Source organism: Oryctolagus cuniculus, chromosome 1 (assembly GCF_964237555.1).
Source record: "Oryctolagus cuniculus chromosome 1, mOryCun1.1, whole genome shotgun sequence".
NCBI classification, from domain to species: Eukaryota; Metazoa; Chordata; class Mammalia; order Lagomorpha; family Leporidae; genus Oryctolagus; species Oryctolagus cuniculus.
In genome coordinates, this window is record NC_091432.1 from 122,513,616 (window position 1) to 123,085,415 (window position 571,800).

The window sequence follows — 571,800 nt, forward strand, 5'->3', positions numbered from 1 at the left end:
CTTCTCTCTCTCTCTCTCTCTCTCTCTCTCTCTCTCTCTCTCTCTCTCTCATCTCTCTCTCTCCCCCTCTCTCTCCTCTCTCCCCCTCTCTCTCCTCTCTCCCTCTCTCTCTCTCCTCCCCCTTCTCTCTCTCTCTCTCTCTCCTCCTCCTCCTCCTCCTCCTCCTCCTCCTTCTTCTTCTTCTTTCTCTCTCCCTCTCTCTCTCTCTCTCTCTCTCTCTCTCTCTCTCTGCCTTCCTCCTCCCTCCGGTAGCGTCCCCGGAACCCAGGGAGCCCCCGCCCCATCCCCACCCCGCCCCATAGCCTTTGCCCGGGGCCCTTTAAATCGCAATGTTACCCAGAGATTTCATTTGTCCTGGGAGGGAGAAAGGAGGTGGAGAGGGAGAGAGAGGGAGGGAGAGAGAGAGCGCGCGCGAGCCCGCCTCTGGCTGCTCTAAGAAAAGGGAGTGACTGAGGGGCTGGCGGTGAAGGGACAGGATGGCCGGGCCGCCTCTGGCCGCAGGACCCCAGGCGCAGGGGAAACCTTAGGCTGCGGCCACTGCGCCGGGTCATGGCGGTGGCCCCAGAGTTCCCTCGCAAGCCCTGAGCGCTGGCGCCCCTCGCCGAAGTTTCGCACCGGCGGGACGCGGAGCTCCCATCGCGGCCGGTAAGATGCACCCCCCAGTTGCATCCCCGGGTTTTCTGCCGGGTTCCCGGGCTGTGCGAGACACTGACCCTCGCTTCTGGCCCCTGGTCCACCTAGGGGGCCGCGGGGATATGCAAAGGCTTGGGGCGGGTCCAAAGTTGCGCAGGGAAATCCGCGGTGCCCGCAGCCAGCGGTGGCCTGGGGCGCTTGGGAGGCTGCTAGCATCTGGCCGCTGGTGGGAGACCCCAGGACCTGGCTGCGGGAGAGGCCGGGGCGGTGGCGGCTGGGGGATGAGGGGGCGTCATTGCCCTGGGCGGCGGCGGCTCTACCTGCGATCAGACAGAGGGACAGGATGGGGGCGGCGGCTCCCCGCGCCTGCTGTCTTCAGCGTCTTCTTGCTTTCTCTTTTAAGTGGGGCCAAGCTGGAAGCACGGCCTTGTTATTTCTGCCCGGGTCACTTCCTGCGTGCCTCCCTAGCTATTCTTCAACATCTATCAAAGTGCTGGGAGAGGCGAGGCGGGCGTGCGGGCACGGGAACAGAGAGGGGCGACCTCCTCTTTATCCCCCCTCTCCTCGGCGCAGTGCCTCTCCCCCGGACAGCTGTGGACCCTGGTTCTGCCCCCACCTCCCTTCCAACAGGGCTCTCCTGCACCAGGGGCTGTGCAGCCGCCCTGGGTCCGGGAGGAGGGGGGTGCTCTCGGACCTGGTCTGAATCTCAGAGTTCCAGCGCATCCCCCAAACACGTCGAGGCAGACAAGGCCAGCTCAGCACCTGCTCCGAGAGCCCTGGTCAACAGCAGCGGCAGGAGCAGATGGCCGGGGGCATGCACGCTTGCCAACCGCTTTTCACTCTCTTGTCATCCTTTCAAGGAAGCAGATCTTGCCATCCTCACTCCACAGGTGAGACCTGGCAGCCCAGAGAAGCCATGTCACTGGCCTGCAGCACACAGCTCGTAAGCAGAGGCTGTCAGCTGGGTGTCACTCCCAGACGTACCTGGTCTTCGTGAACAGCCACACAGTGAGAGGGCTGTGTGGTTCACCAAGTGCTTTCCATGGGAGAGAGAGAGAGGGGTAAGGGGAAAAGCTCATACTCAGGGAGCCATGTGCAGGCTGCACTTTTGTATGTGAGTGAGTCCAGTCCTGCAAGGCAGCGCTCTCTTCTCTGGTGTGTGGATGAGACGAAAGCTCACGAGTTCTTCCGTGCTAAGTGGCAGCACTGTCAACTTCTATATCCTGCCCTCTGGGGCAGGGGGGGTCTTCTCACTGTCAATCACTAGCCCTGAAAGTGTTCCCCACTTCCCCGATCCATGCCTCTTCCTCACATCTAGGTGCAAATCCCGGCAGTGGGCTGAATGGGGGCCCAGGCTTCCTAGAATCTGATCACAGCGGAAGAAGTGGCTTAGGGGTTGGAGAGAGGAGGCCCTGGAGTGACTCTGACTTGCAGAGCTGGGCCAGCCAGCTGCGACTGCGGACGGTGGAGCCGACTTGAGACCCATATCTTGCTCCAAGGCAAAACACAAAGTCTCGATGGGAGTCCAGGGGTGCAGGAGTGAGCTGCTTGGAAGGACAGCATCAGGGCCACCACTGAAAGGGACTAAGAGCACACAGGGAACTCACCTGCCCACACTGCAACCCACTGGGATCGCACAACCTGGCCTCCAACAGAATGGGCCCAACCACTGGGGCTGGGCATTTCCTGGCCTCCGCGAGAGCCATTGTAAACAGCTGGCGTTACTCCCTTACACGGTTTCTTGCTCAGGCAGCAGGTCTGCAGGAGACAGATGGCAGTGGGCTCCAGCCGGCGAGCAGTGCCCCTGAGGAGGAGGCGGGACAAAGGGCAAGCAGAGAGACGCACCTGCCGCTCGCTCTGCCCAGAGTGGTTCCCAAAGCCGAGCTCCGTCCCTGGGCTGGAGACAGCTCTCGGTGGGATTCCCCACCATGGATTTCCCTAAGGCTGCACGCACATCCTGGGCCCTGCGGCTCGCTTCCCTCTGCCTCCCTGCCCCTGGCGCAAGTTGCCAGGCAAGATGGCTCTGGGCTTTCTGCACGGGCCTGGGTGGATTTCTTGCCCAGGAATCGGGGAGACTCTTACGGCCGCTGTAGTCACCTGTGATGACGCCAACCCCAAGCAGGGGCCAAACAACTGCAGTATTGTACTCCAGGCCCTTTCTCTCTTAACACAGCCCGTCCTCCATGCCTTAGGCGGCTGAAGTCATGAGCATGGGTGCTGTGTGTTCAGATACGTGGGAACTGCTTCTGCTTCTGTATGTTTTTTTTTTTTTTATTCTGTTTTAAATCTGTTCAGGCAACTGATCACCTGGCGTGTGCCAGGGCAAATTCAGTGTTGAAAACCTTGGAATGTAACTGTGTGGGCAAGGTTATGTTTCCTATTTAGGAGAATGCTAACAAAAGCTTGCATTTTCTACGCCAATTACTGGGGTGGGAGGTGGAAGGACAAGGGAGAGGAAGCAGGGGGCCCAGGATCCCACCAGGTCATTCAAGGGAGCCAGGTTTAGATGAAATGTTCGCTGTGCATCTGAGCTCCAGCGGCCATTGGGAGCTGGCAGGGTTTGTAGAAGAGAAACTATCATGAGATGGCTCTTTAGATGGTTGGTTGCCAGCCAGGGAGGCATTTTTTCATTTTTTTTCTAAAAGCAGGAAGATGAGGCATTCAAACACACAGGACTGTAGTGCGGCATTTGAGTCAAAAGGCCTGAGTGCATTTTACAGAGACTTGTAGAGTGGCTTTCTCTGAAGTTGTTTTATAAAGAAGCTGAGAGCGCCCCACTGCCTAAAGCCAGGGCTGGCTGGGCTGGACTCCCTGCCATCCACTCCCTCCCACCTTGACATTCAGATAAGGGAGCTATTCTGGTCTACAGAGCCGGGGATGACAGTAACCGTCGCCAAGAGCAGTGTTAAGCTAAATGTCAAAGCCAGACCTTCCGCACATGACCCTGGAGATGCTGGCCGGGCCTTAAATGTTAAGTTCCATTATCTTTCCAGACCAGAGCGGGCTGGGGGCAAAGGTCAGGGATCACCTGACCAGGTGGCAGGTGGCAACAGCACTTTCTGGACATCAGGGGTCAACCCCTATTGGTGGGCAGAGGGTCCGGGGACAGGGTAGCCGGGAAGGGGATGGAGGTGGGTGCAGGAAGAGTGAGATGAAGCTGCAGACTCCTTGCCCTCTCCTGACCTGGCTGTATGGGGCCGGGTGGGCTGCCCACTCCCACACCTTCTCTCCCATTTCGGGCTCCTGATCTTGCAACACGGTGGCCCCAGTGCCAGCATTCTCCACTATCTCCTCCTGCTCAGAAAAGGAAAGTATGGGGGGGAGGGGGGCAAGAGGACCACAGATGATGCCTGGCGCTATGCCTGTGTCTCCCCCAGCTGGACACCAGGGCACGGAGACCTCCCTCACCCAAGTCAGATGAGCTCAAAATCTCACGGTACCCTTTCAGATGCACGCATGGAGGTTCTCTGGTGCAGGCCCCTGAGACAGAAGATGGGCGTCATTCACGCAGAGGGGCTGTACCGGCCCAGGAATCAGTGCCTGCTTCAGCGGCAGACGCCATGAGGGAGATGTGCCGAGGCCACAGCAGGCAGAGGCAGAGGAACCAGGGAGGCTTTGTGTGGGGCTTGCAAAACACCCAGAGGGGCTGGAGAGGGGTGGAGGAGGCCCCGGGCATGGCTTCTGGAGCGGGGAGCCCAGGTGAGCAGCAAGGGAACGGGAAGAGCAGGGCCCGTGGGGTGACGACCCCGGAAGCTGCCCCGTGTGGCCGTGTGGCCGTTTCCTTTGCATGTCGCCTGCTCCTTCTCCCCAGCACCCACCCTGTCGCCTTTATCTCCTTTCCTGGCCTCTCTCCCGCCAGCTTGCTTCCTCCACTTGTGTCCTTTTCTCACTCATTCTCTTTAGTCAGTGCCCCGCTGTGCCTCCTGGGCTCAGTCCCTCCCACTTTTTTTACAGCATCGTTCTCCGCTGTCTATTAAATAGCTTTCGATCATGAGACCACTGTAAACTCACGTGCATATAAGAAATAATACAGAGAGATTGACCATGCTCTTTACCCAGCCTCTCTCTCAGCCTAGCGTTGTGCAGAACTACAGCACAGCATCGCAAGGGGTTGCGTTCACTGTCACGTGCATCTCCACCAGTATTTCTGGGGGTGTCGTTCTGCAGCCAACACCTGCTCTCCGCCACTGCCTCCACCCCGAGCCCCTGACACCACTCATCACCTCTGTTTCTGTAGCTTTTTGTCCTTTCAAGAATGCTATACAAATAGAATCACATTGTTGTAGTCTTTGGAGATTGGTGTTTTCATTCACCGTAATTCTCAGGACATTCCCCCAGGGATGGGGCGGGGAGGTCTTGGATTTATCACAAAGTAGTGGTCCACAGTGGAGTGCATCACCATTTGTCTGAACGCTCGCTCACTGACAGGCATGCGTAGTCCAGGGCTGCTACAAGTCTTTGGGTGCTGAGCTTTGTGTGAACCTAAGTTCTCATTCCTCTGGGGTGCCTGCCCAGAGGGCGACCACTGAGTACCAGGGTAGTTTGCTTGAAAGTTTTGTCTTTTTTAAAAAGGATTTTTTTTTTTTGAAAGGCAGAGTTACAGAGAGGTGGAGGCAGAGAGAGAGAGAGAGAAAGAGAGAGAGAGGTCTTCTATCTGCTGATTCACTCTCCAGATGGTCGCAATGGCTGGAGTTGCACCAATCCGAAGTCAGGAGCTAGGAGCTTCTTTTGGGTCTCCCATGCAGGTGTATGGGCCTAAGCACTTGGGCCATCTTCCACTGCTTTCCCAGGCCATAGCAGAGAGCTGGATCAGAAGAGGAGCAGCAGGGACTCGAACCGGCATCCATATGGGATGCTGGCGCTGTAGGCCGGGGCTTTAACTCACTGTGCCACAGCTCTGGCCCCTTTCTAAAAGTTTTTAGCTTGCTCTTTTACATTGAAAGCCATGATCCATTTTTAGTTCCTTTTTGTATAAGAACTGAGTCGGGTCAGGATTCATTTGTTTTCCCTATGGGTGTCCCTGGGACCCAGCACCATTTGTTGAAAAGGTTGTCTTTCCTCGATGGAGTTGTTTGTGCACTTTGGTCATAAATCTTGTGCACATCTTTGTGAAGGCCAGTTGTGGGGTTCTCCCTTCTGTTCCACTCATCTCTCTTCCCGTCTTCCATCCAGCAACACTGAATAGTCGTGACTGCTGGAGCTGCGATTAGCCGTGTAGTAAGTCTTAAAATTAAGTAGACCGTGTTGAAATCCTTACTTAAGGTATACTAAGCTGATCTTCTGTATACTAAGATAATCGAAAATGAATCTTGATGTGAATGGAAGGGGAGAGGGAGTGGGAAAGGGGAGGGTGGTGGGTGGGAGGGACGGTATGGGGGGGAAAGCCATTGTAACCCATGAGACGTACTTTGGAAATTTATATTCATTAAATAAAAGATAAAAAAAAAAAAAAAAAAACAAAGTAGGTAAAAAAAAAAAAAAAATTAAGTAGACCGGCCCCTTTAAAAATTGTTTTGCCTAGCTAGCTTCTTTGCCTTTCCATGTACATGTGAAAATAATCATGTCAGTATCTACAAAAACTATTGTGGGATGCCTGCTGGGAGTCGTGGTGAGCTGGAATCAGTGCATCATTGCCGGGTTTTCCAGCCCTCTGACACGGGCGTGCTCCCTCCGTCCAGCCCACTGACACGGGCTTGCTCCCTCCATCCAGCCCACTGACACGGGCGTGCTCCCCCCATCCAGTCTGCTAACACGGGCTTGCTCCCCCCATCCAGCCCACTGACACGGGCGTGCTCCCCCCGTCCAGCCCACTGACACGGGCTTGCTCCCTCCATCCAGCCCACTGACATGGGCGTGCTCCCCCCATCCAGTCTGCTAACACGGGCTTGCTCCCTCCATCCAGCCCATTGACACGGGCGTGCCCCCTCCATCCAGCCCACTGACACGGGCGTGCTCCCTCCATCCAGCCCACTGACACGGGCGTGCCCCCTCCGTCCAGCCCACTGACACGGGCGTGCTCCCTCCATCCAGCCCACTGACACGGGCGTGCCCCCTCCATCCAGCCCACTGACACGGGCGTGCCCCCCCCATCCAGTCTGCTGACACGGGCTTGCTCCCTCCATCCAGCCCACTGACACGGGCGTGCTCCCCTCATCCAGCCCACTGACACGGGCGTGCCCCCCCCATCCAGCCCACTGACACGGGCGTGCCCCCTCCATCCAGCCCACTGACACGGGCGTGCCCCCTCCATCCAGCCCACTGACACGGGCGTGCTCCCTCCATCCAGCCCACTGACACGGGCGTGCTCCCTCCATCCAGCCCACTGACACGGGCGTGCCCCCTCCATCCAGCCCGCTGACACAGGCGTGCCCCCCCCATCCAGCCCGCTGACACGGGCGTGCTCCCCCCATCCAGCCCGCTGACACGGGCGTGCCCCCCCCGTCCAGCCCACTGACACGGGCGTGCCCCCCCCCATCCAGCCCGCTGACACGGGCGTGCTCCCCTCATCCAGCCCACTGACACGGGCGTGCTCCCTCCATCCAGCCCGCTGACACGGGCGTGCTCCCCCCGTCCAGCCCGCTGACACGGGCATGCTACCCCCGTCCAGCCCATTGACACGGGCGTGCCCCCTCCATCCAGCCCGCTGACACAGGCGTGCTCCCTCCGTCCAGCCTGCTGACACAGGTGTGCTCCCTCCACTCCTTTAGCTGCTCTGTGACTCCTCCCTTCTGCACTCAGGAGCTGCCAGCAGGTCTTTCTGCTCTCCTATTCGTAACCTCACTTCCTTTCTCAGACTTTCAGTTCCCTTTCTATGAAATGGGGCTAATCACACCAACTGGAAGTGGCGAGGAAAAGCTCAAGTAAGCTGGGAACTGGGAAGTGCCCACGGGCCAGTGTCCCATGAGGTGTTGCCCTTGCACTGGTCCTCTCTTCTCTTCCCCTCCCCGCCCCGTGCTCACCTTCTGCACCTGCACTCACTTCCTTTCACTTTGTCGCTTCTTCCATCACCCATGTTTTTACTTTCCTGTCCCATTCATTCTCCTGTTTCTGTGGTTCCTCTTCCTCTAGTTGTTAGCAGCATTTTCTTTGCCTTGTTTTCCTTAACTGTGAGTGTGACTCCAGGGCAGTCAGCCTGGGTTCAAATCCAAATCAGCAACTCACCTTCCTGTGCCCAAAATGGAAAACAATACCCACCTCAAATCTTTTCTGAAATGAGATAATCCGTATAAGGCACTTGGTAAAAATCAGTGCATGGTGCGTTCTGCTAGGGTTCAGCCCCGTTGTTGGGGCTTTGCCTAGTGGGCTCTGTGTCTCTGCTTCTTTCTCACTGGTCTATTTACCTCTCTCACCCTCCCATCCTTTCGTACTTGTACATAAATATAATCATATCCACAGCATCCTGCTCTCTCACTGTTGTTTTCCCTGCATTTGCCCTATCTCATATTCTGTAATCATCACTGATAAATTGACGCTAGCCCAGGAAGTCTGTCCCTTGGGCTGTAGAGAGGAAACAAGTGGTTTTTCATCTTGATTTAATTATTAATCCCCGTTATTATTGAATGCAGAATACATGCAGTGTGGGGTTACAATGAAGAAAATGTAGTATCAGGGGGCTACCTGCTTTCAAAAGGATGGCAGACGGAGAGGGGGTAAGACTGGACAGACAGGTGCAAATGTGGGGAAAATGTAAAATGAATTAATTTGATTTCCAAGGCCTTCAGTCATGATTCTGCAGAGGCTTTCTGCATGTCTGCAGAAGGCGGGAGGTGGGTGAGCACGCGCATTGTGTGGTTGAGCCTTAGCCAAGGTCTAGCGTGTACAGATGGAAGGGGCCAGGCGTGGCCCCCAGCAGCTCGCCAGGGAGGACGGCGAACCGGACTGTTCCATCCTAAGGGACCCTTGGCCACACGCTCACAAGCCTGCTCCAAGGTGCCCTGCTCAATAATTGGGTCCAAACATAGTGTTAAATGCCTTGAAAGATACTCAAACGTGATTAAGCCTTTCAAATCTGTGTTCCACACTTCAAATTAGTTCTAATATATGCCCTTTTAAAATCACTGCATATATGTGGACTCGCTTTGATATGCTCAAATGGATCTTTTAAATACCAGCTTTTTGTCTCTGTTTTCTCCAAAGAATCGAACTCCCCAAGCAAAATATCAGATCTCTCTGCTCTCATTTCAGGCCAGAGCCCTGTCTTCCTCCATAAACCCTTCAGCGAAAACCATTCAACCCGCCCCTCTCTGTCTTGTTGTCTTGACCATAAACTCTGAGCATTTCTGCTTCCTTATTGACAGAGTAACCACAGGATTTGTGCACAGCACTTCTAATAGGGCGCATGGGCCTCTCCAGACACCAGAAGATGATGCCTGGGGCTTTATTACTTCCTTAGACCGGGGCCGGCAATCCGGCAAGGACACAATCGCAGTTGGGATCAGAAGCCCCAGGTCAGGGCCGCCCGAGCTGCAAAGCCCACTTTCTGGTGCCCCTTTGGGCACTGACCACACCCAGCCCTTGCTTTGCAGCGGGATATCAGGGCCACCTGTTGGACCTGTCCTAAACCTTTGTAAGCTCACACTGTTTGTCTTACATGAGACTAAACAGTCAGTGTTGCTGGGTCTACGATGCCCTTATCCTGGGTTTCAGTTAACTTCATTTGCGTGCCCTTAGTCAAGTCAAGAGTTGTGAAGGGGTCCAACGGAGAGGCAAATTGCCTTGTTCTTCTTCCATAATAATAATTCTCTGTAATAGTAATGCTGGCATTATTTCCCGCTCCATAGTTGTTCTTAAGCTGTACCAGTTCAGGTGAAGGCCAAGTACATTACATATTTGGTAGGGCAGAATTTTCCTGAGAAGAAGTTAATGTTTCATTAACATTGTGATGCCTGTTGGTATTTACATTTCTATTTTTGAGATTTATTTGTTTATTTAAAAGTCAGAAGAAGAGAAGAGCAGAAGAAGAGGGAGAAACAGAGACAGAGAGATTGATCTTCCATCTGGTGGTTCAATTACCAAAAAGCCACAACAGCCAGGTCTAGATCAGGCAGAAGCCAGGAGCCAGGAACTCCATCCGGGCCTCCCATATGGGTGGCAGGGGCCCAGGTGGTTTTTCATCTTGATTTAATTATTAATCCCTGTTATTATTGAATGCACCTTCCACTACCTTCCCAGGTGCATTAGCAGGAAGCTGGATTGGAAACAGCATAGCCAGGACTCAAACAGACACTCCTGTGCGAGATGCTGGTATTGCAAGTGCTGCCCCTCCATTTCTTATGTAGAAAAGAGACCCAGGGTAGGCAGCTGTGGAGAAATGTGCTGCTCAAGATATAAGATGTGGCCAGGAGAGTCAGGACTATAATCCAGAGCCGTCGCTGCACCCTGATGGATGAGAAGTAGGAGGGAAGAGGAACAGGCGCTTGGAGTCAGGCCAGGGATAGTTCAAAGCTGTGCTCTTCCAAGCCATGTGGCCTTTGGCAAGTTCTCTCTCCCTGCTCTGAATCTCAGTGTCCTTATCTGTACAATGGATGTATTGTACTTACTCATCAGCATTGCTGAGATGAGCAAGGGAGTTAACATATGTGAGGCACTTTGTTCACACACACGTGTGCGTGCACACACACACACACTTCACTTCCAGGGTTATTTTGCAAAGAAAAACAAGTCAGTGCACCCTGCTGCAGGAGGTGAGTTGAGCACAAGACTAATACAAAATTCAAGAGTGCAAAGAGCATGGGGAACACAGCACTGGTGGGACATGTGCTCCCTACGGAGGCTGCCCTGGACAGAGTGCCTCCAGGGGCCAGCCCTGCGTCCTTGTCCCCACTTGGACTTCGTTCTCAATGGTAATCCCACTCGGGATGTCCTGAGTAGGGGTGGCCCGTGAGCTTGTGATCCAGGGGTGGGTAGGTCCGGGCAAGGCCAGAGCCTGTAGCTCAGCAGTTCTAGCTGAGGAGTGTCGCACCTGACACAGCCTGTACCTAGGTCCGCATTGCCCCTGGCCCTGGGTTCCAGCCCCTTGCCCTGCTCCTGGCACACAGCCCCTGTTGCCCGCTGTGGCTGTGGGACAACACAAGAAGGCTCCTTTTCTTGGGCATTCTGCCCCAAGGCAGAGCGCTGCATTCCCCAAATCCTCATGGAAGCAAGGCGCATCCCAGCCATAAACAGCCACGCCTGTGGGCAGCTCCACACAGCTGTCCTATTGGTCCATGGTCCTCTAATCCTTGGTAATCAGCAGCCGTTGCCCCTGGGCCAGGAACCAGCTGTGAGAGGGGGCACCTGTTCCGCCCTCCTCTCTGGCAAGGGCAGAGTGAATCCCGTTGACTGCCACTGGTGGAATGGGAACAACAGGATGCCACCAAACGCTGCCCTCAGGTGTGTTTGCAAGCAGTGCAGGCCGCTGCGGGGTAGAAGGTGTAATTTTAGCCACGGAGCATGTCCTAACAGCCACCTGCATGGGAGGGCAAAGCCATGGCCAGGAGATGGGGCCTGCTAGTACCATGGAAACCAGCTGGTAGCAATGGTAGCAATGGAGGCAGCCCATGGCCCGTCTCTTTGCTGTGGCGCGCATGTGTCCGTGTTGACGCGTCATCTTCCCCCAGCCCAGGCCTCCTGCCATTCTCTCTCCTGAGGACTGACAGGCTGTGTGCAATGCAGACCCATTATTGCAAACAAGACAGCTGTGAGGAGAATTCGTTGGCGTTATCACAGCCCTTAACACCAGGCTCAGCATCACTCCTGGTACAAGCCCGTGTGTCCAGGGCAGGAGCAAGCCTCTCTGTGACTCGGAGCGCAGAATGTAAACTGGCAGCTCACAGGATGGATCTGACTCATACATATGCTTGCGTTGGCTAGCTCAGTGTTTTCCACATTCACCAAAATCGTTGTCAATATAGAAGAAAAGAAATTTCTTTTCACGAGTTTTAATTTCTAGTTTCCCTAGGAAGCGAACGTGGAACTTTGCAGTACCAGCTCCACATTCTGCCCTGGCGATAATTAGCTAAAGCCGAGTCACTGTGCCCCTCTAGACCTGCGCATGTGCTCAGTGCACTGCAGTCCCCACCATGCCCAACTGTTCCCCAAAACCCACAGCAAGTCTTGCTTTCATTTGCCTTATATTTGTATGGTTACTTTTCCTAGAATACAGATAATAAGATAATTAAATATTCAACATTTCTTTCTCTGTGAAAAAATAAAAAAATTAAGTTCTTTTTTTTAAAAAAAAGCATTTAACTGAAAGGCAGAGTAACAGAGAGAAAAGGGAAGAGAAAGAGAGAGAGAGAGAGAGAGAGAGAGAGAGAGAGAGAGAGAGAGATCCTCCATCTGCTGGTTCACTCCCCAAATGGCCACAATGGCTGAGACTGATCCAGGCTGAAGACAGGAGCCTGGAACTCCATCCAGGTCTCCCATGTGGATGGCAGGGGCCAAAGCACTTGGTTCACTTCTGCTGCCTCCTCAGGCACATTAGTAGGGAGCTGGATCAGAAGCAGAGTAGCTGGGACTAAGATCAGCATTCCAATATGCTATGTCACAGGTGGTGGCTTACCCTCCTGCCACAGCAGCGACCCCAAAATGAAGTTCTGAGAAAACCCTCCGTTTAAACACAAATGGAAGAAAGCGTGTGTCTGTCTATGACCAAGAAGGATAGGCAGCGAGTCTGTGTGGCAAGAACACTCGGTGAGCCCAGGCATCTGCCCCTGCAGGCAGCAGAGTGCCACAGGGACCCCCAGCTCAGAGATGCGGGAGTAACGAGGCCCCGGCAGAGGCAGCTGAAGGAAGATCCAGCCGTGAAATGTTGAGGGTGAAACTGGTGGCTGCCAGTTAGTGGTCTTTCCCTGCTGGGGGACCTGCTGTCCAAGCAGAAGCCCTTTGAACAGTGAAAGTGTCACACCTAGAAACTGCTGGAACACCAGGTGTGACCTTGGACGCGTGGAACCTGTTTCCTGAGCGCAGTCGGGAGCTTCTGGGGGCAAGGACTGTGGGAGTGCAGAAAAGCCGGGAGCAACTGGAAGACGAGTAGGAGCCGCTGGAGGAACCCGGGACGGTGGCGGAGGACTCAGCCCCCACAGGCAGGGCAGGTGGACAGGGCACTGCAGGGCAGGGTAAGCGGCTTCCTGACCCAGATTGGCTGTGCGTCGCTCCAGCTGCATCCTGGGCCAGGTTTCTCAGTGCCTGACCCCCACTGAGGCTCGGAGCATCTGGCCAGCCCCTGAGGGCTGGGGAGGAGCAGCTTCCGGGGCATGCTGGCTGTGCTTAGAGCTCCTGGACTCCCCAGCTCTGCCCCTTTGTGGGGAGCAACTCGGACTAGACTAAGTTACTGGAATTAAGACTTATTCTATGCATCTGCTCTCCCACAATATGGCGCTGGGAGAGGAGGCAACAGCTTCTACCCAGCTGCCTCTCACCAACTTGACAAGCTGCAGGAGCTGCTCCTGATTGGAGGAGAGCAGCGTACTCGGCGTGTGGGTAGCAGAGTTGGGATTGGTGGAAGAGGACTATAAAGGAGGAGAGAGACAACATGCACCAGGAACATCTAAGAGGAACATCTGAGGGAACACCTGTGCAGCCCCCGAGAGAGCCGGCCGGCGGTGTGCCGCTCCCCCGCGGAAGTGGGGAATGTGGCAGGGGGAACCGCCCTTCCACGGAGGTGGAAGGGACAGTAGCCAACCCGGGAAGAACCAGCAGCAAACCCGGGGAGGGCCGAGCAGACAAAAGAACAGCGCAGGGTCCTGTGTCGTTCCTCCACGAAGAGGGGGAGCGACACCCTTCATCATCGTGTGCCCCAAGCAAACGACTAAGACTTGTGCTCTTTATATATATTTGTATATATATATTTATATTATTTAATTTATTTGACAGGTAGAGTTATAGACAGAGAGAGAGAGAGAGAGAGGTCTTCCTTCTATTGATTCACTCCCCAAATGGCTGCCATGGCAAGTGCTGCGCCGATCCAAAGTCAGAAGCCAGGTGCTTCCTCCCGGTCTCCCATGTGGGTGCAGGGACCAAGCACTTGGGCCATCCTCCACTGCCCTCCCGGGCCACAGCAGAGAGCTGGCCTGGAAGAGGAGCAGCTGGGACTAGAACCGGCACCCATATGGAATGCCGGAGCCGCAGGCAGAGGATGAACCAAGTGAGCCACAGCACCAGCCCCGACTTCCACACTCTTATGATCTGGAAAATGAGGCTACTAAGAAGGACTCCATGGAACTGCGTGTGGATTAAATGACACGATGCAGGGGCCAGCGCTATGGCATAGCGGGTAAAGCCGCCATCTGCAGTGCTGGCATCCCATATGGGTGCCGGTTCCAGTCCCGGCTGCTCCACTTCTGCTCCAGCTCTCTGCTGTGGCCTGGGAAAGCAGTAGAAGATGGCCCAAGTCCTTGGGCTCCTGCACCCACATGGGAGACCCGGAAGAAGCTCCTGGCTTCGGATTGGCGCAGCTCTGGCTGTTGTGGCCAACTGGGGAGTGAACCAGCAAATGGAAGACCTCTCTCTCTCTCTCTCTCTCTCTCTCTGCCTCTCCTTCTCTCTGTGTGAAACTCTGACTTTCAAATAAATAAATAAATCTTAAAAAAAAAATGACACGGTACATAGAACCACACAAGAGACAGGTGTCCTCTCCCAGAGCTGTTGTTCCTGTCTGCCCCCACCTTTCAGCCTCATGCCAGGAAGCGTCCACCAGCCCTGCCCCTCCACTCCCAGGGCACCCCCGGCTCCTCTGCACCCACCCCAGCCATTCTGCATTCACAGCTCATCTAGGTGTCTCCCAGCATGCATAACTGGGCTGTGCGCTCTTTGCCTGGTGGCCAGGGAACAGGCCAGGGGCCCTCGGGCTCATCACCTACCACAGTCACTCTGTGGGATGGGACCAAGGCAGCACCTCCTGCGGAGCTTGTAGCACTCTGGGAGGACCGGCCTCTTACTAAAGGGGGGGCTGAGGAGGAGGCGTGACTTAGGGAACAAATGCGGATTTGGGGGACCCCAGATTGAGTGTCTGAGAACCTCATTTTCACAGCATGCCCAGCAGGGAAAGCACAATGCCTTTCTACCCCTCCCCCCCGGCCAGGACCCAACACCCAAAAACACTGGGACATGCTCAGTGGAGGTTCACTGACTGACCGGTTGAATGAATGAATGAATGAATGAATGAGTCAGTGGGCTGCACATCTGCACCTCATGTGCCGTGACTCAGGTGAATGCGGCTCCTATAAGGAAAGCTGGAATACGTCCAGGAATTCAAGTCTCCGGCCCCGCCGCACAGGCGAGGGCAGCAGGTGCAGAGCGACCGGGCTTCACATGAAACACCTGATGGAGGTGCTGAAAGATTTACCGCTGCCCCGGCTCCCAGCCCTAGCCCAGCCTCACCGTGCTACAGTTTTTCTCCCTTTGTTTTAGGATTGGTAAATTTAAAGGCTGAGAAAGCAGGGCTGGCCCCGTGGGAGGCGCCAGCCCTTCCTTTTTGTTTGGGAACCCAGCTCTGGTGGTGGGGCTACTGGATGACACTGCCCTCCCCCACCCCCCAGGAAAGGGGGCCTGGGTCTGCCCTTGCTCCCCCAAGCCCCCATGCTCCTTCCCTGGGGACTAGGCTCAGCCTCCTGTGCGCTGCAGGCTCCCCCTGGACAATCCCAGCTGCTCTTTCTGCCTTGGGGCTGGACTCTGGCCACGCACCCCAGGCTGCCCTCTCCCAGCCTCAGAGCAGGTGGCTGTCGGGGGACCAGAGCAACAGTGCTCCCCTGGAGGCACTGTCCCAGGGGGCCCACGCCCCCCACTCTGGCTCCCCCCTCTCTCTGGCTCCCACGAAATGCGCAGGGGACCCAGGGGTCAGGAAGAGGCCCCCGCAGGGATGAAGGTGGCAGGTGACCTGCAAGAGAGACGCGGCCCCCAGCCCCGGCCTCAGCATGGGATTGGGGTGGTCTCTGCTCAAGGTGAACAGGCAGACAGGGAAAGTTCTTAGAAAGTCCTCCTGGCACAGCTTCCTGGGAAGTGGGGGTTGGGTGGGGGCTCCCAATGCTAGAATCCAGAGAGCAGGGTCTGGATCTCTGCTCTGGACACAAACTCTCAAAGCTCCTGGCTCCCCTTTTGTAAAGTGGAGGTAGCACCCTCTGTAGGAGCCAATGAGACCAAGCGAACCAGCAAGCACTGTGTGCACACGACGCACTCGGGACCCCTGGGTCCTCCCTTCTTATCCTCGAATTATTGTCTGCAGCGCCCCCACCCCTGCTTCCTGTCCCAATCCTATCCCAGAACCACACCTCCACCACTACCAAAATCCCAGGCACACCTTCCTGTATCTTTAAGTCATCCTAGACTACTTAGAATACCGAGTCCAGCACAAATGCATGTGAATTGCTATACTGCATCATCTACAGAATGAGGAGAAAAAAAAATCTGTGTGTGCAGTACAGATGCATTTTCTCCCGATACTTTCCATGCCTGTTTGGTTGAATCCACAGATGCGGACCCCACAGACCTGGAGGGCCAGACACCTTTCATTTAGTCATCAGAGCACCCTCAGATCCGCACCATCATCATCCCATTTTGCAGGCACAGTCGCTGAGGCTTAGAGAAGTCACTTTTCCCAGAGTCGTTTAGCTCAAGGTAGAATAGGAACCTAGGCACTCTGACGTCACACTCAGCTTTCCTCATTGTCCATACCCAGCTTCATTTTCTGTCCAGGCGTCACGGAGTGTGTTCTCGGCCCTGTTCACACAAGGCCTGTGGTTGTGGCAGAACTCAGATCACAGTGGTTCGTAGGCCTGAAGCTTTCACTACCTGGTTGGCCATTAGCTGAGGCTATTTCAGCCCCTGGACCCTACCGTCCTGGAAGTCAGAGAGGAGAGTCTCCCTTTCATCCAGTTCCTCTACTGCTCTGACTCGTCTCATTCCGGAAAAGCCCAGTCCCTTCTGAGGGCTGCTATGACTAGGTCAGGTGCACCTGCCACGCCCTCTTTTCCTTGAAGTCCCCTGTGCCACACAACAGCTTCTAATGATGGGAATGAGGGTCCCATGGCCACATCCCCAGAATCATAACTGGAGGGGGCATCCGAGGAAGTCTGCCTACATACATGTGCCTTCTCTCTACCCTGGATATATGAGGGCGTCTTCATAAAGTTCATGAAAAATGCAAGTTACAAAAACACTGTGCATCAATTTCAAAAACACTTTGCACCAAAATCAGCACCTTTTGATTAACTTTTGCATGAGCTTTTTGAAATCTCCGTATTCTATTTATAACACCCTTGTCCTTGGGGGGGGGGGGCGATTGGAGCAACCCACTCACCAACCTGCCTGGATTTTAACAACCTGCCGTATGTTAACAGTGAGTGCATTCCTACAGATTCACGGTTTGTGTTAATACACAGGTGTCTCCCTGGGATCCATGAGTTGGTCCTCCTCCACTGCTCTCCCGCTAACCTCATTCCATGTCTCCAATCCTGGGGAATGCAGATTTTGACCTAGCATGAAGGACATGGATAAAAGATGTTGGCGAATCTTGTTTCCATGGATGGGGAAACCGAGTTGGAGGCAAGGCTCCAGCCCAGTGCTCTCTGCTGACCCCAGGGCAGCTCCCACCATGCTGTGTAGCCACAGTTCCCCTCCTCTGGACCACCCCCATGGCGGTCTTCCCTGCTGGGCGTGGGTGATTTCTGGAATCCTTCATACAGAGCCCCATTGAGATGGATGTCAGCTCCAGTAATGCATCCTCTAAAATACAACTTCCTTTGATGTTGCCTCTTTTGAGTCTTTCTCCTCCTGCGTTTTGCTATCAAAGGGATTAAGCCACTGTGCTGGACTTCAGGCTCCGTCTTTCCCAAGAGCTTTCATCACGTCTTGGGTCTTGGACGGTGTCCCATTCAGGGGCACAGGAGGAGGTGGAAGATGAAGAGCTGCGAAGGGCTTGTTGAGATGTAACGGGATTTGTTCAAGCCCGTGCCTCATCCCCGTCCTGCGGAGAGCCCGTCTCCTTGCTTTGTTCTCTGCAGAAGCTTCTACACAAATCCTAGGTTCAAAGAGGCACTGCTAGAATATAAACTATGGGAGGGCTGGGTCTGCATTAACCTGCTTCTCCCACATGGGCTGGACTTCAGTAGCTCCTCAATTAATGCTCACAGAATATCTGCATAAATTATAAGCCTGATTAAAGAAACTCATCTCTGTCGTCCCTGAAAATCCTTTTGAACTTACAGGCATGTGGCCCTGGAGGCCAGGGTTTCTAGGGTGCACATTTTGTTTATCCCTGGAAGAAATCTGGGTAATAGAGCTCCATGCCAGTCAGCTCAGTGCCTACCTTGCAAGTCGTCTATGCTGGGGTCTTGGATGGTTGACTTATGTGCCCTGTGCCTCGTCTTCTTCATCTGAAAAATGGGTTTTAGGAAGGCAGGCATTTGGCTCAGCAGTTAAGACTTCACTTGGAGTTTCTGGGATCAAGTCCTGGCTCTACTTCCAAACCAGCTTCCTGCTAATGCACCCTGGAAGGCAGTGGGTGATGGCTCAAGTAGTTAGGTCTCTCCCACCCACATGGAGACCTGGGTTGAGTTCCAGCCTTCTGGCTTCAGCTTAGCCCAGCTCCAGCTGTTGTGGGCAATTGAAGAGTGAACCATAGGGTGGAAGATATCCCTTTCTCTTTCCTTCTCTCTCTCTCTCTCTCTCTCTCTCTCTCTCTCTCTCTCTCTGCCTTTCAACTAAAATGAAAATAAGTATTTTCTTCAAAAAACATTCCATGGAGATAATGAAAGTTGGATATTACATTTCAATTCAAGGAGAGTCTATTAGCATACATGTACATTGATACTGATCATATATTCTTCCTGTGGATCCCTTGCATGATGCCCAGGGCTGAGATTTATATGAGGATCCTCCAAAATGTTGATAGAAAAGAGAATACAAAGATAAATTACTTTGGTGCCAAAAAAAATAAATTCATGTTTGCTTTTTTATACTATGTGTAGTTTTTTCATTTTCTTTTTAAAAAAGATTTATTTATTTATTTGAAAGGCAGAGATATAGAGAGGAGGAGGAGGAGGAGGAGGAGGAGGAGAGAGAGAGAGAGAGAGAGAGAGAGAGAGAGAGATCTTCCATCTACTGGCTCATTCCCCAGATGGTCACAATGGTTGGAGCTGGGCCAGGCAGGAGCCAGGAGTTTCTTCCGGGTTTCCCATGTGGGTGCAGGGGTCCCAGCACTTGGGCCATCTTCTACTGCTTTCACAGGCCAAAGCAGAGAGCTGGATCAGAAGAGGAGCAGCCGGGACTTGAACCAGCGCCAGTATGGGATGTTGGCTCTACAGGCAGAGGTTTAACCTTCTACACCACAGTGCCAGCTCCAATTTTTTCATTTTCAGTGTCCTTTTGAAGACCCCTCACAGCAGAGCAAGCTAAGGCAAATAAAGTTCAGATCAGCTCGGTTTTTGGTTGTTTTCGTACTGTAGGGCACGTTTGCTGGATGCTGAGCCCCAGAGGAAACCTTACCCTGGCGTGAATGAGGAACAGTCGGTGTGCACATGGAGAAGGAATCACGGCATCAGTCAGAAGCGACTGCCTTTACTTCCTGGTCCTGTCAAACAGGCGACGGTTCCAGGGCTGCACTGAGCTGTCCTAAGAAACAGTTCCCTGGGGGCCGGCACTGTAGCTTAGCAGGTAAAGCCGCCGCCTGCAGTGCCGGCATCCCAAATGGGCACTGGTTCAAGTCCCAGCTGCTCCAAATTCCAATCCAGCTCTCTGCTATGGCCTGGGAAAGCAGCAGAAGATGGCCCAAGTCCTTGGGCCCCTGTACCCATGTGGGAGACCTGGAAGAAGCTCCTGGCTTTTGAATGGCGCAGCTCTGGCCATTGTAGCCATCTGGGGAGTGAACCAACGAATGGAAGACTTTTCTCTCTCTCTGTCTCTCTGTCTCTCCTTTCTCTGTGTAACTCTGACTTTCAAATAAATAAATAAATCTTTAAAAATGGAAATTATAACAAATATTAAAAAAATAAAGAAAGAAAACACTTTCCTGTTTCTGGTACAGCACAAGGCTTTCTGTGACAAGAACATAGGAGAGTATGTTTAAAAATAAAGAAGGAAACAGTGCGGAAAATCAGCAGAAAGCTGTTCTCCCCAAAGAGCTGAAGGCGGGAGAATGTGCTTGCCCAGGTGCCCGGGCCGCTGACTCATTCTTGCGGGCACTGTGCCTGCCCCACCCAACACCAGCAGCTCGGACAGTCCCCCTCTGCTGATGGATCCCTGTGTGGGTCCCGCGAGCTCAGGACCTGGAGATCTGCAGCGTTTCTCAGGCCTGCATGCATGTCCATTGGGTTTTCAGGGAAACATCTGCACAGAGCCACATCTTGCTTGGGATTCCACAAGCAGCCCCATGCATGTCCCTCTTTGTTGCATTTATCATTATGAGCGCCCTGTGACAGAGCAGGGAGCAGGTGGCTCTGCAGAATGGAATGTGGCCAGTGGACGTCTGAGACAAATCATCCTTTGCATGACCCTTTGATAAGTTTTAAAGGTTACCTTCAAATGGCCGCAGTCACTCAGGTAGCAAAGGAAAACAAGTCCCAGGGCCATCTGCCATCCCAGGTTGGGGGAGCTCTGCCTTGGTTAACCAATGAGCCGGTTTCTTCATTGACTTATAGAACACTCACCCCGTTATTCTATCCGGGACACAGTTTCCTGGTGTGCTGTCCGGCTACACCCACAACTGGGGTTACCCCAAAAGTGATGGCTGGGCAGTTCCCACAAAGGAATACCTCAAACCACCCCCAAAATAGGGCTGATGTGTATTCCAAAGAAGGAAGCGCTAAAGGCCAAGGTGATCCCGAAGTGGCCAGCTGTCCTTGCGAGGGACACTGAGAAAAAGCCATCCTGCCCAGGTGTGTCTGCATCTAGGGGTCAGGCATGGCATTTACACAGGCCTTAAGGAATTGGTTTAGAGCCCGGGCTGACTTCTTTTTTTGTTTGTTTGTTTTGTTTTGTTTTGTTTTTGACAGGCAGAGTGGACAGTGAGAGAGAGAGACAGAGAAAGGTCTTCCTTTGCCATTGGTTCACCCTCCAATGGCCGCCGCGGCCGGCGTGCTGCGGCCGGCGTACCGCGCTGATCCGATGGCAGGAGCCAGGTGCTTTTCCTGGTCTCCCATGGAGTGCAGGGCCCAAGCACTTGGGCCATCCTTCTCTGCACTCCTTGGCCACAGCAGAGAGCTGGCCTGGAAGAGGGGCAACCGGGACAGAATCCGGCGCCCCGAGTGGGACTAGAACCCAGTGTACCGGCGCCGCAAGGCGGAAGATTAGCCTAGTGAGCTGCGGCGCCAGCCAACCGGGCTGACTTCTAAGAGCTTAACAACGTGTGCAGTCCTTCAGTGTTTCAGGCAATGGCCTAAACAAGTTTATCAGTGCCTGGAAATGCTCAAAGCTTCCGCTTGGGCTCAAGCATACAGCAGAGAACAGGCAGCTGGCTGGGTGACAGAACAGCCAAGACACCCCCATGTTTCTCAGCCAGGACAGAGAAAGAGAGAGAGGTCTTCCATCTGCTGGTTCACTCCACAATTGGGGAGCAATTGGCTGCAAAGGCCGGAGCTGTGCCAATCTGAAGTCAGGAGCCAGGAGCTTCCTCTACTTCTTATACATGGGTGCAGGAGCCCAAGGACTTGGGCCATCTTCTACTGCTTTCCCAGGCCACAGCAGAGAGCTGGATCAGAAGGGGAGCAGCCGGGACTCAAACCGGCGCCTACATGGGATGCCGGCCCTGCCGGTGGCTTTCCCTGCTAAGCCACAGCACTGGCCCCCACATATTTCTAGAGCGTCATTCTCCTCACCTGCAAGAGGCAGTGCTGTCAGCCAGCTTTGCTGTGAGTGACAAACGGGGCAGTGCGTTTAAATTTCTTGGCCGGCTCCGCGGCTCACTAGGCTAATCCTCTGCCTAGCGGCGCCGGCACACCAGGTTCTAGTCCCGGTTGGGGCGCCGGATTCTGTCCCGGTTGCCCCTCTTCCAGGCCAGCTCTCTGCTGTGGCCTGGGAGTGCAGTGGAGGATGGCCCAGGTGCTTGGGCCCTGCACCCCATGGGAGACCAGGAGAAGCACCTGGCTCCTGCCATCAGATCAGCGCGGTGCACCGGCCGCAGCGCACCGGCCGTGGCAGCCATTGGAGGGTGAACCAACGGCAAAGGAAGACCTTTCTCTCTGTCTCTCTCTCTCACTGTCCACTCTGCCTGTCAAAAAATAAAAATAAATAAATAAATAAATAAATTTCTTGCACAGTTGCCTGGTTCATGAATACTCAGAGGCTTAAGCTATTGTTATTCAGTGCAGAGATTCCCATGGTCTTTCCTCAGATCCTCAAAGTATTCTAAGTGGGTTGGAGCAGCAGAGCAGGGAAACAACACATTGGGTATCGCAGGTGTCTCGCTGTCTCCTTAGGGCATGGACTGGAAAAATGCTTCCCCGTCCCTTTGAAAACCTTGGGATGTGAACATCTTGCCCATTTCAATTTCTTAGAGGCCAGGGTATAACTGTATCAGATTTTTCCATGGTGGTTCTGCACGGCAATTTGTGATTTTGGTGAGTGCTCAGCCAGCCACAGGCGCCCTGTTCAGACAAGAGGAGTGACCACGTGGTGAATCAGACACGCTGCCTTTTCCTTTCTGTCTGCTGCTAAAAGATCCCAGATAAAAAGAAGGGAGACAGCAAGGCATAAAGGCAAGAGCACAGGCTTTGAGCCCGGCGAGCAGGTTTCAGATATCAGCTCTGCCACTTTCTGGTTTTGTGGCCTGGATCTCACTTACTCTTTTAACACTATGTTTTCCTGTATTCTCATCCATGTACTCATGAAGTACCTTTAGCGTACAGAGGATGAGGGGACCACAAAGACTTCAAGGAGGGGCCAGTGTTGTGGTGCAGCGGACTAATCCGCGACCTGCGTGTGATGCCAGCATCCCATATGGGTTTGACTCCTGGCTTCTCCTCTTCCAATCCAGCTCCCTGCTGATGCACCTGGGAAAGCAGCAGAAGATGGATCAAGGGCTTGGGCCCCTGCACTCTTGTGGGAGACTCAGAATTTCTAGCTCCTGGCTTTGGCTTAGCTCACCCCCAACCATTGAGGCCATTTGGGGAGTGAACTAGGGTGTGGAAGATCTCTGTCTCTCTCTGTCTCTGTCTCTGTCTCTCTAACTCTGCCTTTAAAATAAATAAATAAATAAATCTTTTTTTGAAAAAAAAAAAGATCATGAAAATGGAATTTAAAAATTTTTATCTTGGTACAAAAAATTGGAAATCTATGCAGAGTTTTTTTTTCACAATATACATTTTCCATGAACTTTTTGAAGACCCCCTTGTGTTGCCTAAATATGCTGTAGGTGCTTGGCATGTATCCGGGAAGAAAGCATACAGAAATATGGCCTTGAGGAATTTACATCTCAGTGAAGGAGAGAGGCCTACAAGAAAACACAGTGCATAAGCACACATCATGAATTGGGTATTCCAATATCTAACTCCAACGGGTTATGTGGTGAGCAAAGGCAATAACCCAAGAATATTACAAAGACCATAGTAGACTTTTATTAAATTGTTGTGATTATGATGTTTTCAATTGCCCCCAGAGTTCTTTAAATCCTTTAAGCACTTTATGTGTAGTTTGCATTCAGGGACTGTTCATGTATTCATTCAGCAAACAACTCTTTTTTAAAAAAAGACTGTATTTATTTATTTGAAAGGCAGAGTTACAAAGAAAGAGAGAGGCAGAGAGAAATCTTCCACCTGATGGTTCACCCCCCAAAATGGCTGCAACAGCATGAGCCAGGAGTTTCTTCCTGGTCTCCCACACAGGTGCAGGGGCCCAAGGGCTTGGGCCATCTTCTGCTGCTTTCCCAGGCCATCAGCAGAGAGCTGGATCGGAAAAGGAGCAGCCGGGACACGCACTGGAGCCCATATGGGATGCCGGCAAAGGATTAACCCACCAAGCCACAGGGCCGGCTGGTCCCCCGCAAAATCAACTCTTGAGCAACTGTTATGTGCTAGGATCCGTCCCTGGAATACGAACGAGCTGCCCTTGAGAATTCAGTCGGATGCCCTGCATGGCAGAGGGTCGGGGTGTGTGTGCGTGCGGGGTACAGGGAGGAGGGGAGAAACACTCCGGTGTTTCTGTGGCTGAGAACAGTCTACTCCACTCATGGTATCTTTTTTTAACTCAGTGTATCCCAGCTATGGCTGGCGACTCTAGGAACGCTATGAACCAGGACATGGAGATTGGAGTCACTCCCCGGGACCCCAAGAAGATCCCCAAACAGGCCCGCGATGACGTCCCCATCGCCACCGACCGCACGCGCCTGCTGACGGAAGGCAAGAAACCGCGGCAGCGCTACATGGAGAAGAGCGGCAAGTGCAACGTGCACCATGGCAACGTGCGGGAGACCTACCGCTACCTGAGCGACCTCTTCACCACCCTGGTGGACCTCAAGTGGCGCTTCAACCTGCTGGTCTTCACCATGGTCTACACCGTCACCTGGCTGTTCTTCGGTTTCATCTGGTGGCTCATTGCTTACATCCGGGGGGATCTGGACCACGTGGGCGACCAGGAGTGGATTCCGTGCGTGGAAAACCTCAGCGGCTTCGTGTCGGCTTTCCTGTTCTCCATCGAGACGGAGACGACCATCGGGTATGGCTTCCGGGTCATCACTGAGAAGTGCCCCGAGGGCATCGTGCTGCTCCTGGTGCAGGCCATCCTGGGTTCCATCGTCAACGCCTTCATGGTGGGCTGCATGTTTGTCAAGATCAGCCAGCCGAAGAAGCGAGCCGAGACCCTCATGTTCTCCAACAACGCCGTCATCTCCATGCGGGATGAGAAGCTGTGCCTCATGTTCCGCGTGGGCGACCTGCGCAACTCGCACATCGTGGAGGCCTCCATCCGCGCCAAGCTCATCAAGTCCCGGCAGACCAAAGAAGGGGAGTTCATCCCCCTCAACCAGACGGACATCAATGTGGGCTTCGACACCGGCGACGACCGCCTGTTCCTGGTGTCCCCGCTCATCATTTCCCACGAGATCAACGAGAAGAGCCCCTTCTGGGAGATGTCTCGGGCTCAGCTGGATCAGGAGGAGTTCGAAGTCGTGGTCATTCTAGAAGGGATGGTGGAAGCAACAGGTAAGGTGCTCTGTCCGCCGTGGCCACCGAGGCCCCTGCCCACACCGGGACCTTGGGCCACTGCGACCCCAAGAAGATGCAGGTTTGTGTCTGCGGGTCTAGAGACAGCACAGGGCACCCAGTCCCAAAACTGTGGTCCGAAGGGCACTGTTGCTCAAGCTGACAGTAACGCTGAGACTTCTCCAGGCGAGGTTCTAGACTTGAAACATATTTTAACTGCTTGTCTCCCCCCCCCCCAATAAAATAGTTTTCAGTTAAAGTACAGATGAAAGAAACACGGGCGGAGACAAGTTAAATTGTTTCCCCAAGAACAAGCACTAATGCCTAAATTGCAGAGCAAGGTACTGAACCTCAAAGTGCCGCACTGCCTTCCCCACCACAGCCTGGCACAGGTGCAACCCCCAAAAAGAGTTGTCTGATCAAATGACTTTGGTAAGCATGGGGTGACACAGAAGACCGATGCTTTCCAGTAGGGTGGCTTTGTATACTGTGAAGCTCATCAGAGAGGAGTGTGCCGCCTCTCCGGCACTCAGGACATCCACAGAGAATCCTGGTTCTGGAGAGAGCTATGGCCCAGCCCTGGGGGAGGGGCTCTTCTGGCCACGCCCACTCCCGAGCAGTCTGCCGGGCGCCTCCCTGCTCAGTGAACCCAGAGCAGGCTGGCTTGTTCCTGCAGTGCACAGTCACTCATGCTGGGCCGTCGGCTCTCACATACGCCCTAGAACGTGACCTCTACGTTCAGCCTGCTCCTCCCTGCTCAGGAGCTGACCCTCACAGGCCAGCCAGGAGCCTCCAATGTTCCTTGGTCATGTGGCCCTGGGAGCCTAAGGCCTGAGGGAGCCCAAGCCCGGGCTGAGAACCACCGTCCCCCTACCCACATTCAGGGCCAGTTCTCCCAGCTGGGAGCCCACCAGCAAAACCCTGCACCTGCCTTTCACTTCCTTCCCTCCTCTCACCTTCTTTCTCTTTCTATCACGGAGTAGACAGAGCAGCCAGAGAAGGCGACTTATAGAAAACTCACCCATGTTCAGAATGGCACATTTTTTAGAAGATGTATTTATTTATTTGAGAGGCAGAGTTACAGACAGAGAGAGGGACAGGCAGAGAGAGGGGCCTTCAATCCACTGGTTCACTCCCCAAATGGCCTCAATGGCTGGACCTGGGCCAGTCCAAAGCCAGGAGCCAGGAGTTTCTTCCAGGTCTCCCACATGAGTGCAGGAGCCCAAGCACTTGGGTCATCTTCTGCTGCTTTCCCAGGCCATAGCACAGAGCTAGGTTGGAAGAGGAGAAGCCAGGACCCGAACTGGTGCCCACAGGGGATGCTGGCACCACAGGTGGAGACTTAACCTACTACACCACAGCACACACCCCCCCTTTTAAATTATTTTGTTCTAATTATTGCACATAACAGTGAAGGGCTGGCTTCAGCCCCATTTTATACATGTGGATGCTGACTCTCCAAAAGATGGCACAGGTTGTCAGTGTTCACAATAAGGTTTTTCACTAAAATAATGGGGGCCTGTCTCCCAGGTGGCCAGCACATCTTTGTAGCCTTTGGGAAGCTGTTTCCTGGATGGGAGACTCAAAGGGGCATCCACAGACATTCCCGTTGTTCTGGAAGCAGTGGCATAGGATGGGGCTGCTAACGGACTTCAGGGACTGGTGCCAGAGGGGGCTGCTTGGCCATCTGCTGGGAGCCGGAGCCTGGCCAAGCAACATATGGTGACAGCCGCAGTATCCCCTGGGGCCAAGGACAGCCAGGATGCAGGAACCTTCCTCCTGCAGAGCTGGGGCCTCCCAGGTCACCCTGCCCTTGATCAGAGCATCAGCTGAGTTTGCATAGAAACCACAAAGGGGGACCCGGGTCAGAGACATGAGGATAAATGCTAAAGCCATGCTTGACCCTCTCCTCCTGTGGTCACCCTGGCTGATGCCGGCTGTGCAGCAGGGAGCGCCTGTGGTCCACACGCAGCAGCAGGAGCAGGCCCTGACCCGGCCCAGCTGGCTCCGTCTACGACATCTCCCTCAAAGTCAGTGGCCCAGAGTTGCCTTGTCCTAACTGCTTGACTTCCTCCCTTCCTGGGGAGGCCCACGAGGAGGGAGGGAGGCCTTCTGGCCACACATGTCTGACCTCAGTGCCTCGAAGGGTGTGGCCAGCAGGCTCACCTAGGCAAGCAGACGCTGCGCTGTCAGATCTAGGTTAGAACAGCAGCACTCTGCCATCGCCTACCTGCATTTGTGCAAGTTGATTAACTTGTCAGCACAATGAGGAGGGTCAGTCTCGGGTGCTGGGAGGACTCAGTGCCGAAATGAACACCAGATGTAACGGTGGCTGGAGACTCCTCCCAAACACGTTGAAGGGGGACAGGGGTTGTCGGTGGCCAGGGACACATGCAGGATCGCTTCTGCTGGGCAACCCGGGCCCCATCCCCCTGAGGGGGGACAGGAAGAAGAGCAGGAAAAGCCCAACAGGGACTCCTGTGGGAGGCCTGGCTCACTGAGCCCTGGGGGGCCTGCAGGCATCTGGCCTGGACCTGTAGACCTTGGGTGTCTACACCTCTGCTGAGGCTGGGGGCCAGTGAGCACTGAGAGGGGAGGCCTGCCTGGGGCGGGTGTCTCCTAAGAGCAGACAGGAGCTGTGAGCCCACCGTGTGTGGGGGTGCCAAGGCCCTGGAGCACACGTGGGTGGGAAGCCACCTTTGACCTGGGTCCGGGTTCCATGAGACTCCTCCCAGGCAAGGCTCCCAGTGGGCAGCTGCGGAAAGCGTCTCTCTCTGCTTCCAAAGAGCACGAGCCAGCACCTGGCAGGGCCAGAAGATTAAATACCAGGAGGCTGCTTTCCTGGGACTCTTAAGAACAGAGGCTTCCTCATCCATAAACAAAGCTTCCCTCCCTCTCTGGAGAGAAAACAGCACCTAAAAATAACACAGGCATGGCGAGGGCTGAGTGGACAGGGAACGGATGCATTGGAGCATCCTCAAATCGGGAAGCCAGGCTGTGTGTGTGTGTGTGTGTGTGTGTGTGTGTGTCTGCGGCTGCTATCCATATGTGTCTACTCACACAGTCCCCATACAGTCTCAACTCCCGGCAGCCTCACCTCTGAATTTCTCCTGCCTTCTCCTACCTCGGTCTTCTGGACCTAAATGCTTTATCAGTAGCCACGCCCTAGCCTCAAGCTATTTCAAAAGTGAATTCATCCTAGTCAGGGCAGTACTCCAGGATCATGTGAGGTGAGCTCTGATTTTCTGCCCCTATCATACCTTGAGCTCCTCCAGGACAAGTACTGTGTCTTGCCCAGCTTTCTATTTCCAGTGTGATTAGCATGAAGTGAACCTTCTGCAAATGCTTGATTGGGCGAACAGGAGGGACAGACGGATGGATGGATGGGTGGAAGGAAGGAAGGAAGGAAGGAGACAAGGATGGGTGGATGGATCGATCACTGGATGAATGGGTGGAAGGAGGGACAGACGGATGGGTGACTGTACCTTCATTTATTTGGCTTCTCTCTCTCCAGGCATGACTTGCCAAGCACGAAGCTCCTACATGGATACAGAGGTGCTGTGGGGCCACCGATTCACACCAGTCCTTACCTTAGAAAAGGGCTTCTATGAGGTGGACTACAATACCTTCCACGACACCTACGAGACCAACACACCCAGCTGCTGTGCCAAGGAACTGGCGGAAATGAAGCGGGAAGGCCGCCTCCTGCCGTACCTCCCCAGTCCGCTCCTGCTGGGGGGCTGTGCTGAGACGGGGCCGGATGCCGAGGCTGAGAAGGACGGAGAGGACGAGCCCGAGAGGCTCTGTGTCTCCCGGGAGACCAGGGGCTCCGTGTGAGGGGGCCACGTCCCCGAAGCCTCCCCTCCCCGGTTTCTGTGCACAAAGGCACTGCGGAGTCGGGGCGGGGGAGAGAGGAGATTGCTGAGTGAGCTTTGGTAGGGGGCCCAGGGGCTGTCAAGGCTCAGTGGGGGAGAAATAACTCATGCATCCCCCAGCTCAGGGCCTCCCGGAGCAGGTGGCCTCCTGCAGGGCACATCCTGGGCCCTTTGTGTCGCAGCCTCTGTCTGCACTGGCTAGAGGCCAAGCCAACCGGGCTTCCCCCACGATAGCAGGTGCAGGGTGGCCTCTGTCCTCTCTCTGTCGACTGATGCCCAGTCACTTCTCTTCCTGAGACTCCTCAGAGACCTCCCCAAGGACTGACAGCTGCAAGGGGCTCCCCCTGCCCTCTTGCTATGACCTGAGGCTTGTGGGTTCAGAGAGGAGGGGGATCTGCCTGGTAAGATGGCAGCTCCAACCTCTGGCCTGGGGTGAGCTCATGGAGCCTTTGTGGCTCAGGTCCATCCAAGTCCTGTAGGCAACCCCTTTGAAATCTGAAGCCAATGGCATCCTGTTGAGAGCCACAGAGCACAGGGTCCTTGGTTGTCTCTGCCACCTGCCCAGTGAGCGTGTTTCCCCACTGCTGTGTCTGCGTGCCTACTGTCACCCTCCAGACGCTGGATCTCCCTAGAGTGAGTCTTAGAAGGGGGCCTGGGCCCTTCGCACCATGGCCTGCACCTCCCACCCAAGGGAGAGCCTCAGCAGTTGGCTTTCGTCCTGTCCTTCATGGCCCAAGATCCACAGCACACCTCTAACCGGCTCTGTCCTGTTCTCTCACAGTCTCAGAGCCTGTGGTGTGAGGGGGGAGAAAGCCGAGTTACAGAGGGCAGGGTGGGCGGGGGGAGGGGGGGACACACAGAAAGAAAAGCCACAGCGGTCTGAAAATAAGCATATGCCCCGACACAGCCTGAGCTCAGGGTGCTCACCTGTGCTGTCAAGGTGAGCAACAGGACATGAGGCAGTGGTGACAGGTGACAGACAGGTGTCAGGGAAGGACTCCAGGGGATGAGCACACACAATGCAAGATGGGACAGGAGCTAGCTTAAACCCTGGCCTCACTGCCAGGCCCAGGTTGAACCACGCTCCTGGGCTGGGTGAGAAGCCCCTGGGTTTCCCTTCTACCCGGCAGGAGGCCTGGGCCAGGCAGGACAGGGGCAAGGCCCAGGGAAGGAGGGGCAGGCTGCGTCCTCCCACCCTGGAAATGGGGTCCGGGAGGCACATGTTAAGAGAAACAGATTAGAGAAGAGCCTTGACATGGATGTCATGGGCTTTGGTTTTCCAGTCTGGAAGTCCAGGGAGCAGTCTGGAGACAGGCGGTGTAGACCGCAGGGACTGAGACGGCCTCCTGCTGGGCTGCCTTGGACTGGCAATAAGCATTCCCGCGTTCCCAGCCACACGGCCTCACACAGCCATGGCTCCCCTGGCCTCTGAAGACAGAAGCCTCATCCTGTCCAGGTCCTGGAGCACTTTCCCAGGGGGCAGAGGCAGAGCCACAGTAAGACAGGGCAAGGGGACAGCGTGTGGAGCCCAGGCCCCACACCCTCAGGCTAGGTCTTCTAGGTCCTGGGGTTGGTGAGAAGAGGAGGGCGGCGGCCTGGGATGAGACCTGCCCGCCTCTCAGGAGAGGGTCTCTGTGCTTAGCACATGGCTGTGACCTTGAGAGCAGTGGGCATGTGGGGCCTTCCCGCCAGGGGCAGGGCTTGGAGGGAAGGGGTAAGGGACTGGCACCCCACCCTCAGGGGAAAGGGAGGCAGGCAGCAGACCTGCACCCACTGGGGGAGCCAATGCCATCAGGAGTCTAAGGTGGGCGCCCACCAGCAAGCTTGGATGCCTTGGTTGCAATGTAGAGGAACCACAGCCCAGCTCCTGGGTGAGGGCCAGCACCCTCGCCTCCACCCAGGCTCCCCAGATCCAGGCCTACCCAGCAGGCCTATTTCTACACCCCGTTGTTGCCAGACCTAGAACTGGTCGGAGTCAGACGCAGTCAGTGCCCACCGGTGACAACCCCAGGGAGGTGGCCAGGTGAGGATGGGATGCCATGGCGACAGCCACCCTGGCAGCTGGACATTGGCCAGGTTCCTGATTCACACTGGCCTCTGTGTACCATTCTGCAACATCCCCTACCTGGCCAAGGAAGGCACCCTTCACCTCTCTAACGCTGCTGGGGCCTCCAGGAGTCAGGGCCAAAGCACACCCGTCAGCACACTCTAGGAACTCCAGAGGCTGCAGAAGCGGAACAGATCAACACAGCGCTGTCCCGAAACTCCCCAGGCCAGAGCCCGCCAACACAGGGATTAGTAAACTATTAATCTCCATGTGCCAATTCTGCTTCCTGGCGTGGAAAGAAGTGACAGTACAAGAAGGCAGCCCCTGGTATCCCAAGCACACCCTGTGCTGGACGACCAGTTGCTCCAATCAGAGTTTGGAACGTTCTCCTATCCTAGAAGTCCTGGACTAAACATGGACTTACCAGATGCTAAGTCTGAGGGCCGCCAGCCTTTCGGTGGGTCACGTCCCAACACTGCCCCTCCGTGCAGACCCCCTGTGGGGTGTGGCCCTCCGCAAGGGATTGGCTCTGCGCTTGTCACTTTGCATGGACCAATGCGAGTGGAGCCAGGCTTGGAGACCGGGTTGCTGGTGATCCCCACAGACCTCAGCATCTCCAGCATTTCCCAAAGTTCATCTGTGAGACCCCGCAAGTGCCGACTTCCTGCCTTAACATCCCCGCCTCTCCTGTCTGGAAAGGCCCACTACCAGGGAGAAGCCTCCAGGACCCCAGAAGAAAAGCTTGCCCCATGGCCGGTGCCGTGGCTCACTTGGCTAATCCTCTGCCTGCAGCGCCGGCACCCTGGGTTCTAGTCCCGGTTGGGGCGCTGGGTTCTAGTCCCGGTTGCTCCTCTTCCAGTCCATCTCTCTGCTGTGGTCCGGGAAGGCAGTGGAGGATGGCCCAAGTGCTTGGGCCCTGCACCTGCGTGGGAGACCAGGAAGAAGCACCTGGCTCCTGGCTTCGGATCGGCGCAGCACCGGCTGTGGCGACCATTAGGGGAGTGAACCAACGGAAGGAAGACCTTTCTCTCTCTCTCTCTCTCTCTCTCTCTCTCTCTCTCACTGTCTAACTGCCTGTCCAAAAAAAGAAATGAAAAGAAAAAAAAGCAGTTCTCCCCTTCTCCACCCATCAGCACCCCTGCAGGCCAAGGTGGGTATTGCCCATGACTCTCCCAGCAGATGCTACCCACCAGCCTCCTGCACAGCCAGGGAGCCCACTGGTCTTCATTCCTACTGCTTTGGGTCATTGCCTAGGACAGCTGCTCTTGACGGAGGAGAGGAGCCCCTGTGTGTTCGGGGAGTCCCTTCTCTATTGGTGATCTGGAGCAAATGGTCCCCATTTTTCGTAGCCCTTACTCCATGGCCTCCTTCCTGCCGGCCTCAGTGGCGTGTCTCAGGGAAGGGGAGCATCACAGAAACCTAAACTGCTTGCACTGAAGTTGCCAAAAAGACAAGAGTTGCTGTTGCTGTCTAAGCCTGAGTCCGGACTCATCTCTGCAGTGTCCCTTGGCCTGAGCACCTGTTGTGTGCCTGGCGGCAGGCTGGCGTCACCGTGGTGCGTGACCTTGATTCTCAAAACACTGCAGAGAAGCACACAGTAGCCCCTCGGTACTAACAAGACAGCCGCAGTTCAGAGAGGTCCATGCTTTTGCTCACGGCCACAGATAATGAGACAAAGCTTTGGTGCCAAGCTCCTCCCAAGCACACACAAGGGGCCACCAGGTTGCATAAACATCGCTGTCTGCAGCAAGTCACGGGCTCCGCAGCAGGACCAGGGACAGCCCCTCCTCTCCCCGCGGCACCACGCTGTGGCAGGATAATTGGGAAGCACCTTTTTCTGGTTCCCAGAGAACTAATGAGCTGTGAAAAGAGATCCGATGGGGAGGAATCACTTTGCTCGGCTTCGTGCTTGCTAATGACATCTCCTTAAATTGCTGTGTCAAATCTCTTTCTCTCCGTGTAGGATTTGTCAATCTTATGAAAAAGAACACCACCGCACTGCTACAGATTCACCCAATAAAATGGATTTGGCCTTACAGGATTCTTTCTCATTTTAAATACATGGCCACTGCTTTCCCAAGAAACAAACTCACTGCCGGTTTCAGTAAATGTGCCCTTTTGTTTTCATCAGACTGAAAAATGCGATCTTAACATCCGGACTGATGCTGAGAGGGTCAAACGGGCAGAGGTGGGGAGGAGAGGGGTGGGCGGGGACAGGTCCACCAGGTGTCAGGGCTCAGCCTCTGCAGAGCAGGACAGCAGCAGGTGCAGAGGATGCGAGAAGGGAGGGTTCTCACACTCACACCTTCGTTCCACCCCCCGATCACACTCATGCACTTCAGTGTCCAATATTCACAGTCCACACTACCTAACCCTATCCGCGGCCATTGGTTCTTCATTATTGTGACAAAAATCTCGAGGCTGGGTACTTACAAAGATGGAGGTTGGGGGAGGCATTTGTCCCGGCATTGAATACGACAGTTAACACGCCCATCTCCCATAGCAAAGTGCCTGGGCTCCAATCCCAGGTCCACTCCTGATTCCAGCTTTCTGCTAATGCACATCCTGGGAGGTGGTGGTGATGCTTCAAGTAGCTGGTCCCTGCCACTCGTGTGGCTGATTGAGTTCCTGGCTTCTGGCTTTGGCCCGGCCCAGCCCTAGCCCCAGCTATTGCAGCTGTTTGGGCAGTGACCCGGTGGAGGGGAGCTCCACCTCTACCTCTCTATGTCTCTTTCTTTCCTGCCTCTCAAATATGTACAAATAAACAACAAAATGAATAGCAGTTCATTTGGCTACAATTTTGGAAGCTGAAAATCTAATCCTTAGGTACCAGTTTTTGCAAGAGCCCCACAGTGGCCAGAACCTGCTAACTTGCTATGGGGAGAGATCACAAGGCCAGACAGGAAGCCAGAATGGGGGTGGGTGGGACCAATCTCACCACTCCCCACAAGGCCACACCTCTTAAAGGTCCCACCACCTCTCAACACAATCACACTGAGGACTGAGCTCCCAATGTATGAATGCTCGGGGAATGCAATGAAACCATGTCCAATTCCTATCACTAAGTCATGAGTAACTTTGAAAATGCCCATTTTGGGAGTCTCTGGACTGGTGATCTACATTCGTGCTACAAGTGCCCCAAATGTTACAGGATGGGGTAGAGCAGAGGGTGAGGACAAGGAGACCATGACAGTTGACACTGGCAGAGCTGTGGAGCCTTCGGGGCAGACCATGGATGGCCACTGGAAATGGCGCGAGCAGCAGAGGATGGGGGGCTGGCTTCTCTTCTTCCTTAGTTGCCCACTGATGGCCCTGGAGCATCCAGACTGACAAGCAGGCTCACTGAAGAGCTCTCACTCCAACCTCTGTGGAAGGTCTGGCAGCTCACCCACGCTAGGACACGAAAGGAGATGCAATACCATGAGGTGGGAAGGGCTGTGCCGCCCTGTGGTTTGTGGGGCTGTTTCCTGCACCTGACCCAGCAGCCCACCAGAGCTTCCAGATAGATAGGAGGTGCCCAGTCTTTCCTGGCAGCACTGACAGTGAAACCGCCTCCATGCGGGGCTGAAAAAGAACTGACTCCTGCATGCCAGGGAGCCTGGGGAATGGCTGGAGGTTGCTCTGCAGGGAAGCCTCTCACCCTGGGACTGTGCTACAAATGCTGTCCCAGGTCCGAATGGAGGCACCAGCACAGGGGGAGAAAAGTGTCTAAAATGGGCACATTTGCCAGTGAGGTCTGGATTGTAATTTAGGGAAGGAGACCTAAATACACACACCTAATAAAAAGCAAAACCCTAAATGTTTCTCTTAGAAAAACTCAGCCCACGGGCTGGCGTGGTGGTGCAGTAGGTTAATCCTCTACCTGCGGCACCAGCATCCCATATGAGCACCGGTTCTAGTCCTGGCTGTTCCTCTTCCAATCCAGCTCTGTGCTATGGCCTGGGAGAGCAGTGGATAATAGCCCAAGTCCTTGAGCTCCTGCACCTACATGGGAGACCTGGAAGAAGCTCCTAGCTCTTGGCTTCAATCAGCCCAGCTCTAGCCATTGCAGCTATTTGGGGAGTGAACCAGCAGATGGAAGACCTTTCTCTCTGTCTCTCCCTCTCACTGTAGCTCTACTTCTCGAATAAATAAATATTTAAAAAAATAAGAAAAGAAAAACCCAGCCCAGCCCAGGAGATCCACTCTGCTAGTGCCCCCAGAAGACCAGCACCCCCACTCTCACGCCAGATGCCTCTTCCCACCCCATTCAATCCAGCTGGGAGGCCTGTTGACAACTTTGTAGAAATCAATGTCTGGAAGGCGTTTTGCATGCAGAAGCATTGCTGACTTATCCTCTAAGGCACCCTTCACTTATATCCAGAAGCTGCTACTCAAATAAGTGGTTGGCTCCCACAGGGGAAGCCAAGATCCCAAATCTCAGGAGAGAAATTACTGAGCCTTTAGACGCCTTTGCATATGCTTTGAACTTCATCCCTCTACCCAGTGGCAAAATCATTAAGGGGAGAGACGCAAAGCTGAGAGGGGTACGGCTGCTGCTGGTGGAAGGGCTGATAGAGACGTGCATTGAGTGTGCACCCAGTCAATGCCACTGTCACCTTCCAAATTGCCTCCTGGACAACCCTGCTCGCAGGAGAGACTGCAGCCTGCCTGTGTGACGTGAGTCTTCCAGGCAGCAAGTGTTTCCTCTCCTAACCGTGTGGAGAAGCGTGCAGCCTTGGCCATCCAGGAATTTACCCCACATAGAGGACAGCCCCCTGGCTCTGATCCGCAATGACAGCTGGGAAGGAGGGGAGAACAATGACTAAACCCGGACTGCTCCCTGACGGACGGAGACTGGCTGTGTCAGCCCCCGCGCCAGCCCCATTCCATAACGCGTTGGGAGAGCCTGCCCCCCACTTTCCAGCTGAAGCATCAGGCTCAGATTCTCCCCCACCCACACAGCCTGCCTGTGGGTCCTCACAGGCTTTTTGACCCGAGGGCAGAATCCTGCAAGGCAGTGTCCTCCTGCGCTTGTCTCCCAGAATCCCACGCTGGCAGGAGGACCTGGGCCTTTGTCCAGCAGCGGCCCATCCTGACCATTTCCTCCAGGTTTGGGAGTTGCTGGGCATCCCAGTGACCTTCTCACTGTGGCAGAGAGTAGGGATGCTGCATCAGCGATCACGTGGTCCAGAGGGGTCTCTGAGTCCTCGTGACTTTATTTTCCTTTATTTTCCTTCAGCAAATACGTTTTGAGCTCCAAATCTGTGTCAGAAACAAGAAGAGACACTGTAGATTCAGTAACAGTCAAGACTGTCTTAGTCAGTCCCAGCTGCTATAACAAAAGATCTTAGGCCAGGTAACACAAACAACAGAAATTTGCCAGAGGCAGTTCTGCAGGCTGAGGTCCAAGGTCAAGGCACCAACACACTGAGTGTTTGATGAGGGCCCACTGCTCGTGGGTGGCTCCTTCATGCTTCATCATATGGTGGAAGTGGGGATGCCTCCCTGGCTGGTAGGGAGCAGAGAGCAGGAGAGATGGAGAAAGTATGAACACAAGGATGACTGTTTGCAAGAAGGGCTAGGAGGGAAACAAACAGACCACGCTCTAGAGCAGCAGGTGGCAGGGCTGACGCCCTGAAGGGTGCCTGCTCTGGGAGCTGGGACTGACCAGGAGACTTGGGCAGGGCTGCTGAATCTGGGCAGAGGAAGCGAACGTATGAAAGTCCTGACGTGGAAGACGCAAGGTGTGTCAGCAGAACTGAAAAAAGACCACGGCACTTGCAGCCCTGGAGGGCAGGGAAGTGGAGTCCACCCATGCCCGATGGGGAGGCAAAGCACACAGTGGGGTTTCATTCCAAGGCATCGGGCAGCCATGGGAGGGTTTTATCGTAGGCTGACCCATGTGACCGGCCTCAGATGCAGGGTCACAGGTTATCAGCCACATGGAGGCATTTTCCGAGCTGCTTAGTCTGGCTGTTCTTGATCCTGTCATCTAAGGCCTAAAGGCACAGATAATTTCAAATACTTCTTCCCAGGACGAGGGAACCTCAGAACCATGAAAAGTAGAACACAGCAATGTTTATCTTGGTGCAAAAAATCTGAAATCCACGGTTTTTCACAGTATGCTTTTTGCAGGAACTTTGGGGAGACCACTCATAGTACCAAGTTGCAAACTCAGGTGTATTGTTGCCCATTCCAAACAAATTCATCCTAAAGATTATCTCACATCCCTTATATAATCACCAGATCGCACGAGGATCTTTCCATGTGCCACAGAACACAGCCCACGGCCACAGTCACTTGCCCCATTTTCCACCTGTGCCTTGGGAACAGGCTCTCCGAGCTGGTCACACTGGGTACTCGTCTGCCTCGGGCTACTTAAGAAGTGGAGAAAGTCGTCCAGAGGGAGAGTCAGGGATCTTCCATCCACTGGTTCACTCCCCAGATGGCTGCAATGCTCCCAGGATGGGTCAAACCAAAGCCAGGAGCCAGGAGCTTCTTCCGAGTCTCCCACATGGGGCAGCAGCCCAAGCACTTGGGCCATCCTCTTCTGCTTCCTCAGGCACATTAGCAGGGAGCTGAATTGGAAATGGTACTTCAACTTGACTCAGCGCCCATATGGGATGCTGGCATTGCAGAGAGAGGCTTAACCTGCTCCCCTTACAGCACCAGCCTCCATCTCCCCCTTTTCAATCTCTGCTCCCTCCGCCTTCCTGTCTCACCCATGCAGCCCACTGCTCCCTCAGTTCTCCCTCTCAGGGATCCTGGGGCAGGTTTCCATCCCCTAGCCAGCTTAAACTTTCTCCTCCGCAGATGAAAATGAGACTGGTTCTATAAAACAACAGCAGCAGCAAATAGGCAAACCAACGCTTTTTCAGAGTGGAAGGCTTTGTAAGACGGCTCTTTGCCTCCCTCCTCTGAGTCGCTTGGTTCACTAATTGTGTTGCTTTGTTTGCACTCTGTTTACAAAGATCATTGTGGTGTGCAGACCAAGACAAATGCCGTGTTGTTGGTCACTACAGGAAAGAATCGGATGAAAACATATGGATTCAGACATAAAAAAAAAAGACTGAAGGAAAAGACACAAAATGCAGGTCTTAACTAAAAAAGCAATCAATGACTCGCCATCAACTGATGTTAGTGATCTACACAATGACGCAGCACCCGGTGCCCGTCCCAGGCACGGCTTTCCTGCCCCGCACAGGGCCACGCCATGCTCTCCACCTTCATCTCTGCAGACCTGCTTTGGACCTGCAGCAGCCAATCCCATCAGCCCTGAGCCCGTCCTCACCTGTGTTGTGCCCGGAGGAAGTAGTGTGGGTTCGGGATTTCCTGAGGGCAATCCACGGGTGTGGGTTGCATCAGGGAGTCCCCAGTTCTCAGAATGTTTCCATGCCCCAAGCAAGAAAAGAAAAATATCACATCCTAGCTGTTTGTCCACAGACCTGGAGGGGGACAGCACCCTGCCCACAGACAGCCCACTGCCCCGAGACCTCTCTCTGCCCAACTTAGACGCAATACTGCAGGTGGCCAGGAGGAGGCAGCATTTCCCACCTGGCCTGCAGAGGGGATTTCTGCAGTTCTCACACTCACACACAACCTCCCTGAGCAGCCCTCACTGGAGCACCCCAGGCCAGGGCTGAGGACTCCCAGACCAGGCATGGTGCCCGAGTCTCGAGTCCCACCCAGCTGTGAGCAAGAGAGGCCTGAAAGCCCAACAGGGAGACAGATGCGAAGGCTACACAACCACCCCAGTGTCAGCTTAACCTGTAATGAAATACCCAAGGCAGGTGACGTTATAAAGGAAAGAACCTTATTTGGGCTCATGGTTCTGGAGGTTCACAGTTCAAGATCAGGCTGGCCCCATGGATTCAGGCTCAGGGATGGCGTTCTTGCTGGCAGAGTCCAGAGGCAGCTCAGAGTATCACACGGTGAGAGACAGGGCGTGTGCACATCTGTGATCTTCTCCTTAGAAAACCCCCAAGAAGGGGCCAGTGCTGTGGCATAGCGGGTACAGCCACTACTTGCTGTGCTGTGCTGACATCCCATGTGGCCACGAGTTCAAGTCGCAGCTGCTCCATTTCCAATCCAGCTCTCTACTATGGCTTGGGAAAGCAGTAGAAGATGGCCCAAGTCCTTGGGCCCCTGCACTCATGTGGGAGACTTGGAAGAAGCTCCTGGCTTCTGGCTTCGGATCGGCCCAGCTTCAAGCACTGTGGCCATTTGGGGAGTAAGCCAGTAGATGGAAGACCTCTCTCTCTCTCTCTCTCTCTCTCCCACTGTCTCTCTGTAATTCTGCCTTTCAAATAAATAAAATAAATCTTTGGGAAAAAAAAAACCCACCAGGATTCAATCAGGGGGCTCCACCCTAACTACTTTATCTAATGCTAATCATTCCCCAAGGGCCCCACCTCTAATTTAATTAAATCCATAAGGGGATTAACCTTCCATACTCTTACTATCACTAACCCTTAGTATCAAGACATTGGGGATCAAACTTCGGGGGTTTAGCAGAGAAGCAATCCATACTCCACCCATAGCCCAGGCCAGCACCCTGGCAGCAACAGTTCACTCTCTAGCCTAAGCAGGCCGCAGCCTTGGAAGTTCCCACTGCACTTGTCTGCTCCCTCCCAAGCTCACGAGGTCGGCCCCAGGATGGCCAAGCATGAGAACCCATGTCGCGTGCCCAGCTTTGCTGCGACACTGGCTCCCCTCCCCCCGAACCCGACCTCCTCCGTTTCTCTCTTTCCAGCCTGTCACATGATTTGGGCTGCTCTGACTTTCTCTCCTAATTACTTCTTTTTACTTGGGGAGCTTTGCGATTTCTTGGATTTCCACTGCCCATTTAAATGCGTTATTGTCATTTCTGAAGCATTTCTTTAAATTTCCTGTCACCTCCTGGGTTTCTATTGTAATGTCTGACATGTAACTAGTTTAAAGGAGTGAATTTCCATATTCTCTTTACAGATTTGCATTCTCGTTTCAGCTGGAGAAGTAGCTGGCGGGCAGAGAGGTGTATCGGATGAAATGCTGGGCTCCTGCTGCAAGTGGGATCTCAGGGGGAAAAATGTAAGAGATGAACAGTGGGTACAGAACTTTGAGGGTTAGTGCCAAATTCGACTGCTGAATGACTGCCCCGCATCCCACCCCACCTCTCCTAATTTGTACTTACTGTGTCTCGGATAGCCTGTTTGGGAAGAGAACGCAGCAATAGCCAGGTCATAGTTTCAATGCAATGTCCCACGTACTTCCACCTCTTTTGTCTTATGAACTCAAGGATGGTCTCTGTGACTCGTGAGTCAGCACCCTTCCCTTCCAGGGTGCCCAGCACTCTCTCTCCTGCCCTTCTCATGATAGCTTGCTTCACATTTCTGTAGCACAACCTTGTGGCCAGGCTTCACGGACATACATCCAACAGGTGGCAACACGTCCACCAACACAGTGACAAGGCAGACACAAAGACACGGCCCCCCGCTCTGAGACTCACAGCAGTCTCCACTGCGTCATTCCGGCGTTCACTCTGCTTCCTGCCCGTAGACCCCACAGCCCTCCTCCCCAGTTAACAACCAGAGTCATAAATACAACAGCGTGGACGAAACAGCAGGCTCCTGCCCTGGCGTTAACGTCTCACCACTGCTGTCTGCTAACAATTCCCTGTGCAGAGCAGGAGGCATCCCCCGTCTGCACTTTGAAGGTCCACACCATCATGGAAGGAGGAAAACTATTCTGTGAGACACACCTGGGTTCAACCTCTGAGGGTCACTCTCAGCCGTGGAATCAATGAGACGGCCCAGAAGGGCCCTGTGCACAGAGGGCAGCTCCATTCAGCAGGTGCACTCGGCTCTTAAGCCAGCAAGGAGCCAGCCCTGCTTTTCCCTCATGTCCTCTCCCCCCTCTACATCACCTTTTCTTTTCCACGCAAGCACAGGCCTCCTGAGAACCTCTTAGGCCAGGCTACTGGGGCATCCTGTCCTGTTGCTCAGAGCAGGACACTGTTGTGTGGGGCCCAGATCCCCTTGCCCTCCCAGTAGGCAGCCCTCCTCCCTGTTTTCCCTGCACCCCAGCCTTGCACGCCTCCACTTGGTCTGCAGAGATCATCTGCTGTGTGTGTGCTCCACAGCTGGCTTCCCCTGCACCTGGTGCTGCGCCAGCTCCTGCCCAGGGTTTCCTGGTGGTCACTGGAGACACAAGCCAGTCAGGCTTCATGCACGCTGGGCAGGGTGCTGGGGCCAAGGGCACGTCTCGGCTAATGAGCTTCAGCTCCCAGTTACTCCTGTGCGTGGGAGGGCTGATGGGACTGCATTCTAGAAAAGCAAGCAGGCTCTCTTTCCCTGGCCTTGTGAAGTCTTGAGCAGGGATAGGAATCGGCTTTCACGCAGGGTAGGACCCAAAAGAGACCTCTGGAAGCCGGATTCTCTGTCTACCTACGTGGGCAGTCGATGGAACCGTTGGCTCATGAATCAGCCCCTTTGCCGTTGCGAATACTCTCTTCAGAGATGTGGGCAACACGCGGAAATGAGTCACAACAGAAAGCTGTAATAAATTCATCTCCAGCAGAGCAGTCCCCCGAAAATCACTTGCCAGGTCACAGAGCCAAACAATGACCTCAGTCAGCCCCGGCTTGCTGTGACCCAGCAGACAGAGCAGACTGGTCAGCTGGGGGTCAGCAGTCCCACTTGCTGGAAACCCTGCCCAGAGAGGGGGAGCTGGAGGGAGCATCTGAGTGTGGTTTGCACTTGGCTGTGTAAGTAACACCTCCCTGTCTGCTCAATCGCTTCTCCTCCAGCACTCTACCCATGGTGTAGTGGACAAGGTGGTGACCAAGGCTGTAATGCCTGTGTTCCCACTCCCTTCCCAGCCCCTCCACCGCCTCCACCCTGGCATTACTTTCCCTATAACGTCTGCTTACTCTTCTCTTCCCCTCCTTCTCCATGTATGTGTTTCGCTGGTTGGTTTGCTCTCTGCTATAGTTCTTGCTCCCCCAGATTCACATGTTGAAGCCCCGACGTGGTGTTAGGAGGTGAGGCCTTTGGGAGGGACTATGAGCTGGAGCCCTCATGGATGGTATCTGGTGCCTTATAGAAGAGGTCAGAGCGAGACCCCTTGCAGCGAGAAGGTGCCCACCTTGAACCAGAAAGGGGGCCCTCACCAGAGCCCAGTGCTGGGGGAAACATGTTGCTGCTGTTACAAGCTGCCCAGTCTTTGGCAGAGCCAGCCCCAAGGGAGCAGTCCACTGATGGCCTCGTCTGCCTTCAGACTGAAGTCACCTGCCCCACAGCCAGGCCTGGACATTCTGGGCTCCTCTATGCAGGCCCAGGCCTGAGCTCCCACGGGCTCTCTGAGCCTTGCTCCGGGCTGCCCTGCCCTCTAAGGATCTTCATCTCCTTCTGTAGGTGGCAGACTCGCCCTGGGCTCCCTCTGCCCACTTCTGCTTAGTTCCAAGCTGACAAATCATCCCGGCCTTCACCTGAGCCTGTAGAATTTGCTGGGGCTGTGCTTTAGGTCTCTGATAGCTCAGTTGATCCTTATGACCAACTCCGGACCTCACTTTCAGCACAGCCTGTACTCGTGCCAGAGGAGATGAGCATGCCTTTCCATGGCCACAGGGACCTGCTGGCTTCCAGGCACGTTCCGAGGTGACCGATTGCTGGTGGACTTGAGCCCTTCATTCTGTGTTGTCATGGGGCAGAGACAAAACCAGCCAACTCCACAGTCATTATCCACCCCCTGCTCCATGCCTTTCATTTGCTGGAGCTGCGGCATGAGCCGGAGAGAGAACACAGGCTGGATTGTTGAATGTGGCTGAGGGCCGTCGAAGGGGGTGATGGCCGTCTAATGGGGTGATGGCCGTTGGATGGGGGTGATGGCCGTCGGATGGGGGTGATGGCCGTCGAATGTGGAAAACCAGGTCTTCTTACACCAACTCTTCCCTTCATGGGTTGAGGCTTGCCCTGGGGCTCTAGACTCTCAGCCAGGCAGCCTAGTACTCTGGCCAAGCAAGCTCTTGCTGCACAGAGAAGCAGGGTGTGGGGCAGGGAGGGAGACAGTCCAGGACAATACCCGGAGGTGGGCCTGGCGCCCTGGGAGCTGGGCATCAGCAGCATCTGCCTCAGGGGACAGCCGACCTGCACTGCTCAACTCTCTCCACTATCGATGGGATGGAGCGGTAGGTATGGCGGAGGCCAGGGCCCCGGTGGTGGCTGGTAGGCAATGCTTGCGTCATCAATTCTTAGAGCTTTGTGTGGGAATCGCGATTTTTTTTTTTTTCAGCAAGTGGACTTTTATAAACTGGAATGTAAACTTCATATGAATTTGTCAAAGGAAATGTGAAACTTCAAAAAAAAAAAAAAAATAACCTCACGGCTGCTCCGTGTGGCCTCCTAGGGCCCCCTTCATCCACGCAGAGCACGTTGACAAGAGGAGCTGTGCATCACTGCCAGTCACCCAGGATCTTCCAGCAAGGAAAGATCAAGACCGGATCTGTGGTACAAAGGGAGAGCGGGCAGGAGAGAGGGATCAGGCCGCCAGCAGATTCCAAGCGCCCAGGGTCAGGACACACAGTCTCGGGTGCAGCCATGACAGCGGCGGACAGAAGTTCTCATGCGGGTGGGGACAAGGAGGCACCCCCAAAGTCGTGCTGCAGGTAACCCCGAGTCCCCACTGGGAAAGCCACTCTGCTGAGCGCCCTGGGAACGATGCCACAGAACGCAGAGCTAACCCAGGCCAAGGCAGTCCCCAGCCAGTTCCTCCAGGCAACAGTGCCGGATTTGAACATGGCAGAATGAGCAGGAGTGAATTCAGTAAAGACATGGAAGAAAAACACCCTGCACTTCGGAAGCAGCATGTGGACGCGAGGAGCCTGCAACGCTGGAGGGACAGCGTGGGCGGAGTCCTGGGCACAGGGGCTAGGGCAGCCCGGGTGGGCCTGGCAGCATCTCCAGAGCCAGCCCAGTCAAGCCTCCAGGCCATGTGGAGGATGGCCTGACCCTGGCTGATTCACGCGGGGGAGCTTGGAGATGAGATTGGGAACTCGGAACAGATCAAGCGGGCTGCAGTGTGCAGAGTGACCTGGGGAGAGCCCGGAGTGGATGCAGGAGGTCAGTTAGGGAGCAAATGTGTCAGTCCAGGAGGCAACCTGGTAGCTTGGTCTCGGGGAGCAGCAGCTACCCTGTAGCTATGGAAGGAAACACACAGCTCCAGGAGCTAAGAGTCGGCTTGACAGGGGCAGGTGAGGAATGGGAGAGGTGGATAGAGTAGGGCGAGAGAGGTCAAGATTGCTTCCCTCATTTGGAGCCTGAGCAATTGGGCGGATGGGAAGAACACGTATGAAGAGCATTCTGGAGCAGGGGTAGCTGGAGACGGAGCTAAGTGCCCCCTTTCCTCTGTTAGCTACAGAGACGCTGTGTACATCCCAGGAAGACTCTGAGTCGGGAAGGAAGCCGGGGCAGGACAGCCACGAAGGCAGACCTGAGCCAGCTGGTCCCTGGGGGAGCAGCCCCTGGTGTTCCGAGGGGGTCATGCATAGACGGTGGGGATGTTAGCTACAGGCAATGTGAGCGGGAGGCCAGCTCCGGGGCAGGCAGAGGGGCGCGGGAGGTGAGACATTGAGAAGCAGGACTCCAGCGTGGCCTGCTGCTGTGTTAGGACACCAGCGACTGGAGCAGGTTCAAATACTCACAAGACGGGGGTCAGAGCCGTGGCTCACTTGGTTAATCCTCCGCCTGTGGCGCTGGCATCCCATATGGGCGCCGGGTTCTAGTCCCAGCTGCTCCTCTTCCAGTCCAGCTCTCTGCTGTAGTCCGGGAGGGCAATGGAGGATGGCCCAAGCACTTGGGCCCTGCACCCGCATGGGAGACCAAGAGGAAGCACCTGGCTCCTGGTTTCAGATCGGTGCAGTGCGCCAGCTGTAGCAGCCATTTGGGGGGTGAACCAATGGAAGGAAGACCTTTCTCTCTGTCTCTCTCTCACACTGTCTGTAACTCTACCTGTCAAATAAATTAAAAAAAAAATACTCACAGGAAGACTCTGCTAAGCAGGAGGAAGTGGGAGAGGCCTGCTACAAAGGCACAGTGGAGAGTGAGGGCCCAGGGCAGGTGGGAAGGCTGGACATGGAGCTCCCGGCAGGCCTGCAGGGCCTGCTCCCTTCCCTCTGCCTCCCTAAGATTCCACTTACCCTCCCTCTCCCAGAAGTCTCCCAGAAGACTCTACTCTCCAACTCAGCCCACGCTGCTCCCCTTACCCATGGAGTGCATGTGGTCTCCGTCTCACCGTCCACACTGAATAAGGACCAGTATCGCCCAGAAGTGCCAAAGGCCTTGCCTGCCCACTGGCCCAGCCAGTGAGGAAGCGTCTCCCCGTTGTTGGTGACCCCTCCTCAACACCCGCACTGACCTGAGCGGAAAGGGAGGTGACTGGCTGTTCCTGCAAAAGGCTCTCTCTAGGGGTGAGGCAAACGAGGAAGCCCCACGACTCCGCTGCGCACAGTAGGACTCTGCCCCTTGAGTGAGCGCTCAGAAACGGACAGGCAGCCTGCGAAAGAGGCCACAGCCCTGGGAGCTCGAGTGCAAGAGCTGGGCCTGGGAGGGGAGGGCGGGTGCTGACAGCATCCCTGGTGCCCTGCAGTTCCTCTCCTCATCACAAGTGTCAAATGCAGGCAGGCGCTGATCTCAGAAGCGCTGGGAGGTGTTAAGAGCAGATGAGGTGTGAATACGGTGGAGGAGATAACCAGCCCCAGGCAGCTCAGAGCCCTCCAGGCTCCCACCCCCCAAGTCTCGTCACCCCCCAACTCCCCACCCTCCACCCCACCCCCCACCCCACCCCCAAGGCTCCCTGCAGGGCCATGTTGACCACAGGCTTCTCACACCTCCAGGGGCTTGAAGTGGTGGGTAGGCGGTGGTAAAGTGTTTAGAGCAGCACCCACGCCCGAGACAGAGTGTGAGTGCTAAATACAAAGCCACCAGCACCACAGAAGTTCTTATGACCGTGCAAAGTAAGGGTGAGAGCCAGGTAAACCTGTAAACCTGGCTGTGAGCAGTGCCTCGGCTGTCCACTGCTAAGTCACTGATCTCACTCGTGCTTCTCCATCAGGGAAACGCAGGTCCTCCCACCTACGGGGCAGCGGTTGTGGTGGGGACAGAGGAGCCAGCCCAGAGGGGCGTCACAGGGCTGGGGCCCGGTTTTCCCAGGGAAGGGTGCTCTTCAACAGACGCCCACCGTCACTCCAGGAAGGCTTCCCCCAAAAGACACTGTGATGGCTGGCTTTCTGTGTCGGTTCAGCTGGCCCACGGAGACCAGACACCTGGTCAAGCATCACTCTGGATGTCTCTGTGAAGACAACACCTTTTAAAGCTGTGGATTTCAGGCAACACAGACCGGATGCCTCCATCATGGTGGTCGACTACCTGCAGCCAGTGGAGGGGCTGACAGAAGACTGACATCCACGGGGCCCAAAGACGACTTCCGACCTGTCTCCAACATCGGCTCCTTCCAGGGTCTCCAGACTACAAGCACATGAGCCAGTTCCTAACATGAGTCTCTCTAGCCATGTCCATCCTATTAGTTGTATTTCTTTGGGGAATTCTGACTAACACATACACGAAACTCCCTCTGATGGTCAGAATGATGCAAGATCAGGCCACGCCCCTACCCATCTGACCACCCAATGGGCGTCAGGGCTCTTTGCTCGGTTGGGGCTTCTGCTGAGCCCCCGTGCCTATCAGAATGGCTGCCTGCCTGCACAGGGAATCCAGGAATGCAAGGCCTGGGGGGCCCTGGCACCAGGTCTCACCTGGGATGGACGGAACGTATTTATTCCACAACGTATGGAGTCGGTGTTCTTCACCAGACATGGTGCTGGGGACTGACAATAACAACCACAACCAGAATGAGTTTCAACAAATTGGAAACTTAATCCACGGTGAAGTATGGCATTATTATGTAAGCCAAGAAGACAAGAGAAAAAAGTCCTGTAGATTTCAGAGATGTCAAAATGGGGGAAAACGGCCGGCGCCGTGGCTCAATAGGCTAATCCTCCACCTAGCAGCGCCGATACACGGGTTCTAGTCCCGGTCGGGGCACCAGATTCTGTCCCGGTTGCCCCTCTTCCAGGCCAGCTCTCTGCTGTGGCCTGGGAGGGCAGTGGAGGATGGCCCAAGTGCTTGGGCCCTGCTCCCGATGGGAGACCAGGAGAAGTACCTGGCTCCTGCCTTCGGATCAGCGCGGTGCGCCGGCTGCAGCGCGCCGGCCGCGGCGGCCATTGGAGGGTGAACCAACGGCAAAAGGTTTCTCTCTGTCTCTCTCTCTCTCACTATCCACTCTGCCTGTCAAAAAAAAAAAAAAAAAAAAGAGTAAAAATTCCAACAAATGAAATACAAAAAAAGTGGGAAGGATTGACCGATCTCACTTATACAGATAAATGATTTAAAAAAAAATGGGGAAAATGTATCTTGGAATGAACACGATGTGATTATGGTAACAATGAACTGTCCAGGACTTGCTGTGTCCTGGTCCTTTTCCTACCACTTTACGTAAATTGATTCCCGTGGTCCGTGGATCTACGAGATAGAATCTATTACCAGCCATTTTATGGATGAAGACACTGAGACACAGCCAGGCGGGGTGCCCTGCCCAGGGCCACACTGCCTCTATGTGGCAGAACCAGGTTTTGAACCCAGACCCTGAAGCATGGCCCCGCAACCTCAACAGCTCTACAGGGATTAAAGTTAGGAGACTGTACCTTCCAAATTTGCCCCATTTCGCAGCATCCGGCTGAGCAGCCTACAGCCCATTCTGGAAAACCCAGCAGCTGTCAATCAGCTCGGCCGTAAGTAACCACCCTTAAATGTACCATTACCTTTCCTCGGGCAGCAAAGCACATCCACAGCAGATGCCAACTTGCCAGGATGTCGCTTTGCCAGATGGCACTTCTGGGGAGAGGCCAGAACGCAGACAGCACCATGTCGCCGCCCGGATTTATCCAGAGGACAGGGAGTCCCTTAATTGTATCACCAAGTTAATTATCATGCACCTACCAGGCATAAGACAGCTGGGAAGGACCAAAGATTCAGAGGAAATGTGAGAGAACGCTCGGGCCCTTGACAGCCCCAACGAACCTGGGGCAGACGTCTAAAATGTAACAGGAAACGGAAGCGAACTGAGGCTTCGCCCCACGGCGTGGTTCCTCAGACGGTTTGTTCTCCTCTGGCATTTGTCCTCTGGGTTTCCACGGCATCCTGGGGCATGGCACCGCGACAAAGGGATGACGCTGCCGCTCCAGTTCCCATGGAAACTAGACTGGGACACAGTAGCAAAAGGCTCCTCAAGGCCATCAGCTCCAAGGACTGGAGACAGAGCGGCTGCTTCCTCAACACGGCACGTGACTTTACTGCTTGGGCGCCCAGGAGCCCCAGATTTCTCCAGCTCGGCTCTGGGGTTCCTCCCCACCTCCCCAGCCTGCCACCCGGCCCTGTGTCCGAGTCTGGAGATGCCGCCCACTGTCGGTGGACAAGAGCCCCCGAGCCCTTCCCCCTCTTGAGAGCCTCGGAGTGCGTCATCTTCAGTATCAGTCACAGAAATGACTTCCCAGAGGCAGGGCTGGCTGCCTGCAGGCCCAGTGTCCTTGTCCCCATGTCTCTCTCCTCCCACTGCTTGCCCTGGCCTCCCCTACGTAGCTCCTCCATTTAGCCCTTCCTTGCGGGTGCCCCGCCTGCCTCCCCCAGCCCAGGCTGTTCCTGCCTCCCAGAGACTTGAGGTCAGAGGCGGAGGGCACACATCAGCAGAGGTGGCAGCACGGTCAGGCCTACTGTGAGGGTCAGTGTTGGTATTTCAGCTTGACTGGGGAGAGGCCTGTAGGGCTGCACTACGAGCACACCCCTCAGGAGATGCTTTTGAAGCCATCCGACTATTTAGGGCCTGGGGCAGGGCTCGGAGCGCTGTCACTAACCAGCCAGGAGCCACAGGAAGGCGATGAACCTCTGTGTCCGTAGTCGTCATGGGTGGGCTAGTGGTTGACACTCCTTCCTTCAGCTGGGCCCAGGCTGGCTGAACGCTGCCTGCCCTTGGCCTCTCCTGCTGGTGGAACTCGGGGTGAGGGGAGGGGCAGGAGGAGAACAGTAGCTGGGGTCAATGCCCTGAGCCAGGTCTCTGCCGGTGTTCAGTGTCTGCTCCTCCTTTAACCGTCCTAACAAACAGTGCTGTAGGAGCTGTGGATTATTCCCATTTTATGGGCAAAGAAAGTGAGGCCTAGAGATGTGATGGGGGAGGGGTGCGCAGAGTCACAGCTGGGAAGGCCAAGGACATGACTGTGATCAGCCTGACTTCAAAAACCACAAAGCCCACCCCCACCCCCACAGAAGGACTTGCCCCAGACATCCCAAGGGCTGCGCTGCGGGGCCAGAGAAGGGGCAGTAGGGGTGAGGCAGGGGGGTGGGGGGTGGGGTGGGGGTAGAAAGTTTAATGAAAGGGCTACTTGCAAAGGTGTGGCCTGGGTCTAGGGAAAGCCACAGGGGTGATGCAGTTTGCAGAACAGAAGGTTAAAGTGAGGGAAAGGTTTCCAGAGCCCAGTGTGCAGACCTGAGAGTAGCCCATGGCAAGAGCCATGGTTTCTGCAGGGTGACACAGCCCACAAGGACCCTGCAGGGGTCCCCCGTCTCCTGCAGCTCCCCTACCGATGCTATGGAGAAGGTCAGGGTCTAGGGCAGCACCTGCCAGGAAAGTTAGAGCTGGCAGGTGAGCCGTTGGTGGTGCTTCAAACTGTTGAAAAGGGTTCCCCCGAGGAAGGCTGTGTCCTACTCCTGTCCCCGACACAGGACCCGACGTCCTAGCACAGAGAGCACTCCCAGACTCCTCCGGGTCCTGCTGTTTGTTTCCAAGCTCTCAGATACAGAGAAGCAGCAGGGGCTCAGAGAGCCGCACATCGGTCCAGGGCCAGATGGTCAGAGCAAGACAGCAGCCATGCTTCCAGCGTCTCCCTCCATTCCCTCTGCCCAGGAGGTCCCTGCACTTCTGAGGGTCGTGGCCCTCAGCTCAGGAAAGCTGGTCCCCCAGCCCCTGGCCTTCCATGGCCGTTTGTACTTCAGGTTCCCTTGGCCCCTTTCTGTCTCGGAGACCCCCCCCCCATCACCCATACCCCTCGTCTCCCTCCCATGCGAGTCCCCAGGGGCCCAGGCCTCCAGGAAGAGCCTCAGTCCACGCCAGTGCCCACACCCCCACTGCAGTAGTGGGGTGGAAGCTGGCCACACTGCAGGCCTCACTCCTGACAGCTGTCACTCCATGTCCATGACCAGGGTGGTGAGAGGGGACCGCTCTCCACATAAAAGCAGTCGGAGGGAAGTTCTCCCTGGAAGCCATGCCAGGCCTCAGCAGGCAGCAAAGGCAGCAAGAATACACCTGCTGGCCAGACTCCTTGGGCAGAGCCACACACTGCAGGCCAAAGAGAACGGTGAGGTTACCGTCGCCAGCCCTGCCCATCACTGGTCTGACAGGTGTGTCATTATCTCCAGCCAGCTGTGTGCTGTGACTGCGCCAGCCACTGCACCTGCACCATTTCTTACCGCCCTCCTGCAATGACATGGAGTTCTGGGTCCCTTTAAGAAAGGAATTTACCCAATGCCACACATCAGGAGAAAGGGAGAGAAGAGAAGCAGGTGCCAGCATTGAGCTCGGAGGTCGTGCTCCTTCCTCTCCCACTTGCTTCTGGGGAGGAACGCAGGCAGCCCCAGCTGTGCAGAACCCTTGGGGCTTGGTCAGCCCTGCTGGGGTGCAAATGCACCAGTGGAGGCCACATAGAAAGCCTCGATGTGGTTCAACATGGTGGCAGGAGAGAAAGGGGGGAGGGTGAGAGTTTGAGCTGGTGCCTCCATCTACTCCTCCAGCCACTGACCATTCTCCAGTACTCATAGCCACATGTCTGGGTCTCCACCTGGCAACGTGTTGGGCATCATATATTGCTACGTGTTTTCAGCATCTGAACTGGACTTCGGGGATTTGCTGTCCAGCCCTAACCCACATGGTTCTCTCGGAGGGTGTAACAGCCCGTTTACACCATAGATGGGATAAGTTGTAGGACAATAGGTTTATTTTGGTTCATGGTTCATCTGGGGAAGGCTTTCCTGTCCTGAAGTAGCACAGAGGGCAACGATTTATCCCTATAGTGAAATGCCTGAAACAGGTTCATTTTCTAAGAAAAGAGGTTATTTTGGCCTACAGTTTTGGAGGTTCATAGTCCAAGATTGGCAGATCCCATTGGTTTGGCTTCCAGTGATGGTGTTCTTGCTGGCCATCTCACGTGGTGCGGAATGTGACACAGCAAGAGACAGACAAGCAGCACAGGTGTCTATGTCTGTATGATCTCTTGAAAAGCCACCAGGGCTCTCTCATGGGACTGCACCTAACAAATACAATATAATCACTCCCCAAAGGTTCCACCCTGAACTCAAAATGGAATAAAATTTCCACCCACTTAGCACCATTGACATAAGAGTTCAGGCATTGGGGCCAGTGTTGTGGCATAGTGGGTAAAGCTGCCTCATGCAATGTAGGCATCCCATTTACGTACAGGTTCAAATCCCGGCTGCTCCACTTCTGATCCAACTTCCTACTAATATGCCTGGGAAAGCAGCAGAGAATGACCCAAGTGCTTGGGCCCCTCTACCATCTGGGAGACCCAGAAGAGGCTCCAGGCTTCTGGCTTCAGTTTGGCCCAGCCTCAGACGTTTTGGGCCATCTGGGGAGTGAACCAGTGGATGGACGATATCCCCCACTAACTGTGCTTTCAAATAAAAAAAAAGCCTTTAAAAAAAAAAAACCAGACTTTGGACTGGCATTGTAGCTTGGCAGGTGAAACCATAGCCCGCAACACTGGTATCCCATATGGGCACTGGTATGAGACCCTGCTGCTCTGCTTCTAATCCAGCTCCGTGACAATGGCCTTGGAAAAGCAGTGGAAGGTGGCCCAAGTGCCTGGGCCCCTGCCACCCACATGGGAGACTGGGGTGAAGCTCCCGGCTCCCGGCTTTAGCCAGGCCCAGCCGTGGCCATTGTGGCCATTTGGGGAGTGAAACAATGGAACGAAGGATCTTTCTCTCTCTCACTCTGTGTGTGTGTGTGTGTGTGTTTGTGTGTAACTCTGCCTTTCAAATAAATTAATTAATTTTTAAAAAAAGATATTCTGGGGACTAAACTCCAGAGTCTGGGGGAACAATTATTCAGACCATAGCACGTGCATGGCCTCTGGTCTCTCTTTCTGACCACATGACAACCTTATCTAATCCTGCTCGCCTCCCAAAGGCCCCACCTCTGGACACTGCCGTCAGAATGCTTCCACCTGCAGAGGTCCCGTTAGGGCAGTCCTAACTCAGCAGCCCTGGGTGGCCCGTTCAGGAGTATGAAGCCTCCATGCAGTGCAGAGAGCCGCTTCCTTTGAAGAGTGGGGCTGTTGCCACAGAGCACTGCCTGCAATGGGGGTGCTTCTTTGCTTGTTTTAAATGTTTATTTATTTTCTTCTACTTAAAAGAGCAAGGTGTGGGGAGGGAGAGAGAGAGAAGGATCCTCCATGTGATGTGGGCTGGGTGTATTAATTTTTACTCCAGGCTCTTGCCCTGCACAAAAACAAGCATTGTGAGTGCAGACACATATAAGATGTGCACAGTGGTAGCAAAATTTATTCAAAAGCTAAGTGAACACATATACACACGAGAGCATGGGTTGCCTCACACATAAAAACACCCACCATGAGTGGGCAGTGGGCCAGAAGAATGCCCAAAGACAGGAGGGGGTGGCGGAGGAGAGAGAGAAAAGGTACCTGTGCAGCACCTCCAGCCATGGTATCCAGGGAAAGAGAGAGAGAGAGAGAGAGAGAGAGAGAGAGGCCCTCCACTTGTTGGCCTCTTTTATGAGGTAGGGGTGGTGCCTCTGCAGGCATGATGCCATCTGGGAATTATATGGCCCCTCCACAAGTTCTACATGGAGCTCAACATCCGTGTTTTCATGGTGTCCTCCCTCAGTTCCCACGTGAAGCAGGTGCATCCCAGGAGAGGGGGCATTTTGATTGACAAGTAGTAGGAGGATAGTTACACAGGGGGCTTGCAGCAACTTCTAGTTCAGCAGACCTTAACTAACTATCCGTCTACTTATCTCATGTCTCATCTGCTGGTTCATTCCCCAAATATCTGCAAGAGCCAGGACTGGGCCAGGCTGAAGTCAGGAGCCAGTAACTTCATCCAGGTCTCCCACATGGGGGGCAGGGACTCAAACACTTGGGCTCTCCTCTGCTGCCTTCCCAGACACGTTATCAGGAAGCTGGATGTGAAGTGGAATAGCTGGGACTCAAACCAGCGCTCTAGTTATGGGATGCTGGCATCACAGGTGGCAGCCTAATGTGATGTGCCCCAATGCCACCCCCGTGGGTGTTTCTGATTCACACTCTGCCTTGAAGTTTGCATTCATGTACAAACTTCCTCTTCTGTTCTATTCTGTTCTCCTTCTATTCTCTGTTTGAAAGGTGAAATATCTGCATGTAGGGGCCCTGACTGAATTCTTGCTGCAAGGCAGGGTCGGCTAAAGTCGGAGCCAGACAGGGTCCAGCCGGCCTCTCAGACCTGACTTCAAGGTGTTTCATTTTCAAGTTGGTTTTCCCAACTCTCTCTGCTCCACTCCAAATCCTCTGTCCTGCCTCAGAAGCCAGCACTAACGTCACCCCCCCCCCCCCCAGGGCTGGGTAACGGATGTACTCAGATCCCAGCTGAACAGAGAAAGACAGCACCAGGCACGGGTGAGAAGTCAGCTATCTCTGCTACCAGGGTCCCTTGGATGCTAATTTTGGATCAGCTCAAATGTAGTTTGTGGTTATCCCGTGAGACTACAGCTCCTACCCAGATGCGAGTCCTGTCTGCCCTCTAATGAAGCTTGCCCATTCAAGTGGTGGCACAGGGCCCGGCGTTATGGCACAGCGCCCACTAGCGATGAGAGCCTCTGGGATTGGAGCGCCAGCTGGAGTCCTGGCTCCTCTGCCTCCTGCTACTGCACCTAGGAAGACAGTGGAGGATGGCCACAGTGGTCAGGCCCCTACTATCCACGTGGGAGACTTGGATGGAGTCCTTGGCTTCTGGCTTTGGCCCAGCCCCGGCTGTTATAGGTTATCTGAGACACAAACAAGAGGATGGGAGATTCCTGTCTCTGTGTGTCTCCTCCTCCTCCGTCAGCCTGCCTTTTTTAAATGAATGAATGAATGACTCTTGTTTGAAAAGGTGGCATCACAGCACAGCATTGGTGCCTATGCCTTCTACACAGTTCCAACTGGCAGGCAGACAACGCCTCTTTATTCCTCCACATCCCTTGAGAGATGCTTGTGTTTGGGAGCTTTTTGATTCCAGCCCTGGATCGTCTCCACAGCAGTGCTTGTATCACAGTGTATGGGAAGCTGATGTGGTGAACTTCACTGGACAGAAGGCCTGGGCTCTTCACTAAACCAGAGAAGACACCTTGCTGCGAGACACAGTCCCATCGCTTTCCAAAAATTGATTCGCATTCTCTGAGAGACGTAACTCATATGTCCTTGTCTTGTTCCTGAATCAAAAGTTACAGTTTTGGAGCTGGCGCTGTGGTGCAGCGGGTAAAGCCACCGCCTGCAGTGCCGGCATCTTATGTGGGTGCTGGTTTGAGTCCTGGCTGCTCCACTTCCTATCCAGCTCTCTGCTATGGCCTGGGAAAGCAGTAGAAGATGGCCCAAGTCCTTGGCTCCCTGCACCTGTGTGGGAGACCTGGAGGAAGCTCCTGGCTCCTGGCTTCAGATTGACACAGCTCTGGCTGTTGCAGCCAATTGGGGCGTGAACCAGCAGACAGAAGATCTCTCTCTCTCTCTCTCTCTCTCTGCCTCTCCTCCTCTCTCTGACTTACAAATAAATATAAATAACTCTTAAAAAAAAGAAGTTGTAGTTTTGCAATGAAATGTTTTTGTGCAGATATTTTTTGTTTGTGTGTTGTGGTTGGCCTGGAGTGTGGAGCCCTGTCCAGGAGTGGCTCTGATCCCTTCACCCAGCACCCAGGGGCAGCGAACACTGGTGAAGGAACCTGCACCCTCTCTGGCTTTGGGCCTTCTCGCAGCACTTCCTTCTAAGCCCTTTCCCTAAAGCGAGGGAGGGGAATCTACGCAGCCACGTTCTGCTCATGAACAACGACTGGGACTTAAAGGTCGCTATTCATCTGCACTATTCCCCTTGAACTTGTGCTTCTGTGGGGCCTGTCTGCCGAGACTCGTTTGGCCTCCACTGTTCTCCTACCTCCTAGGGCAGGCAAGGGCCAGGCGGAGCTCTCCTCTGGGTCTAGGCCAGCCTCACCAGTCTGGCAACTGAATCCAGGATTGGCTTTGTAGACCTGGCCTGTCCCTCCTGCCAACCCGGCTAAGGCCTCTAGCTTCCTGCCCATGTTCCTCTACTAAGCCACGCTCAGCGTTTGCTTTCATAATAGAAACATGAACTTCAGGGTCCTGGGCATGGTCTGGGCTATTAGTAATGGGCACTTCTCTTACTTTGGCCTGTGGAGTTCCTTTGTTAGATCCTCAAAGTGAGAATGAACGAGTAGCGGCTCAATCTCCAGGAATGCTTGGGCTTCTGGCCTAGTACCACCCTAGTCTTTGAGCCTGCAAGTTGGACTTAAGGACATGAAGGGGAGGAGAGACAGAGATGAGGGTAGAGAGGTAGGTAATGCCCAAAATGACTTCCCATGCCGCCCCCAGAAGACTGATTCATTCAAAGGTGGGCCTTAGGCCACCTGCATCAAACAATCTGAGGCATGAGTTAAAAATGCTGACTCCTGAGTCCCATCCCAGATCTACTGCATCAGAATTTTGTGGGTGGGGCCCAGGAATCCACATATTTAAATTCTAGGAGATTCTTAAGCATAAATCAGTTGAAGACACAGGCACCATTGAGTGAGATTTGGTAACTGAAGAACCCAAGCAGATGGCTGACATAATCAGATGAGTCACTTTGGGCTGTACTTTATGGAATGAAATTTTACAACTGAGGTCAGACAAGCTGTTATTATAATACCCCAGGTAAGAAATGATGACGCTCTGAATTAAGCTGCTAGTAGTGGGGATCAAGCAATATGATGTCAACAGTGACTGTGTAAATAAAGGACAGTTAGGGAATTCAGAAGGGGGCATAATTTGGGAAGTGAAGTCATTAGTTGCTCAAGACATGTTGAGTGGAGGAGATGTCCAAAGAAGCTGTCCAGGAGAAAGTCGGATGAGCAGATCTGGAGCTTTAGAGACAGTTCTGAGCAAAGGATACAAAGAGAGGACAAAGGAAATCTTTGGTATGGATGCAATTGCCAGGAATATTGTGAGGGCCAGGAAAAAGGGCAGAGGACAAAACCTTCAGGAGCACCCAAACTAAAGGCCTAGGTGGAAGAAAGCACCCCATGCAGTAATGACCGGAGTTAAATGTCCTGTTAGGGACAGGGGATCAGAGGACTGACTGGCGGAAGAGCAGCTATACTATCAGGGGTGGGCCAGTGATGCAGACATACCTCTACGTTCTCCACTGAGGCTCAATGTCGTAGTCACGTTTTCACCACAAGTCAATAGCTGACACAGGCCACTTGTGAAAGAACTGGGTTTATTTTAGCTCGCTGTTTTGGAGGCTCACAGTCCAAGATCGAGAAACTCCACTGGTGCAGCATCTGGTGATGGTGTTCTTGCTGGCACAGCATGAGGTGGCACAGACCATCATGTGTGTGACTGGAGGGAGCAAACCTGCCTGCCTGTGCCTCTCCTATAAAACCAAAATGATTCAATCACGGGCTCCACCCTAACAGCCCAATCCCACCTAACCATTTTCCAAGGGCCTCATCTCTAAACATAATGCGGTTAAGTTTCCACATGCCTAGTACCTTTTTTAAAAAAATTTATTTGACAGATAGAGTTAGACAGTGAGAGGGAGAGACAGAGAGAAAGGTCTTCCTTCCGTTGGTTCACTCAGCAAATGACCACTAGGGCCGGAGCTACGCCAATCCGAAGCCAGGAGCCAGGTGCTTCTCCTGGTCTCCCATGCGGGTGCAGGGGCCCAAGCACTTGGGCCATCCTCCACTGCCCTCCCGGACCACAGCAGAGAGCTGGACTGGAAGAGGAGCAACTGGGACTAGAATCCGGTGCCCATATGGGATGCCAGCGCCGTAGGCGGAGGATTAACCAAGTGAGCCACGGTGCCGGCCCTCCTAGTACCTTTTACATGAGACTTTGGGGACCACATCCTTAATTTATGGGTCTTTGGGGGACACTCAAACTTATATCCAAACCATAGCACTCAAGTCTCTGCACATTGAGAAAGCAAAAATTCTTTCAGCAAAAATGTCTTCAGTAGGAAATGCCACTAGTTGACTTTTTCAGGTGTGAGTATAAGAAAAATCAGAAATTTATTTTTGGAAGGACAGAGTGGAAAACTGCTTTTCTACACTTCACGTTTGAGTGGGGTCAGAACAGGCATTTGCTTTAAATGTCTCTTGACTGGGAATAAATTGGATTTTCCTGTTTCCCTCTTTCCATGTGTGTTGTTGGTAATAATTCACAGAGTACTTTCCTATCTGTTTTTCCATTCCCCCAAGTAAATGTTTGACCACGGTTGCACTCTGAGAAGAATTTACATGGAGAGCTTCACCGGCGCAGACCTTATTCTAAGTGCGTGATGGGCATGGACCCATTTGCTTTGTACAACCCTGGTACGGCACAGAGACTGCTCTCTTTGCTTTATGGAGGAGTAAACAGGGATGGGGAGCCAACTGACTTCACCAAGGTCACCCGAGCAGTACGTGGCCAGCTGGGGATTCTCACCCAGCCAGTCTGGCTCCCGGACCTGCTCTCCTGCCCTTTAGTTTATACCTCTTTAAAGTTCATGGGTCCTGAGTGGTGATTAATAATGGAACCATTTAGATTATACGGTGCTTTTGAATTTCTCAGAAGCAGCCAAACGTAGTCAACAACTGTGAACTAACATGAAAGTTTATGATAAACAAACACACAGGGAAGCAGCAGAATAATTCATAAATGTTCTTTCTTGCCTTCAGATGACTTGGGCTTTATAATATATGTACATTTCATTACACAATGTCATGCATATTTATCACTTCTATTCAGTTTCACCTGCCTGCTTTCAGCTAGATTATAAATTCGAATGTATAATGAGGTTAAGAAGTGCACACCCCCGATATTTGGAGCCGGGGCACAGGAAGCCAGTGAAAGCCCATGATGCACTCCTAATGAATGAGTCAGGCAATGAAGGGGCGCTCTGAAGGCCTCATTTTACTTCACACACACACACACACAAATCCATTGTTTTCTCAGTCACCTGATTTGGGAAATGCAAATCAAAAATATGTTTTTAAGGCTTGGTATTCTTTTTAGAAGATATTTAAATATATTTTTATAACTTCAAGAGAGATGCATCCAGATAGACTGAATTCCTTTTCAAAGGACCCTATAGGACCCACAGAATTAAGTGCTTCTTTTTAAAAATGAAGAAAATAAGAAGTTTCTTGCCTGAGTTCATCTCTGTACAGAAGACTGTGACTGAAGGTTGGCTGTGGTGCAGTTATCACAAACTCTGCCGCCAGCACCCTGAATACTCCTCTCCCTCTTCTTCTCCATCATCACAGGCAGTCTCAGGTGCAGTTCCCGGCCACTGGGCCACATCTGACACTAGTTCTAAAGAGTGAATGTTTGGGGCTGACGCTGTGGTGTAGCGGGTAAAGCCACTGTCTGCAGTGTAGGCATCTCATATGGACACCAGTTCGAGTCCCGGCTGCTCTACTTCTGATCCAGCTGTCTGCTATGGCCTGGGAAAGCAGAGGGTGATGGCCTAAGTCCTTGGGCCCCTGCACCCATGTGGGAGACCTGGAAGAAGTCCCTGGCTCCTGGCTTCGGATCAGCGCAGCTCTGGCCACTGTGGCCAGTTGGGGAGTGAACCAGGGGATAGAAGACCTCTCTCTCTCTCTGCCTCTCCTTCTCTCTCTGTGTAACTGTGACTTATAAATAAATAAATAGAATGAATGCTTGAGGCTGGTGCTGTGGCACAATGGGTTAAATGGGCACTGGTTCGAGTCCCAGCTGTTCCACTTCCAATCCAGTTCCCTGCTAAGGCGCCTGGGAAAGCAATGGAGGAAGGCCCAAGTGCTTGGGCCCCTGCACCCATGTGGGAGACCCAGAAGAAGCTCCTGGATTTGGATTGGTCCAGCTATGGCCATTGCGGCCATCTGGGCAGTGAATCAGCCAATGGAAGGCCTCTCTCTGTCTCTGTCTCACTCTGTAACTCCGTCTTTCAGATAAATAAAGTAAATCTTTAACAAAGAAAAAAGAAGCCGGTGCCATGGCTCAATAGACTAATCCTCCACCTGTGGCGCCAGCACACGAGGTTCTAGTTCCGATCGGGGCGCCGGATTCTGTCCCGGTTGCCCCTCTTCTAGGCCAGCTCTCTGCTGTGGCCAGGGAGTGCAGTGGAGGATGGCCCAAATGCCTGGGTCCTGCACCCCATGGGAGACCAGGAAAATCACCTGGCTCCTGCCTTCGGATCAGCGAGGTGTGCCAGTTGCAGCGGCCATTGGAGGGTGAACCAACGGCAAAGGAAGACCTTTCTCTCTGTCTCTCTCTCTCACTGTCCACTCTGCCTGTCAAAAAAAAAAAAAAAAAGAAAAGAAAAGAAAAAAAGAAAGAAAGAAAAAAGAATGAATGCTGGTGCCCAGGGCCCTTCCGCTCTGCTTCTGGTCCTGGAGAACTCAGCAATGTACTGCACCCCTCCAGCTGAGAACAAGAAAACAGATAAAAACTTTAAACAAAACAAAGCAAAAAAATCCACGTTTCCTGAAGGCACTGTTAGCTCCTGTTAGTGAGCTAAGAAACTCTTGATGACTTACTGGGGAAAGATCTAGAAGTCAGAGGCTCAGAGACCCAGCAGCTCAGCCACTCTGGGAGCACGTGTGGTTCTAGAAGAGTCGGCTGAGCGCCTGGGCAGCCTGTCACGGGACTGGAGTCCAGCACTCGCCGGGGAAGGGGTGAGCCGGTGCATGCTGGGCGGCCCGATGAACCCACTTCCTTTTGGGTCAGGATCACAGCAAGGCTGCACCTGGGAGGAGCCGAGCTCTGGACTGTGTCAAGTAGGCTGCAGTTCAGCTTCAAGCTCTCCCAGTCTCTGGGATGGGAGTAAGAATAACTCTGTGTTGGCATCCCTCGAATGATTATAGCAAACAATCCCTCAGGAATAATTTTAAGCACACAATGAGCAATAACAGGCATACAAGGAAAAAAGAAAAGAAATAAATAGGCAACAGAAACAGACTTATAGGGACTCAAGAAATAGGAGTTGTTGGATGTGGACTTTTTTAAAAAAATATTTGAGACAGAGAGCTCCAAGCCTCTGGCACACTCCCCAGACACCCACAGTGACCCCCGTTGGGGCAGGCCAGGTCAAAACTGGGAGCCAGGAGCCAGGAGCCTAGCTTCTTGAGCCACCCCTGCTGTCTCCCAGGGTGCACGTTAGCAGGAAGCTGGAGTCAGAGTGAAGCCAGGTACTCTGACATGGGACACAAGTATCTTTTTTTTTCTTTTCTTTTTTTTCTTTCTTTTTTTTTTTTTTTTTTTTTTTTTTTTGACAGGCAGAGTGGACAGTGAGAGAGAGAGACAGAGAGAAAGGTCTTCCTTTGCCGTTGGTTCACCTTCCAATGGCTGCCATGGCTGGCACGCTGCGGCCGGTGTACCGCACTGATCCGAAGCCAGGAGCCAGGTGCTTCTCCTGGTCTCCCATGGGGTGCAGAGCCCAAGCACTTGGGCCATCCTCCACTGCACTCCCTGGCCACAGCAGAGAGCTGGCCTGGAAGAGGGGCAACCGGGACAGAATCCGGCGCCCCGACCGGGACTAGAACCCGGTGTGCCGGCACCGCAAGGCAGAGGATTAGCCTAGTGAGCCGTGGCGCTGGCCACAAGTATCTTAACTGATGCATTAAATGCCCACCCCCCGATGTGGACTTTGAAATAGATGACAAAAGACAATGTTAAGCTTTGTGGCAGAGCTGCAAATTACACACAGACACACAGACACACACACACACACAAGGATACTTCAAAAAATTCTTAAAAATAAGTTTATTTTGGTGCAAAACTCAAAAAGTTCTGGAAAATGTCTATTATGAAAAATATATGCATGATTTCAATTTGTTTCGCACCAAAACAAACTTATTTTCAGATTCTATTTTCCATGAGCCTTTTGAAGTGCCCTCAGATATAATACTTCAGAAATGCAAATTACCAAAGTCCATTTTTAAAATTTAACAGATGTGTTCTGTAAGGAATCTGGAAAGATAATTACTGAACTTATGGACTGTCAAAAAAAAAAAAGTGCTCAAAATGAAGCATGGAGAGACGAAACAAAAATTACAGAACAGAGACTATTAAACTCAATCTGCCCTGAGGCTGCCTCCTATCTTGGGTCCCTCTTCAGGGAACTGCAACCTTAGTATGTAGACAAAGTTGCAAACCTCATGTAGGAGAATATGGTTAGGTATGAACCAATCGCAGCAGCTAAGCATGCGCCAATCCCAGACCGCAAACTGACCTGCAGGTGTCCAGGTAAGGCAAGCGTCAGACTAGGAGCAGTCAAGCTGTTTGTGTGCCTCACTCCTGTTTCTCATGTTTTGTGTCTTTTTTTTTTTTAAGATTTATTTATTTTTTTATTTGGAAGTCAGAGTTACACACACACACACACACACACACACACAGAGGTCTTCCATCTGCTGGTTCACTCCCCAGTTGGCTGCAGTAGCCAGGAGCCAGGAGCTTCTTCCAATTCACAAATCATTCTTCACTCAATTAAACTTGTTAAATTTAGCTTGCCAGAAATCAATCTTTCTTTCTTTCTCCTTTTTATCCATCCTTCTTTCCTTTCTTTCTTTCTTTTTTAAATATTTCTTTTATTTATTTGAAAGAGTTACAGAAAGAGGCAGAGCCAGAGAGGTCCTCCGTCCGCTGGTTCACTCTTCAGATGGCCACAACGGCCCGAGCTTCACTGAACCAAAGCCAGGAGCCAGGAGCTTCCTCCGGGTCTCCCATGTGCGTGCAGAGCCCCAAGGCCTTGGGCCATCTTCTACTGCTTTCCCAGGCCACAGCAGAGAGCTGGCTTGGAAGAGGAGCAGCCGGGACTAGAACCGGTGCCCATATGGGATGCTGGCGCTTCAGGCCAGGGCGTTAACCCGCTGCGCCACAGCACCAGCCCCTTTTTTTCTTTCAACAAGAGTAAGAGGCAGAGGCAATAAAGCAAGAGACTAACACACAGACACTTGGAATCTCAGGAGAGGAGATGAAAATACAGACAATATTTAGAGAGACAATGACTGAGAACGTCACAAAAATGCCAAAAGGTATTAAGCCACATATTTGAGGAGTATTGCAACTCTAAGCCAAAGACAAAAGAAAAGAATTTATCTATACCTATATCATTATACATCATCTCCACTTTAAAGCACATTTTAATAAAAATGTTAAAAATAACAAAGAGAAAATCTTAAATGCAGCTTGAGGGAGTAAAAAACCAATTCTCTTCAAAGGAGAAATGATTGAACTTCGAGATGATTTCTCAACAGAAACAAGAGAAGTCATAGACAATGTAGAGAAAATCGTGGGTAATCCAATGGAAATGACCTTCAAGGATGAACCTGAAATAGAAACTCTCCCGCACAGAAGTCAAGAGAGGTGTTCATTAGCAGGCCGCACTAAAGGAAATACTGAGGGATGTTATTCAGACAGAAGGAAATAAGCCCACAAGGAAGTTCAAGGGTGGGTGGCCCATTAAGGGGATAATGGATGAACCTGGCTACATCACATGTCACATATTGTTCCTTAAAATGTACCACTGAGGGAGTGGCAAGATGAGGCAAGGAGTGGGGGAAGACATTTGCAACACAAAATGAATCAAGGGTTTCTATCCTTTACATATTCTTATGCAAAGCACTTATTGAAATAAAAAAAAAATACTCAAAAAATGGGTAATGGAGGAGCCAGTGCTGTGGTATACAGCTGCTACCTGTAGTGCCGGCATCCCATATGGGTGCCAGATCCAGTCCCGGCTGCTCCACTTCCAATCCAGCTCCCTGCTGTGGCCTGGGAAAGCAACAGAAGATGGCCCAAGTCCCTGGGCCCTTGCATCCACATGGGAGACCTGGTTGAAGCTCCTGGTTCCTGGCTTCAGCCTAGTGAACAGAAGATCTCTCTCTGCCTCTGTCTGCATGGAACTCTTTCAAATAAATAAATCTTAACAAAAAAGCTTTTAGCCAAAAATTAAGCTCCTTCCTGCCTAAGTAGCTTGTCTTAGGGATTTAGTTGTAGTAATAAAAGCCTGGCTGATACAGGCAGTTCACAGAAGAGAGACTGAGGATTGAAAGGGACTTCTTTCACCTGGCAATGGCCACATGGGTATTCACTTTGGAATAAACCTGCATGGCACTTTTCAATGTACTGTATTTCATGATATAACAGGTTTTATACAAGAGTGAAATTTGGGACAAAAGGGGAAAATTAGTAAGATGGGCTCTTGGAACGTACATGGAGATTTCGATTGTTATGATTGGTATTGCGAATGTTGTTATAAACTGTAATGAGTTCATAGTATTCAGTTACTTGCTCTGCCATGTATATATATATATATACACATATATATTAATTTATTTGACAGGTAGAGTTAGTGAGAGAGAGAGAGACACAGAGAAAGGCTTCCTTCTGATGGTTCACCCCCAAAATGGCCGCTACGGCCAGAGCTACACCAGTCCAAAGCTGGGAGCCAGGTGCTTCTCCTGGTCTCCCATGGGGTGCAGGGCCCAAGCACTTGGGCCATCCTCCACTGCACTCCTGGGCCACAGCAGAGAGCTGGCCTGGAAGAGGGGCAACCAGGACAGAATCCGGCGCCCCGACCGGGACTAGAACCCGGTGTGCCGGCACCGCAGGTGGAGGATTAGCCTAGTGAGCCGCGGCTCCGACCCTCTGCCTTATATTTTTAACAAGTATGCACACTCCTTGTAGTTATTTGACTTTTCAAATTTAAAAATTAATTTAGAAAAGAAAAATCTTACAAATACACATGTTTGTACATATCCATCCACAAGCAGCATTGAAGATGGAAAAGCGGGAAACTCTGCTCCATGGTCCAAGCCTTTAAGAAGCCCAGGGGAACCTGGCGACATTTGATTAGTGCTTCAGATAGTTGACTTGGTCTCCATGCAAAGCAATGGGAAGAGGAAAGGAGACCTCACCCATGTGGGTTCTAACGATTCCTTGCATTTCCCTGCAGAGCCAGGCTCAGAAGTGAGCCAGGGGAAATTAGAGCAGAGAGCAGCCCGGTGGGCTCAGGGTTAGAATCAGAGCCCCCAGGTTTCCTTATAAGAGAATGCCCTGGGCAGCAGAGAAGGCCACAGAATGCTCTAGATGGAAAGGGCAGGCACCGTCGATCCAGCCACAGATCCAGCTAAGTCCAGACACTTCTTGCTCCTCTCTCTAGCTAGGGTCTCAAGAATATTGTCCTGGGAGGCCAGTGCTGTGGTGAGATAGGCTAAGCCTCCACCTGCGGTGCCGGCATCCCATAAGCAGCTCTCTCAGAAGCTGCTCCACTTCTGATCCAGTTCTCTGCTGATGCACCTGGGAAAGCAGCAGAGGATGGCCCAGCTGCTTGGGCCCCTGCACCCACGGAGGAGACCTGGACGAATCTCCTGGTTTCTGGCTTTGGCTTAGGCAAGCCGCAGTTGTTTTGGCCATTTGGGGAACAAGCCAGTGGATGGAAGATATTCTCTCTCTTTATCTCTCTCCCTTCCTCTCTCTCCCTCTTTTTTTCCCTCCCTCTCTCTCTAACAGCATTTCAAATAAATACATAAATCTTTAAAAAATGCAGAAGTAAAAAAATTAAATATTAGTATTAGTTTTAAAATAAATTTTTTAGAAAGTAGAGAATATATCAGAAATGAACAATGGGAAAAAAAAGAGAAATTGAAGAACCATGTTGAAGCTTCAATATCCAAGTAACAGAGATTAATAAAAATCACTGAGTGGCTGGTGCTGTGGTGAAGTGGGCTAAGACTCCATCTCGGGGGCTGGCCTCCCATGTGGGTGCCAGTTCAAATCCTGGCTGCTCCACTTCTGATTCAGCTCTCTGCTGTGGCCTGGGAAAGCAGTAGAAGATGGCCCAAGTCCTTGGGCCCCTACACCCACATGGGAGACCTGGAAGAAGCTCCTGGCTCCTGGCTTCAGATCAGCCCAGCTCTGGCCGTTGTGGCCATCTGGGGAGTGAACCAGCAGAGGGAGGACCTTTCTCTCTGTCTCTACCTCTCTCTGACTGTAACTCTACCTCTCAAATAAATAAATAAAAAATCTTCAAAGAAAGATCATTGAAAGTATCAGAGAAAGGACACTTTGAACTCTCCAGAACTGGAGACTGGACATGAGCATTTGCAGACTGAAAAGGCCATGAAAACCTGGCACAGTTAGTGCGAAATGACCCATATCCAGGTACATCAACATTAAAACTCAGAACACCAGTGGGAAAAAAAAGCCATGAAAGTTTCCAAAGAGAAAACTAATTCACAAATTAGAGATCTTCAAAAAGTTCATGGAAAATGCGTATTACACAAGTCTATGCATGAATTTCCATATTTTTTTTTTGCTTCAAATTTTCATTCCATCTTCCACACATGTTCTGACATACCCCCAAGTAAAGATCCAGGAACAGAATGCGATCAGATTTATCAACCACAGGAGACCAGAAGTCCCACCATCAAAATGACAGGACAAGGTTTTCATCTGGAGTTGCATATTCAACCAAAACATCAAGCGAAGTAGAATGGAACACACAGATGTGTTCAGGCACAGAAGGTTACAAAAATTACTTGCATTTTTTTCCATTAAGAGGCAGGAATGAAACCGTGCACAGGCAGCCAGGGTGCAGGACACAAATGGTGGCCCCCAGAGAGAGGGAACGGGTGCCTCCACAGTGCTCCTGCTACCCAGCAGGCTTCCGGGACTGTCCAGCCCAGAGCAGGAGGGAGCGGCAGGCCGAGCTCTCTATGACCTGCCTGCAAAAGGAAATGCACAAAGAAGGAGAACAGCTGATACGGAGAGGCGATGCACAGTCCCACGGCGGAGGCCACAGGCGGGAATAATGAATATTGCTAGTGGGGCTCTGTGCTGTGACGCAGGGAGGAAAATAGAGACAAAATTGCAGACAAGTTTTTATAATAGATGGAAGCGGTTATATATTACATGGCATTATTAGATCAATTCTCACTTTCTATTGGATCCAGTGCTACCAATCTTTTCGTCATGTGAGGAAACAGTGACTATTTTACCCTTTTCAGGGCATTCAGAGTGATGGAGGCTTTAGGAGATGGAGAGAGTACCTTACCAAACCACATGCTCGAGGTGCTCACATTTTGTGTGGGATGTGTCAGTCACGTAGTTAACTGACAGAGGCCCTGACCAAAGCCACACTTGCCTTACACCTAGTTCAGACCACGTCCAGCTAGACAAAGTTTCCGGAAACCTGTTCCAGGCAAACGTTCTATAGATAACGTGTCCTGTGAGCTGCTGCTGTGTCTCCTTAGGACTCTGACCATGACTCGTGCCATGGCATGGCGTGGATCTGTTAAGCAATTCTGCAGTTAGAAACAATCCAACCCACGAGCTTCATGGCATCATAGGGGATGGGGACTGGGACCAGAACGGAGGGCAGGGCTGGCAGGTGCAAGAAGTGAGGCCGGAAGGATCTGCTCCAGGAACCGGGCTGTGAAGCATGAGGGGCTTGGTCGCCTGGGAAGCTCTGCTCACAGCAGAGTGTCTGTGCCCACAGCCGCCTAGTGGGACAGGCAGAGGAATCTATCCTTGTAGAAAGCTTTGCGGGTGCGCATCCAGGTTTGGAAACTGTTGGGGCTCAGTAGCCCTGCCTGGACCTGAGCGTATAGAATGGGAGACGCTGGAATGCAGCTGTTTCATGCCATTCTCCAAAAAGTGACAGTAAATAATAGTTCAGAATTTTAAAACATGAATCTTCCTGGAAACGTGAAACCTCTTTAATAAAATCAAAGCTTTGCTTGGTGTTTGGAGTTTTACCCAATCTATTCCATTTCCCTTCTTTATTCAGGGCTTTTTCCAAAAATACGCATATCAGCTCTCGGTATTAGCTGTCAGGTCACTGCCCTTTAAACGGCTCCAGGAGGTCAGCGCTGTGGTATAGTAGGCTAAGCCTCTGCCAGCAGTGCCACCATCTCATATGGGCACTGGTTCGAGTCCCAGCTGCTCCACTTCCGATCCAGCTCTCTGAAGATGGCCCAAGTGCTTGGGCCCCTGCACCCACGTGGGAGACCCAGAAGAGGCTCCTGGCTCCTGGCTTTGGGCTGGACCAGCCCTGGTTGTTTCGGCCAATTGGGGCGTGAACCAGCAGATGGAAGACCTCTCTGTCTCTCCCTCTTTCTGTCTAACTATGCCTCATAAATAAATAAATAAATCTTAGAAACACTGCTCAAGTAAAAGTAGGGTACAAAGAGATGACGAAGAATGACCCTGACTCACCTATTCAATCTGGGAACCTTTTCAGTAAACGGGACTGTTTGTGAAGAAAGAGTGTGTCAATAGCACCCTCTTGTGGCTGCTTAGAGATGCCAATTCCTACACAGCATTGGAAGCGACTCCTGGTGGTTACAGGGAATGCCCTTCGCTGTGGGGCTGATAAAGCTGTCGTTTTCAGCGTTCCCTTGCCTTCTGAAACTGTGTATTTAACAAACCTACCTGATCTGTCCCGCATGCCAAGTGCTACGGAGCTCACAAACTAGTGAAGAGGAAGAGATGACTGGTAGACTAGTCAGTCATTAAAAATGACTCTGGAGTGAGGGTGCTGCTGAGAGAATTAGGAGGGTGGCATGACCAAGAGGCTTCCCCAGACTGGGTCATGACAAAAGGTCTGGGTGATAAAGTAAGATCTCAGCGGCTGATGAGGCCTCCCCTGGGCAGGGGTCTTCCAGGCCAAGGGCACGCCTCTCTCCAAGGAAGCTGGGAGAGCAGATGGAGGCAGAGGGGCAGGCCCTGCAGGCCAGGCTGAGCAGTCTGCATTGAACTGAAGTCCGTCTTTGGAGGGGCAGGGGGAGCACTGCAGGTTGGAGAGCTGTGCGCTCACTGGCAGCAGGCAGATACTCCCAGGTGGCATCCAGGTGGCGTGGGGGACTTCACAAGTATCACAAAACCCCAGCATTGGCAGGGACTTGCCATATTTGCTCCAGCTGCCTGTCCAGAGTCTCCATCCTGTGATACCCTGGCCCGATGACCGCCCGGCACCGACTATCTCCACTATCTAGGATAAATCGATCTGAGTAAGTCCAAGCCCTTCCCTTCCCAGAGCTTCCGCTGGCTCCCGTGCTGTCAGCTGGCTCCCAAGTCTCCCGGCTTTCACTGCCGTGTGGGTTACAGGTTAGCTGGATGCACTGCCAAGGAACCCATACATGTGGCATCTTCCTGGTTAATAAGGAGGGCTTTGGACCGGCAGTGAGGCACACTCTCTAACCCAGGAGAAAAGAGGGGCCCGTTTTTGTAAGAGGGAATCAGTCCCAAAAGCCAAGCAGTGTTAACTTAGAGGAGGAGAATGACAGCCTTAGTCGCTCATGGAACGCTCACTCGTGATTGGTGCAGCACAGTATTTTTGAGTCCAACATTGGCTCTGTCTGTCTAGCCTCAAGGAAGCATCTTCCACATTCTGGCCTTTAAAGAGAAGACTGAAAACCATCAAAGAGACAACACGGCCACCAGTACCCTGACAATGACAGACACTGGTAGGAAGAAACACCCGCCAGGGTCACAGTCAAGTGGTGTGGAGATGAACACCCAGGAGGGGCCAGGCAACAATGAGAACTCCCAGAGAGTTCTGGCTCCGAGGACCCAAGGGCATTTGGGGTTCTTGGAGTCCTAGGAACTGTTAGGGCCTAGGTAGCATCAATGCTATGTTATCTCCTCTGAAACACATGCAGTTTAGAAAGTCACATCACACAGGAACTCAGTCATTTCATTCATAAATTCTCCCGTCTCTCGGTACACAGGCTCTGTATCTTTGCTGAAAAATACTTAAGCCTTCATGTTGCCTTCTCTTTCGAAGTTGCTAAAGGCCTAGAAGAAAAGCATTCCTGGGGCTGTGCTGTGGCATGGCGGGTAAAGCCACCGCCTGCAGTGCTGGCATCCCATATGGGTGCCGGTTCGAGTCCTGGCTGCTCCTCTTCCGATCCAGCTCTCTGCTGTGGCCTGGGAAAGCAGTGGAAGATGGCCCAAGTCCTCGGGTCCCTGTACCTGCATGGAAGACCCCGAAGAAGATCCTGGCTCCTGACTTTGGATTGGTGCAGCTCTGGCTGTTGTGGCCAACTGGGGAGTGAACCAGCAGATGGAAGACCTCTCTGTCTCTCTCTGCCTCTCTGTAACTCTGCCTTTCAAATAAATAAATAAATCCTTTTTTTAAAAAAAGAAAGCATTCCTGTTACATCTTCTCAGTTCCATGCCCTCAGACACTTTGCAAGGTGGATGGAAGTGTGGGAAGAGAAAGTCCCTCCAGAGATTCATAACATCACCCTTCCTCTACTCCAAACAAACCCCTGCCCCTACTGGCCAGACACATCTCAAAGCTGATCCCCCTTCGAAAGATGTCCCAACACATCCCCTCAGCAGTTTAGTCACTTCGGCAGTTGAATTTTAGATCATTTAAGCCTGCTTGTCTTTCCCTCCAGGATCACCAACCAACACCAGCAGTCCACATGTGGCTGTCACATATAAAGCTGAACCAAATGATGGGATAGATTCATCCTCTGTACAGAAGCAAGACAAGCTGTTGGATCCCAGCACCCAGTACAAAGGGTCCCTGAGCACACAGCTCCACTGCATTACCATGCCAATTGGTTTCCTCCACATATAGCCATGCACACGCTATGCTGTAGCACTGTTTAAGGCACTAGGATATAATGGCAAAGACGACAAATCTCTTGTCCTTTTTGATTTCAAATCCTGGAGGAAATATAAATGAAAAATCCATAACGTAAGAAATAGAGTGAGGTAAGGGCTCTGGGAGTGATGAGGTGCTATTTTAGACAGGGTGGTCCTGGGGTGTCATCTCTAAGGGGTGACAGTTGGAACAGACTTGGGGAGGGAGCCACATCTGGAGCCTGAGCATTCCAGGGGCAGGCATGTCGTGCAGTGCAAAGGCAAGGACAGAAGTGAACCTGACAGGTTTACGTGAGAACAGGCAGCCGGTGAGGCCGTGGAGGCCAGGCAGAGGGAGGGTGGTTGGCCCAGACTCTCAGACAGCACTCAGGGAGCGCCCCGCCCCTTTGCAAGCCATCCTCCCTCTCTCCAGGGATAGAGGAAGACGTTCCCTCTCCTTACTCCAAGAAGCTTCTCTAGTTCCCTAATCTTCGATCAGTAACCTGTGGGTGAAGGGCCACCCTCTTGCCACTGCTATGGGGTCCCTAAGAACCCCTCCCTGGGCAACCTGCCAATCTCCTCTGCCCCTCCAGGTGGTCCTGAGCTTATCCACAGGAGGCCATAAGCGTGGCTTTCAGTGGCAGGAAGCTAAAGCACAAAGCTGGTGCTGCTGTGGTCAGTGACTGATGTCGGGGGAGGGTCTGAGTGACAGTGGAGCCTCATAGCGGAGGGCAGTGGCTCTCAGCTCGCCTCCCCTCCCAGCATGGCCCACCACACTGCAGGCATCCTTCCTGGGGTCAGGCAGGGTCTGAGGCTAGGGCTTGCCGAGTTGGGTGCAGCAATGATTTGTCTTTTTCACTTAACCACACCAGCCCCTAGTATGCTCCTCCCTGATGGCAGTAGGGATGCAAGTGGCCCTATGAAACACCCACAGCAGGTTAGGCTTGAACTTCTGGGATTTTGGTGATTACTACAGCATACTCCTAGCCTCTTCTAACCAATGCGGAGGGATTTCACCCCCCTGAACATCAGCAGCGCAGGGTCTCTGTCTTGTGTGCACTGTGTTTGGGGCACCCGAACTCTGGAGACCCACCGTGGGTAGAAACGTGGCAGAGACGCAAACTGCAGGCTCTGGAGTGAGGAGATGGGGCTCGGGTTCCGCTTAACCTCTGCAGTATGGACCCAAGCCCATTACGCAAACCATCTGGGCCTGTTTATTGCAGGTGGCAATAAACATAAGGATTCTACTTCACGTAACTGTTCGGAAGACTAATGAGTTAACAAATGCAAAACACTTAGGATCAATTACCTGCCAACTCATCAAAAAATTATTAAAATCACTTCTCTGGAAAAGTGTTTTGCTTTAAAGACCTTAAGTCTTAAGAAAAAGTCAGGAGAAATGTGTTTAACAGAAAAGGGGCTGGCACTGCGGCACAGTGAGTGAACCTCCCTGCCACTGTGTATTCTGGGAGGCAGCAGGTGATGGCTCACGTTGTTACGTCCCTGCCACCATATGGAAGATGTGGATTGAGTTCCTGGCTCCTGGCTTCCTCCTGGCCCCGTCCCAGCTGTTGTGAATATTTGGGGGAGTGACCAGTGGATAATCTCTTGCTTTCAACTAAAAATACCTAATTCTATAAAAGTTCACGGAAAAAGTTAAAGATAAGCATATTTTCTTACGTAAACCATGTGAACACTGTTTTTCAAAGGTTGCTCCTTAATAAATTCTTTTTTTTTTTTTTTTTTTGGACAGGCAGAGTGGACAGTGAGAGAGAGACAGAGAGAAAGGTCTTCCTTTGCCGTTGGTTCACCCTCCAATGGCCGCCACGGCCGGCGCACCGCGCTGATCCGATGGCAGGAGCCAGGAGCCAGGTGCTTTTCCTGGTCTCCCATGGGGTGCAGGGCCCAAGCACCTGGGCCATCCTCCACTGCACTCCCTGGCCACAGCAGAGGGCTGGCCTGGAAGAGGGGCAACCGGGACAGAATCCGGCGCCCCGACCGGGACTAGAACCCGGTGTGCCGGCGCCGCTAGGCGGAGGATTAGCCTAGTGAGCCGCGGCGCCGGCCTCCTTAATAAATTCTTAATGATACAAGAAAATTGATTCAGCTCTTTTTAAAAATATTTATGTATATATTTGAAAGGCAGAGTGACAGAGAGGGAGATCCACATACATAGAGACAAGAGATCCACCATGCATTGGTTCACTCTCCAAATGGCTCCAACAGCCAAGCTTGGGCCAGGCTGAAGCCAGGAGCCAGGAGCCAGGAGCCAGGAACCCCATCCTGGTCTCACAGTGTGGCAAGGGTCCAAGCACTTGGGCCATCTGTTGTTGCCTTCCCAGGTGCATTAGCTGACAACTCAGGCAGCTGCTTAACCCACTGTGCCACCATACAAGGCCCAATTAAATTCTCAATGATACAGTTATCTAAGAATAATATAATCCTCTTCCATGCATGGCTGCCTGGTCTCATACTATTTCACAGTAAGAAATCGAGGTAACTTTAACTCAGTGCTTGCTCCCCTGCTAAGCCTTTTGGAACAGCCTATTATCTAATTTAGTCCTCACAGCAAGTCCAAGGTACTATTATTACTCCTATTTTAGAGATGGGAAAGCCCTGGCTTAGAATTTTAGAAACCACTATAGAGGGTCCCGGTAGTTCAGTGGGGAGCTTAGAATCAGTTAAGAAGCAGCCAGATTCAACTACCCAACCCTGATGTCTGCTTTTATCAGCGTGTAAGCCTGCCAGGTGCCTGGGCCTAAATCTCAGCTCCACACAACTCTAGCCTCTGGCTGCAGGTCAAGTGCCTCACTTTCATGTGCTTTATTTCAGCTGAAAGCTGATGGGCTACAGGCAACCTATAAGGCAACAGAGACAAAATGCCTTCAACAGCGACTGGCACTACAGTACCACTATAGTAAGCATGTTAGTTACTGTTAGCTGTTGAAAACCTTGCTGTATTGTTTTCCACAAATGATAGAAGTACTTAAAACTAAGAGTCAAAAAAGCTGATTATGTGAAAGTAGTTCTTGTGGGAGTTTTGGTGAGGGTAGCTACATTATGATTCGAAGAGCTGTATCTGTTTTCCATGAATACAGTATTGAAACAATTGGCCAAACAGCAGACACCTACCAGCGACACTTCCTAACCAGCCTAAATGTCACAACCCCTTCACTGTACTATGTAGGCATGTAACGGGAGACAATTCCATACACCGTAATGCTTTCTCTTGACCACCTGTAGAGAATGAATTATTTTCCACATTATTCAGCTCAGTTCTAGTTTTTACATATCATTGTTGTGCATGAAACTAGTTAGTATTTAAACACAAGGAGGTGGGGCAGGCATTTGCTGCCTGGGATGTCTGTGTCCTATATTAGGGGTGCCTTGGTTCCAGTCCCTGCTGCACTGCTGCCTCCAGCTCCTGCTCATGGGTACCCTGGGAGGCAGCAGGTGACGGTTCAAGTGTTTCGGTTCCTGCCACCCACCTGGAACACCTGGATTGATTTCTGGGCTCCTGACCGGCCAGGCCCAGCTCTGGATCTCGCAGTCACTTAGGAAACAGACCAACAGATGGAAGATCTGTGTCCTTTGCCTTTCAGCTGACTTATTTTAAAAGGACAGAGAAATCAAATTTCTGTTCCAGTGTCACCAACATGATGTTAAACCAATGTGCAAATTGGAAAAAAGTGGTAAAGCTAAACAAACTATAGACAGGTTCCCTTTGAGAGAAGGAACTTCAAAACACACTATCAACAGTTTGGCCAGCTACACTCTAATCTCACAACACGGTTGCAAAAATGCAGAATCCTCAGGCCGATCCCAGGCCGACCTGATCAGACTGCCCGGTGGGTGCTCACGCCATCTTGTTTGCCAGCTCTCCAGGTGTTCTATGGATTCTGAGGTCTGAGTACTACTTGCTGAGTTTAAAACATGAACTAGCAGCCAAGAAATCCTAGGATGCTTTTCAAAAAAAAAAAAAAGTTTAAGGCATTAAAAAAAAAAAAACACCAATTGAAAGGTTTTGATGCTTCTACGTGTCTGCATGACATTGTTTCTTTGCTGTGTTAAACATCTTCCATGGGAGATTCCCTGCAGTTATTAACAGGGAAGCACTATTGCGTCTCACCAAGCAGCTTTATCAAATTCAGGGTAAACTTGCTTTCTCACCACCTTATACAGTAACATCTTTCTTAAGTCTAGCTACTCAAGTGCTCAAGATCAAACCTAGATACTCAAGATCACGAAGCCCTGGGTAGTAAGAAATAGATGAGAGGCTGAAGTTGAGGCAAAGTGAGGCTGCTGTTTGTGATGCTGGTGTCCCATTGCAGCGGGCTGGTTTGAATCCTGACTGCTCCACTTCCGATCCAGCTCCCTGCTAATGTGCCTATGAAGGCAGCAGAAGATGGCCTAAGTACTTGAGCCCCTGCCATCCATATGGGAGACCAGGAGGGAGTTCTTGGCTTCTGGCTTCGGCCTGGCCCAGCCCTGGCTGTTGTGGCCATTTGGGGAGTGAACCAGTGGATGGAAGATCTCTTTCACTCTGCCTTTCAAATAACTGAAGGGAGGGAGGGAAAAGAGGACACAAATTCCATACAATCCAGGGTGATCTTTCAGGCCCCAGTTCCAAACTCCTTTTACTCACCATTTTGACAATCTTCTGTCCTTTCCAAGAGTCCCAAAGCGAGGATGAAGAGGAAGGAACATTTACAGGTACTTTGTTACCAGTACCAAGAAGTAACAGCAGAAAGCAAAGGATATAGAAAACTTTTAAAAGGCACAAAAACACAAAGGGCACTGGTGTTGGACTATCTGGCAAGCAAGCACTTTCATCTCCGTGTGTCTGCGGGTAGCACCATTGCGCAGTAATCCATACATATGATGTCTTTCAGTAACCCTGCAGCAGTATGAGTATACCCCGTAAACACTTACATCTCACACTTTTCAGAGGAACACTCTTAACTATGCGGAAAACGTGGCCACCTGCATGTTTTGTTTCTGCTGGCTTCAGGAGCCGATTTTCCTGTAGGGGAGAGCATTACTTTAAAACACGCCTTTCCCTAAAATCTTCAACATTACTAATGTATTTATCAGTGATTCATCAATTATATGTACACCTGTGAAGAGGTACGTGCTGTATTTTCTTCAGTATGAAGGAAACTTGGTGACGAAACAGCTGGCATGGAAAGCAGAGCCCAGGAAATTGAGAGAGAAGACTCAGCAGAGACATGTCTTTCTCCTCATCTGAGCACAGGCACACAGGCACACACTCAGGCCCGGGAGTGTTCACTGAAGCCACTGTTCTGCCTGTGAGTCTGGGGGGTGGTATACAGGCATATGAAAGGTAGCCAGCTCACCAGGGTCACCTGAAACAAGGACACCCTCCCTACTGCTGGCCAAAATGGACAGGCCTCTCCTACATTTAAGTGAAGAATGATCTGCAGTTTCTAACTTGCAGTAGGAAGAGTCAATACTCAACAGTCAAATACTTGGGGTCCCCTCCTGAAGTCCTGATATATGTTGAAACGGAGTTCGACGCGCTACCGTTGCGCAGAGAGGTCGGCCAGATAGATGTTGAAATGGTTGAGAATTCTGCAAAAGGCAGCTGGGCCACTTGCAGCACACGGCTCCACCTACAGCACCTTGTCTTACTGCACGGGGGACTCCCCAGGAGCTCATGGAAAACTGAAATTCAGACACGTTTCCGTGCAAAACCAAACTGAAATCCATGCAGAGTTTTTTAATACCACACATTTTCCATGAACTTTTGGAAGTTTGTCACAAGCCAGCTTACTACAGGTGGTGGCCTCGTTTAGGAGGTGATTCTGTTCTGGTCATTTCATTCTGAGAAGAAAATGGGACATTCAAGATGCTGTGTGAGAATCTTTTTAAAATGTGTTTTTTATTCACAATCCCGTTCTGGAGGATGCTGAGAGGAGAGGCCGATTCGGCTTCCTGGAAACTGCTACCGCGGGAGCCAGGCGGCAGCAGCGCGTATCCCTGAGGACAGCCCTCCGGCTGTAGGTCACCTGCACTTCCCAGTGCAGAGCGAGAGGCCTGTGCAGCCTGAAGGAGGTTAGAGTTGACCTGGGGCACATCTGGCCAGGCAGTGCACTGAGAAAAATAGATAAAAACCAAACCAAACAAAAACACAGGGGGCGGTTCTACCCCTTTCCTCAGATAATATCCCTGTGGGTGTAACAGGCCGTGTCACACACAACCCACTTCTTTTGGTCCAAATTACTCCCCATCTGTTTACTACAGTTCATATTAGGTAAAAAAGGAAACACAATACACACAGAAGTCTGTTTTAACCTGAAATAATTCTGTTGATATTTGAATTGCTTTCAGTGGGACATTTGCTTTAAACCACAAGGTATCTCCAAGTACAAAACCCCTTCTCCCCCACCCCCCAACCAACCAACCAACCAACCAAAACCCAAAACCCACAACTCAGCTTCAAATAAGTTTGGAAGAAATGAGGCTCTAAATATTTACATACAGGGCAAGAAATAAATCACAAAACTATTTACAAAAATACATAAGCTTATATGCATTAACAATTTACACCAGTTCACAAAAAATATTAAAACGTAAAAAAAAAAACCCACTATATAAATTAACGTTAAGAACTCAAAAGTATGACCTAAGACTTCCTAGGATGCTTCTCTCATGCAGGTCATGGTTGAAAAATCAGGTTTTGCTATCTCAGAATCTAAACTGTAAAACAACCATTTTTATTCTTTGAACATTAACAGTACTTATCAGGTAAGGAATAAAGACCCTCTGCGCACACTGACACCGTCTTGCACACGTTACGACACACCATGCCTGACACCTCCGGGACACACAGCACTGAGATTCACATGCCTCTCACCATTTGGAAGTCACCTTCTGACACACCTTCTCTCTCTCAACTGATCTCCCTGCACACTCTGCCCAGGCGAGACTCTGCTAACGTTACCACATGGGTGACGGACAGGGCTGGACAGAAACTGGACTTGGCAGACTCCTGCTTTAACTAAAGGGGCAAATTTCAAGTTTACAATAGATATGTTATTACTGCTTAAAGCATGACAACCCACTGTACCCCTCTCATGTTAAAGGCCCCTCTTTACATAGTTAGCCCTAAAAATGTTCAACCTGACCCTAAATTTTAAAAAATGCTTTGCTAGTATAAGAAACGTGCAGGCCCTACCCTTGGGACCAACCCAGGAACTTTCATGTTTAAAAGGAAAGTGAATATATTAAGAAATAAGGCTCAGATAAAATCTGTTAAGAAGAAAATGGCATCTCTGGGGCTGGTAGGAAAGTTTCCAGCCAGAGCGCCAGGGCCTACATAGTAAATACTTCAAACTACACTAAGGAATCAGACCTGAATCTGAAGACATGGCTCCGAGAACATCGAAAGGATGATGGGTATCATGCATAAGGCAGCTCCAGTCCCTTGATGGCAATGCTCCATGGCAGCACTTGAAGGCAGTAGCATTCACCGGCCCTACCTGTGAAGTCACACCGCAGGGGAACGACGCTGAGGTAAGCGGCTCAGTGATTTGCCATCCGATGTCTACCCCACAGGATCAGACAGGGAAAACGTGGGCAGGGTCTTTTAGACCACCGAATCCAAAGTTAAGGCTCTTGCTACATACACTGTGCGAAACACCTCTAGACTGCATCTAAAGTGTGTGTTTCAACACTTCTGTAATTGGAGTCACCATTCTCGATTCAAAATATTTACCTGATACTTCAAAACCCACAGTACTATTAATAAAGGAGTGTTTCTGAGGAATTAACCTTCACATTTATAAAAGAGACTTTAGCTTCAGGAGTGAACAATGTGTGTGACAACAAACCCACAGATATGAAAGCTGCACTGGCCTTCCTGTGCCACTTCATTTTGGACCCTCAGTTACTACAGCCATGTGCACACCAGCTCCTCTTCCCAACCGCCACTGTTGGTGAGAAGCTGCAGGGCTGGTGTGCTCTCCAAGGGACAGAGTTGCCTACTTGACAAAAAGATGATCATGGTTAAAAGATAAAATTGCTACATAATCACCGAAGAGCCAAGTCCAGTATGTAGCAGTGGACGTGCCCGTGTGCCAAGGGGAACTTTCCTACCAGACCTTCCAACATTCTGACTCTACGCGAGCTGGGCTTCCACCTCCCATGTGAAGGCCTAACCTCCCACAGACCTTGTCCCTTATCACCGTCTCAAGAGTGCTACCATGGTCTTTATTTCAGCCCTCCAATTAACTCTGGGAAACAAAAGAAGACCTTATAGAGTACTTCCAGATACAAATTGTGTTGTTCTTAAAACTTTTTCTTTTACTAAATATAAATTCTTATAATGTAATGACTTTTTCGCAACAATAGCAGCATGATTTTAGCCTCTTAAAAATTTTCTTCCTTTGCCCTAAATAAAAGTTAATTCCAAGTTCTAAAAAGCCAGAGCAGCAACCATCCATTAAATGGAATGAAATCTCCTAGTGTCTTCTATAAAGTGAGTATTTAAAATGTATGAATGTATAAAACTCAAGTATTATTAAGAGTTATGGAATGAAATGATAACCTAACCTTAGATTGTAAATTCAGGACTGCCTTGCTGGTCTAGCCTGGTGTATCTGTGGCAAGGTGGACTCAGGAAACAGAATGGAGTTGAGCTAGAGAGGTGTCCTTTTCTTACTATAATAAGGAATGAAGCTTTCAAAACAGAGTCACATGTCCACGAAGTTATAAAGAGCTGTACCTGAAATGCTGGTGTAATGACAGTTATGTTAAGACTGATCTCAGAAGCCCAGAGGAAGTGAAGTCTATGTACCTGCTCGGGACATAAATGGCAGTTGCCTGGGAAAGCCAACCACTGAAGAGGGGCTGTGTAGAAGTGGTTATTGCGGGAACTAGCAGTTTCCTAACAGACAACACAGCTACATTCCCAGGGATCCTGTATCCTGGCTCAGAAACAAAATTTAACATGTAAATTTACGGCCAAGATAAATAATGCAGGTTTATCCAAACCATGTTGATTTTTTTTAATTAAAGAAAAAAAAAAAACAAGCTGCTAATTTAGGAGAACAAATGGGGTTTGAAATATTTGCATTGAGATTCTCATTTACCAAACATTGTTGAGCATGAAACCCCTGAAGACAGGCAAGGCATTCAAAGCACTGACAACAGCTTTCTGGTGCTAACACAGTGCAATGACAATGCGAGCTTCACTTTCTCCCACCTAAGAAGTTTCCTTAAATTCTAACTTAAACAAACAAACAAACAAAATAACCTTTCTGCAGTGGCACGAGCCTGTTCTTGAACTGTGAGGAACAAGCATGAAAAGAAAGACTGGGAAGAACATACAGTTCAGCCTGAGTCGAACGGTCCCACGTTTTATGATGACTCTTGAGTATGTTTAATTTAAAGATGGCCTTCCTTTTTACCGTAATGCTTCTAATAGTCTGACTGATTGATCTGAAGGACCAAAGAGCTTCCTCCCACTCTCATCTAACACACAAGCCCCTTCTCAGCCAGGGCTAATGAAGGAGAAGAGTGGAGCATCCCACTGGGCAAGCTGTGTAGCTGCAGAAGGGGGAACACAACAGTAAGTGCCCGAGCCCACCAGGAAACAGATGCAAACTGCTCTGGACTTGCTAGCAAAGACTAAGAAGCCAAGAGAGAGTTAGGTTCAAATTCAGCTATAGGCAGCCCTCAGGCTCTTACAAATTAGCCCTATGTGGCAAGTGTGGTCTCTGACAAAGTTTTCACTCAGTTTCCAACACAATGCTTTACAATCATTCAGCTCGCTTTTAAAAGACAAAAATGATACAGTCTATAGATGGAAGAGGTGGTAATGAGGCAGGGAAGTGGGGGGGGGGGAGATGCTGATTTGTTTACTTTTATTATGTTTTTTAAATGTGACCAGGGGGTTGTAGCATTTTTTTTTGTTTTTTGTTTTTTTTTGTTTTGTTTTTTAATCTTTTTGGTTATTGAAAAAAATAGACCAGTCCACTGTCCAGCAGAGACTGCTTCAACTCTATTGCTCCCAGGGCTCATTCTGCGTGGACCTGTGTTTCAGGATGCTGCAAGGCCAGCTCTGTGGGCAGGAAGGCCCCCTGGCCCAAAGCTGTCGCATATGTCCTGCTCTGTGGATGGGGAAAGCCAGGGGGCACGTACGTCCCCAGACCTCCCCCTCCAAAGCCCCCCCTCTGGTGCTGAGGCAGGGAGTGGTAATCCTCCAGGTTGTCATACTGGGACATGACAGTCATATTGCTCTGGCGCTTGCCATGTGTTTGGTATGGGTACAGCACACTGGGGTCCCTCTCCACGTTCTGGGTGTGATGGAGTTTGAGGCTGTGACTCCTCTCGGGTTTAGGAGGTGGGACCGTGGACTGCGTGAAGTGCTCTTCCTCCTTGTAGCAGTCTCTGGGGTGTTTCTCTGAGGCCGGAGGCTGCCTGGCTCGAGGCCGCTCCAGCTCTTTGGGAAGCCTCACCTCCTTGTGGTTCAGTCTCAGAGACTCCGGACCGGGTGGGCCATGTTTCCCTGCAGAGTTATGGTAGCTCCCTGGCTCCGACGTGTCTGGAATTCCTTTGGGCCCGTAATCTAACTGTCCAGCTCCCTGCAGGAAAGGAGCCCCATTTTTCGACTCACATAACTGCCTGTGGCTTGCTTCCTGATGTGCCCTGTGCTCAGGGAGGCTGCAACCCATGTCGTGAAGCTTCCTGCTCCTCAGGCTGCTCTGCTTCTGTGGGAGAGAGGGTTTCTCTCCCTGCGCGCTGCCATAGCCTGCGTGGCTGTGGGTTCTGTCTAACTCTGGCTCTGTGTGCTTCCTGTAGAAGCGGTCATCTCCCTCGGGACTGATGACCTTGGCTGGGCGCCGCCCCTCCTTGCCCTCTGCCACCGAAAGAAGTCCAGTTTTCCCAGGATCTGACTTGCTGCGCAGATGGATGACGTAGATCCCACCCAGGTCATCTTGCACAGCTGGAGTCATGTTATCATACTGCGACATGACAGGCCCTTTCACCTTCTGCCGAGCACGGCTCTCTCTCCGGATGGACTGCATGCGGTACTTTTCCATGTCTTCAAGATCCCAAGAGGCATAGGTGTGCTTTACATCAGCAGCTGGCGGCATGTTGACTACATGATGGTCATTGCTGGAGAAATAGCCGGTCATGTTGGCCCGTGGACGAGGAGGCAACCCAGCATAACCGTACAGGCTCTTCCCTTGCAGCCTAGGATTGTAGAAAGCAAAATCGCGAGTGGGTAGGCGGTGGAGGGGTCTCAGCTGCACTGTGCTGTAGGCATCCACATCACACAGGGCCCCGTCTGGACTGTAGTAGGAGCCAGCAGCAGAACTGGAATAGGGGCTATACCGGTAGTGGACCCGTCCGTTCTCAAAGTAAGGCTGAAGCTGAGTTACGTGATAATCTGAGCGGGCCTGGGAAGACTGGTATGGCTTATACTGGTACAGGGGTCTGGGGCAGTAGGCTGGCTCATCATCTGGGGGAACCTCTGTCCGTGAAATGGGAACAGAGCGAATCATGGAAGATGGGGGTGCGTGGAGAGACTGGACCCTCCGGATGGTAGGGTATGGTGGAATATCTTCAGGGTAACAAGTACTCCTAACAGAAGAGCTCGACACATACTCGACCCGGCTGCATGGCTTGGAGTGGTGTACAGATGCGTTTCTTCCTGGGGCCACATAGGTGTTGTAACGAGGCCCCACAGAGGCTGGTGGCTCTGATCTGGCACCATACACTTGGTGTTGCTCCACTTTATTGTGATGTGGAGGTACACTCTGGGGACGGTACTGGCAGTTTGGAGTCATACTGAAATGCAAACAGTTTTCCGGACCAAAGGGTTCGGTGGTGACATCAGGCCTAGCGAAGGAGGAGGAGTACACTATTTTCTGAGCAGCATGCTTAGGCTGTAGCACAGGAGGTGGCAAAGGCATCCCGTCATCTACAGAGGCCGATGAAGAAGTGACAAAGGAGTGGTAATTTGGACTGCTGGTGGCATCAGCACTGTTGGAGTGCATGACAGCAGCGAGCTTACTCTCTGCCGTCCTGGCAGGGGGTACGGGTGCAGCAAAGCCACAGGAGTGCACGGGGACAGACTCGGCTCGCAGGTGCAGCAGTGGGGCCCTGGCGCTGTCCCGCACTTTCTCAGGCAGGCCTGGCTGGAGAGCAGCGGTAGCCATGGGACACTGGGCAGCAGTACTACCATCACTGACAAAGACAGGTGTAGGCTCATCCAGAGCTCGGGGTTCAGGTGGCCTCTCTGGAGCTGGAACTATACCTTGAACCTAATGAAAGATGACAATATTATGAGTGTTATGCCTCCCATGGAGCCAAATACTACTATATCTGTAACTCACAAGTAGAGGCTATTTTAGCCATTTGGAACTTTTCTCAAGCTACACGGTTGCATTGGACCTGTCCCCACTAGCAGGAAAAGAAGGCCTATACTACCATTTGGCACAAAAGCCATCGCCACTTTTGGAGGACAGTCCAAAGTTTTCTCGTTTATGATAGATTTTAAATGTGACTTAACATTGACTATGACATCATCTTCACTTAAGACAAAAACAGATTTAAAATAGTACTGCTGAACTTAAAAATATTTGTATATACCCAGGCTATTGGCCTAGCTTAGTCTCAATACCAGGAATATCTTGTCAAGAGTTGATTCTGTCAAATGGAGAGATTTCTGAAGTGACTCACAGCAGCACGGTCAGCAGCTTTAAGAGCCCAAATACAGGGAAGAGTGATACAGTGACCCTTCGAAGGAGGCATTCAAGGCAAAGGTTACTATTCCTCCTCCACCTCCTACTCTACCTCATCTACAGACTCCTGGGCCTAGTTTGATCCTCACAGCAATGCTTCAAATCTGCTATTCCTGACAAGTAGCTGCTAAAAGTAGCATCCTTCACTAGGACTAGAAACTAAGTCCTTCCTGTTTAAGGTGACCACCAGGCACCAAGGGCACTTTTTTTAAGAATTAGAAAATGGGGAAGAAACTTCAGCATTCTGCATAACACATTCTCTCATCCAAGACTGCTTGACTGTGGAGCAATCATCTGGTTACTGTTGAGAAAATAACAAAGAATCCCAAGGCACTATCATCTCCAATACTTCCAAAGAAGTCTGCAAGGCAGAGAAACTTAGAAGCATCTTGAGAATTAAGTATCTGCATTGTGCAGATGTGAGTAATTGGCAGACAGTGTTAAATAACTTGCCCAAAGTCACAGTAAGTCAGTGATGGAGCTGGGAAATAAAACAAACAAAACAGCAACAGCAACAAAAACAGGTGCTATCCTGACATCTAGAGCCCTTGGGTCTCCTTTACTCAGGATCTCTCAGTGTCCTGTGAACAGTCTTGATGCTTTAGGAAGGAAAGGAAGCAGGCACAGTTAAGCAAGAGTTCCACCTGGTAACTGCTTCTTTCTCCAAGAGAAAATCAGCAACAAAGTTAAGGCAGATTCCAAGAACACAGGGAAACTATTTCATGGAAACCCGCCAGAGGACTTAAAAGTCAGTGTCGGATCTGACTCAAAGATAACAACGCTCCCTGCTGGAAGATGACATACCTTTGGGAAAAGAGTATTTCATCTCCCTGACTTCCTCCCCTTCTTACCTTGTGAGAGTTACTTAATCCTATACCGGCTGCTGCTTGTACTTGCCCCGCGACAGGTAGCTGCTCTGTTGACCTCTGGGAGGGAGGTGGGGGAAGGGGCCGGTTAGTTCTCTGTGTGCGCTGGAGGGTTGCAGCAGTAAAGCCAGTGGCAGCAAAGCCAGCAGCAGTGGACTGTTCAACCACATCCCAGTTGGCTTCTCTGGGGCTTATTTCAGCTGCTGCTGGAGTGGTTGTCATGTAAGCCACGGGGGCTATGCTGGTATTATCTTCGGGGGTCCTGGAAGGAGGGTAGGTTATGTCCCTAGGCAAATCAGAAGGTGTGGGAGCTTTGTCTGCAGGTTCTAAAGGGTGATGGGTCTTATCCACGCTTGCACCGAGAAAAGGAGGAGGCTGATCCCCGCTGTAGAAACAGGCTGGAGGCTGTTGCTGATCTGCGAAGGAGACAGTCGGCACACTGGTCTTCCCTGACTGTTCTTCAGGGAAACTCGTGTGATCGTCACACCGCTCTGAGTCTGGTACAACCAAAGTGACTCTGGCCTTTTCTGGGGCCCCAGACACATGGGATCGCTGTGGCTGCTCCCCTGCTATGTGTACCTGGTGGAGCTGCTCCCCAGGCTCAGCTGTGCTGGAAGGAGGCTCCTCACCAGCTGCAGACTCCTGGGGAGGCACGTCGCAGTCCCCTGGCACATGGCCCTGCAGCTGGGACTGATCTGCTGATCGATCCGCTTGGAAATAGGCTTTATCTAGAGCAACGCTGGAGTAGGAACTGGGAAAGGCGTCTTCAGCTGCAGCCACTGCAATGTCTCCGTAATTTGTGTAGCCAGTCTGGGAAATCCCGGGTCTCTTCAGTGACTGCGTTGAAGCTTGCTGTGCAGACTCAGCTAATGCTAGCGCCAACATTCGGGCGACATTTTTCGGAGGTGGTGGTGGTGGGATAAGAGAGACTGAACTGACAGGAACGGAATCCTGAGGGGGGTCATGGGTAACTGCTCCTAGTGGGAAATTGGGAAAAAAAATGAGAGTGAAAAGGTAACTTATGTTAGCCTATATGGAAAGCCAAACACTCCCCATTTGATCATTAAAAAACAGATGCCTTCCATATTTCACAATGGCAATCCATGATCTTCCATCCCACATGCAAATGCTGTAGAAAACACATCTGCTTCCGAAGAAAACCTAAAGCAGTGTTTAGAAAGACTGCAATCTCCTCTTGAGTTGCTATAGAGATGGGGGTGGAAAAAAGCAAACCCTCACCTGGCTCAGAGAGGACTGCTTAGAAAACAGGCTTCAAGTGCTTGCAGATTAAGAACAGTTTCTAACATCCGAGGCTGTAGGCTGGCTTGCTAACTTGTAAGGCTACCATAAAGGTATTTTATTACAAGGGAAAATATACTCAAGAGCTATGAATGTGTGCAAAAATCATCCTTGAATTCTGACTGTCCAAAGAGATAAGGGGACTTTTGTGAAGGTCTGAGGCAGGACTACTGTCTCTGTGGGGAGTTTTGTTCCACTGGCTTTTAATGTAGGGCTTTGAGCCATTAGCACCTCCCAGAAAAGCATCCTCTTTGATTACAGACTAGCTGTGGAGCAAATTTCTCCCTTACAAGGCACAGGTGGTACACAGGATCAAAGATCCCTCTTAACTTAAAGAAAGAACGGAGGAAAACAAACGATACCTGTCTGAGTCTGTCCAGCAGCCACAGCCTTGCTCTGACTGCTGGAGACAGACTGCTCCTCCTTCCCTGGCAACTCTATTTCTTCAGCAGCCGCCTGGCCCAGGGGCTGGACGTCAGATTCGCATCCTTCTTGGGCCTCCCTCTCACTTGTTTTCATCTTTACTATCTGGGTGGGGGATCTATTTGTGACATCACTTTCTTCAACACTTCTGTCCCAGGTCGGAGACGATGTGTTCTGAGCTGCAGGATTTGAGACTGCACCAATGACTTCTGACACCAGAGGTGGAAGGGTCACTGCAACTGGCTCAGATATGTTCATAGAAGGTGATTTGCTTAATTTCCTTCCCAGCTTTGGAGAGAAAGCGTAGACAACCTTTTCTGTAAACGAGGATGGCTTGGAGGGCTTCTCTTCAGTTGGGCTCAAGTCCAGAGTAAAGAACGGACTCAGCTTCTCCTGAAGAGGAGAGACAGGTTCAGAGCTTGCAGTGCTTCCGGGCGTCTGAGACTGGCTACCACCTGCTTCTCCATCCTTTTTACTGGCACAGGACTTATCCTTGGAGTATCCTAGTGAATCTAAAAAGGAAATACTGCTCTCCAGACATTCTGATTCAGGCTTGGGAGGACTACACTGGAAGGACATTGGGTCAAAATCCAAGCTGGCTACTCCGATGTCCGGGGGGCTCAAGTCAACATCCTCGGCTGAATGAGGAGACACCAGGGCTGGAATGTGGAGCAGCCCGACCTCCTCCTCCTCACTCTCATTGTCGTGCGGCAGATTGTCATAGGAATTGCAGCGGTTCCCCAGCATCTCTCCGTTAAAAGAGGCAGACAGAGCGTCACTGCTGGATCTGGGTCTTCTGGGTCGGAAGAGCTTGGAGTCACCTGGTGAAAACAGACAACAGCGTCAAAGCACGAACGTCACGGCACACACAATGCCAGGAGACGCCACCTACACAGAACAGCAGTAACTTACTCCATGGGGCAAGAAATGCCACGTATAATTTTCTGCCTAGAAATCGTCTCTCAGTGTGCACAGGTCATTTCAACTTAGAACCACCCAACTCCCAAGCCCAGTGCTAACTAATAAACACATCTGATATAATCAGAGGAAGAATGCAGCATTGTGTGCGCTGGATGAAACAGAGACTCGGAACTCTTAAGACTCTATTACTAGTCCAACACTGACTCTCGGTGTGACTTTGGGCAAGTTTTTCATTTCTTTGTCTAATTTTATTCCCAAACTTACACATGACTTGTGAGGTAGAATTATAACTTGAAGTAGCACTTTAGATATGTAACAGTAAGAAGGTTGTTTTTTTTGGTGGGGAAATGTCTTTATAATATCCACATTTTTCAAAAAAATTCTCTTCTAAGAAAATCTTCACAAACACATAGAATATTTACATGTGTTTTAGGACTCCTTTCAGATATTTAAAAATAATCTCATTTTTCTCTCTAAAAGAACAGGCTTTATGTTCCTCAAGTGTAGAAGAACATATGTGATCCTGATAAAGTACAACTGGTGAAAAGGGAACCTCCATTCCATTAGAAAAATGACAGCTGGCATAATGAACATGTACTGTATCAAGGCAGAAACTAACACAAATACATTCACTAATATACTGAGCATTATAAAACTAATCCCCACCCCAAAATTATTTTCTGCTGAACATTAGCATCTACCCAAACCGCCACACAGATTTTGTAGATTCTGGACTGGAGTTTCACTGAGAATCTTGGAAAACTGGCCAGCAAGATGTAAGCCCCTGAAAGTGATGTGGGAGAACCCCTTGAATCACAAGCAAAGCTGGTAGTCTATGAAGAGCTAGCAGTTAATGCTTTTAAATGAAGACAAGAAATCTGAACAGGATGATGAGAGCCCAGGATACTTCCAAAGAGCATGATTTGAAGATCATGACTTGAGACATCAAAGTATCTATCACCAGTTTTGCAAAAATGACCTGCTTTCTAGTCCCAACGCACAGGCCAAACATCAAGTAAAGGGTGTTCTGTTGCACTTTGCATGTTTTTTTTTTTTTATAAATAAATAACTTATTCCAAATTAACACTGTGAAGTAATTTCTTATTCTACAAATTAATAGAACTGCAGCTATAATCAAACTTATCCTAAACAGAAAATTCAGCATAAAGTTCGTTTTATAATTCTTTTTCAAGTTCTGTTGCAATCAACCCTTTTTCACTATTTACCATGAAATTTGGGTCCCCATATAAATGGATTCAGTTCAAGTTGCCTTCTTCAGGTGGTAATTATCCTCAGAAAAATTAATGACATTTCTGTTTTCAACCTGATCTATGAAATTTAACACCATGTTAAGCCATTTGCATGACAAAATACTGGTCCAAATAACAAAATGGCTTAATGTTGTACTTTTTTTTTTTTTATTTGACAGATAGAGTTAGACAGTGAGAGAGAGAGACAGAGAGAAAGGTCTTCCTTCCATTGGTTCATCCCCCAAATGGCCGCCATGGCCAGAGCTATGCTGATCCGAAGCCAGGAGCCAGGTGCTTCTTCCTGGTCTCCCACCTGGGTGCAGACACACAAGCACTTGGGCCATCCTCCACTGCCTTCCCGGGCCACAGCAGAGAGCTGGACTGGAAGAGGAGCAACCGGAACTAGAACCCGGCGCCCATATGGGATGCCGGCACTGCAGGTGGAGGATTAACCAAGTGAGCCACCGCGGTGGCCCCTAATGTTGTACTTTTTTTTTTTTTTGACAGGCAGAGTGGACAGTGAGAGAGACAGAGAGAAAGGTCTTCCTTTTGCCGTTGGTTCACCCTCCAATGGCCACCACGGCCAGTGCGCTGCGGCCGGCACACAGCGCTGATCCGATGGCAGGAGCCAGGTACTTATCCTGGTCTCCCATGGGGTGCAGGGCCCAAGCACTTGGGCCATCCTCCACTGCACTCCCTGGCCACAGCAGAGAGCTGACCTGGAAGAGGGGCAACTGGGACAGAATCCGGTGCCCCGACCGGGACTAGAACACTGTGTGCCGGCACCGCTTGGTGGAGGATTAGCCTAGTGAGCCGCGGCGCCGGCCAATGTTGTACTTTTAACATGGTGCTCCCGTAGTGAAACGTAAAGAAGAAAAGCGCAATAACACCAATTTTCAATAGGTTATAATAAATATGAATGGTTAACTTAAACATCTCAGCTATTTTTATATAAACTCAACAGCAATTATGCCAGAAGTGAAAACAGTAAGACTACATCCATATTAAAACATCAATAAATTTCAGTCTGAACAATACTAAATTGATATTAAAATATACTCAAATGGCTGTGTTCTTTTATGCAACATAGCACACAATAAAACGATGGATTCCTTCCATCTTACCATCAACTGCATGGAGAGAAGTAAGAGATTCCTCACTTTTAGCTGAACGGAGGGCTCCCTCTGCCCTGCCACCTGAAGAATCAAAACCAGACAGTGTGAAGTTGTGACATCTGTTGCACGTGTAGCAAATAAAGGATCAGCATTTTTCCCTGACTCATGCTGACACTTCCAAGAATTAGTAGCTGTGCCTTTGGTGGTCATATTCAATTTGCTGTTGTACTGTTTTCACTACGGAAAGTTTTTTTAGAGTTTTTATTTAATGAATACAAGTTTCATAGGTACAGCTTTTAGGAATATAGTGGTTCTTCCCCCCATTCCCACACTCCCACCCTTTCTCCCATTCCACCTCCTACTTCCGCTCCCATTCTATTCTTCATTAAGATTCATTTTTAATTGACTTTATATACAGAAGATAAACTCTATACTAAGTAGAGATTTCAACAGCTTACAGCACACAAAGTATAAAGTACAGTTTGAAGAGGACAAGTTTTACCATTAATTCTCATAGTATACCTCATTAAGTACAGAGGTCCAACATGGGGAGTAAATGAACAGTGACTCCTGTTGTTGATTTAACAGCTGCCAAGGCTATGGAAGCCTTTTGAGTCCACAAACTCTGATGGTATTTAGACAGGACCATATGCAAATTTTGGAAAGGATTCTGAACTTGATTCTAAAGGATTATGAACCTGAGCACAGAGATGAACTAAAAGACTTTTCTTTCTTGTTTATTTCCTGAAGACAAATATCATATCTTAAGAAGGCATTGTACTGAATTAGAAAGACCTTAAACTCAATGACTGGTGTTCCTCTTTTGTTACATGTATTTGCAAGGTGGAGTTACAGTGAGAGAGAGGGGAGACTAAGAGAAAGAGATCTTTCATCCACTGGTTTTCTCCTCAAATGGTTGCTGGGCCAGTCTGAAGCCAGGAGCCAGGAGCTTCATCTGGGTCTCCCATGTGGGTGCAGGGGCCCAAAAACTTGGGCCATCTTCCACTGCTTTCCCAGGCCATAGCAGAGAGCAGGATTGAAGTGGAGGAGCCAGGACTTGAACCAGCACCCATATGGGATGCTGGCACAGCAGGCAGCAGCTTTATCCCTACACCATAGTGCCAGGCCCGATCAGTGTCCGTTTAAGAGTAGGTAAGGGGCTGGTGCTGTGGTGTGGCGGGTAAGGCCGCCTCCTGAAGTGCCACTATCCTAGATGGGCATCGGTTCAGGTCCTGGCTGCTCCATTTCCAACCAGCTCTCTGCTGATGGCTTGGGAAAGCAGTAGAAGATGGCCCAAGTCCTTGGGCCCCTGCACCCGTGTGGGAGACCTGGGGGAAGCTCCAGGCTCCTGGCTTTGGAAGAGCCCAGCTCTGGAAACTGGGATCAGGATCCTGGAGTTTAAAAAAGAAAGACCAGCTGAGGACACAGAGACACACAGGAAAAGGCTGCACGGAGGAGGCAGAGTCTGGCGTGATCCTGCCACAAGCCAAGGAATGTCAGGAGCCACTGGGGAGAGGTAAGAAAGGACTCTTCCTGGAGCAGACAGAGAACTGCTGGAAGCCACTCAATTAGTGGTAATTTTCACGACAGCCCTTGGATATTAACGCAGGCACTTTAATTATGTATGCTGAATTTCGTTTGCTAAATGTCTCCATCCTCTCTCATCCTTTGGTGGCCTTTGACACCGCCGACACTTCTGTTAAGACCTTCCTCCCCTGAAGGATTAGTGCAGTCTCTGTCCTTTGTCTACCCTTGTAATCACTTCCTTTCGCTCTCCTCCCAGGACAGCTCTTCTCTTCCAGTTCTTCATACACTGCTTTTCTCCAGAATTCAGCCCCCAATCTACTTCTCTTCTCACTCTCCTCCATCTCAGAAATACCTCTTAGTCCCATGTGATTAGGCCAATCCCTAAAGCCCACGTCAAGGCTATCTTATCTGACCACTATTCCCTCCCCAACAAGAATGGACACTTCCTAATACAAACACCTTATACAAACCTCTATTCCAGTAACTATGTTCAGTACTGAAATCTATTTTCTTACACATAGGGTTACATGCTGAGGGCAAAGGCACCACCTTACTTTGCTTTCTACCTGCAGAGCTTGCTATCCAAGTATCTAGCACAGACTTAGTGAGTGCATGATTACAAGCTGAATGAGTAATGTAGGAAATGAACTGTGATACTTCTAACATTACCTGGAAAGGAAGTATTACTAGCCCTCCTAGATTCAGAAGATGTTACTATCAGTAGAATATGAGTTTTAAACTAATTTTAAAAAAGCTTTATTCAACAATAAAAGATTTATTTTTCCAACAACATACTCTCATTACTGAGTCACCTACTAAAAATAAAGTGTCTTTAGTCATAAGCATTACAAACTCAAAAGGCCTATTTAATCAGTTTGTCATTTTAAAAATCTATGAAAATATATACCGATAAATTTAAATACCAGAGCAGTACTTACTACAAACTATAGACAAGCTATGATACAAAAGTGTTGTGAATTTTTAATCCATATGTAATTTATAGAGCTTCCTTAACAAATTGGTTATTTTTACATATTCACATATGCAGGTACTTCAAAAAGTTCATGGGGAACAATTAAAAGGTAAGCCTACAGTGGTGCAAAAAAAATTGAAATCCATGCCTAGGAGTATAATTTATGTCATCTTTCAAGTTAGGAATAAAGAATTGGTAAAAGAAGACCATCTATGTGGCCATATGATACTGAAGCCTATTACAACAATACTACGTGGCATCCGTGCCTACCGGGGCAGCAGGAGCGGCCCCTTCAGGGCAAAGTGCTCTGTGAGCAGCAGGATGCGGGACAGCTGTGAAGCCCTTACCTTTCAGGGCCATAGCTTTCATCTCTGAAGGCTCGCTCTCATTGCGCTGCAACTTCCGCTTAGAAACGGAAGACGACTTCCCCAGGTTGAAAAAGGAGCGCCAACTGCCAACGGGAGACTTCTTCATCTTGGTTTGAGGCCTCTTTCTGTGAGAGAGAAGACAATTAATCCTCAGCATTCAGAGAGCCAACGATCCATCTCCTGCTCTAGAAAAAGAAAGAGCAAACGATACCAAGAACCAGCCACAGAAACACAGCTGAACAGGGGGCAGACACCCTCCTTCCACACAGCACACTCAGCACAGTGCAGTGAAAGCGTGGAAGACACTGCATGTGCAGACTTTAATGCCAGTAACTGGTCCACAATGCTCATTCTTATACATAACTTCAGATTCAGCCTCCTAATCTGCAAAACAAGTGGGGACAAGAGATATCTGCAGGTAGAAAATATTAAGCCTCCACAAATAAAACAGAGTTGACAATATTTTAGGGGTGAGCAGAGAGAATAAGAGCAGAAAAGAAAAGAATAGCAAGTATCACACACTAATGCCAGACACGGTGCTAACTGCCTTACACATGTAAACCCTTGAATCAGAAAGAACCACATGAGGCAGGTACAATTATCCTCATTTTACAGCTTACTGCTGCAAATACTTTTGTAAAACTTTGTTTTCTACCTTCGTGAAACCAATGGTTAAGAATGTTATACTACTACAGTTTTAATCATCTGTGATTGCTTTCAGATTTACTGTATATGGTCAAATGGTCATTTTTTCCATTCAATTATTGTTTATAGCCATTTTCTATATCCCCACTAAACTAGGTCTTTTGGTTTTTTACTTGTTAAACTTCTTATTTGGTGAAGTATTAAGCCTTTTTACTGTAATGTAAATTTAAAAGATGTTATCTCAAAAACTAAAAAAAAAAGAAAGGGAGAAGGAGGGAGGCTGGAAGGGAGAGAGGCCGAGAATATCATTATGTTCTCAGAATTGTATCTAACAAAGTACACTAAACCTGCCAAAAACTTAAAATCAAAAAATTAATAAAACAGTAAGAAATTGAAATAACTACTCTAACATTATGAACTACTAAATGCCAGGTCTGTTTACATTCCAACACCAACTCTCTTTAACTACTACTTTATGAAGAGAATTGACGGCAGCAAGTGTTTGGCCTGGCTGTTATGACTTCAGTAAGGATATCTACATTACCTGTATCACATACTGGAGTGCCTGGGTTCAAGTCCCAGCTCCACTTCTAATTCTAGCTTCTTACTAGTGTACATCCTGGGAGGCAGCAAGTAACAGCCCAAGTAGTTGGGTCTTCCCCACCCAGATGGGAGATCTGGATTGAGTTCCCAGTTCCCAGCTATGGCCTAGCCTAGGAGCAGCCATTGTGGGCATCTGGGGAGTGAACCAGCACGTGGGAATTCTGTGCATCTCTTTCTGCTTTTTAAAGTAAAGAAATAAAGTTGAAAGAGAGAGAGAGAGAGAGAGAGGTATCTAAGCACAAAATAAAACTTAAAAACAGTCTATGAGTAAATTATGGAGATAAAATATAAAACCAAAATGTGAAGACAAAGCTGGAATGACAAATAAGTAGAAGACTATGCTCCACGTTTTTGCTGTCAGAACATTTTTAGTCATGGGAAGTTGACTGGAAGTTAGAGGAGTATACTAAAATATGCAAAGAAGAAATTCAAAGGTTTTATTAGTATGACCCAGTCCAGGAAAGTAGAATACTTCATTGATTTCTAATAGCCAAGGGAGTAGCAGAGACATCAAACTAATTCTTACATCCGAGTCTTCCCACAATAACCTTGTAAAGAAGACAGAGAAACTATGGTATCATCATTTCTTCAGAGAAATGGAGAATTTCAGAGCCGGAAGGGACACTGAGAGAGTGCCTACCCCTGCAGTGGTTTTCAAAGGTTAGCACACACCAGAATGGCCTGGAGAAGCTGGAGGAAAGACTGACTGGCTGGGCCCCACTCCCAGAGTTTTTGATTCAGTGGGTCTGGGGTAGACGAGGATTTGCCTTCACAGAATCACCAGGTGCTGCTTCTGCTGCTGCTGGGAGTCTTAATGTGGAATCAATGGCCCACGAGTCACTGTCCGTTCATTACCTTCTGAATAATCTGTTCCAATACAACTAATTTCGGAATAAACCTCAAAGCATGTCTCACAGAGAAAAATCAAGCACACATAGTGGAAGTTCTTAATTTTTCCTAGCTATTTTCCCTGTATAATTGACTTTTTTCTTTTCAAAAATCACACAATGTTATAATGCTTTGCTAAAAATCCTAGTGTCACTCCTGAGGAAGGGTTAAGTATTATGTATATTCAAATGAACAGGTTTTCTTGGGAATGGCCCAGAATTTAATATAGTAATACCAGGGGCCGGAGCCATGGTGCAGTAGGTTAATCCTCTGCCTGTGGTGCCAGCATCCCATATGGGCGCTGGTTTGAGTCCCGGCTGCTTCTCTTCCGATCCAGCTCTCTGCTGTGGCCTGGGAAAGCAGTGGAAGATGGCCCAAGTCCTTGGGCCGCTGTATCCACATGGGAGACAGGGAAGAAGCACCCGGCTCCTGGCTTTGGACCAGTGTAGCTCCAGCCTTTGTGGCCATTTGGGGAGTGAACCAACGGACGGAAGACCTTTCTCTCTGTTTTTCCCTCACTGTCTATAACTCTACCTCTGAAATAAATAAATTTAAAAAATTATATAGTAATACCAAAACACAGGAGCTAGCATTATAACATAGTAGAATAAGCCAGTTTGAGTCCTGGATGCTCTACTGCTGGTCCAGTTCCTTGCTGATGTGCCTGGGAAAGTGGTGGATGATGGCCAGAGTGCTTGAACCCCTGTCAACCACCTGGGAGTCCAGAATGGAGTTCCTGCCTGCTGGCCATCTGGGGACTGAACCAGCAGGTAGAAGATCTTTCCTTTTCTCCTCCCTCCTCCCGCTGCCCCTGCTGCTGTCATTCTGCCTTTCAAATAAATAAATAAATCTTTAAAGAAAATACTAATACACAAAATAGGAAAACAAAAATATTACACAGCGAAGAAAACCAGATCTTAAATAGGATTTAATGAAATTTACCTTTCCAGTGGGAACTCAATTATGGTATGAAATTTTCCCTGAAGTGCTGCAGGTCCTTCTCCAACTTCAATGTATTTATTTTCAGTCACAATTGGAGAATTGACCTGAGCTTGTGTCCGCGCCTGGGCTTCCTCCAATGTCAACAGCTTAGTGGACGGGGAGGACACCAGCAGGGACTTGGGCCTTGATAGAGAAGCTTCAAAAGAGAAGGCAAGCGGTGAAGACTCAGCTTTGTGTGAACACCTGTCTTTCTGCCTGTCTCCCCATCCATCTAGCTCTTGGTGTTGTCTCTAATTTTCTTCAAGTTTTTTAAATAGCACAGCTATAATGCTTTATACTGAGTGAGAAATAGAAGGTGACATACCAAGTCGTGTTAACAGTGAGGCATAACCATATATGTAATTTTTAATAATTTAACTATTTCCCATTCTTAAAAATTACCAGGAAAGGATAGCACTCAAATATTTTTAGTTTTGGAAGGAATTTTTCTTCTTCTGCTCCATATTATACTTCTATATACATCAATAATAGGTGACAGGGTGTTTTTTTTAATGTGTCATGAACTTTGCCCACAGTGGGTCTAGTACGTAGTACTTACTATAAACACACAAAATTAACTGTCAAATGTTCATTCTGGAAGACAGATATAAACTGGCTGCCTTCTAACAAAAAAAGTATCTTTTTTAATCAAGTTAAGAAATACCTAGTCTTCCATTCCTAAAAGCTCAGCTCTGTGTCCCCGCCAGTGGACCAAGTCCCTCGGGCCTTACCTGCCCCTTCCTGCATGACTGCACTGATTTTGCCACTGAAGAGCACATCCACGTGATTGAGGATGAACTCAACAACCACAGACTGAATCCTCACTTCCATGAAGGCCGCTGTTCCGCTGAAGCAGGCAGATTCTATCTGCTTCGACCTGGGAGGTAAACAACATTCCCATCAGAGGCCAAGACAGCAGTCTTGAAGAACAGTCTGTCTCCATGATCACATCAAAGCCAGGCCAGAGGAAGAGATCGTACTTTTACAATTCCTTAACTAAACCCCAGTCGCCTATTTTAGGGAGATACCAATAAAAAATATTTGTTCTACTTTTAAAATTTTTCCTTAAGGAATACTGATGAACTAAGACTTTTATTTAATATAATCGGTTTTTCTAAAGGTCATTAAGTCAAATATAAATTACCTTAGCAAGTTTGGAGCCCAAACAATTGCTAGGTTTTTGGCATGCATATTTGTGATGGAGCAGTAGTCAGCCAGAAGAGACAAATGTCTCATCAGGAACTCCAGTGTTCTGGAAGATGAAAGAAACATCATGTAGCAACACAGACCATGAGAGCCCACCTATTTATAAGTTTTCAAGAGCAAAATGAAAAATGAGCCTATTCAAATCCTACTAATTGTTTTTTACGGCCTACTGTGAGATGCGAATCCTCCACAAAAGCTAGTTTTATAACCAAATGATATTTTGAAGTTATACTTTCCTACTTGCAGCAGCAGAATAGGAAAGGATTTGAACAGTTCTTCTATTCAAGAAAACAGTAGTATTTTACAAGCCTAAAAACCTTTAAAATAATATTTGAATTAAAAATACATTTTTGGAATAAAGACCCTACCTGAAATCCTGATACTCTAGTTTATCTTGTCCATTCATTATTTGCTTTATTTAAACAATTCCAAATATATTGAGATTAAGCAACAGAGTATTTTTGAAAAAAGAACATCAGCTTAAATATAAATTAAACCAGATGAAAACCACACACACACACACACACACACACATATTACCTATTAGTAACCTTGTCTCAAAGTGTCCCTACCTAACTATAAAGGAATTAAAATTACTAAAGACAACAAATGAGAAGGAAATAAAAGATTCATGATTTCAAACAGTATTGCAAGTTAAATTATGGTCTCTATATGAGCCACAATGATTCAGATGGGCCCAACAGGAACAGGAGAAGATAACAGTTATACTAGGCTTTTTTTTACAGGGGTCTAATTTAATTCTCACGATAACCTTAGGAAGAACAGAATCACCTCCCTCCTGTAAAGGAGGAAGTAACAGCTTACTGAAGGTCACACAGACGAGTAGTGCCAGTGTTGGGATTCAGATCAACATCAGCATGGCTGCGAAGTCCCTGCCCATTCAAGAGCGACTACTCTGTCTGCCCTACAGTGCTTCTCTGTCCCTCCTGGACACAGTTCAATAAGGAAAGGGAGGCAGAGAGACAAGTGCCATTGACCTGGGACCATGTAGAGGTAGAAAGCTTGAGAAATGTGTTTAGAAAACAACATAAAGGGGCCGGTGCTGTGGCATATCAGGTAAAGCCACTGCCTGCGGCACCGGCATCCCATATGGGCACTGGATCGAGCCCCAGCTGCTCCACTTCCAATCCAGCTCCCTGCTATGGCCTAGGAAAGCATAGGAAAATGGCCAAGTCCTTGGGCCCCTGTGCCCACATGAGAGACCCAGAAGAAGCTCCTGGCTTCAGACTGGCCCAGCTCCAGCTACTGAGGACATTTGGGATGGGAGTGGATGGAAGATCTGTCTCTCCTTCCTATCCCTGCCTCTGTGACTCTGCCTTTCAAATAAGTAACTAAATACTTTTTTTGAAGAAAGGAAAAAAAAAAAACATAAAACTTATTATTGGAGTGACAGATAAAGGAAAAGAGAGATCAAAGGTCTTTAGAAAGGTATTTTGTAGGGAATGCAAATTAGGGGCCAGGCACTGTGGTGCAGCAGGTTAAACTGCTGCTTCTGACCCCTGCATTCCATACCCCAGTGTGCCATTTGGAGTCCCACTGTTGCCATCTGGGCAGTGAACCAGTGGATGGAAGTTCTCTGTCACTCTGCCCTTCAAATAAAAAATTAATAAATCTTAAAAGAAGAAATGCAAATGAAAACAATCAAATATAGCTGTTTCATTCACCCATCTAATTATAAATAATTTTAAAAATGTTTCAAGATTTTATTTATTTATTTAAGAGGCAGAGTTACAGACAGTGGGAGAGAGAGATAGAGAGAAAGGTCTTCTGTCCACTGGTTCACTCGTCAATAGTTGCAACAGCCGGAGCTGCACCGATCTGAAGCCAGGAGCCAGGAGCTTCTTCCGGGTCTCCTATGTGGGTGCAGGGGCCCAAGAGCTTGGGCCATCTTCTACTGCTATCCTAGGCCATAACAGAGAGCTGGATGGGAAGATGAACAGCCGAGACTAGAACCAGCACCCACATGGGATGCTGGCACTGCAGGCAGAGGATTAACCAACCTACTGAGCCACAGCACTGGCCCCTAATTTTTAAATTTTTTAAAGATTTATTTATTCATTTGAAAGGCAGAGTTATAGACAGAGAGGGAGAAACAGAGAGAGAGGTGTTTCATCTGCTGGATTATTCCTCATACGACTACAACAGTCGGGGCTAAGCCAGGCCAAAGCCAGGAGCCAGGAGCTTCATCCAGCTCTCCCACGTGGGTGCAGAGGATCAAGCATTTAGGCCATCCCTCCACTGCCTTCCCAGGTGCATTAGCAGAGACCTGGATTGAACGTGGAGCATCCAGGACTCATATGGGAATATTGGTGCTACAAGTGGTGGCCCCACACACATTGCCACAGTGTTGGCTCCATAAATAAATGTTTAAAAAAAAAAAAAAAAAAAACAGAAGAACTGGAGAAAAATCCATAGGTAGAAACTGACAAAGGGAAGGTGAGGAAATAAAAGGGTTGGTTCAAGAGTTAAAACAATGCCAGAAAGAGAATAAAAGATCGGGATTAAATTGTAATGAGCACCATCAACAAAATAATACAAGAAAATCTCCCAGAGCTGAAAAACTTGAGTGTCCACCTAGAAAAGACCCACGAACTGTCCAAAGCAAAGAATTAAAAATAATCTCTATGTAAGATATGTCAAGGTGAGCACTGACCAAGCAGGTTATGTTCTGAATCTGCAAGCCTCTAGAAAGCACAGAAACAAAAGAAGACAGGTCATCCCAAAAAGTGACACACATTAGGACCAGACTTCGCTGTAGCAGTTTTTGGTAGATGCTTTCAAAATTATGAGGCAAAAAATTACTTATACACTAAATTGATATAGCTAACTTTCAATTACACGCAATAGAATAAGTATTTTCAGGTATCAAGATCTTTAAAAATTTACCTCTTAAAGCTTTTCTCAGGATTTAAACTACAAAAACTGGGAGTAAAAACAAGGAAGGTGACAGGAGACACAGAAAAGAAAGGTTCTGTCTCATGAAGGAGGTGAAGGGAGTGGTCAGCCAAAGGGCAGGGTGGGGCTTGACAGGGTCACTGCAGATCTAGAGAACTTTGAGTCTCACTGACGCAGGGGACAAAAGGTGCTGGAATGATGTTTACCACATGTTCTCCCTGATAGGTGACAACTAACTGAGCACCAAAAAGGAAACCTGTTGAAGTGAAATGAACACTATGAGAAACGGTATCTTGATCAGCCCTCACCCTGACTGTTGATGAACAACTTAGTATGTTATCCCTCTTAGTATTTTTTTTTTGTTTGTTCTACTTAATACTTTTGGTTGAATACTGTAATCAATACACAATTATTCTCAAGTGTTGAAACTTAACTGAAAAGTGATCGCTGTTAAATATAAGAGTGGGAATGAGAGGGAAGAGATGTGTAATTCGGGACATGTTCAAGCTGACTTACCTCAAACGGTAGAGTTAGAAACATACCAGGGGATTCCAATTCAATCCCATCAAGGTGGCATGTACCAATGCCATCTCACTAGTCCAAGTGATCAATTTCTGTTCACAATTGATCATAATGATATGACTAAGAACCAAAGGGATCACATAAACAAGACTAGTGTCTGCAAATACTAGCTGATAGAATAAAAAAGGGAGAGAACGATCTGATAGAATAAAAAAGGGAGAGAACGATCCAACATGGAAAGTGAGATACACAGCAGACCCATAGAATGGCAGATGTCCTAAACAGCACTCTGGCCTCAGAATTAGCCCTTAAGGCATGTGGATCCAGCTGAAAAGCCCATGAGAGTATTTCAGGCATGGAAAGCCAAGACATTCGGGGGGTGGGGGACCTAAATGAAAGATCTCCACGAGTGAGATCCCAGTGGAAAGAACAGGTCATCAAAGAAGGAGGTACCTTTCTCTGAAGGGAGGAGAGAACTTCCACTTTGACCATGGCCTTGTCTAAATATGATCAGAGTCGGTGAACTCAGGGGGCTTCCATAGCCTTGGAAACTCATGACAAGAGCCTAGGGTGATTACTGAGGCCATAAACAAGAGTGTCAATTTGTTAAGTCAACAACAGGAGTCACTGTGCACTTACTCCTCATGTAGGATCTCTGTCCTTAGTGTGCTGTACATTGAGATTTAATGCTATAACTAGTACTCAAACAGTATTTTTCACTTTATGTTTCTGTGTGGGAGCAAACTGTTGAAATCTTTACTTAATGTATGCTAAACTGATCTTCTGTATATAAAGAGAATCGAAAATGAATCTTGATGTGAATGGAACGGGAGAGAGAGTGGGAAGGGGGAGGGTTGCGGGTGGGAGGGACGTTATTGGGGGGAAGCCATTGTAATCCATAAGCTGTACTTGGAAATTTATATTCATTAAATAAAAGTTAAAAAAAAAGGAAGAAGAAAAATAAGAGGTGAAAAGCTGCTTGCCATGGCTGCACACACCGACAGAACGTCAGTAGTTCTGCCAGCGTCTGGTGGGTAAGCTAGCGACGAACAGACACCCAGCAAGCCACAAAGCTCTCCAGCAGACACAACAAGTTGTACCAGAAAGGAAATACAATCCTAGTACATTATTAGCAGGGGCTGTGAATTTAAGCCCAAATGGCGATAACTAGACTAGATAAATAACTAGACTCTGAAGATGATACCGGGGAGAAGAGGCTATCAGAGAGTTAAATCTTGATTTACCATAAAAGGAAAGCAAAAATAGTATAAAAAAGTAAAAACTGAAGAGCTGCAAACATAAACATGCTATTTAAAAACAGGGCATCAACTCCAGAACTAAGAATTGGCAGAGAAGTTGGGTATGAAGAAGTGTGGAGCTTTGCATGCGGCTTGACTTCCAAAACCCTGTACGTTCGTCATATTGCTAGTTTCCTCTCAGTGTGCAGGAAATAGGTATTTATATCATCCTTCATACACAATTTTCAAGTCAAGGGGCCAGCACTATAGCATAGCGGTTAAAGCCACCACCTGCAATGCCAGCAACCCATATGGGTGTTGGTTCGAGTCCCAGCTGCTCTACTTCCGACCCAGCTCCCTGCTAATGGTCTAGGAAAGCAGTGGAGGATGGCCCAAGTATCTGGGCCTGTCACCCATATGGGAGACCTGGCTGAAGCTCCTGGCTCTGGGCTTCAGGCTGGCCCCAGCCCTGACCATTGTAGCCATTTGGGGAGTGAACCAGCAGATGGAAGACCTTTCTCTTTCTTCTCTCTCTCTCTCTCAAATAAATAAATAAACCTTTAAAAAATATTTTTTTCCAAGTCAAGAGGCATTGGCTTAACTTGAATCATCTGTGTTGCTATGCTTTATTTATTTTTTTAAAAGTAAAGGCCAGGCTCACTCACAGATTTTATCACTTAAAAACATCCTAAGAAGGCATTACTTGTATCCTGCTGACAGATAGGAAGACTGATGCGTTGATAAGTCACACAGTTTGTTTGGCAATTCAAACTCAGGTCCATCAATCAAATTTAATGTTCTTTATATTGAACTCAGTTGTTCTGATCAGTTAGTAATCTTGGCCCTTAAAGGTATTGTTCCAATAACTGTCTTTGATCAGATTTGCCTCCTGAGCCTTCCTTTTCAGGCCTAAATATCTCAATTTCTTTGTGTTTACATCACAAAAACTCTTAATTTCCTTTGAGTTTTTCTTTTTCATTCTCTCATGAGTCCTTCGATTACATCACACTCCTCTTAAGACAGGCTCCATTAGTAAGTAGTACAATGTGATTATGCTGTTACCCTCAAACTATCATGCATTTATATCAACAAAGCTGACTGAATAGTATGCTAATTTTTAGTACTGGTTAAAAAATGTTAGTGTTGGCACTGGCATTGTGGTGTAAGGGGTAAAGCCACTGCCTGTGATACTGGTATCCCATATGGGTGCCGGTTCTAGTCCCAGCTGCTCCACTTCCAATCCAGCTCCCTGCTCATGACCTGTGAAAAGCAGCGGAAGATGGTCCAAGATGTGGGAGAATTGCATGAAGCTCCTGGATCCTGGCTTTGCCTGGCTCAGCCCTGGCCATTGCAGCCAACTGGGAAGTGAATCAGCAGTTGGAGGACCTCTCCCACTTTCTCTCCCTCTCTCTCTCTATAACTCTGCCTTTCAATTAAATAAATGAATCTTCTAAAATAATTACTGTTGATTTAGTGCTGAGATTTAAAATATATATAATCAAAGTCATCTTGAAAAACAATACCAAATTACTTTTTATTACCAAAATATTTTGCTAAATTTAGCTTTTTTTGCCAATAACTGAATTTTTAAAATGTATATTTTGCTTCTTTATACTTCAAAGTTTCTACTGTTTTCTTTCTCTCACTAGCAAAATAGCTTCAGTTTTATTCTGGTCTTCTCAGACACAAACAAAAATATTTCTGAGAGTCCAAAGATAAAAATTAAACTGGGTTTTAAAAAGTAAATAAGTAAAAATTTCTGAAAAGTAGTAACAACTATAAAACTAATACAAAATCTAAAATAGAAATTCCAGACTTAGCATTCATTCGTTCCTTTTTTCCTGTATTCAGTCATTTACACAACATTTCCTAAGTACCTACTGGATGCTAAGCACAATGTCAGGCCCTGGAGATACAAAGCAAACAAACAGATATGAATGGACCTATTTATGAATACAACTCATTCCAGAAAAATGGAGCTTTAATGAGTCAGAACCACAAACTCAAAGGAAAAACCACTTTTACATATGAGCTGACTTTGACCTCTAACTTTTTTACCTTTTTACTTTTACCTTTTTACCTCTAACTCCAACACACAGTTTACCTGTAGTGTGGCGGGGGGAGCTGCTGGATGACATCATGAATTTTTATCAGCCTTTCTTCATCTGTTGCTGCAGAAACGGCATCCTGTAACAGTCACAATGCAAGATAAACTAGTAGGTTTTGTGGGTAAAAACAAAAGTTCTTCACTTTCAATTCAGTTTTCACTCAGCTTAACTCTTTACTCTCTGATGATAAATAGCAAGGAAGCACAACACAGGATCAGGGAAATAAATCACCTTTATGTGATGGAAACAACAACATCTTTTCAAATACAGTTTTTTAAAAAGCTTGTAGGTAAGATAAGGGTGATAAGATTAATGGCTCAAAGTCAGAAACTAAAAGGATGACAATGTGAAAACAGCAAAAACTAGTCTAGTTAACCATAATGTTTTTTTTCACGGAGTCATTTTAGTCACAGAACTACTTCTTACATATAACCAAAATAATTTTTACATGTTTTGAACAAAATTGCAGCAAAACTTCACAAAGAACCTGGTTCAGAATGACTTGTACTCACAGAAAATTTCTCATACAGCTGGTAGGTGAGCAGAGGGTTTGGGAGCTCTCGGAAGTACAGCTTGCAGAGAGAGCCCACAGAGTGGATGTCTTGGACATATGGCTCTTTTGTCAGGTCGGGGACATGCTCAGAGTCAAATTCATGACTAACACAGACAGAAGAAGACAAAAATAACATGATTTTTACTGAAAGAAACTAAGTACATGACTTAAAAACAGAAAGTCCCAAAGTGTTCACCTCTACCTCAGTAAGTTGCTGTTTTTTTCCCCAAGTTATTATATTTCATACACATTATATCTGTGCTTTAGCAGTCACTGGATGTTTTTTCATAAGACAGGTATCTTTCTATACAGAAATTAAGGGCATGACTTTAATATTAAATGGAAAATAACTCATAAAACCCATATGAATAAGCAGCTCTTATAACACACTGATTTAAATCAGGATTCCTAATTTCCAATAGTTTGCATATCTAATATTTTGGCAATTCCAGAAACTATGGTTGAGTGGCAACTGGGTCCATATGGATGTATAGAAATTCTACAGACACAAGCTGTATAGCACAGGTATGCTTTACTAAAGCAGGATAAGGAAGTCAGAAGCGATAAGAAGCAATTCCCAGCTAACATCAAATTTTAATAGTACTAGAGTAAAAGGACAGTTGTGCTTGAACTACAAAGGCAGATGAAGTGAAATTCTCTCTCAAGGAGGCTAGTTAATAGTAGCCCACGTGTATGAGAGCCCTTAACCCTCTACACAGATAACTAACATGTGTCTGAACATAAGGCTTCCTGCGTCTGAAACTAGATAGAAACTGTCTTTAGGACAAGAACCAATTTAAGTGTTTCCAAACACGTATTCTTGAGAACAGAGATGAACTCTCAGGTCAATGAAATTATTAAAATTCCTAGAGAATGGCAGTCACCATGCACCATCATGGGAAAAAAAAAGAAAGTATAACAGCGTATTAGGAATGGACTAGAATCCAAGAGGATGACTAAGGAAAGATTTCTATTGCTAGTGGCTCAGAGAAGATCCTGGGGAGGATACAGAATAGGTAGCCATGCACACTTGAGAGACACTGAAGACTTCGAGTTAAAGGAGATTAGAAAAGCTTTGGCTCCTAACAATTTCAATAAAAACTAAAGGAAAATTCATTATAATGTAAATTTCACCTCTCATGGTTGTCATGGGTTCAGATTCAACTTGCTAAAATCTTCATACATCGTGAAAAACAAAAAACAGGTTCTGCAGAGGTTACAGTCTGGTTCTGATACTATAGATGAAGTCATGCCACTTAGAAAAACATGCACAGAGAATAATATGGCTAGTACTTCCTATTTCATCTAAACTATTTTACTGCAAATTATAGTTATCAGAATAAATGACTAAATTCTGAAATAACTTCATTTTAGTAAGTGAAACAGGAATGCAAATGAAAACGTCTGTACCGTAGTCTCTGGATATTGGAGGCAACGCCAGAGAGACGATATATTCCATCCACGATGCCATATCTCTCAATGAATGCTGTGCAGCTTTGAAGAACCTGGGGCACTGGAAGAAGTTTCAAAGACAAATTAAATTGGTAGTGTCTGGTGGAACCAAAGTTACTAAAAAATGGGAATGTCCTAGTTTTGCAAGTTAAAGGCAAAGGGGGGAGGGGAGCAGGTGTTTGGCTTGATGGTTAAGGTGCTGTTTAGGTACCCACATTCCATAGTGGGACCCGGGTTGGACTGTCAGCTCTAGTTCCCAATTCCAGCTTCCTGCTAATGCAGACCCTGGAAGGTAGCAGGTCAGATGGCTCCAGCACCCACATGGGAGACCCAGATTGAGTTCCTGGTTCAGCCTGGCCCATCCCTAACACTGCAGGCATCTGGGGGAATGGACCAGTGGATGAGAGCTGTCTGTCTCTTTCTGTGTCTCTCAAATTAAAAATTTTAAAAAGGTAAAGGGGAGAGGGATTAATTCACTACAAAAATTAGTGAGGGAAGAAATGTGCACTTAGCATAACGGTTGAGACATCTGCCTCCCATATCAGAGTATGAGTTTGACTTCCGGCTCCATCTGAACTCTAGCTTTTGTGGGGAGCAACTCGGACTAGACTGTTACTCGAATTAAGACTTATTCTATGCATCTGCTTTCCCACAATATGGCGCTGAGAAGGGAGTAACAGCTTCTACACAGCTGCCTCCAGTTCAACCAACAAGCTGCAGGACCTGCTCCTGATTGGAGGAGAGCAGCGTACTTGGCGTGTGGGTAGCAGAGTTGGGATTGGTGGAAGAGGACTATAAAGGAGGAGAGAGACAACATGCACCGGGAACATCTATCTGAAGGAACACCTGTGCAGCCCCCGAGAGAGCCGGCCGGCGGTGTGCCGCTCCCCTGCGGAAGTGGGGAAAGTGGCAGGGGGAACCGCCCTTCCACGGAGGTGGAAGGACGGCAGCCAACCAGGGAAGAACCAGCAGCAAACCCGGGGAGGGCCGAGCAGACAAAAGAACAGCGCAGGGTCCTGTGTCGTTCCTCCGCAAAGAGGGGGAGCGACAGCTTTTAGGCAATGCAGACCCTGGGAAGCAGCAGAAGTCTCAAGTAATTGGGTCCCTGACACCCATGTTGAGTTACCAGTTCCTGGTTTTGGTCCTGGGCCAACCCCAGCCACTGCAGGTATTTGGGGAGTGAAAGGGCAGATAAGAGTTCTGTCTCTCTCTTTCTCTCAAATAATTAAATAAAAAGAATTTTTTTCTTTAAATGGGAGAGGTATATTTACTTAAATTCACATTTAAAGACGGCAATTGGTCCCTGAACAATCAAGCCTGGCTCTGCATCCTGACTTTCAGGTGAGAGTTCAGGCATCACTAGGACAGACCTCCAGGATCTTCTGCAATAGACTCACCCAGACCAGGTGACAACAGTAGGCACTAACTGCTTGCTCCCACATCACACCAGATTAAAAACTACACAGCTGGGGCCTGTGCAGTGGCATAGCAGGTAAAGCTGCCACCTGGGGTGCCAGCATCCCGTGTGGGTGCTTTTTTGTGTCCCAGTTGCTCCACTTCTGATCCAGCTCTCTGCTATTGTGCCTGGGGAGGTAGTGGAGGACAGCCCAAATCCTTGTGCCCCTGCACCCATGTGGGAGACCCGGATGAAGCTCCTGGCTCCTGGCTTCGTCCCGGTTCAGCCCTGGCCATCGTGGCCAGTGGGAAGTTAACCAGTAGATGGAAGACCTCTCTTTCTCTCTGTCTTTCCCTCTCTCTCTGTAACTCTGCCTTTCAAGTAAATCTTTAAAAAAATAGTCAGCTGTTCAGCTGAACTTCACAAATAGCAGAGGGATAAAGTTAAATGTTTATCCCCATAACATAACTGCTCATAATGCTGTAATTTTCCCTTCTAAAAAAGTTTCTTTTCTTTTCATATGCCAACTCTAATTTTATTCAGTGAGCTAAACATCAACACCATGCAAAGTTCTAAGTAATTTCAAATACATGGAACCTTTTCATTTCCTGCCCACTTTGCATTAAATTTACTGGGTTCTGACTCAGTATTATCAGCTCCCACGGATACTCCAAGAATAAGCAGAAAGGAAAGAAGTGTAGCCGGTTAGCTTCATGAATACACACAAAGGGACAGATATTCTGGGGTTTACAGCCTACAGCGGAACTTTCATACAAGCATTCAAGAATTTAGAACATCTGAGATTTAAATATTGTTTATGCTGCAGCACGGACTGTTGAGTCCACAAGACTTTAGTAGCTGGTCATATGATAGCTTTAGTTATAAGCCCTGAAAATAAATGTTTGGAAGAACATGATTTGGTTTATAAAGAGGTATTATACTAGAGATGAAACATTCACAGGGACACATGAAAGAAATAAATATTTTAATAAGAATTTTAGATTATGTATTTCACTTACAGTGTACTACTGTAGCATTTTTTATTCTCTAACAGACTTTTCCTTGGTTTTTCTGCCATTGCTCTAAACTTCCTGCAGTCCATCTCTTAAATCAGATCCTGTAACTCACATTTAAAACATAGTCTCCTTATTTTTTATTAAAAAAAAAATCAGAAATTGATAGTATTGAGCACATTGAGCACTTAACTTAATATATGCCAGGTCTGGTGCTTACTTCCAACTGACTTTGTAATTCTCAGAGAAATCCTAAGCAGAATGTACTATCATTAAGCAGTGACAGAAATAAGATTGTAACACAAACAGGCTAAGCACACAGCCAATACTTCTAACTACTCACCAGAACTGCCTGGCATATAAGGCCCTTCACAATTTACCCTGAGTTATTATCATATTTCCATATTTCACAGTTCTAGGCACTGAAGACTCACCTTTTGCCATACAGAACAGTCTTCTATGACTCCCTCACAAAAAGATTTCCTCTCCCCAGACTCTCCATCATCCCCACCCTTTTCACATAGAAAATTCTTGGCTATTGTTAAAAAGGAGCTCAACCACCCTCTTACGGAAGTCTTCACTGCATACCCACACGTGGAAGTAGCTGCAGTACTATGGTTCACAGAACTGCATCATTCTGAATAATCATTGACTTGTTTACATAACCATTACCTCTTCCTTGACTGAGTATTCTAGGGAAAAATCATGCTCTGTTCATCTTTGTATTTTCAAAACTCAGGAGTACTGTCCTGGAACAATGTATAATATTAGTTAAGTGAATACTTTACAGGCGTGCTGAAAGCTTGAAAAAGTTTATATAAAATATCTATTAAGAGCTTGGGTCCTATTTATTATTATTATTATTATTTGAAGAGGAGAGGGAATGAGAGAGTGATTGATTAATTTCCCATTTGTCAATTTGCTCCCCAAACTCACACAAGAGGAGAAGTTGGGCTGGGCCAAAGCCAGGACCTAGGAACTCAATCCAGGTCTTCCATGTGCGTCACAAGGACCCAACTCAATCACCACTTCCTCACAGGGAGCTAGAACTGAAAGTGGAGCAAGGACTTACACCTAGGCACTCATGCTGTGTTCCAAGCAGCACTTATCTGCTACACCAAACACCTTCTCTTGGGCCCTATTTCTGATAGAAGGGCACTTCAAAAGTTCATGGAAGATTCTGATGAAAAAAAAAATTCATACACAGTTTTTCATAGGATCCATTTTCTCATGAACTATTTGAAGTACCTAGTATTGCTCCATCAATGACAAACTCCATGCCTTAGGTTTCTCTTCTATAAACTACAAGTAGAACAATAAAATCTTGGTCTAAGAAAATTTCTGTCATCCACTTCAAAGGAAGCTGATTTAGAGATCACCGGGAAAATAACAATTACTTAAAGAAAAAAGGAAAACAGGACTTTGGTTCTTTTTCTTAAGACATTTTTCATTATGTATGCTTAAAATCAGCATGGTAACACCCAAGTACACAAATGCCTGCCTTCAGAGTCCACAGCTTTATTTTTATACAATCAGACTCTTTATTAAAAAACTCGCATTGGCTGGCACTGCGGCTCACTAGGCTAATCCTCTGCCTGCGGCGCCAGCACCCCGGGTTCTAGTCTCGGTCGGGGCGCCGGATTCTGTCCCAGTTGCTCCTCTTCCAGTCCAGCTCTCTGCTGTGGCCCGGGAGTGCAGTGGAGGATGGCCCAAGTCCTTGGGCCCTGCACCCACATGGGAGACCAGGAGGAAGCACCTGGCTCCTGGCTTCAGATTGGCGTAGGTCCGGTCCGGCCATAGCGGCCACTTGGGGGGTGAACCAACAGAAGGAAGACCTGTCTCTCTGTCTTTCTCTCTCTGTGTCTAACTCTGCCTGTCCAAAAAAAAAAAAAAAAAAAAAAACTCACATAAAAATAAACTGCCATTATACAAAGGTATAGATAAATTTAGCTGGACTCCTAATATTCCTGTTATATAAATTCTTATCTGCTAGAGAAACATCAAAAACACAGAGAATTAGAGGCTTTTCTCTGAAAAAAGACCACACCTCTATAGACATTGAAAACACCTGAATGGTTCCTTTACATTTTATGTTTCCTGAGCAAGAAGACTGAATTCTACAAAACAATCATAGGGAGAGGCTTAATGGATAATATTTTAAGTATTATTTATAATCTTAAGACAAATGAGACATTTAATAAAAATAGGTTGTAAACCTAGAAGAAATGGCTAGATTCCTGGACACATACAACCTACTTAAGTTGAGCCATGAAGACACAGGAAACCTAAACAGACCCACTACCAAGATGGAAACTGAATCAGTAATAAAGATCCTCCCAACAAAGAAAAGCATCTCAAAAGACGCAGAGGATGCATTTGATAAAATACAACAGCCTTCCATGATGAAAAGTCTAAGCAAATTGGGTACAGAAAGCACATTCCTCAACACAGTCAAGGCAATTTGTGACAAACCCACGGCCAGCATCCTATTGAATGGGGCAAAACTGGAAGCATTCCTGTTAAGATCTGGAATCAGACAGGGATGTCCACTCTCACCATTGCTATTCAATATCGTGGAAATTTTAGCCAGATCCATTAGACAAGAAAAAGAAATCGAAAACATTCAAATTGGGAAGGAGAAAGTCAAGCTACCCCTATTTGCAGAGACATGATTCTATATAGAGAGGATCCAACAGAATCCACCAAGAGACTCTTGGAACTCATAGAAGAGTTTGGTAAAGTAGGAGGATATAAAATCAATAGCCTTTGTATACACAGACAATGCTGTGGCTGAAAAAGAACTTCTAAGATTGATTCCATTCATAATAGCTACAAGAAAAAAAGTACTTTGGAATACATTTAACCAGGGATGTCAAAGATCTCTATGATGAGAATTATAAAACATTAAAGAAAGAAATAGAAGAAGATACAAAAAAAAAAAAAAAAAAAAAAGGAAAAATCTTCCATGTCCATGGATTGGGACAACCAAAATCATCAAAATGTCCATTCTTCCAAAAGCAATTTACAGGTTTAATGTGATATTAATGAAAATACCAAAGACATTCTTCTCAGATCTAGAAAAAATGATGTTGAAATTCATAAGGAAACAGGAGACCTCAAATAGCTAAAGGAATCTTATACAACAAAAACAAAGCCGGAGGCATCACAATACCAGGTTTCAAAACATATTACAAGGCAGTTATAATTAAAACAGCTTGGAACTGGTACAAAAACAGATGGACAGATCAATGGAACAGAATAGAAATGCCAGAAATCAATCCAACCATTTACAACCAACTTATATTTGACCAAGGAGATAAAACCAATCCCTGGAGCAAGGACAGTCTGGATTTCCACATGCAGGAGTATATGGAACCCTATTTTTTTTTTTTATTTGACAGGTAGTTATAGAGAGTGAGAGAGAGAGACAGAGAGAAGGGTCTTCCTTCCATTGGTTCGCTCCCCAAATAGCCACTTTGGCTGGCACTGTGCTGATCCGATGGCAGGAGCCAGGTGTTTCTCCTGGTCTCCCACGCGGGTGCAGGGGCCCAAGCACCTGGGCCATTCTCCACTGCCCTCCCAGGCCACAGCAGAGAGCTGGACTGGAAGAGGAGCAACCAGGACTAGAACCTGGCACCCATATGGGATGCTGGCACTGCAGGTGGAGGATTAACCAAGTGAGCCATGGCGCCGGCCCCGACCCCTATCTTACACCTTACACAAAAATCCATTCAAAATGGTTTAAAGACCTAAATCTATGACTTGATACCATCAAATTACTAGAGAACACTGGGGAAACCCTGCAAGACATTGGCATAGGCAAAGAGTTCTTGGAAAAGACCCCAAAGGCACAAGCAATCAAAGCCAAAATCAACAAATAGGATTACATCAAATTGAGAAGCTTCAGTACTGCAAAAGAAACACTCAGGAAAAGTGAAGAGGCAACCTACAGAATGGGAGAAATAATTTGCAAACAATGTAATTGATAAAGGATTAATAACCAGAATATATAAAGAGATGAAGAACGCCACAACAACAAAACAAACAACCTAGTGAAGAAATGGGCAAAGGACTTAAACAGACATTTTTCAAAAGAAGAAATCCAAATGGCCAAAAGACACATGAAAAAAATGCTCAGGATCAATAGCCATCAGGGAAATGCAAATCAAAGCCACAATGAGGTTTCCCCTCACCCCACTTAGAATGGCTCGCATACAGAAATCCACACACAACAAATGCTGGTGAGGATGTGGGGGAAAAGGTATCCTAATGCACTGTTGGTAGAAATGTAAACTGGTAAAACCACTATGGGAATCAGTTTGGAGATATCTCAGAAATCTGAATATAGACCTACTATATGACCCAGCCATCCCACTCCTGGGAATTTACCCAAGGGAAAGAAATCAGAAAATATAATAGTTATCTGCACACCCATGTTTACTGCAGCTCAATTCACAATAGCTAAGACATGAAATTCACCTAAATGCCTGTCAACTGAAGACTGGATAAAGAAATTATGGAATATGTGCTCTATGGAATACTGCACAGCAGAAAAAAATGAAATTAAGGCATTTGCAACACAAAGGAATGAATCTGAAAAACATTATACTTAGTGAAGTAAGTCAGTCCCAAGGGGACAAATACCATATATTCTCCCTGATCTGTGATAACTAATAGAGCACCTAAAATGAAATCTGTAGAAGTGAAATTGACACTAAGAAACAACACTTGAACAGCCCTTGTCTTGACTGTTGAGGAACAGTTTTTTTCCCCCCTTAATAGAGAATGGGACTGGGAATGGGAGAGGGGAGGAGGAGGTGGGGTGGGGGTGTGGGTGGGAAGGCAGGTATGATGGGAAGAATCACTATATTCCCTGTGATATGGCCTTGACTAAACAACTTCAGAGTTGGTGAACTCAAGGGGCTTCATAGCCTAGACAGCTCATGGCAAGAGCCTCGGGTGATTGCTGACGCCATAAATAAGAGTGCAATAGTTAAATCAACAACGGGAGTCAGTGGGCACATGCTCCCCATGTAGGATCTCTGTCCTTAATGTGCATTACTATGAAACTTAAAAACAACACTACTAGTCGAACAATACCCTATACCTTGTGCAGTTGTGTGAGGGCAGCCAGTTGAAATCCTTGCTTAGTACATACTAAGTTGATCTTCTGTATATGAAGGTAATTGAAAATGAAACTCGATGAAGGGCGGGATGGGAGAGGGGAGGGCCGCAGGAGGGAGGGAGGTTGTGGGGGGAAGCCACAACAATACAAAAGTTACACTTTGTAAATTCACATTTATTAAATAATAAAAAGAAAAAAAAAGAATCACTATATTCCACAAGTTTTACTTATAAAATTTTCACTAAATAGAAGGTTTCTTTGGGAAAAAAATTGGTAGCAAAATGAAAGAGAAAGGCAGAAACTTTAATTTTGAAGAAAAGAGAAAAAAAAAAAGCATTGTGTCAGAATATGAAAAGAGTTTCCTTTCGATCTAGTTCCTTATTTCACTAACATGTAGAAAAGTAATGAGAATCCAAAATAGTAAGTCTCGGAAAAAAAATCTGAGTTTAAAAAAAAGGATACCTTCAGGTGGGTACTATGGCACAGTAGGTTAAGTTGCCTCTTATGATGCCCACATTCCATACAGCAGCACCTGATTTGAGTCACAGCTACTCTACCTTCCTAATCCAGCTTCCTGCTACTAGGTTTGGGAAACAGCACATAATGGCCCAAGTGCTTAGGTCCCTGCTACCCATGTGGGAGACCCAAATAGAGTTCCTGGCTTCTGACCCAAGTAGTTGTGGGCATTTGGGGAGTGAAGCAGCTGGTGGAAGGTCACTCTCTGTCACACCACCTTGCAAATAAATAAACCTCTAAATATATGCACAGACACACACATATGTATTAAAATATTTTTAAAAGGCATCTTATTAGCCAACATTCCCCAACCACCTAACTACCCAGGCAAATGCATTGGAAATAATGATTGTCAAAATATAACTGAAATGTTTTCTTCTAAAGATTATATATCATATGATTTTCTTTTATATTCACAGTTTCCAAGTAATATACTTCAAATCCACTTTGGTTTAACATTCTTAGTTTTAAAAATATCATCATATGATAACAGAATAAAAAATAAAAATTTGCATTAAAAGCTGATGATCCTTGGGCCAGCACTGTAGTCCAGTGGGTTAAACCGCTATCTGCCCTGCCAGCATCTCATATGGGCACCTGTTTGAGTTTTGGCTACTCCACTTCCAATGCAGCTCCCCACCAATGAGCCCAGGGAAAGCAGAGAAGGATGACCCAAGTGCTTGGGTCCCTGCCAACCACGCAGGAGATACAGATGAAACTCCTGGCTCCTGGTTTTAGCTTGGCCCAACCCTGGCTGTCATGGCAAATTGGGGAGTCAACCAGAAGATGGAGATCTTTGTCTATTTATTTATTTATTTATTTTGGCAGGCAGAGTGGACAGTGAGAGAGAGAGACAGAGAGAAAGGTCTTCCTTTGCTGTTGGTTCACCCTCCAATGGCCGCCATGGCCGGCGCGCTGTGGCCGGCGCACCGCACTGTGGCCGGCGCACCGCGCTGATCTGAAGCCAGGAGCCAGGTACTTATCCTGGTCTCCCATGGGGTGCAGGGCCCAAGCACTTGGGCCATCCTCCACTGCACTCCCTGGCCACAGCAGAGAGCTGGCCTGGAAGAGGGGCAACCGGGACAGAATCCGGCGCCCCGACCGGGACTAGAACCCGGTGTGCCGGCGCCGCAAGGCGGAGGATTAGCCTAGTGAGCCGTGGTGCCGGCGATTTTGTCTCTTTAACTCTTTCAAATAAATAAATAAATCTTTCAAAAATAATAAAAAAATATTTTTAAAACCCTGATGATCCTTAAGATTAGCATCAAGGCTAAAATAAGTAAGAAGATTATAATTAAGCATGAAAGAATAGATAGCTTGACTTTTCTTGACAGGTTTTGTTTCACTTGTTCTTGTCAATTATTCTTCCACTCACCCATTCACTCATCAATCACATACCTATCAAGTCCTTTCTATTGGGCAGGCATCATGCAAGCATAACAGTGACAGATGAAAAGGCTGAGTTCCATTATAGAGAACTGGCTTCCAGTCTAGGTGTACAGATCTTTCATTAGGGAAGTGTGATTACCTGAAATCAGTGTCAGTGGTTATTTGGGCCTTGTTTCCTTGTGTTGAGCTCTGATCACAAAGTCCATGTACACACATAGGCCTCCTGATGAATGGGCCAAACATCTCAAACTCAGAGGCATGTTCAGGCAACAGAGCTTTGTCTTTTTTATATTACATAGTCAATATAATTTTATCTATTTCTACAAAATTTTCCCCTCTTCTTCTTTAGCAATCTCACTTCAGCTTCTCAAGGAAATCTGATTTTACGTAAGTGCAGCACATAGGGTAACTCTTATAAAAAAGTACCAATACTACAAGAAAATTCTCTCCTATTCAAAGTGATTTTTATCACAATTATGGAAAATGCAAACAGTGTAGCAAAACTGGCTATTTTCATGAGATATTATATATTATCATCTATCATCTGCTATCATTAAAAGGAATGGAAACATACCTGAAATTTCTGCATATAACTAAAACTTAATGAATTGATGTTTGAAAGCTAACTGAGCATTGTAGAACAAAATGGAAAACGGTCACTCACATTAGTGATCACATCTAAGCAAAGTTGAAAAATGGTAAGAGATACAAAAAGAAAAACTAATATAAGAAATGTTAACTCTAAAATTAAGAACGTCTATGTCAGCCATGTTTGTTTATGTACAAAAAAGTACTATGTGGGCACATTTTAAAAGAATTACTTCTACAGATAATTGTGATGTAATCTTTAATGAATGATTAAACACCATGGTTTGCTCATAGCTGAAAACGCTATAAGATTATCTCAAGTGAACCCTGACACTAGGAACCAAAAATAAAAGCATGAAAAGAAAACTGCCTCGTCAGGCTGCTACATGATTTCTTACAACATTCTGCATGAAAGAAATAGGTCAGTGGAGACACTTGCTCCAGCAGGGAGGTGCTCAAGTCTAGAAGTACAACAGGATAATCTCTGTAAAGTTGATTATTCACTATGATTAACAGCATGAGTCACTCAGCAAAGCACTATTCTGATATGTGCTTCCTTCTCAGAAAACTCTAGTAAAAAATCTACTTTACTTAGGGTAAACACAGGATTTTAAACCTTAAACTAAAATAGTAGTTGGGAGCAAGAATGATTATATACATTATATCTACCTACAGAGGTATCTAGATTTTATATAACATATCCACATTAATATATTTTATTAATACATATTTTATCTCTTCACAATTTTGTTACAGTATATATAATTCTTAGTTATGATTATTCTAATATGTTAATTTAAAGTTTAAATGATATATGTTTAATTTTAATTGTTTTAATTTAGATTTTAAAGTGTATTTGTGTGTAAATGACATACACATATGATGCAATTGTAGTTGAATATGCACTATATATACATATAGTCTCAAAACCTTAAAAATAATTCCTCATACCATTACTAAATCAGACTAATAAATCATTTTGATATTAAATTCATTTTTTCTACTTAAATGAATTTTAGTTTAAAGACATAGTTTTGCTCTTCCTGATTGTCTTCATTTGACTATTCAAATGAATATTCTGCATATGTTTATGGTTCAATTTCCATCATGTGCAATAAAACAAAAATTATTTTGATATGCCAACTAGAATATATCTGACCTCAGTCTTCAGAGTTTCTACGACCATGAAATCCTTCTAATTTCAACCATACTGTAATGTCACAAGTATTTTTAGTTTCTGCTTCTTGTAGTCTGTGTACAGCCGTTCTCTGCGGCACAGGCCATCAGCTAGAAGACCTTTATATTCTAAGATTATTTAATTCATTCCTAATATTAATTCAGAATCCCCTAAGTCATCTATTTCTGGTTCTCGCCAACTGTACAGGCAGACGCTTCCTGAATATTCTAGCAGCCCCAAAGGAGAGGACAGAGGAAAGTGCTATTTAACAATATCAAGGAAAACTCCCCTTTCTCTCCCTCCAGTGCACTCACTCCATGCACCTCACTATATTCCTGACTCAGAATTCAAATGATGGAGGAAGGACCATGATGCTACGTATAAAAGTTGGAAGACTGATTTTCGCATTTTATCATGGACGTCTCTGAAGTCCCCTCTCCATCCTCGTTCCACCCAGAGCCCACATGAGCCCTGAGAAGGCACAACCCCTTCCACACCTGCTGCTGCCCAGAGATGAATCAGGCAGCAATGCCTGCCTAACCTGCCCCACGATGGGGCAGACAAAATCAATATGTAGAGCTTGGAAATGGAACCTGTGAGTTTATGAACTTTATTTTTACCTTCAAAACCAGAATTCAGAAGGTGCTCCCCCAGGTCACAGCCAAATACCCTCTCTTTCAAGATTCCCCGTTGCTTCAGCTTCTGTTTTGTTGGACGAGACTTCATGAATGTTCGTAGGAAAGTAATGAGCTTGCCGTGCTTTTTAGACACTAAAAAATAGTAACAAAGAGAAAATATCCTAGTTTTGTGGCAAGAGGTTACATTTACTTGGCATGAAAACAAACAAGCATCATAGAGGCAGACTAGAAAAAAAAATCTATTACACATTCACCTTACAATCTGTAGGAAATTTCCAGCAGAAGTGCAGCTAACGACTGTGTTATAAATAACATTTTTCTACACTTTCTTCTCACCAGTCTATGATTTTACTTGATGGTATTAATAACAAGTTTAAGTGTTGTAACTTCTGTCCCTTAAATTAAGGTCGGTATACCAGCCATCTTCCCAGTGCACAGTAAGGGCTGCTACACAACTCCAAAAGGGACCTGAATCTTACTTTTGCTTTGGAAATCTTCAAAATAAGAAACACTTAAAATGTTGCAAATGGGCTTGCATTTCTAGCCAATTTGTAAGATATTTACCTGATGTTTAGAAATTATCAAAGCATTTGTAACTGGGTGAGTACAGATAAGAAAAGAAAACTCCCTCTTTTCTCATTTTACAAACAGGACAATCCCATGATAACAGAGAACACACTTGTTGACCTATTGGTTATATAAATCTCTCTCTCTCTCTCTCTCTCTCTCTGTCACACACACACACACACACACACACACAGAGGCATCAGGTCTTCTAGTAATGTTCACCTTGCATCTAAATCTACACATACTAAATACATAACCTTAAGTCAGACCAGGACAGAGGATAAGTGGATTAGCACTCCTGGAAACTACTTCCACTGACTGATACATTACAAAGACAATAATGGAAGTACCGAAAACAAACAACTCCCCTCAGAAATGACTTCTGCTGAGAAGTGCAGGTACAGGAAAAATCGTGCAAAAGTCAACACGTGCCTAGTATGAAGAGCTCATGGGTGAGCCGCAGGAAAGGACACAAAGCCATTATGCCTCAGTCCTCCTACAAATGATGACTCGGAGTGCTACTGGGTCCTACTGAGGTTTCTAAGTGAATCTCCATCTTAGACATCCTGAGCTCCCGAGGGGACCTGTGGCCTAGATGTACACTGCAGGCATTGCTCTGGACTGGATCAAACCTTTTCTATCCATTTCTTTTTGTTTTTACTAAAAACACTGCTTGCAGATGTAGCCATCTTTTGTGCAGACTGTAGCACGAGGGTGACAAAGCACTGAGGCATGCTGATGACTGACAGGTTTGCTGGGGCATCTAACTTTCCATGCAAAAACCAGGAAAAATCCCGGGCAAGCCATGACCAAGCAGTCAGCCTAAGCTGCACAGACTAAAATGGAAAAGGCACTCTCTTCAATACTAACTATTTGAAATATTATTAACATCAAAGTTACAAGTGGATTCTATCTCTGATATACTCTGAAGACTAGTAAATTATAACACCTGTTGTATCTGAGATTCCTTGCTGTAAAATTAAATATGTGCTGTTTTATTCGTGAATGAAATACAATTATAGCACATGTGATTAACTTCTGAAGTCCGCTACACACATACTAATGTTGCTATAGCAGAAGTTATAAGTGCTCACTTCGGCAGCACATATACTAAAATTGGACCGATACAGAGAAGTTATGAGCTGGCATGTTTCATTTTCCCCATGTTGCAATCATATTGTGTGTTATGAATCTTTGGTAAAGAGTGGCCACCAGATCATTTCTGTTCATTTTCAAATATTTTTTATATGAACTTTAAAATAATTTTCACTAAGTTCCACACAAAATACAATTAAGTTTGGTTAGCAACAATTTAACCTTACACAGTAATTTGGAATAATTTTAATTTCCACAGTATTCAATATTTCCACCTAGAAACAGGGTATGCCATCGTTCTTCTAAATATTTTCTCTCTCTCATTTACATACTCCACATTTTTCTGGATAGGGACATTGTGGACATTGTGATTTTTGCTGCTTTTCTAGATCGATCACTTTCTTCTAGATCTGCTTTTCTAGATCGATCACTTTCTTCTATTATGGTCTTCTCTGGTAATCACTGGTATGTTAGAAAACAAGTTCTTTAAGGATTGCTCACATGTGGTCACTTATTAAACTACTTATTAAACTCACAATAATTTTAGGATTTTAGTTGATCCTTTGGTAAACGTGGTAATTCAAGTCTTTTTCTGGCAGAAGTAACTCCTGATTGCTGTTCAGATGTTACTAACCAGCTAGAACCTCCGAGACACATGTGAACAGGAGGCATTCACATTTTGTGCTGAATTTGATGAGAACTCCTGCTGAATGATGTATATGAGAAGACATTCTTTTAGTCACATATTTCAAAGAATGTCTCAAAGCGGGAATTGAATCTCAGCTATTTTTCAATCAGAAACAAATATGTAATAGGCACTGTATCTCAGGAGCTGTTCTAAGTCCTGAGACTAAGTGAGAGATGAGAAAGACAAGGCACACGCCACCACAGGGTTTACTGGGAGGAGACAGACAATAGGGATAGGAACACAGTCAGTACTTAGGATACATTTTATATGTGCAAGTGACTGAATGTTTCCACATGGGTAAGATTCATTTCTCACAGCACTGTTTAAGGGTACTAATATTATCCAAATTTTAGATGAAGAAACTGAGGCACAGAAGAGGAAGCTAAAGGGCTCAGGTTTAAAAATCAGGATTCAAATCAGGCCATTTGCTTCAAAGCTCAGACTTCTAGCCAGCAAAAGGTACTGCCTCCACGAAGACAACAGGTAATATCAGACTGTTATTGGGGGCTAAAGGGAAATCAACTGGGGGAAGAAACCACTGCAGACAGGGGCTGACTTCTCTGAAGAAGTCTTAGCTGAGCTGGAAGCCAAGAGACGGTGGTGAGCCAGGGAGACAGTGGCACAGGATGAGGCCGAAGAGCAAGCCAAGGCAGGATTCCAGGCCAAATGGCGTCAGGGTTGATGCTCTAAGAACACGCTGAGTGCCTGAACATTTTCAAACAGTTTCTGTAAAAATAACCCAACATGTGTATCAGAAACCTGAAATTGAAAGCACATCCAGGGGAATTGGCTGAATAAACTGTGAGATATCCCCAGAGAGGATGGCCATCAGTTTTTGCTGTTTCTATCTTTAAGGAGGATCTCTATTCACCAACATGGGGCATCTTCAGGACACAGTAAGTCAAACACACAAGGCAGAGAACAGTGCATTTACCACGTGAAAGCATGAGGAATGCACACGATGCACACACGCACACACACAGAGTATCACACAGAGACTGCTTGCACACAGGAGCTTATTTTTGCAAAAAGAAACACTGGAAGGATAAACCAGAAACTAACAAAAATGGGGCAAGTAAGATGGATTGGGAGAGTGGAGGATGGGGACAGTGAGACTTCCCTGAGCAAAATTTTGCTATATAATTTGGGTTTTGAATCACATTAATGTTCTTTCTGCATGTTCAAAAATAAACATAAAACACTTTGAAAAGCAAATTCTAATACTGAAAATAACCTGAAAACATGCATCCAATAATATACAAAATTCATAACATGGGGCTGGCATTGTGGCCTAGTGAGTTAAGCTGCCATCTGGGATGCCAGTATTCCATACGGGTGCTGGTTTGAGTCCCAGCTCCAGCTTTCCTGATACAGGCTTGGAAAAAGCAGCAGAAGATGGCAAAAGTGCTTGTGCCTCTGCCACCCTCATGGGAGATCCAGATGAAGTTCATGGCTCCTGGCCTTGGCCTGGCCCAGCCCTGGCCATTGCAGCCAACTGGTGAGTGAACCAGCAGAGGGAATATCTCTGTGTATATGTACATACATACATATATAACTCTGTATATATACATAACTTTGACTTTCAAATAAATAAATAAACCTTAAAAATAAGTAATGTCTGCTCATTTAAAAAACTGATAACATGGTCAAGAGACAGAAGATAAATGACTCATTAGTAGTAACTGACCACATGCTGAGTAGGGACATACTCTAAGAACAAAAAGATTGCCAAGTAATATGTAGCTTCATTCACATGTTTCACTTGTGGCAGTATTGGTAGTGTAGTTCTGAAACAATCTGATACACACTGTGGGACAAAACAAATTATCAGAAACCAAGATTTCAAAAAAGACAGAATGATAAAATTAAAGAACTCAAGAAAAGAAATCTGCAGTGTTAACCGTTATTGGAAATGTCGACATGAACACATGAGTAACAAGCACCTACATACTTTCCCTAAGCCCTGACAACTGAAGACACTCAGCTGACAATGGTGCATCAGCAGAAATGGAGGCCTGAGGTCTCAAATCTGGGTTTCTAAATATCATCCCTTAGTAAAATGAACCTGAAACCCTTGAAGAAATGCCTGATTGCAAGTCGACAGCAGGCAAGGCACAAGGTGAGAGCAGGAAACCTTGCTGTGACAGAAAGCAAGGGACCCAGACTGGTGGAGCTGTGCCAAGGGGTCAAGGCCAAGGGACCTCCCTGTTCTCTGCTCTAGGACTATCTGACCATCACAAAGGATGAACAACCATAACTAACTGTAAAACATCCCATAAATAAAAATTCACAAGTCCACAGTAACACTTTCCAAAAGGAAGGAAATAATGATTTTGGGGACAAATGAAACTGGAAGATGTTTAAAACTGCAGCAGCAGTCTGCCAGATTAAACTGGGCTGTTCAACAGGACAAAACAGAACAATTCACTTCTTTCAAATGACTTAGTAAAATCCTACTTGGAATTATAAACTAGAACAAATTATACATGTTAATTAACTGTTCCTGCACAACTCACCGATAACTGCATGGAACCAGATTTGTAACTAGGAACTTCCAATCAAACTCTCACCACCACAAAATCCCCTTTATCAGAAGGCAGTTCTGTGCAACTGCACTCTTGGACACTGGGTAGATCTGTGCCTCCTTCTTGGTTTGGTAAGTTTGGCTCAAGAACAAGGAAATTTGTCTTTCTGTTCCTGTTAGCTAAAGACTTCACGTTCACTTTTCCTAAATAGTGACGCAAGGCCCAATTAAGAGCTGCAATAAAGCTCAAAGCTAAGGCACTGCACAGTGTCCCCAGCAATGCTGTGCTCACTTGGCACTGGAAGGCCCTGGGAACCTGGGCTAAAATGTGTGCAGCTCGGCTTCTGCTCTGTGAGGCCACCTTGCTCCTGTTGGAACTTGACACTTCAAGTTGGAGTGACAGGAAGAATCATCACACAGGCTCTCCTTGCCAGCGTATATCCCAATCTGAGGCCCCGAATCATAGGTATTCATGTTAGTAACTACACATAAACCCTTCAGTGAGTTCTAAGCCTTCAATGGAAGATTAAACCATCTTGTGCAGAATTTGGGTGCTGCTGTTACTCATGCTATAATTGGCATTCTCACACATTACAGTAGAGATAGTTGTGGGGGAATGAGAAGCCCTGACATCTATAACTACATAATCAATTATCTGGCAAGATAGACTCATTTCATTGCACTGGACATTTAAACTAATAAAAATATTCCATTTGATTATACTCAGATCTGAGGATCTAATACTTCCAAATACAAACGTCTCCTTGTACTAATTTTATTCATTTCAAGCTTCCTTCTCATTTCTTAGACACTAAAATGTCCAAAAGGGACTTATTTTGGGGCACAGCACTGTCCCCCACCACTGCCTTCCTGTTCAGTCTTACCACCTGCTATCTGGGGAGGAGCATAAGTGCTGGCCCCTGTCAATCCTATCAGAGACTCCCACTGAGGAAGGGGCAGTCGCGGGCTGGTTTGAGACAGGTCAGTGCGTATAGACCGGCTCTATTGAGGAACATGGGAATGCAGTGGGCAGGTCAGCATCAGGGTTCACCAAATACACTAGAGACGCAAAAATGGTAACAGATAAATGTCCACAGATAAAATACTTCCAAAATAAAACACAAAACAATACTCAGACAAGATGAAATCATACCACTTTATATCCAATTCCCTACTCTAGAGTTAAAATGCAACATGTGCCGCAATGCTGAATTCTTCCACACTAGACATGACAGATTTTATATCTGCAATCTTCTTTTAAACCCGAGACAGACCCTACCAAACCAGTCTTTCTGGTAGTTAATAGCTTTAGCAGTAAGACACACAACTGAGTTATCTCCAAGGCAAATCTTTATGATACCAATAACCAGTAAATAGGGAGATACTAGAAATATGCAGCTCAGTAAGCCACAGTGAACCTTGAAACGTAGGGACAGGCCACTGGAATTGCGCAAGCACGGTATTTCTCAGACAGTCCCAAAGCAGTCTCCTAGTATTTCACCTAAACTAGATTTGTCTAAATTGGTCCTCAGAAATCTCTAAGACCAATTTAAGGCAGGTCTTGACTTGGATTCACCTCTGAGAGCATAAAGGAAGATGGTCTTTGTTTAGATAATGGCCTCAGCATTGTTGACTTGATGATATGCATTGAGTTCTATGATCTATAATAAACTCAGAGCCAAGCAGACAGAATTAGACAGTAGTGGTGGGGCTATATAATACCTGTGGAAATTGCCCTGATTAAACCCAAGGTGTAGTAAAGTATAAAATTAATGTTTCATGTGTCCAGTGGCATTTCCTCACATCTGGTTTACATCATCCTGTCTTTTACTCAGAGGTTTCAGCTCAGATTATCTGGTCATTTTGAAGGAAATACAGGAGAGGAGAAAACACATACAGGCAACTCCTAGGCACACTGACATATAAGGCCAAGAAACACTCGAAAGGTACATAGTTTTCTATTTCCATTCTTTCTAGTTCTGGGAGATTACTTTTGTCAATCTGGTGAGTATAAAATTGTGCTTCTCTATAATATGCATGTCTGTGGTTGCTAATGACAGTAGGTGTTTTTCCATGTTCATTGGTCATTCAGTTTTCCTCTGCTGTGAAATGAAAGGTCCTCTCTTGTGCCGATCTTTCTACCTGTCTTTCTCTTATCCATGTACATGACTTCTTTACATACTCTAGCAATGACTCCTTTGTCAGTTACAATTGTTGCAAAAATCTTCTCTAAGTATGTGGTTTATCTCTTGGAAAAATTTTAAAATATCTTCAGATATATTTTTAGCACTTTACGACATCTTTCCTGATCCCAAGTCATAAACACCCAGCCCTATTTCTTCTAAAACTTCTGCTTTTTCATGTTTTTTAGCTGACTTTGTGCTTTTTGTGTTTTGTGTTTAGGAAGGGACAATTTTATTGCTTTTCCTCTTATGTATAATCTATTATTACATCATCTTTAATTGGAAGTTCTTGCTATATTGATTTATAAGACTGACTCTGTCTTAAGTGAAATGCATATCCAAAGCTTATAGAAAATGCGTATCAATGGGGCAAGGACAAAAGCCTTAGTGTGTGACAGGTCTCCTAGTGAGTTCTCTTGATTCTATCAGTTCTGTCTCTCCATCAAAACTTCCCTTTCTTAACTCCTAGCACTTTATCTGAACATATGAGCCCCTCCACTGATTCTTCAAAACTGCCTTGCATTTTAATTTTTACCTCTGTTATGGTTCGCACTGGATTAGTCTATCCAAAACCCATGCAGATGTTTAAATCCCAGATTCGTATATTAATGACTAATGGATGAAAATGGAGACTTGATCTCACTACAGTAATCATGGCGGTGAGCCGAGCGGAAGGTGTTTAGATCACTGGGAGCCAGCAGAGGAGGGATGAACACATAGGCTAAATGGTTTCCTGTGTGTCCCTCTGTTCCCCGGTTCACCACGTGATCATTTCTCCACACCTACTCTGCCATTGCCAACTTCCACCAGATGCTAGACTAATTAATGGGGCTGCCTGATCTTCAACTGTGAACTCCCAAACTGTGAACTAAATAAATCTTCCTTTTTAAGAAACTGTCATCAGGTATTCTGGTTACAGTAATGAAAATAAGACTAACAATACTATTTCATATAACTTTAGAATGAGCTTGCCAAATTGTGGGCACCTCACTGAAGAGGAAATGGTTATACAGATTATTGTGGAGAATGCATTTGTTTATAATAGTGAGCCTTCTTATCAATGAATATAGTATCTCTCTTTACTTATTTAAGTTTCTTTTATATCTTCCAATAAAATTTTCTAATTTTCTTCCAGAAAGGTCATATAAGTTCTGTGGCTAATTTTAGGAATTTAGTGATTTTGCTGCTAATGTAAATAGTACCTATTTACTATATCCTGCTTTCTTTATCATTTATTATTAGTATTTACAAATAAAATTAGCAACATGGTGAATGAAGCACACACCACTTCCAAGATTACAACCTTGTCTCTGACGCCTCTAGCCGTGTGGCTACAAAGAGCCTAACCTCTGGGCCTTAGCCTTTCCTTATCTATGAAGAAGTCAAAAATAAAACTGCTCCAGGATAGTTGCAAAGATTAAATTAGTTAAAAGTCTACAGCACTGGGGCCGGTGCTGTGGCACAGCAGGTTAACACCCTAGCCTGAAGCGCTGGCATCCCCTATGGGCGCCGGTTCTAGTCCCAGCTGCTCCTCTTCTGATCCAGTTCTATGCTACGGCCTGGGAAAGCAGCAGAAGATGGCCCAAGTCTTTGGGCCCCTGAACCCACGTGGGAGACCCAGAAGAAGCTCCTGGCTCCTGGCTTCGGATAGGTGCAGCTCCGGCCATTGTGGCCAACTGGGGAGTGAACCATCGAATGGAAGACCTCTCTCTCTGCTTCTCTTCTCTCTGTGTATAACTCTCTGACTTTTGAATAAATAAATAAAATCTTTAAAAAAAAAAGAAAAAGAAAAAGTCTACAGCACTGAGTGATGAACAGAAAGCCTCAGTAAATATTCACAGCTATTAATGTATTTTTCATCTTTTACTCTCCAAGTTGGCTGAACTCTGTTATTATTTCTTATAACTTGATCATAGCTTTTTTTCTGGATTTACAGATCTGACATGAATACAGATCTAATTCTCTCCAAACCTTTTTTTTAAAATTACTACTTATTTTCATTTTGTTTGAAAGAGAGAGACCATCAATCTTCTGGATGACTTCCCAAATGCCCACAAGTGCCTCAATGCCTCCAAAAACTGCTTATCTTAGTCTTGACTTTAAATAGATTGTTTCATAGGTTTCACCACTAAGAACATAATTTGATTGGGATTTCTGGGTAGAAGCCTTAAATATAAAGAAATTCCCTATTCCTAACTGCTAAAATATATAAAACGAACAGTGTGCTGGCCTTTATCAAGTGATTTCTCTGCATCTTTTATGAAGATCTTTTGATCTGTCTTGTCTGAGTTTTGAGCTTAGTAAGCTAAATTTTACACACTTTGCATTCTTGTTTTTATATTTATGGGATGAATCCCGCTTCTCCTACTTTCCCTAAATCCTCTTCAAGTAATGAAAATGGGTGCAAGAGACTTGAGAAGGCATATGGCAATTTAAATAACAAAAGCCTTAAGTCACAGTTAAGTTCCCTTCTGAAAATTGCAATAATCTTAAAAGTACTGTAAACATAGTAGAAATGGCCTTCAATACACGAAGAGGAACTCAATAGGGTGCAAGCACAGAAAAAAAAAATTATAGAAAATGGGAAACTGTAATAGGCTGTAGATGCCTTAAAAACTAGCAAAGCAGAATGACAGATTGACAGGGATAGTCTTAAATAAATAACTGAGGTGAATTCTGTCACTTAGTACTTCCAAATTTATTGAAAGAGATGCTGATGTAAAAACCACTTCTGGCGTGCACTGTCATATGAAAGACCTTTGAGTCACTGAGAAATAAAGCTTCTGAACACGTTAAGTGAGCGCTCATGCTGGGGAAAATGTGATGTGATTCTTATTTTATCTATATAGCTTTAAGTACAGCAACTAGTTTAAACTTAACCAATAAAGGTTTTATTTGCAAGTAAATTATCTAGAATAACTCCAAAATCTTTTAAAGAAAAATTTCTAGGTAGTTGAGCAAGATTCTAATATGTGACTCAAATATTGGCTAAATGAAATAATTCCGTTTTTTAGTAACTGAAACAGAACTTCTTGTAACTTTATCTCCTTTATAATATAAAAACACTTTAATGTAAATAAGACTTTTAGGACAAATAATAATATAAAAGAAATTCCTTAAGGCAATAACTAAAAAATAAGGATGAATAATTCTGATGATGTGCTTTTCAGTTTTACAAAAAAAGAAAAACCCTTCCATATCACAGTGAAGTCATTATTGTAAACTGAACTCAGTTTTGATTTACTGAAATAAGGACATGATGAAGAACTTTTGTCACTGGCTTTATTGTTACTTCTGTAAATCCTCTGGTCCATTTTGTGACAGATCTGCCCTCTCTCTGGCTCTACCCATTGACCTGTTCCCATTCCTACAAAGGAAAAAAAAAAGATAAATCCTACACCAGATATCCAACAATAACTGAACAAAAATCTAGACACTATAGTAATATCACAACAGAAATTACAGTACAGCTAACATCTACAGAGTGTTACTATGTGCCAGTGCTTTCCAGACTCCAGCTTTCACATCAGTGCAGACCTTAAGAGGTAGTGGTGAGGACTCAAGTTATCTGGATTCCTGTGTCGGAGATGGGGATCCTTAGATTGTTCTTGCCTCTTGGCTTTGATTTTAGTCCAACCTTGGCTATCCTGAACATCTGAGGAGTAAACTAGAAGGTGGAAGTTGTCTGTCTCTCCCCCACTTTTTTTTTTCCCTGTCTCTCAATTTTTTTTTTAAACTCGCATCTTGGGACAGGGGTTATGTTGCAGTGGGTTAAGCTGCCACTTGGGACGCCCACATCCTATATCGTAGAGCAAGTCCAGGTCCCAGCTACTGTTTTAAATATAAATTCTTTCTAATGTATCCTGGAAGTCAGCAGATATTGGCTCAAGGGCTTGGGCTCCATTCACCTGTGCAGGAGACTTTGATGGAGCTCCAGGCTCCTGGCTTTGGCTAAACAGGCTGTTGGGGACATATGGTGAGTGAGCCAGTAGATAAAAGACCATTCATTCATTCACTCATTCATTCATTCATTCACTCTGTCACTCTGCCTTTGAAGCAGAATAAACAATGAAAACAAAAAATCATCCTGTCTTAAAGTCACACTCTAAATCATTTAAAATCAAATACAAGCACTTCTCTCTGCACACTAAAATCACTGCCTTAAAAGTTTTTCAGAGGAGCTGGCACTGTGGCACAGTGAGTTAAGCCACAGCCTAGAGTGCCAACATTCCATGTGGGCACCTGTTTGAGTCCCAGCTGCTCCACTTCCAATCCAGCCCCCTGCTAATGCACCTGGGAAAGCACTGGAAGATGGCCCATGTCCCTGGGTCCCTGCAGCTATGTGGGAGACCTGAAAGAAACTCTTGGCTCCTGGCATCAGCCTAGCACAGCCCTGGCTGTTGCAGAAATTTGGGAGAGTGAGCCAGCGATGGACAATCTTTCTTCCTGTCTCTCCCTCTCTCTACAACTCTTTCAAGTAAATAAACAAATGTTTTTTTAAAAAAAAGTTTTTCAGAGGAATGAGTATGTTGAGTAAACTCTATCTCCAGTACATTCTATGTAATGATTTAAACATCATTATGGGGATTATTAGAATAATGATACTTTATTTCTCTCCTCTCTTCTGTGTCCAGCTTAAATGATCAAGATAAACTAATAATTATATTTCAATTCCTTCTCTTTAGTGTATTTCTTTTCACAGAAAGCAGAATATATTTGGATACTATAACCTGATTAGAGGTTAATGTGCAAAACATAGTAGGAGCTTATGAAACTATATAACAAAGAAATAAATAATTACAAAACTTCAAAATAACGGAATAGACATATGTCAGGAGAAATGTATCAATTGCAAATAGGAATATGGAAATGCAATGTTCCGCAGCATTAATCATCAGAGAAATATAAATTAAAAGCATACACAATATAACTTTTCCCCAGTTAAGATGGGTATTATCAAAAATACAAAAAACAGTGCTAGCAAGAATTTTGAGATAATGGAACTTAGATGAAATTGGTGTGAAAACAAATTGGTATACTATTGTGAAAAGCAGTAGAGAGGCTCCTTCGATCAAAAATGGAACTGTGTATGAGTGAAATGGTCATCTTTTCATTTGATTATTGTTTATCCCTTATTCACATTCCCACCGAATCAGGCAGGGTCTTTCTACTTTCCACCTAGTTTAACTCTTCATACAGAACAGCAAGCCCTTGACTATAATGTAAATTAAAAATGTTATCTCAAAATCTTAGAAAGAAAAAAGAATCATTACAAAACTGTGTTTATGAACTACATTTAATCTGCTCTCTTTATATTAAAAATAAAAAAAATTAAAATATGTAAAATATTCAATTCTAAGAGGTGAAAATGATAAATTATATTTCCTCTGATATTTCTTCTGTTTATATACGTAATCTCAACTGATCCCTTTATCTTTGTACAGGATCTTTAAAAAAACCATACTGAAATACCAAGGAAGGGATGTATTTTAAATAGATTCATCTTTTCAAATATCCTAATACTTAATCTTTAGCTTGCATTTGAACATCTCAGATGCATTTTTTTCTACTGAATCTGACATCTCCATTTAAATTTTTGAAATACATAGATTATGATAAGTTTCATACAATACATCACTCAGGCCAATGGCACTTCTAAGTCTTAACACTTTTGGAAAAAAATGAGTAAGAATAGTTTGTATGAAAATTTATTCTTTTTTATATAATGAGAACAAATTTCATCTACTTCACATATACAGTTTTAACAGCATAATTATACTTCCCACTCTTCACTCCCTCCCTCATTCTCACCCTTCTTCCTCCTGTTCTTATTTTTTACATTAAGTTTTTTTTAAAGATTTTATTTATTTATTTATTTGAGAAGTACAAACAGAGAGAGTACAGAGAAGTACAGACAGAGAGAGGGAGAGACAAAAAGCAAAGTCTTCCATCTGTTGGTTCACTCCCCAAATGGCCTCAAATGGTACTGTGTGTGTGTGTATATATTTATATATATATATACACTACACACACACACTCCATATACTACACACACACACTCCATAATTTCTTCATCTAGTCATCAGTTCCTGAATATCCAGGTTAATTCCATTTCTTAGCTACTGTGAACTGAGCTGCAATAAACCTGGGGGCACGGACACTCTTTCATATGCCGATTTCATTTCCTTTGGGTAAATCCCCAGGAGTGGAATGGTTGGGTCATATGGTATATCTATTTTCAGATTTCTGAGGAATCGCCTACTGACTTCCATAACAGTTGTACAAGTTTACATTCCCACCAATAGTGTTCTTTACTATATTTGGTAGTACCTTATAATACCTAAATGTATAGCTGGTTTGTGGTAAAATATTACCTAACCACAAAACATTAATAACTGAAGATTTAAAAATATGCACTTGAGCCAATGCCCTAGTATTGAAAGCTTTCATGGTTTTCTAATAATAAGGCAGAACGTCTGATGAAGGCTGTCCAGGCAGTCATGCCCATTATGCAGGAATGTGCTAGTGAGAGAGCTCCGGACCAGGAATGTACAGATGTGGTTTTAGTCCTGATTCTGCCAATAACTAATTATAACATTTTATTTTATTTATCTTTTCTGTGTTTCATGGTCTCTCTTGATCTGTCAGTATTTTTTCAAAATATTTTAAAATAAATTTACATATTTTTTCTAATTTGAAAGGCAGAGAGACAGAGAAAGATATCTCTCCCAATTATTGGTTCATTCCCCAAATGCCTACAATGGCCAGGACTATTAATTGGTTTAGCCCTTAATCAGTTTAGACTTCAATGAAAATTCTAGATTTCAATGAAAACAGCCAAGAAATTGTGAAGTACTCTGAGCAAAGTGTGGAGTGTGAATAGCACAGAAAGTTTATAGTCTATGAAAATTATCTTTTCTTGGGAAGATTTATCAGGAGGAAAAAGCAGACATTTAAAAGTTCCTTGGAGAGTTTTATCCAAAAAAATTCAGGCCTCTGAAATTACCTGGAAAAGGCTACATAAACTTGTCAGGTGCAGGTGTTTGGCCTAGAGTTAAGTCAGCACACCTTCATCCCGCACTGCAGTGCCTGCACTCACTTCCTGGTTCTGGCTCTTGATTGGAGCTTCCTACTAATGCAGACGCTGGGAGGCAGTGGTGGTTGAGTTCCTGGCTCCCAGCTTTGATCTGACCCAGCACCGCTGTTGAGGGTATCAGGAGTAGATCGGCAGATGAGAGACCTCTCTCTCTGCCTCTCAAAAAACTTCTTAAAAAAATTTTTAATAAAACAAGGTTTCAAGAAAAAATATCACTGTTAAAGTGTATTGTTTTATGCACTCATATAGTACATTAGGTTTAGCACTTTTTAAATGAAATTTAATTTAATTTTTTTTTTTTTTGGTTTCACAAACGCTCAGAATAGTTAAAAGGAGTCTTAATATAAGTAACTTATATAACATGCTTATAACTGTTGCCAGGACTTCATGCATAACTGTACTATCTCCAACTGCTGAAGATATTCACAGTTGTTGATCATACCACATGGTATACTGTTGCTTACATTTCTTTATTTGTTTGCATGTCCTTTTTCAACAATACAATACAATGGCCACTTATAGTTTTTATTAGTAAATACCATATACTTTATAAAGATTAATTTTTTATGTGACTTTCAAAAACTGAAGTAGGAGAAAAACAAGGCAAATATTATCTAAGGTCCTCAACTTCTGAAAATTTATATTCTACCAGATTTTGGTGCTCAAAAAGCAAAATCCTCAGTCCCTCCAAGAATCCCTGAGCTTAGCTTCTAATTTTTAAGTCAGAAATACAAGTCATTCAGCCTTAGATTTCATTCCCTCCTCAAGTATAAGTCCAAGATTTTCTTGAGGTAAATTGAATCTTAAATTATAACAGACTATTGAGGTTACTGTGGAACCATAAGGCACAGAATCACTTTTGATCAATGCATCATAAACAATTTTTCAAGTATGAGAAAACAGTTCTCTGCCTGATGCAGGTAACAGCTGCAAGGGGCTGCCACAGAGAAAACGTCTGCGAGCAGCCCAGGAATGAGGCTCTGGAATGTGGACGCCTGTATCAGTTTGATGTCTGAACATTCCAACCTCAAAGGGAGGAAACAGGTATCCAAGAAATGTCATGTATACTCCATGCTAAGTTAAAAATAGCACTGACAGTAATGGCTCTTGATTGAAAAATGGGAAGCTACCAAGTTACATAAGTCAGACAAGCTTCCATTTACTGAAGAGAAAGAAGAGGAATGCAAATGAATGATACTAAGGCTTCTGGAAAACAAATCTATAGTGAATTTTAGAAAAAAAAATACTTTACTGGGAAAAAGAGAAGCAGACAACACGCCACAAACTGCCATTTCAGAATAAGCCAGAGGCTAAATAAAATTCACTTTGGATGATGGAATGCTGAAGTTAAACTGTATCTCGTCTGCAGGGCTGAGAATGAAATCAAAGCTGGACAGTTACAACATGGAAGACAGGAGGCAGACAGTTACAACACCAAACCAGCCTGGCATGTTAGAGAGAGCTTTCCTACTCATAGCTCCCTGGGGAAATGGTCAGAAGGTTAAGGGAGAACTCTGTCATTATCTACCTTACACATTTATGTTTCCAGAAGCTAGAAGGCTCAGATTTAGATTTTTAGATTGATAAAAAAGAGTTTTATCCTTTTGCTGTTAAAAGTAATAATCACTCATTTTTATTTAAAAATTAAATAAAAATTAAATTAAAAATTGTAACAATAAATGCCGTTGGGTTTGTTCTTCATATAGAAAACAGAAACGATGTAAGGTTGTTTTTTTAACTTGGTGACTTTACCACTTTGGTTATTATATAAAAGGCTATGACTAATTTCATTTCTAAAAACAGAACAAAGGGAAGATTTGCATTTTACCAGAAGGAAGTAGGAGGAAACATGAGGTGGATATAAATTCCTGACACTGAAAGTATTTTAACACCAGAACGGGATAGAAGATACAGGTTACAGATTTTTTAACTTGCTAATAAGACTTTTTACACTGATGGGGCTCGTACTGTTCCCACAATGAACCTGACTCCGTTTTCCAGATCTAGTTTAATTTAACGTAGCTCTGCATCCTAACTCCAGGACTGAAGCCATGTTGGGAGGGAGCACTCCACGAGGCTCCTGCTCTCACTCTCACTCCTCCTCCTGTAGTTTTCTTAAAGGTAAACTTAACCCAAGAGAGTTCAGATTTCTGCATTCTGCCAAGTACCAGTCTTACATAAGACTTTTAAAAAAAAAAGACGTGACAGCTTCAAATCAATATCACAGGAGCAACAGGTGCTTTAAAAAAATGGCTAGGAAAAAGAGCCCTGAATTCTGAAATTCCTCCACTTATGGTCGTGAAAACTAAAATAATGATGTCATCCTAGCAACAGTGTAACAAACATGAAAAGAAAATATTCAATTTCTTGACAGGGCTGATTTGTGGTTCACAGAAAATTCTGTTCTCCCTGTTATTTAATGGAAAGTAATTATTACCCAGGTCTAAAGGAAGCAGCATACAAACATGGGATACTTACTACCTCAGGGGCAAAAATCCCTGAGAGGTAATGCAAAATATTTCGTGGATGGAGATGGCCATCCTCACCAATGCCCGTGAGGAGTAAAACACCGTATCTGAAGTAAGAAGAGCAGAAGGGCTGCATTCCTTGTGGTAATCTAGGAAGACACTTTATACAGCTTACCAAATACTTGCAAATAAGTCAGCATTGTCTATTTTGCTGTAATCAGTAATTGAAACATTACTAAACCATCAGTAGAAAGTGTAAACATATGATATACACTGAGTGCTTAAGATGTAAAGAAAGATATGTTCTTTTAACATGAACATTCCTGTTATATTAACCTCAGGTCTATTAAATAGTAAGAAATAAGCTGATGGGAAATAGTACACAAACAGGTATTTCCTGAAACTGCATAGGAAAACACCTATTGTGGTACAATCAACAGAACCCTACTTCAAAAAATGGTCATCTCTCTACAAACATGACAAATATTAATGCTCAATTACACAATTCTAGATAATTAGGTAATTAACCTAAATTTAGCTTAGAGCAACCAACCTAACCCACCCGAATATAATCTAAAAATAGTGTCAGTTGAGACAAATATTTGAACAACTGACTGAGCTCTCCTTACCTCTTGCTGTGGTACAAGTTTTAGGATGAATACTTAAATTATTCCAAATGACTGTATTTAGCAGTAGACTCAACAGCTCTGCCTTCCGCGCAAAAGCGTAAAGAATGAGTCATAATCACGTGGGCTCAGACCTCCTCCAACACAGGGCAACTCCAAGTCAGGTCTCCAAGGCACAGGCAGGGTCGGCTCTGTTCGCAGGGCCCCTTTCCAGCAGCACTTCTTGTGGCCGGGTTCTCTGTTCTTGATGGAACCCAGGGAGCTGGCTGGCTGGTGGGGGAGCTCTGTCTTCAGGAGCTTAATCCTCCTCTGTCAGCAGGGACTGCCTCACAACCCACAGGAACGCCCCAGCCTAACTCACACTTGCAGAACAGGCTTCACCAGAATAGCTCCGCCCACCTGCCTCGCACAGGTGACTGTTTCCTGTGCAGAAAACGCCTGGGTGACATTGATATTTTATTATGTCTTTTATCTTTTAAAAAGTTATGTGCTATTTAGTTGTTTATATCGGCCAAGTGTGTGGGAGACAGTGTATACAATAAAAATGATAGCACACCAGGCCCAGATAAAATAAAAACAGTAATTGATCAAGTAGGAAGTATTGCCAGTGGAAGCCTGAATCGTTTAACAGCATCAGGCTAAGAAAACAAACACTTTTAGTATCTCTGCTGATACTGAGGTGTGATCGCTATTCTACTAACACATTTTTTTAAAAGCACCCATTTACACAGCCTCTGTGAAAAGTTCTGAGAAAGACAATAATCACACACACACACACACGCACACGCACACACACACATATTAGGAAGAAAAAAGGCGATTTCTTCAGCTTTGAAAATCCAAAATTAATCGAATTTCCCCAAGTGTGGCCTCTTCCTCTGCACACTCCTGGTGTTCAGCTAGCTGAGCCTTCCTCGGGCAGCACTAATCTCTTCTGCTCTACCAGAAACATGCATCAGCAAAAGTGAAAATCTGTGGCAACTGCTAGCAAACTAGATTCAAAAACCTCACATCTGTGACTTTTTAAGAACACTCCTATTAGTGATTTGCATAAGTGCAATATGTTGAAGAGACTCAATATTTATACCAAACAACTGAATTGACAGTGTTAATTAGAACTATTTGAAGAAACAAATGAACTGGGAAAGACTGACATACTTTGTTTCAAATGACTTCTTACTGATATTAACATAAATTCCACCTTCATGTATGTTTTAGCTAACAAAAGGACATCAATATTACACTACTTAGTATGTGCCAGACACAATCCCAAGTATTTACAGAATTCTTCACCATAACTCTGTGTAGTTGATTCTATTAGTCATCCCACCTTACAGGTGAGGAAACCAAGGCAGGGAGATTAAGCAAACTGCCAAGGCTGCACAAGTGATCTGCAGAGACAAGATCCTCACTTATCATGCACCAAGCCAGGATCTGCTGCTGCTACTGCTGCTGCTAGCAGAATTTATTCTTTCCTTCCTCTCTGAGCATAGTTCTAAATACAATTGTTGATAATGGTAGGCCACAATTTAAAAGCAAGGAATTAGTATGATTTTATAACATGAAAGACCATGGAGAAGTCCAGTATGTGGCAGGAACAAAACAGGCTAGCTTTTACCAATGGAACAGGTGTTGTTTTTTGAAGTTCTTAAAATTCATTCACAGAAGAGAAAGCAAAGACACTGTTCTTTTCATCAATTTTAAACTAACGTACCCCACCTTCACATCCCCTTCCCTTGGTCAATATTGAAAACAATAAGGGGAATAAAAAGCAGGAAGAAGAGAGGGAGATAGAGCAGGGAGAGAGAGGAGGAGAGAGAACATGAAAAGAAAAAAGTACATACTGTGGAAAAGCCACTCAGGGAATATTTAGTACAATTCATAAGTCCCCCATATTACCTAATATCTAAGAACAGACAAGAATAAAACTACATTTCACAACAGTCTGCCTGAGTGTGGGAGAATTATACAATTAATGACAGTAACTGTCACCTGAAATCCAAAAGGCTGCTCTCTAGGTCATATAAAATGCATGTTAGGAAAACGATTCCATGCAAAACTGGCACATCTGGAGTGAAGTCTGTACTGTATTTAAGTGTATTGTGACAACGTCAACTTCCTCATCTTGATGAGGTATTATATAGTAATGTAAAATGGTACATCTGGGAGAAGTTGAGTGATAAGTACCTAAGAATTCTCTACTATTTTAGCAACTTCTTCTGAAATGAATTATCTCAAAATACAACGTTAATAAAAGTCTGTCAGAAAAGCTTTAGGTGTGTGGTCTAGTGACTGCTTGCGGATAAGCGAGGGCATCTGCATCTCTGCTTGGTAACAAAATGTTCATGGGCTCTCTACTAATGGGACTGGGATGGTGGGCATGGGCAATAAAGAGAACTCACTGGAAAGGCGGCAGCTACATTCTAATCATTCTATCATAAAAATTAGCTGAATGACTCCAACTCTTCACAGTGTGTCTGGAAAAGTTACCAGCTCCATGGCCAAAATACACCCAGAATCTGATCAGATCTGCTTCTCACAGCTGCTATACCAGTCTAAGCCCAAGCATCTCTTGCCTGGCTCATTTTAATGCCTCAGTTTCTCTTTTTCCACTTAGGTCAGCAACCAAGGCAGTCCCTTTAAAATGCAAATTTGATCAAACAACTCTTCTCAAAACCTTCCAGCACCTTCCCAACTCCACATAAACACAAAAAGCCTCACAGAAATACAAAGGCCCCAGAGAGGAGCTGATCTCTCCCCTCTTGACCTCACTGTCACCTTTTCACTCTGTTGGAGCACACTTGTCCACCCTGCTGATCCTTCAACAAGCCGGAAACACATTCAGCTCAGCAGCATCCCACTTGCCGCCCTCTCTCTGGAAAGCTCTTCCCCCAGGTATGTGCATGTCTCCCTCTCTCGTCCTCTAGAGGTCTTTGCTCAAAAATAACTTTCTAATGAGCACTTGCCTGGCCACCCTACCCTCTTCTGAAATTATGACCACACATGCATCACATCCAAGCACGTCCTAGTCTCTGTACCCTTTCTTGGCTGTGCTTTTCTCTATACCACTTATTTATCACACTGTATATTTTACTTCTTTGTTTACCCCTCTCCCTTTCATCACACTTGAATGTAAACACGGAAATGGCAGAATTTCTGTCTACTGTGTTCACTGCTTTAGTGATAGCACTTAGCATGCGGCCTGTCCAAAAAAAAAAAAAAAAAGGCTGGTTAAGGCCTACTTTAAGCATTGGCCAAATGACACAGAGATTAAGGAAACATTTTTGACAACTGCAGGGAAGTTGTTCATTTTTATAATTATCAATCAAGAGCTATTCTGGCTTTGGAAATGCAGGTGGAAATGTAATTAGGACCCGTAGCACTGGGATCACCTGGCAGCTTATCAGAAATGCAGAACTCCAGTCCCTTCCTAGATCTACAGAATCAGGATCTACGCTTAACAACGTCCCCCAGGTGAGCTGGGTGAATGCCTTGAGAGCCTTCACACAGGGCAAGGTAAGTTTTCACAGGCAGAAGAAAAGATTAGAGGCACGGGAAGGAGGCCCAAAGTACGCTGGGAGAAGAGTAAGGAGAAGTGCTACTGAAGCTGAATTACATAAAATGGGAGAAAAGGGTCCAGCGCTGTGGCACAGCAGGGTAAGCCACTGTCTGAAGTGCCAGCATTCCATATGGATGCTGGTTTGAGTCCCAGCTCCTCCACTTCCAATCCAGCTTCCTGCTAATGCGCCTAAGATACCAGTGAAAGATGGCCCAAGTGCTTGGGCCCCTGCATCCACATGGGAGACCTGGAAGAAACTCCTGGCTCCTGGCTTCAGCCTGGCCCAACCCTGGCCAAAACAGTCATTTGGGGAGTAAATCAGTAGATGAAAGAAATCTGTCTCTCCCTCTCTCTCTGTAACTCAAATAAATAAATTAATCTTTAAAAATAAGAAAAAATATGGAGAAAAATAGGTCACCAAGGTAAGTTGGTTCTGATTTTTGTGAAGCACTTTAAATTCTAAAGATTTTATATGTAATTCTGGTACAGGAGGAAATCGTTAACGTTTTCTGAAGACAAGGGTTACATGATAAAAGTTACAAGTTACATTCTAAAATTTGAACCTGTAAATATTAGGATGGGTTAATTCAACAGGCAATAACTGCATACACATCTTATGGAAGAGACAGAGATGAAAGAGACTTATTTGTCACTTGTGAGAAAAGCACAATTCTATGAACAAATGAAATGACTATTACATTAGATCATAAGTAGTAATGGGAAGGCATTAGGGAGGGATGGGTCAGTAAAGCTTTCAAGGAACAAACAGATTATAGTCTGAGTCTTGAAACCGGAGAACACCACCAACTGGCCAAACTGGGGAGACAGGGCATTTCAGGTGGAGGAAGAGCAGGACCAAAGGGAAGGCTGTGAAGCCACGTGGCATGTTCAGAGAGCAGAGAAGTAGATCCCAGCTGAGTACACGGGAAGCAAAGATTAAAACACAAAGGGGGGGGGGGGGTGGCAGCTGAAAAAGTCACAATAAAATAGAGTTTAGAGCCATGAAGTAAATACGTTTTTACATTAAAGAGGCTGGCACTTGGCAATTATGTTCTGATGCCCACGTAACATGTCAGAGTCCCTACTTTGAGCCCCAGCTCCACTCCCATATCCAGCTTCTGGCTAATGTGCATCTTGGGAGGTAGCAGATGATGGCTCAAGTACTTGAATCTGGATTGAGTTCCGGCTCCTGGCTTTGGTCTGGCCCAGATCTGGCTAGTGCAGGCATTTCGGGAGTGAGCCAACAGATGGGAGAGCTCTCTCAATCTCTCTCTCTCTCTCTCTCCCATCCAAATAAAAATAATTAAAAGAGGCATCAGAAAGGATGATGGTTAAAAACAAAACTCACAGCTTTCAGCAATTCAATCCCTGCTCAGTTTAACTCATCTTTTGCCCCCATTTCTGTTCCGTTCATATAAGACTTGTGGAAATTCAAATACATTTTATTGGCTCCTATTATAACAAAGGCACAAGATGTTAAATAAATACTTGTTCTGAGACAGAGAACAACAATGTTTGTCTCTGGTCAATAGTCTAAAGTGGGAAGAATTCTGGGTTTTGACTTAATGAATCACACATGAGTTAATCTAGTCATGTACCCAGGACAGTGCCTATCGCTCCCCCACTCGCGGAGGAACGACACCAGACCCTACGCTGTTCTCTTTCCCCGGCCCTTCCCGAATTTGCTCCCCGCCTCCGCGGAGGAGCGGCACCAGTGAGCTCTCCGACCTACTCTCTCAGGGGGGTGCGACCGCGCATGTTGGCTCTCTCCCCCTTTTAAGGGGTTGGGCCAGGAATCAGCCAATTAACGACACAGCTGTGTAAGATTTGTTTACTCTCTCTCAGCGCCATATGATGGGAGATCAGATGCATAGAGTTAGTCTTAATAGTCTCAGTGGTCTAGTCTAGTCTCGGTAGTCTCAATACTTATTTCGCCATGCTGCGGGAGACAGGCTCTGCTCCCCACAGTGCCCACTGTGCAGTGAGAACCACCAGTTAGTGTTAGCTGTGATTACTGTGCTGTGTCCCGCAGCACCCGATTTCTGCAAGCTCCGTTTGTGAAGCCTCAGGCAAGTCTTTGAAGCCTTCTGAGTTGGGGTAGAGAGAGTGGGAAAGAAGTACTGAGATTAAAGTCCAATTTAAACACAAGTACTCATAACTCTAAAGTGCTTTACAAATACACAGTAGGCTGTTTTCCAACTGTTTTTTGCTGATGCAGACTGAGGAAATAGCTCATTCCTTTGCAATGTATTTGGGGAGAAATTTCCTGCAGCGCTCCAGCATTTTAGGATTTCTTTGATTCTTTTACCAGTGCCTCCTTGGGCACTGATTTTAGTATGTGTTTTTTTTTTTTTTTTTTTAAATAAAGATCCCTTTATTTGAAAGGCAGAATGACAGAAAAAGAGGAAGAGACAGAAAGAAAAGGATCTTCCTTCTGCTGTTTACTTCTGAAACAGCTGCAAGGGTCACACCTAGATCAGATTAAAGCCAGGAGCAAGGAACTACATCTGGGTCTCCCACAGTAGTGGCAGGGACCCAAGAACTTGGACCACCGTCCAGTGCTTTCCTAGTCACATTAGCAGTGAACTAGATCCAAAGTAGAGCAGCTGGGACTTAAACCAACACTCTGACGTGGAATGCAGGCAACGCAAGCACCAGTTTAATCCCCTGCACCACAAATGGGGCCCTCCACACCTGATTTTAAACCAGCCTTCAGCACTCAAGTATCTGTCCAATGGGAATATACTGAATCCAACACTCCCAGTGGGGTAAGAAGCAACCAGGACTTTTTCAGGTGACACGTAAATATGTGGTCACTTCACACTGAAGTGACATGTAAGGAAACGTGGCTACAAGCGAGCAAAGTGCTGAAAAGTGAAAAAAAAAAGAAAAAGAAAACAGAAACAACCCAGGAGCAAGCAAGTGAAAAATAAAGAAAAAAACATTAATTGGGTAAAACTGCAAGCATAACAACAACAACAATAAAAAAGCAAGATACTGGAAAACTGCTTTTCTAAAGAACATTGAAAGGATATTTTTAAATTTTAAAATCAGTTACAAATTCGGGCTGATTAGTTAGCTTATAATTTATTTCTTTAATATAAAGATTTCATCAGCATTATACCTAATTACTAAATCTTCCTCCAAAATTAAATTCCTAGGTAATTTTATGCCTATAAACAATAAAAATCAGCTATCATCAAAAAAAGACCACAAAAATTTATTAAGTAAACTCTATTTATTCAAAGACAGTCATCATCCTCTCTATAGTTAATTTGTTTCAGTGATACACCGGCACACAGATTTTATCAATACATAGTATTTTAACTATCTAAACTAAATAGACCAAGTTCTGACACTCATGAATTTAAGTAAGATGGTAGACAAAAATAAATGTAAGAAAATAATAGCTGACATTCATCAGGTATCCAGCAATCTTAAATGCCTAATGTTCAAAAGAATCTTGCCTCAGTTTTTAATATAAGGAAACTGAAAATCAGAGAAGCCACATGATGTACACACAGACAGTGAAAAAGGCCACCAGGATTAAGATCCCAGGTTGGCTGAGCTGCAACCCTTCAACCAACTACTTTTTGCACAGGCGTGCAAGTTCAACACCTGCATTAGATCTACTGTCATAAAAGTGTCCATTGTACAGGATGGTTGTATTAAGAGAAGGACCCTTAGGGAACACAAAAAACTCAACGACAAACAATCCAACTTACAAATACATAAACAATCTGAATAGATATTTCTCAAAAGACAAACAAATGGCCAATAAGTACATGAAAACACACTCAACATCACTAATTATCAGAAAAACACAATTCAAAACCACAAAGACATGTCATCTCATCCCCAGTCAGAATGGCTAGAAACGAAAAAGACAAAAATTCCCATCACAAAGAAATGATACATGTTTAAGAAAATGGAAAACATTAATAATCTTAACTTGATCATTACACATCGTATATACATAAACAGTTATCACACTGTGCCCTATAAATACATATAATGTCAATTTAAAAAATAAGACTCATAGAAATTACCTACTAGGACAAGGTAGAGTTAAAGGGGGAATACAAACCATTTTTAAAAAATATTGTATAAAGTAATACATGCTCAGTAAAAGATTAAACAATGCAAAAGCAAATAAAAATATGAAATGTCTCTTAATATATAATCCCACTCCAATTTTTAAAGCATATCTACTTCTAGATCCTCGTCTCTGAACTTACAATGGGATCATATTATTCTGTGATTTGCTTTTTCTTTAACAATACATGGGAGACAAACACCCCTTGGTTAGTATAGAGGCCTCTACTTTCTTTTTGATGGTTGCAAAGTATTTTACAGTATGGTAGTATCAAATGTATTTTAAAATCTGATTTCCAACATTTGTGTATTAAAGAGTTACTTTCTCAATGAAGATAAACACATGGGCAACCAGCACATGGAAAGATCCTCAACATGGTTACATTCTGTACAATCGCTACTTATCAACAGTACTCCAGACACCTCTCTTGCTCATCCCAATCATCTACTACTCCCTTCTTTTCTCCAGAGGAGTTGCTGCCCCAACTTCAAACACAACAGAACACTATTGAACTCTAAAGGTTTTGAACTCTTTAAATGTAGGTATCTGGAGTATACAATAGGCTTTTCTCTCAGCATTTATTTTTGAGAGATTTATCCACGTTGTTTCATGTAGATGTTAATTCCTTCATTTTTCATTGTGCAGAGAAATCAACTGAATATATACACATTTATTTATCTATTCCACCATGGATACTGCCTTAATTTTTTTTTCAGTTTTTGAGAACTGCTACTATTAAAGTTGCTCCGAATGTTTCTGTACATTTCTCTTGGTCCATGCACATGAATTTCCATTTATAGCTAGGACTGCAAGGTATGTGTGTGTCAACTTCAGTCTATAATGCTGAACACTGATCATCCCAAACTACACACCCATTAGCAGGGTATGAGAATTCCCATTGATCTCCATCCCTGACAACTTTGTTACTGTTGAATTTTAACCATTCTGGTACAACACAATGGAGAGTCAAAAAGGCTTTGATTTGCATTTATCTAAAGGCATTATTAGCTGAACATCTCATCATGTACTTTTGCATTTGGCTATTTATTGTGAAGTACCTGAGTGTTCATAAACTGTAAAGAAAATATTAGTCCACTCATTCTTTTCTTAATCATCTTTCTTTTCTTAGCATTTCTGTTTTTTCTCTTAGGCTGAGACACAATTATACCTGTTTATGTGGTACAATGTGATGTTTCAATACATGGATACATTGTGTAGTGATCAAATTACAATAATTACCATACTCATCACCTCAAATATTTATAATTTTTATGATTAGAACATTAAAATTCCTTCTAGCTATTTTGAAATACACATTATTGTTATAGTCAACCTACTATCCAACAGAACTCTAGAACTTGCTCCTCTTATCTAATTGGGACACTGTACCCACTGACCAAACTCTCTCCCCCTTCTCCTATCCATGACCCTTCTTGGCCTCTGGTGACTACTATTCTACTCTCAAGTTCAATGAGATCAACTTTTTTAGATTGCACATAAAAGTGAGATCATATAATATCTGTCTTTCTGTGCCTGACTTATCTCACTTAACATGATATTCTCCAGGTTCATCCATACCGTCACAAATGACAGGATTTCATCCTTTATTTACGATTTCCATTATATTTACATACTACATAATCTTTATTGAGTGATCTGCTGAGGGACACTTAGGTTGATTCCTATCTTGGCTACTGTAGATAGTACTACAATAAACATGGGAGTGCTGACGCCTGTTTCACATATTAATCTTATTTCCTTTGAGTATATATACCCAGTACTAGGTTTTCTGGATCACAGAGTAGCTCTATCTTTAATTTTTAAGGGATGTTAAACAAGTTGATGCTAGCTATTTTGGAAACTTTTGGGAAATGCACCTATTTCCTAAAAACAAATTCATAAAACCTAGAAAAACTTTTTTTAACAGTCCCACATATATTTTTTAAATTATTTATTTATTTATTTATTTATTTATATATTTTGCATGTATCTCATAAATACAACATTAGGAACTCTACCCTCCATACCTACCCTCCCACACACTCTCCCAGCCCTCTTCCTCTTCCCTCTCCTGTTCCCCTGTTCCCTGTCCTGTTTTTCTTTTCTTTTCTTTTTTTTCTTTTCTTTTTTTTTGATAGGCAGAGTTAGACAGTGAGAGAGAGAGACAGAGAGAACAGTCTTCCTTCCTTTGGTTCACCCCCCAGATGGCTGCTATGGCCGGTGCACTGCACCAATCCAAACCCAGGAGCCAGGTGCTTCTCCTGGTCTCCCATGGGGTGCAGGGCCCAAGCACTTGGGCCATCCTCCACTGCACTCCCGGGCCACAGCATAGAGCTGGACTGGAAGAGGAGTAACTGGGACAGAATCCGATGCCCCGACCTGGACTAGAACCCCGAGTGCCGGCGCCACAGGTGGAGGATTAGCCTAATGAGCCACAGTGCCAGCCCCTTGTCCTGTTTTTCACTAAGATCTATTTTCATTTAACTTTATATACAGAGGATTAACTCTATTCTAGGTAAACAGTTCAACACTTAGTCTGAAAAAGAAAAAGAAACAAGAAACAACAACAACAACAACAACAAGCTGTTCAACAGTCCAGACAAGGGCTCTTCAAAGTTATTGCATCTTAAAGGTGATTTCGAGCCTTTTTTTTTTTCTTTCTTCCCTTCCCCTTCCCCCTCCCTCTTTTTCATTTTAGAAGCTTAATTATCTTTTAAAAAGAACTCAAGAATGATCTATCTTTTGTGAGCTCTTAGACATAACTGTAACTTACGCGACACAAGAGTATCTTCCACTTAATACACCAAAAGGAAGTGATACTTGAGAACAAGTTTTACTATTAAGTTTTGTGATACAGCTCCTTGGGGACAGAGGTCCTGCATGGGAAGTTAGTGCACAGTGACTCTTGCTGTTTATTTAACAACAGTTCCATATATATTTAAGAAATTAAATATATTCATAAAATCTCCATCAGAGGTAATTGAAGGTCTGAATAGTTTCACTGGTAAATTCCACCCAATATTTACAGAAGAAATAATAGCACAATAATTCATTCTTTTGGAAGACAGAAAAGGAACAAATCTTCTCCAACTCAACAGATTAACATAACTTGATATCAAAGCCTAATGACGTTGGCCAGCGCCACAGCTCACTAGGCTAATCCTCTGCCTGCAGCGCCGGCACCCTGGGTTCTAGTCCCGGTTGGGGCACTGGATTCTGTCCCGGCTGCCCCTCTTCCAGTCCAGCTCTCTGCTGTGGCCCAGGAGTGCAGTGGAGGATGGCCCAAGTGCTTGGGCCCTGCACCCGCAAGGGAGACCAGGAGGAAGCATCTGGCTCCTGGCTTCGGATGTGCACAGTGTGCCGGCTGTAGCAGCCATTTTGGGGGTGAACCAACAGAAGGAAGACCTTTCTCCTTTTTGTCTCCCTCTCTCAATGTCTAACTCTGCCTGTCAAAAACAAAAAACAAAAACAAAAAACACCTAATGACTACAAAAAAAAAATCACTGAATTGTAGTCCTGATTAACAGGTCAAAAAATCCTTAACTAAATACATAGCAAAACAAATTTAAAAAAAGGAAAACTCAAATATGAGTTACTGTATTTGTCTTCTTTCACTTCTGTGTGTCTGTTCCACTGCTGAGATTCATACTTTGTTTATTTTCATGACAGTCATCATCCTCTCCCAACGTAGGACTCATTTACGCACTTCCTGTAGGGCCAGCCTGGTGGTGTGAATTCCTTCAGTTCCCACTCATCATGGAAAGTCTTTGTTTTTCTTTCATTTTTTAAAAAAAGATTTATTTATTTATTTGAAAATCAGAGTTACACAGCGGAGAGGCAGAGAGAGAGAGAGGTCTTCCATCCGTTGGTTCACTCCCCAGATGGCCGCAATGGCCAGAGCTGCACTGATCTGAAGCCAGGAGCCAGGAGCTTCTTCCAGGTCTCCCACGTGGGTGCAGGGGCCCAAGGACTTGGGCCATCGTCTACTGCTTTCCCAGGCTATAGCAGAGAGCTGGATTGGAAGTGGAGCAGCTGGGACTCGAACTGGTGCCCATATGGGATACCAGCGCTTCAGGCCAGGGCATTAACACGCTGTGCCACAGCACTGGCCTCTCCATTTGTGAAGGGCAGTTTCTTTCTTTTTTTGAGTATAATATTCTTGGCTGGCACTTGTTTTTCCTTCAAGACTTAAAGACATTTCATTCCATTCTCTCCTAGCCTGTAAAGTTTAAGCTGAGAATTTGCCATTAATCTAATGAGGACTCCCTTCTATGTGACTCAACACTTTTCTCTTGCTGTTTCTAAAATTCTCCTTTTGTCTTGTATTTTCAAAGTTTAACTTTAAGATGGCTCAGAGAAGGTCTTTTTTGGTCAAGTATGTTATGGATCTTTTAGGTTTCTCAGAACTGGATATCCCTATTCTTTCTCAAGGTTCATAAAGTTTTCACCAATTACTTCACTGAATGGGTTTTCTATGCCCTTCCCTTTCTGCTGTTTTTCCAGGTATATTAGCAGGGAGCTGGACTGCAGTTGGAGCAGCCAGGAACCAGCACCCATATGGGATGCCAGCACTGCAGGTGACAGCTTCAAACATTATGCCACAACACCAGCCCCTGATCTGAGGTTTATGAGCTGCTAAATACCCCAGCCTTTCAGCTGGGATTTTTGTGGAAACTGATAAGTGATTCTCAATTCAAAATTCATATGGAAACACACAGAAAAGAATATACAAGCAATCTTCAAAAACAAATAAGTGGGAAACTTATTATAATATATCTCAGGATTTATACTCAAGGATGGACAAATACATCAATGAAACAGAATAGAGTCCAGAATCAAACCTGTGTATGTGTGGATACTTGATTTATGACAAAGATAGCATTGCAGAGCACTGTCAAAAGGACAGTCATTTCTACAAAGAGTGCCAAGTCATCTTGCTGGATATTTGAATATAAATTCTTTTAAAAAAAATCATTGTTTTTGAATTCTGTCAGCCAATTTGTTGATTTCTACCTGTTTGTGCTGTGTTGCTAGAATTATTATATTTCCTTTAGGGGTGTCGTGTTGCCTTGCTTTTTCAGGTTTCTTGAACCTCTACATTGGTTTTTATCCATCTGGTGGGTGAGTTCCATCTACCCGTTTTTAAGGCAGCATTTTTGTAGCAGAGCACCTTCTGCTTGGTGATGTATCCCAGAGCCCTGACTGGATGTGCTGCACTGCTCTGGTTCCAGGTGGGTGCTTAGATGCAGCATCTGAGCAGCTTCTTCAGCTGTAACCAACGATGGTGGCATCTGTGAGGATCTGTGACTTAGGTGTAGGGTAGTGGGTGGGAAGCAACCCTCTTAGGAGGGAAGGGTTCACTGGCAGCTCTAGATGTGGTACACCCAGCTGTGGGTGTGGGGCACCTATCAGTTTCCACAGGTTCTGTGAGAGCAACACCACTCCTATAGGATCAAGTGAGTGAAGGGCTGTGAGCCCAGTTGCAGAGTGGGGTGTCTACCAGTGTATGAAAACAGCACAGGGACCAGGCCACCACACTGTACTCAGATTAGACAGCGGTCAGTATCTAAGGGCTGCCTGGTTAGTATCACAGGGCCTCAGGGGCTGACCTGCACAGGGAGGTCTGCCCAGCTACCTCCCAGGGCTGAATCAGGTGGGTGGGGCCAAACTTTGGCTTCTCAGGGCCTCACAGAACCAAGCATCTGAGAACAGGCTGCTCAGTTGGCCTCAGCACCAGGTTCTCACACAAGGGATGACTGCTTCCCATTGTCCTTGGTGGGCCAAGCCACTGACAAGGGGTTGCTTGACTGCTTGTTAGGGCCATGGGTGGGCAGGCAAGGCCACTTGGCTGCTTCTCTGGGCAGACCTGCTCAGGCTTATTGAATGCTGATTCCTGGGACTGACAGCATGGCAGTGCGGCCTCCCAGCAGTTTCTAGGACAGCATGAGGGTGGGAGGGGCATGCTGGCAGACTCCTGAAATCAACCATGGGTAATTAGGAGCCACCTGGAATTTCCCTGGACATCAGAGGGAAGCAAAGGCTGCCAGAATGTTTTCCAGCCAAACTAGGCTCAGAGCCTTTGAGGGCCAAAGGATTGTCTAGCCAAAAAATTTTCACGTGTGTGTATCATGAATAGAGACTGCCAGTCTCTTGCTTAACCCTTCCCCAACTGATTTAATTCCCTCTTGGCGTTGGGTTGGTTTTGAGTGATGGAATGATAAATGCTGTGTGTTTATAAGGTTCTTCATAAAGTCATTAGTATCTCCTTGCTCTGCAACATCTGGACCTGCACTCACTTGCTATCTCACTTCCCAGTGGGTGGAATCTTCCTTGGCACTGTGTTGGCCATGGCTCGAGGAGGAGTCGTGGATGCAGTCTATTGGCCACCAGGCTAAGGCAGTTACAGAGGCTCAGTTTGCAGGACAGGGCCCGTGGGGCTCTGCCCAGCAGAGGTTCACCATGGCAGACCTAAGGCTGGACCTGGTGCTGAGGCCAGTTAATAAATTTCCTCTCCTTTCCTCAAGAAGACGGTGTTTCTCCCCACATTGTGCTGCTTAGAGCTGGAGGAGGGCTGACACAGGCAACCCTTTCCTTCATGCCCTCTTCACAGCGTGTAATTACTACACTAAAATCAAGCACTACAGACTCTCGTTCACCTTCCCCAGCTTTCGTAAAGGTAGACTGGCACATGAATAGCTGTGCAAATTGGTGTTTCTGTGGGAAACTGACTAGTGGAGGATCTCACTGAGCTGCCCTTACTGATTCTTTACATCCTTGGGTTATGAGACCTTTGACAGGCAGCTGTTCTACAAATAACTTTTCCACTTTGTGATTAGCCCTTTAATAAAGCTCTTAATTTTAATTGAGCTTAATCATTAAGCTTTTCAGTCATGATTAATGCTTACATCTAACCCAAGGTCACGGAGACATTCTAATGTACTATCTTCTAACAGTTTTATTCCCCTTTCATATACAGATCTGATTCTCCTGGAACAGATTTGTTGTGTATGGGGATAAGGGTCAGTTGTTTTTTTTTTTTAATGTTCAGATGTCCAGTTGACCCAGATCTTTGTTGAAATGACTGTTAATTGTCACTGCCCTGTAATGCCACCTTTGCCAAAAATCGAGTATTACATACACAAAGATTTGTTTCTTGACCCTATTCTGTTCCATTGATCTATTCATCTATCCTTGCACATGCATCTCAATAGCTATTACAGTAAGTTTCTGAGCTTTTTGTTCTTTAAAATTACCTTGCATATTTTTTGTCTGCATTTCCACATAAATTTTAGAATCAGTTATCAGTTTCCACAAAATTCACAACTGAAAGGTTGGGGCATTTGTCAGCAACTCTGCTCCCACTGGCTCTGACCTCTAATTTTCATTCCCCTAGCGGTGTGACCGCTTCTGCTCCATCAGCAGATACCCAATAAAGTGCCACGTGCTGTGTTACCTCCTGAACTCACTTCTTCTGCTTCACCTTAGCTCAGTAACTGTCTACCGCCATTAGCCCTCCAGGGCTTCTCTCTCTCTCTCTCTCTCTCTATATATATATATATATATATATTTTGTTTTTTTGAATGTATCTGTCCAACTTTTCTAACTGTTCCCAGAGGGATCTTCCCACTTCTCCTTTTCTTCCCCTCACCCCCCTCCTCTCTTTTTCTTTCTTTATGGTGAAAAAGTTAAGTAAGATGGAAAGATGGAGAACTCTAGCATGGATATCATAAAAAAGTAATGTTGAAACTAGCAATGAAAATTATATAAAGAGAGTTGAAGAACTGACTAGATGGCCTAAAAAGAAGAAGGCCCATAGCAGACGGAAGACTCCCTGAACTTGAAGATAGCTCGAAGTGTCTAAACTGAAAAGACAAAGAAAGAATAAAGAGAAATCAAAATGAAAGGTCTTGAGACTGTAACTGATGTATAAAGGATAAGACAGAGAACAGCACAAAAATAAATATTTGAAGATAATAGCTGAGAACACCTTGCATTTGAGCAAGATATCAATTAACTGATAACAAATAAACTCCAAGCATAGTAAATATAAAGGAAACATGTGCTTTCCCTCCTACTTTCCACACCGCTATCTAACAGTCTTCCACCAATCACACCCCGTGGTGAATGAACAAAATGCCCATTTCTTTTTTCGAATTTTTTTGGAATTTATTTTTTAAGAAATACAAATGTCATTAAATACAACATTAGGAATATAGTTATTTTTCCCACCATACCAGTCCTCCCATCCACACTCCTACCTCTCTCCTCCCTCTCCCCTTGCTAGTCCCATTCTCCATTAGGATTCATTTTCAATTAAATTTGTACACAGAAGACCAACTCTATATTAAGTAAATATCTCAACAGTTTTACACACACACATACACACACAACTGTTTGAGAACTAGTTTTACAGTTAACTCTCAATACAACTCATTAAGGACAGAAGTCCTGCATGTGGAGTTAAGTGCACAGTGACTCCTGTTGTTAATTTAATAATTAACACTCTGATGTATGATGTCAGTGACCACCTGAGGCTCTTGACATGAACTGCCTAGGCCATGGAAGCCTTTGGAGTCTGTCAGTATTTGGACAAGGCCAAGTACAAAGTGGAAGTTCTCTCTTCCCTTTAGAGAAAAGCACATCCTTCTTTGATGGCCATTTCTTTCCCCTGGGGTCTCACTCACAGAGATCCTTCATGTCAAACATCTTGTGCCACAGTGTCTTGGCTTTGGGACAAGCTTCCCCTGTCTTCCTCTTCTCTTCTCCAACTCTCATTGTCTTTTCCTTAAGGCTCCATGGATATTTGCTATCTTGGTCAGGACATGGTGACTCACTTATTTTTGTATACACAAATAATTGAACATATTGAGAATATAAAAAACAGTTTCAAAAGAAAAAATTTTCCTATTACCCTTGTTGTATAATGATATAGAGAACTTTAAATTTTGCTTCAAACTATAGCTGCATCTTTTAGATTTGGCATCTAACACTGACAGATGGCAATGTTAAAAATAAATAGAACACTGAAGTTGTTTATACTGTAGGCAAAGACAGTTTTAAAGTGTGAAACAAGTCCAAGTATGACAGAATTCATATCATCCTTTTTAAAATGTATCAAAAATGCACATTTCCCTATTCCAACTCTGTGATGCTACCCATAAATGATAAAATATTAGCTTTTGAAAGTATGCTTGTTTTTTATATGTCATTAGTATCTAAGAATTACTAATGCCACACAGGTCAAGGAATACAAACCTGTTTTCCAGAGTTACCAGTAAGTGATCAAACTTATCACTGAAGGAAGCATCAGTTTTCCATTCAAAACATGAGAAAAATTTGATTGATATAGTTTATTTTAATGCCAATATTAAGCTAATTTTTAAAAACTCAGCTCACAGTACATCTCTGAGTCAAAATTATCAAGGATGTTTTAATGACTAATAAAAGGCAAGTTTCCACAACAGAAGGATGGGTAAAAATAATGCACAAAAAATCACAATACATTTTTAATGCCAAATTTTAGTAACTTCAAAACAGTGACTATAAAAACAACTCAATGATTTCAGTAAAGAAATAAAAAGCCTTTGAAAGAAATCTAATACTCTTTTCATGACAACAGTCAACAAATGACAGAAACAGAAAGGCACTTCCTGAACCTGATAGAGAGCATCTATGAAACCCCCACTGCTAACATCTTAATCATGGTGAGAGACTGCGTGTTTTCCACTAGGTTCAGGAACAAGACAAGGATGCCTGCACTTGAGACTTCCATTCATTAATCTATTAGGTGTTTGCACCTGGGCAAAACTGGGTAAGGAAAAAGAGCAAAAGGTATCAACACAGGAAAGGAAGAATTAAAAGGATCTCTATTTGCAGATGACATGATCTTATATATAGAGAATCCCTAGGAATCCATTAAAATCGACTAGAACTAATAAACAGTTTAGCAGAGTTTCAGGATACAAGATCGATACACAAAAATTGTATTTCTACACTCTTGGAATGAAGAAAATGAAATGAAGAAAATAACATCTATAATAACAACAAAAAACTGATTGCTTAAAGATAAATCTAACAAAATACACACAAAAGTAATACTATGAAAACTATGAAACAAGAAAAGAAAATTAAAGAATATCTAAATAAATGGGAAAAGATCCCATGTTCAAGGATTGGAAAGCTTAATACTGTTGAGATAATGCTTCCCAAATTGAGCTACAGATTCAATATAATCCCTACCAGAACCCCAGCTGACTTTTTTGTAGAAACTGACAAACTGTTTCTAAAATTCCTAAGGAACAATAAAGGACCCACAAAAGCCAAATCAACCATTAAAAAAATTTAAAGTAGGAATAAACACACATCCTAACTACGAAACTTACTACAAAGCAAGAACCGTCAACAAGGGGTAGTACTGGCATAGGACATACAAATCAAAGGAATAGAACTGAGAGTTCAGAAAGAATCTCATGTGTCAAAGGCAAGCCAGGAGGCAGGCACTCTCCCACAAGGGTGGCAGGAGCCCAGTTCCTGAGTCATCACCTCTGCCTCCCAGAGGCTGCCTCGCTGGGAAGCTGGAGCTGGAGCCAGAGCTGGGAACTGAACCCACACATGACGCTGCAGGATGTGGGCATCTTCACTGCAAGGTCCCCCAAAGTCATGCAAACATTTAAAGTCCAAAGTCTTATGTTAATGGTCAGTAGATAACTTATTATGTTAATCGGTAGATTAAAAGTGGAGGCTTGGACCAATCATGGTATCTGGGAGCTGTGCCCTGTGTGAGGTCCTTAGGTCACTGCCCTCAGAAGGGCTGGTTGTAAAAGCTGAGTGTGCTCCCTTCCTCCCGCTCTGCTCCCGGCTCACCATGTGATCAGCCCTCTGCACATGCCCTGCTATTGCCAACCTCAACAACCATTGGACACCAGGCTAACAGGGACTGCTCAATCTGCAACCACATGAACACTAGAATCATAACAATCACTAATGAACATTTACTGAGCAAGGACCTACTAAGACGTTTTTTTGAAAAGTTTACCTAAAGAAGGATAAAACTGCCTGGAAAAACACTGAGAAGCCCAGCTGAAGTGGAACTGCAGAGAACATTGTTTTGAAGTATTTTCTCTACTAAGCAATAAAGTTAGTTTGTCTAAAGTAAACAAATTCCTATGACAACAACTACAGCAATGCTCCCCTAATGGCAATGAAGAAATAAGCTTTAAAAGGGGTTACTACTTTCACCTTTACATAAATGCTATATGCAAAGACTGTTTGATGTGTGCTTTGGGAGTAGATGTAGAAATACACTAAATAATGAAAGAATAAACGTTTTCCTTCATAACTCTTACAAACAACTCCTAAACATAGAAGATACTTTGAAGAAACAGCTCAAATAAATCCTGAGGCCCAGAAAATATTTTTCTTTTATTGGTAGGAGGCAAAGGGCATAAGAAACATAACTAGGAAATGTAAATTTCATTCCTTCCTCTTAATCTTTGCTTTTATTTTATTGTTTAAAAATTTGTATCAGATCAAAAAGTTCCAAAGTAGGTATTCAATGGACTCCTAACCAGATTAACTTACCTCCAATAAGTACAGAAATTCCAATTTTCTTTAGTTTTATCCCCTCTAAACTGCTTTACTTATTTGTAAAACATGCAATACTATGTACTATATGTACGCATGTGAAATGCTGCTTAAGACAGTTTGGATATTCACAGGCACTGATAAAATACATATTCCCTTCATCTATTAATTTCTATTTTATCATACCATCACTATGTTAGTTCTTTAGACCTATTATATTTTTAATCATTTATTCATCAATAAGCTACATTCCTACTTAGTAATTAGGAAAGCAAACAACAAAGCTTATTGTAGAGCACACAGTTTTAAAATTTTTCTAAAACCATAAATGCATGTGAACCCTCATGAAATGAACAACACAGACATAAGAATACATTTTAAAATTAAAATGATATAAAATTAACAATGCTCATTTTATGTCAATAAACGCAAGGAATAATAACAACAAGTTACCTACTTGAAGGGAAATCTTGGAGCAGTTGGTAAAGTAACCACACTAATAAAAAAAGTGTACTCACCTGGTTTTGGCACTGAGTTGGTCACTGACTGGGGAACTTTCTGGTTAATTAACTCAACACAGTGTCCAGGGAAGAGTCCCACCTAAAGAAAAACACAGAGAGAGGATTCTAAACCAGCAGACGAACCAGTATGTGAACACTGCCAGTTCAATTCCAGTAATGTACTCCACAGTCCCTCCCAAATGGTTGTCTTATTCCAAGACTCTAAATAACAGATGATGCCAATTACAAAAACAAGTAATAAAACAATCTGTTGCTATGAGTATATAGAGTCATGCGAGTATTCCGTCCAAATAGCTGTCAGCTTGTTTTAGTTTTAAATTTTCCAAACTTCTTTTAACAGCAGATAAAAGGCTGACTACAATCTATGCAATCAATAGGTAATATTTGTATCGCTTAATAATTCACTTTGCTGAAACCTCCATCAACTGTCACCAATTTACTATATTTATTGTCTTCTTTGCGATTTTTAAAAATATTTATTTATTTATTTGAAGGGCAGAGTTACATTAAGAGGGATAGAGAGAGAGAGAGAGAGGTCTTCCATCTACTGGTTCACTCCCCAAATGGCCATAATGCTCAGAGCTGCGCCGATCCAAAGTCAGTAGCCAGGAGCTTTTTCCGGGTCTCCCATGCAGGTGCAGGGAGCCAAGGACTTGGGCCATCTTCCACTGCTTTGCCAGGCCATTAGCAGGGAGCTGGATTGGAAGTAGAGCAGCTGGGACTCTACTCAGCACCCATATGGGGCGCCACAGGTGGACAGCTTTACCCACTATGCCAGGGCACCCTGCCCCCTTTATGATTTTTTAAAACCTCAACTTGAAATTTTTGTGTGAAATTTTTCTTCCTTCTCTCACAGGTTTCATTAAAAAAATAACGACTAGTATAAATTTCTGAGACAATCCATAATTCAAAATTCTGCTATTCACTGCTGTTAGAGAGCCAGGGAAAGCAAAGGGGAAGAAAACAGCCTGCCTCAGCAGTGGAGAGACTCTGGCGTTGAAGAGAACACCTCACTGACCTTGTGGCAGAACTGTGACAAGTGGTATTTAGAAACACACTGAGCCCAGATCACCGAGAGAGACTATATACGTACACAGAGCGGAAATCATACAGAGATAAACATTCTGGAAACAAAAGTAAAAAGGAAATCTTTACCAATATTTATAGATGTTTCCTGAGATAGGAATATGAATGGGCTGCCACACAGCAGATGTTAGAACTGAAACATGCAAACTCCATCACTCTGTGTAGCCCTGTGCTGACAGACTCCGGGGAAGAGCGGAGCAGTCTTCCAAGAGTATGACTCATCATGAAGTTGGGAGATGTAAAATTTCCATCTGTGTGGAACTGCTTTCATAAACTCATTTGCTGTATTCTTACTTCAAATTCTGGATCAATATGCTATGATAGTTCTTAAAACTATGAAGACATAACCAGTTATTTTGAGCTGAAAAGACATTAACAAATTACCAGCTTGGTTAGAAAGATCTGAATTTGGTATTCTTAAAAGCCAGTATGCATTTTCTTCCAAAATGTGGTTTAAGTATTTGTTTTATGGGTAAAATTCCATAAACAAATTCCACCCACCATCCAATTTCACTAAACAAATGGAAATTCTTCCAAGATTGCTGGAACCAGGTAAAAATCGACTTGAAGAATCCTTCTCATCCTCTCTTACAAAAGTTGGTGGTCACAGAGAGTATGTGGGGCACCAGCTAACATTGCAGCCTCAGGAATAAGGCATTTGAGTTCAATCCTGAGTCTGTCACTCACTAGATCAGGTGTGCAACACACCCTCGGCGTTTCACATTCTTTACCTATATCACACAGCTGCTATGAGAATTACATGGACAGCCTAAGTAAAATGTATACAGTAAGTGCTCATAAAATGTTATGTAGGCCGGCGCCGCGGCTCACTAGGCTAATCCTCCGCCTAGCGGCGCCGGCACACCGGGTTCTAGTCCCGGTCGGGGCGCCAGATTCTGTCCCGGCTGCCCCTCTTCCAGGCCAGCTCTCTGCTGTGGCCAGGGAGTGCAGTGGAGGATGGCCCAGGTGCTTGGGCCCTGCACCCCATGGGAGACCAGGAAAAGCACCTGGCTCCTCGCTCCTGCCATCGGATCAGCACGGTGCACTGGCCGCAGCGCGCCGGCCGCGGCGGCCATTGGAGGGTGAACCAACGGCAAAGGAAGACCTTTCTCTCTGTCTCTCTCTCTCACTGTTCACTCTGCCTGTCAAAAAAATAAATAAATAAAAATAAAAATAAAATGTTATGTAGTATTATCCCAGTATGTTGGCTACCAGAAAACCTAGAGGGCTCTCACCCCTTCATCACATGACATATATTGACACATAACATGTATGACATGTAACACTCAAATCTCTTCCTTCTCAAATATCATTCTTTCCATAAAATAATTCATTTCAATATACAAACATATGCAAATTGTCAGAGGAAAAAATAGGTTCTAAACTTGGCTCACCCATTTACTAGGCTCCGTATCTACAGCAAACTGCTTAATATCTCATCTAATCTCCGTTTCCTAATTTGCAATGTTAGGGGTAACACGACCTATACCACAAGAGTTTACATGAGAGCATTCAGCCTAGATTCTACTCAAATTATCTCTCATCAACTAAAAACTAGTTTTCCACCCCTTCTTTACAAAGAACAAAACCTAATGAGCTTTCAGGGAGCCACACTATATATATATTAGTTACATATTCTCTTAACTTCATCTCAATGCATTAAATTTAGGTATACATGGGAATTGTTGTTGTATAATATGTAGACATCTGTAGTAGGCTCACCTAACACCTAATTCTAATCCTTTCATTGTAACATGCAATATTATTAAATACTAGTCAAACCAAATAGCCAGTTTCCCAGACCCCTTCCCCTCAGGTGAAACCAAGGCAAATATAAACACAGCTCTGCTGCTAGCATTGTGTCTCCCTCTTTCAGCTGCAAGTTCAAGTGCCTTGACTGAATCTGTAGTAGCCATCATTTGATCTTAAATGGAAGGTCAGGAGAGTCTTAAATATTTTTGCCCAGCATCATTAAACTACTAACTCAACACCAACAATCAGGTACCCTTTTTGTTCACTTTCTTGAAGTTAAAAGAATTCTTAACAGTCAAGGGGTCTTTTACTTAAAAGAGTCAGTACAGGGAAAACATTTTGTCTAGAAGTTGGTTAAGCTGTCCACAGTGGAATACCTAGGATTGAGTCCTGGCTCAGCTCCCAATTCCAGCTTCTGGCAAATATACACCCCTATGAGATAACAGATGACAGTTCAAGCAGTTGGATCCCAGCCATGCATGTTGAAGACCTGAATTCAGTTTCTAGCTCCTGGCTTCAACATGGCCTTGCTCTAGTCATTGTGGGCATCGGAGGGGTGAACCAACAGATTGAAGTTATCTATCTATCTGTCTCTCTTCTGTGCCTCTCAAATAAATACATATTAAACCTGTGAAATGTAAACAGACTCTATATTCTTATCAGCAAGTCTGCATCATGAAAAAACCCCCATGTTCTGCTGAAGAATGTAACTGATCCTAAAAATAGTTAAAGAACACTTAAATTTTTCTGATAAATATTCAACCTAGTATTTCACCAGATTAAAACAATTGTAACAAAATGGCAATGGTAAAATTAAGAATTTTGGCAAAATAATCTATTAACTGTGTCACTCTGTTTCATTTTTTTTTTTTCTGCAGCAGTGACAACTGCTAAAACTTTTATGTTATATGGCTTGAAAGGGAGATGGGAACTAAGAACACCACAGGGGTCAAGATGAGATTCAACTCCAGGAAAAATATGGAAGAGCAAGAAGAGACCAGCTTCTAGGACATGGTAGTAGAGAAGTGGGTAGTAAGAATACAGTAATTTAATGAAAAGAACAACGTAGAGAAAAGGCTGGAGCAGGTTAGGATGGGCTTAGTGGAACAGGAGAGGAGCCATGCTTTGGTAGTTTTTCCCTCAAGCCTCTGAGATAAAGCGAGGAGAAGCCAAAAATGCTATGTGCTTGTCCATGTGGAAAAGGCCTTGCTTGAAGTACTCCGCAGTGTTCATGGGATAATTGCTCCCACCATGGCTGGTTTCAAGGTACCAACACTGACACCACTGAACACAGAATTGCAAAAAGATGCTGAGTAGCATTCTGCTAAGAAGTATTTACACCATACAGATACACTACATGGAAAGAACTTCGAGAGCACAGATAATATACAAATGTAGTAAAATAATCACAAGAAAGGTTTATTACCTTTGATTTTAATACAATTCATTTAAGTATAAATTTATATATTTCAATCTTATAATAATGGTTGTGTTTAACACTGTCCTGGAGCAGGCGTTTGGTATAGTGGTGAAAATGCCCCTTGAATATCTGCACCCCAAACCAGAGTGCCCAGGTTCAAGTCCTGCCTGGTTCCACCTCCAATTTCAGCTTCCTGCTAACGAACACAACAGGAGGCAACGGTGATGGCTCAAGTAGTCTGATCTCTACCATCCACTTGGAACACTGGTTCACAGCTCCCAGCTTTGACCTGGCAAAACTCCAGCTCTGGCAAGTTTTGGGAGTGAGCCAGATCTGTCTGTCTCTGTCTATCCCTCTCTATCTGCCTTTCAAATAACTATTTTTTTTTTAATAAAACCCCTGTCTTATGAAATTCACAAGGATTTCACAAGGGGCTCCAGCTCACACTCTTCTCTCTGTTGACACTTGCTTCTGTGCCTATCCACCTTGAGTAGCTCTTGGGAATTGATTTCCCACAGCAAGGCAAGAGCATGGCTCACCCTCTAACCCTAATAGAGTAACAAGTGACTTATAGGGAACAGATTGCAAATCTGTTTCTTCTGAGCTTCTACCCTGAGGATACTCAAAAGAAAAAGAAAATCGAGTTTAGCCTACACAAGGAGTTACTAAAAAATATTCTGGTGCAACTCAGAGGGAACATTAGAGAGGAAACTACTAAGTGTGGAACTTTGGTAACAGCAAGAATGGAATGGAACTACTGGCTAACAATGGGGTCTAATCCCAATTATAGTCTCTGTGTGCCAACCAACCAAATTCTAAAAAGGAATTTCAATAAGTATATGCTTATTAATGACTTTTTCAAACTTCCTATTCTAATACTTTACTTATTTAATTTATAGCTGGTGAAACTTTAGGTAGGTCAGTGTAACAAAACATACTTCTAGGGGCCAGTGCTGTGGCATAGCAGGTAAAGCCACAGCCTTCCATGCTGACATCCCATATGGACACCAGTTCGAGTCCCAGCTGCTCCACTTCTGATCCAGCTCTCTGCTATGGCCTGGGAAAGCAGTAGAAGGCGGCCCAAGTCCTTGGGCCCCTGCACCCACGTAGGAGACCCGTAAGAAGCTCCTGGCTCCTGGCTTCAGATTGGCGCAGCTCCAGCCGTTGCCGCCAACTGGGGAGCGAACCAGCAGATACAAGACCTCTTTCTCTCTGCCTCTCTTTCTCTCTGTGTGTAACTCTGACTTTCAAATAAATAAATATTTTTTTTTAAAAAAATAATTCTATTATACTACTGAAATTAAAATACAGTAGTTAGGGGCCAGCATTATGGTACAGAGGGTTAAGCCGCTGGCTGTGACACCAGCATCCCATATGAAGGCCAGTTCAAGCCCCAGCTTCTCTACTTCTAATCCAGCACCCTGCGAATGCACCTGAGAAAGCAGAGGATAATGGCTTGAGGACTTAGGACCCTGCTAGCAATGTGAAAGACCCATATGGAGTTTCAGCTTCCTGACTTAGGCTTAGCCCAGCCCCAGCCATTGCAGCCATCTGGGGAATCAACCAGCAGATGGAAGACCTCCCTCTCCCTCCCTCTCCTCCTTTCTCTCAAATAAATATATCTTTTTAAAATTCCATATTTAATTGTCATAAAGAAAGGGTATAAGGCTTTAGAATATGAAGAATGATTTCCCTAAATCATTTTGTAAATTATTTCCATGAAACTAAAGTTTAAGCATCACTTGAAAGGACATATCTGCTTTCATAACCTACGAGAAGACAGATAGCAAGTTATCAATTAACATCTGTTTATGAAACTAAAATAACACCAAAAAATGAAGAAAATAAGTTAAGAAAGTTCACGTTTCTGTGATCCAAAGAGAAAAAAACTACAAAATTGTGTTCTGCTCCTGGCTATACCATGTATTTACTGTCTGCAAAGCAGAACAATTTACGTAAATTCCTTCATCTTTATATTTGTATAATTTTTAAAAGATAGTTTAAAACCAGATGATCCACTATCATCTTTTCTACTACAGAAATCCAAGATTCATATAAGTGGACAAGTAGAAGCCACTACTATTCGTAAATCTCTGCTATGGTCTGTTCTTTTCCCAGAGTGCCTAGGTTTCCATCTAAGCTCTGCATTCAACAACAGAATAACAATGAGCTGGTTGTTTAACCCATTAGCCTTAGTTTCCTCATCTGTAAAATGAGATAAAAACCGTATCTTTATAAAGTTGCCTGAATTAAAGGTAAATGCATACCTAAGAACACAAAGGGAGTATCAGCAACTATTATTTGTAGTACCCCATACTCCTTCTTCTCTTGAAATTGTGTAACATTACAAATGAAAATTTACAGTATATTATTTCTCATTGTTTAACTGCAGAGAAAAATTCTGTGGTATGAAAAAGTACAGCTTTGGCTTCCTGGATATTAGATGAAAGTGACAATCTTTATGTAAATGGGCAGGTAAATTGCCTGAAATTGTAAGGGAGAAGGTTTCTAAATATCAGGCCCTTTTTTTTTTTTTTTTTTTTTTTTGACAGACAGAGTTAGACAGTGAGAGAGAGAGACAGAGAAAAAGGTCTTCCTTTTCCATTGGTTCACCTTCCAAGTGGCCGCTATGGCCGGCGTGCCGTGCTGATCCGAAGCTAGGAGCCGGGTGCTTCCTCCTGGTCTCCCATGCGGGTGCAGGGCCAAAGCACTTGGGCCATCCTTCACTGCCTTCCCGGGTCTCAGCAGAGAGCTGGAGTGGAAGAGGAGCAACCGGGACAGAACTGGCGCTCCAACCGGGTCTAGAACCCGGGGTGCTGGCGCCGCAGGTGAGCCTAGTGAGCCTAGTGAGCCGTGGCACAGGCCAATATCAGCCCTTTAAAACAAAGATGACTTTTCTGAAAGTAAGTTACGCGGAACTACATTAAACTCTTGAAATTAGGGAGGTTTTATTGTCTCAAAATCACTTCTCTAATATTTATGCACAAAAAACATTCCCAGTTAACTCTAAAAATAGTGGATCCTGTTGATCATCCTGTGAAGAGTTAAGAGAATAAGAGCTGAATAAAATCCTGTAAATCTCTAAAGGAGATTTTTTTTTCATTTGACAGGTAGGGCTACAGACAGTGAGAGAGAGAGAGAGACAGAGAAAAAGGTCTTCCTTCCATTGGTTCACCCCCCAAATGGCCGCCATGGCCAGTGTGCAGCGCCGAGCCTAAGCCAGGAGTCAGGTGCTTCCTCTAAAGGAGGTGTTATCCATTAGATTAACTATATCCTATGTGTTTTAAGGAGTATTTTCAGGAAGAGGGAGTAGGAACATTTAATAAACTATGTTTAACTGGTCCTTTACCTGTGCATAGTAATCATGAAGAACAGTAAAATGCCAACTCCTGCTCCATCCCCTGAGCTTCTAACTATATCCAGTTTTAACAAGTTTCTCAGGACACCATGTTGTAACAACCCCCAGATGAAACTCTAAGAAACAATGCATTATACAAATAACCCTCAGAGATATTAGCATGTCATATGGTGTTGTACCTTTTACCTTAGGAAAAAGGGCACTAGGAGGCCTCACCCCACATTTCCAAAAACAGTCTACAGACAGGAAGACAAATTTGACAAGTGAGACTGCTTAGTTTCAAAATGAAGACAAAAAGAGTTGTTTTTTTTCATTTGTTTGCTTTTTCTGAGGTCCCCATTATGATGAAATACCTCAGAAAACAAAAGATTCAATGATTCCTTAGGAGACAGACAAAAAATATAGACTTCAGCAGTAGCTAATATAGCTTCACACTTCCTACTCCCAGAAGTTTTAGAAAAGAAAGACCGTCACTGTATAATTTAAACACAGGGGTGAACTGGTTCTGTTCCCATGGCAGCAGTGTGGGCAGGACTAGCACAAAACATTGACTAAAACTTGGCAAAGGCTGGTCATCACCAACAACTAGCTGACTAGTAGAGTTTACCAACAGCACACACACAAAACAACACAGTCAGTTTCACATCTCCCCACACGCACTGAAATGGAACTTGGGAGCTTAAGCCCTAGGACTGATTATTTCTAGCATACTCTATTTTTTTTTGACAGGCAGAGTGGACAGTGAGAGAGAGACAGAGAGAAAGGTCTTCCTTTGCCTTTGGTTCACTCTCCAATGGCCACCGCGGCCGGCGCGCTGCGGCCGGCGCACCGCACTGATCCGATGGCAGGAGCCAGGAGCCAGGTGCTTCTCCTGGTCTCCCATGGGGTGCAGGGCCCAAGGACTTGGGCCATCCTCCACTGCACTCCCGGGCCACAGCAGAGAGCTGGCCTGGAAGAGGGGCAACCAGGACAGAATCCGGCGCCCCAACCAGGACTAGAACCCGGTGTGCCGGCGCCGCTAGGCAGAGGATTAGCCTAGTGAGCCGCGGCGCCGGCCTAGCATACTCTATTGATTATTCTTTATAGACACTAAAATATAAGAATCAATGACAGGGCCAGCGCCGCGGCTCACTAGGCTAATCCTCTGCCTGCGGCGCCGGCACACCGGATTCTAGTCCTGGTTGGGGCGCCGGATTCTGTCCCTGTTGCCCCTCTTCCAGTCCAGCTCTCTGCTGTGGCCCGGGAGTGCAGTGGAGGATGGCCCAAGTGCTTGGGCCCTGCACTCCATAGGAGACCAGGAGAAGCACCTGGCTCCTGGCTTCGGATCAGCTCGATGCGTCGGCCGCAACACGCAGGCCACAGCGGCCATTGGAGGGTGAACCAACGGCAAAGGAAGACCTTTCTCTCTGTCTCTCTCTCTCTCACTGTCCACTCTGCCTGTCCAAAAAAAAAAAAAAAAAAAGAATCAATAACAAAGGGCGGTAGAGAGAATTATTAGTAACAGAAACTGATGGAGGCAGTAGACCCTTCTAAGTGTATTCAGTAAATGCTATTCCTTGGACCAATGTCATTTATACGTTGAGACAAAAATGCAATGCCACTAAAAATCTACTAGACTGGCTAATATTTTAAAAAACTGTCAATTATCAAATGCTGACAAGGAAATGCCATAGCCTCCTGGAAGACAGTTTGATGGTTTTTTTACAAACCAAACATACTCTTGACAGTATGATTCAGGTAGCATGCTCCTTCATATTTACCCAAAGGAGCTGCAAACTCGTGTCCACACGAAAACCTGCATCCGGGCGTTCACAGAGGCTCCACGCGTGAGGCTTTATTCCAGAGGCCAAAAATCATGGAAGCAATCGAGACTTCCTTCAGAAGGTGAATGGACAAATAAACCCTGGTGCGTCCATCCTGAATATCAGATAATGACTTTTTAAAAAAGGAGCTATGGAGCTTTGAGAACACATCACAGAACCTTGAATGTATCTTACTACGTAAAAGAAGCCAATGCGAAAAGCCTACATGCTTTTGATTGCAACTACATGATGTTTTGGAAAAGGCAAAAGTATGGAGACAGTAGTAGGCTAGTGGTTGTCAGGGGCCAGGAGAGGAGAAAATGAATTGGTAAAGCATAGGTGATTTTTTTAGGGTGCTGAAAATTATTTTATTAATATGGGTACTACATGTCATGATGCATTTGACAACACCCACAGAATGCACATCACCAAAAGTAAACCCCAATCTAAATAACAGACTATAGTTAATAACAGTATATCAATACTGATTCATTCATCACAACAAAAAGGCCAAAACCGGTTTCAATGGCCGTGAGGTAGAATTTGCGGCTGTATTTCTGTCTGTGGGATTCGGCCAAGGTGTTCCTCACACTACTCTTCTAGCCACAGTGCTTGCTGTGTGCTCCAGGCAGACTCAGCAAACAGCATTTCTGCAGCCTCTATGACAAAGCAAGATGTCAGGAAGAGGGAAAATTGTCTATGTTTCGCATAGCTGTATGATATGAAACTGTGAACTCTGCTCAACTATTCTTTCCATCTGAAACTGTAGTAAAAACCATGGCTTTTAAAAAATAATAATAAAACAAAGTCACAACACAACATCTGCATGGTACCAGTTCACAGCAACAGAAACAAAGGGTCTCCACGCTGAAGCCTATACCCTGCTGTGTCCTGACAGCTTGCCAAAAGGAGTCAGCAACACACCTGGGACCCTGAGCAAGAAAGAAAACACAGTCCACGTGCATCTCATAAGCATGCCAAGCTGAGCAGGGCTCCTGTGGCGCTGGCTACCACACGCACTCCAGAAAGCTTCCCAGCAGTTCTGGGCACGGGAGGGCTCCACAGACTTTGCTCCCAGCCCAGGCAGCAGCAGCCCGCATCCATGCTGCCCTTCACCCCCTCCTGACAGCGCTCGCCATGAAATCGTCTTGTTCCGCAGGAAGTCGGCTGTCTGGCGCCCCTTCACCGAAGCAAGCCCCAGGTCTCCTCTGTACTGCCAGGGAGGACAGGCTGCCACCTCTGCATTCCTCCTTCGGGGTCTGCTGACAAAGCCCTATCTGTAGAGCCCATGTGTGACTAGACCCAGTCAAGAGGCTGGGGCAAACACTGTTCCAGGACTGGCGAGGCGACCTGGTTCCACTGACAGGAGCACTAACAGGTCATGTGGACAACCTGCTACAGAAGACACCTTGAAGACTTCACTCAAGGTCATCTCCAGGAATCCCTCCAGGCCTCCCCTGGTGTCCTCCTGAGTCCTGAACCTCGCCACTCATGAGATAAACCCAGAGGTCACTGACACCTGCCTGTCTTCTGTGTCCTAAACCAGCGCCCTGTGTTCAGTGTGAGAGAGCGTGCCACCAAAAATGAAACGGGCCCTGGGCTGCCACCTGCAACACCAGCATTCCATCCACCTTCCCCGGCAGACAACCTCTGGTGCTCTTTACAAAGGAACTAGCGTGCAGGAAGAGCAAGCAACAGTGAACTGACAGATGCTTTACTTAAAGCACTTGATTCCTTCTATAAAAAAGTTGTTTTTTTTTTTTTAACAGTGACATTTAAAATTTGTTCCTGATTCTATGGGCACCCTCACATCACTCCTCTTCTCAAAGGCACACTCCCACACCACCCATATAGACACACTGCCTTTCTATGCCCAGACTACTGAAAAATAGCATTCCTGTAGAAATAATTTTTCATTTTCAATTACAAATCAACCTTTAAGTTGAAAAATAAAATTGGGGCCGACACTGTGCCATAGTGGGTAAAGCCACAACCTTCAGTGCCAGCATCCCACATGACTGCCGGTTCAAGACCTGGCTGCTCCACTTCCAATCCAGCTGTCTGCTATGGCCTGGGAAAGCAGTAGAAGATGGCCCAAGTCCTTGGGCCTCTGCACCTGCGTGGGAGATCCAGAGGAAGCTCCTGGCTTTGGATCAGCGCAGCTCCCGTTGTTGCGGCCAGTCAGAGAGTGACCCAGTGGATGGAAGACTTTCTCTCTGCCTCTCCTCCTCTCTCTATGTAACTCTGACTTTCAAATAAATAAATAAATCTTTTAAAAAAAGAAAAAGAAATTTGTTTTTATTTTAAGTAATCTCTTTGGTTAATAATTTTTAACCAGCTTTTAACTTATTAATTTATACAAATTTTTAAAAGTAGTAGTTCGTTTAGGCAATAAATCGGGTGTATAAATAAAGTAGGAATGAAATTAAAATGTTGAAAAGGAATATAGATTATAAGTGGGACATTCTCATTTTAAGAAGAAACTGGAGAGGCTGGCTTAAGATGCTAACATCCTATATTCAAGTGTTGGTTCCAGTCCTGGCTGCTCTACTTTGAATCCAGCCCCCGACTAATGCACCTAGGAAGGCAGCAGAGATCCCCAGGTGTTTGGGCCCCAGCCATCCATGTGAGAGACTGAGCTGGAGTTCCTGACTCATGGCTCCAGCCTGATCCAGACCTGGCTGTTGTGGCCATTTGGGGAGTAAATCAACGGATGAAGATCCTCCTCCGTCTCTGTCACTCTGCCCTTCAATCAATATTTTTTAAATATAGTTCATAGAAAAATGGATTGAGAAGGGAAGGAGAGGGGAAGAGAGGCCAGGAGAGAGGGAAAGAAACTGCAGTCCAAAGAAAGAAACTGACTTATCTAAGGTTATATTTAAGAACGTTAGAAGCAGGGCCAGCGCTGTGGCACAGTGAGTTAAGCTGCCAACTGCAATGCTGTCATCCCATACTGAAGTGTCCACTTGCGTCCTGGCTGCTCCATTTCTGGTCCAGCTTCCACCTAATGCACCTGGGAAAGCAGTGGAAGATGGCCCAAGTGCTGGGCCCCTGCTACTCATGTGGCAGAAGCAGCAGAGCTCCAGTTCCTGGTTTCAGCCAGACCAGCCTCAGCCATTTCAGGCATCTGGGGGAGGGAACCAGCAGATGGATGAGCTCCCTCTCTCCCTCTTCCTATCACTCTGCCTTTCAAATAAGAGATAGAGCATACATATACATATTTATATATACATATACACACACATATATAGATATACACATAAAAGAAAGTTAGAAGCAATTTCAAAAGCAAAACCAAAGCATCGTTCTCATTTTAAAGCCAAATTTAACTTTTGGTCATCTTTGAAACCCTAATGTCTATACCTCATTCCTACTCTGTTTCATATTTAATCAATAACACCTAGAGGCCAGCACTGTGGCACAGTAGATTAATCCTCTGCCTGCAGCACCAGCATCCCATATGGGTGCCATTTCTAGTCCTGGCTGCTCCTCTTCTGATCTAGCTCTCTGCTGATGGCCTGGGAGATCAGAGGAGGATGGCCCAGGTGCTTGGGCCCCTCTGACCCAGAGGAAGCTCCTGGCTCCTGGCTTCGGAGTGGCCCAGTCCCAGCCACTGTGGCTGTGTGGGGATTGGACCAGTAGATGGAGAACCTCTCTCTCTCTGTCTCTCCCTCTCATTGTCTGTAACTTTACCTGTCAAATAAATAAACAAATATTTAAAATAAATACCTACTATTCACAGCAGCTCTGAAATTAGAGGACAAATGAGGTGGAACCCCAACTGTATAAAAAGGGAAGTTGGGGAGTGACATGAATACAAGTTTTCTGGTCTTCATTCCCAGTTAAATTGCTATACATGCTCTTATAATGGAGAAAGTGACACACCAAATTTATAAAGTAAAAAAGTAAAATTATTTAAGTTTAAATGTCAGCATTTACTGAGGAAAAAATATACAGCAGGCCTGGCCTAAGTACTTTACATTTTCATCCTAACAAATTTAATCTTCACAACATTCAAGAAAAAAAACAGTACTGCAATCTCCTTTTTCAAAATCGGAAAACTAAGGCGCAGAGAGTTAACATATAATTTGCCCAAAATAACACGGGGTTAAAGCCCAGGAAACCTGGTATCAGAGCCTACACTATGAACCACCATGGTATACTCTTTCAGATTGTATTATTATTTTTAATAAAGTACATTTCACAAAAAAGCTAATAATTGGTCTTTTTTAAATATGAGGTAGTTTCACAAAATTGGTGGGGAAATGGAATTAAGAGATAATCCATATTTTCCTCGAACTTTTTGAAGTCCCTTCCTCTGTAAAGCTCAAAATATTTATATAATAGTAAACAAATTTCTAACAAGTATAAGCATTTTACTTACAATGCATTTAGAAATTCTTTCATAAAGAAACCACAGAAAAATTTAAGCTCTACACTAAGGCGGCAACTCTAAGGCATTGTCAGAGGCTCCTCCATAGATAGTTCCACAGATGAGAGAAAGTCCACTTACTGCAGGGAAGTCAGGGCTCAGTCAATACAAAAGATGCCACTATTTGGTCTTTTTTGGACACATACGTTAAAAAGACCTGAAACTACTTTAGATTTTGTTGTTGTACAATTAATATACAGTTTACACTAAGCTATAATGCATTTGTTTAGAAAAATATTGACCAACTGCCATAATTCTAGAGAGAAAATATATGTGAACCATAATTTAAAACCAAAATTGAAGCAAGGGAGCAAGCATGTGGTCTAGTGGTCGAGGTGCCTACATCTCACATTGGAGTCCCTGGGTTCAGCTTACAGCTCTAGCTCCTGACTCCAGCTTCCCTCCAATGCACACCCTGGAAGACAGTGGCAGTGGCTCAAGTAATTGGGATCCTGCCACCCCTGTGGGAAACCTGGATTGCATTCCTGGCTTGCCACTTTGGCTGGCACCAGCAGTGGTAGGCATTTGGGGAGTGAGCCAAGAAATGGAAAGTTAATCTTTCTTTTTCCCCCCACCTCACATCAATAAATAAAATTTTAAAAAGCAAAGTAGATTGATAGGTCTGATCATCTAACAATGGCCATCAGGTCTGAGACTGATTTCACATGGTTGACACCATCATGACGACGTGAAGCAGGAGACAACAACTGTAAAAGTAGCAAAAAAGGAATTCCAAGTCTAATGGCATTATTATCTAAATTTCTCTGTCATTACAGATAAAGTTTGCGATGACAACACCCATTGCCAGTACATCTCATAAACAGAAACACTTCTGAAGCATGAAGAAAGCTGCCCTTGGACCTTCCCCACACAGAGGTTTTCATCGCCTACCTGGAATCCGTGCTTGCCTCGCCACCAAGTGCTTAGCACTTTGGGGGGCATGTCAATAACAGAAACGATGTCTCCCACCTGTAGAAACAAAATTTAGTTGAATTTTAAACCCATTTTTGTGTCTAGAACTTAAATCTACAATGTATAAAAGGGTAAACTACTACTTTATGCTCCTTTAATCTCTGAGAAAACATCCATCTTTTAAAAATAACTTATTAATATTACCATTTTGCATCTACAAAAAAATTAGGCAGCACAAAGAGTGGGATCCAAGTAACACATTCTGTGCTGGCGTCAGGAAGCCAGATCTATAGCATAAGATTTTTTAATGCAAGGCAGCATAGCATCATCATTACTTCTGTTAAATACTCTTTTACTGTTGTCATTCCAAGTCATCAGATTCACTTACGATAGTTTGAAATACTCATATGTAGGACCATAACCATTTCTGTTAACACTATATTCAGTGATTGCTCACTATGAGCAAGGCATGGACTAAGCACCTGACATATTATTTAATCATACAGAAAAAAAGGTCCAAGGTGCACTGTTCTTAAGAGTAAAATCTGATGACAACTTGCATTCTTTCAACAGATGGTGCAATATAATTTTTCCATTAAGGAGCGGATGTTCTCAACCATAAAAAACTAGTGAGTTTATATAAACTTGTAAAAAATCATAAATGGTAAACATAACAATATTAGTTTTCATATCTACCATAAAGCAGTTAACCTCTTCAGAGCAATGTTTCTAAAATATCTGTAGGAATCTATGTTCACAACTGAATTTTCAAATCATGAATAAGCATCCTTACAAAGTCATACTTGCTAGGAGCCATGGCATCTTTCAGGACCTACGCTTCCTTCTGTACAGAACCTGGAAGTCTAGTTTTAACACTTCAAATTCTCTCTAGTCAAAATTCATACTGTTCTTTCTTACACTGAGCAACTGTCGGCTTTTGCTCTCTCATTAGCAAATATGTATTTTAGTGAAAGAAAGTTAATTTTCCTTCTTTTGTGTCTGATGGCAAGAAACTGTCATTTCACCTTTTGTCTGCCCTTTAGTTTGATCTTTCAACAACACTAAGAGAAGTATCATTAGTTGCCATTATTTTCTGGTACTAAAAACACGAAGATAAACCTTGCATTCCAGAAGCTCAGCAAGACAAACAGAAGCATAACTAGGACTAAAAGCATTAAGGGATTTGGCAGGGATGAGCCATGAGAACAGTGCAGAATGACACTCAGTCCAGGACGGGAGGGTACATATTGTATGGAGTGAGGGAAGGAAGATCCAGGATGACTTCCTGGAAGAAGCAGGAAACCTTTAAGCTGACAACCATTTAAATGAAAACAGAGGACATTCCAAGCTGAAAGATAAAGGACTATGGAAGAAATTCAGTGTTTTTAATTTTTTCACTACTTATGGAAATGATGGAAACACTTCAAGATGAGGCTGCAAAAGCAGCAGGGGCCAGGTAACAAACAGCACTCTACCACTTACCTCTAAGGTCAGTTCATCGGGAGCCCGAGCAGTGTACCTCTTTATGACGTGAGCAGCACCGACTGCAGGAGTGTTGATGGATGATTCCTCGTGAACTAGAAGGTGATTACCCTTATTATCGATCTGGAACCGAAAAAACGTACTATGACACAGGACATAAAGCCATGCGACTTTCAAATGTTTCACTGCCTAGCCATAAAAGAGAATTCAGTTTAGAAAAAATAATCCAAAGTCTTAAATTTAAAAAAAAAAATCTATTTAATGCCAGTCATTGTGCTGTGCATAATTGATTTAATTCTTATAATTCTAAAAATACTTATCATTATTATTATCAACTAAAGGCAAAGAGGCTAACATTGAAATAAGTTCGGTAACGCATGAGATTACATAATTTTTCCAATATCACAAAGGCAGTGATAGAAAAATCCTTTCAGTGCAAGCTGGCCTAGCTTGTATTTTACATTCCTTCCACTTTCCACTGGGAAGAGAGAGTAACCATAGCTCTACGTAGGCAAATTACGACAAAATACCTAATACAACATCAGCACCATCTATTAAATGGGACCCTTTAAAAGGCTCTGCTTTTAAATACTACTTCAACTGAAACATACACACACACACACACACACACACACAATCACACTTTGTGCTATAGTTTGTTTGAATGTGGTTTACCCCCACCAAACTCATGTGAAGGCTTAATTCTCCAATGCAATGCGGTAGCACTAGGAGGTAAGCGAAGTATCTGGGCATTGGGGATGGAACCCTCAAGAAGGGACTGACGCTTTTCTCATGTGAATGAGCTCTTTCTTGCTCTTCCAGCACTGGATCAGCTGCCTTAGCACTGGCTGTTATAAAGCAAGGCCACCCTTCATGTTCTCCGCCTTCCACACACACCCACTTCCCCATACACTTTCCACCATGAGCTGAAACAGCATAAGGCCCTTGGCAGAAGCTGAAAAGATGCCAATAACATCATCCTGGATTTCTCAGCCTCTAGAACCATTGCCAAAATCAACCTATTATTTTTTTCTTTATAAATGACCTGGCCTCAGGCACTCTATTACAGCAACATAACTTGACACTTTGCAAAAATTAAAAATTCATTAAATATCAAAATGACAGCAATTATTGAGACTCATAAAATATATTAAAATTATTTTGCCAGATTATCAACAGATTTGAGGTAAAAATATTTCATATACCACATATTTATCCTCCCAGAAGGTGAGAAAAAACTGCATTTTCTTTGATTCCTGAAATTCAACAGGTATTACACTTAAGTTAATATTAAATTTGTTAGGTAGACAATCTGAAAACAAGCTTTCATAAAAGATGAATGTGGTGGTACCTCCATCCAGGTGAGAGCAGGCCCACAGTTGATCTTGTTGCCCGCAATAGCTGAAAGGCGTGATAGGTAAGCCATAAGCATCTGAGAGACAGACTAAAGAGAAAGAAAGATTTAGTATAACCCAGAGGAAAAATATGACACTTTCTGGCACAGGAACTCTCTGTTGTAAATTTTTGTTTCCAGATAACAATCTAACACCATTTTTGAAACTTCACTGGCTTGTCACTGAAAACAATGGTATGTACACAGTCATTCTCATGTAGAGCTGAAACATTTAACCCCTTTTCATCAGGGGTCATACTAGTCCATAGCTTCTGTTTTTATTGCTTGACCTATTTTTGTATTGAAAAATCTAAGTAGCAGCTGGTGTTGTGGCACAAGTTAAGCTGCCACCTGCAACACCATGAAGCTCCTGGCTCCTGACTTCAGCCTGGTCTAGTCTCAGCCATTGCAGTACAACCGCCTCTCTCTCTCTCTCTCTCTCTCTCTCTCTCTCTCTCAGTGCAGCTTATCTACATGTGGCTGTTCCACCCAGCTTTCTCCTGCTTCCCTGAAAGCCTTGTCTCTAAGACCTGTCGCATTTTCCATGCATACAGCTGTGGCCGTGGCAGCCATGGTAATACATGACCCTACACCATGATAATAAAGTTGATCAATCCAGGAATGTGATATGATATTAGCTGGACTAGTCCAGGTCAATCCAGAAATTAGGAATTATGATATAAGTCCCAGTGCCACCTGGCTATAAAAATCTGGAACTTAGTAGTAGTAGCCAAAACTCTGGAACTTAGTAGTAGTAGCCATGTTCTTAGACAATCTGAGTGAGAAGAAACAAACAGGCAGAGGAGGGAAACAAATAGACTTGCATGTTTTCTGCAGTACAGAGGAATCTGTATTTTTTAAATCTGCAGAAGTTATTTTTTGTTAATATTTATTTATTTCATTGAAAGCCAGGATTACTGAGAGACAGGGAAAGACAGAAAGAGATCTTTCATCTGCTGGTTCACTCCCCAAATAGTCACTTCAACCAGGCTGAAGCCAGAAGCTTCCTCTGGGTCTCCCACATGGCTGCAAGGCCCAATTAGCTGGGCCATCTTCCACTGCTTTCCCAGGCACATTAGCAGGGAGCTGGATCAGAAGTAGAATAGCGAGATATTGAACCAGTGCCCAAATGGGATGGTGGCCCTGAAGGCGTCAACTTAACCTGCTATGCCACAAAGCAGAGTCCTGAGAAATCTGCTTTGAAGACATCTCCTGAGACCTCCTACAATGTCAGTTATTACATGACAGGTCTTATCTCCACACTACCTACTTAACTGTCTTGGAATTAATTTAGAGTTTAAATGACTTACCCTCAGGACCTGTTCAAGCCTCCACTGTGGCTGAAGTCTCATGTCAATGTAATTTTTACTCTTTTGAGAATATCCATTTTGCTCTATCAACAATATTGGTATTTGTTTCCTCTATGTTGCTATCTTCAAATTTCACTACAATGTTTCTAGGAGTCTCTTCACTCATTATACAGTAGTCCTTAATGGACCACTGAATCAGGAGACATTGCTTTCTTTAGTTCTAGGGAAATTTTTATATTAATTTTCAATTATTCCTTCCATCTACTGCCACCTATAATTTCCATGAGTAGTAACTTCTCTATTTTCCACAATTCCAAACTATTATCTCACAATCATTTCACAGTTTATCCCTTTCAGGGGCTGTATTATTATTTTGTTTGTTTTGTTTTTAAGATATTTATTTGAAAGGCAGAATTAGAGCGAAGTGGGGAGAGACAGGGAGTGAGATCATCCATTCACTAGCTGACTCCCCAAATGGCTGCAAGAGGGCTGGGCCAGCTGAAGACAGGAAACTGGAACTCCATCTGGGTCTCCCATGTGGGTGGAAGGGGCCCAAGCACCACAGCCAACTTCCACTGCTTTCCTAGGCACATTAGCAGGAAGCAGAGACAGAAGCAGAGCAGCCTGATTTGAGCCAGTGCCCATGAGGAATGCTGGCATCACAGACAGTGGCTTAACACACTGTACCACAATGCTGGCCCCAGGGGCTACATTCTTACAAATAACTTGGCTCAGTCTTCCAGGTCACTAACTCCCTCCTCAGCTATGTTCATTTTGTATATAGTGCATCCAGTTATTCAGGTTTACTATTATGAGAATTAATTTGAATAATATTTTCATTTGCAACATCCCTGCTTGATTTTATAAGAATCTACTCCCACCTGGCAGCTGTGATGGCCTCACTTTCCCTGCAGGACATTAACCACATTTCCTCAGGTCTGTTATTTATTCTTCTTAATTTTTTTGTTAGGTTTTTGTCTGTAACATTTCTAGTTTTCCTGACTTCTGCTTTCTCTTGTACGTTCATTTTAGGCTGTTATTTTTCTCTCCTGCATAAATAACATAAAATCTTAACCCATTTACTTTCAAGGATTCCTCACAATTTCTGAATCCCTGATATTTTTCTTACGATAATAAAAATATTTTTTATCTTTTTAAGTTTTTTAAATCTTATGTTATTACTAAAATTTTTGGCATGGCTGGAGGTAGGTGCAAAGACATGTCCTGCCATCATAAATTAATCAAACAGCATTGCTTTAATATGTATTTTCTTGGTCATCAGTGATGTCAACAGATTTTTAATACTTTTGTTTTCATATTTTATATCATCTTCAGAGAATGTCTGCTCAAATATACCATCTGTTCATATATTACAGCATGAGGTTTGTTTCCTTATGTAATTATGTATTAAACCTACTTTACTTCTAAGTATCTTACACAGCATTACTAATTTTACAATTATGGGACAGTTAAGTAATCCCAGAAATCATCTTGAATATTCAATATAAGCTTTTATTTACCATACACACAAAAATTTCTGCTGATTCACATACAGTAATGACTTCTGTAATATAAACAGTGCTTACCTCTGGGCTGTCCTTCAAGGTGTCAGAACGGGGAAGCTCTGAGAGCTGGGAGAATCTTCGGTCATAAATACAAAGATGAAGATGTTTATCAAGTACCCGAAAATCTTCATAACTTCTTTTAACAATCCAACTTTTGCCCTGTGGTTAGGGAAGAAAATACTCCTATAATTCACCTCCATTGGGAAATCCTTATGAATCAGGACTTATTCTATACTGGTATTTTATTCATGGGATCTTACATTTTCTACTGAGAAGTTTCTACTAACTTGACAGTAGATAGTTAAACTCCAAAACACCTTAGTGAGTTATATTGCATTAAAAAATCAATAATAGAAAATAAGATAGAACTCCCATTAATGTTCTTCCCCCTGCTGCTTACAGTGTTAGGATCATAACTGCTAACTGCTAACTGCTAGGTGGTAAGATAGTATATGACCTTAAACCCACAGGAGGAAATATGAAATAATTTTGGGTAGGAGAATATTACCTAAAACTAAAGAAAGATGAAATCAGGTATTAGCATCATTGCTTTTGGTGACCAATACTGGAAATACATTCAAAACCACAAGTACCGAAGATACCCTCTATACGCAACTGATATACATATGTTATTTAGAACCTATTAGCTCTCCCTTCTTCTTAGGCCTTCTTTGCCTCTTTGTCCAATCCCACAAATTCATTTTGAAAACACACACATACACACACACACACTCTGATAGAGCATATTTAGTAAACAATGTCTTCTAAGCTTCTCTTAAGTCTATCACTTCCTTATTCATTCCTATAGCCACACTTCAGTAAGGACCATGGTTACTTCTTATTTGGAACACCAGCTCCTTACTTTTTCCTCTCTCTCCATCCCTAGTCCTGCTCCACTCCAACCCTCAATCAAAGAAGAAAAACAAACAAACAACAACAAAACCCACAAAGTTATCAGATTACACTGCAAAAATTATCCTTCAAAAGCCTCCTGTGGTCAAAAATGATGAACAGATCTCGAGAACATATCCTACAGCTTTGTAATTCAATCTGATTTTATATAGAGGCTTTCAGCTCATAGAAAACTGCAGGGCCTAGGGGAAAAAGTATTCACAGCAATCTCTGAATTGAAGGGTGCATATGACTGGGTATTTTTTCCACCTGCTCCAGCCGGCTGGGCCAGAAATGATACAGGGTATCTCTTCACAGAAGAGGCAACTATTTCTAACCTCTGATGTGTCAAAAATGAACACCATTAACTCATGATTAATCTCACTTTGGAATGTAATTCTTTCTTACCTAGTGGAAAGCCACACCAACTCCCTTTTTCAGAGACTGTGAGAATGAAATAAGAGAACAGATGTGGCACAGCGCTTTAAAGAACAGTGACATGGTCCCTTTTCCAAGAGATGTTAATTCAGTAAGTCTAGATTATGATCCAGTAAATTCTGATGATCATCCGGAATTGAGAATCACTGGTCCACAGAATCAAGTCAAAACTCATATGCTAATCTCATAGCTTTCATCATCTGGGCCCTAAAAATTTCCTGACTTCTCTCCTTATTCCTTCACTCATGCCTTTCCTTCTACTTATGCTGAATTATTTCCATTTGTCCAAAACATGAGCTGTATGATACATTTTTGCCTCCACAATTTTGTTAAGTTGTGTCCCTTCTGCCATAGGTCTTTTCTTTTCCTCTTAGCTCAAGCAAAGTCCTTTGTTTTCTCAGTTGCACTACTCTCTACTCAAAGCTTTCCTGAATGACTACAGGAAATTAAATTGTTATTTGGGGCTGGATATGGATCTATATCTATATCTATATCTATATCTATATCTATATCTATATCTACATCTACAGCTATGAGTCAAACCAAAAAGCAAACATTACCTCTTATCACATATTTGCAATTTTTTCAATCTTACATACATTTTATTAAGTACATAACACTTCAACTATTAGAAAAGTACAAAAAACAATTTAAAACATACTTAAGTATAGACCAGAGAAATTAAATAGATGTTAATTTTTGTATGTTTTGAAGTTTTGAATTTCTTTTAAAAGAACCAATCGTTGCGGTTATAAAACCTCATTCCCTCTCCTGTTCTTCTTTGAAAAGTAAGAACTGGAGTTGATCATTATAATGCATGAATGCCCATTTTTATACATTTACTTTATATGCATTATCCATAAACAATCTGTATTATTGTTTTAAATTTTCTATAAATTATAAGCTTCCATTTTTGGAAGTTACAATTTTGTAACTTACAGTTTCCACTTCACATCATGTTGGGCTTTATCCATATCCAATGAAATAGCTGAAGTTTTCATCTGACCAAGAAGGCCTTATTGCCATCACCTGTAGTATTTCAAACTTAGCCATTCTATCTTCTGATCTGGGTTTGGCCTATGGTGTTGTCTACACTTGCATTTGAACACCTTTAGGTATAGCACAGCAAGCTCTAATTTGCCAGCCATTAATGTACCCAGACGCTTTCCTTAATTTATATTACTAACTACAGATTCTGAAAATACTTAAATCTCACAATTTCATAAATAAAGAAAAAGTTAAAAGTGTGGCTCTAGAATCAGAATATATCAATTGTGAATTCTGTTTAATAATCAAATCAAATAACTCAATGTAAATTGCTTTCATACAATGCCAGGCAAACAGAAAGAGCTCAATACATGCTTAACACATGCTAGCTATTTCTGTTCTTTAAATAAATTTTACTGTTATTTATTAATTTGTTGTGAAGTGAACCTACCCGAAGTAGTAAACAAAGTTTCCAAACAAATTCCCAGTCTATTTAACAGAGTAAACAACCACGCACCTAAGGCACAACAAATCAAAGACAAAATAACATTCCTATCAACTGCTTTTCAGTGATCAGTGTTTCAACCAGGTAAGGGGTAACATATCTTTGGAGGTTAAGGGTTGCATTCCACAGTGACTACATTATCAGCTTCAGGTTGGGAAAATAAAATCTCGGATTTGATAGTATAATTTTAGAGTAATTCAAATTCCTTGGTGATCTTTTATTTTGGTTTTGTTTTTCATGCTCCTTTTCAAAAGAAATTTAACACTAAGATTTTAAGTAAAAAATAAAAGGCAGAACAACCAATCAGGGTCAACTCTTAAGCAGTCATTCTGAAGTATCAAAGGTAAGGAGAGAGACTTGCCACCCAGACAAGCTCAAATCTCAAAGTCTTTCAGTTCATGACTGAGTGTTATGTTCAAGTTCAATAAAACAGTCCTGCGTTTGCTGCCACCTAGCGCTTTGAAAATACAAACTGGCTCTGCTTTTAACCCTTTTTCAGCTAGTATTCCTCAAAAGCCAGAATGTTCTGACATAATTGGAAATTAATATTTGCTACCTAGAATATTATTATCTTCTTGGCTTATATAATTTTTTTGTCTTTTAAGTTGTTGAGCATTTGGCTCCTGGCTCTGGCATGGTCCACCCTGGCCACTGAAGCCATTTGGGGAGTGAACTAGCAGATTCAGCTAGTATTCCTCAAAAGCCAGAATGTTCTGACATAATTGGAAATTAATATTTGCTACCTAGAATATTATTATCTTCTTGGCTTATATAATTTTTTTTGTCTTTTAAGTTGTTGAGCATTTGGCTCCTGGCTCTGGCATGGTCCACCCTGGCCACTGAAGCCATTTGGGGAGTAAACTAGCAGATGGAAGATCTCTCTCTATCTTATCCTCTCTCTGTGTAACTCTGCCTTTCGAATAAATAAAATCAATCTTCAAAAAAAAAAAAAAAAAAAAAAGAAAGAAAGGAAAGAAATAAGCCAAGCACAGAAAGGCAAATACCATATGCATATGAAATACCCTATGTTCTCACTTACATGTGAAATCTAAAACAATCAACTTCATAGAAGCAGAGAGTAAAACACTAGTAATCGATCAGAGAATGGGAGTGGAAGAAATTAGGAGATGTTTATTGGTCAAAGCACACAAAGTTGTACTTAGGAGAAATGAGTATTTAAGTTGAAAAATAAACTTAGAATGGAGTCCAAAATATTAGTTGGTCTTGCTTGATTGGGACATTCTTCCTATAGGGTATGTATTTATGTATGTATGTATGTACTTGAAACACAAACTGATAGAGAAGGAAAGACAGGGTAGAGATCATTTCCTTCTGCTAGTTCATGCCCCAAATGACCACAAAAGTCAGGGCCTGGCCAGGTCACAGTCAGGAGCCTGGCAGTCCATCCAGGTCTGCCATGTGAGTGACAGGGACCCAAGCACTTGAGCCATCATCCACTGCCTTCCACTGTTAAATATTTTTTTTTTGACAGGCAGAGTGGACAGTGAGAGAGAGAGACAGAGAGAAAGGTCTTCCTTTGCCGTTGGTTCACCCTCCAATGGCCACCATGGCCAGCGCGCTGTGGCCAGCGCACCGCGCTGATCCGAAGCCAGGAGCCAGGTGCTTCTCCTGGTCTCCCATGCAGGTGCAGGGCCCAAGCACTTGGGCCATCCTCCACTGCACTCCCGGGCCACAGCAGAGAGCTGGACTGGCAGAGGGGCAACAGGAACAGAATCCGGCACCCCGACCGGGACTAGAACCCCATGTGCCGGTGCCGCAGGCGGATGATTAGCCTATTGAGCTGCGGTGCTGGCCTCCACTGTTAAATATTAACAGGAAGCTGGATAAGAAGCAGAAGAGCCAGAACTGAAACCCACACTCCAATACAGGATGCAGGCATCTTAAGTGGTGTTTAACCTAGGGCACCAGAACACTTGGCCTTATAGCATTTAAAATACATTTCACGTGTGGGCATTTTGCCTGTGGTTAGGACACCATTTGGGACCACTGCATCTCAGGTCAGAGTGCCTGCATCTGAGTCCCAGATGTAATCTCAATTCCAGCTTCCTGCTAATGCAGAGCCAGGAAGGCAGCAGGTGACGGCTCACGCAGGTGGTTTCCTGCCACCCATGTGGAAGAGCTGGATGGAGTTCACAGCTCACAGCTCTGGCCTGGCTCAGCCTCAGCTATTGCAGGCATTTACAAAACAAACGAGCTGATGGCAGAGCTTCCTCTCTGTCTCTCTCGCTTTTCCTCCCCTCTGCCTCATTCTCAAATAAAATGAAATAAAAATATTTTTAAAGTGGTAGCAAAATATATCTTTCTCTGTTTGTATTTGTTATGCCAGTTCAAATTTAGCTCATTTTGGCTTTCTTTTTCCAAGTAACACATGAAATGAGAAATCTTACAAAAATACATTGTTGATTCAGTTACATTTCAGAAGTGACAGCATTTGTCAGGTTACAAACTAATCAATGGATTTCTGGTTTCTGGTCTGGAAATATGGAATGCAGAAGTCACCAATCCACCATTGTTCAGCAAAGCTGAACAACTGGAAAACTTAAAAACCTATTTAGATAACATCACAGAAATGAGGTCACAGGGCAGACCACAATCCTAAAACTGGAGACAGGCAAGTAAATATACAGAATCACAACTTAACCAGGGAAGAAATCCACAAGTAAAAACGTCTGTGGGAACTAGTGCTGGGGTAGGGAAAGGTAAACTGCAGCTGATAAACTGCTGGAGGCAGAGGGATGCCATATTTGAGAGTAAAAATTAGGGGGGGGGGGCAGCGCCTTGGCTCACTGGTTAATCCTCTACCTGCGGTGCTGGCATCCCATATGGGCACCGATTCTAGTCCCAGTTGCTCCACTTCCAGTTCAGGTCTCTGCTGTGGCCCGGGAGTGCAGTGGAGGATGGCCCAAGTGTTTGGGCCCTGCACCCACATGGGAGACCAGGAGGAAGCTCCTGGCTTCTAGCTTCTGGCTTCGGCTCAGCGCAGCGCCGGCCATAGCGACCATTTGGGGAGTGAACCAACGGAAAGAAGACCTTTCTCTCTGTCTCTCTCACTGTCTATAACTCTACCTGTCAAATAAAAAACAAAATTCCAGGGAGGCCCAGGAACAGGGAAGCAACAGCACACACACACGTACACACACTTGTGAGTTTTACCTCCAGGAGCTCTACAAGGTCCTCACAGTGAATATCAGAGAAATCCACTCATGCTTCCAATAGTGGGAGGAGCAGAGGAAAATTTGAAATACACCGGAACATTATGTTCTCAACAAGGCCTGCCCTCGGGAGGAACTATCTTAAACAGCCTGACCTGAGATTTTCTCAGTCTAAACTACACGGAGAAGGGAATAACCCAACTTCACAGTTCCTTCAGGTCTTCCATAAAGGAGAAAAGAAATACCACACTCTAGCCCAGCCTAGTGACTCTATCCCACCTAGGTGGACTGAGCCGCACTTGGGAAGTTCACAGGCTCACTGTAAGACTGAGACTTAACCAGGGGCTACAGAACACTTCCCCTCCCTCAACACCTTACCACCACATTACTAAAGGCCTGTCATCTAGTACATTATGTTCATCTTTCAGCAAAAATTTACAAGACAGACTGAAAGGCAAAAACACAGTTAGAAAGTCAGATGTTGTAGGAATGCTGGAATTATCAGACCAGGAATTTAAAAGAACTATGATTAATAAGTTAAGGGTTGTAATGGAGAAAGTAGACAGTATGCAAAGAGATGGGTAATGCACCCACAGTACTGGAAATTCTAACAAAGAGAAATGCCAGAAATCAAAAACACTGTAACAGAACTGAGGAATGGCATTGATGGGCTCATGTGTAAACTAAACAGGCTAGGGAAACAATCTCTAAGCTCGGGGATATCTTTCCCAAAATTGAAAAGCAAGGAGAAAAAAGACTGAAAAAAAATCAGAACATCCAGAGGATGTGAAAACTAAAAAAAGATATAACATGTATTCTGGGAACACCAGAAGGACAAAAGGAGAGGAGAAAAACCCGTATGTGAAGCAGTACTGATAATTTCATCCAACTAACTGCAGTCATTTGACCACATTTCCAAGGTCAGCACTGTGGTATAGTGGGCTAAGCCTCCACCTGCAGTGCTGGCACCCCATGTGGGCACCAGTTCGTGTCCCCACTGCTCCTCTTCTGATCTATCTCTCTGCTATGTCCTGGGAAAGCAGTAGAGGATGGCCCAAGTGCTTGGGCCCTGCACCTGCGTGGTTGCCCCAGAAGAAGCTCCTGGCTTCAGATCAGCTCAGCTCTGGCTGTTGCGGCCATTTGGGAAGTGAACCAGAGGATGAAGACCTTTCCCTCTGTCTCTCCCTCTGTTTGTCTGTGACTCTACCTCTCAAATAAATAAATAAATAAAACTTAAAAATTTTAAAGACCACATTTCCTATAAGCTTAGAGAATTAATGTGGTATAGTAGGTTAAGCCACCATTTGTGATACCAGTATTCCCTAGCAGAGTACTGGTTCAAGTACTGGCTGCTCCGCTTTCAACCCAGCTCCTTGCTAATATGCCTATGAGGCAGCAGAAAATGGCCCAAGTGCTTGGGCCTCTGCCACTCACTTGGGAGATCTGGATGGAGTTCTTGGCTCCTAGGTTTGCTCTGGCCCAAATCTGGCTGTTGCAGCCATTTGGGGAGTGAATCAGTAGATGGGAGATCTCTCTTGTTCTTTCTGTCTGTCTCTTTCTCTGTTGCTATGCCTTACAAATAAATAAATATGGGGTCAGCGACTCTGCTATCCCATGTACATAGTGCTGGTCCAAGTCCCAGCTGCCCCGCTTCCAACCCAGCTCCTTGGTAATGGCATGGGAAGCAGTGGAAGATGGCTCAAGTACTTGGGCCCCTGTCATTCAACGTGTGAGACCTGGTTTCAGCCTGGCCCAGCCCCAGCCATTGCGGCCATTTGCGGAGTGAACCAGAGGATGGAAGATCTCTCTCTGTCTCTCCTTCTCTAATACTGTGCCTTTCAAATAAATAAAATAAACCTTCAGAAAAGTATATAAATCTGTTTACATGCCAAAAAATTCAAACCATCATATTCAGATCATAAAAATCCAAAATAAAGGAAAAAAATCTTGAAAAATTGGGGGAAGGGATACTTTATCCATATTAAAAAAAAAAGCAGGCAGTAATTCCAACCAACTTATCCTCAGAAACCATGAAAGTAGAAAGAGAGTGGAACAAAATGTTAAAAGTTTTGAATCAAAAAAAAAATTCAGCCTAGACTTCTATACACTTCAAGATTGAAAGAGAAATAGACTTCTGTCAAACAAATCTAGAAATTTGAGGCCAGTGGACTTTTCCTTCAAGAAATGATAAAGGGGCTGGTGCGGTGGCGCAATGCGTAAAGCTGCTGCCTGCAGTGCTGGCATCCCATATGGCTGCCAGTTTGACCCTGGCTGCTCCACTTGCGATCCAGCTCTCTGTTGTGGCCTGGGAAAGCAGTAGAAGATGGCCCAGGTCCTTGGGCCCCTCCACCCACGTGGAGACCTGGAAGAAGCTCCTGGCTTTTGGCTTTGGGTCGGCGCAGCTCCAGCTGCTGCAGCCATCTGGGGAGGAATCATCGGATGGAAAAACTCTCTCTCTCTCTTCCTCTCCTTCTCTCTCTATGTAACTCAGACTTTCAAATAAATAAATAAATCTTGAAAAAAAAAAAAAGAAATGTTAAAAGAGGAAGGAGAAAATAATACAGCTCAGAAACCCATATCTACATAAAGAAATGAGGGGTATCAGGAAAGTAATAAAAATATAATATTAAAATTTAATTTTTCTTATTCTCAATCAATCTAAGAATAATACTTTAAAATAATAGCAAGGTAATCCATTGTGTGTGTGCACACCCATGTGCATGTGCGCCTTATCTAAACTTTGTGCAAGCAAAATGAGTGGCACCAATAGTACAAGAAATGGGAGAAAAGAATTCAGAATATTTATAATAAGGAATTTGCACAACCTGTGGAGCAGTAGTTATTTCAAAGTGGACCTAGATTATACACTTGTTTAGCTGTAAACGTATATAACTAAGTTGTATGTAAACTGAAGGGAAAGCACTAAAACAAATATATGTAACAGATACACTTTAAAAAGGGAGAGAAAACAGAATCATATAAAATACACAAAAGAAACAGTAGTTCTGAACAGCGTTCAGTAGGGGATGGCATCGTGGTACAGTACATTAAACCACCTCTTGGGATGCCTGGCATCCCATAAGGCACTGCCTATTCAAGACCCAGCAGCTCTGCTTCTGATCCGGCTCCCTATTAATATGCTCGGGAAAGCAGCAGATGACGGCCCAAGTACTTGGCCCCTGACATCTGCCAGGGAGACCTGAATGGAGTTCCAGGCTCCTGGCTTCAGCCTGGCCCAACCCTGGCCATTGTAGCCACTTAGCCATTAGTGAACCAGCAGACGGAAGATGTGTCTCTGTCTCTTCTCTCTTTCACTCTGCCTTTCAAATGAATAAATAAATCTTTAAAATAAAGTATTTACTCCACGTAATAAAAAGGGTAACAATCTGCTTGACTGCAGTAATCATGTCATGATGTACACGTGTATCAAAATATCACATTCTAACCTTACACATACACAATTTTGTTTTGTCAACTTTACCAAAAAAATTAGAAAAAAAAAAAGCACATACAAAGCAGGAAAAAGTATGAGACAAACACAAAGGACAAGGACAACAAGTAGAAAACAGATAGATATGTCAAATATTTATCCAACTATATCAACAATCACTCTAAACAACAAAAAGAAAACAGAAATAGATATGTCAGATATTAGTCCAACTATATCAATAATCACTCTAAACAACAATGGCCTAAAACACCAATTAACATACTGTCTGTTAAAAAAAAGAAACTATATGGCAAATCTAAGAATAAATATAAGACACATCAGGGGCAAGTGTTGAGCCTAGCAATTAAGTTGCCAGCTAAGACACCCTGATGCCTAATTTTTTTTAAAGACTTATTCATTTATTTGAAAATCAGAGTTACAGAGAAACAGCAGGAGGGAGAAACAGAGGGAGAGAAAGAGAAAAAGAGATCTTCCACCTGCTGGGTTCACTCCCCAGATGGCTGCAGGTCAGGAGCTGGATCAGAAGTGGAGCAGCTGGGACAGGAGCCCACATGGAAGGCCGGCATGGCAGGTGGTGGCTTTACCTGAAAGGCCACAATACCACCACCGCCCTACTCTCCATGCTTTATCAGAGTGCTTGAATTCAAGCTCTGGCTCCATTCCTTTTTTCCAGCTTCCTGCTATTGTGAACCCTGGGAGCCAGCAGGTGGTGGCTCATAGAGCCAGGCCCCTGCCACCTACATGGAAGACCTGAATCAAGTGTTTTTTCTGGGTTTGGCCTGGTCCAGTCACTGCCCTTGCAGGCATTTGAGAAGTGAGCTAGCAGACAGGAAATGTTCTTTCTCTCTCTAATGTAACTGGGAAACCAGCGGAGGATGGCCCAAGTGCCTTGGTCCCTGCACTCACATGGAAGACCTGGAGGAAGCTCCTGGCTCCTGGCTTCAGCCTGGCCCAGCCCCAGCTGTTGAGGCCATTTGGGTAGTGAATCAGCAAGTGGAAGAGGTATCTCTCTCTCTTTCTCTCTCTTTCCCTCCCTCTCCCTCTTTCTTTCCCTCCCTCCCTCCCTCCCTCCCTCCCTCTCTCTCTGTAATTCTAACTTATAAATAAATAAATCGTTACCAAATAGTAATCAAAACAAAGCAGGAATAGCTCTATTTCAAAAAGAGCGGATTCCAAAGCAAAGACAACAATAAAGGATAAACAGGGATATTAAAAAATGATAACAGGGTCATTGTTCCTAAAAAGAGTGTGAAAACACTATGAGGCAAAAACTAATAGAATTCCTGGAGAAACAGAACGCACTAGCATAGCTGGATACTTTAACCCTCTGAGAGAAATGGACAGATCCAGCAACTGTAAAATCACTAAGGATACAGTCGATGCAACAACACCATCAAGCAACTGGATATAACTGACACCTGCAGACTATTTAAGTAGCAGCATTACGCATGCTTATCATTCTCACATGGAACACTCTCTAAGACCACATTCAAATATATAAAACACATTGTAGCAGGTTTAAAAGAACAGAAATTATGCAATGTCCACTCTCAGACCACGATGAGTTAAACTAGAAATCAAAACCAAAGACAGCTGTAAGAGAAATCTTGAGATTGCACAGGCCTGAGGACCAGGCCTGGCTGCCATCTTGTGTGCTCTTCCCACAGCAGGTGCATGCTCACCAGTCTCCCAACCCAGACCTGCATAGCAACCCTGAGCCAAGTTCAAGTGCACGAAGTGGATGAAGCCAGTAAAATAACAGCATGTCTTTCTGGAAGTGTGGAACTATGGTAGTTGCCGTCCCAGTCTTCCCGCACCTCTCCCAGTCCTGCATCTGGAATGACCCACCAGGAGGCACAGGCTACACCCTCCCACTTCTCTGCAGTACTGTTAATTTGCCTGCGTGATCACCATGCCTACCACGTTGTCCTCTGACATCTTGAAGTATTCTGCAGTTCCCATTACGTACTTGCCCTCAGTCATGAAGTCTGAGGAGAACAAAGCAAACAAGAGTGTTCCCTGAGTGCATCTTCTTCATTTATCAAGATCCTCTAAACACAAAAATCTTGGCAACCAGGAGAGAGTTTAGAATGCTTCCCGGGGCTGGCGCTGTGGCACAGCGGGTAAAAAGCCCTGGCCTGCAAGCGCCGGCATCCCATATGGGTACCGGTTTTGGTCCCAGCTGCTCCTCTTCCGATCCAGCTCTCTGCTGTGGCCTGGGAAAACAGTAGCAGATGGCCCAAGTTCTTGGGGCCCTGCACCCATGTGGGAGACCCAAAAGAGCCTCCTGACTCCTGGCTTCAGATTGACACGGCTCTGGCCGTTGTGGCCATCTGGGGAGTGAACCAGTGGAAGGAAGACCTCTCTCTCTCCCTCTACTTCTCTCTGTAACTCTGTCTTTCAAATAAATAAAATAAATCTTAAAACAAACAAACAAACCTTTCCCCTGTGATGGAGACCAGCCCAGCCATCCCACTCCTGGGAATTTACCAAAAGGAAATGAAATCAGTATGAGTGATCTGTACCCCCATGCTTATTGCCGCTCAATTCACAAGAGCTAAGATATGGAATCAACCCAGATGTCCATCAACTGAAGACTGGAAAAGAAATTATGGTATATGTATACCATGGAATATTACACAATGGTAAAAACAATAAATGCAATCCTGTCGTTTGCAACAAAATGGAAGCAACTGGAAACCATTATACTTAGTGAAATAAGTGAGTCCCATAAAGACAAATATCATATGTTCTCCCTGGTCTGTGGTATTTAATAGAGTACCTAAAAGATAATCTATGGAAGTGAAATTGACACTTTGAGACGTGATGATTTTGAACAGCAGCCCTTGTCTTGACTGTTGAGCAACAGTTTATATATATATATATACACACACTATATATGTAAGTATATATAAATATATATACACACACTATTTGTTGAGCTCTTTACTTAGTGTAGGTTAATATTATGTGTACCAAGTTAATTGAAAATAATCTTTGTAAAAAAATAAGAATGGGAATAGGAGAGGGAGAAGAAAGAAGGGTGGCAGTGTGGGCAGGAGGAAGTGTAGGGTGGGAAGAATCGCTATGTTCTTAAATTTGTATATATGAAATGCAGGAAGTTTGTATACGTTAAATGAAAGGCTTCTAGGTGAAAAAAAAAATGAATGAAAACTTTGCGGGATGCAGTGTAATCATGCAGTCAGATAAGCCTTATGGATCTGCCCCTAGAAAAGTGCTGGGTTTCCACAGAGAAAGAATATCCTGCCATTGATTTAAAAAAAAAAAAAAAAAAAAAAAAAAAAAAAAAAAAAAAACCACAACAGTACATAGTTGCTAGTTGCTGCTGCAGTTTTCCTCTCATTACCTACAGGAGCAGGTTTTGACCTGCTTCATAAGCATCATGAGCAAGAATGGAAATCATCTCATTTTAGCTAAAATGAGATCTGCTTGTGTTGATCTCATGTTTGGTAGAAAATTGAGTAATTATGCAGCAGACAAATTAGCACAGTTTCAAGTTATTTTATTCTTTATTTCTAGTTTCAAAAATCACAATGTTTATGAATAAGTGTGTAAAGGTGATGACAACAAGCCAACATATTGATAATGCTGAGCTTTATATGAGCCTGATCATATTGTTCAGGAAGAAAATGAGTTTTTTCAAATGTTTCCATAGAGATATACTTTCTTTTTTTTCTTTAAAGATTTTTTTTTTGAAAGGCAGAGTGGACAGTGAGAGTGAGACAGAGAGAAAGGTCTTGCTTTTGCCATTGGTTCACCCTCTAATGGCCGCCGCGGCCGGCGCACTGCGCTGATCCGATGGCAGGAGCCAGGTACTTATCCTGGTCTCCCATGGGGTGCAGGGCCCAAGGACTTGGGCCATCCTCCACTGCACTCCCTGGCCACAGCAGAGAGCTGGCCTGGAAGAGGGGCAACCGGGACAGAATCCAGAACCCCGACCAGGACTAGAACCCGGTGTGCCGGTGCCGCAAGGCGGAGGATTAGCCTAGTGAGCCGCGGCGCCGGCCTTCCATAGAGATATACTTTCATTCATTTTCTTTTAACTTATGTTGTTCTTACTACTAGCTGTAACCAATTACACAGTCAATAATTCTCATTATAAATAACATTAACTAAATTAATTTGTAACTTTCATCCACATTAAATTACCAAATCTATCTTTAGAAATAAATCACAGGGGCTGGCGTTATGGCATCCTGGGTAAAACCACTGCCAGCAGTGCTGGCACCCCATATGGGTACCAGTTTGAGACCCGGCTGCTTCACTTCCGATCCAGCTCTCTGCTGTGGCCTGGAAGGCAGTGGAGGATGGACCAAGTCCTTGGGCTGCACCTGCATGGGAGAACAAGAGGAGGCTCCTGGCTCCTGGCTTCAGATTGGCGCAGCTCTGGCCATTGTGGCCAACTGGGGAGGGAACCAGCGCATGGAAGACCTCTGTGTGTGTGTGTGTGTGTGTGTGTGTGTATAACTCTGACTTCAAATAAATGAATGAATCTTTAAAGAAGAAAAAGAAGTCACAATTTATTAACCTTAAAAAAAAAAGGAAAAGAAAGAAAGCTGGAAGAATCAGCAGTAAAATCTGACAGTATAAACAGAGATGCCAGTAACTGGTAACATCCAGTTTTGAAAGGCTATAGGGCTGACCTCATGCAAGAAGCCAGGACATAAGTCCTTCTTGGGACTTGCCTGAGAAGATGCAGGAGGCTCTGTTGTTCCATCCATCTCTTGGGTCCTCTGGCCCCTCCTCCATCTACCCTGGGGCTTCCTACTGAGGCTGCTGGGTCTCATCCCTGGACTTATGGACTCTGCCTCTGCAGGTTTAAAGAGTTTGCAGAGTCTCCACAGAAAACTGAATAGGGATAGACAAGCTCTGTGGTTCTTAGAACCTAAAAACTTGGCATTCAGAGCCCTGTGTGTGGCATTCCCTCCCCCTCACATATCCCTGCTGTGAAAAAGCAAGAGCCAACCAACCAGGAACAAGCCACTTCCTTCATTCAAAGATGCATCTCCAAGGAAGAGAAGGACTTTGACTGTTCCTGATATTGAACTACAAAGTTAGCTGCTGATGGGGGGCAGAGGGCTTTTTCCCTTGGGGTCACATCCTCAGTGGACTGAGGCACTATTGAAAACTCCCTTTTCTTTGAGGTAACATGTTTAGTCTTTGGTGAGACAAACTCATCAGGGCTACCTGTGACGTCCCTGTTACACCCAGCTTTCCACAAAGAGGGAGGCACAGAGGCTGTGTTGCCTTGCTGGCTAGTGCACACCCTTTCACGGTGGGGCTTATGCAACTATGAAAAGTGTAGCAGAGGCTACTGACTGCCAGACGCGCTCTTTATTAGGTAGAGGACTTTGCTTTTATTCAGACTTCAATGCTTACAACTTAAATGGACTACATTTTCCAGACCCCTTGGCAGCTAATCAGACCGTATGACTAAGTTATTGCAAGTAGAATGTTTGCAGAAGAGTATAGGACAACTGGAATTCTCTTGTAGGGAAACTAACTCTTCTGGGAAGAGATTTCCTCCTGCCATTGACCTGGAACATGTCCAAGGTGGCTGGCGCTCTCAACAGTTAGCTTGGGCCATGAGGTTACCTTGAGGATGAAAGCTACTGTGCAAGGGTGCTAGAACAGAAAGGTACAAAGAGCCCAGCTCCCTAACCACCACAGAGGGCTAACGTGCTAGCCCTGGACTGCTTGCCTCTACACCGCTTTGAAGGATGAGATAAATAAGTTCCACCACTGGTGTTCCCCATGTTCTGGCACAGGCAACTGAGTGTGATTCTAACAAATATATTGAGAACTCTAAGAATGGCACCGCTTAATTTCCTGACTAGATAGAGGCGTATTCTCTCATTCTCCGGGGATTCAGCAAGCTAAGGTGAACAGCACTAACTTCAGGGCTACCATAATAGGTTTGATCCCCTGATCTGATATTAGCTGTGTGCTACAAACAGTATTTCTGCATCTCTGTAACCATTTAGTTGTCTTCTCTCCTCATCCCCATATTGAGCATTTTATTTTAAGTAATCAGAAGAAACTCTAGGTAAATGCGTATTTGTGCTTATTTCTGCATAAACAACCCTGCTGTCATAATCTCATGAATATACTGGTGGGGTTAAGTTAGATAAAAACACCCATAGTTAAGGCAGTTCAGAGCATTGGACAGAGGGAGGCCATCAATAGAAGAAATAGCAAATGGATTCTCTAGATCAAACTCCCATTAACAACAAGAAAAACTGGGCTTTCTAAGTTCAAACTGAACCACAAGTCTACTAGACCCATGAGGGATGGTACCCAGTTTTCCATGGCATTGTTCCCAAACCCTTGAGCCTGTGCCTAGCATGCTGACCATACAGAGTGTGGGGAGCAAGTCGGACTAGACTAAGTTACTGGAATTAAGACTTATTCTATGCATCTGCTCTCCCACAATATGGCGCTAAGAAGGGAGTAAACAACTTCTACGCAGCTGCCTCTCGCCAACTTGAGTGATGACCTGCAGGAGCTGATCCTGCTCCTGATTGGAGGAGAGCAGCATACTCGGCATGTGGGTAGCAGAGTTGGGATTGGTGGAAGAGGACTATAAAGGAGGAGAGAGACAAGATGCACCAGGAACATCTATCTGAAGGAACACCTGAGCAGCCCCCGAGAGAGCCAGCCGGCGGTGTGCCGCTCCCCAGCGGAAGTGGGGAAAGTGGCGGGGGAACCGCCCTTCCACGGAGGTGGAAGGACGGCAGCCAACCCGGGAAGGACCAGCAGCAAACCCGGGAAGGACCAGCAGCAAACCCGGGAAGGGCCGAGCAGACGAAAGAACAGTGCAGGGTCTAGTGTTGTTCTTCCACGGAAGAGGGGGAGCAACACAGAGAAAGATTTCTATGTGGGGCAGAAGCAGAAAGGCCAAGCTGGCTGGGAATACACAAACACCTCTCAACCTAGGTGCTTTTAAAAGACCCCAAATAGCTGAATTGTGAGAGAAGCTGTCTACATGTGCCTCTGACTGACTTTGACTGACTGCCAAAGCCCATAATGACCCCAATGCTCTGTCCTGACATAAGAAAAACACGTTGGTAAAATTCAACATTGTCAGTCCCTTGGTTGGTTCACAGCTGTGGCCAGGGGAGAGAAGTATGGTAAACTATGTGAAGGGGGAAGTGGACCACTCTGGTTAAAGAAATAATGGCAGGACTTCCACCCTGGCGGTGACCCAGTCTTCAGTAACACAAAGCTGTAGTTTTCAAACTGTCTTACTTTTGGACTCTCCTGGCAAGGCAAAAGACCCTGTCAACCTCCAAAACTATTGCCAAAAAATAGTTAACAATCTTAGAATTGGAAGAGATCAGCTAATTTAATTCAGTCTCTTTCTCAACTTATAAAGTGTTGTGGAGTGGGCAGCCAAGGTCACAGCCAGCTAATGGCAGAAACAGGCCTAGGACTAGGTTCCCAATTCCCAGGTTGTGTTTCACCATGAAACATTAATTTGGCCAAATGACTTCTTTATCAGTTATATTTATTTTACTCAGTTCAGAGGCAGAGAGACAGAGATGGAAGGTTAGAGTTCCTATCCATTGGTTCACTCTCTAAATGACTGCATCAGCTGGGCCCAAAACTGGAAGCCTGGAATATAATCTGGGTTTCCTATATAGGTGAAAGGACCCAACTACTTGAGCCATCACTGCTTTTTCCCCAGTCTAGAATAAAGCTGGAGTCAGGAGCCAGAGTCAGGAGCCAAACCCAGGTACTCCAATATGGGATGTGAGTATCCTATCCACTAGGCTACACACTTGCTCCCTTGGTTATAGTTTAACATGTAATTCAATTATCAACTAACTGAGTACAGTCTCACTTTAAAACCTTCATCTTAATATGATCTGAAATTCAAACTACCTAGAGGACCCTGGAACACCCAAATTTTGAGCCCCAAACAACTTGAACCAAGAAAGAAACCATGAAAATAGCCTACAGAAACTAAAGATATTTGGAAAAGAAGGTCCACATTTTGAAGTAAGTTCAGAAGCTTACTGGTCTGACTGCTAGGAAAAAACCAACTGGGAGCATGACTGTGCACTGATGCCCCATCCATTTCCAGAACTGCTGTGCTTGACATAAAGGGAGTCCCTAAAAGACCAAGGCCTGGAGAGTAAAAACCTACAAGCCGCCAGGCACATGTTTTCCTCATAAGCCACAAGTCTAGATCCATTCTCCATGCACTGACCACCCACAAGGTGCCAGAAGCTTTTCTATATATTTGATTCTTATATTCAAGGATAGGCATCAGAGAAGTGACATATGCAAGGCCACAAAGTTAGGAATGGAGCCAGAATTCACACACAGTCCCTGATCTGACTCTAGGCCTCTTTCCGGACTCTTTTTTTTTTTTTTTTTTTTTTTTGACAGGCAGAGTGGACAGTGAGAGAGAGAGAGACAGAGAGAAAGGTCTTCCTTTGCCGTTGGTTCACCCTCCAATGGCCGCCGCGGCCCGCGCGCTGCGGCCGATGGCAGGAGCCAGGTGCTTCTCCTGGTCTCCCATGGGGTGCAGGGCCCAAGCACTTGGGCCATCCTCCACTGCACTCCCTGGCCACAGCAGAGAGCTGGCCTGGAAGAGGGGCAACCGGGACAGAATCTGGCGCCCCGACCGGGACTAGAACCCGGTGTGCCGGCGCTGCAAGGCGGAGAATTAGCCTAGTGAGCCGCAGTGCCGGCTAGGCCTCTTTCCAACATGTCAATAAGTCTTTGGGGAAGGAGGCTCAAATAAGGAGTTTTAACTCCCAGGAAATAAAAGGTGGAGGCCAAAGGTGCTGCAATTCCATGTGCCATCTGTCCCTGTGCTGCTCACACCATCTGAGCTTCCCTGGCAGAACCAGTCTTGAGGATTCACTGCAAGGATTCACTTGCAACCGCAGCCAAAGACAATGGCTACAGGAATTTGCATGCATTCCTGCATTTTTATCGTGGCAGAGAAATAAAGCTAACTCCTTTAAGGCATTCATCTGTGTTTCCCTGGTATTTCATTCTGCTACTTTGCCCTGCATCTCCTTCCTGGTGCCTGGTGCACATTATTCTTCCCCTTCACCTCTCATCACCTAGGTGACAGCTAGAGCTGGCAGTAAGCCATGACCAACTGCGTCTTCCTGGGACACTTATTCCCTGCCTTAGGTATTCACGTGCCCATGAGCACATACATGTTGTGGGGTCGCAGGGCCTTGTCCTGACGAAGTCTTTCAGCCTGGTGTTTTTTGCTTTTGAAATGCTTCTGCTCAGCCCCATGGCAGGCCTGAGTGTGAGAGCACACGCTGCAGCTGAGCCAGGTGGGGGCTCCTGTACTGATTTTATAATCTCTAGGTTCCTATTCTCCCCTGGCTGGGACATATGGTTCTCATTTCTAATCTCTGTCACGTGTTTCTCAATGTGAAATCACCTTTGTCTCCTCTTGCCCTGTGACAGTGAAAATCGCACACAATGGCTGTGCTGCAGGGCAGGAGTGAAGGAAGGTAAAGTGCTGCTCCTTTGGGTTAGCGCCAAGCCTCAGCAGGTCCTGGGTTCCATATGGGAAAGGTTTCCTCCTCTCTCCCAGGCAAGGCATTGGGATGAACAGCCAGACAATCTGGGCTTGTTCTTCCATTTAAGTTTCAGTTGGTACCCAGGCCACAACGCAAGACCCTCCCTGACATTTGCCATATTAGTAAACACAGTGTGACTACTTACAAAGCGATGTAATCACATCAAACCAATGGTGACTCCTTTCCAAAACCACTGCAATGGTCTGCACAATGCTATTCACATTGTAGCACAGAACCCTCAGCCACTGGAAACTCCTTTTGTTTAAACTTCCAGAGCTCAAAAAGCAACACCTGAAGGAAACCAATTACATTTGCTATGATAAAAATAATAAATCATATGTATGCATTTCGGCAAAAGACAATACCAAGGCAAATCACTAAATGAATATGAAAATACAACTTTTCCAAGCTTGTGGGATACACAGTGAAAGCAGTGGTTAGAAGGAAATTTATAGTATTAAAAGCTTAAGTTAGAAAAGAAAGATCTGAAATCAGTCAGCTATGTTTTACCTTAGGAAACTAGAATGAGAAGAGGAAATTAATCTAAAGTAATCAGGCACACAATAAAAATGGAGCAGAAATCAATGAACATGAACTTAGGGAATCAATAGAGAAAATTAATAAAACCAAAGTTTATTCTTTGATAAAATTAATAAAATTAATTTCTAGACAAGTTGAGAAAAAGATGAAAGAAATAAAAGAGGAGCATCATGGCAGATAATATGGACAATAAAAGGATACAGAACAACTCTATGCCTACAAATCTGGAAATCCGAAAGAAACAACCTGCCAAAACTCCCCCACTCACCAACCCACACACACAGACAATTTACACAGGTCTTCATCTATTTAAGAAATTAAATTAATAATGAATATCTTTCCTAAAATAAAAAAGCAACAAACCTAGATGGATTCACTGATAAAGTCTACCAAACATTTAAGGAACAAATTATACCAACTCTAAAATCTCTTCCAGAAGACATAAACAGAAGGAATACTTTTCATCTCACCCAATAGCAAAAGTACACAGAAAAATATGGAAGAAAACTAAAAACCAGTGTCTTTCAGAACAGACATTCAAAAATCCTCAACAATATAATTTGAATCCAACAATGTATAAAAACTATTGTACTCCATAATTAGGTGAGGTTTATCTTAGGTATGCAAGGTTGGCTTAACACTCAAAAATCAACTACTGCAGTCCATCACATCAACAGGTTAAAGAAAAGTCACACTATCATATCCATGAAATACAAAACCATTTAACAAAATCCTATACCTATTCAGTAACCTTTACATAAATGGGAATTTCCCTAACTTGAAAAAGAATATCTACAAAAAAACATTTACTTAACCTCATATTTGATGATAAGCTTGTTTTTCCATTGAGATCAGAAATAAGGCCAAGATGTCCCATGTTATAATTGCTTTTTAATACAGTACTGGAATTCCTAGCTAACATTTTCAGAAAAGAAAGTACAGTCATGTGTCATTTATCATGTGGGAATTTTCTGAGAAATGCAGTTAAACAATTTCATTCTTACATGAACAAAATGTACTTATACAAACCTCACAGTATAAGTCAATCATTCAATGTGGCCTCTTGATGCTATCAAGAGTTGTAACACACATGAGATGTATGAGGCTGGTGCCAGTGTAATACGGCACACTGTCCTACAGTAAACTCTTTTTATATATAAGTAGAATACATTCTAAGATACAACACAAAGTATAACATAGTGGCAGGTGTCTAGTGGATAATATGCCCACATCCTACAACTTCCATATCCAGCCTGTGACTCAGCTCCCAGTTAATACCGACCCTAGGAGGCAGCAGTGATGGCTATAGTTCCTTGCCATCCATGTGGGAAACCTGAATTGAGTTTCTGATTCCTTGCTTCTGCCTGGCCCAACCCAGGCTGTTGCAGGCACTTGGGTAACGAACCAGATAGATATTTTTCTCTGTCTATGTTTCTCAAATTTAAGAAATTTCTAAAACTACAACATAATATATAAACCAGTAGTACAGTTGTTTATTATCATTATCAGTAGTATGTACTGTGCATAATTGTATGTGCTATATATTTATATAACAGGCACCACAGTAGGTTTGTTCATATCAGCTTCAACACAAATACATGAGTAATGTGTTGTGCTAAGATGTTATGACAACTATAGTATCAACAGGTGAAAGAAATTTTTCAGCTCCACTATAATCTTATATATGTAATTTATGGAACCACCATCATATACATACTCCACTATTGACTGCAACTTGGTTATGTGGTGTAAAAGGCGTTTAGATTAGAAAGAAATATAACTGTCCTTATTTGCAGATGATAGAAATATCTATGTAAAAAAATTCAAAGGAATTAACCAAAAAACTTCTAAAACTAATTAGCAATTATACCAAAGTTCCAGGATATAAGAATGACATACAAAAGTCACTTTCCTGTATAATAGCAACAAACAAATGGAATTTGAAACTGAAAAATATTGGTATTTGTTCTAGCATACCAAAAATGACATACATCATAAAAAATGTACAAGATCTACATAAGGAAAATTACAAAACTCAGGTGAAAGGTGTCAAAGACCTGAATAAATGGACAGATAGTCCATGTTCATGGATAAGGACACTGTATATATCAGGATATCAGTTTTTCTCAATGATATTTAGATTCAATTAACTCCCAAGGAAAATCTTAACAACTTTTCTGTTATCAAAAAAGTGTTTCTAAAGTTTAAACAGAGAAGTGAAAGATCCAGAATAGCAACACAATATTGAAAGAGAAACCAATTCAAAGAACTGATACCACCCAAATTCAAGACTTAACTATAAAACTATAGTAATCAAGACACCATGGAATTGGCAAAAGAATAGAGAACCATATCAACAGAAGAGAAAAGAGATCCACATAAAGTCAATTAATCTTTGACAAAGAAAAAAATGGCAATACACTGGAGAACAGAGTCTTTAAAATGGTTTGGAACAACTAGAAATCAACTTGCAGAGAACTAAATCTAGACACAGAACTTACATCCTTCACAAAAATTAAATTAGAATGAATCACACCCCTAATACAAAACAAAAACAGCAAAACTCCTAAAAGGTAACAAAGGAGAAAATTTGGGTGACTTTGGTTATGGCAATGATTTTTAAACACAACACGAAATGCACAATTTACTGAATAAGTGACTGATAAGCTGTGCTTCTTTAAAATCTAAAATTTCTGTTCCGTAAATGATAATGTCAAAAAAATGAGAAAATAAGCCATAGATTAGAAGGAAATATTTACAAGATACATCTAATTACAAGTTACCCATAATATACAAAGACCTCTTAAAACTTAATAGCAACAAACAACTCAATTTAAAAATGGGCAGGGGCTGGCACTGTGGTGTAGTGGGTAAAGCCACCGCCTGCAGTGCCAGAATCCCATATGGGCACCAGTTCAAGTCCTGGCTGCTGCACTTCCGATCCAGCTCTCTGCTGCAGCCTGGGAAAGCAGTAGAAGATGGCCCAAGTCCTTGGGTCCCTGCACCCGAGTGGGAGACCCAGAAGAAGCTCCTGGCTTTGGATCAGCACTGCTCCAGCCATTGTGGCCAATTGGGGAGTGAACCAGAAGAAAAAAGACCTCTCTCTCTCTCTCTCTCTCTGCCTCTCCTTCTCTCTCTTACTTTGACTTTCAAATAAATACATAAATCTTTTAAAAAATGGGCAAAATATTTGGATAGACATCTCACTAAAAAAGATATACAGGCCAGAGCCGTTGCTCACTAGGTTAATTCTCCGCCTGTGGCACCGGCATCCCGGGTTCTAGTCCTGGTTGGGGCACGGGATTCTGTCCCGGTTGCTCCTCTTCCAGGCCAGCTCTCTGCTGCGGCCTGGGAAGGCAGTGGAGGATGGCCCAAGTCCTTGGGCCCTGCACTTGCATGGGAGACCAAGAGGAAGCACCTGGCTCCTGGCTTTGGATCAGTGCAACGTGCCAACTGTAGCAGCCATTTGGGGGGTGAACCAACAGAAGGAAGACCTTTCTCTGTCTCTCACTGTCTAACTCTGCCTGTCAAAAAAAAATGATATACAGATGTGAATAAGCATATGAAAATATGCACAACATTTATGTCATTAGAAGGAGAATTACACATTGAAACAACAAACCTGCTGGAATGGCTAACACTAACAATAATAAATGTTGACAAGGCATTTCTGCTGGGAGAAATGCAAAATGGCTCAGTAACTTTGGAAGCCGTGGGGCAGGTTTTTTTTTTTTTTAAAGATATATTTATTTACTTAAAAAGCAATTAGAGAAAGTGAGACAGACAGACACACACACACATGGTGGGAGTGGGGAGAGATCTTCCATTTGCTGGTTCACTCCCCAAATGGTTGGAATGGCTGGGGATGTGGCAGGCCAAAGCAAGAAGCCTGGAGTTCCATGCAGGTCCCCCATGTATGTGGCTGGAGCCCATGCACTTAAGCAGTCTTCTACTGCTTTCCCAGGTGCATTAGCAGGAAACTGAATCAGAAGTGGAACAGCTCGGACTTGAAACTCAAATCAGCACTTATATGGGTTGCTAGCATTGCAGGCCGGAGCTTAACCCACAGTGCCAAAATCCCAGCCGCCAGGTTGACGCTTTCTACAAAACTAAGCATATGCTTAATGCAATCAAGCAAGTGCATTCCTTGATATTTACCAAAATGAACTGAAAATGAAATGAACAAAATCCTACTTACAGAAAAGTTTACAACAGCCTCATTGAAAATTACCAAAAGCTGGAAGTGACCAAGGCGTCCTAGAGCAGGTGAATGGATGAATAAAATGTGATACACCATACCATGGAATATTGATCACTGTAGAAAGAAATGAGCTGCTGCTGCCAGTGTGGTGGTGTAGTGGTTAAAGCCACTTCCTGTGATGACGAGATCCCAAACAGGCACCAGTTTGTATCTCGGCTGCTCCACTTCTGATCCAGCTCCCTGCTAATGGCCAACAGGCTTCAGCATGGCTTAGTGCTGGCCATTGCAGCCACCTGGGGAGTGAACCAGCAGATGGAAGCTCTCTTGTTCTCTATTCCTCTCTGCCTCTCCTCTCCCTCTCTGTCTCTCAAATAAATAAATAAATATATCAGGAAAGGATAAGGAAAAGGAAAGAAAAAACAACAGCTACTGAGGATGAAAAGACATGGAAGAAATTAAATGCATATTACTGAGAAAAAAAAATCTGAAAAGACTACATACTATATGATTCCAATGATGTAACATTCTAGAAAAAGCAAAACCATGAATATATAAAAATGTTAGTGTTCTGGAAGGGGTTAACGGCAGGGTGGGGGATAAAGGCAAAGCACAGAGGATTTTTAAAGCAGTAATACGACTCTGTATATCATCACAACATTGGACATGTCACATTCATTTGTCCAAACTCATGGCATATATAATCCCAAGGGTACATCGTAATGTAAACTATGGACTTCGGGTTATAATGATGAGTTACTGTGGGTTCCACAATTCTACATGTCCTTATAAGTTCCTTTATCATAGGGAGGTTATCTGAAAAAGAATTGATGAACAATTACCTCTTTAAATAAAAGAGTACTAAAAAATTCATGGAAAATAAAATGCTTATTTCTCTGCTACAAGAACTCTTTGAAGTCCTCTCATGTACATGGATTTCAATATTTTTCTGTAACAAAATAAATGTATTGTTTAAGATTTTTATTCATTTGAAAGATGGAGACAGAGAGCTCTCATCGGCTGGTTCACTCTCCAAATGTCTACAAAAGCTGGGGCTAGGCCACGCCAAAGTCAGGAGCTGGGAACTTAGTCCAGGTCTACAACATGGGTGGCAGGAACACAAGCACTTGAGACATCATCTGCTGTCTCCCAGGAAGCACTTTAGCAGAAAGTTGGAATTGGAAACGGATCCGGGACTAAACCTAGGCATCACAGGAGATGTGGGTGTCCCAAGCAGCATGCTACCCAACAGGGCAAACACCTGCCTCGAAACCTACCTTTCTTTTGTTTTCACATTTTTTTAAGATTCATTTTATTTGAAATGCAGAGGGAGAAAGGGGGAGAGAGAGAGAAAGAGAGAGAGAGAGAAAGAGAGAGAGAGAAAAAGCATCCACACACTGGCTCAACTCCCCAAATAGCCACAATGGCCAAGGCTGGGCAAGGCCAAAGCCAAGAGCCAGGAACTTGACCCAGATCTCCCACATGGGTAACAGCGGGCCCAAGTAGTTCAGCCATCTTCCGCTTGCCCAGGGACATTAGAAGGGAGCTGGATCAGAAGTGAAGCTGTGGAGACTCAAACCCAGTGCCCATTTAGGATGCCACTGTCGCAGGCAGTGACTTAACCCACTGTACCACAACACTGGCCCCTAAACTTATCTCTTAATGGCATTTTTTCTATGAACTTTTTGAAGTACACTTATATGTGAACAAAAGAGAACAAAAAAGAGACCTGATTTGAATCTTGGCTTCACCCTTTCTTAAATGCAGAACCTTACACGTTACTCCCAATCTTACACAGCAGCGACAGTGAAAGGGGAATGACAATGCTGCTGATTCACAGAAGCATCCAGAGAGTTAAACCGAACGCTGGCGCTCTGCCTAGATACTCTGTCGGTGCACAGATGCTCCACCAGCATTAGCATTCACCCCCACTCCCATAGCAACCGCATTTTCTAAAGGGACTGAGCAGAGGAGGAGATACTGAACACCATGGAGTGTGTTTCTGGTGGAATTTCAAGCATGGGAACATAAGAGAACAGGAGATGCTTTGAGGCAGGGAAGCATAACCCTGAAACCAACTGTTCTCCCCACCTCCCATAACCTGAATGTGACTTCAGATGACTATAAATATATATACAATTCTTGATCTTTAGAAAAAATAAATGATTAAATGATTCTGTATCAAAAAGTAGTTAACATGACTTCATACTCTCCAACTTCAGTAGGAATCATCAATATCAACTACTCTAGAGCTGACAATGAGATGATAAAATATTAATTGTTTTACTAAGCAATAGTTACACCACAAAACTGTACTTATGGAAGGAAAAGATCAAACAGGATTTTCATTAGGATACATGTTAAAATCAATTCCCATAGCAGTTGGGTTTAAATTAGTCATTTTAAAATTAATACTTAGGAGTGGGCATTCAGCACAGCAGTTAAGATGCTGCTTGCATCACCCAACAACACAGCTCTGGGCTCCTGGGTTTGGCTCAGCTCGTCACTAGCTGTTTTGGGCATTTGAAGGAAGGTACCAGTAGATGGAAGATCTCCTCCTCTCTCTTTTTCTCTCTATCCAACTCCTTTCAAATAAGATGGAAGTTTGAAAAACAATGTTTTTAAAGAGTAGCTGATGCTTACTTATCTGCCAAAGAATAAAGCAACACACAACCTGGTTAAAGGATTCGACGCCCTGGACATTATACTCACAAATGTTTATTCTATGCAGTTGTGCTCCATAATCAATCAGGGTTTATCTAATTTTCTTCACTTTTAGATCATTAAATATTCAGCATCTGGAAACAGTAAAGTTTTCTTTCTATATCTATCATGACATTCCTGAATTTCCTAGGATCTTTGTCAATTTTCAATAATTTTACATTAAGATTTTTGAGAAGTATGTGATTTGCAGAGGAAAAAGCAGTAGGCTGAGGGACTGATCAACTTCAGAAACAAATTGGAGACAGCATTTCTTCATCCACAGAAGCTGATGTTTGATATTTTGTTTGTTTCTTTACTTGGAGAACAGAACAAAAAGATAAGGGAAGGAATATTAGTTAAGATAACATACTCTAAGCACAAATAGTGTGCAAGAAAGAGAACTGAGGGTTCCAACAGGGCGTCACGGATCTATTCTTCAAGGTATCTGAGAGAGTGCTGTTATCCATGGACACTATTCAGCTGAAACACACGAACAAGGCAACATGAAATCTGTATGATTGGCATCTGTTCTCACTGTTTTGAGCCCATGCTATGTCAGCTGTGAAGTATTTCACTACTACTAAGACTACATCTATTACCCTGGGATTGCACTCAGTTGGCCTTGACTATCCTTCCTCAGGGCCTCCAAATTATAAGGTTTAATTTTAATTTTTATTTATTTTCTTTTCATTTGAGAGAGAGAGAAAGAATGAGAATATGAATTTCCTCCATCCACCGGTTCACTTCCCAAATGCACACAACAGCTGGGGTGTGCCAGGCTGGTGTTAGGAACCAGGAACTCAATCCACGTCTCCCATGTGGGTGGCAGAGACCTAAGACCTGCTGCCACTCAGGGTGCACATTAGCAGGAAGCTGGAATCTGAAGCAGAGCTAGGCCTGAAATCCAGGCACTCCTACACGGGATGCAGGCATCCCAAGCAGTATCTTAACTATTACCTCAAATGTTCTCCCTGTAAAGTTCATTTAAATGTATATACGTAGATTAATTTATTAGGTTACATAGATATAGATATAGATATGAATGCTATATAAGGCCCTTGTCCACTGTAATTACACAAATAAACTAGATGGTCAGTTTCAGTGTACTTATATAATTCTTAACACTTGGAATATATGTGCAATTTTAGGGTAGCCAACCAAATCATATTAGAAAATGGTACCATAGTAGGATGGGTTAAACTCCTGGTCCTTTAATTTTATGACATTGGAAAGTTATGTACTATCTTGAGTCTTTGCTTTACTATCTCTAAGATGAAAACAAGGCTACTGGTCTCACAAAGCTGTCGTCGGAATTAAATTACATACTATTTGTCACAATATCTGTGTACCATACATATACATGATCAAGAAACACCTGCCAGATTTGTATCTATTCATGGAACACAATGGTTTACATGTTTGGGTTATCTAAAAAGGAATAAAATATTTAAAAAGCAGGCACAGCCACAATGAAAAGGGTCAAAATAAGACCTGAAGAAATTAGTACCATTTGCCACAAAGGAAAAAGATGATAGCCATTTGCCAGTTCTAAGTTAAGAGAATAAGAGAAGGTTAAAAAGGAAGAACCTAAATTTTTTTATTAAATAAACAACTTCAGGTGCAACCTATTTAAAAAATAGAAATCAGAGCCAGCACCGTAGCTCACTTGGTTAATCCTCTGCCTGCGACACCGCCATCCCACATGGGTGCCAGGTTCTAGTCCTGGTTGCCCCTCTTCCAGTCCAGCTCTCTGCTGGGGCCCGGGAAGGCAGTGGAGTGTGGGGAGCAACTGGGAGCAACCCGGACTAGACTAAGTTACTGGAATTAAGACTTATTCTATGCATCTGCTCTCCCACAATATGGCGCTGAGAAGGGAGAAGCAACTTCTACACAGCTGCCTCCAGTTCAACTAATAAACTGTAGGACCTGCTCCTGATTGGAGGAGAACAGCGTACTCGGCGTGTGGGTAGCAGAGTTGGGATTGGTGGAAGAGGACTATAAAGGAGGAGAGAGACAACATGCACCGGGAACATCTAAGGGGAACATCTGAGGGAACACCTGTGCAGCCCCCGAGAGAGCCGGCCGGCGGTGTGCCGCTCCCCCGCGGAAGTGGGGAATGTGGCAGGGGGAACCGCCCTTCCACGGAGGTGGAAGGGTCGGTAGCCAACCCGGGAAGAACCAGCAGCAAACCCGGGGAGGGCCGAGCAGACGAAAGAACAGCGCAGGGTCCTGTGTCGTTCCTCCACGAAGAGGGGGAGCGACAGTGGAGGATGGCCAAAGTGCTTGGGCCCTGCACCCACATGGGAGACCAGGAGGAAGCACCTGGTTCCTGGCTTCGGACCAGTGTAGCTCCGGCCGTAACAGCCATTTTGGGGGTGAACCAGTGGAAGGAAGACCTTTCTATCTGTCTCTTTCTCTCACTGTCTAACTCTGTCAAATAAAAAGAAAAAGAAAATAAATAAAAATAAATAAAAAACAGAAATCATTGAATAGCTTCTGGAACAGATTACATCAGTGTGAAGTATACAATGATGACCTTATCTGAAGACTAAGCAATTTCTTAAATCTGTTCGAAACTGAAAATTCCAAGGAGATGTAGAAAAAGCTGGGAGCTAGGAAGCTAATGTCCTTAGTAGATCCTGCTACTTAGATTCCATGTAGTTTAGGACAGCCACCTCACTAAGGTGAGCCTCAGTTTCCTCGTTTACATAATTAGAGGGTTTGATTATGAGTCTTAGTTATAAAAATTATTCCAGTTTAATATGACTTCTGGTGACATATGGTTAGCCGTGGGAATCCATCAAACATTACTTACAGTGTAACAGAGAAGAGGTTCAAGGGCATTATTACAATACAGTAAATTACTACTTTGATGTAGTAAGTAGTATGTTGAGTAGTCTGAATTTTTTAATTAGCTTAACAAGATATTTACAAGTAGATAATAACCTATCTAGGTCACTAATACATGAGGTACAAACAAATAACTAACATTCCAATATTGGTATCCAAACACCATGCTTATCTTTTGAAGCTCATTTTGAAAAAAAAGCATAGATACTTTAATATTTTGTTCGCAGGAATAAAAATATTATCATTCTTGGATGCTATACAGAATATAGATTAATTAACGGTTTTTTCCAAGCCAAACTGTATATAGCTTTATCAAGGATTCTTTTCATAAACAATCATGGTATTTCAGATAGGATATGGGCAGACAATCATGACAGTACATAACAACTTTCAACTTTGCTTTTCAGTGGACTACCAGAATCAGAAAACCACCATGAAACCCAATAAAGTCTTCATCTGGTGCTCTGAAAAGGGGAAGTTTAGAGTGAGGGCTGACATTTCGCATTTAGCATGCTGTTTAACAACATTTCACAAGCTGACCCTGGCTTTCACAAATGAAACGAAAATCGCAGAATGATCAATCTGAAGATCCACAATCTAGAAAAAGAACCTTTTTGGAACCACTGCTCTCTTGAAGGACACCCTACCAGTGTTGTCTCTGTGAAGTCTAGACTGCCTGTCTTACTGGTAACAAGTTTTGGGGGTGCAGATCCCAACAGGTCTCTGGGCTTAAGGGAGTTAAGTCTGTGCTGAAGGTAGGCAGGGAGGAGCACGGCAGAACAAGTTAGGTTGTACAGGGATTGGTGAATTCACTCCTGACAACCCAAGCCTGTACTCCAGATAAGTAAGATACACTTGTATTCATTATTAGTAACAGTTGATCAAAAAAAGTTCTTGATAGTACCGCCAAAAATAAACTCACCTAACAGAAGCATTTTTACAAAATATTACATGAAACTTAGTGATTTAAAGCAGCCTGCTTCCTCAAAGAAATTGTGACAGAATAAAACATATAAATAATATGTGTTAAAAGACACGAATGCTATGTGACTTAGGCCATCTTATTTAATACAAGTAAAATTTGATTTCCAATCCCATATACTGACACCTAAAAGTAAAAGCACTTAATCTGGGAACAGTTCCCTCAGCATCAACAAACCTGAAAACTTAAGTAGTTCCTTTATGATATAAGCACTAAAATGTTTAGATTATTTAATTTTAACTTCATGTACATGATTAATATTTTTTGAGACAAATCATGAATGTTGTGAATCTTACTTTCTCTCAAAGAAAACAAAAAAACTTACTTTGTAATTCACTAACAGGAAGAAGGCTCAATGAATGTAAAATAAATAAAGAAGTATACAAAGTGCTTATATGATAGAGGATGTAATACTACAACTGATATATTTAAAAATCTCATTAGGAGCAAGTCATAAAATTACCCTCAAAAAGTTCTAATCAAGAAACAGCAAACTTCAAACACACACATCTTATTGGTTAGAAAATATGAGTGGCATCTGAGGCAGAAAAAACTTAAGTCACTGTTTTTTTAACAGTACATGATCAACTGCTGTTTCATGTTACCTAATGACCAATAAATTATACCTTTCTTTTACTCTTAAAAGAAGTATTTTCACTTAAGGGTGTAAATCAGTAACTGCAAAACCAGTGTTACTAAATTGATCATGTCATCTCTGAGTGCATGTAGAAATGTTAACACGACCAGGAGTAAGATATCCATTAGTATAGTCACTGTTGCTTATTCCTAAGTGCTCAAAGCCTTAGGGAAAATGCAGAGTAGCTGCGATGCTAAACCACACATTCCACCAAGTGTGTACAAACAGATTATGAGGATACTTCAAAAAGTCTGTGGAAAAGGGAATTAAAAGCTATTCGTTCTAGCCCTAACCTAACTGTAGCCCTAACTTAAATTTTTTGAAACTGTAAAATTTTTGAAGTTGTGTATGAGAAGTCTTCATAAAGTTAATGTAAAATGTATATTGTGCAAAAATAGATATAAAATTTTTTATCAAAATACACATCTTTTAATTCCATTTTCACAAACTTTCTGAAATAGCTTATTTCCTTTTAAAATGATACCATTCATTTTCTTAAAAATTTTAAAATTTACTTATTTTTATTTTATTTGAAAGGCAGAGAGACAGAAGGAAAGAAACAGACGGAGAGAGATCTTGCATCTGCTAGTGCTTATCCCAAAAACCTGCAACAGCTAGAGCTGGGCCAGGCTGAAATCAAGAGCCGAAACTCAATCCAGGTTCACTCACATGGTGGCAAGAATCCAGGTACTTGAGTCGACATCTGTAGCCTCTGCGGGTATGTAACCACAGGAAGCTGCATCAGAAGCTGAGTAGTCAGGACTCAAACCAGGCAATGAGATGCAGGTGTCCCAAACAGCAATTTAACTGCTGTTTCAAGTGCACCCCCTTTGTTTGCTTTTTTATTTTTAAGGATTTGTTTATTTGAAAGGTAGAGTGACACAGAAAGAGGGAGAGACTGAAAGAAAGGTATTTTCAATCCACTGGTCATTTCCAAATGGCTTTTACAGCCTACGGTGGTCTAGGCTAAGGCCAGGAGTCATTAGAACTCCATCTGGGTCTCCCATGGGTGGCAGTTACCAAAGTACTAAGGGCATCATGTACTGCCCTCCCGGACGCATTAGCAGGGAGCTGGATAGGAAGCAGAGCAGCTAGGACTCAAACTAGTGCTCCAATATGGCAGGTGGGCATCCCAAGCAGCATCCTAACCTGCTACACCACAATGCCTGCTCAATTTCACATCAATATTATGTAAGTTTCCATGGGTTATAATTCTTTGGCAATTTGAGAAAGATACTGTATAAAGGAAATTAAAAACTCAAAATAACTCTCATTAACTTTATGTGAAATGGAGAACACAAAATTACCTGACAAGCAATCTGCACGAGGTAGACCAGCTCTTTAGATTCACAGCCATTTTTCATTACTTCATTCTGTTCTTCTGAAAGTGAAAGCTGTAATACAGAAGAATGGGAGAGGGAAAGTCATGCTTAATGAACTAGCATTTAAGAATACCTTGTCCCGTACATCAATATAATGTCAGACATGGCCCTGTTACTTATAAATGCGGATAAAATAAAACTCCATTTCTAGGAACCTTTTGGTACACTGCATCTAAAATGGAAAAACTCATAAAAGCAGTGAATAAAGCACATCCATTCTGGTGCAGTCTTCATTTGCTTCTTTAAGTGGTGCACACATGAAAGGAAGGCATTAACCTGGGTACTGAGAGACAGAAAGGCTTAATAACTTCAAAGAACCCAGACTATTTTTTTTTTTTGACAGGCAGAGTGGACTGTGAGAGAGAGAGAGACAGAGAGAAAGGTCTTCCTTTGCTGTTGGTTCACCCTCCAATTGTCGCCACGGCTGGCGCACTGCGGCCAGCACACTGCGCTGATCCGAAGGAAGGAGCCAGGTGCTTCTCCTGGTCTCCCATGGGGTGCAGGGCCCAAGCACTTGGGCCATCCTCCACTGCCTTCCCTGGCCACAGCAGAGAGCTGGCCTGGCAGAGGGGCAACCGGGAAAGAATCCGGCACCCCTACCGGGACTAGAACCCGGTGTTCCGGCGCCGCTAGGTGGAGGATTAGCCTAGTGAGCCGCGGCGGCGGCCCAAGAACCCAGACTATTACAGATTGCAACTGGCAGCCCAGAGAACAGCTGGTGCCTATAGACCTGTTTCATTTCAGACTTAGCATGTGGATCTGCACACTGGATTTTATTTTGTTTTTATTTAAAATAGCAACCAACATGTGCAAGCTAAGTTTCCAAATGAAAAATACTTATTTCTGGCTTCTACTGAAAACTCAGAAAATTAGGATTATTAGGGCCTATAAGACTCTCCAAAAGAGTTTGCCACAGAGCTAGTAGTATTTTTTTGTCGGCATCTAGGCTAAGTGTTAACTGTCATTCATCAGACTTGTGTTGTTATTTTTCTCATACCCCATATGCTTTGATTCATTTATGTAATACATCTGCCCCATCTTTGTGAACTTGCCATTCTGTTCCAAAGTTGGACAACCCTGAGTTAAATGTGTCAGTAAATGGCTATGTAATATCAACCTCCCTACTTACTCTCTTCTCTGAAAATCAAGATGATATAAAGCTATTGAAATTTGTAGGCAATAAATAAGAAGATACGTACCTATGAAATACATGAATCTCTTATCTTTATATTAATTAAGATTAAAAGTAGAAGATATGTAGACAGTTCATGGTAGTCAATAAGTACTTCACAAATGTAGCATATCAATAACAAATATAATAAATACAAAGTTGATGAAGGTATATTCTCTATTTAGGAAAGCAGTGTCTGACACTGAGTATTTAAAAAAAAAAACATATTTTAAGTAGAAGAATTTCCCAAGAAAAAACCATCAGTACACTATCCAAAATATGCCAGATCACCTGCGTATTTTTATTAAAAAAAAATCCAAGAACTAAGGGTAAAAAGAAACAGGAATGAAACAAGTTTCAGAAAGTAACAAGACTTACACCAGGTCTGGTAGAGAAGCAAGAGGATAAAGAACCTACCTTAGACAAATGAGAAAGTAGTCAAACCTGGAGTGACTGCAGGTAGAGTTAAGGACAAACTAAAATTACAGGGAGCACTCTGTAGCAGAATGTGAACGCCCACTCATCCACTGATTCCCACAGGTAATCAAGGGCACACCAAGGCTGGGGCAAAGCAGCCTTGCAAAGCAGAGACACACAAACCTGTGAGTTTGGCAGCCAATCTCTGTCGACACGCAGTGAGGGGCAGTAAAACAGATCACAGAGAAACTGAAGGATGTCCCTCTGAGTACACTCAGCAACAGAGGACGGCACAGCAAAGCTGAGGGAAATCCACTGAGACACCATATGATGTAGCTGCCTTGGTGGTCCAGGGAAGGGCAGAGGAACGGGAGCCCTCCAGAGCCACAGGAAGCTGGGAGAGGAGTGCGCAACCAGGTTGTAAAGAGCGGAAAACGTGCTCCTTCTCAGGGCTGAAGACTGTGGCTCTGGGAGAAAGCACAGAGGCATCTTCAGCTTTCTCTGTGAAAGACACCTCCAGAACCCACCCTCAGGATATTTAAAGGCTGTGAAAAACTCAGTCACATAAGACCTGCCAAAGGTCAGATCCACATCAAATGTAGAGCAATCTGACTTGGTCCCCAAATCTGAAACCCTGGAAGAAGAGATAAGCTCTCTCCTGGAGATAAATATTACTTACTTCCATCTTAGTCTTTTATATAATGTTATTTCACATTAAAAAAAATTACAAAACACACAGAGAAGGAAGATAATGTGACCCCTGGTCACAAGAAGAGACAATAAAATAAAGCAGACACAGAAATGAACCAGATATACAATTAATAAGTAAAAGAGTATAAAACAACGTTGAAAAGTAAAACAATGTAAAAAGACATCTAGAAAGGAGGGATTCTGAAAAGATGGCACAACAGGAAGCTCCAGGCGTCTGTCTCACCACCTAGACAGTCTGATATACTATTTTGGAACTCTGGTACCTACTGAAAACTTGCAACTTTCAAGGAAAGGTTTGGATGGGAAATTGTACTTCATTTTGCCAGTATCGGCTTTAAACACACTGGCAGTTGCTCATCCCTCACTCCCAGTACTGGGACAGGCAGCTGTGTGCATATTCCTGAACAGTGTCTACAGACCTCACAGCAGCCAAGGTGGGCAAAGGGATCCTGACTTCGAATATCGGGGGTCTATGCTGTGATTGCTGATTACCGCTCCTGATCACAGAGGTACAAAGGGGTATGTGGCCATTGTAGTGCAACTTCCAATGCTGTGGCAAGCCCCTTCCCCTCTGACTGAAGTGAATTATGGAAGACGTAAAGGGCCAATGCCTTTTCCCTTCTCCCCATCCTTGTATTTTTCTTTTCCCCTTTTGGGAGACAGACATCAAGGACTAGGGCATTCAACAGCAACTGTGTATATGGGAAAATTAGGAAGTGACTGCATATACATAGGGAAAGGTGCAGGCTCAGAAAAGACCAAGAAGACATTAAGTTTATCCCCAAGGCTCATCCTCAGCGCAGGCCAAAAGAAAAACAAACAAACAACATCCGAAACAAACAGAAACAGGAATAAAAAACCAGCAAGCTCAGAGGAAGAGGGAAAATCTGATTTTCAGAAATTCTACATTATTAGATTCAAATGTGCATTTTTTTTTTTTAAAAAAAGGCATGTAAAGAAACAAGAGTGGTCAATTCATAGGGAAAAAAGAATCAACATATATTGTCCCTGAAAAAGCCTGATGCTTGATCTACTATCAACTGCTGTAAAGAAGTTAAAGAACAAAAGGAAGAAGTATAAAGGGGTAAAAACCTAAAAATAAACCATAAAGAAATCTATAGCCAAAAAGTGTAACAACTAGAGTGGAAAGTTTACTTGAGGGATTTAAAAGAAAGTTTTAGTATACAGAAGAAAAAAAATCAGTGGCCTTGCAGACAGGACAATAGAAATGATGGGGTCTGATGAACAGAAAGAGAAAGGGCTGAAGGAAAGCGAGCAGAGCCTAGCAGAGCACAAGATACCGTCAGGAAGACCAACCAATGTGAGAATGCTAGAAAAATCAGAGAGGTGAACAGTGCAAAGATATGAAAATAAGTATCCCACAAGGGAGACCTGGATCAGGTTCCTGGCTCACAGCTGCAGCCAGGCCTGGTCTCAGCTATTGCAGACTTCTGGGGAGTGACATGAATTCTCTCTGCCTTCTCTCTCTCTCTCTCAAATAAATAAATAAATAAATAAGGGAGGGATGGAGAGAGAGAAGAGGGAAGAAAAAGTGAAGAGATTTTATCTTTTATCAAAAATTTTCCAATAAACAAATTCCCTGAACCTGACAGCTTCACAATGAATCCCCAATGAATTCTAAAAAATACTTAAAGAAATTTTTTCAAACATTTCCAAAGAACTAAAAAAGAGGAAACACTCTTTACTTCAATTTATGACACCAGCATTAACCTGATACTAAAGACAAAGGTACTACTTGAAAACTTCAGACTAATATCCCTTTATGAACAATGATGCAAAAATCCTCAACAAAATACTAGCAAACCAAACTCAGCATCATACTAAAAATCTTACACATGAGAATTATTTCTGGAATGCAAGGATGGTTCAACACACAAAAATCAATCAATATAATACACCACAAAGTTAACAAAATAAAGAAAAAAAACACAAGGTCATTTTATCTGGCATAGGAAAATGATGTGGCTAAATTCAACACCCTTTTATGATAAAATAAAATAATTTGGAAGAGAAGGTAATTTTCTCAACAAAATAAAGTCCACATATGAAACACAACTAAATCATGCTCAATGATGAAAATCTGTTAAATATTTCCTGTAATATCAAATCAAGCCAAGAATGCTGATTTTCATCACCATTCAACACAGTACTAGAATTCTAGTCAGAGCAAGAAAAACAAATAAAAGTGTCCAAATTGAAGCGGAAGAAATACAGTTATCTCTGTTCTCATAGGATATGATCTTATATGGAGAGGACCTTAAAGACTGCGCACAACAAAAAGTAATACATGAACCCAGCAAAGTTAAAGGATACAAAATCAACCATCAAAAATTAGTTGTATTCCTATACATTACAATCCAAACCAAAACCCCATTGATTTTTTTTAACAAAAACAGAATACCCATCCTGAAATTCGTATGAATTCTGAAGAAACCCTAAGTAGCCAAAACAATCTTGAAAAAAGAAAAAAAGAACAAAATTGGAGGAGGCACAGTTACTTCCTGCTTTTAAAACTTATTACTTAGCTGCCGACCACAGCGGCCATTGGAGGGTGAACCAACGGCAAAGGAAGACCTTTCTCTCTGTCTCTCTCTCACTGTCCACTCTGCCTGTCAAAAAATAAAATAAAATAAAAACTTATTACTTAGCTATAATAATCAAAACAGTGAGGTATACACATAAAATAGAGTCTAATGAAAAAGAACAGGGCCCTGAAATAAACTCTCACATTTATGCCCAAAAGATTTTTGCAAGGGTATCAAGACTATTCAACAAGGAAAGGACAGTCTTCAACAAATGACAATAGAAAACTAGATATCCACATGCAGGATACATGTGGATATCTAGTGATTAGGTTAAAAATTATGTTAAAATTTGGTTAAAAAAATAGTAGAACCCTAAACAGTACATACAGAAATTACCTCAAAATAGGTGAAAGACCGGAAGGTGAGAACTAATACTACAAAAATCTTAGAAGAAAACACAGGAAAAAAACATCAACACAGTGGATTTGGCAATAATTTCTTAGGAATGACACAGATGGCACCAGCACTAGCACTGGACTTCACAAAATTTGCATCAACACATACTATCTAGAGAGCAAAAAGACAACCCAAAGAATGAGGGAAATTTGCAAATCATGCATCTGATAAGAGATTAGTACCTAGATATACAGAGAACAAGACCAAAAAGAAAAACAACTCAATTCAGAAAGAGGCAAAGGACTTGAATAGATAGATGTTTACCCAAAGAAGAATATAAATAGCCAATGTGAATTATTAGGAAAATGAAAACCTAAACTACAGTAAGATACCACCTCACACCCATTAGGACAGCTATCACCCAAAATCAGAAAATAAGGGCTATCATAACTGTAATCATAATATGTGAGGGACAATTAACAACAAAAAGAAATGTGTGTGCCTACCCCAGCACCTTGAGAGGTATCTGGTATCTCAGTGGGGATGACTATGCGTTTGATGAATAACTGAATAAACAAACCGTGTCTCACTGGAATATGGTACTCCTTTTCCAAACTGAATTCCTCATCTTTCTTCACATATTCTCTTCTTTCTTGAATTCCCAAACTAAATAAACTACACAGCCTTTCATTGGTTGACCAACCTAATCACTCCAGGTTCCTCTTTTCTTCCCCCAACGAACTTTCTACATTCCCAGACTCAAGATCTACCCTTAACCTTTGAGTCCTTTATCTCTGCTGTTTTTCACACCTGTCCCTTTTCCCCATGTCCTACTGTTGCTTCTCGGACCTGACTGTAGGCCTCCTTGCATTGCATCTGGATGACTGCAGAGCAGATGATGACAAGTCTTCCAACTAGTCTCTCTCTGCCTCCCATTACACACTGATCATGGGATTCTCGTCTCAAAACCTCACAGTCCTTTCCCATTTCCTGCTAAACAGGTACTGAAAAGTCCAAATACCTTAGATGACTGTTGAATCTCTAGGCATTTCCATTCTTCCCCAATTCATTCTCATCCCTTCCAGGTGCTTTTACCTGCATTATTTGCCTTGCCCAAGTGTTCTTCACCTGTATCTCTATATATCCAACTTCTATACAATTTCAAATAAAGATGAGGACTTTTGAATGACACAGGAAATAACTTCTCTTGTTAAAAATTGTTAACATTTATTACATTCTTCTTACCTTACATTTATTGCTATATTGCTTGTTTCTTTGAGGAAAGACTCTACTAACTTCATCAGTGGTGCACTCATAGGTGGCTCTAGCATACAAGGTATTCAATAAAAAGCATCCAGAATAATAAAATTATTATTTGAAAGGCAGAGAAGCAGACAGACACAGTTTGCTCTACCACATGCTGGTCCACTCCCTAAATGCCTATAAGAGCCAGCGGCAGGCCAGACCAAAGCCAAGAGCTGGGACCTCAATCTACGCCTCCCACACTGATGGCCAGGACTCAAATACTTGAGCCATGACCTGCTGTCTCCCAGGGTGTGCATTAGCAGGAAGCCAGAATCAGGAACCACTGCTGGGACTCAAAACCAGGCACTCTGATAAGTAATGCTGCCATCCCAAGCAGCAGCTGAGGTTTGAAAACAAGTCTGAATATTAATGTGTTTGATACAGTACTCCTGACATTAACAGAATATACTGTAAAGACTGAGGTACATTTGCCAATGGAAATTTATAATAACTCAATAATTTATGTAATTTTTACTACCGTCAAAATAACAGTATCTGAATCATTTGTTTATTAGGAATAGTAAGCAGGATTTCCAAATCTCATTATTTCCAAATTCCTTCTAAATCTATCTTTGGAATTATTTTTTCTGTATTCTTTTCACTTTTCCATCACTGTGGAAATTAAGCACATTAGTGTTGTTAGAATCTTTTTTTAAAAAAAAAGATTTATTTATTTATTTGAAAGTCAGAGTTAAACAGAGAGAGAAGGTGAGGCAGAGAGAGAGGTCTTCCATCCGCTGGTTCACTCCCCAGATGACCACAATGGCCGGAGCTGTGCTGATCTGAATCCAGGAGCCAGGAGCTTTTTCCCGGGGCCTCCCATGTGGGGTGCAGGGGCCCAAGGACTTAGCCCATCTTCCACTGCTTTCCCAGACCTTAGCAGAGAGCTGGATCAGAAGTGGAGCAGCCAGTACTTGAACCGGCGCCCATATGGGATGCCGGCATTGCAGGCAGTGCTCTACCCGCTACACCACAGTGCCGGCCCCTGGAATCTTTTAAAAATATAACTCCCTTCAGCAACTTTCAGATGTTCAGAAGAATCCTTTTTGTACATGAAGAATGTAAATCAGTAGCGCATAGCAGGGTAGAAGTTTATCCCTGCCCACACAGGAAGGCATACATCAAAGTCTAATTAACAGATTGCAAACTGGGCACAAAACTTTTATTCATCTTTTATAGTTCTACAGTGATTGCAGTTTCACTGTGTCACAGCTATGGAGTCTGTAAACAAGTTTCTTTTCATCTCAGTAGCTTGTAGATGTGGAAATATGAAAAATCGTTCCCAATAAACAATATAACCTGGTCCACCCACCCTACTTTTACCTCCCACTATTCAACTCAGAGAATAATGCTTTGAAATTACTGAGTTCTGGGTGCTAAGTGGAAGAATAACCCTACAGAGAAGTTGCGTCTTACGGGGTCAATAAATGAAAAGAGTTGTAATTCCAGCACTTAAAGCACAATCAATAACAGACAAAATCATCCTTCAAATTTATTAGGAAAACACACAACAGTTTTTCCTTCCAGAACTGAAATAGAGCACTACTTCCTCAATTGAATACCATAATAAATAACTGATTTGCTCATATTTAAAAATACCAAGCACCCTCAACTCTGTGTAATGCCCACAGTAAGAAGAAAATAAGACACAAAAGTGGAATCACTTCTCTTACCTACTTCTCTCTCACACTTGTTAGGAAACAATGCTTTGTGGATTCTTCCCATTTCTGCATGGTCAGGGCTTTCTGAGCACAGAGCACTGGCATCTGTGTTAAAGGATGACTGAACAGCAGCCCTAAACCCAGATCTTCCAGAGACAGAAAGTTTTATCTCTCTACTCGAGTTGCATGTTTACATTCCAGGGTGTTTCTAAAATAAAGATCTTTTAATTATTTTCCCCAGAGAAGGCTTATTCACATTCCAAAGTTCTCTCTTCCCATCTCAAGAAAGGAGAATGGGCAGAAATGTCAGCTACCCTACTTAAGCTCCAAGTCCCAAAATTGCAGAATTCCTCTTATGATACAAAAGCCCAGGGTAAACACAGGGTGTATCTGGTTACCATAACATCACTCCATCGAGAACCAGGGCCCAAGGAGCCAACACAAGTTATTCTTGAAGTAAATAAAAGGCCTGACCTCTGACCCAGAGACCTTCTATCTTGGTTAGAGTGTGAGTGTGAGTGTGAGAGTGTGTGCCTAATTGTTAGTTTATAAGCAGGGTAACTTCTGGGACCCTTCACAGCCTCGGGCTTAACTTTTTTAGTCAGTTATAGTTACTTGAGAAGCAAGAGACAGGGAGAGATCCCATCTTGCTGGTTCATTCCCTAAATGCCTGCGACCAGCAAGGTTGAAACAGGCGAAAGGCAGGTCTGGGAACTCAATCCCACATGGAAGACAGGGCCCAACTACTTGAGCCATCATCTGTTGTCTTGCAGGGTGCACATTAGGAGGAAACAGAATCCTGAGTAGAGCCAAGATTCAAATCCAGGAATTCCGATACGGGATACTGTCGCTCCCCCTCTTCGTGGAGGAGCAACACAGGACCCTGCGCTGTTCTTTCGTCTGCTCGGCCCTCCCCGGGTTTGCTGCTGGTTCTTCCCGGGTTGGCTACTATCCCTTCCACCTCCGTGGAAGGGCAGTTCCCCCTGGCCGCATTCCCCACTTCCGCAGGGGAGCGGCACACCGCCGGCCGGCTCTACTCGGGGGCTGCACAGGTGTTCCTTCAGCTAGATGTTCCCCATAGATGTTCCCCAGTGCATGCCGTCTCTCTCCTCCTTTATAGTCCTCCTCCGCCAATCCCAACTCGGCTGCCCACACGCCGAGTACGCTGCTCTCCAATCAGGAGCAAGTCCTACAGTTAATTGGTTGAACTGGAGGCAGCTGTGCGGAAGCTATTTACTTCTCTCCCAGCGCCATATTGTGGGAGAGCAGATGCATAGAATAAGTCTTAATTCGAGTAACTTAGTCTAGTCCGGATTGCTCCCCACAGGATACAAGCTTCCCATCAACCCTAAAGCGCTAGGCCAAATGCTCACCCCAACAATACTGCTTCTCGAGCATACTCAGCTGAATTCCTGTAAGTGAGCTGCAAGTGTAACTGTGACTCCACTGGAGATGGATTTTTTCATAATCCAGCTGCCTTCACACACCAAACTCTTCAGCTGCATAATCTCAAATGAGATACAGTTAAATGCCGGTATCTGGATGACCACATCATTGATAACTCACTACCTGAACTATTCATTCCAAATCCTCCCCACAAGTAATAGTGATTTCCTAGGGTAAAAGGAGTATTAGTACACAATGTTCAGAAAATTAGGGCTGAAATTATTGTTTCTTTTGGTTCAAGCAAAACTAAACATTTTGGTCAGCTGTCAATAGTATACTAGGTTGGACTGTTTCAAATGTTTACAGGTATAATAATACGTACTTTTATAAAATAAGATCTTTTTAATTGAAAATATCCACAAGTTAATCTGCAAACTGCAAGCATCTTAAAATGAAGGGAAGTCATTTTCCTTGGTTTATTCATTGTTATTAATGATGCAGTGGCTCACTTGCATAGGAAGTACTCTGGTAATGCACCTCCCTTATCTCAAAATTGCATTACATTCAAGCCATCTGGACAACCACAGCTTTCCACATCTTACAGGTGGTCATTTGATTTCATCTTGAGCTTCCTCACAACTTCTGCCTTTCTCCGAAGGACTTTAACAATTACTGAGCAGGGGCTGGCGTTGTGGTGTTCTGTGTAAAGCTGCTGGTATCCCTACCATAAGGGCACTGGTTCATATCCTGGCTGCTCCACTTCTGATTCAGATCCCCAACAATAGCCTTGGAAAGCAGTGGAATAAGGCCCAAGTGCTTTGGCCCCTACCACCCACGTGGAAGGCTGCAGGGAAGTTCTTGGCTCCTGGCTTCAGCCTGGCCCAGTCCTGGCTGTCGCAGCCATCTGGGGAGTGAACCAATGCTAGAAGATATTTCTCTCTCTCTCTCTCTCTCTCTCGCTCGCTCTGACTTTCACATAAATAAATCTTTAAAAACTTAAAGAATTAAATAAAAATAAAACTTCTTGATCAATCTGGTTTGTTTTTAAATTTTCTCAATTTTCAGTTATCTATAACATAATAAGAATAGATACATTTATATATCTCTTTATACATAAGAAAACTGAGGACCAGGATCATTGGGAATTTATTTAAGATGGCATGAGTTACACGGCAAGATTATGCATCATACTTCAAGTACATTAAAGATATAGGATAATTCAGAACATGGTTTATTCCTTCTTGGTAAAATAAGAGTTCTGTCACTTTATTCTGTTCCAGCATTACAAAAGAACATGTAGAATGGCTTCAGAATCAGACTGCCTTGATTCGAATACAAGCTTCATCACTTAACAGCTATGATCTTAAGTAAGTTTTTAAAATTCTTTTTACCTTAATATACTGATCTGAAACTACTGAGAGGAGTTAACAGGGCAGTGTACAAACATAATTCAGCATAATGCCTGGCTCTTGAAAGCATTCAAGAAATACTGGCCTGTGTATTTTTTTTTTTTTTTTTTTTTGACAGGCAGAGTGGACAGTGAGAGAGAGAGAGACAGAGAAAAAGGTCTTCCTTTGCCGTTGGTTCACCCTCCAATGGCCGCCGCGGCCCGCGCGCTGTGGCCGATTGCAGCGGCCAGGTGCTTCTCCTGGTCTCCCATGGGGTGCAGGGCCCAAGCACTTGGGCCATCCTCCACTGCACTCTCTGGCCACAGCAGAGAGCTGGCCTGGAAGAGGGGCAACTGGGACAGAATCCGGCACCCCGACCGGGACTAGAACCCGGTGTGCTGGCACCGCAAGGCAGAGGATTAGCCTAGTGAGCCACAGCGCCGACCTGGCTTGTGTATTTTTAACTATAATTCTGATTACTTCATTGTAAATGACACTTGGATTTTAAAAATTTTTATATTATTTCTCCTCAATATTTTTAGACTAGGGTCAAACTTCACTTTCTTCCTTCCATATTTCCCAGGGTCAAAGCAAGAATGGGTAATGACAGTCATATCTGCATTTCTGAGCCACCTGCATATAAGTTTTCTACAGAAAATTTAAGACATGGATATTACATTCATCCTTTTCATATGCTTATTTCTGTCTAAATCTGAGCTCTTCCATTCAGGTTAATTTAATGCTTTCTATGGAACTGGGTAAAAAGAAACACATTCATTCAACCAGACAATAAAGTCAATGTAAATCAAACACACCCAATTTGCCATCCTACACACTAGATGGCAGTACAACACAAAGCACAGAAGGAAGGGACCAAGGCTTCAAACTCAAGGAGCACAATCAGTTTTTGTGGGTTTTTTTTTTTTTTTTTTTGCATAGTACAAGGTCTTTTTTTTTTCCTTCTTACAGAAGAATATTTCATGAAATGTGTATAAAACTATGTTTTTGGACAACAGAAATATTACAACATGGAAAAGAAATGCAGTAAGGATAAGTTTACAGAGCTCAAAAATATATGTCTTTAGTTAAAAGAAGCAGCTTCTTAATTATTGATCTCTATTTATCTCTTTTTTTTTCTTTTGAGATTTTAATTCCTGTAAACAAAACACATGCCATTTCTATATCAAAACATTTATACATTGTTTTTCAAAAAGAAACTACACAATTTGGCCAAAATACTATTCAGCAGAAGATATGCAAACATGTATGTACTTACTAAAAATCGATAGCTAAAAGCAAATAAACTATTAACAATATCTACAGCATTTAATTTTTCTAAAGGTAAGAGCCATAAATAGTACAATACTGATATTTAAGAAGGGCACCTAACAGTTGTTAACATGCATGTTCTAGTAAGTATATACATATGTATTATTCTTAACCATTTTCCAGGCAAAAAACAACTAAACTTTCAATTCTAAAAACAACAATAAAAATGTAAAATAGGAAAAAATATGCTTAGGAATCAAGGTATTAAAAATGAGTAAGAAAAAAAGCTTTATCAATAAAACCATAAGTTCTTCACTAAGATCAAAGGTTGTGTGTTTTGTTTTGTTTTGTTTTGTTTTGTTTTGTTTTGTTTTGTTTTGTTTTTGACAGGCAGGGTGGACAGTGAGAGAGACAGAGAGAAAGGTCTTCCTTTTGTTGGTTCACCCCACAATGGCCGCTGCGCCCTGGCACACTGCGGCCTGCGCAACGCACACTGATCCAAAGCCAGGAGCTAGGGCTCAAGGACTGGGGCCATCCTCCACTGCACTCCCAGGCCACAGCAGAGAGCTAAACTGGAAGAGGAGCAACCAGGACAGACTCCGGAGCCCCGACCAGGACAGACTCCGGAGCCCCGACCAGGACTAGAACCCGGGGTGCTGGCGCCGCAGGCGGAGGATTAGCCTACTGAGCTGTGGCACCGGCCCACTAAGATCAAATTTTAATAATGTCTTATAACCCAGAAATTTGAAAAACTGCAGTAAATGGACAGTTTTCTAAGAGAATATAAGTGATTAAAATGGGCCAAAGGAGACAGAAAGAACTTAATAGCCCAATAATGAAATCCTAAATTGAAACAGTAAAGATTAAGTCCCTAATGGGTAACCCAGCTCAAAAGATTCTGAAAGAAAATATCTACTAAATCTTCAAAGAACAGGTAATTCCCACTTACACAAACTATTTCACAGCATTTAGTTAAAAAAAGAGCAAAGGCCAATGGAAATTCTCCAAACTCAGGCTAGTGGACTGCTATATAGGTCAACATCACTAATTGACATGCTTGCAAAATTATAAAAGTAGAGCGAAGAAAGCAATTTCTTTTTAAGATAATCTAGTAGAATGTATCCCAGGAATGTAAGATATTTCAACAACCTTCCTCTATGACTAGAGAAATTCTTAATACTGATTTTTAAAGATAGCTTATTTGTGCTCTAGGCAAGTGGACGAAAATAAGAATGTGACATGGTACAATCTATCCTGCCCTAAGGTATTATAAGTATTTTTTCACTGGAAGAATTGGAGTGATATATACAGATATACAGGGTTCCAACAGTCCATCTTTAATGAGACCCTCTATTACAAGTGTATTTCCTTTCTTCCTTATCAGAAATGGGATAATTACCTCACTATGTTCCTAAATCTATACATATGAAATACATGAAATTTTTTCAGCTTATAGGAATAAAAAAAAAAAAAAAAACAAGAAACAGGATACTGTCTTTTATGAACTACCTCCTCTAGCTTTTTAATTTTAATTTTTAGCCCCCCTCTGTATCTTTTGTATGTACTGAGGGATCAATTTTTCTTCTTATTATTTGTTTCAATGGAACTTTCTTAGGATTTCTAATTGTCCACCATCTACTCTGAGTCCCAATCCTAATTTAATAATTATATCTCTACCTAGAAGGTTGGTTTTTGCCTCTGGAACACATAGGAAAAATCCTGACCCTAATTTTGGGACCTGAAATCCTTCCCTTTTTTACGCCAGACACTGGCTTTTATTTTTTAAGATAACTTTTGTGCCATTTGGTTGACAAGCAAGGGAGGACTGGGCAGCCCAGAGTCCATCAGGAATATTAACTCCTCCCCTTCAAGGCTTCCTGGTAGGATCTGTTGAAGAGGAACCCTGACCCTGCTGAAGTCCATGAGGTGAATTATCTTCTATTTTTAATGCCAGGCAATTTTTTTAAATGGCCCAGCTTTCCACAGTTAGAACATTCAGCAGCTCTAGGTGTATGTTAGCCAGTTTTAGGAGCTACTCTTTCCCCCTTTATGATCTTTTGGCCCATTTCCCTACAAAGGGACCTTTCTCTTAACCTCCTGTCCATTACTTCTACTGTGGATATCATAATCTTTGCCTTTTGCTTTTGTTTCTCTTCATCTCTCCTTAGAAAAACTTTCTGAGCTTCTTTTCGTAATTCCTCAATTGATCTTTCATTTAAACCATCCAGTTTTGTAATTTCTTAGTGCTATCAGGCCAGCTCTTAGTGACAAAGTTGACTTTTAACAAACCTTGCCCAGCTGACTCGGGGTCAAGCCCAGCATATTTTCTCCCATGATCTCTAAGCCATTCTGAGAAAGCAGAGGGGGTTTCTTCTTTCTGTGTTCGGCTGTTACTGTGGTTGCTGAACTTCAAATGCCTCTGAGACACGTTGTGACGTAGGGGCTGATTTTCTAATTCCCTTGATCACTGATTCCCTAGATCTTGCATTTTTGCTCTGCTATGTGGGGAGTTATTATTCCACTGGGGACCTCTGGGAACTTGTCCTAAGCTGAAGAGACTCACGGTCCAGGGGGATGTTCTCTTTCCCAAATGACCAGAGCTGCCCTCCTGATCATCCCCCATTCCTCTCCTGTGAATAATATATTCATTATGGACATCATTTCCACCCATGCATGTATAGTAGCTGGGACTCAAGAATTAGTTTAATTGATATGCCTGACCAACTGAGTCTTCCAAAAAGTGGCCTCATTTCTTTCTCAAAATTTCTAACTTACGTACTAGGAGCAGTGCTGGGGCCAGCACTGTAGCACAGTGGGTAAAGCCGCTGCCTGCAGTGCCCACATATGGCGCCCATATGGGCGCTGGTTTGGGTCTCAGCTGCTCCACTTATGATCCAGCTCTCTGCTATGTCCTGTGAAAGCAGCAGAAGATGGTCCAAATCCTTAGGCCCCTGCACCAGTGTGGGAGATTCAAAAGAAGCTTCTGGCTTCTGCTTCAGATCAGCCCAGCTCCAGCCAGTGCTGTCAATGGGGGAGTGAACCAGTGGATGGAAGACTTTCTCTCTCTCTCTCTTTCTCTGCATCTCTGTTAACTCTGCCTTTCAAATAAATAAATAAATCTTTAAAAATTTTTAAAAAAAGGAGCAGTGACAAAATCAATTTCTCCCTGCCTCACCGGGACTTCCTAAGTGGGTACATATTAGCTCGCTCACCTTGTCACACCTCAGTTCTCTAAATCAGAGCTCACAATTCATGTACAATATCTTAGCTAGAAAGAACATTAGCTATCACATAGTACTTACTATATCCAGGAACCACACTCCCTCTCAGTGAGAAGATAGGGAAAAAACAAGACCAAGATTAACATATGACTCCCTACCCCATGCAGGGGGTCAAGAGAGCATGGCTCAGTGAGAACTCGCCCACTGTCCACCACACCAGCAACACTTCTTGCATGTCAACACCATGTTACAGCACACTTTACAGCTGAGCTGAGAGTGAATCAGGATGGGCAGACCATTTGTCTAAGAGCACTGCTAGAAAGGTGCCGAAATGAGACTGGAACACATTTGTGCATTCTAAAGCTTATTTTACACCAGAAAAAAACATAGACAGGCTTGACACTCACTGTACGAGAAACAAACTGGGTTAAAACAAAGGAATGACTTAAAAACAGACCACCTTTTTTCAAATTCTGGATCTCCTATTTACTATCCATACAATCCCTGGCAAACCTCTTCATCACTCACAAATCCTACGTCTATCTCTCTAAACTGGCGATTTGAGAACCTAATTCACAGGATCCGTGTAAGGCACCAACCAAGCTTTATTCTTCCGAATACACAGCTCACTTGCCAACTCCCACATGGATCCGGAAATGCTCCCTCCTGTCACCCATTAACTGTGTACATGCAGGTGTACCCACTTCCAGACCACTGACTGTGGTTTGTCTAGGCCTGGCCAGAGCAGTTAAGAAGACAGACAAGCCTCAAAGAATACTGATTTTTTAAAAACAGAAAAATGAACAGCAAAGGATATAACAAAGTTCACAGAATGAGAAATAGAAATGATTTAGAAGTATAAAATAAAGTACAATTTTACTCATAACTAAAGAAACACAAATTACAATAACAAATGATGCCATGCTTCACCTACTGTATAGGTAAAAACATAAGATCATAAGATGTTTCACTGCCACTGCTAAGAATGTGAGAAAAAATACTCATATTTGCTATAAAACAAATAGGCACTTTTTAAAAAAATTAACAAATTCCAACATTTTAAACTGAATATATCCTTTGACCTAGTGAATCACCTTAGAACATTTTATTTAATGAATATAGTCATATCAATAAGCCCAAACTGTCCACCCACAGAACACTGATTAAATCAAATAGTATGTAATTTTTAAAATGAAATACCATGTAGCTATGAAAAACAAAAAGATAATTCCAAATTACTGAATTGACTGATAAATAAGCCCAAGATAATACTTCCAAGTAAAAAATTAAGTTTCAAGGCACTGTATAGTAGAATTCTATTTGCGTTTTTAAAAGATTATGGCTAGCTAGCTAGTTATTGCTAGAATTCTATCTGCGGATACTGGTGTATATTTCACAAATATATAGAAAAGTTATAAACAGTTATATTATCAATATTTAACAGAAAGGACAGAATATGAAGAGATTTTTAACTAGCACTTGTATTTTTTTAAAGATTTATTTATTTATTTGAAAGTTAGTGTTACACAGAGAGAGAAGGAGAGGCAGAAAGAGAAGATGGAGAGAGATGTCTTCCGTCTGCTGGTTTCACACCCTAGATGGCCGCAATGGCCGGAGCTGCACTGATCCAAAGCCAGGAGCCAGGAACTTCTTCCAGGTCTCCCACGTGGGCACAAAGGTCCAAGGACTTGGGCTATCTTCTAATACTTTCCCAGGCTAAAGCAGAGAGCTGGATTGAAAGTGGAGCAGCCGGGACTCGAACTGATACCTATGTGGGATGCCTACATTGTAGGGTGGGACTTTAACCTGCTACACCATAGTGCTGGCCCTAGCATTTGTATTTTTAATTATCTATTCCATTTGATGTTTTATAATAAGCTCTTAATAAAAGGACTATATATTCCTATCTCATAAGAGCAAAATTTAAATGAATAAAAATAAGAAAACAATATTTTTAAAGTCAACTGTATCTCTTCAAATTTAAACTCATTTACCTATTCACCTCATTCATCCATTCATTCAACAAATATTTATTAGGCACCATCTGGAAGCTGGCAGGGGATCAAATTGAGAGGGAGAAGATAAATAATAAAAAAAAACGGACTTGCCAAATGGTGGCAGGTGCTCTGGAGAGGAAACAAGCACAGGAGGACAAGAAGGAATAGTGGTGACTCGGGTCACATTCTTTAGTAGGAAAGGTGTTCTGAGAAGACAACATTGGTGCAAGTGTGCTAAGAGGGGAGGCACCGGGGCGCTGTGGCATAGTAGGCTAACTTACACTTGTGGCGCCAGCATCCCTGCTGATGGCCTGGGATAGCAGTAGAGAATGGCCCGAGTACCTGGGCCCCTGCACCCGCGTGAGAGACCCGGAAGAAGCTCCTGGATCCTGGCTTCGGATCAGCCCAACTCTGGCCACTGCGGCCATCTGGGGAGTGAACCAGCAGACAGAAGACCTTTCTCTCTGTTTCTAGCTCTATCTCTTGAATAAATAAATAAAATTAAAAAGAGGGGAGTCACCAAGGTACATGGACATCCCGGGGGGCTTACAAGTGGAGAGAACAGGAATCACAAGCTCCCTGAGGAGGGAAGATGTGTTGGAGAGGAGGAAATGGGCCGCAGTGACTTTTTTTTTTTTTTTTTTTTTTGGACAGGCAGAGTAGACAGTGAGAGAGAGAGACAGAGAGAAAGGTCTTCCCTTTTGCCATTGGTTCACCCTCCAATGGCCGCCGCAGCCGGCGCGCTGCGGCCAGCACATCCCACTGATCCAAAGGCAGGAGCCAGGTGCTTCTCCTGGTCTCCCATGGGGTGCAGGGCCCAAGCACTTGGGCCATCCTCCACTGCACTCCCTGGCCACAGCAGAGAGTTGGCCTGGAAGAGGGGCAACAGGGACAGAATCCAGCACCCTGACCGGGACTAGAATCCGGTGTGCCAGTACCACAGGTGGAGGATTAGCCTAGTGAGCCGTGGCACCGGCCACAGCAGTGTCTTAAACGCTCTGTCTAAGGGGGAGAAGAGACAAGGTTCACAAAGGAGCTCCCATAAATCCTTGCAGGAAATGCTAAGGAATAAAATAAGAACTAACTGAAGGTTTTGAAAAAGGGGCACAACATGATCTACATCAGCAAAGAATCATTCTTGAGGCCAGTGCTGTGACAGGGAGTTAAGCCACTCCCTGGGTGATGTTGGCATCCCATCTGGGGGCCAGTAACAATCCCAGCTGCTTCGCTTCCTATCCAGCTCCCTGCTAAAGCACCTGGGAAGGCAGAGGAAGATGGCCCAAGTGCTTGGGTCCCTGCCACACAAATGGGAGACCCAGAAGGAGTTTCAGGCTCTTGGCATTGGCTTGGCCCAGCCCTGGCTATTGTGGTCATTTGGGGAGTGAACTAGCAGATGGAAGAAGAAAACTCTGTGTCTCTCCCTCTCCTTCTCTTTCAGTAACTCTGCCTTTCAAATAAATAAAATCTTTAAATGAAAAAAAGTCATTCTTGCTGCTGTTTCAACACTACAAGGCTATTTAGATAATCCTCCCTTGGTGATAACAGTTCAACTTATGGTGATGATAGAGAAACTGGTGTATGAAATCATATTCTAGAAGTATTTTAAGGGCCAAGCCAAGAAATTCACTGATGGACAGAATGTGAGAACTGATAAGGAGAAATCCAGCAGGCCTCCAGTTATCAGCTGGCCCCGGGACAGAGCTGCAGCAACTATTTACAAAATCGGGAGGACAACAGGAAGAGCAGTTTGAGAGGAGACTGTTCTAGGCAAGCTAAGCTGCAGATGCACATTAGGTATCCAAACAAAGATGCAGTCAGCTGCAAAGATAAGGTGGGAATTCATGAAAATGCCCTTTGCACCTTGTATATGGCATTGGTAATACTGACGCAAATTACTTACATCTGAATTGTTTTATAAGCAAATGGTCTTTTATCTAAATAAAACTGATAACTGGAGGGCCAGCACTGTGGCACTGCACTTACAGCTGCCACCTGCAATGCCAGCATGCTGTATGAGTGACAGTTCCTGTCCCCGCTACTCCACTTCCAGATCCAGCTCCCTGCTAGTGGCATGAGAACAACAGCGGCAGATGGCACAAGAGTTTGAGGCCCTGCCATCCATGTGGGAGACATGGATGAAGCTCCTGGCTCCTGGTTTTGGCCTGGCCCAGTCCCAGACGTTGCAGCCATCTTGGGGGATGAACCAGTGGAAACAAGATCTCTCTCTCTCTGTAATTCTGATTTTCCAATAAATAAATAGTTCTTTTTTTAAAAGCAATCATTGGAATTTATAACACACAGAATTAATAATAATTATTCTCATTTTATAAGTAAAACCTCTATGTTTTGGATATGGTTTAAGTGTCTTTCGAAAGGAAGGTTCTTCTGCCAGAAACTTGGCCCCAGAAGTGGTGGAATCATTAAAAGGCGAGGCTTATTGGGAGGTAATAATTAGGTCAACGAGGCACCACCCTTGAGAAGGATTAATGCTGGTTTCACAGAGTGACTTAGTCCTCGAAAGAGCAGGTTGTTCCTAAGTGAGGCCACTCCAACACACTTTGTGCCTTCCACACAAAGCAGGTTCCTTTTCTGCTTCTCTGCCATGCTGCAAAGCAGCCAGGGGAGACCTCACAGGATGCCAACGCCAATGCCATGTTTTTGGCCCTCTAGGACTATGAGCTAAAGAAACCTGAAAGTATGTCATAATAAAAATCAAAAGAGGGGGTGGTGCTGTGGTACAGCAGGCTAAGCTGCCACCTGTGATGCCAGCATCCTATATGGGTACTGGTTAGAGCCCCAGCTGCTCCATATTTGATCCAGCTCCCTGTTAATATGCATAGCAAAGCAACAGAAGATGGCCCAGGTACTTGGGCCCCTATACCCACGTGAGAGACCCAGAAGAAGCTTCTGGCTTCAGCCTGGCCCAGACGGGCCACTGCAGCCATTTGGGGAGTGACCAGCAGATGGAAGAACTCACTATCTCTCCCTCTCTGTCTCTGTTAACTCTATCTTTCAAATAAATAAAATAAGTATTTTTGAAAACATTAAAAGAGTAATCCATAAGCTGTACTTTGGAAATTTATATTCATTAAATAAATGTTAAAAAAAAAACATTAAAAGAAAAAAATAAGAAAGGAAGAGGGGTGGGAACATGGGCAGCACAGAGGACAGGGTGGGAAGTATCACTCTGCCCCCATATCTGTATATATAAAATATATGAAATTTGTTCACTTCGTATAAATTTTTTTAAAAATTTTTAAAGGAACCTCTTTTCTTTATAACATACCCAGTCTCTCAGGTATTTTGATATAGAAACACAAAACAGACTAATACAAAGCCCTAATGCAATGGAGTAAGCCAACTGACAATTCCATGCCTACTAGTATACAATGGAGCTGCCCAGAATGGGACTGATAACCTACGACAGACATATGTTACTCAGTTTTCTTATTTTTGTCCTCAGAACGTGTTTCTACTCTTATATTAAAAATAAGTGATATGGGATTCATTTTCTATAAACATGCTTGGAATCAATGTGCTAGAGTGGGGGCTGGCATTGTGGCACAACGGATTAAGTTGTCACTTGCAATGCCAGTGTCCCTTACATGAGTACCAGTTCATCTTCTGGCTGCCCTGCTCCCAATATGGGTCCCGGCTAATCCACCTGGAAAGCAGCAAAGGCTGGTACAAGTACTTGGGCCCTGTCACCCATGTGGAAGACACAGATGGAGTTCTGGGCTCCTGGATTCAGCCTGGACCAGCCCCAGCCATCTGGAGAGTAAACCACTAGATAGATCGATTAGATATCTCTCACTTTCTCTCTAACACATGCACACACATGTGCTCTGGCTCTGGTTCTACCTTCCAAAAAAAAAAAAAAACTACCATAAACAGGGCTGGCATTTTGGTGCAGCAGGTTAAGCTGCAGCTTACAAAGCCAGCCTCCTATATCAGAGTGCCAGCTCAAGTCCCAGCTATTCTGCTCCAATCCAGCTCCCCGCTGATGTGCTTTGGGAAGGAAGCTAATGATGGTCCAAGTAACTGAGCCCCTGCTACCCATGTGGGAGACCCAAATAGCACTCGATACTTCTGGCTTTGGCCTGGCTCCAGTCCCAGCCATTGTGGCCATTTGGGGAGTGAACCAGTGAATTGAAGATTCTCTAGCTCTCTCTCCATCTCTCTTTGCAACTTTTCAAATAAACAGATAAATCTTTAAAAGTAAATAAATCTTTTTAATGTGCTAGAACTTATTTTATACAAAGCAAGGTAGTGGTAAAGTAACAAGAATCTAATATTAACTGCTTGTAGTAACAAAATGTAGGATTGTTTGGAGGTTTATGTTGTTTTTGGTCTTCTTTAAATGGCAATCAGTCCATAAAAATGTAAAAAGAGAGAACAACCAAGTCAAAAAAAAAAAAAAAAACATAAACATGTAAGTCAAGTAAGGTTGCTATTAGAGTTCCTTTACCATTCAACTTAGTTAACAAAAACTAGAGCTTTTCTCCTGATTGTATATGACGTCGGCTGATCCCAATAGGAAACAGAAGGCAAACAACCTTGGAAGATATAGTAGGTAGGGATCTGTCTCCAAAGACATTACACAGAGGGGCAAGACTGGCTGGAGAATGGATTTCACATGGGAGGTGTGTCAGAGAGCGAGCCTGCGCAGAGGGAAGAGTCTGGAGAGGACACAGGGGAGGTATCTTGGCTGATTTCCTTTGAACTACCTCAGCCCCAATGCTCCAAGAGCCTCGTGGTCAATAACCACAATCACGAAAACTCTCAGTCATTTGCCTCACAAATGAAGGGTCACAAACTGAGTTAATACCACATCTTCTTTTCCTGTTCTGCCTGAATAGCGGAAACATATATATAGGATAAAATTATGAGTGGTGGGGGAAAGACAAAAATGGTACAGCTCTTTAACAGGACGATTACAAGACTGTGCAGTGGTAGGAAACCATCAAACACATTCCTGCCCACCCCCAACAATTAACACAGTCCTCCAATTAACAGGACAGAATCCTAACATTACTTTCATTCAACAAACTCTCAGGAGAGTCAAACCCAGTTGAATAACTATTGTCTGTGCCCTACCCACATCCTCAATGACCCTATAATAAACTCTTTAATGATAAAGTTAAAAACTACAATGTTGTTTAGGACAACCTCATTCACCGCAGAGATAAAGGAAACAAAACCCAACAAGGCTGAGCTACTTGTGCAGGTCACAAGCTGCTTAAAAAACATAAAGGAAATTAGAATCTGTATTTGCTAAGGTGAGTAGTTTCTCTATTCCATTGCATCCCACTTACCAATGAAAGTTTTATTTTTATTTCAAATCAGAAAATTACTGATCTACTATACAATATCAACATTTTAAATACCTCACATGGTTTTAGATCTCTATAGTTCTAATTCTTTTCTTGATGCTCACTAAAACTCCTTTATAATACTTATTGCCTACAAAAGAGCCCATTTTTAAACTTGTAAAGACCAAAAAATAAATTAACTAGAAAATAATTTCATTAAGTTGTAAGTTGTGTAGATTAGATTTATTAAAATGCATTAACAGTCAGAAAATAAAAATATATTCATGAATGTCTTCTTAATCAGTTCTTCCTGACCTAACAAATTCATCACTGTTAATGGGAATCTCAAGGATATGCAGATTAAAGAAACAAAATATCCTTTGTTTGATTTCAGAGTAGTCAAGTATTAAAAACCTCTAATTTCAGATAAATTGTCAGTTTATCTGAAAGAGAAATGTCCTTCATCTTCATAAATCTTACAGATCAAATTCATCTAATTTTATATTAAATAAAATCATAAACAGTAGCATACTGCAGTATCAATCATGTCTTGTAAGTTTTCTTTGGTAGAGAGATTAAAATTAGGGGGACTGGCAAAAGGGAGAGAACCTATCTTTACTGTATGCAGAAATTAAGATATTTTTTCCTCTGTTTAAACCTATTTTAGAAAAACAAATGCATAAAGAATGATTTTTGTTCTCCTAAGAAAAAGAAATTTTTAAATGGTTGTTTCATAATTTTTTTAACATTAAGCTGTCAATGATTTACAGTAACAGCAAAGTATTTACCTCTACGCCAACAAGTTAGATTCTGTAATTATATGTAAATGGAAATGCTAATAACATCAAGACATTTCTGAAAAAAAAAAAAACTCAGGTGAAACCATTTTAATCTGCCAAGTATCAAAATCCAAAATAATTAAGACAAGGTAGATTAGGAAACTTACAAAGCTGCTCCACACACCCTTGGACATATGAATACAATACATGATCCAGGGCACAAAATCGGACAAACGAAGAGGAAGGACTGATTTTTCCTTAATTGATATATGTTAATGTGATGGTTAATTTTATGTATGAATTATGAGATGAATTCATACATGAAAAGTGTTAGTCAACAGAAAAGAATTTTTAAAAATTTCCTCAACCAGTAAGACATCAGTAGAAGAAACTATTGAAAAGTGTCACCTATCAGAGATATATATTGTATACACATATAATTAGTTCAGAGCTTCAGAAATGCCTTGAATATACCTGTATGCTGCCAAACTCAACGTTCTCATAATGGAAATGCGCACATTCAGCCATCCTTGGAAAGTGACCTTTAGTGAAGGGTAACCTGAAATACATCAAAATAAGTAAGAAATAAGATAAAGGAAGTCAAAATTGCCTAGTCTAAAGTGAAAACACAATGAGTGTGAGAGCTCATGCAAGCAAAAATACTTAATAAGCACATGCGCATGAGGCACATATAGCCACACAAACTCTTTCAGAAATACAGAATCAAATAAATGAAATAAATATTCGCATTTAGTGCACACATCAAAAATAAAACATTTTATATATACACATACACATATACATATATATGTATTTATATATATATATATACACTCTTCTAATTATGACAATCCAAGTCAACATCCATAGAAATATGTACTTAAGCAAATTTTAAAGAAACGGATTCTGAACAGCCAGCTTCCAACCAGAAGCAACACAAACAAAACCATATTTTACCTGTGAATGTTGTCATAGCCCATCAGTCCTGGAGCAGTGGACCTGGATGCACAATGAATATCTTTATCCTATCTTCCCTCTACTTACACATGAAGTACAGCTATCTAACATTTTATAAGTGAAAAGACAGTTTTGTGTTCAAAACAGAACAGGATAAGTTCAGATATCTGTCATCTATTTCAGGTTTTTCAAAGGCAAAACTGAAATCAAGCAACCTTTATAAGCAACGGAGTCTATTTTGCTAAATGTGTAAGAGCAGACATTAAAGGTACTAAGAAGAACACACTTGGTTTGTTCCTGTTAAAAAATGTAACCTTTAAGACAGTGACATTCATCATTTTAAGATAAAAAATAAACAGTAATTTCAGACAAGCAAATAATCTGCAGCCCTACTACATTGTTAAGCCACAGTTTCAGGATGTACAGTATAATTTAATGTATGAACAGCAACAGCATATTTAGTAAGGAATTTAAAGAAAAGTTTTAAGAGAACTGAAGAAATGATTTTCCTTTATAGAAATTCATTTAGAACCCACTTCAAAGTAAAACTTACTTTTTCACATGTTTAACCTTCATACTGGCTGTACTGCCACATGTCTTAAGAGTAAGATCTCCAGGAATCTCTGGCACATCTGCTCCTCTTGCCTTTAAAAACAAAAATGAAGACAAAAAAATGTGTGACTATCCCTTTGGTATCAGTATTTCTTAAAAAGCATATTGTAGTTAATTTTCTTGGTTCTTCTGACTTTGTACCAAAAGGAGTACATTTCAATTTACTAAAGTTTTTAAAGTTATTATTTATTGAATTTTAATCATTAACTAGTAAGTAATGTTTTACATTCATCAAATTTAAATATTTAGCTTTATAGCAGAAGAGAAAACTTCCTGTGAAAATAAGAATTATCATGCTCTTGTAATCAAATTTTAAAATCAAATCATGAGTCCCACTGGACACTAAATCTCCTCAGGAGCAGTTAAAATAAAATAACCTTGATTACAAATATTAATAAAAGCTAAAGCAGTAATGTAAACATAATGAGATCATACATGCATTTCTCAGTGTAAAACCTGAAAATGGCAATTAAATATACTTTTTTTTTTTTTGACAGGCAGAGTGGATAGTTAGAGAAAGAGACAGAGAGACAGAGAGAAAGGTCTTCCTTTTGCCGTTGGTTTACCCTCCAATGGCCACCATGGCTGGTGCACTGCGGCCTGTGCACTACGCTGATCCGAAGGCAGGAGCCAGGTGCTTCTGGTCTCCCGTGGGGTGCAGGGCCCAAGCACTTGGGCCATCCTCCACTGCATTCCCGGGCCACAGCAGAGAGCTGGCCTGGAAGAGGGGCAACTGGGACAGAACCCGGTGTGCCAGCACCACAGGTGGAGGATTAGCCTATTGAGCCGCGGCGCCGGCCTAAATATACTTCTAATACTTCTTATTCCTTAGACTGTCATAGTATTCATACAAGTAAATTCCTTTTACTTGGGGATACACTTAGCTGTTTCATTTTTAAAAGTAACTGAAAACTCAAAAATTTCTTAACGGAACAAATGAAATAAAATCAAGTGCAAATATCTGTCTTCAAAAACAAATTTATGATATAACACTTGTATTTGTAAAAGAAAAAATAAAACTGAAATATTATATTCCATGACAACAGCCACATGATTTAACAGGGAAAAATATGAGATGAACACTTAAAATGAAATTTGAGAGGCTAATCATAACCTTCATATGGACTGATTTTGTTTTCTCATTAAAAAAAAAGTCAAGATAATTAGATACATGTTTTCTAAAAAATACCAAGTTTTCAAAGATATGAAGTAGCATGGATGCATAAGAATTAACCCTTGGTATATTATCATAGCTCACTGGACACAATCTTTGCTTGACAAGTTTCTTTTCTTATCAAATTTAACCATTAATTAAGGTTAATATTTCATGATCAATCATTCTTAGATGTCTTTTAACTCCTTTGTAGAGGTCTTTCAAAAAATAACAGTATTTCCTATTTGCTTTAGTAATGCAACAGAACTCATTTCAACTTGCAATTACCACATGGAGTCACTGAAAATTAAATAAATATAAGATTGAATCTTACCTATTTTTCCTCTACCTTAAAACAGAATTATTTCATAATCCTATTATTATTTAACACTCATCATCATTTACCATTGATTTACAATGAACCAAAACAATTTTTAAAAGATTAAAATAAAAGTTTTAAAAGAAAAAAAAATGAAGGAATCACCTAAAAAGAGTGATTGGTAAATTTTTTCTTCAAGGGCCAGCAGTTTCAAACTACTCAAACCTGCTACAGTAGTACAGAAGCATCCACATACAAATGACCAAACATGACCATGTTCCAATATAATTGTATCTGCAAAAACAGGTGGCCAGGAAGTTAAAGGTACCCAACACCTGACCTAAATGTTTGATGCCATAGTGAAATAAACTCTCATCCAACTTAAACATTGTGTTGCCCAATTACTGCACTTTTAAGAAAATATTTAAAAAGCTCAGAGACACCATCTTCAAGGTCTACATTTTTATTTCATTGAAAATACTTGCTAACTCACCAGTTTTCATTTTTTATTCATAACAGAAAAGAGAAGAAAAGCAACAAAGATGGCTTACAAAGATGAGAAACTCAATTGTGTTGAGGAATGTTCCTTATATACTGAATTTGCTTAAATCTTTCATCATAAAAGGATTTTGTATTTTATCAAATGCATTCTCCACACCTATTGAGATAAGCATATGATTTTTGTTCTTCAGTTTGTTAATGTGAGGTATCACATTCATTGATTTGCAAATGTTAAACCATTCTTGCATACCAGAGATAAATTCTACTTGGTCTGGGTGAATGATCTTTCTGATATGTTGTTGGATTGGATTAGTCAGTATTTTGTTGATGATTTTTGTATCTGTGTTCATCAGGGATATTGGTCTGTAGTTGTTCTCTGTTTTATCTTTTTCTGCTCTAGGAATTGAGGTGATGCTGGCTTCATAGAAGGAGTTTGGGAGGATCCCCTCTAATTGTTTTGAATAGCATAACAAGAACTAAAATTAATTCTTCTTTAAACATCTGTTAAAATCTGGCAGGGAAGCCATCTAGTTTAGGCTTTTCTTTGCTGGGAGAGTGTTCATTACTGATTCAATCTCTATCTTGATTATAAGTCTGTTTAGGTTTTCTATGTCTTCATGACTCAATTTTGATAGATTTTGTCCAGGAATCTATCCAATTCTTCTAGATTTTCCAATTTTTTGGCATATAGTTCTTTGTAGCAATTTCTGATGATTCTTTTTATTTTGGTGATATCTGTTGTTATATTTCCATTTTTATCTCAGATTTTATTGATTTGGGTCTTCTTTTTGTTTTTTTTCTTAGTTGGGCCACTGGTGTATCAATTTTGTTTATTTTTTCAAAAAAAAAACGGCTCTTCATTTCACTAATCTTTTGCATTTTTTGTTTAAATTTTGTTTGCTCTCTAATTTTAATTATTTCTTTTCCTCCTACTAATTTTGGGTTTGGTTAGTTTTTTTTTTTTAATTTCTAGGTCCTTGAGACACATTTATAGCTTATTTATTAGGGGCCTTTACAATTTCTTGATGTATGCACCAACTGCCATAAACTTCCCTCTTAACACTGCTTTTGCTGTACCCTGTAAGTTTCAATATGCTGTACTGTCACCTTCATTCATTTCCAGAAATTTTTTTATTTCCCTTTTGATTTCTTCTATGACTCATCATTCATTCAGGAGAATGTTGTTCAGTCTCCATGTGTTTGCATGTGTTCTAGAGATTCTTGAGTTGTTAATTTCGAGCTTCATTCCATTGTGGTCAGAAAAGATGCATGATATCATTTCAGTTTTATTGAATTTGCTGAGACTTGCTTTATGGCCTAGCATATGCTCTATCCTAGAGAAAGTATCATGCACTAATGAAAAGAATGTGTATTCTGAAACTGTGGGATGAAAAGTTTTGTAGATATCCGTTAGGTCCATTTAGCACAGTGTAGATTAGCTCTGTTGTTTCTTTGTTGACTTTCTGTCTAGTTGATCTGTCCTTTGATGAAAGTGTGGTGCTGAAGTCCCCTATTAATATTGTACTGAAATCTATGTCTCCCTTTAGATCCATTAACACCTGTTTTAAATAGCCAGGCATTATGGCTTTGGGTGTACATATATTTATTATAGTCACATCTTCTTGTTGAGTTGATCCCTTAATTATTACCTATTGCCATTCTTTGTCTCTTTTAACAGTTTTTGTGTTAAAGTCTATTTTGTCTAATATTAGTATGGCTACACCTGCTTCTTTTTGCTTTCCAAAAGCATGGAATATCTTTTTCCATCCTTTCACCTTCAGTCTGCGTGTACTTTTGTTGGTGACTTGTGTTTCTTGTATAGGCAGCAAATACATGAGTCTTGTTGTTTAGTCCATTCATCTAGTCTGTATCTTCTAATTGGAGAATTTAGGCCATCTACATTCAAGGTTACTATTGATAAGTAACAACTTGGCCCTGTCATTTCTCTGCAAATATTCCCATTGTTTACTTTGGATTTCCTTCGTACTTTTACTGGGACATTTTCTGCCTTCACATTCTTTCATAATTATGACTATCTTTCTGTGTTTCTGTGTGCAGCACAGCCTTAATCATCTTTTGTAAGACTGGATTAGTGGTAACAAATTCTTTCAATTTCTGTTTGTTATGGAAGGTCTTTATTTCAATTTTATTCACAAACAAGAGATTTTCCTGGTATAGTTTTCTTTTTTCATTTAATACTTGATGGTTTTTTTTAAAGACTTAGACTATGTTTCTCCATTTTTTCCTAGCCTACAGGTTTCCGAGAAGAAGTCAGGGGCCAGCATCGTGGCGCACTAGGTTAATCCTCCACCTGTAGTGCTGGCATCCCATATGATCGCTGGGTTCTAGTCCTGGTTGCTCCTCTTCCATTCCAGCTCTCTGCTGTGGCCTGGGAAGGCAGTGGAGGATGGCCCAAGTGCTTGGGCCCCTGCACTCGCATTGGAGACCAGGAGGAGGCACCTGGCTCCTGGCTTGGAGCGGCATAGTTCCCACAGTTGTGGCCATTTGGGAAGTGAACTAACCAAAGGAAGACCTTTCTCTCTGTCTCTCTCTCTCACTGCCTGTAACTCTTCTGTCAAATAAATAAATAAAAAGATAAGAGGTCAGCTGTGAGTCTAATTGGAAATCTTCTGAAAGTAATCTGGTATTTCTCTTGTACACATTTTAGAATCTTTTATGTTTTACTGCTCCAAGTTTGACTACAATGTGTTGTGGTGATGATCTTTTCTGGTCATGTCTATTAGGACTTCTATGTGCCTCGTATTTGGACATCCCTTTCTCCAAATTAGGGTAGTTTTCTGCAATTATTTCTCTGAATAGGCCTTCTAATACATTCTCTTTTTCTATATCTTCAGAAACTCCTAAGACCTGTATGTTTGACAGTTTTCCAAAAGTCTCCAACACTGTTTTTAAGTTTTCTAATTTCTCCCCTTTTTTTCACCTTTTGGTCTGAGAAATTTCCAAAGATTTGTCTTCTAGTTCGGATATTCTCTCTTCTCCCTCACCAAGTCTATTCTTAAGGCTTTCCATTGTATTTTTTACTTGACATATTAAATTATTCATTTCTAATATTTTAGTTTGATTTCTCTTCAAAATATCAATCTCATGGGAGAATTTTTCTCCCATGTCATGTATGGATTTCTTTAACTTGTGAAATCTGCTTCTCATTTCTTCTGAGTAATCATATGATCAATCTTTCCAGGCATTTCATCAACCTCATCATCTTCACATTCAAATACTGAAGTGTTGATGTGTTCCTTTGTGAGGGTTATGTTGTCTTCCTTATTCTTGTTTCGTGAATTTCTGTGTTTATTTTTAGGCATTTGTGGAAATATTTGTCGGTTTTTTCCTCTGATGGATTTTATCTTTGAAGTATGTCTCTGCGGTTTGGTGGAATCTCTGCTCTTTCCCCATTTATTCACGATATGATCACCATTTAATTATGCTTCTAAAATGGAATTATAATACCGCTGCATAGAAATAGCACTATTCAACAGAAAATTAAACAGACCATAGAAGGCAAGGAAGCACATGTTCATAAAAGCACACACTATTGGCATCTAAAGTCTCCATGTTTCAAAACAACAGTGAAACCTAGTCATGAAGACACCCAAATCTCAGGGTCCCTGAATCCGATTCCAGACTTCAGTTCTTGACTCTAGTTTCCACCAGTGCCGATCCTAGGAGGCAACCGTGATGACTCAAGTAATTCGACTTTTATCACCTTAATGGGAGGCCTGGATTGCATTCCTGGCTCCCAGTTCCAGCTCCAGGCTAATCCCGGCTTTTTTGGGTATTTGAAAGAGTAAATCCATGGCAGAAAGGTTGTTTGTTCTGTATCTCTCTCTGTTTCTCTGTCTCTCTCTTTGTCTCTCTCCTTTCCTTCCAACCTTCCTCCTTCCCTCCCTCTCCAATAAATAAGAAATATTAAGGCTTTTATTTTTATGTTTTATATATCTATCTCTAGTGATAAATAGATATTCTTAAAAGGTAAATCTGTTTCAATTATGTTTGAATTATAAACAATAGACACAAAGGAAGAATTCCAAACACTTTAAGGGAATTAATACAGCAAACAATGACTTTATCTCCTCACTGTCCCCTACATTCACTTTCATATCTTTTGTTCTCACTACGTGATTCAACTAACAATGTGCTCCTTGCCCTTATCTAAGCAGCCCTCATTGTTGGGCAGACCTGGAAGCAGTACAGTGCTCCACTCTAGCTGCCATGCAGACACGTAGTAGCTAGAGTGAAAACCCACTCTTCTGGAATGGGAAACAATGGAGGAGAAACTGTTGTATACAGACTGCAGGGGTCGCTGCGGCTCACTAGGCTAATCCTCCGCTTTGCGGTGCCAGCACACGGGGTTCTAGTCCTGGTCGGGGCGCCGGATTCTGTCCCGGTTGCTCCTCTTCCAGTCCAGCTCTCTGCTGTGGCCAGGGAGTGCAATGGAGGATGGCTGGAGTACTTGGGCCCTGCACACCATGGGAGACCAGGATAAGTATCTGGCTCCTGCTGTCGGATCAGCGCGGTGCGCCGGCCACAGCGCGCCGGCCGCGGAGGCCATTGGAGGGTGAACCAACGGCAATGGAAGACCTTTCTCTCTGTCTCTCTCACTGTCCACTCTGCCTGTCAAAAAAAAAAAAAAAAAAAAAAAAGACTGCAGGGGTAATCCTTGGTATCTTCTCCTCTCTCTTTTCGTTACCTGGATGTGACAACAGCCCCAGTCTGAAAAAACTTTGTGTAGTACCTGCAGCCAAAACACTTAGAAAATTCAATATTTCAAGCCAGAGAAAACAGGAAAACAGCCTTGGAGAACCAGAGTGTGTGTGCAAAATCCTCACCAAGAAAGAGTTGAATAAAAGTACAGAAATCACTGTAAAACTGATTTTTTAAAAACTGAGTGGAAATGTCAGTCTGTACCCAGCCAAGCTGATGCCCAATAAAACAAAGTTAACATCATCCAGATGATTTTTATACGAGTCAGTCTCACAACATAAAGTTCAGAAAATCCATGTCACAACCCAAAATTACTAGCACTACCCAAAATCACTCAAATATGAGCAACTGCCCAAGGCAAAGACAATCAAGAAATGCCAAATCTAAGATGAAAAATGAGGAGTTTCCAAAGAGTTGATGGAAAATGCATACTATGAAAAAAATTATGCAAGGATTTCCAAATTAATGCACCAAAATATATCCATCTTTTAATTCATTTTTCCAATAACTTTTGGAAGTACCTTTGTAGAGGTTGGACAAATCAGACAAAAACCTTAAAACAGATACTGCATTAGATATCAAAACCAATAAAAAAGACTGGAATTCTTTCAGGAAAAATGGGAATTTTTTAGGTCTAAATGAAAAGTTAGAACTAAAAAATATAGTGTCTGAAGTGGCTTGGCTCAATAGCGTAATGGAGAGGAGAGATGGAAGAGTAAGTGACTCTGACAATATACAGAAAGAAATTAACCAATCTAAAAAAACTGAAATATTTAAAAAGGTTGAAAAACCTGAAAAGATCCATAGATATCTATGGGACAATAACAGAAAATGTAACACAACTTTAAATTCCAAAGGTGAGGAAAAAAACACATCAGAATGGGGAGGGGGGTGATTCCTGAAAACTTTACAAATGTGTTCAAGTAAATACAGTTACAGATCAGCAAAATCCAAACAATAAAAAAAAAAAAAGAAAACTACAAACCAAAATACCAGAAATACCTTGAGAGCATTCAGAAGGAGAGATTCACTACACATAAGGGACAGGGCAGCAGGGGTAAGATTTTCAATTATGGATTTCTCAGCAGAAAGCACAGAACCAGAAGACAGTGGGACAACATACATAAAATGATGACAGGAGAAACATTAACCCAGAAAACTTCATCAAATGAAAATATCCTTCAGAAATTAAGTAAAAACAAAGACATGCTCAAATCAAGGAAAATTAAAAAAGAATCTGTCACCAATGGATAGGCTCTAAAAGAAATGCCAAAAGGATCTTTGGTTAAAAGGAAAATGATACTTTAGATGAAGTGAAACGTGTACTTTCTAGTACTTTCTGGTGCCAAGGAATGGTAACAAAAATGGTATTGGATACATATAACAGATTACTAATGTCTTCTTAAGTTCCTTTTATGTGTCACTGAAAGCAGACATTATAACAAAAGGAAGAAGTTAAAGGGACTTTAGATGGGGGTAAGTATAAATTTTTACTTGAAGTGTAAAGTAATCTTGAGTAGAATATGAGAAGCTAGCAATCAAAACCAACAATATAAAAAAAAAGAAAGAAAATAACATGACCAAATGGATAATCTTAGGAATGCAAAGTTGGTTTAATATCTAAAAACAATCAATGTATCTCAGTACACAAATAAAAAATAAGAAAAAAATTATATGGTATTCAATAAGGCAGTAAAAGCAACTGAAAACATTCCAAATCCTATTCATGAAAAAAAAAAATCAACAAATGAACCATTAAAAAATAAAAATAAAAAAATGAACAAAACCCAAAGAGAACATCCTTCATGTGACAAGAAGTATCCAGAAAGAAACTAAAGGTCTTTTCAGCTTGATGAAATATCTATCATATCAACAAATTTGATCAAATCTCTATCATGTCAGCAACAAGACAAAAATACATGAAATTACCAAATCTATTCAACATTATTCTGGAGGGCTTAGGGAGCACAATCAGAAAAGTAAAAGAAACAAAAGACTGCGCACATATAAAATCCAAAATACACCAACTCACAGAATTAATCAAAGAATTCCTCAAAGTATCTATAGCACTAAGATATCTATATGAAAATTTAATTACACTTTACATATTTATATATTAGCAACAAATAAGTAGAAAACAAAATTTTAAAGCAACACCAATTACACTGAAGAAAACATCAATTATTAAGGCTCATATCTAAAGAAAAATCTGAATGTTCTTGCTATGATCTGAATGTTCATGTCCTCCCCAAATTCACATTGAAATCTAAGCCTCAAAGTAATGGTATTCAGAAATGGGACTTGGGGAGTGATTAGATCATGAGTACTCTACCTCCAGGAATGAGATTACTTTTAAGAGAGGCTTGAAGGCAGGCTGTTTGCCTCATCCACTGACTAGGCAACAAAGACAGCACCATCTACGAGAAGCAGGCCCCTCTGCACACTGAATCTGCCAGCACCTTCATCTGGGACATCGCTGACTCCAGAACGACGAGCAGTAAGTTTCAATTGCTTATAAACCACCCAATGTAAGGTATGTTCTTATAGCAAACTGAACAGACTACGACAAAGTTCTGCAGTAAGAATCACAAATGGTGCCAAAAACTTAAAGAAAACCTAAACGCACATAGTATACATAGACCTCATTTGCACACCCTGAAAGATGCCATACTATTAGGATATTAATTCTCTCCCAAAATTATCTACAGGTTTATCTGTGGATACTAGCATGCTAATTCTTAAAGCTTAATGTGGTTTTGCAAAATCTGAGACTATCAAGCCAAGAAGCACAAAGCTGGCAGACTTTCTCTACCAGCTATCAAAATTTATTGTGAAATTATAGTAACTAAGACAACTGCAGTACTGGTCCAAATCTCGAATAATGGACAAATAAAGCACACTTGAGAATTCAGATGGCAGCCAGCCATATAATTATCTGATTTATGACAAAGGCACCACAGCAACCTAAGTTGGGGGAAAAATCATTTAGATAAGTGCATTACTTAATCACATTTCTATAGATAAAAATAATGTGGACCCCAACCTCATATCACACACAAAAATCACTCTTAGACGGTTCAGAGACCCAAACATCAAAAGTAACCGTGTTCTTCTAGAAAATACCTTGATAACATTGGGATGGGCAGAATGTTTTTAAAGGTATACACACACACAGAAGAAATTTAATAAATTAGGTATCACAAAGCTAAGAATTTCTATTTAACAAATGATAGTATTAAGCATATGAAAAAGTAAATCAGAGTCTGGGGGAAAGAAAACTTGAAACCCATAAATCAGATAAAGGACTAATACCCATAATTCGGCCGGCGCCGCAGCTCACTTGGCTAATCTTCCACCTACAGCACCAGCATCCTGAGTTCTAGTCCCGGTTGGGGCGCCGGATTCGGTCCCGGTTGCTCCTCTTCCAGGCCAGCTCTCTGCTGTGGCCTGGGAAGGCAGTGGAGGATGGCCCAAGAGCTTGGGCCCTGCACCCGCATCGGAGACCAGGAGAAGCACCTGGCTCCTGGCTTCAGATTGGCGCAGTGCCAGCAGTGGCAGCCATTTGGGGAGTGAACCAACGGAAGGAAGACCTTTCTCTCTGTCTCTTTCTCTCTCACTAACTCTGCCTGTCAAAAAAAAATTTAATTAATTAAATTTAATTTAAAAAAAGGACTAATACCCATAATTTATAAGGAATTTCTAAAAGTCAACTTTAAAAAAGACAGGCATTGTGATCCAGTGGGTTAAGCTGTCACTTGCAAACCAAGTTCCAGTTCAAGTCCCATCTGCTAGGCTTCCCACACCACTTCCTGTCAATATGCCTGGGAAGGTGGCAGAGGATGACATCCAAAGTCCTTGTGCTCCTAACACCCATGTAGGAGACCAGGACTGAATCCTGGTTCCTGGCGTGGGCCTACTCCAGCCCTGGATGTTGTGGCCATTTGGGGGCTGAATCAGCAGATGAAGACTGTTCTCTCTCTCTCTCTCTACTCCCCACCTCTCTGTTACTCTGCCTTTCAAATAAATCAATAAAAAAAAAAAAAAGACAACCCAACAGAAGAAAAAGGCAAACCTTGTATGAATACATCACAAAAGAGGATTATCAACAGTCAACGAGACTATTAAACAAAAATCATCACTTTAGGATCACAAGTAAAGACCACAGTAAGAATCTATTAGAATCTAGACACAGAGAATATATTGTAGGATTTTGTGCATAGGAACAATGGTTACCTTTGATGGGAAAGACACCGACTAGTAGACACTCAAGAGAAAGTTCTGAATTTCATGAAAATTTCTGTGTTTAACCTTGGTCATCATAACACAGGAAGAAAATATAGGCAAAAAATGCATCAAGTTCTACAATAAAGATCTGTGGCTCCTTTGTATACAAGTTATACCTCAATGAAAAATAAATGAGAAAACTAAATGGAAAAACTACCTAACAGCATGACGTTGTGGGACTGTCCCCTTTGTGGGCTTCCTCCTGGTATCCTCAAATGCAAAAGCCTTTTTTCGTATGTTGACGCTCCTTTCCTGAAGTCTCCCTACCTTATGTTTAACAATAGGTATGATCATATTTTTTAAGTTCTTGCTTTCTTAGAACAGCTACTTAGTACTTAATCACAAAGGTACAAAGAGAACACAAAGTCAAAAATGCAAGTCAAAAGTCAAAAGCGTTAAGCCAGGGCAGGCATTTGGTACAGAAGTTAAGTTGCTGTGTGTGGTTCCTGCCTTCCAATTCAGAGTTCCTGGGTTCAAATCTCATCCTCACTTCTGATTCCGGCTTCCTGCTAATGCACACTCCAGAGGTAACAGATGACAGCTCCAATACTTGTTCTCTGCCTTCCATATGGAGAGCCAGACTGAGTTCTACGTACCTGGCTTCTGTTGAGGGCATTTGGGGAGTGAACCAACAAACAGGACATCTTTCAGTCTCTCTCTCTCTCTCTCAATTCCTTTCAAATAAATTAGGTGGACTTTTTTTTTTTTTTTCAAATGCAAGTCAAGCAACCTGAGCACACTCAAGAGAAGCAAAGGCCTAACTTGTGGAACCAGAGAGACTATGCACAGTAACATCGTTTCCATCAGGACTCTCGGAGTGAGGGTTTCGCTGGCCAGAAGTTCCAGTGCTGGAGTGAATCTCAGTCCCGTACACAGCCTGCTCCAAGCACCCCCGAAAGAGCGTAACCTTGTCAGTGCTTCCTAGCACTAGCTGTTTGTTTGTTTGTTTTTTAACCTAACTCATAAAAATTTTCCCCAGATCCCTGACTAGGGACACAGATTTGAACCATGCCTCCTGTTTCATTTGCTAGTGGCCACACTAAACATAAAGCTTTTCTTTTCCCAAAAAAATGGTGTCACAGATTGGTCTTTGTGTGCATCAGGCAGTGACCTACCTCATTTAGAAATGACAGAGGAAAACTACAGTCCAATCTCATTTGTTAACAGAGACACACAGAAATAGCCTAGAGCCTTTAGCCCAGAGGTTAATATGCCTGGATCCCTCAGGGGAGTTCCTGGGTCTGATTCCCAGCTCTAGCTCCTCACTCCAGCTTCCTGCTAACACAGATGGTGGGAGCCAGCACTGATAGCTCCTGCCACACATAGGGGAGACACACAGCATTCCCAGCTCCTGGCTTCAGCTCCAGCTGTTGTGGGCATTTGGAAAGCAAACCAACAGACTGGAGCACCACTCACTCACACTCTCTCTGTCTCCCTCCCTCCCTCCCTCTCAAATAAAACTTGAAAATGATGTTTTAATACCCTTAATAAAATAACGAAGCAAATCCATTACTGAATTAATAAAAGAAGAATCACAACCAAACTCATTTTGTTCTAAGAATACAGGACAACTTAAAAATCTGAAAAATCTATTATTACTCAATCTTAATGATAATAAAATTGAGGAAAATAAAAAGCTTTCTATAAAAAACTCAGCACTCATTCATGATAAGAACATCTAGCAAGACTTCAGGTTAAGATTGTAGATTAAAGATATATTTATTTTGGCTCTCTTTTAAATCTTACCAAAATAACACTGATTTTCTTCTTCATCATTTTCTTATATTTGGCAACAGTCAAAAATGTCATATGTTTATCATTACTCTCTGCAAGACTATTTCTAGTTATTAAAGGATAGAAATAAGGATGGATACATTATGTTGCATATACACAACAGAACAGACATAGCTATAAAAATTAAGTGGAAGATACCAATCTATACTATGGAGTAGTCTTAGCATATATTAAGTGGGAAAAAATTTGTGTAAGAACGGGATACTCTTTCAAAAAAAAAAAGAGAGGAAATATAAAATTAGATATGCATTTTCTTACACTGAAAAACCAGGAAGATAAATAAAACTAATTTTAATGCTCACTTGTGTATGAAACAAAAAGAGAGGGATGGAGGATACAGTGCTTTGTGTTTAGTAGTTCAGATATTGGGGCCATATAAACATTCCAAGAGTTTTAAAATTAATTTAAATGGAAATGGAAAAAGGACAATCCTTAAAAATAAAAAAAACTAAATAAAATAAATAAACCTAATTTTAAGTTGATGGATTAAACACACAGAGAGAGGAATTACTGCAAATGACGGTAAAGCAAGGCAACAGATTCCTAGTAGGATATATACTACAGATGAAAAGAAGCAAACTATTTCTTGTAATACTGACATTATCATTTTGAAACTGTTAAAGTTGAAGACTAAAACAAACAAGTAATTGTTAATGTCTCCAAAAACTTAGTTTTCAGCACAAGAGATATCAATACAAAAATCAAAGAAATTAAGTAGAAACTCTTATTCATTTCTTCTGCAATTTTCTGAATTGTGTGCTTGCCTATGCGTGCATATACATTTGAATAAGGCAGCTGTAATGACAGAGCAAATGCAGGAGCTATAATGAATCTTGATTATACCAAGTTATAGAGCTGTGTCTTGTGGCATACCAGTGTGTGTGATTTTAAAATGAGAGTTTAATAGTAATACAGTTACATAGATTTGGAGGTGACTAAATGCTGAAGAATGTTAAATAATGTGCCACAGGAAGGACTTTTATTTCTAACTTTCTCAGCACATTTTTTTAAAAGACAAATCTGCCTGTGTGAGAGAACGGCATATCATACTCACAGACAGAAGAAAACTGAAAAGGATGCTATCAATGTAAATGACATATTCAAAGGGAATTTTTAAAGGTCTAACACAGGGGTAAGTGTTGTGCCACAGCAGGTTAAGTGCCACTTGGGACACTCACATCCCATTTCGGAGTGTTCAAGATCCAGTCCCACCCCCACTTCCAATCCAGGTTACTGTGAATGTGCACCCTGGGAAAGGACAGGTAATAAAAGCTTAAGTACTTGGGCCCCTGCTACTCACATGGGAGACCCAGATGGAGTTCCTGCCCCAGCCCTAGCTGTTGTGAGCATTTAGGGAATGAACCAAATGGGTGGATGAATGATTTCTGTCTCTCTGTCTCTGTCTTGGCCTTTCAAATAAGTAAAAATAAATAAAACTTTTTTAAAAGGCTACAAAGATAAATCAAAATGGATGTGAAGCTTACCAAGAATAAAATTTACAGCGCTGAGTTTTTACTGAAAGCTCATTTACATAAGTATAGGTGTGTAGAATTCACTTTGTTTAACAAGAATTCATGGAACAAGATCTAAGGCTTACAGTTTACCACAGCTTAAAGTAATACCAAAGTATAACCTTACTAGGAAAAAGCTAATACAGTTTTTTTAAAAATACAGCATGTATAACAAGGGAGGTATTTGTTTCCCCGTAATCTGAACCAGTAACCACATAGGGAAACTTCATCCGTTTCAGGAAAATATAATTTGATATGGAAAACTTGTAAATCAGAATTTATCCTGTCTGTTTCACTAGTCCCTAACCCAAAAAATATTCCACCAATCATACACCAGTACAGATTTTAAAGACTGTTTCGGATAGCCTATTCTCCTGATCCCACATCCAAATAAAGCACTAACACTGACTAGGTAACCATAAAGTGATTTAACAGTGGTGAAAGACAGCGCTCTAATGTACAACCATAAACAATCCCCCACTCCCCACTCCCCATATGTGACTCTCCTCCAAATACTATAAACACCATCTAGACAGATAACTGTAGAATGCTAATGAATATTACAGGTTTTTAAAAGAAAAGAAAGAGGTGGGGTAATGTTGTTTAATAATGTTTAATTCAGAGCTGAGAGAAATTTCATTCAGCCATTCCACCATAAAGAGAGAAATGCAACCAAGAGCAAAAAGGCAATTTACATAGTATATTAGTGAGAGCATTTGAATTGAATTTTTATGACAAAATCTATAATATCTAACATAGACATTTAAAAAGGGTTAGCGGGAGGGAGAGAAGGAAGGAAGAGAATATCACTATGTTCTTAAAATTATATCTACAAACCACACTGAATCTGTTGAAAATTAATTAAATTAAAAAAAAAATGGCTGGGGCCAGCATTGTGATGCAGTGGGTGAAGTTGCTGCCTGTAACCCTAGCGTCCCATATGTGCACTGGTTTGAGTTCCAATTGCTCCACTTCCAATCCAGCTCCCTGATAAAGTGCCTAGCAGAAGATGGCCAAATGCTTGGGCCCCTGCACCCACGTAGGAAACCTGTTAGAAGTTCCAGCCTCCTGACTTCGGCCTGGCCCAGCCTGGCTGTCTCTCGCTCTCTTTCTGGAAGGCAGCTATGCTCACCACTATACCACCAACGCCTCCTTCTCTCTCTCTCTCTGTAACTCTGTCTTTCAAATAAATAAATCTTTAAAAATTAATAAATTAATAACAATGGAATTCAAAAAAGTGAAAAATTGGGACAATGAAAATGTTTTTCCCATATCAAAATATGAAAGAAATATTTATTTTGTAAGACTAACAAAGGGCCGGCGCTGTGGCTCAACAGGCTGATCCTCCACCTGCAGCACCGGCACACCGGGTTCTAGTCCCGGTTGGGGCACCGGATTCTGTCCCAGTTGTCCCTCTTCCAGGCCAGCTCTCTGCTGTGGCCCTGGAGTGCAGTGGAGGATGGCCCAAGTGCCATCTGTACCCCATGGGAGACCAGGAGAAGCTCCTGGCTCCTGCCTTCAGATCAGCGCAGTGCGCTGGCCGCAGTGGCCATTGGAGGGTGAACCAATGGCAAAGGAAGACCTTTCTCTCTGTCTCTCTCTTTCACTGTCCACTCTTCCTGTCAAAAAACAAAAAAATAAAAAAAAAGACTAACAAAGATACGGCACAAAGGACACTAAATATTACCAATTAAAACACAAATCCAGGGCAAGCTTTTAGTCTGGTGATTAAGACAACTGCATCTAAATCAGACTGCCTGGGTACAACCCTCAGCCCTAGCTCCTGACTCCAGCTTCCTGCTCATGCAGATTCTGTGAGGTAGCAAGTGATGCTCAAATAACTGCATTCCTGCCACACATGTGAGAGACCTGGGTTGCATTCTCAACTCCTGGCTCCAGCCCCAGCCTAGCCCCAACCCAGTCCCAGCACTGCAGGCATTTAGGAAGTGAACCAGTGGATAGGATCTCTCTCTGTCTCTCAAATTAATAAAGAACAATTTTAAAGAAAAAAAATACAAGTTTATAAACCCTTTTGGTAAGTAATTTGGGAATCTCTATACTTTGGGGGTAATTTCCTATAAGATAATTATAAAATGAGAAATCAAAACTTGACATAGAGATATCATCATTATGAAAGACATAAAACAAACTGTGGTATTATGAAATAGGTATTTGGTCTTCGTCCAGTTTCCTGGCATACAATTCCTAAAATCCTTAGAATCTCCAAAGCAATAAATGTGTTCTGTAGGCTGACAGTCCTCAGTAGCTTCAGGATGACGGCTGGTCAACTGAAATATCTGATAGCATTAGAGTACTGGGACTTCCAGCCTCACACACCAACCTCCAGCAAGGGGAGAAAGGCTAAACATTAACTTGATCACCAATGGCTGATGTTTAATCAGTCATGTCTACCTAATGAAGCTTCCATAGAAACTCAAGATGAGTTGGTTCAAGGAGCTTGTAGAGAGCAGAACACATGGGTTTCAAGGAAGAACACATTCACACACTGGGAAGGTAGCACACCCCAACTCCACAGGGACAAAGATCCTACGTGCCAACCCTTCCACACCTTACCCTATGTATCTCCTCATCTCTTGTTGATTTGTATCCCTTACAATAAGTATCAAAACTAAAAATTTACCTGAGCCCAGGGAGTCCTCTAGCAAATTAAGTAAACTTAAGGAGGGGGGTTGTAGTAACCCCAATTAATAGCAAGTGGGTAAGAAACACAGTAAGATAACCTGGGGCCTGTAACTTGCGTGTGAAGTTGGGGAGCGAGGTAGTCATGGAGACTGAGTCCTCACCCTGTGGGATTTGATGCTCTCTACAAGCAGTGTCAGCACAAAGCTGGATTAGAGGACACCCAACTAATGGCCCTGCAGAGCTCACTGCTTGCTTGCAGGTGGGGAAAAATCTGCATCTTTTGAGCTCACAGAAGTGATCCGAGTTGAAGAAATTGGGTTTAATTTCTTTTTTCTACAGAAGCCCCAGCTAATTGAAGAACAGCAATAATATGTCCTTTTATATAGGGTACTAGGTAGTTGTTAAATGTGTTTATTAGCATTTTCATCTAATACTACTAACAACACACTGCATACACTAATTTCCCCCAAGCAATCAGTTTTATGGAATCTTAGATTTAAAATTTGTGAAATATCTGTAATCTCCACCATTTTAAATATATTATGAAGGATAAATAACAGAGAAAACATTTAACAGTGTGCTTGGGGCTGGCGCTGTGGCGAAGCAGGTTAACGCCCTGGCCTGAAGCGCCGGCATCCCACATGGGCACCGGTTCTAGTCCCAGCTGTTCCTCTTCCCATCCAGCTCTCTGCTATGACCTGGGATAGCAGTGGAAGATGGCCCAAGTCCTTGGGCCCCTGCACCCGCATGGGAGACCTGGAAGAAGCTCCTGGCTCATGGCTTCGGATTGGCACAGCTCCAGCCGTTGTGGCCATTTGGGGAGTGAACCAGCAGATGGAAGACCTCTCTCTCTCTCTGCAACTCTGTCTTTCAAATAAATAAAAATAAATCTTAAAAAAAAAAAAAAAAAAAAAAACCTGTGCTAGGCAAAGTTCTAAAAGGCCCCATCCAACCCCATTATCCAATCAGTTTAGGTACTACTGAGGTGACATGATTTTGCAGAAAGAATTAATAGGTCAGTGGATCTTAAAACAAAAATTTTCAGGTTGAGTAAGGCCGGCGCGGGGGGTGGGGGTGGGGGGTGGAGTTCTAATCACATGAGCACTTCAAAAGCAGGATTTTTCTCAGCTGGTAGCAGAATGGAAAGTGAAAGAAGACTGGAATAAAGAGGAGCCGCTGCTGACTTGGAAGACTGGGCCACATGACAAAGAATTCAGGTGGAGTCTGGGAACAGAGAACAGCCCCACTGACAGCCGGGAAGTGAATAGTGACCTCAGACACATGCCACAAGGAACCGCATTCTGCCCGCAGCCTGAATGAGTCAGGGAGCAGATTCTTCCAGAGAACATCCAATGAGAACGCAAAGCAGCCCACACTTGATCTCTGCCTTCAGAGGAGCTGAGCAGAGAGCCCAGTTCTGCCTGCTCTGACTTCTGACCTACATGACTGGGGGATAAAGAATGGGCAATGTTTTCAGCATGGGATGATTTCTTCAGCAGTAACAGGAAATGCATACTAACTGTGGGCTCAGGAATCCCGAGTGCTTTCAGGCTCCTGTACCTGTCAGTAATTTCAGCGCTCTCTCCCAAGACTGTGATGAAGCCTCAGAGGCCTCTTCCTGCTAGCATTTCAGGACTCCACTGGCGTCCCTCTTCTCCCAAACTCCCTGCTAAAGCCTCTCTTCCTGGCAGTAAGGGGCTCACTTGGAGGAAAACTCTGGAAATGCAAACTCTGCAAGTGGAACAGAAAACTGGTGGGAACTACCCTGACCTGACTGAATGTTACCATCTCTTCCATTCTCCGACTTTCCAGCTGGACATCGGAATTCCTCCCCCTCTCCACGGCTGTGTGTTTTTTTCCGACCCCTTCTAAGGTGTCCCGAACTACTTCTAACAGCAGGCTTTCCCAGAGATTTCTTCCTTCTCAGTGACCCCAACTCCTTTACCTGTGACACCTCCCATAACATACAATGGAGAATACTCAGTTTTTCTCTGTACTATGGCATCTTAATGACAAGGTAGAATGCTTATGTTAAATGGACAAGAAGATATAAAATTGTACATTGCTTACAATTATTAAAAAATCATTCCCAGACATGATGGGAAAAGGGGAATTATCAACACAGCAATATTCTTTTAAATTAACAATCTCGAGAAATTTGCCTAAGAAAATAAGTACTTATATTGATATTTATTAAAAACTCTTTATACTGTAAAAAGTCTTAAAAGATAGGCCTGGTGCTGTGGCATAGTGGGTAAGGCACTGCAGTACCAGCCTCCCATATGAAGGCCAGTTCAAGTCCAATTCCGATCCAGCTCTCTGCTATGGCCTGGGAAAGCAGTAGAAGATGGCCCAAGTCCTTGGGCCCCTGCACCAGTGTGGGAGACCCAGAGGAGACTCCTGGCTCCGGATTGGCTCAGCTCCAGCCACTGCAGCCAGTTGGGGAGTGAACCAGAAGATGGAAGACTTTCTCTCTCTCTCTCTCTCTCTCTCTGCCTCTCCTTCTCTCTCTCTGTAACTCTGACCTTAAAATAATAAATAAATCTTAAAAAAAAAAAGTCGTAAAGTAAATATACCAATATAATCTCAACCCCTATAAAAATCAAGACATGGGTTGAGTTTATTTTTTCTTTCTACTTTCCTGCATTTTCTATATAAGCAAGTTTTGTTTTATGAAACACATTCAAAGAGAAATAGGAAGAAGAGAGAAAGAAAAAAGAAAGAAACAAACAACAAAGAGTAAAACAGAAAGAAAGCAAACTAACTGGCTTCTTCCACCTGTGCATATTACTTTACACTGACCATGTGCAAATGCATCACCAACTGTCATAAATAAATGCGACTAGATTAGTGTATGATTCTAATGTGCAATATTGAATATTCATGTTACAGTCAATTTAGGAAACAACAAGAATAAAAACACTGCTATGATGAAATGCACCCATGTTGCAAGAGTAAAAAAGATTTTTTGGTTAATCATGGAGCCAAATTATGCATTATCTGGTGGATGCTAGAATCACTGTAGAGTTGCCTCCCAAAGCAGACAAAAAGAGGAAGGAATATAAGTTTTCCTTCCCTCCTCCCACCTCCAATATCCCACCAGTGCCTCCAATTCACCAAATCTACTGGAATAGTTTGCAGGGATCTGCCTCCTGCAGTAGAGAACAGAGCAGAGGAAGGGTGGGAATTCCCAAGCTCAAATCCACAACATTCATTACTCAACAAGGAAGATATGATTGCATATTTAATACAGTAGAGTTTATATAAGATTCTCTCATACTTTGATAAGGCACAGTAGCCAAATAACATATATGCATATGTGCATATTTTTACATAAACATATATCTGAGATCAACTGAGTAAATGATACCTTAATGCTAAATTTGAATGTCAAGAAAAGTAAGCTATTTATCAAAATGAATAATTAACACTATAGATAATCAAAAGTAGTATCACCAAACAAGATTCACAAAGGACATAAAAACACAGTATGTATTAAGTGCATATTACTACCAAAGTGGTCCAGGAATATTCTTTTCATCAAGGAACAACAACAACAACAAAATAACAATACACAAAGGGGAAAGAAGTCTTAATCAACGTCATCTTTATGTTTGAAGCTAGCAAAAAGATTCTGAAAAATGAAAGGGGAAAATTGTAAGTTTTTTCTTTTTTTTGCCATTTCTCATTTTCTTCAACAGGTTCAAATTCTATTTTTTGTATTGCCTTTGTTATTTGTACTCAGAATTTGAGGGTGGCCACAGGACCTTAAGATTAATGTTATAAGTAATATTTCTTGACAATGATTATGAAAAATAACATTTCTGCTTAAAATACAGATAATGGGAAATATCTGTGGACATAAATAGGGAAAACATTACAGGAGTTGTTTTGTTGCTAGTAGAGCTACAGGCTCACACATGGATCAACTGAATAAATGATACTTTAATACAAAATTTGTACTGTCAAGAATGGCAACTGCCACTTTCAATAACCAACCACAATTGAACCACAGAAAATACATATAATGAAATCTCAGAAATGATATGTTTATAGAAACATTTACATTATAACTGGTCTAAGTATTATCACCTTTCCCACAAAGAAACACGAAACAATGTGAGAAAAAATAAGTATCTCAACACTATAGAAGAAATAAATTCATAAAAATAAATTTTCTAAACAAAATAAATATTTAGTTGAACAACAGTATGTATGTCACAAAGAAATTCAACTGAGTTCTCTCCCAGAATCTTTTTTTTTTTTTTTTGAGAGACAGAGACAGACAGACAGACAGAGGGCACTCTAACTGGCTCACTCCTCAAATGCCAGCAATGACCAGGGCTGTGCCAGGCATAAACCAGGAGATAAGAACTTAATCCTTAATCCAAGTCTTCCACATGGTAGCAGGAACCGAATCACTTGAGCCATCACCTGCTGCCCCCCGGGGTCTTCATTAGCAGGAAGCTGGAATTGGAAGCCAAGTCAGGACTCAAACTGTGGCACTCCAACATGGGATGCAAGTTGTCTCAAGCAGCTTCCTGACCGTAAGCCCAATACCTGCCACTTTTGGGATATTTTCAAAAGAATTTTGATACAAAAAAGAAATCCTTAATGCTAAAAATAGACTACTTAACACTATTCTTCACTGATTCAAAGGGTACTTCATAATTTTATAATTCCCTAGAGATGGCATCACTATAAAGTAATGAGGAAGAAAAATTATTCCATTTTTTATAAACCTGTAATCACAAGTTCAGATGAATCTCCACAAAATACCAACAATCCCTTAAAACACACATGTACTTTCTAAATCAAATCTGTGACTGTTTCCTGGTGTTCCCTCTTAAAATTCTTTTCAGCATTATGTGTACTTCCATCCTACTTGACAAGGTTAGCTATTGTACTAATACATGCTTCACATATGCAAAAACTCAAGACTTCTGAATGCAAAGTAATAGTAAAGGGGATATTTTCATTTCCTAATGTCATAATGCCTGGACACCACAGACTATACACACAGCCATGAACTAAGGCCCAGGAGTAAACAATACAGTTATTCCCATTCAATTTTCTAGTTTAGGAACTCTGAGGGGGATGAAAGAAAAAAAAATCTAAAAATGATCATAAAATTAGTGTTCTGACAGCAAAGGAATTGCCGTAAAGCTCACTTTTACCGAAAATATTTCCCCAGAGAGAATCAATTAACCGCAAGGAAATTTATTCAGAGGCAGTGTTTAAGACAATTTGGGAAGAATTATTAGCAAGCACCATTAGGATAATTAGCACAACCCCTCCACTAGGCAACAGCTGGTTAATCAACCTAAAACGAACACATTTACACATTAAGCAAAACTTTTAAAGGTTCTGAAATTTATATTCTTCTATAATTAAGATTTGTCATTTTCCTCATCTCATCCCATCTGCCCAGATCATTAAAAATAATTCTATTTATTCAGTTTTTTATTTGTTACAGATACAGGGTTCCAATAATGTATAATTTTATATAGAGGTTCCTAGGAAAATCTAATAGTATCCTGTTGCCTTTAAAGATACTTCACTGAGGTAAATTAGTCTTTAGTGCTGCTAGAAAATAATACTCTATTTCTACATTTGAATTTTGTACACATTGTTATCTAGTAATAAGAATTCACATGTTACATATATTATTCAAATATAAATATTAGAATAAAACCGTATGAAGAGAAGGGAAGAAAGAATCACAAATGAGATGCCTGGCAGGCAAGATTTTTATTAAAGGAAGAAACAGTAAGATTTTAAGACTACTCCCACCCTCCAGTTGAGACCCCGAGGAATCATTATTCCTCTGAGTACACATGTTTTGTGTAGTGTTTTCCTTGAATATTTTGTAAACTTACAGGTATTTTGAAAAGCTATACCACAAATTTTATGGGTAAAAGTAACATTCAAATCACCTACAGCTTAAATAGTGTAATATTTGGAATGTGGTTTTCAGTTTAATTATTAACAATGAAATGACAGGCTTAAGCACTATTTCAAGAGTTCAATGCTTTCAGGCTTAACTTCATGAAACTGCAAATTTTCAACCTTTTTTAACCTATAATATTAGCAATTTCATACAATCCAACTCAGTGCATGCTGGAGAAATCCCACAATTCCAGCCAAAACAGCACACCACGGAAGGGGATGAAGCAGAGGAAGGCTTGCAGTTGTTACTGGAGAGCTGTACTGGCAGAAACTCAAAACCTGGACTTTGCATATTAATCGATGGTTGCATTTGTGATTGCTCACAAAGCATCATTACATAAAACATTCAGCTTTTACAGACCATGAGATGATAAACATCATCCTTTTCTCTGATTTAAAATTCATCCATCAATCAAAAATAGAAGTTAAATATCACACAGCAATAACAGAGCTAAGATCTTCATTTAGTGAGTATTTGCAAAGACTTTTTTTTTAATTCAAGCCACAAATGTTTTTACAAGTTGATGGGTAAAAAGAACAAGCGTAAGTACTTAAAGAAAGTGGACAACTATCTCTTCAAGGAGCAATCAGCAAAATGCACACTAACTCTTAAATTATCTCTTGTTCAAGATTATTCAGGAGAAACAATCCAGCTGGGGTATCAACTTCTTTCTCTTTCAACAAGTGGGCAATACAGGGGAAATGGCCCAAGCGCCACTTGTGATAACCAAGAAAACTGTACCAACAGCCTCACTTTTGTTTTAAAATATGGGAGCAGAGAGGGGAGAGAAAAGAGAAAACATATGAGAAGAAACTCATATTAATGAACAAAAAATGAGTTCAAAAGCTAGAAAAACTGAAGGTACTTTCAAGAAAAAAAAACAAGCAGTTAAATGTGCCCCTCCACGTCCCATCCAAAAAAAAAAAAAAAAAAAAAAAAGAGAGAGAGAGAAATAAAAATGGGGCCAGCCAGCATTATAGCATAGTGGGTAAAACCAATGCCTCAAACTCCCGCATCCTGTATGAGCAATGGTTCAAGTCCTAGCTGCTAATCTCCAATCCAGCTCCTGGCTAATGTGACTGGGAAAGTAGGGGAAGGTGGCCCCTACACCCACATGGGAAACCCAAAAGAAGCTCCTGGCACCTGGCTTCCATCCCGCCCAGCCTGGGCCCTTGTGGCCATTTGGGGAGAGAAACAACAGACGGAAGATCTCTCTTTCTCTCTGTTTATCCCTCTCTCAGTAACTCTGCCTTTCATGTGTGAGTCTAATCTCATTTATACCCTTTCATCATTTATTGTACACTTTTTTCAACCTAGCAATGCACTATACCTCTTGTTAAATTCCCGAAAGATTATAGCACCTGTCCTCAGGGTACTTTATATGAAGAAATTAGAGTACAAAATACACACTAAAATGCACAATATAAATAGTATTTTCTGTAAGTACTTAAATATATCAATGTAGATGCCAGAAAATTCAGTTATTTCACATGTATATAACATGACAGAATATAGAGTAAAGGGAGCACCACATACACACAAGTGTCACCTTTCTTTTCACTCAACAAATTAAATGTAGATTAACTGAAGGTTGTAAAAATTGCCATAAAATTGTGAAAGATTCATAAATGGGCAAAACTATTACTACTACCCTTTCATTTTTTAATATTTATTTATTTTTATTTGAAAGACAGAGTCACAGAGAGGCAAAAAGAAAGAGAGAGAGAGAGGTCATCCATCCACTGGTTCACCCCCCAAATGGCTACAACATCCAGAACTGGGCCAATCAGAAGCCAGGAGCCAGGAGCGTCTTCCAGGTCTTCCCATGCAGGTGCAGGGGCCCAAGGACTTGGGTCTTCTTCTACTGCTTTCCCAGGCCATAACCAGAGAGCTGCATCAGAAGTGGAGCAGCCAGGACTCGAACAGGCGCCCGTATAAGATACCAGCACTGCACACAGCAGCCTTACCAGCTATTCCACAGTGCCGGCCCCACTACTATCCTTTTCAATGGAATGCAGGCATCTCCTGAATTACCTGATTCAACAGGAGTATGGGACTTTGCTTTTGACTAGACTATTTTATAATTTTGTAAAGACGCAAGTTAACTTAAAAAAAAACTGATAGTAATATAAATCATTCCACTGAAATAAAAACTGTGTTCAGTGGAGGTGAACAGTATTCCATCCATTTTGTTATATATTTAATCATGGTTTGACGAATATGAAAGGAAGGTATTTTGACCAGTTTTTTTTTTAATACTTATTTATTTATTTATTTGAAAAGCAGAGTGACAGGGAGAAGCAACAGAGATCTTTCATCTACTGGTTCACTCCATAAATAGTAACAACAGCTGGGACTGAGCCAGGCCAAAGCCAGGAACTGAACTCTACCAGATCTGTCATGTGTGTGGCAGGGTCCCAAGTACTTGAGCCACCATCTGCCGCCTTCCCAGGCACATTAGCAGAAGGCCACATCAGCCAGGACCTGAACCTGCACTCCAATATGGGATGCCAGAGTCACAAACTGTGACTTAACCCACTGTTCTACAACATGGACCCCTGAATCAGTTTTAACGTCCAACTAGTGCCTTCATTAAATAATGAGTTAAATCTTTAACATTTGTTCATTCTGTCTTTGCAGGAAATTCATTAGTAGTGCCTCTTTTAAACCTTTAAACCTTATTCTTCAATAAAAACAAACACAAGGTGATTCCTACCCTCTCTCAAAGAACTAAGCAACCTACTAGGGAGGCAGATAAACTCATATGAATTAGATTACAATGAAATAAGTATGATATAGATATGGAAAGCACATAATGAGAATTAAAATAACACCATTTTCTTTCTGGAAAGTTTAGGAAAACTTTACCTCTTAGACTTACATCTTCAGTTACAGTATATATTAAAGTAGGGGTCAAAAAACTGGGACTAATCTAGCCCACCACCGATTATTATATAGCCACCTTTCAAACTGAAAGAAGTTTTTAAATGTTGGCAGCAAAAAAAGTCAAAAGAATTATTCTTGAATGACACAGGAAAATTACATGGAATTCAAATATCAGTGTCCATAAATAAAGTTTTATTGGAAGACAGTCACATTCATTTGTGTAAGAATTTCTTATGACTGCTTTCACACTGCAATGACAGAGCTGAGTAGGTGCAAATAAAGAGCATATGTGACATTGTCATCAGTTCACACTGCTGCTTGGCACAATATAAATTGTAAAATTTAATTATAAATCAACAGCATTTCAATTGCAGCATGTGTTACCAAACTACATTTTAAAAAACTACCAATGCATTTATATCATGTAAAAATAAAAGAGGATATGAATGCACTTAGGATGTCATATTTCTTTATCAATTATTTTTTTCATCAAAATAGATGGCAAAACATTGTTTCTTATACAATGACATTTCTCCTGTGCTCACAGAATTAAATATACATCAACCATACAAATCTATGCAGTCAACATAACATTCTAAATTCAAGGAAATCAACACTAAAAATTTAAAATAGAGTATATCACCATGCAAAATTTCTTCATAAAAATCTTAAAAAAAAAAACAAGATTGCTATCTAAATAAATTTCCAAGTTGCCCATTTTATCCAAGGACAGAAAGTATTTTACTAATGGTGAGTTAATTAAATCATGTTTGAGTGCAACAAGTCAAAGAAGTATGCTTAGAAAAAACAAACTGTTTTAAGTTTATCAGCCTTCTGGGGAGAGCAGTTGCTTGAAGAATTAAGGACCTTTTGAGGAAAATCAACATTTGCTCTGTGGTTTAATGAGTGGCTTTCCTTGACTCGCTAAGTCAGCAAAATGGATGAGTAACCAATATTGCTCAGTTATTGAGAAACCAATGTTGAGTGTGAAGTGGCTGAAGAATTAGGCCGTAGGAACAGTCAACACGGGACAACTAGTGGTGAAAATACTCTCAAATATATTGAGCAAATATTAATTCAGTACAACCTGAAATGTAATATACTAAGAATATTATAACCAATTTTGGTTTAAAAAAATGTGAAAGAAAAAGGATTTGTAGTTGGATACATTATCACTGAACACTAAGTAACTTTGCTAATTAGTTTTCACTGCAGACTTGCTACTTCTTATTGAATGTATTCTAAAATTAAAAGACAAAACATAGCTTATATAAGAAATACAATAAGAAAGTCATTTTGATGACAGCTAATATTCTTAGAGCCGCAAGAAAGTGCTCGCTACTGTACATGTTTCCCAAGACAGCAAACAATAGAACAAGAAGAGAAATTCTAAGGGTATATGTTTTCCATGTTCAAATTAAAGTTACAGCAAACTACAATAAAAATTGCAAAGTAAATTTCCAAACAGCAAACTCCATATAACTATGCGATACAGGAACTTCCACGTTGCCTTAGACTGGAGGTGATAATCTGCAACATCATGGACATTAAAAGCAAATATCAAAAGCAGAACTGTTATGGTTTGAACATCTGAACCTCAAAGTCTTATGTTAAAGTTTATGGATTAATGGTTGATGGAGTATGGGTGGAGGCTTAATCCAATTACAGTCTCACATACACACATACACAAAGGCATCTTTTTTTTTTTTAAAAGATTTTATTTATTTATTTTTTGACAGGTAGAGTTACAGGCAGAGAGACAGAGAGAAAGGTCTTCCTTCTGTTGGTTCACTCCCCAAATGGCCACAACGACCGGAGCTACGCCGATCTGAAGCCAGGAGCTACGTGCCTCCTCCTGGTCTCCCATGCACGTGCAGGGGCCCAAGCACTTGGGCCATCCTCCACCACCTTCCCAGGCCACAGCAGAGAGCTGGACTGGAAGAGGAGTAGCCAGGACCAGAACTTGGTGTCCATATGGGATGCTGGCACCGCAGGCGGAGGATTAACCTAGTGCGCCACGGGTGCCGGCCCCACACAAGGTACCTCTGAAAAGTGACTGGACTTCATCACTTGCTTGGATGGAGTCCCATGATGGAATCACGACGGCATTGTAATGACAGGCCAGAGAGGGTCAAGGAACAGTACGCTGCCTATCTCTCTCTTCTTCCTGTCAATATGTGATCATCCCTAGGCTATCGTCAGCCTCCACAGAGTCCTGACCAATGGGGCTGCTCAGTCTTGGATTGTGAATTGACAAACTGTATGCGAAAAGAAACTTTCTTCCTTCCTAAGTTACTTTCCTCCAGTATTTTAGTTAAAGTGATGAAAAGCTGGCTAACTCAAGACCCTAACAGAATTTTGTATTTCTTGAGTAATGAAGAAGCTGAATTAAAATCATATAGCTATGAGCTGATGTCAGTATTTACAGTAACTGAGTGAAAAGACATTTTTAAAAGTAGTCTTATTACAGATGAACGTCTACACTCAATTTTGACAATAGGGAATACTAATGTTGAGCCATAATTAAATAAAATGTCACACACAGACACAAATTTCATTGTTCTTTTTAACAGACCTAACTACAGAAAGTTGTAATAAACTAAACATGGATCTCAGGACTGATGCTGTGGCACAGCGGGTTAAGCCAATGCCTCCAGCACCAGCATTCCATATGGGTGTCGGTTCAAGTCCCAGCTGTTCCACTTCCTTGATCCAGCTTCCTGCTAACACGCCTGGTAAAGCAGCAGAAGGTGATCCAAGTCCTTGAGCCCCTGCAGCCATGTGGGGGACCCAGATGAAGCTCCTGACTTCTGGCTTTAGCCTGGCACAGCAATTTAGGAAGTGAATCAGCAGATGGAAGACCTCTCTCTCTCTGTCTCTCCTTCTCCCTCTCTGTAATTCTTTTAAATAAATAAATAAAATCTTAAAAAAAAAAAAAAAAACATGGATCTCAAACTTACGTAGAAAACTAAAAGCTGATTTTTCTACCTACCCCTCAACAAAAATGTCTAACATCTCAATAAATGTATGTTCCATTCTTCAGCTTGATCAGGCCAAAAATTTTGAGTTCATCCTTGATATCATTTTATCCTTCTGATCATCAGAAATGGTTGGCTTTTTCTACAAATCTATATCCACAATCTAACCAATTCTCACACATCTCCTACCACCCTTTTTCAAACCACCATCATTGAACACCTTCTAATTGATCTCTTTACTATCTTTTTTGTCTCCCCCTACTTACAGCAGCCTGAAAGTTCCTTTACAATCTAAGCCAGATTATGTCAAAAGTCCTGCAATGGTTTCCCATCTCACTCAGCATTAGAAGTGAAAGCCCTTACTAACGGACTACAAGAACCCAGGAAGCCGCTCTGCAGCCACCCAAACCACTCCTTTGACTTCATCCCCTCTCTTCTTCCCCTGGCTCGTTCAATTTCAGGCACTTTGCCCTATTTGTGTTTCTTCCAACTTGCCTTTTAATTCTATACCATAATATTTAACTTGTTTTTTTCTGTTTCCTAAAATAATCAGTTCCCAGAAAAACATACTGCTTGCTCTTCACATTCTTCTGGTCCCTGCTCCAATCTCACCTTCACACAGAGGCCATCTGTGACCACCCCTGTAATCAGCAACTATACCTACACATAGCGCAATATACTACACTGTGACCCCACAGAATCTATCTAGAACAACATCTGGAACACAGCAATGCTCAATAAAGACTTCTTGAATAAATGAACAATGTAACAAAAAATCCGTATTTCGGTGAGGAATAATTCCTCATCCCTTTCCCTCTGGTAAATACGATAATACACATATGCATGTGCATAAAACTGACATTACCATTGCACTAAGTGTTTCTTCCCAATCAGGCCGCTCTCGGGGATGCACATTCCTGTGCAGTTCTGGAACAAAATCATCCTCTTCAGAATGTACTGAGGACTTCATCTTCCTAGAAACAAAAACATAAGAGATTCTAAATAGAATTTCCATTTCTATGAGAGCTACCAATGATTACAATACAAAGAGCAGAAAAACTGTATGTCAGGTTTGAAGTTTTAGTTAAAAGAACACCCTGGCTTTCAGAGATCTTTTGTGATACACCAAATGCCTGCTTTTATTCAAGGAGATGCAAGTAAGGTGCACACCTGGTTAACTTTATGGTCTATGGTAATTACTATCTCAGGACTGATTTTATCTGTTCAACACAGCATGATACTTCAAAAGATTTGCAGCAGTAACTCTTTGCATCAATACTTATAGATGTATGCTGAGCATTAGTAAAATTCCAGGATAAAGTTAGATACGGCATTTCTGGTTCAAATCTATGCCACAAAGCACATCAAACTAGCACCGGATGAGAACTATGAATACTGGGCAAAAAAGAAAACTATTTGTCTGAAGGTACCAGAAAATGACCAACACTGGCAGAACTTCCAGGGCTACGATCTTTGACACAAGGAATACCCGATTTAATCATTCCTTGTTGTATGTGAGGTTTCTCCAAATCACAATGTTGTAAATCAACTAAGTGAGTCAAGGAGGCAAGGGGAAAGCTGGATTTACCAAAGCAAACGGGGCTTCAGAGAATAAAAGCCTTTCCCAAAGACCAGTAGAGAAACAGCCCAAAAGCATTTACGATACTCTCTTCAAATCATCAACTCATTCTTAAGCTTACAACAAGTAATACAAGATGCCAAGAAAGCCACTGAAAAAGAAAAACTAAAGAGCTGAGTAGACATTTATGCAGCCAACAGTGCTGAGGAGACAGAGGCCAACAAACTCTACAAAGATGCAGGAGCACTGCACAAACTCTGAGCTCTCAACTGACACTGCAGAAAGGCCCTGCCTTGGGAACAGGCCACAGTAGGAGGGGCTTCAGAAAGTTCAGGGCAAGTGTGTATCATGAAAAACTATGCGTGGATTCCAAATTTTCTTCACACCAAAATACATTGATCTTCTAATTCCATTTTCCATAGAATCTGGGAAGCACCCTTACAACAACAGGCTCTAACAAGCCTAAAACCAAGACATGACAAAGTAACATGTACCAAAATAAAAATTAGGTCACTGTAGAGGAGAAAACATTCTCCAAACTCTCTAAGAATTTCTTCCACATTCCCTGGGAGCCAATAAACATTATGAAATTTAATTTTTTAAAGGGAAAAGGGTATTTTACAAAACTAGAAAACAGTCAACATAGAGATTCACATTTCATTTAAATTTTTTTATTTACAATTTTTAAAATTTATGTAAGTTGAACAAATTCCATGTATTTCATATATACAGATTCAGAAGCAGAGTGATACTTCTCACCCTACTCTCCCTTCTACCTCCCTCCTCCTTCCTTTCTTATACTTTCTTTAAATTTTACAATGGCATAATTCAGTTTACTTTATAATCATAAGATTAACCCTCCACTTTGTAAAGAATTCAACAATAGTAAGAAGGAAAAACACTGCTCCTCAACAGTAGAGATACAGCTACAAGCAATCATCAATTCTCAGAATGTCCATTTCCCTCATATACATTATAATTTTTTGTTTTAGAATGAACAGAAAGTAACTTAAAATGGCTAGGATGTCTTTGTGATTTCTACTTATGCTGAATAAAGCTAAATAACATTACTCCAAGACTACAAAAAAAAAAAAAAAGGCAATCTACAAAAATGGAACTTTTCTAGAACACACCAGAAAACTCAAAATCCCTGAGCAACCAACCAGCCTAAACTCTCAGGAAAGACAGGTCTCTTGAGGTAAGATGAATGATAAGAGATTACCTGACAGGGTCAAAGCATCAGGAGAAGGGAAGTAACAAGCTAGCAAAAAAGAATTCAATTAAATAACAACTTGCTAAAAAATTTATAATTATATGTTCAATGAAATTAATGAGAAAATAGATGAAAGATGAATGCATTCAACAAGAACTGAAATCTATATAAAAATCAGTATTCATTCTACATTTAAAAATACAGTCTCCAAAATAAGAATTCACTTGTGAGGCTGGCACTGTGGCGTATCAGGTAAAGCTGCCACCTGCAGTGCTGGCGTCCCATATAGGTGCTGGTTCAAGTCCCAGCTGCTCCACTTCCAATACAGCTCTCAGCTATGGTCTGGGAAAGCAATAGAAGATGACTCAAGTCCTTGGGCCCCTGCACCTATGTGGGTGACCCCAAAGGAAGCAGCAGGTGATGGTTCAAGTACTTAGGTCCCTGTCACTCACATGAGAGACCTGCACTGGGTTCCCAGCTCCTGGGTTTAGCCTGGCTCAGTTCTGGCTGTTGCACACACATATGTAAGAAGTTGGCTAAGATCAAATACACAAGTCAACCAAGGGATGCAAGATTTTTCTTTCTCTCTCAAATAAATTTAAAAAACAAAGAATATACATTCTTTTCAAATACATTTGGAACATTTAGTAGAAGACTAAATGATCAATCATGAAACAAGTCCCAACAAATACAAAGAATTCAAGTTATGAAATACGTGTTTTGTGACCACCACAGAATTACATTAACATTTAACTACTGATAAAATATCTAGAAATTTCACTCAGTATTTGAAATTAAGAAATACTACTATTGGGGGTTGGTGCTGTGGTACAGAGGGTTAAGCTGTTGCCTGCAGTGCCAGCATCCCATATGGGCTCTCGTTCAGCTGCTCAAGTTCTGATCCAGGTCCCTGCCAATGCACCTGAGAAACCAGTGGACGATGGCCTAAGTCCTTGGCCCCTGTTACCCACCTGGGAAACCCTGAAGAACCTACTGGCTCCAGCCTAGGCCAGTCCCAGCCTGGTGGCCATTTGGGGAGGTAATCATTAGATAGCAGATTTCTGTCTTTCTCTCCTCCTCTCTCCATAACTACTCTGTTTTTTAAATAAGTAAATAAATCTCAAAAAATAGGAACATATATCAATGAATTGGCAAAGAAAAATAGTAAAATTATCCAAGGAAAGTATAAAGAAAAAAAGTTTAAATAATAAATTAATAAAATGGAAAGCAGGTATATAATGGAGAAAACTAACAAAGCCAAAACTTGACTACTTATAAGAGTAATAAAATGGACAAGCTCTAGCTAGATCAAATCAATAATACAAAGAATGAAAAGGCAGCCATAACTAGAAAGCCTATAGACATTATGAATAATTTCATTCCAATGTAGTTGAAAATTCAGTTGAAACGAACAAATTTGTTTAAGAATACAATTCACTAAAACCCCCCAAAACAAGAAACAACAAAATCTATATAGTCTGGCCGGCGCCGCGGCTCAGTAGGCTAATCCTCCGCCTTGCAGCGCCGGCACACCGGGTTCTAGTCCTGGTCGGGGTGCTGGATTGTGTCCCGGTTGCCCCTCTTCCAGGCCAGTTCTCTGATGTGGCCAGGAAGTACAGTGGAGGATGGCCCAAGTGCTTGGGCCCTGCACCCCATAGGAGACCAGGATAAGTACCTGGCTCCTGCCATCGGATCAGCGCGGCGCACCGGCCGCAGCGCGCCGGCCGCAGCGGCCATTGGAGGGTGAACCAACGGCAAAGGAAGACCTTTCTCTCTGTCTTTCTCACTGTCCACTCTGCCTGTCAAAAAAAAAAAAAGGTATAAATATTGAAAAGGGAAAAATAAATTCTCATGTGAAGATGACATGGTGTATACCTAGACGATTGATTATACAATTTGAGTAAGATCACTTAGCAAAATCACTGGTTGTATGGTTGATATGCAAAAAAACAAGCATAATTATATATTTCAGTACATATAATTATACATTAAGGCAAAATAAATGTCAAATAATACATAATTTTTTTTCATTTTTCATACAGTAAGACTACTACGCAGAAGTGGCCGGCGCCGCGGCTCACTAGGCTAATCCTCTGCCTGCGGTGCCGGCACACCAGGTTCTAGTCCCGGTCAGGGCACCGGATTCTGTCCTGGTTGCCCCTCTTCCAGGCCAGCTCTCTGCTGTGGCCAGGGAGTGCAGTGGAGGATCAGGATAAGCACCTGGCTCCTGCCTTCGGGTCAGTGCGGTGTGCCGGCCGCAGTGGCCATTGGAGGGTGAACCAACGGCAAAGGAAGACCTTTCTCTCTGTCTCTCTCTCTCACTGTCCACTCTGCCTGTCAAAAAAAAAAAAAAAAAAAAAGACTGCAACACAGAAGTGAAAAAGATTACTGCTGCAAGGAGCAGACCCTTAACCTAGTAATTAAGATGCCCATGTTCCACACTGGAGTACCTGAGTTGGATTACTAGCTGCAGTTTCCCACCAATGCAGCAGACTCTGGGAGGCAGCAGTGCAACTCAAGTAAACATGGGAGGCCTGGATTGAGTTCCCAGCTCCCAGCTTCAGCTTCAGCCTCAGCCCAGCTAAAGGGCATTTGGGATCTCCCTCTTATTCCCTGCTTCTCAAATAAGTAAAAAAAAAAATTTAATGTTTTAAAGAATTATTGCTGTAATCTGCAACATATAGATGAATCTCACAAATGAACAAGACATGCATTAGTATGTCTTGCATTAGTACCTGTCATATGTTTCTACTTATGTGAAGTTCAAGAACAGGCAAAGTTAATCTATGGTGACAAAAAAGAGAGTAACAGATTACCTCTGGGAGAGACTGAGGGGCAAGGGTCTTGTATGCAACAAATACTTTGTATCCTGACTGGGCTGTGATTACTTTAGTGTATAAATAAATGTACATTTTTCAAAGTGTGCACTATGAACTGTGGACTCCCCCCCCCTTTTGGGGGGGGGCAGGCAGAGTTAGTAAGAGAGAGAGAGAGAGAGAGAGAGAGAGAGAGAAAGGTCTTCCTTCCGTTGGTTCCCTCCCCTAATGGCCACCACAGCCGGTGCTGTGCCGATCTGAAGCCAGGAGCCAGGTGCTTCCTCCTGGTCTCCCATGCGGGTGCAGGGCCCAAGCACTTGGGGCATCCTCCACTGCACTCCCGGGCCACAGCAGAGAGCTGGCCTGGAAGAGGAGCAACCAGGACAGAATCTGGCGCCCCAACCAGGAATAGAACCTGGGGTACCAGCGCCGCAGGAGGAGGATTAGCCAAGGGAGCCACGGCGCGGGCATGAACTGTGGACTTTTGTTATATGAATATTGTACCTTAATAAGATTATAAAATAAATTTAATGGTAAAGGTTACACATTAGTTTAATGCACATAAAAATCACGTTTATGTATTTTTCTGCCATGCCACAATGAATCAACTCTATAAAAATTTAATGTCTAGTGGCCTGCGTTGTGGCGCAGTGGGTTAAAGTCCTGGCCTGAAGTGCCAGCATCCTGTATGGGCGCTGGTTCTAGTCCTGGCTGTTCCTCTTCTGATCCAGCTCTCTGCTATGGCCTGGGATAGCTGTAGAAGATGGCCCAAGTTCTTGGGCCCCTGCACCCACGTTGGAGACCCAGAAGAAGCTCCTGGCTCCTGGCTTTGGATCGGCACAGCTCTGGCCGTTGCGACCATTTGGGGAGTGAACCATTGGATGGAAGACCTCTCTCTCTCTCTGCCTCTCCTTCTCTCTCTGTGTAACTCTTTCAAATAAATAAATAAATCTTTAAAAAAATTAATGGCTATTTATTTGATTCTTTTGTTTGATGTCTTTAAAATTATGGGCAACTTTGATCCTTAAAATATTTGACTATAATTTCATAGCTATCAGAAAAGCTGCATTGTTGAGGAGTGCCAGTCAAAACACCTGAAAAAAATCTAATGCTAAATTTTTACAAGAATTTTCTCTTTTTTTCTCCAAAGAAACCTTTTATTAAGGAATACAAATTTCATAATTACAACTTTCAGAATATAGCAATTTTTCCCACCATACCCGCTCTCCCACCCACACTCCCACCCCTCGTCCTGTCCTCCTCTTTCTCCCATTCCCATTCTCCATTATGATTCATTTTCAATTAACTTTACATACAGAAGACCAACTCTATACTAAGTAGATTCCAACAATTTTACAAGAGTTTTCTCCAAAACATTTTCAGACTTCATTGGACATATTCAATCAAGAAAAATGGAGCAAAACACACTCTTTAAATTGAAATATTATGAGAGCCAGCCTCTCTGTCTTACTACTTCCTCCATTAAAAATTATTCGAATCTTTGATTCTCACTCACTTTATCCGTATGAGATTCTTGCTCATAACTTAAGGAAAATCATGTGATATTGAAGCTCCAAAGAAAAGCCCAAGTGGATTCTCTATTTTAAAAACTATCTGTTTATGTGTTTATTTATTTGAAAGGCATAATGGTAGAGAGACAGACAGACAGTGAAATCCTCCAACCACTGGTTTACTGGCCAAATGGCCACCATGGCCAGGGCCGGTCCAGACTGAAGCCAGGAGCCAGACCTCTATCCAGGTCTCCCACACTGAAGTCACCTACGAGAGTAGTTCAAAAAATTCATGGAAAAATGGAATCAAACGTTTATGGCTGTGCAACATTCATGCTTTCACAATACGCCTCTTTCATGCACTTTTTGAAGAGCACACATATACAATATTGTCCAAGAAATGTACCTCAGAGACTGTTCAACCCCAGGCATATCTTTTTCTTGGTCCCTGGAATAAACTCCAAGCAGTCATAGAACAACGCCTTCCTCTTCTGAGTCTGAAACTCACTGTCTTTGTTTATTTCTGGTTCTTCGCCACGTCTGATTTGGGATCTTCAAGAGTTGTGGCCAGTAAGTTATTCCCCACTGGTGGCACCAATGACAGGAAATCTGTTTTATGGTGTGACTATTTGGTGATTTTGGTCAGATAGAAACAAGCATCTATTTTCTGTCAGAGAAAACAGACAATTTGCTTTATTAGTCAAATTTTGTCTGTATAAAAATACATCTCAATTCCACTGGACAGGATAGTTTTCATAACATTCTAAGTGATGAATTTGGTGCTCTCTGTTCATCTTACCATGGCTGAAGCCATAAGTAAACTACAAGGTTGCGGTGCATCTATGTGACTGTAACTGATCAAAGCCATTATCTGTCATTACAGAATATAATTTATTTTCCTACGTTCAAATGATAGTAATTAAGACTGTAAATTTTCCTAAAATATAAGAGCTCTATTCTGCTTAGTTATAAACATTAACAAGTACTGACATCAGTCTAAAATTCCAGAATTTGCAGAAAATAAAGAAACTGAATTTCCAATGCTAATGGGGACATTTGTGTTGGTGATGAAAACTTAGTAGTGGTTCACTGAAACCAGATCGGACTGTGTTGGTCACTTCCAACTTAAAATATCTGGTATGCTATAAATTCTTAAGTACTACAACTCCATCATATAAACATCAAAAAGGAATAAAAAGTATATTATGAAAAAAATCTTCTAATTCCTGTCTCCAATCTCTCCAATCCTCACCACTAAATTTTCCGGCTCTCAAAGTAATCAATTTCCATTATTCCAGACATTTTAATTAATTTATACATATTCATAAGTATAAAGTTACTTATATATATGAGAGGATATATCCACACAACAGTAAGCACTGAACAATACTGCTTCTTAGCATGTTTATACATTGTTGTGTACTTTATTTTTAATACCAGGATACTATAAAAAGTTTGTGGAAAGTGGAGTTAAGATACAAGTTTGTTTTGGTGCAAAAATCTTTGCTTTTTGTGTGTGTATGACATTCATATTGCTTTTTAAAAATTTACTTAGGGGGGCCTGGCGCTGTGGCGCAGCGAGTTAAAGCCCCAGCCTACACCACCACCAACCCCATATGGGTGCCAGTTCAAGTCCAGGCTGCTTCTCTTCTGATAAAGCTCTCTGCTATGGCCTGGGAAAGCAGAAGTCCTTTGGATCCTGCGTCCATGTGGGAGACCTGGAAGAAGCTCCTGGCTCCTGGCTTCAGATCAGCTCAGCTCTGGCTTCTGCGGCCTTTTGGGGAGTGAACCAGCAGAATGGAAAACCTCTCTTTCTCTCTGGCTCTACTTCTCTCTGTAACTCTTCCAAATAAATAGAATAATTTCTTTAAAAAAAATTTACCTAAGAATTTTCATTTTATTGAAAGGCAATGAGATGGAGACAGAGATCTTGCATTCAAAGATATATTCCCTAAATATTCACAAAGGTGTATTCCCTAAATATTCACAATATTCTGCTGCCTCCCAGAGAATGAATTAGCAAGAAGTTAGACAAAAGAAGCTGGAATCAAAAATGGAGCTAGGACTCAAACCCAAATGTTCCAATATGAGATGCACACATACCAAGTGGCATCTTAACTACTGCACCAAAGACCTTGTCCCAGTGCAAAAAGTTTTGAGATCCTCTCATACCTGTATGTCCTGGCAAAATCTCCATAGCAATTTATACAGCCTTGCTGTTTTTACAACTGCATAATATCCACTGTATAGATGTTCCATAATTTATTTAACCAGTCCCCTACTGATAGATACATGATCTCCAATCTCTTGACATTATGGCCAATTGTTGTGGGGAGCAACCCGGGCTAGACTGAGTTACTGGAATTAAGACTTATTCTATGCATCTGCTCTCCCACAATATGGCGCTGGGAGAGAAGAAAACAGCTTCTACACAGGTGCCTCCAGTTCAGCCAATAAACTGTAGGACTTGCTCCTGATTGGAGGAGAGCAGCGTACTCGGCGTGTGGGCAGCCGGGTTGGGATTGGCAGAGGAGGACTATAAAGGAGGAGAGAGACGGCATGCACCGGGAACATCTAAGGGGAACATCTACGGGGAACATCTAAGGGGAACACCTGTGCAGCCCCCGAGAGAGCCGGCCGGCCGGCGGTGTGCCGCTCCCCTGCGGAAGTGGGGAATGTGGCCAGGGGGAACTGCCCTTCCACGGAGGTGGAAGGGACAGTAGCCAACCCGGGAAGAACCAGCAGCAAACCCGGGGAGGGCCGAGCAGACGAAAGAACAGCGCAGGGTCCTGTGTCGTTCCTCCACGAAGACGGGGAGCGACATAATGGTGCCGTGACTCGGATATGAAGCCTAGGCAGGGCTTAGTGTCGTTCCCCCACGAAGACGGGGAGCGACAATTGTACATTTCTACATACATACAAGTATATCTGAAAGATAAATTTTTAACAATGAAAAATTCTTTTCATGCCTATTAGCCTATTTTTCTATTGGACTGCTAAGTTTTATCTACATTTAGTAGTTTTTATATATGGAAAAGATTAATCCATCTGTAATACAATTTTCATGTATTTATAATTTATAAATTATATATATGTGTATTTATGTATTTATAATTTGTTCATTATGTTTCTTATAATGCAGAAGTTTTCTTTTTTATGTAGTCTAATTGCTCAATCCTTTTTTGACATTTTAAATCGTAAGTTCTTGTTCCCCTTAACAAAAAATTTTAATACTCATGTTTTCTGTCAAAATATTTGTGATTTCATTAATCTTCTATCACTTGTAATTTAACCTTGGTATGAGTTAGGATTTCACTGTTCTTTATTTTGCACAGATGAGTATCCAGTTTTCCCACAAACTACATATTGAATAGTGCACACTGCCTCCACTAGTTTTTGAGAAGCTACTTTTACCATATACAAATCATCCTATGGCTATGGGTTATTTCTAGGCTACCACCTCCACTCATTACACAATCTCCCCACCTCCAGCACCATAAGGCTCCAATTACTAAGGCCTCATATTGTATTATCTGGTGCACATGTCCTCTATCCATTACCCATGCTCTTTTTCCCTATCCCTAAAAATTTTCTTGGCTGATTATTTAGCCAAGATCAATTTATTTCAAGATGGGGTTGTCTGGGGGCCAGCACTGTGGTGAAGCAGGTAAAGCCACTGCATGAAGCACCAGCACTCCATATGGGTGCCAGTTCAAGTTCCAGCTGCTCCACTTCCAATGCAGTTCCCTGCTGATTGGCCTGGAAAAGCAGCTTAAGATGTCCCAAGTGCCTGGGCTCCTGCACTCACATGGGAGACTTGGATGAAGTCGCTGGCTCCTGGCTATGGCCTGGCCCAGCCCTGGCAACTGCAGCCATTTTGGGAGTGAACCAGCAGATACAGGACCTGTCTCTCTCTTTTTCTCTGTGCCTCGGCCTTTCCCTCTCTGTAAATCTGACTTTCAAATAAACAAATAAATATTTGTTTAAAAATCAGGTTATCTAATATTTGAAAAAGCATTTTCATCATCACATTAAATTTCCTAAATTAATTTAAAATAAACTGACAACTGTATGGTGTTATATATGTAGGCATGAACATTGTTCCAAATGTCTTTCATGTCCTTCAGTAATGTTTTACATTTTTTCATATAAATCTTTGAGTTCCTTTTAAGTATATATATATAAACTTATATATATATATATATATACACATATATACATATATATATATATATATATATATATATGGTGGAGCTGGGCACTGTAGGCTAAGCCTCCAGTGGCACCAGCATCCCATATGGGTGCCAGTTCATGTCCTGGCTGCTCCTCTTCTAATCCAGCTCTCTGCTTCTGGCCTGGGAAAACAGTGGGAGATAAAGTGCTTGGACCCCAGCACCCATGTGGGAGACCCAAAGAAGCTCCTGGCTCCTGGCTTTGGACTGGCACAACTCTGGCCCTTGCAGCCATTTGGGGAATAAAACCCAGATGAAAGACCTTTCTCTCTGTTTCTCCCTCTTACTGTCTGTAACTATACATCTCAAATAAATAACTAAATCTTTTAAAAAAAAAGTATATGTAAGTTTAATTCTGGTACTTTGCCTTTTAATCACTCTTCAGAATGGCATTTATCTTCTGTTTATTGCTTGACACACTATGGTTACCTGCTTTGCACACAGAGAAACTGAAAAGCGCTCGCACACAGCAGTCCCTCCTCATGTGACAGACCGTTTCTTGGAAGAGCCTACTTTCCAGCCTGGAGAGGACACTGAGGCCGCTGTCACATCCCTAAAGAAACCCACCCTGGGAGACAGACGGGAAGCTGCTGCCCTGCTTCTCTTCAGAATCCATGAAAAACATTCCAACGAAAGACTGTGTATATATGAAGAAACAGATCTCTCCTTCTCCAAAACGTGGTACATATACACAGTGGGATACCGCTCAGCCTCTAAGAAGGATGAAATCTTGTCCTTTACAATAACAATGATGGAACAGGTACTGTGCTAAAGCAAAATATACCACGCACAAAAAGACAAGTACAGCATGATCTCCCTTACATGTGAAATCTGAAAAAGGTCAGAGTAGAATACTCGTGACCAGAGCTGCAGAGAGTGGTGTGGAGGGGGAGATGAAGAAAAGTCCTCTGATGGATACTAGGCTACAGCATGGTAGTATAAGAAGTTCTGGTGTTCTATTACATAGTAGGGTAACCATAAGCAATGACATTATACTGCATATTTTTCTTTTAAAAAATTGAAGAAATAATATTAAATATTTTCATCATACAGAAATGATTAATGTTTGAGGAGATACATATGTTTACTCTGAATATTACACAGTATCTCAAAACATCACATAGTATTCCACAAGTTTATATAATTTTATGTCAGTTAAAATTTTAATTATGTATATAATTACAAACACGCATACACACATAATGTAACTAAGGATAAAAGGAAAGTCTTATAAGCATCCACGTAGAAAGAACAAGTTACCTACATAAGAAAAGAAAAGGCAGATGGACATTTGAGCAAATACAAGAAATCAGAGTATAATACTCATAGAATTTAACCTGAAGAAAATACTCAAGAAAACATCAACCAAATAATTTAGAAAAGTCACATTAAGATGAGAAGTGATATAGAGGAGAGGAAACAACAGTAAGTACTGAATGACATATAATTAAATCTGCGTGGATGACAAAGCATATGACATTATCTCAGAAAAAAAAAAAGGGTTTGGGGTGGGATAGATTGTGGATATATGAAAAGGTCCTAAAAGTCTCATCAAGGGGGATGAGACTGAAATAAAAGTACTCCACACATCTTATGAGAGAGGGAAGTAGAACAGAAAAATCCTGTTGGGGAAAAAAAATAACAATGAGGTAGATGAAACTGATTTCCAAACCTTAACAGAGAAAATACGCATTTGAATATAACAAGATGAAAATGGAAACTAATCATTAATGACAAGTAGAAATATAGCAGAACTTCAGAAATTAAATATCTGAGAATATTCTGATTATAATCTTGCTAAGCCAAGTCACTTGACGTATTTTAATTTTACATACTGGCTACACTACGTTTATAAAGAGACCTTTAAATTTTTCAGGGATTTTAATTTTTTTTTTACATTTTAAAGTGCAAATAACTGTTTGGGGGGTATAGTATTTGAATGACATATAAAGATTAAGGGAAAATGTTTTAAAATTTTAACTCAAAATAAATTAATAACCAATAAGTTTTATACAGCTTTTTATACAGTTTCTATGCTCCTAGGCCCTTCTGAACATCAAAAAACTCATAGAGACATAAGAAAGGCCCAATTTGGACTCTATCCCAAAGGGCTTAATTACAGAAATACCAAGAAAGTCTTGTAGCAGCATGTCTCCTGGTTAAGACAGAATCAGTACACAGATTATAAAGGCAGCCTAATGGCTCCACTCCAGTGCTATACAAAATTCTCTGAGATTACAGATGTTCACATCAGAATCTGTTGATTAGAAATAAATTCATTATTTTTGCAACGTTGGTAAGAATGTGTTGAATGAGTTCTATTTTTAAATGTTGAACGAATATTTAGGGACTAAACTAAACCCAAGATTTCATCTTAAAGGTGAGAGAACAATAATGAAAAAAAATTTTTCTTGGCAAAATATGCATCTTTTCTTCAAAATCAGAATATTATGGGTGTGATACTGGTAAAATCACCAATGTTTAATTGTTAAAACTACTCTATCCATGCAGGCTCAGATTGAGAATCTCTAACTCAAGAATTTCTGCAGAAAATAGAAGAGCAATCAGTTACAAAGGCATGGAATCATCAAATAGCTTTACTGGCTCTCAGGGGTATCAGTCATTAAAGCATCTTAAGATATTTGTGCTAGAAATAGGACACCACAGATACAGTTCTTCACTATCTGCACTGCTGCAGCAACTTCATACTTGTGGCACTGATGCAAATAAGGCAGAAGACAGATGCAACAATCCAGTCAAGCGAATCAAAATACACTTCTATTATACATAGTATATATAACGTAGAACAATTATACTTTTAAAATGTCATAAATCAATAGTGACATTCCCCCCAAAACACTAAAACATGTTTATTTATAGCAAATCATCCAGTCAAATGGAACGGCAGAAGTTTTCTTTTACATTTAATTATTTTACAATATTCACTTATACAAGTGAAGATGTGACTGGGAGATCAAAACATCCATAGGTCCTTATTGTAAAGGTACACAAGTTCTAATACTGTAGTCCAGTTATGTATTTTACATCACTTTCAATGTCAGTTACACCTGGATTAAAATTTTTGCTCCATCATGTACAAAATTTCGCTATATCATGACCATGTGTGCCAAGTAGTTCTCTCAGCCATTGATTCATCATCTAGAAAATGGAAAAAAAATAATACCCACTTTATAGGATTAATATAAAGTAAGCCAATATATAACAAATAACAACTTAGAGCAATTTTTTGTGTGTTGGAATTCAAAAATTTATTTTTCCTTTTCTACCTTATATTTCTCCTTGTTAATCACAAGATTCTGTTAATGATCACTAAGGACCATTCAAAACACTCTGAAGGTCTCTAAATATTGAAGTGTAACAGCAATTTTACCATGGTGATAAGGTAGATAACCACCCAGATTATTACCTTCATACTACAAATGAGAAATCTTCATATGAGAGATTTGTGAGTCAAGGGTGCACAAGTTTGAACTACTTCCCTGAAACAGATTGTGCAACATCCTATAGTGCTAGAATCTAAGAAAGAGTATCCTTTCTACCAACCAAATCCAAAAACGAAGGATACTCCAATTGCTACTAGACAGATACTAGCTCCTATCCGAGAGCACTTCTCCCTAACTCAGGTGCTTGTTGGAACCACCAGAAACTGCATTCTAGATAAAATAGGACCTCACTCAGCCATGGTGCCAAGTGAGACGATGCTATTCTTTTGAGAGTAAACGTAAAATCTAACATAGAAACTATTCAGAGAAAAAGGTCACTGTATAATCTTCTGTCCTCATTTTATTGTCTGTTGTGCACTTGCGGAAACATAACCATAACAACATTTTTGGTTTCATATGTAATAGCATGGATTTTTTAAAAAACTAGATAGGATGAAGATTTATTTGTACATTTTTTAAAAATTATTATTTTCACAAGATCAAGTCTCCTATAACACTGAATCTACTGTTTGGTTCTCCCAAGGTCACAGCCGCAACTCCTCCTATCCAACCCTTCACCTTCCACGCCCACACACACATTTTTTCTGCTAGGCATTTCACAGGAATGAGCCGGGATGTTGTGAAAGCACTCTGCTGCCATGTTTCCTCATGCCGCACTGCTGAATAGGTGAGAAACACTACATGATATTGGCCCTTATCCACATCTCTTTGTTGCATTTGTGAATACTTAAGATCAAATCTCAAAATCTTATTTAGTTTGGGAGGGCCATAGTGATATTCAGATAGGAAATGTAATTGTAAACAGAGAAAGAACAAACGTCCAATAGTCTCATGATCTCCTAAAACAATGTATACACTAAGACAGTTCTCAGAATAAAAACTGCTGTCACATATTCCTCAGAAAAGAACATTTGTTTTTAACTGTCCAAAGAGGGTCCCAGAGACATCTATCACCTAACAAATAGATCTAAGTTTTTTAGATACCAAACCTATTACAACAGCAACAACAAAGTAAATTGTTTCTTCCATGGACAAAAACCCCCAAATAACTTACACAAGTTTAATACCAAAACAAACCAATTCAACACAAACAAAACAAATATTGTATTCCCACTCACTGTTCCTGTGACACTGACCATGCTGAAAACTAAGCGTACATGTAACATTAGCATACCCTGGGAGAAATGAAATTTATTCAAACCAGCAAGGCTAAATAAAAAATGAGAGAACAAGAAAGTTGTGGGGGAAAAAACCAATCATATCCAAATAAAGTATTTCACTTTCATACTTGAACATTAAATTATTCTTTTAAATTTTTAGATATACTTCTCATTTAGTTTAAACCCCAGTTAACAAATTCAGTATAAGTTATCAAGTGTTCCTAATATGGAATCCTTCCTGTCACTGAACCTATAAAAAATGAAAAATAAAATCTATGCATGAAGAATATGTATATATTCTTTTTGAACATTCAGCATGAAGACAATATCTGATAAAAATGGTATGCTCAAGCAGCATACCCAAGCAGTCAAAGGTGAAATTATCAGATGTTTAATTGCACATGTGGGTGGCAATGATAAAATATAATACAAACTTTAAACTTCACAAAGATATTTTTAATGCCTCCGAAAATGTTAAATTGTTAACACTGCATGAAAAAGAAACGTCAAAATAAAGTTTCCTGAAATCCCTAAGAGTACAGCAGACTTAGTACACCACTGATCCTCTCTCCACAAGTTGGGTGAGTTACCGTCCTTCCCCAGTCACTCAGCCACTCGGCAGGTACCCTCTATAAACTTCAGTTATGAAGCTACTGTTACAGATGCAATAACCAAGAGAGATTGGAGGCGGGTGGGGTGAGCTGTTAAAGACACAGACAAGAGTAAAGATCACAAAGTAAAAGCCACAAAATAACCAATTTGTTCTTAATTAAAATTTTTCAAACACCTGCATAAGGCAACCAAAACAGGCAGACAGACAAATACACCACATACCCTAGAACCCATTCCAAGAAAAAGAGGAAGAAAAATCTATTACATCCAAATTCAGATCAAATCTATCAGATAGAAATCAGATACAGGAAGGGTAGCAGTTCATTGTGAGTCGCCACTTGAAATTCCTGAAATGCTACTGCAGAACCTGCCTAACACCTTCTCTTCCTGGTGTTCTAACAAGTCAGTTAAAACATATTTTACAAGCTCAGGGCAAGTTGTGGAATGAAGAGTGCCACATCCAACTCGAAACCTGTCTGCTTCAGCTGAAACCTCCCCACCCCCGACCACCCCCTCAGAAAGACGCAAAGCAAAAGAGTTGGAAACACAGAAGGGGGGGAGGGGGGCAGGGAACATGGAGGGACAAAGGCTGAGATTCGGGGAATCTCAAATTCCATAATTACCTGAAATTCTCTTCCTTTTCTCCCTCCTCACTGTCAGTCACCTGGGTCCTGACTGCTGAATCCAAACAAAATACACTGTCATCCCCCGAAATGCTACTCTCACTTTCAGTGTCCATCTTGTATCTTAAAAAGTGGAATCCTCAAGGCATGGGAGAAACAGCACCAGTGTCCAGGCTGTTCAGCGATGTACGCACACTCAGGTGTGTGGCAGGTACTCTGCTGGCAAGAGATGGTACTGGTTTAATGACAGCTGGGGCACAGACAGGAAACCACAGGCAACACATTCACTGCGTCTGACTGCCCCACCTGTGATACCTTGGGCCCTCCCACTGCCCTAGGCTCCCTGACCTACATAATCAAAAGCAGAGTCCATATGAAGGTGATTTTGCACTAATTACTTCTTTTAAAAATTATTTATTTATTTTGAAAGAATTACAGAGAGGGATAAAGAGAGAGGGAGAGAGAGTCTTCCATCTACTGGTTTGCCTCCCAGATGGCTGCAAAGGCCAGCACTGACCCAGGCCAAAGCCAGATCTCCCACATGGGTGGCAGAGGCCCAACCACTTGAGCCATCTTCCATTGCTTTTCCCAGGCCATTAGCAGGGAGCTGGATTAGAAGTAGAGCAGCTGGGACACGAACCAGTGCCTATCTGGAACGCCAGTGTCTCAGGAGGCAGCTTTACCTACTGTATCACACCACCAGCCCCTAATTACTTTTGGAATACTATCTTTCCTTTTTCAAAATTTCCATTTAAATTCATAATAGGTATTTTCCAAAAAGTAGACTTTTCTCTATTTGTAGCTTTTTGTGATCTCAAACTTGGGAAAAGTAAAGAGAAAACCAGAAACATAACACTACTGATAAAGGTTTCCAGGGCTAAGCACAATGACAGGCATGTTACAGGTAGCGTAAGAGGATCACAATTAACAGAAAAAACAGGAATGGCCTAGGGACTTGCCCAGCTCCATGCCCTGGAATGCTGACACCTTCTCTTCTGCTGTTCAGTACTGCAGCCACGCAGACCTTGGCTCAGGGAGCCGCAGCAAAATGGAAAAGCCAGGCTTGCCTATGACCAGTACTGTGGTGCGGCTGGTTAAGCCACAGCTTGCTGAACTACTCCATTTCAGTCTAATTTCCTGCCAATGTGCCTGCGAAAGCAGTGGAAGATGGCCCCCAGTACTTGGGTCCCTGTCACCCATGTGGAAGACAGGCCGGAGTTCCTGGCTCCTGGCTTCAGCCTGGCCCACACCTGGTTGTTGCAGCCATTTGAGAGATGAACAAATATATATAAGATTTCTCTCTCTTTCTCACTCTCTCAATTTTTATTATTCTGCACTTAAATAATAAATATTTTTAAAAAGAAAAATTAAATTGTCACAAGATGGAAAATGCTGACAGTTACAGAATTCAACTGTATACATCCACGGTGTCAATAAAATATCTTCTGGGAAATGAATGAAAAGTATAGCATCTGGGGCTGGTACTGTGGCATAGCAGGTAAAGCCGCTGCCTGCAGTGCCAGCATCCCATATGGGCACTGGTTTGAGTCCCAGCTGCTCCACTTCTGATACAGCTCTCTGCTATGGCCTGAGAAAGCAATGGAAGATGCCCCAAGTCCTTGGGCCCCTGCACCCCTGTGGGAGACCTGGAGGAAAGCTCCTGGCTCCTGGTTTCAGATCAGGGCAGCTCCGGCCATTGAGGCCATCTGGGGAGTGAACCAGGATATGGAAGACCTCTCTCTCTCTCTCTCTCTCTGTAATTCTGTCTTTCAAATACATAAATAAATCTTTAAAAAAAATTATAGCATCTATGACCCTGTCAACAACATAACTGGTACTTAAAAAATGGCCATGTTGGCAGCTATCAGAGACACATCATTGTGTTCATGTTTACTGGCCCTTTACAGAGCAGTAACAAACTAGTGCTACTAGACTAATACAAAAAAAATTCTTAAAGAAATCTTCTGGTTCACCCTTGAATTTTCACACTTGAAAATAAGGAAAATTAATTTTTAGCTGATTTTGCTTATATAGCATATTTTCCCTTTCCTCTTGTCTTCTTTTGTTTTGTTCTGAGAACGAGAGAAATCCCATGCACCATCTTACTTCCCAAATGCCCAGGGGCCAGGAACTCAGTCCAGATTTCCTGCACCAGCACTTGAGAGGCACCTGTAAGCACCTCAAGCACATCTTAAATGCTACGTCAAATGCCCTCCCCAATACGTTGAAGTTCTAACAGCTAATCTACCTCAAAAATCCCTTACCATCTTCCAAAGATCATGAAGAGAAGTTCCTTCCTCACTATTAAAATACAAGCTCATGCAAGAAAATCCTAAGAGAAAATGAGAAAGTCCTTTTTAAGCGTAATGTAAAAAAAAAAAAAAAGTCCTGCAATCAGAAAAGACTGCTATCTTATTACTTAAAACTTTTTAAATCTTCCATTAACAAAAAAATTAATGAATAAAGTCTAAATACAACCAAATTGAGGAAACACTATTTGGAGCATATCATGAAGGGCTAATTGTTTAACATATAAAGGTTTCCATCAAATCTTCAATACTCAACAACCCAAAAGATAGGCAAAGAGCGTAAAAAGAATAATCAGAAAAATACAAAAGAATTGTAAGACACAGAACGGTACTTAATTTCACCCAAAATAAAAATGTAAAAGAGAGAGATGAATTTAATCTATTAAACAGAAAAAAATTAAGAAGGCTTTAATAAACTGTTTGGAAGAACATATGGGAAAATAAATATTTTATATGTATAAGATGTTATAGTATTGGTGGGAATTTAAACTGGTACAGCCTCACACAGGGCATCTGGCAAAACATACCAGGATCCAAAATGTACACCTTTTTAGCTGAGCAATTTCTTTTCCAGGAAAAATTCTTATTGTCACAGGTAGAAATAAGTAGCAACATTCATTGTTGCTTTAAAATAGAGTAAGATATCACAAACAGCCTAACTTGTTCACTAAGAAAAACTAGATGATGAAGTTATGGGGGGCATCTGTGGAATGGAATGCTATCCAGAAGAGTGAAGGGAGAAAACAAGGCAGACAAGGCAGCCCTATTGGTCACCATATGGTAAAAACCATGGAGCATATGATTAAAGCAAAAAAGGAACAAAGGTGTAGAGCGGCGTATGACTCTAAGTGCTCCAAATTCCTCTTTGAAGAGAGTGCAGCTGTCTATAAAGGAGGAAAGTAGATGGAGAAGAGGAATAAAAAGGAAGATAGTTTCTCACTATATCATTTACAGAAACTCCTTGCCAAACAGTTCATTAATATTTCATGTCCCCCAGTGAATAATCTGATTTGTAAATACTATTTTACAGGAATATAGATCCTCTTCTAAACCATACTAACATTGACCCTATTCATTCTCCTCTCATCACTGATCTGGGCTTTCAGTTACCATCACTGATTTTCTGAACTTCTTCAAACCCTTTCACGGATTAAAAAAAAAAAAAAAAAAAGTGAACCATGCAGTCCTTTCACACAGAACACAGATGAACAGTTTGGCTTATCTAGGACCATTCCGGAACTCGCCCTTTCTGGTCCAGCTCCACTCCAGAGCTTCAACTCCGCAGAAAGGTCTGCCGCATCCTTCATCAGACGCTCCAAAAAGACCTTGTGAGACTTGTTCTCATGGCTTTGCCTCTGATATCTGGCTTTCAAAAAGCATTCTAAACTTCAAAATCAACCTGTGTTTCTGTTTCCTGTTCCCTTCTTCAGCGGCCAATGAAAATGCAGCAGAAACAGAAGGTGATGAATTGGAGAAGGTGGCAGGGAGGGGCGTGGAACAAAGCAGAGCCCCTCCTCAGGGACCAGTATGCTGGTCTGCAGAGGGTCTTGGTATTCCTAAGCTCCAGAGCATGCCACCAACTCCTTTTTCCTGATCAGGCAGGCTTCCCTTCCCAGCCACTTTCTGACAAGTGAACTCTAGCCTTTGAACTCAACCATATGTTTAACTAGCTATTGCTTAGAACTCAATGATTCTTATCGTCTACCATCCAACAAGTTAGGAAGCTGAGGGAAAGGGAAATATCTAATCCCACAGCAGCAAGGGGAAAAACACTCCTAGAAACAGTTGAAGAATTCCATGGTAAGGGCCTGCATCTGGTTAAGCCCCTACCTGCAAGACCAGCATCCCATACGGGCACCTATTTTAAATCCCAGCTGATCCTTCCAACCCAACTCCCTGCTAACGTGCCTGGGAAAGCAGTGGAGAACAGCCAAGTGCGTGGGCCCCTGCACCCACATGAGAGACCCAGATGAAGCTCGTGGCCCAGTCCCAGCTGCTGCAGCCATTTGGGGAGTCAGCCGGCAGATGGCAGATGGAAGATTCTCTCTCTCTGTCTCTCTCCCTTCTCTCTGTAATTCTGCCTTCCAAATAAAATAATGAATCTTTAATAAAAAAAATTCCAAGTTAGAGTACTTTTTTTATTTTTTACCAGAAATCATGTTTAAAAGTAGCCTGTTTTTCTAGGAGTAAAGGTAAAGTAGTAATACTAACAGTAAGTGCATACAGAGAACTTATGCTATGTGCCAAGCACAGTGTTAATGACCTTACACAATCAATTACAAAATTCACAAACCACCTTTTAAGACTCATGTTGATACATTACAGGTTAAAAAAAAAAAACCTAAGGCTCAGCATAATAATTTGGAGCTCATATATCTGCATTAAAATCAGCCCAAGTCCTAACCACCATATAGAATGTCATTTCTGTGGGAAGAATATGTGGTTTTCATGTGCTCCACATTCAGCTCATTAGCCTGACTCTGGTCTCCCAGTTTTGTTTCTGTTTTTGTTTTTGTTTTGGTGGGGAAGAAGCAGTGATACTACTGACTTAGATTCTGCTCCATATCCTGTCCCCACACAAGGCTGAACACTGTATGCATAAATTCAGGTTTACTACCAGAGAGGGACACAGACAGATCACACAGCAAAACAACAGCAGAGCAGGGGTAGAACCAAGGTCTCAACACTCTCATTTTCTCTCATCATAATATTAGAGCAGTCTTATTAAACTGACAAACAGGAACAGGACTTTTTAGCCTAGCAGCTAAGCTGCTCATATGTCACAGGAGAGTGACTGAATTCAACTCCCAGCTCCTGAGTCCAGCTTCCCGCTAATGCAGACACTGGGAGGCAGCAACTGGATTCCTGCCTGTGAGACCTGGATTGGCTCTGGGCACAGCCTAACCCCTCTACGGCCATCATGGGCATGTAGAGAGTGATCCAGGATGGGAACTCTCTCAGTGTCTCTCTCTTTTTGCCTCTCAAATAAATGAAAAAAATTTTAAAAGAACTGTTCAACACAGTGCATAGTTAACAGGACAATAAACATCTCCTCAATTATGTACCAAGATCTGTCTACAGACTACTTCACAAGAAGGGATCTTCAAAAGGCTCATGGAAAAGGTATATTATAAAAAAACTATGCATGAATTTCAAAAATTTTTGCACCAAAATAAACTTATCTTTTAATTTCATTTTCCACTAGCTTTCTGAAATAACCTAGTATGACTCTAAATATAGATATACCAAATCTATTTCTCAGAAAAGTTTGCATTCTGAATATGAATAATATGTGCTCTGTATAACATTCTCATACGTATGGATAAAATAAATGTATTAGAAAGAAGAATTAAGCATGAGTCCTTCTAAAAATTGTTCCAATGATGACAAGGTTTCCCTGAAAATGTACAGAGTATAATATGTAATGTAAATAATTCACCCTTAAAACATTTCTATAATAACTAGGCATTAATTCTAAATTTTAGATTTTATTAATCCATGTTTATATAACAATCACATTGGCAGGGACTTTCTACAAAGAAATAATTAACTTTTCTAAAATATTTATTTATTTATTTGAAAGAGTTACACAGAGAGAAGAGAGAGAGAGAGAGAGAAAGAGAGAAAGAGAGAAAGAGAGAAAGAGAGAGATCTTCCATCCGATGGCTCACTCCCCAATTGGCCACAACAGCCGGGGCTGCGCTGATCCGAAGCCAGGAGCCAAGAGCTTATTCCAGGTCTCCCACATGGGTGCAGGGGCCCAAGGACTTGGGCCATCTTCTCTGCTTTCCCAGGCCATAGCAGAGAGCTGGGTCAGAAGTGGAGCAGCTGGGTCTCGAGCCAGCACCCATATGGGATGCCAGCACTTCAGGCCAGGGCGTTAGCTCGATGCACCACAGCACCAGCCCCAGAAATAATTTGCTTTTAAAGAACAACTATTTCTTTATTATGGAATACTCATGTTTTCTTAATAATTATGCATGGATACTTGCTTATATTTATATTTTAAGGGTAAATTATATTTTTATATTTTTATAATTACATTTATAAATATATAACTATATTTATATTTATATATAATTATTTTTAAATGGTAAATGATTCTTATATATACAATGGCAAATTTATTTCATTAAAACATCAAAAATAGAGTTCAATTCATTTAATATAAACCTCTACCAATCTTTTTAAACAGAAAAGAGTTCTACTTGATTGGCAAATGGAATACTTTACATTAGAGTAGATTTTGCTTCACTAAACACAAAGATTCAAAGAAAGATTTAATTTTGAATTGTTCAAAAAAACTAAATGAAATTTCAAATTTCATTCTCACTGCAAAGATATATGCATATTCAATAAAAACCAAACAATGGCTTTTCATAGAAAATGAAGTATTCTGCAGTCAAACAGACTGCCTCAAAATGCAACTGTGCCATTTACAAAATGTTAGTCTTAGATAAGCAATTTGAATTGTGTCACAGGTTGGTAATCTATACAATAAAAAAATACACATAATGAAACTGCCTTATTGCACAGCATAAAGTCCTCCATGAACAACAGCTATCATCATCATCATCAGCATCATCACCAAAACCATAAAGTGTTTTCATCACTGTGACTACATAAAATCTGTGGACCTTTGGCTCTTTTTCATCTTATCATTCTGTAATTTTTACCATTATTTAAAAGAGAGTAGTGGGGCCAACACAGTGACACAGCAGGTAAAGCCGCCACCTGCAGCACTGACATCCTATATGGGCACTGGTTTGCGTGCTGGCTGCTCCACTTCTGATCCAGCTCTCTGCTATGGCCTGGGAAAGCAGTAGAGGATGGCCCAAGTCCTTGGGCCCCTGCACCTGCATGGGAGACCCAAAAGAAGCTCCTGGCTCCTGGCTTCAGATGGGCGCAGCTCCGGACCTTGCAGCCATCTGGAGAGTGAACCAGGGGATGGAAGACCTCTCTCTCTCTCTGTCTCTGCCTCTTTGTAACTCTGACTTTCAAATCAATAAATAAATCTTTAAAAAAGAGAGAGAGAGAGTAGTAGTAGTAGTAGTAGTAGTAATCTAATAAATAACAGGAAACAAGTCCCAGCTTAGCTAATACACTGTTTTCTAATTATCTGAATTCCTTTACGGAATTGTGAAGGATGGTAAGTCAGCAATTACAACAGGGGAGGGCGTTGTGGCACAGCAGGTTGCCTTACCCTTTGGGACACACCCCAAGTCAAGAGCAGCACTTCCCATCCAGTTCCTCACTAATGTGACTAGGAGGCAGGCAGGGCTGATGGCTCAAGTGCTGGGACCTGTCACCTTGTAGGAGGAGTTCCTGGGCCTTGGCTTCACCCTGGCCTAATCCCAGAAGTTGCTGGCATTTAGCGAGTGAATTAGCAGACAGAAAATCTGTGCCTCTTCCTCTCTGCCTTTCAAACAGAATAAATGAATCTTAAAAAAAATTACAAGAGAAAGCGTATACTCTTCCCTCATTGCATTAATATAAGGGTTACAAAGAACACACAAAATCAGATTATGAAACATGAAATATGACATTTCCAGTCTTCTTAAAGAAGTAAATATGAAATGAAAATTTTGCAACTTTAGGAACAAGCTCCCTCATAATTCAGCTGAAATGATCTACTGTTTTTCAGTCCAATGTCTTTCAGTATAATAAGCAAAGATTAAAAGGGATACTTTCTGAAATATTCAATTTTGAAAAGTGTGTAATATTAATTATAGACATAGAAAACTGATTTCAACAAATACATAATTTCAGGTTACACTTTCACTGGATCACTGACCAACTACCTTCCACCATCACACATTCGAGAATCATCATCTCACATAAACATAAGATAAAAATACTCTTAACAGTCCACCTAACCAGACTCCCTGGACACAGTTTTTCACCACTAATCTCAGTATGCAAAAACACTACAGAGTGTGAGTTTATTATTGTAAAAAAAAATAGAATTCTTAATAAACACATATGTAGAAAAGTTTGAAAAATTAAATAAAATACTCAATACTTTTACTTCCTATTTTATCTATAATATTTTAATTGTTTAACATAAAATGTGTTAGTTGTTTAATTTCAACAGGAGCTAAAAGGTCCACTCCATACTTTCTTCTCTTGAATAGCTGCCACTGAATAATACATATTGACTAAATGACGACAAAAATTCAAGAGAATGGAATATAAATTCAAACACAAAGGCAATGTGAATATAAAGGAGGCAATATTTTGGCCGGCGCCGCGGCTCACTAGGCTAATCCTCCGCCTAGCGGCGCCAGCACACCGGGTTCTAGTCCCGGTCGGGGCGCTGGATTCTGTCCCGGCTGCCCCTCTTCCAGGCCAGCTCTCTGCTGTGGCCAGGGAGTGCAGTGGAGGATGGCCCAGGTGCTTGGGCCCTGCACCCCATGGGAGACCAGGAAAAGCACCTGGCTCCTGGCTCCTGCCATCGGATCAGCGCGGTGCGCCGGCCGCAGCGCGCCGGCCGCAGCGCGCCGGCCGCGGCGGCCATTGGAGGGTGAACCAACGGCAAAGGAAGACCTTTCTCTCTGTCTCTCTCTCTCACTGTCCACTCTGCCTGTCAAAAAATAAAAAAAAATAAAAAAAAATAAAAAAAAGGAGGCAATATTTTATACAGATCAAGGCAAATCACAATAGAGAAGGAGAACACCAAAAAACAGCAAAGTTTACAAACAAGTACCTGGTCTAACTAGCTAAGCAAACGCAGAGATTCTTTCGATGACCGGATCCCAGATTCATGAAACCAATTTATGTATCACGACTTCATAAGAATTCTTATATTTCCTGTCCTAACCTGTAAAGAACCAAAATCAAGGGTGTTTACACAACAATGAATAAATTCAACACCCTTAGGATTACTGGGGTGCACAAATCACAGCTATTTACCAACAAATGTTAAAAGTTCCCACGATCCAATCCAGAAATACTTTGTTCTAGTACTCCAAGTTCAAGGTGCTCTTATGCACAGGGAAACATAGCCTACTAGATGAAATTAATCAGAAGCTACAAGGAACAACTCATACATCCACCAAGTTATGGGCACAGAGAACAACCAAGTTGTATTAACTTTAGAATTCCACTGGCAGATTCAATAAGTAACAAAAACACTTGCTGTATCAGATAACAGCAAAATTTAGAGGTCTCAGGAAATCCTTCTCACTGGCTAAGCAACAATCTCATAAGTCTGACAGACCACTCATTTTTGCCTACAATCTACAGATGGAGTAAGTCAAATGATATAATTAATAAAGTCTGAAACAAGTTATAATTTTTCTAGCAATGGGTTAAATAACACTAAATGTAGCAGCAAAATAAAAACAAAAAATAAAAACACTGATAAAGGTAACAAATAAAACTTAACATAATCATTCATGCCTTTAAATGACCACAGAATAAATAATATTTCTTTGTAAAAGGTACTCTACACAACTAAAGGAAGGAACGGGAGCATAATCAGTGTAAAAATACAGTTTTGAAAGTTAGAGACCAGTGCCAGTGCTGTGGCACAGTAGGTTAATCCTCCACCTGTGGTGCCAGCAACATTCCATATGGGCACCAGTTCTGGTCCAGGCTGCTCCTCTTCCGATCCAGCTCTCTGCTATGGCCTGGGAAAGCAGTGGAAGATGGCCCAAGTGCTTGGGCACCTGCACCCACATGGGAGACCCAGAAGAAGCTCCTGGCTCCTGGCTTCGGATTGGCCCATCTCCGACTGTTGTGGCCATTTGGGGAGTGAACCAGCAGATGGAAGACCTTTCTCTCTGTCTCTCTCTCACACTCTCTGTAACTCTACCTCTTAAATAAACAAATAATCTTAAAAAAAAAAAAAAGAAAATTAGAGGCCAATTTTATCACAACTGAGTTGGTAAATGATCTTGAGAAGACAATGAAAGTTGAATATTCTTTCCTATAATTTTTAATTAAAAGAGATAGTATTTTTGTGAAAATTTTTTTATTAAAGATGCTATAGTCAGTGTTATACAGGGAAGAATACACCATTATTTTCGCAAAGTTAGGGCCCTAGAATTGCCAGTTGTGGTCTTGGAATAAACAGAATTGCAGTCCTCCTAGTTTCCACCTCTTCCTAACGTTAATAAAGTCACACACACACACAAAAAAAACTCTCAGGGGCCAGTGTTGTAGCATGACAGGTAAAGCTGCCACCTGCAATGCCTGCATCCCATTTGGGCTCCAGTTCCTGTCCCAGCTGCTCCAATTCCAATCCAGCTCCCTGCTAATGATTTGGGAAAAGCAGCCAAAAATGACCCAAGGGCTTGGGGCCCTGCTACCCATGTGGGGAGACCAGGGTTTGGCCTGGCCCAGCATGGCCATTGCAACCATCTGGGGAGTGAATCAACGGATGATGGTATATCTCTCTCCTTCTCTGTAACTCTTTCAAATAAATAAAAATAAAATCTTTTAAAAAGAAAAGAAACCCTCAATGTAAATTTAGCGAATAATATCAGGGATGAAAGCAGACTTCACCTGAGTGAAAGGTCAAAGGGAAGGACCAAGATGTAACCACTAGGGGAAAAGATTAGGGCTGTGCCAAATGTACTAATAAACCCATGTGCTTGAAAAGATTAGGGTGCTGCATCAACTTGGGAATTTCTCCCACCAAAGAAGTTGAAGAAATACCAACATATCACATAATTTGAATCTACTATTTTACCTACTGACATTCTTACCTAATTTAGCTTTATAATAAATATTCAGCTTGCTAATGCCTTCCCCTAATTGTTCCTCTGCCATCCCCATGGAGAGCAGAGAGAGGGTGGGGCAAGGGTAAAGGCCTCTGCAGGTGGCAGGTGTCAACAATCACTTTAAATTAAAGTGCTATAGAACATACAGCTACTTTAAAAGTATAATCATTCTATCCACAAGTAACAGAAGCTAAAATTCACACTTCTCAACATTAACTTGAGGCATACTGTTCCAATCTAAAATATGTATATTACCACTCCTGGTATCAGTTAATCTTCAATTTTGCTTTCTTTGAAAAGAGAATTAAGTTCCTATCTGCTCATTTTACTTATATCTTGAAAGAGAACAGCTTTTTTCCTATTATCTTTTGTTATGGGAATTTTTGCTGGGAAGTTTTTATGGATTACAAAAATAATAAAGAAAAATTTTTAAAGAATGAGAAGTAACGAAAAAGAAAAGTTAATACAGACATACCCTTAATAGACTTATATTTAATGATACATAAATGAGGCATTGATTAACTGCCTATTTCTTCTGTTTTTGCTAGAACCAGACCATCAATACTATTATCTGTGGCACTTCCCATCTTACATGTTTCAAAATAAACAATGAATCAAAACTACATTGTCTGGTGTCTCAAACAGTACTTACAAACTAACACGGCTATTTTTAAGCTTTAATTCACGATCTTCAGGTTGCACGACTATTCTCTCTTGGGAAGAGAAGCCTGTTTAGACATGGTAATGATGGGGGGCCGGTGCTATGGCACAGTGGGTTAACGCCCTGGCCTGAAGTACCAGCATCCCATATGGGCGCTGGTTCGAGACCTGACTGCTCCATTTCTGATCCAACTCTCTGCTATGGCCGGGGAAAGCAGTTAGAAGATGGTCCTAGTCCTTGGGCCCCTGCACCCGCATGGGAGACCCAGAAGAAGCTCCTGGCTCCTGGCTTCAGATTGGCGCAGCTCCAGCGGTTGCGGCCATCTGGGAGTGAACCATCAGACAGAAGACCTCTCTCGCTCGTTCTCTGCCTCTAAACTCTCTGTGTAACTCTGACTTTCAAATAAATAAATAAATCTTAAAAAAAAAAAAAAGAGAGAGAGAGAGAGAGAGAAATGGTAATAATGGTGTAGGGGGTAAAGTCACTGCCTGTGACTCCAACATCTCATCTGGGTGCTGGTTTGAGTCCCAGCTATTGCACTTCCAATCCAGCTCTCTGCTGATGGCCTGGGAAAAGCAGTGGAAGACGGCCCAAGTGCTCTGGTCCCTGACACCCACCCCACATGTAGGAGACCCCACTGTCTATGACCGTAAAGAAGACTTTGGGAGTGAACCAACGGATGGAAGATCTCACTCTCTGTCTTTCCTTCTCTCTTTGTATATCCCACCTTTCAAATAAATAAGTCTTAAAACAATATTCACTGCAATTTTGTAGATTCAGAGATTATCAAAGTTAGAAGAATCCTTGAAGACTATTCTGAAGTCAACTAGAAAACCAAAACTCTTAAAATTTGTTTCCTTCTCCTACCTTACGATTGTAAATTTTCAAAGTACTTCATTGTTTAATTCAGATACCCACAAAAACCTTATCATGTGAAAAGGGAAAACACATTGCCCACATAGTACACATAAGCAAACTGAGGCCTGAGTAAGTTCACACGATTTACCTTTTAAGTGACCTATGAAGGGACAGTCAAAATGTCTCCTTCATTGAGAAATTTCCAAATTATTTCCCAATCTAAAGCATTCTCCTTTCTGCTTTCCTGCAGTATTTTCAAAAATACTGCTCTCAATAATTTGAAAAATGCTTTCAAAATATTTTTAAAATCCAAGAAAAACAGGCATTGAGAGACTGAGAATAACTGATTTGCCCAAGAACTTACAAGTAGAGACACTGACCCCAGAAATTACACAGCTAGGCAATTATGCTCACTACCCAAGTATGATCTCTTCTGCTAGAACACCTTTTCTGTGCCCCGAATTACTTCATATGAGGTTGGCAAAAGGAGAGATGATGTCAATATACCTTAAATTATACATAACAATTTTAACTAGGCATGAGTGCTTTCAGCCAAGCATGTCCAGGTTAACACCAAGCTCACTAACGAACTGAATGCAATACGCTGCAGAGGATTGTTAATTTCTACAGGACACTCATTCCTGTCACTTTGCTGCTGCTTCATTTTGGTCACCTACCATGTCTCTGTGGGACTCCTTACATGGGATTTCCTCCTCTTTTCATTCTCTGTCCTCTCTGTAATCCAGAGTCTCAGCCCTTGATTACACTCTTCCACTTAAAGAGAAAATGCTATATTTATAGTAAAATTTATTTATTTTTAGGGTTCTCATATGTCTTTTTAAGATTCATTTATTTACCTGAAAGCCAAATTTATACAGAGAGAGAGGAGACACAGAGAGAGTTCTTCCACCTGCTGGTTCACTCTGGGCCAACCTGAAACCAGGAGCCAGAAACTTCTTCCAGATCTCCTACATAGGTTCAGGGTCCAAGGACTTGGTCCATTCTCAGCTGCTTTCCAGGTGCATTAGCAAGGAGTTGGATTAGAAGTGGAGCAGCTGAGACTTGAAATGGCGCCCATATGAGATGCGGGTGCTGCAGACACTGGCTTAACCTGCTGTGCCACAGTGCCGGCCCCTGGCATGTCTTTTAAACTATCATTTTTATTAGGATTGTTACTGCTTTTACTAGTTCTCAGGATACAATGGAATAAAGATTTTGAGTGATCTGTGCAACTCTATTTTTCCCAGACCTTTTTATAGCCACAAGATTTTTCAAAACCATAAATATCACTTTATAGCAAAAACCACCATCTAAAACATACTGTATGAACATTTGTTCCACATTCCTTTATAGCCAGTTTGATCTTTCAAATCTTTCTACAAAATAAAATTGCTACCTCAAAAATACTGGGCATCTAACACAATAGAACATTCATTCATTCACTTCAGTGCCAAAAGTAAGGAGTTCCAAAGAATGTACATAAGAGAACTGTACAGACATGCCATAACTGGCTCTTAAACTTGACTGGGCATCAGACTCACCTGAGTAGCTTTAAAAAATACAGGTTCCCCCATAGAGACCAACTGGATCTCTAGAGACCAGACTCTAGACCCTGCATTTGAAGAAGCTCCTCAGTTAGTCCAGTTCAATCCCTAAACATTTACTTAAGAAAGAGAAAAGGCCAAAACTTAGGCCCAACAAAGGATATATGTTTACTTTCTGCAATCATTCCTACATGGAGGGTACTAAAATTGTACTTAGACTGTTTTTAAATCGTGTATCTCAGAATTAACCAATTCAAATACAGAAAGGGTGTTCATTAGCCATAAATGACTAGCAAGAGGCTTGAGTAAGTGAAAATAGCTACACCCTCCAATCACCTGACATGCAAATAAGCTTCTCACTGTGGGAAAAGAGAGCAAAAATCTTGTAGTATGTAATATATGCGTACACAGTAAGTTTTGTTTTCTGGCACAATGCTCCAGCAATCTGAAAGAATGAAAGTCATCATTTCCTTTGGTATTTTATTTTATTTTATTTTATTTTGGAATCCTTGGGTCTGTTGGAATAAATTATTCTCATCAAAGCTGTACCAATATCATTTACAGTACTACTAACAGTATAGTTTACTTTACCTAAACATAATCTAGACTCATTATCTCCATTAGTATTTCTCACTTAAACACTTCTATGACTCTACCACAATTGGTAGCACTTTATTGCTACTATGCTTCTAGTGTATGGCATAACACAATTATAACTTTCTAGATGGCAAGTTATGCTCATATAAACAAAATGCTCTAGGCCCCTTAATAGCATCACTTGTGACTCCAACATTTGCGATTGAGAATATTTATAAGAAGACAACAGAACTTTAACTTGGGGTCAAAAATACTGCACAATTTACATATAAAGAAACAAATCTAGGGTGGGCACTGTGACACGGCAGGTTAAGCTGCCACTGAGGATGCAGGTATCCCATACTGGAGCGCCTGGGATCAAGCCCCACCTCTGCTTCTGATCCAGCTTTCTTCCTATGTGCACCATGGGATGCTCTGCTTGTTTGGGGAAAATTTTCTTGAAAAACAGCTATGTCCGTTCATTTACTATTGTTTTTGTCTGCTTTCTTTCTCCAAAGGTAGAGCTGAACAGCTGTGACAGAGATCATATGGTCCATGAGGCTTAAAATATTTATTATCTGATCCTTTACAGAAAACATTTGCTGACCCGAGCTGGTGTTTTCATCATATGAAATCATGGACAAACAAATGCAAAATTCTTCTATGTTTAAATTGTTCCCTAATAATCACATTGAAACAAATTTATATCTTCAAAACAAAAGCTGTAGATGAACCCTAGGACTGTAGTCAACATCTGGAAAGCACAGTGAAGGCAAGACAAGTGGAGTGACACCTGACTGAAGCTGTTTATATCCTCATAATCTCTCTGTACTTGAAGTAAGACCAACTCTTAGGCATGTTCAGTTGAATGAGCCAGGTAATTTATCTAATAGTTAGTTCAGTTTATGTTTTCTATCACATAAAATAGCAATTTATGGGGTTGACACTGTGGCATTGCAGGTAAAACTGCCACTTGCAATGCTGGCATCCCATATGAGTGCCAGTTCATACTCAGCTGCTCCACTTCCCATCCAGCTCCCTGCTAACAGCCTGGGAAAAGCAAGGATGGATGAGCCAAGTGCTTGGGTATCTGCCACGCATGTGGGAGACCTAGATGAGGCTCCTGGCTCTGGCCTGGCTCAGCCCTGGCCTTTGCTGCCACCTGGGAAGTGAGTCAGAGGATGGAGACTTCTCTCTGTCTCTCTCTATATATTACTCTTTCAAATAAATAAATAAACATTTTAAAAATTCATCTCTTACAGAAAAGTTGCATATAGTACAGAGATTTCTCATTTATCTTGAATCCAATTATATCCATTGCATTAACTTCTTTTGTAAGTAGAAAGGATCTTCAAACTTAGAAAAATACATAGCATGAAAGTTTTTCAGTGAAATACACATTACGAAATGTATATTATGAAAAAACTATGCATGGCTTTCAAAAAACTGTTGCACCAAATGAAACTGCTTTTTTTTCCTTTATGAAAGGAGGCAGAGTTACGGGGTTGGGGAGGAGAGAGACATCTTCTACCCACTGGTTAATTCCCCAAAGGGCAGCAACACTTGGGACTGGGTCAGGCCAAAGTCAGGAGCCTGGAAGTACAACCAGTCTCCCGTACAGGTGTGGGGGCCCAAAGATCTGAGCCATCTTCTGCTTTCCCAGGCACATGAGGAGGAAACTGGATTTTAAGTGGAGCACCTGATACTTGAACTGGTGCCCACATGGAATGCCAACAGGTAGAAGCTTAAGCCACTGAGTCACAATGCCGGCCCCACCAAATTAAACATCTTTAAGTTCCATTTTGTCATGACCTTTTGGAAGAACCCTCAGACAGTATATTTGTCAAATCTAATGAACCAGTATTCACATATTACCATTAACTACAGTCTATACTTTATTTGAATTTCTTTAGTTCCTCTCTTATGTTCCTTTTCTGTTTCAAGGTCCCATCCAGGGTATCATTGCTTTTAGTAACATATCACCTTAGGTTCTTCTTGGTTGTGACAGTTTCTCAGACTTTCCTTGAATTCAGTGACCTTGAGTCTCTTTAAAAATGTGTCTCTTTAAAAATGTGACAATGCATACAGTAGATCCAGCATAGTACCTACTACACAGCAAGTGCTTAGTAACTGTTGTTACTTTGCAGATGTTCAGGCAAATTATCAAAATCAACTGTGACATCTGCTTTTAAAATCTTCCAGTGCTTAGGGCCGGCATGGTGGTGTAGAAGGTTAAGCCTCTATCTGCAGTGCTGGCATTCCATTTGAGTGTTGATTCCAATCCAATTCTCTGATAATGTGCCTGGGAAAGCAGTGGATAAGAGCCCAAGTGCTTGGGCCCCTGAACCCACATGGGAGACCTGGAAGAAGCTCCTGGTTCCTGGCATCAGCCTGATCCAGCCCCCAGCCACTGCAGAATGAACCAGTGGATGGTAGATTCTCTCTCTCTCTATCTCTCGTTCTTTCTCAGTATCTCTGCCTTTCAAATAAATAAATAAATCTTTTTTCAGTGCTTTATGTAGATTCAAAATTTGAATGATTCATTACATAACCTTAATTACATTGTGCAGTATTAAGTATGTTACATAACATCTACTTATAAAACTGGTACAAGAACAGAAACTTATGGATAGCACCCCAATGCTGAAGAATGAAGCACAAACTTGTCAGTATGGTGTACATAACTGCACCCTTTACACCTGCCTGGCATTACATCAGCTGTCATTCAGTCAGAGCAACTGTGTGTAGTCCTCCACCTGCATCACGCTGTGTCAGGTTCTTTATGAAAGTGGTTCCCTATACTTTGAATGCACTCCAGTCTCCATCACAACTAACCACCAATACACACATCCTACACAAAACGCTATTAGTCTTGCTAAATTAGCACAAGTGTCATCTGTTTTGAAAAGCCTTATCTCAAGTCTTCAGATAAAACCTATATAAATTTAATGGTAATGTCAGAATTATAAATGGAGATATAAGAGAGGAAAGGAAAAGACAGATTGGGGCAGAAGGGGACTGAGGAAAATATTTTTGAATGCATATAGCTGAAACACAGCAGAATTCTCAACTGTCATTGTGCCAAATTTAAATATATATATATATATATATATATATATATATATATATATATATATTCAGGACTACAATTCCCAGCCAATGAACAATAAGACTTAGGTGGGTGTTTGGCCCAGTGGTGAAGCTACCTGTTGCCATTCCCACACCCCACACTGGAATGCCTAGGTTGAGCCCCAGCTCCAGCTCCTGATTCCAGCTTCCCACTAATTCAGACCCTGAGGGACAGCAGGTGATGGCTCAAGTGGTTGGCTCCCTGCCTCCTACATGGAAGGCTCCCAGCTTCAGTCTGGTCCAGTCCTGACAACTGCAGGCATTTGGGGAGTAGACTAGCAAATGAGAGCTCACTCTCACTCTCTCGCCCTCTCTCCCTCTGTTTCTCTTTCAAATAAATAAACAGATATTTAAGAAAACAAAAGTAAGGCAAGACCCGATAATTACTGCAGGATGGATTCTCTGAGAAGCAGACTCAAGACACATTTGGCACGCAGAATGTTTATTAGGGAGTGCCAATAAGAAGAAAGGAACATCTGTAGGTGTCAGCATTGTGGCAAGCGGGTTATGCCACTGCAAAGTTGGCATCCCACATGTGTGCAGGTTCAAGTCCCTGCTGCTCCACTTCTGATCCAGCATCCTGCTGGTGCATGTGGGAAAAGCAGCAGAGATTTGGGCCCCTGCCCCACACACAGGAGACCCAGATGGAGTTCCTGGCTCCTGGCTTTGGCCTAGCCCACCCCTGGCTGTTGAAGCCCTTTGGGGACAACCTCTTATCTCTTCCTCTCTCTTTCTGTAACTCTGCCTTTCAAAGAAGTAAAATAAATCCTTATTTTTTTAAGATTTATTTTTTTATTTGAAAGGCAGAGAGAGGAGAGACAGAGAGAAGTCTTCCATCTCCTGGTACACTCAGCAAGATTTTTCCATTTTATTTGGATATTATTTCAAATATAAACAGCTTTACTTTGGAAGCTGTCCTTTGTTCCTTCTAGAAATAAATACAAATTTCAATTGTATGAACATAGGGAGAGATGTAAAAAAATTATTTTCTTATACTTTATCTTTTATGTTTAGGTAGTTGTGATTATTAATTATGAAAATAGTTAAGAATTTACAAAGCATATCCTTTTCTTCTGTTCTTATTATTTCATTGAGTTCAGGCTGCAGCATCTTTCCTGCAAACTTCCTAGTATTCCTATCTTTACACATGATGAACAAGAACATGTAAACTGTTCTAGCAGGCTATTTCCAAGATCCGTTTTGCAGTAATTGCTTTTCATGTTTCTTTGTTTCTTACACTTTCCTTTTATCTAGGGAAACAATGACTAAAAACTGAAGCACAAGGAAGGACACCATGAGCAGCCAAATATTCAGATACAAGAAAACAAGAGGCTAGGGGCAGGGTAATGGCGGGAGTGAAAGTGGGGGGAAAAAGCAATCATATTTTTAAGATGCAATCTTGGCACTCTGTAGAAGCAAATATTGGAAAAGATTATTTGTTTACTTTTATAAATACAGACCTTTTGTGAACCTTTCTAAAAATCTAAAGATTTGATTTAAATACTAAACATTCATTTTATAAAATACCAACAAAATAAAAGACATCTGATCCACATAAAAGTAAACTCAACTCTCCTGTCAAAAACAGACAGACAGGTTTCTCTATGCCAGGATTCCTCAAAGAACATTAAGTAATTAAGTTGGATGAGGTCTATCATGCAACCAGAACCAAAGTTTCACGGAAGAAAAGAATCAGTTGGGCATTTGCCCATATACGCCACTTAACCCAAATCATACTTTAGCATTATCTTGAAAAAGTACAGTCATGCAGGGCTACTTTCTGAGAAAAGCATTATTAGGTGAGTTCCTAGTTGGGGAGCTTCACAGTATATATACACACACAAACCTAGATGGAACATACTATGTCCCTAGCTATATGATATTGCCACCGTCATATATATGGTCCATCACTGACCGAACCGTCACTATGTAGCACGTGACCACATCAAGGACTAGTACCAGATAATTCAGCATAGAAATTAAAAGATACCAATTCCAGTCAGTTACAGCCTTTCATTTATTGAGGACTAATAAAGAGCTGATAGGCTCTATGACAACAGTAAAGTAGCAAAATAAAAATAAGAAAACCGGGCCCGACACTATAGCTAGTGAGTAAAGCTGCCACCTGCAGTGCCGGCATCCCATATGGGCGCCAGTTCGAGTCCCAGCTGCTCCATTTCCGATCCAGCTCTCTGCTACAGCCTGGGAAAGTAGTAGAAGGTGGCTCAAGTCTTTGGGCCCCTGCACCCACGTGGGAGACCCGAAGGAAGCTCTTGGTTCCTGGCTTTGGATCAGCACAACTCCAGCTGTTGCAACCATCTGGTGAGTGAACCAGTGGATGCAAGACCTCTCTCTCTCTCTCTGCCACTTCTCTCTCTGTAACTCGGACTTCCAAATAAATAAATAAATCTTAAAAAAAAATAAGAAAACCACTGATTCAATTCAACTGCCATACACTAACTCAGGTTGTACAATCAGACAAAGGTGGTAAAGACAACAGGGATCAGCGCTAATTATACTACAAGAGACACCATCCACACTGTCATTACTGAAGAATTCACAGAATGAGACAAGCAGAAATTTTAGAAGGTTCTAGGCCCCAAATTCATACTGCAAAAATTGCTTAATAGAATAATTATAAATTAAAATCTTAGTGCCTCAAACCAGTAACAGTAAAGGAAAGGGACTCACATTTATTGAGGCTTAACAACCAGGCAAAAGATTTATATTACCAAAAACAATAGAGTAAGGACCTCTGAAATGTCTTAACTTTCTTAAAATTCTGGAAATCAACCAAAAGCTTGCAATAATCCAGAGAATTTTGTTTGCTTTTTTTTTTTTTTTTTTTTAAGAAAACTGACTGAATCACAATGCAAACACTAAGCTCAGTAGTATTTTCACTTGCGCTATTCCCTCTCTCTTCTTTGCAGTCTCACAGTGGCCTTGAAAATGAATGACCCAGGGCCGGCGCTGTGGCATAGTGGGTAAAGCGCTGACTATAGTCCCAGCAATCCATACAGGCGCTGGTTAAAGTCCTGGCTGCTCCACTTCCTATCAAGCTCCCTGCTATGGCCTGGGAAAGCAGTAAAAGATGGCCCAAGCCCTTGGGCCCCTGCACCCATATGGGAGACCCAGAAGAAGCTCCTGGCTCCTGGCTTCGGACAGCCGTCAGACAAAGAATAGATTATACAAAATCATAAAAAGAAAGAACCAAGGAATAAGATGCCTACAGGGGCTTTGAAATTAAAATCTATTATTGGAAATCTAAAAGGCTACTCACATGTACAAGGTTGTGTGCACACTCAGGGCTGTTTGTGCACACAACAAAGTCTATTTGGAAAGACTTGAGAAAACTGACTTGGAGGCTATAAGCAAAAAGGAAGGGAAGGTTACAGAAGAGTTGTCAACTAGATGAGTACTGTAAGGGCATAAGTCACCCAAAGGGCCTCTTGGCACAAACTGGGATACCGATTGGTTTCACGAGTTTAAGGGAATCTGTAGACAATCATTAGCTGACCTCTAAGTTCTTTGAGCAGAGACATCTGTGGGCACACATAAAGAATACAGACTTAGGGGCCAGCACTGTGGCACCGTAGCTTTCTACCACCTGCAAGACTGACATCCCATATCAGAATGCTGGTTCAAGTCTCATTGAGCTTCTTACTAACCGACCCGGTAAGGCTCCAGATGATGGCCCAAGTGCTTGGCCCCCTGCATCAAATGCTGGAGACCCAGATGGAGTTCCTGGCCCCTGGCCTCAGGCTGGCCCTGCCCTGGCTGTCCTAGCCACTTGGAAAGTGAACCAGCAGTTAGAATGTCTGTCTGTCCCTCTCAACAAAGTGTACTTTTGTCACAAGATGAGAAAATCACAAACAAAAGGAGACACCTATCAAAAAAGTCCTAAAATACACAAGGCAAAACTAACAGAATTGAAAGGAAAATTAGTCTAACCAAGTAGTTTAAAACTACTAGGGAGCTGGTGCTGTAGGGCAGCAGGTTACAGCCCTGGCCTGCAGTGCCAGCAACATACACGGGTGCTGGTTTGTGTCCCAGCTGCTCCATTTCCAACCCAGCTCCCTGCTAATGTTCTGGGAAAGTGGCACGGAATGCCTCCAGTCCTTAGGCCTCTGCACCCACATGGCAGACTGAGAAGAAGCTCTTGGCTTGGGATCAGCTCAGCTCTGACCATTGAGCCATTTAGGGAGTGAATCAGCAGATGGAAGACCTCTCTCCCTCATTCTCTCTCTAAGTAACTCTGTCTTTCAAACAAATTAAGTAAATCTTCAGAAAAAAGAGACTTCAATACTATATTTTTAAAAAAAAAAAGATTTATTTATTTATTTGAAAGGCAGTGTTTAAAAGCTGGAGGGAGAAACAGAGAGAAAGGGAAAGATTATCCATCCGCTGGTTCATTCCCCAATGGTCTCAATGTCTAGGGCTAGGCTAGGCCAAAGCCAGAAGCCTGGAACTATAAGCACGTGGCCATCTTTACTGCTTTCCCAGGTGCATTAGGAGGAAGCTGGATCACAAGTGAAGCAGCTGGGACTTGAACTGGCGCTAATATAACATGACTACATAACAGGCAGAGGCTTAACCAGCTGCGCCATGACAATGGCCCCAACTACTACACTTCCAATAACGGATAAACAACTAGAAGATGAACAAGGATCAGAAGACCTGAACAGTATTACAAATCAGCTGGACCTAACAGACTCCATAGGCTACGTTATCCAAGAAAAACATAACACATTCTTCTCAAGTGCACATGCACCACTCTCCATGTTAGACCACATGTTTAGCCATAAAATAAGTCTTAACAAATTTAAAAAGATTGAAATCCCACAAAGTATGTGCTCCACACACAGCAAAATGAAGTTCAAAACTAGGAACACAAGGTGATGTCAGAAAGGCAGAAGTGTGCAAAAATTAGACAGCACACTCCTAAATAAAGATCAAAGAATTATCAAGGGAAATTACAAAGTATTCGACATGAGTAAAACTCAAGCACCAAAATTAATGGGATATAATGAAAACCATGTTTATTAGAAATTTATAGCTATAAACATCTGTAATTTTTTAAAAGATAATGCAGGTTTTCCATGAATGTTTTTCCTAAATGCTTATTTTTCTCACTGAAAAGAAGAGCAACAGAGAGACAAAGAGAAAGATCTTCCATCCACTGGTTCACTCCCCAGATGTGCACAACAGCCAGGGCTAGGATAGACCAAAGCCAAAAGTCCAGACCTCATCTGAGTCTCCCATGTAGGTGGCAGGAAACCAATTCTTGAGGCATCATCCACTGCTCCTCAGGGTACTTAAGTGGAAGCAAAGCAGCCGGAACTCGCACTGACACTCTGATATGGGATGTGGGAAGCCAAAGCAGCAGCTTAACCTGCTGTGCCGTAATGCCCCAATTCAACTCCTGTATTTTTAAAAGCAGAATATCTCAAATCAATAACCTAAGTCTCCACCTTAAAAAATTAGCAAAAAAAAAAAAAAAAAGCCAAAGTGAACCCAAAGCAAGCGAAGACAAATAGTAAATACACCAGTGCAGAAAGAAATTTAATGCACAACAGGGAAAAAAAATCAGAAGAGAAAATCAAGTTATTTCCTTAAAAGGATTTTACAAATTGATAAATCTTTACCTAATACTGGCATAAACTCTGTTAAGCAATACATGTAATTTTATTTAATAGTCACAACAGTGGAGGAAAGTACATTTGACTATGCCTCATTTACACAATGGTGAATGAAGTAAGGTGGTTGTGAGTTATTACATTATTTACACTAGAACCCAAAAATAGAGAAGTCAAAATTTAAGTCCTGTGTTCTTTATATAATGTTGTACTACCTGGACCACTTTTGGGTTTTATGAAAATCTAGGCTTTAAAGTATATTTTAAAGAAAATAATTACATTTGCTTAGCTTACTTTTGTCAAATATGAGTTTTAAATTATACTTTCTTGGCTTAAATTGGGCACTGAAAAACTTTACTTTCCATTAGCCTATTAACTTCCCATACTTAAAAAAAGGATATACTGACAGAAGACCTGAGGGAATCAGCATAAATGAACAGATGCAGATTATTTTTACCAGGCACCAGTCATATGGAAATGAATACTTGAAAAAGTCACAAAGTGTTATTTTTACTTTAAATAATTTTTGTGAAGTCATGTCTATAGTAATTTAATTAGTGAACCTTTAAATAAAACTTTTTCTCTAATTAAACTTTATACTATTGGCTCAATTATCAAACATTCAGGGTGGGCATTTAGCACAGTAGTTAAACAGCCATTCCGGATGCCTGCATCCCATAATGGATTATCTGAGATAGAATCTGGCTCTGTTCCTGATTTCAGCTTCCTCCTACATGTACATCCTGGAAGGTAGTGGGTAATGGCTCAAGTGATTGGGTCATCAATACCCACATGGGAGACCCAGATGGAATTCTCAGCTCCCACCTTCTGCCTCAGCCAGGGGCCACTGGAAACATTTGGGAAATGAACCAGGAAATGGCAGCTCTCACTCCCATATGCACTCTCTCTCTCTTTCTTTCTCTCTCTCTAATAAATAAAATAAACCTTTTACACTATTTTTAAAAACTCTTGGGGGCGGCCACTGTGGTGCAATGGGTTAATGCCCTGGCCTGAAGCGCTGGCATCCCATATGGGTGCCGGTTCGAGTCCCAGGTGCTCTACTTCTGATCCAGCCCTCTGCTATGGCCTGGGAAAGCAGTGGAGGATGGCCCAAGTCCTTGGTCCCCTGTGCCCATGTGGGAGACCCAAAAGAAGCTTCTGGCTCCCGGCTCCTGGCTTCCGATCAATGCAGCTCTGGCCGTTGCGGCCAACTAGGGAGTGAACCAGTGGATGGAAGACCTCTCTCTCTGCCTCTCCTCTCTCTGCGTAACTCTGACTTTCAAATAAATAAATAAATCTTTAAAAGAAAAAAAGTTCTTATCAAAAACCCAATTAATATTGTTTTAAAATAAAATCTACACCACTACCACCTTTATAAAGCAAACACAATGCTGCATTAACTGAAAATTTAGCATCAGCAGTCGATAGACGTAAGAACACAAAAAGTGTAATGGACAGGCTGTTAGCAAGACAGGGGTCCCAGGAAAACCATAACACCTGAATCCCTTAAAATGACTCAATTTCTTAACATACTTGGTTACTGAAGATTCGAATTATCACCTTTGCTAGAACAGTCTGAATATTAGGAAATACATATATGTAAAACTGTGGCCATACACCAAACAACAAAAATATTCCTAAGTTGCTACATAAAATATCCAATTAGCTGCTACTAAAGAATTAAAAAATCAGGTGTCACTCTGGCAAAGGAAATAATTACTGTAACACAGATGAGAAAATGAATCTAAAATTCATTTAATCTAAAACCTCTTAATACTCCTCAACCTATAATGAGGTTATACCCTAGTAAACCCATCGTAAGTCAAAACTGCATTTGATATACCTAACCTACCCAACATCATAGCTTAACCCAGCTCACCTTAAACATGCTCAGAACACTTACATAATGCCTACATAATTATCTAACACAAAGCCTATTTTATAATAAAATGAATAGCTCATATATACACATAATATGGATATTTTGTAGACATGATGGAACACAAAATACGATACCCCAAAGCTGCTGGCAATACAGTATAATGTAGCTAGGATCCCATGATTATTTGCAAGTTGTGGCTCTATCAACCATGGAAAAAATATATAAAATAACTACATGCAGAGACTGGTGGGTATTAAAGAAACAGACCATCTAAGGGACATAATATCTGGCCCTGTCACACCAACTAAAGACAACTTTAAAGGACCATCCTATTTCAGAATTCTGAAAGCTCAGAGTCAGCTAAGGCCTTTCTTAAAACTACATCATACCCAACTTCTCCCTCTACCCATTTATTCCTTCCCTTTTTTCCGTGCCATTCCCCAAGATATTGACACCAATATTATCTTAATAAACTTCATTGACATTATTCTCCAAACCTCAGAACCCAATATGCAAGAGCAACCAAAAGCCACCACAACTAGCAAGGGGGCCAGTGTTGTGGCACAGCAACTAAAGCCATCACCTACGACACCAGCATCCCATGTGGGCTCCACGTAGGGTCCTGGCTGCTCCACTTCTGATCCAGTTCCCTTTAAAAGTGCCTGGGAAATCAACGGAAGATGGACCAAGTGCTTGGGACCCTGTACCCACATGGGAGACCTGAGGAGCTTGTGGCTCCTGGCTTCAGCCTGGTCCAGCTCTGGCTGTTGCAGCCTTTTGGGAAGTTACCAGTTGATGGAAGATACCTCTCTCTTTGTCTCTCCCTCTCTGGTGGTAACTCTTTCAAATAATAATAATAATAATAATAATAATAATAAAAAGAACCAAACTTATGGGTGAGATCCATTTAGTTCTTTTACCTAGAACACACTCTAGTTCTCATGTTCTCAGTGGCTGGAACTGAAAGGCGGTTTTATTCATTGAGGGTGTCAAATGTCAGAGTTCAGGATCACTGAAGGGATGGAAATTAAGAATGAAAATCCCAGAAAGGAGGGGGCTACAAAACAGACCTATCATCTGCAAATAAGCTCACCCCATAAAGCCCAGGAGAAAGCAGGAAGGCTCAAAGAGGCTGAGCAGGTATCTCAGCTGCTGCCCATCACAGAGGAAAAAGACTTTTTATAAGGCAATCAAAGTTAAATTGCTGGTCAAAAACCTAAATTACCTGACACACTTTAGGAGTGAAGACCATGTTCCAGGAATAACGGAGTCAGTCCCCTTAGACTAAGTGCAAAACCCTGGCCTAGTAGAAAATCAACACTCCGTATATTTCAACTATTCACTAGAATACTCAGAAGGATAATAAAAGATAGAGTCTCTATAAGGCATAATCCACAATGATTAGTATACAAAAGGAAAAAAAAAAAGTAGGCCACAGTAAAGAGGAAAAAAACTATCCACAGAAACCATGCAAAGCCCTAAATTAGCAAACAGTTTAACTATTAATAGACCAAACACTCTAATGAAAATACAGGGACTGTCAGACCATATTAGAAAACCAAGACCAACTACATGTTGTTGACAAGCAATACATCTTAAAAAAAAAAAAAAAAAGATTTTATTTATTTGAAAGACAGAGTCACAGGGAGAAGTAGAGACAGAAAGAGGCCTTCCATCCACTGGTTCACTCCCCAAATGGCTGCAATGGCCAGAACTGAGCCAATCCGAAGCCAGGAGCCAGGAGCTTCTTCAGGGTCTCCCATATGGGTGTAAGGGCCCAAGGACTTGGGCCATCCTCCACTGCTCTCCCAGGCACAATAGCAGAGCTAGATTGGAGCCAGGACTCGAACCCGGGCTCGCTATGCCATAGTGCCAGCCCCAACAAATCATCTTAACAATAAGGGCATAGTTAGATTGAGGGGAAAAATATGAATAATATAACTAATCATAGAAAAGCTGTTTGACTATACTAATAAAGACAGCTTAAAACAAAGTAGATAAGATTTCAAAAAAAAAAGATTTCAAGAAATATAGTATTAACAGAAAGGGGCCATTTAGAAATAAGAAGTCAATTCATCAAGAAAACAGAACAAAATGAGGCCGGCACTGTGGTACAGTGGGTTAACGCCCTGCCCTAAAGCGCCAGCATCCCATATGGGCACCAGTTTGAGACCCAGCTGCTCCGCTTCCAATCCAGTTCTCTGCTATGGCCTGGGAAAGCAGTAGAAAAGATGGTCCAAGTCCTTAGGCCCCTGTACCCACGTAGGAGACCCAGAAGAAACACCTGGCTCCTGGCTTCAAATCGGTGTAGCTCAGGCCATTGAAGCCATCTGGGGAGTGAACCAGCAGATGGAAGACCTCTGCCTCTCCTCTCTCTGTGTAGCTCTGACTTTCAAATAAATAAATCAATCTTTATAAAAAAAAAAAAAAAAAAACTTAGTAAGATCCCAATTTACTGAGAAACTTAAAAAAAATAGAATAATCATAAAACTGTATGCTCTAGAAAGTTTAACTTCAAAATACGCTAAGAAAATACTGAAGGAAAGGAAAATGGAAACAACCATCATACTAGAGTTAGAAAATTTAATTAGGGTCCGGCGCCGTGGCTCATTTGGTTAATCCTCTGCCTCTGGCGCCGCCATCCCATATGGGCGCCAGGTTCTAGTCCCAGTTGCTCCTCTTCCAGGCCAGCTCTCTGCTGTGGCCCAGGAAGGCAGTGGAGGATGGCCCAGGTGCTTGGGTGCCTGCACCCGCGTTCGAGAGCAGGAAGAAGCACCTGGCTCCTGGCTTCGGATAGGCATAGCTCTGGCCTTTTCGGCCATTTGGGGAGTGAACCAATGGAAGGAAAACCTTTCTCTCTGTCTCTCTCTCTCTCTCTCTCTCTCACTATCTATATCTCTACCTGTCAAAAAAGAAAGAAGAAGAAGAAAGAAAATTTTATTATTTTATTTCCTCTAGAAAATTCTGGACAGAAAAATATTAAAAATAAATAAGAGCTGAGCCAGTGCCGTGGCTCACTTGGCTAATCCTCCACCTTCGGCACCGGAATCCCATATGGGCGCCAGATTCTAGTCCCAGTTGCTCCTCTTCCAGGCCAGCTCTCTGCTGTGGCCCAGGAAGGCAGTGGAGGATGGCCCAGGTGCTTGGGTGCCTGCACCCGCGTTCGAGAGCAGGAAGAAGCACCTGGCTCCTGGCTTCGGATAGGCATAGCTCCGGCCGTAGCAGCCATTTGGGGGGTAAGCCAACGGAAGGAAGACCTTTCTCTCTGTCTCTCCCTCTCATTGTCTGTAACTCTACCTTTCAAATAAATAAATAAATAATCTTTTCAAAAAAATAAAGAAAAGCTGAATAATATTAAGTCAACTAACTACAATAAGCAATAAAACTCATCTAACTATAGAACATACATTCTTTTCAATGTATATGGAACGTATGTGGAAAGTTCACCATAAAGAGCAGGCATTGTTCTGTAAACAAAATTTCAAATTCCTAAAAAAGTAAAATAACTGATAACATAATTAAACTAGAAATTAAAATATCTAGGGGAGAGCTAAATAGCTTGGAATTAAACAACATATTATTATTATTATTATTTTTGACAGGTAGAGTTAGACAGTGAGAGAGAGAGACAGGAGAAAGGTCTTCCTTCTGTTGGTTCACTCCCCAAATGGCCGCTAAGGCCGGCGCACTACACCGATCCAAAGCCAGGAGCCAGGTGCTTCTCCTGGTCTCCCATGGGGTGTAGGGCCCAAGGACTTGGGCCATCCTCCACTGCACTCCCGGGCCACAGCAGAGAGCTGGACTGGAAGAGGAGCAACCGGGACAGAGTCCGGCACCCCAACCCGGACTAGAACCTGGGGTGCTGGCACCACAGGTGGAGGATTAGCCTAGTGAGCCGCAGCGCTGGCAACATATTATATTTTAAAAGGGTGAAAGAAGAAATCAGAAAATACTTTATAATAAGCAATAATGAAAACATGCTACACCAAAGTTTGTAGAACACAGTTAAAGTAATACTTGGATAGAAATTTATAGCTTTAAATTCTTAGAGAATTTTTTGCCCATACTTTTTACCCATACTTTAGGAGAAAAGAGAAAATTAAATTCATAATAAGTGGAAAAATAGAAATAATGAAATAGAAAGTAGGAAACCAATTAATTAAAGATCAAATGACTAATAAAGTGAAAAGCAAAATACATGTGAAAAACACCTGAATGGAATGGCATTATACTTCAATCAAGATTTTTAAAAACATAATTACAAGCTAACAGACACAGAAAATCACAATTTTTTCTTTATTTACTCAGAGATACCCACAAAATCTTTAGCTTACTTACTACATCTCTTCAACAGAGATGGGGGACATCCAGACTATGGGCTGCATAAGGCCCATGAAATCATTTGGTCTAGACGTGCCAAGGGAATCGAAGGCTGAACTTGAAATCCAGTCATCTATGCAGGATAACTTCTAAGTTAATAACTTTGTATGGCTCACAAATGATGTTATAAATCTACAAAGGGTCCTTGAAAGAAAAAGGTTCCCCACCTCTGGGCCACAAGAAGGCCTTCTAAGGCTGCTGTCTCCTGTCACAGGGTCCAGAAGAAGCACTTAAAAAACAGGCCCTTTGGTGGGCACATCCCATATCAGAGTACCTCTGGCTCCTGACGCCAGCTTCCGATTGCAGACCTTGGGAGGCAGCAACTACATCTCGAGTTAAGTGGATTCCTACGACCTGCACTGAGTTCTCAGCTCCCAGCTTTGGCCAGACTGAGTCCCAGCTGTTGTGGGCATCAGTGGAGCGAACCAGCGGATAAGAGCACATGTCCTCTCTCTTAACCACATACCCACCCCCGCAGTTGATCAGTCCCTCTAACTCTCAAATAAAGAAAACATTTAAAAAAAAAATAAAAAAAGCCCTTACAAAGAGGAGATCCAAATGGTCAAGATAAATGCCATAAAAAGATACTCAATCCTCATTAATCATTAAGAAAATAAAAATTAAAATCTCAATGAAGGGTGATCATTTGGCACAGCAGTTAAAATGCTTTGGGGGACACTGGCATTCCATATCAGAGTGCCGGGATTCGATCCAGCTTTCTGCTAACATACACACTTTGAGAGGTGGCAGCAGATGATGGCTCAAATACTTGGCTTCCTGCCCCCATGTAGGAGACCAAGATGGAGCTCCTGGCTCCTGGCTGCAGCCCGGCCCAGCCCTAGCTGCTGCAGGTGATTGAGAAGTGAACCAACAATGGAAGGTATCTCTGTCTTTGTCTCTGTCTTCTCTATCTCATTCACTCCACCTCCCAAATAACTAAAAATACATAAATTAGATGAATTATTTAAAGTAAATCACAATGAGATACAGCTCTACACCTGATAGAAAGGTTAAACTAAAGAACTGATATCAACATTGGAAAAGGAGCCGGTGTCGTGGTGCTGCAGGTAAAGTTGACATCTGCAGTGCTGGCATCCCATATGAGCGCTGTTTCATGTCCTGGCTGCTCCACTTCAATCCAGCTCCCTAATGATGGCCTGGGAAAAGCAGAGAGGATGGCCCAAGTATTTGCAGTCCTGTTACCCATGTGTGGATGAAGTTCTTGGCTCCTGGCTTCAGCCTGGCTCAACCCTGGCTGTTGCAGCCATCTGAGGGGTGAACCAACAGATGGAAGATCTCTCTCTCCATAATTCTGACTTTCAAATAAAAATAAATCTTTAATAAATAAATGTTGGTAAAGACAGAAGGCAGCAGTTCTTAAAATATGGTTGAGGATCCCTGAGGCCCTTTCCGAGGTCTGCCAAGGTTTGGAATAACTTACTACCTTTTTCATCGTGCTGCTATTTGTATTGATGGGGCGAAGGCAAAAGGATAAAAAATGCTGGTGCAAACATGAATACAAAAAGTGTACTCAGGCCAGCATTGTGGCATAGTGGATTAAGCCACTGCCTACAAGCCGGCATCCCACATGGGCTCCAGTTCAAGTCCCAGATGGGCCACTTCCAATCCAGCTCCCTGCTAATATGCCTGGGAAAGTAGCAGAGGATGGCCCAGGTGCTCATGAACCTGTATCCATGTGGAAGACCCGGATAAAGCTCCTGGCCCTGGTTTCGGCCTGGCCCAGCCCTGATCATTGTGGCCATTTGGGAACTCAACCTGTGGATTAGAGATCTGTCTTTCTTTATCTCTCCCTCTCTCTGCATTTGTAACTCTACATTACAAACAAAATAAAATGCATTTTTTTTAAAAAAGGTGTATTTAACTATACCAGAAAGTCACTGTATTCTTTGACATGCACTTATATTTTCAATAAACAAAATGTTTTATCTACTATCCTTAAGAAAGCAGTAACAATTATTAGTTTTATACCCCTGGTGACCCCTGAATACCACGGATGTTTTGATACCCTATGTGACTACATGGGATGTACACATAAAGCACTTCACACTTCAGCATCCAATGAAGGGCTACCTCAGAGAAAAGGAACTCAATGACTCAGGTACAAGAGGAGCCAGCTCCATTTTTATTCAAAGGAATGGCAGGCAAATTCAAATGCTGATATTTGGCAGATATTTTCTCGAAAATGAACAAAGCAAGCTGTCACTTCAAGGAAAACAATTGTCAGCATTTGTTACAAATGATAAAATTTGAACTTCTGAATAAAAGTTGTATTTTTAGCAAATATGTATCTGACAACATAAGCTTGACAGCTTGATGATTTCAGTAATGACGTATGTGAATGATCTCAGAAGGCCAAAAGCAAGGTGTTTGCCAGCCTTGGCTCTCATCTGAAGGCTCTGAGGCAAGCTCTGCTTCCAAGGTCACTCAAGCTACTAGCCAAATTCAGCCTTTGCAGTTGTGGGACACAGTTCCTTTACCGGCTGTCAGCCAGGTACCACTCCCAGCTGTCAAAAGACACTGGCATTCCTTATCACATGCCCCTTTCCCATCCTAGAGCCAGCAATGCATGTCTAATCCTTCTCACGTTTCCAAACTCTGACTCCCCTTCTGCAACCAGCCTGAGAAAGTTCCTTTGCTTTTTTGTTTTGTTTTGAAAGGTAGAGTTAGAGTTAGAGAGAGAGAGAGACAGAGGTCTCTCTGGTTCACTCCCTCCAAATGGCCACAGCAGCACAGGCTGGACCAGGCTGAAGCCAGGAACCAAGAGCTTCATCCGGGTCTCCCATGTGGGTGCGGGGCCCAGGTCCTTGGGACTTCTTCCGCTGCTTTTCCCATTAGCAGGGAGTTGTATCGGAAAGGGAGCAGCAGGGACTCAAAGCAGCTCCCATATGGGATAACCCATAACCCACTGTACCACTTTCCGAGAGTTTCCTCACTCAACCTTCTTCTCTTGTCTACATGACCAGATCTCCTTAGATCGCCTGAAATCTCTTCCAGCAGAAGGTAGAATTGTTCTGTATCTTGCCTGAGCTATGGATTATCTAACACACAATATCTGTCAAAACTTGTCAAACTGTACACCTAAGACATGTATTCTAAGTAAATTATACTCCAATAAAAATAAATAGCTATGCTAAGTAAATATCAATGTATCTTTTAAAAAAAAGAACCCTTGTCTTTTACAGATATGAACTGAAAAAGTTACAAGTGAAATGATGTCAGAGATTTGCTTCAAAATAACACTTGGTGATGAGAATGGTTTTAGATAAAGCAAAATTGGTCCCATATTTAAAGACAGTTGAGGAGGTGGGTGTGAGGAAACAGTGGGTCAAGCCAACACTTGAAACACCATCATCCCATATTAGAGCACTTGATTCAAGTCTCAGCTCTTCTGCTTCTAATCTGTAGCTTCCTGCTAATGCACGTAACAGGCAGCAGATGGAGGCTCAAGTACTTGGGCCCCTGCCATCCACAAGAAGACCCAGATGGAGTTCCGGGCTCCTGGCTTTGGCCTGACCCAACCTCAGCCATTGAGGGCATTTGGGGAGTGAACCAGCAGATGGAAGATCAAGGTCTTGATCTCAGCCCTCAGCCCCACCCCACAGCCTGCTCTGGTTCCCTATCCTCTTTTTTTCTGTCACTCTTTCAAATAAAATACAAAAACTTTTTAAAATCTTATGATTATAAAATAAACAAAAGTATGTCATCATAAAAATAAATAGTGATGATATACTTTCCATTATAATTTATAAAAAAAGAAAGACGTATATTAAAAAGAAAGGAAAAAAAAGACTGTTGAAACTAGATGAGAAGTACATGGAATTCATTATATATCGTACATATTTTTTTAAATTTCCAGAATAAAAAGATGCCTGGCATCACCAACTCGTGGCACTGAATATATTATGACAAGAATTCTAATATACACAACTAGTTGGTTTGAGTACAAAATGGTACAACCACTTTAGAGATGACTTTGCCTAATTACTAAGACTGAAACAGCACATGCCCTTCAACTTGACAACTCATTTTTTGAATGCCCTAGAGAAATCGTACACATGAATACAAGGAAACACACACAAGACAATTCAATGAAACACTGTAACTTCAAAATGTTTCTAACAATCTAAATGTCTTTGTGATAATGTATAAAATAACTGTGAAATAGTCATATAATTAAATATTTGCAATAGTTAAAATAAAATATACCTTCATGTATTAACATGAAATAACAAAAGATGAGAAAACCAGTTGCAGAGTGATAAATATGATACAAAATTCTAAAAGTACAATATATAGTTTCAAGACTACACAAAAATTATTATAGCCTAATCCTATATAATATAAAGTTTTAATATACATTGTATTAAGCCATGTGTTATTTATGGATAGACCTATGTACTGAATACAGTACTATAAGTGAGTATGATACTGTGCCAAATTCTGAGTAATGGCTATTTATAGAAAAGAAGAAAAGAAAATTATATCAGGAATTCAACTCCATATGTAATTTTTTAAATAAAAATATCTAAAGTACTGTGGCAAAATATAAGGAATCAATGGAACTAGTATACTGGTTTATGTTCCCTTCTGTAGCTTCCTGTTTATTTTAAATACTTCAACAATGTTTAAGAACAAAAAAAAGGCTATTGCAATAGTTTCAGAAAAGTTCCTGACAATTTATTCTTTTTAAAATAAATTCCAAACAGTACCTCATTGATTCATCCTACATCAGAACCATAAACTATCCCATTTCAGTTAAAATACTGATTTGAAAAATCCACAAACACCAATAATATATACTATAAAAATATGAATGACTGGGGCCAGTGTTGCAGCACACCAGGTTAAACCATACCTGCAACACCAGCACCCTAGATGAGTTATGGCTCTTCTGCCTCTGATCCAGCTCCCTCATAATGCACCTGGGAAGGCAAGAGAAGACCGCCCAAGTACACGGGCTCCTGCCACCCACATGGGAGACCAAGATGGAGTTTCTGGTTCCAGGGTTCAACCTGGTCCAGACCTGGCTGTAGCAGCCATTTAGAGTGTGAAGCAGCAGATGGAAGATCTCGCGCTTTCTCTTTTTCTCTCCACAGTTCTGCTTTCAAATAATAAATAAATCTTGTTTAAAAATGAATGACTAAACCCAAATATGGCCTAAGCATTGTGCCAAATAATTTTTAGATTATATAAAATATGTAAAATGAATAGCACACACTATCTGTTATTTTCTTTAAAATATTTTTCCTAAGTAAACATGAGACTACTTCAAAATTTTTCTAGAAAAATGGAATTAAAAGATAAGCCTAAGTCAAAAAACTATGAGTAATTTTTTCATAACACATTTTTCACGAGCATTTTGAAGACCCTCACATATACAGATTTCAGCAATGTTTGCACCAAAATAAACTCTTTTGAATTCCACTTTCTGAAGGACTCTCATATGACAAAATGTGCATTTTACTATTTGGGTGATAAAATGCACATATGAATGCTATAATCCTCTTCTCTGTACTTTTTCTGTATATTCTGAAACTTTTTATAAAGTTTTTTAAAAATAAACATAATGTAAATACCTACAGAAAGGAAGGAAGGGAGGGAGAGAGAGAGGGAGGCCGGAAGGGCAAGCTGCTTTCTAGGAAATTTTTCCAGAAGATATCCTCTTTAGTTATTCAAAAACTAAAAGTGCTACTGCTACTTGAATGAGTGTGGAAACCATCACACTTAGGTGAGGTAGGAAGAACTGCTCAGTGTATGAGCTACTGACTTAAAGGGAAGTCTGCCAGATAACTGGTTTCTAGGAACAACAATAAACACAGGTATCCTATCACTGAATCCTCACTTCATCATTCCCCTAGTTTTCCACGGTTTTAAGAAGGACTTTACAGACTGATCACTATAATGGGTTGAACAATGACCCCCAAAAAGCCATGTCCACATCCTAATATCCAGACACTGTGAATGATACATTATTTGGAAAAAGGATTCTTACAAGTGTAAATTGAGGATCTTCAAAGAAAATCATCAATCAGGTGGGCTCTAAATCTAATACAAGTGTCTTTAAAGAGACAGAGAGAAGACATGGACACAAATGAGAAGGCCACATAGAGACAGAAAACATCAATAAGAGTTAATGCAGCCACAAACCAAAGAATACCTGGAGCCACCAGGAGCTGGAAGAAGCAAAGACCCTTGAGCCTTCAGAGGGGGTGTGGCCCTGCTGACATCTTGATTTCAGACTTCTGCCCTCCAGAACTGTAAGAGAATACACTTCTGTAGTTTTAAGCCACCAAGCTTGTGGTCATTTGTTATCTTACCTTCCCAAACACTCCCCTACTAATTCAACTGGCCACAGACTTACCTGCTCTGGAATTTCATCCAACATTCACTGTGCCCCCACACACTCTCACCTGAGCCTCTGCCCTTAGATGCTGTATGTGCAAATATTTACATCTGAACTATTCTAAAACTATCATCAGTCACAGCAAAAGTGAGATTTTATCATTTTTGCTGTTATCTGCTAGCATTCAGGGACTGGTAAAATGACAGGGCACCAGTGCCAGCATAAAAGGTGTAACAAATAAAGCCAACAATGGCACTGAAGTTCAAGTCCTGGCTGCTCCACTTCCAATCTAGCTCCCTGCTAATGTGCCTGAGAAAGCAGTGGAAATGTTTAGGCCCCTGCGCCAGGTGGGAGACCTGGAAGAAGCTCCTGACTCCTGGCTTTAGCCTGGCCTGGCCCTGACCATTGCAGCCATTTGCAGAGTGAACCAGCAGATGGAAGACCGATCTCTCTTTCCCTTTTTCTCTGTACCTCTGCCTCTCATATAATTAGAATAAATGTTTAAAAGTAAAAAATGACAGGGAACCAAGGACACAACTACAGTGTGTTCTAAGCTTGGTTTTCAAATAAAAGAAAATTAAATTCTGTCACTGGGCAGTGATAATACTGAAAAAAATATATAAAAACAGAAATAAGTGATACAATTGGAGTACAGAGTCTTTGGTTAAAGGGAAATTATATAGACTTTTGAGCCTAAGTACAACACAATCTAATTTATTAACAACTAACCTGGTTCAAATGTGACGGTTCCATTAAAAGATGTTTTTATATCTAACCAATTAACAAAGCAGTCTATCTTGCCTAATTTCATAGCAACAGAAGTAACTAGATTACCCAGAAATTCTCACAGGTATGCCTCAACTGTTTTCCTCAGCCCAAATCTCCAAGGCCTCATGCACTTCTGAGCCAAGCTGCCCTCCAGGATTTGGGTTGGACAGCACAGTCTCCTGTCACTGATGCAGCACTATCACACGTCCCCCTGCAAAGGGAAGTGCAACAGCAAGAATGCAGAACCAGGAATGAGAAACGGCTGGCAGAAGGAGGACAGATGCCCCACTCCCCACCCCCTTGCAGACCAGGAAAGGGAGTGCAAAATCAAAGACAACAGGAGAACTATGGCTTCTGGAACAATAAAGGAGCAGCTATACAAAGTGCACAGGAAAGGACTGGAGACCCAGGAACCAGCTTCCACCTTCACTGCAACAAGCCAGAAAACAGATGCAATGGACGAATGGATGAGTAACAATCAGTAAACACTACTAAAATCACTGAGCGAATTATCTAAACCACAAAGCATCTAAATTAATAGTATTCTACTTTCTAACATTACAAAGTATACTTTAAACATTAAAGTTCATCTCGCTGTCAAAATTCAAAACTAATTTACCAGCAAATCGTGTCACTGAACCTACAAAACAAATTCTCAATGTATTTCTCTATTCTCCACTACCAACACAGTTCAACTCATCATCATCTTTCACATGGAGTAGCAGCAGCTTCTATTTGATCTCCTTATTTCTATTAACTTTAAGTAAAATCATATCACTCTCCCATTTAAATTTCTCCATGGTATCTCCATGCTGTGGCCCCTGCCTACCTCTCTCACTTCCCTCCTGGCACACAGCATTGGAATCCCAAAGCTCTCTTGTCCCTGCAACAACAAACTCGGTTCATTCCTTCCCCAGGCCTAATGAACTCCCTGTTCCCTCAAGTTAGGGCCCAGATGTTGACCCAGGTGGGTTTTCATCAAGGTCAGCTCACATATTTCTCTCTAGCTAAGGCCTTGCAGGACCACAATAACCAAAACCCAACCAACCTCCCTGCATAGTCTTTACCTCTAACAGAAACAATGTTTTATGCAGTCAAGACTATAATGCAAAAGCTTGAAGGTCTAACAGTAAGCACAAGTTTAAAAAAACAGAATACTAGATGGTCCTGGAAAAAATAAGTATTGAAGGAAGCACTTTCCATACTGATAAGGTATTATATATAATTAAAAATTTTCCCAAGGTACAGAACAAAAATTAGAACTTGAAAGCTTGAGGCTGGCGCTGTGGTGTAGCAGGTAAAGCCACTGCCTACAATGCTAGCATCCCATATGGATGCCAGTTCGAGACCTGGCTGCTCCACTTCTTGATATAGCTCTTTGCTATGGCCTGAAAAAGCAATGGAAGATGACCCAAGTCCTTGGGCCCCTGCACCTACGTGGGAGACCTGGAAGAAGCTCCTGGCTCCTGGCATTGCAGCTTTTTGGGGAGTGAATCAGTGGGAGGAAGACCTTTCTCTCTCTCTCTCTCTCTCTCTCTCTCTCTCTCTCTCTCACTCTTTCTCTCTCTCTCAGTAGCTCTGCCTTAAGTAAATCTTCAGACAAAAGAAAGAAAGAAAATGTGAATCTCATCTCTTCCTCAAACTCTATTTAACATGCTACCATTTCTGTTGAAAGGAGGGAAAAGAAAAAACACTCACACATATATGCATAATTTTGTATATATACACATGTGTATACAAATAGTAACTGCATATACATACTTGAAAAGCCCTAAAATATCTCTTGATACACAGGCAGTGAATACTTTAAACTCTTCCATTTCTTATGCATTTAAAACCATCTGAATGTATTAACTATTCAAATATAACTTGAAATTTTAAGAGACTATAATTTAGAAATATTCTTAAGAGCACTGATGATTTTAATGGGTTCTTTTTTCAAACAGACACTATTAAAAGTTGGCTATTCTTACCATCTCAATTCTGCACACTCACAACCCAGATGACAAAAATACTGTCAGCAGAAAAAGAATGCATTGTTCAACTGGTCTTATTTTAAACTTTCAAAAATGTTAAATTAGGTTTCACCAAGTGAGATCTATTTTCACATTTGGGACACTACATTTCTTATCTGTGTGTAAATATGAGTTATTCCAGCTTGGAAAACATACACTGTTAGCAAAACCATACAATTATCCAGCATCATCTCATGCCCACCTTTTGAATCACTAGTATTTGTGTGTGTGTGTGGTTTCTTAAATTTTACTTAATTTTATTTGAGAGGCAGAAACAGAAAGAAAGTGAGCACCAATCCACTGGTACACTCCCTAAAACGTCCCTTAAGGCCAGTGCTGGACCAGGCTGAAGCTAGGAGCAGAAGACATAATCTAGGTCTCTGTCTCCCATGCTGGTGGCAGCAACACAATCACTTGAGTCTTCACCACTGTATCCCAGAGTCTACATTAGCAGGAGGCTGCAGTCGGGAGCCTGGGCCTGGAATTGAACCCAGGTATGCTAATGTGGAACACGAGCATCTTAACTGATAGGCTAAACCCACACCAACAGTTTCTATTTTTAAATGGAAAAACATTGGCCTTACTTGCTTTTTTATAACAATTTGGGGGTTTGGTGGCCAGCATCATTGCATAGCAAGCTGAGTCGTTGCCTATGATTACCAGCATCCCATCTGAGTGCCATTTCACATCCCAGCTACACTACTTCCAATCCACATTCCTGCTAATGAGCCTGGGAAAGCAGTGGAAGATGAACCAAGTGCTTTGGCCTCTGCCACTCAGGTGGGAGACCTGGATGGAATTCTGGCTTCAGACTAGCTCAGTCCTGACAATTATGGCCACTTGGGGAGTGAGCCAGCACACAGAACAGCAGATAGAAGATCTCTCTCTCTCTCTCTCTCTCCCTTTCAAATAAATACAAATAAATAAATCTTTTTTTAAAAAAATAGTAGGATGGTTTTATTTCTTAGTGCCAGGTAACTTAGTACTTATCTGTGAAATTACCTGTAGTTTCCTTTGTATACCCAACTACATACTATAAAAAGGTATGTGTTCTAAAATGAAATGGTGAGGGTTGGAGTCTGGCACTGTGGTTAATTTTCTGCCTGGCACACCTGCATCCCATATCACCATATCAGAGCGCCTGGATCCACAGGCTCAGTTCCCTTTTTTACTCCAGCATTCTGCTAATGTGTACCCTGGAAGGCAGCAGGTGATGGCTCAAGTAATTAGGTCCCTAACACCCACTTGGGAGAATTGGATTGCTTCTGGCTACTGGCTTCCACCTGGCCCAGTCTCAGGAATTTGGGGAATGAATCAGCAGATGGAAGATCTGAATCTCTTCATCTTTCAAATAAATAAAAACAAATAGTCTTAAAAGTAAATTGCTGGCCATGGTTCTGGATATAGGGCATTTCAAGCTACTGAATTTCAAACTGAATAGTTAAATAAAAAGCTAGCCATCTTCATGCTACTTCTCAATATGGAAGTCCTTGGCAGGTGTGCCAAAAAAATACAAAATTTAAAATGAAACATCTTCCTGGTGGATCAATATCAAATGTTGCTATATTTACACAAAATTCACTATGTTACACTATACATACTGCAAACATTATGTGGATTTTTTTTTTTAAAGATTTATTTGAGAGGTAGAGTTACAGAGGGTGAGAGGGAGAGACAGAGAGAAAGGTCTTCCTTCTGTTGGTTCACTCCCCAAATGGCCACAATGACCGGAGCTGAGCCAATCCAAAGCCAGGAGCCAGGTGCTTCTTCCTGGTCTCCGATGCAGGTGCAGGGGCCCAAGCACTTGGGCCATCTTCTACTACTTTCCCAAGCCACCACAGAGAGCTAAATTGGAAGAGGAGCAGGCGGGACTAGAACCGGCACCCATATGGGATGCCGGCGCCACAGGCGGAGGATTAACCTATTGCACCATGGCGCCAGCCTCCATTACGTAGATTTTTAAAAAATATGAAGGGGCCATCACTGCAGCGTAGTAGGTTAAGCCTCTGCCTGCAGCACCAGCATTCCATATGGGCACCAGTTCCAAGTCCCAGCTACTCCACTTACAATCCAGCTCTCTGCTAATGTGCCGGGGAAAGCAGCGGAAGATGGCCCACACGCTTGGGCCTCTGCACCCACATGGGAGACCCAGAAGAAACTGCAGGCTTCGGATCAGCCCAGCTCCGACCACTGCAACCATCTGGAGAGTGAGCCAGTAAACAGAACACCTCTCTGTCTCTCTCTTTGTCTGTAATTCTGCCTCTCAAATAAATAAATCTTTTAAAAAACTGAAATATCTGGGTGCAAACTGATGAAATCTTTACTTAATATATACTAAATCGATCTTCTGTATATAAAGATAATTGAAAATGAATCTTGATGTGAATGGAATGGGAGAGAGAGCAGGAGATGGGAGGGTTGCAGGTGGGAGGGAAATTATGGGGGGGGGGGCATTGTAATCCATAAACTGTACTTTGGAAATTTATATTTACTAAATAAAAGTTAAAAAATAAAATGAAAAAAAAAAACTATGAAATATCAATAAAAGCATACGTACTTATTTCACACATCTGACATTATGTGTAGCCACACAGAAAATTTGTAACTTTTACATCTATTTTGGCAAATATATATACAAGTAAAAAATGGGATTCTTGGCCAGTGCTGTGGCACAGTGGGTTAAAGCCCTAGCCTTAAGTGCCAGCATCCCATATGGGTGCTGGTTCGAGTCCTGGCTGCTCCTCTTCTGATCCAGCTCTCTGCTATGGCCTGGGAAAGCAGTAGAAGATGGCCCAAGTCCTTGGGCCCCTGCACCCACATGGAAGATCAGGAAGAAGCTCCCAGCTCATGGCTTTGGATAAGCACAGCTTCAGCTGTTGCGACCATTTGGGGAGTGAACTGCGGATGGAAGACCTCTCTCTCTCTCTCTGTAACTCTGTCTTTCAAATAAATAAAATAAATCTTTTTTTTAAAAAAAAAGAAAAAAAGAAAGAAAATGGGATTCTGCTTACAAGGTCTCTGTTCTCAGTGCCTTAAAAACAACACTGGTGGCCAGCGCCGCGGCTCACTAGGCTAATCCTCTGCCTTGTGGCGCCGGCACACCGGGTTCTAGTCCCAGTCGGGGTGCTGGATTCTGTCCCAGTTGCCCCTCTTCCAGGCCAGCTCTCTGCTGTGGCCAGGGAAGGCAGTGGAGGATGGCCCAAGTGCTTGGGCCCTGCACCCCATGGGAGACCAGGAGAAGTACCTGGCTCCTGCCATTGGATCAGCGCTGTGTGCCGGCCGCAGTGTGCCGGCCGCAGAGGCCATTGGAGGGTGAACCAACGGCAAAGGAAGACCTTTCTCTCTGTCTCTCTCTCTTACTGTCCACTCTGCCTGTCAAAAAAAAAAAAAAATTGGTGATCATCCAATTTCATAATTATACCTCTATATTTATACCTGCAATAAAACAATGATAACTTCACACAAATAATACACACACATAAAACCTACATCCTGCAAAAAGCCTGCATTGCCACTTTTATTTCTTTCAATTTTTATCAAATGCCTTTTTCTAAGAAAACACTGGTTTCTACTTGCTAGACTGCTTTCCTTGCTACCATTTTCTAGGACTCTGTCATTTTCCACCATACAGAAACCCAAATGTACTTCAGGACCAATGGCTTCTGTTAGAATATTCCTGTGTGCAGTACTTGAAAGGGCAAAAGATTAGAAGGATCAAGCACAAGAGGACTTAAAAAAATTTGTGGAATTCAGAATTAAAAAGTAAGTTTATTTTGTTGTAAATAATTTTTAAATCCATGCATAATTTTTTTCAAAATGCACATTTTCCAAAAGAACACTTCTCATGTATGGGGTTCAAAATTTTTTGCCCCAAATATACTTGTCTTTGTTCAATTTTTATTAATGTTCATTTTATTTGAATGACAAAGATACTGAGAAAGATCTTCCACTCAATGATTCACTTCCCAATGTCCACAAGAGCCAGATCTTGGCCAGGCCAAACCCAGAAGCCAAAAACTCAATCAGGATCTCCCACCCGAGTGGCAGGAACCTAAGCACTTGAGCCATCATGCTGCCTCCCAGGATATGACTTAGCGGGAAGAAGAGCTGCATGGACTTGAACCAGACACTCCAATACGGGGTGTAGGTGCCCCAAGCAGCAACTTAACCTCAGTGCCAAATGCCTGTCCCTATTTTTATTTAATCTCATTTGCCACCAACTTTTTGAAATACCCTATACTTACATTTAAATTTTCACAAAACTGTAATGGCAATTTGCAAAGTTCTAAAAAGGACATTTCTGTTTATTATAAAGACTTTCAGATTAGCTACCCCATCAGGTATTTTCTAAATGTCCATTCTGTTTCTTTACCTACCAACTCTCAGTACCCACATCTCTTTTCCTTTCTCTTCACAGCTAGAGTGGAGAGGTGTGTACCTCAAGAAAGAGCCAAAGGAAATTTCTGAGGAAGGGCGTTTGTCCTAGCAGTTAAGATATCTGCATCCCAGATGGGAATACCTGGGTTTGAGTTCTGGCTGTAGCAAGATTAAGTTTCCGGGCTCCCAGCTTTAGTTATGTCCAGTCCAGCAGCTGCAGGCATTTAGAAAGTGAACTAGCAAATGGAATATCTCAATCTTTCTCTGTCTCTGTATCTCTCTACTTACCAAGTAATAATCTTTTTTAAAAGTTTGAGTGTTTTCTGTAGGTAATGACAATAATACTGCTAATTTCTATATCAAATAAGTTGTAAACAACTGTATTTTTAAATTTATCATTATTGCAGCATGGTTTTTATTAGGCCACTATGTACATCTTATTGCACTCTTAATTCATATTCAGAGCAACTGGGAGAAATAATCTTTCTCTTATTGTTGCTTCTTGGTTCATTAAAATCTGTATTTCATAGCATTTACCTCAGTTGAGAAATGTAAAATGATAAAGGCATCTGAGGAGTAAAACTACACCATAAAATGTTAACAATAAATGGCTTCAAGATCGCCTAATAAAGCTAATATTTGCAACTCAAAAGAAGCGATTTGATTCTACTGAATCTCACAGTGCACATGGCTCACACTAATTTCAATGAAATGACCAATCACAAACCACAGTGTAATTTTAAAAAGCAGTTATAGGGCTGGCATTCTGGTGCAGCAGGTCAAAGCCCTGGCCTGAGGCGCTGGCATCCCATATGGGCGCTGGTTTGAGACCCTGCTGCTCCACTTCCAATCCAGCTCTCTGCTGTGGCCTGGGAAAGCAGCAGAAGATGGCCCAAGTCCTTGGGCCCCTGCACCCGCGTAGGAAACCTAGAAGAAGCTCCTGGCTCCTGGCTTCAGAATGGCACAGTTCCGTCCATTGCAGCCAATTGGGTACTGAATCATTGGATGGAAGACCTCTCTCTCTCTCTCTCTCTCTCTGCATCTCCTCTCTGTGTAACTCTGACTTTCAAATAAATAAATAAATCTTTAAAAAAAAAAAAAAAAAAGCTTGGTGTTGCACAGAGGGTTAAAGCCCTGGACTGAAGCGCCGACATCCTATAAGGGCACCGGTTCTAGTCCCAGCTGCTCCTCTTCTGATCCAGCTCTCTGCTATGGTCTGGGAAAGCAGTAGAAGATGGCTCAAGTCCTTGGGCCCCTGCACCCATGTGGGAAACTCGGAAGACGCTCCTGGCTCCTGGCTTCGGACTGGCACAGCTCCGGCCGTTGCGGCCAACTGGGGAGTGAACCAGAGGATGGAAGACCTCTCTGTCTCTACCTCTCTCTGCAACTCTGTCTTTCAAATAAATAAAATAAATCTTTAAGGAAAAAAAAAAGCAGTTGTAGAATTTCAAAAGTAACAAAACAAAATTTTTATAACCTTTAAAAGCATTAACTGTTAGCTATTCTAAACCCAATATAAATAATGTCATTTTTTCATATTAGTAAGTTCTAACCATTTTAAATAATTTATTAATTGAAAATGTATGTTTTAAAATAAAATTATAAAAATATGCATTTTGTATGGTTCCATTTCCATAATAAAACTAGAAGATCACTGAATTCCTATTCTTCAGGAATTATTTATTAAGAAATAACCTAATCTCATGACAACTGTATGGGTTTATATTTGTAATCTAATATTCTAAATCCCTTTAAAAAGTTGGAAATAAAACTATCAAAATACAAAAACACATGCAATTAGCAGTCCATAAAGTATACAATATATAAATGTATGATAAAATTTATAGTTACATAGAATGTAAATATAATATAGATGTTTATATAAAATAGGGATAAAAATAAGATACAACATAATAAAATAGGCAATATAAAATACATATTATCGACCATTTATTATATGCCAACTTTATGATACATTTTCATATTTAACTAATATACCAACTCTGTATCATAAATAGATAATACTATTCTCATTTTACTCACTAGAAAAACACAATCAAGAAAGGTTAAGAAGGAGCCAGAATTCAAACATAAGGATGACCAAATCCAAGACCTCTGTTTAATTCAGAAAGTCATACTAAGTTTCCAAATGACCTCAAATACCATCCTGCTGCCCATGTTTGGTTTTTTACTTAGTTTTTAAGTTTAATATACTTCTCTGATATTTAGGGTTTTTTTTTAGTTATTTTTATTAGTTTTAGTTTTTTTTATTATTTAGTTTAGTTTTTTTATTTAGTTATTTTTTTTACTGGGAAAGCAGAGAGAGAACTTCCATCTGTTGGCTCACACCCCAGTTGCCTGCCAATAGCTAGGGCCAGACCAAGTAGAAGCAAATAGCCAAGAACTCAATCCAGGGGCCTGCGCTATGGCATAGCAGTTAAGTCTGATAGAGACTCCAGGGGCTTCACTTCCGATCCAGCTCTCTGCTGCAGCCTAACAAAGCAGTGGAGGATGGCCCAAGTCCTTGTGCCCCTGCACCTGTGAAGGAGACCCAGATGAAGCTCCTAGTTCCTGATTTCGGACTGGCCCAGCTCCAGCAAATGTGGCCATCTGAGGAGTGAACCAGCAGATGGAAGACCTCTCTCTCTCTGATACTGCCTCTGCCTCTCTGAAACTCTACCTTTCAAATAAATGAATAAATCTTTAAGAAAAATTCTTTAAACCAATCCAAGTCTCCCACATGAGTGTCAAGGACCTAAATACTTCGGTCATCATCTGCTACCTCCCAGGCCCCATATTAGCAAGAAGCTAGAATTGGAGGCTGGTGTTGTGATCTAGCGGGTAAAGCTGTCCCCTGCAATGCGAGAATCCCATATGGGTGCAAGTGTTTGAGCCCCTGGCACACATGCAGGAAACCAGTGGAAGCTCCTGGCTTCAGTGTGGTCCAGTGTTGGCCACTGAGGCCATCTGGGAAGTGAACCAGCAGATGGAAGATCTCTCTCTCTGTCTTCTCTGTGCACGCTCGCTCACTCGCTCGCTCTCCCTCTCTAACTCTGTCTTCCAAATAAGTAATTAAAAAAAAAAAGGATTCAAAACTTCAACATAAATACTATAAAGCCTACAAACTGTAATTTTAAAAATAAACATACAAAATTAAGACCACACTATTGAGGCTGGTGTTGCGGCACAGCAGTTAAGCCACCACCTTCAATGCCGGCATCACATATGAACATCACTTCCAGACCAGGCTGCTCAACTTGTAATCCAGCTCCCTGGGACTACAGCCTATGATACACCTGGGAAAGTAGCCTAGGATGGCCCAAGTACTTGAGCCCTGCCATCCATCCATGTGGGAGGCCCACATGGAATTCTGGGTCCTTGAGCTCAACCTAGACCAGTCCCAGCCACTGCAAACATCTGAGGAGTAAACAAGAGGATGGAAGAGCTGTCTCTGTGTGTCTCTCTCTCTGTCTCTCTCAGTGTCTGTCTCTCTTATAATTATGCCTTGCAAATAAGTAAATAAATCTTTTTTTTTTTTTTTTAGAAAAAGAGCTAAAGGCTGGGGGTGTGCAGGGAAGTGGGAGGGATGGACCATACTATTAACCAAAGGACCACAAAATCAGTCAACTGATTAATAAATAAATTCACCAGAATCAACTTTTGCCAACCCTAAAGTTTATTATAATGTCATAAGCAAGAATATACAGCAAAAATTAAAGTTCTGAAGAGTATATTTTCTGTAACACAAAATACTAACTTATGATTGAAATCAAACTACAATCCTGTAGTTCCCTAGTTCTTCCTTTTTTTAAAGATTTTATGAGGCCAGCGCCGCGACTCACTTGGCTAATCCTCCGCCTGCAGCACAGGCACCCTGGGTTCTAGTCCCAGTCAGGGCGCCGGATTCTGTCCCGGTTGTTCCTCTTCCAGTCCAGCTCCCTGCTGTGGCCCAGGAAGGCAGTGGAGGATGGCCCACGTGCTTGGGCCCTGCACCCACATGGGAGACCAGGAGGAGGCACCTGGCTCCTGGGTTTAGATTGGCACAGCGCACCGGCCGTGGTGGCCATTTGGGGGGTGAACCAACGGAAGGAAGACCTTTCTCTCTGTTTCTCTGTCTAGCTCTGCCTGTCAAAAAAAAAAAAAAAAAAAAAAAAAAAAAAAAAAAAGATTTTATGAGGCACTGACATTATGGCGTAGCAGCTAAAGCTGCCACCAACGATGCTGACATCCCATATGGGCACCGGTTCGAGTCCCAGTTGCTCTACTTCCAATCTAGCTCCCTACTAATGACCCAGGAACAGCACTGGAAGATGGCCTAAGTCCTTGAGCCCCTGCTCCCATGTGGGAGACCGGAAGAAGCCCCTGGCTCCTCCCTGGCCATTGTGATCATCTGGGGAGCAAACCAGCAGATCGAAGATCTCTCTCTGTCTCTGTCACTCTCTATAACTCTGCTATCTTAAGAGCTTACATTGTTGGCCAGCACTGTGGCATAGTAGGCTGGCCCTCCGCTTTTAGCGCCAGTATCCCATAAGGGCACTAGTTTATGTCCTGGCTGATCCTCTTCTGATTTGCCTCTCTGCTTATGGCCTGGGAAAGCAGTGAAGGATGGCCCAAGCGCTTGGGCCCCTGAATCCGCATGAGAGACCCAGAAGAAGCTCCTGGAGCCTGGTTTTGGATCGGCCCAGTTCTGGCCATTGCAGCTATTTGGGGAGCAAACCAGCAGATGGAAGACCTTTCTCTCTCTCTCTCTCTCTCTCTCTCTCTCTCTGTCTCTTCCCCTCAAATAAATAAATCAAATCTTAATTTTTTAAAAAAGAGCTTACACTGTAGAGAGAAAGACAACTGTTTTTATAGAATTACTTATTGGGGACTGTTAAGGGCTTTAAACATGTCAGAGAGTGGAGAATGCCCAGGTCTACTGCTCTAGACAGGACCATCAGAGAAAGCCTCTCTGATGACATGACTTGCAAACAGAAGTCTGAAAAAACTGCTGAGTAGCATATATCTAGGCATATGGACACACATGTGCAAATGCTGTGATGCAGGAGCACTCTTCTGGCCATGTGATGCAACAGAGCAGTGAGGATGAGTGGAGCAGTAGGTCAAAGGATTCCAAAAATAGGGCGGAATCATGTAGGTCTTTCCAATCAGTGCTGAAAAATCCCTGAAATGGGGAGCTACTGAGAGGTTTTTAGAAAAGAACGTGACCTCATTTATACATATTAGGAAGGATTAATCTGGCTGTTGTGAGACCAGGGCAAAAATCAAACAAGGAGACCAGTTGAGAGCTGTTGCATTAGTCAACAGATAATGGTAATTAACAACGGGATGGTAGCAATGGAGGTAGTAAGAAGTAGTCAACTTCTTAGACAATGGAGTTGGACAATTCAGTGGATGCAGGACAGAGGGGGAAAGAAAATAAAATCAATGTAGACCCCAGGGGTTTTGATAACCCAAGGTAATTTTCAATCTTCTCAACAACAGCTCTGAGTAACCCTGACTTCTCCTCTAGCTTGAATAAAATTAACTCACCCAAAAGCTCCCATTGTAGAGGCCAAAACATCAAAGGTTTATTTGCAGTTCCTGAAAACTTTGAGGACATAAAGCATGCCTTTGTTAAAGGATTCTTCCAATTTCTATATGCCCTCTCAGGAAAAATTCCCAACAACTAATCCAAGGAAAGGGGTACTTTTCACCTTTCTTGCCCATCCTCTTAGTTCTCATAATCCAGTAAGAAAAGAAAGTTGCACAATAAGAACACACTGAGTGAAAATCCACTGATAGTCATTTCTCCAATCAGTGACTTCAGAGGCAGTTGTAATCCAGAATGTAGGATCTAGGCAAAAGTGGGGGCCACAAGAGCAGACCAGGAACAATCGACTGTCTTGAGTCTGTAATCCCAAGGATGTTCCAGGACAGATTATCCCCCAACATTTACTCAGAGGGGGCCACATCACCACTGAGAAGGAAAGCCCAAGAGAAGAGCGAGCAGAGTTCTGAACATTCAGTGTGGGACCATGTGTTCTGCTTAGGCAGGAAGGGCCCTCCTGCTCCCCCTTTCTATATCCAGGCACTCACCTACTCCTGGCAAAGCACTTTGTGGGAAGCAGTTTCTTTAAGGAGCTACAGCTTCCTTTTGCCTCCTTCACTTGTCACAAGAAAGCTCTCCTTTGAGCATCTCCCATGGGTTAACAGTTTACTGGTCACTGTGCTCCACCACTACCACCACCACCTAGTTATAAGTATCAATAACAAGTGCCCTCATAGAAAAAAGGTTGATGCACAGACCGATGAGATTTAAAGTAAACAACTGCACTTGTAAGAATGTACTTTAGATGCATAAACATGTCCTTAATCAAAATTTAGATTCTTTTGAGAATCTAAAAAATGTTATCTTTACAGTAATGTTTTAAAATTTTATCTGAGAGGTACAGAAAGTTCCCATCCCTGTTTACTCCCCAAAGTACCACAATAGCTGCATCTAGAAGCCAGCAGATGGGAACACCACTCAGATCTCCCATGTGAATGCAGGAACCCAATACATAGGGCACCACCTGCTGCCTTCCAGAGTTTGCCTTAGTAGGAAGCTGGAGTTGGGAACTGATGCTCAGTAGCAAGCCCAGGTACACTGTGAGACATAAGCTAAACACCAGATCTATATTACACCGTTTACATAACGATACAAAATTATTCTGTGACCTTTTTACCTCTAGCCTATGCCCCATTCCAGATAATGAACACATTTCTGTGAGTACACACTCAATGTTAAGGCACATGCTAAGTAGTCTACTGCATAATCTCATTTACTCCCCACAGAAACTCTGGAAGGCAGATACTACGTTACCCCCATTTTGCAGATGACTCATTTCAGGATCGGTCAGATCACTCATATTACCTGAATGACAGAGCTAGGAGAGATTCCAAGACTAAACACAACTCATTCTCCTAACTACAATTACACTAACCACCTCTTAGTCCACCTAGAACAATCTTCCTAACATACAAATTGGATGATGTCAGTTCTGTCTAAAAAATAATACGTTAAAGTGCTTTCAACCGCAAACAAAATAAAGTCCAAACTCCATAGCACCTTAGGTTTTAGCATCATCTCCAATTAACCTCCTACTCCTACATTATTGACAACACAAACTGATAGAGACTCCAGGGACCCCTGGAATGGAAAGGAAGAAACATATGACATAATCCTCCAGGACCCCTGGGTAAGGAGAGGAGAGAAACATATAAAATATAACCTGTAGATGTTGCTGCATCCACACAACATCCTGCCCACCAAGCTTTTTGAGCATGCTCCTAATGTCTAACCATGTTAGGCCACTATTGATTGGCTCCTGGTCAAACCAATCACATTTAGGCTCTGCTAAGTCCCTAAATGATTCATGGCTCAATAGCATATACCTCAACCAATCAGGTTACCTTCCTCTTTTAGAAATGCCCAAAAAAACCCACAACAACAACAACAAAAATCAGAGCCAGTCTTTGGAAGCACCTGGGGGCAAGCAGGCCTCCAGGACAGGCAGCCTCCGGTAGGGCAGACCCTCCCCGCTGCCAGAGAGCTCCCTTCTGCTTCTTTCAATTAAAGTCCTTCCCTTTGCTCACTCCTTCCCTGTCTATGTGCCTCATTCTTCATGTTTAGGAGACAAAGGCAAGTAGAGAAGGAACATTGTTAACAAAGAAGACTGCAACACTCCTCCAAGAATCCAGCAAAGACAGACTATGACCCAACAGGGGAGAAGGCTGTAACACAGGAGAGTTGTAACACACATAGCTGCAACACACACAGCTGAAACACACACAGCTGTAGCACAAAGAGCTATCACAAGGGAGCTGGGTTGTTTCTAAAGAATCTGATGAAACAAAAAACTCTCCCACATTTCTTGGGGACAAGACACAGACATGAGCATCTGAAGCCACAGACTCCTCCTCCACTACTGCTGCAACACTGACACCAGAATTCCTGCGACAAAACTACTGGGCATTTTCCAAATGTGTTCTACACTATGCCACACCTGTCTACTCTCACATTAATCAAATCAAAACTGTTTATCCTGTGATAACAGAATCATCTTTCTAAAATCAAAATCAAAATTCTACTCTTCATCACAAGACTTTTTGTCAAAGCTTATAACACATACACAATTTTTTTTAAAAATATGCTCTTCCAGGGCAGGCATTTAGCATAGCAGTTAAGATGCCGCTTGGGACACAAGAATCCTGTTATCAGAGTGCCTGGACTTGAGTCACAGCTCCGCTTCCAAATCCAGTTTCCTTGTTATTGTGCATCCCACAATAGCAGTTGATGGTTCAAGTATTTGGGTCCATGCCACTCACGTGGGAGACATGAATTGATTTCCAGGCACCTGGCTTTAGCCAGGCCCATTCCCAATTGTTGTGGGCATTTGGGGAATGAACTAGTGGACAGGAGATCTCTGTCTGTCTCTGTCTCACAAATATATAAAATATTTTAAATGTTTAAAAATAAAATTAAAAGTTTTTTCTCACTTTGGAGAGCCTTTAACACTTTCTAACTTCTCAATTATCATTCTATCTTCTTTGTACAAACTTCTTCTCTCAACTCCAGACTACAAATTCCAAGGCCAGGACCACAGTTTGTAATCTTCACTTCCTACATATTAACTCCACATCAAATACCTGCAGCATTAAATTTGAGTAACACTGTAAGTTTAAAGATTGGATCCCACCTTCTCAATTATATCAAGTAATGGTTTTTATCTTAAAATTTGACTTTCAAGTAACCAAAACCTATCAAATAATTTAAACCAACATTTCTATACTGCAAGTGCCTTTCCCCATTTACAGTTGGTAACAGAAAGTCTTCATAATCAAACTCTCCCTTACTCAGAAAGGCACAAACACCAGCACTATATAAGTGCAAAAAAACAGACACAATTAAGTTCATGAAATATTTCTTCATAGATCTTTATTTTCTATGTGACCAAGAGTGTAGAATTTAGGGGCCAGCATGTGGTGCAGCATGGTAAGCAGCAACTTATGAAGCCGGCATCCTATATGGGAGTGCAGGTTCAAGTCCAGGCTGCTCTGCTACCAATTCAGTTCCCTACGAACGCACCTGGGAAATCAACAGAAGATCCAAGTACTTGGGTCCCTGTCACCCACATGGAATACCTTGATGTAGTTCCAGTCTCTTGGCTTCACCCTTTACCAGGCCCAGCCACTGTGGCCATTTGAGAAGTGAACCAGTGGACATAAGATCTTTCTCAGTCTCTCTCCCTCTCTTACTCTGTCACTCTGCCTGTAAAATATATAAATTTTTTTTCCAAAAATGTAGAATTTAGACAAAAGGAAGCCACTGGACTGGGACAGAGAAAATCAAGCAGTTCACTCTGGAGAGCTTATTGTTCAGTGAATGGTCTAGGAAAGTTTATTATCTTGTATTTAGCGGGAGCCAGACCACCACAGACTAGGAAGGCTACAAGAAACCAGTCTGAGTCAGAGTCTATTTTTCAGAGAATTTTCTAGGAAACCTTATCATCTTGCAACATTGTGTGCACACAGGGCCAGACCACCAGAGACAAGAAAAGCTGCCAAATTTCAAGTCTTAGATTTTTGAACACACCATAGTATGAAGATGTATACTGCAAACAGGAGGGACCTTCCGCTTCTCCTCTTTTCTTTATCCTGGACACTCCCCTAAACCCTGCTATAAAAGCCCTAGCAAATGGCTTTTTCAAAGAGGTAGTTTTTTTCTGGAAATGATACCTTCCCATTATCTCTTTTAACACAAGTCAAGAAAGCCTTTCTGAAGCAATTCCCATTTAAGGCTGATTATGTGGCAACACCCCAAGCAAAAGAACTCCTTGTGTCCACCAACTTAGCTCTCTTCACATGAGTAATACATTCTTGAAAACGCAGCTATATTAAAGAGTTAAAATAACAGCAACCCAGCTTTTCATAATAGTAAATAATTTTTTATCATATTAAAAACACAAAACTAAACTTGAAGCCACTAGGATTCATTAAGTACTATCAGAACTAACATCTTGAAATAGTACGACAGGGGCTGGCATTGTGGCGTAGTGGGTTATACCACTGCCTATGACACCAGCATCCCAAATGGGTGCCGGTTCAAGCCCAGGCTGCTCCACTTCCCATCCAGCTCCCTGCTAGTATGCCCGGGAAAGCAGCAGAGGACAGCCCAAGTGCTTAGGCCCCGGCAATGTGGGAGACCCACACTAGCCTCAGTGGTGATTACACAAATGTCTTGGTAAGGACGCAGCAGTCTACCATGATAAAGACTTTGGAGTCTGACTGCCTGAGATTCCAATTCCAATTCTAACCCATTTACTACCTATGTGAATATGAGGGGAAATTTCTGTGAAACTAAACTTCTTGGTATTCCACAAATGCAGCCCCATAATTTGCTGTCTCTGTAAATTCCTACTGATAATACCCTTCCATAACAGCAGGAACATCTCCAATCATTTCCTTTTCAATAGTTTTGCTCATGTATTCAATAAATTCCCATTCTACCTAATTTACCCTTCTCAAAGGACATTTATATTGCCTTATGGTAAAGCTATTTATGTTTGAATTATTCTTGAGGGCAAGGCTATCTTACTTATCTCTAAGACACACAACACAGGACCTAAGCAAGCATAAAATATTTTTAAATCAAGTAAGATGTAAGTAAGCTGATTATTTAATTCCTCCTCTTCCTTCTCCCAAGCTCCAAATGTTTGAGTGGGAAATTTATGCTTTCTTTTACATCTTTATGACTATACTCATTATATCATAAGAAATCACCGCATAAATCTTTTCTATCTTGTAATATGAACTGAAAAGGTTTGAGTCTGCAGAAGTCAATTTTGTATAAATTTTAAAGACATTTAAAAACAACATTTCAACAACAGAAGTACAAAGGGAAGGTCTTGGAGAAATCTCAGGAGCCAAGAGAGGACCATGTGCAGCTTAATTTAGCAGATAAAAAAATGGATAGAGGAGTGAGACATTCCTGAGTTTGAATTCTTTTTCTACTATTTACCAGCATTGCAGTTTGGGGCAAGTTATATAACTTCTTTCTTTATTTCCTCTCCATAAAATGGAAATCCTGGTACCTAAGAGTTGTAAGAAATAAATGAGATCATGTAAACAAAAAGCATGTATCAAATCTTGATACATATCTTACGTTCAACAAATGAACTTTAGGGGTATATCTGAATGTTGTGGCACAGAGGGTTAAGCCATTGCTTGGGATGCCCACACCCCATATTCGAGTGCTACTTTAAGTACCAGCTACTCCACTTCTGATACAGCTCCATATTAATGCACCTGGGAAAATCAGCAAAGATGACCCCAGTGCATGGGTTCCTGCCACGCACTAAACCCAAGGTACTGCCTCTCTAGAAAAGATAAAACAAAACAGTATTCAACAATGTCCAAATGAATTTAAATAATGTCAAGGGGCCGGCACTGTGATGCAGAGGGTTAGCCTCCTGGCCTGAAATGCCGGCATCCCATATGGGCGCTGGTTCCAGTCCCGGCTGCTCCTCTTCTGATCCAGCTCTCTGCTATGGCCTGGGAAAGCGTTAGAAGATGGCCCAAGTGCTTGGGCCCCTGCACCCGCGTGGGAGACCCAGAAAAGGCTTCCAGCTTCAGCCTGGCCCAGCCCCAGCTGTTGCATTCACTTAGGGAGTGAACCAGTAAACTGAGACCTCTCTGTCTCTCAGCTTTTCAAATAAATAAAATAAATCTTTTAAAAAAATAAATAATGTTCACAACTCACACCCAGTAACAGCACACACACACACACACACACACACTCACAGTCTTCCACTCACAACTTCATTCATTTCAATGACTTCATCTATACCTCCACATGCAAGACTTACAAATAAATTCTATAGCAACCTAATTCCTCAACTTCCAACTCCACAATGTCAACTGTGCCCTATATGGACCAGTTGGATGTTACACTGCCAATTCAAACAAGTCGAATATAAAGCATCATTTGCCATATACACTAACTCATCTTCTTTATTTCCCGAATGCACATTAAGAACAGAAAGCATATTATATCCCCAAGTCACTCAGGTTCAAAACCCAAAAGTTGGGACTGGCATTGTGGCATACTGGGTAAAGCTACCACATGCAACTCTAGCACCCCATATGGGAGCCAGTTCAAGACCCATCAGCTCCATTTCCAATCCAGCTCCTTGCTAATGTGCCTGGGAAAGCAGCAGAAGATGGCCCAAGTACTTGGGCCCCTGCACCCACATGGGAGACCCAGAAGATGATCCTGACTCCTGTCTTCAGCCTGGCCAAGCCCTAGCCATTGCAGGATATGGGGAGTGAACCATCGGATAGAAGATTTCTCTCTGTCTGTCTCTTCCTCTCTCTGTGTAACTCTTTCAAATAAATAAATAAATAAATATTCAAAAAAAAGATGCAAAAGTTATCTTTAACCTCTCTCTCCCTTACTCCATATATAAAGCTAACAAGTCTTTATCCCATCTGTGTAATGCATCTCAAAATCTACTCTACCTTCCTGTCCCACAAATACCACAATCCTTTCAGTCTTCATTATATATGTCCTGAAATACCACTAGTGATCATACATCAAGTGAATGTGAGTATGACACAGTGCTGTCCTAAGTACAAAGCATAAAACATGTAAAGGAAGGGGTCAACAAACGTTTCTAAATGGACAGGGGGAAAGAACATCTCATCTCTCCCACCTCCAACAAATCATTTTGCAGAGTTCCCCAATCTTCCTAACACACAGTTCTTTTCTATCACAAGAGCCTTCTCTAGCCTGGCATCCAAATCATTCAAATGCGAGGACACTACGCTCAGCCTTCTCTCTCTCAATTCTACTCAATTAGATCTACCCTTCATTTTCCCACTGCTGTCTGTCTCAGGTGCCCATGAAAAGCTATCCTCCATAGTTCTATCTCTCAGAATTCAATTTATCCTTCCAAGTTCAACAAACACATCAACTTCTCAACCCCATCCACCTCTGCTGTCCTGAGGCGGGGTTCTCCCAGCTCTTTGTAACTTCCTGTGTCACCACTTTGTTATCATGTTTCACAATATATTGTTTTTATCACCAAATGAATTTTGAGTTATTTAAAAAATTATTTATTGGCCAGTGCCACAGCTCACTTGGCTAATCCTCCGCCTGCGGCGCCGGGGAGCCGGATTCTGTCCCAGTTGCTTCTCTTCCAGGCCAGCTCTCTGCTGTGGCCCGGGAAGGCAGTGGAGGATGGCCCAAGTGCTTGGGCCCTGCACCCGCATGGGAGACCAGGAAGAAGCACCTGGCTCCTGGCTTTGGATCGGTGCAGCGCGCCGGCCATAGCAGCCATTTGGGGGGTGAACCAACAGAAAGGGAAGACCTTTCTCGCTGTCTCTCTCTCACTGTCTAACTCTGGCTGTCAAAAAAATTATTTATTTATTTGAAAGGCAGAATTAAAGAGAAAGGGAGAAACAGAGAGAAACCTTCCATATGCTGGATCACTCCCCAAATGGCCAAAATAGCCAGAGCTAAGCAGGCCCAAAGGCAGGAGCCAGGAGCTTCTTCCAAGTCTGCCAAATGGATAGCATTTACCCAGGGACTTGGGCCATTTTCTACTGCTCTCCCAGGCACATTAGCAGAGAGCTGGATCAGAAGCAGAGCAGCAGGGACTCAAATCGGTGCCCATATAATGGGATCCTGGCATCCCAGGCGGCAGCTTTACCTGCCACGCCACAATGGCAGCCCCAAGTTTAAAGTTCTTTATGAACAAGAACAACAATTTTTTTATCTCCCATTGCCCCTAATTATAACATCTCACATAATAACAAGGAATTTCCTTGTAGCGCCTCACATTTCCTCAGGAAATAAGACCTTAGCATCAATAATTTTAAAAAAAATGAACAGCAGTAGCCTCCAATTTGAGTGTTTTATAGATGACAGACACTATTCTAAGAATTAGACACAGTCAATTTTATTTATTCTTCACAGCAACTCTTTGGCAAAAGTAATGCAGGGGGCATATCCCTAATCAGTCAGGGGTAAGGAACCTCTTCTCTGTCAAGAGCCATTTGAGGGCCATACAAAACTATGAACTTAAAAATTAAGCTGCTATAAATTTATTGAATTTCAAGTCCTGGCTGCAGATGCCTTGGCAGGGCCAGACCAAATGATTTTGCAGGCCTTATTAAGCCCATGGGTGTGGAGTTCCCCACTCGTGCTTTATCTGAAATGTTTGGGACCAGAAGTCTTTCAGATTGTTCATGTTCTGGGATATTTGCATATACTTAATGATATATCTTAGGATGGAACCCAATCTAACTATGAAATTTATTTGTCTCATATTACACAAAGACTGAAGATAATTTCAGACAGTATTTTTAGTGCATCTGTGTTTTGACTGAAACCCACCAGTTCAGGTCAGGTGTGGAATTTTCCACTTGTGGCATCATGCTATCATTCAAAAAGTTTCAGATTTTGGAGCATTGGATTTCAGATTTTTAGATTAGGTAAAGTCAACCTATATTATCATCTACATTTTACAGATAAGAAAGTGGAGGCAAGGATAATTACTTTACTGGAGGTTTAACACTATTTTTCAATTGTATAAATAATTCTGCAATTGGCATCTTTGTATACAAAGTTAGGTTAGTCCCTTAGTTCATTGGATTAGTTCATTAGACAAAAATTATAACATTGTATAGATGGTTATTCATATCTAATTTTTAAATGTTTTCTAAAGGGTCCAGCGCTATGGTACAGCAGGTTAAAGCCCTGGTCTGCAGTGCCAGCATCCCATACGGGCACCAGTTCAAGTTCCGGCTGCTCCACTTCCGATTCAGCTCTCTGCTATGGCCTGGGAAAGCACTAGAAGTTGGTCCAAGTGCTTGGGCCCCTGCACCCACTTGGGATACCCAGAAGAAGCTTCAGGATTCTGGCTTAGGATCCTGGCTTCTCTTTTTTTTTTTTTTTTAAACAGGCAGAGTGGACAGTGAGAGCGAGACACAGAGAGAAAAGTCTTCCTTTACCATTGGTTCACCCTTCACTGGCCGCTGCGGCCGGTGCGCTGATCTGAAGCCAGGAGCCAGGTGCTTCTCCTGGTCTCCCATGGGGTGCAGAGCCCAAGCACTTGGGCCATCCTCCACTGCCTTCCCGGGACACAGCAGGGAGCTGGACTGGAAGAGGAGCAACCGGGACAGAATCTGGCAACCCGACCGGGACTAGAACCTGGGGTCCGGCGCCACAGGCAGAGGATTAGCTTAGTGAGCTGCGGCACTGGCCAGGATCCTGGCTTCTGATCAGCCCAGCTCCAGCTGTTGTGGCCATTTGGAGAATGAGCAGATGGAAGACCTTCTCTCTCTCTCTGTTTCTCTCTGTCTCTGTCTCTCTCTCTGCCTCTTTGTAACTCTGCCTTTCAAATAAGTAAATCTTAAAAAAAAAAAGTTTCCTAAAAAGATTAACTATTTGATAAAGCCACCAACATGAGGTTGACAATTTTTACTGCCTTCTCATTAGCTATATGCATCACCATTATTTTCTCATTCCAGTACAAGTAGACAAAAGATGAAATGCAAAGTTTCTAGATCTTAAGTAACTGTGTTCTACTGGTAAGGCTTATTGCCAGTGTTTTGGGTAATCACTGCCTTTGTTATAAACAATGTTTTAAGAAATATCATGCAAATAATAATTTATTAGAAATTATTTCATTATATTTAGACAGTTCATGGGAAATTAAGTACTTAATCTATTCAGATATTCATGAACCTCTGACAATATTCCAGTCTTCTTACAATACACCAGGATTATGTGTGCTTCTAGTCCTTGGGTAAAAATCAGTAAATACAATTCCTGCCTTCAAGTGGATCATGTTTTTAGAACATCAGCATCATCTTGAGCCCTGAAAAGCTGATTAATGGATCAGAAACCAATTAAAGAGGGAGTCCTTTCCAAGTTCACTGTAACACTGATTCTTACCAAAACTGTTCCAACTTTCATACAAAGAAAAAACCCACTTGTAACAGAACTAATGAGGGGTCAAAAAAGTTCAACAAAGCATTATCAAATAAGAGACTCCAAAAATAAACATCTGCAACTAGAAAAGACAACAGGAGCTGGTGCTGTGACATTCAGGGTAAAAGCCGCTGCCTGCGATGCTGGCATCCCATACGTGCACCAGTTCAAGCCCTGGCTGTCCCACTTCCAATCTAGCCCTCTGCTAAATGCTTGGGGAAAGTAGCATAAGATGACTCAAGTGTTTGGGCCCCTTTACCCACATGAAAGATCTAGATAAAGCCCCTGGCTCTGGGCTTTGGCCTGGCCCAGCCCTGTTCATTGTAGCCATTTGGGTAGTGAACCAGTAGGTGGAAGACCTTTCTCTCTGTCTCTCCCTCTTTCTCTCTGTAACTCTGCCTTTCAAATAAATAAATCAATCTTTAAGAAAGGGAGAGAAACAAAAGGCTACAGCTGGAGCAAAACAATCTATAAAAAAGTCTGTGTGCCATGTGCACACAGACTTAGACCATTAAAGCTGAAGCCATTAAAATAACAGGATCCATCAATGATGTACAAAGTAAGGAAGAAAGAGGGGGCAGACACTGAGGTACATGGGTTAGGCTGCTGCTTGCAACATTTACATCCCTATCAGAGTGCCAGTTCCACTGCTGCCTACTCTGCTTTCATTCCAGCTTCCTGCTAATGCAGCCAGGGAGGCAGCAGATGATGACCCAAGTGCTTAGGCCAGATATCAACCTCTCCTCCTCTCCCTCTGTCTCTCTCTGTGGCCCTGCCTTTCAAGTACATGAAAAATAAACATTTAACAAAAAAGAAGATACAATTTTAAGATTTATTTTTTTATTTGAAAGGCACAGCCATGGAGAGGGAGAGACAGAGACAGAGAGAGATATTGCAAACACTGATTCACTCCCTAAATGGCCACAATGGTCAGGGCTGGCCAGGCCAAAGCCAGAAGCCAGAAACTCTATCCAGGTCTTCCACACAAGCGGCAGGGGCCCAAGAACTTGGGTTATCTTCTGCTGCTTTCTCTAACGCATCAGTAAGCAGCTGAATCAGAAATGGAGCAACTGAACCTTGAACCACGGGAAGCTTATCCCGTTGTGCCACAACACTGGACCCAAAATTATTTTTAAAGAAAGAACAGCAACATTATATTTCCCACAGGATGAATCACTGCCTCAAAATACAACAGATATAAAAAAATGAACCATGGGCCGGCGCTGCAGCTCAATAGGCTAATTCTCCACCTACTGGCGCCGGCACACCGGGTTCTAGTCCTGGTCGGGGCGCCGGATTCTGTCCCGGTTGCCCCTCTTCCAAGCCAGCTCTCTGCTGTGGCCAGGGAGTGCAGTGGAGGATGGCCCAAGTCCTTGGGCCCTGCACCCCATGGGACACCAGGAGAAGCACCTGGCTCCTGTCTTCGAATCAGCACGGTGTGCCAGCCGCAGTGCGCCAGCCGTGGCGGCCATTGGAGGGTGAACCAACGGCAAAAGGAAGACCTTTCTCTCTGTCTCTCTCTCTCTCTCACTGTCCACTCTGCCTGTTTAAAAAAAAAAAAATGAACCAAAAAGATTCTTGAAAAAATGAGACAAAGATAATTCACTCCTCAAAGCAACAAGGCAGTACTTAAACTTTAAGAAACAGAGATGAAAACCATCCTCTCTCAATACAGTGAGACTATATTATACTATAGATCACTAGTGGCAATTGAGTACTGAGATTAAACCTCTGGTCCAATTCATTTTAGGAATTTCTAATTCAACTCTCTAGCTTTGTAGGCATTTCAAACCAGTTTTCCAGGGTGCTCAGTCATAGCACTGGCATAAGATTTTAAAGGGATCTGTCCTTTCTCCTCCTCTCAAACTCATCTCTACCATGAATCACGCTATTTTCACTTAAGTCTTTAAAGTGATAATGAACACCATAACATCAGCTTTTGATGGTCATGGACTTCACATCCAACTCAAATGCAGCATTACCCACACTGGAACCCTTTTTTACCTCACCTAAGAGACCCATCCACACTACTGTAAATGCACCAAACTGCTAGGGTTGACTCTTAGTCATTAGCCCCCATAGGTTCAGCTTTCATCTAACAAATGGTTACTCAAAATTACATTCAATGATTTAAAACAGCAATAAAACGCTTATTCCATAATTCTCACAATTGAGTAGAAAATTAACATGCTCCCAGGTAAACAATTCTTGGTTAAAGACCAAAGATATCTGTACATTAAAACATAATGCTATGTAGATTCACTTCTATTCATCACTCAAGGCAAGCTGCCAGTAGTCATAAGATTTTCAACTGATTAAGGTCATTCATAGGTTTATCTTCTCATGTATTCACACATCCTGTTTCATAAGTTCAAAGTAAACTATGATACTTTTTATTAAAAGATTTTAAAAAGACCTCACAAACAGTGTACATCAAAGGAGAAGAAATCACAATACTTCCTCCAGATAAAAATATACCAAATTTTACCAATCTGCCTTCAAAGAAACTTTATTTCATCCCCTACATTAAAGGAAAAAAAAAAACTTTCTTTTGCAATACAAAAAGGGTATAAAGGGGACTGCACTGTGGTGTAGTAGGCTAAGCCTCCTTCTGAGGCACCAGCATCCCAGGGCGCCAGATCATGTCCCAGCTGCTCCTCTCCAGATCCAGCTCTCTGCTATGGCCTGGGAAAGCAATGGAAGACAGTCTAAGTTCTTTGGCCCCTGCACCCATGTGGGAGACCCAGAAGAAGCTCCTGAATCCTGGCTTTGGATCAGTCCAGCTCCGGCCATTGAGGCCATTTGGGGAGTGAAACCAGCGGATGGAAGATCTTTCTCTACATCTCTCCCTCACTCTGTGACTGTGCCTCGCAAATAAATAAATAAAATCTTTCAAAAAAAAAAAAAAAGGAGTATTACAGGGGCCAGCACTGTGGTGTAGCAGGTAAAGCCACTGCCTGCAGTGCCAACATTCTGTATGGGCGCTGGTTCACATCCCAGCTGCTCCATTTCTAATCCAGCTGTCTGCTAATGCACCTGGGAAAGCAGTAGAATATGGACCAAGTGCTTGGGCCCCTGCGCCCACATGGGAGACCCAGAAGAAGCTCTTGGCTCCTGGCTTTGGACGGACCCAGCTCCAGCCATTGCGGCCATTTAAGAAGTGAATCAGCGGATGGAAGACCTCTCTCTCTCTCTCTCTCTCTCTCTCCCTGCCGCTCTATAACTCTGCCATTCAAATAAATAAATAAATCTTTTAAAAAGAAAAGGGCATTAAAGAGCAATTCACTCATCTTCTGAAGGCCATTTTTAACACATAAAAACACTATGAAGTTTATAAGCACAATCTTTAAGTTCCAGTGAAAAATGACTTCCAAAAGAAAAACTCTTGTCACAAAGTATTAACTACAAATAGAATATTAAGTATTGGAGGAAGAGGTAGATTCTAAATTGAAACTGAGTCAGTGGGAATTTTCCTTTTATTCCTAAATTTATTTAATAAAAGGGAAATGGGCAAATGCGTTTGGCCCAGTAGTTAATGCCGCTGGTTGGAAAACACACATCTCATAGGCAAGAGCCTCGCTCCAGTCCTGGCTCCACTCCAGATTACAACTTCCTGCTAATGAGCACCTGGAAGACAGCTTGGGTCCTTGCCTACCTTATGAGGAACCTGGACTGAGTTCCTGGCTCCTAACTTTGGCCCAGCCACAGCTGTTTTGGCATTTAGAGAGTGAACCAGGAAATGGGAGATTCTCTCTGTCTCTCTCGCTCTCTCTCTCTTTCTCTCTTCTTGCCCTCTTCTCTTTTTCTACTTCTCAAATAAAATTATTTAAAAAGTCAAATTGAAAAAGAAATCAACATCCAAACATCTGCCCCCAAAATTATTTACATGCAATCTGACTGAAAAGAAACTGGGGCCGGCACTGTGGCGTAGCGGGTGAGGCTGCTGCCTGTAGTGCCGGCTTCCTATATGGACACCGGTTTGAGGCCCGGCTGCTCTACTTCTGGTCCAGCTCTCTGCTGTGGCCTCGGAAAGCAGTGGAGGATGGCCCGGGTCCTTGGGCCCCTACACTCAAGTGGGAGACCCACAAAAGCTACTGGCTCCTGGCTTTGGATCAGCACAGCTCCAGCTGTTGCAGCCATGTGGCGAGTGAACCAGAGGATGGAAGACCTCTCTCTCTCTCTCTCTCTCTCTCTCTCTCTCTGCCTCTCTCTCTCTCTGCCTCTCTAACTCTGCCTTCAAATAAATAAATAAATCTTTAAAAATAAATATATAAATAAGATAAAGAAAATTTATCTGTTCAAGCCTATTTAGCCTTCTACATCTTTTCTCCTAGAGTCTGAGTAAACTTAACATCCCATAATATCCACCCCCACAGAATTTTACAAGAATCACTTCTCAATGATGAGATCTAAGGAAATTTTTCTATTTATGTCTTGGCTCTCATATTTTTGATACTATTATTTGAATTTTTAAAGATTACTTCTAATTAAAGTTTAAGTGAAAAATCATTCTTTTTTCCAATACCTCAACAACTCTTATACAAAACAACTTTTAAGTAGCTTTCTACAACTAAATCACCACAGCCTCCCCTTACCTAGAGTAACTAGAACACTCTCCTGACATGTTGTGTTGCTTGTATTCTCTACAGATTAAACTATATATATACTTATATATATGTATATATATATGAAGCTTAGAATATAGGTTCTCAAAAATATTGTTATCATTAGTATTGGTTTCTTACATACTTTAAAATACTTAGCTGAATCTTCTATCTCTTCCTTCCAGGTCCCCAGCGCTCACCAATACTGCTGATGACTCAGGCTATAGCTGACTATGACCCCGTGGCTTGAATCTGCTTTATCTGTGCCATATAAACCCTTACATAATGAACTTGGTGCCTATTGCGTACCTGGTACTGTCTGTGCAAGACACAGTACAAAGTAAATAAAGCAGATTTTTTATCTCATGGAGCTTAGAGTCTACTTCTTTCCTGGCAAACCAAGAGAAAGCACAACACAATGCCAAACAGATTAACTTTTAAAATAAATGATGTGGTGGAAGAATGACGATAATACACTGATTTAGGTAAGAAGAGTAATAGGTTTCTATAAGAAATACGTGCAAAAGAGAATGATTCCAGAATTGGTTAAAAAGAGCACAAAATTTCCCAGAAAAATCTATCACGTGTCAAGCATCTATAAATACTCCTAAATTTATGATTAGGTTATGTCCAATAGAAAAGTGTTGAAAATGTCGAAAAGCTGAAACACATTTAATACACCTAGCCCACCAAACACCAGACACAACACAGCATTAGCAGCACACTGCACAGTCTGAGTTGTTTCACCTCATGATTGACTAGGAGCTGTGGCTGCCACCAAACAACATCACAACAGTATTTTTCCACCTATTGCTAGCCTGGGAAAAGATCCAAATTCAAAATTCCAAGTAGTTTCTACTGACTATGTATTACAGACAGTTGTATACCGAACCAAGGTCAGCCAGGGGCTGTCTGCATCTGGCCAGTTAAATATAACAGCAATATGCAGACAGAATTTAGTCCACTGACCATCAGTCTACAAAGTGAAAAGTATTTGATTTCATTGATAGGACAGTATATTCATGGGAGATTTTTTACTTTGTAGGAAAACAATCATACAAAACACACACACACCCACACACAAACACACACACACACCAGAAATAAACTCAGAGGGATGGATTCCAAGGAATTTCATATACTAGGATGCTTCAAAGAATTCATGGAAAATGGAATTAAAAGACAAGCTCATGCCAACCAAGCAAGAATACTATACTCAACAAAGCCATCCTTCAAAAATGAAAGAAAAGTAAAGATTTTTCATAACAAGCAAAAACAAGGAATCTGGGGGTCAGCATGTGGCACAGTGAGGTTAAACCACAGACGCAATGCCAGAATCCCATATGGGCAGTGGTTCAGGCCCCAGCTGCTCACTTCTGACCTAGCTCCCTGGTGGAGCACCTGGGAAAGCAGTAGAAGACGCCCCAAGTACTTGGGCTCCTGCCACCCATTTGGGAGACCGAGATGAAACTCCTGGCTCCTGGCTCCTGGCTTCTGGCTTTGGCCCAGCCCCAGCTGTTACAGGCATTCAGGGAGTGAAGTAGCAGATGGAACATCTCTATGTATATGTCTCCCTCTTCTCTGTAATTCTTTCTCCATAAATAAATAAATCTTTTTTTTAAAAAAAAAAAAAGGCTTTAAATAAAAAGGCCATTTCTACAAGAAATGCTTAAGGGAAAGCAAATAAACAAATCTGTAATGATAGTAGTACTGAGTTTTCCTGGTGCTGATGCCAGGGCACACCTGTAGACCCTAAGCTGAGACAGCGCTGCTGACACATGTAAGAAAAGTGGTTTCCCAGTGCAGTGCCATTTCCAGCGCATGAAAATCCATCCCAAACACTGCCTTTCCACATGTGGACTTCCTGAAGAGCTGCAGGAGAGAAACACTCAGGTAAGAAAGACAGCCGTAAGCAAGATCAACTTTACTCATCTGAGAAACACGACTAAAGAAGGAAGCAAACAGAATGATAGGCACTTTCTATCCACCAAAGCTCTGAGCCCTTTCAACTACATCTTTGTGAAAACAGCTAGAGGCAGCAGTACCAGAGACATACTTGCTGGTGCTCTGATTCCAAGATATCCAGGATTAGATCCTTACTTTGCCACATAACTGACTGCTTAATATCAACTAATGTTCCTCCATAAGCCTATGCAAAACAGGGGGAAAACACGTTTCTGTATTTTCTACTTTACTTCTAATAAACATATGCAAAAATTAAATCACTGCAAGGAGAATTTTATGTTGGTGCCTATTTTCCCTAATTATCTTATGCCACTGAAATATAACCTCTGAAATCAATGAAGATACCTCATTTTACATATCAAATTACTACTATCTACATATCAAATTACTACTACCATTACTTACTATCCTGGAACCCTGAATGTTTTTATTTCTTAATATAGATACCCATAATAAATAATGATAGTAATTTATTTACAACATAGCTTTTAAAAAAGTAATTATATGGAACCTGTGGGGAATTTTTTTTTAAACTCTATTTAGAAAATCACACTATTGCTGACTGTTTCCTTCACCTCTGCCTCCTCTCACCATCAGAAGTTAAATCCATGGTGGGTATTTAGCACAGCAGTTAAGATCTCATTTGAGGGGTCAGCACTGTGGCACAGGGAGTTAGAGGCCTGGCCTGAGTTGCTGACATCCCATTTGGGTGCCGGTTTGGGTCCCAGCTGCTCCACTTCTGGTCCAGCTTTCTGTTATGGCCTGGGAGGCCATTGGAGGATGGCCCGAGTCCTTGGGCCCCTGCATCCGTGTGGGAGACCAGGAGGAAGCTCCTAGCTCCTGGCTTTGGATCAGCTCAACTCTGGCCGTTGTGGCCATTTGGGGAGTAAAATAGTGGATGGAGGAACTCACTCTCTCTCTCTCTATCTCTCTCTCTCTCTCTGGCTCTACATGTCTCTGTAACTCTGTCTCTCAAATGAATAAAGTAAATCTTTAAAAAAAAAAAAAAAAAGAAGATATCACTTGGGACATCCACCACCCATAATGGAGTGCTGAATTCTAGTCCCAACTCCTCCACTTTCAATCCAGCTTCCACTAATGCCTACCCTGGGAGGCAGCAGAAGGCCGAGTGCTTGGATCCCTGCCACCCATGTGGGAGATCCAGATGGACTTCTAGGCTCCTGGCTTCAGCCTGAACCACTCCCAGCTCTTGTGGGCACTTGGGGAATGAACCAGAAGATAGAAGATGCTTTCTGTGTCTGGAGCTCTCTCTTGTTCTATCTCTCCACCTTTCAAATACAATGGAAATAATTTTTTTATTCAAAAAGAAAGCCCATATTGCTTTTGTTTGCTCCAATGAAAATTCTCATTTTCCATTCAGTAGAAGAATTATTTCTGAAGCTGTTATATCATAAGCTTTTCTACTATCTACTTTTAGTACATTTGTGTTTTCAATAGTTTCATACTTTTCATCCATTTTGATGAGCTTTAACCACTGTGGCATTAAAAAGTAAGAAAGAAGGAAATTAACTACCTCATATGTTGTATCTCATTTAATCTTTCAAAAACTCTTATGAGAGAGGTAACACAACCTCCCCAGTCACAAGGCTACTTAATGTAGAACCAGAGACCTGAATTAAGGTGATCTTGACTCCAAACTATGCTATTATCTGTGATTTTGGCTTTTAAAAAATCTTACTGCCTTTTCTATACAAAAATGTCTTTTTGTTGTCAAAAGTCTGAAAAATACAAAAAAAGCAAAATTTTAAAAAAGTAAAACTATTTAACTTCTACCCTCTAGAGATAACCCCTGCTTACAGTTCAGTGAATTTTTTTCTTCACAGAATGGCATCCTAAGTTTCACAAAGGCTGTTATTCTTTACTTTCAATTACAAGTAATATACATATTCTCACTGTGCAAAGTTCAAAAACTCCAATTCCCTCTCTAATTCCACACATTGCTATTTATAGTTTCACTAAACAGATTTTTTTTCTGTGCACAAATATACCCATATATAAATACAGATACAGTTCATTGAACGTTTTTATAAATACCTTACTTTTGTTTCTATGTATGTAAGTGTGTGCATGTGTACATAGTCATGTATTATTAATGATGGGGACATTCAGAGAAATGTGTCATCAGGTGACTTTGTCACTGTGCAGCATCATGGAGTATACTTACACCAGCCTGCATGCTAAAGACTACTGCAACCCAAGATGCAGGTATACTCGCTACTGTTGACCAGGTCTAGCATTTAGAGAAACATTGTTATGCAGCACATGACTGTACATGCATGCTTATGTGTGGTGTGTGTGAATGTGTGCGTAATTTATGACAATCAAATATATATATATATATATTATCCCACACTTCAGATTTCTTTTTGCATTTAATATCTCTTGATGATGTCTCCAAGCCTATAAATACATGTTTTATTCTTTAATTTTTTAAGTTTTTCTTGTAATTTTTATGTATTTAAAAGACAGAGAAAAATCTCCCAGTTGCTGGTTTACTCCCCAAATATTCACACTATCCAAGGCTGGGCCAGGTCAAAGCTGAGAGTCAGGACACAATTTAGATTTCCTACATGGATGACTCAAGTACTAGAGCCATCTCCTGATGTGCACACTAACAGGATTCTAACCCAGGCACTCCAATTTGGGATGCAGGTACCCCAAGCAGCATCTGAACCACTATGCCAAATGCCTACTCACACTTGTGTTTTTAACAGCTACTGATTTTTCAATAGGGCTCATGGCTTATAGAATTCTTCATATTTATTTTACTTTGAAATAAGCTTTATAATGGCTATGTAACATTCTTCTATTTGGATATACCATAATTAATTATTTTTATGGAAGATTTTGACACCAAAGTTTCATAAATAAACTATACTAAGTATATTTCATTAAATATTCTTATACATTTTATATTACTTTTTTTTTTTTTTTGACAGGCAGAGTGGACAGTGAGAGAGAGAGAAAGGTCTTCCTTTGCCGTTGGTTCACCCTCCAATGGCCGCCGCGGCCGGCGTGCTGCGGCCGGCGCACCATGCTGATCCGAAGGCAGGAGCCAGGTGCTTTTCCTGGTCTCCCATGGGGTGCAGGGCCCAAGCACCTGGGCCATCCTCCACTGCACTCCCTGACCACAGCAGAGAGCCGGCCTGGAAGAGGAGCAACTGGGACAGAATCCGGCGCCCCAACCGGGACTAGAACCTGGTGTGCCAGTGCCACTAGGCGGAGGATTAGCCTGTTGAGCCGCGGCGCCAGCCACATTTTATATTACTTTTTAAAGACAAGTTCTTAAAAGTAGAATTACTATGTCAAAGCAACATTCCAAGAGTCTTTTTTTTTAAAGGAAGATTTTTTTTTCAGAGATTTATTTATTTATTTGAAAGTCAGAGTTACACAGAGAAAGAAGGAGGCAGAGAGAGAGAGAGAGAGGTCTTCCATCCACTGGTTCACTCTCCAACTGACTGCAATAGTTGGAGCTGCACTGATCCGAAGCCAGGAACCAGGAGCTTTCTCCAGGTCTCCCACATGAGTGCAGGGGCCCAAGGTCTTCGACCATCTTCCACTGGTTTCCCAGGCCATAGCAGAGAGCTAGATCAGAAGCAGAGCAGACGGGACTCTAACCAACACCCATATGGGACACTGGCACTGCACGTGGTGGCTTTACCCGCTACGCCACAGCCCCGACCCCAAAGAGTCTTGATATATAGTCCTTCGCTGCCCTTCAGGGAAAAAATCAGGCTGGTGTTGTGGCTCAGGGGGATAAGCTGCCACATCCAGTATCAAAGAGCTAGTTCAAGTCCTGGTTGCTCTGCTTCTGATCTAGCTTCCCTCTAAATGCATCCTGGGAGGCAGCAGATGCTAATAGGAAAGAAAGAAAAAATACCATAGCAGATGTGGCCTCCCAAGATGGTTCAAGTGTGGGCATTTGCTGCCCATGTGGGAGACCAGGATGGAGTTCCACATTCCTGGCTTCTGCCAGGCCCAGCCCTGGCTGTTATGGGAATTTGGAGAGTGAACCAGCAGATAAAAGACCTGTTTCTCTCTCTATTTCTCTCTCTCTTTCTCCCTCCCTCTGCCTTTCAAATAGAAGAAAACAAATTTTTAAGTATTTAAATAAAAAAGAAAACACAAGGGTTGGCATTGTGGCACAGTGGATTAAGCTGTGGCTTGCAACCAACATCCCATAGAGCACCAGTTTGGTTCATGTCCCAGCTGCTCCACTTCTGATCCAGCTCCCTGCCACTGTGCCAGGGAAGACAAGAGAAGATGGCCCAAGTGCTTGGGTGCCTGTCACCCATGTGGATGACGCGCAAGAAGCTCTTAGTTCAGCATGGCTTAGTCCCGGCTATTCGGGACACTTGGAGAATGAACCAGAGAATTTAGTCTCTCTCTCTCTCTCTCTCTCTCTCTTTCTCTCTGTGTGTGTGGGTGTGTGGGTGTGTCTCCCTCTCTCTAACTCTGCCTTTCAAATAAATCAGTCTTTCAAAAAAATGAAAGAAAGAAAGAAAAAAATTTTACATTACTTAACAGATTCCGGAGCAGTGTACAAATTTCACTTCACTATTTTTACTTTTAAAAGACTTACTTATCCACCAAGTAACAGATGCTAAAAAGTTACAATAAATGCTAAAACTCAACTTCAAATTTGGCTCAGACACATAAAATATCAAATAATTTAAAATTAGCAAGTTCTGACTTCTTAATATAATAATTAAGAGAATTTCAAAACAGCAGACAAAAAAGTAAACAGATCCTATCAATCAACTATATTTTAAAATGAAATCTAATTATCATAAATATTATCAAAGAAATACAGCAGAGAGACCAAGATGGCAGAATACGGAAGGAGCTATACTACTCTAGTCCAGGGGAAGATGGCGAAAAAACATGGGGAGGGTGGACTCTCAGGGAAACGTTAAGGAGAAAACGGCAGAGGAAACTCCACGCAAATTAGAGGGACACTGTGGATCTACGTGGAGGGTGTGGACATGCACAACTCGGGACCTCAGCAGTCCAGAGCCTCAGCACAAGCTTTGGAAAGTGAGATGAGACCAGACTGCAAAAGCCCAAGCCACTGGCAATAAGGCTGCAGGAAGAGCCTGGTGTGGGTCTGGCTTGGAGCTCTGTGGGGAATGGTATACCTGCCAACCTAGAGGGAAAAAAAATGGGGCAGCATGTTTCTCTCTCCCAGACCACAGGGCACCAGCGTCCTATAACCAACCAAGAGGGGACAGGTGCCATTTTGGACATATGTAACAACTGCACCAACTCATGTCTGTGCACCCAGAAACCAGCTAAGAGGAGATGCCTGAGTCTGGCTGGGAGAGCTGACAGGGGCTAGATGCTCGTGACGGGGGGAGCCTTGAGTGCTAGGACTGTGGAGACACTGTGGCTGCGTGTGAGGATGCAGGGTGAAGCTGGATCTTTGGGCAGTCACTGTGAGTGGCTCCACATGCTCAGGGCTCCCTGACTCCCTGGTGAGAGTCACTGCTGTGGGATCCATGCTTACACAGAGGGTTGCATGGATTCTTCATGTGGTTCTTATGGCAGCCCCACTAGGGCTAACGACTAGGCATTGGTCTCCTTGGCAGAGAGGAGATATGGAACTATACCAACAGAGCAGATTAAACCTCCCCTCTGATAAAAAAAAAAAATAAAAAGGAAATTAACAGGCCCAATGTAGGTGTCACCTTGCTCACTCCCCTTACCCTGGAGCACTGAACAAAGTCATAGTCCGAAGATAAAAGCCATCACAGGGAAAATTAAAACACACACACACACACCACACACAAGTATCTCCACAAATGCTTAAAAATAAACACAGCAATTCAAGAAACAAGAATAAGAAAGACAACATGATATCTCCAAAGGAACACAACACCACCTCAATACTAGAATGTGAAAATGAAGAGACTGAAGAAATGCCAGGAACAGAATTCAAAAAATTGATCATAGGATTACTTAGAAGTAATAGAAGCAAATCCAATAATTAAAGAAATCCATATATGACATAAATGAAGATTTTTTTCCCCATGAAATTGATATTTTAAAGAGAAATCAAAATGAAATACTGGAAATGAAGAATTCAACATCAAAATAAAATGTGGTGGAAAGCCTTAATAACAGATTCAGTGAGGCAGAACAAAGAATATCTGAGTTAGAAGACAAATCTATGGAAATTTTAAAGTTAAACCAAAAAAAAAAAAAAAGAAGAAGAAGAAGAAATCTGAAAACTCAAAAACAGTGTTGGAGATTTATGGGATACTATCAACCAACCCAACATAGGGGTCATAGGAATGCCTGAACGTGTGGAAAGAGAGGATGGATTACAAGGCCTTTTTAGTGAAATAATTACAGAACACTTCGCTAATGTGGAGAAAGAAAGGGACATCCAAGTACAGGAATCACACAGAACTCCTAAAAGACATGACCAGAAAAGATCCTCACCACAACACACTGTGGTCAAACTCTCCACAGTAAAACATAAAGAAAAGATTCTAAAACATGCACAAGAGAAATGCCAGATTACTTTCAGAGAATCTCCAATTAGACTCACAGCTGACTTCTCATCAGAAACCCTAAGGGCCAGGAAAGAATGGCAAGATATACTCCAAGTCTTAAGAGAAAAAAATGTCAACCCAGAATACTGCACCACGCAAAGCTCTCATTTATGAACGAACGTGAAATAAAGACCTTCCATAACAAACAGAAATTGAAAGAATTTGTCAACACTCGTCAAGCCTTACAAAAGATGCTTAAGGATGTGCTACACAGAGAAACATGGTCAGCATATGAAATAAAGTGAAGGCAGAAAATCTCCAGATAAAAGTGCAAAGGAAATCCAAAGTAAACAATAGGAATAATCATGGGAAAATGGCAGGGCAAAGTTGTTACTTATCAATAGTCACCTTGAATGTAAATGGCCTCAACTCTCCAGTTCAAAGATACAGACTGGATAAATTGATAAAAAAAAAAAATCCATCTATTTGCTGCCTACAAGAAACACATCTCACCAACAAACATACACGCAGACTGAAATGAAAGGATGGAAAAAGATATTCCATGCTAACAGAAACCAAAACAGGGCTGATATAGCCATTCTACTACCAGAAAAATATAGACTTTAACATAAAAACTGTTAAAACAGATAAAGAAGGGCACTTTAAGAGATCAATTCAACAGGAAGATGTGACTACAAGAAATGTACATGCACCTAATTACAGGGTACCCAGTTATTTAAAAGAAATGTTAATGGATCTAAAGAGAGACATAGACTCCAATACAATAATAATGGGAGACTTCAATACCCCACGTTCAGCAATGGACAGATCAACCAGACAGAAAATCAGCAAGGAAACAGCAGTTAATTGACACTATAGACCAAATGGACCTAACACATATCTACAGAACTTTTCACCCTGCAGTTGCAGAATACACATTCTTCTTACCAATGCATGGAAGTTTCTCTAGGATAGACCACAGGCTAGGCCATAAAGTAAGTCTCAGCAAATTCAAAAAAACTGAAATCCTATCATGCATTTTCTCTGACCACAATGGAATGAAGCTGGAATTCAACAACTCAAGAATCTCTAGAACATATGCAAACACATGAGGACTGAACAACATGCTCCTGGATGAACAGTGGGTCACAGAAGAAATCAAAAGAGAAATCAAAAAACTGTTGAGGATTTTTTTTTCATACTATTCGTTGAACTCTTTGCTTAGTATAGAGTTAATCTGCTGTGTGTAAAGTTAACTGAAAATAGAGTTTAGAAAAAAAATAAAAATGGGAATAGGAGAGGCAGGAAGACAAGAGTGGGAATGCAGGTAGGAGGGTGGGTACAGTGGGAAGAATCACTATGTTCCTAAAGTTGTGTTTATGAAATGCATGAAGTTTGTATTCCTTAAGTAAAAGGTTTCAGGGGAACGGGGGAACCATACCAGAAAAAAAAAAGAAAGCAGAAAATATTGAAGGTTAATAATTATGTGCCTCAACCTTGCATTGTCATCACCAGAGAAAAAACAAACAACCTATAGCTTAGAATCAATTCCAAACTAATTTTAACTTTATATCTACAGCATTCTTGAATCATCTTTAACACCTGCACCATCACTAACTGGTCTACTTCCAGTTTAACAGCTTTGCACTCTGCTAGTCATGTCTAATTTGTGATTAGCAATGGAAGAACACAACAAACTCCACTAGGATCCTCTCTCAAAAAGTTGGGTAAGATGCAATGACTGCCAGCTAATTAGCTGCCTCTTAACTAAATAAGGTGGTGCCTACAGAAACAGGCACACAGCTTAGAGGTCAAGACTCCTGGATCCCATCTCACAGTGCCTGGGGTTCAATAGCCAGTTCTACCCCTACTAATGCAGACCTTGAAAGGTAGCAATGATGGTTCAAGAAATTTAAGTCCCAGTGATCCATGTGGGAGACACATATTGAGTACCCAGTTCCTGGCTTTGGCCTCGTCCAGCTCTCTGTTGTAGGTATTTGGAGATGGAACAAGAATATGAGAGCTTTTTACATTATACAAATCATTAAAATCATTTACAAATCATTTAAATTACTGTTACCAGGGGACTGGCATGGAGGCATAGCAGACAAAGCCATCGCCTGCAACACTGACCACATTCCATATAGGTGACAGTTTGTGTCCAAGCTGCTTCGCTTCCAATTCAGCTCCCTGTTAATGGTCTGGGGAAACAGCACAAGATGGCACAAGTATTTAGGCCCCTGCCACTCATGTGGGAGATCCAGATAAAACTCTTGGCTTCGGCCTGGCCCAGTGTTGGCTCTTGTGTCCATCTGGGAAGTGAACCAGCAAATGGAAGGTGTCTGTCTGTCTGTCTGTCTCTCTCTCTCTCTCTCCCCTCTCTCTCTTTCTTTATTCCTTCCCTACTCCCTCCCTCCTTCTTCCAACAACTTTGACTTTCAAAGTAAATAAATAACTCTTTAAAAAAACAAAATGGCTGAATAGGGGGAAAAAACATGCTGATTTTGACCAGGAGGAAACAGCAGAAGCAAAGGAAGTATATTCCCAGGGGACAGCTGGAGAGAAATTTGCAGTGGAAATTCTACAGAAAGAAGAGGGACACCACAGAGCAGCATGGGACAGTGGATGCATAACAGCAAGCACGGACACTACACTCAGCTGCAGCCAGGGCTAGAGTAGACGTCAGCTTCTGAGAGGGAAGTGAGAGCAGACTGCAGCAGCCCGTGCCACTGGTGATACTGCATGAGAGAGCACCTTGCTGACAACACTGTCTTTGAGTCCAGCCTGAACCCCTACCAAAGGGCAGGGTAACCGAATCCAGCCACGGGAAAACACGTTTCTTTCTCCCCATCCTCCCGCAAGGGCTCCCGGCAACCAGCAGGGTGAAGGCGCAATTTTGACACCAGTAGAGGCTGTGGCAGACCTTGCACATACAACCAGGGAATTTTACCAGAGGAAAAATCCTATTCCCCACTGACTTTGAATGTGGCTGGGAGGACTGACTGGGGGCTGGGCACCCACTTGAGATTGTGAGCTGCTCTCATCCTCTCAACCCATCACCGATTCCAGGGCTCAAACTGCTAAGGCGGAGCACACACACAGGAAGGAACACCTGGGAATATCTCTGGTCTCTCAGAGAATAGGGTAAGCTCACAGGGATGAAGAGTGGATCTTTGCACCCCGCGACTGTGGGAGCCTTGCACGCTGTGACTGTGGGAATTCTGTGACTACACGATAGAGCATGAGGTGTAGCTGGGCTACTGGGCAATCACTGTGTCTGGTGTCAACTTCCATGTTACTCTGGGATCTCCCCTGACCCTTGAGCAGTGACCCCACCCAGCACACACCTCTAGGAAGTCACTGAAAAAGCAGATACTCCACTAAGCCACAGAGGAATAGTTCAATGATAGAAAGACATCAGGGGAGAAAACCAAAAAGTGTTTTCATGAGTGCCTAAAAATAAATGCAGAAATTCAAGAAGCAAGAACAAGGAAGACAGCATGGCTCCCCCAAAGGAATACAACACTTCAGTATTAGAATGTGAAGATGAAGAGATTGAGGAAAAGCCTGAAAAGGAATTCAAAAGGCTAATCACAGGATTATTCAGAAGCAATGAGAAGCAAATTCACAAGTTAAAAAAATTCATACATGACATGGAAGAAAAATTCTCCCATGACATTGAGATTTTAATAGAAATCAAATTAAAATGTTAGAAATGAAGAACTCATTTTATCAAATTAAGAAAAACAAACAAACAAACATTGGAAAGCCTTAACAACAGACTTGGTGAGGCAGAAGAAAGAATGTCTGAGCTAGAAGACAAATCTATGGAAATATCTCAGGTCAGATGAAAAAAGGAAGAAAAAATTGTTGGAGATTTATGGGATACTATCAAATAAACCAGTATATAGGTCTTAGGAGTTTCTGAAGGTGTGGAAAGACAGATGGACTAGAAGGCCTATACAGTGAAATAAGAGCAGAAAACTTCCCTAATTTGGAGAAAGAAAGGCACATCCAGGCACAGGAAGCACACAAAACTCCTAATATACATGAAAAGATCTTCACCATGACATACTACAGTCAAACTTTCAACATTAAAACGTAAAGAAAAGATTCCAGAAGGTGCACAAGAGAAACACCAGATTACTTTCAAAGGATATCCAAATAGACTCACAGCTGATTTCACATCAGAAACCCTACAGGCTAGGAGAGAATGGAGAGACATAATCCAAGTCTTGGGGTGCCGGATTCTGTCCCGGTTGCCCCTCTTCCAGGCCAGCTCTCTGCTGTGGCCAGGGAAGGCAGTGGAGGATGGCCCAAGTGCTTGGTCCCTGCACCCCATAGGAGACCAGGAGAAGCACCTGGCTCCTGCCTTCAGATCAGCGCAGTGTGCCGGCTGCAGCACGCCAGCCGTGGCGGCCATTGGAGGGTGAACCAAAGGCAAAGGAAGACCTTTCTCTCTGTCTCTCTCTCTCACTATCCAATCCGCATGTCAAAATAATAATAATAATAATAATCCAATTCTTAAAAGACATCAACCCAGAATATTGTACCCTGCAAAGCTCTCATTTATGAATGAATGTGAAATAAAGACCTTCCATAACAAACAGTAATTGAAAGAATTTGTCACCACTAGCCCAGCCTTACAAATGATGTTTAACGGTGTGCTACACACAGAAACACAGAAACATGGTCATCACTATGAAAGAATGTGAAGGCAGAAAATCTCCTAGTAGAAGTACAAAGGAAATCCAAAACAAACAACACAAATTTTTACAGAAAAATGGCAGGGCCAAGTCATTACTAATCAATAGTAACCTTGAATTATAAATGGCCTAAATTCTCCAATTAAAAGATACAGACTGGATGAATGGAATAAATAGCAAGACCCACGTAATTTAAAAGTGACTACAAGAATATACAGAGATACATGCAGACTGAAAGTGAAAGGATGGAAAAAGATATTCCATGGTAGCAGAAAGCAAAAATGACAGGAAGCCATTGTAATATCAGACAAAATAGACTTTAACACAAAAACTGTTAAGACAAAGAGCGGCACTCCGTAATGATTAAGGGATCAATTCAACAGGAAGATGTCACTATAACAAAAGTAATATTCAACCAATACCAGGGTGCCTGGCTATGTAAAACAAATGTTAATGGATCTAAAGGAAGACATAGCCTCCAATACAACAGTAATAGAGGACTTCAACACCCCCACTTTCATCAATGGATAGATCAACAGACAGAAAATCAACAAACAACAGAGCTAATCTACACTATGGACCAAACTAACTGATATCTACAGGACACAGTTAATTTTTAACTGTTCAAGTCTGAGTCCATTAAAGTTATATTATAAATAAAACGATGCATTTTTTACTTGCAGTTAAGATTAAGTAAATATGGTGAGAATTTCATATCCTAAATTACATTCAGTTCCGATTTTTAATCAAACAGGAACCCTACCCTCTTAACACACCATTTATTAATTGAAAATGGGGTGGTGGTAAACAGTGATATAGTCCATATACACACAGATCTCTGATCATTTGGTTGTCTATTTTAAAAAGCAGAAAAAGGTTCCCTCGGACCCAGCATTGTGGCATAACAAGCAAAGCTGCTGCCTGAAATGCCAGCATCCCATATGGGTGCTGCTTCCAGTCCCAGCTGTTCCACTTCCCATCCAACTCCCTGCTAATGGCCTGGGAAGGCAGCAGAAGATGGCTGAAGTACTTGGGCCAAATAGAAGACTCTGAAGAAGTCCTGGCTCTTGGCTTGGGATTGGCCCAGCCCTGGACATTGCAGCCATCTAGGGAGTGAACCAGTGGATGGAAGCTCACTCGCTCGCTCTCTTCCCTCTCTCTCTCTCCCCATTTCTCTCTCTCTTTAAAGTAAATCAATAAATCTATGGAGGGGGGGAGGAGCAGTGCTATGGCATAGTTGGTAAAGCTGCTACCTGCAGTGCTGCCATCTCATATAGTAGCTGGTTTGAATTTTGGCTGCTCCACTTCCAATCTAGCCCCTGTTAAGTGCTTGGGAAAGCAGTAATAGATGGCTCAAGTGCTTAGGCCCCTAAAACCATGAGGGAGACATGGAAGAAGCTCCTAGCTCCTGGCTTCAGATTTGCCCAGCTCCAGCCATTGCAGCCATTGGGGAAGTGAACCAGCAGATGGAAGATCTATCTCTACTCTCTCTCTCTCTGTCTCTCTCTCTCTCTGTTTGCCTCTTCCTCTGCCTCTCCATAATTCTGCCTTTTAAATAAATAAATGAATCTTAGGGGAAAAAAATGGTTCCCTAAAGTTATCATCCCGACCACGTTTTCTAAGATGTTCTCACTTTGAAACAATATATTGGGGCCAGCACTATGGCACAGCAGGTAAAGCTGCCACCTGCAGCAACAGCATCCCTTATGGACACCAGTTAGAGTCCTGGCTGCTCCACTTCCGATCCAGCTCTTTGCTATGGCCTTGGAAAGCAGCAGAAGATGCCCTAACTCCTTAGGCCCCTGCACCCACATGGGAGACCCAGGAGAGGCTCCAGGCTCCAGGCTCTTGGCTTCAATCAGCCCACCTCTGGCCATTGCAGCCATATGGGAAGTGAACCAGCAGATGGAAGACCCACCTTACTCTCTCTCTCTCTCTCTCTCTCTCCCCCCCCACCCAACCCCCCGCCTCTGCCTCTGCCTCTTCTTCTGCCTCCCTGTAACTCTGCCTTTCAAGTAAACAAATAAATTTTTTTAAACATTTATCAGGTATGAAGAAATATGTCCTATGGAAATTCAGAACACACAGTCTACTGCACCCAGAAAGCTCATCATTTCCCTTCCTCATTCCTGTTCTTCACTTCTCAAAGAAAATGGGTTAAGAATGGTCAATTTTGAAGATAAATAATTAACTATTTTACTTTAACACTTCATGATTTCTCCCAATTAAATCAATGTGAAATAGAAGGGGAAAAGAGGTCAGACACAGAAGAGAAACTTCTTCAGACCGACAATATCAGGTTGTTACCAACAAAGATCACTGCTTTAAATGTCATACACAGATGATTCATTCTTCCAGATGGACTCAGTCACTATTCATGTTTCATCTTTTTGAAGCAAACTAATTTCCAAACACAGCTTCTACAGAAATGGTCATAATGGTAAACAAAACAGCTGATTACTTACAAATGAGAAAATTAACTATCAGTGCAATTAAACACATACATTTAAACTAAATATTTGATTACTGCACATTGCAATGATTTATGCTATGAGAGCACTAATTTTAAATGTGATGTACTGTGTGTGCACCAAGAAATCATTTTCTGTTTACTCAAAAAATCTGAAAAACCATTAAGAGGTTAGAGTTCCTAACTGCATTCTCTTAATGGATAAGCAGAGTAATGCCAATATTTCAGTCAGCTAGTTAAAGGAAGCATATGATAGAAGTTAGAAGGCATGCAAAATATGCAAAATGAATATTAATTCCACCTAACCAGTTGACAATCCCCAAGGTTAGCGAAGGCCATCTTAAAGAACATAACTGGAGAAATTAACACTAGCATTTACAAAAACCTGTTATAAAGCTGTAATAATTAGAACAGTATAGTATTTATAAATAGGTAGAAAAGCTGACTTATAGAATAAAACAGAGTCCACAAACAACCCATATATATTTGGTTACCTGATTTATGACAAAACTTTCTCTGCAGTGCAGAGAAAAGGGAAAAGGATAATCTTACTAAATGGTGCTGACTCAATGAAATAATCACATGGAAAAATGCATTGTGCCCCTCACATCCTACACAAAAAGCAATTCCAAAAGAGATGCAGATCCAAATATAAAAGGTAAAATCTTTTAAAGAAGAAAATATGGATTATCTTTGTGACATTACGCTAGACAAAGATACATATTTTAAACAATGTCCAAAAAGAATTGACCATAGAAGAAAACAAGTAGGACTATAATAAGAGCTATTCCTCAAAAGACCCTTGAAATAGTGAAGAGAAGGGTAGGTGTTTGGTCTAGCAATTAAAGACACCCATATCATCTATCAGAGTACCTGGGTTTTATACCTGGGTTCTAGCTCCTGTGTCTAGCTCCTTCTAACAAAGACTCTGAGAGGCAGTAGTGATAGCTCAAGTAATTGCGTCTCTGCCCAGACTTGCAAAGAGTTCCCAACTTCCAGTTTCAGCCTCAGCCCAGCCCCAGCCTCTGTGGGCATTTCAGGAGTGAACCAGGAAATGAGAGTTCGATCAAGTTCATGTTCACGTTCCCTTTCTCTCTTTTCCTCTCTCCCTTTCTCCCCCTCTCTCTCCCTCTTTTTCTCTCCTTCCCCCCCCCCATCACTTTCTTCCTCCTGACAGCTCTCAAATAAGTAAATAAAATTTTAATCTCCCCCAAAAAGAGTAAAATAACCCAGGGAGAAATAAAAGATATTCACAATACAATATTTCACAAAAAAGTACCTAGCATATAAAAAAGACTCCCACAAACAATAAAGCAAATACCCAATAGAAATATGGGCAAAAGACATGAACAGGCATTTCATAAAACAAACACCCACCAGAATGACTAGATTAAAAAGTGACAGCATCAAATGCTAGTGAAAATGCAGAACGCTATAATGATAATCCACATGGGACACAGTAGAGCTTTATTTCTTGGTCAGATGTTATTTACACAAACGGGCTCAGTTTGTGAAAACTTCAAAGAGCTGCACAATTCATCTACATACTTTCACTATATGTATATTATACATGATCAAGTTTTTTATAAAAGGGAAAATATCTCCACAACTAACCTTGGTATGGAGATCAGCTCAAAAAGTCAAATTTCTGTCCTTAACCAAAGCAGATGACCATATAGTGCTCTGACTAGCTGGAAGTTCTCTCCATTCAGAAGGAATTCTCTAGTTTCAATATAGATCATGTAGCTAAATGAAGCTAAGGACTTAATATGAGAGAAAATGAAATGACGGTAGGAAATGCTACAGACTATTTTTTATACTACTTTGCATTTCTCAACCTTCCAGCAGTAACCAATATCCATCCAGCTGGATACCCAGCTGGTCCAATCATGTCTAAAAGACAGAAATAATCAGAAAAATCCCAGAGTCTTCCAGGTTTGAAGTCAGATAAAATCCCTTGTTAAATTATAATCAATCTCTGAGAGTTTATAATGTACACGTTCAGATTCATGAAAAAAACAAAGTCCAAAGGACAGTGACTTAAAAGAAATTAGGGAGGAGACAGTCAGGCACACGTGCTTCTAACCAAATGTAAATTCTATCAGAAAGTAGAAGGAGGAGGGGCTGGCACTGTGGCACAGCAGGTTCAGCTGTGGCCTGCAATGCCAGCATCTCACACAAGTACCGGTTGCTTTACTTCAAATCCAGCTCCCTGCTGATGCTCCTAGAAAGGTAGTGGAAGATGGCCCAAGTGCCTGGGCCCTGCCTACCACATGGGAGACATGGATGGAGTTCCTGGCTCCTAACTTTGGCCAGGCCCAGCCCCACCATTGCAGCCATCTGGGGAATGAACCAGCAGATGGAAGATCTTGACCCACCTCTGTAACTCTGCCTTTCAAATAAATAAATCTTTTTTTAAAAAATAGTGCCCTCCTCTTTTCTGACACATCATCTCATGTAAATTAAAAAAGAGTACCTGATATGTTTAGTAATACTGAATACATATTTTTTAAACTAGCAATTTACAAGTATTTAACTCCTGATATAGAAGTGATTTTCTGTAGTACAACTCTCACGATTTTTTATTATTAGTATGAATGTATTTGAAAGGCAGAGATAGGAGTCGGCGCCACAGCTCACTAGGCTAATCCTCCGCCTTGCAGCGCCAGCACACCAGGTTCTAGTCCCGGTCGGGGTGCCGGATTCTGTCCTGGTTGCCTCTTCCAGGCCAGCTCTCTGCTGTGGCCAGGGAGTGCAGTGGAGGATGGCCCAAGTGCTTGGGCCCTGCACCCCATAGGAGACCAGGAGAAGTACCTGGCTCCTGCCATTGGATCAGCGCGGTGCGCCGGCCATAGCACGCCGGCCGCAGCGGCCATTGGAGGGTGAACCAACAGCAAAGGAAGACCTTTCTCTCTGTCTCTCTCTCTCACTGTCCACTCTGCCTGTCAAAATAAAAAAATAAAAATAAAAAAAAATGGACTTTAAAAAAAAAAAAGAAGAAAGGCAGAGATAGATAGACAATGGCTGAGGCTGTACCAGAGCCAAAGCTCAGAGCTGGAAATGCAACCCAGCTTTCCCATGTGGGTGACAAAAACGCAATTCTATGAGTCCTCATCACTGCATCCCTGGAGTCAGATACCAAACCCACGTACCCTGATGCATCCAGAGGGCATCTAAATCACCAGCTCAGATGTCCACTGCCCTGGAAACTTTTTTTTCAAAGTATTTTCCACACTACTGAATATAGGAGGAAACTGAAAAATTTAAGCACCATAGCGTTTAAAGGCCAGGAACAGCCACCATTTCTTCAGTTAGCAGGTACGGATCACTGCCCAGGTTATTTTTCTTTCAGATTTGAATTTTATCCTTTTAAAAGAAAATTATTAAAAAAAAGTTGAATGTTTTTTAAATACTCAGTTCTCAGATACAGTAAGTTAATAACAAATCAAAAACTAACAGAACTTATTTATTTATAAAGACATTATTTGTTTCCTGACAATTTTTTTTAAGAACAGTAAATTTTCAGTCTGCCTTTTTATGACCCAAAACATTATTTGCCATTCATCCAAAGAACTTACACTGGTCATTTTATAAAATCAAGTATAGTCATCCCTCAGTATCAGTGACAGACTGGTTCCAAGGCCTCTGGGCAGATTCCAAAATCCATGGATACTCAAGTTTCTTAGATAAAATTACACAATATTTGCATATTAACCTATACACATCCTCCCCTTTATGTTTTTTAAACTTTGAGAGGCAGAAAGGCAGAGAGAGAGAGAGCGAGAGCAAGCGAGCTCCGGTCGGCAGATTCATTCCCCAAATGCCCACAAGAGCCAGGACCAAAGTCAGAAATGCAATCCAGGCCCCCCAAGTAGAGGGCAGGAATTTGAGCCATCACCACTGCCTCCAAGGGTATGCATTAGCAGGAAGCTGGGGTTAGGAGTCAATAGCCAAGAATCAAACCTAGGTACTCCACTACAAACACAGGCATCTTAGCCACTAGGCTAAACACTCACTCTCTTTCCCTATAATTACAATTACTTACATTGCCCATTCTCTTGTTCCATTCAAATTAGGGGCTGAAAACTGCTCTTCTGCAGCAATATGTACTATGTCCCTCTTTCAATACACTTCCGGCTCCCAGCCTTTCAACCATCTTCCCTGACAGCCAAACTTATTTTCACAGAGACAGTCCCCTCCTACCACACAGCTCTGTCTCCTCTGAGAAACAGATCTCTCAGATAATTAACTCCTGAGGGCCTGCTTGGTCCAAAGACATTTAAAACAGAGGCATAAAAAGAGTTTAAAAATCCTCTGCTAGTAAGTCATTATGTTTCATAAGAGTAGCTGATAAATCAAGACTCAAGGATGGGGTGTAAGCATCTTGGTGAAGCAGTTAAAGATGCTGATTAAGGTGCCTATTTACCACGTAGGGTGTGCCTTGGTTCAAGTCCCAGCTCCACTCTTCAATTCCAGCTTTCCACCAATGCATACCCCGGGAGAGAATCATGATAGCTCCAGCGCTTGGGTCCCTACCAACCATATAGGAAACTCAGATTGAGTTTCTCAAATAAATAAATAAAATGAAAAAAAAAAAAAAAGACTCAAGGCTAAAGCTCCCAAATAATTTTTCATATGAACAAAAGTCTTCAAGAATCAATGAATTAAGATCTACATTAAGGGGCTGGCACTGTGGTATAGCGGATAAAGCCGCCACCTGCAATGCCAGCATCCCATATGGACACCTGTTCAAGTCCCAGCTCTCCACTTCCTATCCAGCTCTCTGCTATGGCCTGGGAAAGCAGTAGAAGATGGCCCAAGTCCTTGGGCCCCTGCACCCGTGTGGGAGACCCGGAAGAAGCTCCCAGCTCCTGCCTTCAGATCAGTGCATCTCTGGCCACTGGGGAGTGAACCAGAAGATGGAAGACCTCTCTCTCTCTCTATCTCTCTCTCTGCTTCTCTGTAACTCTGTCTTTCAAATACATAAATAAATAAATCTTTTTAAAAAATTCTACGTTAGGGCCGGCGCCGTGGCTCACTAGGCTAATCCTCCGCCTTGCGGCGCCGGCACACCGGGTTCTAGTCCCGGTCGGGGCACTGGATTCTGTCCCGGTTGCCCCTCTTCCAGGCCAGCTCTCTGCTGTGGCCAGGGAGTGCAGTGGAGGATGGCCCAAGTGCTTGGGCCCTGCACCCCATGGGAGACCAGGATAAGTACCTGGCTCCTGCCATCGGATCAGTGAGGTGCGCCGGCCGCAGCATGCTGGCCGCGGCGGCCATTGGAGAGTGAAGCAACGGCAAAGGAAGACCTTTCTCTCTGTCTCTCTCTCTCTCACTGTCCACTCTGCCTGTCAAAAAAAAAAAAAATTCTACGTTAAGCTTTGGGGCCAGTGTTGTGGCACAGAAGGTTAAGCTGCCACTTGCAATGCCTGTATCCCATATGGGCGCTGGTTCAAGTCCTGGTTGCCCAACTTCCCATCCAGCTCCCTGCTAATGCACCTGGGAGAGGAGTGGAAGATGGCCCAAGTGTTTGGGCCCCTGCACCCACATGGCAGACCCAGAAGCAGATCCTGGCTCCTGGCTTTGGCCTGGCCCAGACCTGGCTGTTGCAGACATTTGAGGAGTGAACCAGCAGATGGAAGATTCACCTCTCTCTCTCTCCCCCTAACTCTGCATTACAAATAAATAAATCTGTAAAAAAAAAAAAAACTATGTTAAGCTTTTTAAAAATATATTTATTTATTTATTTATTTGAGAGGTAGAATTACAGACATAGAGGAGACAGAGAGAAGTCTTCATTTGCTGGTTCACTCCCCAAATGGCCACAACAGCTAGAAGCCAGGAGCCAAGAGTTTCTTCCAGGTCTCCCACGTGGGTGCAGGGGCCCAAGCACTTGGATCATCTCCCACTGCCTTTCCAGGCCATAAGCAGAGAACTGGATAGGAAGAGGAGCAACTGGGACATGAACTGCTGCCCATATAGAATGCCGGCACCGCAGGTGGAAGCTTAACCTCATGTGCCACAGCACTGGCCACTCTGTTAAGCTTTTCATAAATTAGTTTTTAATATATGTTTACTAAAAATCCAGACACCTTTCTTCATAAACACCATAGTAATTTTCAACCCTAACCCTTATAATTCACCAAGACAATGTTGCTAATGAAGTCAAACATTCAACTCCTATGGCTCCAGTTAAGTAACACAAACACAGATTTCTGCAATAATTCATAACCAGATCCAAATTACAAAACTTACCACTGATCATAAAAAGTACTACCAAAAATATATGAAAAATATGTTAAAATGTTTATAGATGGGAAGGAGGAACTACTTCAAAGCACTACCTAATGGTGAATTGATGACTTAATTTCAAATATAAACATTGTGCTTCATTAATCACGGCTAAGAGATACGTAACAACCTGAACCACAGCCAGTTTTTCTCCACAATGGCAAGAGTGATATTGATTCCTTGGCCATTTACAAGGACAACAGATTTGAAATAAAGCCATGAACTCTAGGCCCAGTTTGATACTGACTAGTGCAAGAGTATACTCAAAGGTTAAGTACGCTATCAAACATTGAACTTATGGGACCCCCATATTGAGCGATGTCACTAGATTTTTATTAACCACTGTGGGAAAGACAGGAGAAAAAGAGTACTACAAATGTCATTATTCCTACTTTCTCACACACACAAAAACAGTTTTCTGTAGATTTATTACTTTACTCATTCATTTGACAAATATTTATGGGTTTTGCTCTGCAAATAATGCCCAAGATTTGAATAATGTAAAAGACAGAGAAGAAATGAGTGTGACCCAGATATAGGACAGCTTTTAGTAGGACTATAACAAGAACTGCAAAGGAAGGAACCACAAGTGTCTACCAGCCTTGTCAATGCATAAAACGGCAGTAATTAATGTGGCCATTTTTCTGAGACAATATTTTTAATGACTATCATTTTGGAATATGAATATCTAATTAGGTTTTGCTGTGCAGACATGAGATTCTTCTAAAACCAGTTAGGAATTTCTTCCAATTAAGTTTTGGAATGTTTTGTTTTTTTTTGTTTTTCTGGAGTACAGACATTCAACAACTCTGCAGAAAACACAGAGAAAGCATATCCCAAGTCTACTGGCAGCTTTTCCCATTTTCAAACAATCCCTCCTTCAGAGGCATAGCTACAGGGGTTCGAAGGTCACTGGCGTCTTTGTACTCAGTTCCATGGCACTTACAAACAAACTGTTGTCCCCATTCCTTCAATGAAATGGGTCGCAACAACTGCACTGACTGAACTTTATATCTGAGGCCTGTGTGAGCATTACTCAACTGAGGGCCGTAGTATTTCATTTACACTGCAGCAAAAAAGTATTAAATCTCTTGTGAAATACACTAATTCATTTACTGAATGATAACGGTAGTCAAACACAAACAACAATACAGGTAGACACTGTCTTGGAATTTCTTATCATAATCATCACACTTCTTATCTCATTGCTTCAAAAGTACTTGTTGACTTTGTTTTCAAGGATTTTTCCTCATCCTGTTCTTTCATTTTGAAATCACACATGATAAAAAGTGAATAAACTTATTGTAGGTTTTTATTTAGAGTTACAAATATAAAAGTTATTTAAAATATGGCAATGAATATGCCAACATAAGAAAATTTAAGTCATGAAATTTACTTTTTTAAAGGGCCTAAAATATCCGTATCAGCTCCTCATTCATAACTGATAGCTAATTGTGCTAATTTAGAATACACAAAAGTTGAACATTTAACTGTTTCAGCTGCCCACTTAAACCAACCACTTTAAAAAATAAATTCCTAATTTCATATTATAATAGCAATCTCCAAAATCTGTTCTAGCACAACTAAAATATTCTTATTGCTAAATAATCTAAAACTTACTCCCATTTAACAATCAACTAATAATTAATCCTAAAAAAGGGTTACAATCACATCTTTAAAATAAACTTTCTAGCAACAAAGCTGCAAACTTCATGAACACAAATCAACTAAATCATGATGCTCAAAGAATTAAAAAAAAAAAAAAACTTTGACAATACAAAGAAACCATGTACTCCACACAGAAAACTTTCCATAATTATTTCTAAGTAAAGCAAATACTTCTAAAAGGCTGAAAATCTAGTGTACTAAGCCACCAACAGTGTGTTGAACACCACACTCCTCAGGAACAGCAGGTCTAATCTCTTTTTTTTTTTTTTAATTTTAATGAGCTTAGAATGGAGAGAGAGAAGCTAGAAGCAAAAAGGAAAACAAAGATCACATAGCATAGATCACAGGATTTACAGACACACTGTCAAAATAGAGAATAAGGTGACTGTATATGGGTCAAATAAAATAAAAAGTGCTGAAAGCAGAAAAAGAAAAGTTACTCTAGATTTTACTGCATAACATTCCGTAACTTAGAAATATTTCCAGACCACTGGTGCCTTATTAGAGTCATTTAGCCAAGCATTTGTTTTTCTGCTTCTGCTAAGTCTATAATACTGAAATGCTAAGAGTATCATAATACTTTTCATATTCTTATCTAGCTAAGACTAATCTGCAGAATTTTCTAAAACTTTTGTCCTATTTCAGATTTCACCCCCAACCTTTCAAGAGGTCAGCCTCTAACACAACAGTTCCAGTTCCAGGAACTCAGTTCTCTACAAGGAGAAAACTGGCCTCCATTTTGATTAGACAGAAATGTTCAAAGAAATAAATCCAGTAAAAAAAAAAAAAAAGGAATTTTTTTCTGTTTCCAACTCCCTTAAACCTAGGCAACTGTGTACTGTTCAGGAAATATTCCTCAGCAAATAAATATATGAAAACTGCTTCTTGTTAATCAAAATAATTTTGATTTTAAACATTTCACTAAATGGTCACCAGGATATTAATGGTAAATTTTTAAGCAATCTTAAATATATCAGACATTATTCAGCAGGAAATTAACATACCACTAGGATACAGACATTCCTTTTTTTCTGGCTACAAGGGGAAATCCTCAAATTCTGACAATTTTTAAAACTAAACGGGGGGCCAGTGCTGTGGCATAACAGGTAAAGCACCCGCATGCAGTGCCGGCATCCCATATGGGTGCCGGTTCCAGTCCCAGCTGCTCTACTTCTGATCCAACTCTCTGCTATGGCCTCGGAAAGCAGTAGAAGATGGCCCAAGTCCTTGGGCCCCTGCACCCATATGGGAGACCTGGAAGAAGCTCCTGGCTCCTGGCTTAAGATCAGCACAGTTCCAGCCTTTGTGGCCAACTGGGGAGTGAACCAGCAGATGGAAGATCTCTCTTTCTGCCTCTCCTTCTCTCTGTGTAACTCTTTCAAGTAAATAAAAAAAAAAAAAAAAAAAAAAAAAAAAAAAAAAAAAACACTAAACAGAGATGTTTATATTTAGCCACTACCCTACCATAATATGATTAATTAAGACAGAGTTTTATATGTACATGGAAACAATACCTGCTCTTCACATACAAATTAAGATAAAAATACAGAAACCTGACAAAACGGTCCTAACTCTTTTATTAAAAAAAATAACTGATCAAGCCAGTTTAAAACAGAACTAAAATAGGAGCTGGCGTTGTGGCACAGTGGATTAAGCTGCCACCTACAATGCCAGCACCCCATATGGGCTCCAGTTCCTGTGCCGGCTACTCCACTTCCAATCCAGCTCCCTGCTAACAGCCTGGGAAAAAAAGCAGCAGAAGATAGCGCCAGTGTTTGGGCCCCTGCCACCCACATGGGAGACCCAAAAGAAGATCCTGGCTTTGGCCTTGCCCAGCCTAGCCATTGTGGTCATTTGGTGAGTGAACCAACAGGTGCAAGATTTCTTGATCCATCTCTCTCTCTCTCTCCCTCCCTCTCTCCCTCTCCTTCTAACTCTGACTTTCAAAATAAATAAATCTTTATAAAATAATAAAAATAGAACTATAATAGACTAAGCTTTGAATTTTTCCTCAATTTTTTAAAAGGTTATACTATATTATCTTTGAATCACTGTTTTCAGGGCTGGCATTGTGTGTGCCATAGTGGGTAGAACTGCCGCCAGCATTGCCGACATCCCATATAGGCGCTGGTTTGAGTCTCGGCTGCTCCACTTCTGATCCAGCTCTCTTCTATGGCTGGGGAAGGCAGCAGAAGATGGTCCAAGTGCTTGGGCCCCTGCACCCACATGGGATACCTGGAAGAAGCTCCAGGCTCCTGGCTTCAGATCAGCCCAGCTCCAGCAGTTACGGCCATTTGAGGAGTGAACCAGCAGATTGAAGATCTCTCTCCCTGCCTCTGCCTCTCTGTAACTCTGCCATTCAAATAAATAAGTAAATCTTTTTTTTTAAAGTCACTGTTGTTCTTATAGTTCTTTTTTATTTATTTTCATTTTTGTTTGAAAGGCAGGCAGAGAGACAGACAGATTTTCCATCTGCTGGTTCACTACTTCCCAAATGCCCACAACAGCCAGCCCTAGGCCAGGACAAAACCAGGAACCCAGAACTCAAACAGGGTCTCCCACGTGGTGGCAAGAACCCAAGTACTGCAGCCACACTCCCAGCATTAAAAGTAGCAGGAAAGCAGATTGGAAATGGGGTAACTGGAACTAGAACCAGGCACTCCAACATAGGATACACCTGCCCCAAGTGTCTACTTAACCACTACACCAAATGCCTGCCCCAGGATTTTTTTTTTTAAGAGGCAGAAAGACAAAGACGCCGACAGGGATAGACAGCTCTCACTTGCTTGCTCACACCCCAAATGCAGGCAAGGTGGCATGTGGGGGAAGTCAGGAGCCACAGCTGCCTTCCAGGGTATGCCTGAACAGGAAACTAGAGTCGGGAGCTGGAGTCTGGGATTGAGCCCAGATACTTCTAACGTGGAATATGTGTGTCCTAACCAGAAGGCTGAACACTCAAGCCACCTCTATTTTTATTATGTTTTTATTTCTTTAACTTTTATTTGAAGATAAGATTTATTTTATTTACTTGAAAGAGTGACAGAAAGAGAGAGACAGAGAAAGAAAGGATCTACCAGAGTCAGCATTGTGGCTTAGCGCGTAAGGCCATGACCTGTGATGCCAGATCCTACATGGGGCTAGCTGATGTCACAGCGCTCCACTTCTGATCCAATTCCCCGCTAATGGCCTCAGAAGACCAGCAAAAGATGGTCCAAGTGTTTGGTCCCCTGCCAACCATGTGGGAGACTTGGATAAAGCTCCTGGCTCTTGGCTTTGACCTGGCTCAGCCCTGGCTGTTGCAGCCATCTGGGGAGTGAAACAGAGGGTGTAAGATAATGCTTTCTCCCTCTCTCTCTTTCTCTCTCTCTCACTCTGACTCTCAAATAAATAAATAAATCTTTAAAAACAGAAAGATCTTCCATCCACGAGTTCACTCCTGAAATTATCACCACGGCCAGGACTGGACCATGACAAAGCCGGGAGCCTGGAATTCCATCTGGGTCTCCTATGGGGTGGAAGGGGTCCAAGTACTTGGGCCATCATTTGCTGCTTTCCCAGGCACATTAGCAAAGAGCTTGATTGGAAGTGAATAAGTCAGAAATGCAACTAGTACTCTGATATGAGATGCTGGTGTCGCAGGTGGCAGCTTAACCCACTGCCCCATGATGCCACTATACCAGTCCATGTTCCACCTCTTATGACCTTTTTTTTTTTTAAAAAAGATTTTATTTATGTACTTAAAAGGCAGAGTCACAGAGAGACAGAGGCAGAGAGAGAAACAGAGAGAGAGAGAGAGAGAGAGGTCTTCCATCTGCTGGTTCACTCCCCAGATGGCTGCAATGGCTGCAGCTGGGCCAATCTGAAGCCAGGAGCCAGGAGCTTCTTGCAAGTCCCCCACTGGAGTGCAGAGGCCCAAGAACTTGGGCCATCTTCCACTGCTTTCCCGGGCAATAGCAGAGAGCTGGATCGGAAGTGGAGCAGCTGGGACTCGAACCAGTGCCCATAAGGGATGCCGGCACTGCAGGCAACAGCTTTACCCACTATGCCACAGCTCCAACCCCTTCTCTTACGACTTTTTAATTCCTAACAATATAAATGGCAGAAAGAAAGCTCCTAGATTTTAGCAATCCTACAAAATCACTTCCAATAGGTAGACAAATACATACTAAATTAATGTTCACATATTGGTTTAACCCAACCTTCAAAAAAAGGGCAGAGTTAGAGAGACTAAAGCTATTTTAAAACATCAAGGCTGGCGCCGCGGCTCACTAGGCTAATCCTCCGCCTTGCGGCGCCAGCACACCAGGTTCTAGTTCCATTTGGGGCGCCAGATTCTGTCCCGGTTGTTCCTCTTCTAGGCCAGCTCTCTGCTGTGGCCAGGGAAGGCAGTGGAGGATGGCCCAAGTGCTTGGGCCCTGCACCCACATGGGAGACCAGGAGAAGCACCTGACTCCTGGCTTAGGATCAGCACGGTGCGCCGGCCACAGTGTGCCAGCTGCAGAGGCCATTGGGGGGTGAACCAACAGAAAAAAAATAAGGAAGGCCTTTCTCTCTGTCTCTCTCTCTCTCTCACTGTCCACACTCTGCCTGTCAAAAAAAAAAAAAAAAAAAAAAAAAAACACATCAAGGGGGGGCCGGCGCCGTGGCTCACTTGGCTAATCCTCCACTAGGGGAGCCGGCATCCCATATGGGCGCTGGGTTCTAGTCCCGGTTGCTCCTCTACCACACCAGCTCTCTGTGGCCCGGGAAGGCAGTGGAGGATGCCCAAGTGCTTGGGTCCCTGCACCCACATCGGAGACCAGAAAGAAGTACCTGGCTCCTGGCTTTGGATCAGCATAGCTCCGGCCGTAACGGCCATTTTGGGGGGTGAACCAACGGAAGGAAGACCTTTCTGTCTGTCTCTCTCTCTGTCTAACTCTGCCTGTCAAATAAAACACACACACACACACACACACACACACACATCAAGGGCCAGTGCTGTGGCATAGCTGGCAAAGCCTCCAATGCCAGCATCCAATATAGATGCTGATTTGTGTCTCAGCTGTTCCACTTTCAATCCAGCTCCCCAATAATGGCCTGGGAAAAGCAGCAACAGGTGGCTCAAGTACTTGCACCCACATGGGAGACCCAGAAGAAGCTCCTGGCTTTGGCCTGGCTCAGCCTTGGATGTCATGGACATCTGGGGAGTAAACCAGTGGATGGAAGATCTCTTTTTTTCTGTCTTTTCCTTTCTCTCTCTCTCTCTCTCTCTCTCTCTCTCTCTGTAGTTCTTTTCTTTTTTATTTTATTTTATTTGAAAAACAGAGTTACAGAGAAAGGTAGAGACGGAGAGAGAGGTCTTCCATCTGCTGGTTCACTCCACAGATGGCAACAGTGGCTGGAGCTGCGCCATCAGAAGCCAGGAGCCAGGAGCTTCTTCCGGGTCTCCCACTCAGGTGCAGGGGCCCAAGGACTTGGGCCATCTTCTATTGCTATCCCAGGCCATAGCAGAGAACTGGATGGGAAGAGGAGCAGCCGGGACTAGAACCAGCGCCCATATGGGATGTCAGCACTTCAGGCCAGGGCTTTAACACTCTGCGCCACAGTGTCAGCCCCCTCTCTGTAGTTCTGACATTCAAATAAATATTTTTTAAATGTTTTATACATTTTAAGAAGTTTTTAGAAAATTATGTCAGAATGTATCTCCAAAAAGAGAATAATAGTATAATACACAATATACTGAAATCTGTTTTCCAAAGTTGGTCAACAAGTCAATTACCATACACAACTTTTATAATATAACCAGAGAAAAAACAACAAAATTAAAAATAAAGTCTTTTCCAATAGTTTATGAATTTGAACTATCACCTTGATATACCAATCTTTAAATATCCTGGACTCAAAAAAATTACTTAGTTCTACTGCACAGCAATTAGATAATGGCTACAGCTTTTAAAAACAGCATCTTTTGTTATAAATACAATAAGCTCATCAAAGATCTTCTATTAAAGAAGTGATTTTTAAAAGGTAACTTTTTAAAGATTTGTTTATTTTAAAGGCAGAGCAACAGAGAGGAGAAGAGAGAGAGAGAGATCTTCTATCAGCTGGTTCACTCCCCAAACGTCCCCGACAGCCAGAGATGGGCCAGGCTGAGGTCAGGAGCCTGCAACTCCATCCAAGTCCTCCTACCTGGGTACCAGGGACCCAAGTAGTTGAGCCATCACGTGCTGCCTTTCCAGGTCCATCAGTAGGAAGCTGGATCAGGTACAAAGGAGCCTATGTTAAACCAGCACTCTGATATGCAATGCAGGCATTCCAAGTGGGTATTTAACAGTCTGTGTCACAATATCCACCCAAGTAATTTATTTCTTAGAACCTGTACTTTATTTAAGAATGCTGAATCTCAAAATTATTATCTTCCTTCAGAAAGTAAACATATGCTAATGACATACTTAAGATCAAATCTCAAAGAACAAAATTATTACTCTAACTACAAAAATTCTGCTATCTTTATCTAATTATTTTTATTTTTATAAGCCATAAACTGACCTTCTCATTTAGGACACACAAAAAGATGAAATGTCTTTGGATGAATTTCCATAGATCCTTAGTAGAGAGGGAGAAAACATCCAATCAAGCTGGCTGTTGGTCTGTTCAATTAGCCCAATTTTGGCACTAACGAAGTCAAGACCTTTTTATTTGTGATTCTCTGGTTATCTCTGAATAGAGAAAAACAGATCTCTATAGGGCAAGTTGAACCTCAAATATACCTAAAGAAATCCATGGTTTTTCCCTGACTTCCATGGTAGTTTCAAGTGAACAGCATACATTTCAGTTTAAAAAATGTTGTTACACTAATAATTTTCAAATTAGAAGAAGCACAAATCCTAACACCATAACATGCACATGTTTTCAATACACTAGAAACCACAAACGCATGAACCTGTGTTAGCATCAATTAGCGAAACTACATAAAAACTGTTATGTTGATTTTTTGAGATGAATATAAACTAACAAAATAATAACTATAAATACAAACACTGAAGGCCCATCAAAGACTTTGAAAAAAAAAAAAACAGCTGGAGAGATTTTGTTGTTAGGAGAGTTTGAAAAATCACTGACTCAGTGTGTAACACTAACAACCTATTAGGGGGCCGGCGCTGTGGCATAGCAGGTAAAGTCGCCGCCTGCAGTGCTGGCATCCCATATGGACGCTGGTTCGAGTCCCGGCTGCTCCACTTCCGATCCAGCTCTCTGCTAAGGCCTGGGAAAACAGTGGAAGACACCCCAAGTCCTTGGGCCCCTGCACCCACATGGCAGACCCGGAAAAAGCTCCTGGTTCCTAGCTTCAGATCAGCACAGCTCCAGCCATTGTGGCCATCTCAGGAGTGAACTATCGGATGGAAGACCGATTCTCTTTCTCTCTCTCTCTCTCTGCTTTTCCTTCTCTCTCTGTGTAACTCTGCCTTTCAAATAAATAAATAAATCTTAAAAAAAAATCTCTTAGAACTGCGATATGGCTACATTATTGATACTCTTCTGGAAAAAGACTACAATACAAGCCAGCACCGCGGCTCACTAGGCTAATCCTCCGCCTTGCAGCGCCGGAACACCAGGTTCTAGTCCCGGTCGGGGCACCGGATTCTGTCCCAGTTGCCCCTCTTCCAGGCCAGCTCTCTGCTGTGGCCAGGGAGTGCAGTGGAGGATGGCCCAAGTGCTTGGGCCCTGCACCCCATGGAGACCAGGAGAAGCACCTGGCTCCTGCCTTCGGATCAGCGCAGTGCGCCAGCCGCAGCGCACCGGCCGTGGCGGCCATTGGAGGGTGAACCAATGGCAAAGGAAGACCTTTCTCTCTGTCTCTCTCTCTCTCTCACTGTCCACTCTTGCCTGTCAAAAAAAAAAAAAAAAAAAAAAAAAGACTACAATACAAAAACAGACCTTACAGCTTGAAACACTGACTTCATTTTATGTCACAAAATTAAAATTACTTCTAGGTTACTCTCAAAACTAGTATGAGTACTTGAACTCACACAGTCAAATGACTTGACAGGAGTGCCACAACCACTCACTTGGGAGAGAACATTCTTAAATGGTACAAACTGGATACCCCCATGCAAAAAAAATGTGGGGGCAGGAGGAACTGGACCCTCATACCATATACAAAAACTAACTCAAAAATGAATCAAAGATCTCAACACAAGATAGCTAAAACTATAAAACTATAAGAAGAAAACGTAAAAGAAAACCTTCGTAACATGAGTTTGGTAATGATTGGCTATGACAGCAAAATAAACAAATTAATTAATAAAAATTTAGATAAACTGGACAACATTAAAATTAAGAATTTCCAGGGTCAGTACTATGACATAGCAGGTAAGGCCACCACCTGTGAAGCTAGCACCTCATACACGTGTCAGTTCGTGTCCTGGCTGCTCCACTTTTGATCCAGCTTCCTGCTAATGGGCCTGAGAAAGCAGCTGAAGATAGCCCAAATATTTGGGAGGCCTGGATGATGCCCCTGAATCCTGGCTTCTGCCAGGCCCAGCCCTGACCGTTGCAGCCACGTAGAGGGTGAACCAGGCAATGGAAGACCTATGATTCTCCTTCTCTCTCTCTGTAACTCTGAACTGCAAATAAATAAACCCTTAAAAATATTAAGAACTTCTATAAATCAAGGGATACTACTAAGAGAGGGGGAAAAGCAACCCACAAAATGTTTCAATACTTGAAATAATATTCATGTATCTGATAAAGGACTGACAGCAGGAACACAAAGAACTCCCAATAACTCAGCAACAAAAATATTTAAGTATGAGCAAAAATGAACAGACATTTCTCAAAAGATGACTTACAAATAACACACATATTTTAAAAATGTTCATCACTATCATTAAAGAAATGCAAACCAAAACCCGAACAAGAGGCTGGACATTGTGGCACAACTGCCATGCAAGGCAGGCATCCCATATCAGAGTCCCAGCTGCTCTACTTCCAATCCAGATCCTTGTTAATGTGCTTGGGCCCCTGACACCCACGTGAGAGACCTGGATGGAGTTTCTGACTACTGGCTTCAGTCCTGACTATTGCAGCCACTTGGGAAGTGAATCAGCAAATGGAAGATCTCTCTCTCTCTCACTCCCTTTCAAATAAATCCTTAAAAGAAAATCATAATGAGATATCACCTCTCTCCTATTAGGATAGCCACTAGCAAAAACATCAAAAGTCACTCTTAAGTAGTTGGCAAGGGTGTGGAGAAACTAGAACTTTTGAACACTCTTCGTGGTTATATAAAATGGTGCAACTGGGGCTGGCACTGTGGCACAGTAGGTTAATCCTCCGCCTGCAGCACCAGCATCTCATATGGGTGCTGGTTCTAGTCCCGGCTGCTCCTCGTCAGATCCAGCTCTCTGCTACGGCCTGGGAAAGTGGTGGAAGACGGCCCCAAGTCCTTGGGCCCCTGCACCCATGTGGGAGACCTGGAAGAAGCTCCAGGTTCCTGGCTTCAGATCAGTGCAGCTCCGGCCATTGAGGCCATCTGGGGAGTGAACCAGCGGATGGAAGACCTCTCTATCTGGCTCTCCCTCTGTCTGAAACTCTGTCTCTCCCTTTCACGGTCTGTAACTCTACCTCTCAAATAAATAAATAAATCTTTTAAAAAATAAATAAATAAAATGGGGCAACTGATAACAGAAAACAGTATGGCTGTTTCTCAAGCTAAAATAGAATTACCGTATGATCCAGCAATTCTACTTCTGGGTGTATACCCAAAAGAATTGAATGCAGATCTTGAAGAGGTATTTGCACACTCTGTTTATGGCAGCACAATTCAAAACAGCCAACTCAAATGTACACTGATAATGAATGGATTAGACAAAATGCGGTATGTATGAGAAGTCTTTAAAAAGTTCATGAAAATGCATATAATAAAAAATATAAATGTATTTCAAAGTTTTTTGCACCAAAAAAACTTATCTTTTAATTTCAGTTTTCCACATGAAGTTCTCTCATACATACAATGGAATATTAACCTTAAAAAAGGAAGGAAATCCTGTCACATGCTACAACATGGATCTGCCTTAAGGACAATATATTAAATGAAACAGGCCAGTCACAGAAAGACAAAGACTGTACTATTCCACTTGTTTGTGGCACCTAGAATAGTCAAAGTCATAAAAACAAAAAACTGAATGGCAGTTACCAAGGACTAGGAAGAGGAGAAACTGGAAAGCTGTCTTATGGTCACAAGTTTTAGTTTTGCAAGATGAAAATGTTCTAGAGATCTGTTACACAGCAATGTGAATATACTTAACACTACTGAATTGCACATCTGAAAATGCTCAAGACAGTAAACTTTATGTTATAATTTACAACTTTAAAACATTGTAAGTGGCCAGTGCCATGGCCACTAGGCTAATCCTCCGTCTGTGGCACCGGCACCCCAGGTTCTAGTCCCAGCTGGGGCGCCGGGTACTAGTCCCGGTTGCTCCTCTTCCACTCCAGCTCTCTGCTGGGGCCCGGAAAGGCAGTGGAGGATGGCCCAAGTGCTTGGGTCCCCGCACCCACATGGGAGACCTGGAGGAAGCACCTGGCTCCTGGCTTCAGATCGGCGCAGCACCAGCCGTGGCAGCCATTAGGGGAGTAAACCAACGGAAGGAAGACCTTTCTCTCCATCTCTCACTGTCTATAACTCTCTCTGTCTCTCTCTCTCACTGTCTAACTCTGCCTGTCAAAAAATAAAAATAAAAAAAAACAACGTAAGTAATTACTCCAAGGGTCTTTTACAATGATTAAACAGATTATAGGACTTAGAACAGTTCCTAGCATATCAGTAATAATTAAAGTCAGCAGTCACAACAGTTATTGGTAAAATCAGTAAGACAGGTATTTATCACTGAGTCCTGAATTAATAATTCAAAAACAGGAAGACAATGAACTTGTACTTAGACTGCCAAGCAAGCACTCCTTCAATTCCATGCTTTAACCACAGAACGTCTCTGAGAATAATGCTGGATATCAGTTCAATACACAAAACGCTGTAAATCATACATATATACATACATGCATGTTTCGCAATCGCTTTTTCCCTATTAAAAATATAGTAAGGGGCCGGCTCTGCGGCACAGTGGGTAAAGCCACCTCCTGCAGTGCCAGAATCCCATATGAGCACTGGTTCAAAGCCCGGCTGTTTCACTTCCGATCCAGCTCTCTGCTGTGACCTGGGAAAGCAGTAGAGGATGGCCAAGTCCTTAGGCCCCTGCACCCACATGGGAAGACCCGGAAAAAGCTCCCAGCTCCTGGCTTCAGATCAGCACAGCTCTGGCCATTGCAGCCAATTGGGGAGTGAAACAGCAGATGGAAGACCTCTCTCTCTGCCTCTCCTCCTCTCTCTCTGTAGCTCTGACTTTCAAATAAATAAATAAACCTTTTAAAAATTATAGTAAAAATAAGCATTAACACGTTTTTTGAAAGCCTAACTAACCTTTTGCCACTCACAAAACCTTAGCATTAAATCCCTGATTCTTGGGGCATATGGCATAGCAGTTAGCATGCCCACTTCCCATATTGGAGTTCTGGCTCCTCTCCCAATTCTGGCTTCCTGCTAATGCAGATGAAGACTCAAGTAGTTGAGTTCTAGTCACCCACGTTGAAGACCGAGACAGAAGAGTTCACAACTCCCCTGCAGGCACGGGGTAGTGAAACAGCTGTTAGAAGCTTTTTCTTTTTTTTTTTTAATATTTATGTTATTTATTTGAAAGACAGAGTTACAGAAAGAGGTTGAAACACACACACACACACAGAGAGAGAGAGAGAGAGAGAGAGAGAGAGGTCTTCCATCTGCTGGTTCATTCCCAAATGGCTGCAATGGCAGGAGCTGGGCCGATCTGAGGCCAGGAGCCAGGAGCTTTTTCCGGGTCTCCCACATGGGTTCAGGGGCCCAGGCACTTGGAACATTCTCCACTGCTTTCTCAGGCACATTAGTAGGGAGCTGGGTCGGAAGTGGAGCAGCTGGGACTCAGACCAATGCCCATATGGGATGCCAGTGCTGCAGGCCAGAGCTTTAACCCGTTGCACCATCACATGGGCCCCTATTTTTCTCTTTCTCTCATTGCTTCTCAAATTACAAAAATAAATTAATTAATCCTTGATTCTCTGAAAGCAACACACAACTGAAACACATAAATGTCACTCTCTTCTCTTATTAACAACCTGTTCCTCAATAGGGATGAAGGAGAGACCAATTGCGAATATAAACTATGGTGGCCCAGCAGTGTGCCGCAGGGGGTAAAGCTGTCACCTGAGTTACAGCATTCCACATGGGCACTAGTTCATGTCCCACATGCTCTACTTCTGATTCAGCTCCTTGCTAATGACCTGGAAAAGCAGTAGAAGATGGCCCAAGTGGTTAGGCCCCTGCACTCACGTAGTAGGACTGATGAAGCTCCTGGTTCCTGGCTTCTGGCTTCAGCCTGGCCCAGCCCTGGCCGTTGTGAGCAATGAACCAGAGGATGAAAGATCCCTGTCTCTTCTTCTCTGGCTCTCTGTCTCTCTCTTTCAAATAAGTAAATAAATGTTTAAAAAGAAGACTATAAGCTATGGAGGCACAAGGAATTTGGCATCTCTCATGCATTCTAATACCAAAAACCATGATGAAGAGCTCAGATTGCTCTTTTCACTAGCTCTTTCCAAGTAAAACCATGACTACTCAAAACTCTCAGAGCAAGATTTCTCAACCTTGGTAGACATTATTGACATTTTTTGACCAGATAATAATTCTTAGTTTTCCTCAAGTAATATTAGAGAATATTATTCTAAATCTAAGAATATGAATCTTTGCCAGCCCATGTTAAGTGCTTAGGAATACCCTCACATTATTTATTAAGTAACACTCAGGAAAACACAGGCACTTTAAGATCAAACAGACTTGAATCTGAATTCTCAATCAATCTACCACCAAGCCTTGTAAACCTGGGCAAGTAAACACACCTTTCTGAGGCCCACTTTTCTTCAACACTGATAATACTGCCAAGGGTCATGTGAGATTTAAATAAAGTAACATCTGTGGCCAGCGCCGCGGCTCACTAGGCTAATCCTCCACCTGCGACGCCAGCACACCGGGGTCTAGTCCCGGTTAACGTGCCAGATTCTGTCCCGGTTGCTCCTCTTCCAATCCAGCTCTCTGTTGTGGCCCAGGAAGGCAGTGGAGGATGGCCCAAGTGCTTGGGTCCCTGCACCCACATGGGAGACCAGGAGGAAGCACCTGGCTGCTGGCTTCAGATCAGCGCAGCACGCCGGCCGTAGCAGCCATTTGGGGGTGAACCAGCAGAAAAAGGAAGACCTTTCTCTCGGTCTCTCTCTCTCTCACTGTCTATCTCTGCCTGTCAAAAATAAATAAATAATAAAGTAACATCTGTAAAGATTAGTATAAAGTGGACACTAAGAAAAGGAAATGAATTTACATTTAAGTGTCAAAATTTTATCATAACTTTCATGAAAGAAGTATTTCTAACATGTATTGCATATTTTCCTGCCTTAATATAGTCTATCCTTATATAAATGATTGGAAGAGTGAGCATTTCAGAAAAACATTACTGTAATAACTAAACATAACACTACTGTAGAGAAGAGAGCTATCAAAATGGGGAACACAGAAAAATCAAGCTTTAAGATGACAGAGCAACTGATTAAATCTCATAAAAACTGTAACATTTAATAGGGACTAAGTACAACAGTAAATATTTAGGCTAAAAAACAAAATAAAGGGAGACTGTGTAACAGAAGTTGGGATAGAAAAGATAAACAAGGTAATTGTTTGCAAGCACCCAGCACCATAGAAGTCAAACTGTCAACAACAACAACCTAGTACAGTGGTCCTCTGTACCTCTAGATTCTGCCTCCATAAGTTCCACAATGCTCCGATTGAAAAAACTTAAAAAAAAAAAAAGTGTCTCCACTGAAAGTGTACAGACTTTCTTTTCCTGTCATTATTCCCCAAACAAAAATACAATATAACAATTATTTACATAGCGACTACAATGTACCATGTAGTGGAAGTAATCTAAAGACGATTTAGACTATACTGGAGAATGTACACAGGTTATACCCTACTACTACATCATTTCAGGTAAGGGACTTAAGCATCTGCAGATTTTGTTATCTGCCAGAGGTCCTGGAACCAATCCTCCATGAATACTGAGGGACAACTGTACAAGGAACACTATTTGGGTTAGCAGAGAGAATACACTGAATAAGCCTAAGAAAAATGGAGTTCTAGTTTCAACCGGCCTACTTGAATGAGAGTATGTTGCTAGGTAAGCCATTTAACCTGGATCTCTTTCCTCATTAATAAGAAGGGCACAAAACCTACTTTGACACCTCCAATGTTGTCAGGTAGACTAAATGATATGTTCATTTGCAAATGCTCTTAAAGCTACGTGTAGAACGCTGAGTCTTGTATAGTCACCACGCATCAGTATAGAGCAGGACTTCCCAATGTATTTCACCTTATGGCACATACGGAAAATGACAGTACTGGTACAGACACCCTAGGGTAAATAGGCCACGCTGCTGAAACCCAAAACTAATCAACCTAGAAGTTCTTGACTCTGTCCCTAACAATCCTCTCTAGGGACCAAGAGAATCATTATTTCTGGCCCATCTGTAACACTTTCAGAGCGCTGCCTAGCACACCATTTAGAAAGCTCAAACTAAAATACCATGTCTAATTTGGGGCACTATGAAAGAAGTTAACATTTTCCAAAATCACCCACTCTGGCAAACAGGATCAAATCCAGAGTTTGGCCAGGACAGAAAATACTGCCTTGAATTAAGCCATAGAGACCTATCCTGGTGTCAAGCTTTAGAGGGTCAGGTACTAGCTTTCCTCTGGTCACATCCATGGCCAGGGGACCAGTTTGCACAGGGCCTAAAGAACAGCCCATCTGTAGCCTACATACGCCAGCCTTCATTCTGACCAGGACCTGAGGAATTCTTGCCTGCATCCAGGGTTTGCACAGGTCTCTTGAGTTGGTTCTCACAAGGACAGACGACTCTACCACCAGTATTTACACCCATAGGTCAAGCAATGGTTAAAGAGGAGCTTTCTTAAAGATGTGTAGAGATAAACAGGGTGGAATATCCACATTTGTGCACATGCAAAGTTCCTTAAACAAGGAGCCTAGAAAACAGAGGAGGGTCTCAAGTCAGAGGTGAGCTATCTGTACGTTATCATGTCCTGCGGCTGAAACAAGAGGGCTCTGAATTCTCCAGTTCCCTCTAGGTCATTATGAACATTTATTTGTAAGGGTAGGCAATGGAACATCCTTTATTTATGGTAGCCTGATTTATAATCTGCGAATTTTTAGGCACATGGCACATGAACCTTCATTTGTATTCAAATAAAAATTCCAGAGAAGAGCCTGGAAAAGGATTTAAAAATCTTGTCTTATAAAGACTAGTTGAAAAAAATTAGTACATTTAGTCTGGAAAGAGAAAAGACTGATGAGAAAGTAAAAGAACCAGCCAGATCTCAAGACAGCTAAGGAACCATCACATGAAAAATAAAACAGATCTGTGTGGTGCTGAAAATGCAGGAGGTAAATTCCAATTCAACAGAATGAGGAATTCTTCTAACAATTAAGAACTGTCAAAAGAGTTGATCTGTAATGGGAATAATTGAATTTCTGGACACAGAAAATACAGAAGCAGAGAGTGGGTGATCACCTCCTCAAGGAAAGTGCAGGAAGAATTCTGCTATTGGAGCAAGTAAACCACCTACTCCCAAGAGGCCTATACTGCAGCACTCAACAATCTGATGACAATACATGCAGAGACCAGGGAACTGAGGCATCAGGCAAAAGGAAATTCACTTACTAAAGTAATCAATCCCGTCAGCTTACGCTGGTGTCTTTTGTCTCCTCACAAAAATAAAGATGAATTCCTCCACTCTAAAAAATTAATTATTGAATCAAAGGCTGAAGCAGCCTTGCCTCAAAGGGTTTTTTGGGGTTTTTGTTGTTGTTGTTTTGCCCCCTACCCTCCAGCAAATTGTAACTTTCCCTATGTCTCCCAGTTAGAACCTCCGACTTGTCATTTTCAGGACAAACCTTGTTCCATTCCCACAACAGATCTCTCTGTCATCAACAAATATTTATTAGTAGAGTGCTAGGGATACAGCCGTGCCTAGACACAGAGCCCTTATGAGTAATTCATGAAAAGGGGGAATATAAACTAAACACACAGGCAAAGAAAATAATAAACTAATACAAAGAAGAGAATGGGTGTCGTAGAAGAGAGAGATGGAAGCTGCATGCATGTGGATAATCATAAAGGCCTCTTAGTACAGGAGGAAGGCAGCTGTGCGAGATCCGAGAGAAGGCTCTTCTAAGCAGAAGTGCCAGCGAGAGCGGATCACTGAGAAAACAGGAGGCTTCCTGTTCACAGAGGAAAGGAAGAACATCACCTACTACTCAACCATCAGAATGGGCAAAACCTAACACACTGACAACACGAGATGCTAACAAGCATGTGGAGCAACAGGAACTCCCGTTCGTGGCTGGTGGGAATGCAACATGGCACAGGCACTTGGGAAGGCAGTCTGGCAGTTTCTTACAAAACTACACTACTCTCACCATTTGATCCTGCAATCCTAACCCTCAGTATCTACCCAAAAAGAGTTGAAAAATCATATTCACATAAAAAACCCACACAGACACTGATAGCAGCTTTCTTCCTAATTTCCAAAACGTGGAAGTAACCATGATGTCCTTCAGCAGGTACAATATATGCAGAAAATGGGATATCTTTAGCTCTAGTAAGAAATAAGCTATCAAGCCAGGAAAAAACACACACACACACACACACACAGAGAGAAAAACTCAAATGCAAAGTCCTAAGTAAAAGAAGTTAGTCTGAAATGTTTGAGGTGACAGAGATCTAAATACCTTGATTTTATCATTACAAAACATACACAGGTACTGAAACACTGTACACACACGTGAACAACTATGTGTCAATTATAAATTTAAAAAAACTTTAAAGATGTTAACCTGAAAAGGCTACATTACTGTAAGATTCCAACTATATAACATCTGCAAAGACAAAAGTATGGAGACAATAACAAGATCAGTGGTTGCCACATACCAGGGAGAGGAAAAGAAATGTGAATCATAGAAAATCTGTACAGCACTGAAACAACCTGTGTGTTACAGGTTGAGAACACTTAATCCAAAATTCTAAAATCTGAAATGGCCCTAAATATGAAATATTTCAAGCCCCGACATAATGCCTTCAAGTAAATAATTCCATCCTTGACCTCATGTGATAGGTCACAGTCAAACCATAGGCCTAAAACATATATATATACAGGAAACATAAATGAATTTTGTGTTTAGCCTTGGATCGCAACCCCGAGATACCTCATTATTTTTATGTAAATATTCCAAAATTAAAAAAAAAAAAAACACAAGTCTCAAAACACTCTGATCCCAAGTATTCCAGATAAGGATATTCAACCTACACTACAAATGGTAAGTAGATACACATCATTATAAATTTATCCAGATTCACAGACTGTCTATCACAGGACACATCCTAATATAATCAATGAGCTTTAAGTGGCAATAAGTGCTAACACAGGTTCAACACTGCACTCTGGAAAAGGTCATTCATAATGGGAAAGCTGCGTATGCACAGGGACAGAAGTGTATGGGAAATCTCTGCACCTTCCACTCAGTTTTGCTTAGAACCTAAAAATGAAGTCTAATATAATTAAAAACAACACCACCACAACCAAGGAATGTGATTGTGACTGAAGCCTAGTGAACAAAGGAGAAGCTAGGGAAAATGAGGTCGGAGAAGAAGCCAGGAGCCAGACATGTATGACAGACATTTTGAACCACATGACTTTTTATTGCTGGGGCTATCCTGGCTACTATAGGATGATTAGCAGGGTCCCTGGCCTACATACACCAGATGCCTCACCTCCCAATTTCTGAAAAACCAAAAATGTCTGCAGATACTCCCAAACCTCCCCTAAGGACAAATTCTCCCCTTGTTGATAAGCACTGATACAAGACCTCACAGGTGACCCAGATGAAGGTCTTGTTTCCAAAACAAAATGTCAGGTTTTAGTTTTAGCAGTACATGTATCAGAAACCCAGGAAGCAGCAGTGATACAATCCGATTAACATCTAACATTATTTTGGCTCCCGAATGTGGGAAGGTGGGGGGAAGGACAGAGACTAGAGGCAAGGATGTCTCTGAATGAGGATGGAATGTCTGCTGGCAGTTTTCCAGAAAACAAAGGCAACAATCTCAGCCTAGGTTTTTAAAGGGGGAGAAGAAAAAAAAAAAAAAAAAACAGACAGGACAGTGAGGTTCAATTTACATTCTGAAGGTAGATTTAACATTAAAAAAAAAAAAATCATGGATGACTCCAGGGGTTTGGGCCTGCCCAAGTGGTGGACAAGGGTGCCACTTACTGATGAGACAGCGAAGACTTGGGAAAGCCGGAAGAAGTTGTCAGAGGCAAGAATAAGTCCAGTCCTGCTTTGTTCATGCCACCTTAAAGCTGTCTATTAGACATCCAAGTGGAAGTATGGAGTCAGGTGAGTCTAGCGTTCAAAGGAAAAGAATCAATACTAGAGATAGGAGTTGGAGCTTCATCGGCATATAAATGATACGTGAACTGATGAAATGGTTGAAATCACCTGAGAACCCAGAGACCTTACAATTTTTCAAAATGGGCAGCGAGGAAGAAACTGGCATTAAGAAAACAGAAAATGAGAATCAGTGACTAAGAGGTCAGAGGAAGTAGTCAGCTGATATGAAACAGTGGTGAAAGGTAAGATGGACGTTGAACTGACCACTAGCTAGCTAAAGGTCACTGTAGCCCTGACTAAAAGCAACTTCAGTGGAGTCATGGAACAGGAGTCAAACGGGCCAGGCTAAAGAGAGAATCGGGGGGCCGGCGCTGTGGCTCACTTCGTTAATCCTCCGCCTGCAGCGCCGCCATCCCATATGGGCACCAGGTTCTAGTCCCAGTTGCCCCTCTTCCACTCCAGCCCGGGAAGGCAGTGGAGGATGGCCCAAGTGCTTGGGCCCTGCACCCGCATGGGAGACCAGGAGGAAGCACCTGGCTCCTGGCTTCGGATTGCCACAGTGCCGGCCGTAGCCGCCATTTGGGGAGTGAACCAACGGAAGGAAGACCTTTCTCTCTCTCTCTGTCTATAATTCTACCTGTCAAATAAAAAAAAGAGAGAGAGAGAATCGGGAGGAAGAATACAGAATATAAACTCTTGAAAATTTCTACTGCAAAAGTCAACAAAGCAACTGGGAGTAGCTGAATGGGATCTTAAGGCAGAGGAGCAGACAGTTTAAGAAGAGACTTGCTTAAGGTACTACCTGCTCGAAAGACAAAATTCCATTCCTCTCTCAATCACCGAGAGATAAATGAACAATCCAAGGCCAGTACGTAACACTGCTCCACAAGATCATACAGGGATCCATTCACCTCTCCCTTAAGGTATCGCTCTCACCTGCAAAGTTGAATCATATACCCCGGCACTGTGTTAACAGCCTACATTCTGTAGGCAAAAAAAGAAAATAGAAAGTAGCTTCTGTTGGCTGGCGCCATGGCTCACTAGGCTAATCCTCTGCCTGCGGCACCGACACCCCAGGTTCTAGTCCCGGTCGGGGCACCAGATTCTGTCCTTGTTGCCCCTCTTCCAGTCCAGCTCTCTGCTGTGGCCCGGGAGTGCAGTGGAGGATGGCCCAAGTGCTTGGGCCCTGCACCCGCATGGGAAACCAGGAGGAAGCACCTGGCTCCTGGCTTCGGATTGGCGCAGCGCGCCACCCACAATGCACCAGCCATAGCGGCCACTTGGGGGGTGAACCAACAGAAAAAGGAAGACATTTCTCTCTGTCTCTCTCTCTCTCACTGTCTAACTCTGCCTGTCCAAAAAAAAAAAAAAAAAAAGATGGAAATGATAATCTCCTTGATATGGTTATAATACGTGTGTGTGTGTGTGTGTGTGTGTACAAAATTTTCACAATATGCCACCCATAAATATGTACAATTATGTGTCAATTTTTAAAAAAATAAAAAGAACGGACTGGCATTAGGCATAACAGTTAAGATGCCACTTGAGAGGTCACATCCCATGTAGGAGTACCTGGATTCCATACACAGCTATACTTCAAATTCCAGCTTCCTGTTAATGTTTTGTTTTTGTTTTTGTTTTTTGTTTTTTGTTTTTTGTTTTTTTTGACAGGCAGAGTGGACAGTGAGAGAGAGAGAGAGAGAGAGAAAGGTCTTCCTTTTGCCGTTGGTTCACACTCCAATGGCTGCCGCAGCCGGCGCACTGCGGCCGGCACACCGCGCTGACCCGATGGCAGGAGCCAGGTGCTTCTCCTGGTCTCCCATGAGGTGCAGGGCCCAAGTACTTGGGCCATCCTCCACTGCACTCCCTGGCCACAGCAGAGGGCTGGCCTGGAAGAGGGGCAACTGGGACAGAATCCGGCGCCCCGACCGGGACTAGAACCCGGTGTGCTGGCGCCACAAGGTGGAGGATTAGCCTAGTGAGCCGCGGCGTCGGCCCCTGTTAATGTTAACATACACTCTAGGAGATACCAGGTGATCGCTCAAGTACTTGGGTCCTTGGAGTCGGCACTGTGACACAGCAGGCTATGCTGCCATCTACAACACCAGCATCCCGTGTGGGCACCAGCTCAAGTCCCAACTGCTCCACTTCCAATCCAACTCCCAGCTAATGTGCCTGGGAAAGCAGTGGAAGTTGTCCCAATTGCTTGGGCCATGGTACCCACATGGGAGACCCAGGTAGAGTTCTAGGCTCCTGGCTCCTGACTTCAGCCTGGCCCAGCCTTGGCTACTGCAGCCATCTGGGGAGTGAACCAGTAGATGGTTTGTCTCTGCCTCTCCCTCTTTCAATGTAACTATTTCAATTAAATTACATAAATCTTTAAAAAAAGAAAAAAAAAAAAAGTACTTCCGTTGCTGCTACCCATGAGGAAGACATGGATTGATTTCCTGGTGCTGGTTTCAGCCCAGCCCTGGCTAACGCAAGCTCTGGTTAATGATTCACCTGGGGAGTGAATCAGTGAGTAGGAGATCTCTCTATCTGTGAGAGAGAGAAAAAGAGCGAGAGAGAGAGAGAGAGTCTGCCTTTCAAACAAAATAAATTTGTTCAATAAAGCTGCTGTCTTGAGGCAGAAGTTCTCAAAAAAAAAAAAAAAAAGCCATCACAGAGAACAGAATTTGGTGGGCAATTAGTTATTACTGCTATAAGTAATATAAAGCATGTGTGTGTCTACTGAAAGAGATGATTCCGTGAAGAGATTAACAATTTATTTTTTAAAATACTTATTTATTTAAAATCAGAGTTGCACAAAGAGAGAAGAGAGAGAGACAGAGATCTTCCATCTGCCGGTTCACTCCCCAAATGGCCACAATGGGTGGGGCTGGGCCAGGCTGAAGCCAGGAGCCAGGAGCTTCTTCAGGATCTCCCACAGGAGTGCAGGGACCCAAGCACTTGGGCCATCTTCCACTGCTTTCCCAGACACATTAGCAGGACACTGCATCGGAAGTGGAGCAGCCAGGTCTCGAACCAGCACTCCTGTGGGATGCCAGCGTCGCAGGCAGCAGCTTTACCCACTACAAAACAACACCAGTCCCTGCATTAATAATTTAAGAAAATAATAGCAGAAATAAAGCCTTTAGAAGGCAAGAAAGACTGAGGTACAGGGCACCAATTTATCGCCTCCAGGTACGGGGTCACTTCAGTCTCTGGTCACTTTTTACATATTTACTTTCCAGAAGAGAAGCTGATCCCTCTGAATGCATTTCTAGTAAATTCAAGTAACCCTTTCCTTCCAGCTAGTAAGTCAAGCAATTTACATGGAACCCGCGTAAAAATCTGGCCTTGGTCCGGCGCCGCAGCTCAATAGGGTAATCCTCCGCCTTGCGGTGCCGGCACACCAGGTTCTAGTCCCGGTCGGGACGCCGGATTCTGTCCTGGTTGCCCCTCTTCCAGGCCAGCTCTCTGCTGTGGCCAGGGAGTGCAGTGGAGGATGGCCCAAGTCCTTGGACCCTGCACCCCATGGGAGACCAGGAGAAGCAACTGGCTCCTGCCTTTGGATCAGCGCGGTGCGCTGGCCGCGGCAGCCATTGGAGGGTAAACCAACAGCAAAGGAAGACCTTTCTCTCTGTCTCTCTCTCTCTCACTGTCCACTCTGCCTGTCAAAAAAAAAAAAAAAAATCTGGCCTTGACTGAGTTCTCATCTGCTGCTGTCTACTGACAGGTTTGATTAAAAGTTGCTGCTTTTCTGTAAAAAAGAAAAAAAAAAAAAGAGAGAGAGCGCTTCAGATCTAGAGAAGCTCATTTTACACGTGTTCAGTGTTCAAGGTCACAGCACCATCCATTACCTTTCCAACAGTACATCCCAGTTCCTCAAACTGCCAGTTCATCCCACTATCTCCTTGCCTACCAGTATATATATTCTCATAATACAGCTTATCTTCCCAATCAAATGAATACCTTCTAAGGGCAGAGAGTCAATGACACCTTCCTTCATACTTTCCACTACATGTAGCTCCATGGAAAAACATGCATGGATGTACTCAAAGGATACTTTTTCACTAATATAATAAATGTGGGGCCAGTACTGTGGTCAATGGACAGAAGATCTCTCTCTCTGTTTCTCCCTCTCACTGTCTGTAACTCTACCTGTCAAATAAATAAATAAAATCTTTAAAAAAAAAAGTCTGTGACTCCAGGTTCAAAACTCCTCTTCCTGTTACTCCACTTCTTGATCAACATACTGTGTAATTACTGAACTTCACATATGTTCTTCAAAACTACTAAAAACGTTACTCATCTTAGGGGCCAGCACTGTGGCATAGAGGGTAAAGCCTCTGCCTATAGTGCCGGCATCCCATATGGGTGCCGGTTCAAGTCCTGGCTGCTCCACTTCCGATCCAGCTCTCTGCTGCGGCCTGGGAAAGCAGTAGAAGATGGCCCAAGTTCCTGGGCCCCTGCCCCTGAGTGGGAGACCCGGAAGAAGCTCCTGGCTCCCAGCTTTGGATCCACGCAGCTCCAGCCATTGTGGCCAACTGGAGAGTGAACCATCGGAAGGAAGACCCCCCCCCCCGCCCCGCCTCTCTTTTTCTCTCTGTGTAACTCTTTCAAATAAGTAAATAAATCTTAAAAAAAAAAAAAAAGAATCCTTTGACCACCTATGTCTCCAATAAAAGATCAGCAATTCCTGTTCCCATCCTTCACGCAAGGAAATGATAACAGTACAAACAGCCTACTCAAGATCACAAGGCTGAACTCCAGATAACAAAGATTTTACTACGTTAGGGGAAGTGGAGGGAATATCTAACTACTTTGGAATTATCTTGCAGAGCACAGTGCCTACCTTTGCGAACACATCATAACATTCCCATAATGGACGGGTCAGATACATGTTCCCTCCCACTACTTTCCATCTCCATAACCGCCAGCATTAACATATTTTGCAATACTTGTTATAAAACAAGCCAGTAAACATACAGATTTTCTCTGAAAACCAGAATTTTAGTTCCACTATTGAATATTCTAGTTCATGTTCTTCTCTTGAGAAATTAAATCAGATACCCTACTTCTTATTTCCTTTTAGTTGTCTTAAAACAATCTCCTTTAACCACCAGGGAAGGCCCCCTTGTCCAGCCACACTGAGGTCAGTGTGTATGTTATCAAATCCTTACATTTTACTTCTTTTGGGAATATTCCTGTTCAACCGTAATCTCTCCAGATAGGAAATCCCTGGTTTTGTTTTTTCAACGTGGAAAGACAACAGTTTGACAGCATTTCTTTAGGCCTCCAGGTCTTCAGGGGTGCTACAGCTGGAAGCGGCAGTTTTCCAGGGCCCTCCGCCCCCACCTCTCTGTTCCACAAGCACACTGTGGGAACTCAGTGTCCAGCCCTATCTCCCTGGGACCATCCTCCCACAGTCACGCATCATCCAAGGCCATGAAACTGAACAATTTGTAGGACTCCAAGAGCCACAATGACCCAATTCTGTTTTGTTTAACTCAGTCAGAACAATGGCCTTTTTTGTTTGCCCACTCTTCATTCAGAATTATCATTAAATAAACCAGCATTGGAAGCTGAGAAGCACATCAGACTTCTCAATTGTCAGATAATTTATACACAATGATTGAAAAAATGGTCTTAAAATTGAAGTCTCTAGATAATAAACTAGGTCTATCTTCAGGGAAAAAGTAACTTAATATTGTTTTAAGTCTGGAGAGGATGTTACAGAGATAATAATGCAAATCACAAGAAAGACTTGGACTATAATATACACATAGGGGAAGTTATCCAATCCTGACCTAAATACAACGGGTTTTTCTCACAAAACAAGAAACAAACAAAAAAACAGAAACAGAATTTAAAACCAACTTGCAAACATAAAAGCATTACCAGGAAATGCATCAAGAACCAGGAACTGTGAAAACTAGAGCAGAAGTATCTTTCCACCCGTTCTTAATTATCAGAAATAAAGAGGTGTTTCATAAAAATGCAGCGTAACAGATTAGAAATTTCTCCAGTTATTCCGACTGTCAGCTGATAACTAATGGCTTCAGTAAAGGAGAAAATTCCGTGACAAGTAGCAATCACTCAGGAGAATAAGTATAGTCTGGGACTCAGGCTCACAGACATGTCGCTTTGACCTATATTGGAATGCCTGGGTTCAACTCCCAGCTCCATTCGCAGCTCTAGCTTCCTGCTAATACAGCCCTTGAGAAGTGGTGGTGATGGCTCAAGGAACTGGGTTACCCGCCACCCACGTGGAAGCCCTGGTGTGAGTTCCAGCTTTCAGCCTTAGCCCTCAGTCCAGAGTTGCAAACATTCAGGGAGTAAACCAGTGCATGGGGGGAAGCACACTCATTCACTCACTGGCTCACTCGCGTTCTCACTCGCTCATGCTCTCTCTCTACCTCTCAAATAAATAAATAAATGAATACGGCATATTTTTAAGACTAAAATTGATCATCATTATCCGTCATTTACTGAATGCTAATGATATGCCAGATATTAGGCTAAGCCTGGGCATTCATCATTTCATTTAATTCTCATTCCAACTCTCTAAGGTAGACGCTACTCTCATTCCCTGGTGACAAAGCACCGAGCATCAAGATGTTAAGTTTATCCAGAATCAAAGTTTGTAAACACCATGGCTGACATCTGAATCTAAATGTATCTGGTTCCAAAGTATTTTCATATTTTTCCAAAGGTCTTAACCTTATAATGCTATGGAAGAAAATAAAATTTTTGCTAATTAAAGCAAAAAATGTCAAATTCTAAATCAGAGGTTGGCAAGCCTTCTTTATAAATGGTCAGATAATAAATATGTTATACTTTGCAGCCATAATGACTCGCTCAGAAAGCATTCAACTCCGCTACTGTACCATTGTCAAAGCAGCCCTCAACAACAAAAAACTGACTGTGTTCCAATTAAACTTTAAGGACACAAACATCTGAATCTCACATACTTTGTACCAAGCCCAAAATATTGTTCTTTTTTTTTTTCAATCATTTAAAATTTTGGATGAAGTAGGGAATATCACTATGTTCTTAGAATTCTATCAGAGCCAGTGCTGTGGCATAGTAGGCTAGGCCTCCACTTGAGGCACCGGCATCCCATGTGGGCGCCAGTTTGTGTCCCAGATACTCCTCTTCCAATTGGCTCTCTGCTATGGCCAGGGAAAGCAGTGGAGGATGGCCCAGGTGCTTGGACCCCTAACCCCGTATGGGAGATCCAGAAGAAGCTCCTGGCTCCTGGCTTCAGATCAGCTCAGCTCCAGTTGTTGTGGCCATTTGGGGAGTGAACCAGCAAGGCGAATCAGCAGATGGAATACCTTTCTCTCTGTCTCTCCCTCTCTCTCTCTCTCTAGCTCTACTTCTCAAATTATAAATAAATAAATCTTTAAAAAAATTGTATCTACAAATCACATTGAATTTGTTAAAATTAATTAAAAATTAAAATATAAAAATTCAAAAATTATTATTGGCTCCTGAGCCATTCACAAACAGGCTACAGATCGGATATGGCCAACAGGCTGTATTTAGCCAACTTCTATCCTAAATCATACACACAAATATCAAATATCTTTGGTTAAAAAAATTCTCACAATCCTACCATCCATTTATTTTTTTTAAGGATTTATTTTATTTATCTGAAAGAGTTACAGAGAAAGGTAGAAACAGAGAGAAAGGTCTTCCATCCGCTGGTTCACTCTCCAGATGGCCACAATGGCCGGAACTGTGCCGATCTGAAGCCAGAAAGTAGGAGCTTCTTCCGGGTCTCCCATATGGGTGCAGGGGCCCAAGGACTTGGGCCATTTTCTACTGCTATCTCAGGCCATAGCAGAGAGCTGGATGGGAAGAGGAGCAGCTGGGACTAGAACCACCGCCCATATGGGATGCCGGCACTTCAGGCCAGGGCTTTAACCCACTGCACCACAGCGCCGGCCTCACAATCCTATCATTTAACCACCTCTAGTATTTTAAACTGATACTTTAAAGAAGCTCCAATTGTTAATAAACTTCATCTGTCCCAGAATAATTGAAAATTCCAACTATTGTAGAACTGTAGATACTACTGTGGATTTCCTAAAGAATGAGATGGAAGGGGCCGGCACTGTGGCACAGAGAATTGAAGCCCTGGCCTGCAATCCTGGCATCACAAATGAGCACTGGTTCAAATCCCAGCTGCTCCACTTCTGATCCAGCTCCCTGCTTATGTGCTTGGGAAAGCAGCAAAAGATGGCCCAAATCCTTGGGCCCCTGCACCCACCTGGGAGACCTGGAAGAAGCTCCTGGCTTTGGATTGGCTCAGCTCTGGCCACCGCAGCCACTGTAGCCACTGAGGCTATTTGGGTAGTGAACCAGTGGATGGAAGACCTCTCTCTTTTAACTCTGTCTTTCAAATAAATAAAATAAATGTATAAAAAAAAGGAAAAATGAGATGGAATCACAAAATCTTGGAACCAGTAAAAAAAACATTTTTAAATACCACCTACATGTGCCCGGTCAATCTGCCAAGTGAAATAGGTTTGTAATTAATACTAAGTTTATATGTAACAACAGTAATACCACATGTATATAAAAACATTATACAACGCATTTTCACAGATTTTCCTCCATCTGATCCTTCGAAATGACTGTAGGAAAGACTACACAATCTTCTCAGCCTTATTTTGTAAATACGAAAAACCAAGCTCAGCACAAAAATAACCTGCCCAGGGAAGGTACAACACCACACGGCTGTTAAATAGAACTGCAGGCCGGCGCCATGGCTCAGTAGGCTAATCCTCCGCCTTGTGGCACCGGCACACCGGGTTCTAGTCCCGGTCGGGGCACCGGATTCTGTCCCGGTTGCCCCTCTTCCAGGCCAGCTCTCTGCTGTGGCCAGGGAATGCAGTGGAGGATGGCCCAAGTGCTTGGGCCCTGCACCCCATCGGAGACCAGGAGGAGCACCTGGCTCCTGCCTTCGGATAGGCGCGGTGCACCGGCCACAGCGCTCCACGGCGGCCATTGGAGGGTGAACCAATGGCAAAAGGAAGACCTTTCTCTCTGTCTCTCTCTCTCACTGTCAAAAAAAAAGAAAGAAAGAAAAAAGAAAAGAAAAAAGAAATAGAACTGCAATGGTGACCCAACTCCGAGTCCTTGCTGTCTCTTGACTGCTTCCTTGGACATCAGATTTCACATTCATAGATTAAACCCTAAAGAGTCTCAAGGATACTAGTCTTAGCCTTTAAAAATACAGCTGTGTTTAGCTCATCTTTCTTTTGCTACCATCATCCAACAAAGAAAACATTTGCCAGTCCTTGACATTTATTATATGCATCTACCATCAACAGTGATTCTATATATGCTATGCTGATAATACACCCAGGGCAGCTTGGGAAGGGAAATCACTGTTGAAAAAAAATCATCTTAAGACTGAGAACAAGCAATAATAATAAAAACATGCTTTATACAGCACCAAAGAGAGATGGAAGGAGAGAGAGAAACACAGGAGAGAAGGAGTGAAGATGAATGTACTGCCATTGAAGTTGCAGCTCAAATGCAGAAAAGGATCTGGTGGCTGGAAAATGATAGGGGGCTGGGAAAAGGAAATAAAGCGAACATAACTACTGGAATTCAAATCAACATCAAAGGCTCTAATAACAGTTGAGCCTGCCTTGCTGGTTCTTAGCCTCTCCCTAGAAAACAAAACAGTTATATAACCAAAGGAGCTTCTGCCAGCTAACGTTTCCTCTCTGTCCCACTTACGTCTCTTCTCCCCCACTACAGCACAGGACACCTGTCCCCCTTCATCCCACCCCACCCCACCCCACCCTGCAATGTGCACGATCCTACAGCAAACTGGGCTTCCACCCTAGCTGTGCCTGGACAAGTCTCTGTCCAAAGTGCTGCTTTACTTCATGGTCTGCTGTAAGGACCACAGTACAAAGATAACTAACTTAAGCAACCTCACACCATTTACCAACCTCACACCACTATAGATGCTCTACTAAGCATCTCCACATACCCAATTTTAGGTATGAATCAGACCGCAGACATTCCTGAAGATGGAAATGACACATCCTAATACCTCATTCTCACAAATAACCCTATTAAAAAGAATACACAGTAATAAACACTTGGAAAACTTTGAGGATGTGTCCTAGAAGCAATTACACCCTCTATTTCTTTCGCACTCAAGTCCAAGGGACAAATGTCAATCCAGAGTTAAGCGAATTTCCCCAACATGGACAAATATATTAATGAATCACATCGTCACTACCCAAAAATACTGCAACAAGAAATCCAATTACTGAAATCAAACTAGTCCATTTTGTGGACTCTAAGAGCCACTGTACCCCAGTACCATTTGCTTTTTCTTCCTCCACCAGAAATACAAACACAGGCAATGTTTACAAAAGCAAGCAATGTATCAGAAAAGTGATTCCCATTCAGACTAACTTAAAAGGTCTAAACCTGTGCCAAATAAAACTCTGAAAGAATGGAAAATAAAAAGAGATGCTGACAACAATGCCATGGCCCAGCTGCCAGCTATCCATGTAGCATCATGCAGTGCCCGGAGCATTTTAAACGCCTGTTGTAATTCTGCATACGGATCAAAAATCATAATTATCCAAATTCTGTTTCCTAAAGGCTAACTACTAAACTCCAACCCAAGCATCCTGCCCTAGGTCTCCTGTTCGCCTCTACCTTCTTTGGCCTCTAACAGCAAAAGGTGAACTTATAAAGGGTCCCGCAGTCTAAACATTAAGAAATCAGGTACGACTTTCCCTACTGTTTCTTGTCTGCTCTGCACCAAAATTCTTAACATCAATATTTACTCAAGTCAACTACATGAAAGGGACAGGACGTGGAGGTGGTAAGGACAGTTGAGGGGAAAACGGCACTAAGTCGCCGCTATCGTCCAACTTCGTCCCATTACAGAGATGCGAGGCAAACTCCACGGGAGTCCCGGGCAGCAGAGGCATCGGGCTCGGCTGCCCTTACCGCACCGGGGGGCGGGCCCGCGCGGCTGCCGCGGACACCCAGGGAAACGCTCGCCGGGCTCCCGGGGGAGCGCCGGGTCCCCGGAGGCCCCCGCGGGGCCATTCCCGGGGAGTCGCAGCTGCGGCCTGACTTGGAGCGCTGCAGCAGGCCAGGAATCCGTCCCGACGCCTGGATCGCCGAGGCCGTGGGGAACGCGGGATACGGCGGGCCCGCAGCACCGGCCGCCCCGGGGAGGCCGGCGACCCGAGTCCGGAGGGAGGGAAGTACGGGGGAAACCCGAGAGGGTCCCCCCGGGAACGTTCGGCCCGGAACCTTCACTTCACCAAGAATTTCTTCAAAAAAAAAAAAAAAAAAAAAGAGCGAGGCCCCCACAGCCTTCCCCGCGGCGCCTGCCCACGTCACCGGCGCCCCTGGCCCTCCCGCGCGCCCGCCTTACCGAGCCCCGCGGCCCCGCCGCGCCGCCGCGGCGTCGCTGCGCCCCGATCGCCGCTCCGTGTCTGCCCTCCGCGGGCCGGGCCCGCCGCCGCCGCCGCCGCCGCCGCCGCCGAGCCTAGCGCCTGGCCGCCGAGGGCCGCCGCGGGGGCTCGGCCGGGCGCCCCCCACGCCAGCGCCTCATCCCGCCTCGCCGCCCCGTCAGGACCGGGGGCGGGGGCGCCGGGGCCCGGGCCGCGGCCTCAAGTCGCCACCTCCTGCACGCAGCGCGCCTGCCCTCCCGCGGCAGAGTCGGCCCCCCGGGGCAGCCGATCTTCGGGCTCCGGAGCCCCCTCACCCCCGACGCCTTCGGGCCGCCCCCGCAGCGCCCCCGCCCCGCTGGCCGGCGCGCGCGCCCGCCGGAGCCCGCCGCCCGCCCTGCCTCCGCCTCCTCAGCTCCGCCTCCTCCTGCACCCGCGACGCCCGCAGCGGGGAGAAGAGGCGCGCGGCCGCGGCCGCGGGCGCGAGCACGCGCCGAGGGGGGCGGGGGGCGGAGCGGGCGGGGGCGCGCGGAGGCCTCGCCTGCTGTTGTCCCGGGAGCGCACGTGCGCGGCGGTGGGGGCCGGCCTGGGGCTCGCGGCGGGCTCTCCGGGGGGCACGGGGCGCTCCGGAGCGAGAGAAGGGCAGAGATGCACCGGAGGGCTTCGAACGAAGTCTGCTGCTTCGGCCTCCGCGCTGTGCAGTGGTGCAAAAATAAAAAAATCTGGCGCCGCCGCAGCAGCAGCAGGAACACCAGGAAGAGGCATCCTCCGAGACTCCGCAAGAGCCCCTGTCAGCTCCCAGCTGACCCCAGAACACTGTCCCCGCGCGAGGGGTACTAGGGTACTGCTGCACATCAGGAGGATGCTCGCCTCTCCGTGCTCTGCGCACTGGGGTCGAGAACCAACTCGCGCCGGTTGTTTGCGTGGGGGGCCCCGAAAGTTCCTCCGGTTGTCGTCTTCAGAGTTATGGACCAGAAAATGGAAACTGGTGTGGCGGGGGAGAGGAAGGCCAGGCAGAGTGAAGGGGTCGCTCACCTGAGGGCAGCCAGGCTTGGAAGAGGGTTTTGGAGACGGGAAGGCGCTCCCGGGGAACTCCCTGCCTTGGATGACACTGGCCATGGTTCTTCCATTAATCCTTTTGTTCAGCCTCCAAAGACTGCAGCCAGCGGCCATCTATCTGTGTGGCAGAATACAGGCGAGCTGGCTAAACATCCTGCCGTGTTCTATTTTCTTTTTTTATGTGCCTGTCGCTCCTGTTTCTGTAGCTAAATGTTGGGGGGAAGGAGGTTAACCTACATAATTCACTCTTGTTCTCAAGCCTACGGGTGCCAAATACTGCATCGTCTAATGTCAGTACAGTGATTTGAGTCCACTCAGCATTTAGTCATTTCAGTGGGAGTCATTGAATGTAAAACGTGGCCTTGACCACAATTCACAAAATTTCAAGGGCGCATGGAAATACCCTGGAGAGGGATTAGGAAGTGAATACATACAATAGTCCTCCTCTCCTTCCTGCGTCAGGACAACCAAAGTTTCTTTGGAAACCAAGATTCTAGATTCTAGCACAGATCCCCGAAGGAATGAGAAGATCCGCAGAGGTACAACTTGTGAAGATCCTACAACTTGTGAAGATCCGCAGAGGTACAACTTGTGACGGGGGGATCTAAAGTGAACTCGCACTAAATGGCACCTGGGATCCATCAGGGTCTTCATGGATACTTCCTGAGTGCTGGAGAAACAAAAGCAAATGATGAAAACTAGAGACCTTGGACCTCAACGGAAGACCACAGTTTAAAAATTCTTCTCTTACCAAACTGTGGCAGTTCCGTGGGGATCCCAGAGCCATTCCTGCCAAGGAGGGCTAGGTGTGGATGCAGGTACAGCGTTGGGTGAGCCTTAAAGCAAACATGCTGCACCACCAGGAGGAAGTCAATGTGGGATAGAAAACCAAGTCCCTATGGGAAGCAGGTTGTAGCCAAGGTCTCAGTGTCTTGGCCGCAGTCAGCTAAGATAACGACATCTACATTCTTTTGGAAAGCCTTCACATCCCAAAATGTTGCTGTCAGTGCTGAATTCCAGGGTAGTCAATGCTGATGTTTGGTGGTGGTATAGGTAGGTAACAGAAGCCAAGAGCCATCCTTTTTTACATTTTACTTTAGTGTCTCAAAACATTTTGGCTACTACCTCCCTGTTGGTATTACATCTGGTTCAGAGAAAGAACAAATGAATTGCTTACCTGTTTTCGAAATGTCAGAGATGTCTGAGCAAGTTCAAGGGTGTTGATGCCACTTGATCTGTTCTGATCTAGTACTCCCTATCCTTGGATAGAACCATCCAGATGTCCTGTGATTAAGTAGATGTTATTGCTAAACCTGCATATAAACTGGAGGTGGCCACTCTGGTGTTTCAGATCTTTGTAATCGATTACCTCTGTCCTAGCAACACCCTTAGCAATTAAATCCATAAACCACAAAAATTGCAACATTGCCTAAAAAGGAAAAGTCTGTCCAACTGTTAAAAAAAAAAAGGCTAAATAAATAACTATATTTGTTATTTATTATTTGAGTCGGTATTCACAAGGGGAGGGGCAGGAGGTGGGGGAGCCATCCCCCCCCCCCCCACCGCGAAGCTGTTGGAAGCCGTGGCCTGTCCTCCTTTCTCAGCCTTGGCACCGTCGTCTTCCAGGAGGCGGCATCTGGGCTTGCTCCCCGAGGGTGGCTCAAATCAGTTGCACTGCAGTCCCCTCCAGGCACTGAAGCAACGTCATGGTGCAGACAAGTAGCGCCAGTGAGGACAGCCTCGCAGAGAGACTGCAACACTTACCTAACCTTGAGTTTTTGACAGAGAGCCTGGGAGTTGAGCAAAGGAGACAGAAGCTGATTTGCATCCCAAAATTGAAAGCTCAACAGCTGGCTTGAGACAAGTGAGTTGCTGAAAGTGGGCCAGGTTTATTAGAGAATTTTCCCCAAGTGATAATTGACATTGCTTTGCTTATTTTTTTTTTTCCTGGCTAACGGGCCAACTCATATTGTGTCCCCATAAAGCAGGACAACAAAAGAAAGTATTGCAAAAAGTGTACTGTCTGTAGCATTCTCCTACCTAGTATTGATGCCCATGGAACAGTCTCTGGAAACAGTGAACACTGACAACCGAACGCTACTGGGCAATATATTAAGGAACATCGGTCATCCTGTCCCCTCGAATTAGACAAATCCCTGGTGCATTCAGTGAAATGATAAAATGTCCATCACATCTTGGTTCACTAGCCTCTATAACAATAGTTTAGAACTTTTCGTTATTCTCCAACTCAGATTTGTTTCAGTCTTGAAGCTTAGCACCAGCTGTACTCCACTGTGTGTCTGCCTTTGAATCATGCAGCCGGGGGAGGCCTTCTCCTCTTGCAGAATTCTAAATGTGTGCTGCCTTAGGGCTCTGAGTCTGGGCCCCTCCTAGTCTCTTTACTCCCGCCCTGGCAGCCTGCTGCTTGCGACACTGGCACCTCGTGTCAGCATGCTGGTTCGAGTCCTGGCTGCTCCCCTTCCAATCCAGTTTCCTGATGATGCACCTGGCAAAGCAGCGGCAGGTGGCCATAGTATTTGGGCCCTTGATACCCATGTGGTTGACCCAGATGGATTTCCAGGCTCCTGCTTCTGTCTGGCGCAGCCCTGGCTTGCTGCAGCCATTTCAGGGAGTAAACCAGCAGATGGAAGATCTCCCCGCCCCCCTCCTCTTTCTTTTCATTCTGCCTTTCAAATAAATAAATATTGTTTAAAGATTACTATCTACCATAGCTTTAAAAAAAGGCAAAACTAAATATTGCTTCCTCCATCTCTCCCTCTATCTCAAAACAAAAACATCTCTCAACGTGGTGACGTTCGTTTCAGCAGCAGATCCTTTTAATTCTACCTTCAAAATATATACAGAATCCAATCTGTCTCTCAACTACCAACACCCACATCTGCACCCCCATCTCTCTCCTAGGTGACCCCAACAGTCTCCTCTGAGCCTGATTGCCTCCACTCTCCCTCCTGCCCCAGCCCCTTGGCCTATTCTCAACACAGCCAGCAGAGAATATATTGCAAAACATGAGTATGATCATGTCAATCTCCTTGCTCCAAACCCTCCAGGGATCTATGCTTCTGTTCCTGCTGCAATAAAATATAAAGTCCCTTCCCCCACCTTGTAAGGTCCCACAGTCTCTCCCCAACCTCTCCAGTCTCAACTCTGTTCCAGTTGCATTAGCCTCCCGCTGTCCCCCACACCTGCCTTCTTCCTTTTCAAATTGACTCTCTAAAATGGTTCTGTCCACTGTTCTCTTGACCTGCTTTATCCTTCTTCACCCTGTGATTATGCTATGTCATTGATATTTATTACTCATCCGATGACAAACTGTAAGCCTCATGAGGGCAGGGCCCGTGTCTATTGACTGTTCCTTCAACACACTACACAAATGGCACTGCCAGGTACAATGCCTTGCCTGCTGCTGCTTGGTGCTGTGGACCTAGCTTTATACTTACTGCACGTGGGTGCCATTGCAAAGGATAAGATTATGTAATTTGTAATTCACAAACTATCCTGGGAATCTAAGAAAATGTCAAGATTCAACAAAGAAAGAATACATATTAAATGAGTAAGTTAATGCCTGTGGGACAAAAGCAGGGTCTTACCTAGCAATTAGGTTTTGATATGTAGAAGTTAAAGGCACAGAAAAATGAAAGTCAAGTTATACGAATGTAAAAAGTGCCTTTTCATTCCTAACAAAAATAGCCACCATGTTGAAAAGGCACATTTTGGGGAATGCATGTTCTCCTTTCATTTTTTTTCAAGACGTTTTGTTTATTTGAAACTCAGATTTACAGAGAGAGAGAAGGTAAGACAGAGAGAAAGGTCATCCACCTGCTGGTTCACTCCCCAGATGGCCACAACAGCTGGCTGTGCCAGACCAAAGCCAGGAGCCAGGAACTCCCTCTGGGTCTCCCATGTGGGTTCAGGGGCACAAATACTTGATCCTCTGCTGCTTCCCCTGGTGATTAGCAAGGAGCTGGACTGGAAGTGGAATAGCTGGGACCCAAACTGGCACATGGAATGCCTATGTTGCAGGTGGCAGCCCTACCCGCCACACTACAACATGGGCCTGTTTTGTTCCTCTATGTAACCTTGTACAAATCAATTAACTTCTCCATGTTCCCATCTATAAAATGAGTCTGCTCACTTTCTGAAGTTGGATAGCATAACAGCATGATTTAGGGGACAGCACTGTGGCACAGAGGGTTCAGCCTTAAATGCCGGTATCCATAGGAGCACCAATTTGAGTCCTGGATGCTCCACTTTTTTTTTCTTTAAAGATTTATTTATTTACTTGAAAGGCAGAGTTACAGAGAGGCAGAGGCAGAGAGAGAAAGAGAAGGAGAGAGAGAGGTCTTCCATCTGCTGGTTCACTCCCCAAATGGCCACAATGGCTGGAGTTTTACCAACCCAAAGCCAGGAGCCTGGTGCTTCCTCTTGGTCTCCCATGAGGGTGCAGGGGCCCAGGCACTTGGACCATCTTCTACTGCTTTCGCAGGCCATAGCAGAGAGCTGGATTGCAAGTGGAGCAGCTAGGACTTGAACTGTCGCCCAGAAGGAATGCCAGCACTGCAGGCCGCAGCAGTTTTACCTGCTACGCCACAACGCTGACCCCTGCTCCACTTCTGATCCAGGTCCTTGATAATGCACCTGGGAAGCCAGCAGCAAATGGCCCAAATACTTGCCACCGGCGTAGGAGACCCAGATGGAGTTCTAAGTCCTGGCTTTAGCCTGGCCCAGTGCTGGCTGTTACAGTCAGTCAGGGAGGATTTGGGGAGTGAACCAGTGGTTGGAAGATCCTTTTTCTCTCCCTCCCCTTTCTGTCTCTCCCTTTCTCTGTCTGCCTTCAAATAAACAAATAAATATTTTCAATAAATAAATAAATAAAATTTAGAAAGAATGATTTAATTATTCGGCAAACACTTTGGAATAAAAGAAAGTGAGAAATCAACAGTGATTATTGTGCTTTCCGAACTTCTTTGTCTACTCTTTCTAAAAAGAGGAAGAAATGCATATATTTTTAAGATACATCCAAGAACTGATGAAAATCAACAGCTCCTTGGGGGCTGGCACTATGGCATAGTGGGTAAAGCTGCCTCCTGTAGCACCGGCATCCCTCATGGGCACTGGTTCAAGTCCCAGCTGCTCCACTTGCAATCCAGCTCTCTGCTATGGCCTGGGAAAGCAGTAGAAGGTGGCCCAAGTGCTTGGGCCCCTGCACCCACGCGGGAGACCTGGAAGAAGTTTCTGGCTCCTGGCTTCAGATCAGCACAGGTCCAGGTGGTTCCTGACTTTGGATCAGCACAGCTCCAGCCATTGCGGCCATTTGGGAAGCCAACAAGCAGATGAAAGACCTCTCTCTCTCTCTTTACTCTCTCTCTCTGCCTCTACCTTTCTGTAACTCTGCCTTTCGAATAAATAAATAAATCTTTTAAAAAAAGTGTTAAAAAAAAAGAAAATCATCAGCTCCAAATCACTCAGCATTTCTAAAATCATCAGGAAAAAAAATTTCTGAGCTAACAAAGCAACTTGCAGTCAGCCAAGTCTGTGAGCTACTATTTGAGACTCAGGTCTCATGACAACAACACGTAATCCTTATTATAGGCAGAAGTGAACTTGGACCAGGAAATGAAAAGAATAGCATTGAAGTGTAAGTATTTGTATAAAGTATTAAGTTCACTTTTTATCAAGCAAAATTATGTAGAGGTTCATGAAAGAATGGACAAAGAAGCAACTATATTATATTTAATATAGTTTAAATATTTAACTATTAAATATTATATTTAATATAGTTGAAATATTTTTAAGATTTATTTATTTATTTGAAAGTCAAAGTTACACAGAAAGAAAGGAGAGGGAGAGAGAGAGAGGGAGAGAGAGACAAAGGGACAGAGAGAGAGAGGTCTTCCATCCTCTGGTTCACTCCCCAGTTGGCCGCAATGGCCGGAGCTGAGCCAATCCGAAGCCAGGAGTTTCTTCCATGTCCCATGTGGGTGCAGGGGCCCAAGGACTTGGGCCATCCTCTACTGCTTTTCCAGGCCATTAATAGAGAGCTGGATTGGAAGTGGAGCAGCTGGGACTCGAACTGGTGCCCATATGGGATGCTGGCACTGCAGGAGGCGGCTTTACCTGCTATGCCACAGCGCTGGCCCCTATAATATTTCTATACATGAGATCCTTGGCGAGTGTAAGATGTGTAGAAGAAGAATGGTGTGCAGGAGACTTTTTGAAGTGTGTGTCTCTTCGGAGTGCATGGTTGACTGAGGTGACTTGGAGGAAGCTTCTTCTCCCATTGATGGTTGTGATGGTGGGCACGCACACGCTTCACTGTGAACACATTGTGTGCTTGCCCACTCCTCCCTGCTCCCTGAGTCCTCTGACTCAGCTCTCCTCAGATGCTGGGGGATGCTTCCCATCCCAAAGCCCTTTTTTAAAGCACTGAGCCAGCCTTGAGGAAACGCATGGGAAAGTGACTTGGGAAAGCAAGAGATCAAAGAGAGGTCATTCAGCTCCGGGGCTGCTGCTTTCCCAGGGTGCTGCCTGCAACTCCCCTCCCACGACTTTGGCTTTTATGGCTTCCAGTTTCCAGCACTTAATGCATCTCAGAAGGTCTCAAACATCTGTGTTTTCCTGCTATCTTCAAGATACGTGCTGGCTCAGAATTTCCCTATGCCTCAAAAGCCGGATGCAGTAGCTGCAAGGTTTCCCGGGCAACTTGGGAAGGATGTGGCAGAGAACATGGCATGTTGTTGTTTGCAAAAATTACTTGTGCTTGGCTTGGGAAGTACTCTCATAATTTAACTTTAAGCATGGGCGATCCCTGGATATCCTGGGGGCTAAGGGTCACAATATATCCCACAAAACAATCAAACACCCCATCAAAATAAGATTCCCCTGTTCCCCCACTCAGTTTTTTCTCCTACATGCTTCATGCTAAAAACAAACAGCATTACTCCTCAGAGTGATATAAAAGACCAGCCTCAAGCAGAGCTAATAACAGACTCAAACTTACCAGTTCACACCTTCTTTCCTGGGTCACAGTCTAATTTTAAAAGTATTTCTCAGTAGTTTTTTTTTTTTTTAAGTATTTTTATTTATTTATTTATTTGACAGGTAGAGTTACAGACAGAGGGAGAGACAGAGAGAAAAGTCTTCCTTCCGTTGGTTCACTCCCCAAATGGCCGCCACAGCCGGCACTGTGCCAGTCCGAAGCCAGGAGCCAGGCGCTTCCTCCTGGTCTCCCATGGGGTGCAGATGCCCAAGCACTTGGGTCATCCTCCACTGCACTCCCGGGCCACAGCAGAGAGCTGGACTGGAAGAGGAGCAATCGGGATTAGAACCTGGCGCCCGCCCATATGGGATTCCGGCGACGCAGGTGGAGGATTAACCAAGTGAGTCATGGCGCCGGCCCCTCTCAGTAGTTTTTGATGGATTTGGGCAGGGGGGTGGATGGCGGGAGACAACAACCACCCCTTACTCAAGGCAACACCAAAATTTCTTGAATTGTACTATAGTAGTAGCTGCTTAGAAAATTAGAACTCAGGTAGTTCAGCGTTTCCTGTGCACCTTTCCACAGAAAACCTAGGCTTTGCCTATTTTGAGGTATTGTCTACATTGAGAAAATCTGACAAAATTAAGACTACACTGCATGATAAAGCAGACTATGTCTTGTTGTAAAGATATGTCTGTACTTTGGAAATTTATATTCATTAAATAACAGTTAAAAAAAAAAGATATGTCGATATCTGGGTCACACTAACCAGACAAGGATGTTATTTAAGAATGTTGTTAACCACGCACTGCTATATATCACAGCAGAGTGCTCAGCTCTCTTTCTACTCTCTTGCCTCCTCTCAACTACTGGAGGTGAGACAATAAGGGGGCCTTGCATTTGCATTCCCACCACTGCCTCCAGTTACCGTACCTCATACAGGTGGCCATGACACTTCCCATGCCCACAAGAAGAAGGCATCAAAAACAGATCCTCAGAGTGGGTGTGTAGCCTAGTGGTTAGGACACCTGTGTCCCACATCAGAGTGCCTAGGGTTCAGTTCCAAGCTCCAGTTCATAAATCTGGCTTCCTGAACATGCAGAAGCCGGGAGTCAGCAGCTGATGGCTCAAGTGATTGGATTCCTGCCACCCATGTGGGAGACCCAGGTTGAGTTCCCAGCCCCAGCTTCAGCCTGGGCCAGACCTTTAGGTAGTGGAGCAGATAATGGGAGCCTTCTCTGTCTGTCTGTCTCTCAAATAAAACGATGCACTTAATTTTTATTTATATTAATTTTATTTGAAACACAGAGACAGACCAATGGACAGATACAGGAAATGATTGTCCATGTGCTGATTTACCCTCAAATTCCTGCAACAGCCAGGGATGGGCCCAGTTGAAGCCAGGGATCTGGAACAAAACCCCCGTCTCCCACCTGGGTAGCAGAGACCAGGTACTTGAGCTACCATCCGCTGCCTTCCAGGGTGAACATTAGCAGGAAGCTGAAATCAGGATGTGGAGTTGGGACTCAAACCCAGGCACTCCAGTACAGGACGTGGGCATCCAAAGCAGCATCTTAACCCCAGCTTACTACCTGTCCCCCTCTATAAATAAGTGCATTTTAAAACAAAACAAGTCACCATTGAAATACAGTGACTCCAGTTAACCTCTGGTACATGGAGAAGCTGAACCACTGGCATCTCAAGTGCCTAGTTCTTACTGATTTTTTATGGGCAAATAAGTCTAAGAAAGCAATTTTTCTGTTCTAATCCATTCCATGATTACTACCCCCACTCCTGGGCGGGCTCTAACATCCTCCATCTTCCAGTCATCTGTTTCAGTCTCCTGAGAGAGACAAAGGCTCCTCAAGGTCACCTTGATACCATAGTGGTATCCTCTGACAGTAAAACAAAGTCCTCCATCATGTTTTCCCTGAGCAGGTCGGGAAGTTCTGGCTGCTGTTTTCACCAAGGGAGTCTTTCTAGCTTCAAGGAGGTGATGAAGTTTCACTGAGAAGCATCCTCCTCAATGAAGTTCTCCTCTGAATGTACCCACCATGCAGGCTGGGCAAAGGAAAGCCATAGGGGAGCCCCTCTCTTCTCAATGCTTCTGGTTTAAGATAGATCAAATCAGTTAAGGCTAATCTATGGGTATACAGACATCAAACAGCTGTGCAAACATTGGACAGATGCATAAATTAACCACGAAAGTAAATAAAGTATTTACATTATGTAAAAGTCATGCAGCTGCTGTTGTTATGCGCCACGAAGGCTCAGGAGGGAAGGAGGAACATTAGGCTGAACAGATTGTATTTTTCTGTTGGGATGGTGTCAGCAGGAGGGAGCAGAAAGGTCACACATGGCCTGAGGAACAAAGACAAACTGTTACATAAAGTCTTGTCTGCTGGTACACAACCTGGAAGCCTGGTCTTCAGAAAGAGCTGGTTCTATTTCTCAGAAATAACTTCTCTGTGTCACCCAGTGCCTACAGGATCTGTGTCAGTTACTCGTGTGAAAGGGTCAGAAATGACCTCAGTGGTCACTCACAGCAACAGCCCAATTTGGTGACCCGAGAGATGCTACAAGAGCTCTCCTGCCTCAATAAATAGCTTGACACTCTACATGGGTGCAGAGTGCAACAAGAGGACCCGCAGCAGCCCCCTGCTCTAGGAGAACGCTGCCCGCCTGGCACTGTGGAAATTTCCTCCTCTTCTGCGGGGAGGGCCTTGGGAAGCAGCACAGCTTTATTTAGCCTGGATTCCTACACTCGACACCTGGAACGTAGGACACATGAATGATTGATGAATTACTAAGCTGCTCATGAATCTCTCCTTACTAAGGCAGGGAAAAGCAATGTAGATTTTTGTGTTCGTTTTAAATAAAAACATTGTATTTAATTCAGACACATTATATGTAGTAGTCTGTATTTGATAACAAGTCAAGATAAAAAAAAAGGGATAAAATAATACGAGCTCCTTGTTAAAAAAATTAGAAATCGAAAATTTCACAAGCACAATTCAGAGACAATCACTATTAATATTCTGGGACGTTTCTTTTGCATGTGTTTTTTTAAATATTTATTTATTTAGTTGAAAGGCAGAGTTACAGAGAAAGAGGGAGATATATATAGAGAGAGATCTTCTCTCCACTAATTCACTCCCCAAATGGTTGCAATGGTTGGGACTGAGCCAAACAAAACCTGGAGCCAGGAACTCCATCCAGACCTCCCACGTGTACGGCAGAGGCTCAAGCACGTGGACCATCATAGGCTGTTTTCCCAGGTGCATTAGCAGGGAACTGGATTGGAAGTGGAGCAGCCAGGACTCAAACTGGTGCTCATATGTGATGCCAACCTTGTAAACTGTGGCTCAACCAGGTGTGCCACAATGCCAGCTCATGCATGTGTTTGTATACATGGATGTCTATGCAAATTTTAACAGAAACTGGATCATACTGAGATTAATGTGCACAATCTGCTCCCCTCCCCCCCCTTTTTTTTTTTGCTTTTCATGGTGATAAATACTTACCTGCATCATTTTTATGTAATCACACTTCCTTTAATAGTCCCATACTGATGGACATTTCTGACATAATTTTTTTTTCTTTGCTTTAATTAACAATGGCTGCTGGGTCATCCTTGTTGCTAGAGGTGTGTGCACATCTCTGACCTCCAGAGGCAGGAATCTTCCCTCACTTACTGGCTGGTACCAAGAACTCCATGCTGAATGCCTCAGCCCTTTGTCTTAAGGATTTTGCTCAGTTAAAACAGGAGAAACCCCAGATCATTGTTTCTTAAAACACCCCCAACACTAATTTCCCATTTCATCCTGGGAAGTCCCAAGGAATGTCTCAGAGGCTGGTTCTATGTTCAGAATTTGGGCTTTGGCCAATCAAACCAGAAAAGTTCCAAAGTTCATGCATGTTCTGGTAGAACTGTTAGACTTCTATAACTGATGAAAATCCTTAGCAGTTGCAAACACAGCTAATGCTGTGTTGTACTAATTTTTGCCTAAATTCAGTTTATGATAGGAGGCAGGTTCAGTTCTTAGCATATTCTCCTAGGATCTGGTCCAAATATTCATTAATGTTATTCCTTAGTTTCACATTCTTCACATTTGTCTGGTTTTCTGTAAATTCAAGTCTATTCACCTTAGAGTCTACCTTCCTTACTATGTAGTCATTGAATTAATGTAATTGAGACCTTAATTGTTTATTTCACCTTCAAGCAATATAACTGTGGGCGGTTGTCCTAGAATTCTCTCATGCAAATGGACCGAGAGTTCTTTTTATCTACAAATCCAGAATTTTCTTCAACCCCACAAATGTATCTCTGAGGTGTATTACTATGCTGTACTGGTTACCCTCTGGAATATAATGTAAGAGAAGTGGAGTTTCCTGTTTTATGCAACTGTGTGTGTGAGAGAGCGAGAGAGAGAGCGAGAGAGAGAGAGAGAGAGAGAGCGATAGAGCAAGCGAGCAGGCTGGGGGTGGGGGGAAAAAGAGAGAATGAATCTCCCAAGAACTGTTGTACATCTCCAGGGACTGAGGGTTGGCAATGTCAAGGACTATCAAGTACTAAGTAGCCCTAATTGCGCTGTGACTAAAGGACAGTTTCCACCGAGAGCCGCAGAGCAACCACAGGGAAATGATTGGATGCTTCCATTCTTCTAGTCTCACACCTGATAATATTTTTCAACACAGACATAAGAATACATTCGCTTACAGTTGGAGTTTCAGGATTCCACAGGAATAGCATTACTTTGTGTCATCTTTGAGGCTCCTGTGTGTGTGTGTGTGCGTGTGTGTGTGTGTGTGTATGTTCATCCAACCATTAAGGAGGGACAACTGCTCTAGGAACAGTTCTTCTCTCTCCGACTCTCTTGGGGAGAGTATCCAACTGAAACTTAATGAGTATGAAGAGAGCCGGAGAGGAGTGATCATAACCACCCACTCACACATATTTGGCACTTCAAGCTTGGAGCAATTAATAACCAACTCCTCGAGTTGGAAGCTGTCGTGCTCACAATGCTGTTTTAATTGTTCTCACTCACACACCCCACTCAGCACACCTTCCTTCCAAAAAAAGCTCAAACAAACCCACTTTTCAGTCTTGAAAAGCAAAAGAGGGGAATTGAGCTTAAAAGCAAACATAAAATGGACTGAGGACCAAAGACTCCATGTGCAGGAAGCAGTCTTGTTACCCCAGTGCCGCAGTTGTTGGCTGTTCCTCTGTATGTGTCTGCTCTCAGGGATCTGGGGCTTCTCGTGTGGTTTGTCTGGATCCCTTTCCTCTGACAAGGACTGGAGCACCTCATAGGTCCCACCACTGGGAGTTCCACAGGAAAGAGAAGGAACGAGGGAGAGTCTTTTATGGAGAAAGGGGAGTGATGCCAAAATAAAGATAGCACACAAATAGAAGAGAGGCAGAGACCATGAGCCAGAGATGGGGGCCTGGAAAGGCCACCGCGTTGAGCAAAGCAGGGGTTTTGGAAGCCAGAGAACAGAACCAGGGGCTGAGACATAGGAAGACCGCGGCAGAGAACCACGGTGTCAAGAACAACAGGGAAATGTCCTATGCTTGGGACGAGAGCTCTCGCTGCCTGCCTCTTCTTTCCTTACAGGGCAGGATGTGTGGGAGTGCTGGCTATGGAAAGGCTAGAGACAGCCCTGAAATGCACAGATCACCAACTTGCGGGCACTCGGGGGTCTGACCCTAGGTACCGACTATAGCACCGTGTTCATGGTAACAGCGAGGCATGGAACGAGTAAGTGTTCAATGTACTGTAGCAAATATAATCATTACCATTGAGGGTAATTCAAAAAGTTCATGGAAAGTGGAATAAAAAGTTTATTTGGGTGCCAAAAATTTGTGAAATCTATGCTTAGAGGGAGCTTCAAAAAGTTCATAAAAATGCATCTTATAAAAAGCTATGCATAGATTTCATAACTTTTTGCACCCAAATAAAATATTTATTTATTTTTAAAGAAACTTATATTTTAAAGATTTTATTTATTTATTTATTTATTTATTTGAAAGGGTTAACAGAGACAGATCTTTTATCCACTGGTTCATTCCTCAGATCAGATGGCTGCAATTGCCAGGGCTGAGACAGGCCGAAGCAAGGAGCCAGGAGCTTCATCTAGGTCTCCCAGATAGGTGGCAGGGGCCCAAACACTTGGACCATCCTCCATTGCTTTCCCAGGTATATTAGCATGAGCTGGATCAACACTGGTGCAGCTGGGACATGACCCAGCACCTATATGGGATGCTGGTGTCACAGGAAGTGGCCTCCTGTGCTACACAACACCAACCCCAAGAAACTTTTTCTAAATTCTGTTTTCCATGAACTTTTAGAACTCTCCTCCAATATGGAACATTTACTCTGTTCACATTAATTATAAATAAGTGTCTTTATATTTGCAACAATAGTTCTAAGTAAGCATACTTATCCCTGCTTTGCAGCTCAGAGAACTGAGACAAACATTTAAAAGTTTGCCTAACATCAGATAGAAACCACCAGCACCAGGGTTTGAACTTAGATCTTTGTCCCTTCAGAGCCCCAGTTCTTCTCAAACTTGAGAGAACGAGGTGTATACATTCCTCCTCCATCCCAGATATCCCAATTCTGGAGTTCCAGGAGTGGGAGTGTGGAGTGCTGTATTTAAAATATATATTTATGGCCGACGCCGTGGCTCACTAGGCTAATCCTCCGCCTTGCGGCACCGGCACACCAGGTTCTACTCCTGGTCGGGGCACCGGATTCTGTCCCGGTTACCCCTCTTCCAGGCCAGCTCTCTGCTGTGGCCAGGGAGTGCAGTGGAGGATGGCCCAAGTGCTTGGGCCCTGCACCCCATGGGAGACCAGGAAAAGCACCTGGCTCCTGCCTTTGGATCAGCGTGGTGCGCTGGCCGCAGTGCGCTGGCCATTGGAGGGTGAACCAACAGCAAAGGTAGACCTTTCTCTCTGTCTCTCTCTCTCACTGTCCACTCTGCCTGTCAAAAAATAAAAAATAAATAAATAAATAAAATATATTTATGTATTTACTTCCGTCTACTTGGGAGGCAGAGGGAGACGGTTTTCTGTTCACTGCTTTACTCCCCAGATGCCCACAATGGCCAGAGCTAGACCAGGCTGAAACTAGGAGCCTGGAAGGCCATACAGTCCTCCCAGATGGGTGGCAGGAACCCAATTACTGGGCCATCATCTGCCGCCTCCCAGGATGCATTTACGGGAAGCTGGGTGGCAAGCAGTCGCAGGGGCTCACCTGTGCTCAGTTATGGGATCCGGGTATCCCAAGTGGTGGCTTAGCCTGCTGAACCATGGCGCCTGCCCCAGGGGCCTGCATCCCTGGGGGTGCTGATGTAGGCACTTGGGCCTCCCTGCCAAACCTGCCAAAACACTGTCCTCCACTGCAACAAAGGCAAAAACAGATAGCAAACAAGTGTAAAAATAAAACTAGAAGAAGTTTCACCATTAAAATTATCAACCTGGTACTGTATGATGGTCCTGGTAGTCTGCTGATTTTTCTCCCAAAGCCTGTGTTTCCTGTGGTTTGGAAGCAGCCCAAAGCTAACCCACTGGTATCTGGAAGGATCAAGCTTCCTCACCAGATGTGGTCCAATCCTGCCTCCGGGCCCCAGACCCATCTCTTCTTAAGCATCCATGGGACTGTATTCTACAGGGCTCTCAAGGCAGGAACATTAGGAGCCCATTTCATTGGCTCTAATCAGGTAGAAAGTAAGGGCTTGCCTTTTGAGCTACTCCCAAAGACAACTTCAAAACAAAGGGATCAGTTCTCACAATTACGCACCAAACAAAGCACGCTGATAAACATCACTGCTGGGTTTCCCAGCATCCTTCTCGGGCAGGACCTGGCATTTCTCTTGCTTTGGTTAAACCCTTGAATTCCTGGACCAGAAATGCCTCTCACTTGTTCACCTGTGGGTTTTCTCATTTCCCAGGGTCCCCCCCTTTAGGGCTGAGTCTTTTTACCTCGATTTCCTTACAGACATTGGGAGTTGGGATTCCAGAGAAACCTCAAGAGACTGTAACGGGTTTCTTTGCAGTTTCCAATTCTCCAAATGAGAACAAACAGATCATTTGAATAACTCATAATCTACATCAGCTGGCGAAGTCTGTGTTCATTTCCTCTGAAACTGCCTAAGTCTTCCCTTCCCTTTCTGTCTGCCTGCCACTCCAGTCTGTCTAAGTGCCTTTGTGGCCTCCACTGCAGGCCTCGGGCCAAGGCAAAAAAAAAAAAAAAAAACCAGATTCTTTTCATCTATTCAAGTGCGATCTGGGGCAGACAAGCCTGCTCCACAGGCAGGAGGCACTGAGAAGTCTTCTGTATTCAGCTTTCAGCTCCACAGAGCCCATGGTGGGGGCCTTGTCCTTGGCAAGGCCAAAGCAGTCGCCAGGGCCATGGGCAGAAGCAGGAATGCTGTTTGCCTGGCCTCTCTCTTCATCTGCACAAGACAGCCCACTAGCAGGAGTTACAGGCATGGTGCATCAGGTAGACAGGCAGAGTGGACAGTGAGAGAGAGTGAGAAAGGTCTTCCTTTACTGTTGGTTCACCCACACCAAGTGGCCGCTACGGCCAGCGCCCTGAGCTGATCCAAAGCCAGGAGCCAGGTGCTTCTTCTGGTCTCCCATGGGGTGCAGGGCCCAAGCACTTGGGCCATCCTCCACTGCACTCCCTGGCCACAGCAGAGAGCTGGCCTGGAAGAGGGGCAACCGGGACAGAATCCGGTGCCCCGACCGGGACTAGAACCCGGTGTTCCGGCGCTGCAAGGTGGAGGATTAGCCTAGTGAGCCGCGACACCGGCTTGCTTCCAACTTTAAAAAGCACTTTCTTTACCTCTCAAAATGGCAAATGCTTTGTTTGTTTTCTTGAGACGCCAGATAAATTCAGAGAACATTACCACTGCTGCACAGGGAGATGATTAATACCATCATAACTAAATGGCATGAGCTATATAACTGTAGTTAGTATCTGGCTCCCTTCTGGTCTTGGATATCACAGGACCCAAGACTTGAAGTAAGTTGGTAGGAGAAGGGAACTGGGTGAAAAAAATGAGATTGGTTTATCAAAACATACCTGGCCTTGTGTCTAATTCACTAAAATTATGCTTTTTTTCCTGGTGTCTTTTGAAAATTTCACTTCATGTTATTATGATGCAATTATGCAAAACATGGCACACACCATTCAGAATGTACTTGTAAGAATAAAACAGGAATTATAAATATTAGTAAAGGGGCAGCACAATAATCAAGTATTGATTATAATACAAATATTTTATCATAATCAAATATCAATAATAATAAAATAATTGAAAAAAAAACTAGAAAAAACTATCAGAAAGAATATGAAAACTCACTAAAATGTAAGTTATAGGATAAGTATATAAGCATGCAACCAGAAAGTAACAATGGGAATAATTTCTATGTAAAGTAGAAAAATGTTAAACTACCCAAGAGTAAACTGAATAAAAAGTGTGTAGTAGCAAAATGAAAGAAATTATAAGATTCCAGGGGCCAGCACTGTGGCTTAGCAGGTAAAGACACCACCTGCAGTGCCAGCATCCCATATGGGAACCTGTTCAAGACCCAGCTGCTCCACTTCCGATCCAGGTCTCTGCTATGGCCTGGGAAAACAGTAGAAGATTGCCCAAGTCCTTGAGCCCCTGCACCTGCGTTTGAGACCAGGAAGAAGCTCATGGCTCCTGGCTTCGGATTGGTGTAGCCCTGGGCGTTGGCGGCCAATTGGGGAGTGAAACAGTGGATGGAAGACCTTTCTCTCTCTCTCTCTGCCTCTCTTCTCTCTCTGTAACTCTGCCTTTCAAATAAATAAATAAATCTTAAAAAAAAAAAAAAGAATCCAAGGAAAGGGAAAAAAGACTAGTTTTGGTCTAGTAGATCTCAGTATTGTAAAGATGTCAGTTTTCCACAAAATAATCCATCAATAGAATGAATGCCAACCAAAATCCCAATAAGATGTATTTAGGGTAGTACTAGCCAAGAAAATGGTCTGTTAAAGGATAATTTTCAAAATCCAGAAAATACTCCATGTGCACATGCCAAAGATTTTATTTAACTTAATGAATAAGCCAGTAAATGTTATGACTGATTCAGAGAGCATCTGAAAAATTTGGTATATATAAGCAGTCTAACAAAGCGATGTTAGGATAAGATTGCCAAGTTTGATTAGGAAAAACAAAAAAAAAAAGTTAATGCCCATCAGACCATAAGTCTTTCAGATGATCTATTGCACACCACAGAAATTAAATGCATCTCTACCAGACAAAAATCTACAATTTACCAAACAATATCACTGAGTCTGGACTATTTAACCAATAGTAAACAACAAACTAAGTACATTTCTCTACAATTCTCAAGTAGCCTTTATCTGCATATATCATTAAAAGGATGCATTGCCCACCTTGCCTTATTTCCAAGATTTAGATAATTTTTCTACAAATTCCAAAGTTCATTAAAAAAATAAACATGAGAGTAACTAGGCAATTGAGAAAAGAAATGAAAACAAAACAAAAACAAGGGGAGAGGAATTTGCCTTACCTCTTAGAACAGAGCCTGTGCTCAAGAGGAGGACGAGAGCCTTCCCTGTGTGGAGAGATGAGTGAGAATCTGACATCCATCTTCACCAACTGTCCCTGCCTTGATTACAGGAGCAGTGCGTGCTTGCCCAGGCATAGCTGGCATTTCCAATCTAGCTCAAATCATGCTTATGCTTTCACTCCCACTTAGTCCGATGCTTTGTCTTGGTATGCTCTCGGCCAGCACCCTGCAGGCAGGGAGGCGTGAATGGCATTTCTTACAGTGATCCTGATGTTTGCAGTGGTCCTTTCCATCCAAGTGAGACTGTTATTTTGGGGAATGCTTTGGTATTTTTGAAGTCTTTTCTTAGATTTAGAGACCTGAAGCAAATTCCTTGTTATTTTCCTTTGCTCCTAGAAGCAATTTCATCTGTGTCATTGACACACAAAGCTGCAGCATCCCCTCTTTCCTTTCTTGGTAGCCCTTTGGTCAAAGGGTGCACTGAATAGCACAGAGCCAGAAGTACGAGGAGACCTGGGCTTTCTTCCAGACTCTGTCAATAATGAACAACCCTTGGGTGTGTTTTGTCATTTGTGAGTTCAGATCCTTCAGCTCCTTGGGCTCTTGTGTTGAGAGTCTGTGACCATCATTGTTCAGGTATGTGTTCACCTGTGCTCTGGGTACTGCTAAGATGCACATGGCGTTCTCAGAAGTCCTTCTTTGTCCCATACCTCCTGAACTGTGTAATAATGGCAATGTCATTGTTGGGGGCTGGGGCCCGGGTTGAACAGGAGTGCTCACCCCTCTCCCTGGGGTTCTTGCTAATAGAATAAAAATCAAAGGGTAGCCTGAATAGGGATACTGATGCCTAGTAGTAACCACACAAAGAATTTATCTAATTCTTTAGACCACAGTTGGTTTCCTACTGACTTAGAATCCCAGCCTAACCCACTCTTTCTCCACCAAACCGAGTAATCTCCTCTAAAAGAGAATTCTCCAATCTCTCTTTAGCAGTCTTGGGATATTTTTGGAATACCATTTCATCACCCAGGAAGCTTAACATCCTTGGTAGCAAAGATTGGTTATAATATTAAAAATACCAGGGCTGGCGCTGTGGCATAGCAGACAAAGCCACTGCCTGCAGTGCTGGCATTCCATATGGTCGACAGTTCAAGACTTGGCAGCTCCACTTCCAATCCAGCTCTCTGCTGATGACCTGAAAGAGCAGTGGAAGATGGCCCAAGGACTTGGGCCCCTGCGCCCACATGGGAAACCCAAAAGAAGCTCCTGGCTCCTGGCTTTAGATCAGTCTAGCTCCAACTGTTGCAGCCATTTGGGGAGTGAACCAGTGGATGGAAGACCTTTCCATCTCTCTCACTCTCTCTGTCTGTAACTCTATCTCTCAAATAAATAAATAAATCTTTAAAAAATACCTAGGTTTGTTTTCCCTAATTAGAACAGAGATTACCCCTTGGACAGTCAATATCCTTTTCAGAAAAATAAGTAAGTGATACTGTATCTTTGTCTCTGTTCAGTCATCCCCATACTTTCCTATGGTTGCAACATTCAGTGTTTGACATTAGCACTTTTCACGAAAATATTTTGTGTGAACCAGCGAGAGCTGGAGTCATTCATTTTAGAATTGACCACCTAAGCAGCATTCGGGGCTAAGGAACTGAGGATCTTGACTGAGAGAGGGAGAACTAGACATGGTGGCCAGCTCTATTTCATCATCCCTCTGTCAGTTAGAATTCTTTCACGTGTCAGTAATAGAACATCCTCAAAAGAGGTGTAAACAGTAGGCAGATGTTCAAGGGCAGTCCAGAGTCCCGTGTCCAGGGTCGGTGATGTGACTCCGAGATGTGTCAAGGGCCCAGATGCTTTCCCAGGTTGCTCTGCCAAACATGACTCAGCATTTCCAGGCAGTATTTCCAGTGAAGAAGAAAGGGCATTTGTGTTCCTGTGTCCTTGCGTCCCTTTTTATTGGGTCCCTCCCAGTCGCCTTTCCCTTCAGGTATCTCAGGTAGGATTAGATCACGTGTTCACACCACACCACACAGGAAACTAAGAAAGTGAGTGTGTGGCATTTTCCATCTGTATCGTGGAGGAAGTCTGTACCAGTGTGGAAGAACGAGTGTTCCACAGACCTCTAAACATTGGGTGATATCTTGCCACCCGCAGAAAGTCTGTTTTACGGAAGCAAGGCAGAGTGCCTGTGTTTTCCAAGGGTGCACTTGAGGTCTGGCCTGGAGAACTGCCGGGCTTTCCTTAGGGACAGTCAGATGGCTTTCCTATCCAGCTGCTTTGAACCAGTGCAAGACTCTTAGGGAGAGGAGGTTTGTCAAAAGCAAACAGTCAGCATTTGAGTTTGACTGCATGTAACAGACAACGTGCAAAAAGCGTGGTAGAATCACTTAGAAGTTTTATTTATTTATTTATTTTTGACATTAGAAAGCACTCAGGAAAAGATAAGCCAAATTGCTTGCATGATGCTGTCAGGGACCCAAACACTAAATACCTTTCCATTTAGCCATTCTAAGAGAATGTTGTCTTCAACCTCATGATTCCAAAATGGCACCTGTTCTACCCCTAGTCCCATGTATCATGGCAACATTTTAGGCAAGAAGAAAGGATGATGGCAAAGGGACTGACAACTGGGTTATTTCCCTTTAAAGAACATTCTTGAGAGTCATACAAAGTAACCTTGGCTTTCGTGTTTTTAAATGTTTTTAAAAATTTATTTATTTATTTGAAAGTCAGAGTTACAAATACAGAGAGAGAGCATGAGATCTTCCACCTGCTGGTTTACTCTGCAAATGGCTGCAATGGCCAGAGCTGGGTTGATTTGAAGCCAGGAGCCAGGAGCTTCCTCCAGGTCTCCAATGTGGGTGTAGGGGCCCAAGGACTTGGGACATTCTCTGTTGTTTTTCCAGGCACTTTAGCAGGGAGCTGGATCAGAAGTGGAGCAGCCGGGACCCAAACCAGCTCCCATAGGAGATGCTGGCACTGCAAAAGGTGTCTTTACCTGCTGTGCCACAGCACCGGCCCCTCTGCTTTCATTTTTATGGCAATTGTCATGTGAACCTCCTGCTGTCAAACAGATTGGGAAATGTAGTTTTGTAGCTACATCCATGCAATCCTGAATAATGTCAAAGTTCTGGTTGTAAGAAAGTAGGCAAAAGTGGATTTTGGTTAAGCACTATTAATTTCTGTTACAAGGTTGGGTTTTTATGTGAAAACAAGGAGTGGAAATAGTATCGTGTAACAGTGGTGGAGATTTCTCCCATTCATAGCATTTTGGTGTATGGATTATAGGAAGGAGATGAGGGAAGATCATTTTCTGCTAGTTTTCCTGGTTGTTCAGGGGAGAGGAGGTGCTTGCTGAAGGATCAGTGATGACAGCCCCTGCTGGGAACAGGCTGAAGAGCGACAGAGTTCCTCCACAGACTCTGAGTCAGTAGGAACGTATAAACAGTGAGAAGGGGATTTTGCAAGCCTGCCTGGATATGCACTTTGCAAATGTCATTCTTGTTACGTGTTGCTAACATTTGTGACCTCTTTCTGAAATCATAGGGAAGATGGACTTGAAGTAGGAGGTAAGACTGCCTTGTCTGTACATCTGATTTTCCCACAGGTGCTGGGAGAGTGTGAGTCTAATGAAGGCTGTGTGTGGTCTGATACTAGTGACCTTGGGGAAGAATGAGGCTGACCCAACATGGTGTATTTCATTGGCCTGATCTACTCCGTTGGAAACAATATAGAACATAATAGAGAGTTCAATGGAATATAAGCAAATCCCTAAAATGTGAGAAATAGAGTCAAAATGAGAAGCAACAAGCATAAGCTAGAGCCGTTAGAGAGGTATTCTTGGAAGAACTAGGTCTATAAACAGGACTCACAGAAGAGAAAAGTTAGAATAGAGACAGGGAGAACACTCAGTTAAGATGTGGTAAAACCTCCAATGAGAAGGAAGGAGGCACTTCCGGGAGGCGAAATTCCCTCCAGCAGATTCTGAAATAATCTGAAGGGAATAAGGAATGTAGGATAGGAGAGAATGAAAGAAGTGAATTATTGAGGACCAAGAGAGTTACAACTCACTTAACACCTCCCTTCTTTTGTTAATATTTCTGATCAATTACCCAGCCACACAAAGGCTTGAGAATATCAGAAGATCAAATTAAATAGAACTTTGATGAACAATAGCAAGAATGTGGTGTGCAGGGCTGATGTTATGGTGTAGTGGGTTAAGCCACCGCCTACAATACTATGTTGTATTGGGCCATTGAATCGGGATGTCGGTTCAAGTCCTGGCTGCTCCAATTCTGATTTAGCTCCCTGCTAATACAGCTGGGAAAGCAAGTGCTTAGACCCCTGTACCCACGTGGGAGACCCAGAAGAAGCTCCTGGATCCTGGGGAGTGAACCAGTGGCTGGAAGATCTTTCTGTGTCTCTCTCCCTCTCTCTGTGTAACTCTGCCTTTCAAATAAATAAAATCAATCTTAAAAAAAAAGAAGAAGAAGAATGTGGTGTGCATTACAACCATCTGGAAAGCCATCTGGCAGGGCTTAGTCCCACATACATTGACAGGATATATACAATATATGTACACATAATAATCGTGTATGATTAGCATACTGGTGGCCATAACTATGGAATAAGCTGCTATAATTCAAACCAATGAATAGAATGTACATGAGTACTTCAGAAAGTTCATGAAAAATGGAATTAAAATATAGTGGTTGTTGGGGGCTGGCGCTGTGGCACAGTAGGTTAATCCTCCGCCTGCTGTGCTGGTATGCCATATGGGTGCTGGTTCTAGTCCTGGCTGCTCATCTTCTGATCCAGCTCTCTGCTATGGCCCGAGAAAGCAGTAGAAGATGGCCCAATTGCCTGTGCCCCTGCACCTGCATGGGAGACCTAGAGGAAGGTCCAGCTCCTGGCTTTGGATTGACCTAGCTCTGGCTTTTGCAGCCATTTGGGGAATGAACCAGCTTGGAAGATCTTTCTCTCTGTCTCTCCCTCTCACTGTCTGTAACTCTACTTCTCAAATAAATAAATAAAATCTTAAACAAAAACAAAAAAAAAGATAGGGGTTGTCTTGATGCAAAAAAGAATCTTGAAATTCATGTGTATTTTTTTTTCCTAACATGCATTTTCATGAACTTTGTGAAGACCCCTCTATGCATGGATTTCAGTGTTTTTGCATCAAAGTAACCTTATTTTTTAATTCCATTTTCCATGACCATTTTGAAGTACCCAGAAACCTGGAAGGACAGTCAAGGCATAGTTTTGAGTTTAAGAAGTAAGTGGAGTGGGCATGTAGCCTTGTAGTTAACATGCATGTTTCCCATATCAGAGTACCTGGGTTCAATACCTGGCTCTGGATCCTGGTTCCAACTTCTTGCTAATACAAACCCTGGGAGGCAGCAGCAGTGCCTCAAGTAATTGCGCTCCTGCCACCCCTGTGAGAGTCCTGGATTCCATTCTGGCCCCTGGCTTTAGTCTGCCCTCATCCAAGCCATTGTGAGCATTAAGGGAAGTGAATCAATGGATGGGAGCTGTCTCTCTTGCTCTCTCTCTTTCTCTGTCTCTCGGATTAAAAAAAATTAAAAAGAATGCAAATGAAATGCAAGCATGATGTCATTTATGTAAGTTAAAAACACATACACACAGAATACTACATTTCCAAGAATCATTTCCAAGAATTCATGGAGGAAGGGAATGAAAATGGAGATTGGGAATGAAGGAAGAACTTCAACCGTCAATTTATAGGAGAGTCTTTACAAACTCATGATGATGGGCATACTGCAAACTCACCTCTCTATGCCCTGAAGTTTGTCCTCTACTCTCCTCCCCAGAAAATAAACTGTTGAAGGGAAAGCACGTAGGCCTTAGTAGCTTTCCAAGTATTTTTGTGTGTGAATATCACTAAAACATACAATTCTGCAGTGTGAAAATGGTGATAACAGTAAGAGTCACACCAGGCTACTGAGAAAATTAAATAAGATAGTATGTTAGATACCCAAATGGAGCCATGTCCAGGTGCTGAGTATTTGGCTGGGCTCATTGGCTGACCAGGTGACCTACTGTGAACTTGATATCACTCTCACAGAATTTACACTCACTTCCTACCTCAGCACAATGATAACTCTTTCCATCACAGACTTTCAGTTCAAGCAAATATTCACAACCATATACAGTACACTAAACACAAGGGTATGCAGTCCTGCTTCCTGTTGACCTCAGCCCTACAGAGAAAATAATACCTCTGTTCATCTCAGCTTGGGGAAACTCATTTCCACCAATGTTCTCCCCACCATCAGTGTTAGCCCAATTCAACATTCCTTTATGACCATTACTCACCCGAGAAAGCAGCCCTGCCAACTCCGTGATTACCAGGCAGCATGAGCTGGCGGTGAAGCTAACGTGGCCAACTGACACCGCAGGGAGGAGAAGACTGGCCAAAGTGTAATGACCTAAACTGGCACTTGGTCAGTTCATGGGGATTCTGCTGGCCTATAGTCAAAGGTCTGGTGCTCTGCACTTGGGTCTTTGGGAAATAGCATCACGCCACACTAGAGTCTGCAAAAGTAACTTAGAGACACCTACTGGGGGTAATGTACTGCTTGTCACCAAACTGACAAAAAATAGAGGTCTGAGAAGCATTCTGGTGGCCTCTCTGTTACAAGTACCCAAGCTAGAACACAATCTGAGTGTCTTAAAATCAAGCTGAAATACAGTCAGAATGTTCTTCGCTACAAAAACCCTGTCCCTGCAGGGGGAAAGCATGTCACCTTTCTATCTTACAAAGGACTTTCTGGAACATGCTATCTCTCCTGCTACAGTACATCATCCATAAGCTCCACATCATCTACTCCTTAGCCTCAAAAAGTGGGACATCCCAAAGGACCTGATAACCTAAAAGAATTCTCGTGGACCTACTGTAGGTGAAAGACTGGTTAAATTCCAAGATTCCATCACACAGATCTAAGCTAAAGCTTATTTAGTATATGGGCTGGGACAAAATATATTTTCTATAGTTCAGAGTTTTAAAGTCTCTTAGAGGTCTGCTAGTTCATCTTCTTTTGATCTTTGAAGAAATATGACTCAGAATAACTCGCCCAGTGTTGAGCACCTAGCTCATTTCCACTCAACATGCATTTATTGAATACCTGCTACACTCTAGGCATTGTATTAAACACTGGCAATATAGGATAGAGTGAATAGTAATAAAATATGGCACATTGGTAAGCATGCACACTAAAGTCAGTCTCCTTGGATTCCGTTTCAACTTCACTGCTTTGGAGCTGGGTCACCTTGGGCAAGCTGCCTAACCTCTCCAGGCTGCAATGTTTCTGAAAGGATGCAATGAAAAAAATAAGGTTCTTTTGCTGCAGTATATTTGAAATCCACACATAGGTTTTTCATATACATTTTTCATTAACTTTATCAGAGACATGCATAGATTAAAAAAATTTTATGGCCGGCACCGTGGTTCAATAGGCTATTCCTCCGCCTGCAGTGCCGGTACACCAGGTTCTAGTCCCAGTCAGGGCGTCGGATTCTGTCCCGGTTGCCCCTCTTCCAGGCCAGCTCTCTGCTGTGGCCAGGGAGTGCAGTGGAGGATGACCCAAGTGCTTGGGCCCTGCACCCCATGGGAGACCAGGAGAAGTACCTGGCTCCTGCCATCGGATCAGCGTGGTGCGCCGGCCGCAGCGCGCCAGCCGCAGTGGCCATTGGAGGGTGAACCAACGGCAAAGGAAGACCTTTCTCTCTGTCTCTCTCTCTCACTGTCCACTCTGCCTGTCAAAAAAAAAATAAAAATAAAAAAATAAAAAAAAACAGTAACTTTTTCCTCTTCCCTTTATAATCGCTCTTCTGGGTGGAATATGAATGTGATGCTAGAGCTACACCAGTCATCTCAGACCTTATGATGTGACCTTGGGAATGGAAAAAATGCCCAAGGGGGCCTGAGTCCCTGATACTCTATGGAGTACGTATGGGAGCACCTACCTCCATACTTTTCTTAAGATTTTTTTTTAAAGATGAATAATAGAGAGGAATGGGGCAGACAGAGAGAAAGAGAATCTTCACTCTGCTGGTCCAAGTCTCCCCTGCCAAAAACCCACAATAGCTGGGGCTGGGTCAGGCAAAAACCCGGAGCCAGGGACTCCATCCAGATCTCCCACATGGGTGGCAGAGACCCAGGCCATGATCTGCCATCTTCAAAGCGCACCAGGAAGAAGCTGGGTCAGAAGTGCAAAGTAGCCAGGGCTCAGACCAGGCGCTCCAACATAGGATGTGGGTGTCCCAATCTGTAGCCTCGCCTGCTGCACCACAACACCGGTCCTAGCTGCAGACTTTACAGGGAAACCAATTTCTGTCTTATTTACTATGAGCCTGCTGCTGCTGTTTGCTTCTTGCAGCCGTGTCTCACCCTCACTGCCACCTACCCTGCTGTCTCTTTTGCCTCCTCCACATCAGTTATCACAACTCAGAGAAAGAACTAAAATTTAGCAAGCAAATAAGAATAACAATAATTATAATGATGACTACATGGTAAACACTTTGCTTCTTTCTTCCCCATCCAAAAATATCACATTGTGAATTTCGTGACCATATTTATTATTTTGGGATTATCTCATTTACATTCTATGAATGTAGATGATTAAGAGTCGGTCTGAGTGGAAGAGGAAGTAAGTGGTAAAATATGGAAAAAAGGAGGAAAGATGTTATTGAAGCACTTTAGGTGGAAGAAGATAGTAGATGTTCAACAGTAAGTGAATTATAGTACATTCAGAATGCAATTTTTTGAAAGATTTATTTGAAAGAGTTACAGAGAGAGGCAGAGACAGAGAATGAGACAAGTCTTCCATCCACTGGTTCACTCCCCAAATGGCCGCAACAGTCAGAGCTGAGCCGATCTGAGCCAGGAGCTAGGAGTTTCTTCCAGGTCTCCTGTGTGGGTGCAGGGGCCCAAGGACTCAGACCATCTGCTGCTGTTTTCCCAGCCACATTAGCAGGGAGCTGGATCGGAAGTGGAGCAGCTGGGACTTGAACCTGAGCCCATATAGGATGCTGGTGCTACAGGCTGGGGCTTTAACCCGCTGTGTCACAGTGATAACCCCCTTAATGCAATGTTATGAAATAATTAAAGATTGTGTTCTGGAATATTTACTTCTTTGAGAAATGAGCAAGAAAGTTTGACAAATAAAAAAGTAGATTCCCAAATAACATGAAATATAGATATACATACATGTATTTCTGCATACAGAGACAAAACTTGGAATACAAACACCAAGATGCTAATAGTAGTTATTTCTGTCTAAAAGAATTATAGATACTTTACTTTCCTCTGTTTATTAATTCAACATTATAATTTTGCATAATAATCAAATATGGTTTATATATAATTTTAAGTTATTGAAAGAGCAATTATTTTTATTTATTTAAGAGGGAGCAAGACAGACTCAGAACTCTCATCCACTGGTTCCACTCTCCAAATTCCCAGCATCTAGGGATCAAACCAGATCTGGGACCCAAGTACTTGAGCCACCACCTGCTGCCTCCTAGACTGTGCAATAGCAGGAATTGGGAATTGGGAATAGATCCAAGACTCGAACACCTGCACTCTTGATATGGGATGCAGGCATCCCAAGTCTGTCTTTACCACCAACCGCCTGCCCTGGAAAAGCAGTTCCTGAGTAGTAGCAGAAGCAGGATTCATTCCCACATGTGGCTAAGGTTTCTATATTGCATTTTTTTCAGAGAAAAATGTTGTTATGCAGTGATAAACAAGCTAAAAACTCAGTGACTTACAGCCAAGGTGTATTTCTTTTTTGTTTTTAAAAGACATTTATTTATTTGGAAGGCAGAATTACAGAGATAGGAGGAGAGAGAGATAGAGAGAGAGAGAGAGAGAATCTTCCGTCCACTGGTTCACTCCCCAAATGACCACAATGGCCAAGGCTGAGCCAGGCCGAAGCCAGGAACCAGGAGCTTCATCCAAATCTCCCATGTTGGTGCAGGGGCCCAAGTACTTGGCCCATCCCCTGCTGCCTTCCCAGGCATATTAGCAGAGAGGTGGATCAGAAGTAGAGCAACCAGGATTTGAATTGGCACCCACATGGGTTGCTCATGTTGTGGGCAGTGGCTTAACCCACTGTGCTACAATCACGGCCCCCAAGGTATCTTTCTTCATGTAAAATCCTCCCATAAAATCCACCTGATGGCTCAGGGGTCCATTTTGATATTGAGCTGTAAAGGCCACTGTAAACAAGAGAGGGATGGAGAAGACACCTCCATTGGTGGATTATTGGTGAGAACTGGTGCAGGATCCTTACCTGATAGCAAGGGAGGATGCTGGGAAATGCGAGAGGAGGAGGATATGGGATATTTGGTGAGTAGTGTCACATATACTGGGGGAGATCATGTTCTTTCAAACCAACATCAAAATTCATAGTAAGGAAGTAACCAATTGAATTTAGGACTGATTTTTAAAAACATATATACAATGGAATATACAGTTGTATGTTTGCTACAGTTTTAAAACTAATCAACACTGGCCATGGTGGTGAGGAAGGACAAACAAATGGGCAAAGATGAAGCCAAAATGAGTGGTTTCTGGCCCTCCCTCCTGGCTCTTTCAGTTAGGGCACCTACCCATGTATCACACTCCTGTTAATGCCTAAAGGCAAGTTTCAAACCATCATTGCAGAGAGGACATGGGAGACTGAGGACTGAGACACGACAAGGAGAGAGAACGAGTGTTTCTGAAGGTCTTGGAAGTGCAACATGACCTCTTCCCTGAGACCATGGGAACAGCAGGCCAAAGGGTGGGCTGGTCCGAAAGCAGAAACAAAAGCCAGGGTCCAAACAGGATGGAAGAAAGCTAGGAAAACTGCAAGATTTGGGCAGTGCCAACTGCAGAATAACTAGCCAGGAAGGGAGGTGGGAATGGGAGTGGGATTTGAGCGATTTGTGTCAAATGTGAGCCATTGTTTAAATCTTGCTCTTAAGATACAGTGGGGGGGCCGGTGCCGCAGCTCACTAGGCTAATCCTCCACCTAGCGGCGCCGGCACACCGGGTTCTAGTCCCGGTCGGGGTGTCAGATTCTGTCCTGGTTGCCCCTCTTCCAGGCCAGCTCTCTGCTATGGGCTGGGAAAGCCATAGAAAAGGGCCCAAGTCCTTGGGCCCCTGCACCTGTGTGGGAGACCCAGAAGAAGCTCCTGGTTCCTGGCTTTGGATCAGTGCAGCTCCAGCCATTGCGGCCACTGGGGAGTGAACCAGCAGATGGAAGACCTCTCTCTCTGTCTCTACCTTTCTTTGTAACTCTGTCTTTCAAATAAATAAAATAAATCTTTAAAAAAAAGATACAGCAGGTTGTGAACTGTAGTACATTTGATTTAAGTGGTCGTGGGTAAAACAGACAACAGAAATTGACCCAGAAAGTACCATGGCTCACAGAAAGAGCTCCCAGTCCATGAGGAACCAGGACTACATGGAAAACCCCAGACTGAACAGGCATCAGTCCAGACTGGGTACAAGCTACGGATCCATGGTGGGGCTGATTGACCTCAGGAAGGCACAACTATTCCAGGATCCTGATCCAAACAACTGAGTCAGGATCCCAGCAAGCAAGAGTAGAATTCAGCTCCGAGAGAGAAGAATCCAGCAAAAGATACTGAGATTGGGACCCTACCCAGAGATGGGGCTTCAGATCAGGTGCCACCCAAGGACTGGAATACAAATGAGGAACCCAAGGAAAATACTAGGTCATTTTAGGCAAGAACAAAGGCGGAAGAGAGATTGCAGCTTTGGTGGGGGTGGATGGATGCCTGAAAGCTTGCCTTCCAAAAGCTGCTGAGAAGTGAGGTGGTTGGAGGGCTGTGTGTAGCTCCATGGATGGAGTTCCTGTGGTTTGGCCTCCTGGCAGCAAACTAAAGGGTGCCAGTGAGGAGCAGGGGCAGGAGGTGACTCTTGCTGACTATTCTTGCCCGAGAAACCCATCTGCAGCCAGAGCTGCCCCTGCATCCCAGGCAGTAGGGTGAGCAGCCCCTCCTGCCTGATCTCAAGGCAGATGCTTCCTGGGGGCCTGCAGACCGCTTCCATCTCTTGGCTGCCACTTTGCAGGTGCAACAGAAGGCCTAGCAAGACAGGGCGGGCTGGACCCGTGCACCCTTGTCAGCTGATGCTTATCAGCCTTCTCCATGAACACTGCGTGGGATATCAGCTGAAAGGAAGAAGGGGTGGAAGAGGAGAGGAAACAGGAAGCCCAACAGGTAGGAACATCACGAGGTGCCTGTGGCAGTTTTGCTTGTGTTGGCCCTGGACGTGCTTGGATGAGAGTAGCGCTCACACCCCATAACCTCTGCAGCCGGAGGAGGCCAGGGCTGTCATCAAATGCCGTTAGCGTGTTGTCGTTGTCATGGGTTGGTGCCCCCAGATTGCACATTTGCTAAGGATTCCTGATTCAAAAGGGCTTGCTAACAATTAAAGGGTTTCAGTTGGTGTTAATGCACGTCCATATCCTCAGAGGGACTAAGCACTGGGGAGAATAAAAAAATAACTGCTCCTACATAAGGAAAGCAGAACACTTAAACGGTTCACATTCTACAATTTAGAGCCAACTCATCCTTACCAAGCTCCCATGTGCCAAGTATACCAGGGGACTTCCAAAGGTCATGGAAAATTGAATTAAAAGGTTTTTTTTTGGGGGGGGGGGTGCAGAAAGTTTCTGCAATCCATGCATAGATTGTTTTATAAGATAATATTTCCATGAACTTTTTGAAGACCTGGTATGCATTATTTCATTTCATCTTACAAAAATCCCACCCATATATATTTTATCATAATTTTGATTTTGATTTCCAGCGCATTATACTGGACCACACATAGTGGCATGTCTGCTGTCCCCAGGGCTCTGGGGCTGGGGATGCCACGCGTCAACTTGATGTGAGTCACTGACACAGTTGGAAACAGCCATAGTCACGTGCCACATATTTGGGAAAAGGGTGGCAAAAGTAAAAGGTGGGAGGAGAGAACTGACCAGAGGAATGGGAAGATTTGAGGCCAGGTGGAGCACTCTGAGGTTTCCTGGATTTGGTGAGGGTGGGGCGGATTATCTAGTGGGGAGGGCCGTAGTGTTGTGGAGAGGTGGTGGGGGCAGGAACAGCTTGCTGTCTGAAATAACAGAGTGAGTGAGTGAGTCAGTCGATGATATCGTTTTAATTCATGGGTAAGGGCGGAGCACCCTGCCTCCTGGTACAGGTAACCAAAGGCCACGACTGCGGGGAGAGTTGAACTTACCAGCGTCAGCCTCCCCCCTGGCAGGGATGCTGGGCTGCTCGCACACGGTGTGCTAATTCCAGCCCAGACTGGCAGACAGCAGGGGCTCTGTCTGGGGGCGGAAAGGCACCAGAGCTGGGGAGGACACGTTGGAAAGGAGGGAAATAAGCTCTGAGCTATTTTTAGTGCAGCATCTCTGTGCCTAGTGGCCTCACGGCCTGCGCGTGCCTGGGAATTCATCAGATGGAAACACGGGCATGCGCAGCCAGCGCTCCAACTTCCTTTCCATCCAAGGTTGCTTTTGACAGCCTCACCAGTGCTGGCCTGGCTTCCTACTCACGGTCCTGTCCTGAGGCACTGGCGGTCAGCTTCCCAAGGCCTCTGTCCAGGACACCTCCAGCGGTGAGGTGATGGCACCAGGAAAAAGCACACATCGAGGAACCAGTAGCTTTGGACATCAGAGCGGGGAAAAAAGTTTCCCGATTCCGCAGTCTTTAACCAGTGCCAAATACAAGCTCAGCTTGGTTGGAAATATAAGCAGAATGGAATTCAGTAGAAACTTAAGTGAAGCCACAGACAATTTTCCCTGAGCTACAGTGGAAACTCGACACCCTCACAACACCTAAGAACTTTCCCACCAATAAAGCATGTTTGCAAAAAGCATTACATCATCAGAAGAAACGCTGATTGGCTGAGTCTGTCTTCAAGGAGAGATTCATCTCTGACAGCAAAAACTTTTCCAGGAGCCTCTTTGGGGCATCAGACCTCATATTTACTTTTTCTTCCATTAGTGCAATTACTTGAAAACAGCAGGGGACTGCAAGGTCGGTAGGAGTTGCTTGGGCCAGAACTTGAGTTCCAAACTGAGTTTGCTTGGCCCTAAGCATCGTAGTGCTGTCAGCCCTTGCTTGGCTAGATGGGGAGACACAGAAAGGTTTCATGGGGAAACACGCTGCTGCCTCTGTGCTGGCTCCCAGCTTAGACAGAGCCGTGGTGGTTTTGCGCAGCTGCCAAGGAATGTCCTCACTGAGACCACGGAGAAGCCCGAGCAAAGTGACCTGAGCAGCAAGGCAAAGCCTTCGAGGGAGACCTGCTTGTTAATTGCTGGCCTGCAATGTGGGAGGTCAGACAGGTGGGCCTTTGCCTTCTGGGAAATCCCGAACTCTCATTCCGGTTGCTTGCCTATGTTTTAGTGACATGAGATGAAGAAACAGAAAGACCTGAACCCCTAGGACAGCAGAGCAGACGGTACACTTTTCCTACCACATGAACAAAAGAGTTTTACCCACTGGTGTTTGCCTGGGAAGTAAGGAAAGAGAAAGGATGAGGGGACATCAAAGATGTGGGAAAAATGGAATCAAAAGACAGGCTTATTTGGGTGCAATGCATTCTTGAAATCAGAGCAGATTTCGTAATACACCTTTTCCATAAATGTTTTGAAGACCCCTTGTGTGTTGGGGCCGGTGCTCTGGCTCAGCGGGTGAACGCCCTGGCCTGAAGCATCGGCATCCCATATGGGCGCCAGTTTGAGACCCGGCTGCTCCACTTCTGATCCAGCTCTCTGATGTGGCCTGGGAAAGCAGAGAAGATGGCCCAAGTCCTTGGGCCCCTGCACCCATGTGGGAGACCCCGGAAGAAGCTCCTGGCTCCTGGCTTCGGATCGGCACAGCTCCAGCGGTTGCAGCCAATTGGAGAGTGAACCAGAGGATGGAAGACCTCCTCTCTCTCTCTCTCTCTCTCTCTGCCTCTCCTCTCTCTGTGTAACTCTGACTTTCAAATAAATAAATACATTTAAAAAAAAAAAAAGACCCCTTGTGTGCATGTGTACACAAGGCTTCAAACTGATTTTTGCAGCCAAATGAACTCAGCTTTTGATTTCCATGAACTTTTGAAGTGCCCTCTTCTAACCTCATCATCTCAGCCACAGTTCTCCACCCTCCCCCCTTTCCCCACCCTATTTAGTTCCTACGTCTGCTTGAATGGGCGAAAGCCCCAGCTTGAGGAAAGGTAGGCGCTGCCACTCCCACTGCCTTATCACTCTTTATGCTTCCCCACTTCCTCCTTTCTTTCTGCAAGAAATTACAATAGATCGACGTGGTTGTCCCTTAGAGATCATGAGAGCAGGAGATGGAGCCACAGTGCCAGTCTGGTGCCAGCCAGAGACTCTGGGAGCACCCCTCTCCCTTCTTCTGGCTGGATTCTCACCTGACTACAGCTTTGGTCAAGACAGGCATTTTCTAGAACAGATCTGTGCCTATTATCCCCAAATGAAAGTCCCTCCCGGAGGTCCCAGGGCAGGAAGAGGGTGGGGCAGCTTCCCAGGAGGCCAATCTGTCTGTTCACTTCTGAACGGCATGGTTCCTCCAGGCTGTTCCCAGGTTGACTCGGTACCCTCTGCAGTGAGTCTCTGAACCAGGAAATGGTTTCCAAACACCCAGTGTCCAAAGTGAGAGGAGGGAAGGAGCTCATAAATCTTACTCCAGGAAGTAGGAGGTGATTACCGCCCTATGGACAAAGTGAGGGTAAAGTGTGGCCTTTAATGTGGTTAAATCTTTCTGTCGTCACAGTTTGGGTTTCAGAGCAATGAAAACAAGAAGGGGCCGGTGCTATGGTATAGCAGGTTAAGCCTCTACCTGCAGCACCGGCATCCCATGTGGGTGCTGGTTCCAGTCCCGGCTGCTCCACTTCCCATCCAGCTCTCTGCTGTGGCCTGGGAAGGCAGTGGGTGTGGCTCAAGTGCTTGTTCTCCTGCACCCACATGGGAGACCATGTGCTTCTGACTCTTGGCTTCAGATTGGTCCAGCTCCAGCTGCTATGGCCGTTTGGGGAGTGAACCAGCAGATGGAAAATCTTTCTCTTTGGGTCTCCCTCTCTCTGTAACTCTACCTCTCAAATAAAATAAATAAATTTCTGTCATAGGGAAGAATCGCTCTTGGGGGTGGGCAAAAATGAGAGGGGTCTCAGAGATAAACCGAGAGCATGGCTGCAGGCGCCCCATGCCTTCCTGGCGCTGAGGGTGAGGGAGCAGAAGGTTTACTTGGTGCCAGCCCCAGATACCCAGAGAGAGAGGCTGCCAGGGCCTGTGGTCAGGTCTTGCTTCTTCTTTCAAACAGAATCATCAGAGGCCACTGCAGGCAGTTAGCCTTTGTTAAGAAGGGACCATCACCCACAGTGCTCCAACCTGCACCCCGCATTATTCCTCTATCTGCCCTAGCCCCTTGCCTGTTCCAGGTCCCACCAGCTCCTGCCCTCTGTTTTGGGATGAAACTCAGGTTCATTGCCACGGTCTGTTCCTTGTAGGACTAAGCCTAGCTTGCCTTTGTGAGCCCATAACTGGCCCTTTAAACGTGGTCAGCTCAGCAGGCCCAGGCTGGCACAGAAATCCGCGGCAGACAATAGCGTTTATTCCAGGCAATTGTCTCAGCCTGGTCACTGCTTGCTTCCTCCCCACCTGCTGCTGTGGCCTATCTTTTGCTCCTGGAATCTGAATTCATCCTTATAAACACTGGCTAAGAGGCAATCCCTGGATCCCCTGCCCTCTTTGGGAGGGGTCACTGACTGGGTCACACCCAGCCCCTTTGGGAGAGAGAACATGAACAGCAGGGCAGGGGTGATTGGCAGTTGTTTGCTCAGCTCATTCTTTGCTGCTGGTCCTTCCAGGTCAGGGCAGTTCTCCGGGCTCCGCCCAGCACTAACCTGCTCGGCCAGGTTCACCTCAGCCCGCTCAGAAAGGATAGCCACGTCCTGCCCCTGCAAGGTGATCTGTTCAGGAAGCACAGGACAAAAGGGCAGGACTTCAAAGCAGCCTGGGCTAAACGCGGGGCTCCTGGTTTACGGCCCACAGGGGTGGAGAGTCAGGAGAGGCAGCCAGCTCAGAGGCTCTTCCGGACTGTGATCCTTTCAGCCCCACACTGCAGTGTCCTGGCCCCGGGGAAGGCACCTGTCAGAGTGAGTTCCCAGCACCAGCTCTGGAAGCCACGCTGCTGTTTGCTCCTCCCAGTCTCCTGAAAGGGCCCCGCCCAGTGCTCCTGCTGTAGGTACTAAACACTAGCAGGCTCTGGTCTGGCAGTCTCTCAGTCTCTCCCTTAGCTTAAAGGGTCTTTGTAAACGAACCTCTCCCTAAAATTAACTCAGGAAACCAAGGGAACACTGTGTTAGGTGCAACAGGCCCCCAGGGTCCCAGATGGTAAGACTGAGGTCATTATCTCCTCTAGAGATAACATCTTGGTGTTAGATCCTGCCTTGAGGGTTGTTTTTGTTTGGTACTGTTGTTGTTGTTGTTTAGGAATCTCAAGACCTCAGCAAAAAGTAATCCCCACCTGCACACAGCCCTTAGACTGACTACAACCCACTTTGCTTTCTTCAAAATTCCCAAAAGAACACCATGGCCATCCTAGTTCTGACCAGTCGAAAGGGGGGCCATAGGCATTGTGGACCAACGGGAGACTCGCACGGGCACCTCTCAACCCCGACTTCAATCAGTAAGATGTCTTACTCTCAGCCTCAAGGAGTCGGAAATTAAGCCGTCGGGACTTGTACACCTTGCTCTGTGTTTTGGGAATAAACTCCTACTTTCTTCCACCACCCCAGTGTCAGTGATTAGCTTCCTGTGCTTTGGGTGAGCAGACCCAGGTTTGGGGTTCTACAACAAGAGCCTGAGTCGTGGGGGCCGGAGCTGTGTGGCAGCATAAGCCACCACTCGTGATGCCAGCATCCCATATCAGAATGCCAATTCAAGTCCCAGCTGTGGTGCCTCTGATTCAGTTTCCTGATAACCCACCTGAGAAGGTAGCAGATGATGGCTCAAGTGCTTGGGCCCCTGCAGTCCATGTGGGAGACCAGGCTCCCAACTTCACCCTGGCCCAGACCCTGCTGTTGTATCTATTTGGAGAGTGAAGCAACAGTTGAAGGATCTCTCTCTCTCTCTCTCTCTCTCTCAACTTATTGTGATGCCTTCGTGGGCACTGCCTTGAGGCCTAGTGGGTAAAACTGCTGCATGTGATGCCTGCATTGCATAAAGGCCGGTTCAAGTCTCAGTTGTTCCACTTCTGATCCAGAGCCCTGCTAATGGCCTGGGAAAAGCAGCAGAAGATGGCCCAAGTGCTTGGGTCTCTGCCATCTAAGTGGGAGACCTGGATGAAGCATCCAGCTCCTGGCTTTGGCCTGGCCCAATGTTGGCCATTGCGGCCATCTGGGGAGTGAACCAGTGGATGGAAGATCTCTCTCTTTATCTCTGACTCTGATTTTCAAAGTAAATAAATAAATAAATAAAAAAGAGGGAGAGAGAGAGATTCCTCCCTCCCCTTCCCTTCTCAACAACATAGAGAGATAAAAGTAGTACTAGTCGGGGCAGAGGAAGGCTGAGGCACGGGGCACTGGGAGGTAAATGGAGGGGTGAAAACAGCAACAGCAAAGAAATGGAACACCTGAGTCTGTTTGAATTGCCAGGCAGCAAATGGGGAGCTTTGAAGCTATGCAGCGATGGTGATGGTAGAGGAAGGAAAGTTAGGGCACAGGAGCTTCTTGCTATGTCTCTATGACACGTACAGCTGTCTTTATAGCATGGTTAGCGTATGTCGATAGAATGCGTGTCTTGGGGCTCCAGGAAGTGGTGTGGGCTGGTAGAACTTGACCACCTCGTGCTTACGCAGCTGCAAGACGTCGCTCATGCTCCATGAAGCTCAGCTTCTTCCTTTGAAAAGCACGCTTACTAATAACCCTATTTTATAGGGGTCTGCGGACTGCACTGGAGAAACATCAAATCCCTGCCAACATCATACACAATAAAAAGTTGCCATTAAGTTCATGCTTCAGTCTCCTCATCTGTAAAATAGGGATAATAAAATACTCATAGCACTGACTTGTTTTGAAGATTAACCAAGTTTATAGTTACAAGGTTCTTAGAAAGGTGTCTCGCACACAGCAAACTTCGTGCGAGTGTTATTAAATAAAATTAATCATTCCGCTATTTTTCACAGTACCTCGACGCTGCCTGGCCCTGGTAGGTGCTTTGTCAGGATTGCTGAAATTAGTCTAAAGTGTGCAGTAGGGCTAGGAAGAGTTGAGGGCAGACACTCACATGAGGACGGTGTTGGTTAGGCTCGGTAGCATGCTTCTGCTCTTTCCTTCTCCAGGTTAGTGTCCTGTGGCTGAGTTCCCAGTTTGGAGTCTGCTCTGGTTTGAATTTTTGTGTCCCCTCCAAAATCCATGCTGAAGTTAATTCCCAGTGCGACAGGAGGTAATTAGGCCACTTTGTAGGTTGGATTGGTGTCTTACAAGAGTGGAGGGAACAAGTTACCCTTTTTGCCTTTCGGCCTTTCACCATGGGAGGACACAGTAGTCCTTCTTTCTGGAGGACATCGTTTCAGAAGCAAAGACCAAGGCCTCAGCAGACACGAACCTGAGGGCACCTTGATCTTGGACGTCAGCCTTCAGAACCACAAGAAATAAATTGCCCAGTGTCAGGTATTTTATTGTACAGCCTGAACAGACTCAGGCACACCCATGTCCATGGACCCTCTCCCTACTCTCTCTGCTCAGTGCTTCTTTCAGAAACTGCTGTGGGGATCCAGCGCTCCGGCTGGGCTCAGGCAGACTGCCTGCTTCACTCAGCCCAAGTTCTGGTCTTCCGGCGTGTAAGAATACAACTAGAGGGCACAGATGGAGGTGAGCAGAAGAGCAGGAATTATTGAAAGGCATAGGGAGGGGTCGGTGCTGTGGCACAGTAGGTACAGCTGCCGCCTGCAGTGCCAGCATCACCTATGGGCACTGGTTCGAGACCCGGCTGCTCCACTTCCCATCCAGCTCTCTGCTATGGCCTGGGAAAGCAGTAGAAGATGGCTCTGGTCCTTGGGCCCCTGCATGCATGTGGAAGACCTGGAGGAAGCTCCTGGCTCCTGGCATTGGATCGGTGCAACTCCGGCTGTTGCAGCCATTTGGGGAGTTAACCAGTGGATGGAAGACCTCTCTGCCTCTGCCTCTCTGTAACTCTGCCTTTTAAATAAATGAATAAAGATTTTTTTAAAAAAAGGCAGAAGGATAATACACACTCAGACATGAGAGCAGGCAACTTCTTGAGGCAGGGTTTGGGGCTGGGGTGCAGTGCCTGTGGTCATCTCCAGGAAAGTGTCATGGAGTCTGGTGTCTGAAGGAAAGTGAGGCTTTTTTTTTTTTTTAATTTATTCTAAAGGCAGAGTTACAGAGAGAGAGGGAGAGACAGAGAGATGTGATCAATCTTCCTTCTGCTGGTTTACTCCCCAGATGGCTACAACAGCCAGGGATGGGCCAGACTGCAGCCAGGAGCCAGGAGCTGTTTCCGGGTCCCCCATGAAGGTGCAGGGGCCCAAACACTTGGGTCATCTTCAGCTGCTTTCCCAAGTGCATTAGCAGGGAGCTGGATTGCAAGTGGAGCAGCCAAGTCTCAAACCTGCGCCCACTTGGGTTGCTGGCGCCATAGCTTTACCTGCTATGTCACAGCGCCAGCCCTGGAAAGCAAGGCTTAACTGTCACTAGTGGGTGTGCAAGTCTTTGGCAATGCACAAGACGTCTTCTCTGCTCCTCGCTGGTTCCCTGTCAGGACCACATCAGAAGGAACAGAGCTGATTCCCGGACCCCAAGCCCCCCGGTTTGCTGGGGAAGCTTGTGAGCAGACACCACAGCTCTGCCTGCACCTTTTGTCTCTCCCCTTGTGTGTAGCTTCCATTTGAATTTCCCTTTGTGATCTCTCACTACAAGATCCAGAGGTTCCACTGGACGCAGGGTCTAATCCCAATTCAGAACATATTTATTACATTTGTGTAAGGAATTTGCATGTTTATTCCAGGATGGGGAGCCTGGCAGGGAAGTGAATCCATGAGAAACAGTGTTAGAACTGTCGGTCACTCTGCTGCCTTTCTTCTCAGTAATTCAGGGCATATTCATTTCTGGCACAACGTGTCCTGTGTACTTACTGTGCCCTCTATCCTGGCTAAGCTCTTACTTCTACCCCTGTTGCATCCTCAAATCACCTTTATGTCTGTTTGACAGAACACACTGAAGGTCAAGTTAGTTAAAAAACTCGTCCTTGATTGCACAGGTAGTAAGTGGCAGAGCCAGTCCTTATACCTGACTCCAAATCTCATGCCCCATATGCTGTGCTCAGTGGCCCCAGCAGGTGCCCTCAATATCAGATTTGACTGTTCTCTCTTTAATACATAAGGTGTCTTTTCTGACATTTTTGGCTGGCACAGCCAAAAAGTGTGCATAACTTTCTTCCAAACAAAGAGTCTTTTGCATCACTTTTTTTTTTTTTTTTTACATCTAAAAGCATCTTTGCTGCTGTACCTTCTCAACAATACCAGCTCCTTCCTACTGAGAGCCGCAGCCTGTCGCTGTCTCTAAGAGGGTTCTTAACAAAAGAACTGGAACAGGAAGTGTTTTTAAACAGGCTGTCCCTTTCTTTGAATAATTAAAGAAGATGCTATCAGGGAGATCAGGTTTTCATGAGCTCTTCTCAAGTTCACTGTCACTTGCTGTCATCTAAGCAGGATTGAAGGGTGGACAGTGGACACAGGAAAGTGCTCCAGTTTGAAGGGTGGGTTGGGAACACGTTGCAGAGCCGGGCCATTCACTTCCCATCTGCACTCTCTGCCGGCAGAATAGAGCGTGAGCTTGAATGGCAGGTTACGGTTCTTTGGGAACAAATTTAGAGGAAATGAATGAACGAAGTAATGAATGAAATCATTGTTGAACCCTAATAATAGAGGGTGTCTCGTGGGCAGCGAGGCTTTGAGAACACTAGCTCCAGGCCCTTGCGGGGAGCAGAGCAACCAGACCAGTGGAAAACAAGCATCAGGGGGGAACACATGGCTACAGGGGGGACTTGGAACACGACTCCCATTCAAACGTGTCTGGTCTCAGCAGCAAGTTCTTGCCAATTCACTCTCTGGGCAGAATACGCAGGCCGGGAGCCCACCCCGCACAGCAGGGAGTGTTGAAGCAGCCTCTAGGACAATAAGGAGGAAATTGGTTTTCCGGGAAGCGATTTCTCTATCAGCAGAGTGGTTCTGCATTTGCACAGAGGAGGGGATAGGCTGACAGCTGGAAGGAGTCCATCTGCTATTTGGAGTGTTGATCTGGATGGCTGTAGTGTTGAAAGGACTCGAGGAACTGCACTTCTAATACAGGCAGGAGCGTTGATCTACAGACCCGGGGGGCCTGCAGGCCAAAGGCACTGTGTGCAAGTGGACCTGCCCTGAACCCTTGAGCGGATTCTTGAGAAAATCTGTCTTTTCTCTTACTAAATATAAAATGAGGTCAAACAGGGCATGGAGTAGGGGTTAGGGGCAAACTGATGACTTAATAATAAAAATTTATGGTGCCCAGCTCATTACAGGGTTTATATGGATCGGTATTACATGTCTGTCAGTCTGACTTGTTGCCTTGATTCGCACTGGAACTTAGAATGCCAGAGGGGCTAGTAGCTTATCTCTTGTCATTCTAGCGTCCTGTTTCTTGGTGGGGGAGAGGAAAGCTTTGCAAAATAGCATCTACTTTGCACAGAATGCTATGCTCTGGAATAAAAAGTGCTCCGAGTTCACCAAATTCCATTTATTTATTTTTTACAGCTCTGCTCAGGTCTGCAAGAACCTAAGACCCTGAGCTGTTGCTGGTTTCAAAGGATTTCTCCGGTGCTGGGGGACAGCCGCACCCCTTCTGGCTGAGCTCAGTTACAGCAGGCTCTGTGGGTTCAGGCCAGTCCCTTTGAGGGAAAGCGGCTGAACAATGGCCCCTTCTTGTCCTCCCCTACCCACGCCCTGTTGACTCAACCTTCTGAGTTGAGAAAACAGAAAACATTTCTGCCTACGACCTCCAGCGAGTCAGTTCGCCTCTCTTTGGACTTCAGTTGCCTCTACTGTGAAACGAGGGGGGTGGGGACGGGATGATCTCACAGCCAGAGCTACAAAATCCCCTTTTCTGGGGCAGCACCAGTTCAAATAATCTCTTCGCTGTCCCTGTAAATGCACTTGGGGTTGTCAGGCTAAATGTCCTAGTTTTGGATTCTGAAAATATGGTCACTGTATTTATAAGATCAGTTTCCACACTGACATTCTATGCCACTAGGATTCTAAGTAGGTAATAGCCTTAAGTACTGTTCTAATTATCTTGCTGTATGACCTTGGGCAAGTTGGTTAACCTTGCTGAGAATCAGGCCCTTATCTGGAATAGTAGAGATAATAAAATCTTATCTCAAGGCAGGGAGCTAGACTAGAAAGAGGTCTCTCTGGCAAGAGATTTATGCTTCTGTGACTTGGGGCGCATCTGTTGATGGGCGGAGGCAGTAGCTGGACTCCTGGAAGTCTAAAGGAGGCCTGCAGCCTGTTCCCCAGATGATGCACAGAGACCTGGATGGTGTCCCTTTACGACCCTGAGAAAGACCAGGAAGCACTCTCCTAGCTGCCTGCTGTGCATCGGGGAAGGCTGGCTCAGAAATGTCAGTGGCCTCTTAAGGAGAGCTTCCGGCCCAATCCTTCTCTGGGGAACAGAAGCAAGCCTCAGGAATTCCCCCCAGGGTCTTAGGAATGCCACAGTATGGCCTTTCCTTGCCTCCAGTATTGCACTATCAAGGGAGATTCTCAAAAGCTGAACTTAAGAACTTGCCTCCTAGGTCCAGTAATAAGCTGTGTGATGCGGGACAAATCACTTAAGCTCTCTGGGCACCAAATAGTCCCTGACTCATGATGGCTAGACTTAAGATTTTTCAACTTCATGATGGGTGTCAAAGTGAGACATGTTTGGTTTAAATGCTACTTGGAATATTGCAGGCTGGTGCCAGGTAGTCCAATCATCTCTCCAATGCTGGGCAGCGGCAGCCGCCACGACCATCAGTCATCCCCGCCAACAGGAGGGGAAACAACCAATACTCTATGGTGCACCATGCTGTGAGCTCTGAGGATCCATAGGCTGGGGGTATTAAATGCATTTGCAACTTGGGATATTTTCAACTTACCAGGGGGTAGATCAGGGCAAGCCTAATGGAGAAATATGTGTGACTACAGGAACTACAGGATCACCTCTCTGGGGTTTTAAGGAATCTCCTATGGTGGATTTCAGGTTCCAATAGAGGGCTATTTGGGTAGGAGTGGGAGAGCTCCTTTTCCTCTCCAGTCATAAGTAGGCAACCATGTCTCCCACTGCCCTTGCAAGTTATCAGTGATGTGGATGAGTTTTGATCTGCTTTTATCCTTATCTCCATCCCTTGTGTCTCTTTCCTAGCTCTGAGCCAGGCACATGACAGAATGCCTGCTGGTAATTTGGGTGTCCCTTAGAAGACATGTTGTGAGTATTTCTAGTTGACCTTTCATTTGCCTTAAGCAAGTAATTTCTCCTTAATCAGCACCCCCCTGTCAGTTTTCTCCCTTTAGGTGAAGACAAAGCTATCAGTAGTGGGCACACATGAATGTCGATTAAAGAACTGGGAGTCAGGCAGCCTGGCCTAATCCACACAAGGCGATGGAACCTGGGAATCTCACTGAGTTTTCTAAACTGAACACTGGGATTATTTTTTATCTTCTTTTCTGGAACCTGGGAATCTCACTGAGTTTTCTAAACTGAACACTGGGATTATTTTTTATCTTCTTTTCTGCCGTATTCCTCATAGTTCATTCAGTCCTGTGGGCTCTCTCCCATGGATCACTCTCACACAGTCCGTTTTTTTACATCTTCCCTGTTTCGGCCTAGACTGAAGATACAGTGAGGGTTCACCTAGATGGCACACCTGCAGCAGTTTCCTTTGAGGCCTCGTGGTATGCATTCTGTCTCCCTCCCAGTTCACCTTAAAACAATTGTGAAGGGGCAACTATTCTGGTGTTGTGTGTTAAGCCACCGACTATAAAACCGGCATCCTACAAGGGCACTGGATCAAGAAAGACCCAGATGCTCCTTTTCCAATCCAGCTCCCTGCTAATGGCCTGGGAAAGCAGTGGAAGATGTTCCAAGCGCTTGGGCCCCTGCCATCCACATGGGTGACCCAGATGAAACTTCTTGCTCCTGGCTCAGCCCGGCCCAGCACAGGTCATTGTGGCTCCATCTGGGGAGTGAACCAGTTGGATGGAGGATCTCTCTCTTTCTCTGTCTCTGAAACTTCGCCTTTCAAATAAATAAATACATCTTCAAAAAATGTAAAACAATTGTGGAATATTTTAAGAACAGGGAAAAGTCAAGAGAATTGCATAAAAACACTCAGGAGATGCAGAAATCCCCACTTTTTGGAACTATTAAGAGAGCGTCTTTTGGACCAGCACTGTGGTGTAGTAGGCTAAACTTCTACCCATGGCACCAGCATTCTATATGGGCACTGGTTCTAGTCCCGGCTGCTCCTCTTCCCATCCAGCTCTCTGCTATGGCCTGGGAAAGCAGTAGAAGATGAACTCATTGCTTGGACCCCTGCACCCATGTGGGAGATCTGGAAGAAAGCTCCTGGCTCCTGGTTTCAGATGGGCCCAGCTCTGTCTGCTGCAGCCGTTTGGGAAGTGAAGAAGTGGATGGAAGACCTCTCTTTCCGTCTCTCCCTCTCTCTGTAACTCTACCTCTTAAATATATATATATATATATATATATATATATATTTTGAGAAAGCATCTTTTTAAAGATAATCAGTTTCAGGGCAAATCCTGGTTCAGTCACTTTTTAGCAAGTGGCTTTGGGCAACTTCCCTACCCTCTCTGTTCTTTATTTCCTCATTGGTAAAATGGGAGTGATGAGAGCAGAGCATGGACTTCATAGGGTCTTTGTCAGAATTGAATGAACCTGTTCATTTAAGGGCTGTATGTGTTGTCTTTCTTTTAAAATTAATTAATTAATTTATTTGAAAGGCAGAATTACAGAGACAGAGGCAGAGAGAGGTCTTCCATCCGCTGGTTCAATCCCCAGATGGCTGTAACGGCCAGAGCTGTGCTGATCTGAAGTCAGGAACTGGGAGCTTCTTCTAGGTCCCCCATGCGGGTGAAGGGGCCCAAGGCCTTGGGCCATCTTCCACTGCTTTCCCAGGCCATAGCAGAGAGCTGGATCAGAAGTGGAGCAGCCAGGCCTCGAACCGGCACCTATATGGGATGCTGGTGCCCATATGGGATGCTGGCACCACAGGTAGCGGCTTTACCTGCTATGCCACAATGCCGCCCTCTATATAAAGTCTTCATTATCATTCTTCTCTAATCTTTGTCAAACTTAGATCAATCTACTCTGCAGTCTTTCTAAGAGAGTTTTCAACAACACAAATCTAATCCTGTCACACACCTTCATAAATCTGCTAATGGCTCCCTGTTGACCTCAAGACAGAGTTCAGACTCCTTCACAGGCCTTCCAGAACCTTCCAGAACCTTCACGTCTGGCCCAGTCTAACCCCCGACTTGCAGTGTAATGAGGCACCAGGAGGAGGACAGTCCCGGCTGAGGAAATGTCAAGGGCTGGACAATAGGACTGAGGGAGGTGGGCCCCAGGCCAACGTGCAGAGGCGTGAAAGGGCGTGGCTGGGGCTTAGTGGGTATGGGCCACGGCCTGCAATGTCTGCATCCCATATGAGTGCTGGTGCGAGCCCCGGCTGCTTCACTTCTGAATGAGCTATCAAAGCGGGCCCTCCTTACCTGTGGGTTCCAGCTCCATTTCAACTATGGAACATTTTTGAAAAAGAAGATTATGCTTGTACTGCACACATGCAGAAGTTTTCCTTGTCATTAGTCCCTACACAGCCAAGTACAGCAACTACTTAACATAGCATTTATACTGTAGCAGGTGTCATCCAAAGAGGACTCAAAGGATGCAGAAGTGGGAAAGCACTTGGCCCAGCAACTGTGACTCAGGTTAAGGTGCCCTTATCCCCTGTCACAGTGCCTGGGTTCAATTCCTGGCTCTGGCTCCTGACTCCAGCTTCCTGCCCATGCAGACTTTGGGAGGCGCAAGTGTTCGGCTTCCTGCCACCCACATGAGAGACATGGCCTGGTTCATGGCTTCTGCCCTGGTCTAGCCAAAGCTGTTGCAGGCATCTGGGGGAGTGAACCAGCGAATGGGATTGCTCTCTTACCTCTCACAAATTTTGAAGTATGTAAGAGGATGTACATAAATTATATGAAAATACAATGTTATTTCATATAAGGCATTTGAGCATTTGCAGATTTGAGTATGTGCAAGGGGTTCTGGAACCAATCTTCTGTGAATACCAAGGGACAATTGTGTAAGTTAAGGGCTTAGAACAGTTCCATGGTCATTCCTGGGACTCCAGAAATGGTCATTTTTGTTTGGGGGACGAGTAGAGGTCTCCTGGTGCAGATTCTGTGACATCCCAGAGGTAGCAGAGGAGACAGACTGGGTCAAGGTGATTGGCAGTTGGCGCTGTGGCATGATGGGTAAAGCCACTGCCTGCAGTGCCGGCATCCCATATGGGCATCGGTTCGAGTCCCAGCTGCTCCATTTTTGATCCAGCTCTCTGCTATGGCCTTGGGAAGCAGTAGAAGATGGCCCAAGTCCTTAGGCCCCTGTACCTGCTTGGGAGATCTGGAAGAAGCTCCTGGCTCCTGGCTTCTGATTGGCATAGCTCTGGCCATTGCAGCCATCTGGGGAGTGAACCAGTGGATGGAAGACCTCTCTCTCTCTGCCTCTCCTTCTCTCTCTAACCCTAACTTTCAAGTAAATAAATAAATAAATCTTAAAAAAAGAAAGATGATTGGCAGTACCCAGAAGAGAATTCAGGGTGGGGTCCCAAGCCGCACAGCCCAGCCACAAGGCCGCTGATGGGACCAGGGTAGTGGGGATGGCAGCAGAAGAAGACACTGGAGAAAGATCTCAGACTGAATGACAGATTAGATACAGGGGTCAGCGACAGCTCCAAGGCAGCATTACTGAAACATTAGCTCCAGAAAGCGCTCTGTGAGAAGTATGCATTCATCTACATTTGGAAAATGATACATTTTCCTCATTTTAAAAAGTGTCATTGGGTTTTTTAAAAAGATTTATTTATTTTTTATTTGAAAGGGAGAGTGAGAGAAAGAGAGGAGAGAAGGAGTGGGGGAGAGAGACAGAGAGATGTCTTTGATCTACTGGTTCACTGCCCCTAATGGCTGTAACAGCCGGGGCTGGTCCAGACAGAAGTCAGGAGCCTGGAGTTCCATCCAGGTCTCCCACATGGGCAGCAGGGTCCCCTGTATTTGAGCCATCCTCTGCTACTTTCCCAGGCACATTAGCAGAGAACTAGATTGGAAGCAGAGCAGTCAGGACCCAAACTGTTGCTCATATGAGCTGTCAGCATTGTACCTGGCTGTTTAGCCCACTGTGCCACAGTGCCAGCCCCAAATTTCCCTTTATAAACTTTTAAAAAAGTGTTATTAATTTAGTTGAGAGGCAGAGAGATTAGAGATACAGACGGGAGCTTCTATTCACCGGCTTGCTCCTTTAACGCCCCGCAGCAGTCCCTGGCTGGGGCCAAGGCACCAGGACTGAGAACTCAACCAGATGAGCCACCGTTACTGCCTCCCAGGGTCTGCATCAGCTAGAACCAGGAGCCAGAGGCAGGCATTGACCATAGGTTCTCCCATATGGGGTGTGGGCGTCTTTGCCTTCAGGCCAAATGCTGTCTGCAGATGTCGCCTTTTTGTATAGTCATAATTGCACACTAGACGGTTAAAGGAACCTAGAACTCCTGTAGCAAAGAAACAGCGAACATTCTGATAAATCCAGTCATTCCAAAACAGTTTAGCCACAGGGACACCCCTGCCTCCCTCCCCCAACAATAGCACAGATAGAAATCTCCCAGAACCAGTGCTCAGTAGGACCCCCTCTGGAACTCACAGCCCCGAGCGAACATGTGCAAGTCATCGACAGAGCACGGGGCAGACAAGGACACACACAGAGCGCACCGCGTTACGCTTTTCCTCCCTCCCTTCTCTGGCGGGGCTCTGGCGGTGGGGAGCCCAGGAGGACAGTTGAAAATTAAATGCACATTTCCCGTCCTTGCCTGGTGTGAACGAACGCCGTCCCTCTCACCCGGCCTCCCATCCACTTCCCTCTCCCGCGGCGTTCGCCTGCCCTAGAGAGCGAGCCATCTGGAGGAGAGTAACTAACGCTGCAACTTCGGCTCTCTCAAGGGAACGCCTTTTAGTCCAGAGTGTTTTACTTCTGCCTCTGTTATAAAAGGCTAAGCGGCTTCTTTGGGAGTGGTATCATTGTGACAGTCTTTCCTTTTCTCTGGGCTCAAGGCTGTCTCTCCCTCGAGGACTCCTTGGCATTTCCGTGAGGTTTAGTATTCTGCTGTGCTGCAAGCATGTGGCATCCTGTTTGTGCTGCGAGCAGTAAAATCAAATCCCCCTCAGGATCCCTCGCGGAGCCCCAGGGTCCCCTCGACTGGAGGACTCCCATCTGTCCTAGATCAGCATCCTGGCCCGGACACAGGACTGAGACTGGAAGGGAAATCCACCAGCAGAGGCCGTGCCAACCTTGCGGGCTTGTGTGTGAGTTGTGAACGTGAACAAACGCCAGTGACAGCAATGCGCAGAGGGCCAGAGACAGTGACACTGTTAACCATCGAGTGTCAGGAACGTGGAATGGACAGCTCAGGTGGCCCCACCTGCGAGTTGTATCCAGTCACTTCTCTCTCTCTCTCTCTCTCCTTCTCTCTTTCTCTTTCTTTCCTTCTTTCTTTCCTTCCTTCCTTCCTTCCTTCCTTCTTGCTTTCTTGCTTTCTTGCTTTCTCGCTTTCTCTCTCCTTCTCTTTCCTCTCTCTCTCTTCCCCCTCCCTCCCTCCCTCCCTCCCTCCCTCCTTCCCTTCTTTCCTTCCTTTCTTCCTCCCTCTCTTTCTCTCTTTCAGATTTATTTATTAATTTGAGAGGCAGAGTTATATATATAGAGAGAGAGACAGAGAGGTCTTCTATCTGCTGATTCACTCCCCAAATGGCCACAATAGCTAGATCTGGGATGATCCGAAGCCAGGAGCCAGGAGCTTCTTCCAGGTCTCCCTTGAGAGTGCAGGGGCCCAAGCACTTGAGTCATCTTCCACTTCTTTCCCAGGCCATTAGCAGAGAGCTGCATTGGAAGAAGAGCAGCCAGGACTTGAACCGGTGCCCATATGGGATGCTGGCGCCACAGACAGAGGCTTAGCCTACTACACCACAGTGCCGGCCCCACATTAAGTCACTTTCATCCATCAAGGACAGTCCCTAGGAGTGGGCATTTGGCTTAGTAGTTAAGATGCTACTAATCAGAGGGCCCGGGTTTGATACCAGTTTCTTGCTCCTGATTGTAGCTTTCTGCCAGTGCACAGACACTGGGAGGCAGCAAGTAAAGCCTCAGGTAACTGGATTCTTGCCACCCATGTAGGAGGCTTCGATTGGAATCCCTGTTCCCAGCTTCAGCCCCAGCCAGGGGTTAGCGCAGGCATTTGGTGAGTGAACTAGCAGATGGGAATCCTCTGTTTCTCTCCCTCTCTCACTGCCACTCAGATAAACAAAGATTTTAAAGGATCTTTTTGTTTATTGTAAAGGCAGAGCTGGTTTACTTCTCAAATGGCTGCAAAAGCCAGGCCTGGGCCAGACTGAAGCCAAGAGCCAGGAACTCCATCCCGGTCTCCCACAGGGGTGCCAGGTACCCGTGGACTTGGGTCCTCATCTGCTGCCTTCTCAGGCGCGTTAGCAGGAAGCTGGATCCCAAGTCCGGGGACTCAGACCGGCACTCTGATATGAGATGCTAATGTTTAAGCAGTGCTGTGCCGCAATACCAGCCTCATCCAATCAATATATATTATTTTAAATTTAAGAGAAGCCCCAGAGAATTCCTCTGAACATTCAAGCTATCTCAAATGGCAGCAGGCTGGCTTCCTCCTGTGGTCTCCGGCCAATTTTGCTGCCGTTGGAGTTGGGGCCTCATTAGTCTCGGACCTTCAAACACGCCTATTCTCTTCATCCCCTCCCATATCCTTTCCTAGCAGAATGGGGTCATCAGTGCATTTCTGCTCAGTCAACTGTTAACACATGCATAAAAAAGAGAGGCATCTGGCATTGACATAGCTTAACACATGCAGGTGCCGTCCCCCTCCCAGCAATGCCAACGTTTCTCTCTTGCTCACTCCCAGCCTGCCAGTGTTCTCAGCCCAGTTTTCCAGGGCAAACCAGGTCCTTTAGGGTTGGAATTCAGATAGCATACCCAGTTCCAGGTCAAAATGATCTTCCAGCCACTACATTCCAAATCTGTTTTTCTACCTGCAGTCTCTGGATTGGCCTCACCCAGTATAGTCGCTTCCAACCCTGCACCAAGTTCTACAAGGCTCCGCTCCAGTTGTGCCTGTAACCGTGTGGCTTGCTCTGCAAGGACTGCCATAGTTTCCTGCCCTTAATCCTGTCCTTTCCCTTGTTGGTCGGGTAAGAAGATTTCACCCCAGGAGGCTGAAAAACAACAGCAAGGCTCTGAAAGAAGAGTGACTTCTGGAATTTAGATGGGTGGAAGTTAGTGTTGACAGCTTTTCTTTTTCTAAAGATTTATTTATTTGAAAGGCAGAATTGGGGCCGGCCTTGTGGTGTAGCAGGTTAAACCTCCCCTTGTGATACCAGCATCCCATATGCACACCCATTTGAGACCCAGATGCTCCACTTCAGTTCCAGCTCCCTGCTAATGTGCCTGAGAAAGCGGTGGAACATGGCCCAAGTGCTTGGGCCCCTGCACCAATGTAGAGTGGAAGACCTGGAAGAAACTCCGAGCTCCTAGCTTCAGCCTGGCCTAGCCCTGGCCAGTGCAATCATTTGAGGATGGAACCAGTGGGTGGAAGAGTGCTCTCTCTCTCTCTCTGTAACTCTGCCTTTCAAATAAATAGATAAATAAAAACTTAAAACAAAAGGCAGAGTTATAGAAGGAGGGGAGAGAGAGAGAGAAAGAGAGAGAGAGAGAGATCTTCCATCCATTGGTTCATTCCCCAAATGGCCAAAATGACTTGGGTTTCCCAGGTGGATGGCAGGGTCCCAAAGCACTTGGGCCATCTCTGCTACTTTCTCAGGTGTATTAGCAAGGAGCTGGATAGGAAGGGGAGCAGGTGGTATTCCATACGGAATACCAGCAACACAGGCAGTAGTTTAAACCCCTGTGCAACAACACTTGCCCCTGAAAACTTTTTAATATATAAAAAGAAAGTTGAGGGGCTGGCACTGTGGTATAGAATATTAAGCCACCACCTGCAGCACTGGCATCCCCTGTGGGTGCTGGTTTGAATCCCAGTTGCTCCACTTTGGATCTTGCTCCCTGCTAATATGCCTGGGAAAGCAGCAGAAGATGGCCCAAATCCTTGGGCCTCTGCACCCACATGGGAGACCTGGATGAAGCTCCTGGCTCCTGGCTTTGATCTAGCCCAGCCTTGGCCATGGTGGCCATTTGGGGAGTGAACCACGGATGAAAGATTCTCTCTTTCTCTATACCTCTGCCTCTCCTTTTCTGTAACTCTGACTTTCAAATAAATAAATAAACCTTAAAAAAAAGTACCTCCACCTGTGGTGCTGGCATCCTAGGTTGTAGTCTCGGTCCGGGCGCTGGATTCTGTCCCGGTTGCCCCTCTTCTAGGCCGGCTCTCTGCTGTGGCCCGGGAGTGCAGTGTAGGATGGCCCAAGTGCTTGGGCCCTGCATCCATGGGAGACCAGGATAAGCACCTGGCTCCTGCCTTCGGTTCAGTGCAGTGCGCCGGCCACAGCATGCTGGCCACGGCGGCCATTGGGGGGTGAACCAACGGCAAAGGAAGACCTTTCTCTTTGTCTCTCTCTCTCTCACTGTCCACTCTGCCTGTCAAAAAAAAAAAAAAAAAAGTAATCTTCTTTTATTGTCTTAAGCTTGTGAGACCAAAGGCATATGAGTCACTTGTATTGTTGCTACTGGTTGATAGCTTTTTCCTGTCTAATTAAGACCACAATATATTCAGCTTTATGTCCCCAGAACCCAGTCCAGCATTTAAATATAGAGTGTGTTCAGTGAATTGTCATTGGACAAATTTCTCTTTTCAAAAATAATTCCTCCAGGTGACTGGTTAGCCTCTGCTTGATCCTTCTCAGCAAAGAGCGGCTGTTGAACCATAGACCAGCCCAAATTCATCAACCTACACACTTGGGGCAGGTGTTGTGGCACAGTGGGCTGAACTGCCACGTAGCATGCCTGCATCCCATCTTGGAGACCTGGTTCAAGTCCTGGCTACTCCATGCTTCCAAGCCAGCTTCTTGTTACTGCACCTGGGAGGCAGGAATGAAGGCCTCAGTTCTTGCATTCCTGCCACCCACTTAGAGACCTGGCCTTGGTGTGGCCCAGCCCTGGCTGTTGCAGGCATTCGGAGCGTAAATTAGCAGATGGAAGATTTCCTCTCTGTCTCTGTTTCTCTCTGTCACTTTGCCTTTCAAATAAATAAATAAACACGTTTTTTAATAGACACTTAGATTTTAGGAGATGTTTCTTACATGAAGTTGAAATTTTCCTTTTACAAATTTAAAATATTTTTCCTATTTCACCCTCAAGGGTTAGGACAACAAATCGCCTGTGTCTTCCTATGTGACATTTGGGCTTTTTTCTTTTTTATTTGAAAGGCAAAGAGACCGGGAGGGGAGAGAGAGAGAGAAAGACAGCAAGAGAGATAGAGACAGAGATCTCTTAGACGCTGCTTCACTCCCCAAATGCCTGCAACAGTCATGGGTAGGCCAGGCCAAAGCCAGCAGCCCAGAATTCAATCCAGGTCTCCCATGTGGGTGTCAGGGACCCAGATACTTGAGCCATCACCTGGTGCCTCCCATGGCACATATTAGCAGGAATCTGAAACTAGTAGGGGAGCTGGACTCACACTGGGCACTGCAACATGGGATGAAGGCGTTGCAAGCGGCATCTTAGCCACTCTTCGGAACACCCATCCCTTAGTATTGGTTTTCTTAAGTATCTTCTTTTCCATGTCAAACATTTCTAATTCATTGAATTTTCCCTTAAATGACATTTTCCCTTTTTAATGTAAATTTTTATTAAAAAACTATTTTTTTAATTTGAGAAAGAGAGAGAGAGAGATCTCTGCCATCTGTTGGTTCACTCCTCAAATGCCCATGATGGTCAGGGTTAGGCCAAACTGGGAGCTGGCAGATCTTGAAAACCTGTTCCTACTATTTACCTAGAGATTTTGATCCTCTGGCCAGCTTTTCCTCATTCACGACACCTCCCTCCACCCTCTAGATTTCCTTAATGGCCTGATGACTCTGAAAACCTCTGCTCAGCTGAATAAGCATGTGTCAGAAGACTCTCCCCTGAAACCCACGCCAGTTGATCACCACTCCTGGCAAGGAGCGCTCCAGGGTGGCCCTCTAAGCTTCAGGGCAGGCCGCCCAGGCCGGCCGTCTCTCCTCCTCTGCACTGCGCCTTCGGCTTCTCTGGGTCTCCATGAAGAGCGCTTAGACTTTCAGGAGGCCAACACAAGAGGGCTGCAAATGGGGGCCAGGGCAGCCTGTTTTTGACAGAAGTAGGTTGAATAAAGGGCCGGGGAATTGGATATTTTGAGGAAAGCAACATTGAGTTGAGAATTGTAACAGGTGGAGAAATGGAAGAAGGCAACCAGATGAGGGCACGGGTGTTTGGAGGGGTGAATAGATGAAGCTGCGGAAGAGGAGGCTGGGGTGTGGCAGGAAAGGGGTAGAGCTCACATTTTTCCTCCATTGTCCATGGTCCAATGCTTAAAATTCCTTGAAATGGCAGCTTCTGAACTAAATCTAAGACTCAAGTTACTGAATTTAGCTGTCAAAGAAAAATATTCCTTTCAAATTTCATTTTAATATGCTTCTATTCTGAATTTTTCATCAAAATGTTTTATATTTTCACTTATACAAAATGTATGATTAAATTCAGAATAAAATGTTATACGATAGAGGTATCAGTTATATCTTTTTTTTAAAGGTTCATTTTATTTATTTGAAAGACGGAGTTACAGAGAGAGGTAGAGAGAGAGAGGTCTTCCATCCACTGGTTCACTCCCCAGATGGCTGCAACAGCCAGAGATGTGCCGATCTGAAGTCAGGAGCCAGGAGCTTCTTTCAGTCTCCCACGCAGGTGCAGGGGCCCAAGGACTTGGGCCATCCCCCACTGCTTTCTCAGGCCACAGCAGAGAACTGGTTCAGAAGAGGAGCAGCCAGGAATATGGCACCCATATGGATGGCCGGCGCTTCAGGCCAGGGGGTTAACCCGCTGAGCCACAGTGCCGGCCCCCAGTTATATCTTTTAATCTCATGTTAGCCTATTAACAAAATTCAGTAGCTGAGCAAATTCAGTCTTCTATGTATTTAATAGAAATGAGAATTTTCACTAGCAAAAAGCTGAAATACAAATATTTTCTCATCTATAGCTCTTTCCCAAATGACTTGGTAGGGTAATCTATGAATCTGGTTGTTTTTGTCAAGTGAAAGCAGTCAAACTTTAATTCTTTTTTTAAAAAACATTTATTTATTTATTTAAGAGACAGAACTACAGACAGAGAGCAGGAGAGAGAGGTTTTTCATCCACTGGTTCACTCCCCAAATGGTTGCAGTGGCCAGAGCTGAGCAGATCTGAAGCCAGGAGCCGGGAGCTTCTTCCGGCTCTCCCACGCAAGTGCAGTGGCCCAAGCACTTGGGTCACCTTCCACTGCTTTCCCAAGCCATTAGCAGGGAGCTGAATTGGAAGTGGAGCAGCTGGGATGTGAACCAGCATCCATGTGGGATGCTGGCACCACAGCCAGAGGCTTAGCCTACTATGCCACCGTGCTGGCCCTGAAACTAGAATTCTCTACCTACAGTTTCTTTTTTTTTTTCTTTCTTTTTTATTTATTTGAAAGGTAGAGTTACATAGAGAGGAGGAGACACAGAGAGAGGGAGAGACAGAGAGAGGTCTTCCATCTGCTGGTTCGCTTTCCAAGTGGCTGCAATGGCTGGAGCTGGGTCAGTCTGAAGCCAGGAGCCAGGAGCTTCTTCCAGATCTGCCACGTGAGCACAGGGACCCAAGCATTCAGACCATTTTCTGCTGCTTTCCCAGGCACATTAGCAGGGAATTGGATCGGAAGTGGGGCAGCTGGTGCCCATATGGGATGCTGGTGCTGCAGATGGTGGCTTAACCTGCTGTGCCACAGCGTGGGCCCCCCGCCTACAGTTCTTTTCCTTTCCCTTTTCTTTCTTTGAAGGTTTTCTTCATAAAAATGTTCCTGTGATGGATTAGCAGAATCCGGCTGCAGAGCTCAAGCGAATATTCTGGAGCCCTGATTTCACTGCAGAGGAGAGAGCCTGTGACTTGCTTGCAGTCACAGAGCTGCTGGCCAACTGTTAGTCCCGTAGAGAACGTGCTACTGCCAGTTCTCGGACGTCTGGCGTTTAAATTTGGATGTTTCGTCTTCTGGATCAGAACACGGTCCCCCATTTCTCCTCTGGAGCTTGGGGTTGCCCTTCCCAATGGTCACAACCATACACACCCTGAACAAACCGCAGCTCTGCCTCCTCCCTGAGAGCTGTGAAGACCACACAGCCCAGACACAAGACCCGCTTCTTGGGGCCGGCGCGGTGGCGTAGCGGGCAAAGCTGACGCCCACAACTCCGGCATCCCATATGGGTGCCAGTTCAATTCTTGGCTGCTTCACTTTTGATCCAGCGCCCTGCTGATATCCCTGGGAAAGTGATGGAAGGGGGAAGGGGAAAGGGGAATGGGGGGGGGGGAGGGGGAGGGGAAATCTATCTCTGACTGGGTCCAAAGCTGGGAGCAAGGAATGTAAACAGTCAAGGTCTCCCACTTGGGTGGCAGGAACCCAATCACTTGAGCCATCACCAGCTGCCTCCCAGAATTAATTAGCAGGAAGCTGGAGTAAGGAACGGAGCTAGATCTTGAACCTGGGTGTTGCAATATGGGATGTGGGCATCCCAAAGGGCATTTACCTACAAGGTCAAAGGTGTCCTTGGCTTATTCCAAAATAAAGCAAGACTAGCCTCTGGGATGGAACTGAAGCATACAGCCCTGAGTGATAACTGATAGATGTTGGTTAGTGAGGCCGGGCCAGGATTGGATACTTGCTGGCCTAAACATTGAGGGCTACCACAGTAGCTAAAGAGTCCTGTTAGGTGAACAAATATAGGAAATTTATGAAAAACAACTGCCTAGGCCCATCCATTCAGCACTGCTGATGGCTACTACAAGTTGAGCATCCCTAGTTCACACACTCAAAATCTTAAATGCTCCAAAATCTGCAATTTTTCAGCACTGATATGATGCCACAAGTGGAAAATCCTACAACTGACCTCCCATAAGAGGTGGCAGTCAAAATGCAGAAACACTGAAAATACTGTGTAAAATTACTTTCAGGTTATATGTATAAGCTGTATATAAAACATAACTGGATTTTGTGTCTAGACATAGGATCCAGCCTTAAGATAGCTCATTATTTATATGAAAACGTTTTTAAAAAATCTGCAATCTAAAACATGTCTGGTCCCAAGTCTTTCAGGTAGAAAATACTTTATCCATCTTAGTTATTACAGAAACATACACCATGTGCTATATTGGAGAGTAAGGAGCAGACAGCTCTTTTGGGGAGATCAGGGTTTTATGGAGAAGGTGATGGATGAGTTGAGCTTTCATATAGTTTTTCATCCTGCAGAGACAGGAGAGAGCAGGTGCAGGAGTGGGTAGTTCATGAAAAGAGAACATTACACCCATAGGTAAGGATTCAAGAGGAAGAACAAGTAGACTGATAACTTGTGGGGACCTTAAGTATTTTTTTTTCCTTCAAAGATTGAATAGAGGTAAATTTACCAACTTCCTTGGAGAAAAGACATTTTATTGTGTTTTTTTTTTTTCTGATATTTTCCTTAAAGCACCAAGGCATGTGTGTGTATGCATCAGATTGCCTCCTTAAGTTGATGGAAGTTGTTTTTATGGATACAAGAGTGCATAGAAACATGTTCTGTGAATATACATGCAGATTCCACACACACAGACAAATGTCCTTTGTGGCAAGTTTGGAAATCATCCAGCTCCTGGTCTTGCAAAATTCAGACTCGTATTGATGGTAGCCATAATGGACAGAGAGATGATGTAATGCAACAGCCTCATTTTTATAGCCAGTAAGCCCGAGGCTCAGGGAGTGAGCTGTTTAGCATTAGTACATCATCCACTTAGTCAGTGGGAGAACCAGGACAAGAATTTGGGTGTTGCTATGCACTGAGATGTATCCCTTCAAAATGCATACACTGAAGACCCAAGCCCCAGCACCTCAGAATATCACTACATTTGGAGTAGAATCTTTAAAGAATTATTAAGTAAAAGTAAGGCCATCACGGTGGGCCCTGGTGTAATCTGACTGATGTCCTTATAAAAAGGGCTGAGCGGGAGCAGGCCTTTGGTCCTGGTTAAGATGCCTGTGTCTCGTATCTGGATTCAACCCGATTGTGCTCTGATGGCAGCTTAGTGCCAATGCAGACCCTGGGAGATAGCAGTGATGGCTGACGTCATTGGGTTCCTGCCACCATGTGGGAGACCTGGATTGAGTTCTCAACGCCTGGCTTTGACCCCAGCCATTGGCCATTGCATGCATTTGCAGGGAACTAGTGGATAGGAGCACTGTCTCTCTCTCAAAAAAAAAAAAAAAAAAATCCCCCAAAAGGAAACAAAACAGAAAAGAAAAAAAAAAAGCAGTGAGTGACACAAGGCACTAAAGAGGAGCAGATGAAGACACAGGAAGCAGACAGTTCTCTGGATGCCAGGGGAAAGGTCTTAGAAGTGACCTGTCTCACCAGCATCTTCATCTTGGACTTGCAGCCTCCGGAATTGTGAGAAAATGAATCTCCGTTGCTTCAGTCTGCGTAGGCTGTTATGGCAGTCTGGGCAAATGGAGACAGGCATGCTGAGGACCAGGCCCTGCTCTTGTTACTACCTGGCAACCCCCACGGTGAGTAGGAGGAGGCTGTGAGGCCTGTGGTTGGCCACAAGGCCTGGCCTCCGACCCTGAGGCATGGCTCCTGCCCTCTTGGGGAATATTCTTGGAAGACTAGCCCAGGCTGTGCTTCTAAGTTACAACCTCACTCGGTCAATTTATTTCCACCTCTGAGACTCGGAAGAAATTCACCAAGGTCAACTCAACATCCATGGCCTTTTGCAAGTGATACTAGTGATAGTGTAACGATGATGAGGATGTGATTGTGCCTGGTGACCCCCCAAAAACTGTGACTGGTTTATTTGCATGCCTTAACTCCCTGTCTTGATTGCAGTAGTCTCACTTTGAGCAAGGACTATAACAGCATACGCATTTTTGCATTCTTTGCTGTTAATTAAAAAACTCCCATTAGATAATGAGGAGAAAAATGATCAGCATTAACACAAACAAACAGTTCCCTGCGCTGGCACCAGCACAAGGTCATTAGATGGGGGCTCTCGGAGAGGCTCAGTGGGACTCCCCATTGACATACCGCCATCTGGTGGAGCCGCGCCCATGGCCTGGCTTTCACAGTCTGGTGTTGCCTGTGTTTTGACATATGTTTGTTCCAGTTTCCTGCTGATTTTCCTGTCAGCTGTCCAAACCCAGGGGCGGGAATCACGCAGGCCCAGGCCTCAGCAAAATATTGAAGGAGGCAACATTTTATCTGCTTTTCTCTGGTTTCCCTTGCCAGTGATACCCACAGCCTGGTGTTCTCATCCAGATGAAATCTCAAGTTCCTTTCCCCAAATGAACAGCGCTCCCTTCCCCAAGTCCTTTAATCTGCATAAAGCTCACAGTGTATAAGTTGCGTCTGAAACTCCTCTCCTATTTGATTCTCAAGCAACTTTTTGGAGCAGGTTGGTCTAGAATATTACTGGCATTCAAGAAGAATTCATTGAATAAAAATCGTGCTCCGCCTGCGAAGGGACAACTTAATCCACTGGCTCAGTTCCTGGAGCCCACATATTTTTAGAGCCCATATATTTTAGGGTCTATAAAATGTTTTTTTTAAGAGTTTTATTTATTTATTTGACAGGTAGAGTTACAGACAGTGAGAGAGAGACAGAGAGAAAGGTCTTCCTTCCATTGGTTCGCTCCCCAAATGGCCGCCACGGCTGGAGCTACACCGATCTGAAGCCAGGAGCCAGGAGCTTCTCCTGGTCTCCCATGGGGTGCAGGGCCCAAGCACTTGGGCAATCCTCCACTGCCCTCCCAGGCCACAGCAGAGAGCTGGACTGGAAGAGGAGCAACCGGGACTAGAACCCGGCACCCATATGAGATGCCAGCACTGAAGGCGGAGGATTAACCTTGTGTGCCACTGCGCTGGCCCCTATAAAATGTCTTAATTAAAATTTGTTTTTTGAAATTTATTTTCATTTTACTTGAAAGGCAGAGAGACAAATGTGTCATCTCCTGGTTCACTCCCCAAATGCCAGCAGCAGCACGGCTGGGCCAGGTCAAAGTCACGAGCCTGGAGTTCAAGCTGGGTCTCCCACATGGGTGGCAGGGACCCAAGCACTTGAGCCATCATCTGCTGCCTCCCGAGTGCACATTAGCAAGAAGCTGGAATTGAAAGCAGAGCTGGGACTCGAACTCAGACACTCCAGTATGGGATGTGCATATGTCCTGAATAGCGTTTTAACTGCTGCACCCCTGACATTACTTGTAAAACTAGAAGAGGGCTGGGCTGGTGTGATGGCATGGTGGGCTTAGTCATCTTCTGCGATGCTGGCATCCCATGTCAGAGCGCTGGTTTGAGTCCTGGCTGCTCTGCTTCCAGCCCAGCTCCTTGCTAGTGTGCCTAGGAAAGCAGTGGAAGATAACCCCTATGACTGCTCACATAGGAGACCCAGATGGAGTTCAGGCTGCTGGCTTCAGCGTGGCCCAGCCCCAGCTGTTGTGGCCACTTGGGGAGTGAATTATGGATGGAAGATCTCCCTCTGTCTCTCTCTCTGTGTAAGCTTGCCTTTCAAATAAGTAAATAAATCTTTAAAATTTAGAAGAGGGGATGGGTGTTATGGTGAAGTGGGTTAGGCCACCACTTGGGATGCCCACACCTGATATTGGAGTGCCTGGGACCAAGTTTCCCAACCACTTTCCTTCTAGCTTCCTGCCTTGGCACACCCTGTGAGGCAGGATTTGAGGCAGATAAGGGCTCAAATACTTGGGTTCCTCCCAACTACGTGGGAGATCCAGATGGAGTTCTTGGCTCCTGGCTTTGGCCTGAAAGAATTCTGGCAATGGTGAGCATTTGGGCGGTGAACCAGTGGATGGAAGATTCTCTCTCTCTCTGTGTCACTCTACCTTTGAAATACATAAATTTAAAATCAGATGAGAAATGGCTGGCACTGTGGTGTAGCAGGTAAAGCCACCAGCATCCCATATGGGCACTGGTTCAAGTCTAAGGTGTTCCACTTCTGATCCAGCTTTCTGCAATGGTCTGGGAAAGCAATAGGAGATGGCCCAAGTCTTTGGGTCCCTGCACCCACATGGGAGACCTGGAAGAATCTCCTGGCTCCTGGCTTTGGATCAGTGCAGCTCTGGCTGTTGCAGCCATCTGGGAAGTGAACCAGTGGAGAGCTGACACACCTCCCCCCCACCCCGCCACTCCACCTCTGTGTAACTCTGCCTTTAAAATAAATCAATACATCATTTAAAAAAAATCAAATGAGAAGAAAAAAATGAACTTTTAGGCAGAACAAACTGAATAGCTTTGTGCCAATGGAAATATTTAGTATACTTTTAATACCATTAAAATATAATTTTCAATATTTTTATGGAGGAAGAAGTCTATACAGGCAAAATTGCCCAGGACTCACAAAAATGATAGTGGAGCCCCAGAAAAAGGAGAATGAAATTAGTCACTCATGCATATAAAAGTAGCATGGGACCATGGAGTGGGGGAGTTTTAGTTTGTCTCTAAATGGGATTGAAACATGTTTGATTGAACACACCAGGAAAACCAGAAAGTCACTGTATGGGGTGTAGGAAGCTCCCGGGAAAGTAGGGGAGCTATGGCTGCTCTTAGAATTCACAGGTGCTGGGAGCCTTGGTGAGCTGGTGGCAAGATCTAACAGAAATTTATTTATCTAGGGCAAGTGTGCAGGGCGCTTACTTATAAGGGGTTTCCTAGTGGAGAGGTAATCCTAAGAAAGAGGTAAACAGTCTCAATGTACTTGACCCTATGGGAAAACCCCATAGACTGTGAACAGAGAATTCTGTCTGGATGCAAAATGTGGTCAATGCCATGAAAACTGCCCTGCTTCCTTTCTGGATGTAGGACTCATTCCCTCAACTGCCGGAAGATTGCCCTCCCCTGTCAGCTCTCTTCAGGGGCTGAAGAAATTTCTTTTCCCACCCAAGAGCAAGCCTCCTTCAGCGGGCAGCCTGCCTCCACCGGCTGCTGATAGTGGAAGAGTGTGAAAGTCTGGTCCCTTCCCCCAACTCAAGACGGCTTTGAAGCACTGTCCCAGCTCCAGAGCCCTCCATGGACTCGGTTGAGACTTCCACTGGTAGACACTGCAGCTCTGCTTCTCTTTCATACACACCTGCTTCTTCCCCTCCACGCCACAGGTGCTGACCCCAGATGTATTCCCTCAAAAAATTCCTGCACCCCAATCTCCATCTAAAGTCTGACTCCTGGGAGAGCCAGCTGGCAGCCATAATCTTTAAACATGTTGAGGGTAGCTTTATTTTCTACATGTATTTTGTAAGTGCTCCATGCATACTTGAAAAGAACTGTGTTGTCCTTGGAGTGAGAGTCTTTAGCCTAGTGGTTAAGATGCCAGAGTCCCAGGTCAGAGTACCTATGTTTGTTACCTGGCTTGAGCTCCTGACTCCACTTTCCTGATAATGCAGAGCGGGAGGCAGTGGTGACTGCTCAGTTGGGTTCTTGCCAGACACATGGGAGACCTGGATTGTATTTCCAGCTCCTGGCTTTGTTCTTGGCCCAGTTTTGGCTATTCTGGGCATTTAGGGAGTGAAACAGTAGATGGGAGTTCTGTGTTTCTCTCTCTCTCTCTCTTTTTTTAAAAGATTTATTTACTTATTTGAAAGTCAGAGTTACACAGAGAGAGGAGAGAGAGAGAGGTCTTCCATCCACTGGTTCACTCCCCAGATGGCTGCAATGGCTAGAGCTGGGCCAATCCGAAGCCAGGAGCCAGGAGCTTCTTCCAGGTCTCCCACGTGGGTGCAGGCTATCCCAGGCCATAGCAGAGAGCTGGATGGGAAGAGGAGCAGCCAGGACTAGAACCGCCACCCATATGGGATGCCAGCACAGCAGGAGGCGGCTTCATCCATTACACCACATTGCCGGCCCCTGAGTGTCTTTATGGTGCTCTCAAAGGACCATACAATGATTATCTCTTAGCACATTAAACATGTGCTCTGGCTTCCACTGATTACAGTGAAAAGCCAGCTTGTAAATCTGATTAATGGTTGTTTGGAGATCATATTTTTTCTCTGGTGCTGTCAAATCTTTGCTCTCCCTCTTTTTGATATTTCACAATTTACTCTGATGTCTCTGGATGTGAATTTCTTTTTATGTAACATATATGGGATTCACTGGGCTTCTTGGATCTGAGGTTTGGTAAAAAGTCCATAGAATTATTGGCCATTGTATCTTCATGTATTTCCTGTAAACTCATTGTATTATCTCTCTTTAGAACTCTGAATAAATGTACATTAAGGCCTCTCACTATTCTTCTAGATAGTCCTTTAACTCTACCTACCAATTTACTGATCCTATCTTTGGCTGTGTCTACTTCATTAGTCAATCTGTCCACTGAGTTTCAAATCTCAAATATTACTTTTTTTAATATAGCTTTTATTTTTTTAATTTATTTTTAAGGCAAGTACAACTGTAGGAATATAGTTATTCTTCCCACCATACCCGCCTTCCCACCCTCACTCCTACCCTCTTCCTCCTCCCTCTCCCCTTGCCTGTTTCATTCTCCATTAAGATTCATTTTTCAATTAGCTTTGAACACAGAAGACCAACTCCATACTAAGTAAAGATTTCAACAATTTGTGCACATACACATACACACAAACTGTTTGAGAACTGGTTTTACAGTTAACTCTCAATACAGTTAAATCTCAATACAGGTCTTGCATGGGGAGTTAGTGCACAGTGACTCCTGTTGTTAATAATTAACACTCTTATGTATGACGTTAGTGACCACCCAAGGCTCTTGAAATGAGCTGCCTTGGCTATGGAAGCCTTTTGAGTCCACAAACTGTCAGTATCAAATATTACATTTTCAACTCTCTTAAGTTTTGTTCTCTTCGAATCTTGCTGTTCCTTACAGGCTGTTATTGCCTGCTCATATTTTCAAACTTTAATTTGTTTAAAAACAGAAAAATTGTTATTATAAATTATTTTGGCATCTGCATGTTATTTTCAAATCCAAAGGGTTTAAGGATCTATTTCTATTGTCTCTTATTTCTGCTGGTTCTATTTCTTTCTTGTAGAGTTTACTACTTGGTTCGTGATAAGCTGTTCATTTCCTCCGGAGCTTGATTTCTGTAAGGCTGACATTGTACTTTAGCTCCTCACAGCAGGGTTAGAGTTCCTTTCCACGTGCTGGCTTGGGGCACTATCAAGCAGGGACCCCTTTAAGTTAAGGTCTCAGCTTTAGTTCTTATGAACTATACAAGGAGCATGAATTCGAACTGAAAACCATGCGGAGGTCAGCGTGTGATTGCACATTCTCAGGGAGACGTTTTTTCTTTACATTCAAAGTCTAGGTTAGGGCAGGCAGATTTCCTTTCTGTTTGCTCCTGCAAGGTGAGAGTTACTTTATTATTCCCAGCCCTCTGGACATAGACATTTTGGGTTATCCTTTTAAGGAGTCTCCTATGACTCCCTCCACTTTAACTCCTATTCCTTGCTTCTTATGTACCATTAGGAAAACAATGCCAGAGTCTCCAAAGACTTTTACCGTGGCTTCTCTATGGAGAGTGATCATTTTCTGCACTTAATGAAATTCTGCAATGCATCAAAAAATGTGATGGTGGGGGGAGGGTGCTGTGGTGCAATGAGTTAAACCATCACTTGGGATGCCCACATCCCATATTGGAGTGCCTGGGATACAGTCCTGTCTCTGCTTCTAACCCAGCTTCCTGCTAATGTAGCTGGGAGGTGTCAGATGATGGCCCAAGTACTTGGGCTCCTGCCACTCATGTGGGAGGCCTGCACGGAATTCCTGGTTCCTAGTTTTGGCTTGGCTCAGTGCTGGTTGTTGCAGGCCTTTGGGGAGTGATCCTGCAGATGGATGTTCTCTCCTTCTACCTTCTCTTCCTCCCCATCATGCTGTTTTTCAAATAAATAAATAAATTCATGATTTTAAAAGTGAAGGGGGTTAAAATATTTTATAAAACATTTTATTTATAATCAAGGGAATTATTAAAGGTATCAAATCTGGCAGAATGCTAAAGAAAGAAATTCTTTTTTTTAAAGATTTATTTATTTATTTGAAGGATGAGTTACAGAGAGGCAGAGATGGGGGGAGGGGGAGAGAGAGAGAGAGAGAGAGAGAGAGAATCTTCCATCTGCTGGTTCACTCCCCAAATGGCTACAACAACCAGGGTTGGGCTAGGCTGCACCAAGCACTTGGGACATCTTCTGCTGCTTTCCCAGGTGATTAGCAGGGAGTTGGTTAGGAAGCAGAGAAGCCGGGACTTGAACTGGCACTATACGGGGTGCTGGCATCACAGGCTGCGGCTTTAACCCATTACACCACAGCGCTGGCTCCCAAGAGAGAAATTCTGAGAAGTTTCCAGAACTTACTTTTTGGGTTTCCCATTCTTCCCCTTTAACACACACTTTTAACACGCTGTGTCATTGTGGGTTGCTGTGACCGTCCCTGCACAGCCTTCTCAAGGGTCAGGAGGAAGTGGAAGCTCCACGTTCCCAGCCCTGATGAGGCCATGAAATAAAGCAGGCGCTTGAGAGATGAGTGGAGGTAGCTGAGTATCTGAAAGAACGAACATGACCTCTAACCCCCTTCACCCGCACCACCTACGAACTTCCAGCAAACCAGTGCCCCAAGCCTGTCTGTGGTCTCTCGCATGTCGGGGAAAAAGGATGGCCTTTGTGCAGGGTCTTTTCGCACCATCCGCTGCTATCACAGTTTCCCTTCTGCACTGAGAACCACAAACATCTGTGATAGGGTCACAGAAAGCATCAAATCCGACCTGTAAAAAAATTAGTTTTAATGCCACAAAATCAAAACTCTTCTTGCCAGTCGGATCTCGCCCACAAGTGTGACGCCTGTGGATCTCAGCAGCCCTGAACAGAAGGCTCAGATGACGTGCATCGAGGGCCTGGCACACAATACGCTGGGCAGGTTGATGGGGCGCAGGCGCCTCGACCCTCCTCTTTCTCCAAACGAGCACAACACTGGTCCCAGAGCCTTGCTCATTGTCCCCTCCCTTCACACTTCTGACTTAAGGGGGAACAAATAACTCTCCAGCAATTCCTCATCTTCAGGTGTTGCCAGCAAGCTTATAACATTTTTTTTTTCACAGCTGAATTATTTCTGCTCTTAGTACTGGAATAAAGAATGTAGAGTAGTAGCGGCTGGGAGACATCAGGAAGCTGTGCCAAGACCAACAGTGTCTAAACGTCTGCGTGTGAGTCACCAACCTTGAGGAAGTGTGTTTTCTCTTTACAAAACACCTTCAAATACTCACACTGTAAAACAAGTTCAAATTGAAGGTCAGGGGTCAGTGTTGTGGCTGTGATGCCAGCATCCCATATGTGCGCCAGTTCAAGTCCCAGCAGTTCCACCTCTGATCCCATTCCCTGCTAATGTGACTGGGAAAGCAGCAGAAGATGGTCCAAGTGTTTGTATCCCTGCACCCGCATGGGAGATCTGGAAGAAGCTCATGGCTTCTGATCAGCCCAGCTCTGGCCATTTTGGCCATTTGGGGAGTGAGCCAGTGGATAGAAGATCTCTCTCTCTCTCTGTCTCTCTCTGTGTGTATCTCTGCCTTTTTTTTTCTTTTTTCAGGTTTTTTATTTATTTATTTGAGAGGCAGAGTTACAGACAGAGAGAGGGAGAGACAGAGAGAAGTCTTCCATCCACTGGTTCACTTCTCAAATGGCCACAGTGGCCAGGGTTGGGCTGATCAATGACAGGAGTTAGGGGCTTCTTCTGGGTCTCCCATATGGGTTCAGGGGCCCAAGCACTTGGGCCATTCTCCGCTGCTTTCCCAGGCCACAGGCCACAGCAGAGAGTTGGATCAGAAGAGGAACAGCCAGTATATGAACTGGTGCCCATATGTGATGCTGGTGCAGCAGGTGGAGGCTAAGCCTACTACGCCACAGCGCCAACCCAGTGACACGGCCTTGCAAATAAATAAATAAATATTTAAAAAATAAAAAAAAGAAGGCCAGGAAAGAAACTCACAGTGTGAGGCAGCCTCTCCACTCCTGGATGAATGATCTCCTCCACCTGTTCTGAGGGCACCGAAAGCTTCTGAGATGGACAAAACTCACTTTCAGGCCTTTCCCGCCTCTTCCCAACTGAGTCATTTGATTGGCGCCTCCATCCTCTGAACTGTAAGACAAGGATGATACTAGTAAGCCTGCCCCATAGAACTACCGATGTAATACATAATCCCCGCGCTTAGCAGGTCTCTCATGCTCGCGATGACAAATGCCATTTGGCAGAGTGGACAGTGAGAGAGACAGAGAGAGAGACAGAGCAAAAGGTCTTCCTTTTTGCCGTTGGTTTACCCTCCAATGGCCACCGCGGTGGGCGCGCTGCAGCCAGCGCACCACGCTGATCCGAAGCCAGGAGCCAGGTACTTCTCCTGGTCTCCCATGCGGGTGCAGGGCCCAAGCACTTGGGCCATCCTCCACTGCACTCCCGGGCCATAGCAGAGAGCTGGCCTGGAAGAGGGGCATCTGGGACAGAATCAGGCACCCCGACCGGGACTAGAACCCGGTGTGCCGGCGCCTCAAGGAGGAAGATTAGCCTATTGAGCCATGGCGCCGGCCAACAAATGCCGTATTTTTATTGTGCGTTTCCACTTACGATGGCAGAGGACCTAGAAGAAACTGAACCTGAGAGGGAAAGGGATATGATTAAAGGACCAGTGAGTGCTCAAAGCAGGATAACAGCCTCACTTTCTGACTTCAAGTCCTGTAGTCTTTCTCCCTTGCCTGTTCCTAACACTGAAGTCACACTTTCACTGTTAACTGCTAACATCTCTACAGCGGTTTAATGCTTGCTCAGTGCTCCCTAACACATATTGCTTCTGTTTTCTATCACCTTTGTGAGGTAATTTGGATAAAATGATTTTTTTAAAGATTTATTTATTTATTTTTTGTTCAAAAGGCAGAGTTAGAGAGAGAGAGAGTTCCATCTTTCATCAGTGGGTTCACTTCCATAGGGCTGCAATGGCTGGGACTAGGTCAGGCAGAAGTCAGGAGCCAGGGTGGTGGCTGGCTTCCATATGGATGGCAGGAACCCAAGTACTTGGGCCATCTTCCATTGCTTTTCCAGAGAGCTGGGCTAGAAGTGGAGTAGTGAGGACTTGAACCGTGTCATAAGGGATGATGGTGTTGGCGGGCAGTGGCTTAACTCACTGCACTAAATGCCGGCCCCCGCCCCTGCCCCACCCCACCCCCTCCCGCCGATTTAAACACATTTTGCAGATGAAAGAGCTGAAATGCAGAAAAAGAAAATGACTTGTCCAATTTCAGCAAGTCAGTAGCAGCCTGGGCTCTGTGCTCGGGCCTCCTGGCTTAAGACCTGCCTCCTTTGAGGAGAGGTCAACCCTGACTTTATCTTCTAAAATACCAAGCTGTTATTCACTGAGGCCAGACCCCTCTGCTTGCTCAGAAATGTATTCAACCTGTTCTTTGTCCTGATGATGATCTCAGGCTATTGGGTCCGACAGATACTGAAAAATATATAGAAGCTTCCAATACAGCTGGCAGATTCAACATCTGCATCTTTTCTCCCTCCGAGCCCTATTAAAAGAGTAGCAAAGGGATTTCTTTGGAAGTCAGAAATGCAGAAGAATGCAGAGGTTGGGAGTGGAGACAGTAGCAACCAAATCTTAGAGGTTCAAGAGCAGAGGCACTGATTTTGCAGGTGTGGAAGTTGATCCAAGGCCGGTGACATGGAAAGTTAAGACCCAGCTGGGGGCCGGTGCAGTGGTGTAGTGGGTTAAGCAGGAATCCCACATGGGCTCCTTTCAAGTCCCGGATGCTTCACTTCTGATCTAGCTCCTTGCTAGTGAGATTGGGAAGGTGGTAGAGGATGGCCCAATGCCAAGGCCCAAGCTTCTGGCTTCAGCCTGGCATAGCCCCTGCCATTGTGGCCATTTGGGGAGTGAACCAGTGGAGAGAAGACCTCTCTCTGTCTCTGCCTCTCTCTCTCTAACTCTGTCTTTCAAAATAAATAAAAACAAACCTTTAAGAAACCAACTAGATTTGGAGGCGGCGCTGTGGTGTAGCAGGTAAAGCCGCTGCCTGCAGTGCTGGCATCCCATATGGGTGCCGGTTCGAGTCCCGGCTGCTCTACTTCCAATCCAGCTCTCTGCTGTGGCCTGGGAAGGCAGTAGAAGATGGCCCAAGTGCTTGGGCCCTTGGGAGAAGCTCCTGCCTTCGGATTGGCGCAGCTCTGGCTGTTGCGGCCATCTGGGGGAATGAACTAATGGATGGAAGACCTCTCTCTCTGTCTCTCCCTTTCTCTCTCTTACTCTGCCTTTCAAAATAATAAAATAAACTTTTAAAAAACCAACTGGATTTATATCATAAATCCCCCAAAAAGTTGAGGAGATGCACTATCCCAGGAAGTGAATGGAGCTGGGCCGACTGGTCATCTCAGGAACAGTTAGGACTTGAGCAATCAAATGATATGCCCCACAATCGCTTTCTGGAGAAAGCCTGGATGGAGGGTTATGCCCTGCAGAGAGTGAGACAGAGGCCCTCTGGATAGGTGCACATGGAATGCTAATAATCCTAGAATTTCTCTTCTACCCATGTCCTAGAACACTAATAGTCAGGCAAGGCATTGGAAGAGCTTTTTCCAGGAATCTCACCAACCCAAGGGAAAAAAAAATCTTTGGATACAGACATTACATTTCCCAAATCAATCTTCCTATCCAAACCCCATCACCACCAACCCCCATCACCCACCCCACAGGAAGACCAATTAGCTCTTAATTCCTGTTAACAGATAACTAGGCATTGTCAGCTGTGAGAGGAGAGCGACACCCACGAAGCCTTCAGAGAAAAGCAACTTGGAGGAAATAGAGACTATTTGGATAGAGAAAACTTTAAAAAGTCTGTCATTGACATTATTAAAGAAGAGAAAATATTGTACCTATGGGAAAAAAGGACACTACAAAAATTGAACATTATGGAATTTTAAGAACAGCCCTTAGAAATTAAAAAGTGCAATACTCAGTAGATGGACTGGAATATAAATTTGAGGAAATACAGTAGGAAGTAGAGCAAAAGGACACAGAGAAAAATTGGTGTAATGATTAATTGCATGCATCAACTTGACTGGATCATAGAGTGCCCAGATATGTGGCTAATCATGATTTCAGAGTGTGTATGTGAGAGTGTTTCCCGACGACATAAGTATCTGAGTTGGTAGACTGAGTAAATGAGAGTGCCCTCCCCAATGGGAGTGGGTTCCATTCAATCCCTGAGAGCCTGACTAGAACAAAAAGATGGAGGAAAGAGAAATTTTCTCTCTGCGTGACTGCTTGAGCTGGCACACTGTCTTTCTCCTGGCCTTAGACTAGGACTTACACTATCAGCCCTTGGGTTCTCAGAACTACATTACCAGCTTTTCCTGGGTCTCCAACTTGTACAGAGAACGTGGAATTCTCATCCTTCATAATCTTATAAGTCAAGTCAAGCCCTGCCAAACTAGGACTCCATCCATATGACCTTTGCTGGGTTTCTCACAGTTTCTGGAATATACTTCATAATTACAATTATATTTAGTTATATTTGGTGTATGTGCAATGTATTTATTCTCCTGTTGGTTCTGTTCCTTTGGAGAATTTCTGACACCAGGAAGAAAACAACAGAGCAGTCCAAGAGGTCTGACATCCAGTTAATAAAAGTTCCAGAAAGATACACCAAAGGAAGTAGACAAAAGAGGTTCATTAACAAGTGGAGGAATTTTTCAAAACGAAAGGTCTTAAATGTATAGATTTCAAGGATCCACCAAGTATTCCTCTGGGGAAACGCATATACTGAGATCTATGCTAGAACACATCTTTATGCAACTTGGGTCTTTGGAACAAAGAGACGTTTCTGTGAGCTTCCAGGAGAGGAGTCCCACACAATGATCAGGAATAGCTCTGCACTTCCTGACAACACTGGTAGCTGGCAGGCATGTGCACAATACCTGCAGAATACTGAGGAAAAGCGTTTCCAATCCAGATTTCTTTTCCCAGCCAAGCTGTCAATCAAATGTGAGGACAGAATGAAGATATTTTTAGACGTGGAGGGTCTGAAACACTTAACTCAGAGCTCATTATTTTCAGAGTACACATTTGCCAGTTTATCTACTTGCTAAAAACTGTGGCCTCAAAGCCAACACGCACATGACGCTTTTGCCATCATTCAGATATACGCAGGGAGCAAAAACGTGGAGTCGCTGGATGTGTGTGGTTCCAGCCGAGGTTCAACAATGAGACCATCTGCCTTCCTGTTTCAGCTCATCCTGTAAACAGTGTGGCCTGTTTAGTGGCACATTTCCTCACTTTTCTGCTTTTTTTGCTCGTTTTGCTGTTTCAAATGACCTCCATACACAGTGCTGAAGGGCTTTTTTGGGTTCCCAAGTGAAAGAAGGCTGGGGTTTGCCTTCGGGAGACAATCTGTGGGCTAGAGAAACTCTATTCAGGCATGACCATGAATTCAGTATTAATGCGTCAATAGCATCTATTAAATGTCTTCAAACAAAAACACACACAAAGCAAGGTTTTGTCATCCTCAGAAGTGCTGTGACTGCAGGTGCATAGAAACCGGCCCCCATATTTCACCTCTGAGCAAAGGCTCAGTATTGACTAGTGCAGTGGCTTTGGTCACTTATAGAACACAATGCTTGTGGACAATGAGAACAGATTCTATGGCCCTGAAGTCCTTTGTTGGGAAATTTCTATTTTTATTAAAAGATTTATTTGGAAGTCATGAGAGAGAGAGAGAGAGAGAGAGAGAGAGAGAGAGAGAGGGAGGGAGCGCGTGCGCGTCTATCTGCTGGTTTACACCCCAGATGGCCCCAATGGCCAGGGCTGGGCCAGGCCAAAGTCAGGAGCCTCATTAGGTTTCTCTCTCTCTCTCTCTCTCTCTCTCTCTCAAGATTTATTTACTTATTTGAAAGGCAGAATTACAGAGGCAGAGGCAGAGGCAGAGGGGAGAGGGGGAGAGAGAGAGATCGTCCATTCCTGGTTCACTCCCCAAATGGCCAAAATGGCCAGGGGTTGGCCAAGCTGAAGCCAGAAGCCAGGAGCCTCTTCTGGGTCTCCCATATGGCTGGTGGGGTGCAAACACTTGGGCCATCTTTTGCTATTTTTCCAGGCCATTTGTAGGGAACTGGATTGGAAGTGGAGCAGCTGGGACACGAACCTGTGCCCATATGGGATGCTAGCATTATAGGTGGTGGCTCTGCCACCATGCTGGGCCCTGTGTCTCTTTCTTCAGCAGATTTCTAAAGATTTGTTACTTAAAACAAGGTTGGGGCTGTTCACCACTCAAAAGCCAATACTCGAGAGACCCAAGTAGATGCAAGGAAACCAGGTTTATTCAAGAGGCTGGTATCGCAAATTCTCAAGTTATCAGGAAGGCTTTTGAAGGGAGTGGCAGGGGGAGATGAAAGAGAAGGGAGGACTCAGGAGGGACAGGACAGGGCCAGCTGCATTGTGGCCCGGTGAGGTGATAACGGGCTGGTCAGAGTGACAGTGATTATTTTCAGCTTGCAGCCATAAATCCAGTCCTCTGGTCACACTGACTGAAGCCGGATCACTCTGCAACTTCAGGCGGCTTTGTCAAGGCCAGTTTTTTTGGAATTCACAAGCAAGAATTATTTATCTGTGAAGTTACATGTGAGTCTGGTTTGTTGCAAAGCCAGCAGCTGAAGCAATTGTTTGTACAATGGGAGAATGAAAGAAAGGACCCATTCTGATTACTGTTGGAGAATGGGGGAGTACATAGAGGAGAATACAGGAAATAGGAGGAGAGCCAGGGGAGTTCCCAGGCTGCTGGGGAGGGAGATGGCAGGATGGCAGCTGGGTCAAGGGCACGGGCTCCCAAAGCCTCATGAGAGTGGAGATGAGCTGGTGCTTCTGGAAGTCCTGCCAAGGAAGATTTGGGGCTGAATGAATGACAGCCGTGTAGAAAATGAAGCAAAGGGCCGGCGCCGCGGTTCACTAGGCTAATCCTCCGCCTAGCGGCGCCGGCACACCGGGTTCTAGTCCCGGTTGGGGCGCCGGATTCTGTCCCGGTTGCCCCTCTTCCAGGCCAGCTCTCTGCTGTGGCCCACGAGTGCAGTGGAGGATGGCCCAAGTGCTTGGGCCCTGCACCCCATGGGAGACCAGGAGAAGCACCTGGCTCCTGCTTTCGGATCAGTGCGGTGCGCCGGCCGTGGCGGCCATTGGAGGGTGAACCAGCGGCAAAGGAAGACCTTTCTCTCTGTCTCTCTCTCACTGTCCACTCTACCTGTCAAAAAAAAGAAAAAAAGAAAATGAAGCAAAGAAATAACCAAGCGTTAGCCGGGGCAACGGTACCACTGTTCCCAGGGTTTTACATGAATTGACTCATGTTTGGCCGGGTGGGCGGCAGAGGGAGCACTGGGACCTGGACAGGGGCTCTGACTCCAGGCCGGCAGTCACTGAAAATGGAGGTCGCCACGCTTCCATGGAGGAGTCCGAGGGTGTGGGAAGGTGTAGCCAGCAACAGGCTCACCTTCCAGGATGAGGGGTTGGCCCACGGGCTGGCAGCTGAAGGAAATCAAGATGTAGTCTCAGGGGCACATTAAGGGCACAGAGGGAAAAATAAAATAATTACTTAGAGGAGGCGAACAATAACAAAATAACTTAAAAAGGGAGAGATAGGTACAGGGAATTGCTGATTTTCTTTTTTTTAAATTTCTTTCCTTCTTTCCTTCCTCTCCTCCTTCCTTCCTCTTCCCCAGAATTTATTTATTTATTTGAAAGGCAGAGTTACAGAGAGAGAGAAGGAGAGACAGCCAGAGATCTTCTATCTGCTGGTTCACTCCCCAAATAGTCACAATAGGGAGGGCTGGGCCAGGCTGAAGTCAGGAGCCAGGAGCTTCTTCCAGGTCTCCCATGTGGGTTAAGGGGCCCAAGCACTTGGGCTGTCCTCTGCTGCTTTCCCAGGCACATTATCAGGGAGCTGGGTCAGAAGTGGAGCATCCAGGACTCAAAAGGTACCCATATGGGATGCTGGAGTCACAGGAGGTGGTTTTCCCCTGCTATGCCACAATGCCAGCCCCAGGTCACTGCCTCCTTGAGTGATGGGTGCTACCTTGGCTCTGTGATCTCAGGTACTCAGGGTGTGTCTCGAGAGACTGCTGTGTCAGTCTGTGTCCTCACTGTGTGCAGTGACAGCCCTTGGCAGCCCCAGCTTCTCTTGTGGAGCATGGGTTTGGGAAGAGGGGCCGGTTCGACAGCCCTGGGAGGGTCCCTCATTTGTAGTTGGCATCAACAGATCAATACCAGCAGCTGCAGAAAGAGTAGGGAGGTTGAGTCTGGGGCCTTAACTCGGCCAGAGGTGAATACCCGCTTCCCCACCTGCATGTTGCTGGAGGGGCCCACAGGCTGTCTACCAGGCCAAATACAGTCAGGAGGGGACACAGGAAAGCTGAGGACTCCCCCACCCCTTCCCTGGCTTGCAGGCTCTATCTAGAATCGGGAAACATTATTTCTGTTGTTTATTTTTAGCTTTATCAAAGTACACAGGCAAAGAGTTCTACAAAGTTTAAGAAAATGAGCCATCCAGGCGGAGCTGTGGCTCAGTGGGTTAAAGCCCTGGCCTGGCTCCTGGCTGTTGTGGCCATCTGGGGAGTGAGCCAGCAGATGGAAGATCTCTCTCCTGCATGCTCTTTGTAATGCTTTCAAAATAAATCGTAAGGAAAAAAAGAAAAAAGGATGTGGTGACCTCAGGGATGTGGAAGACCCTTATCCTCCAATTCCACACTATTGCCCTCACCCCCGAGCAGATGGGACAGCCTGTCTCCTCTCTCTGATTTCCCTCCCGCTGGCTCTCAGGGCACAGCTTCTGATACTGAGTAGGGGATACTTCTGCATACGCACACCCCTCCTTCTCTGCTTCATGACGAACACAAAAACCAAAGTTGTTGCTGAACCTGCTGGGAACTGAGACCCTAAAATGCACACCTTTCCCACTGCATCTGTGTGTGTGTGTGTCCCTTACTCATTCTTTTTTAAGATTTATTTATTTATTTGAAAGTCAGAGTTATACACAGAGAGGAGAGGCAGAGAGAGAAAGAGAGAGAGAGAGAGAGAGAGAGAGAGAGAGAGGTCTTTTGTCCACTGGTTCACTCCCCAATTGGCTGCAACGGCTGGAGCCGCACTGATCCAAAGCCAGGAGGCAGGAGTTTCTTCCAGGTCTCCCACGCTGGTGCAGGGGCCCAAGGACTTGCGTCATCTTCTACTGTTTTCCCAGGCCATAGCAGAGAGCTGGATCGCAAGTGGAGCAGTTGGGTCTCGAACTGGTGCCCATATGGGATGCTGGCACCGCAGGTGGTGGCTTTACCGGCTAAGCCACAGCGCTGCCCCCCACCCCCCTTACTCATTCTTCAGCACCTGCTGACCCTCAGCTAATGGAACAGCCAGTTCTCACCTACTGCACAGGGTTCCTGGGTGAGGGCTCCATGAATCATGCAGCTGGGGCATTGTGTGTGTGTGTGTGTGTGTGTGTGTGTGTAGGGAAAGGTGAGAAATCCGAAGAATATTTTGAGAAACACCAGCAATCAGCCTTCTGGCATGTTGAAGCAGATGACTAAGCCCCTGACTAAGCCGCAGAACGGGCATGAATGGAACGGAAAGGGGAGCAGAGAACTGCTCTCACGGAAGAGGGCAAAGTTGTCTTTGGTGGATGAGGAACAATGGCGGGCGTCGGCACGCATTCTTCTCCGCTTTCACAGAGGCTGGAAAACGCACATTCACAGAGCCAAGGAAATCTGACAAGATGGGACAGAGCTGTAACTGCTTCTGACGGAAAGGGAAGAGTCCAAGCTTCAGGATCGCCCAGGAGAGTTTTTCAAGAGGCAAGCAGGGGGCGGGCAGGCCAGCGCTTGGCACCTTAAAGCTGCTGCCTGGAACGCCCACGTCCACTATCAGAGTGATTGGTTCAATCCACTTCTGATTGAGCTTCCTGCTAACGGGGTTCTGGGATGCGACAGGTGATTGTTCAAGTAACCGGGTCTCTGCCACCCACGTGGGAGGTCCGGATGGAGTTCTGGGCTCCTGACATCAGCCTGGTACAGCTCTGACTGCTGCAGGCATATAGGGAGTGAGCCAGTAGATGGAGGATCTCACTCTCTGTCTCTTTGCCCTTCAAATAAAATGGAGAGAGAGAGAGAGAGAGAGAGAGAGAGAGAGAGAAACTGATTTGACTATATAAAAATAAACTTCCTGTTATCATAGAAAAAATTGGAAACTAAACTGACCACCATGTGAAAGGCAATAATCTGTGAGATCTCCATATTTACTGTTAAGAAATGTCTTAAACCAATGGCTTCTTAAATTTTAATTTTATATTTTGGGACTCAACAAAATGATACAAATTTCACCTGCAAAAGTAAAAATAGAAGACAAGTCAGGGAAATTTGAGGAAAAACAAAAGTCAGGAAGGAGGGTTGGCTTTACCAGATGTTAAATCACATCATGACGGTGCAACAATTATAAGAAGAAGAATCACTATGTTCCTAAAGTTGTACTTATGAAATGTACAAAGTTTGTATTCCTTAAATAAAAGGTTTCTGGGAAAAAACTAGTAGTAAAATGTGGCGTTCTAGACTAGGGGCTTTTCAAGCTGTCATTTACAATGCATAGTCACAGTTTCAGCTTAGTGGATTGACACGTTTTATTTTAATGAATTAGAATAAAAAATACCAGCATGTCACATGTGGTTAAAAAAAAAAGTTTAGTACTAGAAAAGAAATAGCTTAATCCAGAGAAGAGCCCAGAAATGCGTGGACACGTGGAAACTCAGCATCAAACAAAAGCAGGTGTTTCCTGTCAGAGAATAGGGATGCGGTGTTCCAAGCTTGGCACTGAGATAAGTGGGTACTCAGCCACCTGGGAAAAATAGCACCCAGTCCCCGCCTCACCCCTCAGACCCAAATACATTCTAGATAAATCTGAGAACTAAACAACAAAATAAATTTAACTTATAGCAGAAAAGATATTTTGTAATCTTGGGAAGGAAAGATCCTTCCAAGCAGAACACGGAACCCAGAAGTCATCATAAAATTTATTTGGGAAAATAAGTGGGTGACAAACCCAAGGAAGAGTGTGAAGAAGATGAGAAATAAGTCTTTTCTGGTGTTAAAACGCATGGTTAATGAGGGCAGAGAAGCAGGCTTTCTTTCCTACGCAAAATAACTGAGAACACATAATGGTGCCTCTCCCAGGCAATGAACAATGGGAAGAATGTTAAACCAGTAGAACTGGGATGCCAGGTTAAGAGAAATGTATTTTCACAGAGACTGAAATATAAATTAGATAGCAAGAAAAAAAAAAAGGGATAATAGAATGAAAGCAAGTCAAATCCCAGAAACCCTGGTCGAATTATAAGGGAATACGGACCAGATTTCTGGAGGAATGAGACTCTTCTGAGGAAGCCCAGAGGATGTAGGGACACTGATCCAGGTGTTTAAAACCTACCTTCTGGGGCTGGCGCTGTGACGGAGCGGCTAAGGCCTCTGCCTGCAGTGCCAGCATACCATATATGGGTGCCAGTTTGGGACCCAGCTGTTCCACTTCCGATCCAGCTCTCTGCTATGGCCTGGGAAAGCAGTAGAAGATGGCCCAAGTCCTTGGGCCCCTGCACCCATGTGGGAGACCCAGAAGAAGCTCCTGGCTCCTGGCTGCGGATCAGCACAGCTCTGGCCACTCCTGCCATTTGAGGAGTGAACCAGCGGATGGAAGATCTCTCTGCCTCTCGGTAACTCTGCCTTTCAAATAAATATTTAAAAAAGATCACCCATAGTGCATGGGCTGCAGGCCCACAATTCCTAACTGACCTCTACTTTTTACTGTGTTTTTAAGTGAGCTGACCAAACTTTAATTTTCCCCTTCTCTCTCCCAAGTTCCCTAAATTGGCTCACGCTTCGATTAGGTGGGACTACGGCCTTTAAATAACACGTGTCATTGATAACTTAAAAACCTTTGGAGGAGTTGGAGGTGGGAGAGTGGAGAGGTGGGTTCTGCCTGAAAGACAGCGTGGGAGGAGGGGGCTGTGGGAGGAAAGGGGCCTGAATGATGTCTACTTTGGTCCTACCATCTGCTTGGTTTGTGAACCTGCAACTTTTTTTTTTTTTAATTTACTTATGTATTTGAAAGCCAGAGCAACACACACACACACACAGAGAGAGAGAGAGAGAGCATGAATCTTCCATTTATTGTATCAAATGACTGTAACAGTCAGGGTTGGGCCAGGCTGAAGCCAGGAACCTCAGCCAGGTCTCCCACACAGGTGTTAGGGGCCCAAGCATTTCAGTCAATTTTGCTGCCTTCCCAGGTGCAGTAGGAGGAAGCTGGATCAGAAGCAGGGTAGCCATGGCCCAAACTGGCACTCTGATATGGGCTGCTGGCTCTCAAGTCGCAGCTTAACCCCCTGTGCCACAACTCCAGGTCCGTTATGGGCCAGCCCCTCAGCCAGAATTCTTGAAACCTCACCACTCACCCATAGCACACGAGAAAGAGTGCCAGATTGCTCTAAATTTTGTATTTTCTTTCTTTTTTTTAAAAAAAGATTTATTTATTTCTTTGAAAGTCAGAATTACAGAGAGAGGAGAGAGGAGAGCAGAGAGAGAGAGAGAGAAAGAAAGAGAGAAAAGAGAAACTTCCATCCTATTGGTTCACTTCTCCACATGGCCACAACAGCTGGGCCTGAGCAAGGCCAAAGCCAGGAGCCAGGAGCTTCTTCTGGGTCTCCATGTGGGTGCAGGGGCCCAAGGACTTGGGCCATCTTCTGCTGCTCTCCCAGGTCCATTATCAGGGAGGAGCAGGATCGGAAGTGGAGCAGCCGGGACTCATAGGGGCACCTGTATTATGGGATGCCAGCACTACAGACAGCGGCTTAATCCTCTTTGCCACAGTGCTGGACTTTCTTTCTTTCTTTCTTTTTTTTAAATCGTCCCACAAATAAAAACTTATGCCAGCCTTAAAAATTACAGCAAGCTTCCATGATGTCTATTCCAGCAACACCCCAAATGGCACAATCTGAGGGGGAAGGCACTGCTGTGTAAAGACAGTGCAATCTGCCTGTAAGAAATCATTTGGTGAGTACTAACTGTGGATTCATTTTATCATTATGACTTTCAAAAATTTTTCATTAAGGTTATTCAAAAATTTTTTTTAATTGCAGAAGCAGTGAATGTTGATTGCAAAACAATTCCATGACACAATTATGTGTTCAATAAAAAGTAAAGTCCCCAGTAGGGAGCTCTAACCCCACTCCTGGAAGGAAGCCACTGTTCACATTTGGAAGTCACTCTTCGGGATTTTCTTTATACAAACACAGAGACACAGATGCACTCTCACGGAGCAGGAGCGGAGAGGGTTTTCTTGTCAAATTATAAAGCTAGTTTTGCTGCACAGATTGTCATTTTTAAAAAATGGCTAAGAGGGATTAGACCGCTGGAGAAGCACAGGCTCAGCAGTTCCCACACTGGGTCCCTAGAGCACAGCTAGGCCGTGAGACATTAGCTTTATCTAAATTAAAGTAGGTGTTGGAGTTCTTTTTGTCATCTAAAGTTCATTTTGGAAATATTTTTACTCACCAAGAATTCTCTTGACAGAGTTCCTATTTCTTCAGGAAATGATCTTGATAAATATTTGAAGTAGAAAGGGAGATCTGCAGGGCGAGACAAGGTGGAGGTTTGTTTCTCTGGAGGGAAAGGCTGGAAGGAATAGCCACTCTAGGCCGCACAGTGGCAATGGGACCATTCCCAAAACCCCCAAGGCTTCTTTGTAGACATCATGGGGCACAGGAAGTGGCTGTCTGCAGGGCAGTTAACTTGGGAGAAAGGGACCTTTTGTCTATGGGAATCCTCCAAGACATGGAGCAGGGGGTTCACGACAACTCAGTGTAGATACTGGATGATACCTACTTTCCATTTAGAAGGAAAACACTTAACACGTTTATTACGCTGATTTATATATTTTCAAAAAATATTTATTTATTTTTGAAAGAGAGAGAGAAAAAGAGAGAGAGAGAAAGAGAGAGAGAGAGAATCTTCTATCCACGGGTTTACTCCCCAGATGGCTACATTGGCCAGGGCTGGGCTGGGCCAGGCCAAAGCCAGGAGCCAGAAGTTTCATCCAGGTTTTCCACACGGGTGACAGGGGCCCACACACTTGGGCCATCATCCGCTGCTTTCCCAGGCCATTAGCAGGGAGCTGGATTGGAAGCTCAAGCCAGAACTTGAACTGGTGCCCACGTGGGATTCTAGCATTGCGGTGGCACCTTTACTTGCTATGCCACACAGCAGCCCCTGTATCTTGTTATTAAGAATTTAGTATCTTCTTATGGGTTAATATCTTTTCTTTTGATTAATCAATGTGTTACTATCTTCTTATTGCTATGTTCTGTAGCACATTCAAAGAAGCTGTATGAGTGACTGATACAGGAGATGAAATGTTCTGAGAATCACTGATCTAAATTGTAGACTTCGTTGTATACTCTAAACACAGAAATACGTAATTGTGTCGGTAATAACATAACTGCATTTTAAAATTTTATATTATCTTTTGTTACAAGGTTTTAAAAAGTGAATCAGGGGGCCGGTGCTGTGGTGTAGCAGGTAAAGCTGCCGCCTCCAGTGCTGGCATCCCATATGGCTGCCGGTTTGAGTCTTGCCTACTCCACTTAGAATCCAGCTCTCTCCTATGGCCTGGGAAAGCAGTAGAAGATGGCCCAAGTCCCTGGGCCTCTGCCCTCTTGTGAGAGACCTGGCGGAAGCTCCTGGCTCCTGGCTCTGGATCGGTGCAGCTGTGGCCATCACGTTCAGTTGGGAAGTGAACAAGCAGATGGAGGACCTCTCTCTCTCACTCTCTCTCTCTGCCTCTCCTTCTCTCTGTGTGTGGCTCTGACTTTCAAATAAATAAATAAATAAATATTTTAACAAGGTAGATCAAATATTAATAATTTATTATAATGAATTTATCTGGAGAATTAAAAAAAATTCTTAGCTTCAAAGTATTGTATTCCAGGGCCACTAGAATTTGGAATTCTTGGTTTTCTGCTGCTACATTACAATTTTCAAAGTGTTTTTGTGCTCCGGGTTGGGCATTTGGCATGAGTTAAGTTGCTATTTGGGATGCCTGCATCCCAAATCAGAGTCTTTGTGTTTAAGTCTTGGCTCTCACTTCTACTCCAGCTTTCTGCTAATGCAGGCCATGGGGAGCAGTAGGTGACAGCGAGTTTTGGGTCCTTGCCACCCATGTGGGAGATCTGGACTGAATTCTGGGCTCTTGACTTTGGCCTGGCCCAGCCCTAGCTGTTGCAAGCATTTGGGAGAGTGAATCAGCCAATGGGAGACCTCTTTCTGTCTCTCTCTGCTTCTGTTCTTGTCAAATAAATAAATAAATAAATAAAAATTTCAGAAGTATTCTATGGTCAAATAGCTTAAGAGATACTGTTTTAGAGTGTTGCTATTACAGACACATATTTGAAAAGACAGAATTTGGACCTGGCATTGTGGCACAGCGGGTTAAGCTGCCATGTGGGACATTGACATCCCATATCAGAGTGATGGTTCAAGTCCTCATTACTGTGTTTCTAATCATTGCTGATATGCCTGGGAAAGCAGTAAATGATGGCTTTCTTCATCATTGTCCCTTTGAAATAAAGAAGTAGCTTCTTAAAAAAAAAAGAGGTAGGACGCCGAAAACATTAGGATGTATTTTCATATTCTGGCTACTTTCAGAAAAGGCTAAGAAACAGTAATTTGCTTATTCAAATTATAGGGGAAGCTGAGCGATAAATTACCCATTAGCCAATGAACATTGACGCGTAATACCTATATAAGTTAGATCACAGATCGTCCCCTCCTGCAACTTCTAATGAAATCCTTGGGACATGAGTAACTCCTGTAAAGTCACCATGAATATAAATCAAGTGTAGCCAGGGTGAAGTGGCAACACGAGGAATCCACAGGCTAAGGGGCCTTCTCCTACGAATGGTGCAAATCAAGGATACTGGCTGCTGGATACAGTGGTACAAGAATTAAACCATTATTAACACAGAAATCAAGAAGAGTATAGTCAAATGCACTTAAATAGGGTAAGCAAATTAAACACAATTCAGCTAAGTGAAGAATTCTCAGGGCTGGAGACACTAAGGACCATGGGAACAGATGAAGGCTTTCTCAGCAAAGCTGGAGATTATTTGTGGTTCCACTGTACTTGCGACTGAAGTGCCACTGAAAAGTGGGGTCTCAGCTGTCAGCTGAGACAAGAAGCGAGCTCTGCAAATGTGGCAGCAGTCTTTCAGATGTGTCCCTAATACCCCGTCAGAGTCTGCTGCAGTGTGAAATCACTTCAGAGCTCCCAGGGCTTGTGGGGATGGCTCCATGGAGACCAGAGAATCAGGACCGAATAAACACTCACATAGAATGGATTCTGAAAAAAATCTCAGGAGTTAACCAACTTACTTCAAATATCACACCCCAAATCCTTGCCCCAAATATTTCCCCACCGCTTCTATAGTTCATTCACACACCTCAAAATCTTGGCATCTCAACTCCTGTTTTTACATAATCATTTCCATATGTTAATAGTGACCAAGCTCATGGGATTCTACTTCTTCACCTGAAATCCATTCCTTCCTTCTGATCTTAAAGGCCAGTATGGGGGAAGGAGAGAGAGAGAGAGAGAGAGAGAGAGAGAGAGATCTTCCATCTGCTGGTTCACTCCCCAAATGGCCACAACAGCTCAGCCTGGGTCATACCAAAGCCAAGGGCCTGCAGCTTCTTCCAGGCCTTCCACATGAGTGCAGGGGCCCAACCACTTGGGCCATCTTACACTGCTTTCCCGGGTGCATTAGCAGGGAGCTGGATGGGAAGTGGAGCAGCCTGGACACAAACCGGTGCCCATATGGGATCCTGGTGCTTGCAGGCAGGGACTTTACCTGCTATGCCACAGCACTGGCCCCAAACTCAGATAATTATACAAATCTTCTACTATCGCAGCTTCTAGTACTTCCCCCGCTATGATTCATTTTATGATTACTGTAAAATTTGTCTTTCTAAAGCACAGTATCAATCACACTGGTTTTCCTTTCAAAAAGATCAATTACTGCTCGCTGTGGTTTGGATGTGGCATGGGGGTCTTGCTTTGGAGGCTTGGTCCCCGGGGTGGCAGTGGAGGATGGTGTGGAATCTTTAAGAGCTGTGGTCTGTTGGGAGGTCCCTGAGTCACTGTCTTCAGAAGAGAATACTGGTCTCCTGGAGTTCTCCAGACAGCAAGCTGTTAAAAAAGGCAGCCCGAGTGTCTGACACATTGTCCTCTGGTTTGCTGGGCACAGATGCTTGCTGTTCCTTCCACATGTGCTCTCACCACCATGCTTCACCGCCATGATGGGATGCAGCCATGGGCCCTCACTAGAGCTTAGTGGCTGCAGGAAGCGTGCTTAGATTAGTCAGCTCCTGATACAGCAATTAGAAGCTCAATAATATACTCTTCATGGATCTGAATCAAAAAATATACTTCTCAGCCTGGTATTCAAGACCTCCACCACTTCCCGGCTTTGCTCCCAGGAGTTCCTCAATGTCTGTGCTGACTGTTACCCATGCATGTCCATGTCCCAATTCCATTTCTCCTTCAAACTTCTTTGTACACCTGGATCTCATTATGCACATATCTCAATTTACTGAGTATCATATTTTCCAGGGTTCATATCCAACATCCCTTTAAAGAAAACCATCTTTGCTTTACCAGCTACATGTCCTAGCCTGCTTTTTAGGACCCAACCACATTGTCCTTAACCTCTGTTATGATGTGCTTTCTATTTATCTGTCGTACTATTATTTCAGGCACTGTATTAGGCAGCAGTAACACGGGGTTAATAAAACAGCTGTGAGCCTTCAAATCACAGAGTCAGAATTACTTCTGAATCTTTATGGCATACCACATAGTTAGTGGGCAGCTAGCACAAATAAATTCCTTATAAATAACATAATATATACATACAATGAATTCCTTATAAACATGCAGTGTCATTCCATTAAGATGTACATTTCAAAACCATAATTCTATTATAAAAAGGATAATTTTAAACAGAAAATTAGGAAAATCTTACAGTGTTATTCAGCCCATAATTAAAGAACAGTACATAGTTGTAGGAAAGTGGAAGGGATATAGAATCTTTTCAAGAAACCAGTTTAGAATAAAATTTCCATTTCTTAAAGACACTTGTAAGTTTATGTGTTTTAAAAAATAAATGGGAAGATAAAAGTAAAAAAAAATCAGAGATTGGTATCCATGGGACCTTGAAAGAATATAATTAACTGGATGAATTAATGAATAAAAAATGTGCGTTGGTTTATTTGGAGCTAGCCTTTTAGAATCTCAGTTAAATCCTTGGAAGTTCATGTGGAGATAGCATAGATATGGGTATGAACAGTAATCAGATAAAAAGATGAAAGACATAATGGTGAGATGGCTTATCTTAGATTATCATTAATGAGAAAAACAAGATTTCTCTCAGGCCCATATCTTTGACTGAACCATCAGTGAAGAAATTCTGGCATTTAAAAGATGGGAAAGTTTTTAGTATACATTCTAGCTTTAAATTAGTAGTCAAATTATTACACCTTACCACTCACAATTGTCCAATGCCCCCAGCCACATTCCTGCCCGCTGTGGCCTCTGCTCTGTGGTCTCCCAGTTATCGCACAGGCATCTTTGATGTTCAAGGGCACACCAAATGCTGTCACACGGCCTGCGATGCCTTTGTTCTATGGTCAGTGGATACAGACACTTGAAGGTTTTGCCAGTTTTGAAACTTTAGCACCATCAGAGAGGCGGCTGCTAGGAAACTTGGCCTTGGAGCCGTCCTCACAGTCAAGGAACAGGGAATAGCAATGAGCAGAGATGAGTCCATTGATATGCAAGAAAGTTTGGTGACATAGGCAGTGACAATCAGATGATGAGAAATGACTTTCTTTAATGCCAAGAGTCTTGAGCACTGGTGCTCTTCAGCACGACCAAGCCTTGGCGAGTGGACCAGCAGAGGCATCTGCTCCTTTTTTTGAGTCAGAGAGGAAGCTCACGCTTGTCTTGGAATCCTTGACATCAGTGGGGCTAAGGGGGCAGTCAAATTCAGAGGCAGGGCCGGTGTGCCAGCGGCACTGTCATCAGCACAAGGACTTTGCTGCTATGCTAACAGTAAGATTTGCTGTGGCCTCTGGTGCCTTCCTTGTGGATGAGGATGGTGTGAACTCTCAGCAAACCCTGCACTGATCATTTCTCTATGGAGCAGAACATGCAGATGCGAGACATTTGAGGAGGACTCCTTCTGAAAGCTGTTACAAATCCTCTCACAGGAAACCGACCAGATAGTGCTTTGATTCATCACAGAAAACAAAAAACAAGATGGGTGATTCAAGACAGAAAATTTTATTTTGAAAACTGCAGAGAACAACTGCTTCAGTGAATCTCTAAATAAAGTTTAACTCCTACACACATAATTTTAGACATACGATTTGCAACTTATTGAGCATCAAGGCTGCTTCTCTCAAAATTAGTTTATTTTGAAGTAAAGGACGCTCAATTTGACATTAGTCTTAGGAAAGCATAAATAAAGTTCATTTAAATATTTAACATACACAACTTGTCCTTAAGTTAAATATTTGAAAATTATAACCAAATAGTTCTCTAAATTTAATAGTTAATAGTTAATTTAATAGTTAATATGCATAATTTTATATAGCTGTACCTATATGGCAAAAATAGATAAGATTTAGGAGACATGGAAAATATAAATAATTTGATCAGATTATAGAATGATTATAAAATTCTTTAAATATTCTTCCTATAATATTTATTCATTAATGGTAAAAATGATTTCTTCTTCTGGTCTTTGGAGATGAGTATGTGTAAGAAAATGTTTGGTGGTCCATTTTCAACACAGAATGTAAATTACTGTTAACTAACCTGCAGATGTAGCAAAATTCACTAGGCAAAAAGAACATTATGGAGTAGCCAACTCATAAGAGAAAATTAAAGTACAGAGAAGGAAGTAGGAAGGTAACTTTGTAACTTAGGCCACACCTGGGAAGATTGTACAGCCCACAGTACTCAGCCAATGAGGAGCTGGGGGGAGGGGCCTGCATGCTAGGATCTACATTGCTTGCTCTATTTGCTCCAGGTGTACCTGCTCATCAGACACCAAATCTTGCAAGACTGATAATAAAGTCTCACTTTGACTGCACTTCCTGAGTCTGAATCCATCTCGAGTTGACAGGTGAGGATATTTCCCACATTACTGGGGGCTCGTCTGGCACGTGCCCCACCCAATTTTGGGTGGCTTGTTCCATTTGAGTGCCCAGTATCCGGGCAGAAGCTGTAGAAAAGATTGAGAGTTGTTTGGAAGACAACAGATGCCACACAGAAAAGAAAAAGCAGGCACCGCAGCAACCAGGCAGCCTCATGCATGAGCCAAGGTAGGAAAAGTTGGACTGTAAGTACTGCCTTGCTGGTGAGGTATTTTTGGAGTTTGAGTGTGTGTAACTGAGATGTATCCTAGTTTGAAGTGAGTGCGGAGTCCTTGCCATGGTTTTGTTCTCACCCAAGGGAAATGGCTGAAGATGAAGCTGGTCCCTGGGCATGCAAAAATCCACCACCACAGGTGGGGAGGGGTGGCTGAGCTTACAGATAAAGTTGGGGTGGTATGCAAGACATCTCTGTTATGGAAGATTGCGCACACAAGGAAACTCAGGCACAGAGACTGGTCAAAAATGGGCAATCAGAATTCTAGGCCTAGGGAAGGGGAGCCCAAAGAGGTTCCCTCGAACATTTCCCCCAGATAGTCCACTGGGGAGACTGTTGGGGCCTTGGGGGACACCCGTCATATCAGGAACAAAAAAAAAATGACTACGTATTGCTGTTTTTTCCATTTGGCCTAAAGACCCAATTTGTGAACCTTCAGTCTTTTGGCCCAAGTGTGGCGCAGATAAGACTGGATGTGCCAGGCCTACTTTTCTAAGAAAAAGATTATGCTCTCTGCTGGATGAAGGAGTTGACCCCTGAAAAGGAAGGAGGGGGGTCTCAATGTAAACTTTGGGACCTCTTATGTTTGCCCCCTCCCCATGTCCCTCTGGGTAGAGGACAATCAAATCAAGGGGTGACAGTAAGAATGAGGTAGGACCCAGGGATCATGAGAAATTTTAACCAACAGCCCCCTCACATCCTTGTCCTAATTTAAAAAAGGAATTCGAACAATGTAGAAAGCACCTAAAAAACTTCCCTCTCTACTCAGCCCCTCAAACAACAAACATCTAGTATGTTCCCCCTTCGGGAAGTTCCTCTAGGACAAGGGGAAATAGGGCTTGTGACTCAGTGCTTACTGGCACTGAGGTCAGAAATTTCACTCCTACAGGATCCTCTGGGACTAACAAATCAACTAGACCAATTCTTAGGATCCATTCAGTACTTGCACTGACATGACATCTATAAAGTAGATCCTGTTGACAGGGGAGGAGAGGGAAATGATTAGTAGGGATGCCTCGGCTATTTGGAAAAAAACATCCCCTCGGGCAAGGGGTCTTATGGGCTGAACAAAAATTTCTGAATGTTGATCATTAATGGAATAATAATGACCCCAGGGATGCAGTGGAAATCAGGATTTCAGAGAGCTAATAATGAGAGGAATCAAAGAGTCTACTCCCAGGTCACAAAATGTCTCTAAACATTTGAAATTCTTCTGCTTTTCTACAGACCCCTAGAGAGCAAATGAGGAAATACTCTGGATTGGATCCAGAGGACCCAGTGGGAGAAGGATTTTTCAAATTTTGTAATTAAGAGCTGGCCTGATATCACAACGAAATTACCAAAAGATTGATGGGTGGAGTGAGAACTCAAATGAGCAACTATTAAGGGAAGCACAGAAAGTTTTCCTAAGAAGAGAAAAAACAAAAGTCATGGTTTCCACATGAAGAGGCCATTAAAAAGAGATGGTATCAGAATCCCCCTTGCAGAAGATGGGGAAATCCCAAATTTCAGCAAACAGCTAGGAGAGAAGTACAGAGGGGAGCTCCTAAACGGTGAAATGGACAGTTCAAGAGAGAAAGCTCAGAATGAAAGAGAGAAGAAAAGGCAATTGCTCTCATGACCTTCGACGAAGATCAGGGGGTCAGGGGTTGCTTATGGGTGGGTCCCACCAGGAACTCTTGGTGAACTTGAAGGTGGGACTTGAAGCGGAAGATATACTTCTGGTTGACACGAGCTACAGGTTCTTCCCTGATGGTGGCAATTAAAGGAAAACCTCATGGTATTGAGGGTAAAGGGGGAGCAATACCAGGTTACAGATTTATTTACTTATTTGAAAGAGTTACAGACACACACACACACACACACACACACACAGAGATAGAGAGAAGAGAGACAGAGACAGAGTGTGAGATCTTCATTCCCCAAAATGGCTGCAACAGCCAGAGCTGGGCTGATCCAAAGCTAGGAGCCAGGAACTTCCTCCAGGTCTCCCACATGAGTATAGGGGCTAAGCACTCTGCTGTTCTCCCAGGTACAACAGCAGGGAGCTGGATCTGAATCAGAGCAGCCAGGACACGAACTGGTGCCCATCTGGGATGCTGGCTCTGCAGGCTGGTGCTTTTAACCCACTAAGCCACAGCGCTGGCCCAAAATGTAACTGTTTTAACATTTTATAATTGCATTCTGTGGATAGGGACAATATTCCCAGTGAGGACAACATACACTGATTAAAAAATATTGCTGGATGTCATAAAACCTGGGTAGAAATGAGGGTGATATAGTCTACAAAGTGTTTACATGAACTGGAAGTTATGCCCAGGACACTGATGTCAACAATGCATGTGAAAGGGAAAGGAAGATTTTTCCATAGAACTATTCAGTGAAATGTCAGACACAAAAAAAGCAAGATGTCTAAATTAACACATCTGATGTGATTTTAAATATGTACTTCCAACCAAATTGCTAAATCAATATAAAAATAGGCATCAGAAATCTCTCAGCTACAAACCTAAAACTTAGCCCTCACTTCTTATCTTCTCAATGAAAATGGGTGTCTCCTTTTCAATTAATTAAAAAAAAATGTATAGGGGGGGTGGGTGTTTGGCACAGTGGGTTCTTGGGAAATCTACATCCCACTGTGCAGTGCCTGATGAGTAGCAGTTCCATTTTTTATTCCAGTTTCCTACCAATGCATACTGGGAAGCAGCAGGTGTTAGCTGACAACTGAGTAGTTGGGTCCCTGATACCATTTTGGGAGACCCAGACCGAATTCTGGGCTGCCGGCTTAAGCTCACTTTTTTTAAGAGTTATTATGGCTGGCATTGTGGCATAGTGGGTAAATCATGGATGGAAGATCTGTCTTTCCTCCTCTTTCTCTGTGTAACTTTGCCTTTCAAATAAATAAATCATTTTTTTTTTTTTAAAAGTTAGGGTCTGGTGCTGTGGTGTAGCGAGTAAAGCTGCTGCCTGCAGTGCTGGCATATCATACTGACCAGTTCAAGTCCCGGCTGCTTCTCTTCCGTTCCAGCTCTCTGCTATGGCCTGAGAAAGCAGTAGATTACGGCCCAAATGCTTGGGTCCCAGCACCCACATGAGAGACCTGCAGGAATCTCCTGGCTCCTGACTTCGGATCTTCTCAGCTCTGGCTGTTGCGGCCATTTGGGGCATGAACCAGCAGATGGATGGAAGACCTCTCTCTCTCTCTCTCTCTCTCTCTCTCTGTGCCTCTCTGTCTGTAACTCTGCCTTTCAAATAAATAAATAAATCTTTTTTTTTTTAAAGTTATCTAGTTATTTTGAAAGTCAGAGTTATGGAGAGAGAGGGTGAGACAGACAGATCTTCCATCCACTCCTTCAGTTCCCAGATGGATGCAATGGCCAGAGTTGGGTCAGGCTGGAGCCAAGAGTCAGGAGCTTCATTTAGGGCTCCCACGTGGGTGGCAGGGGCCCAAATACTTGGGCCATCTTCTGCTGCTTTTCTCAGGCCATTAGCCCGGAGTTCATACATAAAAACACATAGAAGTGATACTAGAGAAAGACGCCTTCTAATACTATACAAACGCTTTGACAGTTAAGGTTTATGCCCCTACTGTGAAATTATGAAGCTGAATCAAAGAGCGGAACCAAACCATTCATGTATGTGGTGGCAAAACCAAGAACCAAGCCGAGGTCTCCTGTTCCAGGTACCTAAGTGAATACTAAAGTTCCCAGAGCATCAGTGGTTACCATGAAGAAGGCAAATGTTAAATGCAGCTGAATTTGAAAGTCAAAGTGAAATTCAAGCAAAGAAGGCACAAAGAAAATGAGCCCACTTAGATTCACACATGCTGTAAATTTTCTTTATATCAGATCAGGAAAGTATGGCCCACGGCAACACTGGGGTAAAAATACTCTTAAAAGATTCACAGGACAAAAATTCTTGAGGATTGTATCCAGAAAGAGAAGTTGGCTTCACAACTCTGAAGCCTTATAGTCCAGCAACTTATCATCACATACGGAAGGCAATACAGCTTACTTCCAAACCCTACGGATGGACTCAAACTTAGAAATATATCCTAGTTATGAAATCCCAAAAATGTAAGATTAATTTTAAATGTTGTACGTTTAAAGTATAATCTAAAATATATAAACAAATTAACTTCTGTAACATATTTCCATATTATTTCCAAATGCGCAGTACTGAAAGTCAAAATGATCATCAAGATATAACATAGCTTTACACCCTGTGACATGCAAGATATATAATAAAACAACAGATATATTATGTAGCCGTGGTTATCTAGTTTGGAAAACACTTGGTTTTCTTTAGCACTTGGTATTTTGTTGAGAAAAAAATCCAAATCTTAAAATAACATAAGTTATCATTTAGCATTTTAAATAATATTCAGACATGCTAGATTGTTCAGCATCATTCTCCACCATCCATTCTTCGGCCCATCGAAGCTAGGGAGCATGCAATGAGTGGACAGTGTCCAACGAGAGGTCAATCAGAGCCATTACCACAAAGAAGCAGCTCTATCGTTCACAAGAAGGTACTATATCATAAACAGCAGCTTCCACTTCTGGGAGAAATACAGGCACTCACTGCTTCAAAAACTACCTGCTTTCTTTCCCTTCTTCAAAAGATATTTAACAACTCTTCAAGACACGTGTTTGGCACAGCAGTTAAGATGCTGCTTGGGACGTCTGTATCCCTTATTGGAGGGCACAGGTATGAGTCCTGACTCCACTTCCAAGTCCAGCTTTCTGCTAATATGCACCCTAGAAGGCAGCAGGTGATAGCTCAAATACTTGGGTCTCTGTCACCCATGTGGGAGACCCAGACTGGGTTCCAGTGTCCTGGCTTCTGCCTGCTCAGCTCCAGCTGGTGTGGGCTGATGGGAAGCAAACTTAGCATGGGAGATCTGTTTTCAAGTAAATAACAATCTGCAAAATTTCTAGTAAAGAAATATGCATTGATAATTGAAGGTGGTGGTGGTGGTGGTGGTGGTGGTTGTGGTGGTGTGTGTGTGTGTGTGGCGGGTCATGAAGCCTTTCTGAATGTCTGAGATGTCTCTGGCTGGTTTCTCATTTTTTTTTTCTTTTTTCTTTTTTTTTGTAAAGATTCTAGTTAGTACAAATTCTGAGTTGTACATGATTCTTTTTTTTTTTTTTTAATTTGACAGGTAGAGTTATAGACAGTGAGAGAGAGAGAGAGACAGAGAAAAAGGTCCTCCCTCCGCTGGTTCACTCCCCAAATGGCCACTAAGGCCAGTGCTGTGCCAATCCGAAGCCAGGAGCCAGGAGCTTCCTCCCAGTCTCCCACGTGGGTGCAGCGGCCCAAGCACCCAAGCCATCCTTCACTGCCCTCCCAGGTCACAGCACAGAGCTGGACTGGAAGAGGAGCAACCGGGACTAGAACCTGGTGCCCATATGGGATGCCGGCACTGCAGGCGGAGGATTAACCAAGTGAGCCACGCGCCGGCCCCTGGTTTCTCATTGTTGAAAGCTATAGGTCTTCTCCTAAGAAAAGGACAAATAAGTACAGAATTCATAAATCTTGGGGAATAATTTGTAGGATGCCCACAGATTGCAGGCTGAGAATTAGAAATATCGAGTACAAAATTTCCCATGGTCCTTCCAACTCTCTTTTATAATTCTACCTGAATCACAAGAATCAACCCAATCATTTAAAACCAAACTATATACTCTTATATTGCCAACATTTACAAAAAAAGTTGACAGTATTTACACGAATAGTATTCACCAGAAAAATAATTATATCGGTCACATTTTAAAATATATCATGTGACAAGTGATATTAACATATATTATAAAATTCTTCACAAAAAGAACAAATTAATCCTCACATTCTGGGAAAATAGAAACATCTATTGGTTTTATTTCCCATTCACAGCTAAGGAAACAGAAGTTCAGAAAACTATTGGCTGGGGGCCAGCACTATGGCTTAGCAGGTAAAGCCACCGCCTACAGTGCCGGCATCCCACATGGGTGCCAGTTCAAGACCCGGCTGCTTCACTTCTGATCCAGCTTTCTTTTTTTTTTTTAATTTTTTTAATTTTAATTTTTTATTTTTTTTGACAGAGTGAACAATGAGAGAGAGAGACAGAGAGAATGGTCTTCCTTTACCGTTGGTTCACCCTCCAATGGCTGCCGCAGTGGCGCACTGCGGCCGGCGCACCGCGCTGATCCGAAGGCAGGAGCCAGGTGCTTCTCCTGGTCTCCCATGGGGTGCAGGGCCCAAGAACTTGGGCCATCCACCACTGCACTCCCTGGCCACAGCAGAGAGCTGTCCTGGAAGAGGGGCAACTGGGACAGAATCCGGCACCCCGACAGGGACTAGAACCCGGTGTGCCGGCGCCACAAGGTGGAAGATTAGCCTATTGAGCTGCGGCGCCGGCCTCCAGCTTTCTTTTATGGCCTGGGAAAGCAGTAGAAGTTGGCCCAAATCTTTGGGCCCTTGCACCCATGTGGGGGACCTAGGAGAAACTGCTGGCTCCTGGCTTTGGATCAGCTCGGCTCCGGCTACTGCAGCCATTTGGGGAGTGAACCAACAGATGGAAGACATTTCTCTCTGTGTTTCTCCCTCTCTGTCTGTTACTCTGCCTCTCAAATATAATAAATAAACCTTTAAAAAGAAAAAGAAAACAATTGGCCATGGTCACATAGTCAATGAGTGTGGAGGTGGGAATCTAATCCAGGACTGTGTAGTTCTAGAACTGAGCTCAATGCATTCTCAATACATTATTATATCCTGATACTGCCCAACACCCTTTGAGCACAGACAAAATAATTCTTTTAAAAAGGTCTAATGGGTAATATTTTATTGTAGACATGTTTTCATAACAGTAACATATTTAAATGTTCATTTTCCTCTTGCATTTTTTTTTTATCTTTTATTTAATGAATATAAATTTCCAAAGTACGTCTCATGGGTTACAATGGCTTCCCCCCCCCATACCGTCCCTCCCACCCACCACCCTCCCCTTTCCCACTCCCTCTCCCCTTCCATTCACATCAAGATTCATTTTCGATTATCTTAGTATACAGAAGATCAGCTTATTATACCTTAAGTAAGGATTTCAACAGTTTGTTCCCACACAGAAACATAAAGTGAAAAATAATAGATGATTTTCCTCTTGCATTATTAACATAAAACTTTTTTTCAAAAGATAAGACAAAGGCCGGCACCTCGGCTCACTAGGCTAATCCTCCGCCTGTGGCGCCGGCACACCGGGTTCTAGTCCTGGTCAGGGCGCCAGACTCTGTCCCGGTTGCCCCTCTTCCAGGCCAGCTCTCTGCTGTGGCCTGGGAAGGCAGTGGAGGATGGCCCAAGTGCTTGGGCCCTGCACCCGCATGGGAGACCAGGAGAAGTACCTGGCTCCTGGCTTTGGATAAGTGCGGTGCGCCGGCTGCAGCGGCCATTAGAGGGTGAACCAATGGTAAAGGAAGACCTTTCTCTCTGTCTCTGTCTCTCTCTCTCTCTCACTGTTCACTCTGCCTATCAAAAAAATTTTTTTTTTTAATTTAAAAAAAGAAAATAAAAGACAAGACATGGTGAAGCTAATGATTTTTTTAAAGGGTTTTCTTTTTAAAAAATTTTCGTTTTATTTAAAAGGCACAAAGTCAGACAGTGAGCTTCTATCTGCTGGTTCATTCCCCAGGTGCCCTCAGCAGCCTGGGATGGGCCAGGTTGAAGCCAGGAGCATGAACTCTAATGCAGTCTCTGTGTGGGTGGCAGAGACCCAAGTTCTTGAGCAATCAGCCACTATCTCCCAGAGGCTGCATCAGCAGAAAGCTGAATTGGAAAAGGAGGAGCTGGGACTCAAATCAGGCCCTCTGATATGGGATGCAGGCGTCCTAAGCAACTTAACACTGTACCAAATGTGCTCAGCTGAGTTTAACTCAAAAATGACATTTTGTTTTTGTATAAAATGTTTATTCTCTCTCACCAATTCTTGTTTTTCCCAAAGAAACCTTTTATTTAATGAGTACATATTTCATAAGTACAACTTTAGGAATATAGTGATTCTTCCCACCATACCCATCTTTCCAACCCTTACTCCCACTGCACCTCTTCCTCCCTCTCCCAGTCCCATTTTCCATTAAGGTTCATTTTAAATTAACTTTATACACAGAAGACCAACTCTATACTAAGTAAAGATTTCAACAATTTGCACACAAACGCACACACAAAAAAACCTGAGAAAAGGTTTTACAGCTAATTCTCATAATACAACTCATTGAGGACAGAGGTCCTGCATGGCAAGTTAGTACACAGTGACTCTTGTTGTTAATTTAACAATTAACACTCTTACGTATGACATCAGTGATCACCTGAGGCTCTTGAAATGAGCTGCCAAGGCTATGGAAGCCTTTTGAATCCACAGTCTCCATTAGTATTTAGACAAAGCCACAAGCAAAGTGGAAGTTCTCTCTTCCCTTCAGAGAAGAGTACATCCTTTCTTTGATGACCACTTCTTTCCACTGGGGTCTCTCTCACAGAGATCCTTCATGCAGGATTTTTTTTTTCCACAGTGTCTTGGCTTTCCATGCCTGAAAAACTCTCATTGGCTTTTTGGGCAGACCAGAATGACCAAGAAGCCTTAACAGCTGATTCTGAGGTCAGAGTGCTATTTAAAGCAATTGTCATTCTATGAGTCTGCTGTGTGGACTGCTTCCCATGTTGGAAATTATCCTCTTTTAATTCTATATATTATTATTACCAGATACTTGATCCTATTTACATGATCACTTTAACACTTAATCCTAACTATATGTTCACTCTACCACTTAAGATGGCATTTTTTACCACCCAGTTTAATGGGATTTGGGGTCCCATGACAAGTTTTAAAACTGTACCCTTAGAAGAAGGTCTTTGGTATCTTGATTGGTATTGCATTGAATCTATCAGTTGATCTCTTTATACATTCTGGTTATTAATCCTTTATCAGTTGCAAAATTTGTATAGTCGCATAGTTTGAATGATATTTCTGATGTGTTGTTGCATTCGACTGGCTAGAATTTTGTTGAGGATTTTTATGTCAATGTTCATCAGGGAAATTTGTCTGTAGTTCTCTTTCACTGTTGCATCTTTTTGGGTTTAGGAATTAAGGTGAGGTTGGCTTCATAGAAAGAATTTGGGAGGATTCCCTCCCTTTCAATTGTTTTGAATAACTTGAGAAGAATTGGAGTTAATTCTTTTTTAAATGTCTGGTAGAATTCAGCAGTGAAGCCATCTGGTCCTGGGCTTTTCTTTTTTGGGAGGGTCTTTATTACTGATTCAATTTCTGTCTTGCTTATGGGTCTGTTTAGGTTTTCTATGTCTTCATGGCTCAATTTACATGAGTTGTACGTGTCTAGGAATCTATTTCTTTCAGGTTTCCTGGTTTGTTGGCTTACAGCTCTTTGCAGTAATTTTTGATGATTCTTTTTATGTCTGTGGTGTCTGTTGTTACATTTCCTTTTTTAAAAAAATTTTTAAAGATTGATTTATTTATTTGAAAGTCAGAGTTACACAGAGAGAGGAGAGGCAGAGAGAGAGAGAGAGAGAGGTAGAGAGGTAGAGAGATAGAGAGAGAGAGAGAGAGAGGGAGGTTGGTCTTTCATCCACTGGTTCACTCTCCAATTGGCCACAATGGCTGGAGCTATGCTGATCCAAAGCCAGGAGCCAGGAGGTTCTTCTGTGTCTCCAACGAGGATGCAGGGGCACAAGGACTTGTGCCATCTTCTGCTTTTCCCAGGCCATCACAGAGAGCTGGATTGGAAGTGGAGCAGCTGAGACTTGAACCGATGCCAATATAGGATGCTGGCACTGCAGGCGGCAGCTTTACCTGCTAGGCACAGCTCTGGCCCCCTACATTTCCTTTTTTATTTCTAATTTATTAATCTGGGTCTTCTCTCTCTCTCTCTCTCTCTCTCTTTTGGTTAGTTGTCCAGTGGTGTGTCAATTTTGCTCATTTTTTCATAAAACTAGCACTTCATTTTGCTGATCTTCTTTTAAATTCCATTTTGTTGATTTCTTCTCTAATTTTAGTTATTTGTTTTCTACTAGTAGTTTTGGGCTTGGTTTGCTGTTGTTTTTCTATATCCTTGAGATGCATTGATAGCTGCTTATATGGTACTTTCCAATTTCTTGATGTAGGCATGAATTGCTATAAATTCCCTCTTAAAATTGCTTTTCATGTATCCCATAAGTTTTGATATTTTTTATTGTCATCTTCATTTGTTTCCAGACATTTTTTGATTTCTTCTATGACCCAGTGTTCATTCTGGAGCATGTTTTTCAGTCTCCATGTGTTTGCACAAGTTATAGAGATTCCTGAGTTGTTGATTACTAACTTCATTCCATTGTGGTCTGAGAAGATGCATGGTATGATTTCAATATTTTTTGAATTTGCTGAGACTTGATTTATGGCCTAGGATGTTGTCAATCATAGAGAACATTCCAAGTACTGGTGAGAATAAGTGTATTCTGTGGCTGTAGGGTGGAAAGCTCTGTGGATATCTGCTTGGTCCATTTGGTCTGTAGTGTCGATTAACTCTGTTGTTTCTTTGCTGATTTTCTGTCTGGTTGATCTGCCCATTGCTGAAAGTGGGGTATTGAAGTCCCCCATTACTATTGTATTGGAGTCTATGTCTCCCTTTATATCCCTTAACATTTCTTTTAAATAGCCAGGTGCCCAGTAATTAGGTGCATATCCACTTATAATGGCTACATCTTCCTCTAGTTTGGCAGGTACATCATCTACCACAGGGCTCCAAGCCGGATTGCCTCCAGGGTTTTCCTGCACCTTTAACATCAGTGGCTTGGCCTGCTGCAGTCTGGTCTCTCCCCTCTTCAAAGTTGGTGTGAGGCCTCGGCTGCTGGGGTCCTGGGTTGTGCATGCCCACACCCTCCACATAGGTCCACTGTGTCCCTCTAATTTGTATGGAGTTTCCTCTGCCATTTTCTCCCTAACTCTCTTCTCTGAGACTGCACTCTCTCCACTTTTTAAAAAATATCTTCTCCTAGACTATAGAGTGTTAAATTCCCTCCCTACTCTGCCATCTTTTTTAATTTTTAAAATTTATTTATTTATTTGAAAGAGTTACACAGAGAGAGAAGGAGAGGCAAAGAGAGAACGAGCGAGGTGCGAGGTCTTCCATCTGCTGGTTCACTCCCCAGTTGGCTGCAATAGCTGGAGCTGTGTTGATCCAAAGCCAGGAGCTAAGAGCTTCTTCTGGTCTCCCACATGGGTGCAGGGGCCCAAGCACTTGGACCATCTTCTACTGCTTTCCCAGGCTATAGCAGAGAGCTGGATTGGAAGAGGAGCAGCCGGGACTTGAACCAGTGCCCATATAGGATGCCAGCACTGCAAGCAGCAGCTTTACCCATTACGCCACAGAGGCGGTCCCTGCCATCTTAATCTTCCCCCCTTCTCTCACCTATTACTTTTCTCAAAAGAACAGAACTTCTAAAAACATAATATTTATTTTAAAGTCGCCACAAGTGGTATATTTATTCCTCAATTTAAGATTTTTATAGGTGTCCTATATATAGGACTATGAGACATATGGGTAAATATGCAAAAACCACTGATTCTATGTTGAGAATTCAAAGAAATCAAAAGTGGGGCTGGTGTTTTGCCTAGTGGTTAAGATACAAGTTAAGATGCCTGTGTCCCACATTGGAGTAGCCGGGTTGGATACCAGACTCTAACTTCCTACAAATGGGTACCCCAGGGGGCAGTGGTGACAGCTCAAGTGGTTGGGTCCCTAGCACCACATGGGATATGAGATTTCATTCCTGGGTCTGGCTTTGGCCTTGCACTTCTCGTGTTCATTTAGGGAGTGAGCCAGTGGATGGTGTGGGGAGCAATCCGGACTAGACTGTTACTCGAATTAGGACTTATTCTATGCATCTGCTCTCCCACAATATGGCGCTGGGAGAGAAGTAAACAGCTTCCGCACAGCTGCCTCCAGTTCAACCAATTAACTGTAGGACTTGCTCCTGATTGGAGGAGAGCAGCGTACTCGGCGTGTGGGCAGCCGAGTTAGGATTGGCGGAGGAGGACTATAAAGGAGGAGAGAGACGGCATGCACCAGGAACATCTAAGGGGAACATCTAGCTGAAGGAACACCTGTGCAGCCCCCGAGACGAGCCGGCCGGCGGTGTGCCGCTCCCCTGCGGAAGTGGGGAATGCGGCCAGGGGGAACTGCCCTTCCACGGAGGTGGAAGGGATAGTAGCCAACCCGGGAAGAACCAGCAGCAAACCCGGGGAGGGCCGAGCAGACGAAAGAACAGCGCAGGGTTCAGTGTCGTTCCCCCATGAAGACGGGGAGCGACATAATGGTGCCGTGACTCGGATAGGAAACCTAGGACGGATAGGAAACCTAGGACGGATAGGAAACTTAGGAGGGAAGAAACGGGAAGAAGCAGGAAAATACCGGAGAGAGAGACTAGCAAACAGCCTAGGGAAAAGCCGGACGAAAAAGGTGCCGGAAGAAGCTATTGAAAGCCTAGGCATAGACTCGGATACGGACTACGGGGGGAAGCTGGGAGAAATCTCTAAGGTCGAAAGCGAAAGTGAAAGCTAGAACAAACAGACTTGGATGCGGACTGTGGGGAGAGGCCAGGAGAAATGAGGGAGGAGTATTGTTGGAAGAAAACTTAAGGAAACATACCGGGTAGAGAAAAGTGTTAGGGAAATTGAAGCCGCGGGGGGCAGGCCGAGGCGGACACGAAAGCCACTTTGGGGTTCTCAAGTTAGCCCGGGAATAGGGGGCGAAAAGTTGAAACCAGAAGCTGAGACGCAAGCCAGGTTGGGATCCGTCTGATTAGCCCGGGGAGCAAAGGACGGGAAGCCAAACCGTGGGGCGGAGACGTACGCTGGGTTGAATTCGCCAGGCTAGCCCGGGGAACTTGGATTGAATGCTAGTGGTGGAGACGCAAGCTACGCTGTGTTACTCGCGGAAGCCGCCGCGTGCAGAGAGAGCACGGGGCGTGAATAGATAGGGAACGCTGGCGTAGGCCGTGGTTCAGACGCGAAAGGGTTAAGCGTGGAGACCGCGGAGCGCGCGAAGCCGAGCCGCGCAAAGCCGGGAAGCTGCGCAGATGAAAGAGGCGCGGGCTGAAGCGGCTCAGCTGGGAAGCCGCCGAGAAGTAGCCTCGGGGCGGAGCTGCCGGCAGGGCGAGGCACCGGGAAGCTGCAGGGATAAGAGAAATAGAAGTTTAGAAGCAAAGTGAGAGAAATAGGAATGCTGGAAGATAGAAGTAAAATGGGAGAAATAGGAATGCCCGGAGATAGAGAAATAGAGAAATAAAAAGGCCTCCCCTCAACATGCCAATGTGAGAGCTTGGATTCGGTCTGCCTGATTGAGGCGATGAGCACCTGGGCGGCTAGCAGCTTATGCGCCGCAGGTCACCGAAGACAGGCACGAATTAACATCAGTAAGGCTTCCCCACAATACAACCATTAGGAGGCTTGGATTCGGTCTGCCTGATTTAAGGCGGTAAACGCCAGCAAGCAGCTCGACCAGAGTATGAGCTGCAGGTCACCGAAGATAGGCACAAACCAACACTAATAAGTCTCCCCCACAAAAAGGCAATGAGAAGGCTTGGATTCGGTTTGCCTGATAGGTTTTGTAAACACCTGCAGGCAGTTCTAGCAGAGCAAAGCATGCGCTGCAGGGCACCGAACACAGGCATGCATCAGCGCCTAAAAACCTCCTCACAACATGGCGAAGAGAGGACCCGGATTCGGTTTGCCTGATTGATAGGACTAGTAAGAGCCTGTGGCAACTCTAGCAAGTAGAGCAGAGTGTGTGCCACGGGACACCGAAGACAGGCGCGTATCAACGCTAAAAAATAAAAAGAAAGGGGGATCTGTGGGGAGCAATCCGGACTAGACTGTTACTCGAATTAGGACTTATTCTATGCATCTGCTCTCCCACAATATGGCGCTGGGAGAGAAGTAAACAGCTTCTGCACAGCTGCCTCCAGTTCAACCAATTAACTGTAGGACTTGCTCCTGATTGGAGGAGAGCAGCGTACTCGGCGTGTGGGCAGCCGAGTTAGGATTGGCGGAGGAGGACCATAAAGGAGGAGAGAGACGGCATGCACCGGGAACATCTAAGGGGAACATCTAGCTGAAGGAACACCTGTGCAGCCCCCGAGACGAGCCGGCCGGCGGTGTGCCACTCCCCTGCGGAAGTGGGGAATGCGGCCAGGGGGAACTGCCCTTCCACGGAGGTGGAAGGGATAGTAGCCAACCCGGGAAGAACCAGCAGCAAACCCGGGGAGGGCCGAGCAGACGAAAGAACAGCGCAGGGTTCAGTGTCGTTCCCCCATGAAGACGGGGAGCGACAGATGGGAGCTTGCTCGCTGATAAATATTACATAAAAATAAATTATCTCAGCTCCTGTCTAATGTCTCACATTTGACGTCACAGTAGAGTATTCATCTAAGAGAAAAAAGGAATCAAAAGCTTAAATGCCCAATTTAAAGCATATGATGATTCTTTGAAATCAATCTCTTAAGAAGATCAAAATATTTCTTTTAATTTTTTACATGACAATGTCCATTTCAGTCCTCTACAACTCTCAAAAGTTCTTGATAAATAAAAGGGTCAAAATTCACAGCATGTCCAACACTAGCGGGAACCCTGATATGCCCTCTGGACTTTGGGTGATAATGATTTGTCACTAGAGGTTCATCAGTTCCAACAAATGTACTGGTGAGGGATTTTAATAAAGGTTGTGCTTCTGTGGGAGTAAGGAGTACATGGGAGATCTCTATACCTTCTGCTCAATTTTGCTGTGAACCTAAAACTCCTATAAAATGAAATACATTTTTTAAAAAAGAGGGATGTGTCAAAATTCATCCTGTTTTCTTCTTAATAAGAAAATACTGTTTTTTTTTAAAGTATTCTGCATTGAATTTCTTGTCAGGATACAGAACTTGATATTATTATAGAACACTGCAACTTACAAAAGAGTAAGATTATAATTATCAGGGGGCCTGTGCTATGGCATAGTGGGCTAAGCCTCTGCTCGTGGTGCAGGTATCCTATATGGATACTGGTTCATGTCCTGGCTGCTCCTCTTCTGATCCAGCTCTCTGTTTTTGGTCTGAGAAAGCAGTGGAAGATAGGCCAAGTGCTTAGGTCCCTGTAACCCATGTGGGAGACTTAGAAGAAGCTCCTGGTTCCTAGCTTCGGATCAGCCCAGCTCTGCTGTTGTGGCCATTTGGGGAGTGAACCAGAGGATGTAAGACTTTTTTCTCTGTCTGTACCTCTCTCTGTCTGTACCTCTGCTTATCAAATAAATAAATAAAATCTTTAAAAAATTATAATCATGAAATACCAAAAAAATTAGCAGACTTAAATGTCAAAATGATGAAGCTAAGGGCAATATATTATCCTGAGATGTTTAGTCTGAGCTTCTGTTTATGCTATTGGGAATTGTTAAGGCAACATATAAAGGGTCCAAAAGTCTGACAGGGCTGTACTCTGTATTGCAGAGTGCCTTGGTTTGATTACTGTTCGGTGTCTGACTTGGGTTTCCTGTTAATGCACACCCCGGGAAGCAGCTAGGTGATAGGTCAAGTACTCGGGTCACTGGCGGTCACAGGGGATACCCAGATGGAGTTCTGGGTTCCCTGCTTCAGCCTGGTTCAGCCTCAGCTGTTGGAAGCATTTGGGAAGTGAACCAACAAATGGAAGGTAACTCTGTGTCTCTGTCTTTCAAATTAAAAAAAAAAAAAAAAAAAAAAAAAAAGAGGACCAGCACCACGGCTTACTAGGCTAGTCCTCCGCTTTGCGGCGCCAGTACACGGGGTTCTAGTCCCGGTTGGGGCGCCGGATTCTGTCCCGGTTGTCCCTCTTCCAGGCCAGCTCTCTGCTGTGGCCAGGGAGTGCAGTGGAGGATGGCCCAAGTGCTTGGGCCCTGCACCCATGGGAGACCAGGAGAAGTACCTGACTCCTGCTATCGGATCAGCGCGGTGCGCCGGCCGCGGCGGCCATTGGAGGGTGAACCAACGTCAAGAGGAAGACCTTTCTCTCTGTCTCTCTCTCTCACTGTCCACTCTGACTGTCAAAATAAATAAATAAATAAATAAATAAAATAAAATAAAAAGAGAGAGAGACATAGAATTACCTTTACAAAAAAAAAAAAAAGTGTGAAGTGGGTTAGTTTGAATGATTAACTAAAAAGAAAGGAGGAAAAGCAGAAGTCAACAGCAAGACCACCTCCAGGGAGCTTTCCTGGAGCCCGCAGGTAGCATTAGCAGGGGTCCAGTGCTTACTCAGCTGTACCCTCCGGCAGGGCCAGGACGCCAGGGAGATGGTCCTATGGAGAGAGAAAAACGATGCAATGGAAAACAAAACAAACACAAAGCAAACCTATGCAACCAGCAGAGAAAATACAGGTCCTGAGAACCTTTTCCCGGAAGAAGTAACGTGAGCTTCAGGTAAAGAGCCAGAAGCAAAGCTAAGTAATTAAAACGCAAAGTTACGAAAGCTTTTCAAATTCCAGCTCCCCAAAACTGGGATTAAGCCGTCGTCCAGTCCATCCCAATGGGCAGGGAAACGTCTCCGTGGAGCGGCTGCTGGTGTTGGAAGGGGTCGCAGTTTCCGGTGTCATACCTGGATGACAGATGGCCTGCACCACAGAGCCAGGGCAGGCGCCCCGGCGTGCCCACCAAGTCCCTCAGACAGGGCAGTCCCAGCCGAAAGCCAAGTCCCTGACTGGCGGCGCCTCCCTCTCCCGCTGCCCCTCTCTGGAACCCAAAGCCAGCCGCCCTGGGCGCACGCTCGCCGGGAACCCCTCCAAGCACCTGCCTGCCCTGCTGCGGCAGGGGCGAGCCTAGGAGCCGCCGGGGAGCCTGAAGTGGGACCCCGCAGGGTAACAGGAGCGCGCGCCCCTCTAAGCGGGTGACAGGAACCGTGGAAAGGAGTAACGGGCCCCCAAACCCCGTTTCCGTGCACCGAGCGCGCGCCGGGTGCGTTCCGACTCGCGGCTGGGGTCTGGGAGGGCTCGGGGGAGCGACGGCCCCGTACGAAGGAAGCGGGCACTGGGGGAGACGAGTGTGGGCCACCTGCCTCCACGCTCCTCTGCGGGGCTCCTCGCGGTGTGCGGGCCGCTGCACCGGCTCCCGCGCGCAGGGGGCTCCGGGCAGCACTCCGGGAAGTGTGGTTTTGCGGGTTCTCGGCCCAGTGGCTCCCTCGGGCGAGCAGGGGCACACGTGTAGGGGAGGTTAGACCCAGACGTCCTCTCAACACGTGTATAGCCAGGAGTCCGCGTCATCAGCGCCCCAGGAGGGGTCCGCTGCTACACTCCCGAGGCAGTACAGAAATTTAGTCTCTTTAAACAATCTCCCCAGTCCCCTAAGAACTGCCTGAGTTCTTAGGGACTCTGTTTAGAAAACAAAGAGGGGCGGGGAAGGGCCTCACCGCATCTCCCCCACTCCCACTTTCACCCGGAACAGACAAAACAGCTCTTGTGTTTGCGAATTCCGCAGTGTAGAAACCTCAGGGAGCAGTTGATTGACTTAAGTGCATACTGTGAACAGCCAGTGCCAGTACAAGCGATGCTGAAATCAGCCAAGGTTTTCAGTAACACCTGCCAAGTGGAATGTGAGAGATGGGAGTTCAAGGGAGGGCAAAGAAAAAACTACTTTCGAGAACGCTATTATCCTAAAAGTGTCTTTTGCCGCAGCAACCTCAACCTTGAACAGTCTTACAAATCTATTTCAGAATAAAGTTAATCCTAGTGTGACAGGTGACTCAAAAGTTTAAATTGTCTACAAGGCACAGCACGCCTGAATGGTTATAGACTATAGGTTATTTTGCTTGGTTGTTTTAACACAGGACCTGTTCTTAAAAAAAAAATGTTGGTTTCTAACTGGCCTATTTCTAGCTTCTGTACCACTGCTTGCTTGATAATGGCCAAGGCCACCAGACTCTGGTTTTTCCTGTCTTCTCCGGGCTGCAGCCACAGGATAACACAGGTGGCGCCAAGGTCGGTGACTCCATGCCTGACCCTGACCCGGAGCAACTGAATAATTGAATCCTTACATTTTTCAATACGGTTAAAAAGAAACTGGCTGATTGGCTAACGTCTTCTCGCTTCTGTATGCCTGCTTTCTGCTTGCACAAGCCCACACATGTAATTAAATGACTGATAAAATGTAGGTTTTGCCTTTAAACCCCCTCTCCCCCAAACCACTGCAACTCGGGACTGTCTTCTCCGGACTTGGTCTGTGAGAAGGCACTCACCAGCTGGCTAATAAAGACCTAATTTGACCTCAAAAGTCTCTCTGTGTTTTTAATCTGTGCGCCCCACAACACTAGAACATATCGGAATCTCAGTACATAGGTTTGTATGGATTTTGTTTAGAAATGTGCAGGTATATGTACGATATTTAACAACTTGAAAATGACTATTTGAAATTTCATTTCTAGAAAAAGATCAATTTTTCTTTGTTACATAGAAATAGAAATAATTCTTAACATTTCAAAATATTGCTAACTAAAGGATTAATATTTCACAAATTTAATGCTGAAAAAGTAGAGCAGGACCAATTTTAAATAAATGTGCACGGGGGACCGGTGCTGCGGTGCAGCGGGTTAAAGCCCCAGCCTGCAATGCCAGCATCACATATGGGCGCTGGTTTGATTCCTGGCTGTTCCACATCCGATCCAGCTCTCTGCTGTGGCCTGGGAATGCAGCGGAGGATGGCCCAACTCCTTGGGCCCCTGTACCCGCATGGGAGACCCGGAGGAGGCTTCTGGCTCCAGGCTTCAGATCAGCTCAGCTCTGGCCATTTCGGTCATTTGGAGAGTGAACTAGTGGAATAGAAGACCTCTCCCTCTGGTTCTTCTTATCTCTGTAACTCTTTCAAATGAATAAAATAATTTTAAAAAACGTGCACTGAATAAAAGTAAAGTTTGGAACAAGATGAAGTACCGTACTTGTATGTATGGAGATACTTCAAAATGTTTGTGGAAATTTGGAATTAAAAGATAAGTTTATTTTAGTGCAGAAAACCTTTGAAATACATTTTTTTTCATAATAAACACTTCTATGAACTTTTTGAAATCCCCCATATTTACAAGCATATTCTAATATAAATTTTTCTTTTTATAGTCTGAACTTTTTATTTGTTTAAAGATTCATTTATTTGAAAGTGTAACAGAGAAAGAGAGGAGAGAAAGAGAGAGAGAGAGAGAGAAAAAATAATCCATCTGCTGCTTCATTCCCTGAATGTCCCCAACAGCCAGGAGTGGGCCAGGAAAGCAAACATCCAGGAGTCAGGAACTGCATGTGGATTTTCCTTTGAAATTTACTGATGTTAGCCGGTTTTGAAAATTTGCCTTAACTCATTGGTTTTCCCATTTAGCATTTCACTATTGCTACACCATTCTGCCCAAGTCAGATCGCTTTCCACTTCCCATGGACCTGCCTGGACTGAGCGCTCAGGCTGCTCCTTTGGGGGAACTGTGAAATTCTCTGCAGAACAATATATGCAATGACGGGAAGAGTGCAAGTTGCCTTCAGCCCTACCACACGCGGGAAGAATTGTGACTTTCCTTGCCACAAAAACACTTGGAAAAACTTTATTTTTCAATAATTATTTCTGAAAGCTGTACAATCTACTTCTGAGCAAAAGTGTGTCCATTTGGATGGTGGGAACTGACACAGAAAAACAAAAGTCACTGCTTTTCAGTTCTATCATGTCCCAGTACCAAATGCACGACCTCTGTGTGAAAGACCCTTTCATTAGAATACAGCGTGTTAGTAGCTCACATTCTCATAATGAAATTTGTCCTGGAGAAGTTCACTGTTTGAAGTATTTTTAGAAATTAAAAGGAGTGCAACATGGCAGACACTGCTAACTGCTCAAATCTGCTTGTCTTCTTCCTCAGGAAGAGAACACCAGTATTTTGGGAGAGTAAGCATGTGCCCAGCCAGAAGATTATTTTTCAGCCTCTCTTACAGTTAGCCCAGCGTCTAGCCATGAGAGGGAAGGACGTGTTGCATGAGACATCAGAAGACGGCTGCTTACAGAGACTTGATCCAATTGTTGGTACCTCTTTTATCCTTCTTCCTTCCTGAGAGTGATGGCTGGGGTTTAGCAGCTGTCTTGGACTACAGAGCTGTTTGTGGGTGGGAGTCATGTAGACTGGTAGGAGAATGACACCGGAAGCCCGAGTCCTTGATGACCATTGAATCATCATTTCAGCCCTGGATTGCCTACTTACCTTGTTTAAGCCATTGTGTTTTGGGCTGTTTGTTTTATACAGCCAGACCTGACCCTGATATAAGGATATAAAGAGGGGGGGCAGCTTTGTGGTGCCGTGAGCTGAGCTGCCTCCTACAATGCTGGAATCCCATATTGGACAGCCAGCTTGAGTCCCGGCTACACGGCTTCTGATCCAGCTCTCTGAGAACGTGCCTGGGAAGGCAGCAGAGCACAGGCCAAGTACTTGGGTTCCTGCCATGCATGTAAGAGACCCTGATGGAGTGCTGGGCTCCTGGTTTTGGCATGGACCAGCCATTGCAGTCACCTGAGAAATGAACCAGTGGGTGGAAGATATCTACCACTCTGCCTTTCAAATAAATAAAGTCAATCTTTAAAAATGAGCATATGGAGATATATGTGCATAACATGCAATGGAGAAATAGTGGATATTTAAATTATGGTCAGTTACGCAACGCTCTACTTTCTCTGCCACAAGAAATCAGCCTGACCTACTGGCCTTTGAGGAGGGGAGGGAGTTGGAGCTGGAGTTCAGTCACATGGCCAGTGATTCAATCATGCCTACAAAACAAAACCCCAATAAAACCTCTGGACACCAAAGTTCAGTGCAGCTTCCTTGTTGGTGATGTGCCAGGAGGGTGATACATCCTGACTCCATGAGAACAGGGTGTTTGACTCTCTCCCAGACTTCACCTAAGTTGTGTCTCTTTATTTGGCTGGTCTTGATTTATGTCCTTTCTAATAAGCCTGCAATCACACACCCAGTGCTTTCCCGAGCTCTAGGAGTCATTCTGATGAATTAGTAATGTTAAAGGGGACAGCTTGCTGCCAGCGGGTCAGAAGTACGGTTGATCTGGGGAATTCCAAACTTGCTGTTGGCATCCAAAGGGAAGGCAATTTTCTGGGGCCATGGTGCCGTGACGCCGCGGGGCTGGTACTAACTGGGGTAGTCATTACCTGATTGTATTGCAATACTGTACTTGAGTGGTGGCTTCCACCAAAACAGAATTACCTTTAGGCCTTGAGGTGTTGGAGGTTCCAGTTGGAAAAACAATAATGTTTGCCTCTGATAAACAAAATGTGGCTGCTTCTAAAATGCCTAGGCTTTCAGGCTTTGTTTCCTATTTAGTTAGCAACTTAGAAGTGCTCTTTTACTGGGCCAGTGGAGAAAAAAATCTAACAGTCATGAGAAGATCAGCTGATGAAAACCACTGATTCAGAGAGAAACAGGGTTGAGAAATTGGGCAGGGCGCGTGAATTTAGTTCACTGTGCCTTGGCCATTTTGCATAGAAAGTTCTGGATAATACTTTGGGATGATCATGTTGCAGCGCTCTGCAGATGATGTCATTCCCCCCCTTAAATGGTTGCTGGTGGTCATGAAGCCACAGTCTAGAAGTCATGCACTCATAATCCTTGCACAGATGCTACAGAGAGCAGCTCAGAAAATTCTTTGATCCGGTCTCTATGTGATTCCTTCTGGGAGTGCGTAAGCTGATTTGATAAAGGAAAACTGTTATAATTGCATTCATTTTTTAAGGATGAGAACCAGAGAAAAACTTTCAGCCTGTATCCTCAGAGGCACAAGTGATTATGAGAATAAAACCACCTGCTGTCCCACCTATTTGGAGGGTTTCAGTTGTTCTTTGTATCATCAGCTGAGACTCAAATTACAGAAGCCCAGAGGGTAGCTGGATACACACCTACCTGGTAGCGGTACCACATAAAAGACTTTTCCTTTATGGCCACAGCTGTTAAATGGAAAACAGCTGAGGTCAAGGGGAGCTCAGGACAAGCAGATTTACACATCAGTCAGGACTCTTACAACTTCACTCACAGGTGACTCCATGGTTAAGTTACCATATCCCACTTCAGAGTGCCTGGGTTTGGTATCTGACTGCACCCTCTGGCTCCATGGTTAAGTTACCATATCCCACTTCAGAGTGCCTGGGTTTGATATCTGACTGCACCCCCTGACTCCAGCTTCCTGCTAATACAGACCCAATTTTCGGAGGCAGCAGTGACAGCTTAAGTATCTGGGTTCCTGCCACCCCACCCACTTTGGAAACCTGAGTTGAGTTTCTGAGTTCTGGCTTTGGCCTTGGCCCAGCCTGGGCCATTGTGGGCATTTGGGGAATGAACTAGTGTCGCTCCCCCTCTTCACGGAGAAACGACACTAGACCCTGTGCTGTTCTTTTGTCTGCTCGGCCCTTCCCGGGTTTGCTGCTGGTTCTTCCCGGGTTGGCTGCCGATCCCTCCACCTCCGTGGAGGGGCGGGCCCCCCTGCCACTTTCCCCACTTCCATGGGGGAGCGGCACACCGCCGGCCAGCTCTCTCGAGGGCTGCTCAGATGTTATCCGGATGTTCCTGGTGCATGTTGTCTCTCTCCTCCTTTATAGTCCTCTTCCACCAATCCCAACTCTGCTACCCACACGCTGAGCACGCTGCTCTCCTCCAATCAGGAGCAGCTCCTGCAGTTTATTGGTTGAACTGGAGGCAGCTGTGTAGAAGCTGTTTCCTCCTCTCCCAGCGCCATATTGTGGGAGAGCAGATGCATAGAATAAGTCTTAATTCCAGTAACTTAGTCTAGTCCGAGTTGCTCCCCACAAACTAGTGGATGGGAACACATTCTCTCTGTCTTAAAGAAAGAATTTTTAAAAAAGAACTTCATTCAGAATATTGTCTCAAATCTGGAATGCCATTTGTATTAGTCCATGCTGTGTTACAATAATGAAATAGCTGAGGTGGGGTTTGGCCCATGGGTCTGGAGGTCAAAGGTTAAAGGGCTGCAGCTAGTGGTGCTCCTGCTGGCAGAATCCCAAGGTGGTGCAGCACATCACACTGTGACAGAACAGAGGATTTTGAGATATTCAAACAGGCACCAGAAGCTGGGTGGAGGACCAGCAGAAGCAGTTTATTAACATCGATGGCTCCAGTGAAATCACCTACCAAGACTGGGAGGCCAATCCAGGTTCCTTATAACATTTACAGGTTCATCAGCATCTTGCATTAACAGTTACAGTATTGGTGGGCTTAGTTGCAGCCTGAGTGATGCAGGACCACCAATGAGGAACTTGAGACCACGCTTCTGGGGAACTTGAGCAGGGTAGGGGTGGGGCGAGTTGTAGAGAACTGAGATTAGGACACCTGCCCAGAAATGTCTACACCTATGGGGAACAGAGATTATGATGACTGCCCAGACATGCCAAACCTATGAGGAACTGGAATGGGGGTTACAGCAAATAGAGGTTAGGACATCTGTCCCTCTCTTTTCTCTGGTCACAGCCTAACTTTCTCTTCCACACAGCAAGTGAGAGTGTGTGCATACCACATGCATGTTTTGTGGTCTCTCTCTCTCTTCTTAAAAAGCCACCAGGATTCAACCATGGGAGCCTCACCCTTAAGACTTGATCTAATCCACATCCCCTCCTACAGGCCCCACCTCTGAGCACCTTAGAGTAAATTTCCAGGCTCTTAATATCGCCACACTGGAACCCTTGGGGAATTCATTCAAACCATGTTGAAACCACGATACCATTTCTCTTAGGATAAAATGCAAAGGAAATGCCTACTTTACTGCTCTCCTCAAGCTGAGTTGCCTTGAGTTCTGTCAATCATTTTCCTTTTCTCCTCTCTCAGCAGTTCCATTCACACCTCTTAGGCTGCTGCAAAAAGCCTGAGGAACATTCAAGTGACTTGGGGATGACAGGTCAGTAAAGGTGTGGGCAGGTTCTAGGGAAACCTACAAGGACAAGAGCAGCCCCAGAATTAGGAAGAGAGCAGTTACCCGAAGCTGGGGAGGAGTAAGCTGTGCGGCGCCGGCATCTCCACGAATGCCTTGAGAAAGCAAGACAGCTAACCCTGCAGCCTTGGAAGAAGGCAGCTGGGCTACAAATACTCCATCTCCCTCTAGTCCTTCCCTTTGACCTTCCTAAGTGACACACCCACTCAGCTAGTGGAAGCCAGAGGACACAGGTAGCTGGATCCAGAGGAAAGTTGTAAGTTTTATCCACAAAAGTCTGCTCTTCCGGCAGGAAGCCAGGTGGAGAAGGGAGAAGAGAGATCTGGAAAAACAAGTAGCACACCTGCTGTTACATTTTCGCTCATGCTGGGCTTATCATCTAGATAACTGCCATACGATCCTCTGGCCTGGTCTAGGATTCAGCTTATGACCAATGTTTAAACACAGAAATGCAGCTGTCACTGCGGCTCACTAGGCTAATCCTCCGCCTGAGGCACTGGCACCCCGTGTTCTAGCCCCGGTCGGGGCACCAGATTCTGTCCCGGTTGCTCCTCTTCCAGTCTAGCTCTCTGCTGGGGCCCGGGAGTGCAGTGGAGGATGGCCCAAGTGCTTGTGCCCTGCACCCCGTGGGAGACCAGGAGGAAGCACCTGGCTCCTGGCTTTGGATCGGTGCAGTGCACCAGCCATAGGGGCCATTTGGAGGGTGAACCAACGGAAAAGGAAGACCTTTCTCTCTGTCTCTCTCACTAACTCTGCCTGTCTAAATAAATAAAAATAAACAGAGAAATGCCTCTCTCTCAGTTGTATTTTGATCTGTATCACCCACACAGATGCTTATACCTCCTTTATTGCCAATTCATGTTTCACGTGCACATAAGGATCCTACTACACACAAAAGGGCCTCTGAAATTTCATAGGGAAATTTTCCATGATTTAGTTCCATTGTCCATGAACGTTTTGAAGCCCCCTTGTATTATAAGCCCTGAGGACCACAAGAATATGTCCTTTCTCTTCCCCTGCACTGACCACAGTGTTAATGACTGTGAAGTTTCTTCACAGTATCACAAATTTTCTCCTAAGGATTTGTATCAGTAACCACAACTCCACTTCAAACTATCACATTCTATCTGAACAACTTCTCCCTAATCCAAACTAATAGTTTTTTTTTTTTTTTTGACAGGCAGAGTGGACAGTGAGAGAGAGACAGAGAGAAAGGTCTTCCTTTGCCGTTGGTTCACCCTCCAATAGCTGCTGCGGCCGGCATGCTGCATCCAATATGAGCACTGGTTGGAGTCCTAGCTGCTCCACTTTGGATCCGGCTCCCTGCTGATGCACCTGAGAAAGCAGTAGAAGGTGGCCTCCAAGCTTAGGCCTCTGCCACCCACTTGGGGACCTGGATGGAGTTCCAGGCCTGGCTTCAGCTTGGTCTAGTCCCGGCTATTGTACCCACTTGGGGAGTAAACCACTTGATGGAAGATCTCTCTCTCTCTCTCTCCCCCTATCTCTGTGTAACTCTTTATATTTATTTATTTTTATTTTTATTTATTTATTTGAAAGGCTGAGTTATACAGAGAGAGGAGAGGCAGAGAGAGAAAGAGAGGTCTTCCATCTGATAGTTTACTCCCCAATTGGCCGCAACGGCCGGAACTGCACCAATCCGAAGCCAGGAGCCAGGAGCTTCTTTTGGGTCTTCCACACAGGTGCAGGGGCTCAAGGACTTGGGCCATCTTCTACTGCTTTCCCAGGCCACAACAGAGAGCTGGATTGAAAGAGGATCAGCCGGGTCTCGAACCGGTACCCATATGGGATGCCAGTGCTTCACGCCAGGGCGTTAACCCGCTAAGCCACAGCGCTGGCCCCAAATAAATAAATATTTTTTAAAAATTACATGTATAGGCTGTAGTGGTGTAGGTTAAGCCTATGATGTGGTGCCAGTATCCTATATGAGTGCCAGTTCGTGTCCCACCTGCTCCTCTTCAGAACCCACTCTCTGCTTATGGCCTAGGAAAGCAGTGGAAGATGGCAAAAGTGCTTGGGCCCCTGCACCTGTATGGGGGACCAGGAAGAACCTCTTGGCTCCTGGCTTCAGATGGGCCCATCTCCGTCCCCTGTGGCCATTTGGGGAGTGAAAGAAGACCTTTCTCTCTGTCTTGCCCTCCCTCTGTCTGTAACTCTACCTCTCAAATAAATAAACAAATCTTTAAAAAAATTATATGTATTCTGACTTACTGAGATCTGTGTATATGTAAGGCACACTGTCGTTGATAGACACATACATATATAAAACTGTATCCTTATCTCTGTGTGCTCCTCTCCAAACATACCGCTCTGTGTCTCCCACTGAGACTAACACTATCCTGAATGAAATGTTTACCACTCTCATGTATTTATTTGTAGTTTTAGCCTACTTGTATTCAGTTTGCATTTTTTTAGGATTTTATTTATTTGAAAGTCATAGTTATATCTATCTATCTATCTATCTATCTATCTATCTATCTATCTATATATAGAGAGAGAGAGAGAGAAAGATTTTCCATCTACTGGTCCACTCCCCAAATGGCTGCTTTGGCCTGACCCAGCCCTGCCCCAGCTGCTGTGGAGCCAGGAGCTTCTTCCAGGTCTCCCACGTGGGTGCAGGGGCCCAGAGACAGGCCATCCTCCATTGCTTTCCCAGGCACGTTAGCAGGGAGCTGGACTGAAAGTGGAGCAGCCGGGACTTGAACCTGCGCCCATATGGGCACAGCCTATGGGTTAGTAGCCTAACCCACTGTGCCACTGCACCAGCCTGAGTTTGCCTGTTTTTGAAGTTTAAATAAATGATAATATACCACCTGTACTTTTCTGCCACTTTTTTCTTCTTTGTATTTGAGTTTTTTTCCTGGTGATACACATGACTGTGGTTTATGCATTTTTAAACTGCTGCGTAGCATTGCAGTCTATAAATATACTGTACATTGACTCATCTATCCTGTTGATGGATATTTGGGTTTTTCCAGTTTTTTACTGTTACAGACAAGGCTGCTATAACATTTGTGCCAATGCAGAAGATTACATAGCCAACGTAAGGATTTTCTGGAAGTAGAATTTCTGGTTTTCTAGTGTGCATGAGTTTCACTGAATTTCAAATTGTCTTCTACATGACCATGTGAATATACACTTTTTAGGAAAAGTTTCTGAGAACTACACTTGTCCTACATTCTGGCCAGCCTTTTGTTTTGCCAGAATTCTTAATTTATATCAGTCTGGCAAATAATGTTATCTTCTGGTTTTAATTTGTACTTATCTAGTTATGAACGAGGTCTTATTATTTTAATACATTTATTACCAATTCAGATTTCCTTTTCTGAGAAATCCCTGTTCAATTTTTTTGTGTCCATTTTTCCACTAGCATTTTACTCTTTTTCTAATTAGTCTTTTAGGAAATTTAAAATATTCTGAATAGCATTCCTCTGCTCATTATGTGAGTATTAAATATCTTCTTCCAGTTGGTGGCTTATCTTGCCTTTTTTTTTTTTTTTTTTTTGACAGGCAGAGTAGACAGTGAGAGAGAGAGACAGAGAGAAAGGTCTTCCTTCCGTTGGTTCACCCCCCAAATGGCCGTTACGACTGGAGCTATGCTGATCCAAAGCCAGGAGCCAGGTATTTCTTCCTGGTCTCCGATGTGGGTGCAGGGACCCAAGCACTTGGGCATCCTCCACTGCACTCCCTGGCCACAGCAGAGAGCTGGCCTGGAAGAGGGGCAACCGGGACAGAATCCAGCGCCCCGACCGGGACTAGAACCCGGTGTGCCGGCGCCACAAGGTGGAGGATTACCCTAGTGAGCCACGGCACCGGCTTTTTAATTACATCTCTTGATACTCTTATTTCTTTATAGTTTTAACAACAAGCTTACAGGAACAGCTCAGAAGACAGGCAAAATTAAAAACATATACTTGCCTGTAGGACAACTCAGAAAAGTATAGAGAATGAATGGAATCTACTGTATGATAAAAATGCTACAAACACCAGTTAGTTTCTATCAATAAGAAATTTGCTTCTTGTAAAAAAATACAAGTGCTGGCATTGTCTAGAAAAATTTAACAGGTTTATTTATAATTGTTTTAAAGTGGAACTGCTGAGACTTGTTCAATGAAATATTTAAACTTGCATTAATACTATATGTCTTGGCATTTATATTAAAAATCCACACATAAATGAAAATGGAAAAACTGCCAGTACCTGATTGTCGCTCCCCCTCTTCGTGGAGGAACGACACAGGACCCTGCGTTGTTCTTTTGTCTGCTCGGCCCTTCCCGGGTTTGCTGCTGGTTCTTCCCGGGTTGGCTACCGTCCTTCCACCTCCGTGGAAGGGCGGTTCCCCCTGCCACTTTCCCCACTTCCGCGGGGGAGCGGCACACCGCCGGCCGGCTCTCTCGGGGGCTGCACAGGTGTTCCTTCAGATAGATGTTCCTGGTACATGTTGTCTCTCTCCTCCTTTATAGTCCTCTTCCACCAATCCCAACTCTGCTACCCACACGCTGAGCATGCTACTCTCCTCCAATCAGGAGCAGGTCCTACAGTTTATTGGTTGAACTGGAGGCAGCTGTGTAGAAGCTGTTTCCTCCTCTCCCAGCGCCATATTGTGGGAGAGCAGATGCATAGAATAAGTCTTAATTCCAGTAACTTAGTCTAGTCCGAGTTGCTCCCAGTTGCTCCCCACACCTGATTTCTGTCTCCTGTCTTTCCACTTGCAATAATTTAATTAGGTATCTTTTGACCTCATGGAAAAAATTATCTAATAATCAGAACTACTGATAACAGGAAGAAGAGAAACAATTTTTTTGAGAATGAAATGTTTTCCAGCATAATGGATTCTTAAGCACATTCTCCACATATGCGGTGTGCTAGCTGGATGTTTTTGACATAATTGTTACATGTTTGGCATGGGTAGCACCCAGGTTGGTGTCTTCAAAAAGGCCAATCAGATAGGCCTCACTTGCCTCCTGCAAAGCACCAGTGGCTGTGCTTTGGAAGCGCAGATCTGTTTTGAAGTCCCGAGCAATTTCTCGGAGCAGACGCTGGAGAGGTAGTTTTTGAATCAGAAGTTCGGTGGACTTCAGGCAACATCTAATTTCACAGAGTGCCACAGTACCACACCTGCAATAACGAGCTTTCTTACCCCTCCAGTAGAGGGCGCACTCTTGCCAGTGGCTTCTGTAGCAGCTGCTTCCTGGGTGCTACACCATCGCTGATGTGCAGGCAGTGTGCTGTGTACCAGCCATGGTATGAAGACCTCCCTACTTAGCCTGCCTTATGCTAAAGCCAGGCATGAGGCACTCACTTTTTAGTGGTACCCTTTAGTTGGACTATAGTCACACTGATCAATACTTAGCCATGGGTGGACTTTAAAATAAAAACTTACCAATGTTTTTGAGAGGCAGAGAGGAAAACAAATCAGGGATGGGGCGGGGGAAGAAACCCTCCCCTCCTGGACCTGGCCTCATCCTCCCCTTTCTCCTCCCACTTCTCTGACTTCTCCAATTTTCTTTGTACCCCTCCTTGGGATGCAGGGTTCCCTGGGGGCTCTGCCCTGGGTCCCCTTCTCTTTTGGACATTTTCCCAATGCTCTTGAGACTCGCTTGGCCTCCGGGGTCACCTATGTCCATGGGAACTACACACTAGTCCCTGCAGCAGCTCAGGCCGGTCTGTTGTGTGGACACTGCCTTCTGGCTCTTTGTCCACATGAGTACCCCACAGACCCGCAGGCCGGGGATGTTTCACACTGAAATTTTCATCTTTCCTCAGTAGGCTTCGCTCACTCAATTCCCCATCTCCTCTGAGTGCCACTACGAGTCCCAGAGCCCTGGCGAGCAGCCCCCTGTCTGCCTCACTGCCCTGCCCAGTTGTTGACCTTTACGCCTGTCTGCCATCCACTCCCTCTTTCCTCCTCGCTTCTCATTTCCAATATCTTTGCTCCCAGAGGGAACCTTGGCACCCCTGTCCTACCCCATGCTCTGAGGTCCACGTGCCTTTTCTTGGCATAGCCTCTATTGGGGCCATATCCCCCCTCTCCTCCCTGCTCTTCACCAGGACACACCTGGACCCCTCTCTGGGTTGGTCCAAGAGCACTGGGACCCACTAACGAGGAACTTTTGTTCCATGCTTGTCAATCTCCCGCCTGTCACTGACTACTCCCCACTTCTCCCTTCTCTGGGACTGGCCAGACTCAGTTTGTGCTATTGGCCCCACCCCTACTGGTCCTGGCTAGACACCTGACCATAGCACCACCCAATGGGATTCTCTCCCTCAGTTCTGACCACAAAGAGGGAGAGCTCTGGGAGGCCTGGAGTCAGAGGCCCTGAGAGCCGTGTGGATCTCTTTTCTGCGGGCTTCTGTCTCTGCCTTTCCTTCCATTCGCTGCCCTCCCGAGGGGCACCTTTCCCCTTGAGCTCCTCGGGGTGGCTCCTGTGGCAGCTGAAAGAGGTCTCAGGTGGTGGCTCAACCCACACAGCCCCTCCAGCTGGAGCTACTGGGGTCCCATCATCACCCCGCAAAGGGGCAGGTGCAGAGGGGCGTGGCCAAGCCCTGAGCCTCCCTGGGCTCGGTGTTCCCGAGGCGCAGCGGGAGGAGGGCCTGGCGTGTCCGTGTCCGGGCTGGGCAGGAGGAATCCGCCTCAGCACCTCAGAGGAGGATGTGGAAACTGACCCTGGAGGGGCCGACAGGGGTGGCCTTGGAGCCAGGGCCGGGCTCAGGCGCCGCCCTCCTCACCTCACTGCCGAGACAGCTTCCTCAGGCCCTGGAGTCTGCGTGCGGCCCGGCCCGCGGTGGCGTCCGGACTGAGTCAGCTGGACCCAGACACCGCCTCCAGGGGCCACACACAGCGGGCGTGAAGGCTGCCCGTGCTCAGGGAAGGAGGGTGGGCCGATGGGCCGCAGTGGAGCCCCGGGAGCCCCATTTCTCACCCCTAAGCTCTTTTGTTTTTTGAAGATTTATTGTTTCTTTGAAAGTCAGAGTTTGAGAGAGACAGATCTTCCATCTGCTGCCTCATTCCCCAAATGGCCACCAATGGCCAGAGCTGGGTGGGTCTGAAGCTAGGAGCCGGGAGCTTCTTTCGGGTCTCCCACACAGGTGCAGGGGCCCACGCACTTGGGCCATTTTCCACTGCCTTCCCAGGCACAGCAGGGAGCCGGATCCGAAGTGGAGAAGCCAGGACTTGAACAGGCACCGATATGGGATGCTGACACTGCAGGTGGTGACTTTACCCATTATACCACACCGCTGACCCCACCCCTAAGCTCTGTAGTGCCTGGCTGCCGTGACTGTGGCTGGGCACCATGAGCACCTGTTGGGGAGCTGTGACCCGAAGAGAATTCTCTCCTTCCACCGGCCTCTGGGCATCACCTGACGCTCATTCGAGGAAGGTAGCCAGTCTCACAGGCCAACCAGCTGAGCCTCGGTTTCCTGATGGGTAACGGGAAGGGCCGCCTTCCCCAGGGCCGGCCGTTCCACGCCACACTTCCCACCCCCGGCCTGGAGTAGACGTCTTTGCGTGTAACCCGAAGAATCCGCGTGTATGATGTAGGTGAAACACTGTTAGAGACACCCTGCCATGTTCTCCATTGTAAACCCCTGCGCACAGGTGCAGTCACTCACAGGAGCAGCGTGGAGGGGCGGGGCTTCCCGCAGGGGCCGCTTAAGGAGGAGCTTGTGCCGGCTGCTTCTGCTCCGGCTTCCGGGGCCTGCACACCGCCGGGTCCCCGCGCCTTGGCTGCTGTCTGGGCTCTGACTCCGGCTTTGGCTCGTGCTCACCCTGGGAGCAGCAGGTAAGGCCCGAGGGAGGCGGTGAGAAAGGCCAGGCAGGAAGTCCCCAGCCCTTCCGTTAGGCTCCCCACAGCATCTTGTGAGCCGGAGCGTAAGAGGTTTCTTGCGTTTCTCAGCAGTCCGTAATCCGTGCGAAGTCTGGAGTTTAAAGCAGCCCTCTGGTGTTCCTTGACTGGCGTGTGTCAGGTTTTAGCAACAGACTTAAATCCCTTTAATGTACTGAGAATTCATAGAAGTTACTGTACTTTTTTTTAAACTAAGATTTATGTTATTTGAGAGAGAATTTTCATCTGCTGTTTCACTCCCCAAATGGCCACAATGACCAGGGCTGCGCTAGGCCAAAGCCAGAAGCCAGGAACTCCATGTGGGTATCTGGGGAGTGAGGCAGGGACCACCGGGGCGGTTTTCCGTTGCATTACCAGGCACTCTAGCAGGGAGCTGGCTCCCAGGCCTTGAACCAGTGCTTCTCTATGGGATGCCAGCATCCCAACGCCGGCCCCATACTTGACTCCTTCTTGTAACACTTGTGTGCTGACATTCAGCCCCGGGATGCTTGGTCTGTTGCTGCTTTCATCATACACATAGTCTTCAAATACACCGCGCATTTTCTTATCTCTCTGCCTTTCTGGAGGATGTCTGTTACTTACAATTCTGTCTCCACCTCTCCCACTAAAGTACTTTTCAAGGAAAGCTGATATTCATCCTACAGAGCCCTCAGGTAGCCCCACCTGTGGGAGATGTTCTGCGCTTCTGCACTTCACCTTCTCTTCTCACTGCTTTGAGAACTCATTTTTACTTGCAATTTGGTTTTCATCATACTCCTTAGTAAATACCTCTTGTACTTCCATCATCTTCACTAGGAGTAGGTGCAGGTCGGTCACCTGAGATTATCCATGAATCTTTTCGTGGTAAAGACTCCTTTCATCATGGGTCTCTAGCTCATTGGACGCTTCCTGATTGGTAACTGGTGTTCAGAAAATGTTTGATTGTAAAGAAATTTCAGGTCAGGAAATTGAGAAGGGGTTGAGGTGTTCTTAGAGTAGTAATTTTGGGACTTGCTAGAACATTTGTAAATGCACTATTGCAGCCTTCTCAAGTGATATATATATATATATATATATATTTTGAGTTAGGACGTCACTGAAATTTACTGATACATTTTCACAGTGGTTTTCCTAATTTTTACTCCTAGTTGTAGTGTACAGGAGTTCCAGTTCCATAATCCCACTAACAGTATCTTAACACTTTAAAATGTCTATGAGTTTTGCTTGCTTTGACATTGGATTTGATATTTGGATTATGTTTAAGTATAATGGATTATATAAATTTCTGTTAATTTGATCATTCCTTTCATTTTACTTTCTTTGTATACATTATGTTGCTTTTATATTGTATACCACTGTCAACATTTCATTGTTTTATTTTTTCAAATATTATTTTAAATTGATTTTAAAGATATAGTAAGGGGGGGGGAGGGAGAGAGAGTGAAGAAGAGAAGAGGAAGCTCTTCCACCCACTAGTTTACTCCCCGGATTCCAAAAGTCAGAAGTGTAGTAGCCTGGATTCCACCTGGCAGTGCAATATGGGACGTGGGTCACCTAAGCAGCAGCTTAACCTGTGCCACAACCGGTGCCCCTTCCCTTCTAGTATCATATATGCATAGGAGTGTTATAAATCTCTAGTTCTGTTTTAGCAGCATGGCACACGTGTTGAAATGTGGAGTATTTCTTATTGGCTATTTGTATTCTTTTATGTATTCTTTAATTTGGGAATGATTTCAAAGTGTGGTTTTTAAATTCCAGTGGATATGCTTTGAGGGGATGATTTTCATCACCTTTTGATTGTGGAGATCTGTTTTATGCAGATACAGGTTCCTCTGAAGGGAATGTGCTCCGTCTTTGGTAGTGTATATAAGTACCCATTAGAACAGGCTCACTCAGGTTTGGTGGCTTGGTCTAACCCTACAAATGTCTTTGTCTGTTTAGCCTAAAAATATCCAAGAAATTTTCATTAAGATTCTCCTCTATAATTGAGAATGAATTAGTTATTCTTGTTTTTTTGTACACTTCACAGCTATGTTTTAGGTTTCTACAGGTTCAGTATTGTGTATACGTACATGAATGTCTACATGTATAGTCTCATTAGCTATTCATATTTATTTTTAATTGATATACCACTTTTCAGCTTATACAGGTTCTGTACTTAAATATGTACATAAATGTGGATATACATAGTATCACTAGATATTAAGCTTCATATTTCTTTTTTTTTTTTGACAGGCAGAGTGGACAGTGAGAGAGACAGAGAAAGGTCTTCCTTTTGCCGTTGGTTCACCCTCCAATGGCTGCTGCGGCCGGCGCACCGCGCTGATCTGATGGCAGGAGCCAGGTGCTTCTCCTGGTCTCCCATGCGGGTGCAGGGCCCAAGGACTTGGGCCATTGTGGGGAGCAACTGAGACTAGACTAAATTACTGGAACTAAGAGTAATTCTATGCATCTGATCTCCCACAATATGGTGCTGGGGAGGAGTAAACAACTTCCATGCAGCTGCCTCGCAAGTTTGACTGAAACTGCAGGAGCTGATCCTACTCCTGATGGGAGGAGAGCAGCGTACTCGGCGTGTGGGTAGCAGAGTTGGGATTGGTGGAAGAGGACTACAAAGGAGGAGAGAGACAACATGCACCAGGAACATCTGAGGGAACATCTGAGGAACCATCTGAGGAACCCCTGAGAGCCGGCCGGCGGTGTGCCGCTCCTCCGCGAAAGCGGGGAAAGCGGCAGGGGGTGCCGCCCCTCCGCGGAGGCAGGGGCCCGGCAGCTAACCCAGGACGGCATCGTTCCTCCGCGAATGAGGGAACGGCAGCTAACCCAGGGAGGGCTGGGCAAAAAAGAACAGCGCAGGGTCCAGTGTTGTTCCTCTGCGAATGGGGGAGCGACAGGCCATCCTCCACTGCACTCCCTGGCCACAGCAGAGAGCTGGCCTGGAAGAGGGGCAACTGGGACAGAATCCGGCGCCCCGACCGGGACTAGAACCTGGTGTGCCGGCGCCGCTAGGTAGAGGATTAGCCTAATGAGCTGCGGTGCCGGCCTCATATTTATTTTCAATTGATAGAAAAATTTTACATATTTATGGTACAACATTATCTTTTGATATGTGTGTATATTGTGAAATGACTAGATCAAGCTGTTTCATATGTATAATCTCACGTGTGGGTAAAGCACTCAGTCTGCTCTCAACAATATTGATGTATACAATATGTAATAAACTGTCTTCCTCTCACCTCCCCCTCCTCTCTCCCACCTCCCCCTCCTCTCTCCCACCTCCCCCTCCTCTCTCCCACCTCCCCCTCCTCTCTCCCACCTCCCCCTCCTCTCTCCCACCTCCCCCTCCTCTCTCCCACCTCCCCCTCCTCTCTCCCACCTCCCCCTCCTCTCTCCCACCTCCCCCTCCTCTCTCCCACCTCCCCCTCCTTTCCCCAATCTCCTTCCCTCCCTCTCCCCCTTCCCCTTCATCTCCCCTCATTTTCCTTCAAATCAAGTGAAAATAAATCATAAAAATTCAAAGACAATTGCCATTGTAACAGGTGTGAGGTGATTCTCATTGTGGCTTTATTAGGAATTTCCCTGGGGATTAATGATGTGGCAGATCCTGTCATATATATTTGAAGTCCATTTGTATGTCTCCTTTTGAGTAATGTCTGTTCAGGTTTTTGCTCATTTTAAAACTGGTTTTTCTTAGTTATTTGATATTTTGGTGTGTTTGGATATTAGTCCCTTATTACATGGTTTGCACACATTTTCTCCATTTCAAAGCTCTTCCATTTGATGTAGTCCCAGCTCTCAATTTTTGCTTATGTTTTTGAGGGCATATCAAAGAAATCCCTGCCTGCAACAGTGTCATGAAGCTTTTGCTCTGTGTCCTTTTGGTTCTTCAAGAGTTTCAGTTACTGTGTTTCAATTGATAAGTCATTTGGGGTTGATTTTTGTTTGTGTTCTAGATGAGCTCTAATTCACTCTTCGGCTTGTGGATATCCAGTTTACCCAATACCATTTACTGAAGAAACTCCCTTCCTCGTTGGGTCCTCTTGGAATCATTTTCAAAAATCCTCTTGCCCTAAATGTGAGATGCTGAACCTCTTGGTTCATAAAAATTCTGATATTAATATATCCACCTACATTCTCATGTCATTGGGAATATCCTGATACTATGTTTTCCACTTATCCTTTTCTCTGTCCTGGTATTTTAGTTAACTTGTATACAAATGAAATATAGGTAGAGTCTTAACATTGAATTGGAATGACTATTATTATTTGTAAAGTCAACAACAGGAGTCACTGTGCACTTACTCCTCATGTAGGATCTCTGTCCTTAGCGTGCTGTACATTGAGACTTAATGCTATAACGAGTATTCAAACAGAGTATTCACTCTGTGTTTCTATGGGGGTGCAAACTGTTGAAAGCTTTACTTAATGTATGCTAAACTGATCTTCTGTAAAAAAAAAAAAAATTATCAATTCCCAACTTGACTCTCACTGGGATTAAACATGACAATAGGTCTGATCTGATTTCATCATCATTTAAAAAATCATCTATTTTTCACTTTGTTTCTGTGTGGGAGCAAACTGTTGAAATCTTTACTTAATGTATGCTAAACTGATCTTCTGTATATAAAGAGAATCGAAAATGAATCTTGATGTGAATGGAAGGGGAGAGGGAATGGGAAAGGGGAGGGTTGCGGGTGGGAGGGACGTTATGGGGGGGAAGCCATTGTAATCCATAAGCTGTACTTTGGAAATTTATATTCATTAAATAAAAGTTAAAAAAAATTGGAATGACTATTTACGTTTTCACATAAGGTTTTAAACTTATTAAAAACACATATTGGAATTTCTACAGATCATATGTTGATTATATATGTTTGATAGCTTTTGGTCAGTTCTTGATAGCCCACTATTATATTGTTAGACTGGGCAAGTTTTATTTATTCCCCTTTTCCTCTTTACTGCTTTAAAGTTTGTACATTTTCTTTTTCTCCATAACTGGGTTGTCAGAGGGATGGTCATGAATACAAACTATTATATCCAAAGTATATAAATGAGTTGGGGCTGCATCCCCAGAGGCCACCGTTTTCTGGGAGCCCTTTCTAGGAGGCATGATGTGCCCACAGAAGTCTGAGCAGTGGTGAAGTCAAGCATAGAGTGGCAGGTGGTCTTGGCTTCAATATTCTACTTCTGTTACTCTTTTTGACAAAAGTTCCTGCTGATCTGATTGTGTGTAACAGTAAGTTACTCATCATGGATTTTAACAGTGATTGAAAATTGATGTAATGCCTGAATTTGACAAGGTCTGCCTTTGCATGAGTTCAGAGTTGTATTATTCATCTATTTTTGTGGATTTGTTTTCATAGTGATATGTCTCATTTTTATTGTAAAGAACAGATCTTTGATATGTTAACTGCCATGATTGTGTTTCTCTGTACACCATTGGCCTTTTACTAAAGGTGCACAATGATGGTTTTTATAGTTTTTCAGTTCACTGTGTATCATGTTCTCCTAACTCCATTGGCTTTTTTTTTTTTAACTTTTATTTGGCAAATATAAATTTCCAAAGTACAGCTTATGGATTACAATGGCTTTTCCCCCCCATAACTTCCCTCCCACCCACAACCCTCCCATCTCCCGCTCCCTCTCCCATTCCATTCACATCAAGATTCATTTTCAACTATCTTTATATACAGAAGATCGATGTAGTATATTAACTAAAGATTTCATCACTTTGCACCCACACAGAACATAAAGTGTAAAATGCTGATTGAGCACTAGTTATAGCATTAATTCACATCGGACACACATTAAGGACAGAGATCCCACATGAGGAGTAAGTACAGTGACTCCTGTTGTTGACTTAACAATTTGACACTCTTGTTTATGGCATCAGAAATCTCTCCCTAGGCTCTAGTCATGAGTTTCCAAGGCTATGGAAGCCTCTTGAGTTCGCTGAATTTGATCTTATTTAGACAAGGTCATAGTCAAAGTGGAAGTTCTCTCCTCCATTCAGAGAAAGGTACCTCCTCCTTTGATGGCCTGTTTTTTCTACTGGGATCTCACTCGCAGAGACCTTTCATTTAGTTATTGTTGTTGTTGTTGGTGTGTGTGTGTGTGTGTGTGTGTGTGTGTGTGTGTTTTGCCAGAGTGTCTTGGCTTTCCATGCCTGAAATACTCTCATGGGCTTTTCGGCCAGATCAGAATGCCTTAAGGGCTGATTCTGAGGTCAGAGTGCTGTTTAGGACATCTGTCATTCTATGAGTCTGCTGTGTACCCCACTTCCCATGTTGGATCATTCTCTCCCTTTTTTATTCTATCAGTATTAGCAGACACTAGTCTTGTTTGTGTGATCCCTTTGACTCTTAGACCTATCATTATGATCAATTGTGAACAGAAATTCATCACTGGGAGTAGTGAGATGGCATTGGTACATGCAATCTTGAAGGGATTGTATTGGAATCCCCTGGCACATTTCTAACTCCACCATTTGAGGCAAGTCTGATTGAGCATGTCCCAAATTGTACATCTCCTCCCTCTCTTATTCCCACTCCAATATTTAACAGGGATCACTATTCAGTCAAACTTAAACACCTAAGAATAATTGTGTTAATTACAGAGTTCAACCAATAATATTAAGTAGAACAAAAAAAATACTAAAAGGGATAAAGTATTAAGTTGTACCTCAACAGTCAGGACAAGGGCCGATCAAGTCACTTTTTCTCATGGTGTCCATTTCATTTCAACAGGTTTCCTTTTTGGTTCTCGTTTAGTTGTCACCAATCAGGGAGAACATGATATTTGTCCCTCTGGGACTGGCTTATTTCACTCAGCATGATGTTTTCTGATTCCTCCATTTTGTTGCAAATGACCGGATTTCATGGTTTTTGACTGCTGTATAGTATTCGATACAGTACATGTCCCATAATTTCTTTATCCAGTCTACTGTTGATGGGCATTTGGGTTGAGCTGCAATAAACATTAATGTGCAAACAGCTTTTTTGTTTGCCAATTTAATTTCCTTTGGGTAAATTCCAAGGAGTGGGATGGCTGGGTCGAACGGTAGGGTTATCTGTAGGTTTCTGAGGAATCTCCAGACTGATTTCCATAGTGGCTTAACCAATTTGCATTCCCACCAACAGTGGGTTAGTGTCCCTTTTTCCCCACATCCTCGCCAGAATCTGTTGTTGGTAGATTTCTGAATGTGAGCCATTCTAACTGGGGTGAGGTGAAACCTCATTGTGGTTTTGATTTGCATTTCCCTGATTGCTAGTGATCCTGAACATTTTTTTCATGTGCCTGTTGGCCATTTGGATTTCCTCTTTTGAAAAATTTCTATTGAGGTCCTTGGCCCATCTCTTAAGTGGGTTGGTTGTTTTGATGTTGTGGAGTTTCTTGATCTCTTTGTAGATTCTGGTTATTAACCCTTTATCTGTTGCATAGTTTGCAAATATTTTTTCGCATTCTGTTGGTTGCCTCTTCACTTTCCTGTTTCTTTTGCAGTACAGAAACTTCTCAATTTGATGCAATCCCAAATGTTAATTTTGGCTTTGACTGCCTATGCCTCCAGGGTCTTTTCCAAGAAGTCTTTGCTGGTACCTATATCTTGCAGGGTTTCTCCAATGTTCTCTAATAATTTGAGGGTGTTAGGTCATAGATTTTAGGTCTTTAATCCATGTTGAGTGGATTTTTGTGTAAGGTGTAAGGTAGGGGTCTTGCTTCATGATTCTGCACGTGGAAATCCAATTTTCCCAGCTCTGTTTATTGAATAGACTGCCCTTGCTCCAGGAATTGATTTTAGATCCTTGATCATATATAAGTTGGCTGTAGATGTTGGGTTGATTTCTGGTGTTTCAATTCTGTTCTATTGGCCTATCCATCTGTTTCTGTACCAGTACCATGCTGTTTTGATAACAACTGCCCTGTAGTATGTCCTGAAATCTGGTATTGTGATGCCTCTGGCTTTGTTTTTGTTGTACAAGATTGCTTTAGCCATTCGAGGTCTCCTGTGTCTCCATATGAATTTCAGCATCATTTTATTCTAGATCTGAGAAGAATGTCTTTGGTATTTTGATTGGTATGGCATTGAATCTATAAGTTGCTTTTGGGAGAATGGACATTTTGATGATGTAGATTCTTCCAATCCATGAGCATGGAAGATTTTTTCCATTTTTTGGTATCCTCTTCTATTTCTTTCTTAAGGTTTTGTAATTTTCATCGTAGAGATCTTTAACGTCCTTGGTTGAGTTTATTCCAAGGTATTTGATTGTTTTTGTGGCTATTGTGAATGGGATTGATCTTAGCAGTTCTTTCTCAGCTGTGGCATTGTCTGTGTATACAAAGGCTGTTGATTTTTGTGCATTGATTTTGTATCCTGCTACTTTGCCAAACTCTTCTATGATTTCCAGTAGTCTCTTAGTAGAGTTCTTTGGAGCCCCTAAATAAAGAATCATATCTTCAGAGAAGGATAGTTTGAGTTCTTCCTTCCCAATTTGTATTCCTTTAATTTCTTTTTCTTGCCTGATGGCTCTGGCTAAAACTTCCAGAACTATGTTGAATAGCAGTGGTGAGAGTGGGCATTCTTGTTTGGTATCAATTTCAGTGGAAATGCTTCCAACTTTTCCCCATTCAATAGGATGCTGGCCATGGGTTTTTCATAAATTGCTTTGCTTGTATTGAGGAATGTTCCTTCTATACCCAATTTGCTTCAAGTTTGCATCATGAAAGGGTGTTGAATTTTATCGAATGCTTTCTCTGCATCTATTGATATAATCATGATTTTTCTTCTGCAGTCTGTTAATGTGGTGTATCACATTGTTTGTTTTGTGAACATTGAACCATCCCTGCATACCAGGGATAAATCCCACTTGGTCTTGGTGAATGATTTTTCTGATGTGTTGTTGTATTCTATTAGCCAGAATTTTATTGAGGATTTTTGCATCTATGTTCATCAGGGATATTGGTCTGTAATTTTCTTTCAATGCTGCATCTTTCTCTGGCTTAGGGATTAAGATGTTGCTGGCTTCATAGAAAGAATTTGGGAGGATTCCCTCTTCTTCGATTGTTCTGAATAGTTTGAGAAGAATTGGAGTTAGTTCTTCTTTAAATGTCTGGTAGAATTCAGCAGTGAATCCGTCTGGTCCTGGGCTTTTCTTTGTTGGGAGGGCCTTTATTACTGTTTCAATTTCTGTCTCAGTTTAGGTTTTCGATGTCTTCCTGGTTCAATTTAGGTAGATTGCATGTGTCCAGGAATCTATCCATTTCTGATAGGTTTCCCTGTTTGCTGGCATACATCTCTTTGTAGTAATTTCTGATGATTCTTTTTATTTTTGTGGTGTCTGTTACATTTCCTTTTTTCATCTCTGACTTTATTGATTTGAGGCTTTTCTCTTCTTTTTTTAGTTAGTTGGGCCGATGGGGTGTCAATTTTGTTTATTTTTTCAAAAAACCAGCTCTTCATTTGGCTGATTTTTTGTAATTTTTTTTGATTCAATCCTGTTGATTTCTTCTCTGATTTTAATTATTTCTCCCTCTAGATTTGGGTCTGGTTTGCTGCAGTTTTTCTAGATCCTTGAGATGCGCTGAAAGCTCATCTGTTTGGTGCCTTTCCAATTTCTTGATGTAGGCACCTATTGCTATAAACTTTCCTCTTAACACCACTTTTGCTGTATCCCCTAAGTGTTGATATGTTGTGTTATCCTCATTTACTTCCAGAAAGTTTTTGATTTCTCTTTTGATTTCTTCTATGACCCAGTGTTCATTCAGGAGCATGTTGTTCGGTCTCCATGTGTTTGCATACTCTCTAGGGATTCCTGAGTTGCTAATTTCCAACTTCATTCCTCTATGGTCTGAGAAGTTGCATGATATGATTCTAATTCTTTTGAATTTGCTGAGATTTGCTTTATGGCCTAGTATGTGGTCGATGCTAGAGAAGGTTCCATGCACTGCTGAGAAGAATGTAAATTATTTAAATGTAGGATTGAAAGTTCTGTAGATATCTGTTAGATCCATTTGGGCAATAGTGTCGATTAAATCTGCTGTATCCTTGTTGGTCTTCTGTCCTGTTGATATGTCTATTTCTGAGAGTGGAGTATTGAAGCCCCCAGTACTATTGTATTGGGATCTAAGTCTCCCTTTAAGTTCCTTAATATATCTTTTAAATAAACTGGTGCCCTGTAATTAGACGCATATACATTTATAATAGTTACATCTTCCTGTTGGATTGATCCCTTAATCATTATATAGTGCCCCTCTTTGTCGTCTTAACAGTTTTTGTGTTAAAGTTTATTTTGTCTGATATTAATATGGCTACACCTGCTTTTTTTTGGTTTTTGTTGGCATGGAATATCTTTTTCCAACCTTTTGCTTTCAGTCTGCATGCATCTTTGTTGGAAAGATGTGTTTCTTGTAGGCAGAAAATAGATGGGTTTTGTTCCTTAATCTGTGTCTTTTACCTGGAGAGTTGAGGCCATTAACGTTCAGTGTGACTATTGATAAGTAGTAACTCTGCCCTGCCATTTTCCCAAAGATATTTTCTAATATATGCTTTGAGCGTCCTGTGACCTTTTACTGGGAGGTTTTCTTCCTTTACCTTCTTTCATATTGATTGACATGTTTCTGTATTTCTGTGTTTAGCACATCTTTAAGCGTTTTTTGCAGGACTGGATGAGTGGCGACAAATTCTTTCAATTTCTGTTTGCTATGAAAGGTCTTTATTTCACCTTCATTTGCAAATGAGAGCTTTGCAGGATATAATATTCTGGGCTGGCAGTTTTTCTCTCTTAGCACCTGGGCTATGTCTCTCCATTCCCTCCTAGCCTGTAGGGTTTCTGATGAGAAGTCAGCTATGAGTCTGATTGGAGATCCTCTGAGAGTAATCTGACATTTCTCTCTTGCACATTTAGCATCTTTTCTTTATGTTTCACTGTGGTGAGTTTAATTACAATGTGTCATGGTGAGGATCTCTTTTGGTCATGTTAATTAGGGGTTCTATGAGCTTCCCATACTGGGATGTCTCTGTCCTTCTGCAAACCCGGGAAGTTCTCTGCTAATATCTCACTAAAAAGGCCTTCTAATCCTTTCTCTCACTGCCTTCAGGAACTTCTAGAACCTGAATGTTGGGTTTTTTAATAGTATCCTGTAGATTCCCGACAATATTTTTTAGGTTTCTAATTTCCTCTTTTCTTTGGTTTGACTGTGTACTTTCCTGTGCTCTAAGTCCGATATTCTCTTTTGCTTCACTCATTCTGTTTTTAAGGCTCTCTAATGTGTTTGTCATTTGATCTGTTGAATTCTTCATTTCATTTTGATTTATCTTCACTATCACAGTTTCATGTTCTAGTTGCTTCATTTCATTTTGATTCCTCCTTAATATTTCATTTTCACGAGAGAGATTTTCTATCCTGTCCAGTAAGGATTTCTGTAGTTCAAGAATTTGTTTTTGAGAACTTCTTAATGTTCTTATCAATTTTTTGATCTGTTTCTTCCATTTCTTCTATCTCATCATCTTCATAATCTTGAATTGGGTTGTCTTGTTCATTTGGGAACGTCATTGTGTCTTCCTTGTTTCCTCGGTTTCTGCATTTGTTGCTTGGCATTGTGGAGATATTCTTTGGTTTCTTCTTCCCTCACTGTGGTGTTTTTTCTCGTTATACTATGACTCTAGATTAAGTGGACTGTCTGCTTTTGATGGATCCTTAGAGGCATGTGATGGATGTAGCCAGAGAGCTCTGTTTGGTTTTCAGGGTTAAGGGTGTGCCAAAGGTGACTCATCCCGGTTGTTCGTTTGTTCTCTCTCTCTCTCTCAGAAAGGAGGTAATTCCGCACAGCTGAGTGGAATTGAGGGTAGTCAGTGTATGAAATCTGGCCCCTGTGGGTATAATATTTGTCTGCTGTGCCCCAAGGACCACACAAAGGGTCTATGCAGTCCTCTGTGTGATTTCAAATTTCCCTTCAGTCTCCCACTGGGTTGCCAAGATTACCGAGTTTGTATACTCCATGAATTCTCTCCCACACTCTCAGATTTTCACAGTCTGAGTTCATTAGCTCCACACCTTCAGTAGGTCCTAACCTCCTGTTACTTCTCCCCACCAGAGCCAGGTTTCTCTGCTTGGTTGATGCAAGTATGTCCAAAGTGGTGCCTGCTCTTTGTCTTGCTTGCTTTTGTAAGCTGAGTGGAGAGAGGCTCATGTCCGTGCCGGTACCTTTTATTTATTTTTTTCTCTCCTCTAGTTAGCCTGGTGAACTTTCCCCAGTGGGGCTTCAAGCCTTGTTCCCCCTAGGCTCTTTCTGCCATTTCCCTGCCAATGCCTCAGGCTTACTGACCTCACCACCTCTTCCAGCGCTGGTGTGTAGATTCCGCGGCTGGGCTGCTGAGAGCTGTGGGTGTCCTTGCTCTCCCTGTGGGTCCTCCGTGTCACATCCACCAAATCTGGAAGAGTTTCCTCTGCAATTTTTTTCCTGAGCCTTTCCCCGAAACTACAGTAACTCCATTTTTATTAAACTATCTTTTCCTGGACTATCAGTGTGTGCCCTCACTATTCTACCATCTTGGCTCTGCCAACTCAAAGTTACAGGTATGAGCTTTGATAAATTAATTTTTATAAGCTAATAAATGTGTAGCATTTTAAAATAGAGATGAGTTGTGGTTAGTTAATAGAGAATTAGAAGTGATTTCATGAATATGACAACCCAGGAATTCCCACAAATAAAAGATCTGACTCATTACTTTAGATGTGGTAGCTTGTTAAAATAAAATTGTTGCTCGCACATTTTTTTCTGTTAAAATATTCCTTTATTCCCTTAAGTAAGGAGAATAAAACTTTTGTAATCTTGGTTAAAGAACACCTATCATGGATTTTCCCAGATATTGTGAATGGAGTATAATACAAACACATGATTTATAAGTAACATTTAGGTTTCTTGTGATCAGTTAATCTGAACTTTCTAAACTTTTCATTCCACTTTTCTTGATCAGGTAGGCTAACAGTACAAGAAAATAATGATAAGGCTTAAGAAAATCAAGTGTACTAAACTAAGTTGAAATACAATTTTGAAAAACTATATTAACAGTAATTATGTTCATGAGTATGTCTGTAAAACCATAGTTTGCATTTTTTTTAATTTAGGAGTCCAGACTAGTAGTAAATTGATAAATGGATAGTTTATAAGTGCTTGAATAATCTCTCTGCAAGAGAAAATATTGAAATATTGGTGAGGAGTTCTTGCTAATGGTTTTCATATTATGAGATTTTATTCCTTTGGACTATTTTGCTGGACATATTCTTTTTGACACTTTAAGAAGGTGTAAAAATGGTACACATAGCTGTAAGTGGTTGTTTTATGTACCCAGTTGCTTATCTCTGAGTTTCCTTTGTTAAAGAGAAGTGAGACATTTTGGGTAGAGATGGATGTTAAGGCTATTCTGAGCATTAATATCAGAATAAGACTAAAAGTGAATGCAAAGTATTGGGATGTATTTTCATTTTTCATTGGAAAAACAAAATGATTTGGGGCCAGAATTGTGGTGTGGCAGGTTAAACCTGTTTGGGATCAAATATGGGTGCCCATCTTTGGAGGTTTCATGTTATCTTCCTTATTATTTCTTGAGTTTCTTGAGTATTTTGGGGGCATTTTTGGAGATACTTTTTTCCCCTCTGATGACTTTTTATCTTTGAGCTAAGCTTCTGTGGCTTAGTGGAGTGTCTTCTCTTTCAGAGAATACCCAGAGATGTTTGCCAGTGTGGCCAGAGAGCTCTGGTCAGTGCTCCAGGGTGGGGCAAGTATCAACACCCAAGTTGAGCTGGTTTATCCCTTTTTAACAGAAGGAGTGGTATGGTCACCTCTTTCGGTTTGACCATACCCTCACCTCCTCTCTTCCATGGTAATTAGTGCACAGGTGTTATCCCTCTATTGGTGTAATACTCACCTGTACTTCCACATGGACTGCATCAAGGATCTGTGCAGTCCTCAGTGTGAGTCCAGATCCCCTTGCAGTGATCCACCCAGGTGATCAGGGAGCTCTGAGCATGTGGAGACACTCACAATGGTTTCCCGGAGACCCAGCTACACCCTGCACTCTCTCATGCAGTCAGTGTTTTCACAGTCTCAGCATCCAGGGATCCAGTCCATCCCATTAGCCTGTCCTGTCCACGGACTGAGGGGTTCTCAGACCTGCTATCTGTGTATGTTCCACCCAGGTGGATTGAGCCTGGCAGCCCCAGAGCTTGCAACTCGGTGAGAGGTTGGGGGAACCCCACAGTTGTATGTGGGTGCCCGACCTCCTGCCAGCCCCCCAAACCGGACTCAAAGTTAGTGGGGAATGCCGATATTTCTCTCTGGTAAAATAGCTGGATCACACGAGTGCACAATTCTTGCCAGCTGCAGCCGTACACGTTTCACAGTTATGCTGGGCATGTACAGGAGTCCTTACAGGTGGCACTTCCGTCAGAATGGCTCCCTCTCCCCACCTGTTGCTGGGTGGGTGTGGCGGAGCTGCTGCTGTCACCCCACTGACAAGGTGGTGACTGTCCCCACCAATTAACCCAAACTGCTGTGGTCACCCCTACTGACACGATGGAGACTGTCACCGCTAGTTGCTGGGTGTGCACACAGTTGCTACCTGTTCAAAATGGTGTCAGCCCTCCCACAGCGGGCTGCAGGAGGCTGTTGTGGAGGGGGGAGCTGGAGACAAAGAGATGTGCCACTTTTTTTCCTTCCTCTGGGTGCATAGTTGTCCTGTTCCCCTCAGGGTTCTGTGCTAGACTCAAAGATGGTGTAGTGCACCATGCCCTCCCTCCAGCTGTGTCAACAGTGCCGTGGGCCTGTGCAGTTTCCCCACGTTGCTTGCAGAGCTGGTGCTTTCTCCGGACCGGGGCTGCTGGGGTCTTTTGCTGTGTCTGTGCCTGTTGTGTGTCTGTACCTTTTACACAGATCCACAGTGTCTCCACTCCTTCCTTGGAGTCTCCACTGAAGTTTCCCCTGCAGCTTTCCCCTGAGAGTGCACTTTCTCTACTTTTTTTCTACTATTTTTGCCTAACCTAGAGCAGACCACCCTGTCACCATTCTGCCAACTTGGAAAGCCTGTTATTGGTATTTTGATAGAGATTGCATTGAATCTGTAGATAGCTTTAGGTGGTATAGACTTTTTAATGATATTGATTCTTCCAATTCCAGGGCAAAGAATATCTTTCCATTTTTTGTGTGTTCTTGGTTTCTTTAATCAAAGTTCGATAATTTTTATTAGACTTTTCACTTATTCGGTTAAATATATTACTATTTGTGTGTGTGTGTGTGTGTGTGTGTGGCTATTATGAATGAGATTTCTTTCTTGATTTCTCAAATGAATTCATCACTATCATGTAAAAAGCCGTGGCTTTTTGTATGTTTATTTTGTAACCTGCAAGTTTACTAAATTGGTTTATCAATTTTAACCATTCTTTGGAGTATTTGTTTTTCCATGTGCAACATCATGTCATCTGCAACATGGATAATTTGACTTCCTCTTTTCCAGTTTTATGCCTTTATTTCTTTCTCCTCCTTAAATGCTCTTGGTAAAACTCTCAGTACTACATTGAATAAGTAATGAAAGTGTCTTATTCCAGATCTGAAGGGAAAGCTTTCCCTTCAGTATGATATTGGCTGCTGGTTTGTGGTATATGACCTTTATAATTTTGAGGTATGTTCCTCCTATACCTAATTCGTGGAGGTTTTTTTTTTTTAATCCTCAAGGGGTGTTGAATCTTTTCAGATGCCTTCTCTGCATCTATTGATGACTATATGGCCTTTGTTCATTCTGTTGATGTGATTTCAGACACTTATTTATTTGCAAATGTTGACCCACCCTTGCATTTCTGGGATAAATTCCATTTGATCATGGTGTATGATCATTTTTATGTGGTTTTAGATTCAATTTGTTAGTGTTTGGTTGAATATTTAAATCTCTGTTTAAGGATTTGTTAGTAGTTTTTTTTTATTAATGTGATGATGGCTTCATAAAAAGTTTAGCAAAGTTTCATCCTGTTCAATATTTTGGAATAGTTTGAAAAGTGTTGCAGTATGTTCCTCTTTGAATGTTTTGTAGAATTCAGAGGTAAAGCCATCAGGTCCTAGACTTTTGCCTTAATGGAAGACTTCTGATTACTGCTTCAATTTCTTTGCTTGTTATGGGTCTGTTTAGATTTTCGCTATATTCTTGATTTGATCTTTGTAGGTTGTACATATCCAGAAACTTAGCCATTTCTTTGAGATTTTCCCGTTTATTAGCACATAGTTCTTTTTTTTTTTTTTTAAAGATTTATTTTATTTGAAAGTCAGAGTTACACACAGAGGACAGGCAGAGAGAGAAGTCTTCCATCGCTGGTTCACTCCCCAGATGGCCACAACAGCCAAAGCTGCGCAGATCTGAAGTCAGGAGCCAAGAGCCAGGAACTTGTTCTGGGTGTCCCACATGGGTGCAGGGGCCCAAGCACTTGGGCCATCTTCTACTGCGTTCCCAGGCCATAGCAGAGAGCTGGATAGGAAGTAGAGCAGCTGGGACTAGAACCAGCGCCTATAATGGATGCTGGAGCTTCAGGCCAGGGTGTTAACACACTGCTGAGCCACAGCACCAGCCCCAGCACATTGTTCTTAATACTGTTTTCTTATTATCCTTTGTATTTTGATAGTGTCGGTTGTAGTATTTCCTTTTTTCATCTCTAATTTTGAGTATTTTCTCTTTTTTTCTTTGTTATTCTGGCTTGAGGTTTAGCTATTTTTTTCTCAACAAACCAATTTTTTTTTTTTTTAGTTTCAATTTCATTTCACTTATAGCTACTCTGATCCTTATTTCTTGCTTCCTGCTGATTTTTTCCTTATTTTTCTAAGCCTTTTAGATGCATCATTAGATATTTAATTTGAGGTATATCTTTTTTAATGTAAGCATTTAATGCTATAAACTTCCCTCTTAATACTGCTTTTGCTGTATCCCACAGGTTTTGATATGTTCTGCTTTCATTTTCATTTATTTCAAGAAATTTTTTGATTTCATTTTTTATTTCTTCAATCCATTGATCATTCAGTAGCATGTTTAATTTCCAAGTATTTGAGTGTTCTGTTTTTCTTGTTGATTTCTAGTTTTATTCCTTTATGGTCTGAGAAGACACACGATATGATTTCAGAATTTTAAAATTTGCTGAGACTTGTTTTGTAGCCTAATATGTGGTGTATCCTAGAAAAAGTCCCATGTGCTGATGAGAAGAATTTGTTTTCTGTAGCTCTTGTGTGAAATGGCCTATAAATGTCTGTTGGTCCATTTGCTCTGTAGTATGTTCCAACTCTAATATACGTTTATTGAATTTCTGTCTAGATGATCTATCCATTGATGAGAGTGGGGTGTTGAAGTCATCCACTATTATTGTATTAGTCTATCTCTCCCTTAGGTATAATAGTGTTTGCTGTATATATCTGGGTGGTCATGTGTTGGGTTCATATGTATTTATGATTGTTACATGTTCTTACTGAATTGAAATTTTTATCAAAATATATCCTTTTGTATTTATTTTTACAACATTTGACTTAAAGTCTGTTTTATCTGATATCAGGATAATTATGCATTCTCACTTTTGGTTTCCATTTGCTTGATATATCTTTTTCCATTCCTTCAATTTCAGTCTGTGTGTATTTTTGTGAAGTGAGTTTCTTGCAGGCAGCATATAATGAGGTCATGGTTTTTTATCCAGTCAGCTAAACTAAGTCTTTCATTGGAAAATTTAGTCCATTTACAGTCAAGGTTAGTATTGAAAGATAAGAAATAAAACCTGTCACTTTGTTTTTGGATAATGATTCTACCTGCTGTGTTACTGAATTTGGTGGTGTCCTATCTTTTCATGATGTTTACTTCTAATGCAGGACGCCCTTCAGCATTTTTGTAAGGCTGGTCTGGTGGTGGTAAATTTTTTTTTTTTTTTTTTGCTTAATTGCAAAATACTTTATTTTTATTTCACTTTTAAAGGATAGCTTTGCTGGATAGAATATTCTTGGTCAGAAGATTTTTTCATCCCACTCTGTTCTGGCCTGAAGGTTTTCTGCTGAGAATAATGTAATTGGGTTTCCTTTATATGTAACAATGCTTTTCTCTTACTGTCTTTGGGATTTTCTCCTACTCTTTAACTTTTGACAGTCTGACTACAGTATACCTTGGAGAAGATCTTTTTGGTTGAGTTTGCTTGAAGTTCTTTGAGCTTCTTGTATCTAGATGTCCATGTGTTTTTCAAGACCTGAGTTTTCAACTCTTATTTCATTTAGCAGGTTTTCAACACCTTTTTCCTTTTCAGCTCCTTTAGGAATACCTAAAATATGAATATTTGGTCATGTAATGATATCTCATATTTTGCTTAGAACTTTTCATTCTTTTGATTTGCATATGTTTCATAAGTACAACTTTAGGAACATAGTAATTCTTCCTACTATACCTATCCTCCCACCCTTCTTCCTCCTCCCTCTCCTATTCCCAGTCTTATTTTTACTAAGATCTATTTTCAATTAACTTTATACACAGAAGATTAAGTCTTCTCTAGGTTCTCATGGACTTTCAGCCTTTCCAGAATGTCTTAAATGCTGATTCTGAGGTCAGTATGCTACTTAAGGCTGTTGTCATTCTATGATTCTGCTGTATGGACTGCTTCCCATGCTGGAGTGTTCACTACTTTTTAAATCTATTATTATTACCAAACACTTAGTCCTATTTGTATGATCATTTTGACACTTAATCCTATCCATAAGATCACTGTAACACTTAAAATGCTCTTTTTACCACACAGTTTAAGGGTATTTAGGGCCCCATGGCAAGTTTGTTTTTAAATTTATTTTATTTATTTGAAAGAGTTATAGAGAGAGGTACAGACAGAGGTCTTCCATCCACTGGTTCAGTCCCCAGATGGCTGCAACGGCCAGAGTTGCACCTATCTGAATTCAGGAGCCAGGAGCTTCTTCTAGGTGTCCCACGTGGGTGCAGGGGCCCAAGGACTTGGGCCATCTTCTGCTATCCCAAGCCATAGAAGAGAGCTGGATCAGAAGAGGAGTAGCCAGGACTAGAACCAGCACCCATATGGGATGCCAGCGCTTCAGGCCAGGGCTTTAACCCGCTGTGCCACAGTGCTGGTCCCCCTCCATGGCAAGTTTTTGAACTGTACCCTTAGAAATAAGTCCATAGGAATTTATACAGAACTATACTGCTTTACAGTTACAAACTTCACAATTAGCACTTTAGAAACATGTTGATTCTTCCCACCGTGCCTGCCTCCCACTCCCACTCCCACCCTTTTCCTCCTCCCTCTCTTATTTTATTCTCTAATTTTTTTTTACTAAGACCTATTTTAAATTTTATACAAATATGATTAACACTATGTTAAGTAAAGAGTTCAACAATTAGTATAAAAACCTTTTTCTCAACGGTTAAAACAAGGGCTGTTCAAAGTCATTGCTTCTTAAAGTGTCAATTTTACTTCTGCAGGTTGATTTTAGGTGCTCTATTAGTTATCACAGCTCAAGAAGAACATATAGTATTTGTCCCTTTTAGACTGACTTATTTCACTAAATATGATGTTTTCCAGCTCCTTCCATTTTGTTGCAAATGACTGGTGCATGTTTTCTTTTTTTTTTAACTGCTGTGTAGTAGTCCATGGTATACATATCCCATAATTTCTTTATCTAGTCTTCAGGTGATGGGCATTTGGGTCAATTCAATGTCTTTGCTATTGTGAATTGAGCTGAGATAAATATGGGGGTACAGATAGCTCTTAAATATGCTGATTTCATTTTCCTTGTTTAGATTCCTAAGGGTGGGATGCCTGGGTCATATGGTAGGTCTATATTCAGATTTCTGAGGTATTGTCATATTGTCTTCCATAGTGGCTTTACCAGTTTGCATTCCTACCAACAGTGCATTATGGTACCTTTTCCCTACATGCTCACCAACATTTGTTGTTAGATGATTACTATATATAAGCCATTTTCCAGTGTGGTTGAGGTGAAGCCTCATTGTGGTTTTGATTTGCATTTCCCTTATGGCTAGTGATCCTGAGCATTTTTTCATTTGTCACCATTTGGATTTTCTCTTTTGAAAAATGTTTAAGTCCTTTGCCCATCTCTTAGCTGGGTTATTTTGTTTTGTTTTGTTGTTGTGGAGTTTCTTGATCTCTTTATATAGTCTGGTGGTTAATCCTTTATCAGTTATATAGCTTGCAAATAATTTCTCCCATTCTGTTGGTTGCCTCTTCCCTTTCTTGAGTGTTTGTTTTGCATGAAAGAACCTTCTCAGCTTGATGTATCCCATTTTTCAATTATGGCTTTCATTGCCTGTGCCTCTCGGGTCTTTTTCAAGAACTCATTGCCAAAAAAAAAAAAAAAAACCAAAACAAACAAACAAAAAACAAACAAACATTGCCTATTCAAATGCTTTATAGGGTTTCTTTTTTTTTTTTTCTTTCTTTTTTTTTTTTTTAACAGGCAGAGTTAGACAGTGAGAGAGACAGAGAGAAAGGTTTTCCTTCCATTGGTTCATCCCCCAAATGGCTGCTATGGCCGGTGTGCTACACCAATCTGAAGCCAGGAGCCAGGTGCTTCCTCCTGGTCTCCCATGCAGGTGCAGGGCCCAAGGACTTGGGCCATCCTCCACTGCACTCCCTGGCCACAGCAGAGAGTTGGACTGAAAGAGGAGCAACCGGGACAGAATCTGGCACCCCAAACGGGACTAGAACCCGGGGTGCCAGCGCCGCAGGTAGAGGATTAGCCTAGTGAGCCACGGCACTGGCCTATAGGGTTTCTCTAGTAATTTGATGGTGTTGGGTTTTGAATTTAGGTCTTTAGTCCATTTTGAGTGGATTTTAGTGAAAGGTGTAAGGTCGGGGTCTTCTTGCTTCTGTATGGGGAAATCCAATTTTCCCAGCACCATTTGTCAAGGAGACCGTCTTTGCTCCAGGGATTGATTTTAGCTCATTTGTCAAAGATAAGTTGGTTGTAGATGCTTGGATTTATTTCTGGTGTTTCTACTCTGTTCCATTAGTGTATCCATCTGTTTTGTACTAGTACCAGGCTGTTTTGATTATAGTTACCTAGTAGTATGTCTTGAAAGCTGGTATTGTGATGCCTCTGGCTCTGTTTTTGTTGTATAAGATTGCTTCAGATATTTGGGATCTCCTCTGCTTCTATATGAATTTCAGCATCCTTTTCTATATCTGGAAGCATGTCCTTGGCTTTTTTAGGGTCCTGAGCTTTTTTGTTGTTGGGAGGTTATTTGTTACTGATACAATTTCTGTCTTCGTTATTGGTCTGTTTAGGTTTTCTATGTCTTCATGGCTCATTTTCAGTAGGCTACATGTATCCAGTAATCTATCCATTTCTTCTAAGCTTTCCGATTTGTTGGCCTACAGCTCTTTGTGGTAATTTCTTATGATTCTTTTTATTTTTGTGGTACCTGTTATGAAATTTCCTTTTTCATCTGATTTTATTAATTTAGGTCTTCTCTCCTTTTTTTGGTTAGTTGGGCCAATGGTATGTCAATTTTGTTTATTTTTTCAAAAAACCAGGTGTTCGTTGTGCTGATCTTTTATATTTGTTTTGTTTTTGCTTTTGTTGATTTCTTTAATTTTAATTCTTTTCTCTTACTGGTTTTAGGTTTGGTTTCCTATTTTTCTAGATCCTTGAGCTGCATTGATAGCTCATATTTTTGGTGCCTTTCCAATTTCTTGATGTAGGCACCAATTGTTATGAACTTTCCTCTTTACACTGCTTTTGCTGTATCCATAAGTTTTGATGTGTTGTATTGCCATCTTCATTCATTTCCAGAAATTTTTTAACTTACATTTTGATTTCTTCTGTGATCCACTGTTCATTCAGGAGCATGTTGTTTAGTCTCTATGTGTTTGCATATGATACAGAGATTTCTGAGTTACTGATTTACAGCTTTATTCCTTTGTGTTCAGAGAAGATGCATGGTATGATTTTGACTTTTTTTGGATTTGCTGAGACTTGGTTTATGGCCTGTCATGTGGTCAATCCTAGAGTAAGTTTCATGCACTGGTGAGAGGAATGTGTATTCTGTGGCTGTGGGATGAAAAGTTCTGTAGATATCCATTAGATCCATTTGGTCTATAGTGTCAGTTAACTCTGTTTCCTTGCTGATTTTCTGTCTGGTTGATCTTTCCATTGCTGAAATTGGCATTTCAAAGTCTCCCATTACTATTGTATTTGTGTCTATGTCTCTCTTTAGATCCCTTGACATTTCTTTTACATAGACAGCTGCCCTGTAATTAGGTGCATCTACATTTACTTATAGTCACATCTTCCTGTATCTTTCTCTGTTTCCATGTCCTCAGGGTTTCCTAAGACCTGTATGTTGGGCCACTTGATAGTGACTTGTAGATCTCCAACAATGCTTTTTGGTTTTCTAATTTCTTGTTCTTTTTGATCTTACTGTAAAATTTCCAGAGATTTGTCTTCTAACTCAGATATTCTTTCTTCTGCCTCACCAACTCTGTTGTTAATACTTTCCACTGCATTTTTATTTGATCTATTGCATTCTTCATTTCTAGTATTTCATTTTGATATCTCTTTAAGATTTCAATTTTGTGGGAAAATTTTTCATTTATATCATATACTTTAGTTTGTTTACTTCTGATTACTTCTGAGTAATCTGATTAGTTTTTTTAAATTATGTTTCTGGCATTTCCTCAGTCTCTTCGTCTTCACTACCCAATATTGAAATGTTATAGTGGTCCTTTGGGTGGCTCAGAGTGTCTTCCTTATTTTTATTTCTTGAATTTTTACCTTTATTTTTTGGCATTTTTTTGTCGGATGGCTTTTATCTTTGGTGTGTGTCTCTGTGGATTAGTGGGACATCTACACTCTCAGTGAATATCAAGAGGTGTGTTCTGGGTGTGGCCAGGATGCTGTTCAGTATTCCAGGGTAAGACCCCAGTGGGGCATGGCAGCTCTCCTCTGATTAACTGGATGGAGAGGAATGGTCTAACTGGATGGAGAGGAATGGTCACCTCTGTTGGTGCAACCAGCCCTTCTCACAGCTGAGGGACACCCTGGTGTTAGTCCCAGTGTGCTCAGCCCTCATCTGCTGTGCTTAATGAACTGCACATTTGATCTGTGGAGTCTTTCCTGTGAGCACGGTCCCCTCTATAGTAGCTATGAGTTACTATAGGAACCGAGGACCTTGGAGAATGCAGAGAAGCACTTTGTGTTTGCCCAGGACCTGGCCACACCGTCTCCTCCTATGTGATCACTGTTTTCTCAGACTCGGCTCCCAGGGCTCTCCAGGTGGTGGATTTTCAGCGGGGCTCCTCCTTTCTGCTATCCAGTCCTGTCTATAGGAAACGAAGTTGTTCAGAAAGCTGCTGTCTGTGTGCTGTCCTCCTGTCAGGTTAGGTGCAAATGGGAAGGTGGGTTTTTCTCTCTGGGAAGGTCTGTGGTTCACACTATGCAAAGTACCCGCCTGCTGCAGCCCCATTCACTTCTCGATAGCACTGGGCAGGTAGGAGAGTCCCACAAACTGTGCTTCCCCTCTCCTCCCGTTGATGGGTATCTGACACAATGCAGCTGGCGTGGAGGAGGAAAGAAGTCTTCTGAATTGTTGTGGCTCTTGCTTACCGGAAGGGCAACCCCTGTTACTGCTGGGTGTGCACAAGGGAGGTGGGGCAGTGGCTAGTGGCTACCTGCCTGTGTCCGAAATGGAAGCCCTCCCCTCCACTGGCTGCAGGTCTGTGCTGTAACAGGGAGAAAGATACACTGCTTTTTTTCTGCCTTTGTGTGCTTGGTTGCCTGCTGTGTTGGGTGGCCCATGTGGATCTCTAGAAGCAGTTCATCAACCTCTCCCTCCTGCTGTATCAGCGGCACCATGTGGGTTCCCCACTCACCTGGTTTCCTGTGGTGGGCATCATTTCCCTGGATCCAAGCTTTTGTTGTTTTTTGTGTATTTGCTCTTTCAGCACAGGTCTGGACCATTCCTACTGCTTTCTCAGGGTCTCTTGCTGTGGTTCCCCCACAGCTTTATCCTCAGGGTATACATTCTCCCCTTTTTAAAATATTAATTTCACGCTGGGAAAATCAGACTTTCCTGTCTCTCAGAATGTCCTGTCTCTCTTCCATCTTGAAACTTCATTTTTTAAAATTCTTTTCTATTTTTGTCTGAGTTATTTCAAAATTCTTGTTCTCAAGGTCAGAAAGTCTTTTCTCCACTTGGTCTATTCTGCTGTTAAAGCTCTCAATTGTATTTTTTATTTCAGTGATTGCGGATTTCATCTCTCAAATTTCTATTTGGTTCTTCTTAATTCTATTACCTTAGTAGTATTTCCATTCATGTCACTCTGATTTCCTTATTTCTTTAGTCTATCTATGTGTATTCTTTTTCATCTCATTGAGTTTCCTTACAAGCAATATTCTGAGTTCTAAATATGTCATTTCATAGATTTGCTCCAGTTCAGCATCTAATTCTGGAGGATTATTATGTTCTTTTGGAGGCATCATGCTACCCTGCTTCTTCACGTCTCCTGTGTCCCTGTTGACGTCTGTACATCTGGTGTAGTTGTCCCTTCTTTATGGAGTACATTTATTGGAAAAGAGTTTATAGTTTATTTGGAATGCAGGTTATCACTTGGCTTACTGCTTTGTTTTTGGTTCTCGGTGAGCCCAGGAGTGTAGTCTTTGAGTGGATTATTCTGTCGTAATCAATGTTAGTTGTGTCTATAAGTGACAAAGGTATAGTTTGCTGCCGTTCATAGGGATAGAAATGTGGCTTTGAGATGAGTATGGGTTTGCTAGGGTTTGTATCCTTGGTCAACAGAGACTTTGGTGTCAGTCTCCTCAGTGATTGTGATAACCAGGACTTTTTCTTGGTATTGTGGGAGACAAGGGTGGCTGCCCCCTTGTCCTACTGGCAATCCTGAGGCTGCTGGGGCTTGTGGAACCAATTGCTATGGTTCTAGGACTATGTGATGTGGATGGACTAGGGATATGAACTGAACCCTGCTCCAGTCCTACAGTGTCGCTCCCCCTCTTCGCGGAGGAACGACACAGGACCCTGCGCTGTTCTTTTGTCTGCTCGGCCCTTCCCCGGTTTGCTGCTGGTCCTTCCCGGGTTGGCTGCCGATCCTTCCACCTCCGTGGAAGGGCGGTTCCCCCTGCCACTTTCCCCACTTCCGTGGGGGAGAGGCACACCGCCGGCTGGCTCTCTCGGGGGCGGGCTGCTCAGATGTTATTCGGATGTTCCCTTTAGATGTTCCTGGTGCATGTTGTCTCTCTCCTCCTTTATAGTCTTCTTCCACCAATCCCAACTCTGCTACCCACACGCCGAGTACGCTGCTCTCCTCCAATCAGGAGCAGCTCCTGCAGGTTACTGGTCGAACTGGAGGCAGCTGTGTAGAAGTTGTTTACTCCTCTCCCAGCACCATATTGTGGGAGAGCAGATGCATAGAATAAGTCTTAATTCCAGTAACTTAGTCTAGTCAGAGTTGCTCCCCACACTACAGGGTGAGATTTTTCTCTAGAGGATATGAATCCCAAGAGGTAGAATGCATATAGGTTCTTACCTAGGTCTACAAGGTAGATTCCAGTGGCACTGAGGAATTTAGAATTAATTGTTACAGTTCTGGTATTGCAGGTTATAGTGGGGTCATTACCCAGGTCTCCCAGTGTAGAATGGGGTTTTTTATGGACTGATTCTGGTTTAAGCCCCCAGAAGCTAAGGTGAATCCCCCTGGCTCACGTAGAGTACATAGGCATTAGCCCCAGAGCTAAGCTTAAGAATTCCCACAGTTTCAGGATGCAGGGACTCTTTCCTTTGCCCCACATGTCACCTTGACTCTGTGGTGTTAGTGGGAGCAGCACAGAGAGCCTCTTTGTGACTTTTCACTACTGAGTACGGTGCTCTGCGGGAGTGGGGCGGAGGGGAGGAAAGCAGTGTGGCTTTCCTGCTCCAACCCCAGCTGTTGCTCAGACCCCAGTCAACCCCACCCTGGCTGAAGTGAAAGTCAGTGGGTGAGTGAAATTTCCTTTCAGCTAAAACTGTGAGCATGGGCACCTGGCAGTTTCTTTCGACCTTGACCTGGTAAGATGGTGGTTCACACCCAGTAGATGGGTGCATGATGTGACTGGCTGCAGAAGTATCTTTGTCTTCTACTTTTTTCTCCTCTTGTCCCACAGTCTTTGTTTTTTTATTTCTTTGCTGAAAATTTCCATGAGTCACACCCCCGGAAACATGTCCTTGTCCTTTATGTGTCCCAGAGTAGCTAAAGTTAATGTGGTTATATATTCAGCCTTTTTGGGTCCTCCTCTGAGGAGACTTCTGCTTAAGATTTTTTCATCGTTCCAATTTTTAGAACCATGTTGATGTACCACATACTGAAATAATTACCTCATTTATAAAAATTAACATCGATAAGCAGAAGTGCAAAATGGACAACAAAATGCATGAGTTTGGATTTATGGCAAACCTGTTCCCTTGGGTCTCTTATAGTATCTCATGCCAGAGCCAACGTAGCCCCACACCATTGCCTGGCCACTGTCCATAGGTTGTTGGCACTGGAATGTGTTCCACAGTAGAAAAAAAAACAGGAAAAAATGGACTACAAACAAATCACTGTTTTATTACAAATGAATTAGACAACCTGCTGGAGCAGATGAGGAACAGAATAATTTACCTGTAACTTAGGAAAATGGCATTTGTTTCTACACACTCTAAATCAAGACCACCCCCTGTATAATTATTGTATTCTAGGTAGTAAATGCGTTTTTCATAGAGTTATGGGTTGGAAATTCTGAAATTGCTTTACCATAATGTTAGGATTAAGCAAAAAAGTAAATACATGGTGGGTAATGATAGATTTCTTACTTTTAGAGAAATTATAAGTGTAGGCTAGAATAAACCCCATGTAGTGGTTGAAATTGGAAATACAAACTCATGGTTTTTAGAATTTTTTAAAAAGTGGCCCTTTTGTACATGTATGTATATATGTTAATTGCAAGCCTGGAGACGTGTGCTTGTGTATATGGTAGATACAGAAAAGGACATAGATGCACACATGTTTGCGTTCCTCTGCATGTGTTTCCTAGCTGGGGCCACCACAGAGCTTGAAAGCATCCCTATCTTGGTGACTGTAATCCAAATACCACCCTGTTCTTGGATTCCTAACATCATTCTGCAGAAAAAGGAGGCAGGGCTCCTAGAGAAATACCAGATTCTGTATCTGGGGCCAGGAAAGTGCAAAGTGAAGCGGGGACATCTCCTTGTACCACAAGGTCACAAAGAGCTGAAGAAAGAATTGAAGATATCAAAGAGCACAGTAGCCACCCCGAAGGGGTTCCCAGTGGCCAAATCTGGGGCAATGTGAACCAAAACACATGATGATAATGAATATGATTTCAGAGAATAAAACAAATATCCACAAGTCCACATTGGTGTAAATAAATAAGTAGTGCAGGAGGGAATGTGTTCCTGATAGTAACATTCCAACTCAGTAAGTGTATCTCATGGGTGGAAAGGGAAAGTCGCCTTCTGACGAATGCCACAGTGATTGTTTCAGGCTAATTTATAGTTGCATCTAAAATGATGCAACAGGTGGCTTGTTTTTGTACTGTCCACGTGATGAGAATTTTTAATTTTAAAAGAATTGTTTCGAAAAGAATATGCAGTAGGGACCCTGGTGCCTCAGACACTGACCAAATATTCCTATTTTTTTTGTCATTGCTTACAAAAGACGTTGCAGAACATGCTATTTTAATTTTCAAGAATAACTCAGAATTCTGAGTCCCTGTTTCTATCTTATTGCCATTTTGTGTGGAGCTTTACTGACAACCTGTGTGGTGGAGTCGCAACTTGCATCTAAACCTTTGTCCAGAACTGCACGTCCAGTGGCCATGTCTTTATATGCCTGTTGCAGAGGTCCTTCATCCTGACAACTCAATTTAGGGTCATCTCCAGAATTGAGAACTCCCTATAGCTCTCTTTCCTCTGAGTGGCTCAACTGTCCAACCAGAAATATATCAGAAACTTGTGGACTGTCCTTGAATGTCTTCACCCTTGTTCCCATGACTCATCCAGGAACCTTCAGTTTTAACTGTGAAGCCTCTTGTCTGTCTTTCCCTAGCAGTCTATCCTATTAGGTGCTTTCAGCACTTCTTGTCTAAATTACTCACTAAGTGGTGTTCTGAGTTCACCCTTTACCCCTCCATCCACTTTCTGTGTCACAGCTGGAGTGATTGCGTTAAACTGTGTGTCAGATTACATCATCACCTTCAAATGCAGTACTGGCTTCCCTGGTTCCTGAGATGTCTCTCTCCGTCTCTTTTTCTTTCTCTCTTTTTTCTTTCTCTCTTTTTTTCTTTCTCTCTTTTTCTTTCTCTCTTTCTTTCTCTCTCTTTCTTTCTCTTTCTTTCTCTCTCTTTCTTTCTCTCTCTTTCTTTCTCTCTTTTTCTTTCCCTCTCTTTCTTTCCCTCTCTTTCTTTCCCTCTCCCTCTTTTTCTTTCTCTCCTTCTCCTTCTCTCCTTCCTTCCAAGATTTTATTTATTTATTTGAGAGATAGAGTTATAGACAGGGAGAGACAGAGAAAGGTATTCCATCTGCTGGTTCACTCTCCAAATTGTTGCAATGGCCAGAGCTTAGCTGATTCAAAGTCAGGAGGTTCCTCCGGGTCTTCCACGCCAGTGCAGGGGCCCAAGCACTTGGGCCATCTTCCTCTGCTTTCCCAAGCCATAAAAAGAGAGCTGTATTGCAAGAGGATCAGCCAGGACACAAACCAGCACCCATATGGGATGCTGGAAACATAGTCAAGGGCTTAGCCTACTATGCCACAGCACTGGCCTTGAAGTATCATCTCTTTTTTTTTTATTTTTTATTTTTTTTGACAGGCAGAGTGGACAGTGAGAGAGACAGAGAAATGTCTTCCTTTGCCGTTGGTTCACCCTCCAATGGCCGCCACGGCCGGCGCGCTGCGGCCGGCGCACCGCGCTGATCCAATGGCAGGAGCCAGGAGCCAGGTGCTTTTCCTGGTCTCCCATGGGGTGCAGGGCCCAAGCACCTGGGCCATCCTCCACTGCACTCCCTGGCCACAGCAGAGAGCTGGCCTGGAAGAGGGGCAACCAGGACAGAATCCGGTGCCCCAACCGGGACTAGAACCCGGTGTGCCGGCGCCGCTAGGCGGAGGATTAGCCTAGTGAGCCGCGGTGCCGGCCTATCATCTCTTTTTTAAAATGCCTTCCACACGGGTTTGCATGGTCTTGCACCATTTTTGTCAGAATTACCCTGTTCATGATCCCTTTCTTTGCAGTTGTACTGGCTACTTTCAGTCCTCTGGTAACATGTTCCTCCATTGAGTATTTAAAGCCTGTATCTTCTTCCCCCTCCTTTTTCATATCTAATGCTTAGACCTAAAGGGAAACTTTCCCTGGTCTCCCTGGTGGTGCCAGATTTTCCTATTGCCATTGCACCATGGGTCTCCCTTTCAGGGCAGCATTACAATATACTTTCACGTTTATTAGGGGGTCATTCTATGAATGACCAGCTCGTGCTCTTCTCTTGAGTTAGGACTTTCACTGTTCTCATCATGCAGGATTTTTTGTGGTATAAATTGTGAAATTTGAAAATGGAGCTTGACTACTGATAGGGCGAACTTTCTTTGTTGAGAGGAAATACAAATTAACCGTGATAGGAATTCACAGGGGGTAGAAATGGGACCTGAGATGTGAGTTGCTTGGCAATGCAGTGGACCACAGCAGATGCCTTTTCAGGTGTGCTGATTGGTCATCAAGTGTTCGGCTCGGAAACTGAAAGGCATCATTTCAGACACTGAAAGTGGTGAGAGCCCCTGAAAGATGGAAGTTTGATCTGAGTGTGACCAAACTTTAGAGGATGTCAGGAAAATAGGAGTTAAAGTATTCCCACTTTGGTCAAGTTTTTCTAAGCTTGACTTGATTACTACATGGGTTCTAATCATGTGGAATTAGACCCATATGAAGTTTATTTCTAAGGAACATTGTCGCTCCCCCTCTTCATGGAGGAACGACACAGGACCCTGTGTTGTTCTTTTGTCTGCTCGGCCCTTCCCGGGTTTGCTGCTGGTTCTTCCCGGGTTGGCTGCCGACCCTTCCACCTCCGTGGAAGGGTGGTTCCCCCTGCCACATTCCCCACTTCCGCGGGGGAGCGGCACACCACCGGCCGGCTCTCTCGGGGGCTGCACAGGTGTTCCCCTTAGATGTTCCTCTTAGATGTTCCTGGTGCATGTTGTCTCTCTCCTCCTTTATAGTCCTCTTCCACCAATCCCAACTCTGCTACCCACACGCCGAGTACGCTGCTCTCCTCCAATCAGGAGCAGGTCCCACAGTTTATTGGTTGAACTGGAGGCAGCTGTGTAGAAGCTGTTTCCCTTCTCAGCGCCATATTATAGGAAAGCAGATGCATAGAATAAGTCTTAATTCCAGTAACTTAGTCTAGTCCGAGTTGCTCCCAGTTGCTCCCCACAGATCCCCCTTTCTTTTTATTTTTGGCATTGATACGCGCCTGTCTTCGGTGCCCCGCGGCACACACTCTGCTCTGCTTGCTAGAGTTGCCCACAGGTTCTTACAAGTCCTATCAATCAGGCAAACCGAATCCGGGTCCTCTCTTCGCCATGTTGTGAGGAGGTTTTTAGGCGCTGATGCGTGCCTGTGTTCGGTGCCCTGCAGCACATGCTCTGCTCTGCCTGCAGGTGCTTACAAGCCCTAGCAATCAGGCAAACCGAATCCAAGCCTTCTCATTGCCGTATTGTGGGGAGACTTATTGGTGTTGATAATGTGCCTGTCTTCGGTGACCTGCGGCGCATAAGCTGCTAGCCGCCCGTAGGTGCTCATCGCCTCACTAATCAGGCAGACCGAATCCAAGCTCTCTCATTGCCATGTTGTGGGGAGGCCTTTCTCTATTTCTCTATCTCCGGGCATTCCTATTTCTCCTATTTTACTTCTATCTACCAGCATTCCTATTTCTCTCATTTTACTTCTAAACTTCTGTTTCTCTTATCCCTGCGGCTTCCCGGCGCCCGCCCCGAGGCTGCTTCTCGGCACCTCGCCCCGCGGCAGCTTCACGGCTCTGCGCGGCTTCCCGGCACCTCACCCCGCCGGTGGGTTCCCGGCTCTGCGCGCACGCTCCGCGGTCTCCATGCACTTCGCGCCCGCACCACAGCCTCGCGCCAGCCCCGCGTTCCCTATCTATTCACGCCCCGTGCTCTCTCTGCACGCGGCGGCTTCCGCGAGTCACACAGCGTAGCTTACGTCTCCGCCACTAGCATTCAATCCAAGTTCCCCGGACTAACCTGGCGAATTCCAACCTGGCGGCCCACGTCTCTGCCTCTGGTTCCAGATCTTCGCCTCTTGCTCCCCGGGGTGACTTGAAGAATTCCAAGATGGCTTCCGTTTCCGCCTCGGCCTGCACTCGCGGCTTCATCCTCCCTAACATTTTTCTCTACCCAGTATATTTCCCTAAATTTTCTTCCAACAATATTCCTCCCTCATTTCTCCTGGCCTCTCCCCACAGTCCGTATCCAAGTCTAAGTTTCTTAGAGGTTTCACTTTCACTTTCAACCTGCAGTCCATATCTGAGTCTAAGTTTCTTCTTGCTTTCACTTTAAATCCTAACTTCTTTCCCACAGTCCGTATCCGAGTCTATGCCTAGGCTTTCAATAGCTTCTTCCGGCACCTTTTCCGTCCGGCTTTCCCCTAGGCTCTTCTAGTCTCTCTCTCCGGTATTTTCCACTTCTTCCCTCCTAGGTTTCCTATCCGAGTCACGGCACCATTATGTCGCTCCCCGTCTTCGTGGAGGAACGACACAGGACCCTGTGTTGTTCTTTTGTCTGCTCGGCCCTCCCCGGGTTTGCTGCTGGTTCTTCCCGGGTTGGCTGCCGACCCTTCCACCTCCGTGGAAGGGTGGTTCCCCCTGCCACATTCCCCACTTCTGCGGGGGAGCGGCACACCACCGGCCGGCTCTCTCGGGGGCTGCACAGGTGTTCCCCTTAGATGTTCCTCTTAGATGTTCCTGGTGCATGCCGTCTCTCTCCTCCTTTATAGTCCTCTTCCACCAATCCCAACTCTGCTACCCACATGCCGAGTATGCTGCTCTCCTCCAATCAGGAGCAGGTCCCACAGTTTATTGGTTGAACTGGAGGCAGCTGAGTAGAAGCTGTTTCCCTTCTCAGCGCCATATTGTGGGAAAGCAGATGCATAGAATAAGTCTTAATTCCAGTAACTTAGTCTAGTCTGAGTTGCTCCCAGTTGCTCCCCACAGAACATTACCTGGGATATCTTCAGTCTCCCATGGAAAAGAATTTCTCTTCCTTCAGCCTATCGTTGATTTGCATGTATCAGATGTTTTTAATGCAATTGCCTCTCATTTAAGTCACTGACTTTTGAACGTAAGTGTTTATGGTGGTATGAGCAAAAGTACAGATGGTCTAGGTGGGCTGTTTACCCCATTGCTCAAAGGTGCTGTTCAGTGTAAGGAATGATCCTGGACCCCCTCCCAGGCAGCTCTACAGTGCTTGTCCTTCATCTACCGGCATGAACTTCCTGACACTTTGTAGATTGCTGAAGGTTCCAGGCTCCCTGGCTGGTAAGTACCCATGATCCTGTGAGTGTTGTGATCCTCAACACTGTCTGAATGTGCTTCTCTCTACACTCAGAACCACTTCCGTAAGAGGAGCTTACGTCTGAAGCCTGCAGCCCATTTTAGAATTGTTCAGCTTATACAAGTAATGTGAGATACAGTATAATGTTCTGTATGAAGCAATGGGGAATTAGACATATAAGCTTTACTAAGATGTCAAAATAACTATGTCAATTACACATTTAAGGTAATTGCTTATAATTTTGATTTTAAAATTGCTGAAGTTTTCCATACTTGCGGTGCTTGGCAAATTTTCTACTTATCTCATGGTAAAATGCCTGCTATTAAGACAAGCTGTAGAGGATAATTGGAAGAATAATTAAAATAAGAATATACATTTTGCCTACTGTGTTGTATGGATCCTAGGGATATTTTTATTCAGTTTTTTATAAGTATCCATTTGAAAACATTTGTTTCCATTTATTTGAAAAGCAGAGTCACACACACAACACAAACACAAATGTGCACACACACACAGAGATCTTTTATCTTCTGGTTCACTCCTCAAATGCTCACAAGAGCTAGGACTACTAGGCCAGCCCAGACCCAGGAGTCAGGCACTTCATTCAGGTCTTTCATATTGGTGGAAGTATCCCAAATACTTGAACCATCATCTGCTGCTTCCCAGGGTATGCATTAGCAGGGCTGGGTCAGAAGCTGAGGTGGGATTTGATGATCCCAAGCAGTATGATATAGGATGTGAGTGTTCCAAGTGGTGTTTCAATCTGTGCCACAATGCATGCCCCACAAATACCTCCTTTTTGAATGCATTCACTGTTTGATTTGGTCACCAATTACTCGGATAAATAAACATACTCACTAATATTCTTTATGGTGTTTTTGCAGCACAATGGGGTGACTGACTATGGCTCAAATGATATATAATAGTCTGTATAAAAACAACAGAAGAGAGAAGCTGGTAGAACCCAAAAACATAGAAAAGATGAAGTGTAAAGAATGGCTGATATTTATGGTAAATTTAAGCAATGTATATATGTGTTTTCTTAATATTTATGTATTTATTTGAAAGAGTTACACAGAGAAGGAGAGGCAGAGGGAGAAGGAGAGGTCTTCCATCTGCTGGTTCCCTCTCTGATAGGCTGCAATGGTCGGAGCTATGCTAATCTGAAGCCAGGAGCTGCTTCTGGGTGTCCCACGCAGGTGCAGAGGTCCAAGGACTTGGACCAACTTCCACTGCTTTCCCAGGCCATAGCAGCGAGCTTGGAAGTGGACCAGCTGGGGCATGACCAGTTCCCATATGGGATGCCAGCACTGCAGGCGGGGGCTTTACCAGCTATGCCACAGTGCCATTGAAAGTTCCATCATACTCCTTTCTTTTTTTTCTTTGACAGGCAGAGTGGACAGTGGGAGAGACAGAGAGAAAGGTCTTCCTTTGCTGTTGGTTCACCCTCCAATGTTCGCTGCGGCCGGCGCACCGTGCTGATCCAATGGCAGGAGCCAGGTACTTATCCTGGTCTCCCATGGGGTGCAGGGCCCAAGCACTTGGGCCATCCTCCACTGCACTCCCTGGCCACAGCAGAGAGCTGGCCTGGAAGAGGGGCAACCGGGACAGAATCCTGCGCCCCGACCGGGACTAGAACCCGGTGTGCCTGCGCCGCAGGCGGAGGATTAGCCTAGTGAGCCGCGGTGCCGGACCATCATACTCCTTTTAATGTGCAAACATTATGGTGATCCAAAATTTAAAAACATTTTTTTGAAAAAAAAGGCTAACATGAATCATTTGGGTGTCTTGTGCTCACAGAGAAGTGTCCTAGAAAGCTATCCGGGATTGAATCGAGTGATCAGACTGGTCACAGCTATACTGGTCTTTTTGTAACTAATGATAGTTTTTTCTAAGTGTTATGCAATATCCCATTGATGTAAATTTATTAGTGAGAAGAGTAAGCTACTGCTTTACAAATCATATCTGCATTCAAGATTTTTCTTAATTATCATTGCCATGCAGTATAAATGGGAGGAAAACATAGTAATGGGGCTGGCTATGTGGCTCAGTGGGTTAAGCTGCCACCTGTACCATTGGCATCCCAAATAGGCGCCAGTTCAAGTCCTGATATGCCACTTCCAAACCAGCTCCCTGCCAATTCACCTGGGAAAGTAGGCAGCAGAAGATTAGCCCACATTCTTGAGCCCCTGCACCCACATCGGAGACCCAGAGGAAGCTCCAGGCTCCTGGCTTCAGCATGGTTCAGCCTTGGCTGTTGTGGTCATTTGGGGAGTAAACCAGTGGATGGAAGACCTCTCTCTGCCTCTCCCTCTCTCTGTAACTCTGTCTTTCAAATAAATAAACTTTTTAAAAAAGGAAAACATTATAATGTAAAATATATATATTCCAGAAAATTTGGAAATACTATCAAGGAAAGACAGATTTCCCAAACCTACTCCTAAATATTGGATGTAATAATTCCTTTCTCTATTTTCATTTTCTACACATTTTATATAATATAGTGCTGCATTAATTAAATATTTACAAATTCTTAGTATATGCCAGACTGTGTTCTGGACATTGGAATACAGCAATGACAGAACTGAGATGTTAACTGTTTTGTGGCTTGAATTAAAATTTTCTCATATGCTCACTGCAAATATTTTTAATGATTTTCTTCTTAAAGAAAAACTTGAATTTTCTTGTAAGATTGAAGGGAAGAGCACAGTAATTTCGTGACTAACATAAATTTCCTTTGAGAAAATAAATGGGTGACTATAGACAAGGGCAAATAATCTTTTTAACAATGATTGTTTCAAAATTCATTGTGGTTGGCGCCACGGCTCACTAGGCTAATCCTCCGCCTTGTGGCGCTGGCACACCGGGTTCTAGTCCCGGTCAGGGCGCCGGATTCTGTCCCAGTTGCCCCTCTTCCAGGCCAGCTCTCTGCTGTGGCCAGGGAGTGCAGTGGAGGATGGCCCAAGTGCTTGGGCTCTGCACCCCATGGGAGACCAGGAGAAGCACCTGGCTCCTGCCATCGGATCAGCGCGGTGCACCGGCCGCGGCGGCCTTTGGAGCGTGAACCAACGGCAAAGGAAGACCTTTTTCTGTCTCTCTCTCATTGCCCACTCTGCCTGTCCAAAAAAAAAAAAAATTATTGTGAAAGAGACAGTGAGGGTGTTTTAACTTTGAGAAAGTAATGCACTTTAATGATCTTGTCCCCAGTGTAGGTCCATTGGATCTGTTGATTTCTTCAGAAAGATTTGGTTGTAAACTGAATCATGGGAGGAGGTGACTGCCACCAATCATTGCCGATTATGGGGAAATCCATCTGTGTTCATTGACCACTACCATCGTTAAAGTAAGTGACATCATGGCCTTCAAAATTCTTGTTGGTGACTGATGATGAAATGGGGAAAATGTCATTGTCATTCTCAGATGTGATTTTCCTGAAACCAAACCAACCATATTTGATATTCTTTCACTGCTTAATTTTCAGGTGGGGAAAACCAACTTTATACTGTAGTGATCTGTGCATACTTGTCCCATTTGGGTGATGCTTGTGTGACTTACCACAGTGTTGACATCATGAATTCTTGCCACATTATTAAAGAACAAGCAGATTTTATTTTCAGCATTGTGATGTTAGTTCCTACTTAGGTGGTAATTGTAGATGGAAAATCTTTTGCTACAAAGCTAAATACTTTCCTAAATAAGACATTTAGGAAAAGTAGCTTGACTAAAATATATAGATAGTGAGATTATGTATAAATGTACAACAAAAGAAGGCTGAATGTTCAGACTCTCTATTTAGAGCCTGTAAGCAACTATTAAGCCAATGCTATCTTGGATTCCTTTGTCATTTATTTCATTGTATTGGAAATTTTCTAATTATTAGATTTTAATTTATATAAGTTGAGTCTGCAAAGCAATAGGTATTTCTACTGTTTTCTTTCCTGTGATATAAAACTTTTTTTTTTTTTTTTGGACAGGCAGAGTGGACAGTGAGAGAGAGAGACAGAAAAGTCTTCCACTTGCCGTTGGTTCACTCCCCAATGGCCGCTACAGCCAGCGCACCGTGCTGATCCAAAGCCAGGAGCCAGGTGCTTCTCCTGGTCTCCCATGGGGTGCAGAGCCCAAGCACTTGGGCCATCCTCCACTGCACTCCCTGGCCACAGCAGAGAGCTGGCCTGGAAGAGGGGCAACCGGGACAGAATCCAGCGCCCCAACTGGGACTAGAACCCGGTGTGCCGGTGCCGCAAGGCAGAGGATTAGCCTAGTGAGCCGCGGCGCCGGCTACAAAACTCTTAAAAATGATTTATGTTTTATAAAACCAAGCCTTAAAATGATTAGATAAATTTGTAAACATTAGTTGGAATGGATTCATTACTTGTATAATAAACGATTTCTTTTGCCTACTAGGTCATAGGGCCTGAGGATACAAAGCTGAGTAAGGCCTTTTAAAAATATATATTTGAACCGGCGCCGCGGCTCACTAGGCTAATCCTCCGCCTAGCGGCGCCGGCACACCGGGTTCTAGTCCCGGTTGGGGCGCCGGATTCTGTCCCGGTTGCCCCTCTTCCAGGCCAGCTCTCTGCTGTGGCCAGGGAGTGCAGTGGAGGATGGCCCAGGTGCTTGGGCCCTGCACCCCATGGGAGACCAGGATAAGTACCTGGCTCCTGCCATCGGATCAGTGCGGTGCGCTGGCCGCAGCGCGCCGGCCGTGGCGGCCATTGGAGGGTGAACCAACGGCAAAAGGAAGACCTTTCTCTCTGTCTCTCTCTCTCACTGTCCACTCTGCCTGTAAAAAAAAAAAAATATATATATATATATATATATGTATATATATATTTGAAAGACAGTTATAGAGACAGGGAGAGATGGAGAGAGAGATCTTCTATCCACTGGTTCACCTCCCAGATGGCTGCAATTGTCAGGGCTAGGCCAGACCAGAGCAGGAGCTTCATCTGGGTGTCTCACATGGTTGCAAGGGCCCAGGTACTTGGGCTATCATCAGCTGCTTTCCCAGGTGCATTGGCAAGGAGCTGGATTGGAAGTGGAGCGACTGGGACTCGGAATGGCACCCATATGGGATGCTGATGCTACAGGCAGCGGCTTAACCCACTGCACCATAACACCAGCCCCAGCTGTGTAAGTCTTGAATTACTTTCATTTTAATAGAAAATTTGGGATTATATCCCTTTTCTTTCCTAACAATAGACTTTAAGCATCATTTGAAAAACACAAGTGTTTGGACTTAGTTCATTTTGCAAATATTGTACTGTGGTACAAGTCTCATGACCAAGCCTAACCTCTGTGGACCAGGGAGAACAGTTGTCCCTCCTGTCATCAGGGGATTGATTCCAAGACCCTCATTGATACCAAATTCTGCAGATGCTCATATCCCTCGTATAAGACAGTACTGTGTTTGCCTTTGATCTACTCACATCCTCCATATACTTATTTTACTTTTTATTATTTTGAGATAGCATTTTTAATTTATGTTGCAGCCAAAGGGTTAATGCTTCACTAAGTAGAGTTCAACAAATAAAAAGTAAAAAGACTAAATTAAGCAGGAGTATATAGGCAAGGGCTATAAACAATAACCAAATGAACAAATGTCTGTTTCACCCATGTACAGTAAATTTTAAGATAGTCACAGCTCATCAAGATATCATTTTTTAATTTTTTTATTTTTTGACAGGCAGAGTGGACAGTGAGAGAGAGAGACAGAGAGAAAGGTCTTCCTTTGCCGTTGGTTCACCCTCCAATGGCCGCCACGGCCGGCGCGCTGCGGCCGGCGCACCGCACTGATCCGCTGGCAGGAGCCAGGTACTTATCCTGGTCTCCCATGGGGTGCAGGGCCCAAGCACCTGGGCCATCCTCCACTGCACTCCCTGGCCACAGCAGAGAGCTGGCCTGGAAGAGGGGCAACCGGGACAGAATCCGGCGCCCTGACCGGCACTAGAACCCGGTGTGCTGGCGCTGCAAGGCGGAGGATTAGTCTAGTGAGCCACGGCGCCGGCCGATATATCATTCTTAATTTTTAAAAGTATTTTTATTTATTTGAAAGGCAGAGGGAGAGAGAAAAGGCAGAGGGAGAGAAATCTTCCATCTGCTCATTTGCTCCCCAAATGGCTGCAATGGCCAGGGCTGGGCCAGACCGAAGCAAGGAGGCAGGAACTTCATCCAGTCTCCCACGTAGGTGCTAGGGCTCAAGTACTTAGGTCATCTTCTGCTGTTTTACAAGGTGCATAAGCAGGGAGCTGGGTTGGAAGTGGAGCAGTGGGCACTTGAACCGGTGCCTGTATGGAGGCTGGCATTTTGGGCAGTGGCTTTACCCGTTATGCCACAGTACTGGCACTACATATCATTAACAATTTCACAAATAATTTAAACAAGTTACATAGAACACTATATTTTAAGGAAAACTGATAGATACAGGCATTTCTTTGTTTTTTAGTTTTTGTTATATATTATTTTAAACAAAAAACATTTGGCTTAGATTTGTCCAGAGAGTTATAGTAGCTAACCCTGTAATATATCACAATTTGCTCTTGGTCACAAATGTTCAAACCACTCCTAGCTCAGGGCATATGATTTTGTGATCGCTTGAGCTCCCTTGAAAAACATCATGGTTTGTTTCCATATCATCTCAAATTGGATGTTTATCTCAATTTTATGCCAATTTATTATTCACTGAAATATAACTTTTGAGGTACTTTCTAGAATTTTTATCTTAAAACTTGGGAAGTTTGGCTTCTGATACATGAGAGTCTCGGAAGAGCATAACAGATCAACAACTCTGTTTTAAATAATTTCTTCAGTATATAGCAATGTATGCTGAACAAATGTTTTTATTAGTAGAATGCATCAAAGTTCATTAACCTCATATATTTACAACTATGTTAAATCATCAGTAGCAAAGAATGTATATCTTCATGAGCTTTTTTTCATTTTGTGTTTTTGTTTGATTATTCAATATGTAATTTTTTCCTTAAATTTACTGCACATGAAAAGATCAGACTAATGCTCCCTTGTAACTCCTACCTTTGCCACTAGATGTCACTAGTGCTCAAATTAAGATGAGTTCCAGATTAAGCATATAATTCTCAGCTTCTTTCTCTTCCTTTCTTTGAAGGTAGTAAGCATGCCAGCCATGTTTAATGAAGAGAATACACCTGACATACCAGGTGGGCATCTCAGGAAGGAACTGAGAGCCCAGTCTGTTTCTCCTCTGCTCTCCCTCTCTGGGATATGGTTAGGTGGAGGGCTCACTGGTGTGGAATTTCCTTAAATTCCTCCCAGAACTTCATAACAGACTGAATAGGCCCTGGTGTATGGTGAAGAAGGCTCTTCTAAGCTGCCCCAGTGAGACAGTTGGGACTCAAGATTATCAAACAAGGACAAGACTTGATGGTCTGCGTCCAAGCTTGTTTCTACATTTCTTCTCTCACTCCACCACCCATTTTCCTTAAATTCTGATTTTCTCCAATGCACCTTACACACACAGGCTAATGTCTACCTAGCTACCTTAGCATTACCCTCTCAAGAGAAGTAATCCCTAAACTTATGGAGGTAACATGGGTGAAGGGCGGTCTTCCAGTGGGCATAGAGCTGGTTATGGGTATTCTTGCTTTCTGTGTCGGTGTTTGAGAGTGACCTTGGAAGATGGTCCTGCATGATCCGGAAGGCTGGTCACATCATCTGATAGGATAAGCTGGAAGTCCTGCCTCACAGCTGTCTGGAGCTGGACGGCTTTTATTCTGTTAGAAACAAAATGACAGAATACATTAAAAATACATGGCATAGAGACCAGCAGTAATATTATGGGAACTCTGGGAGTCACATTCTGGTTCTCTATTTTTTAAAGACAGTTACACAGAGAGAGGAGAGGCAGAGAGAGAGAGAGATCTTACATCTGCTGGTTCACTCCACAGATGGCCACAATGGCTGGAGCTGCATTAATAGGAAGACAGAAGCCAGGAGCTTCTTCTGGGTCTCTCACGTGCGTGCAGGGGCCCAAGGACTTGGGCCATCTTCTACTGCTTTCCCAGGCCATAGCAGAGAGCTGGATCAGAAGTGGAACAGCTGGGTCTTGAATCAGCACCCATATGGGATGCCGGAACTTCGGGCCAGGGCTGTAATCTGCTGCGCCACAGTGCCGGCCCCAGGGTTCTGTGTTTTGTGGACTCTGGCCACCATGCACCTGGCACTGGCAGTTGCAGATGTTTCTATGGAGCCCCAGAGGTTGGGGAGAGCACAGTCTGATGTCTGCCAAGTGGCCAGAAGGTGACTCGACCGCCCAACCACGGCCCCCCGCGTTCTCTCCACTTCCCACAGGCTGCGGTCCAGAGACTCAGGCACAGGCAGTGGTACTGGTCGCAGAGGGGAGGACAGTTGCTGGAGTGAGTTTTGTGGGTTCTTTTCCTCAGCATAGTATAGAAATAAACAGCCAGGAAACAATTTGCAGAGAGGCAGAGCTTCTTTTTGATTGGCAAATTAGAGAATAAACCTCGGGTCTGAGAGGAGACCAGGTAGAGTGCCCGAGCGGAACATTAGCTTTGAAGAAGTGTCCTAGGTTTTTAAGGCATTCTGTCTGTTCACTGGGTCATCCCATCGGGAGTGCCTATTGGATGGGGAGGAGTATTTCATGTATGTATGTTGACTGACTTGAGGTTCATAGATATAGCAGGAGTCTCCTGGAGATGGTCTGCTCCCACTTAGGGGTTCAGCCCCCTCCTCTGCCAGCTCTGGGTGAAAGGTTGCAACCATTCTGAAGATATGATTTGAAGCTGCAAAGTCGCACATGTAGCACAAGAAGCTATTAGTTGGGGAGGTGCTGGACTGTCTGGAGACAAGTTTCCAGCCACAGCTGGCAGCCTGCTTGTGAAGGGCATCCTGCCTATGTCTGAGGGGCCCACAGACCCCAGCCCCGCTGGATGGCCTCAAACACCACCTTCTTTTAACCTACACCCTACTACTGTAGGGACTTGGGGGTATTGATGTGATTCCTGCTACTTCCTATTGGCAGGGAGTCACTGTCCTAGGGTCCCTGAAGGGTGTGGAAGGTTGAGGGTTGTGGTGGTGGCCACCCAGGTTGCTTAGCAGAATGAAGTCTCCATACAGGGTTCCATCTGAAAGACATCTGCATCTTGATGGATTCTAACCTTTGAGAGACAAAGATGACAAGGCAGTTAAAGATGCATGGACCAAACATTTGAGTAAGAAGGAGCATATGGAACAGGCCCAGCAGAGAAAGTACCCCTGCCGTGGATGGCAACCAGGATTTTAGTTGTTCCCAAACCTGATCTGTCAGGTGGGTTTAACTGACAGGCTTTGTAACCACGCTGCCTTTTGTAGGATAGGATGTGATCTGTTCGTGTGTCTACAGCTCCTGAAGTGTTGATACAGAAGCAACAAGAGGTGTTTGCTACCACGCATCCTCCTCCCTGTTGAGCTAGCATGTAGTCCAAAGCAAGTCTGGGTGTTCTCTAAGAAGAAACAGCGGGACATACGGAATTTCTCCCCACTTGCCTTTGCGCCTACAGAAGAGATCTAGTTGGAGTATGGTGTTATGGTTGAGACTTCCTGTGGAGGTCAGGTCTCTCTGTTGTTAAGGGGGTATTTGGGCAAGGTCTTGATGCAGACAAGTCAGGACATTCTTCCTGAGGATCTGGGGGTCAAAGTGGTCCCAGTCCTTGAGGATGCATCTGTTAGGTGAAATAAAAGAGAGAGAGTGGGTTGTCTAGAGAGGTCTCCTCCTCTTCCCTATACAACCCTAACATGAAGACTGAGCCTGGCAGGCACTGGGAGGTGAACCCAGTCTGGTTCCTGGGGTGCAACCCTTGTGAGTGGTCATTAGAGGGATGGCCTTGCTGTCCACCGAGATGGGCCTTACAAATGTGAGGTTTTCGCTCCTACCCTTGTCTTGGTTTATCCCACCCCTAGTCTCCACTCCTTTGCCTCCCATGGTGAGGGCCTTGATAAAACGGCCTATCTCCCCAGTAATGCTGCTACCTCCAACTCTCAAAGCAGCCTTTCATACCAAACTATCGGAAGGTCGAGCCAGTCCTGACCAGTGACATCTCAAAGACCTTTAAAATCTATGCCTCCTATGGACTCCCTGTTCTTTCAGGGCTTAGGCAAGTTAAGAAAAGCTACTGTGTCCTAAAAACAGCCTCATGTTTTTCTCCCAGGCTCCTTACAAGCTTCTGTCTCAAGACCTCTTGTGGGGAAACAGGGAGTAGGCACAGTGACCTGATAGGGGTAAAAATCATTGGGGAATTATCTGAGCACTTTACACACAGAGTCCTTTTACTGTTACAGAAACCTGGTCGAGTGGAACTTTGTTCTGACAGGCACTAGAAACTAGAGGATCAGGAGCAGTTTATTAACCCCAGCAGGCTCAATAGGAAACATTTCCTGACAACTGAACCCTGAGCCTAGGTTTCACAATATTTATAGGTTCATCGGCATCATACCTTAATCATTACAGCATTGATGGGTTTAAATGCAGCCTGTGTGACGTGGGACCACACCTCCAAAGGTCAGTGGGTTTGGCATGTTTGCAAAGGAGATACCTGGGGTAGATTTATAGGGCAGATTTATGACTAGAGTTACAGAGAACAGAGCATCTCCCCTCTCTAGACAAGGTAACTGCATACAACTGCTTTACCAGATAATTGGGATTAGCTGCTTTTTCAGTGTCAAGTATTGACTTTCCTTCCTTTATCTCTTACTTACTATTGCAAAACCCCCATTACTTTCACAGCAGATTAGATTCTAATTCTGTGTGTCGCTCCCCGTCTTCGTGGAGGAACGACACAGGACCCTGCGTTGTTCTTTCGTCTGCTCGGCCCTCCCGGGTTTGCTGCTGGTCCTTCCCGGGTTGGCTGCTGGTCCTTCCCGGGTTGGCTGCTGGTCCTTCCCGGGTTGGCTATTGACCCTTCCACCTCCGTGGAAGGGCGGTTCCCCCTGGCCACATTCCCCACTTCCGCAGGGGAGCGGCACACCGCCGGCCAGCTCTCTCGGGGGCTGCACAGGTGTTCCTCTTAGATGTTCCCCTTAGATGTTCCTGGTGCATGCCGTCTCTCTCCTCCTTTATAGTCCTCTTCCACCAATCCCAACTCGGCTGCCCACACGCCGAGTACGCTGCTCTCCTCCAATCAGGAGCAGGTCCTGCTGTTTATTGGCTGAACTGGAGGCAGCTGGGTAGAAGCTGTTTTCTCCTCTCCCAGCGCCTTATTGTGGGAGAGCAGATGCATAGAATAAGTCTTAATTCCAGTAACTCAGTCCAGTCTGAGCTGCTCCCCACACTGTGTCAAAGAAAAATAGACTAATAACTTTTGTATCCAAAAATTTCTTTCTTTCATAACCTTCTGTGATTTCCTCATACCATCTGCAACTTACTTAAATCTTTCTACCTTTTTTCTTTCTTCTCTACTCTAGTCTAGAGTAAACTAGCCATTAGGATAAAGTAATTCTTATAAACCATGTCTTTATTTACAAATCTCTTTCACTTTAAACCTCTCTTACCAAGAACACATTTTATACTTGTGACCTTTTACCATCTACTGATTTCCTTGATTTACATTTCAGCCTTTGTTACATTCAAGCAGTTTTGAATTAGTTTTCATATGGATGACTTATGAAAATACACATTAGCAACCCAAATAGTCTCCCTTATAGGATTTAAGATACTAAGACTGTACATGTCCATATTTTTATTTACCTTTAGCCAAGTTTTATTTAGCAGCTATGCCTAAATGACTTAAACCACTTTACACTCAGTTCTCCAGTCAAGGCTCAATAATGGAAACAGAAAAACTCAAAACCTTAAAGACATGTGAAAACTCTTATATACCTGCATTAATTATAATAGCACAGAAAAAACTTTATCAGCATATTAGCCCCTTGCTTAGAACAATGACATACATCATGAAACAAAGAGGCAGAGAATCACTTACTCCTGTAGTCAAGAGCTGAAGGAAGAAGTTACCGTGAACTGCAGAGAAGGGAGAAAGCATAAAGGGAAGAGTGGACACACCTCAGACTCCGTGAAATATTCCTAACAGGACTGGCCGTGGGATTGGACAGGTGTGTTGTTCTGCCAGGTGCTCAATCTCCCATCGCTCATGATTGCCCACTATCTAGTTGTCCGAGTTTACCTGGAGGGCCAGTGTTTGTGTAGGTCAAGGCTAAGCTCTGCTTACATAGCAGTAGGCAGCGTGACCAGGCGTCCCTCCAAGAGAGAGGCAAGGTCCTCTAGTCACAGACTAGCCACCAGGAAGCCAGAGCGAGCCTGGGGGGCCTCCAGGCTCTCAGCCAACTGTCCTCCCTAGTTGCCTTCCCCTCTTTACAATCCCTCTGGAGTCTTGGCCATAGCTAAGCTGTGGCTGGGGGAGCTCCCTGTTCTTGGAGAGCTGTGGGGTGACAGATGATCAACACTCTCACAGATCTGGTTCCACTTGAGGGAAGGAATACAGACCTTAGTGAAATGTCCTATCGAGTCCCATGTTGGCACCAATGATGCAACCAGTTGCAGAGGGGAGGTTGGTTGCTGGAGTGAGTTTTGTGGGTTCTTTTCCTCAGCTCAGTATAGAAAGAAAAAGCTGGGAAACAACTTGCAAAGAGGTATAAAATTTTATTTGACAGAAAAAAAAAACTTTGATTGGCAAGCAACAGAATAAATGTCTAGTCTGAGAGGAGACAGAGTTTTTAAAGCATTGCTATCTGTTCATTGGGTCATCCTATTGGACATGCCTATTTGGACGGGAGGAGGTGGTTTCACGTACGTATGTTGATTGGCTTGGGCTCATGGAGACAGCAGGGGTCTCCTGGAGATGGCCTGTCTTCCACTTAGGGGCTCAGCCCTGTCCTCTGCTGGCTCTGAGTGAGATTGCAACCACTCTGAAGGTGTGATTTAAAGCCACAAGGTCACACATGCAGCACAAGAAGCTATTAGTGGGGGAGGTGCTGGACTGTCTGGAGACAAGTTTCCAGCCACAGCTGGCAGCCTGCGTGTGAAGGGCATTCTGCCTATGTCTGAGGGGCCCACAGACCCCAGCCCCACTGGATGGCCTCAGACTCACCTTTAGTGCTCAGCACCGGCCTGAATAGTGGAGTCGCTGTGTAAATGGGTTCCTGAATAGAAATGGGAAATTCTCTATGGACTTTTGGTTCATGGGGAGTTTTGGGTGTGCTTTTTACTTTTACTTCCGCCAAACAAGTCTGGTTTTGTTTCTTTTTAAAGGATAAGTGATCTGTGTATACGTTCACTTTTTAAATATAAATATTTAAAAGCAGGCATTTATGTGTTTCCAGAATTGACTTCCGATGCAAACTTCATTCTCTCCCCCTCTTCCACTCTCTTTTCATACTCTTGTAATGGTTCTAATAAATGGTTGCTTAAAAAAAAAAAAAAAGAGTATGGGAGTAATAGGTCCAAGGAGAGACAATACCCAGGATTTCCATGACCCAATACTGGGCCAGAAATTCTAACCCTGTTGGGCCTGGCCCTGGAGTTGTCTGGCCTCATCCAAGAAATGATGAATATGGTTTTGTACCTGGCCAGTTAGACCACCAAACAACAATCTTCATGAAGCCCATCACAGGTGTCCCCTTGAGCGGCAGGTGTCTAAGGCCTGTTTGTGCTGAAGGACTGGATTTGGCAACTTAGCGAGGGGGCCCTAGTCATGGCAGCCTTTCCTTGGGTGAAGGCTATGCATTTTTTTAAACTTATTTATTTGAGAGGTAGAGATATAGACAGAGAGGAAAGACAGAGAAAGGTCTTCCATCCTCTGGTTCACTCCCCAAATGGATGCAGTGGCCAGAGCCAGGCCAATCTGAAGCCAGAAGCCTTCTCTGGATCTCCCAAGCAGGTACAGGGGCCCAAGCATGTTCCATCTTCTACTGTTTTCCCAGGCCATAGGCAGATATGGATCATAAGGAAAACAGCCAGGACATGAACAGGCACCTGTATGGGATGCCAACAGCCAAGCATAGGCTAAGCCTACTACACCCACAGCACTGGCCCATATTTGCTTTCTTTTCTTTCCTAAAGGAATAAGGCCCTTTTCTGCCTTGCTCTTGAGGGCCTGATACAGGGAATTTGTTATATCTATATACCCAGGGGTCCATAGCCTGTTTGAGAAATGCCAGAGCTATTTTAAGATTGGAGTAGGAATTTGCTGCATGGACTGTATCCTCTCTGAGGCCAGTCTCTGTTCCCAAAGATGAGGATGAGCCTTAAACAGCTTAGCTCCTGACAGCTAAACCTGATAGAACAGTTGTGCTTTTTCTTTGGAAACCTGGTAGCCACATTCTGTTAAGAAGTTAAGGGTGCTAATCAAATGACTAAACTGGAGTCTCAGGCAGGGGAACAGACTAACAAGTCATCTACATTTTGTATCATCTCTCTACTCCGCCCAAGAGATTAGTCCCCTAGGTCCTTTGCAAAAGCCTATCCAAATAGGTAGGGGCTGTCTAAATCCTTGTAGCAACACTGTCCAGGTTAACTGTTCCTTTATGCCCTGTTATTTAATCCATTTAAGGGTAAATACAAATGGACATGAGAGGTTTTTAGACTTAACGATCTGGTGTACTTTGAGACCAGTTAAGATATATGTGAGACTCAGACCTATGGGTTAACTTAGGTATCTATCTATCTACATGGGTATTGGAAGAGACATTACTAGGGAAGTATGAACCTCCTTAGAGAAGGGGCTCCATTGACTCTCATTACCTGGCTGGACTGGGAGGAGTACTCACCTGAATACAAGGTTACCAGAGTAGGCAGCTACTGTATCTAAAAGAAAATTGATGTCCCACCTGCTATGTCAACAGTGACTGCAGGCCCTGTCCCCTCAATAGCTGTGGTAGCTTGGCAGCCAGGCAGAACCAAGGGCTTTTTCAGCATAGGGCTACCAGGGTCTGTGGTTATGACTCGGACATCTTTCAACCCTTAGGGTTTCCAGTGACCCAGTTTTTGGTAAAGTTGACAGGACTCTTTCAGAGGCCAGCTTTTGTCATGACAGCTGGTTGCCTAATGCCTTGGATTTCCATGTCAATAAGATTGTTCCTTCTGTCTAGCTTGATCTTTCTCCTGGTCTTTGTAAAATAGGCAATAGAGGCATCCTTTAGAATGTCAAAGGAGTTCTTGGTCCCATTCCTTATTTTTAAAACGGTAGAGAACCAAGATGGCTGAATAGGGAAAAATGCCTACTGATTCTGACCACAGGAAGATAACAAGAAAAGGAGAGGAAGTGCATTCCCAGAAAACAGTTGGAGTAGAAATTCTACAAAAAGTAGAGAGATGCTGTGGAACAGTAGGGGCATTAGAATCATACAGTACCGAGCAGGAAACCACTGGAGCCTCCCACAGCCAGTGGCTAGAAGGGATGCCATCTTGGAGCAAGGCACCTGGCAACTAGCAAGGAGAAAAAGCCATCTTAATCAGGCAAATAGAGGCTGCCATGGCCTGCGTGCAATGGGGGCATTCTATCAGAGGGATAAACCCGTGGTTCTCACTGATTTTGAGTCTAGCCTGGAGAGTTGGATGGGGTAAGGGCACCCACTTAGGCCAGTGAAGCTCTCTCCTCCGCCGCACTCTATAACGGCAACCAGTCTTGACTTGCCAAGGTGGAGCATTGACCAACCCCTGTTGTTAGGCAGCTGGCTCTGGGAATGCCATGGGCTCTCTCGGTAGATGGTGAGGCTTTTAGGGCTAAGCGTAGATCCCCTGTTCCCTGTGACTTTGGGATATCTGCACCTTGTGACTGTGGAAATCCTGTCACTGTGTGACAGGATGTATAATAGGGTGTGGCTAGTTCTTTAGGCAGTTGTTTAAGTAAATGCGTTTTTTTATTTTTATTTATTTTTACTATATTTTTATTGGCACATAATAATTGTACATATTTATGGGGTACAATGTAATATTTCAATACATGCATGCATTTTAATGATTAAATTAGGATAATTAGCATCCATCGCTTTATATATTCAAGATTTCTTTGTAGTGTGAACACTCAAAATTCTTTCTTCTAGCTATTTAGAAATATACAATATGTTACAATATTATATACAATAGAAATATACAATATTAGAAATATACAGTGTTGTTACTCTACTGTACAATAGAACACCAGAAGCATTATTTTTATAAGGAAAAATACTTTTAATTCAATAAAAGTAAACTTTCTGACTTAATTTATATATATTATTTTAAATCATTCTTTTTCAGAAACAATCAACTGAAGAACTCAAATGATACATCTTTTGCAAGCAGTTAGATATAACTATAGCTTATGAGACATAAAACTATCCTCCACTTAATACACTAAAACTAAATAAATTTTTGAGACGAAGTTTTACTATTAGCTCTCATAATCTACTTTTTGAGGACAGAGGTCCTGCATGGGAAGTTAGTGAAGAGTGACTCCTGTTAATTTAACAATTAACAATCTCATATGACGACAGTGATCACCCAAGGCTCACTCTTGGCATGAGCTGCCTAGGCTATGGAAGTCTTTTGTATCCACAAACTCCATAAGTATTTAGACAAGGCCATAAGAAAAATGAAAGTTCTCTCCTCACTTCAGAGAAACGTACATCCTTCTTTGACTATTTCTTTACACTGGGGTCTCACCCACCAAGGTCCTTCATGTAGGATAATTTTTGCCACAGTGTCTTGGCTTTCCATGCCTTAAATTCTCTCATGGGCTTTTCAGCCAGACCAGAATGCCTTAAGTGCTGATTCTGAGGTCAGAGTGCTACTTAAATCGATTGTCATTCTGTGAGTCTGCTGTATGGGCTGCTTCCCATGTTGGAACATTCTCTCCTTTTTAATTCTGTTATTACTACCAAACACTTAATCCTCTTTATATGATAAATTTAACACTTAATCCTATCCATATGATTATTTTAACACTTAATCCTATCAATATGCTCACTTTAACTCTTGGAATGCTCTTTTTACCACCCTACTTAAGAGGATTTGGGGTCCTATGGCAAGTTTTAAACTCTACACCTAGAAGCCATGTCTAATACACCCTTTAGATAAAAGTACATCCTTCTTTGATGGCCTCTATTTCTACTAGGATCTCACTCACAGATCCTTCATGCAGAGCATTTTTTGCCACTATATCTTGGCTTTCCATGTCTGAAATGCTCTTATGGCTTCTCAGCCAGATCTGAATGCCTTAGGGGCTGATTCTGAGGTAAGAGTGCTGTTTAGGGCATTTGTCACTTGTCATTTACACTGGAGTCTCACCCACCAAGGTCCTTAATGTAGGATAATTTTTGCCACACAATTTTTGCTGTATGGACTGCTTTCCATGTTGGGACTTTCTCTCCTTTTTAATTCTATTGTTATTGCCAGCCATTTGGTCGTATTTATGTGAACCCTTTGACACTTAATCCTATCTATATGGTCAATTCCACACTTAATATGATCACTTTATCACATAAGATGGGATTATTACCACGCATCTTAATGGGATTTGCAGTCCCATGGCAAGTTTTTAGCTTCATCCTTAGGGGTAAGTCCATGGGAATGTGTGCTGAACTGTACAGCTCCTCTTTCTCTCATTCCCACTCTCATTTTTCACTAGGATCTAGTTTCAATTGACTTAGTACACCTATGGTTAATTCTATGTTAAGTAAAGAGTTCAACCAATAGCATTAAGTAGAAAAAAAGAATAAAAAATGAAATAATAAACTGTTCCTCGATTAGTCAAGAAAGGGCTGTTCAAGTAGTTGCTTCTTGTAGGGTCAGTTTCACTTCTACAGGTTCTCTTTTAGGTGCTCTGTTATCACAGATCAGGAAGAACAGATGGCATTTGTCCCTTTGGGACTGGCTTATTTCAATAAGTGTAATGTTTTCCAGATTTATCCATTTTATTGCAAATGACCAGATTTTTTTTTGATTTTTTTTACTTTTATTTAATGAATATGAATTTCCAAAGTACGACTTATGGATTACAACGGCTTCCCCCCCATACCGTCCCTCCCACCCACAACCCTCCCACCTCCCACTCCCTCTCCCCTTCCATTCACATCAAGATCCATTTTCAATTATCTTAACATACAGAAGATCAGCCTAGCACACATTAAGTAAGGATTTCAACAGTTTGCTCCCACACAGAAACATAAAGTGAAAAATAATAGATGATTTTTTAAAATGATGATGAAATCCGATCAGACCTATTGTCATGTTTAATCCCAGTGAGAGTCAAGTTGGGAATTGATAATTTTTTTTTTTACAGAAGATCAGTTTAGTATGCATTAAGTAAAGATTTCAACAGTCTGCACCCCCATAGAAACACAAGGTGAAATATATTGTTTGAGTACTCGTTATAGCATTAAATCCCAATGTACAGCACATTAATAAGGACAGAGATCCTACATGAGGAGTAAGTGCACAGTGACTCCTGTTGTTGACTTTACCAATTGACACTCCTGTCTATGTCATCAGTAATCTCCCTATGCTCCAGTCATGAGTTTCCAAGGCTATGGAAGCCCTCTGAGTTCTCCGATTCTTATCTTGTTTAGACAAGGTCATAGTCAAAGTGGAGGTTCTCTCCTCCCTTCAGAGAAAGGTACCTCCTTCTTTGAAGACCTGTTCTTTCCACTGAGATCTCACTTGCAGAGATCTTTTGCCAGAGTGTCTTGGCTTTCCATGCCTGAAATACTCTCATGGGCTTTTCAGCCAGATCCGAGTGCCTTTAGGGCTGATTCTGAGGCCAGAGTGCTATTTAGGACATCTGCCATTCTATGAGTCTGCTGAGTATCTCACTTCCCATGTTGGATCACTCTCCCCTTTATTTATTCTATCGGTTAGCGTTAGCAGATACTAGACTTGTCTATGTGCTCCCTTTGACTCTTAGTCCTTTCATTATGATCAATTGTGAACTGAAATTGATCATTTGGAATAGTGAGATGGCATTGGTACATGCCACCTTGATGGGATTGAATTGGAATCCCCTGGTATGTTTCTAACTCTACCATTTGGGGCAAGTCAGCTTGAGCATGTCCCAAATTATACCTCTCTTCCCTCTCTTATTCCCACTCTTATGTTTAACAGGGATCACATTTCAGTTAATTTTCAACACTTAAGAATAACTGTGTGATAATTACAGAATGAAACCAGTCATATTAAGTAGAACAGACAAAAAAAATACTAAGAGGGATAATGTATTAAGTTGTTCATTAACAGTCAGGGCTATGCTGATCAAGTCACCGTTTCTCATAGTGTCCATTTCACTTCAACAGGTTTCCTTTTTGGTGTTCAGTCAGTTGTCACCGATCAGGGAGAACATATGGTATTTGTCCCTTTGGGACTGGCTTACTTCACTCAGCATGATGTGTTCCAGATTCCTCCATTTTGTTGCAAATGACTGGATTTCGTTGTTTCTTACTGCGGTATAGTATTCTAAAGAATACATATCCCATAATTTCTTTATCCAGTCTACCGTTGATGGGCATTTTAGGTTGGTTCCAGGTCTTGGCTATTGTGAATTGTGCTGCGATAAACATTAGGGTGCAGACCGCTTTTTTGTTTGCCAATTTAATTTCCTTTGGGTAAATTCCAAGGAGTGGGATGGCTGGGTCGAATGGTAGGGTTATATTCAGGTTTCTGAGGAATCTCCAGACTGACTTCCATAATGGCTTGACCAGTTTGCATTCCCACCAACAGTGGGTTAGTGTCCCTTTTTCCCCACATCCTCGCCAGCATCTGTTGTTGGTAGATTTCTGTATGTGAGCCATTCTAACCGGGGTGAGGTGAAACCTCATTGTGGTTTTGATTTGCATTTCCCTGATTGCTAGCGACCTTGAGCATTTTTTCATGTGCTTGTTGGCCATTTGGATTTCCTCTTTTGAAAAATGTCTATTGAGGTCCTTGGCCCATCTCTTAAGTGGGTTGTTGGTTTTGTTTTTGTGGAGTTTCTTGATCTCTTTGTAGATTCTGGTTATTAACCCTTTATCTGTTGCATAGTTTGCAAATATTTTTTCCCATTCTGTCGGTTGTCTCTTCACTCTCCTGTTTCTTTTGCAGTACAGAAACTTCTCAATTTGATGCAATCCCAATAGTTGATTTTGGCTTTGACTGCCTGTGCCTCCCGGGTCTTTCCCAGAAATTCTTTGCCTGTGCCAATATCTTGAAGGGTTTCTCCAATGTTCTCTAATAACTTAATGGTGTCAGGACGTAGATTTAGGTCTTTAATCCACGTTGAGTGGATTTTTGTGTAAGGTGTAAGGTAGGGGTCTTGTTTCATGCTTCTGCACGTGGAAATCCAGTTTTCCCAGCACCATTTATTGAATAGACCGTCCTTGCTCCAGGAATTGGTTTTAGATCCTTGATCAAATATAAGTTGGCTGTAGATGTTTGGACCAGATTTTTTTTTAACCACTGTGTAGTATTCTATAGAGTATATATCCCATAGTTTCTTTATCTAGTCTTCCATTGACGGGCATTTAGGTTGATTCCATGTCTTAGCTATTGTGAATTGAGCTGCAATAAACATGGTGGTGTGGATGACTCTTTTATTTGCTGATTTCATTTCCTTTGGGTAAATTCTGAGGAGTGGCATGGCTGGATCATATGGTAGGACTATTTTCAGATTTCTGAGATATCTCCAAACTGTCTTCCATAGTGGTTTTACCAGTTTGCATTCCCATCAACAGTAGATTAGGGTACCTTCTCCCCTACATCCTCACCAGCATTTGTTGTTTGCTGATTTCTATATGAAAGCCATTCTAACTGGGGTGAGGTTTTAATATGCATCTCCCTGATGGCTAGTGATCCTGAACATTTTTTCATATGTCTGTTGGCCGTTTGGGTTTCTTCTTTTGAGAAACTTCTGGTTAAGTCCTTTGCCCACTTCTTGACTATGTTGTTTGCTTTGCTGTTGATTTTTTTTTTTTTTTGGATCACTTTATATAGTCTTGTTATTAATCCTTTATCAGTTGCATGGTTTACAAATAATTTCTCCCATTCTATTGGTTGCCTCTTTACTTTCTGAGTGTTTCTTTTGCTGTACAGAAGTTTCTCAATTTGATATAATCCCACTTGTTAATCTTGGTTTTTATTGCCTGTGCCTCTGGGGTCTTTCCAGGCACTCTTTCCTATGCTGATGTCTTACAGGGTTTCCCCAGTTCTCTTTAGTAATTTGATGGTATTGTGTCATAGCTATAGGTCTTCAATCCATTTTGAATGGATTTTTGGGTAAGTTGTAAGGTAGGGGTTCTGTTTCATACTTCTGCAGTTGGAAATATTTTTCCCTACACCATTTGTTGAAGAGATTTTCCTTGTTCCACGGAATGGTTTTAGCTCTTTGGTTGAATATAAGTTGGTTGTAGATGGTTGGATTGATTTCTGGTGTTTTTATTCTCTTCCATTGGTATATCCATCTGTTTTTGTACCAGTACCAAGCTGTTTTGATTATAACTGCCTTGTAGTATGTCTTGAAATCTGGTATTGTGCTGCCTCCAGCTTTGTTTTTGTTGTATAAGGTTGCTTTAGTTATCTGATGTCTCTTGTGTTTTCTTTTTATTTTTCAAGATTTATCTATTTACTTGAAAGTTACACAGAGAAAGGAGGAGAGGCTGGGAGGGGGGTGCCTTCATCTGCTGGTTTACTGCCCAATTGGCTGCAACGGTTGGAGCTGCAATGATTGGAAGCCAGGAGACAGGAGCCAGGAGCTTCTTCCAGGTCTCCCATGTGGGTGCAAAGACTTGGGCCATCCTCCACTGCTTTCCCAGGCCATAGCAGAGAGCTGGATCAGAAGTGGAGCAACTGGGATTGGAACAAACGCTCATGTGGAATGCTGGCACTGCAGGTAGGGGCTTGCCCCTCTACGCCACAGTGCCGGCCCCCTCTTGTGTTTTCAAATGAATTTCTTTTTTTTTATTTATTTTTTATTTTTTGACAGGCAGAGTGGACAGAGAGAGAGAGACAGAGAGAAAGGTCTTCCTTTGCCGTTGGTTCACCCTCCAATGGCCGGCGCGCTGTGGCCGGTGCACGGCGCTGATCCGATGGCAGGAGCCGGGTACTTATCCTGGTCTCCCATGGGGTACAGGGCCCAAGGACTTGGGCCATCCTCAACTGCACTCCCTGGCCACAGCAGAGAGCTGGCCTGGAAGAGGGGCAACCGGGACAGAATCCGGCGCCCCAACCGGGACTAGAACCCGGTGTGCCGGCGCCGCAAGGCGGAGGATTAGCCTAGTGAGCCGCGGTGCCGGCCTCAAATGAATTTCAGCATCATTTTTTTTTATAGATCTGAGATCTTTGGTATTTTGATTGCTATTGCATTGAATCTCTAAATTATTTTTGGAAGAATGGACATTTTGATATTGTTTCTTTCGATCCATGAACAAGGAAGTTTTTTCCATTTTTCTGCCTTCTATTTCTTTAAAGTTTTGTAATTCTCATCTTTGACATCCTTGGTTAAATATATTCCAAGGTATTTTATTTTCTTTGTAGCTATTATGAATGGGATTGGTCTTAGAGTTCTTTCTCAGCTGTGGCATTGTCTGTGTATACCAAGGCTGTTGTATTTTGTGTGTTGATTTTATATCCTATTTTACCAAACTCTTCTATCAGTTCCAGTAGTCTCCTAGTGGAGTCTTTTGTATCCCCTATTTATGTAATCATATAATCTGCAAATAAGAATAGTTTGACTTCATCCTTACCAATTTGAACCCCTTTGATTTCTTTTTCTTGCCTGATGGCTCTGGCTAAAACTTCCAGGAGTATATTGAATAGCATTGGTGAGAGTGGGCATCTTTGTCTGGTTCCAGATCTCAGTCGGAATGCTTCCAACTTTTCCCCATTCAATAGGACACTAGCTGTGGATTTTCTTAAATTGCCTTGACTATGTTGAGGAATGTTCCTTCTAGACCCAATTTGCTTAGAGTTTTCATCATGAAAGGATGATGTATTTTATCAAATGCTTCCTCTGCATCTTTTGAGATGATATGGTTTTTGTTCAGCAGTTTTTTAATGTGATGTATCACATTGATATGTGAATGTTGAACCATCGGTGCATACTAGGATAAATCCCACCTGGTCCAGGTAAATGATCTTTCTGATGTGTTGTTGGATTTGATTGGCGAGAATTTTGTTGAGGATTTTTGAGTCTATGTTCATCAGGTGAATTGGTCTTTAGTTCTCTTTCTCTGTTGCATCTTTTTCTGATTTAGAGATTAAGGTGATGCTAGTTTCATAGAAGGAATTTGGGAAGAATCTTTTGAATAGCTTGAGAAGAATTGGAGGCTGAAGGCCATTTGAGTGGCTGACCAGAGCTAGTGGGGATATAAATCAGTAATGGATGTGGCTGTGGGCAGTTCCTCAGGGCAGGATGATAGGGCAGCAGTTTGGCAATCAGTAGCAGGTACGTCCGCTAACAAGGCGGGCTCTCGGTCTTGTTCAGCTGGTTCTGGTTGACTGTCAGTTGCAGGCTTGATGTTGCTGGCTGGTACCCAAATGGGCTGTCCTGCTTTCTCTGGAAAGACACAAGCATATCTTCAGCCCTTGGTAAGCAGAAGCCTTTTTATGGGCACTGGAATCCAGGGCCTGAATTCTGTGTCCACTCCGAGATTAACGGCAAACATGCAGGTGAGAGGGGGACTAGCGGCTGCCCTGAGAGCCTGGGGTGCCTGGGGACTGATACAAACATGGGGACCCTCAAGAGGGGGATGGGATGACCTCACAAGGGTTATTGCCTCGAGGTCGTCTAAGTTCATCCCACAGATATTTGGGGAGTGGCTGACTAGGCATTGCTGCGTTTTCTGCTGTCATGTCATGTTCACTGTCGGAGATCTCTCTGCCCAAGTCATCAACTGTTGCCTGTGAGGCAGCGGCCTGGAGTGACAGGCTCTTATCACCCACAGATTCATTATGTTTGGTAACCTGTGTGGGCTTCTGAGAGGTGGGTATCTCCTCTTTGCTCCCTTAGCCTGGACCTACCCAGTCTCTGGTGGACTCCTGGTCTTCTCTGTGGAACTTCTCAGGACTCCGTCGCCAGATTGTATCCCCTTTGCTTATTAACTCGCCTTCTCCTTTTCTAAGCCCTGCATCTCTGCTGTAAGTCCCTCTGAAACTGCTAGTGGGTGTTTTGCTTTTAGCCCACAGAGGACTCCATGCAGGAATCTGTGCCACAATATCAGCCCCATCGTGTTTTTTTAAAATTGTTTTAATTTTTCAAATGCTACCTCAAAATAATACTTATTTTATTAGTTTTATGGCGTCTCCTTAAATTTAGTGCTCCAGGTTTCACTCATCCCAGTCAACTCCTTGCCTTGAGCCAAGGTCAAGTGGTTAAATCTGATTTCCAGTTATGGTCAGCAAAGGGTGGTGGAGCAAGGGCTTGCTGTCAGGGTCTGAGGATCCTCCATTTAGTGGAGTCAGAAATGAGGGAGTCCAGACTACAGGCATGAGTAGGGAAAATTATTCACAGTGACAATGACCCAGGATGGAGATCAGGCTGGGAAGGGAGGAAATGGCTTTCTTGTTATTGTTGTTTATTTCTAAGGATTTATTTATTTAAAAGGCAAAGTGATAGAGCAAGGGAGAGACAAAGACAGAACGAGAGAGTGAGAGAGAAAGAGATCTCCCACTTACTGTTTTACTACTTAGATGGTTGCAATGGCCAGTGCTGGGCCAGGATGGAGCCAGGAATTTTATCCAGGTCTTCCACATGGGTGGCAGGATCCAAAGTACTTGGGCCATTACCTGCTGCTTTCTCAGGCACATTATCAGAGAGCTGATTTAGAAGCAAAGTGGCCAAGACAAACTGATGTTCCCATCACCACAAACGGTGGCTTAATCCACTGTGCCACAATGCCAGTCCCAGAAAAGGTTGTTAGAAAGGGTTGCAGTTGAGAGCCTGGCCTTTGTCATGAAGGTGGGCACAAGTAGACACCAGTAAGTGAATCATCCGAGCCCTTCTCTCAGTCCTGACTGCTCCTCTCAGCCTGTCTGAAGCACCAGATCTGGCTCCTTAAAGGAACAGAGGTCTACTGCCAGCCCTGGTGGCCGATGCAGACTTGCTGCCTGAGAGCCGGCACCAAGCTGCCCACAGAGCCTAAGGGGTCCAGAACCAGCCTTGTCAGGGAGCAGAGTGAGTGGGTTTGAATGAGCACCACGTCCAGACAGACAGTGATGAAGCCTCAGATATATGCCAGGCACAGGACTCTGCAGCCTGCCTGGGCAGGATGTGAATTCACACAGGCGAGCCTGTCTTCCCTCCTCTGTGGGGGAGAGCAGTGCCGAGCTGTGGAAACGCTGTGTGACCTGGGAGTTCCAGGATCCTGACCACAAACTGTTATGCACGCAGCTCCCAGTGAACTCCACGGAGCCCCAGGTTCTCTGTCTGCAGAAGGAAACAGCGATTCTTCCCTCCCAAGTGATGTTGAGGAAATGAGATGCTGTCCCTGCACTACCTGCCCAGGAGCTTTGACCTTGTCTTTGCTCAATGGATTTGATTCTGCCATCTGCTCCCTCTCCCTTCTCTTTGGGAGTGGAAGAACCTCCGTGATACCATCTGTGAATTTGCAAAGAGAAGTCTTCCTGTCTCAGGACATACCCGATGTTCATGGGATGGCTGTGTTAAGTAGGATCCTCAGTTCTCTATAGTCTTAACCTCATGCAATCATCCTGATACCCTCTGAGGAGCTCTGACCATCATCTCTGGGTGCAGACACAGACACTGAGACTTTAATGGAATAACTGATTTGCCCGTATCCCATAGGCAGTGAGTAATGAAGGCAGATTCAAAACCACATGGTTTGATCCCAAAGCTCCCGCCCTTGCTGACACAACCTTCTTTTCTATGTTGACATTTCAGCCCCCATTTCTAACTGTAAGGGAAAAATAGGGTGAAGAAAATAGTTTTGTGTTTTTTTGTGCTTAAATATTGTTATTGGCATAGTATCACATTGATAAACTGCTTTCTATTTGGCATTTAGAGTGGAAGAGTGGGTGTTCTGTGCAGTAAATGAAAATAAACCTCTATGGACTGAGTTGTCCCTTTTGAGTTCCCTTGTTGAAGCGTTCACCTCTTTCCCTTTCCTGGCCTCATAAAGACACAGCAAGATGTCTCTAGGTCAGGTTGAATCAGAGGAGCACCGTACCTGATCCTGGACTTTGAGCCTCCTAAACTGTAAGACAAAATTGTTTTGCTTACACATTTCCCTGCCTCAGGAGCCTTGCTACAGGAATAGATGGATCAAAACACGTACCTGTGGGCCCAGCCTTGTAGCACAGCAGGTTAAGTTGCTGCTTGTGGTGCCAGCATCCCATATGAGTAGTGATTCGAGTCCCCGCTGCTGTCCTTCCAATTCAGCTCCCTGCTAATTGCTTGGAAATGCAGTGAATGGTGACCCAAGTGTTTGGGCCCCTGCCACTCTTGCAGGAGACTAGAATGGAGCTCCTGGCTCCTGGCTCCGTTCTGGTCCAGTCCTGGCTTCTGTAGCCCTTGGCAGAAAGAATCAGGGAATGGAAGATCTCTCTCAATGTTTCTCCTTCACTCTCTGTCATAGCCTTTCAAGTAAATAAATAAACAATTCTTTAAAGAAAAAAAGACACTTATTTGTTATGATGTTACTACAAGCTCTTGTCCCTGTCCTCAGTGCCCAATCAAAGCAACTGGCACAAGGTTTGAGGGAAAGGAGAGAGAAATCTGTCAGCAGATGAGGACAACAGCAGATAATCTCAAGAACTACTGTCCACCTTAGGATGGTCCAGGCTTTTTAAAGAGATCATAAAGGAAGTTGTATTGCTGAGTCAGGTGCTGGTTGCAGGTCAGTTAACGGGGGTTCCTTGGGTGTTAGCGCAGTTTCCTGGAAACTTGCTTGATGATTTTATCATGAGGAGGGAATCGCAGGTTTTACCCAGCTACACAATGGTACTTGGTTGGGATCTGAAAGAGTCAAAATGTTGTGTCTCAACAGATTCCCAGTGTTTCATTCATCAGGATGAAACCCACTTAGCCTGGAGCCCGCACCTACTGTGCTCTTGTTCATTTGTTTCCCTTTCTACAGTAAATTCAGATTTCTAATCACGCTGGCTTGGGAGGGTCAGATGACGTTACTACTTCAACTGGTT

The 571,800-nt window shown here is 43.9% G+C and overlaps 2 protein-coding genes and 1 non-coding gene across 8 annotated transcripts; 2 read left to right on the top strand and 1 right to left on the bottom strand.

The window, feature by feature from the left end:
• The first annotated feature begins 325 nt into the window (after positions 1–325).
• Positions 326–32,698, top strand: KCNJ5 (potassium inwardly rectifying channel subfamily J member 5). Its single transcript, XM_002708453.5, has 3 exons — positions 326–645; positions 23,792–24,740; positions 28,255–32,698. The coding sequence occupies exons 2-3, from the start codon at positions 23,804–23,806 to the stop codon at positions 28,575–28,577; spliced, it is 1,260 nt and encodes a 419-aa protein (XP_002708499.2). The 5' UTR covers positions 326–645; positions 23,792–23,803; the 3' UTR covers positions 28,578–32,698.
• Positions 32,699–75,910: 43,212 nt separating this feature from the next.
• Positions 75,911–394,578, bottom strand: ARHGAP32 (Rho GTPase activating protein 32). 6 transcript variants are annotated; one of them, XM_070048333.1, is made up of 24 exons: positions 394,444–394,578; positions 312,867–312,964; positions 260,643–260,751; positions 230,978–231,069; positions 230,425–230,466; positions 229,942–230,026; positions 205,834–205,920; positions 173,615–173,752; positions 170,677–170,769; positions 169,326–169,448; positions 167,823–167,900; positions 153,079–153,160; positions 116,058–116,207; positions 104,192–104,294; positions 102,741–102,885; positions 102,225–102,307; positions 95,383–95,490; positions 94,970–95,115; positions 94,200–94,395; positions 91,101–91,246; positions 88,263–88,334; positions 84,907–85,788; positions 83,231–84,222; positions 75,911–81,899 (listed from the first exon to the last, which is right to left on the bottom strand). In XM_070048333.1, exons 3-24 carry the CDS (start codon positions 260,745–260,747, stop codon positions 79,647–79,649), a joined length of 6,201 nt encoding a protein of 2,066 aa, XP_069904434.1. In that variant the 5' UTR covers positions 260,748–260,751; positions 312,867–312,964; positions 394,444–394,578; the 3' UTR covers positions 75,911–79,646. The 6 variants fall into 6 exon arrangements, with proteins under 6 accessions (XP_069904434.1, XP_069904435.1, XP_051703917.2 ...); XM_070048334.1 differs by lacking the exon at positions 312,867–312,964 and having other exon boundaries at positions 394,444–394,573; XM_051847957.2 differs by lacking the exons at positions 312,867–312,964; positions 394,444–394,578 and adding an exon at positions 276,988–277,237.
• Positions 394,579–538,531: 143,953 nt separating this feature from the next.
• On the top strand, positions 538,532–538,664 carry LOC127485208 (small nucleolar RNA SNORA42/SNORA80 family). Its single transcript, XR_007912360.2, has one exon. It is a non-coding gene; the product is annotated as a small nucleolar RNA SNORA42/SNORA80 family (small nucleolar RNA).
• The last annotated feature ends 33,136 nt before the right edge of the window (positions 538,665–571,800 follow it).

Coding starts and splice junctions, on each gene's coding strand:
- KCNJ5 (XM_002708453.5), top strand. CDS start 23,804: ATGGCTGGCGACTCTAGGAACGCTATGAACCAGGACATGGAGATTGGA. Junction 24,741..28,254: donor AGGGATGGTGGAAGCAACAG/GTAAGGTGCTCT, acceptor CTCTCTCTCCAG/GCATGACTTGCCAAGCACGA.
- ARHGAP32 (XM_051847957.2), bottom strand. CDS start 277,103: ATGGACACTGAAAGTGAGAGTAGCATTTCGGGGGATGACAGTGTATTT. Junction 230,027..230,424: donor GGCTATGACAACATTCACAG/GTAAAATATGGT, acceptor GATGTATTTCAG/GTTACCCTTCACTAAAGGTC. Junction 169,449..170,676: donor CTGCTCTCACCTGGATGGAG/GTACCACCACAT, acceptor TTTCGGTTCCAG/ATCGATAATAAGGGTAATCA.